Here is a 576,716-nt window from a genome sequence, read left to right as displayed (position 1 = left end):
TAGGTGAGTCACCGCTGCCTGCCTTTGGATCACCCGTAAGTTAACCCACCAAGTTGGCATACTCCTTGTATGCAATAAACCTGCAGCAAACTGTTTCCCGACAAAATTTGTGTGGACTGTATTATTTTGAGCAGCGCAACTAATTACTGCTTAGCGTGGTTGTTGCCGATATTGGCACTGTAAGGATTGTGTGGCTTGAGTTCTGGATACAGTGCTGAGCGTAAACTGGTCTTAAAGGCAGCCCTGGAGAATGTCTTACTATCAGCCCTAAGTTGTTGCAAGCGGGAGTAGTGAGTGAGTATGTCTGGCTGCAGAAGAAGTGGGGGAAACACTGTACCAGTATTTAGAAGAAAAGCACATGCATTGATTCGGGGCTTTTTGCCACGCTGGATAGCTTATGACTTCTCCACCCATCCATTTTTCTCCTAAAAGCAGCCCCCCTGGTCCTCAGCCCACAAGGGTTTTTCCTATGTTCCAATTAGGTATGCATAAACACGAAGTGGCAGGGTGAAAACAGTGCAAAATCATGTGTATTGTGTCCCAAATAATATGTTCACAGTGGTACTCCAAGAACTAGAAGAGGCCCCTGGACCCTTTCAAATCTGGGGACACTACTGTCCCCAAAGCATGATCAACAAAAGAGTCCTGAGCACCTCATTAGTATCCATAAATGTGAAAGTCTGCACAATGTTATAACTGTTGGTTTCTCTTTATATTTCATCTGCATATGGATCCAGCGAAAATATAACACAAACTCGTAGCCAACACGTGTTTCATCTCACGGTAATTCTACCGATGACTTCCTAGGGGCCAAACACAAATTATCCAGATAAGTCATCCAATATATAGTATTATGTCCTCAGTTCCAGGTCGGATCTAGCAGCCACCATACAGAATTCCCGATAAAATCCAACTTCAAATATCCCAAACTTATCTCTATCTAAATGTGACCAGTAACAGAGAGAGTTCTGTCCTCACGATTCCAGCGTGCTGGAAATAGGAAGTCACACCCATCCAAGAGATAAGGAGGTGTGGCTGAGGGAGACATATACACATAGGTAACTTTACAATCAGTTTACTAATTGTTCCTGCACATGCCCATAGCGTTGACGTTTTATAAACCTATGATGCCGCATCAGCACTACTGCACGTTTTATTCGATTATTTCAAGCCCAAAGTTTTCCTTCGGCCTGCTGATCAGAATATAACTTCAGTGTCCTCAGAATACCCGTTGTTCACGATTCACGTTTGCATAATGCTCACCACAAACTGAATTGCTTCATTGTGCTTTAGATGGCAGGTGTTATGTTGACCCAAATAACATTATCCGGTAGGATGAGTCGAAGGATTGAGTCTGCCAAATCGGGGTGAGAACCTTTGACCTGCAGGTTCCCTTCATATCTCTGCATCTGACACCGAGCCATTGAGCTGTCGCAGCCTGCAGATAAAAGCAAGCACGTGACGGCAGCTGCAGTGTATGGCGTAAACACCGCCTCGACTCTATTCTTCAGTTGGTAAGGGGGCCTTAGAGGTAAGCGTATCTTGGCAAAGGTAAGTGAAAAGACAATAACACCCATGCAAAGAGCAGGAAGGAGAGAAGTTAAATGCGTCATCACCGGTCTTAAATGGAAGCCTACTGGCACAAACAGATATTGTGACTTCTTTCCAGAAAAAAGGGGATTAGTGTATCGAGGTAATCTTCAAGATGGTTTTAAAAAATACAAACATTGGCGAAGCCAAAGTGTATGGCTTAAACAGACTGAAAAGTCGCTTTCCTGCAAGTTTCCATAGTGAGGTTTGTGCTAGGCAGTGCTTAATTTGTGAAACAATAAGTGTTGAAGCCCAAAATTATGCCCACAGCCTGTTACTGGAGCTATCAAAGATCAAGGGTGCCGCATACCAAGGCTGCATAGTCTAAATTCCACTTTGTGCCTCTTCAATTCTCTATTTCTCTTTTGTAGGTTGTTTTTCATCCCTGATTTCTCACTTTGTCACTGTGTTTCTCACTTTCTCATCCACGTTCCTTTCCACTTGTTGTGTTTTTCTCACCTGCTGTATGTTGAGGAAAAATAACTGCTGGTACTCAGAAATAAGTGGCAGTTGATCCCACTTGCAAATTAACCACTGCTGCTGGGACTGGAGAATATGCTTCTGCTGCTGACAAATTTGTGCAAACTGTGGTTGTAGTGAGGAACTGCTTTATCATAGCACTATAGCAATAAACTCAATGGCATAGTGTAACCATCAGCTAAGGGCTATTGTCCTGAACTTGCGATGCCGTGGCCAGACGATAAACATCAAGCTTCCTGTACTCTTCTCCTGGGATTGAGGACCTGGCTTAACACAGGACCTCACCCCTCTGATTTAGATCTGGAAACCAGTCTTTTAATGAATACACAGAATAGCAAAGTGGTGTACCCAGTACACAACTATTGTGTACTTAAAATAATTGAAGAAAGTCTATTTATTGCGGATTGCTTGTGGCAACTAACACTCCCAATTATTAAGGTACCAGAAAGATGAAGTAAGTGCCCATAGGGAAAGATCATGCTACAGGAGCAGAGTATTACAAGCTCAGTGAGGAACCAAGTAAGGTAGGGTGATGCCTTTCCTGTATAACCATGCCGGATGCCTGGAACCCATTTTGCTCTGTCACCCTTCTAGGCGCAACGGTATGTTCTCCTTCATAAAATGGTACTTCTGTGTAATCTTCCTTCAAGATACTGGCTGTGGTGCGGTTCCTAAATCGCTGGTGCTACCAACCAGCTGGGAGCCGCCACTGCCAGCTGATTCTGCCAGAGGGACTCCACTCGAGTAACACTCCCACCAGTATCCGATCAACTTCCATTGCAGTCCAACGTCTACACCTACTGCCTATCAAATGGAGATTGTTGGAGAACTTGCCCAATTCAAGCAGCTCCAGAAAGTATCCATTACATGTGAAAAAAGTCTAGCATAATTAGTTTACACACTGTATTCAGCCCCAACCCTTTCTGAGTATCCCTGTCAGTATACACTATGCATGGTGAACAGCCCCCATCCCAAACACCACTGGGTGAGAAATGGACAAGAGGAAAGTTCCCTTTGAGTACCATAACGCCAGTCAGTTTTCCCAAGTTGACTCCGCTTTTTAGCATGGTGCAGAAAGGGTCTTGAATCAGAGTCAGCATCTGCTTCCATTGTCTGCCCCCTGTTTGTTCGAACTTTAGACATTCTCAAATTGGAAGACAACTGTAGGCATCTGATGAAATGCACCATCGATTGTTAGCCCGAAAATATGTGCCGAAAGCACTCACAAAGAAGCGACTATCGAAGGAAGGCCCAAGACTACACCGACCTTCTGAAAGAGTTCATAATAAATTAGCTAGGGCGTCAGCAACTTCATTTCTACAGCCTTGTACAAACTTACTGGTAAAGGTAATGGAAGTTTGTTTTATTGGTGGGTTAATTATGATCTGATGAATTTACTCTGAGTTGGGGTTTTTACAACATACAATCATTATTGCACCCCCACAATTATGCAATGAGTGCTTTTGCCACATAATACCAGGCATAATTTATTGAGGAGAAATGCCAAGTATAACCTCAAAATCTGCATGCAATGTATCATCCTCAGTAGGAAACATAGAATAGGGGTATTTGATGTAACCAAGTGCTGTTCTCCCTGTATTAGGGACATTTTTACATTTTCCATTCTTGGACCACCATCTTTCACTTGTTGTCCCGGGATGGAAAAAACAGTGTTGAAAGCCCTGTTCTTATGGCAGGGCTATGGCCACTGTGACCTGGCATGCACAGGCAACCCAGATTAAGGGGTTCAGAGAACAGAGCCAGATGAGGCTCTGCTCTCGGTAATTCAGAGGTCTTCCACCTCTATCTGAGGCCAGGAGGTTGTGTGTGCACGGCTGTCCTAGTACTGCATACATGTTACATACAAGCCAAGCCTGATTGTACGCCAGCATGAATGCATTAATTCCTTAGATTATGTGTGTGGCAGGTTTAGGGCCTAGAAAGCTAAATGACTGTTTTAATATGAATGCTAAGAAAGGTGTGCTTGATTGTGTTAAAAAACACAGAAAAACAAAAAACTTTCCACTTTTGCTTACCTTCCAATCACTACTGTAAATGAGAAACTGTCAATGTTCCAAAGCAGCACCACAAGAACTGTGCATGAGTGCCCTTGACCTCTCCACATGGAATCATTCGAGATACAATATATAAAAGAATGCTACAATTAGGGAGGAGCAACTGACACAGAGCGATTTCTGAAGGGGACATGCTGAGAAATTGATTTCTGACTGTGGACCCAGCAGGGCATAAAGTGTGTGGGGAAACTGGCATGAATTGGCATAACAAAGCTATGCAAATTCACAAAGGTAAATGTACGTGTGAGTAAATAGACAAGTATATATTTACTCTTACACTCTGTAGCAACTTTGCTACTTTTGGCTATTTATCCTATTTAAGTTTAAAGATACTCCAAAGTGTAGACTTACATGTTGCCACCTCTCAGTTTAGGGGGTGGGCTCTGCAGAAATATAAAACGCTACTGTACATTTACTACTAGTAACTTTACGACTGTATTTTATACTCTGCACACTTGGTGGAGACCTCCGCATCCATTATGGATAAGTCCACCACCAGGATGAAAAACAATTGTAACTGGAGAGGAGACCTCCGTACACAGGAGGAAGACCTCAACATAGAAGCAAATAGGAGAACTATATAGACCTAAACCGAACTATGCATACCAGATACCCATTCCCTTCCAACAACATAAATACCGCCCAAGCTCCTGCAGGCACCACATTCTGCCTGAAGGCTGCAGACCACACTGCTGAAGAGGAAAACTAATTTCAAAGAGGAGAAGATGTCCCTTGGACTTAACTTTGTGGTAAAACATCACAAAACAGAAAGCAGTCTAATGGCAGGAAGTGACAGACTTTGTCAATGCGCTGGGGGAGAAGGCATGCACTGTAGAGGGATAAACAAAATGGACAAGCTTAGAAGAGACGGGTGAAGGGGAAGTTCCTCATCATTCAGCTTGTCCAAGCTTGTCCTGGAGGGCCACCTGAATCGTGTCTCCATCTCACGCCCCTCAGTGAGACTGTCCTCTACACCCCTGCCTCGTTCGAACAAAACTACTTTTGTGTCAGGTAACATTCAAGTCCTCCGCCCCTCGCTAAACGCAAACCTACAATCATTCACCCATATCTACGCTTCACCCATCATTACATTGTGAGGCACACATCATATATGTATCCCTCAAAAACACCCTCTACACCACACACAAAATATATTTTGACTATATTTATTTTATTTCTACTTTTAAGTCTTTGCCTGGACAGGAGTTATTGCAAGTGCAGTAGGGCAACACACAGGGCAGGCTTCATAAACTAACCCAACACAGCTATGTCCTTATGCTAAAATGTCTGTAAAATTCTATCGGTGATATCTATCATGTGGTTTGTTAAACATTAACACTATAATTTCCCATGCGTTTTGTATTGGCTTATACTTGTAGTCAAATCTGACCCTGCGTTTTATATTGTTACACTATCATATACACCTAGATTGGTTTTTTTTCAAGGTCCTTTATTGTTGTCCTATCCACCACCTGCCACCACAGTGATTTCTACTCCTAGCACTGCGCCGAAATCCAGGCTGGCACCGCAAAGCACACCAATGGTAGAGACTGGTAAGTTATAAATCTCCTCTTTTTGCTTTTGGCCTCACCTCTTTATTTCACTAGCTAAGTAGCTGTATGTCTTTTGTCACACATCCCTATGTGCGCCCTGATCAAAATGTAATGCAATTGTTGACTAAATGCTATATTGTCTGGTAAAACTTATCTTAGACTTAGCAATGTAAGAGAAGCGCTATAAGATAGATATCTGTTAGGCTCTGTCTTAATGTGCAGGAGAGGTATCTTAGTGGGTCTCAAATTAGTATCTAAAGCATCTAAATATCATCTTCTTGTATGATTTTGGATGACCTACTTCCCTATGTTTGCCTCTCTCTCTCCTCTCAAATTATTGTGTAATGTCCCCTAGAAGTCCACCTTGTGAAGATCAAGACAGATGACACCAGGAGACATCTGGCAGCAGCTATTAGGCCCTCTACCATCCGTCAGTCAGGAAAGTCTGGGAACCTCTGATCTTAACTTCTGCATCTCATCATTAGGCCTTTCAATAACGTATTTATCTGAATGTGTTTATTATATAACATGTTAAAAGCATTTTGTTTTTGTTGATTGTATTTCGTTACTTATATGTATTTCTAATGTGTCAGCATTTGTGCTTGTGATTCATTTTATAGATTCACAATGTGAACGAGTTTAAATCAATAGAAATGAATGATTAATTTAGGTGCGTTACCCTGCTGCACTGAAAAGCATTCACATTTACAGAAGAAAATGGTGCCTTTATTTTATGTGTTCTGCTTTCTACATGCTTGTGTCCGTCTCTGTTTTCAGAAAATCAACGAAAATAGAGCCTCATCCATGATCTCTGTGTAGAAATGTAATCAATGTTGTTCTAGAGGGAAGGAGGAGGGATGTTTTAATGTAACAATATCAAGCCGCTTAGCCTAAGCTGTGCACAGTGGCTAAATCAAGATATTGTGTTCTTTTGTTTCATAATGTATGAGCTCACATCCTTCAATAATAATTCACTGCCTTAACCAATAGCCTATGGTATAGGGTTATAGTATCGATGTTTAAATATCAATATGCCATAATATTGATGTTTAAATATCGATGTGACACAATATCGACCTGCAAGAATATCGTCGACCAGAATATCGACATGCAGGTAAGAAATATCTTTTTTGTAAATATCGAAGTTAGTAATATCGTTAGTCAAAATATCGTTGTTAATAATATCATTTATTTTAGTGGCCTGTATTTTTGTATATGTGTTAAAAGTATAGTTTCTTTTTCTAATGTATAATTGAAATTTTTAGAAGTAATTAATTTTATGTCAAGTAATTTTTGCGGATTTTAGTTCCGTAGCGGGTTGTGGGTTTATAGGGGAACAGGATGGTAAGCAATTTAATTATAATATTTTTTTTAGAAATGATGAATTTTTTAAGAAATTAAATATTCTGTTTTATTTTCGTATCGGATTTTAGGTTTGTAGGGGAATAGGGTGGGAAGTAATTTAATACAAATTAATTAATCAATAATGTTAATTAATTGATATTTTTGTATTTAATAATTTATATTGTTAATTGTGTTAATTAATTTGTTATTAATTGGTTATTAATTATTAATGATTCATTGGTAAATATGTTAATAGTGTCTTTTTTTTAGGAGAGGGTTGTGGGTTTATAGAGGAGTAGGGTGGTAAGTAATTTGATAAAAATGCATTAATCAATAATTGTTAAGAATTAATATGTGTATCTTTAATATTTTATATTGTTAATTGTTTTAAATAATGTGTTATTATTCATTATGAATTGGTTATTAATTATTCATAATTATTTGGTAAATATGTAAATTGTGTCAATTTTTTATGCGCAAGTTGTGTATTTACAGGGGAGTAGTGTGGCAAGTAATTAACCGCATGCGCGCTAGCGGGTTTTCCCGCTGTGCGCTGAAATTTGAAAATCGCGGGTTACATGACAAAGCCAGCTCGTCATGCGCGCAGCACAGGTAACGCCCATGACGAGCTGGCTTTGTCACCAGCATCGAAGGGGTTAAAAAATCATATATTTTTTATTTTTTCTGATAATATTTATTTAATGCTATTTTATAGTCTTAATAGTATGAATTCATTTATTACTCATTGTTTTTAATTTTATTGTTTAATGCTATTAGTTAATTAATTAATTGTTAAGCAATTATGTTAATTGTTTCATGTTTTACAGTAGTGGTGGTGTTATTTATAGGGGTATTTGATGAGTGGTAAATTATTTCCTATTATTTAAGTATTTGTTAATTAATGTTTATTATTTTTCTGGAGTGGGAATAGTAAATTATTCACCTCCGCTATCCAACACGTTCCATATTGTTGCAATTGTTGGAGTGGGAATAGTAATTTTATCTCCTTCACTATCCAACACTTTCCCTACTGTTGCACTCTGTGGAGTGGGAATAGTAAATTATTCCCCTCCGCTATCAAACACTTTCCCTATTGTTGCACTTGCTGGAGTAGGAATAGTAAATTATTTCCCTCCGCTATCTAACACTTTCCCTTCTGTTGCATTAATTGGAGTGGGAATAGTAATTTCTCCCCTTAGCTATCCAACACTTTCTCTACTGTTGCACTCCCTGAAGTTGGAATAGTAAATTATTCCCCTCCGCTATCCAATACTTTCCCTACTTTTGCAGTCTGTGTAGTGGGAAAAGTAAATCATTCCCCTCCGCTATCCAACACTTTCCCTACTGTTGCATTAGTTGGAGTGGAAATAGTAATTTTATCCCCTCCGCTATCCAATACTTTCTGTGCTATTGCACTCCCTGGAGTTGGAATACTAAATTATTCCCCTCTGCTATCCAATACTTTCCCTACTGTTGCATTCCCTGGAGGGGGATTAGGAAATTATTCCTATCCACTATCCATCACTGTCCCTACTGTTGCACTTGCTGGATTGGGAATAGTAGATTATTCCCCTCCGCTATCCAACACTTTCCCTATTGTTGCAGTTGCTGGAGTGGGAATAGTAAATTTTTCCCTTCTGCTATCAAACACTTTCCCTACTGTTGCACTACCTGTACTGGGAATAGTAAATTATTCCCATCCGCTATCCAACCCTTTCCCTACTGTTGCACTTGTTGGAGTGGGAATAGTAAATTATTACCCCTCCGCTATCCAACACTTTCCCTACTGTTGCACTTGCTGGAGTGGGAATAGTAAGTTTATCTCCTCTGCTATCCAACACTTTCCCTACTGTTGCACACTGTGGAGTGGGAATAGTAAATTATTCCCTTCCGCTATACAACATTTTCCCTACTGTTGCACTTGCTGGAGTGGGAATAGTACATTATTCCTCTCTGCTATCCAAGACTTTCCCTACTGTTGCACTCCTTGGAGTGGGAATAGTACTTTTATGTCCTACGCTAGCCAATATTTTCCCTACTGTTTTAGTTAATGTAGTTTAAAATGTTGTTTTAAAGATAAATATGTATTTTAATATTTTATTTTATTATAAATATAATTTCTTTTTATATTTATCTTACAGGTTTACGTATAGATATGTATATATATATATATATGTGCCAAACAGCTCCCAATTCCACCGCAGAGACGGTTAACAATCAGGACACGGACCACAAGGCAAGTTCCAAATTCAAGGTGCTTTATTTCCCATCAGACAGACATGATGCGTTTCGTCCGGTCACCCCGGACTTGATCACATGACATGCCGTGACCACCACAGTGCATAAATGCTGTTGTTAATTACCTATGGCTCCTCCCATATTTTCAATGGATATGGAAAACAGACTTAGGAGAATATCTAAATACATGAATAAATAAATGCAATGCAATATGTGTATATGTACAAAAGTCTTTCTTCACAATTCTGTGAAAAAAAATGGAAAGAAACCTTAGACATTAATACAATTAATATTGAAAGGGGCTACAGATATAATGGGCAAGTGCCCATAATAACAAAAGAGTATATATCCTTTGTCGACCATGTATTCAATATAATTTTGGGTAAGTGCCCACATATACACCAAATATATATTCATTACAAAGCAGTCCTATTGTACATTTAGTCCAAAACTGAAAATTAACCATAAGGAGCCCTATAGAAAAAGAAAACAGTTAATTATTCGAATAGATATTTTATAAGAAAACCCAAATAGTGCAATTAAAAAAGTATTATCATTATTTGAATCCATGATAAATGATAATTAGCATATTTCATCAACTTGTTTCATCAAATGAAAGTGACAAGTGCAAAACCAAAAACAAAAATCAGAGTATCTTCTCATAAATACCACACAGCCTCATTCCTTATTCATATTAGCTTAAATGCATCCAATTATAACACCCCTCCTTTACTCAGTCATGGTGTATCTCAGTTACTGGATGTATATATAAGATGGCATCTAAAATTTAAAGTGGCAAGTGCAAAAATAAAAGATAAATCAGTAGTCCTAATTTAAGACGTCTTGAAATATCAGTAGGCAAAGTTCACAAAACAAAGCTGTCCATATATGTGCAAATAGCAAAGCGTAAACATTCCACCCGAAAGACACCAGATAAAAACCAGTAAAACCAAGTAATTGGTAAAACTCGTTAAAATCCAATATAAATAAGGCCAAAAATTCACACAATACCATCTACACACATAAAAGATATAAAAGACAGATATAAAATATAGACATTAAAATCATCCATATGGCAGAATATTAAGATACCAGCAGATATAAAAAAGACTTACAATATTTCTTAAAAGTTCCGCTCAAAAACATTTATAAGAAATTATATAAATCCTCCCCTGTATTTAATCCATTCGGTATTTTAGTGTCAAATTGCATGATATAACGACTTTCCAGCTGTCTTAATTTTTTATCCCTGTTTCCTCCTCTCGTAGCTGGCGTCCGAATTGACAATAGCTCGTAAGTGTTGTAAAATATGAGTTGATACAGGTATACATATTTATAATTTTTATTATGGTTGTAATGTTTTATAATTTAGTACAATAATTTTTAATTACTGTTATTAAGTAAATATATATATCATTTTTTATATATGTGTTTAATTTATTTTTATGACATTTATTATTTTCAATTTTTTAATTTTTTAAATAATTCTAACTATGTTTTTATTAATTATATTTATTATTTAATGTATTTTATATTATTTTTAAGAAATGTAAAAAGAAAGATATTTTGAACAACAATATTTTGGTTTCGATATTATTGTACTTACCTTTGTAGAGATAGGATGTCGATATTCTGGTAGGTCGATATTGTTATTGTCGATATTATGTCAGTGATCCATAGCCTATAATAGGAAGTAGGGCCCTCCTTAGGATGACGGGCGGACTTTGTCCGCCCGTCATCCTACCGGTGAATGGGACCACCGGTCATAAGGGCTGGGGTCCCATTGTACATATTAGGATGCGCCTGCCACAGTGGCGGGCGCTTCCCCCATTTTTAGCATTGCGGCAGCGCCGCAATGCTAAAAATTCACGTTGTGCATTTCAATGCACAACATGACAGGCACCACGAGGTGCCTGTCATGTTGTGAATTGAAATGCAGGGTGGTACCATAGGTACCCCCGATGTGCACCCCCCACCCCCCGGAGTCCCTGGGGGCCCGCAACGGGCCCCTGCAGGGGGACTTCGCATGCCTTTCCGTGGCGGCATTGGTGCCACGGAAAGGCATTAACAAATGCCCATCATAATATGGCTGTCGGTGTCTAATAGACACCGCCACCATATGAACCCTTTTCCGCCCCTGCCGCAAGGCATGCGGGGCGGAAAAGCGGTGGACGGTCTTTTTGTCCCCCGCGGTACCCCCCGCCATGCTAATATGGCGGGGGTCATTCAGGGTAGGATGGCCGGCGGATCGCCCCCGCCAGGCCGGCGGTGGCTACCACCAGCCTGGTGGGAGCGATCCGCCCGCCATCCTAATGGGCCCCTAGGTGTTGCAGGAATGTCGTAGAAACTAATGGATTGATTGGCTATTGTAATTTAAATGGTTTCTATGTAATATGATGCTATGTGTGTACCTTCTGTACCTAAATCATTATAAAAGGTCGCACTATTTGAAGATGAGCTGGACCTTTGATTCCAGACCTCTAAATTGCTTTTTTGCTTAGACTTCTCTTTGCAGACTTTGGCTTAGATGTTAAGCTAGAAGAAATATTTGCTGTCTGTGACCTTTGACTTCAGATTTAGTGCTCTGCACTGAGAGCTTTTTTGAGCTTTTTGTTGGAGAACGACTTTAAGTCCCTCTTTTGCTAATTTGGTTGATTTATCAACTACTTTGCTTTCTGTAATGAAGCTATTTTCTTTAAATAAACACACAAGGTGATCAGTGGCGTAACAAAACTTGAGGGGGGTCCGCAAAGTACATGGAGGGCCACTGCCTGACCACACTTTTTTTTTTGGATCATTTCTAATGCTGATGCAAGATCCAACGTTGAAAAGAAAATAACCCCTGACAATTGAGCAATCATCGCTGTTCTGCTTGGCTCAGGGAACTTGTTTGTAGCATCATACTTTAGTTCTTGTCCCACAAACCAAAAAATATATAAATCTAGCCACTCTTTTTTTCTGGTCACTCCAGTTGTAGCCAACCACTCTGTGGCCTCTACAGGTTGTAAGACTGACAAAGTTTACTTAAGCCATTCTTTGCAGGCTCATGCATACTTAATGGTAGCTTTCTTAGGGTGCGGCATTCCTTTTAAGTACATTTTTGTGCACTGTGTCACGCAGACAAACTAAATCTCCTCTAAAAACTTAACGAAACTGTTTAAAACATACATCACCATTATCCATTTCACAGTACGCTACATCATAAATTTCACTAGTCACCACTTGTTGACTATCTGTGGAATCTAACTCAACTCCCAGTGACCCTTGGTTTTACCCATTTAAAGACAAATGAGTAACATGTGCACCTTCTCGCTCTACACGCACTTCGAAGTTCAATAAATGCTTATAGAAACCGTTCACTTTGATGGGTTCTCCCAACACATCCATGTCAATGTTATTCTCAGAATACTTCATAAAGGATTATAGTTAAGTTAACTTAAAGCATGAATCAAACATCCTCTTGACTTTAATACCATACATTTTTACATTCTCCCATGCACTATCCTTCTTTGCATAAAACACCTAAAGTACACTTTCATCACCATCAATGTTAACTTCCTGAATCCTTGTCGATTTTGGCCTCTTAGAACTCTTCGCACAATTCTCTTTTTTTGTCACATATTTGACATACTGCTGAAAAGGCTGCCCGGTGGCAGGTTAGCCAGCATCTAGAACATTGCCCTTTAAAGTGGCATTCTTTGTAATTCTTTATTTCTTCTTTTCTTACCGCAAGAACATTTGTTTCCAACGTCTTTTCTCCATCTCTTTTAATCTCTCCAACACACGCCATTAAGTATTGTACACTTTTTGGCAGCAATAACACTTTATGCAGAGAAGGACCATCTATCAGCCACAATTTCTCACACAGTTTTTCTTCTGCTACATTTCAGGAGAGATTGATCCCTTATTCGATCACCCACCTGGTTACCAAACTGACACTTACCATCAATTTGATCAAATCCGTTACAGAATTTTTGAACAACTCCCCATCCCTTTGCTCCTGCATTCCAAAAGGGTACGTTTCTCTAGGTTTCTGCTAATTTAAACAAATAGTGATTGTCTAAATTCTTTACACTGATTTCAAATTCATTTAAGATTTATGCAACGTCATGCTACAATTCTGACTAATTTCCAAAGACTGAAATCCAAAAGCAAAACAGAGTGACGGACTTGTTGGATAGCGCCTCACCTTATTGCTGCAAATACGTTTTTTAGAGTCGTGCACAACTCATCCAGCACTTGACACCCTTCAGTGCCACTGAGTACAAATTGCGATTTTTGTTGAACAAGAAGGAGGTGCACCAAAAAGATTACATTTTGTCCATAGTGATTTCTTCAAGATTGTTCTTTATTTTAAATTGCAAAAACAGCCAATGCATTTCGTTCCCAAAATGAAATTGTGGAACTTCATCAGGGCTGTAACAAATAACATAAGTAACCATAAGACACATGAAATTACTGACAGACAGAACTGATAACATAAACATATGACAACACAAACACTGACATCACCTATGACAGATGTTTTTTTCATCATTTAACAAAAATATTATAAGGCACGTAGCAAATACTGTAAAGAGTAGGTAGGATATTATCATTCAGTTCATGTAATCAGCTGAGTTGGCTAAAAGGCAATATACATTCCTCTGCTCCTTACAAAGCTTTTCTCCAGATCAGTATAACATAAAAATCTGATCATTGCAAATTAATTCCATATTTAAATTGCGACAATTTGTGGGAACATTAATGCTTCCTTATTTTAATCCACTATATGTTTTCTAGGAAAAAGGAAGGGGGAGAGACGTAAAAAAGGAGAGACAGGAGAAAAAAGAGAAATTATCTATACTGCTATTATAAAGAGAGAACTTGCACCTTTTGGCCAGGTAAACTCGGGAACCACAGCGCCAATCTACACACCCGATACATCTATGAAAATGTCAGGGTGTGTAGATATACATAGGCTATATACATAAAAAAAAAAAGTAAATAAAAAAAATTACGTTTGTAAACAAAGTAGTCCCCTGAAATTAGCGCCGGCCGGGACCTAGCGCTGGCCGCGACGCAACGTGCGTGATGACGACGAAGGAGGAGCGGCGGTGCAGTGACGAGCGGCTGTGCAGTGAGGAGCGGCGGCACAGGTAAGGAAAGGGAAAGTTCAGTGCGAAACTGTGTGATGCAGGGGGAGGCAAGAAGGAGGCAGCAGTAAAGGAAAATGTCGGAGCGCGAGTGAGTTGGGCGGGAGGGGGGCGCAAGTGAGTCGGGCGGGAGGGGGGCGCGAGTGAGTCGGGGCGGGAGGGGGGCGCGAGTGAGTCGGGGCGGGAGGGGGGCGCGAGTGAGTCGGGGCGGGAGGGGGGCGCGAGTGAGTCGGGGCGGGAGGGGGGCGGGAGTGAGTCGGGCGGGAGGGAGGCGGTGCGGGAGGGGGTCGGGGTGGGAGCGGGTGTACTGCCCCCAGCCCCTTTCTGCCCCAGCGTGAAATGAAGAGAGAGTGGTTGCTACATTTCATGAGCATAATTTGGGACATTTTTCCTTTAATTTCATCTGTTCATAAACACGCGTTTTCAACACCTGCAAAAAAACATTCAGCTCGCTGGTATTTCAGGAAAACCATGAAGGGGTAACAGTTAACCATGCATTTGGGCTCTGTTGGCCCTTTGGTTCAAATACAGAGTAGACTTGCAGAAATCAGTGTGAATGCTAATTCATGGAAGCCATAAAAAAGGAACCGTTACTGTGTGTTTGGGCTCTGTTGAACATTGTATCCAAATGCATAGTGAAACAAACTATGACAATTATTGCACATATATACCAATTTACTCCACTGATGGAGAATTACCATGACTATTGAGAGATCTTGAGAGATCATGTACATATAAATAATTCAAAAAGTAATGAAACTCAGTGTTGAGAAAACAGGTTATTGCCCGCAATCTGCATATCCACTTGGCTTCCTTCTGTCTTAGAGAGAGTTCCCTATCTCCTCCTCTCTTGTCTGCTATTACATTAACCCTGGGCGTAGTTTGCGTAAAAGCGATACGCGTAGCTATGCGAAGTGCACTTCGCACTATTCGAGCTGCGCGAACTGCGTAGTGCGGTATGGATAATGCTGTTTGCACTGATTTCACAGTGCTGGATGCTTGTCCGCAATGTGCAATCATTGCAAACGGCATCTTGCACAGTACTAGCGGTCATTTTCTGGCGCTTAAGTAGATTTGTACTCGAGCGGCAGCTTTCTCAATGCGGACTGGTAGTTTCTCATCGCGAGCGGTTGCGAACATACGCGACCACTTGCAATGAGAAACCTGACCTTCCCGCGTTGAGAATCTTGCCGGGAGGTTTATCTTCCACGCTCGTGATCGGCAACTTGATGTTGCTGATCGCGAACGAGGAAAAAGTCTCGCCGGGATGTTGATTTTGCTTGCTCGCGGTCGCCAACTTGACGTTGAGGATCGCGAGCAAGCAAAAAATGCCCGCTACGCTACCAGCTTTTGCACTGTGCTACATGCAATTTGCGTAGTACGTAGTAGCGCAAACTACGCACGCTCTGCGAGCGTAGCATAGTACTACGCCAAGGCCTATATTACATGCTCAATCCAATGGAACCAAAAGGCTGAATTAGATGGATGAGTTTGTCTAAAGATTTCTGCCATGGGGTACCTACCTGGTGTCACCACTGGCTATTGCTCTACGGTGTTCCTGAATTCTGAGTATAAGACAGCACATTGTGCTCCCTACATAGATCATTCCGCAGGTGCAGCCAAGCATATAAATCACAAATGCAGTGTTACAATTAATGAATTAATTGATTTTGTAGTGTTTAGGGCTATTGTAGACAAATTCCTTTGTTTTGTTCTTACCAAAGGGACATATATTGCACGTGTCACAAGTATAGAAACCTTCAGATTTTGGGGGTAACCATGTCCCAACTGCCCTAGTTGATGTCACGTAGCTCAGACATAGGTTGTCTTTTAGTGTTAGCCCCTTTCTATAGGTGACTGAGGGTTTTTTTGATAACACTCTATTCAAATTTGGAACATCAGGCTATATGTGCCAATTTTTTTTTAGGATTTTAAAACTTTTGTCACTATACTGTGTATATTTAGTGATAAATCTTAGTGTCCTGTAAGTGAATTCCTTTTTTTGGTGCTCTCTTTAACCTCAAGTGTTGCTTCTCTATTTATCTGCTGTACCGTGGTTTCTGCATTTTTCAAGTCCCTCATTTTATAGCTCCTCTTGAGAAATCAAGCTTGCATATCTGCAATGTTGGCCTTTAAGGAGATATCTTCTGTACAGTTCCTTCCTATTCTTACCATCTACCCATAGGGGATGATTTGATCACTGATCTTACATGGGCACTTGAAGCATGCAGTACAGCATTGCAGGCCGTTTCTTTACGAAACAGTGTACTCTGGCCCACTCCGTTTTTCACATAAAAGTTCAGATCGAGGAAGTCTATTTCCCCCTTGTGATGATTCATTGTTAGTCTCACATTATATGCATTATTGTTTAGATACAAAAAATAGTCCTGAAGTGCTTCATTGGAGCCAGACCAAAGACAGATGATATTGTCGATGTACGTCCCCAGAACACTATATGTTGTGTGCAGGGGAAGGCATTTTTACTCCAGGCGTGCTCCCTCTCATACCACCCCATAAATAGGCAGGCATAAGAGGGTGCAAACCTGGTGCCCATGGCCGTTCCGTGGATTTGATGGTACCACTGTCTATTATGAAGGCAAAAATTCTTAGTTAAAATTAATTCCATCATCTCCATTATCATATTATTGTGCTCATATTGGTCTGCTCCCTCTCTATCCAGGTAGGAGCGTGCTGCCATTAGACTGAATTTGTTCTCAATGCAGGAATACAAATTCACCACATCAAATTTGACAAAGCATAAGTCATCTGACCATACAAAATCATTACATTTCAACAGTACATCCTTACTATCTCTTAATTATGATGGTAAGTTAACCATAAACTTTTGCAATTTAGTGTCCACAAATTCTGACATCTTTCCAGTCGGTGAGTCCACCACTGAAATAATAGGTCTTCCTGGTAAAAGTTAAGCCTTTTTATGTACTTCGTGTAGAACATATATGCATGGATATCTGGATTGGACAACTTTCAGGAATTTGTATTCTGAGTCACCCAAAAGGCAGATATCCCTCCATTCTCTGAGTTTTAAATGAATGAGGTATATCAGTTCACCAATGGGATTCACTGTCAAAGACAAATAACATGAGGTATCATTCAGTTGGCGATTTATTTCACTCATGAATCTGCTTTCTCCATTATGACTATGTTACTGCCTTTATCTGCTTTTCTAATGACTATGCTATCATCGCTCTAAAGTCTACTCAAGGCTTGCTTCTCATTTTTGGACAAGTTGGAACTAGGTTGTGAGGAAAATTTAGTGGAATACTAAAGTTTGTACGAATCTTCTGTTACCTTATCATGGAAGACTTATATATTCTGATGGGATGAGTTTGCAAGAACAGATTTAGATTTAGGATCCACAGGAGGAGAGTCCGAACACTTATTAAAGTATGTGGACAACAAGAATGGAATTCGCCATTGTGTCTGTCTTGGGGAAAATTATAATTGACCCCTTGGGGTTCGCCATAACACCATGTTTGATAAGTAGTCTTGCTGGTCTGCAGTTTACCAGCTATCGACCTTTAGACTGGTTTCTCTTTGATCAGGGGCACTGAGCCCATCTTCACCTAAATAATTTTTAAAAATAAGATCAGAAGATTGTAACCAGATTGGTTTTACCAATTCCCGTGTTGTGGGTGATTTTCACGGGATAGTGCTCATGGCTGCCGTATCTGTCTAGAGGAAGTTCTCCAGGTGTTTTTCATCTGCATATTATTGAATCAGAGCCAGTGGGGCCAGCTCTCATTTTTGTCACCTGCTGGGTTTTATATATTCCCATATTGTTTAAGATCTGTATAGGATCGCACTCATAGCCTTTATGTGTGGCTATGCGGGCAAGGAGGTTTCGGAGGCGTATACTGCCTGCGGGTTCATTGATTGGAGGTGGCAATGGAAAGCACAACTTTGGTTCTGTTCGTGAGCGGGGCAACCTGTAGGCTTTGGATCAGGAATTTGCTGTATGGCATCCACCGGGGACAGGTGGCTTCAGATAGCATGGAGGTTGTGATAGGTTGAGAAAGAGTGTCCCTATACCTTTCCGGATCATGGGTCCATTCTACCAAATCATGCTTATTAAGTAATCTTCAAGTTTATAGATGTTTTCAAAAGCTCTAGCAGCCAAAACTTCACCTTCACTCTGCTCCTAATTTTTTCTATTTTCCTACTTTAGGCGTCAAGCTGTAATATTAGAAGCATACCGCTATCAAAAGACGAAAATTTATTTTTATGATATATCCTAATGGCACATTAGAACTTTACCTTATCCAGGTAAGAGTTTGGATTAATACCGGGTTTGATGTTAATATCATGTCAAGATAATATTCCATAGATGGATTCTATTTCATAGGGTCTGCCACTATACCTTACCAGATGTTTACCCATTCTTCTTGTTCCTCTTTTTTTACGCTATCTCAAACAGATTTTCATATTTAATATAGTGAGTCATTAAATTATTTTGGATTTCTCTACGTTATTATCTGCATGTCTGTTGTAGGGCGAACTTTGAAGGACACTCAGTGTTTTTTAATGGATGTGTCAAACACTTCAGCATCCAAATGTAATGCATTTATTTAAATTAAACTTGTATAAGGTTAAAAGAAGGCTTAATACTTGAGAATCACAATTTTAGTCTCAATATCGTAAGATTATGTTTGTCTTCATGTGGGAGTATTTATGTAATTTATTCTGTAAACTCATCTTTTGTTGTACAGAAAACAACCATAAAAATTGTTTGATATTTTCTTATTAGTTATGTCTTTACAGTATATCTTACGTGCCTTACATTATTTTTGTTAAATGATGTAAAAACGTACGTCAGTAGGTGATGTCAGTGTTCGTACTGTAATATTTTTATGTCATCAGTTATGTCCGTCAGTCATTTCATGTGTCTTTTGTTAAATTTATACTTTATTACACCTTCGATGTAAGCACACAGCACTCATCGCCTACAACCCGGAGGCCGGCGGCAACAATAGATAGCACCCAGATCCATGAGCAGTGGTCGCATACACAGCCGTAATGCCAGCATCCCGGAGGCCTGGCGGCGCACTTATAGGAAAGAAAGAAAAACAAAACCGTGTTGTGGAAACAGCTTATGACTGATATCAAAAAATAAGATAGTTAATACTGGTGCTGACACTCATGACCATAGTTCGGCGTGCAAAAATAATGCAGTCAGTTTGCGTGTGCTAAACAAAGTCTCGGAATCATGAAGACAAAATATCCTGGAAGAGGGAAGAAAAAAGGGTGCAATAAACACACAGCCAAAACAAACCCCCACCCTACAAACAAGCCAGCCTACCCATACCCGTGTCCACCCATCCACCTGAACTAACTACCGAGTCTATAGAGGAACTTAGGACCCATGGCTAAGGACCCGAGGGCCCAATAGTGTGATGCAGAATTAAAAAAGGACCACTAAAGCCACCCTCCCAGCACAGCCGTCCCGGGGACTCACGCACTCTGCTTCTCAATTGAAACCAGGATGGAACCTGACAACCACCTTCAATAAGGGGACAGTCAACCATGCATCATACCAGCCTCCGCCATCGTCACTCCGCACTCCTGTAGTTCATCCAACTCCTCCCCTTCAGGGTCTGACTCACCGCCCCCCTTAGCGCACTGGTATTCCCTATATAATCCCCAGAAGTTCCTAGGGCGACTCTTTGGGGGAAGCAGTTCATTATACACCTCAGACTGTGTGCGGCAATACAGCAAATCCGTCTCCCAGCGCCTTTTAGTAGGAACCGGCCCCCTCATCCAGCACAACGCAACCAGGCGCTTGGCTGTCAGCAAAGCCATGTCAGCGAGGCGCCGCATCGCCACTGGCAACGGTTTGGAAAAACCCAGCAGCGCCAGCGCTGGGCAAGGCAGAACCTCCGTACCCAGCATAGAGCTAAGTTCCGTGAATACCTCCCGCCAAAACTTATGGATACTAGGGCAAGTCCAGGACATATGCAGGAAATCAGCTGTGGGAAAATGGCATCGCTCACACTCCGCCGACTCCCGCAGTCCGTATCTATGTAATCTGTCCGGCGTGTAATAGACCCGCTGTAGGTATTTAAAGTGTATCAGGCGATGTCTACTATTAAGCGAAATCTTCCTAGTGTTCGTACAACAGTATTGCCACATCTCATCCGAGATCGGTGACTGAAGATCACACTGCCAGGCCAATCTGGCCTTGGAGGGAGGGTACTGTCGGTGCTGATCCCCCAACTTCTTAAGAGTAGTTACCAATTTACGGGAAGAGGGGTTCTTAATAACGTACGTAAGCTCCGGTACTTCCTGCGGCTCTGCCAATTCCGGGCCCAGCAATTCCTGCAACGCTCTACGGACCCGGTGGTATTGGAAGCCGTGTAATAGCGTCGCTCCAGAGTGGGATTGGAGGACCTGCTGCGGCATCTTCACTATGCCGTTCAAAAAGAGGTCCCCCATCTTGTCTATGCCCAAGTCCCGTAACGCCTTCAGGACACCCTTCTCCGTCAGCGGGGCCAACCACACCGCCCATTCCGCTCGCAGAAGGGGAGAGTACAACAGCTCACTTTCACGGGAGCGGACCAGCTCATGCCAAGCGTGGTTTGTGGCAGCAATGGAGTCCAAATTACCGACCCTGCGATCGACAGGACAGCATATTGTGGCCGGAAGCGGGGTGGGGTCCGCAAAGAGTCGCTCCAGCTTCACGTGCGGGATGCCAGGATCCCCATGGATCCAGGTGTGAAGATGAGCCCCCTGCGCTATCCTGTAGTACCTTTCTAGATCAGGAGCACCCAGACCCCCGTGCTCATAGGGAAGCATGAGAGTTTGCCATCGAACCCTAGGCTGTTTGCCCCCCCACGCAAGTCTAATAAGCGTCTGAGTAAGCTGACGAAAAATGGCCTTTGAGAGTACGACAGGTATGTTAGCAAAGAGAAAGAGGAACCTGGGGAGAACCACCATTTTCATAATTGCTATCCTGCCCATTAGGGACAGCGGGAGCCTGCACCACACCTCAACGACATCCACTAGCTTGGAGTACGCCACCCCATAGTTCTCGCGTATCAGGGTCTCGGGATTGGTGTGAATACGGATCCCCAAATAACGTATAGAGTCCGTGGTCCATTGCAACGGGTATTCCGAGTCGAATGGGAGAGTCACCGGAGTCAAAGGCAACGCCACAGACTTATTCCAATTGACCCGAAGGCCCGAAAGGACCCCGAACCTCACCACCTCTCGCAAGACTGCCGACAGATTCACCTCCGGTTCTCAGACATACAACAGAGTGTCGTCAGCGTATGTCGATATGCCGATCTGATAAGAAGGGAAGTTGATCCCCTCGAACCCATGGTATTCCCTAATTGCGCAGGCCAGGGGCTCCGCCACTAGAGCATACAAAAGTGGGGAGAGGGGGCAGCCCTGCCGAGTGCCCCTGCTGATCTCAATCGGGGCAGTGACCGAGTTCCCTATCTTTAGCCGCGCAGTCGGTTTGTAGTATAGGGCCCCTAGCATCTGAAGGAAGGGTTCGCCAAGCCCATACTTAAGGAGAACTCTGAGCATAAATGGCCACTCTACGGAGTCAAAGGCTTTTTCCATATCCAGGAAAATAGCCACAGCTTTATTCTCTTGCCGGACATGCTGAATGGTGCCCAGCACTGTACGAATATTATAAGTCAAGTTCCGGGCGGGGACAAACCCAGCCTGTTCCGGGGCAACCAAGTCCGGGACCAGGAGAGCCAACCGTGTCGCCAAAACCTTTGCATACAATTTGGCGTCTACGTTAATCAGCGAGAGCGGCCTATATGAGCCACATTCGTTGGGGGGTTTGCCCGGCTTCGGGATGGTGATGAGAAGCGCCTCCCTCATAGACTTCGACATGCTACCTTGTTGACAAATGTCGTCAAAAAGGAGCATCAAGTAGGGGACCAATTTATCTTGAAAAGCCTTGCAGAAGGCCACCGTAAGGCCGTCCGACCCCGGAGCGCTGCCTGACCTCATCCCCTCCAGCGCCTCCGTGATCTCCTCTTTCTGGAACGGAGCCATCAGAAATTCCCGTTGCCAGTCAGCTAAAAAGGGCATCTGGATGTAACTCAAACAGTCGTCTATTTCCTCCTCTAGGTGGCTCGATCTCGACGTATACAGTGCGGTATAATATGTATGAAATTCCGCCAGGATATCCTGCTCCCCAGTCACCACATCACCATTAGCTGTTAACAACTCCTCGATCACCAGGGGCGGCCTGCTATTACGCATCAGTTTAGCAAGCAGGGAGCCAGGGCGGTCCCGTTCCCCATACGTGCGCGCCGTGGCATATTTTCCCATATGTTGTATCTCCCTATCCGCCTCATCATGGAATTCCGATAGCAGGGGCTTAAGCCTTTCAGTTATGTCCGCAGCTCCTACACCTCCCGCTTGACGTTACAGATCGGACAACTGAGTTTCCAGATATTTCAACCGCTGCCTGATAGCCTTAAGCACCCCTGAGTGTTTGGCCATCGTCATCCCCCGGATGTACACCTTAAATGCATCCCAGAGCACCTGGACACTATCCACCGACCCCACATTAGTTGAAAAGTACGTATCTATGTCCTCAGCCAATTCCCCTCTGAAGGCCTCATCTAGAAGTGAATATGGGGGGAACCTCCAGGTGAAGGGGTGTATCCTTCTAGCCGGGGCTTCTAGTAGCAGAAGCAGCGGCGAGTGGTCAGACAGCGTGCGAGGCAACACATCACACCCCTTCACGGAGTCAAGGAGGGATCGGGAGACAAACCAATAATCAATCCTTGTGTGGACATTATGATAGGCTGAGTAATGAGTGAATCCACCCTTCCCCGGGTGCCTATGGCGCCACACGTCCAGCATATCGAGTTTCACTAGCTCCGCATGCATAAGTAAAGCCGAGGCCGCCGGGGTCCTGGGGGCGCCAGCCGACTTATCCAACTCCGGGTTCAACACAAAATTGAAGTCTCCCCCCCATAGCAACCTAGAGCCCTCATACTGTCTACAGAGGTCCGCCAGCGAGGTATAGAAAGCGGGAGTGTCGTAATTGGGGCCATACACGTTCACAACCAACAAATCGTGGCCTTTCCCCACACAGCGGGCAACAGCATACCGACCCTCCGGGTCCACAACAACCTGCTGCAGTGACAACTGAGATTTGGGATTAGCCCACGTAATCACACCTCTTGCATGTGTAGTGAACCCTGCAGCAACCCAGGCACTCCCAAGACCCCTGGTCTGTAACATAGGACTGGTCAGAGGCAGGTGGCTTTCTTGGAGCAAGGCGAGATCAACCCGGTGCCGCTGCAAATAAGCTAATACCTTCCTAAGTTTACGGAAATCATTCAGCCCCCTCACATTCCACGATAGCAGTCTGAGGGAGTTGGGACCACTCTCCGGCCCTAGTGACTCAACGTCCACCATTGTAGGACAGGGAACAAATCAGGGTAGCACAGGTGGCACAGTAGACACAATCCAGTAGATGGCCCAACCAAACCCTCCCCCCAACAGACCCCGAACGACCTACATAACATGGCCAACAAGAGAAGAATAGAGCAATCACCCACCCGCCCACAGCCGACCAACCCCAACCCGGTCAGACAGGACCCACCACCACCCACCATCCTCCCTCCCCAATGAAAAACACTACAAACCCAAAGGCCCTCAGGGGAGCCAAAAGCCGAAAGCGCGGGGGCAGAGGTTCCCAGCTAGACAGCAGTACAATCAGGGCAAGGACCACAGACCTTGATGGCTCCACCACCCCGCCCCCTAGCACCATTCGGCACCCTCACCAGCCCAAAAAGCATACAGTCAAAGAACAGGTCCCCCACTCGGAGGAGAGCCTCCCCCAAAACTACCATCGAACAATAATCCATGTTGATGCCACAGCCCCATTGCAGTTCACTAATAGCAAAATCACCCCCCACATTGTCGATTAAGTAGGTTCATAGCACCTGCAGCTGAGACAATCGCACAGAAGAGGCCCAGCCGAGCCGGATAAGAGACCACAAGGTAGATTACCCCTGACCGTCCATGGAAGCGGTCTCCTCCGCGTCCTCACGTTGGCCCCTCGGGCTGTTGCGTTGTTCCTTGGCCCACTCTTTCAGAGATTTTTTCAGGTCCGCTGGGTCAGTGAAAAAGTGCGAGTGTCCTTGTTTGTTGATTCTGAGTCTCGCTGGGTACAACATGGCGTAGTCCAGCCCCAGGTCTCTCATCTGTTTCTTATATGGGGCGAAGCGCTTCCTCTCCTCTTGCACTCTCGCCGTGAAGTCCGGGTAGAGGGAGATGTTCATGCCCTCGAATTGCAAATTTCCTTTCTCCCTCGCCAACCGGAGCGCCAAGTCTCGATCCCTATAGTTCAAAAGTTTGGCAATAATCGGCCGCGGCGGGAGTCCTAGCTGCGGCTGCGGCCCCAGAGTGCGGTGAGCCCTCTCGACGATGAACATAGGGGAGAAGACCTCCTCCCCCAGCAGCGTCTGGAGCAATTTCTTCACAAACAACTCCATTTTGCCAGTGTTGGTAGATTCCGCCACACCAGTAATGCGGACGTTGGAGCGCCGTGAGCGTGCCTCCAAGTCCTCCGTCTTGTCTTGAATGACTTGGAGTAGGCGACCAAACTGCTTGCGATCTTTATCCCATTCCGTTTGGGCTTCCTCAGCTTCCGTTAGCCGCCGTTCCGCCATATCTAGCCGCTCAGCATGTTTATCCACCCCTTCAGACATGCGGTCCATCCTGAAGGACAAAGCGTCGATTTTTGTGCCAATCGCCGCCATACTGTCTTGTAAGCCCTTTTCCATGGCACCCAGCATTTCACGGTTGTCTGCACACAATGAACTGTCGGCAGCCGTGGGCCGCGGTGAGGCATCCGGGGCCGGCCCCTCCGCACCTTTTGCTTTCCGCTGATCAAACGACAGTTTGGGTTGATTCTTATCACCTTTCCCCATAGCGTTCCTGGTGGACATTCAGCAAAGCGCTCAACCGCCAGCAAAAATATCGCCAGCAAGTGTTGGTGGGGCGAAGAGGGGGCGCTGGGGAAGCAAGCTCCGTGGGGCGAGATGTTGCGCAGCAAGAAATGCAGTCAGAATGGCGGCCGCGCGCCCCGCAGCACGAGTAGGCCCAGGAGCCAGAGAAGCACGCCACTAGGCACTCTCTCGGAACCAGGCCACACCAGTGTCAAGCAACTGGGCCCCCACACTCCAGTACACTTCCAAACCGCAGCTCCGCAGCGGTCCCCGAGCCGCCCCAGGGGCAGGCAACAGCCGATGAAACTCTCCGCGAGGAGACAGCGGTCCACCGGGGGCCTCCCGCACCTTTCAAGTGTACCTCAAAGAATCAGCAGTCTTTCTCCATATAGTGCACAAACGTGGGCAAATCCACCACTGCCGCTCCCAGGAACACGGCTCGAGAACACACAGCAGAAACAGTAGTGCAGTCACCAAACAGGCGGACCGACTCCACTCCGGTACCACTCGCCGCACGTAGCGTGACGCAGCTCGGGCGGCTCCTCAGGATAGACCGCGGACTACGGCCTGGTCCGCCACTGCTCCCTCCTCCAAACAGCGAAGCGAAACCACCTCCGAATTCGACCGGGGAAAGGCCCCCCACCAGGCCGGGCGGTAGATGGAGAGTCCACCACAGGTTTCAAGGCTGGCTAGGCGCCAAAAGGATAGATTTGTCGAATATTAAAGGGGCTCAGGCAAGGAGCTCAGCGCTCACACGTCTTTCATGGACGCCGGCAAGCTCCGCCCCCCCTTTCATGTGTCTTTTGGTCACTTATGTTATTTGTTACTGCCCTGATGAAGTTCCACAATTTCATTTTGGGAACAAAATGCGTTGGCTGTTTTTTGTGATTTAAAATAAAGAACAATTTTGAAGAAATCACTATGGGCAAAAAGTAATCTTTTCGGTGCACCTCCTTCTTGTTCAACACTAATTTCCAAACTCTTCCTGGCATTCTGCCCTTGGGCAATGCATGAGCAAGGAGGTTTTACTCTCTGGGTTAAGATTAGTTTCACACACTTTAGTGTAAATTTTAAACTGTTTTGCAGTTCCCAAATTTTACTCGGTTGATTGCCACACAAAAAACGGCTGCAGTGTAACATTCTGCATGGTGAATATAATCATGACAACTATACTTATTAAATGCAAACTAAATCACAGTATACACAAATGAAGTGTGACTTCATAGACTCATAGGCTGCCCAGATCATTTACAAATGTGTGTACCCCTTTAATCAGTTACTGTAACTACCTGCACTTCCTCAAAATCCCAATATTAAACGTTTTTTTCCTCCTTTGCAAGATGAAATCAGTTTATTAGTGAATTACTGGAGTGCGCATCACTGTTTCATGCCGATGAAATGCATTTATCACATACATCTAAAGCTTGCCCATCTTCAGCATGCCTCAGCTGAACATCTGTGAATGGTGTGCATATAGCTGTTTTACCTCTCCATGTTGCAGGTCTCTTGCTTATGTCATCTGTAAATGGTGTGGTTCCTCAACATTGACCCACTCTAAACACTATATTTATTCACAAAATCTGTGTGTAATTAACTTCATCTAAATATCCCTCTTTTCATGATACTGAAAAGAGGCATTTTCTAAAAAGTATGACAAAAAAGTAAGGTGTGTTAATAATGTGCTAACATAATCAAACAAAGGCATGCACAAAGGGATGTTTGGAAGCATTAGCACTTTAAAGCCAGACCTATTGGCTTTCCCAGTGCTTGTTTAATTTGTGGCGAGAGCTTTTGCATTTGAACTGACACAGGACATTGCAAGATGGCAGCATCGGAAGAGCGGTACGCAACTTGTCAGGCCAGATGGAGCACAGGAGCAGGATCGAGTTTTCGTCCCTTTTAGCAAATCTTTGCAGGAACATAAATAAACTGTGAGATGAATTTGTTTTTAGGTTGAGCATGGGCAGCGCATGCTCTGCTCTGCTAGGGATGCTGTAATCTAGACGGTGGCTTGAAGCATCTCACAACTTTTCCATTTGTTCCTACCCCTGCCCTTCATAAATGCCTTCTTTTGTTTGATCAGTATGCTTAAATAGTCCCACTTTTTAGGTCTTGCAGAGCAATGCGTAAGCATTGCGGAGAGATTCTAGTAACCAGTCCGAAAACTCTACCAAAACTGCGGATTAGACACAGTTTATGTGAGACAAGCTCGTGCACAAGCCAGCCACGTCACACACCACCATTTGTCTGTGCCTCGGCATCAGACTTCAAAGGCTGCCGCTCCCCTGCCCCCCTCGTGCACATCTCGCACCACCATTTGTCTGTGCCTCGGCATCAGACGTCAAAGGCAGCTGCTCCCCCGCTACCAAGTCCCCCCTATCTGACTTCAAAGGAACCCGCTCCCACGCCACGCAATGCCAGAGCTTGTTTTTAAATATATTTTCATTCCTGCTGCACTCTTTTCTCTTTTTGTTTTCCCTCCGCTTGTATATTATCACGGCTTCTGCTTCACGGACACCGTGCTTCATGTTTTAGACACCTTTATATTACGTGCGCCTTATCTTTCCTTTCCGCCGCTGCCTGGATTTCTGGCTTTCTCTCGCCTTCCTCACAATAGGAGCCCTCGCCCCCACCCTCTGAACAGCTGAGGGTTTCTTGTACATGTGCGAGAGCTAACACCTAGAGTTTGAATAGTTAATATGCTATCAGTACAAAATAAACATTAGAAACAAAACTACAAATGCCGAGCATACTAGGAAAAAATTCCCAGTATGATCAGCATTTGTAATTTTGTTTCCATTGCTTAATTTGATTGAAAAAAATTGTAGGCACGGGGTAGAGCCGATACTTGAACCGATTCCTTGCTCATGGAGTCAGCAGCTCTGTAGCTTACATTACACCTTCTGAAAAGTATAGCGGACACCGAACCACCACCAGTATGGCTGCACCAAAATGCTGATATATGTAGGTGACTGAAGAAAAACAGCAACGTAACGGAATATGAAAGAGTAGTCTGGGCAATTTGGTAAACTACCGCTAGCCCATTCCAGTAAGCACATGTTTGTGGAGGGAGAAAGCAGTGCGAGCAGGGACTGAACATGTACAGCAGCCTAGGAGAGGTGAGTGCAGGCTGCTACTGCTTCCCATTCACTGCTTCCAGGTCTTAATATTTGGCCCCATTCTTTGTGCACATTTCTCCTCCTGCATAGTGTTACTCTGTGTACCCCATGTGCTGGTCCCTGCCCGTTACTTTCCTCTTCAATGCTTGTTGCTTCCCCACTTGCGTCCTCTGTGTTGATTACCCCTTCCGCCTGTTGCTTCCGCTCCCTTCCACCCCCCTATGTTGCTTCCAAGTACCCTCACCCTGTCTGTTTCTTCAGTGTCCCCCTGCCACCTCCCATGGAGCTTGCGTCCTATGATGCATGCACCCCCCGTTCATTCTGCCCTAAGTTGCTTCCGCTGCCCCATCCTCCTGATTTAATAAAGCACTTGCCTCACCCTCACACCCCCTCACCCTCACACCCCCTCACCCTCACAGCCCCTCACCCTCACACTCCCTCACCCACCCCCTTACCTTCACACCCCTCACCCTCACATGCCCTCTCACCCTCAAACACCCTCTCACACCCTCTTACCCACCTTCACACGCCCACACCCTCACACCCCCTCACCCTCACCATCTCTCCCCCTCACCCTCACCCCCTCACACCCCCCACCCTCACAACCCCTCACTCTCACACCCCCTCACCCTCACACTCCCTCACCCTGACACACCCTCATGCACCCTCTCACTCTCGCACACCCTCTCACCCTCACACCCCCTCACCCTCACACCTACTCACCCTCACCCTCACACCCACTCACCCTCACACCCCCTCACACACCCTCACCCTCACCCTCCCACCCTCACACCCCCTCCCCTGAACGGGGCGAAGACGGAGGTGTTGATCTTCGGGAGCTGTCAGGACGTCTGGTCCAATGACTGGTGGCCGGCTTCTCTCGGGGATTGCCCTCCCCCTGTCAGTTTGCCAAGAACCTAGGGGTTCTGATGGACTCCTCACTCTCCTTTGACCGTCAAGTCAGTAGGACTGTCTCCACCTGCTGTGGCATCATCAAGATCCTCAGAAAAATCGCTAACCACCTGTCCCCTGAGGCCCGGAAACTGGCCACTGTGGCCTTAGTCTCTTCGAGACTTGACTATTGTAATGCCCTCTACGTGGGCATTAATAAGAGTCTTACCTATCGCCTTCAGATGGTTCAGAACACGGCTGCAAAGATGGTTCCTAACCTCCGCAAACGTGCCTCTGCATCAGCAGAGCGTAAAAGCCTACATTGGCTTCCCATTCAATCTAGGATCTGCTTTAAGATTCTTTGTCTTGCCTATGGGCTCTCCATGGTACAGGTGCTGAGGGTCTCAGGTCACTTATACATCCGTATGCTCCTTGTCGATCCCTTCGCTCCTCTAGCAAAAATATTCTTAAGGTTCCCAAGTTCAACAAGGCTAAATGGGGAGGTAGAGCTTTTTCCATGGTTGCTCCCAGATTGTGGAATTCCCTCCCCCCCCCAGCTCTTGAGGCAACCTTCTATGGCACTGTTACGCAGAGCATTGAAAACCTGTTTTTTCTCTGAAGTGTATTCGTAAGATCTCCCCTAGTCGACTATTCTCCATTTGACCTGCTTATGCGCCTTGACGCCCTTGGGCTAAGTTGCGCTTTACAAAATTCCATTAATTCATTCATTCATTCATTCATTCATTCACCCTCACCCCATCACCCTAACCCTCACACCCCCTCACCCTCACACCCTCACCCTCACACCCTCACACCCTCACACACACCCTCACCTTCACCCCCCCCACACCCTCACCCTCAAACCCCCTCACCTTCACACCCCCTCACCCCCACACCCTCACACACCCTCTCACCCTCACACACCCTCTCAATCTCACACACCATCTCACCCTCACACACCCTCTCACCCACCCTCAGCAACCCTCACACCCCTTCACCCTCACACCCCCTAACCTCCCCTCACCCTCACACCTCACACCCCCCACCCCCACCCTCACACCACCTCACGCTCACACCCCCTCACCCTCACACCCCCTCACCCTCACCCCCTCACCCTCACACCCCCTCAAACCCCCTCACCCTCACACCCCCTCTCACCCTCACACCCCCTCTCTGATACACCCCCTCACCCTCACACCCCTCCCCCTCACACCCTCACCCTCACGCCCCCTCACACCCTCACACCCCCTCAAACCCTCACCCTCATACACCCTCACCCTCACACAGTCCCTCACCTTCACAGCCCCTCACCCTCACACCACCACATCCTCACCCTCACACTCTCACCCTCACGCCCCCTCACCTTCACATCCACTCACCCTCACACACCCTCACACCCTCACACACCCCCTCACACACCCTCCCCCTCACACAACCTCACACCCCCACCTTCACACACACCCTCATCCTCACACACCCTCACCCTCACACACCCTCACCCTCCCTCACCCTCACAACCCCACACCCTCACACACCCTCACCTTCACACCCCTCACCTTCACACCCCCTCACCCTCACAACCCCTCACCCTCACAACCCCGCACCCTCACTCTCCCTCAAACTCACACCCTTCACCCTCACACCCCCTCACCCTCACATCCCCTCACCCTCACACCCCCACCCCCTCACACCCCCACCCCCTCACATCCCCAAACCTCCAGCCTCACAGCCCCTTACTCTCACACCCCCTCACAGCCCTCACCCTCACACACCCTCACACCCCCTCACCCTCACACCCCCTCTCACCCTCACACCCCCTCACCCTCACACCCTCACACACACCCTCACCTTCATAGCCCCTCACCCTCACCCTCAACCCCCCTCACCTTCACATCCCCTCACCCTCACACACCCACACCCTCACACACCCCCTCACCCTCACACACACCCTCACCCTCACACACCCTCACCCTCACACACCCTCACACCCTCATCTTCATACACACCCTCACACACCCTACCTCCATCACACACCCTCACCCTCACACACCCTGACACACCCTCACCCCCACACCCCTTCACACCCCCATCACCCTCACACCCCCTCACACCCTCACCCTCACACCCCCTCCCCCTTACACCCTCTCCCTCACACCCTCACACTCGCTCACCCTCACAACCCCACACCCTCACCCTCACACACCCTCACCTTTACACACCCTCACCTTCACACCCCTCACCCTCACAACCCCTCACCCTCACACCCCCACACACACCCTTACCCTCACACCCCCTAACCCTCACTCCCCCTCAACCACACACCCCTCAACCTCACACCCCCTCACCCTCACATAACCCACCCCCGCACCCCTGTCACCCTCACCCCCATCACCCTCACACCCCCTCAGCCTCACACCCTCACCCTCACACCCTCACCCTCACACTCCCTCACCCTCACAACCCCACACCCTCACCCTCACACACCCTAACCTTCACACACCTCACCTTCACCCCCCTCACCCTCACACCCCCTCACCCTCACACCCCCACACACCCCCTCACCCTCACACCTCCTACCGTCACTCCCCCTAAACCGCACTCCCCCTCAACCTCACACCTCCTCACCCTCACACCCCCTCACCCTTACATACCCCACCCCCTCACACCCCCTCACCCTCAAACCCCCTCACCCTCACACACCCTCACCCTCACACACCCTCACACCCCCTCACCCTCAAACCCCCTCACCCTCTCACCCGCTCACCCTCATACCCCCACACCCTCACAACCCAACACCCTCACACCCTCACTCACCCTCACCCGCACACCCCGACCCTCACCCTCAACCCCATCACCCTCACCCCAGTCACCCTCACACCCCCTCACCTTCACACCCCCTCACCCTCACACCCCTCACCCTCACACCTCCACACCCTCACACACCCCCTCACCCTTGCACCCCCTCACCATCACACCCTCACACACCCTCATACCCCCTCACACCCTCACACCCCCTTACCCTCACACCCCCTCGCCCTCACACACCGTCACCCTCACACACTCTCACCCCATCACCCTAAATCCGTTACCATCACCCCGTCACCCTCACCCTCACACCCCCTCACACCCTCACCCTCACACCCCCTCACCCTCACACCCTCACCCTCACACCCTCATCCTCACAACCCCACACTCTCACCCTCACACCCTCACTCTCACAACCCCACCCCCTCACCCTCAACCCCATCACCCTCACCCCTGTCACCCTCACCCTCACACCGCCTCACACCCCCTCACCCTCACACCCCCTCACCCCCTCACCCGCACACCTTCACAACCCCACACCCTCACCCTCACACCCCTCCCCTTCACACTCCCTCACCCTCACACCCCCTCACCCTCACACCTCCACACCCCCACACCCTCACACACCTCCTCACCCTCGCACCCCCTCACCATTGCACCCCTCACCCTCACACCCTCACACACCCTCACACCCCCTCACCCTCACACCCTTAGCCTCACACCCCCTCACCCTCACACACCGTCACCCTCACACACCCTCACCCCATCACCCTAAACCCTTTACCCTCACCCCTTCATCCTCACCCTCACACCCCCACCCTCACACCCCCTCACCCTCACACCCGTCACCCTCACACCTTCACCCTCACACGCCCTCACCCCCCTCACCGTCACACCCTCACCATCACACCCCCCACCCTCACACCCTCACACCCTCTCACCCTCACACCCCCTCACCCTCACACACCCTCACCCTCACACACCCTCACCCTCAATCACCCTCACTCACCCTCACACACCCTCACCAGCATAGCATAACAAAACACAGCATAGCATAGCATAACAAAAAAGCATAGGATAGCAAAACAAAACATAGCATAACAAAACATAGCATAACAAAACAAAGCATAGCATAGCAAAACACAACAAAGCATAGCATAGCATAGCATAACAAAACACAACAAAACATAGCATAGCATAGCATAACAAAACAAAGCATAGCATAACAAAACAAAGCATAGCATAACAAAACAAAGCATAGCATAACATACCAAAGCATAGTAAAACAAAACATAGCATATCCTAACATAGCAAAGCATAAGATAACAAAACATAGCACCCTCACACACCCTCACCCTCACACACCCTCACACCCCTTCACCCTGACACCCCCTCACCTTCACACCCCCTCACCCTCAAACCCCCTCACCCTCTCACCCGCTCACCCTCATACCTCCACACCCTCACACCCCATCACCCTCACACCCTCACTCACCCTCCCCTTAACACCCCGACCCTCACCCTCAACCCCATCACCCTCACCCCAGTCACCCTCACACCCCCTCACCCTCACACCCTCACAACCCACCTCCTCACCCTCACACCCCCTCACCTTCACACCCCCTCACCCTCACACCCCTCACCCTCACACCTCCACACCCTCACAAACCCCCTCACCCTTGCACCCCCTCACCATCACACCCTCACACACCCTCAGACCCCCTCCCACCCTCACACCCTCACACCCCCTCACACCCTCACACCCCCTTACCCTCACACCCCTCACCCTCACACACCGTCACCCTCACACACTCTCACCCCATCACCCTAAATCCGTTACCATCACCCCGTCACCCTCACCCTCACACCCCCTCACACCCTCACCCTCACACCCCCTCACGCTCACACCCTCACCCTCACACCCTCATCCTCACAACCCCACACTCTCACCCTCACACCCTCACTCTCACAACCCCACCCCCTCACCCTCAACCCCATCACCCTCACCCCTGTCACCCTCACCCTCACACCCCCTCACCCCCTCACCCGCACACCTTCACAACCCCACACCCTCACCCTCACACCCCCTCCCCTTCACACTCCCTCACCCTCACACCCCCTCACCCTCACACCTCCACACCCCCACACCCTCACACACCTCCTCACCCTCGCACCCCCTCACCCTTGCACCCCTCACCCTCACACCCTCACACACCCTCACACCCCCTCACCCTCACACCCCCTTAGCCTCACACCCCCTCACCCTCACACACCGTCACCCTCACACACCCTCACCCCATCACCCTAAACCCTTTACCCTCACCCCTTCACCCTCACCCTCACACCCCCACCCTCACACCCCCTCACCCTCACACCCGTCACCCTCACAACCCCTCACCCCCTCACTGTCACACCCTCACCCTCACACCCCCCACCCTCACACCCTCACACCCTCTCACCCTCACACCCCCTCACCCTCACACACCCCCACCCTCACACACCCTCACCCTCAATCACCCTCACTCACCCTCACACACCCTCACCAGCATAGCATAACAAAAAAGCATAGGATAGCAAAACAAAACCTAGCATAACAAAACAAAACATAGCATAGCAAAACACAACAAAGCATAGCATAGCATAACAAAACACAACAAAACATAGCATAGCATAACAAAACAAAGCATAGCATAACAAAACAAAGCGTAGCATAACATAACAAAGCATAGTAAAACAAAACATGGCATAACATAACAAAACAAAGCATAAGATAACAAAACATAGCAAAACACAACAAAACATAGCATAGCATAACAAAACACAACAAAACATAGAATACATAACAAAACATAGCATAGCAAAGCATAGCAAAACATAGCATAGCATAACAAAACATAGCATAGCATAACAAACACAACATACTAGTATAGCATAACAAAGCTTAGCATAGAATAACATATTGAAACAAAGCATAGCATAGCATAACAAAACATAGCATAGCAAAACAAAGCATAGCATAATAACACACAACAAATCATAGCATAGCACAACAAAACAAAGCATAGGATAGAAAAAGTAAACATAGCATAACAAAACAAAGCATAGGATAGCAAAACAAAGCATAGCATAGCATAACAAAACATAGCATAACATAACAAAACATAGCATAACATAACAAAACATAGCATAACAAAACAACAACACATAGCATAACAAAATATATCAAAACACAACACAACAAAACATAGCACAGTTTAACAAAACACAACAAAACATAGCATAGCATACCAAACACAACAAAACATAGCATAGCATAGCATAATAAAACATAGCATAAAAAAGCAAAGCATAGCATTATAAAACACAACAAAACATAGCATATCATAACAAAACATAGCATAGCAAAACATAGCATAGCATAACAAAACATAGCATAGCATAACAAAACACAGCATAGCATAGCATAACAAATCAAAGCATAGGATAGCAAAACATAGCATAGCATAGCATAACAAAACAAAACATAGGATAGCAAAACAAAACATAGCATAGCATACAGCATCATTCTATATCGCTATTGCCCAGAGTTGCAGAGTGGGACCCATGATTAGAATAGGCATGAGGCGAGAATTATCGAGTCCGTGGACATTGAGCCCAAGATCCGGCCGTGTTGGGGAATTGAACCCTGGTCCCGGGTCAGACCTCTGCATCAGGGTCTGCCGCTTCTGACCAGTGAGCCACACTTCTCCATAGATTCATGCCCTTGAATAGGTATAAATCACCTTGTCCTTATATAGGCATAGAAATCATAACCATATTTAAACATAGCCCATGCAGACCAAATACAGGCATGGATACTTCCACTAGTTTCGAAAAGCCACAACAATTTCTTGGAAAACTCGGCTTCAGCAGTCAGGGACTTCCCCTTGCTTGAATATTGATTTGTCCAAGAAGTCATGGAGTTTTCAAAGAATTGCGATTCTTTGATGATGTTATTGTGTCCAAATTTACGTCAAACTCAGCACCTTCAAGATATAAATATGCCCACACTTGCCCTAGCAAACACACAGTGGTTTGGAGCAGTTCGACTATCTACTTGCCCGACGCAGCTCGCTACAGCAAGTGCCGAAGGAAGCCGACCCTCCAGCTGACGCACTGAGAGAGACGCTGTCTTTTCCCTTGCCGAGAAATCCAGCTCCAGTGTTTCCAAGCTCACCTTGCGGGGTGTTGGGAAATCGAGTCCCGAGACAAAGAGATACCAGACCTCCATCATTCTAAACCAAGGTACAGAGCTGATTGGACCCTAAGAGTAATTTTGGATAGATTCTTGGTAAAGAACACTAAACCTAAGCTACACCTCACTTACTTCTTCCCTCGTTCTAGACTTAGGTTAGGTACATTGGGGTAGGCGTATTTTAGAAGGACCAGTTGAGTACTTTTAGTCATTGTTATTTATGTATGTATTTTATGGCTTAGAAACCATACCATGCTTTTACAGTATTATTTTATAATACTCTTCTTGCTGTACGTATTATACTTTGCAGCCAGTATTATGATTGTAGAAGTTAATTTCTTCTTTATGAGAAAGAAGACTGTTCAATAAATACTTTTATTGAAAACGCCCGTCTCTCTATTTCTCTGCACCTCTGATGAAACGAAGCATGCACGATTGACTGAGTAAAATATCTATCTATTGTTTCCACGACTCTGAAGTTACGTTTTACCTTTGGGAAACAAAGTTGTCATGTTTATGCGGTTGTCAGAAACTAATCCCTTCTTGTTTATTCGAGAAAGTTTCTAGTGACCTCTGAGCTAGCTGGCACTCACAATTAAGTCTAATGTGTTCGATAGAGACCTAGTCGACATAAGTCCTACGTCACATCTATAGGATATTGTAGGAAATGGGACCCCCGGCCGGCCAGGGTTTGCGCCACAGCCAGTCAGAGACCGCCACTCCTATGTAAAGTCAACCCCTGCTCACCCTCTAGGTAACGCGGCGCGAGCAGTCAGGCCTATCTCGGAGAACATGTGTGAAGCATTTGCGCACGCACCCACCAACAACAACGTCCAGGGCCTCCCAGAAAAGGAACTCCACACCAGGTATATATGAAAAATAGTCTTTGTATTAGAAAGGACACATAGGAACACATACTTTACAGGGTGCCAGAGGCACGGGCAGGATTTACAAGGGAGGATATAGAGGACAGGGCCATGGGACCACTGCCAGGAATATGCATCTGGTGGAGATGGCATTTAGAACATATAACAACTGGGAGCTTCCTCGAACTAGGACTAGAACACATAATCGCCAGGAGCTTAGCATTAGAATACGTCACGCTCCGGGGTTTCATAGGACTAGCAATAGAACTCACTCTAACCAGTATCAACATACGGGAGGCAAGGTTACACAGGAGGAAAGGAATGGCAAGGTACATAACACCACAGACGTACCTGTAGGAAGGAAACACAGAATAACTCTCAAGGAGCACAGTTAACATTTAGCTAGTACTTTCAACAGGCCAACTGGCCTTCGGGGGCTAGGACGCCCAAAGTCTCGATGTCCGGAGAGGCTGCAGGTAGCCTACACTAAACCTAAACGTGGCAGCTGCCCACGAAGTGCTGGGCAGCTGTAGATGATGGGGGCATCACATTGGAGCTTCGCAGGCTCGGAGACAAAGGAGCTGGGAATGCGCCAAAGGGGCAAGGGCCACGTGGGAGCCATCTCGGGGCTCGAGAACAAAATGGTGGGCGGAGCCTTGCAGGCATATAGGAACAGGGACCAATGTGGAGCCTCTCGGGGCTCAGGGGTACTGGGACACGGTGGAGCCTCTCAGGGCTCATTCCATTTGTGGGGGGCATCGTTGGAGTCCTTCCCAGACTCGTGGACCAAGGGAGGGGCCCTCGGGGGCCTCGTGGGCACACGGCACCCACAGGGGCAGAGGAGCGCCACGGAGCCCGCCCGCACTCACCGATCTCAGCGTGCGGCGGCTCCTCGTGGCATCAGCTCCCCTCAGCTTCTACTCGGCGGGACGGTGACGGGGCTCTCCCTCTCTCCTCGGGGGAAGCCTCACTGCAGGACAGCGGGGGACGCCCTCAGAGTCGGGCCAATCCCTGCGCGGCCCCGCGATGACGTCCCGGGAGTCCCGGCGGCCAGGACCAATCAGCGGACAGCAAAGCTCTCTCTGGGGCCGCCAATGGTAGCGCGGCCCCGGGTAGGAAGGCGGGAGCAGCGCCTCCCCGGCTAACTCCGGGCTGCGGCGGGGACGATCTCAGGAACTGCCGGGTGGCCACCGGTTAGTTGGAAAAGAGCCATAAATCGAGGTGGGCACTCGATGGGGGTAGGGCAGAATCCCCAGGGCAAGACATGCCCCGGTCAGGGGGTGCTCACGATCGGCAAGCAGCCTAGAGAACAGCTGCGAGGGGGGGTGGAAGAAAGCGCTTCCCAAGCGCTAGGCTGCAAGTAGCAACAAAGTCAAGCGCTCCGAGGCACTAGGGGATCAAAAAGCAGTAGATTCTGGGTAGAGTCCAAGAACTCAGGTGGAGCACAGCAGCTCCTAGCAGGAAAAGGTCATTAGAAATCCAGGAGCTGGGTAGGGCCCAGGGAGGCAAGCCCCCCCTGAGCCCAAGCAGCAGCACGCCCCTTGCAGGGTTCCAAGCAGGACGAAGAAGAAGAAGAGAGGGAGAAGAGGGCCCACCCTCCTTTTATACATGAGCTTCCTTTGTCTCCAAAGGGGCAGGCAGGGAGAGAACCAGCTAGAACTGGTTATAAGGAATTTCTTGTTACTGGCCAGGCTAGGGACACTGGACGCACCCCAGGGGGGGGTGGAGCCAGCCTGGTGGGGCAAGGCCCGGCCGGCTTCAGCCAATCATGCGCCAGCACACCTACTGCCCACACGCACCAAGGTCTAGAAGTGGCACTTCCTTTCTAGTCACACACATGCCGCATACATCATCTTGTAGCATTCACCCTCACGAGAGCACACATACCAGACTTGACCCGGCACGCCCAACGCATCAGGAACTACCAGAGCCGCATACATTCCCCATGCATTCCTATGGGAGGCAGGTCTCTCTCACCACACACACACTCAGAAGGGGGATCGCCATTCGCAGGTCACATATAACAAGCACAAAACTTCAGGGGTGGACCTGCCAGAAGGGCCAAGTCCAACAGATATATTATTCCAATGCGCAGAGCCTATTGGGAATATAGGAACTACACTACATGGCGCCCAACATTTGGTAAGGTACTAATTTAACGCTAGATACTAGAGTAACTCAGTTGTGCTTTTCACAGAGACCCTTTTTCCCGTAAAATACTCCAATAGACGTCTGGAGTGGGTGAAAGGATAAAATATCCGCCATAACTGAGTAGGACGAAAATCCTATGTATTAGTTTTTGGTTAGTTTAACGTTGAAGGATACAGTGTTCCAAAATATTGTGCACCTTATCTTTGTTTCCTTGAAACTTGCTCTGGAAACGTTTAGTCAACAAAATGACTGAAAACTAGACCGGTGTAGCTGCAACCAGGTTTTGACGTTACAGGTTTTAACGAAGACGACGCGGATGCTATATTCATTCCAGAAAATTTAAGGAAAACTATCACTATAAAGCTTATAACAAATGGCCTATCATCGAAAGGTGGTAGGGTGGTAGGGTGATATTTGTCATAGAGGCACAGGAATATTGGCAGACAGAGGTATTCTATTCATGGATTATCTTCCCAGAAGCAAATCCAACAAAACATGTATTCCATTTCTACAAAATAGAGGACCCTCCAGCGGAATACGTTCCTTTCAAGGACATTGAAATTCCATTGACATACCAAGAGCATGCGCTCTGATTTAAAGGCGCCCTACAACATCAAAATCACATTACAAGGCTCGGTCCACTAGGTAGACCAGGAGCAACATGGCCGGTACAAGCCAGCTATACACCACATCCTGACATTAAAAGAATGTCAGATGTAGAACTATTAGCTCAACTAAAACATTAATTAAAAAACATAGGCAATTGGTTCAATATGTTATGCGGACTCTAACAGTCCAACCTGCTATAAGGATTCTACAGCACACCCCTCATCAGGGGAACACAAACAAAATTACACCACAGACTATACAATCAGTCATTGGTAAATTACCCGCAAAACGGGAACAAATTCCATTCTGGTTAGCTCAAAAAATTACTCAAATAGAGGCAGTTTTTCCCGATAGTACTTCTCATGAGAAACACAGAATTCTGACAATCTGTTTACCAATGGGGATCGCACCACACCTGGAGGACTGCGACTATCGGGGTACAGTCTTTGCTGCAATCTACACAAAAACACATGGTTTTCCGTCTTTGGCAGTAATACCAGACGTCCTGAAACAGATTCAAAATGAATACGAGGCAGAGCCTGCCTTGAATCTAGGTATGAAATTACTTAAAGATTTTAAACAGGTCTCAGCTATAATATTAGCTAATATTAAAGTTGAAGCAGCATCTGAGGCGATCCGCCAAAAACTAAAAGAACTTGATGTAACTGAGCAACCGTATGAACTTGCCAGAATAATGGAAAAATCCTATGAGTAACTAGGTAGAGATAGTTTGGGTCAGAATCCAGTAAAACCTCAACTAACAGAAAATCCTGAAAAGGTTTTTATTAAAAACACCCTCACTACTCCTAAAAAGAAGTGGGAAAACACTAAACAGACACTTCCTAAAGAGAAGCGTTTTCAGTCCAGAGATAGGTCTCCTCAAAAGGAGCCCTCTGAAAAGAACAGGGATAATTTGAGAAAACCTGATAGATATCAAGATACTGATACACGTTCCTCTCGTACCTTTCAGACTTCCTCACAGAAATCGTAAAGAAGAGGACGATCAGAACACAAGGAAGAACGCGTGAAGTCCAAAGACGAACAACACATTCCAAAAAATAAGAAACTCCAATTCACCAAGAAGAAGGTAGTAGGTCTAAAAATCACACATGCCGAGGATCTTGAGGACACAGCTCAAGAACGGGGAGTGGGCTCAGACAATGCTGATCAGCGCAGCAGAAATTACCATAACTCGCAAGATCCTGAAGGATCATCTGGACACACAATATATTCAAGTTGAAACTGCCGATACCAGGGTTGGTGTAACCCATAAAATATGAAGTAAAGCTCAGGATAGAGGGGGACATAACTAGGAAAATAAGAGCACTCTTTTGGGAGAAACTCTCTAAGGGTTATGACATTCTTATGGCTGAACAAGACTGGCCACCTGAATTTGTCAGGGAGTGCCCACATGGTGAATAAATCATTATGCCAGCTTTCTCCAATCAAATTCATATTTATTAAAAAATACACCTATGCCAGAAAATGGGCTGTAGTCCAGGCTCCAGCATTATATCAAAATCATGTGGGATGTGATGAGGATTCTCCTCACCATTAGATCCAGTTAAAAAATCAACCAACTGCCCAGAGGTGGTATCCAGTTAAACAAGAAGCTAAAAAACAGGTTACATGCACCTCGTCCATGGACAATCCTTTGTTTCCTGTCTCCAAACCAGACAATACATAACGTCTAGTTTTGGACTACAGACATTTAAATTCTTGTTGCAAAACATTTGCAGTACAAAATGCACACAGTGCAGCGCTGATGAATAACATCGTGCGCAAAAAATATAAAACCACATTAAATATTTCTAACGGTTTCTTCTGTCAAAATATTGCACCTGAAAGCAGGTACTCAACCGCTTTCTCAATTATGGGGACAAAACGTCACTTCTGTAGTCTCCCCCAGAGATTTAAGAATAGTCCAGGGTTACTTTCAGCCAGAGTAACAGAGTTACTACAAACATATGATGATGAGGCATTATCTTATGTTGATGACATCTATCTTACAGACTATGACTTGGATAGGCACTTGAACAGAGTGAACACCATAATACTTGGTTTCGCATCTGAAGGGTACAAATTCAATTTTAAGAAATCACGGACTGCCCACCTCAATGTCCTATTCTTAGGATACGAACTTTCAAGTGAAGGCAAAACCCTGGCAGACAACTTTTTAGAAAAATGTGCGCTGCTCCAACCTCCAAAAACGCAGAAAAACTTACATTCTAAATTATGCAGAAAGGGTTAAACCTCTCTACGAATTAATCAAGCCTGATTTCAAATCAACTAATTGGACTCAAAAGCACACAGAAATTTTGTGTTCAGTGCAAACAGATATGTTAGCAACAACACATTTACAGACATGCGTAAATGTACGCAACCTTGTAATCCGAATCATCCCAGGGAGATGCGGATTCACATACTTAACCTTTAATGAAGGGGAAAAAGGACCAATTGCTTACAAATCACACTTGTACACACAAGCTGAAATGAAATTCATTTCAACAGAAAAAATTCTGACAGCGGTTCAAGCTGCAGTAGCACAAGAGAGAGCTCTAGCACAGAAAAAACGCATAATGGTCATTACTCCTGTACCTGCCTTGGAGGCAGTAACAAAAGCAAGCATTCCGAATGCAAAAGCTTTACATCCAAGATGGATACAATGGGTTAATTCTCTTGCTGCAACAGACGTTGAGTACGTTTTTGACCCTTACTTGAAAACTCAAGAAATTCTACAATACGAGCAAGAATGTCCTCTGCCCACTGAGATTCTGCATCTAGAACATTACGGATGTATAATTTATACAGATGGATCAGCACAGCCCGCAATTGGGGGTAAACAAGCTTATAGTGCTGCGTGTGCGATTGTTAAAGATCGCTGGCGCGATGCTAAATTCCGACCCATGGTAACAAAAATCTGCAGGCATTCAACATGCCGCTTGAAAATACCGATCGCGAATTCCCCACACTCAAAGTGTGCGATTCGTATTACTGCGTTCAATCTTACAACGAATACTTGCAGAACTGGGTTCAAAACGGTTTCAAAGACGCAATAGGTGGCATACTCAAGCATAAGTTGCTTTGGGAACAAGTAGTTCTATTACAGAAAGAACTACAAAAGACTCATGTGATCCATACAATGGTCATCAGCGTGATGGCGTTCACGTTGAAGGGAATATATTGGCTGATGAAGCCGCGAAGGCAGCTGTGCAAACGGCTTCCGTAGCTGCAATCACTCGTTCAAAAACAAAAATAGACAGCGAAATAATGCAAAAGTCACTTCCTCAGTAAAAGACAGTGGTAAAACACTTCCTAAAGGCTTTCCACTCAAGTACTCATATATAACTGATGCAAATAATGTTCCTTTTGCTCGAATCCCTGGAGTGGGGGATAGAGTAATTCCAAACATGGAACATAGATTACTACTAATCTTAGCAGGACATGAAGGGCTCCCCTCTGTTATGTTATGTTATGTTAATAACTTTTATTCGGCGCACAGCTGCCCCAGCGAAGGGGCGTCCTGGCGCCTGATCAAGTACCACAACATAACAGGTCATAGCTGACAGGAAAGGAATCAATTAACAGAAGCGAACAGGTGGGTTTTAATGGCACGTCTGAAAAGAGTCAAGCTATTTAGGGCACGAATGTGCACAGGAAGGGAATTCCACAGTTCAGCCGCCAGAACACGAAAAGACCGTCCTCCCATCCTACTCAGTCTGAACCTAGGTTTAATCGCCAGATGGTGAGATTCAGACCTGAGGGACCGCGTGGGGACATACGGAGAGATGAGGCCCGCGAGGGCAGGAGGAGAGGAAAGCTTCAGAATCTTGAATGTCAGACAGAGAGCCTTAAATTTGATTCTCTGTCTGACCGGAAGCCAGTGAAGGGAGGTCAGGACAGTAGAGACAGAACATCGTCTCGGAAGGCCAACAATGGCCCGTGCGGCAGCGTTCTGCACCCTTTGAAGCCTAGTAGCCTCAGCCTGATTAACTCCAAGCAGCAGGGCACTCCCGTAGTCCAGCCGGGAAAGGATAGAGGCCTGAACCACCAGTTGCCGAGTGGGAGGGTCGAAGAATTTGAGGACAGGTCTCAGTCCTCGCAGAATACCAAAGCAGGTAGCTGCTGCATTCTTTGTATGACTGGTAAAAGAGAGGTTAGAATCCAGCCAGACCCCCAGATTTTTGACTTCGGCCGCTGGGATGGGGGACACCCCCAATTCGGGAGGCCACCACTGGTCTCCCCAAAGTTCCGCCTGCTTCCCTAAAATCAGGTCCTCGGTTTTCTTAGCATTAAGCTGTAGGCAATTGCTACGCATCCAATTTGCCACAGCTATAAGTCCTGCCCGGAATCTGGGCGCAGTCACCTCAGGGTCCCCACTGAGTGTCACCGCCAGCTGCGTGTCGTCGGCATACGATGTCATGGTAAGGCCACATTGCCTGACGACAGCAGCCAGCGGTTTCACATACAGGTTGAACAATGTGGGGCTTAAGGCAGAGCCCTGAGGGACTCCCAGACCCAGAGAGTGGAAAGAGGACTGGCCAGGTGGAATGGCTACTTTGAAAGACCGGTCCGAAAGGAAAGCGCGGAACCACTGAAGGGCATTCCCCACAATACCCACTTCCTCCAAGCGCCGCATCAAAATGTCATGAGACACCGTGTCGAATGCGGCGCTCAGGTCTAGCAATAGGAGCGCCGCAGTCTACCCCGCATCCAGCACTGACCGCAAATGCACATGCAGATGTGTCCGCCACAGTATCATTATTAAAACAGAGATACTGGGGGCCGCGTATGAGGAAACAAACTAGAAACTATGTTCTAGAATGTGAAATCTGACAAAAAATGAAGGTTTCCACAGTAAAACGCCTGGCACAAACGCCCCTTCTTATTTCAGATAAACCACTAGCGTGTGTTTACCTGGACCACTGTGGGCCCTTACTGAGGGATTGCAGCTATAAATATATCATGGTAGCTGTGGATTCATGCTCAAGATTATTTGGATGTGGCCTCAGCGCTCAGCTGACGCCCAAACTGTTATAAAAGATTTGCGAGTCTTTATCGGCACATACGCATCAGCACGCTACATTCTGACCAGGGTCCTGCGTTTAGCTCTCGAGCTTACATAGAGGCCATGGCCTGTTTGGACATTGCATTGCGGTACTCAAGTCCATTTCACCCTGAGGGAAATTTGGCAGTGGAAAGAAAAAAACGAGACATAAAGCAATCTATAGCAGCTAGGGTATTAGGCTCGGGTGACGGGTAGGTCAAACATCTAATAAGTGTCCAACGTAGTTTAAACAATCTACCAAGAAATTCTCTGGGTGCAATAACTCCATATGAAATCCTTTTTGGTACTAGATTGATTGTCGAAGACCTCGATCATCATACTTCATTGGTAGAACAAAAACCCTTTGATATCAAAGACCGTTTGGCTGTTTTGCAGGACTTAAATGAAACAAGAAGAAGTCTAAGCAACACAATACAGAAGCCAACGATTTCTGAAGAAAAACCACCTGTCCCAGCAACCCTGTCTGGATTCCAAAGATTGGGGATCTAGTCAGAGAAAAAGTTGCGGATAAGAAGGAATTTGGGCCTTCATACAGAAAACCAGTACCTGTCTTAGCAATCCACAAATCAAGAACAGTGTTACTGCAGCCCCTTGCGTGAAGAAAAGAGAACCGGTTCGTATCGATCGACCTGGTGAAATCACACCATGTGGCCGATAATAAGTAGTAGGCCCAGTGGACTCCAAAGATGTAGCAGAAGACCAAATCTTGCTACCATCCAAGAGGTTCAAACTGAGAGACTCATCACCTTTGAAGAATCTGCAGTGCGAAAAGAAGGACTATGCAACAAAGCCATGGAACATGTGCCTCTTGAAATCCAAATAACAATTCGTCAAGACACACCTGTCTACAATGATATAGCATCTGCCCATACTAATATGACAAAAGATCCAGTAGCTCCAGTGATTTCAACTAATCCTGATGCAATACCTACAATTGACAGAACTACCTCTGGCTATTTCATAAACTTTGGATACGTTTTCTGAGGATCCCAGTGAGCCCAAAATAATGCCAGCAAATAAAACTTTCAAGGAACAAGTAACAGAACTTTTTCATCAGCTTGAAAATATCTGGTATCACCATGGTTGAACTTCGGATTGTGTTAGGTGTACTTTTTCTCCTACTTTGGCTAATTCTTGTATTACGTTTGGGAATGCTGATAGATGGGAAATATAGTAAAATGGACACAGCAAGTAAGAACATCAACTTGCAGCTGAAGCCACACAAATCATCTCATTGTGAACAAAGAGACTTGTCATCAGTAAACATCACAGCCATTCCTATACCAGGTGGTATAGCATGGGATAGAACTGATTATGACATTTATGGTCCTGTAGAGCTGTTGAAGATTCCACATCAATTTAAGGTTTCCATGAGTGACTTTGTTTCATCCAGCACATTTTCTCATGATTGGGACCTTAAGGCTGTTAATAACATGATGGCAGTACTTAGAAGGTTCATCTGATTATGAACAAATGTATTGTTTTAATCATTATGGTCATCAATATTTGCACAAATCTGCAAACCCTAGAAATGTTTATACTTATAATCAGTGGGAACATTGTCCAATGCCACCAAAGGGTAGCTCAAAAACATTTTATGAAAAATGTCCATACTTCTCAGGTTTTAATGTCATAAATCCAGAAACATTTTACTTAAAAATGCTAATAAGACAGGAATGAAAAGTATGTTGACTAATACTAAGCAAATGTATTCTGCGCCCTTTTATGCTCAGCTGTCCTCATTAGGTTTCGACTTCTGGAGAGACAATATTGAGACAAAAACTGTCTGGGGGACAAAAGACTGGCAGGTGTAAGGTTTAGAAGCCTTATTCAGAGCATGCATCATCCCAGAACAAATAATGTTTTTAAATGACACTGTTCAACAAACATCCTGTCTTGGCCTGGCCAAGATAAAAGATTTAAACAAACCGTCCATACCTAAACCCACACCTGATAGTAATAAAACTACAGATGAGGAGGTAGACATAAACTACATTTTACAACAGAAAATAACTAATCCTGATTGGAAAAAATGGTTAATCTGGCCCACAGACACGAATAACTGTCAAGATAGATTCCTGAACAAGACACAAGGGTTTACAGTAACTAGGCCAGATCAAAGATATGTATAGAGACAACATCCAGGGATAGTAACAACATACAGAGTAGGAAAACTGTGCCTTGAATGGCTGTAAAAATCTACACTTACTGAGGTAAAACAACACTTAACTTTACTTAAAGATGGCTTTGATTTGAGAGACTTTTTACTAGAGCCTCGTAAACCACGTCATAAACGTTTCATATATGCAGGTATATATGCGGCTTATAATGAAGCATGGAAAAACACGCAAATGGAAACTGCAGAACGAATACGAGAAATTGATCGTATTAATTTTGAGAAAGCTCTCTCTGTAGTTGACAATGGGTTAACGACTCTGTCATCCAGAATTTATTCTTTGGACAGTATTGTATCCTCTGCCATAGACATAATGGAACAGGACCCGCTCATTTTACAACATGGACAGTCTCAATTGCATTCTGTAACACTGCTAGGCTGGACGTTACAAAATCTTCGTTTAGGCTATGTGCCTTGGCGTCTAATTAACACTACGTAATTGTTTACTGGATTTAACCTTACAGATAAACAAATCTCTTTGGCACAGAGGGGGGCAGACTATACAGTGCTGAGCATAGATAAACTGGAAAGATTACCATTAACTGTTTCTGAGAAACCAGCCGTAGAATGGATAATACATGGCACCATTACGTTGCCAGTGACGATTTTCCAGTTTCAGTATTGCTTGAAACACATACCAGTAGGCCTGTATGAAAGGTTGGGTGAAGAATACATAAAGTCGACCTGGGATTACCATACACACACAAATGTTGGAGTGGGGAAAAAGAGGTATTTCTTAGTGGTAAAGATTGCAAAAACGAACTAGGCTGTACTCTTTTATGCCAGGGTATTAATTTACACGGAGCCTGCGATGGTTCTTCGACCAACTTATCCTGCCACCTGCAAGGATCCCCGGCAGCAGAGAAAAATCCAATTTTTAGGCAGATTTCCAATGGGAGCTACATAATGTTGAATGATCACAGCTGTTGTAGAATGATGCCAGGAATAGCCTATCTTGTTAGTGTGTCAGCCAGGGTCACTTGTTGTATGCAAGTATTGTTTCCTAAAGCTAAGACAGACGGGGAGTTGCCGTTATGGCCTTCACTGAACATTTCTTCTATACGAATTGATACTTTAAGCAGAATGAAAGCCATTCTTTTACAAAAAGCTGTGCCACTGACCTCGTCCAAAGAGACGTATGATCTGCAAGTTGCAAGGTCCTCTGCAACATGCCCTTTTATCAACGAACTGCCCCATACATTTCGCAGAAATGTTAGGTCGTATCTTAAACATGTCTGATACCAGCGTTATTGTACATGTATTTAAGACGATTTTTTCTGGACTGTTAGCACCCTTTGAAGCAGTCCTAGGCATTATTCCAAACTTCGTGCACTCTGTGTTCAGCGGCATGCCTCTCATTTTGGGACTCGTAGCAGGGATACTATTCTAGTTCCTTCTGCTCCGATATTGCAAGTCCAGTCACCAGCGATACCCAGATTACCATGGAGAACACTCTTCTGGCAATGCAGTGTGGTGAGCGCATGATACAGATTCTTGGCTTGGCTCATTTAAGAGATCTGAACACCACGTGGTTCCTATCATTCAGACCTATCTGGCAAGATTGCATCTTACCTGTTCTACGTTGCCTGCTATGTGGAGAAGAATGCGTGTTGGATATCTGTCTAACACTTCCATCAGCGCTGCCAACTGATGTTGATACTTTGCTTGGTTCGGTAACGGCTCATGCATTGTGTTGTCCCCAACGGCTACCAATCCTGAGAACGGCATTCATGGAGGTCTCACCAGCACAACCAGTTGATGGTGAGATACGCGGACCAACAGGCACACAGGTACCATCTACTGCGAACATTGCTAATGCGGCTGACGGCGATGCTTCTCATCTGTGTACGATTGACCTACTTAATTACTTAACAAGTAGTCCAACTTTCACCTACTGTGGTAGACGATTTCTTTGCCAGCTTAGAAGATTTAATGTTTTCTCCTGACACCGGGAATAACTTTTGAAATTAGCACATAGCGTTCTATGAACTCTGAGTTCGACCTTCACTTTTCAAAACAACACTTCTAACTTGGAACTCTATTTTTCTACAATTTAATTTGACTTTTTCAAAATGTAACTTTTTTTTGGGCACAAAGTAATCTCCTTTAAGTAGAAATATTCTTAGAGAACAAGAATTCTTTGAATACTTCCTAGAAACAATATTGACCTTATCGACAAATTAAAACAGTTTATATATTCTGCTAGGGAATGGTCTCGACCTTTCTCTTCTGTAATTAAGAGCCATTTCATAAATGTAATATTCATGATTTATTCAGTTAGCATTGCCAATATCATACTATATGCTTAGAATGAAATCATTGCTTTCAAATGCGTACAGTACAAATGCTCATTTTTTTTCCGTGTACAACCGTTTATATGCATTTTTGTGTATTTTGGGTGGGACTGTAAACACATGCTTTAGATATGCTTTAAATGCTTAGAATTTAGTAATGTCGAACATAATAAAGTGGAGTGGGTGTTGTATAGCATTTTAGGACCATAGTGCAATTTTCCAGATTCATGCCCTTATATAGGTATAAATCACCTTGTCCTTATAATGGCATAGAAATAATAACCATATTTAGACATAGCCCATGCAGTCCAAATACAGGCATGGGTGCTTCCACTAGTTACGAAAAGCCACAACGATTTCTTGGAAAACTCGGCTTCAGCAGTCAGGGACTTCCCCTTGCTTGAATATTGATTTGTCCAAGAACTCATGGAGTTTTCAAAGAACTGCGATTCTTTGATGACGTTATTATGTCCAACTTTTAGTCAAACTCGGCACCTTCAAGGTATAAATATGCCCACACTTGCCCTAGCAAATACACAGTGGTTTGGAGCAGTTCGACTATCTACTTGCCCGACGCAGCTCGCTACAGCAAGTGCTGAAGGAAGCCGACCCTCCAGCTGACGCACTGAGAGAGACACTGTTGTTTCTCTCGCCGGGAAATCCAGCTCCAGTGTTTCTAAGCTCCCCTTGCGGGGTGTTGGGAAATCGAGTCCTCAGGCAAAGACATACCAGACCTCCTTCATTCTAAATCAAGGTACGGAGCTGATTAGACCCAAAGAGAAATCTTGGATAGATTCTTGGCAAAGAATACTAAACCTATGCTACACCTCACTTCTTCCCTTGTACTAGACTTAGGTTAGGTACATTGGGGTAGGCGTATTTTAGAAACACCAGTTGAGTACTTTTAGTCATTGTTATTTATGTATGTATTTTATGGCTTAGAAACCATACCATGCTTTTACAGTATTATTTTATAATACTCTTCTTGCTGTACGTATTCTACTTTGCAGCCAGTATTACGATTGTAGCAGTTCATTTCTTCTGCATGAAAAAGAAGACTGTTCAATAAATAACTTTTATTGAAAACGACTGTCTCCCTATTTCTCTGCACCTCTGATGAAACAAAGCATGCACGATTGACTGAGTAAAATATCTATCTATTGTTTCCATGACTCTGAAGATACGTTTTATCTTGGGGAAACAAAGTTGTCATGTTTATGGGGTTGTCAGAAACGAACCCTTTCTTGTTTATTCGAGAAAGTTTCTAGTGACCTCTGAGCTAGCTGGCATTCACTATTAAGTCTAATGTGTTCGATAGAGACCTAGTTGACATAAGTCCTACGTCAAATCTATAGATTTATTATTCCAATGCCCAGAGCCTTTTGGGAATATAGGAACTACAATACACAACCTGAAATCGCCTTTAATTTTTAGAAATCAATGGGGAAAAATATGTAACCCACTTGTTTTTCTTTTTTTTTAATATAACACTTTTCTGTTGTAAAATATTGTCATGTATGTTTATCTAACTTTCTTATAGCAGGGCACACTTCCTGTAACGTGGCTGAGGGCGTTAAAGTGCTGTGTTTGAGGTGAGGTCACAAGTTCAAATATGTTTAGTTCGTATTTATTATATTCGTTCAAAGTGGACCTTGGCACCGAATGTCTGACCGAAGCTTAGAGTGACACTGGCGTTAAATTGCAAGCAAAGTGCAGCTGTAGGCACTGTCTGATTAACCAAGTCAAAGATCAAAGTGTAAATACAGAAAGAACGGCCATAAATGAGACAGTCTACCAACTCTTTCCTAATCTATCAGGGCTGCCAGGGGCTCCATGTCATGTTACTCTTGACCCAATACTGAAATTGTCTTATTCCCCATCATTTTGTTTTGACTGGCTTGCAGTTGCAAGCCACCCGTTTTTAATTGTAGGTCTACAAGTCCCAGAATGCAAAGTGGTGCTTGGTAAATGTCAGACCTGGTTGATGATGACACAAATAATACGGGTCACTCAGCACCTTTGCCACCCATCTTTACCACCTGGCACTCCATCTCCCACAAACTCTCTCTCTTCCTTGCTGTCTTCCTCTACCGTTCTCTCTTCCTCTCCCTTTCAGCCTTTCTCTCTCTTTTGCTTTCTCTCCCTCCATCTTCCCCACCCCATTGATTGTCTCTTTCACTCTCACTTGATTTTCTCCCACCCGTCTCTGTCTCACTTTTTTTCCCTTCCCTGATGACCACTCACGTTTCCATTGCGCCAACTGTCTATTTTGTTTTTCTGGGATTCGTTTTTAGGTCTCCCGCCTAGCGTTGCTCTGCGCAGCAGGGCTTCGCGCAGCGTGAGGCATTTAGTAATCGAAAAAGGGGTTTCAGCAGTCACCTAGGAATCGCACACGCTCGTACATGTGCATTTCCTTTTCAGCTCCCCCATTAGCCTTTGCGTGCGTCTTATTGTAAAAGACTGCACGCAATTGGCCCGAAGCAAGCGCATAGCTCCTCCCATGGCCTATTGATGTCTATTACGCGCACCAAGAGCATAATAGACACCAATAGGCTGTGGGAGGAGCTATGATTGTGCCCACACAGGAGTGACGTGCACACCACTTGTTGAGCTGAGAAAGCGTAGAACACTGCTGCTTGCCTTCCGCGGGCTGGACGAGTCCCAGCTGCTTGAAGCGCTGCGCGTGCAGCCACGGTACACATCACCAGATGCACACCATGTGTGCATGAGTCTAGCCTCTGTTCTCTCTTGTGACTCCAGCGTTCCGCTATGCCCACTCAATTCTCCGCCCACCACACTCTCCTATTGTTCTCTGGCCCCCCCCTGCCCACCATCGTCTCATATCGTCTTGCTTGTTTATGATACCAGCGGGCACGCCGGGCGCGCCGGGCACGCCTTATGTTATACTTTTACCCATGGCTCGCATCCCGTGAGACGTAAAAAAACAGGGCGTGTGCTCAACAACCTATGACCTGCTGCCTATTCATCACAAACACCACATGAAACACTATGTGTACGATGTTAGATGAGTTTCCTCGACGAGACTTGAGCACCTTCTTGTTTAACTGAATTATCGGTGATGTGTGCCGACCTGAAGTGTTATACACCTATCATGCTGTGGAAGCTTGTGGTTGGCATTATTCGGAGCAGCTTTGAGGCCCTCCTCTTCAGAAGCAGAAGGTCTGTGCTGGTGTGTGTGTGCCCACGGTCCTTATCGGGCATGTATTTAAAGGCGGCAGGGAGTTTGGCACACCCTGGCACTGCATTTTTTGGGTTAGCAATGGGGTGGTTTGCAGCTGCTAAGCACAAACATGACTAACAGCGCGGCAGGGAATGTGATCTTTTCACTGAAAACGTGCGCACTCTTGTTTCCCTGCTTCCTCCATGCTTGCTATTCGCACAAAGCGCGTCAGAAATTACCAAATCGTCTAGAAAAAACTAAGGCTACACATGGCTGCCACACTCCTCCTGTGCGGAGGCATCACACCCTCACCCAACGTTTGAGTTATTAATTATTATAATGAACATAATATATATAATGTGGGGGGAACACCAGGCTTACCTGACTAACTTGCCAACGGGCACTGCCGTGAGGGGAACGGCCGGAGCAACGAAGGAGCGGAGGCACACGCCGGGAGGCGAGGGAGGCGTCCCGTGAGACCGGACTACACTCCCCAGCATTCCCTCTGCTGGAAAGCGCGCCCGTGACGCGCAGTGAGCGCCGGAGGCGCCGGATAAAGGCTGACCCCCCGGGAGCCCAGTGGGGGAACACCAGGCTTACCTGACTAACTTGCCAACGGGCACTGCCGTGAGGGGAACGGCCGGAGCAACGAAGGAGCGGAGGCACACGCCGGGAGGCGAGGGAGGCGTCCCGTGAGACCGGACTACACTCCCCAGCATTCCCTCTGCTGGAAAGCGCGCCCGTGACGCGCAGTGAGCGCCGGAGGCGCCGGATAAAGGCTGACACCCCGGGAGCCCAGTGGGGGAACACCAGGCTTACCTGACTAACTTGCCAACGGGCACTGCCGTGAGGGGAACGGCCAGAGCAACGAAGGAGCGGAGGCACACGCCGGGAGGCGAGGGAGGCGTCCCGTGAGACCGGACTACACTCCCCAGCATTCCCTCTGCTGGAAAGCGCGCCCGTGACGCGCAGTGAGCGCCGGAGGCGCCGGATAAAGGCTGACCCCCCGGGAGCCCAGTGGGGGAACACCAGGCTTACCTGACTAACTTGCCAACGGGCACTGCCGTGAGGGGAACGGCCGGAGCAACGAAGGAGCGGAGGCACACGCCGGGAGGCGAGGGAGGCGTCCCGTGAGACCGGACTACACTCCCCAGCATTCCCTCTGCTGGAAAGCGCGCCCGTGACGCGCAGTGAGCGCCGGAGGCGCCGGATAAAGGCTGACCCCCCGGGAGCCCAGTGGGGGAACACCAGGCTTACCTGACTAACTTGCCAACGGGCACTGCCGTGAGGGGAACGGCCGGAGCAACGAAGGAGCGGAGGCACACGCCGGGAGGCGAGGGAGGCGTCCCGTGAGACCGGACTACACTCCCCAGCATTCCCTCTGCTGGAAAGCGCGCCCGTGACGCGCAGTGAGCGCCGGAGGCGCCGGATAAAGGCTGACCCCCCGGGAGCACAGTGGGGGAACACCAGGCTTACCTGACTAACTTGCCAACGGGCACTGCCGTGAGGGGAACGGCCGGAGCAACGAAGGAGCGGAGGCACACGCCGGGAGGCGAGGGAGGCGTCCCGTGAGACCGGACTACACTCCCCAGCATTCCCTCTGCTGGAAAGCGCGCCCGTGACGCGCAGTGAGCGCCGGAGGCGCCGGATAAAGGCTGACACCGCCTCTCGCCCCGCGAGACGCGCACGGGAGCGCCCAGGCTAAGCCAGGGCAAAGGGCGGGCCCTCTGTGGCCCTCCGAGGCCTGAGGAGTCTGGTCTGGGCCAGAAACGCTGCTCGGACTGGGTAGGCCCCTTTTTGTTTGGTGATTTCCAGTAGCAACTGTGACATTTTAAACATTGTGCCTATAACTGGTATGGTTCTGAATTAGCACTGTTTATCTTCTTATAGTGTGTATTTTACAAGCTCAATGTCAAAGGCTAAAGTAGGCAACATGCCACTGGGACAGATTGCCATTGATAACTATATGGTTAAAAAGGTCGCCCAGATAAATAGCGATCGACATGCCTCATTAGGGAAAGGAGACACCACAGTATGTACACAGGATGATCCCCTGATTGCTGTACAAGACACAGAGGCTACTAACAGGGCTAGTCTGTCCAATATAGAAATGCCCTCTCTGAGGGCACACGACCAGCCACCAGCCAGCCCATCAACATGTATGCTGACACAAACACCCAACACTATAAATGTTGTGGCAATGGTACATTCAGGAGAGAGGGAGCAACCCGATATAAATAGTGAAGCGAGCGAGGGGGTATCACCCAAGAAGAGGCCATTTAGGCAGTGTAGAAAGACGGCATCACGTAAAGGGGGACAACCAAATAGCAATCTAGCGGTAGCAAACCCTACCCACATTACTGATAACATCTGGGCAGCAGCTAACAATCCCTTTGTGTTCACGGGAGCTGATTCAGGCCCCCCCAAGCAGAATGCCAGTATTAACATTACTAATGAGCAGTTTACTGCCTTAATTTCAATTATGGAGACCAGCTTGGGGATGAAGATAGAGGAGGCTCTCAAACCACTAGTGGAAAAAATCGATTCCCTTGTAAAAGAAGTAGACAGGCTTGGGGGGCTTCTCTCCGCGCAGCAAAAGGCAGCTGGAGATACTAGCACTATACTAAAAGAAATAAGGTCCACCCAAGCTGTACAGGGGAAAAATGTGCCAGCAGTAGTCAATCCGGCAGGTGCACAGAATACACTAGGGAATAGACCCCAGCGGCCAGCCCCTGTTAGTCTCCCCCAACCTAAAACAGGAAACCCGCAGCCACGGGTAGGCTCACCTCCAATTACAAGTAACAAGATAGACCCTAGACCTGACAGAAGAAACCGCTATCTAAATCTTCCTCCGGATTGTGCGCCTTTTGTGGTGGTCTTAACAAATGTCCCTGCAGTTGGCACCCATCCGGCATCTCCATATGGCGAGTCATATGACTCACTAAAAAACAAGACAGTCTCATGGCTAAATAAGAACTGTGGTTTCCCCGTCGGGTACTCAGATCAGATATCGCTAGTTAGAAGGGTAAACTGGGTAGGGCCTTCTAACAAAGTGGGAAATGGGGATTGCATTGTGGCTAATTTCAGACACCCCCAACATGTGGCAACTGTGCTGCTGAGAGCTGCATCCTTGGTTTACAATGAGGGTAGTATTTGTGTTCGTCCACTGGGCTATTTTTATGCTCACCTTTGTACGGCATCCCCACAACTGAGTAGGCCATCATCTCGGTTTGATACTCTGACCCCGAACATTGGGAATAATGGGATGCAATTTACATACAATGTAGTTAATTCTGGCGGGCTAGGTTTTCCATCTAACCCAGGGAACAGACTTGATATTGGTGGGCAACGCCAGATGGCCTATAACGTCAACACACATAACAGATACGAACTCTTGTCCGGTCTTGATATGTGTGACTGACATAAAGTACCTGTGGGCAAGGATGGATTAAATGTAGCTGAACTAACATGCAATATTGACTCTACCAACCCACAGGAGCCCAATAAATGTGTGAATATTGTGTCTTGGAACGTTGCGGGTCTAGCAACTAAAATGGCAGATGAAAAATGGGTTTCCTTCATTAAACAATTTAAGGTTATCTGTCTCCAAGAGACTTGGGATGTGGAGTGTGAAATGTTCTTAGAAGGTTATAAAGCGTTCTCTGTGCCAGCAACTTCATCTAATAGAGGAAGACCAAAGGGAGATTGGTGATCTTTGTTTCTGTTTTGATAACCTCAAGTATCCTCACCATTAATGTCCAACGTTTATGTGTCCAGGGTATTGTTTTGTCTGCCAAAAGTAATAGGGTTGGACTGGTTAATTTTTACAATGCTACTAATACCACCCTAGCACTTAACGAACTGACTGTACTAGATGAATATATTAATGTCTCCATGAAGAAACATAGCCTTAATCTAATGGTCATGGGAGATTTCAATGTGCACCTCTGTGGCGATCCCCTTAGGAAATGTATCCGGGATCTAAACTGCAATAGAGCAGATGGGCTACATTTTGCACATACAGCAGAGGGTGAATTTTGTAATTCCATGATGAATGATTTAGTTTTAACAATGGGCATGGAAATTAGAGATCCCGGTAAAAGCTTTGACACTCCGACTTTTAAGGGGCATGGTAGAGGCACCTTTATTGACCACATGCTATTTTCTGAAGTTCTGTTGCCTTTCTTAGAATCCTTTGATATTAGCAAAAGTGAGTTTAGTGATCACAACCCCCTTGTGGTTTGTCTCAGGGGGTTTGGCCTCTCAGATGTCATGCCCTTACGCCTTGAAAGCAATCTGACTACGACTGAGGGGAGGCGGCGTTTAAAGTGGTCAACTATCACCCCAGTCCTTCTGTATAAAACTATAGAGGAATCCTGTGCAGATGAAATTGTTAATTGTACAGGGACAGATCCGGTGGGGGTCCTTAATGCCTATCAAGCTCTGGCGGGGAAAGTGTCAGGGTTACTCACGAAACCATCTAAGGGAAACTTAAAGAAATGCGGGCCAAGGTGGTTTAACCAAGAGTGCTCAAAAGCTGCCCGTAACCTGAAGGCAGCATTGGCAGATGCACCACGGAACCAGGAGAAAATCCGACTCTGCCGCAAAGTTTATAAGTCTTCCCTTAAAACACATAAGGAGACTTTGCGTGTGGAGGCCTGGAATGAGCTTTTGGACCCCGAGACTTTAAATAGTAGCACGAAGTTCTGGCAGTTAGTAAAAAAAACATTCCTGTCAGAACAACCGGGGGATGGGTTGGAGTGCTGTATAATGAATGAGGATTGGTTTCGTCACTTTGAATCTCTGTACTTTTCAGCCGACCCTGGTATTGGTGAGAGCTATCCCAGTGAATCTAAAGGAGTACTTAGGTTTGAGTGTGGCGAAGTGTTTGAAGCCATAGAAGGTTTGACATCAAACAAAGCTCCCGGCCCAGATGGCATCCCCCCTGATTTATTTAAGTCCAGACCACACTTCTGGGCCCCTATCTTGTTGGCGGTTTTTAATGCTGCCACAGTGGTAGGATGCCCAGTGACCTGGGGGGTGTCAACCATTGTCCCGGTTTTCAAAAAGGGAGACAGGGGTAGCCCATCGTGCTACCGTCCAATCTCCCTAATTGATTCAAAGGTTAAAGTTATCGGGAGAGTTCTGTTGAGGAGAATCACTAGTTGGGCAACTGCAAATAATGTCATGTCTATATCTCAATATGGATTCTGTGAGGGCAGATCCACGATTACTCAGTGTCTTAATTTATTCCTCATTCTCAGCAAATACACGGTGGCCCAGAAGGGCACGATCCACCTCGCCTTCATGGACCTGTCGTCAGCCTTCGACTGTGTTAACAGGGGGAGGCTGTGGCAATACATGAGGGCGAGGGGAGTCGACATTGGGATTGTCGACTTCCTGGTGGATATGCACCATCAAACTAGTGCCAATGTAAGATATTCATCTAATGGGGACACCACTGATAAGTTTATGATAAACAAAGGAGTACGTCAGGGATGTATTCTTGCCCCTTTTCTTTTAAATTTTTATATTAATGATTTGGATGCAGCTCTACAATCTATACAGGCTGACTGCCCCAGAGTAGGAAGAAGGGGCATCCCTGTGCTGTTATACGCGGATGACGCGGTTTTAATCTCGCGTACGGAGAAGGGGCTTCAGGCACTTTTAACTGCTTTTAATGTTTTCATGTCTGATAGGGATTTAATGGTCAATAATTCCAAGTCCTATATAATGCAGGTTGGCCAACGCCCAAGAAAGAACTTTGTATTTAAGCTTGATGACAGCCCCATTCCGGTAACAGAGACTTTTTCCTATCTGGGTGTGCTATTTGACTCGAAGTTAAGTTGGGCCCCTCATCTGGTGAAGAAGAAAAATGATATGTTGAGGGTTAATGGAACTATCCTTAATCTTGCGAAAAAGATAGGAAAGAAACCAATAACTGCAATGATTAAGTTATATAATGCCAAGTCTGTAGCGACGGCGGTATACGGTAGTGAACTGTGGGGCTATGTGTCAAATACTCAATTACAGGTTATCGAAAACACCTTTTTTAAACGGTTACTATGTGTTCCTGCGAGTACCCCGAACCTTGTTGTGCATGAGGAGTTAGGGACACCGTTTTTATGCGATAATCTAGCACTGAAGCCCCTGATCTGCTGGGTCTCGCTGTGGCTTAACAAAGAGATACCACTCACTCACCAGATTGTACGGGATGTAACATCTCAGGATAGCTGTATGCGCATCCCCTGGCTAAAATACTTGAAATCTTGCTTTGAAATGCTGGGGTGCCCTAAACTGTTCTCCCATCCGAGTGGCATTGTGAAGGGGGACATAACAGCGGTAAAAAGAGCCTTTCTCAAGTTTAAATTGGCGGACAGAGAAAGTGTGGAAGTGCTGAAACCAAGTGTCAGAAAGTTTATCACGCTAAAGTCGTGTGGTGGAATGGAGCCCTACCTGGCTTGCGCCTTTAGCTCACATGAAAAGTTCTTGCTGACTAGGTTCAGATTTAACACTTTTCAGCAGCTTTTAATAAGACCCAAATCAGACATTTTTAGCAAACATGTAGCTCCCTGTGGCTGCGACGGGAAGTCTCCTCAGGACATGCTACATTTTATATTTTTATGTAGGTTTTATGATTATCCCAGACGTTACTTTCTTGTTGATTTGCTGAGAACATTGGATTTTAAACAAAATCGACCTGCCCTCATGTATTTGCAGCTCCTGCACCAGGATTGTGTACTCCATATTTTGTCGTTTTTAAAACTTGCACTGAGAATAAGAACTTGCTTAGATCTATGATCAGGACCAGTAGGACACTGTTGCTAACTAACAATCATGATGATTTTTAACGATATTTGTGTATAATGTTTTTTAATAATGTATTGTTGCGCAATTTTTTAAAATGTAATCAATGCATGTACTTTTTATGGTTTGAAATATTAACCGAAATAAAGTCTTATTTGATTTGATTTGATATATAATGTTTTAATTATAAATGTGTATAGCATGGCTTATCAGCCGTTAGGGTATCCGGGTGCTGTCCATTGGCAACTGAGAGATTAGTTGATTTGCCAAGCATGTTGCGCCGAGGCCGAGATTCGAACCCAGATCCCCAGTATCCGAATCGGCATCTCTGGCCGCCAACACCCTCTCGCGAAAGTGGATTACTGCAGAAACGTGTGGATTTTCAGTTTATGCTCACACCTCGGCTAGGTGTGTACTCGGCTAGCTCTTCACTTAGCACCACATATAAACCAGCACAGAAATCCGTTGAAACATTCCTCAGACTCTATATAGAACCTCCTTGGCATCACCCAAACATGTGGCCAGGTCTATAGAAACTGGAACATTCAACAGTCTCGATATAGCACCTCCTTAGCATCATCCAGCCCACACCCATGTCTATCGCCAGTGCAACATTCGACAACTTGTATACTGAACCGCCTAGACATCATCCCATCACACAGCCTTTTTTATAGAAAGAGGAACATTCCATAACATTTACTTGTTTTGATAGGAGCTCACAATAGTTTAGCCATATGTGGGTCTTTGTACGTACCTAAAACATTTTTTTTTCTGGAAGCCATTTCTTTTGTAACAAATCTCACAAGAGATTATCCATATGTTATGCCAGGTTATGTTATTTTTGGTTTGTAGACACCTCGCCGTATGCACCATAAAGGTCAAAGAACGAATCACTGTCCTCATCAGAACTGGCTTTTCAGGTGTGAAAAGATTGCCAGACACTTAGCGAAGTGCCCTACAAGGAGAGCCAAGGGGCACTTTCTATGAATAGTGAGGTTTAATGTTTTGCAAAAGCAGCCAATGTCTTGTTGCTTCTTAGCCAAGAGAGAGAGAGAGTTCTGCAGCATTGAGGCATGTGCTCTTAAAAACTCAGTCAGATCCACACGGCTCCTGAAGGTAGGCAGGCAAACGAAAGGGATAGAGAGAGACATATGTATGTGTAGACACATGCGTACACACACAGAATAACATAGCACAGACATAGCTGCAAAGCAACAGAGCACTACATGAAGGTGGGAGTAGAAGGTAGGATACAGAAAGGGGATCAGAGAGAGTTGCAGGCAGGGCAAGATGCATAACTGGCTGAGGAGCATCCTCCGGAGCGGAGCACATGATAGAGATGTTGCTTGAAGAGGAAGATTTCAGTTTAGCCGTAGTGAGCATGAGTAAGAGTCGTGGCGCATTCCTGGGTAGGGAGTTCCTGATCTTTGGGGCGCATCAAGAGAACCAAGGATCTTGCATTCTCCTTCCTTGCTTTTCCTGCCACCTGCTGCTATGTGTTCCTATGCATGACTGACATCAAATGGCGCACAGTGGGCACCCTGTGCATTGATCCAGGTGCCACTACTCATCCATAGGTTACAGTATTTAATATACGTTGTGTATCACTCTAGTCATAGGTTGCGACTGGTTCACTGACTGCAGCTCCACTCAGGAAGTCACCATCCCAGCACCCAAAGGTTAAGTGTGAGCAGAATATCTATACAGGTTAAGGAGTTGGTGTATACAGAGTGCATCTGTGAATCTGAATTTGTATTTCTGTCTGTTCTGTAGATTTGTTCATGGGTGGTATCTTGGTACAGTGCACCTGTGCTAAACAATGTTAGTATCTGTGTGGGGAGTGTCCCTGTGTACAGAGTATGTGTGTGCATTATCTATCTTTAATCTGATGAATTGAGTTTGCCTCTGCGTATTACGTATCTGCATGCACAGTGAGTCTATAGGATTGCATTGAATCTGTGTGATTGAATCCTTGTGTTTGTGTGCCTGCTGTCTGAATGAACACTGTATCTATGAGGTTCAGGACATACCTGGGTACCAAGTGCCTTTGGGGGTGAATGCATACATCTATGTGTACAGTACGTTTATTGTATACATTGTTTGTGTGTGCAGAATACGTCTCAGAGCTTAGCTCTGTGCACAGTGCATCTGTGAAGCTGTACCCTTGTACACAGTGTATGGGTGTGGTACTCTGGTTTTACATATGAGATTCAACGAGTGCATGCCTCTATGAATACAGTTAGTCTGCCGGTACAGTGTGTCTCTGTGGTTCAATGCCTGGATCCTCGTGCACATTGTGTCTTTGTGATTGACTAAGTGAATGTGTGCTATACATCTCTAAGACTTAGGGCACCATTAGGATGTCGGGCGGATCGCCACCGCCATGGTGGCGGTGGCGATCCGCCCGACAGAAATGACCACCCGCCACCCTTCCCCCCCCGCCACATTACAATGGCGGGGGGACCGCAACGTAGGGAAACACCGCCCGCCACTTTGCGGCCGGGGCGGAAAATGATTAATATGGTGGCGGTGTCTATGAGACACCGCCAGCCATATTACAATGGCACGAGTGCAATGCCTTTCCGCTGCGGCAATGCCGCCACGAAAAGGCAGGCGGTGTTCACTCTGAGGGCCCCCTGTGGGCCCCCGGAGTGAAGGTCAAAGGGGGGTGGCACACGGGGGGTACCGTTGGTACCCCCCTGCATTTACATAATCAAAGCTGTAGGCACCGCGCGGTGCCTGCCGCTTTGATTATGTAAATGCTGCAAAGCATTTTTAGTATTGTGGCGGGCGGAGCACAGAGCTCCGCCCACCACAATACTATAAATACAGGATGTACCCGCCACTGTGGCGGGCACATCCTAATGGTGCGTGCGGGACCCCCGCCTTCAGGGCGGGCGGTCCCGATTTCCGATAGGATGGCGGGCGGGCAAAGCCCGCCCGCCATCCTAATGGGGCCCTTAATGTTCGCTTCTGCGTGTGCAGCATATTCGCACAGATGTGTATCATTTTGGAACCTCCGGCGGCAACACCCCTTTGTACGTGTGTTGTTGCTCAGTAGGTCTTAATTACAGCCTGCGTGCACTATTTTCTCTCATAGCTTTGTTGGGCACGCTCTCTCCTAAGGATTTTTTAAAAATGTATAGCACGCATTTGCAATGCAATAGGTCTCGCATTAGCAAGATTTTAAACTATTTGCAATATAAATTATAGTGCTTTTTATTTATCTGTTTTAAAAAGAACACATAAATAAAATGCATTTCCATTTACAATGCCAATAGCTCAAACTCTTGTTGTCTTTGCATGCAGCCTGTTAATAGAAGTGTTTAATATGTATGCTGAGCTTAGCTGGACACTGCCCATGATTCACATCCAACCACACACACAAAAACATACACAACACACACACCCCAACCACACACACACACAACCACACACACAACCACACACACACCACCACACACACACAACCACACACACAACCACACATACACACAACCACACCCAACCACACCACACACCCAACCACAAACACACAAACACACACACACACAACACCACACAACCACACACACACAACCACACACACAACCACAGCCACACACACAACCACACACAACCACACACACAACCACACACATACAACCACACACACAACCACACACACACACAACCACACCGACAGTGCACACTTTCACTAGGCACAGACACCATCAGTACTCAGTGCACGCTTTCACTGGGCACAAACACCACCAGCCGTCAGTGCATGCTTTCACCTGATACAAACACCACCAGCCGTCAGTGCACTCTTCCATCAGGCACACACCACCAGACGTCAGTGCACACTTTCACCAGGCACACACACCACCAGCTGTCAGTGCACGCTTCCACCAGGCACACACACCACCAGCCGGCAGTGCACACTTCCACCAAGCACACACACCACCAGCCATCAGTGCACAATTTCTAAAGGCACATACACCAACAGTCACCAGTGCATACATCAATTGTTCTTTCCGTGGAAAGTTACAATCACTCTGCGTGCTTCATTGTTTTTATTAGAGCATACGGCTTTAAATATATGGGAAATCGCCCCACGTGACCTTTCAGTCCTGCATTTATAGGCAGTTAGTTAATCATGACGGGTGATACGATCTCCAACGGTCGCAGGACGCCAGCGGCCATCAATTGCAGCGCCTGGTCCGCTTATGCAGACTTCGTCTATCCTTATCGGTAAGATAATCTCGGGGACTTCAGATAACTTCCTGGTTTAATATTGATTTACTTTGCCGTTCCTTATCCTAATTGGCGTTTATCCGATGTTTTTATTTAGAATTTCGCCAAATTTGAGCTAGATGCGAAGGTGAAAGTATCGGCCATCTCCTTACAGCGTCGTTGGCTTCTTCTGTAGATAGCTTCTCACATCGGTTTATCGGTAAGAAGAATTTGTAGAAACTTACCTCAGATGGGTCCTTCTTAAATACCCTAAATTATGTCTTTTTTATTTAGACACTTGTCGAGCGCGATTCACATATACCGCTGAAATCGGCGCGAAAGAATCTTATCTATATCCACGAAGAACTGGGTCCCCTCGAAAAAAGAACACTCTTTGATGTATTTGCCTGCATTAACAGAATAGTTGCGGGCATAGCGTTTCATACTTTTGTAACGGTAAGAATAAACCGTAGAAACTGTGTAAGCCTTCCTGATTTACCAGATGGGTCTTTTATTGAATTCCACTACTTACGTCCTTTTTATCTAGATATCAGTCGAATTTGATTCACATCCCTATCCATATTCACGATTTACTGGGCCCTTTGAGAAAAGATCACAAATCGGTGTATCTGCTTGCGTTTTTACAAATGTAAGTTATACCCATGTAGCGACCTATATAAATTCAATGAGAAGATAAACATAGGTACAAATAACGGGACTTATATGTTGTCTTCTCTTTCTTCATGCTTATATACCACTGTAGTCCCGAAGCGATACATGAAATAGAGAATGTTACCTTTCTGACTTTGGATCCTACATGCTGCATGGATTTATCTCACGTTTTTATTAAGTGAGTATATTTCGTGAATGAAGTAGAGAACTAAGTTCTGCAATGAAGTAGAAATCAATTAACAGAATTGAGATAAAAATGTATCTCTTTATATCCAGGGTGTAATATCAAAGAGCAATCTCCTCGCATTATCCTATTGACCCCACTTATGAAATTTGCTAATAGAACCATATATAAGTTATGCACTAAGGGGTACCATTCCATATACAAATAGGATTGTAAATAGAGAACCGACTATGGGATATACAGTATCTACAACTTAGGTTAACATTTTTGGGTTACTTACCAATAGTAATCCTTGTCAATGATCCACACGACCACCCCCTCATGGTACTGTATTATTGCACCTTATTAATGATGTATGACTTAGAATGTTTGCTCAACTTTTTGATTGATATTTAGTAAAAGATCTATTTCTGTCTTCATTGTAATAAGACTGTTTAAGAAATCCAAGGGGATTTTAGTTTGTAATAAATCATGCTATGGAAGTTCTACTAGTAAGTGGATCTGTCTAATTTTGAATTGCCTAGGTCATATTTCTGACTCTCCAATTGAGCTATCAATAATCATTGACTGATCTAGCTCTGCCCTCTTAGGTTGATATAATCTCCAATACCATCCACCATTGGTTTGGGGGAAGGGAGCGCCGTGTGGGGTTCCCCGATATCTGTAACTTAGTTACCAAACAACTGCTCAAATATGTATACATTAGATTTGTACTTTGTTTGGTAATTATTATATTGCCATAGCAAATAGGGAAGGTGTGCTATTTAGGAATCCATTTAGCATTGTTGATTATTTTGTGTTTTTTAATGTTTTGAATGGGTTATGTTATAATTATAATAAGTATGAATATGTTGCCCATGATATGTGGTTTTTGAGAAAATCAAATTGTTATTTCTTGGAATTGATCATGTTTTTATATTTTTCTAACTATATATTTCAGACAGAATTTGTGGCTCCTGAGGAAGGCGTCTTTGAAACGCCGAAACGAGCGTCGGAAAACATTGATTGCCACTTTTTTGGTCCTTTTTAATATATGATTATTCTTTGTCATTTTTGTGTAATCTGTTATTTTGTGTATTTTTTATTGAATTTTATGTAATATTGACAGTGATGTGCATTTTGTTTTTAATATGAACATTTATTAAATGAAATTGAGTTTTTTATATTGAATTCTATCTGTGGTTTCTTTACATAGTCACCCTTCCTTTTGCTTGATATGTTGATGCTATGATATACACACATACACCGACGACGGCTGAAATGCCAGAAACCGGTCCCCGGAAGCTTGTTTCCTTCCCAGTATAAGAATTGGCTTGGTAGTTTGGTTTGCCCTGTTCCCATCATGCACTGGGACAGGAACAGACTAATTTGCATGTAGTCAGGTTCTGAGCTGGGATGGTGCAGTGAGCTAAAAAACGGTGATGGATCAAGCCCTGATCTCTTGACTGGGTAAGAGTATTCTGCATCATTCAGAAACTCTGTCCATCACCACCCCCTTTTCCAAAATCGATTTTGTCCACACTATGTGTGGGAGGGTATACTCAGACGTGAGTCCCTTTCTCATTGCATCATCAGGATTCAAGCAAGCCGGGCCGACGACGGCTGAAATGCCAGAAACCGGTCCCCGGAAGCTTGTTTCCTTCCCAGTATAAGAATTGGCTTGGTAGTTTGGTTTGCCCTGTTCCCATCATGCACTGGGACAGGAACAGACTAATTTGCATGTAGCCAGGTTCTGAGCTGGGATGGTGCAGTGAGCTAAAAAACAGTGATGGATCAAGCCCTGATCTCTTGACTGGGTAAGAGTATTCTGCATCATTCAGAAACTCTGTCCATCACCACCCCCTTTTCCAAAATCGATTTTGTCCACACTATGGGGGTCATTAGGATCGCGGACGGACTTGAGTCCGTCCGCGACCCCAGAGTATGAGGGAACGTCCGCATGGGCAGCGGCGTTCCCTCTGTGCTGATTAGGATGTGACCGCCAGGGTGGCGGTCACATCCTATATCTTTAACATTGCGGCGGGTGCAGCTTCAAGCTGCACCCGCCGCAATGTTAAAAATGCATACAATGCATTTGCATGCAGAAAGCGGCAGGCACCGCGCGGGGCCTGCCGATTTCTGTATACAAATGCAGGGGGGTACCATAGGTACCCCCCATGTGCACCCCCCACCCCCCCTTCACCTAGGGGGCCCGCAACGGGCCCCCGCAGTGAAGATACACATGCTTTTCCTCGGCAGAAAACCCGCCGCGGAAAAGCATCTTTGGAAGCCCATCCTAATATAGTGGACGGTGTCTGAGAGAGACACCGCCACCATATTAGAGCTTTTCCGCCGCGGTTGTAAGCCAACCGCGGCGGAAAAGCTGCGGACGGAAACCAGGACCCCCCAGCCATCCTAATGTGGCGGTGGGTCTTTGGTGGGTCCGCTGCGGTTTTTCCGCATCCTCTGGGCCTGCGGTGGCTTCCGCTGGCCCAGAGGATGCGGACATTCCGCAATCATAATCGGCCCCTCAGTGTGGGAGGGTATACTCAGACGTGAGTCCCTTGCTCATAGCACCATCAGGATTCAAGCAAGCCGGGCCGACGACGGCTGAAATGCCAGAAACCGGTCCCCGGAAGCTTGTTTCCTTCCCAGTATAGGAATTGGCTTGGTAGTTTGGTTTGCCCTGTTCCCATCATGCACTGGGACAGGAACAGACTAATTTGCATGTAGCCAGGTTCTGAGCTGGGATGGTGCAGTGAGCTAAAAAACGGTGATGGATCAAGCCCTGATCTCTTGACTGGGTAAGAGTATTCTGCATCATTCAGAAACTCTGTCCATCACCACCCCCTTGCCCAAAATCGATTTTGTACACACTATGTGTGGGAGGGTATACTCAGACGTGAGTCCCTTGCTCATTGCACCATCAGGATTCAAGCAAGCGGGGCAGACGACTGCTGAAATGCCAGAAACCGGTCCCCAGAAGCTTGTTTCCTTCCCAGTATAAGAATTGGCTTGGTAGTTTGGTTTGCCCTGTTCCCATCATGCACTGGGACAGGAACAGACTAATTTGCATGTAGCCAGGTTCTGAGCTGGCATGGTGCAGTGAGCTAAAAAACGGTGATGGATCAAGCCCTGGTTTCTTGACTGGGTAAGAGTATTCTGCATCATTCAGAAACTCTGTCCATCACCACCCCCTTTTCCAAAATCAATTTTGTCCACACTATGTGTGGGAGGGTATACTCAAACGTGAGTCCCTTGCTCATTGCACCATCAGGATTCAAGCAAGCCGGGCCGACGACGGCTGAAATGCCAGAAACCGGTCCCCGGAAGCTTGTTTCCTTCCCAGTATAAGAATTGGCTTGGTAGTTTGGTTTGCCCTGTTCCCATCATGCACTGGGACAGGAACAGACTAATTTGCATGTAGTCAGGTTCTGAGCTGGGATGGTGCAGTGAGCTAAAAAACGGTGATGGATCAAGCCCTGATCTCTTGACTGGGTAAGAGTATTCTGCATCATTCAGAAACTCTGTCCATCACCACCACCTTTTCCAAAATCGATTTTGTCCACACTATGTGTGGGAGGGTATACTCAGACGTGAGTCCCTTGCTCATTGCACCATCAGGATTCAAGCAAGCCGGGCCGACGATGGCTGAAATGCCAGAAACCGGTCCCCGGAAGCTTGTTTCCTTCCCAGTATAAGAATTGGCTTGGTAGTTTGGTTTGCCCTGTTCCCATCATGCACTGTGACAGGAACAGATTAATTTGCATGTAGCCAGGTTCTGAGCTGGGATGGTGCAGTGAGCTAAAAAACGGTGATGGATCAAGCCCTGATCTCTTGACGGGGTAAGAGTATTCTGCATCATTCAGAATATCTGTCCATCACCACCCCCTTTTCCAAAATGATATACACACAGTACATCAATTGTTAACGCATCCACAATTAACTATTGTAGCAATCGCAGTATGACGCACTTTACTTTTAAACATATTCATCTAAAGCACAGCATGCCACCATTGCTACAAAAATAAATACACATTTTTTTGGCCTACAATTTATAGACTTTAGTTGAAATTGGTGTTGCAATATTTAACAATGCCAATAGCTCAAACTTAATTAATGCGAGACCTATTGCATTGTAAATGCTTGTTTACTTTTCTCATTATTACTGTGACCTGCAAGTGCCAGGATGAGTTGTTTGCGAACTACCCGGATTCCTGAAACTCCATATCTTGGCTTAGATGCGTTGTACACCTGCCTCTCTCCTACTTTATATTGTGTGTGATCGAACTTACAGCTTTCTCTCCCCAGAATCTTCCAATCTATCACCTTCACGTTTATTGGTCACTGTACAACTCGCTCCAAAGCGTTGCTTTCCCTCCTTTCAAGCTTTCTTCCTCAGTCAGCTGTATTCTCTCTCTAATTATCCTTCTACCCATTCCACTTTTCTCACTCCCACCTATCCCTGTGATTTCCCTTCCCTTTCTCCTTCTGTCTCACCACCTGTTCCTTTCACTTTCTTAAGCCTTTTCTGTTCTCGCACCCTTCTCACCTCCACATATCTCTCTCCCTGTGGCGCTCTCTTCTGGCTCGCCCACCTGCCTGTCTCCATCATAAACTTCTCCCACTGGCCTCCCCCCAGCTTTCTGTCTCACCTATCCTCACAACCCCCCTGCAGTGGTGGTATGGAATGGATGGGGCTACCTGCAGAGTATGGTGAGGACCCCCGAGACCAGTGTATCTTGGAGATTTATTAGGCCCTAAGCTAAATTGTTTTAGGGACCAACAATGTGTGCAACCCTCCCCCCCCCCCCCCCCCCTATGAGTGTTGTAGGTGCCTCCGTTATACCTCTGCGGCCCCCTTTCACCTTTTGGTCTCCTCAAACTCACTCCCTCACAATGTCCCGCCTTTCTCGCCCACCTCTACCTCTCTTTTTTATTTTCTTCTCTCTGCACCTCATTTAACTGGAGTACCCATATGTGTTTGCCTTTCCTACCTTCCACCTGCCACCAGTCCCTCAATCTGCTCATTTGTATGTCTCCCATCTTTATCTCCTCTTCCTCTCAGAGTTCACTTTTACTTTCGTGTTCTGGAAATGTTTATTATACCCAAGATGTTATCCTGGCGAACCAAAAGTTTACTCTCCTATGCATACAACCTTCCTAAATTAGCCCATGATTCAGTGTTAATTAATGGGGGAAAAACACCCCCCATGCATTTCTTTTCACTATCTTCCTCTTTCCTGTTAGGAAATGTTGCAGGGTATGATTCCCACCATATCCCCCATGTTCACTCTTCTTTTTTCACTGTTCCTCGTCCCGTTGATGTGATGTTATGAAAACAGCACAATTAGTGAAAAGCCATCGCAAAGTCTTCTTTAATCTACAAATTAACTGTTAATCGCTTATTTGAAAGATAGCCCTCAAAAGTGGCTAAACAGATATATGTTTGCCCAATTGAAACCACAGAAGCACAAAATAGTCCCCTTAACACCCTCCCCCCCTTCACCTCCCCAGTGCTCGGCACTTTCTAAGAAGGCTCACAAACTCTGAAGGCTGTTCTGAGCACCAAGGGACACTCAGGACTGTGCCACTTAAAATACCCACCTATGTCAAGCCATCTGTCATGTAGATATTCAGACCGCTTTAATTGTATATGTCATAATTGACACGCAACCTCATTCTCTACTGATAACTCTCAAAACTCACAGATAGAGCTCTTACTGATAACAGCTACATTCATTCATTCATTCTTTACTTAATAATCAGGTAGACTCATTCACATTAATATGTTCATCCAGTTGCAACCCTGAAGCACAAAAATGTGAATGTTTGTGTAACAGCTGAAAAGTTGTGAAGGTGAAACTCGAGCAACAGCAGATATAGTACAATGCATACACTCAGAGTTAGCTACTTAGTGCACCCTTTAAAAACAGTGCTCCATATCAGTGCTGTGCTGTGGTAAAAAAGCTAACATCAACCACATTACAAAACAATTAATTTATATTTCACGTCATGTTACTTACATCAACATTAAAACGTTATGCTTTACGCATGTGGCATATGAAAAGTGTGTCTATTGAGCGCAGGTTCATTTGCTTTCGATCTTCAGCCTGCTTCAAAGGATTTTGTGTTCTGTGCGCATGTCTATGAGCCAAGTTGCTTACTTTAACCAGTGTTAGCAATGGGGCAGATGCAGCTTTAATGCAGCCCCATGGCAACAATATGAGGATCTGTTGGTTAGTGCCAGTGGCGGCTGGTGACATTTGAAAGTGGTGGGGCGTAAATACTGCACTGTGGCGAGCGAGTGCAGCAAGCAAGGCCGAACCACCTATGGGGGGTTCGGGGGTTCTCCCACGAGAACATTTTGAAAAAAGGGTGGGCAAATGGTGTATTCTCAAGCACATTTGAGAAAGAGGTGGCTTGGCGAATACATCTCTGGGAGTAGCCAGACAAGTCTCTTTGCACAGATACATCTCTCTCCCTGCATTCACATAGGCACAGTCACCCTGCACTCATAGACCCATTACTCACCCTTCCCTGACACATTACTAAGCCAGCAATCACCCATCCACATCACTCACTCTGGGCTCACACAGGTACACTGCTCACCCTGCACTCACACAGACATCACTCACCCTGGATTCACACAGGCACACTGCTCACCCTGCACTCACACAGACATCACTCACCTTGCACTCACACAGGCACACTGCTCACCCTGCACTCACACAGACATCACTCACCCTGCACTCACAAAGACATCACTCACCCTGGACTCACACAGGCATCACTCACCCTGGACTCACACAGGCATCACTCACCCTGGACTCACACAGGCACACTGCTCACCCTGCACTCACACAGACATCACTCACCCTGCACTCACACAGGCATCACTCACCCTGGACTCACACAGGCACACTGCTCACCCAGCACTCACACACACATCACTCACCCTGCACTCACACAGACATCACTCACCCTTCACTGCACTGCACTCAATAGGTTTCCTTTATTACAGCCTGTCTAGGCCTGGCATTGCCTGGTGACAGACTACAGTAGATAATACCACGTCTGCTGGGGCCTCTGAGCAGGTGGGGGTGCTTAGCACAGACCCGAGAATGCAAGCAACCTCCCCACAGACACTGGCGTTATTGTAGTTGTAGGCTGTTAGTCACTGCATGCGAAGACGTTCAGCAATTGCCCCCAGCCGTGTTTGCGCCCCGAAGACTGACATCATTCAACCACGATCTGTTAGAGCCAGGTAAACCAAAACAAACATCGACAAATAAGTTTCCTGGCTCCCCATGAACTTGTCTCCAAAAGGTAGTAATGGGCTAAAATCTAAATGCGCTTTATTTTCATCTGGTATTCCATCAAAGAAGAACCTGTTCCCCTGACTCGCCCTCTCCCCCCTCCAACTTTCTCTCTCCTCTCTGGGTGTGCTGTGTTACTAGAAGCCCTTTGCAGATGTGTAGAAAGAGGTTAATACGTGTGTATCAAGGCAGATGTAATACTTTCAATGGGAGAGTACAGGCAATCCCCAGAGACACGTAATGCTTTTAATTGAAGAGTGCTGGCACTATTCAAAAACTAGCAGGTACTCTGGTACAGAGTACCTGCACTTCTATTTTTCCATTTCAAGCACAGGATGTATGTGTTACTCGGACCTGTAGCTTAATATAAATAACGTGCCGATTGCAGCTATAAACGTTTAACTAACCTCAGACGATGACAATCCGAGTGAACCTCTTTCCTACTAGTGATTTTTAGTAACACGCAGATCTCTCTGCAGCGGGTGTGTTATCCCGCTGAACTACCAACACCTGCAGTCCTTTATGTTCATGTCCCAGCATGGCACGTCGCTCCGTCACCCTGGCAACATTCTGTTTTATGAAGAATTTCTCTAGCTGGAAAGGAAGCTGGCTTGACCTCATGCTTGGGCCTGTCATAAAATCTTTTACCATCTGCAACTCTGCAGACGATGCTTCCACTTGGCTGCTCCAACCTGCCGGCCACACTACAGAGCCCGAGGCACCAGGGCCTCGGATATTGCCATCAGATGAGGGAGAAAAGCGGTTCCGTGCCAGAAATCTATCTATAAATATACTGCTGCGAGCATGCAGGATTGAAAAGAAAATGCGGCCGATTCCCGAATCACTCAAAACTCCGTTTCTAGTCTTAACCTGGGTGAACAGCCTTTAATGGCGGGCTCTAATTCGCCGGCATTACGGGGTGGGGGTTGGGGGGATTGGAAATGAGGGACAACCAATATATTTTAAATAAAATCGTATAATAAACTTACCAGAGACTCCGTCCCGATTCCCGCCGTCCTCGTTTTGAAGTCCTGTCCTGCTGCAGCACGTCATCAGGAAGGCGGCGCGACAGGCAGCCTCCCTCTCCACTGCCGCAGATTGATTGGTGCGGCCGGCTGCCCCAGGTGACGTAGTTTTCTGTCGTATGCTGCTGCTGCAGCATACAGAGAACAGGGAGAGTTGAGGCCAGGGGGGGTGGCTTGGGGGAGTGGCTTTCCCACTGTAGTTAATACTGTCTGTTTGGGCACCGGCCTCAGGCTGTCCAAACAGTCAGTATTAACAATAGTGGGCAAGCCACTCCCCCAAGCCACTCCCCCTGCCCTCGAGTAACACTCCCACTGTAAACACGGAAACTGTTCTGCTTTCTCGCCGTGCGAGAAGGCACAAACAAATGCTAGTTATCATATTATATAACTTATATAATATGATAACTAGCATTTGTTCTGCCTTCTCGCACGGCGAGAAAGCAGGGGGGGCGGCGCCCAAACGCCCCCATGTAAGAACCGCCACTGGTTAGTGCTGTTAAAGAACTGCTTGGCAACCCAGCTCTCACTAACAGACAAGCATTTACAATGCAACGGTTTCGCCTTTGCAAAAGTTAGAGCTATTGGCATTGTAAATGACAAAAATGTTATTTATGTGTTGGTTTTGAAAACAGATAAATAAATGGCATTGTAATTTACATTGCCAACAGCTTAATCTCCCGCAAATGTAAGACCTATTGTACCCTACTGGACGAGCTCAGCAGACAGCAATTACTACCACGCTCACACACTCCCAGAGCAAGCCACACACACACACCCAGAGCCACACACACACACCCAGAGCCACACACACACACACACACCCAGAGCCACACACACACACCCAGAGCCACACACACACACCCAGAGCCACACACACACACACAGAGCCACTCACACACACACACACACCCAGAGCCACACACACACTCACACACCCAGAGCCACACACACACCCACACACCCAGAGCCACACACACACACACACACACACACACACACCCAGAGCCACACACACCCACACACCCAGAGCCACACACACCCAGAGCCACACACACACACACACCCAGAGCCACACACACACACACACACCCAGAACCACACCCACCCACACACCCAGAGCCACACACACCCACACACCCAGAGCCACACACACCCACACACCCAGAGCCACACACACACACCTTGGAGAGCAAGCACAGCGAGGGGGCAGGGAAGCAAGCACAGCGAGGGGGCAGGGAAGCAAGCACAGCAAGGGGGCAGGGAAGCAAGCACAGCAAGGGGGCAGGGAAGCAAGCACAGCAAGGGGGCAGGGAAGCAAGCACAGCGAGGGGGCAGGGAAGCAAGTGCAGCAAGGGGGCAGGGAAGCAAGCGCAGCGAGGAGGCAGGGAAGCAAGCGCAGCCAGGGGGCAGGGAAGCAAGCGCAGCCAGGGGGCAGGGAAGCAAGCGCAGCCAGGGGGCAGGGAAGAAAGCGCAGCCAGGGTGCAGGGAAGCAAGCACAGCCAGGGGGCAGGGAAGCAAGCACAGCCAGGGGGCAAGGAAGCAAGCACATCCAGGGGGGCAGGGGAGCAAGCACAGCCAGGGGGCAGGGAAGCAAGCACAGCCAGGGGGCAGGGAAGCAAGCACAGCCATGGGGCAAGGAAGTAAGCACAGCCATGGGGCAAGGAAGCAAGCACAGCGCCCCCTTGTGTCTCTTCCACAGAACAATTTGTGGAGAAGTCGGCATGCGCCCAGGCCCTGGGGGAGCTCTCCCTAATCTTGACATTGCAAATAAAAGAAATGTCAGCAATCTCGCTGCAAAAACAAGTGAGTGTGTGTGAGAGTTTGTGTGTGAGAGTGAGTGAGTGTGTTTCCACCCGTGGCCTCGATGTTGTTCAAGCTTAAGATATGTTTTGTGAGTGCTGCCCCATTATCTCCTCACAAAGGTGCTGGTCACTCCTACACCTGCAAAAGTGGCACAGCGAACAGAGCTACATCCTAACGAAACAAGCCTTGATGCTGGTCATTTATGTGCACTTGTGTATTAACATATTCTTCTTCAAATCTTTATCTCTTATGTTAACGTCGCCAGTTAGCAGGGGCGTAGCTTTGGGGTGTTGGGAGAGTTACACCCCTAATAAATACATTTTCTTGAAAATGGTTGGGAACAAAGGTTTTCAGTCTGGTATGCTTAGGTAAATGTCGGCTTTTACAAGGAATTGTTACAAAAACACAAAAGCACACTCTCCCTCTGCTTTGAAAATCAGAAACCCACCCCCATCACCCTAATCTTACGTACCAAGCTACGCCCCTGCCAGTTATTCCAAAACACTCATGCGTGTACTTTGCCTGTAGTCCCTTCACCTCTGCCTGCTGCAGCCATGGAGACACTTTGGGTGAAAGTCTAGCGAGAGACGGGCCACGGAGTCGAACAGGCACACGGACAGAAGGGGGGGGGGCGGGAACGGGCACACAGACAGCGGGAGGGGGGGGCGGGAACGGGCACACGGACAGCGGGAGGGGGGGCGGAAACGGGATAAAAAAAAGTAGTACAAAATGCCGCTTACCTGCTACCAAATCAAGGAAAGTAAAATCGCGCAGCCCACCCCTGCAAAGCACATGTTGGAAATGACCAAAACATGCTGAGACAAAAAAAAAAAAAAAACCGCCCACTGCCGCAAGACGCACAAAAAGAGGCGGAGAGCGAAAAAATCACTGGAACACCCACGAATCTGCTCCCACAATGACTGACGTATCTCTCTTCCAATGGCTAGCCTCCATTTATGGAGCTAACCAATGGAAGAGACAGGCGGGACAAAGCTCCGTACTGCAAAACAAAAGATTTCGCCTGCGCGAACACTGCTGCGCAGTGGACGCCAGGCGAAACCTAAAAAAGCAACAGCACATAAAAAAATACTGAAATCAGCGCACAGTGGCCTGAGCTTCAAATTCACAATACACTGGCATCCCTAACCAGGTCACACGAGACCCCATACCTACAGTGGTGGCTCGCAGAGGGAGTGGCGTGGCAGTGGGGCGTGGTGGGGGAGGGGTAGTGGACTCGTACATACGACGGATAGTATTAAAGTAAAGCCTTTCTGTTAGTGAGCATTGCATAAATAAAATCCCAAGCCTTATTCTGAAAAGAGAATCTTTTATGTGCTTCATTTTATAAAGTGAACTCACTTTCCTGGGGAACTTGTGTTGTGTCTATTGCTTCATCATGATTGAGCATCCGTGAGGGACAGTGGTATTTTATATTATCTGGGAGTACGAAGCAAGATACCTGGACCCGGAAGTAGTAGAAAACTACAGACCTATATCACTACTCCCCGGGATCAGCAACATTCTGGAAAAAAAATAAACAACCACCTGGCAGAATACCTGGAAATCAACACTATTCTCCATCTCACTCAAACAGGTTTTCATACAGGATACATCACAGAAAAAGCACTGCTAAGGGCCCCGGAAAATTGTAACCGGATCATGGATCAAGGGGGGTCAGCAGCTCTGATCCTCTTAGATCTAAGGCATTCAACACTGTCTCACATTCCATTCTTTTCCTCTGACTGTAAGAAATAGGTATTACATGACATGCTTTAAAATGGCTTGAGTCTTTCCTGGAGAATCGCAGTTTTCCAGTCAGCGGGGATCCCATTTCTTCAATGAGCCATCAGCTGGTTTGTGGGGTACCGCAAGGCTTCTCCCTGAGCCCCACTTTATTTGATGTGTATGTCTGCCCCTTGTCAGATATCATCAGTTCATCTGGATTTGTGATGGTATCCTATGCAGACAACACTCAGCTGATTGTTTCCTTGACACCTAATGCAGGCCTCATTTCTAAGAGTCTCAACAGTTGTCTAGAGAAGGTGTCTAAATAGATGGCCTCTAGCTGTCTAAAACTTCATGGAGAGAAACAGAGGTCCTGGTGGTCAGAAATAATCCCCGACTCTGGGACCAAATCAGCTGACCTCCCACTCTAGAAGAGCGTCCATCCTCTAGGCAGAAAGTTAAAAGCCTAGGGATTACCTTAGACAGCCATCTCTCCATGAAAATTCCACCAAAAAAGGTAGCTGGCAGATGTTTTTGCCTCCAATGAGCTTTAACCCTTTCAGCGCGGCGCAAATTTTCGCGCTGTGCTGAAGGTTCTATGAAACGGGCGTGGCCGTGACGGAACGGTTCTGTCTTAAGCACAGCCCAACCGGCGCTCGTGACGGAACCCCTCCGTCATGAGCACCGAAGAGGTTAAGGAAGACCCTGAAATGGTGCATAAAAGAATTGTTTTTCAAGGACTGATTCTATCTCACTTGATTATGGTAACTCACTTTACTTGGGCAGCCCAATTTCAGTCATGAAAAGTCCAAGCCGTTCAGAATGAGGCTGTTCAAATACTGTTACGTATTCCTAAAATGAAGTCAGCTAGAGCAGCTGACAAATTTCTGAACTGGCTGCCCAGTACCTGTAGAGTACAATTCAAGACACTCTGTATCACACATCAGGCAAAATATAAAGGGGGGCCACAGGTCCTGCAGCAGTTGTTCAGCCCCATCTTGGCCAATGGAGCTCTGAGGTCCAATAGTTGGAGCCTTCTTACTGTCCCCAGAGTTAGAAGAGCTAGAAGCGAAGGCAGCTCCTTCTCTTTTCTTGTTTCCATACTCTGGAATTCATTGCATATCAAAGTGAGATTGGATGGAAATGTCCTGAACTTTAGAAAGAAATTAAAAACCTATCTTTTCCCCTAGTCCCTTTAGGTACTCATACTCTAGCTACTCCAGACAGCGTTGAGAGCCCTGGTAGGGTAGCCATGTGCTTTATAAATATGGCGAATAAAATAGAATGAAGGGAGGAACGAGGAGGCGTTATCAGCTGGGGGTACAACCAACCCTAATGTTAAAACAGCAAATGGTGGAAAGAGCCGCGTTCATGCGTGTTCATTTGTGTTTGTTGGTGGCCGCGCATCTGAAGTCATGTTGGATTTGGGTCAGGAAGCGCAGGCTGAAGGCTGTGTTGGCAGAAGAAAGAGGGACACTTTCGTAAACCCCTGTGAGCAGAAAGGCACATACTGACCTGTTTGTCTCCTCTCAGGGTTCCCGAATATATTATTCAAAATACAGTGGCTTGAACTGTAGGCCCGACTGCTGGTATAAAACTGCTTCTGTACACTATATACAGGACCAGTGTTTTGGAGAGTACTGGGCTTGTCCAATGGAGTTGCTATCATGGATTAAATGAAGTTTTGCATCATGAAGACGGGTGGACTGTGCATTTTGTACAATATAATGAGATATTGTTACCATTGTGATAGAATTTCTACTTAGCCTTTCACCATTCCAATATAAAAAATGCCCCAGATCACATGTTTCATGTGAAGCTGCCTCATAAAAAGCTGAGAGGCACTCTCACTTTGGTGTGGCTGCAGAACTCTCTTTGCAGATAGTCACATTTCTTCTTCCCTGATCCTGTCGCTTTAATGCTGGTTCCATCTGCACGGGGTGGCTTTGTTTTCTTGCAGCTCCCGAGGAAGTCTCTTCTACAATCATAGTGTTTGACTTTGCATGCAATCTTGTTTTTAGAAGTTGCCCGGTCTGGTAGCTTCAGAAACTTGGCATGATGCTCCAGCTGTATCTATGTCCGAATGTATATTTATGCATGTATGTATGCACTGGTGTCTTATATATGTATAAATGTATGTATTTGTATATGTACTCATGCATGTATATTAGTATATAACAAGGAACAACTGTGTGAGAGGGTCTATAGGGGAAGCAAAATTAAAGACCTACAAAGTATCCTATCCCCCAATCTAACTATTAACAAAAACACAAGGGATACTGGAGGTTCTCAGTGGGCTCAATATTGTATGCCAATTCCAAACTGGTGCATTCATACATGCACCACTTTGGAATTGGCATACAATATTGAGCCCACTGTAGACCTCCAGTATCCCTTGTGTTTATGTATATTAGTACTAGCGGCCCGTCCCGACGTTGTCCGGGTAAAAAAAGGCTAGGCAGCAATGGTTTTAGTATCATTGTACATTCGTCCCACATGATAAGAGACACATTTTGAAGCAGTGTTCCTAAAGGTCCGTTTTTCCGAATAGAGCATCTTGAATCCCTTTCAAGGGAAACTGTTAGAGGCAGTTCAAAGGTAGAATGTGCTGTTTTCCCAGCTGTTAGCAAAGTGGCAGCTATTCCAGATGAAGCAACAGCTAGAGCCAAATTCCCAGAAGATCGAACTTTGGCAAGTATGAGGTTGATTAGGTAAGTCTTTCCTGTGCCACCGGGGGCGTCTATGAACAATAGTTTGCCTTGCTTCTTTTCAACACTATCAACTATGGTGTGGTAGGCGAGTTGTTGATCGGGAACTAAGTTAGGCAAGTGTTGAGCAAGGTAGTTATTTAGCTCTGGAATATTGTGTGCGGTAGCGATATTGTGGTATCCAGTTAGGTTAGTTCGGACCGCTGGCGGCAGGCTGAAATCTTGTAAGGACTTCTCGCTTAATAAATACAGTGAGTCTTCAATTTCTATAAGTCCTTGGTTTATGATTTCATTGTTGATAGCAGCCCGTGCCGACGTTGTCCGGGTATGAATTGCTGCCGGCCAGTAGTATATTGTTTTGTAGGATTTCGTTTTGATAGCATTTCTTATCTGTGACAGGCATATGAAACGCTCGGATTCACAGTGCACTCCTGATGCACTTAAGAGTGCGCGTTCAGTAGTGTGTGAACTCGAGTTTCCCTACTTTATATTTCTTTGCAATATTATATAGCGCAAACTCGACAACATGGCATGAGCACAATTTACATTGCAGAAGACACATTCATTGTGGTAGGCATGGGGAGACAAAGCGATTTGCCTGAAATCACAGGATGTTGAGCTGATGCTGAGATTCGAACGTAGCTCCCCAGCTCTAAAGTTCGCAATTCTAGAACTTGTGGCGGGAGGTGTGTCTAAAAGTGTATGTTGGTGCTGGCCATCAATGAGAGAGACCTGTGCACTTTTTAAATGGGTGGTGAAAAAATATGAGTATGTTGCTGGAGATGTGGGCCGCCGTGCCACCAATGTACTTACTGGGGGAGGGTAAACACCGATTATTCCGCAACTTTCTTTCCGCATACCATCACTCCGCATACTTTCATTACGAAAGTACCATGACTCCGCAATGCCATTATAACGCATGGCATTACAATTTATATGCTTTTACTACGCATACATTTACAACGAAATTCGTTGTAAATGCATGAATGGTAAAAGCATGTTTTTTTTTTAAATGTTTGGATAAGGTAAGTATGGGTATAGGGGTATATGTTTTGGTGTACTGAGGTATATGTTTTGGGGTGTTTGGGTATTTTAAGGGTTCATATATAGTTTTGGGTTATGGGGTACAGGTGTAGTTTTAGGATTTAGGGATAGGTATGGGTTTTGGGGTACAGGGGTATTTTTAGGGTTCAGGGCTAGGTTTGGGTTTTGGGGTACAGGGGTATTTTTTGGGTTCAGGGCTAGGTTTGGGTTTTAGGGTATAGGGGTATTTTTAGGGTTCAGGGGTAGGTTTGGGTTTTGGGGTACAGGGGTATTTTAAGGGTTTAGGGCTAGGTTTGGGGTACCGGGGTATTTTTAGGGTTCAGGGCTAGGTTTAGGTTTTGGGGTACAGGGGTATTTTAAGGGTTCAGATATAGTTTTGGGTTTTGGGGTATAGGTGTATTTTTAGGGTTCAGAGGTAGGTTTGGGTTTTGGGGTACAGGGGTATTTTAAGGGTTCGGGGCTAGGTTTGGGTTTTGGGGTACAGGGGTTTTTTTAGGGTTCAGGGCTAGGTTTGGGTTTTGGGGTACAGAGGTATTTTATGGTTCAGGGGTATGTTTGGGTTTTGGGGTACAGGGGTATTTTTAGCGTTCAGGGCTAGGTTTGTGTTTTGGGGTACAGGGGTATTTTTAGGGTTTAGGGGTAGGTTTGGGTTTTGAGGTACAGGGGTATTTTAAGGGTTCAGGGCTAGGTTTGTGTTTTGGGGTACAGAGGTATTTTAGGGTTCAGGGGTGGGTTTGGGTTTTGGGGTACAGTGGTATTTTTAGGGTTCATCTCTAGGTTTGGGTTTTGGGGTACAGGGGTATTTTTAGGGTTCATGGGTAGGTTTGGGTTTTGGGGTACAGGGGTATTTTAAGGGTTGAGATATAGTTTTGGGTTTTGGGGTATAGGGGCATTTTTAGGGTTCAGGGGTAGGTTTGGGTTTTGGGGTACAGGAGTATTTTAAGGGTTCAGGGCTAGGTTTGGGTTTTGGGGTACAGGGGTATTTTTAGGGTTTAGGGCTAGGTTTGGGTTTTGGGGTACAGAGGTATTTTAGGGTTCAGGGGTAGGTTTGGGTTTTGGGGTACAGGGGTATTTTTAGGGTTCAGGGCTAGGTTTGGGTTTTGGGGTACAGGGGTATTTTTAGGGTTATGGGGTAGGTTTGGGTATTGAGGTACAGGGGTATTTATAGGGTTTAGGGCTAGGTTTGGGTTTTGGGGTATAGGGGTATTTTTAGGGTTTAGAGATAGGTTTGGGTTTTGGGGTACAGAGTATATTTATAGGGTTAAGATGGGTTAGTGTTTAAGGGTGTTGGGGTATTTTAAGGAGCAAGGGTGGGTTATGATCATGGGGTGCAGGGGTATTTAAAGGGAGCAGGGTGGGATTAGCACACAATATGAGACATGGCATGAAGGGTGGAACGTACCACACGCCCCCAGTGTTTGTCACGCCCCCAGCACACGCCCCCCAGCACACGCCCACAGCACAACGCAGACACGCCCACAAGGGACTACTTTGCTGGCACGGTTCTTTTACCTTTTAAATGTATATGGTGGGCGTCTGTATAGCCTATGTCCTTCTGCTGCAACTGCCCTTTCCAACGCTGTATTGGGTGTTGTGATTGGTGCTGTGGTTCCTGAGATTACCCGCCTCAAAGGTTTGGGCTCTCTCTTTATATTATTAGTATGGATATGCCAATATATTTAGCTATATCTGTAAATATGTAAATAGACATGTATGTACTCATGTATGCATCAATATCTACATGGGTGCCTATGTACCTGTGTATGTTTGCATGGATGCCTTTTCAATCATAATTTATATAGCGCAAACTTGTGGTAAGCACAAGTATACTGCTCGAGCGAATATTTGCTATTTTTCCAAGCAACTCCCCCAAAAAACATGGGTAACAGACATTCTTATTTACAACACCAATAGCTCCAAATCTCGCAAATGCGAGACTTGTTGCATTACAATAGACTGTTATGATATCCATCCCAGACTAGGGTTATTAATTATGGTGGTAAAAAATCCTTTTTGTGGATTGTATTACTGCTGGTTGAACGCTAGATGGAGCCCCGGAGCTTCTCATACACTGGTCTATCGGCGAAGTAATTTCTAGCCCATATTCACGAAAACGGTATCTATTCTTTTATATTCGCCAAACTTTATGATTGGTCTTGTTCTGTCTTGAGTTTCCATTTGGAAATGAATAGCACTCTGAGGGACTCGAATTCTGAAATGAAAGCTATTAAATATTTCGCCGCACTTGCATGAATTCGCTTCTTAATGGGTAACGCGTTCTTGAATTATGCACGTTCAATAATACCTATGATTTTTGTCGCTTGCTCCAACGAGACAGCTGCAAGCAAATAGGGAGATGCAACGGGTGTAGTCTCAGGGTCAACTGGTTTGACACCAGAGAGAACAGAATTAACGTCATTGGGAAGTTCGGAACACAGACCCATATATATGCATACAGCCATAGATCAGAATCTTAAAAGCAATCTAGCCCATAGCCTGCCTGAAGGATTAAACAGTATTGGCAAAGTATTCCTTTTGAAGAACAACATCAGCAGTTGGTGCCCGGAAGTGTTTACAGCATAATTCAATAACCTTTCAACAGAGACTTTTTAAGTCATGGGCAAAGTGGGCTCTGCCCCAGGTCCCGAGCCTTTTAGGGGAACCCTGATTGAATCAACTCTGTTCTTCAGAGTCTTGCCCTGATGACCTATGTAATTTTTAAGCAGATCGTATTTTAATACCTTTTTCCTTTAATTTATTTTTAATGTGGGTGATGTGTGCGAGTCTTTTACTGACATTTTGCAGAGAAATGTTGTGTTTATGTTTCATGCAACATCTGTGGTTCTGTAACTCTGAGGGTCTGTGGTTCGGAGATTCTGAACCCGTTCAATGAAGGTCGTCGGATATAGACGATTTTGGTATCAGCGGACCGCAAATGACGTGTGCGGTATGTACGAGTGTTTTCGTCATAATCGATCAATGAGAACACTACGTATTCATGGATTTCGTTTGAACCCTCGGGTTACATTTTGTGTGCGGCAGCCATTTTGTGTGGTTGCCCTCACATAGGCCGATGACTATGCCCGAACGAGTCCTTGGGACACGCACACCTTAGCTGACTCTTGTGTGACCTGGCCGAACTGACTCCCTTGTCCGAGGCTGACCTCGCCGAGCCAGTTCCTTGTTAAGCAGTTGGTCAGATAGAGATCAAAGAGCAGGACATTGCTGAGTTTATGGTACATGCACACACCCTTCTATCTTGCTTCTCCTCTGCTTCTGTTCCTTCCTTTATGGCTTAATCACTGATTTGGGTTGAGGTCTTTATGATGGGTTTGTCCGGCCCGTTCGAACAGGAATGTTGAATTTCGCCTTGTCATCTCTGTGGGCTGGACAACGGAAAGTGGGATTGTCGTCATGCGATATGTTTGAAATGTCAACCTATGATTGGCCAGTTTGTATGTAATTGATGCTAGCCAGTAATGTGATTTTTGGCATAAAAGACGATGCTCCGCTCCATGAATTTGTGCAGTCTCTAGCGAACCACCCGTGTTGTGCTTTTTTTAGATCTCTGTTCCTGGTTGCAGCCAATAAATTTGGTCTTTGACGTCATCAAGAAGTGTCCTGTGTCTGTTTGCCGAGGCAGGGGAACCCGAAGACATCGGGCGTTATCCCTGGTAAAACCCGGTTCTTCAGTTGGCGCCCAACGTAGGGCGACTTCAGCGGTACCGGTCCAAGCCCGAAAATCGTGAGGAGCTTCGTGTGAAAATTCTGGAGGACGGCCTGCCACTTCATCGACCCCTGTATGTCGTCGTGGTCCGAAAGTCTTTGCTGCGAGGTTCCCCGCTTTCCGACGGCTACGAAGGACTGCTGCCCTGACTGTCGCCCTGTCTTGGAGCCATTAGACGATTTGTAGAGCGAGACAATAGACGGGTCTTCTGGTGACGCCATCGACATTTCAGTTAAGTATAAGTGGAGCGTCTCCCAGTCCTTTGTTTTGTTTTGGTATCCCTTCGAGGATCGCTTTGATTTGGTACCTGCAGGCCCCAAAGCCGTGGGACTCGTGTATTCACGAGACTATCGTTTTGAGCTTTCCCTTGAAGTTTGAAACTAGATTAGTGAGCGAAGATGCCTGGTCTTAGCAGACTTGGAAAGATATTTGGTTTTGGTTGTACTAGGGATTCCCGATTGGAGGATTCGTGTCCGGTTCCTCCGATTGGAACTCCGACCTATGAGCTCTACGTAAAACATGGAGTGGGCCACATCAAGTATAATGCCCCGGTTACTTACCGGTAATCTTCATTACTCCGAGTATAGTCTTCCTCGCCACATGATGTACATAGTGAGCTTTAGCTCCACAACAGAACCCTCCAAAGCAAAAGAAAAACACCTCCCACCCCCTCCCAACATGGCCGACCAGTCCCACCTGACCTCTATAAGAGGCGGACCGGCCCAACCAACAGCCTGATCTACCAAGCAAACAATGAAGCCGATAGCCAGACAGGGAGGGGGGGAGGGAACTCATGTGGCGAGGAAGACTATACTCGGAGTAATGAAGATTACCGGTAAGTAACCGGGGCATTACCTCCTCGTTAGTCTTCCTCGCCACATGATTTACATAGTGAGCAAATACCCAAGCCAACAAGGCTTCATTGACCACCATAAAAACAACACCACACGGTGATGCAGAGAAACCAACCCAAGGTTGAAGTCGAATAAATGACAAAAAAACAGGGATCACAGGAAACCTGAAATCAAGATATAAAGGAAAAGTAGGCCAGCCAGGAGCCGCAGCACCTGCCTTCCGAACGGCCCCAGCGAAGACCCCCTGGACCGAAAGAGTCCCATGAACAAGGCGGGGGACGACACCGCCGACGCCCGACAAATCTCCACAGAGGAGACACCCTGAAGGGGGCCCAGGACGCCGGGCCACACCCCCGTGGACCGACCCTGGACCTCCGCCGGATCCACCGAACCCAGCGAAGCGTAGGAAGGGATGATAGCCTGCGGAAGCCAGCGAACCAAGGTGGAAAGAGGGCTAGTGGCCCGAACGAACCGGGCCAAAAGACACAAACACAGGCCATCCCACCGGGAAAGGAACGACGTGCGGCCAAGAGAAGCCAAAACAGCACGCCGAACAACCAGCACGGACAAGAGAGGAACCTCGTCGGCAGGGAAAAGCGGTAAAGATACCACCCGAGTCCGAGGCCCCAGGGAAGGAACCTTGGGAAGGACACGGGGGACATGCCGGAGGAACAACCCCGTCCGGCAAAACCCGCAAGAAGGGCGGGGAGCGGAGGAACGACCCCCGCACGCCCATCCGCCCAGCAGACACCACAGCCACCAGGGAAAAACCACCTGAAAGGTGAGGAACCGCAAAGCCACCGAGAGCCGGGGCCCAAAAGGGCGGACCCCGAAGAGCTCGTAGAACGAGAGAGAGAACACATATGGAACGCCTCACGAATTTGCGAGTCACCCTTGCGCAGGGGCCCTGCAAATCTCCTCTGTAACGTTCCAATATTAGGATATGTGCTGCTGACGCGAGCCCCCAAGGGGGAGACCGGCAGAGCGTCCGTGGACGAAGGATAAACAAAATCGGAGCCAAGCGAGCCACCAGGGAAACCAGGCCGACGAACACCGGACTGTGGAAGGCCCCCAAGGCCGCCCCCCGGGCCCACAGGGAAGAAGGGGCCACGCCCCAGGTCGGAAAACCAAGACCCGCAAGGGGACCACGGAGGCGGGGACAGCACCACGCTGACCACGCCAACGCGAGAAGGACGCCCAGCGCCGGGCATAGGCAGAGAACGTGGAAGAACTGCGGGAACCCAGCAGCAAAACCACAACCCCCGCGCAAGCAGCGTCCTCCGCACAAGAACCGGGCCAGCAGAAGGAGGCAGGCCCGCCGACAAGAGCCGGCTCAACACTGATGCCGAGAGCGGGGGACCCAACCACGGTATGGGAAGATCCGGGATCGGCCAGGAGGCTCGAACCGTCAGCTCGCCATAGGCGAGGGTACCCGGGGCGGCGGCCCCCGCCGGGAACTAAAAACAGGAACGCACTACGACTTGCGTGGCAACCACGCGCGGGTGCCAGGCACCTCACCACTGTAATGTTCCAAAATAAGGCCATGCGCCGCCGAGACGAGCACCCCTGAGCACCCCGGCCCTGCCCAAGCGAATCCTGTCGAGGACCCGCGATCTCAGAGGGTACGGGGGAAACGCGTACATCAGACCGAAAGGCCACGCGAAAGACAGGCAATAAGGACCCGGAAGGAGGAGTAGAACCCGGGCCGGAGGGCCGAGCCCCCCTCCGTGAACAGAGACAACGGAGGCAGACCGAGCCGAGGCCCCAGGCGTCGAAACACCACCGGGGCAGGGCGAGACCAGGCAACGAAGGCCAGACCCGACTCTGTCGGACCCTGGGGGAAAGACAGCCCGAAGGGCCAGGACCGGTGACACCCCCACCAGGGCGTCCGACCCGACCAAGACCTGGGGACCTAAGCACCGGCAAATGGAACGCCACACGAAAATGTGCAGGGGCCAAGCCAGTCACCTCCTCCAATGTTTGAAAATGCGCTGCCGAAGCGAGTACAGCAAAAAGACGGTCGGCCAGGAAGACATTCAGCAACCCCCGAAGCACGAGGAGCTGAGCGGCCGCAGGAGAACCCAACGAACACCAAACGACCCGGCGCCAAAGGACGCCCCCCCCCCTGCAAGAACCGGAGGGAAGGACCGGGGCCAGGCACACGCCCCCCCGAAGGAGGACAAGCCCGAGACGAGGACCGAAGGGACCACCGTACATAGGTCAGGAAGCCGACGGATGAGAGACACCGCCAGATGTGAAGCCTCACCCACGGGGGGGGGGGAAAGAACGAGGCCGAGAGGAAGCACACGGCCAGACAGGGAACCCCAAGACCCACACCCGGCGAAGAAGATCCACCAGGCGGGCCAGGAGCACAGCTCCCCCCCCCCCCTTTGGGCCAGAAGGCAAGCCCAACGGAAGCACCCGCAGTCACACGCAGGCCGGCCCCACAGGCCAATCCATGGTCCCAGAAAAACCTACAGGTGAGACCATGGAAGGAGCAGGGACCCCAACCCTTCGAGACGGTGGGTTTAAAATGGAAATCCAGTGTTTGTAACGGTGCTGGGCTAATCTGCCTCCGGTGCCGGGGATTGAACCTTGAATCCCAGATTCTAGCATCCGTCGCCCTGGCCACGGCGCCACACCTCTTCCCCGCGGAAAATCCGCAAGACTGGACAGCAAGCTCGAAGAGCCCAAGCAGTACGCCGCGTCTCAACCGCTGCGGTAGCCGGAGAACTCCAAGACCGAAGAAGGACAACCTCGGTCGCACCTGGAGGCAACAAGAACCCCGCCCCCGAGAGGCGGGAGGCGCCCGGAGCCTACCACAGCGCGGCAAACCGCCGCAGCCCGTAGGGCAGCCACAATCCACGAAGGGAGGCAGAGGCGAGACATGGCAGCGACCAGCGTCCCAGGCCCGCAGGAGGGGAGCACCCGGTCCGGACCACCGATCGACAAAAAGGTAGGCACCTTTGTGTACCTGTGGGACTCCCCTTCTAGAAGTCGGACAAGCGGCCACACTACAAGCTGCGCGTCCACCGTGCAGAAGCGCCGCTGACCCAGGCAAGGCTCCAGCCCGCCGCGCCTACCGAAACAATGTGGAACATGTATCCAAGCCCATGCGTGTATCAAACCCCCTCGTGTGTCAATTGCTGCACCGGGAGAAGTTGAATTACACACGCAGGCAGTGTCACAGCGCCATCTGCTGCCTGAGGTTTTTAAAAAACATGGCGCAAACCCCTGGCACACCTTCAATTTAAGAAATTGAAATACGAGTCACTCACCGGACTCGTCATCGTCAGCGCCAAATTTCATAAGAGCATTCACATATATGACCATACAGAAAGCTCTAGTGAGTATGTCCGTAAACAGTGACAGATAGAGAACTCACTTATTAGAAGTGATCCGTCTCTGTGGGGCAGACAAATGTAAACACTCATACACTTGAGACGGCTGAAACCTTTGGCGAGAGTCAGCGCCCATCTCCACAACACGTGGCATGTAGTCAGAGCGCAATTCCAGGCGCATACCCAAACAGGGGAGCCAGGAACACAAGAAACACCTCAATTTGAGGGGTGTTACAACCAGCATGTACAACACACAGGAGAATGCGCAGAACCCAAAACGCCACAGAAAGGCTAGGGCCCAACAGTAACGACCGGGGGAGACATGGGCATATACAACCACTCCACACCCCCGGCCGCCCCCCCCCCCCCCCCCCCTGTAGACCCTTGGCACGCTATAGCAGCACCTAACCGGCCCCACAGGACCGGGGGAAGGAAGAGGGGGGGGGGATTTTTAGGCATAAGGCACCAGAGACCGCTAGAGCAGGTCCACAACCCTAAAACCCCAGGGCCAGCTCACGCCGGCCCATCTTACCTGAACAGCGCTCTGGAGAGAATCGCGCAGAACAAAAAAAACAGGCTGTTGGTTGGGCCGGTCCGCCTCTTATAGAGGTCAGGTGGGACTGGTCGGCCATGTTGGGAGGGGGTGGGAGGTGTTTTTCTTTTGCTTTGGAGCGTTCTGTTGTGGAGCTAAAGCTCACTATGTAAATCATGTGGCGAGGAAGACTAACGAGGAGGTAATGAAATGTGGATCAAATATACCAGGAAAGACGGTGTCCTACAGTGGCCCCGTTATGGTAGCTTTGAAACAGAGATTTTAGATAATCTCGAAGTTAAACTGTTCAAGAAGAAAGCCCGGCCGGCGATGTTTGACTCTTTCCGCTTATGGCGAACAGGGCCGGACTGGGAACCAGAACCGGCCCTGGCAAAGTGCTCGGCCGGCCCCCCTCCCCCCCTCCGGGAGGAGAGGGGAGGGGGAGAGGTGCGACCGCGCTCTGTGACAGGGCCGGTTTTCGGCCGTTTTTGTTACAGGGCCGTTTTTGCAGCATAACGGCCCTGTAACAAAAACGGCCCCAGGGGCCCAAAACCGGCCCCCAACCATGCGGCCCACCGGGGATTTTCCCGGTGCCCTCAACGGCCAGTTCGGGCCTGATGGCGAAAGGAAGCCAAACAGAAAGAAATTAAGTTAGCAAAGAAAAATAAACAAGAACGAGGTATGTCAATTGTGCAAGCTGCTATATAGTTTAGGGATAATGAGGAAGAGCAAGAAAGCGAACAGATGCTTAGGCAACGTAAATTAGCGGTAGACAAGTGCTATCCAGCTTTGCCACCTCAACAACAAGAAGAGAAGAAAGAGCTGGTGAAAGATCCTTTAATGTCGCATCTATTGAGTTCGCCATCCCCTTATGCGCAGAATGCTACGGCACCTTCGCCACCAGTTGTAGTTGCCCAACCTCCAGTTGCTTTGCCACCTGCGATTCCTCAACAGCCAGCTCCTCTTCCACTGGCTCCTATTGCTTTGGCGCAGCCTTCTCAAGGGCCGCCGACTTTGCTACCTCCTTCATCTGCTACTCCTACGCCTGTCTTATATACTCCCCCTGTTACTGTTCCGCCTCCAGTTTCTTCTCATTCTGCTCCGTCTCCTCTTCTTTTATCTCCTTCTCCTTCTGCTCGACAGAGAATGACTGATGCTGTTGCTGGTCTCTTTTCTCCTTTGTTGGGTTCATTGGGTATATCTCCTGTTGTAGAGCGTAGGCAATCGTGTAGCCGATTGCCTGATGCTAATGAACGGACAGTGTTAGATCACTTAGCGCGCAAATGGATTACGTATCCTTCGCACTATGATCTTGAGGGTGTTATGGATGTTTTCCTTCAATGGGAAGCACCGAAACAGCGATACTTTTTTGATATGATGTGTTCTTTCCTTCGTGAACAATGGGAAGATGGTGAGGTAGGACAAACTCCGCCTGAATTGTACCGTATACGATCTGAGTTTGCGAAAGGGACTGTTGTGGGTCTCGAGGTTGAGAAAGCAGTTGGGACGTTGTTGTCGTTTAGGAGTGAGTTTCCTTCTCAACAACTTTTTGAGCCTGATTCGTCGGTTAGGAGGAAGGCGCGTCAATATCCGATGCGTGAGGTTCCCCCAGTTTGGAGACCTGGTGATGCAAATGTTGTTCCAGCTATTCCGCCACACTTTCAGCGTGTCTGGGTACATGTTCCATGGAAACGTGCTGAAGTTTTAGCTCTTAAGCAGACTTTGCCTGATCCTCGTAAAAATCCAACAGGGTTTTATAAAGAGTTATCTCAAACTGCGGGTTCATGTATTATGAATCTGGCCGATATAGACATGTTGTTTGGGAATGTTGTTCCACAGCCTATCTGGGGTAAGATTCGTCATACGGATCATGCGCAGGAATTAGGTGATACATGGAATAATCTTAGCGATGCGGATAATCGACAAGTAGGTGGTGCTAAGCCAGAGGATTTGATTTCTGACCTCCCTGGTAGGATTATTGATTATATGAAGACTCTAATGCCTGAAGTGCGCGTCAATTGGGACAAGTTGTCCGCATGCAAGCAGAAGAAAGACGAGACTGTGTCCGACTTTTTCACTAGATTCGAAGAGACATTTGTAGACCACAGTGGTCAGGACATGAGCACTGAAGGTGGTCAACGGTTGTTCGTCAATAAATTTGTTCATAATTTGCTTCCAGAATTATGCAATAGATTGAAGGATTCTGAGAGTGCTTGGGCTGTTTCCACTTCAGCACAGATTTTGGCTACTGCCCAGTACTATGAGAATAGAAATAAGGATGAGATAGAGAAAGCGGATAAGAAGACTAAGGAATTGAAGACTAAAGTTCTTCTACAGCAAGCTTATCCGCCTTGTAATAATCAGCGCGATTATCAGCAACCTCAGCAATATCAGAGAAACTCGCAAAGGTTCGAGTCTACTCAACAGTGTTTTCCCGTAGGCCCTAATCAGTGTGCGTATTGCAAAGAAGAGGGTCATTTCAAAAGTAGTTGTCCGGTTCTGTTACAGCGTACGAATGGTGCTTCTGGTGTGAGAGGTCAAGGTGGTCAACAAGCTGCTAGAGGTAGAGGTCGTGGTCAGAACGCACGTCCTTTGCCTCCACAAAATTCTATGAATAGCTTTGATCAGCAGAATGGTGCGTCTGGTAGGACGGCACAATATTATGCGGGCGATTACTATGTCGAAGGTGAGGATGTGGATGGTAAAGATTGCTAGGACAGCCATGGACAAAGAGAGGGAGTTGTTTCAGTTCCAGTAGATCAGAGTGGACCCTATGTTGAAGTGATTGCATCAGGTGTGTCAGAGCCTTTTCTGTTGGATACTGGTGCTGCAAAGAGTTCTATTATGAACTCTAAACTCCCTGGCGCACCTTTGTCTGGCTTAAAGAATGTTTCAGTAGGTTTTTCTGGCGCCCCGGTTACGAATCCGATTTCTAGTCCGTTGTCTATTTCTGTTGGACCTCGTGAATTCGAAGCACCCCTCATTCTGATGACTGGTTGTGGTGAGAATTTGTTGGGATTGGACTTGTTAAAGAGATTGTATGCGACGCTATATTGTTCTCCGTCAGGAGTACATCTTACACTGGGTAAGAGAGTGATCTCTCCGATGTATTTGTCTAAAGATCGACTTCCACCTGAATTGTCTTCTCTCCCTGATTCTCTTTGGGCTACTGGTCCGAACGATGTGGGTCTTTTAGAGATTCCGCCATATGTTGTGATGTTGAAAGCGAATGTTAGGTTACCACGCATTCCGCAATACAGGATTTCTAGTGATGGTGAGAGAGCACTTTTGGCGATCATCTACGATCTGATTGAGAAAGGTGTGATTGAGGAAACGAGGGGTAATGTGTGCAATAGTCCGGTTTTGCCTGTCTTGAAAAGAACTGATTCCTCACAGCCTCCTGTATATAGGTTTGTGATTGATCTTCGCGAGGTGAATAAGATCGTCGTTCCGCAGTTTCCTGTTGTGCCTGATATCACCGCTTTACTGACTTTGATCCCGGCTACAGCCACATGGTTTTCGGTGATTGACTTGAAGAATGCTTTCTTCAGCATCCCGATTGCCATGGAAAGTAGAGATATCTTTGGCTTCTCTTTAGGAGGACGAAGTTTCCGCTTTAAACGCGCTCCCCAAGGCTATTGTGAAAGTCCATCGATCTATAGTCAGGCTTTGAAGACGCAACTTGATTTGCTGGTTTTACCTGATGGTGCTGCTCTTATTCAGTATGTTGACGATTTGTTAGTTGCTGCTGACAATGAAGAGATTTGTAGAGAGGCTACTTTGTCGTTGTTATGTCATTTGTCTGATCTCCATCATAAGGTTTCTCTATCAAAGTTGCAATATTGTCGACAAGAAGTTACCTACTTAGGTCACCTCTTATCGAAGGTGGGAAAGAAACTGACCCCAGAAAGAATTCAAGCGATTGCGAAAATGAGTGTGCCTACGACACAGAGAGAAGTGCGTGCTTTCTTAGGTATTAAGTCGTACTGTAGACAGTGGATCCCTAATTTTTCGTTCTTAGCGAAACCTTTGATAGCTCTTACAGTTAAGGATACTCCAAATCCTATTCCTTGGACTGACGAATGTCAGAAGAGCTTATCAGAATTGCGCGATGCGTTGTGTTGGCTCCTGTGTTGGGTACCCCCGACTACAGCAAGCCTTTCACATTGTATGTCCACGAGAGAGAGGGATGTGCATTGTCAGTTTTGACTCAACAATTTGGCGATAAGCAGCGTCCATGTGCTTATTTTTCATCGACTTTGGATCCGGCAGCTAGAGCATTGCCGAGTTGTCTGAGAGCTACAGCAGCAGCAGCTGTTTCAATTCGACAGTCTGCTGTTTTGGTCATGGACAATACACTGATTGTGATGGTTCCACATGCAGTGGATACCTTGTTGAATCGTACCAAGACACAGCACTTAACTAGTGCTCAGTTGTCGGGTTAGGAATTGACCTTGTTAGCGAGTCACGTGCATATTAAGAGATGCAACACGTTGAATCCAGCCACGTTGTTGCCGATTTCAGCTGAGACAGACAATGCCGAACAGCATGATTGTTTTCTTAGGACTGAGGAAGAAACAAAAGGGAGGATAGACCTTAGGGATACTCCTCTTCCAGAGTGTGATGGTACCTTATGGGTTGATGGTTCGTGCTTCAAGCTTCCGAATGGTGATACGACTGCGGCATATGCTGTTACAACTTTGGATACGATTGTTGAAGCTGCACGTATCCCACATAATTCAGCGTAAGCAGCAGAGTTGATTGCATTAACGAGAGCGTATGTGCTGGCGAAAGGTAAACGAGTGACTGTGCATACTGACAGCCAGTATGCGTTCGGTGTGGCTCATAGTTTTGGACGTTTGTGGAGAGAGCGTGGGTTCCTGACTTCGCATGGGACCAAGATCCAGCATGGTCAGCTGGTGAAGGAACTCCTTGAATCACTTACTTTGCCATTGCAAGTAGCGATTGTGAAATGTAGTGCGCATAAGAAAGTCACGGATGATGTTGGTCGTGGTAATGCGTTTGCAGATGAAGTCGTGAAAGAAACTGCGAGAAATGTGATGAATCGAATGTATGTTGCGGGTCCTGCGAGATGGGTTCCAGATAGAAGTATGTGTGAAGATACGATTGAGAATGTGAAATCCATCCAAGCTGAAGCTACAGAGAAAGAGTTGAATGAATGGAGCGAGAGTAAGGGTAAATTGGATTCGAATGGTTGTTGGATTGATTTGTCAGAGCATCCGAGATGGTTGTTACCCGATGCGTATGTGCTTCCAGTGGTTACAATGGCTCATGGATTGGCTCATATCAGCGTGAAAGGGATTTGCAAGTTGTTGGCTCCGGTTTGGCAGAATGTTGGAATTCCTAAGTGTGCAGGGAATCTGGTTAAGAACTGTATGGTATGTTTGATGCACAATCCTGGTAAGGGAACTCCAACTCCAGCTGGTCATTTTGCTCCTCCAACATATCCGTTTGAGGCTTTGCAGCTAGATTTCATCCACATAGAGAGGTGCAACAACCTAAAGTATGTGTTAGTGGTTGTTTGCTGTTTTTCTAGATGGGTAGAAGCCTACCCTTTGAAGGACAATACTGCCTTGTCCACAGCGAAAGCCCTTATTAAGGAATTTTTCCCTAGGTTTGGATTGCGGAGAATGAGCTGGAGTGACAATGGGAGTGAATTTGTGGGTCAAGTGATGAAGAAAGTATGTGAGGGATTAGGTATTCGGCAGAAGTTCCACGCTGCAAATCACCCCCAATCAGCTGGTCTAGTCGAGTGCTACAATGGCACTCTCAAACCAAAATTGGCCAAAATTCAAGCGAGCTCTGGTTTACAATGGCCAGATGCCTTGCCTCTAGCCTTTTTGTCCACTAGAATGACTGTGCATTCACAAATGGGTTTGAGTCCATATGAGGTAGTGTTTGGTCGCCTGGCGAACAATTAGGGAGTGCCGAGGCCGACAAAATTTAGTGAGCTAGAACATCCTGTGTTGCTTGACTACCTGTATGAATTGACGTCTAAACTGCGTGGTTTGCATCAACAGGTTCACGATTCATTGCTACAAGCTTCAGAAGATCCAGGGCACGCCATTGAACCTGGCGCATGGGTGCTCGTGAAGAATTTCCAACGAGCAGCCCCGCTAGACAGGACCCTACATGGTGTTGTTATCTTCCTGTTCTGCAGTACGAGTGCACGGTAAAAAGAACTGGATCCACGGTGTACATTGCAAGAGGGCTCCTTTGCCTCTGCCGTACGATTGGTGGGTCCAGAAAGGACTTCCTGACTCTGAGACTGAGACCGTGCCTCGTTTTCTGCCTTTCAGCGATGCCCGTTTGATTGGAACGAACACTGAGATAGAAAGTGACGATCTTCTTCAAGAAGCTGTGCCTTTGTTGAATCGTTTGAACACTTCTGAACCTGAACTCCTTTTCCATGAACAGACATTGCCTGGTAAAGAGCGTTATAATTTGCGACCGAGAGTCGCGGGACAAATAAAATAAAATTCTTTCTTTTACTGATTTTTTTTGCAGGTTAACTCTCCTCCGAGGAACTACTTTGATTTTTGTTTTTCGAACCGCCATCTGAGTTCAGCTGTAGGGTCGAGGTTGACAAAATCTTTGAAGTGCATGCCGAAGACGTTAGGTCGACAGTTCTGGTTGGTCGAAGGGAGTTGCCCTGGACTGACAGAAGCATTCCTTAGCATAGAACACCCTACCACCGTGAGCAGCAATTAGAGAGGATGGAGTTTTTCGAGATGGAGAGACCTGTTGAGAGAATAAGCTTTAAGAGCAAAATGTGTAAACTGATGAGTTGGAAAAGATTTTTAATATTGTGTTTGTTTATGTTGCTTAGTTTGATGATGTTTTTATTGGATATGTGACATTTTCTTTTCAAGTGACGTTCATGCCCACTACGCAACCTATACCTCCTCCTACTATTTCTTCTCATTCTTTTCACCCTTTGTCCGAACATGAAAGCGTTAAAAGACTGGAATTTGCTAACAATTCCTTTGTTCAGCTTCTGCACCAACACCAGCTAGTAATGAATACGACAAACTGTTGGGTTTGTGGCCTCATGCCCCATACGACCGATAAAGGTATACTTTACCTGGTTTTGCCTTTCAGCTACAATGGTTCTATTTGGGCATACAGAACGATGTTCATTTATGCTCATAGTATTTATCCCCAACGTTCCGTGAAAGATAGTCCGAAGACTAGTGCTCTGGTCAAGGGTATAGTCGACCTGATTAGAGGAATTAGTTCCTATGAGACTATTCCGAGAGATGAGACACAAGCATACATTGGTTGGAACGTTACTGGATATGGAGTTAGTCTGAGTGTTAACCAGCGAGCGAAAAGTTCTCCACCAATTTGGATAGTGCCCCATCATGGTCACTATTGTCTGCGAGGTAATGGCAAGAATCCGAAGGCTCAGTTTGGGAAGAGTGTCTGCACTGAGACTTATGTATTTGCGTCTCAGACTTCGCCAGCGTTCCTAGCAGCTAAGGTACCTATTTCATCTGTATGACAAAGCATATACATGGTTGCCCCCTGACTTCTCGGACACATGTTTTGTTTCGTTTCTGTTGCCTCCCACTTTTACAGCTGCGGCAGATTACCATAAGACAAGAGTTGCTGGATGTGTCTTCAGTAAGGAAGATACCGCAGGACAAGAGTAGGGAGATTTCTTTAAGGGTTTTCTGCAGTTCTGGGGACCTATGGCTAACAGCAGGAACATTCGCCAGTTGACGAGAGTGGTTGAGTCCACCATAGTCGAAACTGCTGGTGTCCTTAGTAACTTGACTGCTGAGCTCCAGTCGGATCGACTTATGACACTTCAGAACAGATTTGCGCTTGATGTCATACTAGCAAATAGAGGTGGAGTGTGTAAACTGATTCAATCGAGCTGCTGTGTTTTCATTCCAGACAACGCTCCGACAGTCTTCCAGGCCATTTCTAAACTACATAAGATCTCTGAGTCTGTACATATAGACGAGGGAGATTGGTCGTTGATGGAATGGTTATGGGGATTGATATCCACGTGGGGATGGAAGATTCTAATGGTCATTGGGATGGTCTTAGTTATCCTTTTCCTGTTCTGTCTCTGTGTACAGTGTGCCCCTGCTATATGTGGCCTCTGTGCTACTTCGTGTGCGAGGAAACCTGTCCAGAGAGAGTTGCTAAGTACTAGGATGATGCTACAGCAACATCTTGATGATCTGATGAACATAGACCTGGATTCAGACTGACATGGGTTTGGGTTTATTGCCTATGTAAGGGCAAAAGGAGGGTCTGTGGTTCTGTAACTCTGAGGGTCTGTGGTTCGGAGATTCTGAACCCGTTCAGTGAAGGTCGTCGGATATAGACGATTTTGGTATCAGCGGACCGCAAATGACGAGTGCGGTATGTACGAGTGTTTTCGTCATAATCGATCAATGAGAACACTACGTATTCATGGATTTCGTTTGAACCCTCGGGTTCCATTTTGTGTGCGGCAGCCATTTTGTGTGGTTGCCCTCACATAGGCCGATGACTATGGCCGAACGAGTCCTTGGGACACGTACACCTTAGCTGACTCTTGTGTGACCTGGCCGAACTGACTCCCTTGCCCGAGGCTGACCTCGCCGAGCCAGTTCCTTGCTAAGCAGCTGGTCAGATAGAGATCAAAGAGCAGGACATTGCTGAGTTTATGGTACATGCACACACCCTTCTATCTTGCTTCTCTTCTGCTTCTGTTCCTTCCTTTATGGCTTAATCACTGATTTGGGTTGAGGTCTTTATGATGGGTTTGTCCGGCCCGTTCGAACAGGAATGTTGGATTTCGCCTTGTCATCTCTGGGGGCTGGACAACGGAAAGTGGGATTGTCGTCATGCGATATGTTTGAAATGTCAACCTATGATTGGTCAGTTTGTATGTAATTGATGCTAGCCAGGAATGTGATTTTTGGCATAAAAGACGATGCTCCGCTCCATGAATTTGTGCAGTCTCTAGCGAACCACCCGTGTTGTGCTTCGTAGATCTCTGTTTCTGGTTGCAGCCAATAAATTTGGTTTTTGACGTAATCAAGAAGTGTCTCGTATCTCTGTTTGCCGAGGCAGGGGAATCCGAAGACATTGGGCGTTAGCCCTGGCGCCGCTGGGTTCTAAAACCCGGTTCTTCACATCCATAAAAAAGTTTCTTTTTGATGCAAACAGGACCTCACATATGAGAAAGGGGAGGGGGCCAGAGAATATTAGCAGTACAATTAGTAAACTGCTGCTGTGTTACATTATTGAAAAAGCACGTCACTATCCCTTAGTATTAGATGTAAACACTTTGCAATCTGGGCCAGTGTGCCTGTGCTCCGTCAGTCACCGGGCCAAAAAGGGCATGAAAGAGCTGGAATCGGATCATGAATTCAGAGCTGTTCCGAACCGGGGCCCCCGAAATACATTTGGCACAGTGCCCTCAAAATCCTTAAGATGCCCCTGGATCATGGTGCCCACCCTGAGAAAGAGCTCTGAAGAAATATGAAAGGCGCGTGTTGTAAGGTGCGTGTGGGTTTAAGTTGTACAACTCTGCAACATGTGAACTAAGGGGACTTTGGTGCATTAAGAATGATATTAAATTTACATTTAAAGAACTCAATTTGATCTTAGCCTGAGCTCGTGCAAGGATCTCCAAACAATCTTATGCTATACTACTTCACGAGTATTCAGTTGTCTGGTGGGCCATCCCCTGCAATCATAAAAAATCAGCCTAAAGTATCTTTACCCAAAAAAACGAGAGGTGAAGATTTTCCTAGTGTTGCCTTCTTTGGTGCTTGTTCTTTGACTCAGAACAAGACAGAAATGCAGCAGAGGGTACGGTTGCCTCCTGGCCTGTTTTCTACCGGCACCTGCTAGTACAAAAATTAGCAAAATCACTTAAAGTTGGTATTTATTAGCTCTTATCTGTACATACTTTCAACAGCTAATATAAATAAAAAGAAAAAAACATTTAAATGTGTTCTAGAGCTGTGTTGATGATCAATGACTAATAATTAAACTAAGCAAAAGCAGAAAAATCATGTTACAAATTAATACATAAAATTTTGTCCTAATTAGTATCACCTCCAGGCCTCTTTATTCAAACAAATGACCAGTATTTTTCCCTTGGAAAGGTGTCAACCCTAGCCGAGGGGTAAAAAAGGAGAAAGAGAAAACAGTGAAAAGATAGAGAGAACAAAGATGAAAATGAACCTGCAGGAGGGAGAATGGCGGTGGAGGAGAGAGGCATGAGGTGTAATCAAGAAGAGACAGCATTTGTATTTGACAACCCCAAAATTTGCCAGCACACTTCTAGCCAAAACCTTGGGCCCCTGCACTTGCTCTTTTACAAATTAAGCACTGGGTGATACACAATCATGCCTGCCTGGACAGGCCAGCCAGCCTATGAACATTTACCAGCCAGTCACCATGCAATTTATGTTATTCTTTTTATTTTGAATTGAACAATTAATATTGAGACCACCACCTGCAGGTTCAGAAATTGTAGCCCCGGCCCTGTGAAAGAAGTGCAGGTGCTGAGCACCTGAAAGCACATGCTCAAATTAAGCACTGAGTGGGGGGAAAAAGTAGGGGAACTGTGGGCGGAGAATCAGAGGGCAGGAATAACCAGAGGATTGGGTCAGTGGGCGGAGTCAGAGGTGTGGCCAGAAAGAGCAACACATCCCAATTTGTATTATTTGTGTGACATTTCACTGGCCAGTTATAGCTCATTACGTTAGTTTAACCTATGGATTCACATGCTTATTTAAGGGTTAATATGACTTATTGACAGTACAATACACTCACAAAGTGCTTCAATTTCCTTTTAAACTGTATGTAAGATGTATTACAAATGGTTTTGAGTAACTGTGCAATATAAATAAAAATAATTCATTCATTCATTCATACACTCACAAAGTGGGATACGTTTCCAGTCGCAGAATGTCCCAAATACCCTTAAAAGTGGAAACACAAGCCATTTCTCTTCGAGCCATAGACTTTCTGTCATCAGCACTTCTCCCTTTTTGCACAAAAGCAGTTCAAACATGAATGGCAAAATATTGTTGTTCACAAATGTTTTCCACATAATTATGGCTCTGCCATATTTGCTACATAATGTAATCTGCTGCATAATCTGACAATTTAAACTAATAAACTGTAGCTCAAACGGATCAAAGCAGGTCAACTGGTCCCCTTTCTCACTGCTGCTTTTGTATGTTGCACTTGTACTAATGAGGGGAAACCTTTGCAAAGACTTGTGTAAAATGTCAAAATAAAGTATCAGAAAATATACCGCATTACGATTCATTTTTTTTTTTTGCTGCAACATTTAGTCAAACCTGCGGCATGATTTTGTCTTCCATTGCTGCATAATTCCAGTGGCCCCAAAACAGGCAGCACATGTTAAAAGTGCTTGTGCATGAAGCAGAGAGACTGTGAAGTTTGCAAACTAAGTTTGGTGTGCATGCAAATCCTGCACTGCCGATCCCTGGTGAGTTGCAGCTACTACTGCTGAAACAAGGCCAATGAAGGTATCAATGGGTGAGACGGACTGGCCTCAAGGGTCCTGTGACCTCAGTGACTGATTCACTGTCGCTCTAGGGTGTGCTGCTTTGAAGGCCCGCCTGCAAGACTGGTGGTAAACTTAAGTATGGAATGTGGTGCACAGGCCTTCAGGATTAACCCACACTTGTCATGTGTAGGGTCCATCTGTTGGTGCTAATCCAGGGCCTCTAAGGTCTAGCGGGGCCTTCTACGATGCAGGAATCCAGGACAAGGCCCTCGACTGGATCTGCTCCTTCCTCTCCGGCAGGACGCAGCGGGTCAGACTCCCCCCTTTCCTCTCGGACCCCACACCGATCACCTGCGGAGTCCCCCAGGGCTCCTCCCTCAGCCCGACGCTCTTCAATGTCTACATGGCTCCACTTGCCCCCATCGTCAGAACCTACGGACTCAACATCGTGTCATATGCAGACGACACCCAGCTCATCCTCTCCCTATCCAACGAGCCCAACACCGCCAGACGCAACTTTCGAGAAGGCATGGAAGCCGTCGCCAAATGGATGAAAAACAGCTGCCTTCAACTAAACACCAACAAAACAGAAGTACTCATCATGGGCCCAAACCCCGACGCCTGGAGCGACACCTGGTGGCCCACCGCCCTCGGAAACCCGCCAACCCCCTCAGACCACGCACGCAACCTGGGAATCATCCTGGACTCCGAGCTCAAAATGGACCGCCAGATCAACTCTGTCTCATCTTCCTGCTTCCACACCCTCCGCCTCCTTCGTAAGACCTTCAAATGGATCCCCCTCGAACAACGAAAGACAGTCACTCACGCCCTGGTCACCAGCAGACTCGACTACGGCAACGCACTCTACGCCGGAATAAACAAAAACCTCATCCGCAAGCTACAGAACATCCAGAACGCCGCCGCAAGACTGGTCCTCAACCTGCCAAAACACTGCCACATCTCCCAGCACCTGCGCACACTCCACTGGCTCCCCGTCGAGGCGAGAACCACCTTTAAGATGCTCACCCACGCACACAAGGCCCTTCACGGCACCGGACCAGCATACCTGAACAGCCGACTCAAATTCCACGCACCCCAAAGGACCCTACAATCAGCCCAGCTTTCCTACGCCGTGGTCCCCCGCACCAGAAAGACCAGATCGGGAGGCCGCTCCTTCTCCTTCCTCGCGGCCAAAGCATGGAACGCCCTTCCGCTCCACCTCAGACAGACAACATCGCTCCCCATCTTCGCAAGAAACCTCAAAACCTGGCTCTTCGACAGACCCCCTCCTTGATGGAATGGAACCTGCACTCCCCCACCCCTAGCGCCTTGAGACCCTTACGGGTGAGTAGTCGCGCTTTAACAAACTCCTGATTGATTGATTCTAAGGTCTAGCAGGGGAGTGTGCTCCCTTATGAGGCTGAACCTGGATCTCCAGTTCAAAATTCGGCAGCTCTGGCCATAGTGCCACACCCTTTCCCCCAGTGAACACCATACTGCCCCACTGAGAGAAACTCGCCCTGCCTTAAGTTACAGTCCAATTGTGTCCTGCTATAAACACCTGGATGTGATTCGATTCAAATAATGCAAAAGACAAGAGAAATATGCTGCCTGAAACAAAATAACACGGGTACATGCAAGCAGAAATAAGAATAAAATTAGCATACATGAGAAGCATCCTCTCTACATTATAAGCGAGTAGCCTGGTTGAAGTAATATCACCCTTGGGTATTACTCATTACATCTAACCACCCCCGAGTAGGACTTGTTTTCTGGGCAGGGAAACTGCGAACTACTATACCAGTGTATTTCCCAATGTAGTTGTATGCATATTGCTTGATTCCATTCTGCATTACGTGAAACATTTTATTATCATCTCCTTTCCTCATACATTTTCAGTATCTAAATATTTTTTAGGATGAGAATTCTCCCAACATGAAACTGCCACTACTCAGGCAACAGCGGCCATTTTGAACTAACCAAGTGGTCTAGTACTATGAAGCAGAATGACAGGGAATTTTTTTTTTTCACCACATGGTTAGGAAAGGGCTTTATTAGCGTAAATGGCTTATGCACCAGTTAGTATGCAGTCTCCAGGGAGAGAAGTCGGTTACTGAACCAGAGGAGGCTTTGACTAAGTAAGTGGTGGGGGCTTCTTTTTTCCTGCAGATGGAGTTGGCCACCTACCTGTTAAGCATTAAGAGGAGTACATGATAAATAGACCTTTCCCCCATTTTCTAGAGTGTGTCTACAAGCCCCTCTACCCCTGGCTTTGACCATGATGCAATAGTATGCCATCGACAGAAGTACATTACATGGATTATCTCTTCTAAGTTTCATGTTGTACTGTCACGTGGTGTCTTGTTTCATGAGTGCCATTTTATGAGTGGTGTCACCCATTACAGTGTGTGGCATGTTTATGACACACTATGAAGCACATAGGATAGACCATATGAGCACCCACAATATACGGGTGCATTATATATTGATAGTTGCATGCACAATCATGCTAATGCGACCTGCCAGCACGGCTGAAAGGTCACTGATTTTAATATATCTTTTTGCTTTCTAATTAAAGACACAGATTAATCACTGGAACTGTATGTAAACAGTGCACATTAGGTTTGTATGGTTTGTGTCCTTATAACAGGGTTCACTAGGAGTGGTACACATGGGGCTGGACCCCATTGATTCCTGATGAAGAGCTTTTAGGTGAACAACTCGAAACATGTTCACAAAAACACATTACTGAGACGACCAGACTCATTAAGGTCAGGTTTCTTCTCAGTAAACGACCCCTGATTTTTAACCATACCAACTAGGGGCGAGAATAAAAGAGTGGCCAACTCGTGAGGTATTTTTAGATTTTCTTTCCCTTTCCACTCCACATCACTGCACTAAACATAGTCTACAATAAAAAGTGCTCCTACGTAATTCCCAAGTTGCAGCACGCCTCAATCTGTAGAGGATTGAGAGGAACCCCAATGATGAAGCTTCCCACCTAGGGGCAACCCTGGTGGACGAGAGGTCTCTAGTAAAAAAGTATTTTTCTAAACAAGAGATTACAACAAATTCTTGCTGTATCCTATCAAATTCCCTGAGGGAAAGTTTTCTTCGATATACTCGATTTTTGTCTAGTCCAGACTACCTGCTCATCCAACCCTTGGACATTTTGCAGAGAGATTGCCAGACCTGGCAACTGTAATTCCCTTTTTATGTGAATGTGTGAAAGAGGTTTACAAATACAAATATATTAACAGCACCAAAAGTAAGGAGAGAAGTGTATTTACAGGTGAGGAGAGTAAGTGTGTTTCTGTAAGGCACGGAGGTAGAGGAACATGCAGAAAGACAGAGTTCAAAGATGGATGAAGTACGAGATAACACGAGAATGCAGATAGCGGATTTTAGAAAGATATTGTGAGACAAATGGTGTAAGGGACTGAGAGAGTGAAATACTGCAAAGGAAAGTGGCCTGAAAGGGAGAAAAGGAGTAATGTAGCACTAAAAAGAGTACTACCCCATCCACCGACCTTGGTAATGTTTAAATCGGTAGGGTGTTAAAATATCGATAACAAAAATATAGCTGACATAAATATCGTTGCAAAAATATCGTTTACAAAAATATCGACACCCTATACTTAAACAGGTAAGTACATAAATATCGACTCCAAAATATCGTTGTATTTAATATAGATGTAAAAAATATCGACTTTTTAAAATAATTAAAATTACATTAAATAATAAATAAATATAAGTACTATTAACAAAATACATTACATTACTTTTATTTTTTAACTATTTCAAAAAAATTTACTACACTTTTTAATTATAAACTTAATAAATGTGGACATATAAATTAATTTTACACATTACTTTATATAACAACAATAATACATATATATAATTAAAATACCCCTTTACCCATAAACTGAAAACTGACCCTGAACCCTAAAAATACCCCTTTACCCAAAAACTAAAAACTGACCCTGAACCCTAAAAATACCCCTTTACCCAAAAACTAAAAACTGACCCTGAACCCTAAAAATACCCCTTTACCCAAAAACTGAAAACTGACCCTGAACCCTAAAAATACCCCTTTACCCAAAAACTGAAAACTGACCCTGAACCCTAAAAATACCCCTTTACCCAAAAACTGAAAACTGACCCTGAACCCTAAAAATACCCCTTTACCCAAAAACTAAAAACTGACCCTGAACCCTAAAAATACCCCTTTACCCAAAAACTGAAAACTGACCCTGAACCCTAAAAATACCCCTTTACCCAAAAACTGAAAACTGACCCTGAACCCTAAAAATACCCCTTTACCCAAAAACATTTTCACTAAAAAAATCCTGTACACACACCTAAAAATAATTAAAAAATTAACATAATTAATTACATAATTATTATTCAATTAACTAATTGAAATTAATTAACTATTATTTATTACACTATTTATATTCATTTAAAACATTAATTAATGTATTATTTCATTATATTTAAATTACTTCCCACCCTACTCCCCTATAAACCCACAACCCGCTACGGAACTATTAATATTAAATTCAACTGAAAATACATTATTAAATAATAATATACTACTAAAAATACTACTTTGACTAAAAATAATCATTAAAAACACTACATTACTTATAATTATTTAAAAAACGATATTATTGTAAACTATGTTTTTGTAAACGATATTTATTACAACTATATTAATGTTAACGATATTACTTACCTGTCTGTCGATATTTTGGTCAGACGATATTTTTGTCATCGATATTTCTTCCTGTAGATATTTTTGCAGCGATATTTATGTTAGGCGATATTTTTGTGACGATATTCCTGCTCTGTACCGTTTAAATCACAATCTCATATTTTCAGAACTGAAACATTTTTAACTCTAATTATTCACAGTAAAATAATTGTTATTCGTCCTTTAGCTGATACTGCTAATAGGCAATGGCAAAGCCTGGCTTGTTAAAGGCATGGGATTGTTATGTAATATGCCTCCATGCAGTTACTGAAAACTCAGAGAGTCAGTAAAATACTGGTCAGGTAGCACACTGTATAGGACAGCCTTTTAGTTGACAGATTTTAAGAGCATCCTTGTTACACTGGCCACACCTCTTGTAAATGATTCCTAGTTATGCATCTCTGGCCACACCCCTTCTATAGTTCACCGACCACCACATTTTCATCCCATCTAGAGCACGGCTGACACCGGAAAGTGTGGATCCAGTGTGGATTTTAGCATACAAATATTCTTTCAAATAAGGATAGACAAGTTTGAAATGGAAGAGCTTTGCAGCAAAATATACAGCTCTCAAGCTGGTATGGGGTAGAAGCCGGCCCATCCAAGCATACTTCCAAACCAAATAGCCGCTACAGTTTATTCCCCTCCTCTTGAGTGGTAGACTGGCAGAATTGACCTCAAGCTGGACTCCTGGAGGAGGGACAACAGCCTATTAGACACCTGGGCTGTTTTATATTATATAATACAAATTGTGTAGAGCTATCCTGTACAGGTATTGGGTAACCCTGGGCGGAGTATGCTGAGGGTGCTCCGCGTAGTTCCACGTAGTTTAAAAAAAAACTGTGGAACTACGCTCCGCTCCGCTCTGCGCCCTCCCCCTCCCAAAGTAATTAAAATATAATTCGCCAGACGTACAACGCAGGGGTTATTCAGTGCGAGGAGGATGCAGGAGAGAGCAGCAATTGCGATTAGGAGGCAGCCGAGGTAGACACGGCAGGTAAGTGCCTTTTGGATTATTTTTAACAACTTAGGGAGGGTGAAGGGGCCGGCTAACTATGCTCCGCCACGGAGTCATAGTTTTGCCTGAACTCCGCATTCACAGCAGAACGAGGAGTAGGCAAAACTCTGCAAATTCCGCAGGCAGAGCATAGTTACCAGCCCGGGGTTAGTATTGGGCTGTAGCTCCACCCTTAAAGCCCTTGCAGTATATCTGCCCCTTGCTGTTACATAAAAAAGGCCCTTCAAACTTACCTAGCAATTATAGGCAGATTACCCTGTTGGATGCCACAGGAAAGATTTTTTCCAAATGTGTCGTATCTACTAGAATGGGTAGGAAAAAAAATATTATACCATTGGAGCAGACAGACTTAAGAGATGGTCACTAGACTCTGGATAACATAACTATGATTAATCTTTCAATGGAGAAAGATGTGAAATAGAAAGGGATGCCTGTCTACTCAACTTATATTTATTTCTCATCTGCTTTTGATTGTGTAGACAGGCAGACCCTTTGGAGAAAGTTGAAGGCTATGAAAATGCCAGGGGGTCTTTTAAAACGTATCATCGCTTGCTACCTGGTGTCATGTTATGTTAGGAGGTAGGCAGGGTCTGACTCCGAAAATCCCTACATAAAATAGCTTCAAACAGGCATTTCTTTTGTAAAGCTATTTTATACACACACTGTTCTTATCAATACTTCAGGTCACTATGTAATTTATAATACAGTTACAGGTTAGAAATATACAGTACGATCAGTTCTTTTTTAATAATTGTAGTCATTTGATGTTCTTATTGTTCTTCAATTTGATGGTTTGCCGAGCCAACACCTGTTTCGTCGTGGGTGATATCCCATTCGACTTCTTTAGGGCTACAAGACATAATCATGTATACAGGATCAGCCGATTCAATACTATTTTTAGAGAAATTTCCATTAATCCTATCTGGTGAACACCCTGTGAATAGACTAAGTGATACAGATCACATAATACTGTGGCCATCTTTAGAATGTGCCGCTCACAAGTAAAATCCATATGGTTGGTACATTTGTAATATAGACAAGTCATGCTATATAATGTAGCAAGAGGGTAGTGTACCACGGTTTTGTTATAATCAGTTACCTAAACTCAGGCAAGTGTTTGTTATCCAATTGAGATCAATGTCGGGAAAATCAAACCATTCAAAATGGCTTTAAGGTGGACGATGCAGACCAAACGTCCTCAATTTGTATTACTCACGGTGTGACATTCTTGTTTATAATAGTGCCTGTAATTTGGACCACCATGTGACCCATAATTATGTGTTCCCAATCATACCTGTCTAGCAATTAGTAGAGCTCGTTCTCGATTCTGTAAAGAAGGGTAAAGAGAGGTACAGGAGTCAGGGATTCCTGTTGGCACTCCTACTTTTTTCACTGTATATGGCGAATCTGCCTGGTGTATTGAGTAAGGTTGCTGATTATGCCTCAAAACTAGGCTCCTATCCTTTAGGTACACTCCTTTATGCGGACGATATTGTCTTGCTGGACCTAACTTCCAAGGTCTCCAGAAACGCCTTGATATTCTGTAATCTTATTTGGACGTTCAGTTCCTGAAGGTTAAAATAAATAAAACCAAAGTCATGGGGTTTCGTCCAAAGGGGTGTTTGATTAATACAAATTAGAAGTGGTTCTAAAATAACTCTACAATAGAAGTAGTAAAGTTGCATCCTTATCTCAGGTGAGTATATAAAAAGAAAATTCCGCTGACCCTTTAATATACTATAGAACAGGGGTCTCCAACCCTTTCTGTAATAAGAGCTAATTGTATTAAATGGAAATCATCCCATGCTACTAATATTATTGATGTAATAGTAACCATCTTATCCAAGATTGTCAGCAGTGATCACATCAGTGTACAAGAAGGATTTCCAGGTCTAATGTAAAAAAATCCTTTGAGAATTTGAAAGGATCTGGCACCAGGGTAATAATATGAGTAATAAACTCCCCCCAACTCGATAATAGCTTTAAAACATTTTTTAAAATGCAACCATTTTTTGCCAAACATCAGCTTATGAGCTCTGAAAATAGACACATTATCATCTTGAGAACATGATGTTATATTTTAGTGTACATATAATTATTCCGCCAAGTAAAACCTTCTATATTAGTAGGCTGGACTGAACACAGGAGAGCTACTCGCAGATGGCTGGAGAGCTGCTGTTAGCTCACACGCTACTTGTTGGAGACACCGGCTATTGAGACAATAAATATGAATCTGTGGCTCTTTATGCATAAGGTGGAGGGAGAGGATCTTCACACTATTTGCACTTTAAATTCTATGGTTTCAATAAAAGCCCGTAAGGCTAGAATTAGGATTGGTGAGCACTTTCATAAGAGGACTAGCTGCTATTTTAAGATGGTATTGTATACTATATGCCAAAGGAAAGCCTTCAAGGGGTCTTATGGCTTCAATATGTCTTGTTCCTTCAACAAAGGCTCGTTTTTAACTAACATTTTATCTACACTTTTGCACTTTTCTTTGACTAGATTAGATTGTTCATTTTACAAATTATCTAAAGCATACCATAAAAAATTGCTCCATTGAGAATAATATAGATATATGTAGAGCGAAATCCAGTTTCCATTGTGTTAATCATGTCAGTCAGCAGCTTTGCAAGTGTATTTGAATTGGAACCTGGAACACAGGGTGCGAAGGTGTATAATGTTAAGCAGGCTGAAATGTTTGCCGCTAAAAACTGTGATTGATGCATGCCAGAGTGTAGTTTGGGAGGAAAGAATATGCACCTTATGTTATAATGATGTGCAAATTGTTGAACATGTTATATTTGTCCTGTTTTAAAAGTTTACCAACAGAGATTTTTAAGACCACTTTTTAAAAAATATGGCATTACAACAGCTAAAGCTTCAATGGAGATGATAAATTGCCCAGTTAATAAATTAATATGATGTAAAAAGTCTATTTTTTTAGCTCAGTAAAAGTATGTAATTTTGTATATTGCAGTTCTCATTGTAAGATCTAAGGGCCATATGTAAGAGGCCCAATACCAGTCGGTAACGTCCGAAATTATCGAATTTCGGCCGTTACCGATCGGTATTGGGCATTTGAGATGTAGGAGCTAAATTTAAGGATTCAGTAATTTACGGAATCGGTAGTTTAAGGAATCGGTAAATTACTGATTCCTTAAAATACGGATTCGGTAAATTACTGAACCCTTAATGTAGGGAGCACTCAAGTGAGTGCATTCCTGAGTTAAGGATTCAGTATTTACCACCAACTAAAAGTTGGTGGTAAAAATCAAAAACCTTAGAAAAAGCACATTTGTGCTTTTCCAAGAGTGCCATGTGGCAGACATACATGCCCTTGGGGCATGTATGTGTGCCACATGTGCACCCATGCACTATTCGGGGGTGCAACAGGTGTCAATGTGACACCCTGCCACCCTTGTAAGTCTTCCCTCTATTACCGATTCGGTATTTACCAAATCAGTAATTCCCATTCATTCCTATGGGCCACCAGGCCCATAGGAATAAATGGGAAATACCGAATCGGCAGATACCGAATCGGTAATTACCGAATTTTTAGCGATTCGGTAAAATTTACCGAATTATTATCTACATCCCATTTACCGATTCTAAAATACCGAATCGGTAAAATTCGGTATTTTAGAATCAGTAAAAAATGGAATACCTACATATGGCCCTTAATCTCTGTTAAAACCTTGACCCTTATTTCTGACCACTGCATGGGCAGGCCGGATTTACAGAAAGCCCACTAGATACCAAGGATGTGTTTCATGTATATATAGAAATATCCAACAAAACGTCGCTCTGATGCGAGGACATGCACATCAGCAGAGTGGTTAAAAACCTTTTATTCAAAAGAAACAGGCATTTCCATTGTGATTAGTCTTGTTTCCTGACGCGTTTTGGTGCTCACTTGGCTCCTTATTCATAGGCTGACGAGATGAAGTGCATTGAAGTGCTCATTAAGGTGCCATTACTGCATGCTGCTCATTTAAATAATCCCCAGTGGGCCTCTCCAGTGAGTTACGACATAGAGCATGCTGGTACCTGTAGTGTTCTTTACTTGAGCATCAGTTTTTCCACAGTGGGATCAGCGCAGATTCAAAAGTCCTTAATAAAATATGTCCTAGTCCCAGTGGACTTCAGTTAAGAATTGCGGGTTTGTAATCTGTTTCTGTGCTGCGCCACTAACAAGGGTTGGCATTTCTCCAAGCCTCCCGGGCCCCATATTGATTCTCTGGTGGCAGATCCTCCACGGCTGAACTGCCGTGATTAAATCCAACAAAACATCGCCCTGATGCGAGGACGCACACATCACCAGAGTGGTCAAAAACCTTTTATTCAAAAGAAACCAGCATTTCCATTGTGATTAGTCTTGTTTCCTGACACGTTTTGTTGCTCACTTGGCTCCTTATTCATAGGATGACGAGATGAAGTGCACTGAAGTGCTCATTAAGGCGTCATTACTGCATGCTGCTCATTTAAATAATCCCCAGTGGGCCTCTCCAGTGAGTTACGACATAGAGCATGCTGGTACCTGTAGTGTTCTTTACTTGAGCATCAGTTTTTCCACAGTGGGATCAGGGCAGATTCAAAAGTCCTTAATAAAATATGTCCTAGTCCCAGTGGACTTCAGTTAAGATTTGCCGGTTTGTAATCTGTTTCTAACCTGTAATCGGCGGGCCTCCTAAATCTTGACGAGTTTATGTTTCTGAAAAAAGACTCTCCTGTGATGCCGGTATTTTACTTAATCCCCAAAATCCATAAGGACTCCCATAAGCTACAGGGCAGACCCATCATTTCTGCCAGGGATGGTCTGTTGGAGAATGTCACAAAATATATTGACTTTTTTCTCCAAGACTTTGTTACTTCTCTGCCATCATATGTACAAGACTCCAGTGATTTCTTAAGGAAATTGGAATGAGTAGATTGGCAACCTGGGTACTGGTTAATTACACTCGATGTACCATCGTTATATACCAGTATAAGACACTGTGATGGTTTAAGAGCTACACAATTCTTCTTGGATAATAGGTCGATACAGTTTGTTGAACACAACAGGATGTTGATGATGATGACCTCCTTCTGCTTGAATAATAACTATTTTCAGTTTAATAGCCAATGTTTCCAGCAGATCAGGGGTGTGGCCATGGGGGCCTGTTTCTCTCCGAGTTATGCCTGTCTGCATATGGTCTACTGGGAGAGACAGGTCCTCATGGGCTCGCACCATCTGATCATGGCAGAGCAGATAATCCAATGGTATCGCTATATTGATGATATTTTTTTAATTTGGCGCTGTACCAAACAGGAGGCACTAGATTTCTCCACGCAGCTTAACATCAACACTTTTAACCTGGAATTTACCCACCACATGAGCCAGGAGAGCGTTTGTTTTCTAGACGTTCGGGTCCTAGTCAGCAATAACAAATTGCAAACCACTTTGTTTCGTAAACCGACTGCTGGCAACACTGTTCTTCACGCGAAAAGCCATCATCCAGCACATCTGATCCGCAACATCCTCTTCGGGGAGATGCTGCGAGTCAAACGTATTTGCAGTACGGAGGAACAGTGTAGACAGGCACAGGAGGATAGCAAGACCAATTTTTTAGCGAGGGGTTACTCTGTAACAACAATAGATTCTGCAATCAGAAGAGTCAATGCTATACAAAGGGAGGTTGCTCTACAACCTCGGAAGGGTGCAATACAAGAAACTGATAATGCCAATCTATCAGTTAGACTGGTATTGACATTTAGTCAACAAACCCCAGCATTGCGCAAGATCATTTAAAAAAATTGGAATCTTGTCAACAATGACCCAATCATAGGCCACCTCATGCCATCCAAACCCAATATCTCCTACAAAAGGGCGTTTTCACTTAGAGAAGCATTCGTGAAATCTAGCCCTGAGGTGGTCACTGTTACCCCTTGGTTCAAAGCAATTAAGGGTTTTAAAAAGTGTTCCTCCTGTAAATCCTGCCAACACGGAATCAACAAAACCCAATACCTGACTCCTTTCTCTGAAATTCCCTGTTTGATCTCTAAACCATTTGGGGTGACGGAGGGCAGTGCGGAGCGAGTTCTCTGCCATAGAGCGAATATCTGGAGCAACGAGGGTCGGGAAGCGCCCGGATCTGCGGCTGCGAGGGAGTTTGTAGGACGAAGCGGCTGCGGCGGCTACCGCAGCGAGGAGTCCTCGGAGCGCCCTGTTCATTGGGAGGACAAAGAGAGGAGCAAGAAGGGGGTGCATCCATTACACCATGAGGCTCTGGTAGTGACGGCGCTCACCCAGAGATTAGCCTGCGCCTACAACGTACAGCCTGGGACTAAGATCGCCATATGACCCGCCCCTCCTCCCTCGCTAAAGTGAAGCGAAAATGCACAGAAGAGGCACAGAAGAACGCTGGGGGGCAAATTTAGGAAAATAAGGGGCCCCTGCCTAATCGGATGAACCCTGGCAAGGAAACAGCATGTAGGGGTAAAGTACGGACAAAAGTGCACCGGGTTTTGTGCCTGGTAGAAAAATGGGGAAAGAAAACTAAATAACTAATGACTGGAAACACTCTAGTGTTGATTTCTTATGATATTTTATTTTTATAACATCTTTTTTTCTTAGCATTTGTTTTTCTTAATTCATTATATGTGCAAATTGTTATAGGTAAAAAGAGACAAAAATATGTGCAAATAGTGTAAAAATAGACAATTTGGTTAATTATTAAAAAATACAGAAGTGCATTCCTTTTCAACGCGTTTCGGCGTGAGCCTTCTTCAGGAAGTCTGTATTCATGCACCAATATCTGCTGGCGGATAAAGCCCAAGCCGATGTAAGTGTGCTGTAGTATGGTAAGGAAGTCAGTCCACCTGCTGGATTTTTTTGTTGTGTGGAAGATATCCTGACGTGGTCTATGGATGCGTGAACGATGGGTCCTCCTATGTACACTGATTGTATCAGTAGATTTGCGTGGTATTCTTTCCAATGCACTGACTATATAGAAATATATGGTACCATCGATCAAAAGACGCTTGTTTGATGCAGGTAAAGTGTTTACCCTCATGAATCCAGGGAGGACTCCATCTATGGTTGTGAGGATCCGTCCATTACCCGATCGTCCGTCTGTACGGTCCGTACAGGATATCTTCCATACAACAAAAAAATCCAGTAGGTGGACTGACTTCCTTACCATACTACAGCACACTTGCATCAGCTTGGGCTTTATCCGCCAGCAGATATTGGTGCATGAATACAGACTTCCTGAAGAAGGCTCACGCCGAAACGCGTTGAAAAGGAATGCACTTCTGTATTTTTTAATAATTAACCAAATTGTCTATTTTTACACTATTTGCACATATTTTTGTCTCTTTTTACCTATAACAATTTGCACATATAATGAATTAAGAAAAACAAATGCTAAGAAAAAAAGATGTTATAAAAATAAAATATCATAAGAAATCAACACTAGAGTGTTTCCAGTCGTTAGTTATTTAGTTTTCTTTCCCCATTTTTCTACCAGGCACAAAACCCGGTGCACTTTTGTCCGTACTTTACCCCTGAACGCTGGGGGGCAGGCATTAATAACTCTGGACCCGGAGTTTAAGTACAAAAAACAACGGTGAGCCATTTTAGTTTAGTCTCAAATTGAGGGATAATCGAGGTGTATTAGTCGATCTGTATGAGGGGGAGTGGCTAATGAGAGGACTATTTTCTTCGATTCTATCCCACTTCACAGAGCTAACTGAACACAGAATTATCCAGTTATGTACCATCTGGGGCCTATTCCAGGTCCATGGTAAGGATGACACCATTTTGACTGGGGAGCTGCCTAAACTACAAAATGGAGTTGGACAAAAACTAAGATAGGACAGTAGTCTTCTCTAGAGTAAATTGAGTGGAAATTGAAAGTGGACTGTCTCTATCAGGAATCGGGGCCACAAACAGAGACAAGGGACTACTTCCACTTCTGTAGCTATAGGGGCAGTCATCTTGGTAGAGGCAGTACCTTGCTAACAATAATTACCTTGATTGCTAAACCATGGCTGGGCATCACTTTAAAGCGGAAGGAAGTAACTAATTTTCTATAATCTACCCACCCAGACTTTCTAAAAATGCATCAAAAACATTTAAACAAAACCTACTAAGATCTAACCCTGAAATGCTAATATTAGATCCCTCCATGAACTCAAAAAAGGGTATGATTATCAATGACCTTATCTTCTTCACCACAAAAATGGCTAAATGGAGAAAGACTTTTAATAACTTGCTGAAAGTACAGGAAACTAAAAACATTCCTTATGGAACAAAATTGCTCATCACACCCTCCCGAAAACTAAGAGCAACATTAAATATAACATGTTATAAAAATGGCACGGTTCTCACCCAGGCTGCCAACAAAGATCTCGAACATTTTGACGAATTTTTCGAGACTTTAAAAAACAATGTCAACAACGACCTCACTGCAGGAAGTAACCAACTTAAGCGGAACTCTCTAGTCATGGCCGTACAGGGGAACCTAACGGCTGAATCTGAAGAAAGCATTGCGAAAGATCCCCAACAGCCAAACCAAATAATATCAATGGATCACATTAACAACAAGGAAGAGCCTCAGCCTTTGAATCAGGTAGACAGGAAATGGCAGGATAATAATAGTCAGGTAAGGGTCAGGACGTCAAATGACATAAACCGCAATGCTGAACCCCAATTGCATATATGGGTTAGGACGTCAGGTGATATAATCTCAAACGTTGAACGCCAATTGCTACTTATAGAACCCATCGCCCCGAACGCTGATGAAATAGAAAATGATAGGACGAAGGATCCACACAAGATGGGTCACGAGGCACTAAACAACATTTCCTCTAATGTCGAGCCCCTGCAAGTGAACTCCTGTTCCGTTCTAATTATAACAAGCACAGTGCCCGCAGAGAGGGGCAAAGCCAACCCCACAACAGAGAAGAAAACCTTAACCTCCACTCAAAATAGACTAGACTCGGAAAAGTCTAGATCCACTAATACAAAAGAGGATCCTGATCTCAATCATCTCTATTCACAATCAAATAAGACCTACAAAGCCATGCTTGCAGCCATCAGAGACATGAAGAACTTACTTTGCTTATCAGAAAATTGGTTGGCAAAAATGGAGGCCCTTCAGTCCTCCTCTCTTGCAACAAATGATAATCGCCGCTCTACTCCCTTAGCGACGTCAAACAGAATATGCCACCCACGCACGCAACTAAACTACCTGACAGACTATGAGTTGAAATCCATTCTATCCACATATGACCCTCCCCACACTTAGCAAACTAAATTAAGTGTTAACACTATCCAAACTATTGTATCTAATATGGATAGAACATCCCAGGTTAACAATAGAATGGCCAACACAAGCAACCTAAAAATAGTGACTCTAATGCCTGAAACGTTAGATCCACATATGACCAATTCCCAGAAACCCTTTCGTTGCATATTACTCAACTGTCGATCTGCTAATAAATACGCAGCAGACATAGCCGACCTCATACTAAATCATGAAATTGACATCGGGAAACATCCTAAACAACGATGTTTTTACAACGAGTTGCCTAAACCACGAATTCTAAACAACGACAAATTCTAAACCACGACTATCTAAACCACGACTTCAAAAACCACGACTTACATAAACCACAAGTCTCTCTCTCCCCCCCCCTTTCCCCGACCATACGCGCTCATGTCTTCCTGCCAGGATGTCAAAAATCACGAGTGTCTCTTCTAAGCCCCCCTCCCCACGACTAGACGCGCTCATGGCCCCCTATTAGTCACTCGGGACAAGGAAAACAGAAACTGTGGCTTTGAATAAGATTAAAAGGTCTGCAATGAGTCACTGAAAATAAACAACCCCAGAAAATCAAAAAAAACAAAGGTTGCGATTAAATCTTTAGAAATTCAGCAGGCATTCAGTAGCGAAGCAAAGCGTGAGAATTGTTTAAAATGTTGGTTTTGAAGAAAAAATAAAGTAGACTGAATAGAAATTACGCGAACATCCCTCGTGGTATAAAGATCATTACTAGAATAAAACATTTTTAAAGTGCAGCAAAAAGAAAAAGCGGTCGGTTTAAAGATCCAAAGAACATACAGCATAATTCAAAAATATCTCTATGCAACTTTAACGTGTTGATTTCTACGCAACCTGTGTGGAACTGGACTGAACAGATTATTGTGCTGCAACACTACCATCTTGTGGCCAAAAGTTTTAAATAGAAAATACGTTAAATAAAGGATTATTAAATACAAAAATAATGAAATAGTACGTTTTAAAAAAATGTCAAATGATGTGTATTTCAAAGAGCACATTGATGAAAAATGGTAATGGGCAATTGATAGATTTCTCATGGTTAAGGAAGTCGTTTTTAAATAAGTAGTTTGGGATTGCTCGTTGTTTAGCATTCGTGGTAAAGGAATTCGCTGTTAAGACAGTCGTTGTAAAATCATACACCCATTGACATTACCATTTTAACCGAAACTTGGCTTTCCGACGCATCTTCCCCTTGTCTGGACATGTTAGTTCCCCCAAACTACCAGATTTTGAGACTGGACAGACAAATCAGATTGGGGGGAGGCATCGCGTGCATTCACAGGTCAGACATTACCATTACCAAAACTCATTCAGACCCGTTAGAATCCTGTGAATATCTAGGCATGTCTTTAAGATCTGCGGACAACCAAAACTGTAAACTCCATGCATTCTACCACCCGCCTGGCACAAAGACTAAGTTCCTAGACCAACTGATGGAAATCATTACCGTCAACTCTAATCCCCAGTCTAATGATATATTCCTAGGTGATTTCAATATTCACGGGTAGGATCAGGCTGACAATCAAATAAAACTTTTTAAACCTTTCCTGGAAGAACAATCCTTAGTCCAGGAATGTCATATCCCCACCCATTCCAAAGGTTCAACATTAGACTGGATCATAGCCAAAGAAAAAGCAATTGAGAACATTATAATCACACCATGGGTTGGTCCGATCACCACATTAATACATTCGAAATTCCTCTGAGAAAAACTAAACCGACCTCAAAAGCTGATAAGCCAAAAAAATGGACCAGGGACACCAGAGGAATCAATATGGAAAACATAGCAGCTCGTTGTGAAAATGAGTTGCAGACACCCAAGAACATGGTTGACGTCAATGACCTCACTTTGCAGTATAATAATTATATTTTAAGCATTATAGAGGAGGTAGCCCCTCTAAAACTTAAAAGGATCTCTGTCAAAGACAAAAATCCATGATTCAATAGTTCCCTAAACGAAGAAAGACTTTCACTCAGACTCTCTGAGCGTAAATGGCGTCAACACCCTACCGCATCAAACTTAGGCCAACTGAGACAATACAGGAAAGCCTATAACAAAAGCATCCTTAAATCAAAAAAAGACTTCTTTAGGAAAGAACTAGACAATGCTACAAACAGACCTAGGAAACTATTCGATACACTCAAAGAACAGTCAAATAAATCTGCCAAATCAGCACCGATCTTCGCCAAAACAAGCTTAAATAGTGAGGATTTCCCAGTCTTCTTTAACAACAAAGCTAACGCACTAGAAAGGGAACTTAAAAAATCAGCGGATGACTTGGAAAGGGAGAAAGGTTATTTGGATGAGCCACAATTCCAACAAGAAGATGACAATCCAAAAAACAACGCGCGATGGTCAGGATTTAAGCCAATCAGCGAATTAGACATTTCAATGATCATGGCATCTACTAAACCTAACAACCATTATCACGACCCCCTTCCAGAAAAGTGCTGGTCCTCACTCAACCATTTGTTAATCCCATTGTGGACTAAGATCACAAATGCCTCGTTATCACAAGGTCAAATCCCAGACTGCCTAAAAACTGGACAAGTCACTCCTCTTGTATAAAAAACCAACTGAAAACCCTTCCGATCCAAACAACTTCAGACCTGTTACTAACATCCCTATGCTTGCCAAAGTTCTGGAAAAATGTGTCCAGCAACAACTGAGTCTTCACATCTCGGATTTCAACCTTCTAAATGATTACCAATCAGGGTTCAGACCGAACCATAGCACAGAAACTGCAATCTTGCAAATAGTAGATGACACATATCTCCTAATATTGTTGGATTTATCATCTGCGTTCGATACGGTAAATCATGCCAGAATCTTGGACAGGTTGAAAAACAGAATGGGGCTAGATGGTTTAGTACTTAAGTGGTTCAGCTCTTTCCTAGAGAATAGATCTCAAAAATTCATTGTCAATCAAACACTGTCAGGGTCTACCAGAAACACAATTGGCGTTCCACAAGGCTCTACGTTATCCCCGGCGATTTTCAATCTTTATGTAGAACCACTAACGGCTATACTACAAAATGCGAACATTGCATTCCATATGTACGCTGATGACACGCAGCTGTACATCAAGGTGACATCAACAGAAGACATAAAAACTATGAACCACGCCCTTACGAGTACCCTCCAATGGCTAACCCTAAATCACCTGAAGCTAAACCCGCAAAAAACGGAATTCTTACTGATTACACCTCAGAAAAGTAAACTCAAGTCAGCAGAGTGGTCCAACCTTATCACAGCTCTAAAATGCACCCCGAAGATTGTCGACTAAACTAAATCCTTGGGAATTACTCTCGACAAAAATCTGAACATGACTACACACATTAACACAATGGCAAAGAACGCCCGTTTCCACCTAAGCTACCTGCGGACACTAAAACCATTCCTAAATAAAACAGATCTGAAAACAGCAGTCCAGTCACTGGTCATTTCAAGGATAGAATACTGGTGCACTACTCTGGCAGGGCTTCCTAAGATCACAACAGCCCCTTTGAAAGCATGTCTTAATGCAGCCGCAAGACTGATATCAGGATCAAAAAAGTACGACCACATCTCCCCCCATCTGAAAGTACTCAACTGGCTACCCTTCGAGGCAAGAATTCACTTCAAGTTGGCGTGCATCACCCATAATGCATTGCACCATAAAACTCCGGTCTACCTTGCACAGAAACTCGCGCTGTCAGGAGGAAACAGAGGCACCAGGAGCAAAGACAATCTTCTTCTAAAACCAGCTTGTTTTTGTAAGAAAAAAACCTATGACCGAGCGTTCTCTGGGGCAGCACCACGAATTTGGAACGCTCTCCGCCCCTAGCATTAGAAGAATTCCATCCACCACAGCATTCAAAAAAGAAATTGTTCTATATGGAAACTTTTCTACAATGAATCCTGACAGCAGTAACTCTGGATATATTCTCTCCATATTTGTTCCATTCACACGCCAGCATCTCTCTACACTCATGTGAGAGGGTACATCTGTAACACTCATGGTGGGGTGATTCAATGCGCTTCGGATATATCTGTTATACGCTTCCCAGAAATGTACTGTTGTAAAGAGTTTGTTTGTTTTCTGCAATCTATGGTTATTAATGGTTCTATTATTGAGACATCTCTGTAAAGCGCTCTGATACCCCTTACAGGGTCATGTTCCCACTATATAAAACATGAAATAAATAAATAAATAAATAAACAACTCACTTGTAAAACGGAGTATGCAGTTTATGTGCTGGAGTGTCCGTGTGCCCTGCAATATGTGGGTAGCTCCAAGTTGCAGGTGCACAAGAGGATACTCCAGCACATTAGGGCCATTAATACCAAGGAACAATCTTACCCAGTGGCGCGTCATTTTAAGGAACACCATGGCAAACAAAGTCACCTTTTAAAATACTTTGCTATTGACACGATCCCACCCTTACGCAGAGGTGGCAATAGGGAGGCAAAACTGCGGGCCCTAGAAACAAAATATATCCTTGACCTGGATACTAGAGCCCCGATGGGTCTTAATACTAGTGTTGATTTTCATACACATCTATAAATCACATCTTTGGCCCTTAGACACCCCTCATTAGATTGTCCTAGTCATTAGTGGCTATTATACATTCTTTCTGCTTTCTGCCATAATACCGTGTATACTCCGTGATAGGAATGAGATCATATAGGCTCCTAGTGAATGGCATTGGCTCAATGTAGCAGCTTTAATTAACTGAAATTCCAACTGGCTTTCTGTTGCATTTGACCCGTGGTTGTTATGAATTTACAAAAATCTTTTTAACTATGATATTACACCCCAGGTTGACTATCATGGGGGTTTTTATGTCAAAACTTTGTACGTTTGTGTTTGCACTTTTTACACTCACACCTTCGTCTCTCGTCACAATTTATGTTATACACGAATTGGTGGCAACATGGGGATTTAAACCCCTTGATTTTGATGAAAACTTGAATAATTCATAGTCAGGTATTGAGTATAAAATAGACATGAGCATGGGATTTCACCCACTTGGGTTTTTTTCCGGATGATATTTACATTGTTGATATCATGACATTTATTACAAAGCGGACATATGATGAGACTCTATTTTAGAGTCTGTAACATGATACAATAATGTGTGTTTTTGTTTACAATGACTTATCAATGTTTCAGCGAAAATTATAAGGGTTTTATACAATGATTTTAATCAATATGAAATCTAACATTCCCTTAATAATAATGTCGGTGTTTTTTAACTATTGTAAATACTGCTCTTGTTTTAAACCCAAATCTATTTACTATGTCTATTACTCTGTACTTTTGAAGTCACCAATCATGTTGCACTATTGTTTGCACTTGCACTTTAAATAGCCTGTGTCCCTCCCTTAACGTCATGTGATCAAGGCCTCTGAGAAGGCCGAAACGTTATATTTATTCACCTGAGCCTGGGTCGACTTTCGTTTCTGGACCGGTGGTACCTGGAGGCTACGTGGGTACGCTGGTCCGTGTGGGACGAGTGCGAGTGGCATATAGAAATATTTATACATATGTATGTACATATATATATTTTACTTAATGGTCTTCGCCACTGGTTAGTTATAGTTAGAACCATGTTTCCATAGGGAAACCCTTATATGTTTTGCTAACAATTTTGGCGCTGTTGGATTTATCTTCATCAAACTTTCCAGAAAAAGTCTCACCTACCTCAGTTCCTTCCTGGAAACTTTCGGGGTGGTCCAATAAGTGGGGCCAAGAAAAAAGGGGTGGCCCCAAAACGTTTTTGCTCCATTCAATTTTCCAAAGGGAAATTTAACAGTGATACAGAAAAGACAACTGAACGGAATTACACCAAATTTGGCAAAAAGCTTAATCCAGAAAGTGTGCTTTTTGTAATGTGGTGTAAATATGTTCAGTATTTTTTGGTAAATTAAGGCTCAAAATGTATGTATATTTTACGCCACCGACACAACCCAGAGGATCTGTGAATTCTAAAGCATTGTGATAGGTTGCCTGTTCGTAACAACTGGATATAGAACAAAAAAATAGAAAGGGCCTTGGGGGCCCGAGGGGGGTTGGACGCCAGCTAGAAAGTTGGCTGTAGGGAGAACCACCGGTCAGGCAATGTTCCCCACCCCACGATGTGCATGGCCTTTGATATCTTACTTCACATTAACAAAACTGAGCAATTCATTGAAAAAAACAAAGGTTAAATTGATGTTATAATTAGGAATTGTAATAACTTACTTTACATTTAAAAAAAACCTAGAAAGTGAAAAAATAAAAAGTTAAAGGGACATTATAGCTAGGTGAAAATATCAGTTAAATTCATGATACACGCTTTAAAGCATGAAACACGGGTTCTACTCCACACAGAAGAGATGATTCCCTGGATAAAACCCACCCCTTTCCCGTGCATCAGTACTTACAGATATAACTTGTTTTTTATCACTGCTTGTTTATTTAGAGAATATAAGACATGTATCTTTGCCAAAGTATGCTGATTAATGTTTTTTTGGGCAAAGTTTATTTAAAAAAAGTTGAACGAGCAAAGGAAGCAAAAAAACGCTTGGAAACTTTGTTGTGAAAGAGAAAACTCTGAAAAGCCTCACGCGTTTACACGTGTATTACCGCAGTAAGGATAAGACTGAACTCGGCTGCACGTTGCATCGCATAAGAACGCATGCACTGTAGCGGCCGTATTGAGTGCGGTTCGGGTGTGGCATACCTCTAAAAGGCCACACCTTTTAGAGGTATTTAGAAGGTGCTTAGCATTCTGCTTGTTTTCGAGAAGACATCGTCATTACCAGAAGGACTTCGCTGATTTTCTAAAAAGGTGAACAGCATCCGGAACCCTGCAAAAAGAAAGAAGACAGAAAGCTAAGTTAATTCTTTGTTTTTTTATTTCAAAGGTGCCCACCGCAAGACAGCAGTGGGAATCAGCGCGCATTAGCAAAGAAAGTACAATTTTTGGAAACTATTTTTTCTATGTAAAAAAGGAATTTACAAGCAAGCGAACTTCACCAAAGACTATTTGGTGTTTTTACTCAAAAGACTTATTGGCGTTTTTGCTCAATGTTATTTTGTTGCCTATCTTTTTAATTTCTCTTAAGTACAAATTTGCGTGATACCTGTTATGGCAAGGAAAAACTTAGTAAGTATTAGAGATCAAGAGATTGAGTTAAAGTTTTGTAAAGAGAAGAACTGCCTGGTATTTCTGTTAAACAATAGAATGAAGGTTAATGCAATGTTTTCTTACACATAGGGAAGAAACATATCAGAAAAAGCATCATCTTCATCACTAACAACATCTCAAGGCTACAACATCTCATTAGAGGACGACTCCATATCACGCGACGACTTCCAGGACGCAAAGCTCAATTCCTCTAGATCGCAGGTTTGGATATTATATACCATGTTTAATTCAGAATAGGGAAGGAGTAGTAGGGTAATAGTACAAGATCATCCACTCAAAATATTTCTGTTGTCTCGTAGGTCGACTACAGAAATTAGCCAGCGTCCGAATCTGGCCCCTCCCTATGGAAAAAGATTATTTTTCTTAGTTTATGTCCCATCATACACCCTCTCAGTCACGTCCCCGAACCCACCATGTCGGAAAACAACCAAACGAGAACACGAGTAAACCCGATCACGCGCAAACAAAGTTGCACATGCACTTTCCTTCCACTAAAATTCAAAGGTACATTCTTATGGTTAGGGCGATGCCGAGAAACAACTTCCTCACTCAAACTGTACATTCCTATGGTTAAGCCGATTCCAAGAACAAGACTCCCCCATTTGTAACCATTTCCCTATAATTGGGCCAATTCCGAGAAATAGGCCCGTTCTGCTAAACCACGACAACCAATTCCGAGAAGAAGAGCCCCCGTTTGCTGAAAGACACGACACCAGACATCCTGTCAACGACCAGTTCTCCTTTTTCTCTCTCTCTCTCTCTCTTATCTAAGGACCAGCCTAGGATCATTTCTCAATGCTCTGCTTTTGCCGTGACTTCCTCATGATTAAAGACACAGTCACGCTTCTTCCTGTCATGACTTTTGTATGATTTCGTGTATCAAGAGGGAGAGAGAGGACCAGATAGCTAGTCCGTATCCCCAATTTATATATAGTTTAATCAAAAAGAGACTAGCTGGAGTTAAGGGGGGGAAGATTAACAAGATTTAGTATTGAAATCTAAGTGACTCACTCTTGTTTTGTCAAGGGGTGGTGACACCTGGTAGGTGTGCTCATGAAGCCCTCACCCACCAACCTAGTTGGTGGCATGATTCATCATCGGGCCCACCCAGTGACACCTAGCGTGTCCCGGGTGTGCTTCGACGCCTGATTACAGCGGAGCAGGTATGTCGCTGAGTGTGCGGTGAAGGGTGCTTTGAATGTGTATTTAAAACGGCTTGGCGGTGGTCCCAGTACCCGAAGGTAAATTAAAGTTTAATACCTGGGCCACCGTCAGCGGTTAAAAATAAGGCAGAGGGATGTTAGAGGCGAGTTACGACCTCCCACGTCCTTTGATGGGTCAACATGTTTCAGCCAGTGCCTTATGAATATGCTGGCTTTCTTCAGGACAGATAAAAAGTGTGTGCAGTTAAAACTAGTGGGTGTGTGATTAAGACTATGTGTCTACACGCCCTAAAGTGTATCTATGTGTGAGAGGGGGATTCCCTTCTCAAGAAACACGCTAGTTTTAAGGAGTTTTGGCTTCAAGGTTTTGAAGTGGCAAGGGGTTGGCCAGCATTTCTGGCCAGAGCCTGCTTTGGACCTGTAGTGCCTCCTTCGCAGAACTTTTGTATGATTTCGACACAGTAACGCTACTATGATTTCGGTAAAATTGTGACACAGCTATCCAAGTTTTACTGACTTCTGTATTGTTGCAAACACAGCTATCCGAGTTTTGCTCAAGGGATGCTCCTTCCTCTTTTCTGTGTATAAATACCATGTCCACTTTGATGAAAGTTAGAGATTCTTTCGATCCTCCTCAGGTGACGGAGCTCTCCCTTAACTCGAGTTACTGAATAAAGACCCTTTATTCGAACCACCACGGACTCTGCTCTTCATACTTTGATCTTATTGATATTATAGAAATTCCGATCAAGGTAAATTACTAAAATATTTACCACAGCAAATTGGCGCCTGAACAGGAACTTCCCTTTCTGCCCACACGCCGGTGATGCGGACCCAAACCGGTCTCTTCAAGACATCGACAGACTTCAAAAGAGTGCACGCTGCCGGGTGTTCCTGCACGAACTCCTTCGTGTCCGAGAGAGGCTGTACCGAGGTCTGAGCATCCATACGAGGCGATGAGGACGACAGCGGAAGTCTCGACCCAGAGCCCGAAACCTGTGAAGATTGCCGAGTCCGAGGTCTTCAGAGTCCCCCGATCAAGAGCGCAGCGCAACTAGTACAGTGTCCAGATCTTCAAGATCTTCAAGTTCTCTGCACCTCGGTGAGTACTGCTGGGGGTGTATCAAGACGGGTTCTGATTTTTCAGAGCACGGTCAAGACGGGTTCTGATTTTTCAGAGCACGGTCAAGGCGGGTTCTAGGTTTCTAGAAAATGGTATGTTTGTATTCTGATACTCAGGATATATCAAGTTATCAAGTGTAAGTTTTTGTTGTTTGTTGTTTGTTGTTTGTTGTTGTCACAATGTCTTTGTTTTCGAAGTTGTGTAAACTAAGTACCCGGAGGGGATTACTGGAACAAGATGTACCAGTCCCCCCAAAGGATACTCCTGGTTTCCTTATGTACACCAAGTATGGCATAGGTGCCGTTTTATATTTGGATTTGTGGAAAGAGTACACTCAAGATTTAGAAATTGCAATTAGATGGCCAAAGAGTGGCACATGGGATTTGAACTGTATCATGGCAGTTGAAAAGAAATGTTGGGAAAAGAAAGCAAGACCCTCGATGTTAGAGAGTATTGAATTATGGCGAAAGGAAGCACATCAAAGGGAACAGAAAGAGCAAAGGAAAGTAGAGAAAGCAAATAGAATGTCAGAAGAAAGTAAGATGAGAAAGTTACGAGAACAGAATACGGATATTAATTTTGAACAAATAAAGGTGGAGGCCTCGGCCTCCGTGACAGCAATGTATACCATCCTTTCACAAAAGACAGAGTCCAATGATAACCCTAGTACTCCCACAGCACCCCCATGTCCTAAGAATACTCCTGCTCCCAAAGACTTCATTACCACCTACTTAATGGAACCTCCTCCTGCTTATACCAATCAAATAACGGCTAGACAAATAGTCACCCAGACCAAAACCATCTCCGACACCTCAAGCAGGGATCCACCCATGTTAGAATGTGATTACGACCCGACCCCAGGGGAAGGTTCACAAGCATATATCTCCCTTCGTCTACGAGAAGCCCTAGAAGGTATACGAGAGGTACCGAATGTTGCAAATTGCCTAAACAATATTTACGAAACTCTCCGAACAGGAGAAAATTTAGAAGCCCTACAGGAAGCTATCAAAAATAGACCCATAGCGCATAGAAAATGCCTCTCACAATTCATGATCGCCTGTTTTATCAGAATAATAGCCAGTGCAGGAAAAAGAATTCCTGATGATTTGTTACAACTAGATCAAGCAGTGGTTACAGGTAGGTATAATAAGATAAAAGAAATAGATCTCTTTATTCCACTCTTTACAAGCAAGTTTCTGACTTCCACCAAACTGACACCCCTACTCAGGAAATAGAGAACGGGAGTACAGACAGGGAAGAAGAAAATGCTTTTCAAGGAGCAGTACGCTCCCATATCCCTCGTTCCCAGAATAGTAGACAAATAAGGATTAAAAACAAGAAATTGTCAGCTCCTACAGATAGGTTGTTCCAAAGAACACAAGACACTCTAGATAATTGGATGGACGACGAACCTCCACTCACTACCCAAGAAAAAGAATTAGCCCGATCAAGCACCCATTGGGTATCTCAATACTCTATATATGGCACTGATATAGTCGCTTAAATGTTTTTATCGATCCCTCTAACATCCCAAAGGCTAGCAAGCATCTATATGGTTCAACACCTCATTACGATGTATGAAGATATTGGTTGCCCGCCCAAAAAGTTACATTCTCTCTTACGAGACTGCTTAGAAGGGAGGTGGGTGGCCAGGGGACAAGAATTCCTTAATATCTTCCTTGACCTACGACAGCGATATGTTCAATACTTTTCAGACAGTTATGACGCAAATCCCCATCACTATGACCAAGAACAGTTCCCCCTCCGAGAAGAACATCCCGTTGTAGATTCTGGAGGAAAGCTACAACAAACATTTGTCTACACACCCCTGACATGAAATATAAATACTAGAAATGAAGAAAATTGTCCCTTCTCACGAAAAAGATCCATCGAGTTTTCATAGGAAACTCAAGGATATTCTTCAAATGGGTTCCTTTACCTATAAAGATCTCAACATTCTCCTCAAAGTCCTACTACCTCAAGGGACATACGATAAACTAAAATGAAAAGATTGGGAGGTAGAAGGGAAAAAGATAGTATGGACAGCTTTAGAAACAGAAGAAAGAACTCGTGCCGCTGGACAAGGCCTGGGACCTCTAGTCCTAGAACTCCCTCGCCTTCTCCCGAAAATACTCTCCCAGTTGCTGACTACTAAGAAAGAAGATTGGGATGCTATCTCTGCATGCAAACAGAAACCAGATGAGGATATAGGGGACTACTATACCATGCAGCGATCTGTTTCTCTGTTGAAATTAACCCTACCAAACCTCCTACTACAACCTCCTCTCAATTTTCTTACAGAGACTGGAAAAACATCAATCTAGCTCATTTAACAGAGATGATGCAGGAAGGTCATATCCCAACGAACAGGACCCCACTATAGCGTCTTCTAATTACTTGACAAACCTAAACACGGCCTGTAACAAACTAGCCCCGATCAAAATTTCCCACCGCAACAGGAAAATACCATCAGCTCAGTGGTTTACAGAGCCCCTTCGGATTCAGAGACAGTATTGCAGGAACCTTGAAAGGCAGTGGCGCCGCCACTATAGCCGTGCAGACAAAATGACCTATAAAAACGCCCTTTCCATCTACAAAAGACTTATAGTTTCTGAAAAAAGTCGCTACTATACGTCACAAATCAACCAGGCGAAAAACTCGGTAGGAGAACTATTTCAGGTGGTTACAACTTTGTCCAATCCCCCCGCCGCGCGCCTAGAAGGCTCTCAGTCTCTATCGGACGCTCTGGCCAGCTTCTTTGAGGAGAAGGTTAGTTCCTTTTTCCTCACCTTCTCTCATTCCTCCCCTTCCCCCTCCCCTGTGGCACTTCCCATCAATACTCCTCCCATCTTTTCATCTTTCGACACCATCAACCTGGAACACATTCAACATCTGGTAGCCAGCACTAAATCTGGATCCCCCCTCGACCCATGTCCCCCTGCTATCCTGAATCTCATCCCAGAAGCGATTTCTCCCGTGTTGTCTACTATCTGCAATGCCATGTTTTCAACAGGCATCTATCCATCGGTTTGGAAGGAGGCTATTATTAAGCCACTTCTAAAAAAGCCAACTCTGGACCCTCTTCTCCCCGCCAGTTATAGACCTATCGCCTGTCTCCCCTTCCCAGCCAAGATTTTCGAAAAAACAATGAACATCCAGCTTTCGAAATTCATTAATGACAACGATCTACTTGATGACACCCAGTTTGGCTTCAGACAGGGGCACGGAACGGAGACAGCACTGCTTAAAGCTGCAGATGAAATCAGAGCAACGATGGACAAGGGAGGAGCGGCGGTCCTAATACTTCTGGACCTTTCCGCTGCATTTGACACGGTCGATCATGTCACTCTGATCGACCGTGTCTCGGCTTTAGGAATAAGAGGCAAGGCCAAAGATCTTATTGCTTCATTCTTGGCCAATCGCCCTCAGACAGTCAAGATGGGTAATTTCACCTCCCAGACCTTCTCCCTCCCATGCGGAGTCCCACAAGGCTCCTCGCTAAGTCCGACGCTTTTTAATATCTATGTATCGGACTTAGCGAGGGTGATAAAATCGCATGGAATTGCCCTTACAACGTACGCCGACGATACTCAACTAGTATTATCGGTGCACAATAATGGAACATCTGTCGCAGCCAACTTCCAAGAGGGAATGAAGGCGATAAGCTCCTGGATGTCATCAAATTGCCTCAAACTAAACTCTGATAAAACGGAGGTGATGACATTCGGGAACTTGCAGCCGGCATGGTCCCCACAGTGGTGGCCATCTCAGTTGGGTCCCCCCCCCCCAACCGGTAGTCAAGGTCCGCAATTTGGGAGTCACTTTTGACAATAAGTTGACTTTCCTCCATCACGCCAACGCTGTGGTATCATCTGCCTTCTACACCCTAAAAAAAATAAGAAAACTACTTCCTTACTTACCACAGTCCGCGGGCAAAACACTTATCAGCACCTTAGTGTTCTCAAGAACCGATTATTGTAACTCCCTTCTGCTGAACGCTCAGGAAAGGGTACTCAATAAACTCCAGACGGTGCAAAACGCCGCGGCCAGAACCCTACTGCACATCCCCAAATTCACCTCCACGTCTCCTTACATCAAAGAGCTACATTGGCTCCCTATTAGGAGCCGAATCAAATTTAAGGCTCTGTGTATAGCCTACAAAACTCTGAACAACTCCGGACCACAGTTCCTAAAAAAAGCCCTCTGCCCAGTGGAACAACCTAGGACCTTACGATCGTCCTCAGCCTACTTGTTAAAAGTCCCACGGACAAGAAAGGCCAGCTGGGGAGATAGATGTTTTACTATCGCTACTGCCAAGCTGTGGAATACACTACCACTCCGCATCAAAACGGCCCCTACGCTGCTCAAGTTCAGAAAGAGCCTTAAAACATGGCTGTTCTCTGCCTAATTCCCCCTCATCGCAAGAAGTGAGTTCTGTAACGATAGCGCCGAGACACCCGTACGGGTATTTGCGCGCTTTAAAAATTGCATAAAATAAAATAAATAAATAAATAAATCAACAGCGGCCTCTCCTCAGGTAGAGACACCTATAGTCGATTATTTGTCTCCAAATTCGTAGAAAATGCTTTGCCTTCAGAAATAGAGTACTAAAGGTAGAGAGAACTTGGTAAGCAAGTTCACCTTCACAAGCACTTCAGATGCTCCAATATCACCAAAACAGGATTAGAGACGAACAAGAACAAGAAAAGAAAAGTACGAAGGATACTAAAATGAAGGTATTGGTAGCACAGACTAACACAATCCAACAGAACCCTAAACAAGCTCAAGCGACACAAGAAAAAATGATTTGCAATTATTGCAAAAGGTTAGGTCACTTTGTGCGTGACTGTCCAGTATTACAGCATAGTATTGCCACTGGGAAGACCCAACCCCGTAACTATCCCCCACGACCCTCTGTTCCCACACCAGCTCCTCCGACTGATGCTAAACCTGCCACCCAACTCTATCAGTACCCAGTGTCATCCTATCCTGAATTTCCCTCAATTTTATGAGACAGCTGGGAGGAACACGACAGTCGTCCACTGATCCCGGTCCCGGTCGACCAAAAGGGTCCCTATGTAAATGCTAACCTCTTAGGTAAGGAAACAAAATTTCTAATAGGCACCGGGGCCAGTAGGACAACAGTACTGTCACGATCAAGTGTTCTCAGGATCAGGTGATGCTATATGGGGTCCACCTCCAGACTGCCCTATGCTCAGAATTTCAACTACACTGAGCATAAAGTAATCAGGCGAGGGAAAAAATAAGAAAACCAGGACAGGACTGGAACAGGACGGGAGGCTGTAAAGAGAAACAACAGAGAAATACCAGCATTAGTAACACAACAATACTAACTACTCTCAAATGTTCTCGCTAGGACACCACCTACCACGGATACTAGCTACAATCTCTTCTTCTCCCTCTTGGTAGGTAGTGAATAACCTGAATCCACGAAAACCAATATTCTGAAATGCAAGAAAGAAAATCAGCATTCAAACAAGCAATCAATCAGCCCAAACCTTTCTCCTTCCGTACCACTGTCACACACACCTTCCAGCCTTCCTGGTGATTCCAACAAAAATTCCCCAACAGTGTAATATCTTCAAAAGAAATAACGAAAATGTCAATAGTGCTCTCCAAAATCTTCTCAGTGTAGATCCACAATTAAAGCTTTGTCCAAACACAGTCTTAGCAACTCTCAGTTCCAAAAGCCGAATTCCAAATGTTATCAAAGCCAAATGAATTCGCCACAAGTTCAAAGTACAAGAAAGAGTTTTCAAATGCTTTAGCAAGCTCCACAGTTCCACACCAAGTTTTAACTCACGGAATCCGGAACAGCGGAATGACTTCAACTCCGCTCGATACCAGGACTCCGCTAACACCAGCCGGTGCTAGAACAGCGTGCAACAGCCGTCACACGCTCTAAAGAGAAGCCGCCGTTTCCCACTCCTTCTGTTCTCTCAGCCGAGAAAACTCCGATAAATGCGAGGAGCAGCCAGATGACTCGGACGCTGCTCTTCGTGCCAGTACGCCGGACCAAAGGACTTCCGGCACACCCAGGTTCCTGTAGGGGCGTACGGCTACCGCCGCATGCTCACTTTTCCTCGAGAGAGAACTCCGCCTTGGTGAAACGCCACAAAGCGGGATACACAATAGTTCCAAGCTCCAAAATACTGGTCAAAATCACGTACACAGTTCACCAGTACGCAGGTGCCTATATAGAGTCTGACTCCTCCCTATTCGCTAGGCTTTCTGGGATATGTAGTTCGTTAGTTTATGTACAACCTTTCTAAATATAATTCCTTCCGGAATCAGAACCATGACAGTATATCCCTCTTTACCAGCGCCGATTGGCCCCTGGCTTTCTCGGATGACTCGCAAAGAAACGGCGGATCGCTACCGGAGCATGTACCCCCGAGCTTGGCTCCCATGAATCATCCTCTGCAGTATACCCCTTCCAGGACACCAGAAACCACAGCCTTCTCTGCCTGAAACGAGAGTCCAATATCTTGCGCACTTCATACTCCAGATTCCCACCGCGCATCACTGGAGGAGCGGCCTTCCTGCGCGCAGCAAGGGCTGGTTTCAACAAGCTACAATGGAAGACAGGATGAATCCGTAATGACGCTGGAAGCTTTAGTTTGTATGCAACCGGATTCACCCGTCTCACCACCGTGTATGGCCCAATGTAGCGGGGATGAAACACGCTCCGGAATCTGAAATGGATGTTTTTCGTTAAGAGCCATACTCTATCGCCCACCTTATACACTGGCCCTTCCTTCCGATGTTTGTCTTCCCATTGCTTATACGATACCTTTGCCTTATCCAAAGAGGCCTGCACCTTCCAATAGATTTGTAATAGTGCCTTCACTTGGCCCGCCACTGTAGGATGATTGGCCACATCACAAGGTATGTTTACAGGTAGGATATTAGCATTGAAACCTGAATTAGCCCGGAAAGGTGTTTCCCCTGTAGAACCATGCCAAGCATTGTTATAAGACAGTTCTGCTAACCACAATAACGAAACCCAGGACTCAGCCGCTTCATCTGCATAGCATCGTAGATATTTCTTTAATGTTTGGTTCAGCCTCTCAGTCTGACCATCAGATTGAGGATGGAAACTGGTCGATAGAGCCGCCGAGATGTTCAAGGCCTTACACCAAGTACGCCAAAACCTGGCCACAAACTGCGGACCCCTATCTGAGATGATAACTTGCGGAACCCCATGAAGTCGAACCACCTGGGTTAGTAGCAGCTGAGCTGTTTGTGACGCTGAGGGTAGATTCCTACAGGGGATAAAATGTCCCATTTTGGTGAGACTATCCACCACTACTAGGATGGCGTCATTTCCCTTATCCATAGGCAAGCCTACCACGAAATCCATGCTAATCACCTGCAATGGATTTGAAGGCGTTGGCAACGGCATAAGTAACCCTGTCGGTTTCGATGGAATGTTCTTGGCCCTCGCACAGGTCTCACACTGGTTCACCCACTGTCTTACATCCCGAACCAGTCCTTCCCACCAGAAATGTCTCTGTACCTCATGGACTGTCTTTTGATGACCCTGATGACCGGCCATGAGGGCATTATGGCACCAATTGAAAGCCATCAGACGTAGTTCATGGTTCGGTAGAAATAGCCTGTTCTGCACCATAGGTAAACCATGTTTGAGGTATCGAGGACCAGCCACCGCTGCCCACTCCTCCCATTGTTGCGGAGTACGCTGCTTGGCTACCACCTCCAAAATTGTTCCACCTGGATGGTACATACCACCACTTCTGGTGATAGAATAGGTTTGGGATCCGTTTTTCTATCACTATCCGTATTTAGACACCTTGATAGAGAGTCTGCCTTTCTATTTTCCACTCCTGGATGAAAGGTGATGGTGAACTCAAACTCGGCAAAAAACAGCATCCAGCGCATCTGCCGTTGAGACAAATGCCTGGCGGTTTTCAAGTACACCAAGTTACGGTGGTCGGAATACACTGTCACTGGATGGTTGCCTCCCCACAGATAATGCCTCCACTCCTGAAAGGCCTTCTTCACTGCCAACAGTTCTTTCTCGGCAATGGTATAGTTACCTTCAGCTGGATTAAGTTTTTTCGAGAGAAATGCCACTGGGTGTAACAATCCGGTTGTGTGCTCTCTCTGAGATAGAACTGCCCCAATGGCCACATCCGAGGCATCGGCTTCAACAATGAACGGCACATCCATCTGGGGATGCATAAGTACTGGAGCTGAACTAAATGCCTTCTTTAGATGTTCAAAGGCCTCCCCAGCTTCTTGGTTCCATCTAAAGGTCACTCCTTTCTGTAACAGGCGGGTGATAGGTGCAACCAACTGTGAGAAATGTGAGATAAATCTCCTATAATAATTGGAGAACCCCAGGAAGCACTGGATATCACGTACATTCAAAGGAACCGGCCACTCCAAAACAGCCCTCACTTTCCGATCAGCCATTCTGAACCCCCGAGGGTTAAGGATCACTCCAAGAAATTCTACCTCATCCACCCCAAACTCACATTTACTCAACTTACAGAATAGATGATGCTCCTGTAATTTCTGAAGGATCAGTAACACGTGACTGGCATGCTGTGCAGAGGACACCGAGTAAATCAACAAATCATCAATATAGATGATAACAAACTTGTCCAGGTATTCCTTCATAATGTCATTTATGAAGAACTGGAATGCCGCCGGGGCATTACAAAGCCCGAACGGCATTACCAGATATTCATATAGTCCGAAACAAGTCTTAAAGGCCGTCTTCCACTCATCACCCACCCTAATCCTAACCAGATGATAAGCCCCTCTTAAGTCCAGGCGAGTATAGATCCTGGCCTCTCGGACTTGGTCTAGAAGGACGGCAATGAGCGGAAGCGGATACCTGTTTCGCACCGTCACCTGATTCAGTTGTCTATAATCAATGCATGCCCTCAATTCCTTGTTGGCTTTAGCTATGAAAAACAGTGGCGAAGCCGCCGGGGAACGAGAAGGACGAATGAAGCCAAGGGCGCTAAAGTGCTCGATGTATTTCCTCAGATGCTCCGTTTCCGACACTGACAGCGCATAAACCCTACACGAAGGTACCACCGCCCCATCCACCAGATCAATTTGACAATCATAATCCCGGTGCGGGGGCAATGTTTCCGCCTTTGCTTCACTGAAAACGTCCCTGAATTGATGGTATGCAGAGGGTAGTTCCACATCTTTTTCCACCGCAGTAGCGATGGCAAATCCCTGGGCTAAGGAAGAGACATGAGGGGCAGAAAACCTCATACAACCCCCCTCACATTCCCCTGACTCGAATTCCACAGTTCTAGCTCTCCAGTTGATGGATGGATTGTGTTGCCACAACCAGGGCATTCCCAGGATCACCTCATATTGAGGGGCCTCGATTATGTTCAACACAATCCTTTCACAGTGTTCCCTCAATTCCCCAGGCATCACCAATTCCACTTGTTCAGTATGGGCTGTAACCGGGCCAGACTTCAATTGCGTACCATCCACTGCCAACACCATTTCCGGCTTGTCAAGTGGCACCTTTACCAACCCCAATCTATCCACCAAACCTTGATCTATGAAGTTACCCGTTGCTCCTGAATCAATCATGGACACCACCGAATGACTCTCATAAGGGGTGTTGAGGTACATGGACAACAAAATATGAGATTCGGTCCTTTTACACACGGGTACTTCTAAAGATGGGATTTTCCACTCTGGTGAAGGGTTACTATCCAGGGACAAGGCCTCCAAGTTGGAATATTTGAAATCACCCTCTACTACCGCGGTTACTGCTAGTTGCTTCGATGGAGGGGAATAATTAGTCTTTTTGGGCCGCATGGTACAATCCCTAACAAAGTGCCCCTTTTTGCCACAATACATACACAAGCCCATTGCTCTTCTACTCTCTCTCTCAGCTTTCGTCAATGGTGGCCGAATGGCTCCCAACTCCATGGGTTCTGATCCCACTTCTTTTATGCTAGGCTTACCTCCCAACTGCCATCCATACTCGGATCGATCCCCCTTCCTACGCTCACCCCCTCTATCCGACATACGATGATCTAATCTTAAAGTGAGATTGATGAGATCAAGGCAGGTTTTAGGCTGGGGGTCTATTTGTGCTAACACATCTTTGATGTCATCATTTAATCCCTGATAGTACAACGCCATCCGTTTAGCCTCGGGCCAAGATGTTTCTACAACCAAACGATTAAAGGTCGTCATGTAGGTTACCAGCTCTTTTTTCCCTTGACGTAACCCCAATAACTCTTAATCTGCGCTCAACGTGGTGGCCCGTCTATCAAAGACCCTTTCAAATTCCGTACGGAACGCTTCCCAGTTGGATAACAGAGCATCGTCAGATCTCACCATTGGCACCGCCCAATTGGCAGCATCCCCTGTAAGATAGGATATAGCAAAGGACACTCTGGAAATGTGAGTTGGAAAAGAGGCCGGCCTACACGAAAAATGCAATGCCACCTGGGTCAAAAAGGTCTGGATGGTTGCAGGATCCCCCGCATACCTCTCTGGGCTGGCTAACGGGATAGGGGGAGACACCGTTACCTGTATAGGTGTACCACCCGTAGTGGCATCAAACGGGTTACGTATCTGCCTATCAAACCGTTCTTTCAAAGCTGCAGTTTCAGCCCTAGAAGCCTCAAGTTCATGTTGGACCACACCCAACGCACGCAACACATCTTCCAGAGTGGCCATCCCAAAAGCACCCCCTGACCGGGAGATCCTCGAGTCTCCTGAGGCGGAAGCCGGGAGTGTGCCTGCATTTTTAAAATTGATTGTTGTGTGATACTTTGCCATTTTAACTCACTCACCCCTTGCTTACAAACAGCGGATCTAGCGCTGCAACGATTCTCTCTCTTCGCCATTACTGAGGGCGAGGCGCGACGCCAGACACGCCCACCTCAGCTGGCCACGCCCCCTTAATCAAGTGTAAAGTGCGCGCAGCTGGAAAGCGCGACACCCTGATCCTCGAGTCTCCTGAGGCGGAAGCCGGGAGTGTGCCTGCATTTTTAAAATTGATTGTTGTGTGATACTTTGCCATTTTAACTCACTCACCCCTTGCTTACAAACAGCGGATCTAGCGCTGCAACGATTCTCTCTCTTCGCCATTACTGAGGGCGAGGCACGACGCCAGACACGCCCACCTCAGCTGGCCACGCCCCCATGACGCCCCTCCCCATAGACATAAATTATGTGTCTTGCTAGGACGCGCAGCGGACGGGCGCAGCGGGCGCGCCGTCAGCGCACCGAAGGCGCGCCAAAGGCAAGCCCGTCTGGGCCCGTCCGGGCCTGGACCGGGCCCAGGGCCAGACCCCCTGCCTTTTCCACTGATTCTACCCATACGTGTTGGACCAGCACCCAACTTCATCTACTAAACTCCTCCCCTTGCTCGGCTATCACCCGCTGCAACCCACACCACTTAGAATCTGTTCCTTTCCATTGCCCTCAATGCAACTTCAGCCTCCCGTCCTACCAATCTTGCCTGCCTCCTCGTCTCACACCGCAGCCCCCCTCATCTAACCACCGGACTCTGAAAGCTGGCTTGATCAATTGCCGGTCTCTCCCCCGTCATGCCAATGACATCTGGATGTCTATCTCCTCAGACGAGTGGGATATTCTATTCCTCACTGAGTCCTGGATCACTGACTCCTCCTCTCCGGATATCTATCTGGCTATCCCCCCAGGATACGATATTAAATGCATGAACCGGGCTGGTGGTAAATCTGGAGGCGGACTAGCCGTCATCCTCAAATCCCATCTTCAGCTGACCTTTACCAAACTTACTAATATTGGTTTAATTGAAGCCATGTACTTCGCTATATCTGACTCCGCGGCAGTTATACTGACTGGCACATTAGTTTATAACCCCCTTACCGCCACCTCCCCTTCTCTCACTGCCCTCACTCACCAACTGGCTGATCTATCCCTCAAACACCAATATTTTTTAGTCCTAGGTGACTTTAACCTCCACGTAGACAATCCTCTCTGCGTGAAGGCGAACAATCTGTTGGAAACTATGGAAAGCCTACACCTTAAACAATTAGTTACCGGTCCCACCCATGTGGCTGGTCACACCTTGGACCTCATCTTTGCCAATTTTTCGACTATCACTGTCCTCCTACCCCTCCCCCTCACTTGGTCCGACCACTATCTTATCCCCTTCTCTCTTGCCCTCGGCCGGAAAACTGTCCCCCTGGCCCCTAGGAAGGAGTTGGGAAGAAAGTGGCACAAGGTCACATGTGCCACCTTGGACCCGGTATTCCACTTCCAGACGGAGCTCCTCTCCTCTGATATTGATGGAAATGTGTCTAGGCTAAATGCTGCCCTTGTCAACGCTATTGACTCCATTGCTCCCCAGAAAGTCATTGCCTCCACTAGATCTCGACCCTCCGCCCCCTGGTTCTCGACCTCCCTCCGTGAGGAGAAAAGCAGATGCAAAGCACTCGAACGTAAGTGGAGACTAAACTGCGACCCTGAAGCTAAACTTACCTATAGATCTGCCCTGAAAAAATTCCTCAAACAAAAAAAAATCGCTATCAAAGATCATTTTTCCTCTCAAATTACCAATGCCAAAAACTCGTCTAAAACCCTCTTCACCATTGTCAAAGACTTCATCAATCCTCCGGCAAGGGCCACTCAGACCACTGCGAGTCAGGCTCTATGCGAGGGACTCTCAGATTACTTCCTTGAAAAAATTAACAAACTCTGTGTCTCCTTCCCTAAAGGGCTAGTCCCCCTGCCTCCCCCCACTAGTCCCCCAGCTTCTCCGTCCTTCCTCTCCTTCAATAAACTCAACCGGGACGATGCTATTAGGTTACTTACCCACTGCAAATCCGGCGCCCCCTCTGACCCTGTACCTGCGAAACTCATGGGAGAACTGGCGCCTTCGCTAGCCTGCTCCTTCCTTTCCATCTGGAACGCCTCTCTTCACCATGGCTTCTTCCCTACCACCTGGAAGGAGGCCTTGGTGATTCCTATCCTAAAAAAGGCGGATGCCGATCCCACTGTTTTCGCCAATTACCGCCCCATCTCCCTTCTCCCCAAACCCGCAAAGGTCCTGGAAAAAGCCGTGCAGTTGCAACTCACGGAATATCTGGAAAACCACTCCCTACTGCACGACTCACAATCCGGATTTAGAGCTGGATTCAGCACTGAGACGGCATTGTTGGAAGTATCGGAAACTATTCGGGAATGCGTGGACAGGGGCGAGGAGGCCATGCTGGTCCTCCTCGACCTGTCCGCAGCTTTCGATACGGTCTCCCACCCCATCCTCCTTGACCGACTCAAACAGATAGGCATTGGCGGCACTGCCTTCAGCTGGATCAAGTCCTTCCTTTCGGGAAGAAGTCAGAGGGTACTGCTGCGCCCTTTTAAATCGGAGGAAAAACCCCTGTCATGCGGTGTGCCACAGGGCTCCGCCCTCAGCCCCCTGTTCTTTAACGTCTATCTTGCTCCACTGGCCGACGTGGTGGAGTCCTACGGAGTCAGGGTGGTCTCCTATGCTGATGATACTCAGCTGGTGTTTTCCTTCAGAGACCACTCGGACTCCGCATTCACCAACTTCCGCCAGTGCCTCAACAACATCAGTGTCTGGATGACTGATAACCATCTCAGACTAAATGCAGACAAGACGGAGGTGCTGTTTTTCAATCAGAAAGATCCCATCCCCTCCTCTTGGTGGTGGCCCACGGCACTTGATCCCGCTCCCTCTCCCGTTCACTCTGCTCGTAACCTGGGTTTTCAGTTCGACGACTCCCTCTCATGCAAAACTCAGGTCAATAAAGTGACATCTGCCTGCTTCCTGAAGTTGCGCATGATCAAAAAAATACTCCCCTATCTCCCCCTGGATGCCCGCCGTACAGTTACCCAAGCCCTCATCACGTCCCACCTGGACTATGCTAACAGCCTCTATGCTGGTGCCCCCCAGTATCTGTTAGACCGGCTTCAAATTGTCCAGAATGCGTCGGCCAGATTGATTGGTAATATTCCCTACCGTCAATCAGTATCCGCGTATCGTAAGGAACTTCACTGGCTACCAGTGGCCAGCCGTATCCAGTTCAAGATCCTCACCCTTACCTACCGAGCCGTCAACGACCTTGGACCCAACTACCTGAAAAAACGTGTCTCTATATCTCGCTCCATCAGATCCTTGAGATCCAATGACCTCCGCCTCCTGATCTCTCCCCGTTTCAGACTATCTAGAATGGGTGGTAGAGGGTTCAGTGTCATTGCGGCTAAACTGTGGAACGCTCTGCCAATCGATCTGAGATTCTGTCCCTCCGAATCCATCTTCCGAGCCAAACTCAAAACCTGGCTCTTCTCTGGACTCTGATTTTACCCTGCTGTTCTCCATGCTCTATGCTCCTCCTTCTCCCCTGGAGGCTCAGGTTCTAGCGCCGGGACACCCCTTCGGGGGTAGCTGTGCGCTCTATAAACCACATAAAATAAAATAAATAAACTACAATACTTGGGTACGTGATTCTGTCACGATCAAGTGTTCTCAGGATCAGGTGATGCTATATGGGGTCCACCTCCAGACTGCCCTATGCTCAGAATTTCAACTACACTGAGCATAAAGTAATCAGGCGAGGGAAAAAAATAAGAAAACCAGGACAGGACTGGAACAGGACGGGAGGCTGTAAAGAGAAACAACAGAGAAATACCAGCATTAGTAACACAACAATACTAACTACTCTCAAATGTTCTCGCTAGGACACCACCTACCACGGATACTAGCTACAATCTCTTCTTCTCCCTCTTGGTAGGTAGTGAATAACCTGAATCCACGAAAACCAATATTCTGAAATGCAAGAAAGAAAATCAGCATTCAAACAAGCAATCAATCAGCCCAAACCTTTCTCCTTCCGTACCACTGTCACACACACCTTCCAGCCTTCCTGGTGATTCCAACAAAAATTCCCCAATAGTGTAATATCTTCAAAAGAAATAACGAAAATGTCAATAGTGCTCTCCAAAATCTTCTCAGTGTAGATCCACAATTAAAGCTTTGTCCAAACACAGTCTTAGCAACTCTCAGTTCCAAAAGCCGAATTCCAAATGTTATCAAAGCCAATGAATTCGCCACAAGTTCAAAGTACAAGAAAGAGTTTTCAAATGCTTTAGCAAGCTCCACAGTTCCACACCAAGTTTTAACTCACGGAATCCGGAACAGCGGAATGACTTCAACTCCGCTCGATACCAGGACTCCGCTAACACCAGCCGGTGCTAGAACAGCGTGCAACAGCCGTCACACGCTCTAAAGAGAAGCCGCCGCTTCCCACTCCTTCTGTTCTCTCAGCCGAGAAAACTCCGATAAATGCGAGGAGCAGCCAGATGACTCGGACGCTGCTCTTCTTGCCAGTACGCCGGACCAAAGGACTTCCGGCACACCCAGGTTCCTGTAGGGGCGTACGGCTACCGCCGCACCACCACTTTTCCTCAAGAGAGAACTCCGCCTTGGTGAAACGCCACAAAGCGGGATACACAATAGTTCCAAGCTCCAAAATACTGGTCAAAATCACGTACACAGTTCACCAGTACGCAGGTGCCTATATAGAGTCTGACCCCTCCCTATTCGCTAGGCTTTCTGGGATATGTAGTTCGTTAGTTTATGTACAACCTTTCTAAATATAATTCCTTCCGGAATCAGAACCATGACAGTATATCCCTCTTTACCAGCGCCGATTGGCCCCTGGCTTTCTCGGATGACTCGCAAAGAAACGGCGGATCGCTACCGGAGCATGTACCCCCGAGCTTGGCTCCCATGAATCATCCTCTGCAGTATACCCCTTCCAGGACACCAGAAACCACAGCCTTCTCTGCCTGAAACGAGAGTCCAATATCTTGTGCACTTCATACTCCAGATTCCCACGTACACAGTTCACCAGTACGCAGGTGCCTATATAGAGTCTGACCCCTCCCTATTCGCTAGGCTTTCTGGGATATGTAGTTCGTTAGTTTATGTACAACCTTTCTAAATATAATTCCTTCCGGAATCAGAACCATGACAAGTACAGCACAACGAAGTTCCCAAGGTACCCCTCTCTGGCTTGAATAGTATTTTCTTGGGTTTCTCAGGTACACCAGTCATCAATAAGGTTTCTGAACCAGTATCACTTCAAGTTGGTCCTCTCACAACATCCACTGATTTGGTACTTACTAAGTCATGTCCCGAAAACTTACTCGGCATCCAGACATTAAAGGAACTGGGTGCTGTGATATGCTGTTCCCCGGAAGGAATACGACTATTCCTCTGAGATTTCAACTGTCATTTCACCACACGAGAATTAGACATCAGACTAAAAGACATTCCTGCTACATTATGGGCGACAGATCCGTCTGACGTAGGGTTCATGGACATCACACCACACATGGTCACATTGAAAGAAGGTGTTGTCCTACCTCGTGTCCGACAATGCAAGTTACTTCCAGATGCAGAACAAGCCCTCATCCATATTATTGATGACTTAATACAGAAAGGAGTAGTCAGAGTAGTACCTTCCAACATATGTAATTCACCAGTCTTACCAGTAAGAAAGAAAACATGACGGCGCACCACCCGTTTACCGACTAGTGGTCGACCTATGTGAATTAATCAAGTGTGTGGTACCACAATACCCTGTGGTCTCTGACATCAGTACTCTGCTAACAGCTATAGATCCTGAAGCCACACATTTTACTGTAATCGACCTGAAGAACGCTTTCTTTAGTGTACCCATTCACAAAGACAGTCAGTACCTATTCGGATTCTCACTACAAGGTCGTAGCTTCTGTTTCACAAGAGCTCCTCAAGGGTACACAGAAAGTCCCAGTATCTACAGTCAGGCACTTAAAAGACAGTTAGATGACATTGTTATGCCCTCAAATACAACATTGTTACAATATGTCGATGACCTACTGATCACCGCACGCTCTGAACCAGAATGTGAACAAGCATCACGGATTGTCCCAATGTTCCTTGCACAATATGGCCACAAGGTGTCACCCTCGAAATTACAATTGTGTTTACAGTAGGTGGCCTACCTAGGACACCTACTGTCAAAGGAGGGTAGGGCACTCACATCTGAAAGAATTCAACTCATTTTTAACATTCCTGTCCCTAAGACACAGAAAGAAGTCTATGCCTTTGTTGGCCTCACATCCTACTGTAGACAGTGGATTCCTCAATTTGCATACTTGGCCAAACCCCTGATACAGCTAACGACCACGACCTCTTCCCCATTGCCATGGACACCTGATCATACTTTTGCTTTTGAAACTCTTAAACAAGCACTATGTTCTGCACCAGTCCTAGCTACACCCGATTATGCCAAACCTTTTGTCCTCTTTGTCACAGAACGGGAAGGTACAGCCTTGTCAGTGCTCACACAAACACAAGCCAACAAACATCGTCCCTGTGCTTATTTTTCTAGCACTCTTGACCCTGTTGCACAAGGTTTGCCTGCCTGTCTAAAATCTGTCGCAGCCACAGCTCTAGCAATACGACAAAGTGACTCCATAGTACTAGGACACTCTCTCGAAGTACAAGTTCCACATGCAGTAGAACTACTCTTGAATAGGACCCAGACACAACACTTGACCATAGCCCGCCTCACAGGTTACGAAGTCACTCTGTTCCAACCCCACATCATCATCAAAAGATGCAATATCCTCAACCCAGCTACATTACTATCTACTATTCCAGTTGACAATCAGATTCACGACTGCTTGGAAGTAGTCGAACTAGTCACAAAACCCCGGTCTGATCTTACAGATGTCCCTCTAAGTCAGAGGTCTTCAAACTTTTGTAGGTTGAGCCCCCCCAGCTGATTTTTTTTAGATGTTGGGCCCCCCCACCACCTGACAGAAATGTCTTGACTCGACTGCCACGCGCACATTCCGGGCATATTCAGAAAATTACATTCAATACAATAAGAGTGCTTAGTAAACTGCAGGTTTGTGAGTAGGGGGGTGTGGTGAAATGACAGAGGCTTATTACACAGCTCAAATGAATACATAATTCTTATTTATAAGCCTGCCTGTGTAATTTTAAAATAAACTTTCAGGGACATTTTAAGGATTTTGGGGCCTGTGGGCCAAATGTATTTTTGGGGCCCCTGTTCGGACCAGCTTTGATTTTATGATCAAGTCTCTGCTCTTTCTTGCCTTCTTTGGTCAAATACTAAATGTGTGTACATCGGATATTCAGGGATAGTGATGTGTGTTTTCAGTATGTGACACAAGAGCAGTTCACTAAAATTACTGTAAATAATCTGTCACCACCTTCTATTTCTCATATGTGAGGTCATGTATTGATCTAAAATAAACTCTTTATATGGAAGTGGCATGACGCATAAATACATTTTGTCTGTAAAATGTATGTAATAGACTTTTACACATTAAAAATGAATGGTTGAAAAACGATATTTACAACATTGTGTTTTAAAATGATTCAAGGTCATGAGGCAAGACTGTAGAAGAGAGCTGGCACATTCAGTCCCCCCCACCCAACCCCTTTATTTATTTATGCATTTTTATATAGCGCAGACTTTACCCGAAGGGGTCAGAGCGCTTCACAATAGGAACAGAACTGATACATGAGAGAACATTACAAGTGAACAAATTACAAAAGCAAACGCTAAATTACATGAGGCAAAAGTGACTATCATGAGCAAACAAATACAAGAGAAAGTAAACGGTGCATAATGTCCCTGGAAACTTTGTCTCCGTCCTGGGAAGAGCTAACCCTCCCAGGAGGGGGTTAATTCACAGAGCTGACATGCTTCAGGTGCAGTGGGAGGCGAGGGGTCTCCTCTGCTAAAATCCAAAAGCGTGTCCCACTGCAGCTGAAGCTGTCAGCTCTGGGATTAACCCCCTCCTGGGAGAGTTAACATAACAAAAGAACGGGTACCTCCTGCGCTATCGATCTCCCCTCCCTCCCCCTTCCACATACCGGAGTCCGGAGTGCTTCAAGAAGACTTGCACGGACAGACAGACGACTGCAGGGCACAAAGGTCAAATTGAAGTGGAGTGCGTTCCCCCCCTGGGAAGGTGTCGCGCCCCCCCAGTGGGGCACGCCCCACAGATTGAAGAACACTGCTCTAAGTACACCAGAACACACACTGTTTGTAGACGGTTCCTGTATGCGCCTCCAATCAGGCGAACTTTCAGCAGCCTATGCTGTCACTACAGAAAACACAGTCCTCTTAGCAGCTAGGATATCCGTACATTCAGCACAAGCAGCAGAGCTAATAGCACTCACACAAGCATGTGAGTGGTTTAAAGGAAAACTAGTCAACATCTACACCGATTCACAGTACGCATTCGGGGTCGTCCACAATTTTGGCATTCTGTGGAGAGAGAGAGGTTTCCTAACCTCTCATGGAACAAAGATCCAACATGGAGATCTTATCCTCCAGCTACTAGAAGCAGTACACAGACCCACAGAAGTAGCTATACTAAAATGCAAAGCACATACCAAAGTCATAGACTCTATCACTAGAGGCAATGCTCTGGCGGACGCCACAGCTAAACATGCTGCTCAGACAGGAACACTAAGCACTGAAAACATCACTAAAACTATCTGTCCAGTTATCGATCCCACCAAAGATATAGTAGACATCCAAAACCAAGCCAGAGAGACCGAAAAGAGAAAATGGGAGGAAGAGGGAGGTACACACACAGATCAAGGTTGGGTAACAAAAGACAAGTCCAAATGGTTTCTCCCTGACATAATGGTTCCCGTAATGATAGAAACTTCCCATGGCCCAGCCCACCTAGGAGAAAAAGGAATGTTAGACAGTCTGTTCTGACCGGGTTTTCTGCCCCTTTTTGAGTGAAGGTGACTTTAGCCTGCTATCATTCTAATAGGAGGATCAGAACCTCAGCCCTGGCCTATTTACAAGGTGTTTGACGTAATTCCCTACCCTTTTCTGCATCTTAGGGTCTATAAACTTATGTTAATGAATAGATTCCTTAATATTAGTATTAATCCGTCCTTTTGTAGGGTTGCTAGTATATTTCTAAGGGAGTTATGCTTATTTCGGGCCTTGTAGGCCACGAACGGGAGAGACTCCATCTTTCTTTCTGCCTCGGCTTCTTGAGATGCTTTTAGGTCAAATGTAATGTTTTAGTTATAAGGTGTTGTTCACTTGGAGAAAACCGGCTCAGGCTGGCCCTTATCGAAGGATTGTATTTTTCTTGGTGTTGAAGACATAACATCAGGCCGGCCGGCTGAGAACGTGTCCTTGGCACGGGGTGGTACAAGAATTTGGTGGGCGGCAGGTTACTGTCCGTAAATTTCCATGCATGAACACGGTTCCATATTAGCGAAAGCACGGAGAGTTCAGGAGTCAGTTAATAGACGGCAGCTAGTCGTTCGCATTATTGCAGTTAATCAACTTAAGGCAGACAGTCGCCATTTTGAAGTCCGAGAAAGACAGAGGGCTGATATACTCTCAGAAGGATTGAAGTTATTTTAGTTGGAGCAGCTGGCGAGCTTTGATACTAAGATCAGGGCATACAGAGTGAAGAAGTTTGCGGAGCGAACGAATACCAGAGCGGCAGAAACTGATTTATAAGATCGACGTTGGAAGGTGAAGATAGTCTGTGGTCGAGAGGAGAGAGGAGTAGTGCAGAACAGCGAGAGTGCAGCAAATGACACAGAGAATAAGAGGAAGGTTCCAGTGACTTGGAGGGAAGTAGAGGAGACGGAGCATAGCGGTGCAGATGTGTATCCGTGACTGCAGGGGTGATCCTAAGATGAGCCAAGGCACAGACGAGAAGGGAACCCAGATGACAACTGAGTCCTGACTTCGTACTCATAGGGTGACGTCGACCCTTTCTTATTAGTGTGCACACACATTCTAATCCTTTCCTTTTGCTTTTCAGGCTATATCTTATATTGCAGTATTATATTATTGTTATATTTTATTATTATCGAATAAAGGTACCCTAGTTCTCAGTGAACTATTGTGTAATTGTTGTTTTCTTATGATAAAGTTAACCTTTCTTCTAGTCAGATGCTGTTATGTGAACGGATGCATCTCCCGTCCAGGTAAATGGTAACTGAGCAAGGGAGTAGAGGAGCACTTAAATTAGGGAATAACCTTTGCACATTGTGATTTGGCCATTCTTGGGTGAGAGGATCGACCTGTCTATCCATCACCTAACCTATAATATTATATTCCCAGTAGATAGAGAAACTTCCCAACATAGAGAAAGAGAAAGAGAGAGAGAGAGAGCTGAAGGTATTCATAGGAAAGTGATCGTCGTTGTGTAGTGGCATTAATGAGAGCATTGACCGTGGTCAATGTGTATACCCACAAGATTGTGGCTTGCGAGAGCACCGGAGGAACCCAGTGTGTAATGAGATCGCCGCTAGGGAAAGTGGCGTTAATGAGAGCATTGACTGTGGTCAATTTGTATACCCACCGGATTGTGACTTGTGTATGTATGAAATAGTGAGAGCACTGGGGGGATGCAGTGCCTATACCCACCGGATTGTGGCTTGCGTGAGAACTGATTGTGATCAGTGTGTAATGGTAAGTAATCGGAACTGCCTCAGGGTAGTCTAGTCTGGGCCTATGCTGCCGCGAGACTATAAGGTATGAATGTGGTATTTTAGAAGATCTAAGCTTGTATATTGCTAATTCCCTATCCTCAGGTAGGTACCCAGGTGCCTTTGGTAAATAGGTTCTGAGGAGGGAGGTGGTTACGTTTCGGCTGGATTGGTGGTGTCTTATTGAGCTGATTCTATCTGGTCCGAAAATCCGGTCGTTACATCTGGCGTCACGAACCGTTTACGAAAGCCTGTTAGCGCGCTGTTGTTTCTATCTTGTTGGTTTGCGCTTGACGTGTACGGAGTACATTTTGTATATTATTTGTTTATAATTGTATATATCTTTTTCTTTTTGGCATGATGTTTTTGAGAAGGTCGAAATCTACTTTTAAATTGCCTGTTGAAATTCCCGGCTGGGAATCAACGCCTTACGAGGCATTGGCCCGTGAGTGGGCCTACTCCACTGGTTTGAGTGAGAATTGGAGTTCTTGTTTGGAACTGGGGGATCCGACTAATGTGATTGCTTGTTTGCAGAAAGCACCGGTTGTGAAGGGTGATGAGCTTCCTACTTTGGGACGCAGAGGCTGGATTGTTTTATCTGCGTACAAGATTGTACATGAGAAATTTTTGAAATTGCAGAGACAATATGTGGAGATAGAAGAGAAGTTTGTTGAAGTGCAAAATGCTCATACTCTTTTGAGATGTCAGAATAAATTGCTTGCCGACAAACTAGAGACTTATCAGACTATTGCAGAACGAGCTGCTGTTTGTATTGCTAAATACAAATATAAGAATCGTCGTGGTCGTGTTTGCAAACGGAAAGTGCATCTGGTCGTGGCGAAAGCCGGACTGGATTGGAATCCTGATGACTGGGATGGTAATATCTGGGACTCGAATGATTCTGGCTCCTCGGCTGAGGAATCTGACAAACGCGAGTATTCACGCACTGGACGTGACTGTAAATCTAATACTTTTGATAGACTTGATGGTTCCGGCGACCATGCTCGGTATTCTAAATCTGATGACGTTTCTCAATCTAATTGTCCCTCTAATTCTGTTGATCGGGCTCCTTCTGATGCTCGTACTGAAATTTCTGCGCATCCGGTTTTTCGACGTAAATTACAGCAGGTCCCTGGTAATCCAAATGGTATTCCTTTGGATAGTTTGGAAGACTTTACACAACAGGAAGTTAGTGACATTTTACAGCAATTTCGGCAACGACCCGGTGAGGCCTTGCTTACATGGATGGTGTGTCTCTATGAACTCGGTGCTGCTGGCATCATGTTAGATGGGGGAGATGCTTTGAAATTTTGTTCTTTGAGTTCTGATTCTACTGTACAAGATCATTTCCGAAATTATAATGGTGCTGGTCAAATTAGTCTGCTCCAGTTAGCGACTGATGGTTGTAATCACAAATACCCTACTGAATCTGATTGGCCTCTGAATGACAAGCCATGTTATACATTACGCGATGCGGCACAAAGACTGAAAGAGGAGGTGATGAAAACCGCAATTTTTCTGAGTACATCTGATTGTTGGATGGTTTGTTGACATCTTCTGTGCGGAATCGCATTATCCGTTCTTCCCCTGTTGCATATAAACAAGTTATGATGATTTTGTTGATCAATCAGACTGGCAATGCTTTGTCTTTGGTGCTTGAATCTGTACGTCAGCTTGGTGAATTGGGCGAATGGCTTAAACCTGAAAGACAATCCAGACCTGAAGGTCGTACTGCTGGAAATTATAAGTTTTCCAGACGCGATATGTTTCTTGCTTTGCTGGCTGACGGTGTGAAGAGAGAAGACATTGATGGTGAACCTAATAATCGCTTGTGGGATTTGTTTCGCAAGCGTGGTTTAGATCGAAAGGAGGGTGCTCGACGTGTGCGAAAGAATGAATGTGATCGTGAATATTCTGATGACAGTGGTGATGATCGACGTCGTGATGATTTGGATCGGCGTGATAGACGACGGGATGAGCGTGATTCTTCCCCTCGGCGTGAAAGAGAGAGGGGGAGAGAGGGGGAAAGAGAAAGGGGGAGAGATTACTGTGTTGAGAGCAGATACAGAGATGAAAGGGATCAGTCCCCCGAGATGAGGAGAAGGGAGGATCGACACAGATTTTCTGAACGAAATTCACAATACTATGTAAATGACAAAAATCCATTTCGTAATGGGGATGGATATGAACAGGACATTATGTCATCCAAAAAATTTGAGAGCATTTACCTTGACTTGTCTTGGTTGTCAGAACGTAATAAAAATGACTAGGAAATAGGTCAAGCTCCAGTACGCAGTTGGGCTCACAAAGATAAAAGACCTTATGTAGATATTGAAATTTTTTGGAGACATCGTAATATACAAAGGGCCTAAGCATTGGTAGATACAGGAGCGGAGGCCACTCTAATTCATGGAAAATCAAAGAAATTTAAAGGACAATTTTTTACAATTACTGATTTAGGAGGAAAGGAAACCCCCGCAGTGCAAACAAATGTTGAAATGAAAATAGGTAGAATTCCCCGAAAAGAGTATTCTGTTTTAGTTGTGCCACTTTTGGAATACATAATTGGAATTGATATTCTAAGAGGTATGACATTGCATTTAGGTGACGGCTGTTATCAATTTGGAAGTAGAGGCTATATATCATCCAGACCTGTACGAGTTGGTCGTTTGAGAATGACTCCTATAAAAATTCCCCAGGCTACAAAAGTTGTTTCCCAAAAACAGTATCGTATTCCAGGTGGTCACGAAGAGATTAGTTCTACAATTCAGGATCTAGTGAACGCAGGAGTTATAACTCCGGTTACTTCTGCTTGGAACAATCCCATTTGGCCTGTGCGTAAAAGTGATAATTCTTGGCGTATGACTGTTGATTACCACAAATTAAATAAATATACACCCCCTTTGACTGTTGCAGTACCAGACATGATTACTTTAATTGAGAGAATTCAAAGCATCCAGGAATATGGTATGCGTCTATTGATATTGCTAATGCTTTCTTTTCAATTCCAATTGCCCCTGAGTGTCAGGAACAATTCAGTTTTACGTGGAATGGACGTCAGATGACGTTTAGAAGTCTTCCTCAAGGCTATGTACATAATCCTACGATCTGTCACCGGCTGGTGGCGGAACATTTATCTGAAATACCCACACACCCACAAATACAAATTTGTCATTATATTGACGACATTTTGACTCAAGGTGAGACACAGGATGAAGTTCAGACTCAGCTAGATCAGGTTATCAATAATTTACGTGAAAAAGGTTGGGAAATCAATCCTGACAAGTTACAAGGTCCGTCACAAAGTGGAAAATTTTTAGGCATCAATTGGCATAAAGGTAACAGAGAAGTGAATCCACAGGTGAAGAAGAAAATTCTTAATTTTGCGGTTCCTCGGAACCGAAAAGAAGCCCAGAAATGTATTGGCTTATTTGGTTTTTGGCGTCAACACATCCCACATTTGAGTCAGATATTAGCCCCTTTGTACAGAGTCACTCGTAAAAAGAATGCATTCGAATGGAGTAAATCGCAACAAGATGCGTTTGAATTGGCAAAAGAAGCAATTCAGTATGCTTTGGATTTGTGGCCTGTGCGTGATGGTGAAGTGGATCTGAATGTGTCTGTGCAAGGTCCTTATGCAAATTGAAGTTTGTGGCAAAAACAAGGCAAAAATAAAGTACTGCTAGGTTTTTGGACTAAAAAGTTACCGGATGCTGGTGAGCGTTATACACCTTTTGAGAAACAGTTACTTGCATGTTATTGGGCTCTGGTGGATACCGAGCTATTGACTTTGGGACATGATGTGATGTTGAGACCTGAAATTCCTATTATGCAATGGGTTTTGAGTTCGCCGAAAACTCATCGAATTGGGCATGCTCAAGAGGCGAGTGTGATTAAATGGAAATGGTACATACAGGACAGGGCACGCGTGGGACCGAAAGGTGTTGCGACATTACATGAGCAAGTGGCGCAGGCGCCATCGAATGAGACTGGGAGTGATTGCTCCGTACCTATGGTACAGGAATCCCCTGTTAAGTGGGGTAAACCATTTGATGATCTGTCCGCGGAGGACAGAAACCATGTGTGGTTTACGGATGGTTCAGCGAGGTACATAGGAGAGAAGAGGCATTGGAAGGCAGTGTCCTATAATCCTATCACACAAAAATTACTGAGTACACCTGGTGAAGGAAAAAGTAGTCAATTTGCTGAATTGTATGCTGTTTACCAAGTTTTGAAGCAGGAGTTACCTGGTACCTGTCATATTTTTACTGATTCCTGGTCCACTGCTAATGGATTGGCGGTTTGGTTACCAACATGGCATTCTCGTAATTGGGAATTGCATTCCAAAGAACTTTGGGGTAAAGAGTTATGGCAGGAAATTTGGGAGCTGCTTCCGCAAAGTACTGTTACAATCTTTCATGTGGATGCTCATACACCAATAGATTCCCTTGACAAATTATTTCTTAACATTGCAGATGAGAAATCTAAAATTGCTGCGGCAGTGGTGGACATGCAGGATTCTGATTTGGCGGGATTGGCGAAATGGGCCCACCAGAAAGCAGGACATTTTGGAGAGAGAGCCACTAACAGGTGGGCTGCTGATCGAGGAATTTATATTCCTTTAAGTTTGATTAAAGATACTATACTGCATTGTCCTATATGTCAACATTCTAGACAACGAAAAGTACCCCAAATTGTTAAAGGACATTTACATCGAGGAAAATTGCCCGCTCAAATTTGGCAGATTGATTATATTGGTCCACTCCCTATGAGTAAAAATTGCCAATATATTTGTACCATCGTTGACACATACAGTGGTCTTTTGGTGGCCTTTCCCTGTAAACGAGCAACCCAAGTAAACACCATTAAAACATTGGAATTGATTATGCTGTATTATGGTGTTCCATTTCAGATTCAATCTGACAATGCATCCCATTTCAAGGGAAGATTGGTGCAGGAATTTTGTGTGGAGAACAACATTGAATGGGTGTTTCACAGGGGCGTAACAAACGCCCCCGCAGACCCCGCAGTGCGGGGGGGCCTCACTCTCTACAGTTAATGAAGGGGGCCCCCAGGGGGCCCGGCCCCCTCAGCTCTTCTGAGGGCTGTGAGAGAGGCCTGCGCTGAAGCAAGCCTCTCTCCCTCTGCGTCTGAAGCAGGTGCAGCCTGCTCCGTTCCCCTCACCCCCTCCCTCTGACTAAAGAGAAACAAAGTATCAACTTTGTTTCTCTTCAGTCAGAGCCGGAGGCAGGCCCGGGACAAGGACGGGCCCCAGAGACAGCAGTCCACTGCTCCTCTGAGGCAGCACATAGCCCGGCCCCCCACTCTCGATAAGCAAAGCCCACCCCACAAGAGAAGAGACAGGGACACGGAGGGGGTGGGGGCCGCACCCCACAAGAGAAGAGAAGAGACAAGGACAAGGATTGGGTGGGCGCCCGGCCCACCCCACAAGAGAAGAGAAGAGACAGGGAAAAGATGGGGTGGGTGCCCCATCCCACAAGAGAAGAGACAGGGACAGGCCCCCACCGAGAAGAGACAGGGACAAGGATTGGGTGGGGGCCCCACCCCACAAGAGAAGAGAAGAGACAGGGACAAGGATGGGGTGGGTGCCCCATCCCACAAGAGAAGAGACAGGGACAGGCCCCACCCGAGAAGAGACAGGGACAAGGATTGGGTGGGGTCCCCATCCCACAAGAGAAGAGAAGAGACAGGGACAAGGATGGGGTGGGGGCCCCATCCCACAAGAGAAGAGACAGGGACAGGCCCCACCCGAGAAGAGACAGGGACAGGCCCCACCCGAGAAGAGACAGGGACAAGGATGGGCTGGGGGCCCCATCCCACAAGAGAAGAGAAGAGTCAGGGACAAGGATGGGGTGGGGTGGGGGCCCCAGAGACAGAACTCTCCACTTCCTCTCTGAGGCAGCTCAGAGCCCGGCCCCAACGCTCTCCCCTCCATAAGCAAAGCCCACCCCACAAGAGAAGAGAAGAGACAGGGACAAGGATGGGGTGGGGGCCTCAGAGAGCAAGAGCAGGAGACACCAAAGAGCAGTGCTCGGGACCCTGACAAGGGTGGGAGTGGGGGCCCCCAGAGAGAGCATTCTCCAGGGCAAAGCTCACATGAGAAGGGACGAGGCAGCAAAATGGTGCCCTCAGGTAAGCCCTCTTGTTAGAACACACCATGGGCATCCGCAGGAGGGGAGGAGGGGGGCCGAGAAGGGTGCAAGGCAGAGGGGGAAAAGGGTGCAAGGCAGAGGGGGAGAGGGATGCAAGGTAGAGAAGGGTGCAAGGCGGAGGGGAGAAGGGTGTAAGGTAGAGGGGAGAAGGGTGCAAGGCAGAGGGGAGAAAGGTGCAAGGTGGAGGGGAGAAGGGTGCAAGGCAGAGGGGTGAAGTGTGCAAGGCAGAGAAGAGAAGGGTGCAAGGCAAAGAGGAGAAGGGTGCAAGGAAGAGAGGAGAAGGGTGCAAGGTAGAGAAGGGTGCAAGGCGGAGGGGGGAAAGGGTGCAGGGTAGAGGGGAGAAGGGTGCAAGGCAGAGAAGAGAAGGTTGCAAGGCGGAGGGGAGAAGGGTGCAAGGCGGAGGGGAGAAGGGTGCAAGGCAGAGGGGAGAAGGGTGCAAGGCAGAGAGGAGAAGGGTGCAAGGAAGAGAGGAGAAGGGTGCAAGATAGAGAAGGGTGCAAGGCGGAGGGGGAGAAGGGTGCAAGGTGGAGGGGGAGAAGGGTGCAAGGCAGAGGGGAGAAGGGTGCAAGGCATAGGGGAGAAGGGTGCAAGGCAGAGGGGAGAAGGGTGCAAGGCAGAGGGGGGAAGGGTGCAAGGAAGAGAGGAGAAGGGTGCAAGGTAGAGAAGGGTGCAAGGCGGAGGGGGAGAAGAGTGCATGGCAGAGGGGAGAAGGGTGCAAGGCAGAGGGGAGAAGGGTGCAAGGAAGAGAGGAGAAGGGTGCAAGGTAGAGAAGGGTGCAAGGCGGAGGGGAGACGGGTGCAAGGCAGAGGGGAGACGGTTGCAAGGCAGAGGGGAGAAGGGTGCAAGGCAAAGGGGAGAAGGGTGCAAGGCAAAGGGGAGAAGGGTGCAAGGCAAAGGGGAGAAGGGTGTAAGGCAGAGAGGAGAAGGGTGCAAGGCGGAGGGGGAGAAGGGTGCAAGGCAGAGAGGAAAAGGATGCAAGGTAGAGAAGGGTGCAAGGCAGAGGGGGAGAAGGGTGCAAGGTGGAGGGAGAGAAGGGTGCAAGGCAGAGGGGAGAAGGGTGCAAGGCAGAGGGAGAATGGTGCAAGGTAGAAAATGGTTCAAGGTGGAGGTGGACTAGGGTACAAGGGGAGGGGGAGAAGGATACAAGGGGGAGGGGGAAAAGGTGCAAGAGGGAGGGCAAGAAGGGTGCAAGGCAGAGGAGAGAAGGGTGGAAGGGGGATGGTGATGAAGTTAAAAATGTGCCCCCCCCCCTGGAAACATTTCTGCGGACACCCATGGAACGCACACTACTTTGTGAGGGAGAGTGGGAGAGAGTGGAGAGAGAGAGAGTGGAGAGAAACAGTGGAGAGAAACAGTAGAGAGAGAGAGTGGCTAGAGAGAGAGAGAGAGAGAGTGGAGAGAGACAGTGGGGAGAGACTAGACAGTGGAGAGAGAGTGGAGATAGACAGTGGAGAGAAAGAGAGTGGAGAGAGAGTGGAGAGAGCATGGAGAGACACTGGAGAGAGTGGAGAAAGAGAGAGTGGAGAGAGAGAGTGGAGAGAGAGAGAGTGGAGAGAGAGAGAGAGTGGAGAGAGAGAGTGGAGAGAGAGAGAGTTGGGAGAAAGATAGAGTAGAGAGAAAGATAGAGTGGAGAGAAAGATAGAGTGGAGAGAGAGAGAGTGGAGAGAGAGACAGTGGAGAGAGACAGTGGAGAGAGCGAGTGGAGAGAGCAAGTGGAGGGAGCGAGTGGAGGGAGCGAGTGGAGAGAGCGAGTGGAGAGAGCGAGTGGAGAGAGCGAGTGGAGAGAGAGAGAGAGAGAGAGAGAGAGAGGGGAGAGAGAGAGAGAGGGGAGAGAGAGAGTGGAGAGAGATAGAGTGGAGAGTGGAGAGAGAGAGTGGAGAGTGGAGAGAGAGAGTGGAGAGAGAGAGAGTGTGTGGAGAGAGAGAGAGAGGGGAGAGAGAGAGTGGAGAGAGATAGAGTGGAGAGTGGAGAGAGAGAGTGGAGAGTGGCGAGAGAGAGAGAGAGTGGAGAGAGAGAGAGTGGAGAGAGAGTGGAGAGTAGAGAGAGACAGTGGAGAGAGAGAGAGACAGTGGAGAGAGAGACAGTGGAGAGAGAGGCAGTGGAGGGAGACAGCAGAGAGAGAGTGGGTGGAGAGAGAGTGAGTGGAGAGAGAGTGAGTGGAGAGAGAGTGAGTGGAGAGAGAGTGAGTGGAGAGAGTGAGTGGAGAGAGAGAGTGGAGAGAGAGTGGAGAGAGAGTGGAGAGAAAGTAGAGAGAGAGAAGGGGGAGAGGGTGGAGAGAGAGGGAGTAGAGGGAGACAGTGGAAGGAGACAGTGGAGGGAGACAGTGGAGGGAGACAGTGGAGAGAGAGATAGTGAGAGAGTGGAGAGAGAAAGTGGAGAGAGAGACAGAGGAGAGACCGTGGAGAGAGAGACAGTAGAGATAGAGTGGACAGAGTTGAGAGAGAGAATGGAGAGAGAGTAGAGACTGACTGACTGAGAAACTGACTGAGAGAGAGAGTGACTGACCGACAGAGAGAGAGAGACTGATTGAGAGTGAGACTGACTGACTGACAGAGACTGACTAAGGTAGAGAGAAACTGACTGAGAAAGAGAGACAGAGAGAGAGGCAGAGACTGACTGACAGAGAGATAGACTGATTGACTGTCAGAGAGACTGACAGAGAGAGACTGACTTGGAGAGAGACTGACTGAGAGAGAGACTGACTGAGAGAGAGACTGACTGAGTGAGAGAGTCTGACTGACAGAGACTGACTGACAGAGCGAGAGAGAGACTGACTGACTGGGGTAAAGAGAGAATGACTGACTGAGAGAGACTGACTGACTGGGAGAGAGAGACTGGCTGACTGAGAGAGAGATTGACTGACAGAGAGGGAGACTGACTGACAAAGACTGACAGAGAGAGAAAGAGACTGAGAGACTGACAGAGAAAGAGAGACTGACTAACAGAGAGAGAGAGAGACTGACTGACAGAGAGAGAGACTGACTGACAGAGAGAGAGACTGACTGACAGAGAGAGAGACTGACTAAGAGAGAGAAACTGACAGACTGAGAGAGACTGATTGAGAGAGACTGACTGAGACAGAGAGACTGACTGACAGAGAGAGAGACTGAGACTGACTGAGAGAGAGAGACTGACTGACAGAGAGACTGACTGAGAGAGACTGACTGAGAGAGACTGACTGAGAGAGACTGACAGAGAGAGACTGACAGAGAGAGACTGTCAGAGAGAGACTGAAAGAGAGACAGATAGAGAGCGAGAGACTGACTGACTGACTGAGAGAGACTTACTGAGAGAGACTGAATGACAGAGTGATAGACTGACTGACAGAGAGAGAGACTGACTGACAGAGAGGGACTGACTGACAGACTGACAGAGAGAGACAGAGAGAGAGAGAGAGAGAGAGAGACTGACTGACTGAGAGTGACTGACTAAGAGAGACTGAATGACAGAGAGAGATAGACTGACTGACTGAAAGAGAGATACTGACTGACAGAGAGAGAGAGACTGTGATGGAATTGGGGTCAAAGTGTGTATGAAGCTATGCAATGCCTCTTAAGATGGCTATTGTCTAATAAAAATAAAAATGTATTATCAAAATGTGCTCTTTGTAGTTATATCTGCTTTTGAAATACTGCATTGTCGCTTTGTCCAATGATTTAAAACGGGAAGGAGCAGTGAATGCACTTTTGTCAAAACTAAACGATGAGTGGGCCCGATGTTGTATATCATGACAGGAGTCTGCATCAGGAAACCCACCTAAAATTGGGCAAACTTCCCCGGCCTACTGATGGCAGGGACCCTGTAATGAATGGACCACCACCTATGACAGCCTGCTGGCAGACTAAGCCCAACCTTTAACTCCACCATCCAGTGTTACTATTAACGGCTGCATTGGTGACAGTGGCGTAACAATCGCCCGCATCCCCTGCAGCATGGCGGGTCGCTGGCCTGAGAGCTCTAGACAGGCATGGAGGATGGGAGGGGGGCCCCCTCCATGTAGTTTGCAGGGGGGCCCCCTCATGTTTCGTTACGCCACTGGTGTTTCATATACCGTACTACCCACAGGCGACAGGCCTTGTGGAGAGAATGAATGGTTTGCTGAAAGATCAATTGCGTAAATTAACTGATAATAAATATAAAAATTGGAGAGAATATTTGTTTCAGGAACTGTTGATTTTGAATAATCGTCCCTTTTTAAATGCTGAATCTCCATTAATGCGTTTATTTCCTCCAGGTGTTAATGCTAAACCAAACACAGTTAAGAATACTGTAATGTATTGGGAGATTTCCCCTGGAGCCCTGGCTCCATGCAGAGCAACCCCAGGATCCGCAGGCTTGGACCTGCATGCCATGAATGACATTATTGTAAAAAGCAGAGATCGAGGTATCATTGAGACTGGCATTGGTGTCTGTATACCAATTGGAAATTTTGGCCTGATAGCCCCTAGATCAGGCCTGGCCTTAAAAGGCATTCAAGTGCTTGGAGGAGTCATTGACAGTGATTATCAGGGAGAGATTAGGGTTATCCTGCTAAATAGCAGTGAGGTTGATTTACCAATTCAAAAGACTGACCGAATTGCTCAGTTGCTAATCATGCCTGTTTTCAGTGGTGAGATTCAGAAAGGCACTGCCCCATCTGTGTTAACTGTTCGAGGACAAAAAGGTTTTGGCTCCACTGATAATCCAGGAGCGAGAGTGTGGGTGCAATCGCCTAAAAATCCCCCTGAACAAGCTGAAATTATTGCAACCGGTCATGATAATACAGTACTTGTCATGAGACCAGGAAAAGATAGCTGGGAAGCTGTCCCGGCTGACAAATGTTACTTACAAGAATGAATAATGCCTGTATTTGATTTTGTTTCAGGTCATTCTCTGGACTGCTGTTGCAGGATGTGCCGGCGTTGGACTCCTTTTGGCTTGCTACGTCGGGAGAGGAAGGAACCCCCAGACTCTGGTTGATCGGAGAATCAGAGTGCCACGTTCCTTCGCCTCGTGGGATTCATCATCTAACTTTTGGACTACCCTGGCACGAAGGGTGACAAATTCCCCACATTTCTGTTTAACACCGATGCGTTCGGTGACTGACATATGAGCAACCTGTTTGGTTGCCGTCCGGGCTTCTCTGGAGACTCTTGCCCATATTTTTAATATATCAAATGCCCGTCCTAATATTATTCTTGGAGATTTTGCGACTCACGAGTACTGTCCTTTATGTACTGTGCTATTAGATCCAGTACCACCGATTCATTCTCAAATAACTACATATAATATCACGCAGGGTGATTTATGTTTTTTCCTTACATGTGATCCAAACGCCATAACTGAATGTGTTCACCTAAAGCTAAAAGGTGCTACTTCATTTACCGATCATGAAAGAACTTTGTGTTCCTGGAAATCACGCCCAAAATGTGTGTTTCTGTTAAAAACAATATGACCTGTAAAAGCCTTGTAGTTACCCCTAGTGATTATCACACAATGCTATTACCTTCTGGATAGCTTTTCTCTTGTGGTAATACATCTTGGCCTTACATTCCTGCAAATATTACCGGAGGACCTTGTGCCATTACCAGATTGAGCTTGCTAATGTTTTCTTCACATCCTAATGCAAATTCCTGTATTGTCCGTAATGCAGTTATGTTGAAAGACGATTGTGATTCTACACTACATTTATATTCTAAGTCTGAATATCTTAGTTTGGCTTTTTCTATTCTGGGTGTCCCTGCCTTAGCAGTCTACAATGCTAAATCTATTGGAAAAATGGCCTGTTGGATGGTTAAATCCATTAATCACACTTCTACAATACTATCTGACATGCTACTGGACGCCCAGGGTGAACGCAGAGCTATTTTGCAGAACAGGGCCGCAATAGATTATCTTTTACTTAAACATGGACAGGACTGTCCTGACTTTGAGGGTCTTTGTTGTTTCAATTTATCAAATCATACCAGATCTATTCAGGCTCACATTGACAAACTTCACGACTTGACCAAAGAAGTTAGAAAACACATTGACCAGGGCTGGTTTGACTGGCTCTTTCATTGGTTACCAGACTTACATTCTTTACGTCAGATATTAGGGGGTATCCTGCTTACTATTTGTATCTTAGTTGCTATTTGCTGTTTTATTCAGTGTATTCTTTCTTTACTTCAAATTTGTAGACGTAATACTAGAAATAGATCAGTTAGTTTCGTTTCATATTATTCCTCAACAGATGTTAGTTCCATTTAGCGAATGATTAGTAGTCTAAAGTCAAGGGTGAAGTGTTCTGACCGGGTTTTCTGCTCCTTTTTGAGTGAAGGTGACTTTAGCCTGCTATCATTCTAATAGGAGGATTAGAACCTCAGACCTGGCCTATTTACAAGGTGTTTGACGTAATTCCCTACCCTTTTCTGCATCTTAGGGTCTATAAACTTATGTTAATGAATAGATTCCTTAATATTAGTATTAATCCGTCCTTTTGTAAGGTTGCTAGTATATTTCTAATGGAGTTATGCTTATTTCGGGCCTTGTAGGCCTCGAACGGGAGAGACTCCATCTTTCTTTCTGCCTCGGCTGCTTGAGATGCTTTTAGGTCAAATGTAATGTTTTAGTTATAAGGTGTTGTTCGCTTGGAGAGAACCGGCTCAGGCTGGCCCTTATCGAAGGATTGTATTTTTCTTCGTGTCGAAGACATAACATCAGGCCGGCCGGCTGAGAACGTGTCCTTGGCACGGGGTGGTACAAGAATTTGGTGGGCGGCAGGTTACTGGCCGTAAATTTCCATGCATGAACACGGTTCCATATTAGCGAAAGCACGGAGAGTTCAGGAGTCAGTTAGTAGACGGCAGCTAGTCGTTAGCATTATTGCAGATAATCAACTTAAGGCAGACAGTCGCCATTTTGAAATCCGAGAAAGACCGAGGGCTGATATTCTCTCAGAAAGATTGAAGTCATTTCAGTTGGAGCAGCTGGCGAGCTTTGATACAAAGATCAGGGCATACAGAGTGAAGAAGTTAGCGGAGCAAACGAATACCAGAGCGGCAGAAACTGATTTATAAGATCGACGTTGGAAGGTGAAGATAGTCTGTGGTCGAGAGGAGAGAGGAGTAGTGCAGAACAGCGAGAGTGCAGCAGACGACACAGAGAATAAGAGGAAGGTTCCAGTGACTTGGAGGGAAGTAGAGGAGATGGAGCATAGCGGTGCAGACGTGTATCCGTGACTGCAGGGGTGATCCTAAGATGAGCCAAGGCACAGACGAGAAGGGAACCCAGATGACAACTGAGTCCAGACTTCGTACTCATAAGGTGACGTCAACCCTTTCTTATTAGTGTGCACACACATTCTAATCCTTTCCTTTTGCTTTTCAGGCTATATGTTATATTGCAGTATTATATTGTTGTTATATTTTATTATTGTCGAATAAAGGTAACCTAGTTGTTAGTGAACTATTGTGTAATTGTTGTTTTCTTATGATAAAGTTAACCTTTCTTCTAGTCAGTTGCTGTTATGTGAACGGATGCATCTCCCGTCCAGGTAAATGGTAACTGAGCAAGGGAGTAGAGGAGCACTTAAATTAGGGAATAACCTTTGCACATTGTGATTTGGCCATTCTTGTGTGAGAGGATCGACCTGTCTATCCATCACCTAACCTATAATATTATATTCCCAGTAGATAGAGAAATTTCCCAACATAGAGAAAGAGAAAGAGAGAGAGAGAGAGCTGAAGGTATTCATAGGAAAGTGATCGTCGTTGTGTAGTGGCGTTAATGAGAGCATTGACCGTGGTCAATGTGTATACCCACAAGATTGTGGCTTGCGAGAGCACCGGAGGAACCCAGTGTGTAATGAGATCGCTGCTAGGGAAAGTGGCGTTAATGAGAGCATTGACTGTGGTCAATGTGTATACCCACCGGATTGTGGCTTGTGTATGTATGAAATAGTGAGAGCACTGGGGGGATACAGTGCCTATACCCACCGGATTCTGGCTTGCCTGAGCACTGATTGTGATCAGTGTGTGATGGTAAGTAATCGGAACTGCCTCAGGGTAGTCTAGTCTAGGTCTATGCTGCCGCGAGACTATAAGGTATGAATGTGGTATTTTAGAAGATCTAAGCTTGTATATTGCTAATTCCCCATCCTCAGGTAGGTACCCAGGTGCCTTTGGTAAATAGGTTCTGAGGAGGGAGGTGGTTACGTTTCGGCTGGATTGGTGGTGTCTTAGTGAGCTGATTCTATCTGGTCCGAAAATCCGGTCGTTACACAGTCTGAATTTGATATGGCACAACAAGCATCTGCGTGCAACAGCCAAACAAAAAGTACGAACCTGTATGATTTGTTGTCAGTTCAATCCCGGGAAAAGTGTATCAGTTGAACAAGGAGGGTTTCATCCTCCAGATCACCCCTTTGAAGTCCTCCAAATGGATTATATCCAGATGGAAAGATGTTGAGGATGCAAGTATGTCCTCGTAGTGGTCTGTACCTTAACCCGATGGACTGACGCTTACCCTGTCCCAGACTATGGTGCCCAAATGACAGCTAAACAATTGGTTAGAGAATTTTTCCCAAGATACGAGTTGCCCAGAGTCATCTACTCTGACAATGGACAACCCTTCTCCTCTAAGTTAATGGAAGCAGTTTCCCTATTTTAGGTTACACCTGGAAATTTCATTGTGTCAGACATCCCCAAGCAGCAGGCCTGGTGGAGCGGCACAACCAAACACTAAAAACCAAACTGGCCAAAATTTGCGCTGACAAGCAAATAGACTGGGTGACAGCTCTTCCAGTTGCCCTATTCTACATGCGAATGGTGGCACATTCTCGGACGGGCCTGTCACCCTATGAGATCACATATGGGAGACCTCCAAATATCTGGGGTGTCCCATCTCCTAAAAAGCTAACTGACATTGATGCAAATGTAATGACAGATTACTTGGCTTCTTTGATGTATGCACTACGTTCTTGCCATTCACAGGTGGCTGCAGCCTTTCCAGACAAGACCACGCCCGACGAGCACTCCCTTCAGCCTGGCCAATGGGTGCTCGTCCGAAACTTTGACCAAACCAGCCCTCTGGAAAGAAGGTGGACGTCTCCCAAGCTGGTGCTGCTCACAACGAGGACCGCCGTCAAAGTCGAAGGACGAAAAGGATGGCTCCATGTGAGCCACTGCAAGCACTTCCACGGACCAATTCCTTCGGACGCTGTTGCTGATCCCGAGACAGGAGACACTAAGCCATCAGACTTTAAAGACACTGAAACAACAGACTTTATTTCACCCCTTCCAGAACTTTTGCCCAAAGAAGAGTACAAATCGCGGCTGCGATCCTATCCAAAACAGACTTGAGACTTTGTGCTTGACCTCGACCTACCAGTGGCTAATTAAGCCCAAGACGGATGCTTGGTGAAGCGGTTGCTGGGAAGTGTCCGGTCACTGGCGCATACTTTACTCAGACTAAGCAGCCGAAATCATGAAGACAAAGACTCACTGCACAAAACTATCACAGAACAAAGTTCCCGTTTTTCTTTCTATCATGATTCTTATTTTCGGCATCATGGCTTGTCTAGGTTGGTTCCTTCATCTATCCTTCCCACTTTCTTCCCCTACGCTTTTGAACAACACTGCTATCCATTCACACGTAGATCTTCCCCCGCATCTCGAAGTAGGAGAAAAGAATTCTTCAATAACACATTCATCTCCACACTCCATCAACACCAACTAGTTATTAACAAAACCAACTGTTGGGTCTGCGGCTTAATGCCACACTCCGTATACGGAGGTATGCCTTTTATCCCTCTCCCTTTCGGCTATGCTGGATCTACCTATGCTCTCTCTATGATATTCTCCGCCTCTGTTAGAAACATCCCTGAAACCAAGACCAAGAACACTAGTACCTGGAACGAGATAAAAACAAAGACTGTGCGCGCTGTTCAAAAGATGGTAGATTTCACCGTAACATGGGGACGAGCAGATAATAGTGAAAACACCAGTTATTCCCTCTTTAACGACACTACCTCCTTTAGAGAAACATTGTCAGTTCAGAAGAGACAGACAGAGCAGGGAGGATGGGCTGTGCCTCATAAGGGCCTGTTTTGTGTAAGAGGTAAGGGCAAGGGTCAGAAGATGGGAGACAGTGAGTGTAATAAGACGTACACCCTACCTGACTTAAACTTCCCAACAATGACCACCGCCCCCAACACTTATTTTATTTGTGGACCTCACGCACGTACTTGGCTACCTCAAGGCTGGTCCGGGAAATGCTACATTGCATTTCTCCCCCCCCTACCTACACCGCCCCAGCAGATTATCATCTAAGTGATCCTCCGACCGTGATTAATAGATTAATAGACGGCGAAGGGGGGTCATGGATGCTGAAGACACAGTGGATCAAGAGGCTGGCGATTTCTTCAAAGGAATCATCCCTTTCTGGGGGCCCATGACCAATAGCCACCACATAAGACAACTAACTGGTGTAGTTCAGGGAGCCATAAACGAAACCGCTGGTGCGTTAAACAACATCACGGCTGAGATGGCTTCCGATAGACTCATGACGTTACAGAACCGTATGGTCCTAGATATCATATTAGCGGACCGTGGTGGCGTATGTGAACTGATCGTATCCAGCTGCTGTATATACATTCCAGATAATGCTCCCTCAGTATATGATGCAATTTCCCGCCTTCATGTACTTTCAAAGAAGCTAGACGCAGACACCAGAGCCTGGTCCCTGACGGAATGGCTCTGGGGCCTCCTGTCCTCATGGGGTTGGAAGATCCTTACGATACTAGGTCTTGCTCTAGCCATTCTCTTCACCTTTTGCCTCTGTATTCAGTGTGGCCCAGCTCTCTGTAGTTTCTGTATCACTACCTGCATTCCCAAACCCCAGTCCAGAAATAAAGAATCATGTTACCGGAACAAGCAGCCGGCCTAATGAGTGTAGAAGTAGACTAATAATAATAAGAATTTTAAAGGGTATATTATGGGACAAGGAGGGAATGTGGAAAAAGATTATTTTTCGTAGTTTATGTCCCATCATACACCCTCTCAGTCACGTCCCCGAACCCACCATGTCGGAAAACAAGCAAACGAGAACACGAGTAAACGCGATCACGCACACACAAAGTTGCACATGCACTTTCCTTCCTCTAAAATTCAAAGGTACATTCTTATGGTTAGGGCGATGCCGAGAAACAACTTCCTCACTCAAACTGTACATTCCTATGGTTAAGCCAATTCCAAGAACAAGACCCCTCATTTGTAACCTTTTCCCTATAATCGGGCCGATTCCGAGAAATAGGCCCCGTTCTGCTAAACCACGACAACCAATTCCAAGAAGAAGAGCCCCCGTTTGCTAAAAGACACAACACCAGACATCCTGTCAACGACCAGTTCTCCTTTTTCTCTCTCTCTCTCTCTCTTATCTAAGGAACCAGCCTAGGATCATTTCTCACTGCTCTGCTTTTGCCGTGACTTCCTCATGATTAAAGACACAGTCACGCTTCTTCCTGTCATGACTTTTGTATGATTTAGACACAGTAACGCTACTATGATTTCTGTAAAATTGTGACACAGCTATCCGAGTTTTACGGACTTCTGTATTGTTGCAAACACAGCTATCCGAGTTTTGCTCAAGGGAAGCTCCTTCCTCTTTTCTGTGTATAAATACCATGTCCACTTTGATGAAAGTTAGAGATTCTTCCGATCCTCCTCAGGTGACGGAGCTCTCCCTTAACTCGAGTTACTGAATAAAGACCCTTTATTCGAACCACCACGGATACTGCTCTTCATACTTTGACCTTATTGATATTATAGAAATTCCGATCAAGGTAAATTACTAAAATATTTACCACATCCCTCCCTGATTTCCTGGTCAGTGACCATTGTGTCTGTATAACAATCTCTGGTAAACTAATAGGGGTTCTGGGAGGTTGGCTCGTAGCGTCTCCGCGAAATTCAATCAAACACCTTACAGGTAAGAGTTCATTAATCTTGCAGGTAAGAGTGTATTGATACTCTTGACAGATAAAACATAACATCACTCATGATATGTGTAACATTCTTAAGTAAATGACTACACACACAGGTATGTAAAAATGTTGGAGGTTTATTTCTTAACACCTCATCCACCAGCAACTCAGGAGTAACTGCAAGCTGAGACACAAGATGGATTCTAGGTTCTATGTTCTATAGAACCTGAATACCACATGTAAAGGAAAAGAGTGACATCACAACATGTTCAATGCCTGCATTCATAACATCCTTAATCACATCTGAAATTACATCTTTGATAACAACCCGGTTTGGAGAGTGCATGAGCTATAGTTAGTTGAGATAACTATAACTGGTCAATTTCAGTGGTTTTGTTAGTTAAAACGTTATGTTTCAATGGACATTTTCACCTAACTATAATGTCATTTTAACCTTTTGTTTTTTCCAGTGAATTTCTAAGGTTGTGTAAAGTAAGATATTACAATTCTTTACTATAGTGTAATTTTAACCTTTGTTTTTTTAGTGATTTTATTTTAGGCAAAGTAAGATGTTAATCTCTGCGCTCAGCATGGTGTTGGCAACAGGGCCTAAACTTTGGCTAGGCCCTGCGCCTAACTCCTCCATGGGTGCCCTCTCCTTGTGACTTTGGCTGTGTGAAGAGTAGGGTTGGATGCCCAAGCCCCTTATTTTATTTTATTGTGCCACAGATCCGCCATGATTCTCCATGGGGCCGCAATTGGGTTTATGGTAGAAACACCCCATTCCCCCTCCCAAAAAAACATTTTTTGTAGAATTTGGCCTCAGGGGGGCCCAGGGACTCCCCACATGCCCAAGGGTGTCAGGGTATCCTACTCTGTCCATAATATATATTTTTATTTTATTTTGTAAAACCCGGATACTCCACCCTTGAGTTCTAGGATAGTGGCAACAACTTTTCCTTTAAGTTGTAGACAGGCACTCACAATGCACGCTTGTGCTTGTGGATCCACGTGGAACTGCGGAGTTAAATATACATATATTGTGAGCCTTAATTTCTCAAACATTACTAAACAGATTTACACTTAATCACAATAAGCAGAATTTCTGGATCAAGATCTCGCTTACTGCCAAATTTGGTGTACTTCCGTTTAGTCTTTTTGGCTGTAGCTGTGTGTAAAGTTCCTAAAGAACACTGCATGGAGAAAATGTGTTTTAGGACCCTCATTTTTCTCTGCCCCTGCTTCACTGATCACCCCATACCATTCCAGGAATAAGCTGAGAATCATTATGTTTTGTTGTGAAAATGTTGTGAAGATTTGTGAAATTGTGCCAGCCAAAAAGCCAATTTCCCATAGAAATGTATTCCTAACTATTTTATAACATTTATATATAACTTTTATATAACTTTTATAACACACACATATGCACATATGTATATATATGTATATATATAATATTTTATAATATTTATATATATCTTATAACATACATAAATATTTATGTATCCAATTTTCTCTGCTTCTCGTTCCTGCTTCCTGAAACAGAACGGGCACGAACCACAATTGCTGGTGCAAAAACGAATTTATTGCTCATAGTCTGCCATAACACGTTTCAGCCTGGAAAGACCTTGATCACATGACGCCACTGCATTGTGAGACAAAAATATTTAAAGTGAAAAGTGCTCAATTATGGCAAAACACTGAAAACAGACTGCTCAAATAATTGAGTCTATAGTATCTCAATTAAAAACGCAGTTCCAAATACATGATTATAGCGATTTCAGTAAAATACCTAAATGCATATTATTAAAAAAAAGTATGATTAAAATCTGTAATTACATACCTATTGCATAAAAAAAATGAGAACATAAACTATTGCTGTTACCCCTGACCACATATTGTAAAACCATATATCTAAAACGGAAACCTCTTTATTTTCAGAGGCCCTCCCAGGGCTAGGCAAAAAGGAAATCACAAAAACTCTCTCAACATAAGCCAAAAATGCATTTATGAAGGTTTTGTTGTTGTCTTCAGTGATAATGGTTCATTTGTTTTTTTTTTACGGTATCTCGATTATATGTTAATCACCTTAATTCTTTTCCGTCTCACATGTTATATGATTTTTAAAGACCTTTATTAGAATACTGTGCTATCATTTTACTGGACAATCTGTTAAAGTGTCATCATGCCAAAGTGCTAAAGATAAAGTGCTGTGTGTGATTGATTAACCCCTAATATCTTTCTGAAGTGCCAGAGTGCTTTAATAATAGCAGCGGATAGGTAGCAGCATATGTTTATTATCAATAATTATTTTGAAATTCAATTTTACCACTCAGATTCCCCCTGAGCTATGACAGTTCCGCAGAGGGTATTGTTGATGACTACCTGTTTAAATTCATTTTATCTTATATTTGGACTTATAAAGACAGTTGATTGGAAAATGATGAGATTATGGTTCAAATATGATGTGGACCCTCATAGTGATATAACTGCTATATGGTGGCCAAACTAGATGCAGGTGAACAGATTCTCACTGACGTTAAGTCCCTTCTGGCGTTTTGGTATCTAATTCTAAAATGTATTGGGTCTCCAATTTTCTTAGTATTGCTTCCCTGTTGCTTCCTCTTCTAAGGCTGGGAACAGAGTCCAGTAAATAGTATCTGAACTGTTCCAGATTGTTATTATGCCTTTCCTTAAAGTTGCGGGCAACAGGGTAGGTCGGGTCTGAGTTGGTGTTTGCCTGTATATGTTAGACTATTCGCTTGTGTGCTTGGTACTGCCCACTTAGCGCAGTTCACAAGGACACTCCAATACATACACCAGGTAGTCAGTTTTTACATGTCAGAAATCTGTTGATCCTGCAGTCTTTGTCTCTAAAGTGGGTTGAGTATGATGTCTTGATAACATCGACAAGATGTACATTAAAGCCTTTTCTGGATGAAAGCAAAGTATCTCCTTCTGTTGTCTCAGGGCTACGTTTTACAAAAACACTGCTCATAGATGGAGCTTTTTTGTAAGTTATGGAAGGATTTCTAGGGAGAAGGTGGCCAATGACCAAAGGGCCATCTAACACAAATGGGCAAATTCGTCTGATAATATTTCTCATTTGTTTATCTTGTTTATTTAATGTAAGTATCAGTCTGGTTTGATCTCTTTTCTCACCTTTCTCCTTAATGGCTTTGGAGTTTGATTCACAGCTATTATTATTTTTATTGAGTAAAAGCTCAGCAACCTTGTTTTGGTAATAGCTAAATGTATAGATTTTTCCGAATAGGCACGTGCTCTGAATCTGAGCTTACTCTCCTGTTGGGCCATCTCAAGGTCTATATTATTGTCACAAAGTTAGTAGCATGTAGCACGGAATTACCGGTTGTTTCCATACGGTGTAATTTGGTTTCAATTCCGTTGTTCACAATATAGGCCTGTACGTCCAAAAAATGAACTGTTTTCTCACTCACCGTGAAGTTGAGATAAATTTCATTGTTATTGATTGTTTGTACAAACTCTAAAGCCCTTTCCTTTGTACCCTTCCAATCCACCAATGGGTAATTTATATATATGTGTATATGTTTGTTTTATAAAAGTCATATATAAATGTTACAAAATTGGAACACATTTCAATAGGAAATAGATTGTTTTGGCTTGCTAATAACTTCTGTGCCGTTTGACAAATTATATATATATATATATTACCTACTGGTGGTCGCCAGTAGGTGGTTATAGTTAGGACCAAGTTTCCATAGGAAAAGCATTTTTTGTTTTGCCTATAACTTTGGCGTTCTTTGATGAATTTTCATGAAATCTTCAAAACTAATTCTTTGTTCATTTCAGCTCCTATATTGAAAGTTTGGGAGTGATTCAAATAGGGGGGGGGTTGAGAAAAAAGGGGAGTCCCAAAACATGTTTTCTCCATGTTAATTTCTATAGGAAACTTTAGACAAGCCTACAGGTCGACCGTGTGAACGGAATTACCCCATATTTGGCAAGGAGAAGGGTCTTGGTCTAGAAAGCACGATTTTTTATTTGGTGTAAATTCCTTCAGTAGTTCTGGAGAAATATCTAAATTTACAGATATCGATATTTGGGAATTCTGCCATCTGATTGGCAGAGGCGTTACGAGCACGAGCTTGCTGCTTATTGGCTGCAAACGGTGCGAGCGGTTGCAACTAGGAAGTGTTGGCCGCCATTTTGTGATTCCTTTGAAGCGAGTAATGGGAAAAAAGGCCTAAAAAAGAGGAGGGTAGGAGCGCTGTGAGCTCTGTACGGTAGTTAGGGTGTGCTATAGAGGGAGTGTGAAACGAAGTGTTTACCCTTACTGGTGTGAAAGTGGTGTTTTGCCCAGAGTGAGATGGTGGTGAGGTGAGGTGCTGGTAAACTCAGGGATGAAAGTGTGCGCCTAAACTGTGAGCTGAGTGCTGTAAACTGATGTGCTGAAGTATTTACCCCTACCGGTCTGAAAGTGCCGTTTTGCCCACTGTGAGATGGTGCTGAGGTGAGGGGCCAGTACACTCGGCCTAAACCGGGAGCTGAGTGCTGTAAACTGAAGTACTCTGGGCGCTGTAGGATACTGGCCACTGTAGCATACCTGTGTAAGTAGTGTTAGTATGCGTTTATACTATACAGGAAGTGGGAAGCAAACTACTCACCCCAACCAGTCTGAAAACTCGAATGCAGTGTTTTAGCAAGCAGGAATAAAGAAATAATTGTGAAGAATATAATGCAGAATGTTGCAATGACACAGAAGACAAATGGTGAAATCAGGTGTGTGTAAGAAAGTGGCTGTGTGTAATAAAGCGATGGAGTTTGAAAGTTATATAAAAAGTGTCTTTATTTAAGTGCCATAAATTGACACACTGGCGCAATAGCTAAGGCATCCAGCTGAGGCAAACTCCAAATGCTTCTGCTGTATTGAAACTGAAGCTCATGCATCAGTGAATTCTACATTACATGTTACAGTTCCATGTGACATGAATAATAGCTATTAGACATGAATGACTAAATTGTATAATGAAAATAAAGGTAGGATACGATTACCGCACTGTGCCAACCAGTTTCGAATTGAACGGTACGTGGCTGTGAGCTGTTAATGAATAGTGCCTCAGGCCTACGATGCGGTCAGCAGGGCTCACAATTCAGATCAAGTGGTGATTGTTTCATTACAGAATCCAGTAGTCAAGTAACTAGAACGTCTATTGAAATATACACAATATCCTTTTGGTATACTTGTATGAAGATTTTTTTTTTAGATGACTTATAGGTTTACTACAATGACCAAATTCATCAGTCCAAAGGTACACTGACTAGTCTACACTGTGGACAGCAAAAATCGGAATTTGAATTGTTTTGAATTTATTTATTGCAGAGTTTCCTGTAATTTATGTTGTTGTATTTTGTGAAGAGGAAGTGAGAAAAAGTATTCATGGATGTCTGTGGGAGTACTGCCTTCAATTAACACTGCAGACAGCAGTGTTCACAATTCAGGTAGAGTCGGTATTGTAGATGAGGCAGTCCTGTAGGAAAAGGCATTGCTCCAGTGCGCTCTGTCTGCACCATGCATATGTATCATTACAGGCTCCACACACACTTTCTTTTGGCTTGTGTATGAGAAACTGGGCGTCTCAAGTCAATGCGACGAGGCTGTGGGCCCTTGCTGAACGCTCTCTCTGGCCTACACTGCAGACAGCAATGTTCACATTTGAGATTGAATTGGTATTGTGGATGATGCAGTCCTGTACTAAAAGACATTGCTGCAGTGCACTTTGTCTGCACCACTCATACGCATCATGGCAGAGTCCGCACATGCTTTTTTGTTGCTTTGCATACTGCAAACTGTGGAGCTCTAGTCAATGCCACGTTGCTGTGGGCCTTTGGTGACCACTCTCTCTGGCTTACACTGCAGACAGCAGTGTTCACAATTCAGATCGAGTCGCTATTACACATGATGCAGTGTTGATGGCAACAGATGTTGCTCCTAGTACGGCCCGCCCGAAGCACGCATCATCGCTGGCTGTGCACATGCTGAATGCTTTTGATGTGGCTATGTGAGTGCACTAGAACTGATGGAGCATTTATGATATCATCGTTTTATTTCAGATCTATTGATTGTGTCTCAGTATGCCACAAGTTGTGGTTATTTTACAATAGATTTTTTTCTGTATTATTTCACATCTACTGTCCCTACCTTCTTGCAGAACAAATTATTGATTCTTTTAATATTGAATCTCTGTGTATGATCCAATGATTACTGTTGTAGTTGATGCTAGCAGCAAACATTCCCTCAGGGCTGCTATACACTCACCCCACACGCATCCAGCACAGACGTCACTGGATATGTGACCCTGGTAGCAAAAAGGTGTTGAGCGCACGTGCCCGTACCCACTTCCACTATCTATCTGTGTCCGTGTGTTCATTATCTATGCATGATACTGCCTCTGGCCCGTACTACATTACATTGTGCTGTGGACAGCGTATGCAACCATGTTACCTCTGGTAGTGGAGAAAACTCCATTTATGTATCTTTTAGGTGTAAGGCTATCACAGGTGCAAGACTACTTTACAAAGGATGAATATTGATGAAGATGATGGTTGCATGTTGTGTGTAGTGTAAGAAATGTGTACATTGCAAAAGGTTTAGAAAAAAGCTGTCTAAGTAGAAGAGTTGTGTCTCATCAAATGCAGTACAGAGATTGCCTAAAATGGGTGGTGTTCTCCAACTGTTACAATGGGAAATTTTATGAACTAATGAAATGCTTTTTTTTATGGTCACATGGCCAAGGAGACCACACTCGACGTGATTTTGAGAAAATATATTTACTATAATATAAGTTTATTACATTTAGAAATATATAAATGTTTACAATATTTTTCATTATCGCTTGCTCTCATATACACTTTAAAGTTCTTTAGATATAGTTTTGAGACAAAAAGAATGAGGGAATGGCGTACGTGGCGCAACACCGTACAGAGGGCGTGGCAGCGTGCACTTGTCGCATATGCAATTCACAGCTGGCGCGACCCCATACGTATATGACGTAACGCGAGACGCTGTGCCACAAACCCATCGGATACGAAATGAGCATCATTTAAATGTGGTAGATAGGATTCGTGTTCTGATCGAGCTTGGTAGACTACTGGTACGGTACTGCAGTTTTCTCCAAAAAAAACGAAAATTGATAAACATATTTTTGGGGAAGATATAAAACATTACATAATTTTTAAAGTTAAAAAAAAGCATCATAGAGTTGCCAAATATAAAAAATTATTAGAAAAAATATAGGTTTTATAAATATTAAAACATTTAAAAAACCTTTGAAATTCACAGAAAAAACCATAGGTTTTACAAACGTTATAGTTAAGAATTAGCATTTAAAAAACCTTAGAAATTCACTAAAGAAAACATAGGTTTTACAGATGTTATAGTTAGAAATTAGCATTTAAAAACCTTTGAAATTCACTGAAAAAAACATAGGTTTCAGGGACGTTATAGTTAGTTGGACATTTGACTCATATAAAACCAGAGAAATTAGCCAGTTATAGTTAGTTGAGCTAACTATAACTTGCGCGCCTGTAATGCACTGCTGATGATGTCACATATTACATTACTCATGACATGGTCAGTGACATCACTGATGACATCACTGATGACATCATTCATGTGATATCTGATGCACATGCTGATGCTCTAATATAAACTTTGATACACCCACTCTAAAATACAGACTACTATTTTTGAAACCAAACTCACAACAATGCCAGATACTACATACCACTGACTATTTCCTAGGTCTATATACACACACAGTGACTTATACATACAGTTACTCATCAATACAGTACTATAATATGTACTTAAACACCTATACATACAGTCACACTCTACTACTCATCCATAAAGTTACTCACACACCTAGTCAGTCATGCAAAGAATGAACTACATACTAATTTCCTCATGTATATAGTTATACACACCAACTGAGTTATTTATACACACACCACATCACTTATTTATGCAGATTTAACACATACTTACTGCCTTATACAATCACTGATACAAGCAGACACTCATTTACACACCCACTCTGTAAATAACTTACTTTCACGTATAGTCATTTATATACTCCAACACTCACATATACTGCCTTAAAACATGTGTAGTTACTCACACATATACCAATGAGACATTAATTCACTCAGCAACACACCCATACACACACTAACTCACCCATACAGGCCTTCCAAGATGTACTTTTGAATCCATACAACCAGTGAATCACCCACTCATACATCTGTGCACAGAGTCACATCCCCCACCGACCCACACAGACACTCAGGCACCCATACAGATACTCAGACAACAAATCAATAACCTTTATAGACAGTCATGTAGCTACTCGCCAACCCATGCAGACGCTTATACACCAACGGAGAGACTAATACAGAGTTTCACACAGTTTAGTCACTAACCCATGTATAGAGTAAGACACATTCAATCACTCAGTTATAAAGTCAGTAACGCACCTACTAAATAATCCATTCAGGCACTTGTAAATCCACTCATCTCTATTCTCAATGACTATGGAAGTGCCTTCCCAGTGTGTTCTTGTGGTTGGAGTGTATGCCATTTATTGCAGTATTATCTTTGTACCTGTGTTTGGTACTCCTTTGTAACATGCACACGCCACTTTTCTCTAGTAACACACTGATTGCTACCTCTCACATTTTGTTTGCCTTTGATACTTGCAGAAGTGCCACCATTGCCTACGTAACGTTTGCTCTTGTGCCTGAGTGTGTAGCATATATCGCAGTATATTACCTCTAATTGTACTTTGTTTTCTCTTGTAACCTGCACGCTTGTCCCTCTTTCCTCCTGTATTGCACTGTTTGCTACCTCATGTATTTTGTTTGCTCATAATTGTCACTTTTACCTCATGTAACTTATCGTCTGCTTTTGTAATGTGTTCACTTGTAATTTTCTGTTCCTATTGTGAAGCGCTCTGACACCTTCGGGTAAAGTCCGCGCTATATAAAAACGCATAAATAAAATAAAATAAAATAATACACCTCCAAACATGCTGTATCAATCGGGAGACTCTCTGAGATGTGTCTTATTAGAGGGTGTTGTCTGTTTGTTTAATCGCAATTAAGTTTCTTTCAGAGTGCAATAGAAAAGTAATGGAATGTCACTCATAAGTACACTCCAGCAATGATAATGCCACACATATGAAATCTGAAAAATTGGCAGCTATGGGCACGATAGACCCAGGAGGCTGGCATGCTTTATGACATAAGTAAGATGAAGTGCAAGTAATAATCAAGGGGATGGTGAAGGCAGCATTGCACAAGAACGCGCACAAGACACCACGTGACTGGAGTGCATAGCATCAAGCTGCCATGTTACTCCAATATTATTTTCAGGTTGTGCGCCACACTGGTGTTAACGAATGATATCAAATTAACAGTTGTATGAATGTAGGACCTGGGGCTAAGCGCTGGAAGCCGCTCACTGTAAGCAAGCTACCACACGTTTTAAGCACTCACCTTTTCCGAATATAGAAAATAATCCAAGTCTGTTCTATTATACAAGGAGCGCGAGCCCCAATTACAGCATAAACTAGGGTTCTGCGTGCTGATACACTGTGGATCAAGAAAAGTCAGAAATGTTCAGCCTCCCTCTTTGCAGTGTGCATCTATCTGTTAGCTGTCGCCTCACTGGCACCCCATGTTTGGATTTACTTTTCCTATGCATACCTGACAGGACTCTTTCCTGCTCTCCAGCCTTTGTAGGTTTCTTTAACCTGGCTGGTACACATTGTTGCCTAGAAATTTCACTTTATAGGTGAATGCGAACAAAGTTCAACAATCCACTGCACTATGCTACAAGTGGAAGAACATTCAAAGGGGAGAGATAAGCATGCACCGGTAATGTTCAGCCTCAGTTGAGACACATACACAGATACACTAGAGCTGAACCCACACACATCCCAGATAGACTCCGCAGAAAGGATACTAGAGGTGGGCGAGCCAACAAATTAACAAGGAGAGCCGAGCCAAGGGTCTGGCTTGGCTCTTAGAGCTCTTGCACGGTTAGCTTGAGGTTGAATGTTTAAGTTTATAATGCACTGGCATGGAGAACAGTGTAGGAGTGTATGCAGCCCTGCACTGTCTTTGGTAGGAGACCATGGAAGTTCTAATAAAACGTGGCATCTTTGACCAGTAGTGGGTATGAAGACAGAGGGTGAAAAGAGAGGCGGTCTAGTAGGAAGGTGGTTGCAATAGTAGCGTGCTTGCCACCTTGTGGTAAGGCAGGGCATGGACTAGATCAGTTCTGAGGAGTGTTGCACTGGAAAAAAGTGGGGAGGAGGTAGTGTTAGCAAAGGCACATTTGTACTCTGGTAGCTTCCGGTGAGCTCCAGTATGGCAACGAGAGCAGTTCCCGTACACAGGCCGAGCAGGTTGGCTGCGGCGGCCATTGTCTCGAGGACAGTCATAAAGTAGGTGCCCTCTCTTAGGGAGGATTCACCGGTGGGTGTTACAGATGCTGCAGCTAGAGCTCTGGGCTGAGGATGGCTTCATCCATCTGTAGTGTGGGGGGTGTTAGAGGCAGTAGGGGCAGCGTAGAACTGTGGCAAGGAAAATACAGAATTGAGCTCCTTTGTGTAAGAGGCAACAACAGTGGATATGACTGTAGATGAGAAGGTAATTCACCAGAGCCGTCATGTTTTTGAGGGAGTAAGAGCAGGTTGAAATGAGAAATAGGTTAAAGGGGAGGATGGGGCAAATGGGCACTGCTTGGCTTGGCCATCTGACCAAGGATTTGTGTACTTATGGCTTTAGGCCATCATAAGGGCATATATGATTATGGCAAGTTTATGGAAGGGCAGGTTATTTGGATGGGGGAGAAGGAGAAGGGTGGATTTCCAAGATAGTCTCAATTGCTGTGGCTTACAAATAAGGTGATGTTAGGAAGTACAGAATATGTCTGGAATGGCTTGTGGGGTCCACTGAAGTGGAAAACCTCCAGACACAAGTGGCCTGGAGGGAAGAAGGCAGGTGATCCTGTCAGACGGGCCAGGGATGGGATCCAACCACCCATTGAGACGGTGGCTACTCAGGGACACCATCCCGAATGAAGGAGCGTCCTGTGTGGCCCTTCCAGTGTCACCGGATTAATTGGACATGTTATGCTTTTTTGTTTGGGTTGCGCAGGATGGAGGAGCGGGTGATATTGATAAACTGGACATGGATGGCTCAGGTTGTGGAGGATGTGGAAATGGGGAGATAGATCATGAAGAAGAGAAGGAGGTGTAGGACGAAGGCGACTGAATTAATCTGAGTGTGATGTTACAAGAAAGGAGGTGATGGTGGTTGATGGAGGAGATAGGTAGAGTTGTGAAGGAAGTACACAAGTAGGTTTTGGATAATGAGAACACAACAGCTGGGCAGAGACGGTGTTGTCAGCTGGGGAAGGAAACAGGCTGTGGCACGGCGCGTTGGCTTGATGGTGGATTAAGAACGTTAAGGGGAAGATAGTTGTGGAGGGTGTGACACCTTTTGAATCAGTAGTGTGGGAGGGGTCAATTGGAGGGAAACTGGTCATTGCTGGTTCTTATGGTATGTCTGAGGGCAAGAAAGTAGGAAAAGAGTAGTTTGAAGAAGATGGGCACAAACAAAGAAAATGTAAGGAGACAGAAAACGGTGTGGAGGTTGTAAAGACTGGATAAAGAGATTCTGGGCACAGAAGGTTCTAAAGAGGATGAATGGAAATTGACGCGGCACCTCAGCTTATCACTTATTATTGTGACTTGGATGCCTGCCTTATAAAGATATGCAAGTGTCTATTGTGACAGGTACTCCGTAAGGGGTAGGAATTCAATACTTTGACTCAATCAGGAAAGCCAAGTTGGAGATTTGGGGTGAAAGTGGTTGCTCCATGAGGAAGAGTGGAGGTAACCACCTCCTCAGCCAGTTGCAAGTCAGGTTGCTGCAGGGGCCAGTGGCAACAGTGGAGGGCCAAAGGTCAGCAGCAGCCTGCAGAAAATGGAACCTACACCAACTAACGCCGAAAGACTGAGAGACGTGTTGATTTCTATTCAAATAGCTATTTGAATGCCTTAGATTAAGAACAGGTGGGCAGGGTAAAGGAGCTAGGGATTGGGAGCAAGAGGATGAAGTTTGAAAAGGATGGGGAGTTGATTTGAGGACTTTTCCTTGGCTGTGGGTTGGACTCTATCTTGCCTGATGGGATCATGGGCTGGGGTGGCAGAATACAATTTTATTGCTGGGTTCTTAGGCGAGTGGCAATGGCATGTGGGTCAGGTTAATGTGAGGGTAGTGGAGGGAGCTGGGGGCGGGGCTTAGGTAGGTTTGTAGGCCAGGTCAGACTCATGAACGCCAATCCTGCTATATCCTATGTTCTTCTCAGGTATTCTGAGCCTTAGTTGTTTCACCTACCCATCCTCCCTATATTTGGTGGCATTGTTTGGGGAGGATTAGAGTTATTTGTGGTGATGGGCGGGGTGTGGGTTTCAAGGACCAGTGATCAGCTGAAAGGGCTCTCTTGCTTTGTGGCCTTTTTGGCTTTCAGTTTGTACCAGTTGATTTTGATGCACAGATCCTTGCAAAATACTGAATCACCAGTTCCCTCTCCTGCTTAATGCCACCCTAAAGCGGCAAACAAAATGGAAGCCTACAGACCTGTGCCATCCAAATCAACATGCTCAACCTGTAGAGAACTAGTGTATCCAGACTGGCGGGGCTACATTCTTCAGGTATTTGTGTGCCTTTTATGAGGTAGGGGTGGCACCGACAAGGAACTAGGGAGAGGGCAAGAGAAAGCAGTCTGATAAAGCCTAGGAGTTGGTTTAAAGAAATACAGCTAGATTCATGAAAGAGCCGTTTTGCGAGTCCTTAATAGCGGTTATTAAGGAATCGCTATTAAGGACTTGCAAAACGGGATTCATGTAGGAATCGCTAAATAAATTGCGATTCCTACACATTCCTTATTTGCGATTAGCAAATTGCTAATCGCAAAAAAGGAATAACTCCCCATTCATTCCTATGGGCCTAAAGGCCCATAGGAATGAATGGGGAGTATTCCTTATTTGCGATTAGCAATTAGCTAATCGCAAATAAGATAGCGATTTCAAGGGTGCCAGGGGTGTCCAAAGGACAACCTGTAGCACCCCTGAAATGCAAATTTACACAGGTGTTGCGCACACACATGTCCAAAGGACATGTGGGTGTGTAACATGCAACTGAGAAAAAAGCACTAAAGTGCTTTTTTAAATTTTTTCGCTATTTACCACGAAGTCAGACTTTGTGGTAAATAGCGGCCAAATATTGCGAATTCTTAATTTAAAATTGGTTAATGAATTGCATTCAAGGAATCTCTAATAGAGATTCCTTAAATGCAATTCCTCGCAAATATGCGATTTGGCAAATAGCGATTTTTGAATTCGGGATGATGAATCCCAAATGCAAAAATTGCGCTCGCAAAGGGCCAGATTCTGAGAATCTGGCCCTTTGCGAGCCCATTTTTCGTTCATGAATCTGGCTGTTACTCTGGTTGTTTATTGATGTGAGGTATTTGGTTGGGGGTGTTTGGGTCACAGGGAGACTTAGGGGGGGGCTAGCAGTTTTCTATAAGTTAGTAAATTGGGGGTTATCATTGTCATATAATCTTTTAGAAAACAGCTTACAGATCCTATTAAATCAGTCTTTTGCATTGTAGTTTGCCTGGGCTGTGGGTTTTGCAAGAGCTCCCCCTATGTAAGGCAGTGGTAGAAACAGCCAAAGCTCTGTGTTTCATTACATTTTCAGGTTCTTACAACTGGTAGTTCAAGAACAACAGTATGCTGTGCTCCCACGTCACTGACAGCCCTCCCTTGGGGAGCTAGTGGTGCACGTGCAGCGGGCAGTGTTTAGTTTGAGGTGGTGTTTCCAGGTGAGGCCCACCAGCACTCATTTCTGGGGACCGGCACTTATTTTTTATTATGAGACTTTACTATCACCAAGTTAATGATGATGTCATCACGCTGATCACAAATCCAAGAAGTCATCGACAAACTATGGCTTGCATTCTATTCCCCTAGTCTGCTGCACCCTGCCACTGCCTGAGCCTTAACCTCCCATTGGATAATTGTAGCTGGGTGCTGGCTCATGACGGAGTTGAGGCAAGGAAGCTGCGAGAACGCATTTGGAACTTGGGAGTGAGGGCTCTTGAGGAAGAATAAATGAAAGTAAGTGTGGACTTTCCACTTGTTGCGTAGCCAAAGTGTCATATCCAGCAGCCCTGCATTGCTGCTATCCTCAATGTGCTTGATGTGGCTGTGGCCCAACACAACTTTTGTGTGCCATGGCGTCACCAGTAGAATCTGTGCGCTGCACCCCAGCATGGTAATTGCTGAGAGTGAGTGAGTCCAGTAGGCACCACAGCCATACTCACCGGCATTTGCAGCATTACTGCTGGGGAAAATGCCTGTGCTGTAGCAGACAGGATCACAGCAAGCTGAGCAGTAGATGCCATTGCCGTTATCATTCCTGGACCTACTAATTACAGGCAGCACTAGCAGTGACATGACCTGCTGTGCTCAAGCAGCCGCCTGTTCTGCAATAAACTCAGTCATACCACACTGATTAAAATATGCAAAAAAGCATTTTCATTTGGTGTACATTTTGTTTTTGCACTCGGTGTGGGTAAGAAAGTAAAACACGTCATCTTCTGCTTCTTTAGGAATTACATTTTATACAAACAGTGGTTCTGTTGGGTAAAAACTGATTGCTTCAAACTTTCAAGATTAATTCTTACAGTGATTTGTCGAGTTGCAATCTTAATCAATCTGTACAAAACAAATGCAAATCCAAACCAACAAGTAGGGTATAAGCAAATTATTTTATGAATTCAGTTGCATTCATAAGTACCCTGTTTCAATATATACATTACAAATCAAGTATATTTCATGAAACGGCGCATCTAATGAGGTTGAACGTGATATTGAATGTGCAGTGATATATTGTGCAGTAGTGATATAGAATTAGTGACTTATATACAAGTGAAGGGGAAGAAGAGCAGGATGTTGGCCAAAGCGGTATTCAATTGCCGTTATTCCTCTGTGCTACTACAGTTGACGGGTTCTATGGAATACTCTCTGTTGGGCCAAGGGCTTGTGCCGTTGACGTTTCGACGCTAATAGCGCCCGATTCGCGGGTCAAAGTGGGTCTTCATCAGGACTGGGGGGTGGGAAAGGAGTGATGTCGCCTGTTGGGTTAATTAATAATGCATCAGGTAAGGATTTGCACTGTAAGTGGGTCAAGAAGAATTGTGGTTTGGGATTCTAGACTCATCTCTGGGGACCCAGAGGGGGCGCACCCAGGCTTGACTTGTGTGGATTCTTGACAATAGTAAGCTTTGATTCCAGTGGAGATTGGATCTCTGAAATATATGGGTGTGCCAATCAATAACCTATTTCAACCTTTCTATTTGAAAATGGCCCAAAACATTGATTGGACTTTACACTTACCCTACTCCGAGGATAAGTAGGTCACTCTATTTCTTCTAGTGATTCTCCTCTGCACAGTAAAGGAAGAATATGGGGGATAACCATTAATTCAGTCCACCCACTCCGTTACTTGCTGAAGTGTATATACATCTCATAATAGATTTATTCCAGAACATTGCGCTATATATTAAGGCAAACCAAAGTTGAAAACGGTGGACAACCATTTAAATTATGCCGTCTATGCAATTACATCCAATTCGCTACAGTCTGCAATGATTTTAATTGTGCTCATTTAATAAGGCAATCCGAAATGGCTAAGCACGATGGCACAGCTGGAGAATCAATCCTGTGCCGCTTACGTGCGTATTAGTAAATCGAAGTACTTCGTATGCCATCTATGTAAATATATCCAATGCGCTACAGTCTACCATGGTTTCAACTGTACCCATTTTATTAAGCAATGTATGGTGACTGAGCACGGGGCACAACTAAAGAATAAATCAAGTGCCATATTTCTAATTCGAAATACTTCAGACCCCCTGTAATGATGAAATGTCCACAAGTGATGTAGTATTTAAGAGATGCTTTAATCCAAGTTGTATAGAGAGACCCCACCAGGAGCATCCAGCATGGTGCTCAGCCCGGCCAACTGTAAACTCTCAGGCAGAACACCAACATTCTGAAAGGTGCATCACATGAACATTCCAAAAGAGGTAGAGAAGGATAGCATAGAGAAAACCAAGATACCACATTATCCTCTCCTCTCAACAGAAAACAAAAAGCTAAAAAAACAGCAACAGAGAACAGGAAGACATGAAAGCAAGTAAATTGAGCAAAAGCGGAAAAAGGAACAGCAAGGAGAAAACACCCATAAAAAGAGAACAAAGAAAGAAGAATGGAAAGAAACGTATAAACCAAACTCCCTTCTTACACCATATAAACCATATAAACCATCCACTCTTCTTACAGAACATCAAAAGGAAGGAAACAAAGGAAGTCAACAAGAAAAGAGAAAGAATAAAAGAAATCTACATTGCAAGAACAAGAAAGATGAGGAAAAGAACAGGTGAAACCTCATCTAAACACTATTACCTCTAAGCAAAATACAATTACGTAATGCAAGAGATAACAGTGCAAAAAGTAGCAATAAAAAAATACATCAAATCTAAACATATTTAGAATAGAAAGCATAAATGCACATAAATAGTGAAAACATAAGCTAAATATGTGGATGTAAAACTTTAAAAACCTAGACTCTAAAAAGTGACTGGTAAACTAGCGTAAGTGAATAAAAACGCAATAATGCTATAGGACTATAACCCAAGCATGGCTCCTCTGAAGGAGACAAAATACACACGCCCGAAAGGGCATAAAACAAAAATAAACGAGGTCCGTGTGGACAACTGACATAGTGCCAGGTGGGACTAAAACCCACAACAGCAAAATGGGACAAGAACCCCATAGCAAAAATATTTAATTAAGTAGATGGGACTAAAACCCACTACAAACAAATGGGACTGTAACCCGTCGCAAATACAAAGAAAATGCGCAAGTAGGACTAAAACCATCTGCAAGCAAATGGGACTTGAACCCATCGGAAAAACATTGTAAAATAAATAAATGGGACTAAAACCCATAGCAAACAAATGGGACTAGAACCCATAACAAATTAAACTAGTAGGACTGAAACCCACAGTAAGCAAATGGGACTGAGACCCAATGCAAATTAAACAGGTGGGACTGGAACCCACAGTAAGCAAATGGGACTGGAACCCAATGCAAACATTTAAGAAACACAGATGGGAATAAAACCCTCTGTAAGTAATTAGGACTAGGACCCATCACAAACATTTAAACCACACAGGTGGGACTCAAACCCACTGTGTTGAAAAGGGACTAGGAACTCGCAAGAACATAGTAATTAAAGCAGATGGGACTAAAACCCACTGCAAACAAATGAAAACGGGACCCATCCCAAATCATTTAACTAAAGCATGTAATCCTGCCGCCCTGCGCCTACAAAGTACTATTCTAAGACATAAACACTGCATTATAAGAAATATGCGCGCAAACACAGATAAATGCGTGAAAAAGTGCTGCACAAGAGCGCAAACAATAATGTTTTTAATCACCGGAGCACGATCCATGCCCCCGAGAAGAATATCTTCATGCGACGAAACGAAATTTAAATCCATCTATTTCCCATTTCCGGCACTATCAAGAAGGAAATGTACAGTACCTTGGATTCATCACAGAGCAAAAGAAAGGTAAATGTCGCTTATAATACCGTCCGCCGCATTTCACCGACTAATCCACCTTTCCTTCCCTTCGTTTTGAATATAGCACATTAATGTCTCTTTTTGTTCCTCCACCTCGCCGTATTATTTATTTGAAGCCTTTATTATTTACATAATAAGCACATTCGCGCTCTTGTTCTGTCTAAATCTTCGAGACAAAACAGCTGCTTTATAACAATAAAACACGCTTCATTTAATATAAATACTCCTTGCGCATAGACCTCGCGCTGCGTGTTTTAATTGTGAAGACTCGAAGTCTCTTTACCATCACACACATCAGGAGATAAATTACTCAGAGCTGCTCCGTTGATGAGTAAACAACGTTGGGAAAGGCTTCAAAGACAAACATGGCGGCACGTACAGTGACGCATCGCAGAGTGGCTCACGGCGCTTCAGTACACTAAACCAGATCAGCAGGCAAAGGGTACAGTACGTCAGAGAAGGTCCGAGGAAGGCAGCATCACAGAAATTCCAATGAAGGCTCCGAACAAAACAGCAGGTGAGAGCGGGCACAATGATAGTCATGTGCTGACTTTTGAAAAGAGGAAAAACAGTTGAACTATCGAGCTGCAGTAGCTCGATTTTCGCCCAAAAACACAGGAAATAATGTTTTTTAGAAAAACGAAATCTCCTCAAAAATGAAGCATTGTCAAAAGATGGTGGCAAATGGGTGAAACAAGCAGAAATCACCAAACAACGTCCATTGTTAACTCAAAAACATGGACCCAGTTCTGTAATTGAAAAGCCTCCTCTTGGCAAAGACATTAAATAAAACTAACCAATAGTGAAAAGTCACTGCTGCCAAATGTACCCATACTTGAACAGTCACATATCTTTCCAGAAAGGTTAATGCTTACCCTCACGCGAAGGCACTGCATACGATGAGCCAAAAGTTGAAAAAATGTGGATGTACTCTTGAGGGCACAGCTCCAACACAGCATGTAATAGGCTCTCCTTGTAAATAGGACAACAGGCAGAGTTGGCAAGAGGAATGCTCACCCTCATGTGAGGATGGAGCGTGAGTCCCAAAGTCAAAACAAACAGGCTTACCCAGAGTCAGGGCACAGCACCAACTTAAAATTTGTAGACTCACTGTTACACAGGACGACTGCCAGACTGCTGTGGGCGACCGGTTGTAGGTCACTGGTGGGGTCATACTGGCAGTTGGGTTAGCTTTTCTTGTTGCAGGAGGTCCTTTCATAATTTGTAGTTTTCTTTCTTAATATCTTGTAGCTTGAAGTACTTCTTGACTTGACAAAAGTAGGTTCTTTCTTAAGATCGTCGCCAATATGTAAAAATGAAATGTCCACAAGTGATGTAGTATTTAAGAGATGCTTTAATCCAAGTTGTATAGAGAGACCCCACCAGGAGCATCCAGCATGGTGCTCAGCCCAGCCAACTGTAACTCTCAGGCAGAACACCAACATTCTGAAAGGTGCATCACATGAACATTCCAAAAGAGGTAGAGAAGGATAGCATAGAGAAAACAAAGATACCACACCCCCATATGCTAATCTGTTCTGGCGGTCGAGTACTCACCTTTAAGAATGACAATTCAGCAGCTAAGACTGACACGATTCGTCTCCTTCTCGTTGTCAGCGTGAAGTCAGAATGACTTGATCCTTCTCCGTGAAGCTATAAAAACCAGTATATACCAGTTAGACAGGCGCGAGGATGTCGATTGGGCGGTGCGTCGGCTCGTATCCTAGCAACCAGCTCCAATCATGTAATTCCTCGCTTTCTAGAGTTAATTCATCGCGTGTACAGCTCACTTGTAATTTACGCAATCAAATGCCCATGTACAAAAACGTATAGTGGACAAACAACCCTGAAGATAAAAACAAGGATTCTGCAGCATATGAGCCACATTAGGTGTAGAACTTTGAGGGCTCCCTTAGTAGAACACTACGTCAGACACAATCACAAACCTGAGGACATTTAGTGGAAGGTCATTAAAAAGATAATCCCCAGTGCTGTGGGTGGTTCAATCATGAGGTCCCTTAACTTCAAAGAATGTAAATGGATACATTGTCTGAATTCTGTACAAGAGGGCCTTAACGAGAAAGGGGAGACATCAAAACAGATAGGTGAGCTCTAAAAAGCATACACACACCCCTGTCAAATACCTAGGAGATTTGGGACATAGATGTACTATGCTACAGACCTATGTGATCTCCACCACGAGTGTCCGATTACTAGATTATTCCACATCTGGGAATATGTTTACGATGAGAGGTACTCATATCTCTAAAACATGCAGGTCCCTGGATCGCAACTATGTTATCCAGAGTGTGTAATTAGCAATGTTTTGAAACATTTTTTAGTAACGGAACAGCCTGAATGAGTAATTGAACAATCGGGTATAGGGCTGTCTTACTCACAAGTGTGCGTCATGTCATTAGACATAACAAACAGGGTGCACTGCACATTTTAAGCACAAAGATTGTCGTTAAAATGCCCGCTGGTATGAAATATTGTATGCATAACAATGCTATGATTGACCATCATCACTAATACAAATATGCGCTATGACAGTAGATATAATCAAACAAGCTCACAGATCATTGATGAAGTGCCTGCTGTCACGAAACACTGAATATTGTATTTTGTTATGTATAATAATACTATGACCGACCGTCACCATGAAGACCTCTGTTATTACCAAAGCCATGACTGTGTGGTATTGGGTTTCCTCATATCTACATATTCTGCAAAAACTCCATGACACCGTAACATAGAAGTTGGCACGGAAACTGGAAATACAAAAGACAAGTTTATTAAGACCCCATGGGGTGGTGGTACAATCCTACAGCACCCTTCGGCAATGTAAGAAGTATCACACCGAACATCGGTGCGCGACCTCTTTTATACAATTTTACAGTAATAAAAAGAGTAGGCGGAATACATTTTCTCAGTTTAGGTACATATAAGGACATTTCTGGAACACAGCCAACTTATGGGAGGAGTTTTAGTACCACTGGTCAGTTTGGGGAACATTCCTAAGCGATGACCGTCCACTAATACAGAGGGTTTGACTACGGATGCGCAAGCTTGACCAGTACTAAAAATAGCCTGTTGCTGGGCAAGTTAGACGGTCATCGGTACAGAGGAAGGACAAAAGGGCATGCTGACCACGAGGCAGCATGTTCATGGAAATGGAAGCAAACAATACAAAATGGCCTCTGCAAACGAGGTCAAGATAAGAAGGAATTTGTGTAGCTGAGCTAAACGCTAACCCGATTATTGTCAAATTACGACAACTGCAGACACTGGTGATCTAGTGATACAAATGTATGTCTTACAAGGCGCCTGTATATACCTCATAATAGACAAAATGTATATTTAAAGTACTATGATTGTTGATACATGCCCGTCGTTATGTCACTAATCACCATCGTGCACTCCTAAGTGTTTGCTATACAATATTATGAGTCACCAAGTTCCGGTTGAAATGACTATACCAAGAGCAGTAGGATCATATGTACCACCGACACATAATGCCCAATCCATGTTCGGCCTATTATCAGTGCTGGCTACATTCAGTATGATACACTTCCTACTTTTTGCACACACGGGTAGTGTAAACGGGACCACTCCATGACGTAACTCTAGAAACCGAGGAATTACGTGATTGGAGCTGGTTGCTAGGATTCGAGCCGACCCACCGCCCAATCGACGTCCTCGTGGCTGCCTAACTAGTATATACTGGTTTTCGTAGCTTCACGGCGAAGGATCAAGTCATTCTGACTTCATGCTGACAACGAGAAGGAGACGAATCGTGTCAGTCTTAGCTGCTGAAATTTCATCCTTAAAGGTGAGCGCTCGACCGCCAGAACAGATTAGCATATGGGGGTCTGAAGTATTTCGAAATAGAAATACAGCACATGATTTATTCTCTAGTTGTGCTCCTGTGCTCAGTCAGCATAGATTGCTTAATAAAATTGGTACAATTGAAACCACGGTAGACTGTAGCGCATTGGATATATTTACATAGATGGCATACGGAGAACTTCGATTTACTAATACGCACGTAAACGGCACAGGATTGATTCTCCAGTTGTGCCATCGTGCTTAGTCAATTCGGATTGCCTTATTAAATGAGCGCAATTGGAGTCATTGCAGACTGTAGCGCATTGGATGTAATTGCATAAACGGCATCATTTTTTTTTTAAACCTTTTTTATAAACATTGTGCATCACAGAGTCCTGACAGTAATAGCATCAATAATCCAATACAATATCAATGACGGTACATACGTCGGGCAAACAGCGTGCATACAAGGTAAGGGACAATATAGACGTGTTCCTTCAATGTCCTGGAGCCACAAGCCACCGCATCTGTATCCATCCTTCTACCAACACAGCCGAGCAAGGAGCAGAGGGGGGGGGGGGGCCTCCCCACCCTCGTGTTCAGGTGTCGCCCCGGCAGGGAGGAGAGCAATTCGTAGCATCGCCAGCCCACGGACCTCCCCAACCCCATCCAGTGTCCCAACCATGTCACCTGGTGTATCAGTATGTTATTCGTGTGCCACGTGTGTGTGGTCCTATGCCGTACCCCAGGGGGCTGTCCATGGGAGGTCAGTGAAAGGCAGAGCTCAGCGGGTCAAGGCCCGTGCTATCGAGTGGAATGCATTATGGTGGGTGTGGCGTATAGTGCATACAAGTGCTCACTGGCCAGATATCGGCTCATCATCTCCCGAAGAGTCGCTGTGGGTCATGTGAGACAACCAGTAGACCTGTAAGGGGGACCAAAAGTCACTAGGTTTACAGCGGGCAGGCATCAGGTCTGCATAAACACCGTGCTGGTCCTGACAATACGTGAGATCGTCCAGCCATTCCTTAAATTTAGGTGCCCTCCCCCTCCCCCATCTACAAGCAATTCTCCGTTTCGCAAGAAGGAGTGCCAGATCGACAAACTTGCGATCCGATTTGGGAACGTTTTTGGTATATCCCAGCAGCATCACCATCGGTTCGATGGTAAGAGGGCCATCGATCATCACCTGAAGCGCAGCATGTACCTGTCCCCAGTATTCCTGTATCACTCCACATTCCCAGGCCAGGTGGAGGAAGCCTGCGCCCTCTGCACGGCACCTCGCACATCTGTCGTCTTCCGAGAGTCGAAATCGCAGTTTCCTGACTGGGGTATAATAATACCTCTGTACGAATTTATAGTGGATAATTTTCAGTCTACAACTAGAGGAAACCCTGGCAGTAACCGAGCAGCAGTATCTCCACTGCTCGTCAGTGAGTGCAGAGGGCAGGTCAGAGTCCCAGGCAGTTCGTGCCCTGGACAGAATAGGGGGGCGTTGCTCCCGAATGGCTGAATACAGTTTCGATACCAGGTGTCTGCCGTCCGACACGAGCATAACGTGCAGCGGCAGGACTGTGCCCGGTTCCTCCGGGTAGCCAGGAATGATCTCCTTCATACCCTGACGGAGTCGGATGTAATAAAACACCTCCATAGGCGTCGGGGGGTAGTTCGAAAGAACTGTTCCTTTGTGCGGAATCGTTTCTCCTGAAACAGATCACCCCAGGTATGAAGTTGGATGCGGTTGCACATGGAATGAAACCCATGTTCTGTCAGGAGCGATAATTTTGGATGGTACGAAAGGGGCAACGCCGGTGAGTAGAGCATGGGGGCCTTCAGTAGTCTGGACACTCTACGCCACGCATCCATGGTGCAGGTGACAGTGGTGGCAGGCGTCTCGACGTCTCCGACCCGCCCCATCAGCATGCCCTTGAGCGGCAGCGGGTGAACTATCCAATCCTCAGCTGCCACCTGAGGCATAAAGGGAGTGGGGTTAATCCAGTAGTAAGCATGTTGAGCTTGAGCACTGAGGTAGTACACCTCCAAGTCTGGCACGTCGAAGCCGCCCTTGTCATATGGCTGTGTCAACACTTTCCAGCTGAGGCGCGGTTGTTTTCCGCCCCAGAACAGGCGAAGCAGCTCAGACCTGAGTCTTTTAAAGAAATAGGCTCCCGGGTAATAAGGTATATTTTGAAAGAGGTACAGGAAGCGTGGAAGGACGACCATTTTTATCAGGGAGGCTCTACCCGCCATCGACAGCGGAAGGGCTAACCAACGAGTCACATTATCGGTCAATTTGGAGATGGCCACCCCATAATTCAATCGGACCGTGTCCTCTTTATTGAGTGATACCACTATTCCCAAGTATTTCAAGTCCGTACTACACCATTCCAACGGGTAATCAAGCGGGAACTGGGCTACCGAGGACGTGAGGGGGAAGAATTGCGATTTATTCCAATTGATGTGCACTCCGGAGACGCCACCAAACAATACAAATTCTCTCAATAGTGGGTTGAGGTGCTCCTGTGGGTGTCGCACATAGAGAGTCACGTCGTCCGCGTAGAGGGATATGCCGATCTGTCTCTGATTACAATTAAAGGCGCTGGCCTTATGCAACTGCCGGATCCTGCAAGCCAGAGGTTCGATTGCCAGGGCAAAAAGCAGGGGCGACAAGGGACAGCCCTGTCTAGTCCCTCTCGTGATCGGCATCTGCGCAGACAGCACTCCGTTGACGATGACCCTAGCAACTGGAGAGGTGTAAAGCAATGTCACCCAGGCAATGAAGATCCGGGGGAAGCCCATTCTGCCCAGTATGGCCAGTAGATAGCCCCATTCGACCGAGTTGAACGCCTTGGTGGCGTATAAACGGCAACATTTAAACGGTTGTCCTCCGTTTTCAACTTTGGTTTGCCTTAATATATAGCGCAATGTTCTGTAATATTTCTATTATGAGATGTATATACACTTCAGCAAGTAACGGAGTGGGTGGACTGAATTAATGGTTATCCCCCATTTCCTTCCTTTACTGTGCAGAGGAGAATCACTAGAAGAAATAGAGCGACCTACTTATCCTCGGAGTAGGGTAAGTGTAAAGTCCAATCAATGCTTTGGGCCATTTTCAAATAGAAAGGTTGAAATAGGTTTACGATGAGAGGTACTCATATCTCTAAAACATGCAGGTCCCTGAATCGCAACTATGTTATCCAGGAGTGTGCAATTAGCAACGTTTTGAAACATTTTTTAGTAATGGAACAGTCTGAATGAGTAATTGAACAATCAGGCATAGGGCTGTCTTACTCACAAGTGTGTGTCATGACATTAGAGATACCAAACAGGGTGCACTGCACATTTGAAGCACAAAGATTGTCGTTAAAATGCCCGCTGGTATGAAATATTGTATGTATAACAATGCTATGATTGACCATCATCACTAATACGAATGCGCGCTCTCACAGTAGATATAATCAAACAAGCTCAAAGATCATTGATGAAATGCCCGCTGTCACGAAACACTGAATATTGTATTTTGTTATGTATAATAATACTATGACTGACCGTCACCATGAATACCTCTGTTATTACCAAAGTTATGACTGCCAACACTGGTTATCTAGTGATACAAATGTATGTCCTACAAGGCGCATGTATATACTTCATAATAGCCAAAATGTATATGTAAAGTACTATGATTGTTGATACATTCCCGTCGTTATGTCACTAATCACCATCGTGCACTCCTAAGTGTTTGCTATAAAATATTATGAGTCACCAAGTTCCGGTTGAAATGACTATACCAAGAGCAGTAGGATCATATGTACCACCGACACATAATGCCCAATCCATGTTCGGCCTATTATCAGTGCTGGCTACATTCAGTATGATACACTTCCTACTTTTTGCACACAGAGATAGTGTAAACTGGACCACGCGATGAATTAACTCTAGAAAGCGAGGAATTACGTGATTGGAGCTGGTTGCTAGGATACGAGCCGACGCACCGCCCGATCGACATCCTCGCGGCTGTCTAACTAGTATATACTGGTTTTCGTAGCTTCACGGCGAAGGATCAAGTCATTCTGACTTAACGCTGACAACGAGAAGGAGACGAATCGTGTCAGTCTTAGCTGCTGAAATGTCATTCTTAAAGGTGAGCGCTCGACCGCCAGAACAGATTAGCATATGGGGGTCTGAAGTATTTCGAATTAGAAATATGGCACATGATTTATTCTCTAGTTGTACCCCCATGCTCAGTTAGCATAGATTGCTTAATAAAATGGGTACAATTGAAACCATGGTAGACTGTAGCACATTGGATATATTTACATAGATGGTATACGAAGTACTTCGATTTACTAATACGCACGTAAACGGCACAGGATTGATTCTCCAGTTGTGCCATCGTGCTTAGTCAATTCGGATTGCCTTATTAAATGAGCGCAATTGGAACCATTGCAGACTGTTGCGCATTGGATGTAATTGCATCGACGGCATCATTTAAACGGTTGTCCTCCGTTTTCAACTTTGGTGTGCCTTAATATATAGCGCAATGTTCTGTAATATTTCTATTATGAGATGTATATACACTTCAGCAAGTAACGGAGTGGGTGGACTAAATTAATGATTATCCCCCATTTCCTTCCTTTACTGTGCAGAGGAGAATCATTAGAAGAAATAGAGTGACCTACTTATCCTCAGAGTAGGGTAAGTGTAAAGTCCAATCAATGCTTTGGGCCACTTTCAAATAGAAAGGTTGAAATAGGTTATTGATTGGTACACCCATATATTTCAGAGATCCAATCTCCACTGGAATCAAAGCTTACTATTGTCAAGAATCCACACAAGTCAAGCCTGGGTGTGCCCCCTCTTGGTCCCCAGAGATGAGTCTAGAATCACAAACCACAATTCTTCTTGACCCACTTACAGTGTAAATCCTTACCTGATGGAATATTAATTAACCCAACAGGCGACATCACTCCTTTCTCACCCCCCAGTCCTGATGAAGACCCGCTTTGTCCTGCGAATCGGGCTCTATTAGGGTCGAAACGTCGACGGCACAAGCCCCTGGACCAACAGAGAGTATTCCATAGAACCCGCCAACTGTAGTGGCACGGAGGAATAACTGCAATTGAATACCACTTTGGTAAACATCCTGCTCTTCTTCCCCTTCACTTGTATATAAGTCACTAATTCTATATCACTACTGCACAATATATCACTGCACACTCAATATCACGACCACCCTGATTAGATGCACCGTTTTATGAAATATACTTGATTTGTAATGTATATATTGAAACAGGGTACTTATGAATGCAACTGAATTCATAAAATAATTTGTTTATACCCTACTTGTTGGTTTGGATTTGCATTTGTTTTGTACAGATTGAGTAAGATTGCAACTCGACAAATCACTGTAAGAATTAATCTTGAAAGTTTGAAGCAATCAGTTTTTACCCAACAGAACCACTGTTTATATAAAATAGTATTGCCCGGGTTCTGAGGGATACTGGGTTACCCCATAGTAACTTACTGTCTTTAGGAATGACAACAAGAAAACGCAGAGTTCAAAATAGCAGGGACATGTACAGGCTGACGATAGTTGTCACAGGCAGCAGCAGTGCTAGAGATGAGAGACAGCAAGAGTACAGAGGAGAAGAAACAACAAGAGAGGAGTGAGATAAAACGAAGCAAAGTAGAAGACAAGGAGGAGAGCAAATCAGACACAAAGAGAAAGCAGCCATGAGGTGAAGAGCAAAACACACAAGATGATGGACGGAATGTTGCACCTTGGCATTCATTCACCCCCAGTCACAGATCTGGGTTCAATCCATCGTTATTTTGCTCACCACGCTACCCCAGTTCAGACATGGCCATATGCAAATTAGTATTGACCTTGTGCCTCATGGGAACAGTCCAGCCCGAACTGCCAAGCCATGTCTTCCCAGGTCCGGAATCAAGCATCCTAGGACCGGTTTCTGGCTATCAGCCAGGATAGCTTGACTCCAGTGGCGGAGTGAGCACAGGACCCAGGTCTGGGCATACTCTTCACACATAGGGACGTAAGTCTGGTGCTCTCCATGCCACTGGAATCAAGCTATCCTGGTTGAAGTGGGGTAAAACCACAAAACCAGTCTTAGGATGCTTGTTTCCAGTCCAGGGAGGACGTGGCCTGGCAGTTCGGGCTGGACTTTTTAGGTCGAGTGAAACTCGGACCTATTGTTATCAACCCAAAAGCTGACTTTTTATGAGCGGATTTTCAAAAGTTCACATGAAATCACGTGACCACAAGCTCCTTCGTGCACAAGCTTGCATTTCACCCACAGGCTTCCCCTGCCAGCAGCATTTGCCATCACGGCCGCAGGCCGTGACTTCAAAGGGTTCCGCTGCCCCGCCCCCTGCTTCACGGCCATCTGTTCCCCAGCACCTCAGGACTCACCACAGGCCTGTTAATCGGCATGCCGAACGTTCTTTGTAACACGCAGGCCGACCAGCCAATTTGAATCGTGTATGATGGGGCACGTCGACGGGAGTCTCTCCTCGTTTTCACCATTGATATTTTACCCCATCACACGTTGCTTTCCATTACTCTTCCAATATAAAGGATCTCCCTACTGAGCCAATGGATGACACACCTCTCCAGAGGCGACACAAGGAAGGAGCTTGATTTCTCCAACTGCTTCAGGTAAGTGAACGCTCGATTACACGCCACTACTTTAATATGCTGCCTGACTGCTGGCATTCCGTCCCTACAGGTGCCATCGCCCTCACTCTTTGGGATCTGCTAACGCTTTGGGACCCGGTGCCCACCAGCCCCCTCGCACCCCTTGTGAATGGATATGCTGGGTGACGCTGCTGGTTCCCTCCAGCATTGACATGCATTACTTTGCACTCACGCCAAAGCGTGGGTCTGTTTGTTATTACCCGGCCCTCACTCACTCTTTGGGATCTGCTAACACTGCAGGACTCGGCGCACACCAGCCCCCTCGCACCCCTTGTTAAGTCGAGCACCCGGCACGGCCATCTGCCTTTCCTTTGTCATGGGTAATTAAGCGCATCTCTCCGGGCACCCTTTCATGTCCGCCGAGCACACCAATGCCCCCATGCTGTTGCAATAACAGGCTCACGTTTCACCCGGCCCGTGTACCACTACAGAGACACAGCTGAACTTTTCCAGAGTCACCATCATTTAAAATAAGACTTATTAAATATGCTGTTTGTGTGTGTGTGTATTTGTTTCATGGATTTTTTCTGCTTGTGTAACATTAATTTAGCATATGATATTCACTCCTGGCCAAAGCACAAGCTGCGTCAGTTTATATAATAATAAAATATATAATTAATAGGCAATGAGGCAAAAAGTTTTTTCTTAATGCACCATTTTAAATATTCTATTATGTATCCCGTAGTTGACCTTTGCCTGATGACATTTTACCAGCCTTTTATTTTTAATTTAAAGTGAGAACAGCCAGTATCTACAGTATTTGCGCAGATCATGATACCTCGTTGCTTTTCCGCCTGTGCTATAAACGGCTAACGCTACCCCCATCTCTGTGGGCTCGTGAACTTTTCATCCCACTGAAAGCACTAGGGCTGCCAAAGAGACTCTTTTCCTCAGACCCTGCGCTTTGACAGCACCAGTGGTTGTGCTATAAAATCTATGCATGCATAGGTTTCAAAGCTAGCATTTTGTGTTTTTTCATGTCAGATGATGCATTTGAAATGATTAGTTGGTGGCGTAGACTGGAGCTACTGTGTTTTCTCCTTCCCATAACACTTTATTTTAAAAGTTCGGAACAGGCTCTTGTGACTTGGGGCCCAGCATAGTTAATTAAGGAAGTGCAATGAATAAGTCATCTTAGATAAAGGCCCTCCTTAACTCTCTCTACACCCCTCTCTCCCTACACCTACCTCTCTCTCTCTCTACCTCTCTCTCTCTCTACCTCTCTCTCTCTCTACCTCTCTCTCTCTCTACCTCTCTCTCTACACCCCTCTCTCTCTACCTCTCTCTCTCTATCTCTCTCTCTCTACCTCTCTCTCTCTACCTCTCTCTCTTTCTACCTCTCCCACTCTCTACATCCCCCTCTCTCTCTATCTCTCTACAACCCCCCCTCGCCCCCTCTCTACAACCCCCCCTCACCCCCTCTTTACACCCCTCTCTACACCTCCCCCTCTCTCTACACCTCCCCCTCTCTCTACACCTCCCCCCTCTCTACACCTTCCCCCTCTCTACAAACCCCCTCTCTACAACCCCCCTCTCTACAACCCCCCTCTCTATCTCTCTACATTCCCCTCTCTACAACCCCCATCTCTCTGTCTACATCCCCATCTCTACATCCCCATCTCTACAACCCCCCCATCTCTCTATATGTCTATATCCCCCTCTCTACAACCCCCCATCTCTCTATCTGTCTATCGCCCTCACTCTATCTATCGCATCACCACAGCATCAATGAACGCCACAGCATCACTCGTCACCACTGCATCACTCGTCGCCACCACAGCATCAATCTGTGCAACCATTCAACAACTGGTTCAAATATGTTCTCTCAATGTTTCAAGCTTTATTACAAATGTCACAAAAAGATTTTAATATTTCACTTCTGTTCTTCGATTTTCATCACAATAAAATACACTGAACATAATCTTAACAAAAGTTATTTACAAAAGTTTAAGCTATTACCATTATAAATTACAATAACTTTTATTTAAGTATTAATTATTAAAAAAATAAAAGCCATTGTTATTTCTAATAGCAATACATCTAAGTCACGTAAATACAACACCTATTGCATTACAAATGCTGTAGGTGTCACATTTGCGAAAGTTAAAACTATTGGCATTGTAAATGACAAAGCTATTAATTTAGCTATTTTCAAAACCAACACATAAATACACAATTTGTCATTTACAATACCAGTAGCTCAAACTTTCCTAATGCGAGACCTATTGCATTGCAAATGCTTGTTCCATTGGGCGCAGGTTCAAGACTGATTTGCATAGGGCTGGGTCCAAACTGGAATGGCATGGTGAGCAAAAAAACGATGGATTTAGTCCCAGATCTCTGTACTGGGGTGATTGTATAACATTGTTCTGCATTCTGTTCATCAATAGTTCTTTTTGCATGATGCGAAGAGAGCATTAAGAAGAGAGAAGATAGAATGAAAGAATGTGGAGGACAGGACAGAGGGAAAAAAGCAGACAAATGATAAAATAGAGACACAGCTAATCACTGCTAGAGAGTGATAGTAAAGAGCCAAGATCGAAGGGAGAGAGAGCAGAGCATGGGTAAAAGTGGAGAGAAAAAAGTGCAGGGCTAAAATTAATAGAGGGCAAATCAGAAATACAGGGTGTGACAAAGGTGATAGAAAACAATTAGAGCGGTGAGAGGATAGACTCTTAGAGCAAAGACTTAGGGGACACACAACAGATCAAGGTTAGAAGGATAGAGACTGAGGCAGCGAAAGTGAAAGTGTTGAAAGTGGGGCTCACTGGAGGAAGACGTGAGCGGTGGCCTCCTTGGCAACATTTTCAGCACCTGCACTTCTTTTTTTACAAATTAAGCACTGCCCCCACTTTGATCACTGACACTGATGCATACCAAACCACAACCTAAAGTCAGCTAGGCAGAGAGGTCAGGTCACCCAGTTCACAGTATACACTATGCAACAGCCCCATACAGAATGGGGGAAAAACTATGGAAACACAACATCTGAATAAAGCTTTTAGTCTTACAAAATACTAGAGGGGGGGTGGCGTAAGGACTAAAGCTGTCGACGTTGGCTCAATATCCTGCGATTCTGTGCAAATCCCTTAATCTCCCAGTGTCTAACAAAAAATCAATGTGTCCAGGTTTAATAGAACTGGTGCTGATGTAAAGCACTTTGATACCTTCCATTCGAGTTTGCTCTATGTAGAACTACAAAAATAATAGTGTATTGTGAAATGTTTATAGACTAGTACTGCATCATACCTTAAGGGTTTTCAGGACCAATGTTAAAACCTATCAGTATTTGTGTCTTACAGTTAAGGAAATAAGTATAGAGTCCGATAGCAGAGCCTGATTTCAGAGTCAGTTTTTAATTAGTCCAGGTGTGAGAACGGCTGCAGCCCTGCCAAGTATCATGCATCAGGCGTCATACTTACGCATTTCAGTGTGGTGGTCCGCATCACCGCACAAAAATGCATTGTCATGCATATATAGCGCCTCAGCTCAGGTGTCAAGCGGCTGTGGAGAGTGCTGTTGATTAGTGGAAAAATTAATTTGGTAAAAGCGGAGTGTGGCAGGAAGCGCACTGTGCGCGATGCTCGGCAGGATTGGGGGCTGCTGAGCTCATGTGCAACAGTGTAACACTAAAATTGAATCATGCGCGATATCTGAAATTGGTTTTATTTTGCTAATGCTGCAGTGCTTCCTGCATTTCGGAGGTCAGCTCCTGGCAACGCCTACATAGCCGGGCCCAGGCAGGGTATCAGGCCTTATCGCAGGCGGTGGATGAAATATGTGGATCACTGCGGCCGCCGGCAGAGAGATGGTCCACTGTTCATAGCTCTAGTGCCCAGAGGGCTGCAGCTAGTAGCTGAGCGAGCCTCACTGGCACAGATGTGACCCAGACAGCCTACCGGCCCGAGTATGCAGCTGCTTTCTCTGGCCACCTTCCCTCAGCTGCAAAATTAAGTAAGTCTACCTAAGCGCTTACTGTCCGTTCCGCAGTTAATGGGTGAAAGCTTCCGTGGTATAATTGGGATCCGATATGTTAACTATTGTTTGCTGTTTGCACACGGCCGCTCTCTCAGCACGGCACACAGCAGACATTCGTATTAACGAACTTTGCCCGTCATGCTTTAAGGTGTCATGAATCTATCAGGCCGCCAGACGTATGTGCAGTAATTTCTCAGTCACTATTTACTTCCTGGCAATGACTCATATTGGTAAAGCCTCATGTTAGGGTAAATTACGTACCTTGACAATTGACGGGCAGAGATGAGCACGTAGTGAGCAGAGGATCTTCTTGGCTAGGAAGTAACAGTCTGCTATAGAATAGTGCAGTTGACATGGAGCATCAGTCTCTTTGTGCCCTAATAATAACACTCTCTGTGCAACCGAGATGCATAATTGTAGAGGGCACATATCTGCAAAAGTGATTCAGACTAACTTGACGGTCTTTTGGAGGCACGGAACAAAGTCTACATTCAGTGCGCTGATTTACATGCGCTCACGAGGCGGCACAAGATTTAAAAAGAGGAGGAGAGGTTTTCTTGGTAAGGAAGATTTTATAGTGTAGGCTTTTGGCAGTCCTCTTATTTTTCTGTGCCAGTTGCAAGCAGTGCTTTCCCAAAGTATGGATGTCACTGTCACAGGTCACTTTACGCCGGAACCACAGCCAAGCTACAGAAAAGACTCCAACGCATCCAGAACGCCTCCGCCCAACTCATCCTGAACATCCCCCGATGCAGCCACATCTCCGGCCACCTGAAGGACCTGCACTGGCTCCCCGTCAGCAAGAGGATCACGTTCAGGCTCCTCACCCACGCGCACAAATCTCTCCACGACCTGGGCCCCAAGTACCTCAATGACCGCCTGACCTTCTACACGCCCACTCGCCAGCTACGTTCGACAAGCCTCGCCCTCGCCTCCGTTCCACGCATCCGAAGTGCCACCGTTTGTGGCAGATCCTTCTCCAACCTGGCGGCTAAGACATGGAACTCCCTCCCCATCCATCTTCGGCTGAACCAGGATCATCTCGCCTTCAGGAGACAACTCAAGACCTGGCTGTTCGAGCAATAGCAGACCCCTTCCCCAAGCGCCTTGAGACCCTGCCGGGTGAGTAGCGCGCTATACAAGTGTTATGATTGATTGATTGATTGATTGATTGATTTCTTTGTCAGTTTCAGGGCCTGTTAGTTCTGGTGTGCAGCGCCAGGTTTTACTGTTTATTTCCCACATATAAATACCAAATCGTGCCGGAGATTAATTGAAGGAGTCTCTATCTTCTAAATCAGCAGAGTTGGGGGCAGCGGCTTTCTTTTTCCTTGAGATGCCACCTGCCAGGCCCAGAAGGATCGATCATGTGACCAGTCTGTGTATGGATTGATTACCTTTGGCTGTATGTGGGCTAGTGCACCAGGTTTTACTGTTGATTGCCTTGATAATATAACAAAAATGAACTGCAGCAAGTCTAGATGCATGCAATCCTCTATACAGTACAAAAAAACTATGGCGCCTGTCTTGACAAGTTCAAAACTGCTCTCATTTGCAAATGTGGGCCAATTTTACTTGTCTGATTTTCTAAATGAGGGGCTCTTTTAGTCTACTGCCAGGGTTTCTGTACCAGTCCGGCCCTGAAGTGGGGGTGTTTCTTTTCCAGAATGACTGGCAGACACAAGTGAGCTCTCTGACAGCTCGGGACTCGACCGTCTGCAGCTCTTCAGCCTACATTAACCTACTACGCTACTATTCATTTTTTTAGCCATATTACACACAGAACCCATGGCATGCTCTTCTTAATCTCAGTATATTTTTAGACACACTGGCCTCTAAAACTTACTTTGTGCCTGCTGCGCAGTATTGACCCACGATTGATGTCTTGCCAGGGCAAGCAAGTGGCTCACAGCCCCCTGAAAATGTCCTTCTAGTGTGTCTTCATTGCTGTAAAAGGCTTTGCCACCGTTGTTTTACAGTATGGTCATTTTAGAAAGAGGTTGTTGGTTAGTGAGCTTTCATTTCAGGAGTTTTGAATTACTTTGAAGATATGTTTAGTGCTTCTTATTGTTCAGAATATTATAATACTTATCTCTTTCAATGCTCTTCGTTCCATGGTTTTAACGGAAAGCGTCACTGTAAGTGTCACACACGCATTTGGCAGCTGAATATTACTCGTTAAGTGTATTGAAATGTTACACATAAGCAATATCAAAACTTTCTCAGCTATGACAGACAGTGCGCATTATACATTTAGAGGCTGAACAGTGTGAAGAACCTTTGAAAGGGATGCATGCTGTTGGATAAATAAGAACCACAAGAAAACTGCGTTGTGCATCGGGGCTTTGCAGCAGTTGTAAAGATCTTAGAGTTTCTCGTGGCTCAAAGTGGTGTAATTTCTGATATTTATATGTTTCATTTTCTTCTTTGCCTGATTTCGCTTGCGATTAAGTGTCACTCATAGTCGTTGAATGCCCCGCAAATATTTAAAGAAAGTCCCAGTCGTCAGTGTTTTCTCTATCAATTCGACATTCCTATTTCCCTTCGCTCTCCTCCCTCTGCCACTTTAGCCGAATTTTGGTGACGTGTCATGTCCAGCTGAGGTAGTAGCATGAAAGCCCCCTGCTTCTAGCCAACGAGGTGCCACCGATGCAACAAGCCCAGCTGGGTAAAGCGGACACATGTTAGTGTAGGCCAGAGTTGTCTTTGTCCAATCAGAAATCCAGCAGGGGCGCGGCTTCAAACACTTGAATTAGGCTACCAAAGTCATCCACGAATCATCTTCTCCAATGTATATCGAAAACCCCAAGCAACATTACTCCGAAAGTTAAAGTAGCACCATACTTGAAAGATTGAATCCATGTGCTAGCGAACGCATCCGTCTACATAGAAAGTCTTTTTATAAGTGAAAAATATGATCAAAACATAAATTACGAATAGGTCTGAATTACTATACGTAACATATATTACATACATATATTGTATTGTGAATATTTGGTTCAAATGAAGCTTGCTGTAATAATAAAATAAAGGATAAAAGTCACCGTAAATAATTCTGACCGTACTACCGTGAATACCCTGGGTCCATTCCAAGATGGCGACCTAATTGTGCATTTCCGTGGTTCTCCGTAACTCTGGATGTGCCGATCCAGCGCGCAAGTGCAGGATCCGAATCTGCTCCACTGTGCATTAACTGGAAGATGTCAATGGAGCACACTGAAAGAGATGGAGCGGCAGGTATGAAGCATTATTTTGGGTAAACAGCTTTAGAGAGTACAGTGTCCCAATGCATATGAATACAATGCAAAGATATAAAGTGATAGTCGGTGGGACGAAGAGTTCACAGGTATTCATATGTTGTTGCCGTGAGATGCGCGGCGCCTTCAGTTAAACACTTCGGTCAGTGCACAATTACCGCTTTTTAACCGTCACTTTAAAAACTGGGTATTTTTTTTTAGCTGTCCCCAAACGAAGGTGTCAGACGTGCAGACTGCCTACAAAAAACGCTGGGTATTACATATTCAGGGGAGTCACATGAGCCCATTAGGTGCCAGTGGCGCAGCTGTGCACTGGGGGACAAGAAAAGTAAAGGAAGCAAAACTCGGGGCGGTAGTAAAAGGGGAGGTACAGGGGGGAAATAGGTACAGGTAACATTTGTAAGGAGATCAAACAATTCAGGACAGGCGTATAATGACTGCATGGGATATATCATCTGTTCATAAGTTCTATAATAGATTCCAATGGGTGTCCAGTGATTACAAGCAATAAAGACTTGAGGTGTATATAAGAAGTATGATGAATGTATGACGACTCCAAAGGAGCAGCATTGATCCATGAGGCACGTAAAAACAATGTGTGTGGCGTTCCAGATGAATACAAGGAATGTATGAGGGCTTAAAAAAAGAACACGGGATATGTGTGTGTGTGTGTGTGTGTAAATATGTATATATGTATATATATATATATATATATATTGGAGCACTTCTGGACTAGAATGTATTCGTGCAATTTACACAAAAATAAGATGCACAACATACAGTATAAACTGAGCAGAAGGTACAGAAATAACAATAACATTACACTGATAAAACAATAACTTCGGGTAACATTCAATCAATCAATCATTTGTAAAGCGTGCTACTCACCCATGAGGGTCTCAAGCCGCTGAGGGGGATGGGGGGCAGCTACTGATCGAACAGCCAGGTCTTCAGGAGTCTCCTGAAGGTCAGTAGGTCCTGGGTCTGTCGTAGGTGGATGGGGAGGGTGTTGCATGTCGTGTTGTCGAGGTGGGAAAAGGATCTGCCGCCAGTGTTTGTTCGGTGGATGCGTGAAACGGTGGCGAGGTCAGCGGACCGGAGCTGGCTTTTGAGGGTGTAGAAGGTGAAGCGCTTGTTGAGGTATGCTGGTCCGGTGTCATGGAGTGCTTTGTGAGCGGGGGTGAGGAGCTTGAAGGTGATCATTTTGTTCCCTGGGAGCCAATGCAGGTCCCTTAGGTGGGCGGTGATGTCGCTGTGGCGGGGGATATCGAGGATGAGGCGTGCAGAGGCGTTCTGTATGCGTTGAAGTCTCTTCTGGAGTTTAGCCGTGGTTCCTGCGTAGACAGCTGTTGTATATTGATTCTTCTTGTAATATGGCTGACAGTAGTCATCAGCGCTTCCTTAGTGTTTGTAGTGTTTTCACCTTCTCAGCCTCCCAGAATACCTGTGAGTGTTCTAACTTGTTCCAGAGTGTTCTACCTGTGTCAGTTGAAGGTCTGGTCAGCTGGCGAGGTTTGTACTCAGCTGTGTCTTGAAATAAATCTACATGTATTCAACTAGAAGTATCTTGTCATCTATCACCATCTTATTTACAACAGCAGCAATGCCGTAGTCCAGCCTGCTGGTGACGAGGGCCTGGGTGACTGTTTTTCTGGTTCCGGTGGGGATCCATCTGTAGATCTTGCGAGCCATGCGGAGGGTGTTGAAGCAGGAGGAAGAGACGGCGTTGACTTGTTGGGTCATTGACAGGGAAGAGTCCAGGATGAACCCCAGCTTTCGTGCGTGGTCGGTGGGTGTCAGCGCAGTTCCCAGAGAGGCCGGCCACCAGGAGTTGTCCCAGGCGGAGGGGGTGGAGCCGATGAGGAGGACCTCCGTCTTGTCCGAGTTCAGTTTCAGGTGACTGCTCTTCATCCATTCGGCGACGGCCTTCATCCCTTCATGAAAGTTGGTTTTGGTGGTGGCGGGGTCTTTGGTGAGGGAGAGAATCAGTGGGTGTCGTCGGCGTAAGAGACTATGTTGAGATCGTGAGATCGGACGATGTTGGCGAGCGGTGTCATGTAGACGTTGAAGAGGGTCGGGCTGTGGGATGATCCTTGCGGGACGCCGCAGGTGATCTTGCTGGCTTCGTATCGGAATGGAGGGAGGCGGACTCTCTGGGTTCTGTTGGTGAGGAAGGAGGTGATCCAGTCCAGTGCTTTGTCACGGATCCCTACGTTGTAGAGTCGTGTGCTAAGGGTGTGGTTGCAGAAGGCGTCGAAGGCAGCCGAGAGGTCCAGGAGGATGAGTGCCACGGTTTCGCTGTTGTCCAGCAGGGCCCTGATGTCGTCGGTGGCGGCTATGAGGGCAGTTTCGGTGCTGTGGTTGCTACGGAATCCGGATTGGGATGAGTACAAGGTGTTGTTCTCTTCGAGGAATTGGGTCAGTTGTCTGGTGACTATCTTCTTGATTACTTTTGCCGGGAACGGGAGTAGAGAGATCGGCCGAAAGTTCTTGAGGTCCTTTGGGTCTGCTTTGGGTTTCTTGAGTAGGGCGTTGATCTCTGCAAGTTTCCAGCTTTCCAGGAAGGTGGCGGTCTCAAATAAACTGTAGAAGATCTTACGGAGTTGGGGTGCGATGATGGAGCAATGCAAAACATGCACATATAACTGGAGTTCCAGAAGGCTGTTGCATAACCAGGAACAGTTTGCTTAATGCTTTGGAGTTCTTGAATCTTGGTGTTTCCAGGTATAATTCATTTTAGCTTTTCAGACCTCTCTGACCACCTGAGATGTAGAATAGTTTGTCAGGTGGGGGATCAGTGAATTGTATTAGAAGTGAGACTTAAGATCACCAAATCAATCAAACCTAACTCCAATGGGGGAGACAATGTAGTCTCTACAGAGTGGGTGATGCATGAAGCATGATCCATTTTTCTGATAAATGACAGAAATGTGGCCTCTGAATGCACAATAGTGCTGGAAGTGGGAGCCGCCAACGCCAGCCGTAGCTAGCACCAGTAACCGCCAACACCAGCCGTAGCTAGCACCAGTAACCGCGAGGAGGGGGACTGCAAACCCTGAGTGCCTAGCGCCAGGAGGCGGCTCCACTAGTTTTCCTGCGCCCGGAGGCGCATATAATCACCTCGCGACTCCCACGGAGTGGTCGTGCCCAGGTCCGCCCGGGCCCGTCTGGGCCTGTCACAGTCCGCCAGAGTCTGAAGGTGGCTGGGCTGGGCCACCTCCCTGAGTCCTGATACTGGAAATCCATGGTCTGAAGTTCTATCTTAGCCAGGGAGCCAAGGTCAGTGATTCCATTTTCTGCTGCACTACACTGCTGTTTCAACTTCACTTTTGCTCTTTCTATCTGGCAATCCCCGCTAACAGCATCCATAGAGAAGCCTGACCTTGGTAACAAGCTATTCAAAAGGACTGGGATGTCCACGCGAGCAACCTGCAAATATGGGAAAGTGAACCTGTGTGGGGAAAACTCACACATCACCCATGCAATCTGCATCATCCCTCCAACATATCTCAATAGACAGGATGCTTCAGAGGGCAATTGGTGTAGTTGCCACAGAAATTGTGCTGACTGAAGGATACCTATCGCTAACCCCAGACTTAGCTCTACCCCTCACCAATCAAGATGCTACAAGTGTGCTGGGTATACTCAGACCTGAGTCCCAGGCTCTCCACACCACTGGATTCAAGCTATCCAGGCTGATGAAGGCTGATAGCCAGAAACCGGTCCTTGGATGCTTGATTCCGGTCTGGGAAAGACATGGCTTGGTAGTTCGGTCTGGACTGTTCCCATGAGGCACAGGGTCAGAGCTGATTTGCATATAGCCAGTGTCTAACCCAGGGTGGTGTGGAGTGAAAAAAAACGATGGATTTAGGCCCAGATCCTTGTACTGGGGTGAATGTATGAGATTGTTCTACATTCTGTCCATCAACTGTGTTTTTTGCAATTTTCACCCCGAGTGTGCTGGGTATACTCAGACGTGAGTCCCAGGCTCTCAACACCACTGGAGTCAAGCTATCCAGGCTGATGAAGGCTGATAGCCAGAAACCGGTCCTTGGATGCTTGATTCCGGTCTGGGAAAGACATGGCTTGGTAGTTCGGACTGGACTGTTCCCATGAGGCACAGGGTCAGAGCTGATTTGCATATAGCCAGTGTCTAACCCAGGGTGGTGTGGAGTGCAAATAAACGATGGATTTAGGCCCAGATCCTTGTACTGGGGTGAATGTATGACATTGTTCTACATTCTGTCCATCAACTGTGTATTTTGCAATTTTCACCCCGAGTGTGCTGGGTATACTCAGACGTGAGTCCCAGGCTCTCCACACCACTGGAGTCAAGCTATCCAGGCTGATGAAGGCTGATAGCCAGAAACCGGTCCTTGGATGCTTGATTCCGGTCTGGGAAAGACACGGCTTGGTAGTTCGGTCTGGACAGTTCCCATGAGGCACAGGGTCAGAGCTGATTTGCATATAGCCAGTGTCTAACCCAGGGTGGTGTGGAGTGCAAAAAAACGATGGATTTAGGCCCAGATCCTTGTACTGGGGTGAATGTATGACATTGTTCTACATTCTGTCCATCAACTGTGTTTTTTACAAGTTCCCCGTCACCCCTGGTTCAGGAATCTCCAATTTCTCCCCCTAGGACACGTGAAACAGGTTGTGTGGCACACACTGACAAGTTACATCCGGAGGGTGCCCATGCCAAAAAAGGGAAAACTAAACATGCTGCATCCATGGGGCCAAAACGTAAGAAACTTCCCGTGTATCGCGCAACGACTAGTGACTCTGGGGAGGCCAGGCTCGGTGCTCTGTCCCAAGCAGGTACTGAGAAGCCAGCTTGGGTGACTAATCTGGTGGTGGACTTACAGGTCCAAGTAAGGACCAATGTGAAAGATGAACTCCATAATTTGTTGGAGCGGATAGACAAGCTCGCAACACTGGTTGAGCTGTGGGTTGGTAAGACAGAGGCAATCCTAAGGGGGAAGAAGTCGGTACATTTTGTGAACTCGCACCCAGCCCTCCCTATTACTAGGTCGGAACCCTCAACAACAAATAACATGAACAACTCCACAACGGCGAATCACATTAATCAGGAGGGTGTAGGCTAATGCTTAAGTAACCCAGCAAGGTTAGAAACTGATCACAGCACCCACTGCCAGGGGCAGGTACAGGAAGTAATAATAGACCTCCCATAGCAAGCCCACAAGTACGTGACCTCCCTCATCAGGGGTTTCTTCACAGGAGTGCCCCCGAGAAGAAAGCCACGAAATTGGGCCTGTCCTGCCCTGCATTAATCTTCCCCCGGCAGCTACACCCTACGTAATTATTTTAGCAGGAGTTCCTTAGTTGAATAAAGGGCGTAGGGAATCCATTTTGATTTAAAAAAAATAAATCATATTTTGGCCAGCCAAACACAAGCAATATTCCTACAAAGATGCAAATGAAATTCTCCTGACACGTAGGGTGGGTTGGGTGGGCTGGAGGCCGAAAGATGTCCCTGGGGATTGTGTTGTGATTCATTTCAGAAACAATGATCGTGAAAACTCTCCTAGATCGTAGTCACCAACGGGAGAAGGGGGGGCGGTCATCAGGTCCTTCCCACTGGGTTATTTTTCCCCCCCTGGCCTTATACCCCATACAGGAAGAAGAGATATTTATGAGAGGGGTGTGTGGAATTAGAATAAGCAATACTCCGCTCTCGTACCCCCCTTATTCTACAACATAAATGTATCAAACAGATTGAACCCCCTAGAGTCAGTAGATTGACTCGCGAGCATTGAACCCCCACATGAGAGATACGACTGTCAAATGGAGACTTCAGGGGCCTCACTCCATTCGGGGGAGTTCGTACAGGGGAGAGGAACCCTGAAGCAGAATGGGGTACAGGTGTTGGAATATGGGGGTGGAAAAAAGAGCAGATAGGGGAAAACAGAAGAAGGCCCACATCAGCCCACTGTTGTATGATTCACCCTGTCAGGGCACACAGGCAACCAGAGTCGAACCGTGGGTTGTAGTTGATCCAGCGTCACTATAGAAATTCTGTCTCATATGCGTCACCATTCACTACCTAATACTTACCAAAATAATCAATACCAAGGCCCATGCAACCGGGATAGAAAAACATGAAGCTGAATCATGTGGCCTAATTATTCACACTATCAAACCCATATGTACATATTTATAACTGCAGTATAACATTTATATTCATAGATTTATCATAGAAACATTAATAAGACCATGAGGCCAATGGAATTAAGCTAATGGTAACGACAAAATAATCAAGACCAGCTTGACGTTTTAAGTCTTTTATTTTTAAAATTTCAAAGTTTCAAAATCTTTATTAGCTCATTTATTAATTTCAAGCATTTCTATTAAATCAGTTTTAATCATTAGATTATTGGCTCAAAAGGTCTGGCACTTCAACATTGCACAGAATAAACGAATTAAAGAAAACATCAGCCCTTAACCCTATGTTAGCTTTCTGACCTGAAAAGGAAATAACATTTATTAAGAAAACATGCCTAACGGACAGCACTTCGCCCTCAGGAAACAGTCAGCCCCGCTCCCCTCAAGAGGCTAGATTTTTATACCTTTCTTGCTCACTAATCTAACTAGAAACAATATTTTTTTGGAAAAAGCAGCAACCTAATTGGTTGTCATCCATCAGACCACCGAGAGGCCAACGCATCAGTCTCAGTGACATCATTATGTCATTGTCCATTGAGCAACATTGGCTTCCTAAAGTCGCAACATTTAACCAAAAGTTCAAATTATATTTCCTCCAGGATTTTAGCCAAGCTGCCTCTACACGCTTCCTTGGCCTTGACGCTTTTACTTTCGGAGCTTGATGTACTGATCGTCCATTGTTTGAGCTTCTGCACGTTTCCGTGGAAGTTTTTCAATGACAACATCGTCACTGTCGCGCTCTGCTCCTTTTGTCAGGCCAACCAACTTTTCATTAGAACTAGGCCAAAAACCTTTCACTCGAGCTAGTATTCAAACAAACACAAAAAGGTGATTAATTCAAGTAAAATAAACCCTTCTGTTACCCACCCTTCATTGCTAATAATTAACCCATTAATATATGCAACCTAGCAGAAGCAAACAAATAAAGCAGCACATTTAATATCTACCATTCTTCTTAATGTCCAGCTGGATTCTTTATATATCTGAAAGAGTAAAAAGATTGACAAACAAAACATAGATAAACAGTCACAACATAAGCACACATAATGAAAGCACATGCCATAAAATGATCAGCCGCATTAATAGTGACAAGGACAATAGGGCGAACAAGACAATATTAATCATGTGTTACAAGACAAACTCGCAAATGCAACAAGAGCACATAATGTTAATCCCACGTGTTTGTGAATGTAATTTTACTCTAGGTTGAATTAATAATACAAAACATGCAACAATTCATTAATAAATGAGTTCATGTTACAGAGAATTAACTTCGCAAGTCAGAATAAAATGAATTCTGAAACTCGCTCCATCAACTCCCTCATCTGGTGATTTGAAAATCACCAAACAACACCCAAAATTTCAGGAAAATTTTGAACCCAATTTAGAGACATCACACCTTGAATTCTCTCAGTATTAGTCTCCCTAAACCCCTGTTTCTGCTGTCTGATCAACACTTTCAAACTGAGCCCTCCGCATCTCTTCTAACTCATATTCCTTCTCCTGTTCCTTTCTGAGTTTATAAATCCTACTCTTTTCTTTCTGATGCTTCTTCCTCTTGTGAATGCTGCAACTAATTTTAGCAGCATTATCACTATAATGATGACAATTACTGGATAGAGTACTTTGCCAATGATTGAGCTACCAACTTCTGAAAACCATTCTTTTATTGCCTCCATTCTTTTGCCTATTCGTTCTGTGAAACCTTCTTCTTCCAAGGGTTCTATTTCTTCGTGAAACTCTGTGATATTTTTAATAAACGACTCTATATTCCGACTCTTGTCAGGAATATAAGTACAACAATGCTGGACATGTAAGACCCCACAGACTCCTCCCTCTTTTGCAAGCAGAATCTCTAATGCAAGACGATTCTGCATAACCATGCTTCTGGTAGCAACAAGTTCTGTATTGACTAATTGGAAACCACTTGCAGTATCTGTTGACAATCTATCTACAATTGTAGAAACCTTTCTGATTTTGATTGAATTCATGGTAATTCCCACCATAGGAATGACAGCACCAAAGATGTCTCCCAGGACTTCTGTAAAACTTTCTCTTTTGTACCTATTCAAATGTTCACCAAATTCAAAAGTACCCTTTTCATTTCTGTCAACATGAAATTGTTTTGGAAAAACTAAACCAAGATAACATGTCCCATACCAATGGTCTGGGAGGCTAAAATATGCTTTACTGCCACAAATAAAATAAATTCCAGGAAACATTGGATCCTTACCACCTTTAAATCCCCATCCCCCTACGATACGATAGGTATCCTCACATTCACTAGCACCCACAAAATAGTTATCGTAAAGTGTGTTATCTCTTCTAATTCAAAATTTACCACTAACTGGTTCATCTATATGAATAGCTGCATTTGTGTTAACACCATTTAATTTAGCATCCTCCAATTGCCAGTACTTGGACTTGGCATGGTTAAGCATCTCATTTCTTTTGTAAACAGCCCTTCTCTCCTCAACCATGTTCAGGAAAGTCTTTTCTTCTGCTCTCATTTTGCATGTTAAATTATTTCTATATGCATACTCATAGTTAAGTTCATTAGTAACTAAAAAGAATTCCCTCATCTGTTTCGCAGGTTTTACTTTGTTCAAGCTATTTACAACTTTGAGATTTGCAAAAACCTCATCAAAGTCTGAATAATAATACTCCAGACGACCAGTTTGATAAAACAGGCTAGCAATTACACTGCAAGTAATGCCATAAGTGAGAGGTAACATATTATAAGTTACCCCCTCTGAAACAGAAGCAGGCAGCTTCACACAGACATAAGTCTTTAACATTCATTACTTTAACATACTCAGACAGAAGCCTTGAAAATGAATTGCTTGAGAAATCTCCAACAGATCTATCCTGATGGATCTCTGGATTATGCTCAATAACTCTGCTAGATTTGCCAGCATGTTTCTCATGTTTAGTCTCTACCTTACTTCTTATGTTAGTCTTGAGTTTTTGCTTATCAATACCAAAAGGGTAAACTACAGCCAATATTAACCAAACTAAAATTAATAAAACCACACAAATTGAAGACATTTTGCAACATCTTCTCAAGATCAAACACCTTGAAGTATCTGAACTAGGCATTTTGAAAAACGATCAAAATTGAAAAACAATTTTTTTTTTTTAAAAACAAAAATTTAAAATAATGTGAATTAACTAAAATGTAAGTGTAAAACTAAGTGTAAAACTGTAAAACGAAACTATACCCCCCTTTTTAATTTTTTTTTTAAAGAACCCTAAATAGCTTTTCTTCGACCCTGCGTCACATGAATATGTGCTTTTCAACTAAACACAATTTCTTCGACCTAAAGTCACCTAACACATTTTCTTCAGCCTTATGCCAGGAAACAAAACCCTTATCTTAAAATTTAAACAACATCAATCTTTGTCACTAGCTTCTTCCAAATCTTCCTGGCTACTGCTTTCCACCTCAACAATTGGAGGTATTATAATATAGGTCCACTCTGGGGACTTATATTTCTGATTTGTCTGTATTACTCTTTTTGTCTTTCGAGTGATCACTTCAATCTTTTTATTTTCGTTTTTCTTATCAGAGTCACCTCCCTGACTAGATACTTTGTTGATCTGCTCTTTTGATTTCTTCACCAGTTTGAATTTTAAATTATCTTCAGGCCAAATATCTCCTTTCCTCAGGATCTTTTTCTTTGGCACGTTTTCGTTACATTCAGCTTTCCAAGCTCTTTTTCTGAATTTTCTTATTTCAGACTCTTCATCACTCATCAGTGTCTGTATCTGAGACTTCAAATCTGTACCTAGGAACTTCTTTACTCGGCAGCTTCACTCCATTAGGAACAATATCTTTACAGCTGTTACTTGGTAATTCTTCCTCTTCTTCAGGAATCACCTTTAGCTTCCCAGTTTCAGGTTTCTTGCTCCTGCACACAGAGTTACTTCTTTGCTTTTCAATACTCTCCTGGATTAGATTTTCATCTTGCTCAGAATTTTCTGCTCCTGAATCTTCTTTTTCTTTTTGAGATTCTTTTTCTAGCAGGTCTTCATCAACACCTTGATCTCCAGTTTCGATATTCAGATCTTCTTGATTCAAGTTCTGATTCTCATCTAGATTTTCTTGATGTTGATTTTCTTGCTGATCATCAGACTCGGGATCTTCTGGATCTCCTTCTGAATCTGAATCAGTTGTTGCTTCACTGTCTTCCTCAGGATTTTCAGGAGGTGGTACACGAATTGTGTGGCTCGCATGCACCCACCTTTTCAGCCCTTTGCACTTAACAGCATTTGTTGTGACCAAAATGACTTGTCTTGCTTTTTGCCACCTTGGTACTAAACAGTTTCTTCTTCGATGGACTTTAGTCCTCACCCAGTCTCCAGGCAACAAATCATGTGCTTGCTCTTTCTCCTTTGAAATTATATCTGTTCCCACCTGATGAAATACAGAATTAACTACATCAGAAAGATTCTGACAGTATTCAATGATCGCACTATCATTAATACTCAATAGTTTGCCAACTGGAACAAATGCTTGCCTCATTACTCTACCCATTAGAATGTCATGGGGACTAAGGCCTGTCTTTTTCTCTGGAGTGCTTCTCAATGACATCAGAACAAGTGGAAGAGCATCTGTCCACTTCACTCCTTTGGCTAAACACATTTTTGATATTCTGTTTTTGATAGTTCCATTTATCTGTTCAACAACACCTGATGCTTCTGGTCTGTATGCACAATGCAGCTTTTGCTCAATGTTTAAAGCTTCACAAATCAGTTTCATCAATCTGTTTTCAAAATGGGTTCCGCAATCACTTTCAATGGTTACCGGAAATCCGTACCTAGGTATGATCTCCCTCAAAAGCAATTTTGCAACAGTGACTGAGCCATTGTGACGAGTTGGGAAAGCTTCCACCCATCTTGAAAACAGACAAACAAACACAAGCACATATTTTAGCCTGTTGTGCAACGGCATCTCAATGAAATCCATCTGCAATCTGGTAAATGGACCACCCTCCCGTCCTATGGTTCCCATGCTTACAACAGTTTTTCTATTTGGATTCATCTGTTGACAGGTCAAACATCTTTGGCAAAGTGACTCTGCAATGGTTCTAAATTTTGGACTGAACCATGTTTCTCTGAATAGCCTAATCAATGAATCTCTCCCTAAATGTCCTGGACCATGGTACATCCGTGCCATGTCAGCAATCATGCAGTTTGGCATTACAGGCCTTCCATCTTTGTAAACCCAAACTCCATCTTCCTCTCTCTGTCTGCATTCTGCTTTTAACCATGAGTTTTTCTCTTCATCTTCCGCCTCATCTTGTAATTCTTTTACCTCCTGCCATGTTTCAACTACTGATATTAGCATGAGAGAATTCAACATGTGACTTTTGTCTTTTTCCCGATTGATTGAATAATTGTTCTTTGCGCAGTACCTTGCAATTTCGTCTGCGTATGCATTTCCTTTAGTGATGTAATCATCACCTTTCTTGTGAGCTGCACACTTGACAACAGCAATTTGCATTGGTAACTGAATGCCATCGATCAATCTCTTGATCAATTTCGCATTTCTGATTGGCGTACCTGCAGAGGTCAAATAACCTCTTTGAGACCATAGCTGTCCATAGTCATGAACTACGCCATACCCATACTGACTATCAGTCACTATGGTTACCCTTTTGCCAGCTGCTTTTTCACAAGCTCGAATTAGACCAATTAGCTCTGCAATTTGAGCAGAACGAATTCCATCAAGAGGTGAACCTTCAACAACATCTGAAACTGTACACACAGAATATGCTGCTCTCAGAATCCCTTCATCAGTTCTCAAGCAAGACCCATCCACAAAGTACACTAAATCTGATTCAGGTAAAGGAACATCTTTTATATCCTGTCGTGGTTTTGTACAGTAATCTACAACATCCAGGCATTCATGATCAATGTCCTTTTCATTATTTACCTCAGTAACAACTCCATCTGGCAATAGTGTGGACGGATTTAAGTTCACGCATCTTGCAATTGAAACGTTATCTGATCCCAGAATTGTTTTCTCATATTTGTCAGTCTGCTACTTGTCAAATGTTGAGTTTTACTTCTAGTAAGAAGAATTTCAACAGAATGAGGTACATATACTTTTACAGGAAATCCCATAATGATACCCTCACTTTGTTCAAGACTTACACTTGTTGCAGCCACTGCTTTTAAGCAACCTGGCAAAGCTTTTGCAACAGGATCCAAAACAGCTGAGAAATATGCAATTGGCTTCCTTAGTTTTCCGTGTCTCTGTATCAAAACCGACAATGCACATCCTTCCCTTTCGCTGCAGTACAATTCAAATTCTTTTTCATAATCTGGCATACCCAGAGCTGGAGCTTCACATAGACTTCTTTTTAATTGTTCAAAAGCTTCCAGTTCAATTTTTGACAATCTGGTTGGATCTTTTATGTCAGCTTTTGTTAATCTTTGGAGTGGTTTTGCATTTACCGAAAATCCACTAATCCATTGTCTACAGTAACCAACCATTCCCAGAAACATTCTGACCTGTCTTTGTGTTGTCGGTGGCTGAATTGCTCGAATCATTTTAATTCTTTCAATTGTCACTTGTCTTGTTCCTTTTGCAATTCTGTGACCAAGATACTTTACTTCTTGTTTACAAAACTGCAATTTTGCAGGTGACACTTTATGTCCCTCATCTGCCAATCGATTTAAAAGAGTAATGGTATCAGTTACACAATTTTCTTGTGTTTTTGCTGCTACGAGCAAATCATCAATGTACTGAACCAGTGTAGAATTACCAGGCAATATCAGATCTTCCAGAGACTTCTTTAATAACTGATTAAAGATAGATGGACTCTCAGTATACCCTTGTGGGATACGTCACCATGCTAGGATGCGATTCTGGAACCTAAATGCAAAAAATTGCTGGCTTTCTGGATGCAATGGAACTGTAAAGAAGGCATTACACAGATCAATAACCGTGTACCATTCTGCATCATGCGGAATCTGATAAAGAATTACCGCAGGGTTTGGAACAATTGGGCAACATGGAACAACAATTTGGTTAATTTTTCTCAGGTCCTGAACAATTCTATATGTTCCGTTCGGCTTTTTAATACCCATAATCGATGAATTACATGGGCTGCTCTCAATTTCTTTTAGCACACCTTGACTTATGAATTTTTCAATCACTGGAATGACACCTTCAATTGTCTCAGCTTTCATTTTGTGTTGAGGAACATTTGGAAAATGTATTCCCTGCTTTATAGTAATTTTTACTGGATCTACATTTTTCATAAGACCCATGTCATTCCCAGATAGGTCCCAAATTTCTGGATTAACTGGCTTTTTGAGCTCCTCTGGCAAATCTTTTTTATCAAAAACAGGAAACAGTAATGTCTTTTCTTCATCAACCATTAACATTGTCAATTTATAAAGCCCATCTTCTTCTGATGTTTGCATTTCAATGCCATCTGGTGAGCAATATATCTTGCAATTCATTTTGCATAATATATCACGACCCAACAGATTCACAGGACTGCTGTCACAAACTAGAAATCTGTGTTTATCTTTGTAATTTCCGATTTCCACTTTAACTGGTTCTGTTCAACTTGTTTTTGCTGATTAGCTACACCTACAACTTGGATGGACTCACCAGAGAGAGGAAGATTTTCTATTTCTGCTTATCTAACAGTACAACGGGTAGCACCTGTGTCCACAAGGAAAGTGATATCAACATCATTCACTTTACCATTTACAAATGGACCAGACTGATCTACCTCAAGAGTGGGTCCAAGCACCGTCATGAATAATCTTCTGATGAATCACTTTCTTCTTTATCTTTTAGCCAAAATTGAGAAGCATTTGACATGTTAACTCTTGACACATTATTTACCTGATTACCTCCACAGAAACCTGTTTCGGGTGTAAATCTCTGAGCATTAGCACTATTAGGGAATGGTGCTTGTGGTACCTGACTCTGCTGAATTTGGCTCTGCTGTATCTGGTTCTGCTGAATCTGGCTCTGCTGATTTGCTACCTGTCGCTGTAGCTGTCGCTGCTGACTTAACTCGTTTAACTGTTGCTGTAGCTGTTGCTGTTGCTGCTGATTTAACTCACACTGCACCTGTGGATTCAATGAATTATTTTTAAAATTTCTGGGCGGGTTTTTACACTCGCGCTTCCAGTGTCCAATCTCGCCGCAATTAAAACATGGGAGCTTTTGTTTCAGCTCTGCAACATTTACATTAAATTTAGGCTTGTTATTATTATAAAAATTATTCTTAAATTTGCCTTGATTCTGCTGCTGCATAGAAGCTAACTGCTGTTGTTGCTGCTCTGCTACCTTCACTTGTGCCCACATTGCTTTTTCCTTGAGGTTATTCTGCTTTGCATCTATCTCGTCACTGCAATATTTTGCTTTTCTCAGGATGTCATCAACTGAAAGTGATTGCCAGCACACAATCCCATTTTTGATCATCTCACCAGTTTCAGGTCTCAGGCCATAAACAAATCTGTAAATAAAGTGGCTCATGTCCTTTTCACTTAATTTTTCATAGCCACTGTACTGTTTGAAGACTAACAGTAACCTCTAATAAAATGGGTGAAGTGATTCTTTTGGTTCCTGATTTGTTCTGTCAATTTTAACCCAGTCCACTTCTTTCGGGGGAATTTTCCCTTTCAGCCAATAAATTACTTTATTATAAATGTCCATGACATCTTTTGATGGGGCACCTGTAATTGTGTCTCGGGCAGGTTCTTCTTTTGGCCAATCCACAGAAATTTTGCATTCTGTCCAAAGATCTGATGGGACAACAATGTCAAAGAATCCATCCAGATCAATACACATAACCTTTGACACTTTTATAAATCTGTCTACCTGTCGATACCATTCAACTGGCTTCTCTCTCAAACGAGGGAAATCATTGGTAAACAACAGAATATCCTGTCTGGACCAAGGAACATGCACATACCCTCCTCCTGCTATTTCCCTCATTGGAAATTCTGAAACCACTTCGTTTCTCAACCTTTTATCCTGTTCTTTATTCTTTGACCATTTTATTCTCCATTTACCTAATTCACCTAGTTTTCTGAGAAAACTTATTAATTCTTTTATATGGGCCATTCTTCCAGCAGCATTGAGATTGTCAATATCAATTTCAGAAAAGTCCACTCTGTAGTGTTTCTGCAAATGTTTCTGTTTACTCAAATCAATTTCTAATTCAGCAGCCATTTCTTCCAGTTGTTCATACCTGTTTTTGGTTTTCCACTGAATATTTTTGCAAATAAAAAGAAGTTCATCATCCTGATACAATTTCAAATTGTCAGTACCAATTGTGCCAATAATTAATTCTTCTAAATCAGCTTTTAATTTTGCAACATCAAGCTTTTTATAATCAAAAGCTTCTGGAGACAATGTATTTTGAGTTAAATCTATTCTGTTTAGGCTTCTCTCTGATAGACCTGGATCTGATTCTGCCACAGATGGTGTTTGCGAACCTGACAGACTCCCATTTAAAGTTAAATTTGGCATCATAGATTTTTCTCAATGAATCTCTGAAAGTTCCGAATAAAATCTCTCAGCCACTTTTTGAATTTCTGCATTTAATGGAACTGTCAAAGCAGAATGTCTATTTTCTCCTTGATCAAAAACTGGTACAACAGTACCAATAGTTACTGGTACTGTCACTGCTTCCATGCTTTTTGTCAATTGTTGAATTAAATCTCCCTTCGCTTTATTGTAACTAGAAATTTCTGGCATGTCAGCAGGTATTCTTTCCTGATTTCTCAGAAAATTATTTTCCTGTTGGGGAAATCTATTTTCTCTATGTGTACTACAATTATTTATTGACCCTACTCTTTCAGGTAATTTTAAAAATCTGGTAGAACCTTCCTCAGCTTCTCTAGGAGGTGCACTTGGAGAAGTTCCTGTAGAAACTCTCGGGGTATATTGAGAATCTACTTGATAAGGTGGCGGTTTGCGTTTAGTAGCATAAATGTCTTCTAAAACTGCATCATCTAATTCCTCATCAAGTTTCCTTTGAGCTTTCTTTTGTTCTAAATCTTCAGTAATCATTATTCTCACTGGATACAGACCATCATACATGTCTGCCTTTCTCCAGCGTCTCACTTTGTCTTCATGTGTTTCTCTATTTAGAATATACTTTGAATTTCTAGGTGCCAAGCATTTGCTTTCACGCTCAAGTTCCGTCATCTCAACCTCCCATTCAACTAATGTTTCATATTGTGTAGGCCTAGGCTTCGGCACAAGATCCATCATTTTTCCTCTCAAGTTTCTCAAAACTTTCATATTAAATGACCCATCTTCCGGCCAGGCCAATACGCTATCATTTTTAGTATAATGCTTCCAATTGTCAAACCAAATTACAGTATGATAGCCATATTCGCCTTCCATATAGGCTGCGGGTGTTTTGTACTTATGAAGTAATTTACCACCACGCGTTTCAATTTTCTTGTCAGGTTTAAATACATTTTTCACTTTCTGAAACCATGAAGGCTTCTTTATCTCACTAGCGTTCCAATAACTCATGTTTTAAATCAAAATCGTTTATTCCGAAAGCTTAGAAATGTTCTTGGTGTTCCGCTATACCAGCCAATCCGTGCGCGAAAGACACCAACAAGCCAATCAGGTTAAGCCACGTCACCACCTTGCTCCACCTATAGAAATACAGTATTCAGAACTGACCAATCTGATATCAGCTCGTCACTGTCATGTGAACCAATCAGTGCGCTTTCTGTGACGTATGTTAGCCAATCACAGCGCGAACCGAAATAATGTACACTGCCGCTGCAGCTTCTCTGCGTGTTACTCTGTAAACTCACCCCTTCACAAAAATTTTCACTGCGCCATTTTAAACTATGCTTTCCAATGGATTTTAATTAGTAACTACAAATAAACAAACCACTTGTCTGTTTCGCTAACAAAGTGATAGTTTTACAAACATTCAGAACTCTCTCTCCGCATAAAATAGACAACGCTATTTCTATAGATCATTCACGCATTCATTACGGAAACCTAATCATACACACACAAAACCTTGGCAGGACTTGAACCAACCACAGAAAACGTCAAACGTTAATAAAAATTTCCGACGCTATCTTACCCTTCTCTCAAGCTTGAATAAATCCTATAACTCTTTTCACAAATTTTTTTAAAACAGGCTCACCAGGTCCCTATGCTTAGTGCTACAATTTCATAGGCAATCCTCACTATTACATTCAACCAGTCACATCTAAGGTCCCTAAACTTGTGTTGTACGTCCACAACACGTGATATATTCTATACCACAATTTTGAAACAGAACAAATGCACAGTGTAACTCTTCTAGTCACATTACTCTTTGCCGGCAAATAACCAGGAATTTTCACATTGCTGGAAAAATCCTCTCGACTACATACAACAAGTGAACAAACCTAACAACATTTTTTTAGACATGTATCCTACGTAATTTACATGTAACATGTATGTTATCATAGCAACCGGAATCTGCTACCAAAAGAATTGATCCAGCGTCACTATAGAAATTCTGTCTCATATGCGTCACCATTCACTACCTAATACTTACCAAAATAATCAATACCAAGGCCCATGCAACCGGGACAGAAAATCATGAAGCTCAATCATGTGGCCTAATTATTCACACTATCAAACCCATATGTACATATTTATAACTGCAGTATAACATTTATATTGATAGATTTATCAAAGAAACATTAATTAGACCATGAGGCCAATGGAATTAAGCTAATGGTAACGACTAAATAATCAAGACCAGCTTGACGTTTTAAGTCTTTTATTTTTAAAATTTCAAAGTTTCAAAATCTTTATTAGCTCATTTATTAATTTCAAGCATTTCTATTAAATCAGTTTTAATCATTAGATTATTGGCTCTAAAGGTCTGGCACTTCAACATTGCACAGAATAAACTAATTAAAGAAAACATCAACCCTAAACCCTATGTTAGCTTTCTGACCTGAAAAGGAAATAACATTTATTAAGCAAACATGCCTTACGTGTCCAAAGGAAAACGGACAGCACTTCACCCTCAGGAAACAGTCAGCCCCGCTCCCCTCAAGAGGCTAGATTTTTATACCTTTCTTGCTCACTAATCTAACTAGAAACGATATTTTTTTGGAAAAAGCAGCAACCTAATTGGTTGTCATCCATCAGACCACCGAGAGGCCAACGCATCAGTCTCAGTGACATCATTATGTCATTGTCCATTGACACGGAGCAACATTGGCTTCCCAAAGTCGCAACATTTAACCAAAAGTTCAAATTTTATTTCCTCCAGGATTTTAGCCAAGCTGCCTCTACACGCTTCCTTGGCCTTGACGCTTTTACTTTTGGAGCTTGATGTACTGATCGTCCATTGTTTGAGCTTCTGCACGTTTCCGTGGAAGTTTTTCAATGACAACATCGTCACTGTCGCGCTCTGCTCCTTTTGTCAGGCCAACCAACTTTTCATTAGAACTAGGCCCCAAACCTTTCACTCGAGCTAGTATTTAAACAAACACAAAAAGGTGATTAATTCAAGTAAAATAAACCCTTCTGTTACCCACCCTTCATTGCTAATAATTAACCCATTAATATATGCAACCTAGCAGAAGCAAACAAATAAAGCAGCACATTTAATATCTACCATTCTTCTTAATGTCCAGCTGTATTCTTTATATATCTGAAAGAGTAAAAAGATTGACAAACAAAACATAGATAAACAGTCCCAACATAAGACAAACACATAAGCACACATAGTGAAAGCACATGCCATAAAATGATCAGCCGCATTAATAGTGACAAGGATAATAGGACGAACAAGACAATATTAATCATGTGTTACAAGACAAACTCGCAAATGCAACAAGAGCACATAATGTTAATCCCACGTGTTTGTGAATGTAATTTTACTCTAGGTTGAATTAATAATACAAAACATGCAACAATTCATTAATAAATTAGTTCATGTTACAGAGAATTAACTTCGCAAGTCAGAATAAAATGAATTCTGAAACTCGCTCCATCATAGTAAATCGCTCACCTGCCCCAGTAGGTCATCATGAATCCAGCATTAGTTCAAGGTCGACGGGATCAGTGGAGATCCATTAATCCCCCTCCAGGGCCACATAGTGAATCGTGATACCCATTTCCCTAGACCAGCTATCATGTTGACCCCTGTAGATTCCAGGTTCTTTCCTGGAAAAAAGCTGGAGTCCCCTCCAAACTAGATAACCCAGAGTAGGGGCTTTCATAGAACAACACAAGATTTGCATGTTCCAGGAGACATGGGCTAGGGTAGACATACACAGAATGGGTTATGTGACCTTCAGTATTCCAGCCACCCATGGGGGCAGGGGCAGGCCATCTGGGGGATTGTGCACCTGGGTTGGTGCACATTTGGGTTGTGTGTCAAAACAGATAGAAAGCTCATCACATGACATTCTTTGCATCTTTCTGACTTTCCTCACCAAAGTTAGAATAGCCTTGATCAATGTCTATTCTCGGCCGGTCTGTCATGGACAAGAGGTAACGATCCTAGACCAATTGACCACACTTCTCTCAAGTATCCCTGATAACTTCGGGGAAATAATAGGTGGGGATTTTAACTGCCAGTTCGAACCTCTGAATGGCTTAGTCATGGGCATCCTCCGTGAGGAAGACCTACACTGGGCTATTCCAGAGCCCAATATTTCGCTATCATGGGCATGGACTCCATTGGTGATTCAGACAAATACCCATTGAATTTCTCCCTAATAGCGTGAAATGGGCGCACATTATCTGACACTCCAGGAAACTACACCTTCAATAGATCTGGGCACACCTCCATCATAGACTACATTATGGTAGATACTAAATCCTGGCACAATGTACTAGACTTCAAAATCATGCCTCGTCGTGATAGTGATCATAATGCACTTGTCATAGAAGCAACCTCACCAAGTGCCAAGAATGCATCTTACACTCCAGCATCACCTGACCTTAGATTAATGCAGTCCAATGGAGGGATGAGAGTCCGCTGGGGGAGAACTCCTAATCACAACAAAAGTTGGCCTCCCTATACCATTGAATCATTCCAATCTAATGGTTGTGAATCAACTTGCTGCGACCAATGGCACTCCCAACCTCCACTCTAGAATTTTTATTAACCATCAAGATCTATTTGCCTCTATGGCTACCACTTTTTACCATAGCAAAAGGCCCAGGGCGACTAGTAAATCTCGCCACTCATGGTATACTGAAAGCTGTGGTGCAGCTTAGTCTGGTTTTATTGCCGCCATCAAAGCCAATGATAGGTCATTGATCAAGGAAGCAAGAGCAGTCTATATAAGTGCCATTGCAAAGGCAAAAATATATTGGGAATGCCAACAATGGGATACTCTTAAAAGTGCTCTAAACAATCATGATATGAGGTATTTCTTAATTAATGTTATTAATTCTGGCTCCCAAGATGGTAAATTGGCCATAGAACCCAACATTGGGGAGGAGGTATGGAAGGCACATTTTGAATCCCTGTATCTAAGGGCATTGTACAGGGATGGGCCTGTGCTTAGTCGACCTTTGCCCCCTGTGCCAGTTCTTTCTGATACCCCTTTGATATCCCTTCGGGAGATCACTGATGCACAGGGTAAGATAACACCAGCCAAGGCCCCAGGGCTGGACAAGATCCCTGGTCACCTCTTTTCGTTCTGAGCCCACAGTTTGGACCCCTTATCTGCGGTCCCTGTAAAATGCCAAAGGGTTCTCTGCTCATTCCTGCCAACTATCACCCCATTAGCCTCATAGATGTAAGCCAGAAATTATTTGCCCGCGTACTTCTGAAGCGACTCCAGACCTGGATGAAGGAGTATAATATTCTTACCCCCCTCCAAGCCAGGTTTAGAGCAAAGATCTCCACAACTGATCACATTTTTAGGCTGCAACTATTACATTGTAAAACTGTGTGTATAGAGGGGAGCAGCCTCTATCCAATATTTGTAGACCTCAAATCTGCATTCGACCTGGTACCGAGGGGCAAACTCTGGGCAATTTTATTGGATATGGGAGTCGTTGAGTATCTTTGTCATCAGTTGAAATGCTATTATGAATAGAGAGAGGAACCCCTTGAAGTAGACAAGGGAATTAGGGTGTTAGGCCTAAATCAAACAAAATGATTCCCTTGTGTCGTGTACAGGAGAAGCTTAGATTTAGCTATAACACAATTGAATATAAACACACAAGCTAAAAGAATATTAAAAATTTGAATTACATAACAATTTATTGAAACAATAAAAAACAATTTACAATTACACTTGAGGAAAATGCTAAAAGACAGTTACAATTTAACTAATACTGTGTGATTTTGTGACCAGCACAAAATGGGGGACAGACCAAACTCAATTGTAAAACATACAAATTGGAAATTACAAAGCGTACATTCACAGTTAATATTTCAACATCCCCTGGTTTTATAACCTCACAATCGTATATACACCGGGGAGGAAAGAGCATGAATTGTACAAAGACTTGCGTCGACGCGTTTCGGTGGTTTTGCGTATTATTGTGTGCCACCTTTATCAAGACTATTATTTCGTTGTCTGTCGTGTTACTGGATCCTTATAGGTGTCCTACAATAGATACACATACGATTAATTATCTAAATCAAAAGAACACTCTACATAGCAGTAATTCAAAGGTACATTGTCTATCTTGTTAAAAAACAGTATTGTATTATGATTTTGTGTATACATGGGTTATATATTCTATGACTTCACAATTGTCTCTACGTACAAACTCACAGAAACACAGAGTAACTCAATTATGGGAGCTTAATCAGGTTGTGATCTTTGAGATAATTCTGATAAAAATCTAGATTACAACACAAATTTGTAATATTGCAAACTGGTTGCCTGATAGGCGCTAGCTAGTCGAGGACAGTTGCCTACATGACCTCTTCCCCCTTTAAAAACCGAATAATGGGCTTATGGGATGCTAGGCATATGACGCTCTAAGCTATTGCTAATAGTAGTATATGGTTGGTACAATATAGGAGGAGACATTGGGTTCCATTTTGTGTATGCATCTAATGGCTGTATCTCTGCCATTGAAGTTCAAAAAACTATTTAAAGAGTGTAAGAACTTAAAATTAAATAGTTCCACCTTGAGAACCCCCTCCTCTTCTTTGATGATGATATCTAGGAAGGTAACTTGTTGGTTACTATGGTGGCCTGTGAATTTAAGGTTTGGATCCCCCAAATTAAGCCACTCCAAAAAGTTAGAGAGGGTCTCGCTGGCACCGCTCCAGATGAAAATGATGTCATCTATATAGCGGTGCCAGCAAGAGATGTTCTCAAAAAATGGGGCCATCTCATTGTATATGTGTCTCTCCTCAAAATTACTCACGTACAAGCAGGCCAGGCTGGGGGCACATGTGGCCCCCATACTGGTCCCCTTTACCTGTAGGTAGAGATCGTCCTTGAAGAGAAAAAAGTTTTTCTTGAGGATCAAGTATATACATGACATTATAAAATAGTCGTTTGAGCAAACCGCCATTGAACTCCATCTCCGCCACAAACCAAGAACAGCGGATAAGCAGTGGTATAGAAGTGTCTGAAGATTGACAGTTTTTAAAAAAGTTTTCTAATCCTTAAGGGATAGGATACTCAAAGGAAATCTAAAGGTATGTCAAGCAATAGGCTAAAATTAATAAGAAGAACATAGAACCAATTCCACCTCCCATCTAATCTAGCGGTTTCATATGCTTTTCCCTTCAGATGGTAACCGCCCAATAAGAACAACTCCTTTCATCCTGAAAGTATTTTATCTCTTCCAAATAACTAGGAATCCCACCTGATGATACAGGTAACAGCAGAACTTTAACAGGGAAATTTAATTTTAAGTTCTTACACTCTTTAAATAGTTTTTTGAACTTCAATGGCAGAGATACAGCCATTAGATGCATACACAAAATGGAACCCAATGTCTCCTCCTATATTGTACCAACCATATACTACTATTAGCAATAGCTTAGAGCGTCATATGCCTAGCATCCCATAAGCCCATTATTCGGTTTTTAAAGGGGGAAGATGTCATGTAGGCAACTGTCCTCGCCTAGCTAGCGCCTATCAGGCAACCAGTTTGCAATATTACAAATTTGTGTTGTAATCTAGGTTTTTATCAGAATTATCTCAAAGATAACAACCTGATTAAGCTCCCATAATTGAGTTACTCTGTGTTTCTGTGAGTTTGTACGTAGAGACAATTGTGAAGCATAGAATATATAACCCATGTATACACAAAATCATAATACAATACTGTTTTTTAACAAGATAGACAATGTACCTTTGAATTACTGCTATGTAGAGTGTTCTTTTGATTTAGATAATTAATCGTATGTGTATCTATTGTAGGACACCTATAAGGATCCAGTAACACGAAAGACAACGAAATAATAGTCTTGATAAAGGTGGCACACAATAATACGCAAAACCACCGAAACGCGTCGACGCAAGTCTTTGTACAATTCATGCTCTTTCCTCCCCGGTGTATATACGATTGTGAGGTTATAAAACCAGGGGATGTTGAAATATTAACTGTGAATGTACGCTTTGTAATTTCCAATTTGTATGTTTTACAATTGAGTTTTGTCTGTCCGCCATTTTGTGCTGGTCACAAAATCACACAGTATTAGTTAAATTTTAACTGTCTTTTAGCATTTTCCTCAAGTGTAATTGTAAATTGTTTTTTATTGTTTCAATAAATTGTTATGTAATTCAAATTTTTATTATTCTTTTAGCTTGTGTGTTTATATTCAATTGTGTTATAGCTAAATCTAAGCTTCTCCTGTACACGACCCAAGGGAATCATTTTGTTTGATCAGTTGAAATGCTTACATGAGGGTAATTTCCCCCAAATTAGATATGGTAAAAATGGGGAACTCTCAGCCTGTAGAGCGAGGCGTTCGCCAAGGCTGTGTCCTGGCCCAACTCTTTGTTGCCTTTTCATCAACGGCTTAACTGAGTTGTTGATTGCCGGGAAGGACATTTTCGCCCCCAGGTTGGCAAACCGTAAAATACCAACCATGATGTTCGCGGACGATACCCTTCTGCTTGCGAAATCCCTATGGGAATCCAGAGGGCCTTGACATCATTAGTGTTTCCTGTAAACATCGGGGTTTGGAGATTAATCTTCAAAAAAACAAGTATATGGCATTCAATGTGGGCAACAGCACCTGTCCAAATCCCCGCCTGGATGGAAGACCTTTAGAGAGGGTACCCATCTTTGAGTATTTGGGGATTACGCTTACAGAGAAAATGGACTGGGGTGCTCAAATGAACAAAGCAAGTTTAAAGCTGACCCAGACAATGGGGGTATTACAAAACTATATAGGAGCTGCACTCACAAACTGGTTGGCCCGGTGGTGAAAATTTACATAATACAGACCAGGAGTGCTGCCTTTTATGGTACTGAAATCTGGGGCCATTGTTCATCTGGCGCGCTAGTGAGTATTGAGAACTTGTTTGCTAGCCAAATTGTGGCTCTTCCTTCTAGCTCCCCATTAACACCTCTCCGAATGGACCTTGGGATCAGGCCCATCGTAGACGAAGCCACCCTTAGACCTTTATTATTCTGGCGACGTCTGTGGAGAACCCCTGAACTGGCTCCATATAGGGAAGAGCTGACTGAAGTCTTGGGGATGCATGGTGCGGGAAAACAATCTTGGTTGCTCCATATCAAGAACATCTATGAGGCATTGGGCAGGGGTAACCTGTGGAATAATGCAGAAGAACCTTGCCAAATGACCTCCAGAAAGGCTTTGATGGAGAGCTACAGAGAACATAAACTCGCGCAGCTTTAGAGGAGGCCTATACCTGGCCGACTGACCGTTGGGTTTGTGGAAGCCAAAGACAGATGCAGCCTAAAATTGGCTTTGGATGACATCCAGCCACTCCTTACAAATAAGCTATATTTACAATTTAGACATGGAGGCCTTCCGCTGAGCATCTTCACTAACAAGTGGGCGGGCTCCCCAATCGAGGTTGTCCAGCTTGTAATAATGCAGACAAGACAGTACTTCATGTGCTTTTTTTCTGTCCAGGCTATAGGAGTGCAAGGATTCGATGGCTGTTTCAGCTATGCAGAAACTTGGGGTCCAGACACTGTAGTGAGGTTTTTAGGTTATTCAAATATGACCCCGCATGCCCATCGTATTCTTGGTTTTACGTTTTTTATTTTCTATGTGGTGTACCCTCAGAGCCATTCTAAAGAAGATCGCCTAGGTCTCCTCAGCTCATTTCTTTAGGTCCATCCTGCATATTGAGTCTTGCTCTTTCTTTTGTTAAAATGAACGAGTAGTAATTGATGACTAACTCTTGTTCACCTTTTTTTATTCATTATGTTGAATTTATATTTCTTTATTTTTAGATAATTTGAGCGCTACCAGGCAGGGACAATCATGATGGTCCTAATAATGTTAGTTCTTGCATTTGCAACAACTTTTTTCCGCCCAAGCCTTGTGGATGCACCATAGAATGTGTGACCCAAGTCCAAAGCTAAAACTTAAACGTAGATCTAAGTGCTATACAAGCACTTTTTTATAGCACTTTAAGCTAGGCCAGCGGTTCAGATGAATTACGTAGGTGGATCGTCAATGTCAATTTCCTGCTCAGTTACTGCTCATGCATTTAATTAATATTGTCTTTTTAACCGTTGTAATTGGCATTATGTTGCACAAAATTTTGCATTTGCACTTTTATTGTGATTCGCAACTGAGCGAAGACGACCCTTTGCAAATGCTATCTTACTGGCCATGCATACGTATTTCATGGAACTTCATTGTTTGAATAATGCAGTGGTCTAATGTTGCCCGTATACTGCACAAGTATTTTATGTTTCTTTTACTTGTGTCAAGGCTGGTGAGCCAATCTAGCAAAGCAATCTTGACTGGAACTCTTTTTTTATAGAATAATGTGCCATTTGCTCCCTTATGTAGATTAATTGAGTTGTATGTAATATATTATATTTTATCTGTGCATTTATGGCCATGCGTGCCGAAAAAAAATATTTTTATGATGATGATGAGTAGCCTCAGAGATTGTAGGTGCTTAAAAGTAGTATATGGAAAGTTAAATGGATTTTCAAAATATTAGAAGCAATGTGTATGATGATTCTAAAGGAGAACCAGGAATACTTTAAACCTCTACTTGGAGTATAAAGAATGGATAAAGGTTTAAAAGTGTACAAAGAATGTACAGATGGTTCTACAATAAGTTGAAGTGATGCATGAGGTGTTCAAAAGAGTGTATGGACAGCAGACATACTCCCTACACTCCACAGAATTCTTCTGATATCTCCAGCTGCGACACGCCCTATCCCTCCACCTCCCTGACTACACGGCAATTCCTGAATTTAGCCCACTAGAGGCAAAACTCCTCATGAGAAACTTGGGAAGGGGAGGAATATTTCAAATGTATTGTTCCCTGATAAACAATACCCCATCCACACTAGAGCCTCTTAGAGCCCGGTGGGACCACTGGCTTGGACCTCTGTAAGAGGAAGACTGGAGGGATGCACTGATGGCCCCTAGGGTACACTCTATCTCAGCCAGGCTCTGCCTCATTCAGATCTACTACCTCCACTGTGCATATCTTACACCAGTGCTTCTCCATAGGGCAGGTTTACTAACCAATACCCCATACACACTAGAGCCTCTTAGAGCCCGGTGGGACCACTAGCTTGGACCTCTGTAGGACGAAGACTGGAGGTATGCACTGATGGCCCTCGGGTACTCATTATTTCAGTTAGGCTCTGCCTCATTCATATCTACTACTTCCACTGCGCATATCTTACCCCAGCGCTGCTCCTTAGAGCAGGTTTACTTCCTTCCCCACAGTGGACATGCTGTAAAGCAGAGCCAGCCGACTTCTACCACATGGTTTGGTCCTGTGCCATCCGTTCTAAATACTGGTCATCTATTGTCTCGGATCTAAGTGGCATACTGGGGTAGGAGGTTCTCCTCAATCGCCTCGCCCTTTTCCATGGAGTGATGGAGGGACTGGATGGCTCCGGGGCAGACAAACTATTTTTGGAAACAGCTATCCTGATGGCTAAAAGAGACATTGCAACAGCCTGGAAGAACTCAACACATCCCTCGATGGTTATATGGCGGAAAGGGGTGGACTAGTGTGCCATCCAAGAGAAAGATGTGTACGAAGCAAGGGGATGCCCAAGCAAACATGAGCTGGTATGGGGCAAATGGATGGGGCAGCTGGACAGAATTTTCACAGCTCTGGTGGGCTCACGCTCCAGATGAACAGGAAGGGAAAGTCACTTGCAAATGTCTTGGAATGTCTAATTTATATCAAAGTGGTGCTATGTTTACCTTGTTGTTTAAAAATGCTAATACAATTGATGATCAAACAAGCATTGGAAATGCAACAGGTCTCGCATTAGAAAAGTTGGAGCTATTGGTTTTGTAAATGACAATTTTTTTTTTATGTGTTGGTCAATGCCAATACTTTTAACTTTTTCAAATGGGACACCTATAGCATTTGTAATGCAACATGTTTTGTATGTACGTGACTTACATGTATTCATATAACAAATACAAATGGCTTTTCATTTTTTAAAATAATTAATACTTAAATAAAAGTTCTTGTAATTTATAATAGCAATAGCTTAAACTATTGTAAATAACTTTTGTGAAGAATATGTTCAGCGTATTTTATTGTGACGAAAATGCAAAAACAAGTGAAAGTTTAATTGATTTTACAAATAACAATGGCTTTTAATTTTTTTTCGAATAATTAATACTTAAATGAAAGTTATTGTAATTTATAAAGGCACTAGCTTAAAGTAAATAAAAAAAAACAAGACCTATTGGCTATGCCGATGCTCATTAAGAACTGCCACACAGTGATGTCTAATTAAAAGATCTTGCATGGGTGCACGTCTCATTGCTATCATCATTGCGCGATTGCTTATGCTTTGCATAGTCCGTGTCTGTTATTGACAACACAACGTTAGAGCACTCAGATTTAGTTCTGCTCGGTGTTTATAAAATGTGTCTTGTAGTGCGTGTTAATACACAAGACCTCTCGGTTTGCGTGCAGCAGGTCTAGAATTATGTTTCTTCAAAGATCGGTCAGACTGCTTGAGCCTGTGGTATTAGACATGGTATTGTTGGAATATTTGTGTGGTTACTTTGCACTCATTTGCATTCGTGCTACGTGTGTTTTCACTTGAATGCCTCTATATGGGGCATTATTCCTTATTAGGACACATGGACTTTTTTTTGTCACCCACCTCGTGTTTTGAAATTTGTGAATTGTAGGACACTACCGTTCAGAGGGGGTAACTTTTGACAACAATTGCTTACGTGCCTATATATTAGTGTATTTGTGTTAATGGGTAAGTTATCAGTACACAACTCCATCCTTCCCGCACTGTTGCTTGTTGATTCTGGGCAAGAAGCTTTTTATATTATTTTCCACCGCCCCATATTTACTGTCAATTCACCTTTTCTAATTCCTGCTGTAGGAGTAAAATCTATTTACAAGTGTTTTCTTGCTGTTGGGAAAACCTCACTCAAACGTGTAATACATGCATATCCTGCACGTACCCTACATTCATTAACTTGAAACGGAAGAGTGCAGTGCCGGGATACGAGATAGCTGTCGGCAGACATTCTAATATGACCAGAGACTTAACCAAATGTCAGCAGCCGCGGCATAGCCTCAGCCCTAGGTAAAGCCCGGCACGTCTCCGGATAGCATCACGTGGGGCGCTGCTGCAGATGTTGCAGTAAGCCTCTGCTCAAAAGGACAACCGGCAGCGAGTGAGGGGGTGCTGCGTAAGCACCTAGAGTTGTGCATGGGTGAAGGAGCCCAAAAGTAATCGACTGGGGATGAACTGCACGGCAGCCGACGAGGCCCTGTGAGTCTGGGACTGCTCCGGCTAAATGTAATCAGAGCGCCCTGGACGCGGGGACTGACGGCCGCTGCGGCGACCTAACAGCACAGCAGGAGGGAGCAGATTGGCGAGTGGCGCGCTCAAAGTTTTTAATAATAAAAAAGGAATGCAGCATCCCGTGAATGGCGCGCTGTAAGTTTTAAATTACCAGCAATGAACGCAAGGAAGCTTTGAAAAAAGCCTTTATAGTAAAACAAGCTGGGCAACAGAAAAGGAGACACGGCCTGGCGGCCGTGAAACTAAAAGCAGCGGCCGGCCGTGAAAGCCTTTGATGCAGCAGGGGGTGGAGTGGGAAGAGCTGCTGGCTGTACCAAGCTGGGCAACAGATGGCTGGCGATTTGATGCTGTGCACGTGCATTTTAACTCATTGCGTTTGCGCATTGAGCTAAAAGTGCACATGCACTGCATCAAATCGCCAGTCTAGTTGAACTCTGTTTAAGCCCCTAAAGTCTCGCAAGCTCAATGCGCATGCGCATTGAAGGGGCGAGACCTAAAAAAGGAGTGTATGGAATGAGGGGTTTGAATTGCAACATCCAAAACTGAAGGATTTAGATGTTTGAGGGGATTCCAAAGGGATTTAAGAAATGCATGAATGATTTAAAACGTGACCGGTGTAGTAGGGGTTTAGAAGATGTGCACACAATGCATGAGGATCTATTTGTAGAACTTGTAATCAATTGAGGGGGGGTAAAATGAGTAAAAAGAAGGTGTCTGTTTCAAAAGAAGTGCAAGAATTATGAAAAGACTAAAATAATGTACAGCTTTTAAAAGAGCACAGGAAATGTATGAGAATTAAAAAATTGTATGAGTCTTTTAAAGTAGTGCATATATTGTGTGGCACATCTATCATGAGTGCAAAGATTTTAGAAATTCCAGCAAATAAAAGGAACACCTCAGGAGTTTCAACAGAGTATTTGAAATTTATGTAGCAATTTAAATAAGTGTCAAGAAAATAGGAAGTGTTTTGAAATGGCCTTTTTTGCAGGGTTATCCCCAAACCTTTTGCTTCTCCCTCCTATTTTTTCTGACCTGCCGTTGGGACTCTGGGCACTTTACCACTGCTGATTAGTGCTATAGTGCATTTGCTCTATGGGTAAATTGCCTTATGGATTGGTGTTTCCGTGATTGGATATTTGATTTACTTGTTAGTCCCTAGTAAAGTGCACTGAGTGTGCCAGGGCCTGTAAATCAAATGCTTACTAGTGGGCCTGCAGCACTGATTGTGCCACCCACGTGAGTAGCCTTAAAAAGGTAACTCAGACCTGCCATTGCAGAGTCTGCGCGCAGTTGGTAACTGCCATGTCGACTTGGCCAGTGTACACACTTGCCAGTCCCTAACCTTCACTTTTCTTACATGTCTGGCACCCCGAAGGTAGGCCCAGGTGCAGTGTATGCGAAAGGTAGTCTTTGCTTGCGCTGCGACCTATGGGCACCGCACTCCACACTGACTCGCTTCACGACGCATTGGTATCCCAGACGCTGCCGCTCCATCCCGCAATAGACGCCGCTGCTTGCACCGTGCTTTGAGGGCACAGCGCATAAAGTTACATGACGCACTGCCCTTATCCCACATCGCAGCCTTGGCCTACTGACGCTGGTGCCATCGGCTCCAGTTCGTCAGCAGACAACATCGCTTCAGCAACGATGACGCAGCTGCATGCACCGTGACCTGCTAGCACCGTGACAAGCACCGCCTTCATCTCGCACCGCGACCCTGGTCTCACCGACAACGCCATCTGATGCCACCACCGAGCAACTGCTCATATCCCGACCTGAGAGCATTGCACGCAGCACTGCAGGACCCGACGCCAGCGCTTCTGACTCCAACAGAGAGGAGATCGACCTGCAATGCATGTGACTTCGAGGGCCCGACGACTCCTGCACCAACCTCCGGAACAGACACCTGTGGACGTCATGTTTTCAGAAGCTCAACGAGAGGTCGCCAACGCCCTACATTTCAAAAAGTTACTGTTTGCGGGTCTTCCTGACACCGTAGCAGGCCTGCGATGCCGTGGTCAGCAAGAACTGTTTTTAAAGCGTATTTTGATAACTTTGGATTTTTAAGTACTTTATTGTGGATTTTTATCATTTTTGGTCTTGGATTAAGTATATCAAAATATTAGATATTTTTCTTATCTGGTGTGGTGTCCTTTTGTAGTGCTTACGCTGTATTACGGTTAGTTATGTGCAAATGCTTTACACACTGCCTCTAAAATAAGCCTGACTGCTCGTGCCAAGCTACCAGGGGTTATTTTTGGATTTTAACTCCCTTATCCTGACTAGATTGGTGGTTTCTGCCTTGCTTTGACACATACCCTTCCCTGCCAAAAATCCCATTTCTAACAGAGTACCAGGAATAAATAGAGGGTTGAGAAAGAGTAGATTGAATGTATGTTGAGTTGATGTACACAAAATATATGACGGGTTTGTAATGCATCAAACCAATATATGAGTGATTGAAAGATAGAATTAGGAATGTATGCTAGGTAGAAGGAATGTATGAGGTGTTTAAGAGAGTTCAGGGAATGCATGAGAAGTTTATGAGAAGTTCAAAGAGGGTGGTGTGAAGAATAAGCTAAAGGGATATATGGGGAGTTTGACATTTATGTGTGTGTGTAACAGCTTTAAGGGAAGAACTAATCCAATATCCGTAATTTATAGGAAAAGCCTAGAATTTATGAGAGTTCTACAAGCTGTGAATGGGTTTTATGAAGAGCTCAAATGACGTGCAACAGATTTAAGAGGGAAAACGTGTTTGTGTGCCATTTATGAGTTTATGGTTGAAGAGTTTTCCAAGGATTGTATGAGGGGACTCTTAGGAGTACACTGAATGTATCTTGAGTTATAAAGAGGTGCAAGAAATATTAAAGGAGGTGATCAGGAAGAATATAGAATGAGTAAGAAGAGATTAAGGGAGCAAGCACAAAGACTGCATGGGGGTTTTTGTACGAAGTTATTGAGTGGTTCAAATGGATTATGAGTGGTAAATAAACGGAGTGCACAATCTGTAATTAGTTTGTAACACAGAAGTTATAAATGATGGGCTTAAGAGGAGCACAAGGGATGCACATGAGGTTTTCAAGTAATTCAGAATGATTTAAGGACATAGGGACTGTGGCAGGATTTGTAGTGAGTAGAATGAATGTATGTGGGATTTATAAGGAGTACAATGACAGTAGTATTCCTCATTTCTTGACTGCCAGGCTTCCCCATCGCCACACAGACCCCAAGAATCCATGCATCATCATATTTTCACCGCTCCACTTTCAACATTTTACAGCAAGCACACCATACCAGACACAAGCTCAGCTGCTGTGGCAGTCTTCACTCGACCACACTGTTTTAATGTTAGTCAAGCATGTCCAAGGTTTTCAGCAGTAGCTTGGTGTCGAAGCAGGGACAAGTGAGTGCACCTCCTAGTTGGAACAATGTAACAGACAACTGAGACTCATCTTCCAACGATGGTGCATTCAGGGATAAGATCTGATTCTATGTCAGGACCGGAGGCTTCAGATTATGCTATATCTTCCTTCGCTTTATTAACATAAAGAAACCACAGCAGCTTAGGAAAAGATATAAGAACAAAAAATGCTTTAAACATAAAGCATTAACGTAATGTTCAACAAAAATCAACAACAACTCCCAAGAGTCTCTTTGTTATAATCATAGTCCACAGTCCTTTGTCACTGTTCATCATCCCTATATAACCGGACTTCCCATCATCTTCCTCCTCTTTCTTCGCTGCTCCCGCAGCCAGATAAGTGCTTTTCTATTTGTCTTCTTTTATTGTGATTGATTGTCTTGCGGTCTTTGGGGACTCCTTGCATGGTTTATTTCCTTTCAGAGTCCCCTAGTTGCGGGAACGTTCTTCCGTTCCTACGCGACTTTTTTCCCACTTGTGTGCGGTGTGTACATAGACCGCAAGGGGGCGGCCTGTCGCCTCGCCGACCCTCCGGCGCGCCTCCGCGGTACGAGGAGCTGCGCCGTGGGGTCTGCTTGCGCAGGGGCCGACCCTCGCGTACCCCTCTGACACCTGGTGATCCGGGTCTGTACTTTCACAAACTTGACGCCCTTTGGGGTCTGTATGGCGGTTGTGACCGCGTGAATCGCCTTCGGGCGAGATCTGTGCACCTCTTTATTCGTGTGTGGCCTAGCGCGCTTGAGGGGTACGTAGACCCGGTCCCGGCGAGGAGGGTCTGCGCGCTTGGGGGTTGGTGCAGCCCACCTGCCACGTCAGCTGGCCCAAAACGTGATCGCAGCCGCTGGGCCTGCCCACATTCGAGAACTTTCTCGGTTGCCGCCCTCCTGGGTGCCCCGCATTTGCCCTTGGTTCCGAGATGGAAGGGGAGTATGAGGAGGAGGCCTGCCCCTATCTGCAGGATGATGAGTTTTATCAGGCGGTGGACAACTCCATCTATCGTTGTGTGACGGAGGTGGTAGGGCCCATGGAGGACCGCCTTTCGGCCCGCATCGTGGAGGAGTGTGCCAAGCTGGCAGCGGCGCAGGTGCCGCCGTCCCCCGTGCTCCCGGGGACGTCCGACGAGTTGCCGCCCGCTCCGAAGAGACCCCGGGGTGAGGGGCCCTCATCGGAGGCCCAAGGCGTGGATAAGGGCGCCTTCGAGCGTCTTCGTGACGCCTTCCTGGCCAAGGCGACGGCGGTGCCTCCGACACCCTTGGTGGACCCTGGCACTTCGGGCGGCCTGTCGACGGCGCCCGCCTCCCCGATCTACGACTCTCCGGACACGGATGACGACGGGGAGTCGACCCGGTCTTGGCTCCCGGCGCCTTCGGGAAAGGAGATGCCCCGAGATGAGTCGGGCATGCTGGACCCGGACGAGATCGTCCACCCCCGTTCCGCGGCCTGGGCCCCGGGGGAGACGGTGGCGAAGTTTGTCGCGGGCCGGCTGCGCAAGCCCCTGGAGAAGGAGGCGAGGGGTTGCCTGCGCGGGGAATGCCCTCGGCCTACTTTGGAGGGGAAGGTGGCCATGACACCAGAGTTGGACCCCAAGATGGCCACCTTCCTGGCGAAATTCATGAAGGACCCCAGGAAGGGGATCGATCGGTCCTGGCGGGCCTGCCAGGACAAGCTGTTGGATGCGGTCGGGCCCGCCACGAAGATCCTCGATATGGCGGAGGAGGCTCGAGCGAATGGCACCGCCATTTCACCGGAGGTGCTCTCCAACTGGGCCCAGAGGGTGATCGTCTTCTTGGGCAACGCCAACTGTGCCCTGTCCACGGAGCGGCGGCGGTCGCTCCTTATTAAGCTGGACCCGAAGCTGGGGGACCTGGCCTCGTCGGAGGCAGGTGCCATGGCCCAGGGCGGCCTCTTCGGTGAACCTTTCATCCGCGAGCTTGGGAAGTTCGTGAACACGTTCACGTCGCTGGACAAGGCACAGTCCAGCATCAAGAGGGTGTTCCACCAGCGTTTTTCTGGAGGGGCCGGTCGCGGCAGGGGCCGCGCGATCGGCCGTGGTCAGCAGACCAACAACCGTGGACAAGGCTCCGGAAGAGGTCAGTACCAGACCTCGGCCAACTACTCCAATTTCTACCCCACCAGGGGACAACGCTATGGTGGAAGAGGATTCCAAAAGAGGTCCGGACAAGGAAATGCCCCCGGTAAGTGTACTTTGCTTGGATCAAGTTCCGATTGGGGGGCGGCTGGCAAGCTTTTACGGGGAGTGGGAGTTGCTCACTGCCGATGCTTGGGTTTTGCAAACTGTGAGAGGTTTCCATATAGAGTTTCACGACCAGCCAACTCAGGTGAGGCCCCCGCGCCCGATGGTTTTCTCAGATTCCGACGCGCGATTGATAGACGGGGAGGTCTCGGACTTGCTGCGCAAGGGAGCCATCCGCCTATCAACACGCCACCCGCATGGGTTCCTCAGCAACGTCTTCTTGGTAGACAAGACGGATGGGGGCAAGAGGCCTGTGATCAATCTCAAGGAATTCAATGGGTGGTTGGTCTACCGTCACTTCAAGATGGAGGGGATCCACCTCCTTCGGGACGTGCTCCTCCCTCGGGATTGGATGGTGCGACTGGATCTCAAAGATGCCTACTTGGTCGTTCCCATCCACCCCCCTCATCGTCGTTTCCTACAATTCCTGTGGGACGGCCAGGTGTTCGAATTCACCGCCCTGCCGTTCGGCCTTTCTTCGGCCCCGTGGTGCTTCACGAAGGTCCTTCACCCGGTAGTGGAGTTTCTCAGAAGCCAAGGGGTCCGTATGATAGTATACTTGGACGACATCCTCCTCATGGGGCAGTGCCCGGAGGTGCTGACAGGACAGCTGCGTCAAGCGGTCGGCCTGCTTCAGAGACTGGGGTTCGTCGTCAACGGCTCCAAGTCAGTCTTGGTTCCCACTCAGCAGATCACCTTTTTAGGTTTCGTGGTGGACTCGGTGCAGGCGGTTTTGAGCCTGCCGGGCCGGAAGGTCGCAAAGATACGACACCTGCTTCGGCAGACGATCGCGAGGGATCGTACGTCACTGCGCCATGTCGCCAAGGTGGTGGGTCTTCTGTCGTCCTCCATCCAGGCGATTTTCCCAGGCCCGCTGCACTACAGGGCTCTTCAGGGCCTGAAAGCGCAGCATTTGCGCCGTGGGATGTGTTACGATCAGTGGGTTCCCCTCACGGACGAAGTGAAGGAGGAGATGTCATGGTGGCTGTCTCACATGGAGGCATGGAATGGGCGAGCGATCTTCGGGTCGGCCCCGGACTTAATAATAGAGTCCGACGCCAGCAGGTCGGGCTGGGGCGCCCGGTGCGGGGATTTTTCCACCGGCGGCGCCTGGTCGTCAGAAGAACAACAATTGCATATTAATTGTTTGGAGCTCCTTGCGGGCTCCTTCGCGGTTCGCTGCTGGACCAAAGATTCGGTCAAGGCTTGTGTCCTGCTACGGATGGACAATGTCTCGGCGGTCCGATATGTGAACCACCTGGGAGGTCCTCGGTCCCGCGCATTGGCGGATTTAGCGAAGGACTTCTGGGATTATTGCCTGTCTCGTCACATTGCGGTGACGGCGGAGTATCTACCGGGCCAGTCCAATCAGGTGGCGGATTGGCACTCTCGACATCTCAGGGATGCCAGCCAGTGGAAACTGGATCCGGGAGTCTTCCGGTGGCTACACTCCCTTTGGGGCCCCTTCTCGGTGGACCTCTTCGCGTCCCGTCTCGACCACCAGCTGCCGCGGTTTTACAGCTGGAGGCCGGACCCTCTGGCGGAGGCCACGGACGCGTTCCTGCAGGATTGGAGTCGGGAACAGCCGTTTGCGTTTCCCCCGTTCTCCATGATCATGCGAACGGCGGCTCAAATACGCCGCCAGGGTGCGGACCTGGTGTTGGTTACACCGCTGTGGAGGTCTCAAGTTTGGTTTCCGGTTCTTCTGGAACTTTCCTGAGATTTTCCAATCCTACTCCCCCTGTTTCCTCTGCTCCTGACGAGCCCGGGTCGGGAACCTCACCCTCTCGTCATGCAGAACACTCTCCGCCTCGTGGCGTGGAGGCTCTCAGGAGACGCTGGACGCTCCCGGGCCTTTCGGGGTCAGCTGAGCACTTGCTCTCCAAAGCATGGGCCGATAGTACGACGAAGCGTTACAGATCCGCTTGGCTTAGGTGGATGCGTTGGTGTTTACGAAGGGATTTGGATCCCATGGTCGCCGGCCTTGTTCCCGTGCTGAATTTCCTGGCTCATTTGGCCGACAAGGGCTTGGCGTATAGAACGATCAATGCTATCCGGTCGGCGATTTCTGCGGGCCATGATAACATCGATGGCCACCTGGTAGGGGAACACCCTTTTGTGTGCCGGCTTCTGCGTGCGGTTCGCCTCGCACTGCCGCCTGAGCCCAGGTACTCCGTCCTTTGGGACGTCAATTTGGTTCTGAACCTGTTCCTATCGTGGCCAGCGAATTCTTATCTGTCTCTGAAGGAGCTTTCGGCGAAATTAGCCATGTTGTTATGTCTGGTCTCTTGTAGGCGCGTCTCGGACGTGCGCGCGCTGGATGTTTCTGCACGCATTTTTTCCCCGGAGGGGGTTACTTTTACGGTGGGTCGACGCACTAAGACGTCGTCGCGTTCCATCTCTTATCCAGCCTTTACTGACACTCCTAAGTTGTGTGTTGTGCAATGCCTCAAAGCATATGAGGACCTGACATTGGATCTTCGCCCTCCGGGCGAGCGTCAGTTGTTGATTGCCCTGCGGAAGCCACACAAAGCTGTCTCCTCCCCCACTATCGCTAGGTGGGTGCGTTGGGTCATGCAAGAAGCGGGCATCAATACTTCTCTCTTTGGAGCACACTCCGCCAGGGGGGCCATGGCCTCTAAGGCATTCTCGGTGGGTGCTCGTCTGGAGGACCTTATGCGAGCGGCGGACTGGTCCTCGGATTCCACCTTCAAGAGGTTTTATTTTAAGCCAGTGGTGGATTTAGCTCAGTTGGTGGTAAGTAAGCTTTAAACTAGCATAATCTGAAGCCTCCGGTCCTGACATAGAATCGAAATTTGCCTAGCTTACGTAACGGTAAGTTTCAATTCTATTAAGGACACGGAGGCGAGGATTATCCCACCCGGACTACGGTGGTGTCTCTACCCACCCGTATGGCAGTAAGTAAAGCGTTTTCCTTTACGTTGTCAGTACTGTGTTGTTCACTGAATGCTCCTCGCCTTGTTGTCGCCTTTTCCTGGGCCACCTCGCTGACGCTGTTCCTTTTTTGACAGGCAACGACGGTGCTAAACAGGACCAATGAGGTTTAAGCGTGATCTGCGCGAAGAAAGAGGAGGAAGATGATGGGAAGTCCGGTTATATAGGGATGATGAACAGTGACAAAGGACTGTGGACTATGATTATAACAAAGAGACTCTTGGGAGTTGTTGTTGATTTTTGTTGAACATTACGTTAATGCTTTATGTTTAAAGCATTTTTTGTTCTTATTATATCTTTTCCTAAGCTGCTGTGGTTTCTTTATGTTAATAAAGCGAAGGAAGATATAGCATAATCCTCGCCTCCGTGTCCTTAATAGAATTGAAACTTACCGTTACGTAAGCTAGGCAAATTTCGATTCTCCAGTACGCCTATGCTTTTCATTTTATTCACAATCTCTTGTCTTGTCCACTAGTTGAAAACAGTTAAAGGCACTATCATCTCAGTAGCATCAGCGTGTGCTAGGCAGTTCTGGTTCATAAATTTATGGAGTATGTCGACAAACACACCAGTATCGTTGAAACTGTCCCTTAGTTGCTGATCGAGGGGAAGTACACCATGATTGTGAAACATTCAGCTGGGTGCACACCTGTTTAGGACTTCCAATTTTGCCAGACACCTTTTGAAGGCAACCAGAGCATAATCTACATTAAAGGCTTTTGGACTGAAGCAGAAGGTCATTTGTATGGCACACGTTGGGCTTGTAAAGACAGCACAATAGAATTAATTTTGATGCAGATAAACCTTCCTGTACTCCTCACATTTTAGTTTTCATCTGTATGTGGACATGCTTAAAAGTATTTGATGTGCCATCAGTTCACGCAAAATGTTATCCTATTTGTTACAGTTATCTGGTATCTAGTTCCGTGTTTCGAAGCCAGCCAAATGTTCTGTCGTCTCACAAAGAAGTAATAACAAATTGTAGAGTTTTTTTTACAGCTTTCCCACAGAGAATAAATTTGCTCTTTCCTTGGATTTAAATAGGGCCCTAGGAATATTGATAGGACTTTCATATAAGCCTGTTCACATGATTTCTCGACCATTTTTCTCTTGAAGCACAACATTTCTAATGATACTAGTATCATCTAGGATAGTTCAAGAGTTTAAATATTTTCAATTGAAGAGCTGCACATCCGATTCTGCAAGGACAAGGTTATCCTGCCTGACTCCAAAATGGCGCCTGCGTAGGACATATTGCCTCCTGATAACTCCGGACCATCTCAACTGTCAGTCCCTCGCCAGGGAATCCTATGCTGCGTCCCCCCTCTGACTCTACTCAATGGAATCCTGCTCTCAGTGTTCTTCTGGATTCCTGACTTTGGTGACTTTTGTGCTTCCCGCTTTTAATTTTTTTTTTTTTTTAAGATGGTCTCCGTCTATACCCACGACCCGGACACACCATTTTTTCTGACCTTTGTTCCTTTCCTTCTTCCCTCACGACGACTCCTGATGACCCTTGATAATTTTTCTCTTTTTGCTGGACGGCGTTAAATATATATGTATATGTAAATATGTATTATATAATTGTCCAAGCCTAATTGCTGTTAAAATGTAATCCTGTGTCAATTTACTATTTGTATATATAGAGCTCTAACCACTGGTATATGTAGTCGACTTTTGTACTTACTACAATTCCTATGTGATTGTAGAGTTTTATCTGTTTGTATCTCTTCCTTGAGTGACTTTCAACTTGTACATGTGCAGTTTTTCAAGTTTTTATCTCTTCCTTGAGTGACTTTACACCTTGTACGTTTGCAATTTTTTCTGTTTGTATCTCTTATGTAACTCATGTAATCCAAAGTCCTTATGTAACGCAACTGGTTCTTTTGTAAAGCGCTCTGACACTTCGGGTAATCTTCGAGCTATATAAAATCGCAATAAATAAAATTAATAAATATTTAACCTGAAAGCACCCACAACATTTCATGGACACCACTAAGAGCCGTAGTCACGGCAGTGGTCTGTGGACTGCCAGACAGGTGGTCCACCCGCCCTATTACAAATTAGCTGGTTGGACTGCCACAGGACTGCTACAACCGTCGGGATCCGTGATCCCGCAGCGGTCTTGCAATGGTCTGAGGCCACAATATGCTGGCAGTGTTGCTGCGGTACGCCAAGAATAGTAAGAGTTTCCTCACTACCACACTTTTCATGGAGGTGAGCTTGACATGAAAAGTGTGGCAGTGAGGAAACTAAGGGGGCCCTACAGAGCCCCCTGTTGCCTCTGGGCCATGGAGTGCATGCAGGAGGGAACATGGTGTACCCCCTGTCCGTATGCACCCCCTGTTCCTGTGCAGCCTGGACTGCACTGTCCATGCCGTGCAGGAACATGCTTTGGTGCTCCCTTTGCGGTGCCTTTCTAAGTCTTAGATATGTGTCTTGGAAAGGCACCACCATGGGACCACAAAAGCACCACCCGCAAGACTGGAATGATCTGGCGGGCGGTGTGCAGATGGCTTTGGCAGTCTCGTAGCTTGGCACTGGCGTAGCGGCATACTGCAAGACTACCAAAGTTATAAATAGGCTGCAAGTATTTTTAACCTATTTTCGGCCACCAATTTCACTTGCAAGATAACCTCTCAATTCCGACACCAAGAAATGCCTAAACATTTATATATGGAATAATCAATGTGGAGGGAATAAGAAGCTTTGATCCATTCAGCTTCCAATGGTTAGTACAGAAAATCAAGGAGGGGGGAGAATGGATCACTTATCCTGTGAAATCAGGGTCTTAGTCGTATTGAACCGTATAAAAACCCTCATACACATACACAGGCAATTGGCCGTATATCTTAGTTCTCAGCCTAGGTGTACTGTTGCAGCATCATTATAGGGTTTTTAGATGGTATATATGCTGTCCTCCACCTGGAGGTAGACCAACTGATTTGCCAGTAGTGTCCAGAGACTAAAATGAGGGCGTGTGTGTGTGTTCAGGTGAAGTGAAGTTAAAATTCCCTACATCACTTTGCAACAAAGAATGTATTCAGAAAAACGGTGATGTGAGAAATTCAAAATAATGAGGTAGTGCATCTGTAGACCCAGTTACTAGTCTACCGCACTAGTAGGTCAACATGTTTCAACCTTCATGTATATTCTTACGGCTTTCGTCAGGACCGGGTATGCTTAAGAGCTCATCACGGCTCCTAATCAAGTGGTTATCTTACCACTCTTGTTTTTTGGAGTCAGATCTGTCGTATCTGAAACTGAAAGAAGAAATTTCTGTAGGAAGGATTCTTTGTGTACTCTATGGCTTCAACATAGTAACTATTGTCTCCTATGGTGTACAAGAAGATTACAGTCGCAGTTACATTCTTGAATATCCATATTAGGCTTGACTATCTTGAGTCATAGGTTTTAACTTAGAAAATCAATGCGTGCTCAGCTAGTTCATGCAAGGGTGGAAAGTCAAATGGTAGAGCAATTTTGAGGAAAAGAGTTGTAGCTTAGGAAGGTTCTCACTTTGCTAGTACAGGTGAATGTGCTTTAAGTTATGCTGGTTTGAGAATCGATCGTAAGGTATTGGCAATTAAGCGTCTAGTTTGTAAGGGCGCTAGTTCTGATATGTTGTACAGTCATCAGAACTATCAAAAAAATGGTTTAAATACAAAAGGGTGTAAATACAGGAATTATGAAAGAGACAAAGCTGTGATAAATAGTTCATATTGGGCAAATTGTGTTACGTGTGGTGACATATAGATTCAACCAGGTACATGAGTTTACCTTTTAGATGCCGTTTTCTGGCTTCCTCGGGGTACCGAAGAGTGGTGAAAGAACCTTATTCTATAAAAGCAAAAGGTTTTAGTGCCGTGTACCTTACCGGATTCTCCCCTGCCTCGTGGTCTTTTAAAGGCAGCTTACCGACTCTCACAAGTCAGTGACTTGTTCTGTCTCTATGTTCGGCGCCCCGGTAGACATGAGGCAGCGTAGAGCTCGTATTTACATAGATACTGGTATGGAAATGGTGAAGGGACTACGGTATCTGTGTTGGTTGGCATAACTGGTTGGTACTGCAATGGCCAGATTAGGAAAAAGCCTTTTGTGACCCTCATGTTGCTGTTATTTATCATGGACATATGAATGTAAAAAACTTCACATTAGGAGGTGGATATTACTGTATTGTCTTTTTATTCAAATATAATATTTTAATACGTAATTAGCCATTTTTTAGTTAGTCTGGAAATGTGAATGTTTCATTTATCACATTCATGTTATCATGGTGGCATCATAATTTTCAAATTAACGGCAGTTGCTCTATCTCGTATTTCAAATTCCATATTACAGATCATTAAGATTAGTGCCGGACTATGTATCTACATTCACAAGGGCATGCAATCATGTAAACCACATGGGTGGTATTACAATTTGTGTGTTAGCGTAATGTCCAGATGAAGTTAGGTAAGAGTTGTAATCTCTTGGTGACTTTTGTCAGTTTGCACACCGTGCACGATCCACATGGGTAGTGACCCACTATAGGACTCATGTTCCATGCTGCAGTGAGGCTTTCTTTACTGGTAACTGGTGCTGGTCTTGTATGCACTAGGTGACCCTTTATGTTTCGTGTTCTTCTGTTGGCAAATTTAAGTTTGGGCCATTGTAGAGTGTTGGATGTGAGGATCCTCCAGTTTCTGTTTATAATCTTCTTTACTGTATTCGTTGATGTACCATATGTGGTTACACACGTTAGTAAATCTGCTGGTGTTTTTCGTGGTATTGTCTCGAGTAAGCTCTCTCTTGGTTGATTGCGAGCTCTTTTTTTACATTTTCTGATGGTTTTTACTTGGTAGTCTCTCATCTCTAGTTTGTCCCCCAATTCCTTGGCTTGTTCTTTGTAGTCCTTGAGAGTACTACAGTTACGTCTTATGCATAAAAACTGGCTGTAAGGTAGGTTCTCTCTCAAAGGGCGTGGATGAAAGCTGTTATAGGAGAGTATGCTATTTCTTGCTGTAGGTTTGCAAATAGTCTTGGTCTGGAAAGTATCGTTCTCAGTGTGGATCGTGATGTCTAAGAAGTCTAGTCGTGTCTTGTCCGATGTACATGTGAACTTCAGACAGTCATCTCTACTGTTTATCCATGTTAGGAATTTCAGCAATGCCTCCTGGGAGTCCTCCCATCTCATAATGACGTCATCTATGTAACGTCGCCAAAATCGTATCTGCGTCAGGAAAGGGTTACTTTGGTTTTGTATTTATTGTTGCTCAAAGTTACTCATATATAGCCCTGCCACACTAGGGGCAAATGTACTTCTCATGGAAGTACCATGGCATTGTTTGAACAGGGTCCCTTCATATTCGAAATAGTTCTCAGTGAGCGCTAACCTGCAGCACTCAAAGACAAAATGTCTCGGTGTCTTGTAGTTCCACTCTCCAGAAAATAAAATATTTTCCAGGGTGTTCAAAGTTTTCTGTTGAGGGAGACTCGTGTAGAGACTCTCTACATCGAGTCCTACTAAGTACATGGTTCTCTCGTCATATTTGTTGCCTTCAAGTTGGTTCAAGAGGTCTCGTGTGCCTTTAAGGTATGTTGGAGTGCTCTGTACTAGCGGTCTTAGGAACTGGTCTCCAAACTGAAATAAGGGTTCTAGTACAGACGATAATCAAAAGAGTAGGGAGGAGGGTAGAAGGTCCATTCATCACCCCAGTATCAGCAGTTTAATTAATCAAAGAAAGAATGGACACTTGGTACTACTTAACCATTGGTTAAGTTGGGACACTCTCATAAACGCGGTGTTGTTCGTGCGGTGTATATCTTTCTTCCGCCCCTCACTCGCGTTGTGGCATTTATCATTGAGTGTTCCAACAACGTGCTATATGCCAAGCCTCAACCAGAGGCAACCTCTGGCGCAAGTAGCAGTGTCCAGAGATAAAAAAGCATGAAAAGGGCACCCAAAAAAAGGTTTATAAAAAACATATACTGCACCCGTGGTGAGTTTTAATGAAAAAAGGTGAAGTATTGTTATTAAAATTGAAAATTGCGGTATTACTGGAGGTCGTGTTAATGAATCTCCTTATACCTTATGAACTACAGTGTCAACATGTTTCTGCTCCATGTGGCCCAGCCGGGTCTACGGAGCATTCGTCAGGACAGAACATAACAAATGTACAACAGACAACAAGGGGTTTACTTGCACGATTTGTGTAGTAATGTGATTTCAAAAGTTCTATCCAAAGGAGCCTTTTGGAAATTTTCTGAAAAAGGCAGAAAAGCATATATTATAATGGGTGCGTGTGTAGCACAAATATAATCTCTCAGCTTTGTGGAGAATTCAAAAGGTAAATACAAACAGGTAGGAGAGCACTCAGTTGTGCTCTGTGGGCAGACGTAAATATGGCTTCACTATGAGGACTGAAGGAGGAGAAATAGGCTTTGCAGGTGCTTAATTGGGTTTAATGACACAATGCAACCTCTCTGCTGGTATAAGGTTGAAAATAAAGTGCTAAACTGTTGGTGGAGCACAAAATGGAAAACGATACTTTCGGCATTTGTAAGCAGAGTGGCTCCAGAGAAGACACGTGGTTTCTCAAATATGCCGTGGTATGGTTAAAAACGGAGTGCGTTCAATCGTAATATTCTTACCTCACTCGGTAGCTGAATACAGCTTCAACAGGTGGCTACGGGACTCTCTGGTCCCAGACTGCAAAAGAAGGGTACAGGATGGAGTTTTAGGCGTTCGTCTTACCCGATAGATGAAAAACGCTAAACCCGACATTGGTCCGCCATTCTTACCAGCGTGTGGGTAGTTCCCGGGACTTGTGCTGTCTCTGCCCCCGGATACTAGGTGCTGGTTTCCTGTTCCTATTAAGACGGGAAGAGTGAAGAAGATGGAAAACAGACTACGCTTTCAATATGCCCAGTTAATGATTGCTTAAGAATATGGGCATTAGATTGGGATATTATTTAAAGGTGTGTATTATAAAAGAAGGTGATATTCACAGCACATGTATGGAAGATTGGTTGGAAATCACATTTTGTTTTCTCTTTGCTGAAAATAAAGTATTTCCAAGGGAGCTGAAAAAATAAACACACATATTCATTTGTGTGTAGTCACATGCAATGCAACTAGTGAAAGCCTCATTAAACAAGAAATATGGATTAGGCCACTCATGATAAGGTAGATGGATGTTCTTACGCGAGTGAGGGGCGGAAGAAAGATATACACCGCACGAACAACACCGCGTTTATGAGAGTGTCCCAACTTAACCAATGGTTAAGTAGTACCAAGTGTCCATTCTTTCTTTGATTAATTAAAAGGTTCTAGTACAGACCCTATCCCTGAGACGATTGGGCGTCCGGGTGGTGGCGTTCTGTTTTTGTGGGGTTTGGGTAATGAGGAGAAGTAAGGTACTCTTGGTGATCTTGGCCTTAGGAAATCAGCCTCTTGTTTGGAGCTCCACCGATTCACCTCTACCTCTTCTACCATAAGATCAACTGTTGTTTGTAGTCTCTTGGTTGGATCAATGGTGATTTTCTTATAGAACCTCTGGTCTGTGAGTAGATCTAGGCATTGTTTGTTGTATCCCTGTTTGCTTAGGAGGACAATCGCTCCCCCTTTGTCTGCTGGTTTGATCACTAGGTTGTCATTCTTGCACAAATCTTCCATCGCTCTCTGTTCCTGTCTTGTCATATTGACATAGTGTTTCTTAGCCGTGGGTTTGCTGTTCTCAACTTCTCTCATTACCGCTTGCTCAAAGGACTGTATTTCTACAAGGACCATATGACAAGGTGGACAAAATGTCGTCTTGGGTCTTAAATTGATGTCATTCTCAGGGATCTCATTCTCTCTGTTCACGTAGAAGGCTTTCAATTTGATTTTTCTACAAAATTCAGCCATTTCGCATTGTAATTTGAAGATGTCCTATGGGGGTGTCGAAACAAACCCTAGTGCTTTATTCAATTCTTTATCTTGATCTGTTGTGAGAACTGTATCCGTGAGGTTGATTACCATTGATTTGTTGTGCTGGGCCCGGTTTGCTCTTTCGTCATACTGCAAGTATGTACTTGTCTCTCTTGATTGTTCCAGGTTACTCCTCTTCTTCATCCTCTCTAGGTATTTGGGCCTCTTCCTAAAAAAGGAGGTGGTGGCATGTTCATCATGGGTCCCATTGTTTGTGGTCCTTGAAAATATGAGTTCATCCATCCATTGAAATTCGGCTTATACGGTTGAAAGTTAGGTTGGGTCTGGTCAAAGTATCTTTGCGCCTGCCACTTATTTCCTCGTTGACATTGGTTCCGTTTATATTGGCCCCTTCCTCGTCTTTGATAATTTCCTTCATCACTACTCAAGTCAGAGTTGTTGCTGGAGGTTTCTCCTGTTGAGTCCTCATCCCCGTGATCTGTTGCTACGTAATCTTCTCTCGCGTAAGGGTGCATTTTTTCTAATGAGAACCGTTTCAGATCTTTACTCCTTCGCAGGCACTACAGGTCCAGAGCAGGCTCTGCCCAGAAAAGCTGGTCAACCCCTCGCCACTTCCCAACCTTGGAGCAAACAACTGCTAAAACTAGCGTGTTTTGAGAAGGGAATCCCCCTCTCACACATAGAAAAACACTTTAGGGCGTGTATACACATAGTCTGAATTACACACCCACTAGTTTAATCACATACACATTTTTATCTAGGTCCTGAAGAAAGCCAGCATATTTATAAGGCACTGGCTGAAACATGTTGACCCACCACTGGATGTAGGAGGTCGTAACTCGCCTCCAATATCCAACAGCCTTATTTTTAACCGCTGACGGTGGCCCAGGTATTAAAGTCTAATTTACCCTCGGGTACTGGGACCCCCCCGCCAAGCCGTTTTAACATCACTTTCATAACACTCTTCACCGCACACTCAGCGACATACCTGCTCCGCTGTAATCAGGCGTCGAAGCACACTCGGGACACGCTAGGTGTCACTGGGTGGGCCCGATGATGAAGCATGCCACCAACTAGGTTGGTGGGTGAGTGCTTCATGAGCACACTTACCAGGTGTTCCTACCCCCTGACGAAACATACTAGAGTCCTTTTGTCAAATTTCATAATACATGAGCTAGTCTCCTTTTGATTAAATCACATATAAACCCAGAGGATAAGGACTAGCTTTCTGGTCCTCTCTCTCTCTCTTGATACGCAATCATGCCTTGGACCTTTGCCATACTCACCTTGAGTCCAGGAGATTGGACTTGTAAGTCGCTCTACTGTACCTGAAAGCCATACTTGTTTTTCCTCCCATTGGATAACATTGCAGCTTCTGAAAAATGCAGTTGACTTTTTAAAAGCTAAAGTATTTCTCTTCAAAAATGTACTTACCTGATCGTATTAAATCTGGTACCTAAACTTATATAACGATGCATGTTATTTTTATAATTCGGTGTGGATCATCTTATTGAGTCGTGTGCATCATTTATTGACTATTGTGGGTATATGCAGATGTCTAACACTTCTCTCTGATAGGCCTAAAGCTGCTCGACCACACTACCCCCTAAAAGAGCACATTGGGATTGCTAGAGCAAACCCCTTTCCGCCAGTAATGGAATACCTGGACTCTTTGCACAATATACCTCTTTTTGGTATACCATATAGAACCAGTGTTGAAGTAAAAAGGTACACAAGCAGTCAAGTAGTAGGTTCCAAAGATTATGCTTTATTTGATTCCAGTTACACAAGATGTAGAATAGTAGATAAGATGGTAAGTTGGTTTAACGTAGCCCAACCAAGAGAAGCCTCCCTGCTGCTCAGCCTGCAATCTTACAACTGACACTCTAACCAAGACCAAGCACTCAAACATTCCATGACATCATCCTATATTCTACTGTCAATCAAGCTGAACAGAAGAGGGAATGTCAAAGTAAAGAAAGAAGGGGAGAAATCACGCTATAACAGATGGCTTCTTACTTTCTGAAAAAGACTTAAAAGACACTTAAATGTTGGTCATATCTGCCGATAGCATTGTTAAATTAAAATCTCAGAATTTACTCTAAAACGGGTGTGAATAGATTATCCAATAAGCTTACCAGATCTGTCTCACCTTTCAACAGAGATAGAGAGAGATACTTCCTCCCAGACAATTCATACCATGTCCCTGGTCAAGCATTCACATGTGTTAAATCCACTGCGGTTCTACTCCTGGACGGAGAAACAACGTTTCATGCGCTGTCATGGGGACTCTAAAGGGGGATTATGCAGAGAATAAATATCAATCCCCATCCATATCACATGAGTATGCTCCATTTCTATGACACCTTAAGCAAACACCTGGATTGATGGCATTCTGTTCACATGTATTGAATTCACACAGGTGACGCATAAAGTATGTTGGCTTTTTCGCATACTTTTCGCTATATCCATGGAATCAATTATCTGAATGCTAACAGTTTTAATACAGGTCATTGCCACCAGCTGTCAGATAGGTAAAACCGTCTATGCAGAAGATATAATGCTACACATTACAGATTTACAATACCGATTCACAGGACGGAATATAGATAATGTAAGATCATTGTGGCTGAATATCAGACTGCAACCTAAACAGATTCAAATCAGTAATGTTATAGTCAAATGTATGCAGTTAACTGATAAACGCGACGCTAAGTGGCCGAAATAACCAAGGGTGGTGCTGGTTGGGAAATATGGGGATGCATCTAAAGCTGGCATGCCCAACTTTTCTGTGATAGGAGCACCTGATGTTGAATGAAAATCCTCTAAGCTACTAATATTATTAGTGTTTTAATAGTTACCACATCAGATACGATTTCATTAGTGGCCACCAAATGTAAAATACAAGCAGTGATTACCTCACTTCATCAAGAATAGCTGCCTACGGTAATGTTAAAAAACTTTGTCAATGGGGAATACCTCTAATAGGGTCATACATCAAAACCATAGCTGCAATGCCCTTGGCACCAAGGTCATCATATTAATAAATCTTTCCAACACCACATAATACATCAGCTGATAAGTTCTAAATAATTCATGCTTTTTCATCTCATATATACGCTTTGCAAATTTGGTATGTTAATTATTTGAACGAAATAAAAGCTTATTATTTAGTTGGTTGAGCTGCACAAAGCAGTGCTACTTCTAGGTAGCTGAGAGCTACCAGTAGCTCACAAGCTACTTGTCGGAGAAGCCTAATCTAAAGTCAGCTATGAACAGCTCTATGGGTAGTGTGCAGCACTGATTGAAAAGTGGATGCTCTTCGGCAATACTAGCAAAACTATTGTGTATTTTCAAAGAAAAACTATTGTGTATTTTCAGAGATAAAGGGGGCTGGACACTCTCGGATTGGCATTTATGTTTTTTGATAACTTTGTAAAAGGCTTCAACAAATTTTGCAAAGCTGTCACCCTGAGCACTCATTCTTTGATATATTGTTTTTCGCAAGATCGGTATTATGTTTTGTTCATATTTGGAAACCCACATATTTGAATTTTTTTTTTACCAAGTCCGGTTTATGCCCCTTGTGACTTATACCAAATATGGGTAGAGATCACATGATACTTGAAAGTACCTCCCTTAACATGCAATCTTCAATGACTCTTGTTGCAATCTGACTGGATTTAGAAGTTCAAACAATATCAGATTTTTGTCCAAATAGGGGAATTTATTTTTATGTTATAATTATTTAATTGAAATGCCAAGGGAAACAATGCTAGGCAAGTCAATGAGGGCAGCGGGGAGGGAAACACCGGACGTGTACACCGGACATGTACATCCAGCAAGGGAAGGGGGCGCAACCATGAATGAATGACTGGGGGAACGAGGAAGGATCCTAGGGAATGGGGAAACAGAAAAAAGTATAAGAAAAGAAGAAAAGGAGGGGAGAGAAGAAGGGTGGGTGGGGGCTGGGACCAGAGATTGTAGGGGTACATCAGGGGCAGCCAACGCCTCAGTACTGTGCTGTGGGGGAGACGAGGGCAGGCAGGGGAGAAGAAGAAAGGGCGATAGAACACAACATAGGGTGGCAGCAGGGACCACATAAAAAGAAACACGTAAGCCTTATCCAGCAAGTTATAGACCACCTTCTCATAGGAGGCAGTCTTGTACATGACCGTGAGCCATTCCTAGTGTGTTGGGACCTGTGGGGATAAACGGGGGAATTTAAAATCCTTGACACCCTTGTAGCAGAAATTAGACTTTCTAACGCCGCTCTTTTGAAAAACCTGCACATTGGAAATTACGTGAGCACACTTTTGTATCAAAAACAGTCCATGCAAAGAGATTCACCCATATTCCCAATTTTTTTCTTTTAGAAGACAAAGATTATGTCCTAGATGCTTGTAACCATCTGCATATAGGCTATATATGTCTGTGTCTTCGGAAGAACTAAGATAATAAATCTAAATTGATAAGCTTAATGGTAGGTAAACAACATTTCTTCAATATTAGTACAATATATTTTTGGGACAACAGATGTCCAGCGGAACTGTATGGAGCCGCCATAGCCAGAAATTTAATAGCAAAGGGTTGGAAGAATAAAGATTCCCCAATCTGTTTGGCAATTATGGAAAAGATTACAGAAAAGTGCTGGTTATCAACTCTCTGGTATCACTTGCTAGAGTGTTCTTAAGGAAGGAAAGAATGACTTGTGTAGGATTCAAACAAGACTAATATTGCCAATACCATTAGATAATCACACACCTAATGCAGTGGAGTTCTCTTAAAACCATTACTTATCCGTACAAAGATAGGTATATGTATGTAGTCTTTATTCACAGTGGCTTATATTTATATATTTTTCTAGTTGACTATTCCTCTACTGTATCCACCAATTGATTTAAAAATATATATTAAAAAAAGGAAGAAGAGCTCTTTATTTGAAGAAAGGCTCATTCACTGGGTAAAAAGTCTCTGCAACGGCTCTTTCACTGGTATCCAACTCCCAGACATTTGCAAGGTTGCAGCATGGAAAAAAACACCTAACCTTGATGAATCATTACTATTTGGAAGTAGAAAGGTTAAAGATCGTTGTGGGACATGTGATGCTGTATAACCGTGTCAAATAAGGTGAGCATCATGTGTCATTTTAACTGTAATCAGCATCTGATTCTGTGCCTGATTCAAGCTTGAACCATCCAGTGATGTAAACGGAACATATCACTCGTTTTCCAGCTTTTATATATTTCCTAATTTCATAAGGAAGCCTTCTCTTCATCTTTCATTTCTGCATTGGAAATCTAACCTATTGAACCTTTTCGGGGACCCTCTCCCCCAGCGCCTTGAGACCCTCCCGGGTGAGTAGCACGCTTTACAAATGCTGTGATTGATTGATTGATTGAGATCAAAGCCTTTCATCCTAATTACTCAGAATGTGAGTAATCTAGTATGGTGGGTAGCCAACACCTGGTGCAGTGTTGAAAGAAGTGTTTGTTACCCCTGCTGTTTAACATTTACTCCGAAGATTCAGGGGTTGACACAGGGAATAATTGAAGGATTGTATTTGAAACTATGAACAATACCGTGAGTTACCATTAAATAACCTTTTTACTAATTGATATATGCCTCTATTTTGACAAATGATAAACCAATGAGGGAAATTCAGTATACACAAAGACAAAAAAAGTAACCACATTAGCATAAATGGCTCTGTATATAGTAGGAAATTAATCATTTTTAACACATATGCCCCAGTTTGTTCCTCCAGAAAAAATAATTCTGTCTCGATAAACATTATGAAATTATAGGGGTGGGAGACCGCAGAATCTCCCATGAAAAAATCAATTAATAGGAACTCGAAAGCAAGATTGATATGTTCAGTTATTTATTGAACATTTTTAGTTAATTGATCCAATGCGACGTCTAAACACAGAAAATATATGACACTTGTAGTTTTTCTCTGCTGTATGATCTTTTGATTAGTTTGTAGTGTGTCTAGCTCATACACTTCCGTGTAGATTTGATTAAAGGCATTATATATCAGTGAAGATGTGCGGCCGATCTTTCAGCTTTTTTCTAAGCCCTGTCTCGCTTTCCAATGACCAAACAGATGGACATTACTACTAGGATAATATTATCAAAATACTACTAAACTAATTTGGTAAGTTGTGTGTGTGTGTGTGTGTTTATATATATATATATATATATATATATATATATATATATATATATATATATATATATATATATATATATATATTCACAGTGGTAGTTGCCTCTGTGTAGTTATGGCTCAGTAACACTTTCCACTGAAAAGGCAATTATTGATTTGCCTGTAACTTTTCACCCAGTGGAGGTGAGACACTCACTCACTCTGGAGGCTTTGGTCGCTAAAGGGAATCCCTCAGGTGAGACTGCAGTACTGTTTGGAGATTCAAGCAAGTGGCATTCCAACTTGGGAGGCTTGGCATGCTCTCTCTGGTGCCTTTTATCTCAGTTTGGAGTTTTTGAAGTAAACCATGTTGGACAGGGAAGGTCCTTGCCATATTTTTGGAGATCGTGCTTCTTGCTCAGAGTTCACAATAGCAAATTTCTGTTGGTTTTAGACATTTTCGATCTCAGCATAAACAACAGTCATTATTCAAGCCAAATACATGTATGCAGCCCTACATTTATTGCCATATAATGACCTCTGGAATAGAAGGATATCGTCCATTGCTGCTTTGAACAAGCATTTGCAATGCAATAGGTCTCGCATTATTAAAGTTAGAGCTATTGGCATTGTAAATGGCAATGCCTTTTATTTATGTTTTTGCCTTAAGCATTACAGTGCATATACTAGAGGTCTGCAAATGTCACATGCCCGAGCCAGAAATGTCCACTTGTGCAGGCTTCTGTTTGGTTGGTATATTATATGCGGCAAGTTGTGAAAGCCTATGCACATCATATGGGCAGCTGATATTTGCAGACTACCACATGCCTTTGGCTAATTCATATTAAATAGCCAGCTGATATTAGCCCAGTGCTTCAAACCTTTGTCAAATGCATTTTTTGTGGACAATGAATGCCCAGTAGTGCAGGCCTCAGGGATAGGCAAGTGATGTGATCAGGGAACATTCGTCCAAATTTTAATTGTGTTTACATTTAATATTGAAGGATTAAGACTCATGTTCCAACATTTAACACAGCAGCAGCATAGTAATATTGATGCAAGTAATCTCTGTGATGTTTGAGAGGTACCGTTTTGGTCTAAAAGAAACTTTTTTATAGAAGTTACATGAAATATAAAAACAGCATGTCTCTCCAAAATGTCCATTATAGACTCTCAGATATCACCCACATTAAAAAGGAAAAACAGTATTTAAAACAATCTGTTAAAAAAACGAATTTGTCAAGTTAATCAGGGCAATACTGAGCTGCAGAACAGAGCTAGCTTTATAAGCAGGCCTCCTGAAAGGCTCTTTGCCCATACCTTAACATGTATCCACTGCTGGGTAGGCCAAAGGTTTCTGACTCTCTAGGTGTAGTGCTGCTAAAAGATCTTCAGCAACATGTGCACCAGAAAGGGTACCTGAAAGTACAACTAATGTAAGAGGATACACAGATGTGTACTGCATCATTTTTGACCCTTTCCAAATCAGACACAAAGGCGATCTATAAAAACGAACCCACTTTAGAAAGACCATTTTTATAACATTGTATGTCATGTTTGACTCTTAAATCTTAAAACGAGGTGAAAATATAATGGCAGGTATGTCTTTGTAAAAGGTGGCAACCCTACTTACCAGTGGTTTAATATGTTACTTAGGCATCCACCTTACTGTAGGCAGGGGGACTATTGAAGACTGTCTCTCACTGTCTTGGAGCACAGGGCAGTTTTAGCTGTCATGATTGCTGCATGCTTTCCTTATTAACCAGGTACAATAACCACATCCTCAGCACCCACGGAGCATCCAGGAAGCCAAGATGCAGGTCGGCCATCCCCACAACCAGTTCTACAGACCGTGGGTGCCCTTCACCCAAGGTATCTCCGGCAGCCTCAGCGATGGGACCGTGTTGGTGATTAGTGGCACTGTCAGTCATCATGGTGACACGTTTTCTGTGAACTTGCAGTGTGATCATTGCGCGCCGTCTGAGAACATCGCTTTCCACTTCAACCCGCGCTTTTCTGAAGGTGGTGTCGTTGTTTGCAACACCAAGGAGAGGAACCAATGGGGAAAAGAGGAGAGAAAGCATGAGATGCCTTTTCACAAGGGCCACCGTTTTGAAATCAGGATCCTTGTGAACCATCACTGTTATATGGTGTCAGTCAACGCAAAACATTTCGTGGAGTACTAGCACCGGATTCCGCTCCATAGAGTTAACGCCGTGCACATAACTGGAAATGTGGAATTGGAAAATGTGTCTTTTCAGGGTCCTGGGGGGTTCCCTCAGTCTTTCCCACCTTCTACGTGCCCTCCCGGAGGATCGTTCCATCCATATCCAACTCCACAATTTCCACTGCATGGCCAACAATGTCCTGTGCCGTACCACTCACACATCCATGGGGGTTGCTACCCTTCTAAAGTAATCACAATTTCCGGGACCGTTCCGCACCATGCTAAGAGGTTTGCTATCAACCTGAAGTTCCATGGCGGCACTGCCTTCCATCTGAACCCGCGCTTTGATGAGAACACCATTGTTCGAAACAGTTACCTGAACAACAACTGGGGATCAGAGGAGCGTGGAGGAGCAATGCCCTTTTGTAAAGGACAGGGCTTTATGATTGTAATCTTATGTGAACACCATTGCTTCTGCCTGAAAGAAAAGCTTGTTTCCGGCAAGAGGACAGGCTACTGGGCTTCCATCAACAGAGAACAAGCTCTAGCCGAATTAAAACTGACAAATGCAGAATATAAATTAATATTCAAGTAGTGTGCTAGTGTCTGCCATATCACCCACAAAATAAAGAAAGTAAAGTATAAAGTGCTCCAAGTAGGCCTAATATCATTATGCAGCTACTAGGTTTTATGCATCCCAATTTACGAAGAGCCCTAATTAACACATTTTCTTTCATTACTCATTTGCTCCTGGGAATCGGTTTTTGGCCAAGATCACACACTTTGGATAAGAAGCTGGCACCCAAACAGTGAAAATTTAACCCCCTCATTGAAAAACAAAATTCACCGCCGCAGCCCGGCTTGAACAGGAAGCCAGGCAACCTGTGTTGGGACGGGGGCCGGGCCGCAAAAAGACAGGAAGCAGACAGGAGCCTACCCCGCGCTCCTGTGCTGAAGCGCTCCTGTGCCCGTCAGCCGGAAGATTTGCGTGTCAGCTAGCGGGGCTCCCGTGCTCGTGGAGAGCCCCGCCTGCTGCTGAGGATGACCCGCTGCCTGCCGAGGGAGAGAGGAACACACGAAAAGAACTCGGTGGGGGGTGTGCACTCGTGTATGTGTGTGCGCGAGTGTGTGTGTGCGCGAGTGTGTCTGTGCGCGTGTGTGCCTGTGTGTGCGCGTGTGCCTGTGTGTGCGCGTGTGTCTGTGTGTGTGTGTGTGTGTGTGCATGCATGCGTGTGTAGAAAGAGCCGATGACTGGTGGGGGGAAGCGCGCGTGTGTTTCAGTCTGTGTGGTGGCTGGCTGTGTGCGCACGCGTGGACGGAGCCGATGTGCGCACGCGTGGACGGAGCCGATGTGCGCGTTCGCGCACCCAAATCCTGGAGAAAAGCTAGTAACACACGCCTGTCCCCATTCCCCCGAGTCAGGCAACTAAAAGGCTCCTACTGGACGCATCCTTCGGATGCAGTACCAGCGAGCCCTAAAAAGGAAGCCAAATCCTTTTTTATGAGCAAATTCCTTCCATAATTTCAGCAGACTAGACATTATTAGACGACTTCCGAGTTCACATACAAGCTACCAGACTTCGACCCCTAAACTTCATGTTGGACTTATATATATATATATGAGTGGTAAAGCATATATGTTTCTCTCACAAATCAATGTATAATTATTTAGAACCTTGTAGCATAACTGTTTTTAGCAATTTGCTGTACAATGATTATGTTTACTACATTTCCATGTCGTTCGTGTTCTAAGTTGAAAGATATGTAAATGTAAAGCGCTCTGATACCCTATTTTGGGTCATGTTCACGCTATATAAAGCACCACATAAATAAATAAAAATGTGTGCTGAGGGCACTCCACCTCACTTTTCGCCTGCTGCACTGGAAACAAAGGCTTTGTCTGTGCCAGTCTGTAAGAAATATATAAATACACAAAAGTCGGGAACGGCCTGAACCCGTTACAGGGTTGGACTTGTGGAATACACAAACTGTCGGCCTACTTGGTATAAGCATGAGGCAGAAGGCACCAACCAACATGCCAAGATTTCTATTTAGTCAGAATTCAAGGTCCTGCACCAGTGGAGACTGAAAAATCTTTATGTTGCAGAGATGAGTCTATGACAACCAGCTTGCTTTTGCCTGGTTTGGGTACAGAAGCCTGCCATTTCTGCAGCCTGCCATGAGTAGAGCTGCTTTGATGAGGGGTGCTGGAAGTATCCTTGCACAGGGTTCTCATTTGCAACAAAAGGAGTACTGCAAGCTTCCTGTGCATCACAGGAAAGGTAAAGCAAAAAGGGGGGTTGCTGAACTGTTCCTTTGGAAAAAGAGGAATTAGGTGTAACTGGCGTGACCGGAGGTGTAGATGTAACACCTTTGGGCATCCATTTTGTTGGATGTACTTGCCTCACACACCCATAAGGGTGTCATGCTTCATCATAGGCATTGCTCCTCGTCGGGGAGGCGGTGCAATCCCCAACGGGCTCACCTCTAAGAGGGGCCCTTTGGCGGAGATCTTTTGTATCCAACTGCCTTATGGTGAAGTGCGGGTGTGTGGGTGGGGTAGCAAGTTGCCTAGAGGAGTGATTTAAAATGTAGCAGAGGGTGCCGGAAACCGAGCTCGGCGGTGATGGGTAGGTGAATCCGCGTGGACACGGGAAGTTTGAGCCATATCCAAAGGTCCAACCCCGATGTACCGACCCGCCGAACGTTCATGTGGCATTTCATCCCTGACCATTAGGCATAGGATTGAACCACAGAGGTAAACTACACCCACACTACACACATGACACCAGCATGTTGTTTATTATATGTAGTTTTCACCATTAATAGGTCCTGATGAATCGCGGGCGAACAGCCACACGCGAGAAACATGTCGACCAATCTTTCTTCTATTCTCATCTAGGGTCACTACACCTAACTTGTTGACACCTAGCGAGCTAGATTCACGTTTTTAATTGCAGTAGGGGGACCCCCAGAATAAAGTGGTTTCCGGCACCCTCTGCTACATTTTAAATCACTCCTCTAGGCAACTTGCTACCCCACACACCCGCACTTCACCATAAGGCAGTTGGATACAAAAGATCTCCGCCAAAGAGCCCCTCTTAGAGGTGAGCCCATCGGGGATTGCACCGCCTCCCCGACGAGGAGCAACGCCTATGATGAAGCATGACACCCTTATGGGTGTGTGAGGCAAATACATCCAACAAAATGGATGCCCAAAGGTGTTACATCTACACCTCCGGTCACGCCAGTTACACCTAATTCCTCTTTTTCCAAAGGAACAGTTCAGCAACCTCCCTTTTTGCTTTACCTGTACTTGACACGGGCACAAGCTGATACTGGACCTTCCACCCTCCTGAGTGGTAAATAGTGTCCGTTTGATCAATTGATCACCCTCCCTCCTTCTTGACAATTCATCACAGGAAAGGCTCTGCGCTCCCAGGCCATGTTGTGACCAGATTGAGGTCCTGGTGCCCCTGCAGTATGCACAGAAACTGGATTATCTGTGACAGCTTAGCCTTTGTAAAAAATCAAATGAATCTAATGGTTCTTCCTTAAGAAACATGTAGCATTTGTGATGTTGGGCACAAAGTCACTGTGAAAGCCACACCAGAAGTAATAAAAGTGCAGTGAAAAGGTTGGTGCTAGATCCTGTGCTCACTGTAGCCAGACTTTAGCCTTCGGATTACTTTTGCATAACAAGGTGGGCTCTTCCCTTTGTTTGGTGATGGATTTTTGATTGGCCTAAAGGGGATCCCAATGTCAGGATTCACCAGAATGTGACTGAACCCTTTGGAGCACAGCCTCCTGTTACACCAGCGTCCTCTCTACCTCCTTCCATCCAGGGTTTGTTCTTGTGGCCACATTGCTGGGGCAGTCTACACAGCCCTGCTCTGTTGGCTTTGAGGACGATACACCAGTTGGTGGTGCTCCCCCTCTACAGTTGGCAGTAGCAGGTACAGCATCCAGAGACTTTGAGACCCAAAGCAATATGACGTGCAAAGATGTGATTCTGTAAGAAAGCCTTTTGGTCTATTTACACTAAACTATCCCTTAGAAGGGTGGTTGGGAATCTGAGAGAAAAACACTGTTCCTTTCCTCCGCCTGTGCAGAATGTTTGGACATGCATTCCACATATTAATACTGGTCCAACGGGAGCATACTGTGTCAATACTGACTACCCCCATTTCCTGTAAGAAGTTATTTTGCAAGCTGGCCTTATGTACATTACCTTTCTGTGCAGTGCTGTGTTGAGGGTAAAGCTTTTTTAGGTCTCGCCAAGTGCAGCACGCATACGCTGCCCTAGGAGAGGGCATCTTGGGATCACTCCAGACAGCTTTATGAAAGCTTGAGCGTGTGGTTGTCACATTGGCCTTTGCGTGTGGCTTTCAAAAAACAAGCATTTGCAATGCATCTGTCTCGCCTTTGGGACCTTATATGTATTTAGCAATGAAGCATATTAGCCTGGGTGCTGAAACATTTAATGTTCTTTAATATGGAGGGAAAGTGAGGACCACACTGTGTGACACTCCAGGTATGGGAACACATGGAGTGAAATATTGCCTTTTAGCGGGAAATGGTAGAATTCAAAGCTGTGTTTTAAATATAGAATCCGGGCCTACTGTGGTTATAACACTGAAAATACAAGATTTGATAAGAAATATTATTATCTACGGGTGCTCGTGGAAGACAATTTCTATGGACCACTCTCTTTGTGGGCAGAAGGACATGGAGGAGGTAGGTAGTATGGGTGGCAGGCAGTGTGTGGAAAGCTGGACACAGGAGACCTTAATAGCACTTAGTATGAATTAATGTACCTCACAACAGGATCCTTCTAATTGGGTACCAGCTATTGACAAAGCCAATAGTCCTGGCTTATTGTAGGTGTAATGTTACTTGTTGTATCATATACTAGCAGCCCGTCCCGACGTTGTCCCGGTATGAAATAGAATGTGTGCAATGTGTGTAATAGACAAGGGAAATTTATTTTAAAATCTCGCGGTAGACAACATTTTTAGCATGAAGTGTCACAATAGTTAGGCATGTGTGTGTACCTCGGAGTAAGAAGTATTAGCAGATGTCTCTAGTGTGTATGTACTCCACTTCCATAGGTAAGCGTGTGTGAAAGTGCATTTAGTTGTAAATTTCGTGTCCCCGCAGGCACGCTGAATCGCGTCATCATCCGCTTGAGGCCTGGCTCCAGTTTTGTTTGATGTTGTGCTTGTGGTGTAAAGTCGTTGATGCAGAGAGTTGAGTGGGTGACAGCGCGCGCTGGAGACGCTGCGCGTGTGGGAAAGTGCAGTCAGTTCAAAGGTTAGTGTCTCAGCAGGCGCGCTTACTCGCGTCATCCGCCACCTGAGCCCGGCTCCAGCCCTGGTTGATGTTGTGCGCCTGGTGTCAATTCGTTTATGCAGAGAGTTGAGTGTGTGACAGCGCGCACGAGACGCTGCAGTTAGTGTCCCCGCAGGCACGGTCCTTTATGCAGAGTTGACTGGCTGACAGCGCGCAGGATACTGTGCAGTTATTGTCCCAGCAGGCACGATCAGTCGCGTCTGCCCCCGCAAAAGCCCCGCCCATTGGCCACGCCCCTTGCTCCCGCGCAATTGCCGCACCCATTGGCCTTGGCCACGCCCCCACGCACACGTTTGTTTTCCACACGCCCTCAAGGAATGTATTTTTTGGGGGGATGTGCCGCGCAATTGTTGCCGTTTGTCGCGCCCATTGGCCACACCCCTTGATGCCGCGCAGTTACAATTGCCGCTCCCATTGCCCTTGTTCACGCCCCCAGCACAACGCACACGTTTAACGAACGCTTTTTTTTTGTCGTCATGCCGCGCCCACGCCCACAAGGGACTACTTTGCCGGTAAGGTTCTTTTACGTTTCTAATGTATATGGTGGGCAGCTGTATAGCCTATATCCATCTGCTGCAACTGTCCTTTCCAATGCTGTATTGGGTGTTGTCAGTGGTGCTGTGGTTCCTGAGATTACCCGCCTCAAAGGTTTGGGCTCTCTCTATTATATTAGTATAGATGTGGATGGTGACAGAAGCAGCAAAATAGCAGTAGTGTAGCACACTATGCTAAGCACAGATTTTTAGCTTACGTGTTTTAAACCATGCCCTTTATTATATTGGTAACGCCCCTTTGAGAGACCGCCCCCCAATTTCTTCATCTCACTAGTCAGAAGTGGGCAGAGCATCTGAGCAGGAGGGAACAGTGCCCAACACAAAATCGCAGCACTGAAGTGGCCAGAACAGGGCAGCACAGAACAATGTAAAATAGAGCAGGGCAGCCCAGAACAGTGCACAATGGAACTGGGCAGCACATAACTGAACAGAACAGAACATTGCAAAATAAACAGGGCAGAACAGAACAGTGCACAGCTGAACAGAGCAGTGCAGCCCAGAAGAGGGCCAACACTACTGTGCTCCACAGAACGGGGCAGAATAGAACAGGGCAGCACAGAACTGGTCAGAACAGAATGGAAAGGGGCGACCACTCGGTCCCCCCGAACGTATGGCAGAGTGCCTCGATCCCCCCGGGAAGCCATTTTGGGCGGGAGGCGCGTCTCGGCTGGTATGCCCGAAGTGGCGTAGCCGGGGCGCGCTTTTTCCCGCCCTAGAGTGGGCTGGCCTAGACACTGACGCGGCCGGCCACGCCCTCGGGGCAGGCAGGGGCGGGTTTACGCCCGCCCTGAAGATGGATAAAAAGGGACGCAAGACCAGAAGACATCCTCTTGTTCCTGTGCTCTGAAGCTGCACCTCCTCGCTGCCCGTGAGCTCGAGACGGAACGAAGAGCCAATTTTGAGCGTTTTAATCGTTCTTGTTTGTTTTACAGTTACTCTGTTGGAGAATGCCGAAGAAGGTGGGAAAACGCATGACTACTGAACAGATGCTGCGTGTTCTCATGAAGGAGATGTCCGAACTAAAAAAGCGGGTGGATAAGAACGAGGAAGGGGGACCAAAACGTCCCTTGGCGGGAGCAGCCCCGGGAGGGAAAAACAAGAGGCCCAGGAGGGGAGCAGCGGGAGAAGACATCCCGGGTCCCAGTGCCCCGCTCGAGGCACCAACTCCCGTGCCGGAGGAGGGGAATCCGATTCCCGTTGTGGTCACCCCCGTGTCCGAGGATGATATGCCGCCCGAGCTGGCAGCACAATTGGCAGCGTGGTTGGGTAAAGGTAACGAGGGCGCCACGGCTGTCGACGCGCAGGCGCTGATAAAGCAATTGCGTGAGAAACAGGAGGCAGCCAAGGTGTCCGTGCCGGCTGCAGTAGTGGACAAGACACCAGGGACGATTGCGACCACAGAGGCAGCGTCAGGTGCAGGTAAGCGGCCATTGCCGATTGCGAGGGATGAGTCAACACCCTCTCGGAGAGAAAAGTTGGGTCAACATGTTCCTTTGGCAATTAAGGAAAAGATTTGGGCGGGGGAGTATGTGAACATTTTCTCATTGCTTGTTGATCATTATGAGGTAGAGCATGTTAAGAGTCAGAAGGATCTCATGCATCCGAGTGTTTGGCGCGCAAAAATGGCCGCCTTTAAAGTGAATGAGAATATTGGCAATTGGGGCAATGCTTGGGGAATTTTTACGTCAATCTTGGGGGAACGTAGGCCTGAGTTGTTTTCCGAGTTTCCAATCTATCAATCACGAATCATGGGGTACTCGACATCGCACCAGGGTAACCATTGGTTTTGTTACGATAATCTTTTCAGAAAGGCAAAGGAGCATAATAAAAGTTTAACCTGGGATTGTTATGATTCTTTGACTTGGGATAAAATGAAGGAGACAGGAATGTTAAAAATGCCGTTGGTAGGAAGTAATGTTGGCGAATCCTCCCGGCAATATGCGGGGACGCCCTTTCGATCAGGTACGGGTACCGACGATTACTCGAAACCTGCCGGCAATACTGGAAAAAGGGGTTTCTGCTTTAATTTCAACAAAGGTAAATGTACTAGACCCCAGGGATCGTGTAAATTCAAACATGAATGTAGTGGTTGCGGGTCGTCCCATCCTGAGTCCACGTGCAGAGCCAGAACGGGTGATAACGGGGGTAGAGGAGGCGCCAAACAGGTCTAACATAGTCCGAGGGGCGCCTTTACCTACCCCGATTGATACCTTGGCGATGATTCCCTGGCTCAGTGAATACCCGGATCGTACTTCTGCTGGGGTGCTGCGGAACGGGTTTTCGTATGGTTTCCGCATCCCGGTAGGGGACTTTCAGGGTGTGGAGAAGTGCAAAAATCAACTTTCCGTCCTGCAGCATACGCCCGTAGTACAGGATAAGATCCGTAAAGAGGTTGCACGAGGTCGGGTCGCCGGCCCGTTTGGTGTACCCCCGGTTCAGAATTTTGTTTGTTCTCCCTTAGGGGTAGTCCCCAAGAAAGACCCAGGTGAGTTCCGACTGATTCATAATTTGTCAGCTCCACGAGGTCTTTCTGTAAATGATGCAATCGATCCAGGAGTGTGTTCGGTGCGGTACGCATCCTTCGATGAGGCCGTAGCCATTTTGAATCGCCTGGGGCCCGGGGCGCTGATGGCGAAGTCAGATATCGAGTCAGCGTTCCGATTGCTCCCGGTACACCCAGACGACCAGCGTCTCCTGGGATTCATGTTTCAGGGTTGTTATTACATGGATTGGTGTATGCCAATGGGGTGCTCTATATCCTGTGCATATTTCGAGAAATTCAGTAGTTTTCTACAATGGGTCTTCACAAAGAAAACGGGTTTCCAACATGTAATGCACTACCTTGATGATTTTCTGTTTCTTGGGGCAGCCGGCGATCTTGAATGTGGCCGGGCCTTGGCCGAATTTTGTGTGTTAATGAAACAGTTTGGTGTGCCATTGGCGCCGGGTAAAACAGTGGGTCCTACGACTTGCCTCGAGTTTCTGGGGATCGAGTTGGACTCCAGTGAGGGTTGTTTCCGTTTGCCAGCTGACAAAGTGTTGAAATTCAGGGCTGCACTGCAAGTGTGTATAAATGCATCGAAAGTTACGCTGCAACAATTACAGCAGTTGGTGGGACAGTTGAATTTTGCCCTGAGGGTAATACCAATGGCCCGCCCCTTTTCCCGTTCAATTGCCCAAGCGATGGTCGGCCTAAAGGAGGGCCATCATCGCACGAGACTATCGGCTGAGGTCCGCCAGGACATGCGTATTTGGTTAGCATTTCTGGCGGACTTCAATGGTCGAATCGTCTGGAATAAACCAGCCGTGTCCTCTGAAGAGCTGGGGCTATGGACAGATTCAGCAGGAAGCATAGGTTTTGGCGCCATCTTCGGCACAAAATGGTCGGCACAAAAATGGCCGACATGGTGGCATGAGAATGGTCTGACGAGTAATATTGCTTTCCTGGAACTGTTTCCCATCTTGGTGGCCTTGAGAACATGGCCCGATGGGTTCAAAGATCACTCTGTCATATTTTGGTCTGACAATATGACCGTGGTCGAGTGTATCAATAGTCAGGCAGCACGTTGTAAATTAATTTTAAGACTGCTCAAGGAAATTGTTTTACTGTGTATGCAATTGAACGTGCTATTCAGAGCAAAGCATGTCCCAGGGGTGATGAATCGGGCGGCTGACGCACTGTCTCGTTTTCAAATACAGGCTTTCTCGGGTTTCCTCCCCTCAGCGGACCCAGAGCCGGCACCCTTTCCCGAAGCTCTCTGGTCTCTCGGTGCCCCGAACTTCGTCACCTCGTGGGAGAGAGTCTAGCACCAAGGACGAGGAAGGCATACGGAGGGGCGTTTCGGGCCTATTTAGCCTTTTTGGGGACTGATAGAGAGGGGCTTTGGGGCCACGAGGAATGGGTGGTGCATTTTCTGATGTCCTTGCGTAGGGCTGGGAAGTCGGTGGCTACGGCCCAGAGGCATCGTGCTGCCATTTCCTTTGTTGCCAGGGCTCATAATATCCAGGACCCGACAGCGTCTTTCGTGGTACAGAAAGCGCTGCGAGGGTGGCAACGCCTTGAGGGTCGCAGAGTAGACGAGAGGCGCCCGATAGGTTTGGATAGGTTGGCCCAGTTGTTGGCCACACTCCCTGCCACATGCTCATCTCAGTTTGAGACGGCATTGTTCCGAGCCGCTTTTACGCTTGCATTTCACGGGGCAATGAGGGTGAGCGAACTGGTAGCAAGGAACAAACTGGATGTGGCGGGGGGTTTGTGCCAGGAACACGTTCAGATCAGGGGAGAGACGATGACTGTCTCCTTTGTCAGGTCCAAGACCGATCAAGATGGGATGGGTGACTGCATAATCATACGCAGGATTCCCGGGTCCTCCATGTGTCCGGTAAAGTGTTTAGAGGACTACCTAGCACGAAGGGTGGCATCATGGGGGGGGACGTTGTTGAGACACGCAGACGCCACCCCACTGACGAAATTTCAGTTTCAGCGGGTGCTTGCGATGTCTATTGCCGCTGCGGGCTTGAACCCGGGCGAATTTGGGACCCATTCCTTTCGTATAGGGGCTGCTACAGAAGCTACAGCCAGGGGTCTTAATGTAGAACAAGTGAAACGAGTGGGGCGTTGGTCCTCTAATTGTTATAAGAGATATGTGCGGTTGCACATGTTGTGAAGCTGTCATAATGTACTCACGCTTCTTGTTTTTCTTTGGTTTTCAGTTGCGCAAGCCTACGAGGCGGGGCGGACTATGCAGTCGACCCAACACCGGGCCAGCGGTCAGACATCACCGACTGTGAAAAAGGAGGTGTGGGTCGTGGGCCACTCATACGTGAGGCGCGCCGCAGACGTATTCAAAGCAGGTGACATGATTCACGTAGCTGGGGAATACGGGTACAGGGTGTCCTTCTACGGAAGAGGCGGTCTCTGTATTGACCAGTTTCAAACATTTTTCGAGGGTTTGTTAGGGCGGACGAGGTCACCGCCGTCTATAGTTATAGTACATGTAGGGGGCAATGATTTGGTCACCACTGGTAGACGACTTCTCCTGGAGGCAATGCTTTCCACTGTAAGTTGGTTGGCGAGGAGAGTTCCGGGGTGCACAATTGCGTGGTCCCATTTGATTCCACGAAAGGTGTGGCGGGGGGCTATTTCTATTCCTGCTTTGAATCATTCTGTTAGAAAGCTTAACAACAAAGTGAGTAGGCTGTTCCGTTCCAGGACATTGCATTCTATTTCTCATGGTTGTATTAATGATGACAGTATGTATTTGGGGGATGGTGTGCATTTGTCTCGGGTGGGGAATGAGTTACTCATAGGAGACTTCTTAGCATGGTTGAAAACGTTGAAACATGACCTTTAGGTAGGAGTTTTGTGGGGGGTCCGGATAGCCGGTCAACTATCCGGCCTGTGGCGGTAAGGTCATGATCGGTGAGCACTAATTGGAAGATCCCTATGAGTGGGTGTCACCCAACACGGATGGGAGCGCTCGGGAGAGGTGGCCTTTGGCCCCTCAACGGGGAGGCGGTCCCTTCTAAGGATGGGTCGCCGAAAGAAAAGGAAAGGCGGTCAAGGCCCCTTCCTGTGTAGGAGGGGTTACAGCCCCCTCCTGGGGAATTTCCCGGGGCCAGTGACATCTGCGACGGCAGATGCGGTAAGTTGTGTGGGGTTGGGGGGAGGTCTACGATACCTTCTAGATACCTCACACGAGTCTCGAACGACCTTTAACTGGCGTCGAGTTTATAGGTGCCCCCGTCAAGTCAAGGGAAATTGGTAGTAGTTGCACTTGAGTACGCCTCAGTGCTGTCGCCCCTCCCAAGTGGGGGGGGTATGTCTGGTTAGGGATCTTGACACCGGTTACGACCTTGCCGTTGGCCCTTAAACGTTAGGATGTACAATTTCAATATTTCAAGAAAATGTTTTGTAGGATGTTAGTTCGGCTAGGAGAACCTCTGTATTAGAGAATCTGTTAAGGTTAGCCAAACATCGCAATGTGGTAATGAAATTGTACATTAATATGAAACTGTCTAATGTTTTTTTTTTAAATTTTGTTTAATAAATACGTCCGGGAGGGTCACTCCCTCCCACTTCCAAAAAACTTCAAGAACTGTTTCCGGTTTCCCTCCTTTGGGGATTGTGTTGAGAGGGGGTGGCGGGTATCTCAGCCATATGGAAAGGGGCGACCACTCGGTCCCCCCGAACGTATGGCAGAGTGCCTCGATCCCCCCGGGAAGCCATTTTGGGCGGGAGGCGCGTCTCGGCTGGTATGCCCGAAGTGGCGTAGCCGGGGCGCGCTTTTTCCCGCCCTAGAGTGGGCTGGCCTAGACACTGACGCGGCCGGCCATGCCCTCGGGGCAGGCAGGGGCGGGTTTACGCCCGCCCTGAAGATGGATAAAAAGGGACGCAAGACCAGAAGACATCCTCTTGTTCCTGTGCTCTGAAGCTGCACCTCCTCGCTGCCCGTGAGCTCGAGACGGAACGAAGAGCCAATTTTGACCCACCCACCAGCCCCTGAAGACAGCCAGTTGTTTAATAAAATTGATCGATAATTCTATTTCGTTTACAGGTTGTGTTAGTATCGTGTTGATGTTGAATGTGTAATAAAGATTGGTCTAATTTTGTAAGTTTGGTGATTAAAGAAATTCGGAGTTAACGTCCATTTATAAATGTGCTTTTCGGTCATAGTGGCCAATGTGTTGTTTTTGGTTTAGGTAGCATTTGTCGTATTTATTTTTTGGTCGGGCGGTAAGGTCATGATCGGTGAGCACTAATTGGAAGATCCCTATGAGTGGGCGTCACCCAACACGGATGGGAGCGCTCGGGAGAGGTGGCCTTTGGCCCCTCAACGGGGAGGCGGTCCCTTCTAAGGATGGGTCGCCGAAAGAAAAGGAAAGGCGGTCAAGGCCCCTTCCTGTGTAGGAGGGGTTACAGCCCCCTCCTGGGGAATTTCCCGGGGCCAGTGACATCTGCGACGGCAGATGCGGTAAGTTGTGTGGGGTTGGGGGGAGGTCTACGATACCTTCTAGATACCTCACACGAGTCTCGAACGACCTTTAACTGGCGTCGAGTTTATAGGTGCCCCCGTCAAGTCAAGGGAAATTGGTAGTAGTTGCACTTGAGTACGCCTCAGTGCTGTCGCCCCTCCCAAGTGGGGGGGGTATGTCTGGTTAGGGATCTTGACACCGGTTACGACCTTGCCGTTGGCCCTTAAACGTTAGGATGTACAATTTCAATATTTCAAGAAAATGTTTTGTAGGATGTTAGTTCGGCTAGGAGAACCTCTGTATTAGAGAATCTGTTAAGGTTAGCCAAACATCGCAATGTGGTAATGAAATTGTACATTAATATGAAACTGTCTAATGTTTTTTTTTTTTATTTTGTTTAATAAATACGGCCGGGAGGGTCACTCCCTCCCACTTCCAAAAAACTTCAAGAACTGTTTCCGGTTTCCCTCCTTTGGGGATTGTGTTGAGAGGGGGTGGCGGGTATCTCAGCCATACAGGGAACAGCAGAACATGGAAACACAGTCAAGACCAGCAGAGAGCAGAGCAGAATCGAACAGCCAACAAACGGCAGAGCTAACATTTGGAACAGAAAGGTGGTGGAGACGCACTGCGTGAAGAAAGAGATGAAAAGCGAAATGGGAAAAGTGAAGGACACCGATAGGAGAACAAAGAAGGTACAGGAAGTGAAGGGGAATGGGGAAGGCAGGGTAGAAAGGCAGCACGACACTGGGTGGTGAAAGGGAAGGGTGCGTTCTAAAGAGAGGGTCACAAAGGGCACTCTGGAAGAGAATGGAAGAGGGGGGAAGTGAGCAAGAGGAGAAACGGAGAGAGGAAGCAAAAACGTATATGTCGAGGATTAAGGAGAAAGACATGAATTTGTGTGTGCAGAGCTGAAAAGTCACACCCATTCGAGCACCTTCTCCCTGCTCAGGCTGAGATGTTACAGTCTCCGGTTTAGAGATTTGGAACTACAACGGATGTATTAAAGTTACCAAAGCCTCCCCTCCTCCCGACCCCCGTCCATGAATAATGCAACAATGAAACGAAGCGTAACAGACCAGCTGCCCGGGACTGCGACAGGTGCGGGATTATTACAATACAATATCACACCAATACTGGCGCAAAGCTCTCTGGAAGCTGTTAAAACGGATATTTGGGTGTAAAGCGCCTAAAAGTACAAAGATCGCAAGGCTACAAAACCATTACTACTAATAATAATGTGTGAAACTGTACGGCACTTAGGACTGTTATCTTTAGTAGCGGTGCACCACACAAGAGTCAACGTTTTATTACAGTGTTCTCTGTTGAGTCTTGGGAACCCTTAAGAAGATCTGGTGCGAAAAGGCATGTACGTATAAATTTAATCCTCGGGTGGTTTAGAAACGGTAGCGAAAAATCCAAAATTAATACTCATTGCACTGTGTTTACATGGATAGTTCAAGTACAAGTTTTCCCTGGAGTGTAAAATAAATATGTATTCACTCTTCGCAAATATCCGGCCCAGTTGTCCAAATAACGCCCGATATTCTGGTGTATTTTAGGAAAAGGCAGTTTTCTGGACACAGTCTGCAGACGTCTCCCAACAATAGCCCCTTTTCTTTAAAAGAAGACGGTGACAGACGCAGGGCTCCAGTAATGAAGTTTGTATTTTTTTTCCCTTTTGACTTTCTCAGAAGGCCTCTCTGGGCTGGCTTTTAAAAAGGAAGCAGCCGGGATTAAATCAGGGAACAAGGGGCTGGGGCGAGGGGTGTGGACAGATGCACCTGCATGGGGTGGGGGGGGGGGGGGGGGGGGTGTGGATGGTTGCCTGTCTGATGTCTGTCTAGTGGGGGGGGTGGGGCGCTTTTCGAGGTACACACGCGAGCTCCCAAGATGGCAACAAGGCGGTTGTACCACTTAATAGAGAGCTCTATGCCAGCCCCTGGGCACAACCAGCAAGACTGAGCACGGGGGCATTTCAACACACACTGAAGGAGGGACGCTCGCCTTCACTACACCCCAAAAGCGACATTTTTGTGGCTTACACGGGTGACCTGTTTCATCTGCTGCAGACAGGATATTTCCAAAGCACTGAATTAAGCGGTGTTTTTTACCCCAGAAATGCAAATATTACGTTTTACTCTAAGAGCGCAAGACAGTTGCACGCGGTCTCCTTCGCATACATTAGTGGTCGAATAAAAAATATGATTTTTTGATGAGATCATGTGATCAAGTATTGTTGAAAATACCGCGTGAAGCCGCTGTTCCTGCACAGTGACGTGTTTCCGGTTGAGCAATCAATGACTAAGAGAACGAAGGGTCACAGAAGCGCAGGTTCGAACCGAGAAACTGTTTGAATAAAGTTAATTTCCTGCAGTCTGCGCAACTTTCAGCCAGGATAAACAACAAGGCGCAGGGCAAAATGGAATCAAAACTGGGGGCGGAGGGGAAGAAGTTAGGCGCGATGCTGAACTCACCCGGGGAAGAACTCAAAGTTTAACATAACTGTAAAACTACCGATTCATGAAAACATTTATAATAGTTTCCACCGTGGTTTTAACGGTCAAATTGGCCAAGACACTGTTAATTTAGAAGTCAAAAGAATATCAATTGATACATTTGCTAATACAAAATTAAATATTGTTAGAAGCGACATAATTATCCTACATGTTTAAGTACAGTGCCCTCAGCTTGTAGAAATGAATACTCACTTAAACTAAATTTAGTAAAATAAACGGCTGCTTCGAAAACACAGGCTGTAGTTTAACTGACAAATTTAATGGAATAACTTGATTTAATAGTTCAGGGAAACGTAGTCCCATTGCGCGCCCCAATTGTAAAATGTTTATTCGAGTTAATTGTCCGACTTTGATTTATCAGCAGTTGCAGTAGTATACGAACATTTGTTGCTTAAGCAGACAGCACTGTGTGTCCTCCTGCCCACGGGAGAGCCGTGGGAACCCAGGGCCATCACTCAGTGTGCCAAGCTCACTCAGGGCGGCTTCTAAGAGCTGGCGTGTTTGGGGGATAATGGCATTTGATAATGATAATGGCAATGTGATTTTTACAGCTTTCACCTCCACGCCAGCCACGCCACCCTCAACAGGTCTCCAGATGTGATGGGGAAAAAATAGAGCTTCTGGTAATGAATCCCCCCTCCCCCTCCCAGCCCCCTGTGATTCTGAACAAGCAGGGGCATGCCAAATCTGTGCCCGCAGCAGGGTTAGGAGAGCCAGTGTGAGGAGAGCATGGGTGATGGTGGAGAGAGCAGGGCAGGCCGAGCAACTCCAGAGCCAGTGTGAGGAGAGGGAGGGAGGTGGAGAGAGCAGGGCAGGCCGAGCAACTCCAGAGCCAGTGTGAGGAGAGGGAGGGAGGTGGAGAGAGCAGGGCAGGCCGAGCAACTCAATTGTCTGCTGTGAGCCAGGTGCGCTAATTTAAACAGATGGCCCCTATAAAGATAAGAAATTGCTTCACAACAGCATTGAAGCAGACGATCCAGTCCGGATGGGCTGGACGAAAGGGAGCAAGGGCAGTGGCCAAAAAGCATCCTTTTCAATGGGAAGCCAGTGTTAGCTTAAACGCTGACGCGACCCAATGAAAATGATGGGCGGGGCTTCAAGTCCCCTTCTGAAATCTGCTCTTTCACAATATGTCTCGCTGAGCAAGCAGCGCATGCGCGCTGCAATGCTAGGCGAGACCTAATGAAAGAACGCAATTGGTCAAAGGCGGGTGCATGTCCCACCTCTTATTAAAATTTTCCCTCCCATGATGTTTGGGCGTCGGGAGTGAGCTACGGTGTGCAGTGTGCCAGCTGCATTCCTGGATCATGTTACAGATTAACACAGCGCGGTCGCTTTCACTTTCGCTGCCGCGTTTTTTAATTTTGTTTATGGTGTCCTCTGTTTTCTTTTAGTAATGGAAGCACGTCATGTCTGCCTTCTTGGCTTTCATTGTAATAACAGCCACAACAGCAGACGAGCGTGTGTGTCAAAAAATGTTAAAAACTTGTGCTGCCTTGAAGAACTGTAAAGCCTATTACTCTTTGCCTGCTGCGGGCAGAAATATGCAAAAAAAGCTTTTCGGAAATCTGTGCCGAGAACAAAGTTCGAGAGAGTTTCTGCACGAGAAAACAAACACAATTGCACACCGATTCGAGCTCATAATGATCACTGTAATTACAGTCCTTTGGCAAGTGAGACAATGTGGTTTTATTCTTTTGAACTCTGTGCATAATTACTGCAAAATTGAAACTTCAAAAGGACAACAACAGAACCAAGATAAGGCCTCTGCAGAGCGCGCGATGATGCTGGGCGATGCGCTCCTTTTCTGCAGCCACCTCGCGCTTGTTTTGTGCTTGTTTGAAATGGAAATGAAGGCCTCCCTCGTTACGCGGCCCCGCATACCTGCGCCCTTAGCTTAGATCGTAATAACAGCCAGAACAGCAGACGAGCATGCGTGTCCGAAATGTTAAACACTTGAGCTGCCTTGAAGTCGAAAATATAACTGAAAAGCCTCATTACTCTGTGTTGGGGTCAGCTCGGCGCTGCAGTGAGTCAGACAGGGTGGGGCTTGGCTCACTTCCCTCGCAGACCTCACTTCCCTCACTCCTCCCTCCCTGCTTCTCTCGGGCGCTCTCCTTCCGGCAGGTGCCTCCTGTCTCCAGACGCTGCTCCCTGGGACCCTCAGGTGAGCCTGGCCTCCGACCCCCTGCCGGCGCCTCGCTGTGGGGTCTTCACTACCGGTGACTGTGGGGAGGAGCGTGGGTGCGGTGCAGGTGGGGTAAGGCTTTTGAAATCATTATTACCAAGTTAAGGGTACTGCTAAGCGTTCCCTCACATAGGACGGAGTTATCCGACCCTAGATGGATCAACCCACTTAGCTCTAAGTCAGCGAGACAACTAAAAGATGCCCTAAAAGTTATCCCACGAATCGAACCTTTGATTTGTGCCCGACGTCTTGAGTATAAACTGGCATTGGCCACCGTAATGGTGAATTGAAGGAGGAAATGTGGAGAGACCTACTGGAGGCTAGCATCTTGGGGAACAATGCAAGGTTCTGGGGTACCATTAACCAACCCCTATTTGATAGGGCGGGGTTGGAGATGTAGGCAGTAATACAACTGAGTATGAATGGGTGTCTCACTTTCAATCTATCTCCACGTGCCCCTTGGTTCACCACCAACCCCACAGTAGGGTCAACTCCAATGCTGCGGTAATGTTCGAACAGAAAGCTGTGGAGAAGGGCATCTCAGGGCTTACACGTAACAAGGCCCCAGGTCCGAATGGTATTCCCCCGGACCTTTTTAAATCAAATCCACTCCTATGGGCTCCGGTTTTGACGGCGGTGCTTAATGCCGCGGCCAGGTCCAGTTGCCCGGGCACCTCGACTATTGTGCCGGTTTTCAAGAAGGGCGATCGCAACAGTACTTTGTGTTATCGTCCGATCTCCCTTCTTGATTCCGTGGTTAAGGTTGTGGGTGGGGTGTTACTGGGAAGATTATCGTCCTGGGCGGCAGAGAATAAGATCATCTCCGAAATACAATATGGGTTTCGCCCAGGGCGGTCCACCTTGGCCCAATGCCTTAATCTATATATGATCCTGGGAAAGTATACAATCGCCCGCCAAGGTACAATGTACATGCCCTTCATGAATCTTTCCTCCGCCTTTGATTGTGTCAATCGGGGGAAATTGTGGCAATCAATGAGGGCCATGGGGGTGGAGGATAATTTGGTGGACTTCCTGGAGGATCTACATAGGGACACCAAGGCCAATATTAGATTTGCCAAGGATCTTCGAGTATCCAGGGATTTTAAAATAGAGAGGGGGGTTAGGCAGGGATGCATCCTGGCCCCTTTCCTATTTAATTTATATATCAATGACCTGGAAAAAACTCTGGTAAATACAGGGGTCGACTTACCTTACGTGGGGCGACGAGGTCTGCCCGTCCTCCTATACGAGGACAATGCTGTCCTGGTTGCTAGGACGGCAAGGGGACTTCAGACCCTGCTTGATACATTCCGGTGTTTTATGGACTATCGTGACCTTGCAGTTAACAATTCTAAATCCTACATTTTGCAGGTCGGGACTCGCCCAAAGAAACAGTACCCATTTAAAGTGGGTAATGAGAACGTTCCGGTGACTATGATATTTTCTTACCCGTGTGTCTTGGTAGACGACCGGTTAAAATGGGGGCCCTTGATCAAGAAGAAAAAAGGGGAGGTAATCCGGGCGAATGCCGCAATTTTGAACTTTGCCGCGAAAATGGGTAAGCGCCCAATCGCGACAATGGTGAAAATATATCAGGCCAAAAGTGTTGCTATTGCCAGCTACGGGAGAGACATTTGGGGCTATGTAGCAACTGACGCTCGGCAGGTGGCGGAGAATGTTTTCTTAAAACGCCTTTTAGGAGTGCCCAGCGGAACATCAAACCTGGTGGTACATGAAGAACTGGGGTTGCCATTTATAGGGGATACTTTGGCTATGGGCCCTTTGTTGTTTTGGCTTAACTGCTGGCTAAATAAAGATTTAGCTCTTAATCAGCAGATTCTAAGAAAACCATGAGCCTCGATTATAAGACACGCATTCCATGGTGAAAGTACATTAAGGGATGCTTTGAAGAGCTAGTGCTGCCAGATCTTTTTATAAAGCCTGATTCTATTACTCTGAAGGATGTGGAATTTGTAAAAAATACTTTCACAACCTTAAAAAAGTTTGGTAGAGATGATACAGAAATTGGAAAATCTAGTGTTCGCAAACATATTGTGCTCAAACATCTCCATCTATTGAGCCCTATCTCTTGTGGTCACTTTCATCTTATGAGCAGTTTTTATTGATCAGGTTCCGATTAGATTATTTTCATTTATTGCTTGCCGTCCCAAAAGGGAGCTGCAGAGGTCAGGTGTTGGCATCCTGTGGCTGCGACGCAGTGTCTCCTCAGGACTTGCTACACTTTGTTTTTCTGTAAATTCTATGAAGTTCCCCGCAGATCATTTTTAACACCTCTTTTAAGGAAGTTGAATTTTATTCAGGTCCGTCCAGCTCTTTTTTATTTACAACTGCTGAGAATGTGTATCTTTTATAGTAGGCTTTCTGAGCTCTATCATCTGTATGGAGAGCTAGTAATCCCCTATAGTTGGTAGGCATGCCCTATTGTGTATTTTCTCCCTCTGATTAGTCTTTTATACTAGATGCATATTTTGCTGTTTTTATGGGATTAGTTCCCTCCAGTTTTATTGTTATTCACTGTATGTCCTAAATGCTATATGGAATTGTGTAACTTTTATGGTTTTAATTCTAAAGCCAAATAAAATATATTTTGATTTGATTTGAGAGTAGCAAGTGGCGGATCCGGAGACGCAGTGGTGTACACAAAAGCAGTGGTGTTGAAGTCACTCAAGGGCAGGCCATGCATGAATGAGGCTATGAACACTAGGACGGAAAATGCATGTTGCCGTGAAGACCACTGGAGACATAGCTGCAGTGTATCGGGGCCTTGGCGGATCTAAACTGAAGGTTTCCATGGAACAATGCAAAGTGTTGACTCCTAGAGGGCTTCATGGAGTCTTAGCAGTGCCGGTGGAGAGCCTGGCAAGAAAGGTGGCATTTGACAATAAGATGAATTTCAGATTGTGCCAAGAAGGGCTGAGTTGTGTGCAGTACATGGAGTGCAGTATTTCTATAGGGAGCTCAAGGTTTGTTTGCAGTGCGCTTTAGGATTTTAATATATGAGAGATTTATGGAGTCCAAGGATTGCGTTTTGTGTGGAATACAAAGGAGTTAATTGGATTATATAAATGTACAAGGCATGCACTAAATGGTCATTCACCACTCAGGTGCCCGTGTTTGCAGGTTTGGGAGATGGATGGCTGTTCCATGAGTGTAGCCCTTGGGCCGAGAGTGACCTTGGGAACTTTGCTATTGCAGTGTATTCCCAAACCCTCCGAGCTGGGGTGCAGTGACTTTATCTTGTGTTTGTTCGGGCCGCAGTTAAGCGCTCTTGCGAAAGATGTTATCCTTGCACAATTCTGACCCGTCAAGTTTTTGAAGTTTCGGGAAGAGGCCGCACGTGGGTGAACCGTTGATCTGGTTTGCTCGCCAGCCCTGTTGTCACCCTTATTTTAATCATTTCTAGTTTACAAAGCCTTTCTCTTTCTGAATCTTCCAACTTTACATCACAGAGTCTTTCTGTTTTCTGTGTTCTGTTTTCACCTTCATTTGAAGTACCCCTGAGGTCACCCTTACAGGGCTTATATATATTTTTGTAGGAAATGTTGGTTCTTTGTAAAAAAATTTATCCTTGTCTTATTTGCTTTAATCCGCGCAGACTGTCGACTTTGTTGTTTTGGACACGCGTGTGAGCCTATCGTTGTGAAGTAATTTATTTGAATATTTAAAAAAATGTGTTTACACTGAGAAAAGGCATTCTCGCTGTTTTATTTTATTCAGACCTTCCGCATACATGCCAACATTTTTTAAGTGGAAAGTGGGAGCTTAAAAAAAGAAAAGAATCTGAAAAATGCATTTCTCCCAATAACTTCTATTGAATGAGAGGCAATTTCGGACGATAGCCAGCCAAAATAATGCCATTTTAGCTTCAAAAAGCTGGAGTCTCCCGCCTGAATCGGGTCTATTGATATGTATGCTTTTGGCAATTAAAGTCTTGCCTGTTTACGTTGCATCTCCACAGTATGTAACCCACTAAACCTTGAACCTTCTAGTTTATGCTTGTTTTCTTATGGTTTTTGTTTTATTGCATTGAAGGTTGGTGATTCCTCTAATGTTACATGTGGCTGTTTGTTCAATTGAACCGGATGACAGGCACTTATGATAACTGTTGAGTGAATCAACAGTTAATTTGCGTGTCTGGCCTATTTCTGGTATTAATGGTGAAATCTTACATTGCAAGTTTTATTTAGGTTTTTAAAGCCACGCTCAGCATTGGCCGATAAAGGGTGACATCGGCCTTACCATTAAGAAGCACCCTTGCCCTAACAAAAGGGGAGCACACTGTACCCCGTTCATTAGAGTAGGCGCTCAAGGACAGACCTAATTTGGGTACAGCCGGTCCCTCAGATCCATCGACCCTGGACTTTTTGCCCTAATCATAGTAAAAGTGCCACCTAGTGGCCTGCATCGGATATGGTGCGAGAAAGAGAGAAAGCCCGCCACCTCGCTTTAATTCTATCCCTAAATGCCTATCTATCCGTATGTTTCCAAATTTGTAAAACACTTCAGCCTTACGGGAGGCATAGCAAAGATTTCTGGTTTAGCCACCACTTACTACGCGCTGATTCCCGAAAATCCAGTTTGGGAAATAATGAAAAACTTGCACCCAGTAGCTGGTGCGATTTGCGCAACTATCCCTCTATCCTGGAATTCTCAGAGAATTCCAGAAGTACTCCTATTGAACCGGTGAGTGACACAGATTCTCAGCAATATTCATGTAAACTGAAATGAAAGGGGAAGCATTCATTTACAACGATTTATTTAAGTTGAATGTTGTTTCTTCCCCAATCCTACCCTGAATATGCACTTGCACCCTTTTCAGGACTTCAATTCACAACCAAATCGGTAAGCGAATATAGCAGCCAATAATGAACTTGTGAATTTCTAGTAGTTTACCTATTTTAGGAAGTAATTGCGCCTGGAACTCCCACAACCAGCACTTATCAATTAATTTACCTAGATGGATAGATCGTTTATCATCATGGCGTAATTTCATATGTGAGTTAGTCCATTTACTCGTGCGAATTCATAATTTGCAAATATGTGACTTGAGTTTCTACTCTCAAAAATTGGTATTTCACCTCTTGGGGGCTACAAATGGACACACATATTTTCTAATCAAACTCTGTTATTTGCCACAAATTGTGTTTAGTCAGGTCTTCCTTAGTGAAGCTTGGTATTAGCGAGAAAGATTTACAAATTAAACATTTATTTGACATCATTTTTGAGTTGCTAACACCGTAGGCCTTTAAAACACGCATTGCAAATAAATGTCCAATTTTCTTTCTCTTTAACATAGAAAAATATTGAGTTCGTTTTCATCTGCCTCGTCTAGTCTGTTAAATCTTGTTTTAGCTAACAAGGTGTAGCTTTTTCAAGGGCAAGGCTGCAGCATGCTTTGGCTAAAGGAAATGTTTGTGCTGTCCCATTACGTGAGGCTTCCTTTCAGCATGATGTGTGAAGAAAGAAGGACGAATACATGATTTATTGCAATGTATATTAAAGTCATTATTTTATTCTGTGGAAAAGGGTACATAAATAATAAATGCTTGCATCGAAAATGTTAGTGTATATGTATTTTAACGATAAGTGTTCGGGTGGAAAGTAGGACTTTTTATCTTTGTAACATCTCGTATTTAAAAATGCCTTAAAATTGTTGTTTAACACACAAAATCGTTCATATTGTTCAAAACACTATAAGAGGATTTATTTATGTCAGTTAATTTAATTTGGGCTCATTTCGATCACTTTGTGCTCATTGGCTCAGTGTTCATTTGGCCGGTCCACTTTAACTTACTTGATTGGTCCCTCATTAAAAAAAAAACTCAACCCAATTGTTACAACCATAAACTTTCACAACCCACCTAGCCTTAATGGACATGAGGCGAACAATATTTTAAAGTAACTACAATATTGTTTGGTACCATTCTGCCATTTACATACAACACATTTCGATTGAAATGGGCACAACATTTACAAAAACAAAGCATCCTCCTTCTTTTCACATAATTAACTTTCATTTATTTCTCTGACTGCAAAGTGAGAGGAGTTTGTAAACGGCAACTGCCATGTTAAAAAATAAGCAGCTATTTGTCAGCAGACATTGCCTGACATTTGAGGTGTGTCTTTGAAGCAGAGTGCATGTGAAGAGATAAATACAGAATTTAAAAGAATGTTTATTTATTGCTTGTCTTGCAATCTACCACAAATTGTCTGGCGACCCATGGTTTGGGAAACATTCTAAAATACATTTAAAGTAATTTCCTCTTGTATCTGCTGAAAAGCTTATTACTCAGAAGGGAAAAATACCAGTGCTGCCCGCCTTGGCGAGACCTATGGTCATTGGTTTTGCTAGCCAAGGGGGACAGGCAGTGGTCGAAGTGGGGAAAAAAAAGTAGGGGAACTGTGGGTGGAGAATCAGGGGGCGGGAATAACCGAAGATTGGATAAGTGGGAGGAGTCAGGGGTGTGGCTAGAAGTAGCAAAACATACCAATTTTTTGTACGTTTAGCATTTCACTGACCAGTTACAGCTTATAACGTTATTTAATTCAAATAAAGGATAAACATGTGTATTTGAGGTTTAAATAAGGAAAAAGCAAACACTCATAGGGAATACAGGTTTATGTAAAGCGTGCAAAATATAAGCAGGAGCAACATGTTACCTTAATGCCTTTACTCTCATTGTTCAGAAATCCATGAGTATTTTTTTTTTCAAACATTGAGGACCTGACTACGGGGCTCCTCCTGTACACATGTATTCAGGAGGGCTCAGAAAAGAAAGGGACTGTTCAGGAGAATCTAGACTCAAGGAAACCCACAAAGGCTCCTTCATATTCATGTCAGCCAGCCAGCTGCTCAATCATGATATAGCAAAAAGAACAACTGGTGGATAGAATGCAGAATAATGTCATACATTTACCCCAGTACAGAGATCTGCTCCAAAATCCATAGTTCTTTGCTCACCATGCTATTCCAGTTTGGACCCAGCCATATGCAAATCAGTCTTGATGCTGCGCCCAATGACAACAGTCCAGGCCGAACTGCCAGGCCAGGTCTTCCCTGGACTGGAAACAAGCATCCTAGGACCCGTTTTGGGCTTTCAGCCCTCATCAGCCAGGATAGCTTGATTCCAGTGGCATGGAGAGCACAGGGCCCGCGTCTGACCATACCCGTCCCACTCGGGGTGACAAAAGCAAAAAGAACAACTGATGGGCAGAATGTAGAACAATGTCATACATTCACCCCAGTACAGAGATCTGGGCATAAATCCATTGTTTTTTTTCTCACCATGCCATTCCAGTTTCCACTTCTGCCCCATCACTTCTCCTGCCCCGTCCCTTCTCCTGCCCCGTCCCTTCTCCTGCACCGTCCCTTCTCCTGCCCCGTCCCTTCTCCTGCCCCGTCCCTTCTCCTGCTCCGTCACCACTCCTGCCCCATCACCACTCCTGCCCCGTCACCACTCCTGCCTGGTCACCTCTCCTGCCTAGTCATCTCTACTGCCCGGTCACCTCTCCTTTCCTGTTGCCTCTCCTGGCCCGTCACTGCTCCTGGCCCATCACTGCTCCTGCCCCGTCACTGTCCCTGCCCCATCACTTTTCCTGCCCCATCACCACTTCTGCCCGTTCACTGCTCCTGCCCATTCACCGCTCCTGCCCGTTGAGCACTCCTGACCGATCACCGCTTCTGGCCCCTCACTTCTCCTGTCTCATCACTTCTCCTGCCCCCTTCACTGCTCCTATCCGTTCACTGCCCATATCCGATTACTGCTCCTGCCCAGTTACCGCTCCTGCTCATGACTAATCACCGCTCCTGCCCCGTCACTTTTCCTGCCCCGTCACTTCTCCTGCCCCGTCACTTCTCCTGCCCCGTAACCTCTCCTTTCCTGTCGCCTCTCCTGTCCCGTCACTGCTCTTGCCCAGTCACCGCTCCTGCCCAGTCAATTCTCCTGCCCCTTTACTTCTCCTGCCCCGTCACTTCTTCTGCCCCGTCACTTCTCTGGCCCTGTCACTGCTTCTGCCCCGTCACTGCTCCTGCCCCATCACTGCTCCTGCCCCGTCACTGCTCCTGCCCCGACACTTCTCCTGCCTTGTCACTTCTCCTGCCCTGTCACTTCTCCTGCCCATTACTTCTCCTGCCCGGTCACCTCTCTTGCCCCATCACCTCTCCTTTCCTGTTGCCTCTTCTGCCCCGGCACTGCTCCTGCCCAGTTCACTCTGTGTAGAACATTGACAAATTACACAAGGGGGCAAGTTCCCCACAGTACTCTGTTTGTGGAAAGCTCCTCTGTTATGCCCTCCTCTTTCTTGAGCGCGCCCATGTCCTTCTCACCATTACTTCCCCACAAGCGGCCTGCGTGTTGCTTTCCACCAATCCTTGAATTGCTTTTTCTCCTTCCTTTCCACTCTTGCTTTTGTGTCCCCTTCAGCTCTCTCCATCTGTTGCTCCTGCGTCCCTACTGTCTTGCTGCGGTGCCCCCCACCCTCCCGTTCACTTACAAAAAAACACACCTTTGCACATTCATTTTTTTAGCTACCTGGTACACCTTGAATCAGTAATAAAAAGGTTTTTAAAGCAACACATAATTTTGTAGGGGCTCACATGTATGGTGCATGCGCCTATAAATATACACAGGTGGCCATGTCGAAGGCTTTCGTAATATTATTTTTTTACTTTAGCCACCCTGCACTGAATCACTGATGCTGTGAAGCGTTGCTGAAAACCATTGCCGTTTATAATGGCTCACACAGGCGAGACCTAACGGCTTTGTCTGGCACATGATATGCAAAAAGGTAGGCATCAGGCGGGCGCATTGTCATTCCAAAGGGGATAATCAACCTCAATCGGAATGACAATGGGCCTGCCCACAGCCTGTGAGAGCTCAGGGAGGGGCTGCTGCAGCCTCTGGAGCTCAACAGAGAAGTGCGAGCCGCCCCTGGGCCACCACACAAGCTGAATGAAAAAGTTATTGTTTTAATAAAGTACAACTATTCTTGCCGTCCCGGATGCTTCTTTGAAAGAAGTAGGGGAACGGACTGAAATATTTTTTTAAAGTAGGAGCACGCCGTGCCTTCCGTCCCCGCCCACTTCTACCACTGGGGACAGGAGATGGCACGCACCCGGACAGCCGAAGTGCACGCGCACCGCACAGCGTCTCTTTTGCTCGCGGGCTTGTTTCCCTTCTGTTCAAGTTTTGTAAGTATTCTGCGATTTTTCATTTGCTGCTCTCTGTCTCTCTCGTGTGGCCATTTAGAACTATTTGCACTATTCGGCCACGTTTGTTAAATGAAGCAAAACTAGTTATCATTTATTATAAGTGATTACGAGGCAACTATCATAATAGCAAAACATAGCATTGTAAATAGTTACTTCGAAAGAAACTAGAACGTTTTTCACCCAGGTAGCACAGCTTCTCTCTGTAGTCTTAACTTACCACACACAGTTACTAACGGCCGTTAGGCGTTTTGGAATTGCACGGTTGTGTTGTTTTACCATATTTTTTTTAACACACATATAAAGTAGAACGATGCTTGTGACTTAAGAAAGGTGCTTTTATTTGGAACAACGTCCAGAGTTTCTCAGAGGTGTTAATTCTTGAGTCATTCTTTGCTATAAATTAAGAAATGCCTTTGGTTTTGCTTTTTCCTGTTAGGTAAGTGAATGTTGTTACGCCAGCAGTGAAAGGCAAGCTTTGTGCTTTGTTTTCTGTAGCTGTGATGTCATTACAGGGAATAACCAATTTTAGAGACTCCTTTTCACGAAGCATTTACAATGCAATAGATCTCGCATTTACGTGAATTTTACCTATTGGCATTGTAAAAGCTTTTTTTTAATACATTGAATCATGGCAGCAGCGCGTCTTATTGTGCGCAGCTCTCCAACTCGTCGTTTCATCAATCGGTCGCGAGTCTTGAGAGGAGAAGGAATGTGGAGTCCAGTCCATGCTATGAATCCTTACTAGGGACCAACTGCTGCCACTCTCAGCGCCACATCACTGTTTTCTTTCCCCACGTTCCGCCCACAAACAGGCACACACGAAACGCACAAGCACCCCTCGCTCTGACTAGTTCTTCGGTATCTCTGGAACAAAAACAAAGGATGTCATTGAGGGGTTAAAGATAACGCTATGATTCAACCCTGTGATGTCATTTGGGGGTCAAAGGGCATGTAATGTAACCTGTTATGACTTGAACTTGGCCAGTCAAAATACATGCAAGTCACTGGGTCCGTGCTTTCAAGGGGTGTCAAACACAGGTCCAGGAAGGCTAGGTCATGCACGTTTCTTTCTGGATACGTAAATACTTTTCAGTTAGATTATTTCTATGTAAATTAAGTAAATATGTCTAATCTGGACATCCTGAGCATCCTGCAGGGGTCTGGCTGCCTTGCACCTAGGTCAAATCTCACAGGTTTACTTCCAATAAACTACATACTGAATACGTGCTGAACGAAGCAATAGGTTTCACATTGGTGAAAGACTGGGCTATTGGCATTGTATATCACAATGCCTTTTATTTATTTAGGTCTGGGTTTTCAAAAAGATAAATAAAAGGCATTGTCGTTTACAATGCTAATAGCTTAAACTCTCACAAATGCTAGACCTATTGCATTACAAATGCTTGCTTTATTTTAGGAGTCGGTAAATACTGTGGTCAGTTAGAAACCCTGTCTCTTCCCCATCCTCTGCCTTTCAGCCCTTTTATAGGACGAGGATGACTTCAGGCTATGGCAAACCAAATGTTAACGTATATGCATGCTTGAACGTTGGTTTATATTAATAATGTTTTTTTTCCCTTTATAACTATCCTTAAACTCTGAAAATTAATAAAGTCCCCCTTTTATTCCCAAAAGGGCTGTTGGCAGAGTCATCGCCTAGGCAGAGGCAGAGAATGGGACTTGCTAGAGAGGCGATTCATCCGATTCCTGCCAAGAAACCCAAAACAGAAGAGCATAGTCTGATGAGGCGACTGTTTGGGTTCGAGGTTGCCGATGTCACCAGCTGGCATCGGTTTGTCTGTCTGATGAACAGGCCCACTGATCCCGCTTCATTGGGCGTCTTCCGGTTCCTCTTTGGTATGTTGGAGGGTGGGACCTGGTTGGACTTTGGTCTGCTCCACTGTGCTTTACATGTAACAAAATGTAATTTTACTTCTTAGTACAATATATGTTTTAATGCTTTTGTTCCCTATCAAGGATACTAGACTAATGGGTTTGAAGCAGTGGAGCCACCATAGTACGAGTGTTGGGGAGGGGCATGGGAGGGAAAGACATGGATTACGATGCATTTGTGACTAGGAAAATATTTCATTGTATAAATGTTCCATTTGTGTACTACTTCACGATTTTCATTTTACATTTCTGCTCTGAGTGGGTCTTTTAGAAGTGTGGAATGTCCTATTGCAGACAGGCGATAGGGGGCATGCTACTGTCTCAATCGTTATCGACTTTTCCATGGCTGTCTGTAGTATGTATCATCTGACTCCTTCAGAACGGCTTCATGCAGTTGCTCATGTGCAAGATTTTACCTTGCATTTGTTTTGATCAACTTTGAGTGCAGTCATGCTTCATATCATAAATTAATGAAATTATGTTGCAACACTGTGCAGCTAATTTGTAGGCCCAAATTCCTTCAGGGATGATACCACCAGATGATACCAATTCTTTATTGCAAAGTGGAAAATATAATTACCTTTCATATTGGCTGTTTACCATTCTGAATTTGTGGATGAGTCTGCCTCCTTGTGGGACGGGAAACTGCTTCTAAAGCTGTTAACAGAGAGCTTTGCACATGTAACTTCACATGCCTTCGGTCATCGTACATAACGTGCCCACCCTTCCATATGTGGGCATCATCAGCAGTTTCCTTTTTGTGACCAGCGATGTTGATTGGAACCAGCTTTCTTTCCTGTTTTGCAATTTTTATTCTACATTTTCTTTTTCCTTCAACTCGTACCATAGTTTGAGTAAGATGTAAGTCAAACTATTGGAGGCTTGAGGTAATTTACCCACCTAATCTCTGTGACTTCTGTTTGGCATTTTTGGGTATCATTCCTGTGAGATTTGTGCTACTCCCAACATTAAGACCCTCCAGAACCACCTTGCTCACTTGGGAGATTTTAAGAAGTCGCGTTATTGTTTGAGTGATGTGGAAACCTCATTCAGGCAACAACAACAATCCTTGTCTGGATGAATCTCAAAAGTCACTAAATTAACCTGTGCTTAACCCTCCGGTAGCAAGGCACAAAATCAGTCTGGCTTAACTTGAAGGCAATGTGTAAAGTATTTATGCAGCACACACACTGTAATAAAGTGCTAACACAACAATAACAAAATCCCAAACTAATTTAGACAAGTAAAGTGATTTTAATAAATACAATCCTACCATAACAACAAAAATACAATCAGTAGTACCTGGGATATTAAATTTAAAAGTTTTTGGTAGATATTGTGCCTAAAAGCACAACGTGCCACTCAGTCATCTGGTTATGCCTGGGGGAGAAAGTCACAAGTTCAAGCCGACCCCAATGGAGCGCGGACTGGGTACAGGGACCAGAGTCCTGCTTAAAATTACCATCTCAAAGTCTGGCGTATAGAATTCCGTTAGCTGTGGAGAAGGCTGCGAACAGCAGGGAGAGCATCGTAGATGATAGTCACTTTAGAGTGTAGAGCAGGCCTTGTGTTGGGAACGGCCATTAGCTGCAGCACTTTCAGGTGCCGATGTTCCTCCACAGGAGCAGATTAGCGCTTGCTTCCAATTCCTTCTCAACTGTTCCATCTGCCTCAAATTTTCATATGGACCAGACTACACAGGCAAAGTGTAATGGGATTAAGAAAAGTCTTCACTTGATCTCCTGTCTGGTATTCTCTCATCCGATTACCCTTATTCTGTTTTATCTCCAATTTTCTGTTCATCTGTCTTCACTTCATCTTTTAGAGCTGAACATTGTTGAATGCAAATATATACATATATTAATGTTACTGGAAATGCTATAACTTATACAGTATACATAATATCTTTTGAAATAACCTTATAACAAACACATATCCTCTAACCAAGAGATTATAGCCTCTCTTGTGAATATTTGAATTCAGTTGATAAGCAGAGAGACATGTCGAGTAACAGCAATTTGATGTAAATCTTTGACTTTCCGGGTTGACAGTTTTTGTAGTCTTCTCAATGTTCTGTGAGAGACTGACACCACTACAAAGAGTTGTACTTGGAGAATCCGATGAGGAAAGTCTCATCTTGCATATAGGCGAATGAAGACTGACAGCAAAGCACAAGCGCAAGGTAGCTCCTGACGTCCTCTCCAGAACAGTACATGAAGGTATAACGAGCTGGAACTTAGAGCAGACACTCAGGTTAATGAGGGAAGGAAGACCACATTGGATGGGTAGCAACACCACAGCTGTGCTCAATCCGGTTGAAGAGCTTTGTGGGAGGCTTGTGTGTCTAAGACTTTTGACTCGCAAACATCGCAAGATGCGCTCCTGAATCTCACAGAATGTTATAGTGTAATGCAGCCATCATTAAATGTCTCCTGGTGTTTTCTTTTACAGAGGTGCTTCCATTGATTTGCAACAGGATGCTGGTGAACCAACGTATAATCTAAGTGGCGACCCCAAACATTCTCTCTAGAACACTCCATTGCTATCCTACTCTCTTTTTATATTTGAACATTCAGTAAAAAGTAGCATTTACTGCATCAGCACAGAAACCAACGTACCGTATTTTCCGGCGTATAAGACGACTGGGCGTTAAGACAACCCCCCTACTTTTCTTGTTAAAATATAGGGTTTGTGCTATACTCGCCGTATAAGACTACCCCTCTTCCAACGCGCACCCTTCTATCGTGTTGCAAAGGATTAGGGTATTGATAACAGGTATTTTACCATAGATATTACAGATTACTAAGATTACTCCAAGTGATAATGAGGCAGCCCAAACTACTGTTTAAGGGCAGATTAACTCAAGTAATTCATTATGTTTAAGATGATCTAAAAGAGAGATATAATTCATGTATAGAAGGTACCGTAGCCAATAATATTAGAATTTTATTAGCATTTTGAAATTTTATAATTGTAAATGCAATTATGATTTTGCCGAAATCACTATATTTTTTCAATCTAACTAAAACATTTTTTCGTTACATCAGTGATTGTATAAACTGCTTTTATCTCCTCTAGAAATGGGGAATAGAAAAAACATCCTGCTGAAGCTTAAAAAGGGAAGGTAGTTTTTCCCGAACTAGCAACTGTAATAACCGGTGACTGCTATTTAGGATCAATGGTGGACTGCTCTGTATAGACTATTTAGCTAACCACTATGGACCTATTCCAACGGATCCTCCGTAATCAAACTACTATTTTCATTTCAAGTCACCTACATTTTGCAAAAATGTGTGCTAAAAATGTCTTAAATAAGTTAAAAGCTAAGAAAATATACGATTCTATAAAGTATCAGCCTTAAATATTGTAGCAATAATTTCTGAAAATCTGACACAGCGGAAGGAAAGGGCAGAATGCCATGTGAGGCTCACTTCTCTCACCGCTTACGGCGCAGTAGAAGTGCGGGCACAATCTATGGGTGTAGCTCCTCACAACGTTAAGTTGCACAAGACGACACCTGGCGTATAAGACGACACCCGACTTTTGAGAAGATTTTCAAGGGTTAAAAAGTCGTCTTATACGCCGGAAAATACGGTACTTATCACCGTCATTCAAGTACAGACTTTGAAAATATATCCAATAACTTGTTGATCCAACATGCCTGATCGGGGTTGGATTAACAGGACATCAACCACATCCAAGATGACCTCCTTCACTCACACCCACACCCCTGCCATCACCATGTGTAAAAACATTGCGTTTGGGTGTCCGCAACGTGGGTACCCTGGAACCGAACACAGGAACATCTGTGTATCTGGTGTGGCGTGAGGTAAGTCTGGTGCAGGTATTTAAATTGTGTGAATTTCAGGCTGGCATTAAGGGAGAATGCCTTAATGTACTCCAGTGCCATCTTCTGTTGTTTAACTGAGAGGACCACACCTTGGCTGGTCTCCCACTTGGGCTTACTTCGCATTGCCAGGTCTTTGCCATTGGCCAATATTGCTCCATACAACATCGTGACCGCCTGTTCTTCCCAGCCCATGAGTAAGAACACATTGGAACACCTCATGCAGTACCGACTTCCCTTGGCCCAGTTCCCAAGTGTCTCAAAACCCTAGCACAAATATGTTGTGTAGCAAAAAGAGGCTCACCGTTAGGTCTCAAGAAGACTGCAAATTTGTAAAGGGACACAGAACCTCCTCTGCATAAAGGTCACCTACTTGACTTCGCCTTGCCATGGAGCTGGATCATGATCGGCCAACACGACTCTCACCCTCTGCACACTCCACAGCAGTAGCTACCAAGCGTAGGGCACCTGGTGGTGCCTGGGATGAATGTACCTGTTCCAGCAGATTTTAGCCACTTGAGTCAATCTGCTCAGTGCCCTAGGGGGTCACACATATCCATCAACCAGTCCAATACCATAGTTCCCTGGAGTTCGTCTCAGACAACCATACTCTGTCATCCATCTAATTGGCCACTGGAGCTGTACTGCAGCATAATAAAGCTCAAGGTCAGGTACCCACAAGGCTCTCATCAGAGGGCTCTGAAGCATGGCAATCAATACCCTACTCCGGTCTCCCCTAAACCAGATCTGACATCAGTCCTCTACGCACCCTTAAGAAGGACGAGTGAGCACCAATGGTAGGACTGTGAATTAGAACAGAAAGTGTGCTAAGAATAACAACTTCGCTATTGATGTATGCCCCAGGGGTGAGAGCGTTAGGCATTTCCAGAATGCCAGGGACTGACGCAGAGCTGTCAGCACCTTACAGAACTTGCCATCAAGGAGGTCCCCATCTGAGTAGGATATATTGATCCCCAGATAGCGGAAGGTTTCCATGCACCAGGGCAGTCGTTCAGTGGTCAACCCCGCCTCTTCCGCGTGTTCCACTCACCGCAGGGGGAACTAGCAAGATTTCCCCCAGATGCCCGTGAAGCCTATCATTACCCCAAAGAGCTCCACTACTCAAGCAGGTCGTCAATACCCACAAATGGTCCAAAATATATATATAGGAGCATCATTGGCATACAGAGATTCTATATGCCAGTCTGTCTACTCAGCCCTGACCCAATATGGGCCTGCACCCTCAACAGTCAGGCCAGAGGGTTCCATCACCAGGGCAAAGAATATAAGCGATGATGAGCATCCTCGACTGGTGCCTCAAGTGATCGCAAACTTACGCAAGATCTGGGCTCCTGTTTTCACCATAGCTTGTGGCGCTGTGTAAAGCAGTTTGATCCAACCAAGAAATTGAGGTCCCATTCCCACACCTCCAACACCAGCAACAGGTAGGGCCATCCCAAAGTATCAATCACCTTCTCGATGTTTAAGGACACCACTATCGGAAGGTCGTGAGCTCCTTCTAAGGCCCCCATTATGTGGCACAATCTGCACGTTTTGTAGAAGGTTGCCTTAGAGGGAATAAAGCCATTCTGGTCCGAGAGTACCAGCATTTGCAACATTGGCAATAGCCTATTTGCAAGGACCTTGCTTAAGATCTTACAGTCAATATTGCGCATTGACAAAAGACAATATATTCTCACCTGTAAGGGGTTTCTGCTAGGCTTAGGAAGCACAACAATGAGGGCTTCACATAGGAACTTTCATAGGGTTCCCTAATAGTGTGCCTCACGGTACACCTCAAGCAGTTTGGGAGCAAAAGTTTTGCTATAGGTGCCATAATATTCTACCAGGAACCCATTGGTGCCCTGCACTTTATTGCGGGCCACGTGTCGGACTCCTGCTCCAACTTTTTCCAATTGCAGAGGATCTGGAGGAGGACAGCCGACCGAACATAAGCTCGGATCTGGTCCGAGACCCGCCACAGCGCCTCATAATTATCCGCGAATACCGCTTTGATTTCTGCTTGAATTTTCATGGTGTAACTGTTGACATTGCAGATCGTCTCAATTATGGTGCTGGGGATTTCTCACTTCAACAGCCATGCCAGGATATGCCCTGGCTTGTAGTCATTAGCGGGTTGCCTGGCGAGATAGTTTATGTAATCGATTTTGCTAAGTTGATCCATCATGTCCCAGTGGTTTTTCCGCAGCACCCTTGGTTTGGTCGGACCTCCACCTCAGTCACGGCTTCTCTCTCGGCCACCTGAAACTGCCCTTATAATGTCAGCAGGCTACGAAGAAGGGATGTTTTGACCCCTCCCCCCACCCTCCAAAGTGGTTTGAACACAGTGCCCCCTCATAACTGCATTCAGAGAATCCCATTCAGTCCCCCTGTTTCCCACTAGTCCCTCATTCTCCTCAAAACAAATGCATCATATGTGCATGTGATGATGGTCTCTCTGAAGGCCATATCCAGGAGGGCCTCAGGTCGCAGTCTCCATGTGGGGATCTGGTTGCAAACTGTCCTCTCCTCATTCAAAAGGTGACATGCAGGGGGTTGTGATCAGATAATGGCTACCCTAGTTATTGCAAATTGCCTACCATGGACCAGAACTTAGTGATCCCAAAAATGGAATCTAGCCTGGTATGCACCTGATGAACCGGGGCATATTAAGAGAAGTGTGCTTTTGCCGGGTTTCTCGACCACCATACATCATGAAGCTGTACCGCTGCAGTCCATTGCCGAAAGCCCCATATCGCTCGAAATGCCCTTCGTTACCAGGAGCGGAGCCTCCCTACAATGAATGCCATTAAAATCACCCCCCCAGATCCATGGTGCTTGAGGATTGCGGAGCATGACTGGGGACAGGTGTAAAAAAAACTCCCTGAAGCTAATTCACTGCTACAAGGTCGCCATCTAGCACACCCTTAAGTGTGATATATCTTCCCTCCATGTCTACCACCACCCTACTTTGTACAAAGGGCACAACCGGGGGAATACAAATGAGAACACCAAGTGTGAATGCCAAATACCCAGCCCCAAACACTTGTCCACTCTATCGCTTGGATAACTTCGCCAGTTCCTCTTGCGTGAGATGTGAATCTTGAATGGGTTGCGCTGCCTCTAAAGTTCGAACGTATAGTATGGATATGCTGTAATGAGTTTCCCTTTATAGCACAAAAGGCCTTTTGCCGAAACATTTGCGGCAGCAGGTTCCATTCCCTGTAGTTCAGCAGCAGCGCTGTCTCTGAACACTGGGATCAATGGGAAAGGGTGGTCAGCCAGGGATTCTGTGCACCCTCTCAATAGAAAAGAATTTCGAGATCCGATTGGCCAGCACCGTAGATGTCAGCCAGTCTTCCAAAAACAAATCCATGTATGGGCCCTCATAGTTTTTTCAGGGAAGCCAAGAAAGTGGACATTGGTGCGCCAGGAGCACCCCTCCCCATCCTCAGCTCCTGCTTTTAGCTCTTGCATTTCTGTCTGTAGGACCTTTCGGTGTTCCTGCATGTTTGCCATAGTGTGCCTTATAGGCATCCGGTAGGATTCTGTCTCATCCATTCTATCTACCAGCATGGTGTGATAGTCCCCTTGCATCCCCGTTTCCACCTGTACTGATATCAGTTGGGCCTGCATGACAGACTTTGTGAATGGCTTGTAGGATTGTGTCAAACATTCCCATATGCTTCTTCAGGGTGGCCTCTAGTTGGAGGATCGGATCTGCTGGCGCGTGGGAGGCAGACAGCATGTCCATAACTGTTCTTGGAGGCGGTGGCTTGGAGACCTTAGGCCTAACCGTGACCAAGCAGCGGTACTCTAAAAGGCTTTCACAAAATGGAGGAGGAAATCCCCCCCCTTGCGGGTCTCTGGACCAGCCGACCTACCCCTGGAAGGCAGTGTTCACAGAGGGGTGGTTGGGCGGGGGGGGTGTAAGTCTGTGCAGCTACTCTCATTCTGTGTTTCACTGTCCGTATGGGGGTCTCATTTACCAAACCAAAGTCACTGTGCTCTGGCCTCCCCAGCACGATGCCTCCAGGTGCACTTGCACAACTCCTCACCAGGCTGTCCCTTAGGGCATAATTCCAAGCTTAGCAGCCGCAGGGCAAACCAAAACTCGAGGTAGCGCCCATCCAGAATAACAGGCTAAGGAATTTGTGGGTCACTGGCTATGGGTTCCCTCCAGGACCCGTATCATCACAGGGCCCCTGGGTCCTCCTGCAGGTCAGCACGATTCCTATGGCACTCATGCTTCCTGCTCTGCTCAGTCCTTGTGTTTGGGTCATCAACTATAGCCCTGTAGGGGCTTCAGGATAACCACAGGCCCTCTCGGTAGCAGGCTAGGCCCTAATCTCCTCATACTGAGAGGATGGCAAGTAGGGAAAAGGGCTTCCTGTCCCTCTGCTATAGGAGCCACTCTTCGCCAAGAAAACTTCTTGGGGTCTAGCACAGCTCCGTCCTTCCCCACTGGCACCACACCAGATGCAGCCGTCTTCCATCTGCGGCCATCGGACCAGCACTGCAGACAGATAAGCACTGCCCAATTATTGGGGTCTGGGCAGCTCTTTCATCCTATGCCCCTGTCTGCCAGCGCCAGTCCAAGGCCCTTGGCCACACCACAGCATCCCTGACTCACCACGGTGTCAGCCTCAGCCTTCACACACCACTGGCTTATACTGTACAGCGGCTGTGGCCACTTTGTTTTGTTCCTTCCGTGGCCACCAAGGGCCGGTCTTTGTCCTGCAGTTTGACTGCTTCCACCCCCTACTCTTTCTTTACTCGTACAGCCGGATTCCACGCTACAGTGCTGCTCCCCTCACTGAGGCCAGGGCACCGCCTCCTCCCCGTGGGCTAGGCCTTTGCTCGCGGAGTGCGGCAAGGCCGTCTCCTCCTCGGGGCGGAACTCGCCCATCGTCCCCAAGTGGTGCCAGTGGGGTATTAGCAGGCCATGCTGGTTAGAAATGACTGAATTAATGCGGGCTTGGCAGGAGCCTCATGCCAGTGCGACTGCACTCGACGCCATCTTGGCCACCAATCAACAATCTTGCATTATGTGCAAATTCTGCTGCCCAAATTAGGTCTGGCCGTTCACATTTCTGATCCAGAAGGAATAATCTCAAATATTGCTGTAATTCTTGATTTTTTTCTTTGTTTCATTGGTCATCAGTTTCAGAAAGGTAACTGGTCGATTTTTCTTTTTCACTTCAATTGCCTTTTCTTGCAGAAAGATTCTCCAAAACGTAAAACTAATTGGGAACCATCTATCCGTAATAACCAAGCATGGAATACTATGAGCCTTAACTAGGTGTTGACTGTACAGTTTTGCTAAATCATTAGCAATGGGAATGTCTTTCAAAGGAATGAAGTGGCTCATCTTGGTGATTATATCTATGAATACTAGGATGATACTATAACGTTGGCTGGAAGGTAAATCTCCAGTCAAATCTGTAGTTACAGTATGCCATGAATGAGAGACTATTAGTGAGGGCTATTAGTATCCTTGAGGGGCTTATCTACTAGGCTTCTATTGGACTCAGGTTTCACACATTGATACATATTACTGAATATGTGAATTAATCTCTCGCCACCAAATGTAACGTTTAACTAGATCAATAGGTTTATGGATTCCTTTATCTCCAACCAGTGGGCGATCATGACATTCACATAAAGCCTTTTCTTGGTTATCTTTTGTTTGCAAGAACAATGCTCCATTGTGGTGAGGTTGCTGATTTAATATCTCTCTTCGGGTTCTTCTTTTGATCAGTTTAATATTTTATCAGGAGTCATAGCTTTCCTGACTTCATCTTCGAGGCCCACTAATGAAACGAACGGTACACACAATATTTGTTTCTGGATTTATGGGTTGTGCCTTGCCTGGATGTTTGTGTGGTTCTGTCTGGATTCCGGACAAGGCAACCACCTTTCCATTTTTAGGTCTCGCCTGTCGATGCGCATGCGCATCGAGCAAGCGAGACTATTGCGAGTTATCCACTCTTTATCCACACTGCAAGGAATCGTGGCGATTCCTTGCAGTGCCCGTGACTTTTAAGGTCAATGCGCATGCGCATTGAGCTTATGCGCATGCGCATTGACCTTAAAAGCGCGTGCGCGTGCACGTCCGTCTCCTAACAACACACACACACCCTCTCCCCCGCTCCGCCCCCTCCCGCCGTGTCGCATTTCTCTTTCTCCTCCCCCTCCCCTCTCTTCCTTCCGTCTAACGCCGTGTCGCACCTCTCCCCTCTCCGCCCCCTCCCCGCTCCGCCCCCTCCCCTTCCCTCCGTGTCGCATTTCTCCTCTCCCCTCTCCGCCCCCTCCCCTGCCCGCCGTGTTATTTGTTTATTTTTATAATCATCTAATGTATTCCTTTAATTTCATTGCCTCTACACCATTTTTATATTTTTTACAATGTGTGCTGTCTTCACATGGCAATGATTGCTGGCATCAACTTGCTTCTAATGCCACCTGATCTGAATCGTTAATTTGGCATAGCATTACAGGGTCCTCGAGCCCCGCCCCTCGCACTCACCCCGCTCCTTTCCCGATGTATACAGGGGAGAGCCACTACAATCCGGCACTGCCAGGTTCCCGGGAGAGTTCTTCGAAGACCGGCCCCACATCATGAGGCCATCTGTCGGCTCCTCTCGACACTGGGGTCCCCTGCCCTCCCCGATGATGTGGCAATACTATCTTTTCCATTGGGCAGGTAGGCAAGGGGCCTGCACCATTATGTCGTTGGCATTCCGCTTCTCTGGACACTTTAGCGCGCATGCACAATTACACCTACTCGAACCTGCGATCCGATTCCCTGACCCTGCCCGGCGCCAGAAAAACCTCCTAGGATAGCCTCATTATATCCCGCACTTTGCCCGGATTCCCACGGGTTCAGGTATTACGAGTAACAATGTTTTCACACCCCTGATGCTGCCAAGATGACTCCTACACTTTCTTCGTTATGTTCCCGTCTAGTGCTTGGCTACAGGGAGACCACAAGCACCTTTGAGTAATTGATCAAGGAGCACTTATACGCCGCCTTTCCCCTTCTCCTCCTCTCTCGAGGTGGTAGAGATTGGGTAGGACATCCTTTGTATCTGCTTCTACGACTCTGTGAGTACCAAAGAAATGCTTTTTACAGGTTTTGCATTACTTAATAGAAGTTTTACTCTGGGATAATTCTATCACATTCTTCAATTGTAATTTTTAGCACTCTAAATGAGCGTTCACTCTGCCCTAACTCTTGGAGGCTTAAGTGCCACCCACACTACTTCGGTGAGTTGCTTTATCCCCATGTTACATTGTGTGAAATCTTGTTGCTTGTCATTACCCTCAAGTGTGTCATGTGTGTTTTTGTCTTTCACTGTGCTAGCTGCACTACCACTGATGGCAGCATGTTGATTTTTTTTGCATGCTGCACTGCAATGAGAATATGTTCTGGATGACCAGCACTATGCAGATCATGTGTATTCATATTTTATTCTTTATTTCAGATTAGCTGTTTTAAGAATCACTATATTAAGGTACACCACATTTAGGTTCAATTGTGATTGGACTATCCTTGACACCAACCCGGATTCCAACCACTGTGTAGATTAGAATCTTTCGGTCCTCCCCTGCCCGTCGTGTCGCATTTCTCCTCCCCCCTCCCCTTCTCTGCCTTCCCTCCGTCTTGTCTCTTTTGGCCCCCCTTCTCCTCCTACTCTCCTCCCCCCTTCTCCTCCCTACTCTCTCTCTCCCACCATGGGCATTGCATGCAGAAGTTAAGAGCGGTGACATACGGTGCTGTTCCAGGGAGCTTGTACGTCAGCAGAGATTAGTTCGGTGTGGAAAAAATATCACTAACCCCATTTACTTCTTAGAACTGTTTGTATACCAGTTTGAACGTGCAGTTACCACGAGGTTGGAGTGAATATATTTTGCGCTCATCTCTGAATTAGCACTAACACGAACAAGGGTGGAAATACAGTACGAGCTGTATAAGCACTGGTTCTGTTTTGTAACTGTCCCTGCCTTGTGGTACTGCCTTCTGTCTGAACCGCTTTCCAGAGCCCCTAACTGCTGGTTGCTTCTCTGCTGTTAAAGAGAAACGTTGCTTTTTTTGTCAGACCGCGGTGCTGACTAACATTTGTGGAATGAATTTAACAGCGCTTGGAATGTGTGCGTGACCACAGGAAATTTCCTTGCCCGGAAGAGACGTAAGGAGCTTCCTGTGGAGCAGTGCTGTGAGGAAGCGAGCTCTGGCAGGTGTTCCTTAGCCGCTCCACGTGGTCATAAGAAGTGCAGTGAGGGACGGGAATTGGAAAATTGGTTGAATCTTTAAATGAAAATGGAAGATAGCTGAACAAGCTTGTCTCTATTTCTCCCTCTCCCTTTTTGCCCCTTCCTGTAATTTCTTTCCGTCCCTCTCCCGCCACCCGCCCATGTGCCTCTGCCTCCTACAACCCATCCCTCGCTTAACAATCTCAAACGCTCCGTCCTCGGCTGCCATCTCGCAGTTTGCTATTAATTCGCCCCTCTCAGTCTGGAAGACCAGCTCAGCCGGGGAATTATTATAATATGCATGAAATTAAAAATGATAAAAGAGCCGTCATTAACTCCCAATTCACCCCTGAGAGTGAGATATGGACAAAGCCGGAGATACGACACCGAATCTCTCTTCATCCTTTGCAGGCGCGAACAAGCCTATCACAGCGGCTGATAATGCATTCACCACGTAACAGTCACGGTTTAGTGGCTTACAAAAAGCTTCAATGGGATGTGCGTCTTCGCTTTCATTTACTAGCGCGCCCGGCTCCGGCCGCCATTCCGCACGTATCGATATCAGCTGCGATAATCACACGGCTCCTTTACACTGCGGTGCTAATCACGGGGTGACGAAGGGAGGGGGTGCAGCGCATCCCCCCACACCCGCAGCTCCCCCGCTTCTTGCAACTGGTCTTTCCCATGTAAGGAGTTCGGCTGGTCCTGCCAGCATGTATATATCAGGTAAGTGGCAACTGTGTGACAGTGAGAGTGTGTCGGCTGTGTGTCAGATAGGTGAGGGGCGGCCGGGCAGTGCTCACCTGTGTATTGAGCTCCGCATCTGCTTCGCTGGGGCTTCTGGGCCTTGGCATTCCGCATCCAGGGGTAATACTATAAAGTTATCTGCTGTTGGCGTCTGCTGTCTGGATGTGCAGGACCTCCATCATGAAGGACTTCCAGTTTTACCTCTCTCAATCCACTACTACATACACTAAATTATTGCAGGAACTTTGCACAAGCATCTTCACAAGATTGAGTTCAAAGCGTGAAGATGTCTATAGGCCACGCACTTAAAATCCATTTAAAAAAAGATTGTTTATCTAGGGAGCTGCTCATCATTATTCACACCATTCACTCTGACAAGCCCTTAAGAAGGCCAAACACACCCCTTACAGTTTAAAGTCTCGAGGCGACATAGCCTTCTCATGTACTTTCAGGAACACCAAAAGATTTTACTCAGGATATTAGCAGGAGTGTCTCCTGCCTTAGATGCCAACATAGAACAGTGGGGTGTGATATCTGGCGGAGGCAGGGTTACTGAAACCAGTCTGTGACGGGGAATGGACATATCAATTGGTTAACCTCACTAATGCATGCCCAGCATGCATGCAAGTGGTGAACGTTTGCGCCTGTGCCAAGGACAGCACATTGCTTGTTTTAAACCACAAGCCTTTCGGTTACGCCATGTATGTTCTTGTTATTTGTTAAGGAGACAAATATAAACCACCACTGAACTTAAGCACTCAAATCACGGCAGCTGTAATGTTACTATGCCACTTAAATACTTTATAACAAACTTCAAGGAGTGCAACCAAAATACGCAACCGGCATTGTAAGTTAATATACAAAATAAAAACAATTGGAAAAACACCCTCAACCCCTCACCCTCACTCACTCACCCTCAACCCCTCACCCTCAACCCCTCACTCACCCTCACTCAACCACCCTCAACCTCCCTCACCCTCACTCACCCTCACTCACCCTCACCCACCCTCACCCACCCTCACCCTCACTCACCCTCACTCACCCTCACTCACCCTCACCCTCACTCACCCTCAACCCCTCACCCTCAACCCCTCACCCTCAACCCCTCACCCCCTCACTCACTCACCCTCACTCACTCACCCTCAACCCCTCACCCTCACTCACCCTCACTCACTCACCCTCAACACCTCACCCTCACTCACCCTCACTCACCCTCACTCACCCTCAACCCCTCACCCTCACTCACCCTCAACCCCTCACCCTCACTCACCCTCAATCCCTCACCCTCACTCACCCTCAATCCCTCACCCTCAACCCCTCACCCTCACTCACCCTCAACCCCTCACCCACACTCACCCACACTCACCCCCACTCACCCACACTCACCCTCACTCACCCTCACTCACCCTCACTCACCCTCACTCACTCACCCTCACTCACTCCCTCACTCACCCTCACTCACCCTGACTCACTCACCCTCACTCACCCTCACTCACCCTCACTCACTCACCCTCACTCACCCTCACTCACCCTCACTCACCCTCACTCACCCTCACTCACCCTCACTCACCCTCACTCACCCTCACCCTCACTCACCCTCAACCCCTCACTCACCCTCAACCCCTCACTCACCCTCAACCCCTCACTCACCCTCAACCCCTCACCCACCCTCAACCCCTCACCCTCACTCACCCTCAACCCCTCACCCTCAACCCCTCACTCACCCTCACTCACCCTCACCCTCAACCCCTCAGCCTCACCCTCACCCTCACTCACCCTCAACCCCTCACCCTCACTCACCCTCACTCACCCTCAACCTCATGCTAAAGATTTACAAAAAAAACCATTAACAATTCTAAAAGCACTAACTCTAATGCTGCGAGACCTATTGCATTTCTAATGCTTGTTATTTCCTGGATGCTAGGTTATCACAAAGTCAAAACCAGCAAAATAAAGGGATCGTTGTAATTGTTGTAGGGTTAAGGCCATTCATACTAGCCGACCCGGAGTTTACAGTAGTGATACATTTTGTCTCTGAGGTTGGGAGGGCAGCATCACTTTTTATGTTACACTCTAGGTACAAAGTGAAAATCGGGGGGGCCTTTGGTCTCCAGTGGAGCAGAGAAGTCATATCAGTTTTCTGGAACTTTCCCCCTCCATCAGGCATGGGGAAGCTGGTCTTGGCTGTCATGTGCAACTGCAACACTCAGGGCTGTGTGAGGTGACATGCACTGAATCAAGAAGCAGTAAAACTCTGGCAGTGACATGACCTCCAAGGATCTTTCGGATAACCATATTTGGTGGGCTCCCATTCCGTCTTCAGTGGCACTGTGGTTTTCTGTATGCCTTTTCACCACTGCCACTTCTGCACTGCATTCTGAAGAAAATCTGGAGGGACTGAGCTCAACTCATCCTGATAGCGCCAGATTTGGTTAGGACAATGGTGTACTCCAACCTGTTGAGCCTGATAATTCGTCCTTAGTTATGTCTATCTTTTTCAACGGAACTCCTATCCCAGCAACAGGGAAGGGCTCTGCACCCGAACCTCCACAACTTAAATCCCGTGTTTGGAGATTGAGTGGAACCAACTGAGTGGGTCTGACTTTCCTGCAGAAGTGGTGAATGTTATTCTGGAGTTTCAAAACACATGTACCAAATCGATTTATTTTGGTTGTTGGGGGCAGTTCATGTCCTGAGACTGTATTCCCTAATGCCATTATTTCTGTGCATACTGCCATTGAACTACAGATGCAACCTGTACAGCAGTTGTCTACCACTAATTTATCTGATAAATTGTTGATTCAGACTTGGGATTCTTTTCTACAGAAAGTGATATTGCCCTACCCTGTGGGGTAGTTTATCACGCTTTCTGCTTCTTTTTCTCTGCCATATCCCTCTAAGAAAGAGGAGGAGCTTCAGCACTTGGCTCCAAAGATCTGAGTGGGCAATCAGCGTTTTGTTAGATTTGGCAATGCTAATAGAGGTTGATTCACATGTATCGTCCAGTGCATACAAATGTGTTATGCCTTGTCCAACAAGGAGCCACCTGAGGGCCTTAGGACTAATTTCACAAGAATTAGGGCTACCACCATGTCATTAGTGACAGGTTTTCTGCTGTTGGACATTATCCAGGCTCCCACGTGGACATCTATCCACCCCCTTCACCAAGCATATCTGTTTTGACGCTCAAGTCTGCAGGGAGGTCCATTTCGCCTGCTCGATCCTGTAATTACTTCCTGGTGTAAGTGCACTCCTCAGACCTTTTGATTTTAGGAGGTACTGCTTGCTTAGGTATCTATTCTAAAGGCGAAGAATCTGCAGTTAGAAGCATCCATCTGACGAATAAGTTACTTACCTTTTGTAACGCTTTTTGTGGTTGATACTCTTAACTGCAGATTCCTCACCACCCTCTCTCCTTCCCTTTCTGTAGAGTGGACGTCTATGGTTCTAATATGGTCCCAAGTTAGTCTTTTCACATTGTGAAGCTTACTTTCGTATACAGTTGATCTATGTCTGAGTTTGAGTTTCAAGAGTTTCAAAAGAAAACTGACTTAAGTGAGCTGGGGTGATGCCTATATATGGTTTTGTTCTGTTACTTCTGGAAACAGTCAAAGCAACTGTGGACTAGTGCACAGGGGCAATTGCTGAAAAAGTTATTGATCCAGTGTGACCCCTAGGGGGATTTAAAAGGCGAGGGCTCTGTGGTAAGACCGAGTTTCCACCATATAGAGCTTTATCAAAGTTGAGTAACTTTTTTTCCTCTCTCTTATGACCACTTCACACAGTAGCACAGTGAAGATGGGTGAGCATAGAGATGTACTGCTTGGGTTTCCCGAGTCAGTTGGTGCTAGGCATATTGATCTGCCTAGTAGTTGGGCTGTCTAAAGGTGTTCTGTTGGGAGTTCTGCCAATTATTGCCATTCTTTCGAACCATAGTTTTTACTAGATTTTTGTGTTATTTTCCAATTGTATTTTTCTTTTCCCCCAAAGATTTAAATATGCAGATTGGCCCTTACATGCCCAGTCCACCATCCTACCTTAGGCTCTTCAAGACAAATCTGTGGGATGAGCTGCTCAATCAATCAAACCGCATTTGTATAGTGCAGCACCGTTACCCCTAGGGGTATCTGGGTGCTGGGGCTGTGGGGTCTCCGTCGAAAAGCCAGGTCTTCAGTCTCTTTCTGAAGTCTGCCAGTGAGGGAGCTGTTCGAAGAGGTGTGGCGCCGCGGCCAGGGCGACTGATGCTTGTCGCTGGGGATCACGGTTCAATCCCCGGCCCCAGAGGCAGGGTTCTGCCCAGCACCATGCGACTCTGTGCAATAGCTCGCTTAATCTTCCCAACGGCCCCCAGCGCCGAGAGACCCCTTCGGGGGTGATTCGTGCGCTATACAAGTACTGGATTTACATTTTTTACATTTAAGGCCAAGTTGTTCCAGGTTTTGGCGGCGATGTAGGAGAAGGAGCAACCCTGCTAAGGCTGTAATGAATGTGAGGGGTGTGTGCAAAGGCTAGCGAGGTGAAACACAGGTGTCTTGAGGGTAGATGGAAGCTGAGCTGGTAGTTGATGTAGGTCGGTCCTTGATCAGGTAGGGCTTTTTACGTTTGCGTGAGGATCTTGAACTGGCATATCTTCTGGAAGGGGAGCCAGTGGAGGTTTCTGAGGTGAGAGGAATGTGGCTCCATTTGGGGAGGTCCAGGATGAGTCTGGCAGCCGCTTTCTGTATGATCTGGTGTCTTCTGAGGAGCTGGGTGGAGATGCTGGCGTAGAGTGTTTTGCCGTAGTAGAGGCTGCTGGTGACGATGACCTCAGTGACGGTCTTTCTGGAGTTGACTGGGATCCATCTGAAAATTCTGCAGAGAGTGCAGAGGGTGTGGAAGCAGGAGGAGCCGACTGCGTTGACATGTTGTTTCATGGTCATCTTGCTGTTGAGGATGATGCCTAGGTTGAATGCATGGTCTGTTGACACGGGTGAGGGTCCGAGTTCTGCTGACTCTGCCGTGGTTCCATATGGATGTGTTTTTCCTGAAGATTAGTTACTCTGTCTTGTCCAAGTTGAGTTCAAGGCAATTTTCTCTCATCCAGTTGGCTACATTAGTCATGGTGTCTCGAAAGTTTGTTCTGGTGATGGAGGGGTCTATAGTGAGCGAGAGGATGAGTTGAGTGTCATCAGTGTAGGAGACTATGTTGATGCCGTGGGATCTGACGAAGTCTGTGAGAAGGGTCAAGTAGGTGTTGAACAACGTGGGGCTGTGGGATTATCCTTGGGGTATGCCGCATATGAAGTTCGAAGGTGAACGGAGGCAGATAAAGGCATTGAGTACATCCTGTAAGGAAGGTGGCAATCCACTTGAGGCTTTTTGCTGTATGTCAATGTTGTAGTCTGTTGATGAGGGTGCGGCGGGATAAGGTGCTGAACGCAGTGGAGAGGTTGAGGCAGATCAGGGCTACTGTCTCCCCGTGGTTAAGGAGGGTTCTGATATTGTCTGTGGCAGTAATCAGCGCTTACTCTGTGCTGTGTTTGTCACAGAATCCTGATTGGGAGGCGTTAAGCAGGTGGTTTTGTTCCAGGTATTCGGTGAGTTGTTGGTTGAGGGCCTTCTCTAGTACTTTGGCAGGGATACGGAGCAAGGAGATCGTTCGTTAATTTTTTGAGTTTGCTGGGGTCAGAGGAAGGTTTCTTAAGGAGAGGTCTGGCCTCTGCCTGTTTCCATCTGTCCAGAATTGTTGCTGTGGTGATGGACATGTTGTTAAAACTGGTGAGTTCTGTGCTAATTTGGTTGATTCTGAGGTTGAAGAGGTGGTGGGAGCAGGGGTCAGTGGGTGCCACGGAGTCCATGGATGTCATGATAGCTTTGGTGGCCTGTGCGGTGGGTGGAGACCATGTGGTGATTCTTCGGCTCACATGCACTGGTTAGACAAGGCAGTTGAGGTTGAGGGCAGTGGGTTGGGGGTCGAAGTTGTTGTTCATGTTGGCAATCTTGCTGTGGACGTAGTCTAAGAGGGTGTCAGAATTCTTGGGAGAGGTGGATTAAGTTCTCTGTGGCTGTCCGGTTGGAGAATTCTTTGACTATTTTGAACTTTTTTTCGTGTGGTTGGCTACTGTGTCAATGCGAGTTGTGATGGCTGCTTTATTGGCTTCCTTGATGTGCAGATGATACTTGCTGAGGGCTGCTTTGGGAACGTCTCTGTTGGAGGGGCTACTTTTGAGCGCCATTGTCTTTTGAGTCGGTAGCAGTTGTGCTTGATGGTTCTGAGCTCTGGAGTGTACCAGTTGGTGTGTGTTGAGGTTGTGTTTGTTATTACTGTTTTACTTGGGGCGACTCCGTAGGCGCGTTAGGTGATACATGTGGAGAAGTTCTGAACAGCCTCTGCCAGGTTGTATGAGGCTTCTAGTTGGGTGGTGCTGAGGGCTTGACTCCACAAAGTCTATGTTACCTTTCCTCCTGCGGTGGGGGGAGAAGGCGGGACTAGGTCCTGGGGGTCTGTATACAAGGGGGCCTCTTTTTAGGGCTCGCACTGCAACGCAATCGCGAAAGCGATTGTCGCAGTGGGGTCCTATTGTAATCATTCTGGCTTTCAAGGACTAACGAGGTTTTGGAAAACAGACTGGCACGCGCACGCACGCAGCCTGCCAGAATCGGATCAGGTCGCGCGCTCCGATTCCGGCAGGCTCTTCAGTCACCATGGATCATGCACGCACACAGAGACACACACATGAGCGCACACATACAGACACACACCACACCTTCCCCAGCCCACACACAAACGAGCGCACACACAGACAATCCCCCCCTGCCGCCCCCGCCCACACACACACACACACACGCACACAGAGAGACCCCCCCCCCCAACTAACCCCACTCACCGCATCGCGTCACCGCTGCTCCTCTGGCCAGGCACTCCGTGTGCGCGTGCGCGGGCTTCTGAAGACGGAAGTCCCGCCCCGCACCAGGTTTCAGTTTCGCTCATCTTCAAGCATCTCTGTAGTTTAAACCCAGCCCCGTCCAACAGCCGCCTCTACAATCACAAGCCGCCCTAGGGTAACGAGGATCACAACCCCTACCCCTCCAGACGAAAATGAGGAGGAAGAAGAGGACGAGAACGACAAAGACGAGGAAGATGTGGGTGTAGAGGAAGTGTTAAACTGGAGCCAGCCGCCCTCAGGCATAAGATTTAAACTATTGAGCGCGGGCGAAGCCAGTTGTGGAGCACAATTGTGCAGCTCCGCAATTACTCGACAGCGTCTCAATCCTGGCATGCATCTCCGGTCTACCGAGGTAATAGTACAGTCTACAATCGTGTGATAAGTCCAGGAGAGAATTGCCACCCACTTTGTGCCTTAAACTACAGCTATACACCATACGGGTGTACCCAAAAGGCAATCCTTAGGGGGACTGGTCCGCGACCCTCGCCCGCATTCCCCGCCCTCGGGAACCCAATTGCTTTCACCCGCAGACCAATAAGTGGCCACATAAACCACACCGCTACGCAACCCACCAACTCGGCAGCCTCTGTCGAGTCGGACACAACAGCCTCCAACAGCCCCCCGGGTCTCCTTGCTATGCCTGCCATCCCGAGCATCGCTGCGTCCCTGTCCACCTCTAAGCTCGCAGGTGTCTCTGCCACCCCCAGGTGCTCAGTTGCCCCTAATGCCCACGCCCCGAGGGCCCTCCGCATATCACTCCAAAGCGGCGGGGCACTCTGGGGCCCGGGCAAAGGGTGCACTCACTGTCCTCACCGAGTCCCAGCCTTCACTACGGCTCAAAATCCCCAGAGCTGGCAGCGGGTCGTGCAGGCAGCGCCATGAACGTCTGGCTGAGAAACACCCCCTCCCCGCCCCCTTCCTTTGTAATTAGACTCCTTGCAGCCTTTTCTTCGGCTGCCGAACCAAGGGCCCTTTGACCTCGTACCCATAATGCGACTCCAGCATTGATGCTCTTTACCGCAGCACCCATAGCGCACGCCAGGACCATATCCATTTTCTGGTACTTCGATGACATTTATAAATCTGCCCAGGATCACAAGATGCTGATCAGGCTAACAACACCCCCGCCCCTCCCCCAACTTTGTAATTAGATCCCTTCCTTCTTACCATTGGGCACCTGACTCAGCTATTGCTGCACTTTCCGTTAACACGTGCCTGCCCCTCCGCCCCCCCCCCCACCTCACCCCCGTGCCTACTCCACCTCCCCCCACTGTCGGCCAACCAAGCCCCATGCTTGTGCAAGCACTGCGCTGCTGCGTGGCCCCGCTCCCTTCCCTCGGGCAGAACTGCGCTGTGCTACCAAGAGATTCTCGCAGACGGGCTCCTGCCCCTGTGGGATGCCCGCCCTGTGTGACCCCCGCATCAGGCCCGGCCCCCCAGCGCCATCCTCTCCCACAAAGCACTACCTTGCTCCCTAACATACTATCCATCCTAAGGGCCGAGGACATGAAGACTGGATATCTAACGGTGCACAAGGGACACCAGCTGCTCGCTTCATCCTCTCCTTATGTGCGGGTTCGAGCCACTAACTCGCTCTGTGAGGGAATTTAGACTGGGCCTTGCACCGCTTTCCAGGGACACCAGTGTCTCCTTCCTCTCGTGCGAGTTACTACCCGACCGCCAGTCTCTTCAAGAGCGGAGGACTGACTACCTTCCCACTCGTCCCACCGGCCTATCCCATCTTGTGCCTGCGCGCTGCCCACCTCCCTGCATGCCCTCAAAACCCCTGGTCCATGAGCCTACTCTGTCGGCTGCCCAAGCATCTTTTCTATTCTCGCTCCCTTGTTAACAGCGCCTCCCGCCTCCCAAGAGGCTAAATTATGCTGTTAGAAAAGGCAGACTATGCGTCACATTTGGTGACAGTATTGGGACTGAGGGACCGCTTTTGGCACGTTGCGTTTGCGGAAAAGGCTGCTGTCTTGAAAGAAAGCAAAGGCCAGACACACTGCAACCCAGCATTAAGAGTCGCCGGCTCCGCATGCGGTAAATAACAATACGCGTCTTACACATCTGTGCATTAATAGGCTTAGAGACAGTAATGCGAGCTGCGGCCGGGGTGCTGTGCCTGCGCTAATCTAGAAGCCGGGGTGTGAGGGCAGTGTGGCCACCTAGGAATGCCCGGTGCACAAGGGCACTGAGGAGACAATGGTGCGCGTGAGCACCGAGGCTTCAGAAGTATTTGGGGGCGCCAAGGCAACATAGTATATGTTTTGAGGCCACGCTAGGGCACAAGGGCAAGTTCACGGGGGCACCGGGGCAGACTCAGTGTATGAGGGCTCCGAGGCAGCGCAGGCACACGGGCACACGGGCACCGAGGATGCATCGGAGTATGTGGCCAGAGCTAGTTAGTGCTGGAGGGCACCGAGGCCAGTCTCAGTACATAAGGCACAGAGCATAATGGTGCCGAGATAATCCCACTGCATGAGGGTACAGAGGCAGCGCCAGTGCGCGAAGTCTCCGAGACAGCGCAGTGCCAGGGCCGTAGCGCATTGTACCCGTGTTTCATCCAGCTCTTTCTTTTTTTCTGGCAAACACAGCGCGTGCAGTGCGGACTGCTCTGTCCTCCTGCTGCATCCAGGTCCTATCTCGTACAGCCCTAGTGAGTGCACTTCGGTTTCTGCTCACAGGGAGGCACATGGACTGCAGTCCTGCCCTGACAACCAACGTGTCTCTGTGCAAACCGTGCTGCACGAGGCAATGCTTCCGACACTGGCCCCCTGTGCCCAGGCAAGGACCAGCTCTGGTGCTGTGGCGCCTCCGGGAGGTGGTAATACACATCAGTGGTAGTGCACTGGGACACTCGGCTTCCTCGAGCAGCCAGCGCCTCCCACTCCACAACGTGCTGCCTGACGCAGTCCTGCTCACACAAGCCCATCCAGCTGTTGTGCTGTGGTACCTCCGGGATGTGGGCATGAACACCAGGGGCAGTGCACTAGTCCAACCAAGGGGTAGCTGCACACTTACCCGTACAGCACTGGCGCCAGGAGGGGTCCTTCTCTCCAGAGGGGGCAGCGGGTTCCGTTTGGGGCATGTGTTCCGAGAGGTCATTTAATGATTCCCCATTACAGCTGCAGAAACAACTCTTGCAGCGTGAGTGCCACACATTCAGCGCAGCCCAAGTTTAGACCAGGCAGGCAGGGGTTTCCCTTTATAACCGGCCCCTTCACGCAGGCGATGACACTGTTCGCCCACAATTTTCTATCACGTCCAGGACTAAGCTTCCAAGGCCTCCAGTCTGTCCTGCAACACTTACTTGTTTTTTTAGAGGAAACACTGAAGGATTAAAGCAAGAGTAATTACTGGGCTTTCAGCTATGAAGGTGCATCATAACTGAAAGAATTGGCTCAGCAACCATGCTGAGGAAGGAGCGACCTTAGCAGCAAATAGCTCTCCAACACCCCTGGCAGCACACTGCAGCCATATCAACAGAGCAGGGCTGTCCCAGACAGGGCCCGCTGTACAAAAGCATTGATAGTTCGAATTTCGCATACAAATGGACTACTTTATGTACTGCAAAATTGCGGAGGGAGGGAGTCAAAGTTCCTGAGATGTGTGTGCAATTAATCAGCTCCTGTGTATTACTCTTTACCTTCTGTCTTTGTACACCTCACAAGAGAGCTGCCAGTAAGTCACATGCAATGCTATCCCTGCTACACCCTCACACACCCTCACGCTCACATACCTCCAACACTCACACACCCTCACCCTCCCTCACACCTCCTTACTCTCAAACCCCCTTTCCCTCACACCACATCACCCTCACACCCGTCACCCTCACACCCCCTCACCCTCAAACACCCTCACCTTCACACACCCTCACTCCCTCTCGAACTCACACACCCTCACTCACCCTTACACCTTCACACGCCCACCCCCTCCCTCACCCTCACACACCCCCTCACCCTCACACCCCCCTGCACCCCCTCGCCCCCCACACCCTCACACCCCCTCACCCACCCTCACACCCCCTCTCACCTTCACACACCCTCTCACCCTCACACACCCTCTCACACCCTCTCACCCTCACACACCGTCTCTCAGCCTCACACACCGTCTCTCAGCCTCACACACCGTCTCTCAGCCTCACACACCGTTTCTCACCCTCACACACCCTCTCTCACCATCACCCACTCACCCTCACTCACACTCACTCACTCACTCACTCACTCACTCACTCACTCACTCACCCTCACTCACCCTCACTCACCCTCACTCACCCTCACCCTCACTCACCCTCACCAGCATAGCATCACAAAACATAGCATAGCATAACAAAACACAGCATAGCATAACAAAACACAGCATAGCATAACAAAAAAACACAGGATAGCAAAAGATAGCATATCCTAATTATTCCCAACTCTCCTTATTATTAAGCAACATCTGACAGTTTGCAAATCATCTTTATACACTAATTCAGAGTTTTCGAAAAAATTTATGCAACGCATTGTCATACACAATGCCAATAACTCAAACTTTAATGCTGCGAGACCTATTGCATTGTAAATGCTTGTTTGTAGTCTTGCCGTCTGTCTGTATTTGGGAAGTTGATGTGTTCCATGAAGGGTATGTGATTGGCATTGGTGGCAATGCATTGGATGATTTCCTTGAAGAATGATGGCGATGCCTCAAGAGTTAAAGACTAACACCCTCTGACCTGAATGTATTGAATCCCTGAAAGAAAGATCTATAACATCAAAGGTATGGCCCATGTGTGCAATTGGGCTATCTCCCAGGTTATAATAGCCCTTGATTATGACGTGCTTATTGCCCTTTAATGTCCCGTTCAGTCCGTATATTCTACCACTCTTTTGCTTAACAGGCACACTATCTGTCCCTCCTGCCCTTTAGGTTTGCTGATGGTGCTGGACATCCCCCAGGAGAGGGGCCTGGGTTATCTGGATTATAAGTATCTGGATGGGCTGGAGGTGTGTCGATTCCCACTATTCAACGATTTGGGCCCATTGCCTCTGGACTGGATGTACCTTGTCTATGTGCTTATGCTGTCAGGTGAGTTTTTATTGAACTGACCAACCCCCACCATAGTATTTCCATCTCCTGATAGAGCATTTCTCACACACCACATTACTCAGCCCTAGCTTTCTTGATTTTTCATTTCTATCGCCTCAGATTCTATGTCAGGACCGGAGGCTTCGGATTATGCCATTCTTTCATCGCTTTATTCTCTACAGCAGCAAGAAAAAATAACACAACTACTTTTCCCATGAACATTTGGGGAAAAAATAAAGTCAAACATGAGTCCTTTCACAGTGTCCATGCACCGGTGTCTCCCATCATGCTCCACTGTACTTGTCTCCTCCTCTTTCTTCGCTGCTCGCAGCAAGTTAAGTTGTTTTTTTCCTTCTCTCCTGGGTTTTGGGTTTCTCTGTGGTGCCTTTGGCCTTTGGGCCGGGTGTCGGGTTTCTTTTCTTTCTCCACAGATTCCCTTGATTGGTCGCGGGACGCCTAGTGCGCTCCTTACGCGATCCTTGCCCAGTAGTGTGCGGTGTGGTGGCGCGGCCACCAGGGGCCGGTGTCTCGTTTGCTGAAGGGTCGCTCCCTGAAGCTTCTGGAGTGTTCTGGCGCGCTCTTATCACCAGCATACCCGTGCCTGGCCTCCCGGCTCTGACACCATGCGGGGTCGCAATTAGGTTCCCCTTTTTTCTGGACGCCCTTTGGGTTGTATTATTTGACGAACACCCTACGGGGTCGTAATTGTGCTGTGGGAACGCTTTGCCTGGAGGCGCCCCGAGACTCTGTGGGCTGCAGCGTTTCCAGGGCTTTGCCCGTTCATTGTGTGCCTTTGGCCACCCATATCGCTGGGACTCCCCAGACTATAGAGTGCCCTGAGGAGGGTCATTGGTCTTGTCTACCGTTCCCGTTGCTAGAGCCTAATTTACCTCGCTATGCAGGGGAACGCGGACAACTATCCGGAGGAAGACCCCCCTGAACTATGTCCCGTTGGACGATGACTTCTACCAGGCGGTCGATGACTCCATCTCTCGCGCGGTGGACCAGGCCATGGTCCCCCTGGAACAACGCCTTTCGGCGTGCCTGGACGAGGCCTATGCCAAGTTTGCCGCCTTGCTTCCGGCGCCGGTCCCGGCCTCTGGGCCGGATTTGTCCACTACCCCGCCTCCTCCCAAGAAGCCTTGCACTGAGGGGGTTGATTCGGCGGCTTTCGCCAGAGTGAAGAGTGCCTTCAAGGCCCTGGAGGACGCGCAGCCTCCCACTCCTCTTCCCTCGGAGGTTCCCCGCTTTCTCCCCCTGCGATGTCTCCGGACCCACAGCGCGACAACGACGACTCTCTGGACTCGGAGGAGGAGGCCTGTTCTTCCCGGTCGTGGCTGCCTTCTCAGCCCTCTTCCTCCGCAGGTCCGTCGGACATGCTGGACCCGGACGACATCGTCCACCCCCGTTCATCAGAGTGGGTCCCGTGTGACAAGGTGGCCCAGTACGTCGCTAATAGGCTGAGGAAGCCGGTGGACAAGGATGCTATGAGCCGCCTGCGTGCGGAGTGTCCCCGGCCGTCGTTGGAGGGCAAGGTGGCCATGACCCCGGACATCGATCCGAAAATGGCGACCTTTCTTCAGAAATTTGTCAAGGACCCTCGGAAGGGTATCGACAGGTCCTGGCGCACTTGCCAGGACAAGCTTTTGGATGCTGTCGGGCCCCTTAACAAGATCTTGGATATGGCGGAGGAGGCTAAGGTGTCGGGCGACGCGATTTCCCCGGAGGTTCTATCCAACTGGGCCCAGAGGGCCATCATTTTCCTTGGCAACGCCAACTGCGCCCTCTCTACGGAGCGGAGGCGCTCCCTGCTTATTAAGGTGGATCCCAAGCTGGGCGACCTCGCCTCGTCGGAGGCAGGTGCAGTGGCCCAAGGGGGTTTGTTCGGTGACCCATTCATCAAGGAATTGGGAAAGTTTGTGGCCACCTTCACGTCCCTGGATCGTGCCCAGTCCAATATTAAGAAGGTCTTTGCGCCTCGTGTTTTCGACAAGGCCGGACGAGGCAGGGGCCGCTCGTTCGGCCGGGGCGCCAGCTCGGATAGAGGTCAAGGCTCCGGACGTGGCCAGTATCAGGACAAGGCCAGGTTCAACAATTTCTACCCCACAAGAGGGCAGAAGTTCGGAGGTCGTGGAGGTCAGCGCGGCCAACAGCAAGGCGGTGGTCGAGGTGAGTGTACTGCCTTCCGCGAGTTTGAGAGTGGGGGGGCGATTGGCGCAGTTTTTTCCTGCATGGGCCTCCCTTACCAGCGATGCTTGGGTGCTGCAGACGGTTCAGGGCTTCCAAATGGAGTTCCATGGCCGTCCGTGTCAGCTACAGCGTCCTCGCCCAATTACCTTTTCCCAGCGCGATGCGGCTTTGGTGAGCGAAGAGCGGCCCTCCTCCAAAAAGGGGCGATTTGTTGCGCTTGCGAGCACCCCTCAGGTTTCATAAGCAATCTTTTCTTGGTAGACAAGGTCGATGGGGGCAGTCGCCCCGTGATAAATTTGAAAGAGTTCAACGAGTGGTTGGTGTATCGGCATTTCAAAATGGAAGGGATACATCTCCTGCGCGATGTCTTGCGACAGTCCGACTGGATGGTCAGGCTAGACTTGAAAGACGCTTACTTAACGATTCCCATTTTCCCCCTCATCGGCGTTTCCTCCAGTTCAGGTGGGACGGTCAGGTTTACGAGTTCACCACTCTTCCTTTCGGGCTCTCCTCAGCACCGTGGTGCTTCACAAAGGTGTTGCGGCCGGTGGTGGAGGCCTTGCGGGCTCAAGGGGTCAGAATGATAGTGTACCTAGACGACATGCTGCTCATGGACCAGTGTCCCGAGAGGCTGCGGTCCCAGTTGCAGTCTGCGGTCAACCTTTTACAAGGCCTAGGGTTCGTGATCAACGAGAAAAAGTCTCTCTTGGTTCCCATGCAGTGTGCTACGTTCCTCGGCTTCACCATAGACTCGGTGGCTGCCACCTTGAGCCTGCCGGCCAGGAAGATGGCGCGGATCAGGCACGAGTTGCGTCAAACCCTAGCGAAGCAGATGATTTCCTTGCGCCATCTGGCGAGGCTAGTGGGCCTGTTGTCCTCTTCGATACAGGCTATCTTCCCGGGACCCCTTCATTACCGCGCCATGCAGCGCTTGAAGGCGTACCACCTTCGGAGGGGACTGACGTACTCTCAGCTGATTCCCTTGTCGGAGGACGTGAGGGACGAAATGCAGTGGTGGCTTACGCACATGGAGGCCTGGAATGGCCGTGCGATTTTCGGTTCCGCCCCAGATATCGTGATAGAGTCGGACGCCAGCCGTTCCGGCTGGGGGGCGAGGTGCGGAGACTTCTCCACGGGCGGCGCCTGGTCTGCTCTCGAACAGTCCTTGCATATCAACTGCTTGGAGTTGCTAGGGGGCTTTTTTGCAGTGCAATGTTGGACCAAGGACAGAGTGCAATCCTGCGTCCTTCTCAGGATGGACAACGTGTCGGCGGTCCGTTACATCAACCACCTGGGCGGTACCAGGTCCAAGATGTTGGCGGACCTGGCCAGGGACTTCTGGCACTTTTGTCTGGACCGCCAGGTGTCGGTTACGGCGGAATATTTGCCGGGTCGTCAGAACGAGGTGGCCGATTGGCACTCGAGGAATATCCTGGACGCCAGTGTTTGGAAGCTGGACCCTACCCTGTTTGTAGAGCTCTCGGACCGTTGGGGTCCATTTTCAGTGGACCTCTTCGCGTCCCGCTTGGACCACCAGCTCCCACGGTATTTCAGCTGGCGCCCCGACCCTCTGGCGGAAGCGACGGATGCGTTCCTCCAAGACTGGTCGGGAGTACAGGGTTATGCGTTTCCACCATTCTCAATGATAACGCGGTTGTCAGCGTTATTGCGCCGCCAGTCAGCACAGGTGGTGATGATCACTCCGTGGTGGAGGTCGCAAGTTTGGTTTCCGGTTCTTTTGGAACTTTCTTGGGATTTTCCGATACTACTCCCCCAGTCTCCCCACATTCTACTGAATCCGGAGGGAGCGCCCCACAGGTTGGTCCTGGAGGGCTCGTTGCGCCTGATGGCGTGGAGGCTCTCTGGCGACGCTGGACGTTGCCTGGCCTTTCGAGAACAGCAGAGGACTTGCTCTTTAAGGCTTGGGCCGACAGCACGACCAAACGCTACCGATCGGCTTGGCTCCGGTGGAGCCGTTGGTGTGTGCGACGGGGTTTGGATCCCGTGGGGGCACCTGTAGTGCGTGTCTTGAATTTCCTGGCGGAACTGTCTGATCAGGGCCTGGCCTATCGATCGATCAATACTTTCCGGTCGGCGGTGTCTGCGGGGCACGACCTGGTTCAGGGGTCCCCGGTTGGCGAACACCCCTTAGTCTGTAGGCTCTTACGGGGTATACGGCTTGCCTTGCCGCCGGAACCTCGGTATTCCGCCCTGTGGGATGTGAACAGAGTGCTGAATTTGTTCCTTTCCTGGCAACCGAATAGGTTTTTATCGCGCAAGGAGTTGACGGCTAAGTTGGCCATGTTGCTGTGCCTGGTGTCCTGCAGGCGTGTCTCGGACGTGCGAGCGTTGGATATAACGGCCAGGGTTTTTTCTCCTGAAGGAGTTTCTTTTACCGTCAGCAGACGGACCAAAACGCATACTAGGGTCATTTCGTACCTGGCTTTTCAGGACTCCCCTAAGCTGTGCGTAGTGCAGTGCCTCCGTGCTTATGAGGATATGACTGAGGATACTCGCCCTCCGGGTGAGCGGCAGCTGCTTATTGCCCTGCGTAAACCGTATAAGGCAGTTACTTCACCGACGATCGCCCGTTGGGTGCGTTGGATCATGCAGGAGGCGGGGATTGATACTAAACAGTTTGGGGCTCACTCTACGCGAGGTGCCATGGCGTCTAAAGCTTTTGCCCTTGGGGCTCGGTTGGAGGACCTGATGAGAGCGGCCGATTGGTCCTCGGGATCCACGTTCAAGAGGTTCTATTTCAAGCCAGTTATTGATGTGGCCAGATTGGTGGTCGATAAGCTTTAAACTGGCATAATCCGAAGCCTCCGGTCCTGACATAGAATGCGAATTTGCCTAGCCTTGGTGCTGGTAAGTTCCAATTCTATTAAGGACTCGGAGGCGAGGATTATCCCCCCCAGTGACTTCATGGAAGGGGACCCTCCCCGTATGCAATGTAAGTAAATCGTTTATGTTCCTTTTCGAATGTGCGCTTATGGCTCTGCGGTGTACTGCTCTTCCTGTTTTACAGCTGACGCTCTATTAGTATAGAATGGATCTGATGGTGTGTTCTTTTGCAGGAGCAGATAATTCTAAACAGGATGCGTGAGTGGACGGATGTTCTGGCTTCGCGCGAAGAAAGAGGAGGAGACAAGTACAGTGGAGCATGATGGGAGACACCGGTGCATGGACACTGTGATAAGACTCATGTTTGACTTTATTTTTTCCCCAAATGTTCATGGGAAAAGTAGTTGTGTTATTTTTTCTTGCTGCTGTAGAGAATAAAGCGATGAAAGAATGGCATAATCCTCGCCTCCGAGTCCTTAATAGAATTGGAACTTACCAGCACCAAGGCTAGGCAAATTCGCAGTCTACCTTATTGGTCTTATCACCTTCATCACTTCTGAAAACTCACCCTCTATAAAGCAAGGAATTCCATTGCCAATCACTGCTGTATGATTTCCCACCTTTATTTCACTGAATTGTGCTACGTCTCCAAAATACTACTTTGACTTATTGCATTTCTGAACCTCACCCACAGCTATAGGACATCTTACATTTCCTATACATGTAATCCAACACTGTCTAAACTATAGACCTTCCAATTCTTCATATCACTGAAACACTAGCTCCAGATGTCTTTTCCTACCCTTTCCATTCTTAACCCCCTGCGCATCCCCTATAGAGAATTTTTTGCACCTTCCACCCCTAATCCTCCTTCTTAGTCAATGCTGTAGCACTTACTGCCATTACCAACACTGAAGCCATCAGCCTCCGGTGTAGCACATTCCCCCATTACTTTCACAGTCCAGCAGAACTCTTCTTTATCGCCTCCATAGCCTTTGTACCAGTTAACACTGTTAGCTCCTGTTGATGCACTTGCTACCAATTCTATCACTGCTCCACTTCATAGACCAATCATACGTACTGTCTTTAAGTAATCCCAGCACGCATTATAACACCCCAAAGAATGGCTATATTTCTCTTCCCTCCTACTGTCCATCTATCAATGTGTTTCTCTTGCCACTCCCTCTTTGTTTGTATTGTCCTGCCTCTGTCTCCCCCAGTGCCTACTGCTCTGCCTCTTACTCTCCATCTTCACCCATGTCTCTGTCCCCCCTCGCCTCCTATTCCCCTCTTGCCTGCTATTCCTCTGCTAGCCCAAGTACGTCTACTCGCCTACTGACCCCCTTGCTTGTTCTCTTGTCCCGCTTGCCTCCAGTCTCTCACACTCTCTGCATCATCCGGATTACTTCCTATTCTGCCTGTCTCTGCTTCTTCTCCCCACTTTTCTTGTTTGCCTGCTCGCCTCCTGTGCCCCTCTTTTACCTTCTGCTCCTACCTCCATGCCTCCACCTAGCTCTCCTCAATCACCTCATCTAACCACTCCTATTTCCTTGCATGTGCTCGAGGATCAGCTCCCCCACCTTTTGCATACCTGCTCTCATCTCCTTATCACCTATTACATGCAGTCTGTGAATTATGCCTCTGTTTCTTTTTTCATGTGCCCTTCTCCCATCTTCCTACTTGTAACCTCCCTGGGAATTATGAGTCTTGCCCCATCTTTATTGCTGCTATTTCTTTTTATCTCCCCTGAAGGACATGTCTGTACTCATCTCTGTATATCCCTTCTCTCACCCATTCGCTGCCTTTGATGGCCTCCTGAGGTTCATATCAGTGAACCACATTTACGTCTATCCCAGATAACCACTCTTGTTTCTACCCTCTCTTCTCTAGTATCCTAGACGTTGTATCTGTGCCGCTAAATTCCTCAATAAGTTTTCCTCATCATCTCCATTTCTCTTCTCTTCCAGGTGCCCTAGGGATCATGCTTGGCTGCTGTTATCGTCTCAGTTGCTTGCTTTTTGTGGTGCCGTACTGGTACATCTTTTTTCTGGACAAGACCACGTGGAACAACCATTCGTACCTTTATGGGCTGATAGGCTTCCAGCTTGCTTTTGTCAATGCCAATAGATACTGGTAAGATTGGGCTATGGAGGAGGGAGTGGGGGTTCTGCCTGCTGATTGTTGGGCCTCTAACCCTTGTTGGGTGGTGTGTAGAATCTTCTCTATGGATTATCTGTTCCCACTGGGGATACAGACCTGACAAAGAAGAAATCCGAGATCATGGTTTAAGTTGAGGTTTCTGTATTTATGAGGCTCATGCTAAAGAAAGCTCAGTGGATTGTGATGTAAACGTCTAGTACTGAGAAACGTTCCTAAAGACTTCAGGGTTCTAAGGTCTCTCGAAAAAATTAACTCTGGTTCTACATGATCTGTACAAAAATCCTTCATGTTTATCATCCTTACCCACCTTATTTTTCTTAATCTCTCTACCATTCTGAGGTTTATGTATCTAGCCATTTCTTAGTGTTTTATCTTGCTGGCGCCAAAAATGGAATTGGGAACAATCTTCTCCTAAATCCCACTTTTTTCGAGTCGGCTGTTTATGAAAGGTGAACTGATGCAAAGCGGGGTTTCTCCAACAGGTCTCTTGATGGATTGTGGAACCCTAAGAAGAGAAACACTCATGTACCACTGTGGAACTACACAATTCTACGTACCCAGGTAGGTAGTCTCTGGGATATTTAAATGAGATCTTTGTCTCTGCATACAATATTATGTTCTCACTAGGATATGCATCTCCGTATCCTGGCTAATCCTATCCATATCAAAACCTGCATGCATATGCCATTCTCTGGAAGAGCAGGAAACAGAACACTGGTGCTTCAGTGTGCTTCTTTATTGACACCATATGGGTGCTGTTTCCAACTCCAATAGCAGGTTGATACTGCCTTACTGAGAATGTGAGGGCTATGATGAATGACTTGCGCAACCCACTCTCTCAAGCCACAAGTGGAAGGTCAACTTTATGGTTCTCTGTACGAGTTGCAAAAGAGGATCTCTTGATCTTGAATGTTCCAGGTGCCCTCCTTGTATGACTTAGAGTAAATAAAAGTTGTACTCTGTTATAAAGAAAGGCTACAGAAATTAAGCAAAATTTGATTCATATATTGTCTTATTTGGAGATACCAATAGGCAAACCAAGGACACTTCTCAATTAAATTAGTACAGAGCGTGTTTTAAGTGAGTGTCGGTTGTGGTGGGGATTCTGCAAGCCCAATTAGCAAATGTCCAAAACCTGAACAAAACCAAGAATAAGAAACCCACAATCCACCTTTGCTAAGGGAATGGGTTAAAGAAATTGCTTTACGGATATTTGTGCAGTAGCATCCATGCATCTTGTTGAAACCTACTTGTGTAAGTTGTTAAATACACAGGCCTGGCCCACCCTTTCAGTTATGTAGGTTTCTTTAGCACTGTGCTTCATACAATTCTACTATAAGCCCTTCGCGCTGACACAGCAGTAGATCAAAGACTTGAAAACTGAGATTAGGTGGTCAGTAAGACCACCTTGAATGGTAAATGTTTTAAACACAGGAATCCAAGACTCCCATCCACCACCTTGTCAAAATATTGGGTATTTCTCTCCTAGCAATCCTTTAACATCAAGCTCTAAATATCAGTATTAAATAAAGAATATTAAAAGCTATCCATAATGTGTTGGGTAGCTTGTTTTTAACAACATCCCATAAAAAGCATTGTGAAAGGAGTGCTGTACTGGGTATGCTCCTTGTCTGTGAAACTGGGGATGGTCCCTTGATGTTGCACTGGATGTTAGGGCTTTGTAATCTTGTGCTAGTTAAGAAATAGTATCATCATTCTTAAAAAGGAGATCATCACAGTTTGAGGATATCATGGAGTGAAGCGTCTTTTTTCCTGATTTTGTCACTTTACCCTCATTCCCTGGTGTACATTTGTTTCTTTTGCAGATCTTCATTGTTTACTTCATCGCAGGCCTGAAGAAACTGGATGCTGATTGGGTAGAAGGATATTCCATGGGCTCTCTTTCGCGACACTGGCTCTTTGATCCTTTCAAGTAAGGACTTGTGGGTTGGGAGTGAGGTGTTATAGCATGGATCATTTTTTATGTATCTTGGAGACATCACTTTTGGATGAGGTTCTAGCCTGGAATAGGACACTTGTGATTATTTTTTAAAGTGGGATAGGTCACTTTTGGTTGAAGCTGTTTAGTTAAAGAGATGACTGCGCTAGTGCTTTGATGTGGGATTGGTCGTTTTTAAAACTCTGATTTCAGGTTACGTACACAATTTTAATTTGTATTTTCTTTTTTGTATTCTATTGATTTCTCTATTGTGAGGTGAAAATAAATGTTTCCTTTGTGTAATATCAAAAGCAGTCTCCCACAACCAGGTCCCAAACAAATGTTAATCCCAGGGACCTGGAATTATCACTTCAAATTTAGAGAGTTAAAGTATTTAGAAATCACAATGGAGAGGAGTGTTCGATTTATTTTCTTTATTCACCTTGTATATAAACTGTACAGGCTATCCCCTTTTCATCATTATACATTTTAAGATTATAGTTGTTTTACATTATTTACATCTTTATCAAGTGCATTCTGCCTTTAGAACAACTGTTGAGCACCGTCATCAATCCATTAGTTTCCAATTGGTTGCAGGGTTGTCAGACCGGTTGTCTGGTTCAACTTGTGATGAGCTGCTATGGGTATTGTATTCATATTCTTGGTTATGCCCTATTCATTTAGCTGTTGAGGTCTCTATCTAGTGTACTGGCATAGAATTTTGCCCCTGTAACTGTTGAATGTATGAATTTGGTTTTGCCAGCTTCTTAGTTGCCTTCTGGGTTGATAGACTACCACATTTTCCTGCGAAATGAGGAGGAGTTGTAACTACCAGGTTGTGGGTGTGGCTGTGTGTTTATTTCTGTTTCTCCATGGCAAATTTGTATCGGTTTTTAATGTGATGATAATGATTACTGATACTTGTAAAGCAGGAATAGTTACCCTGCAAAGGGTGTCACAGGACTAATGCAAATGCTAGCAGAACAACCATGTTTCAGATCTTTATGGAATATGATATGATTGGCTTTTGAACAAAGACATAAAGGGAGTGAATTTCAAAGTTTAGGTGACTAATAAGAAAAGACTCCCCCTCCGTATTTTGCTTGGAAATGTGAGGTACCCCTAATAGAGCATCTGGGGAATATAATCTCTGCCTGGGGATGTAAGGATGAATCCTTGATTCTATAATTGCTGAGCTTTGTTTGTAATATGCTCTAGACCAGCAGTTCTTAATCGTTTGACTTCCGTGGGCCTCACTTAATAATTTCTGGAACCTGTGGGCATCTATTGAGTCTTTATTCGAAGGTTAGGAACCCTGCTAAGCATTTTCAATGATTTGAACTGCAAAACAATGCACACAAAATACAGAAGCAAGCATTCAAACCCATATGACATGGGTCTGACACATACTTCCAGCTTAGGGTACTCTGGGAGAGAATCTATGGTCTATCGTACCTTAAGACCATTAACGGATTGCTAGGCTGATCGACATATGGGCAGTGTTAGAAAGCCGTGATCCAGGGTTCACTCATTACTCTTATCCACATAAAAAGCATGTACGCCTGGAGTATTTCTTGGTATCATCTATGTTATTATGTAGGGTTGGTATATGGAAATATCCAAGAGTCTTTTTGGACCATGACCCTTTCATGTTGGAAATATGGCATGTTTCTGGGGCTAGATGAAGAAATACATGGTCATTTGAAAGGGCTCTTCTGTCAAATTCGGATTATGTCAGGCATATGAAACGGTGGCGGATTGACTTCTTAGACGTTAATCGAGGAATTGCTTTAAATGCTATTGCATGGGACACTTTGAAGACTGGGATTAGCGGGGAAACGTTTAGCTTCCGTTTTATCAACCAGAGAGTTTGATATAATAGAATGAAGGTATTACAAGATGAAGTAGGTAGATTGGAAGGGGATCTCGTCAAGGCAATGGCTGGCAGAGGGAGAGCCAGAAGCCTTGATTTTCCTGACGATAGCTACTGTCAGAAGCTGAGATTAATAGCTTTCTTACCAGGTGGACTGTAGAACAGTATCAAGCATACAAAGGTGAAATCTATGAGTATAGTGATAATAGAGGCAATCAGCTTGCCTTGAAAATTAGGTAAAATTAAAATGCAGTGTTGAATCTCTGCTATCAAGGATAAGTGAGGCCAGACAGTAGGCAACCTGGAGAGTATTAATGGGGCTTTCTCTGAGTTGCATAAGTACTTATATCAAGAGGAGCTGGGTACCTCAGTGCATATTATTAACCAATACTTAGATCAAACATGTGTTAAAGCTCTAGTAGAAGACGACAGAATTGTTCTCGATTCACCAGTAACGATAGACAAGCTGAGGGAAGTAATGAATTCTTTGGCACTGGGTAAGGCAGCTGGATCAGATAAAATCCCATTAACGTTTTATTTCACTTTCTTTTGAATTTTGCCATGCAAAATGCTTGGAACTTTCTTGGGTGCTCAAAGATGTGAATGAGCCCCTGAATCGTGGTCGAATACTAATATAGTCATATATTTGTTTTTAAAGGGATCGCCCCCAAGCATTGGCTCGTATAGGCCAATATTGTAAATTGTGATATTAAAATCTATTCAAAGGTGTTAGCGACCCGGATGAGAAGGGTCATTGGCAGATTGGTCTCTTTTGGCAGCATGATTTTATTTCAGTCAGAGGTGCAACAGATCATGTCAGACAAGCTATAACTTTGATAGCAGAGTCCAGGGGGACCCCCTATGACAATGATCCTGCTCGATGCGGAAAAGGGCTTTGACCTAATTACATGGTCATATCTATGGGAATTATTGGAGAGAGAGGGAGTTGGGCTTGGCTTCTTGGGGGCTATTAAACTATATATAAAATCGGCAAAGCTAAAATACATTTGATGGGCTTGAAATCGGAGCGTATCAAGACTACAAGGGGAACACAACAGAGTTGTCCATGCTCCCCTTTATTATTTGCCTTATATATTAACCCACTTTTCTTAGAAAGCCAATTAATAATGTAACCCTAAGATCTGTGGCGGTTAATGGATTGTTGACTGAAGTACTGCCGTATGCCGACAATGTGGCCATTGTAACTACAGATACCAATTGAGCAGTTAAAGAAGTCGAGGTGGCAGCAGCCATGTTTGGGCAGATACCTGGGTATCTCCTTAATAGGGAAAAGACTGAAATATTTTGTAATGAAAAAGTCCTGTAAGCGACAATCGTAAAACTGATCTATCTGGGAGTGGTTCTAACGTGTACTATGCAAGATATTACCCCACTGAACTACGATCCTCTGCTGCCTAAAATGAAGAAAGAAATATTGCGTATCAACACCCTTCACTTGACGATGCTAGGCAAATCCAGTGCAATCAAGATGAATGCGCTCCCTAAGGTCTTCTATCTAGTTAGTGCAATTCCGCTAAGAGTAGGTAATGACTGGTAGAAAAAGCTGGACAGTATGTGCAATAATGGGCCGTACCCTGCTTTAAGTGTTATCTCTGGGCGGCTATGTTGCATTTTATGGAACCTGTAATAAGGGGAAAGTAGGGGACCGCACCATGAGCTGGGGATCCTGCTGAGTATTTATGAATTAATACTGGGAAAGAATGCCAAAGGATGTTTATAAAGAATCTTAGAGCCTAGCTACAATAAAAAAGTTTGGTTCAAGACAGTTGAGGCAGCATATAGAAGGGCAAACTTGGGATAGTCCTATATAATGCCTATACTCCACTGTGGAAGTTGGTCTTCTCATTTGCTGTAGGTTTTTCAAGATAAACATTATCTAGTATGGAGAAAGGCAGAGATACGGCGTTAGGGGATCTCAGCTCAGATGGTCTATTCAGCAAGTCTTCAGCTTTGCAGTTCAAATATGAATATCACAAAACAGGTTTTTTTAAATCTACAATTAATAGACTTTGTTGCAAAATTGACTAAGAGAATGACATTGTTGGATAAAACAGCAGTTGTGGAGTCTGAGTGTCATAGGTGGAACTAAAATCCAGTCTATATACAGGCTGCTAATGGAATCCAGTTCAGATGATTTAGCTGTCCAACAAGGGAAATGGGGCAGCAGAACAGGTCTTGTTTCTAAGGATGTATGCTTTCAGCAAACGTTAAGTATCAGGCCTAAAATAAAATTATAAAAATGTTACTAGACCTGCCAGACTAGTGTCTTAAATGATCAACTCGACCTAAATGTAATGCCCTTGACCCAAAAACTGGTTTAAAATGATCTGATCCTGGCAAATATTTTAATTCACTTGGTTGCCATTTTCTTCTTTATCACATATGAGTGTACCTTCAAATGTGCAAGTTCAGCATGTCTGCTGTACCAAAAACTCTTCTGTTTAATTTAATAGACTAAACGTTTGCTCCATATATATTACAAATATATGGCTGACTTGGCACTTAGTTTATTAACGTCATTGTCATCAGGTAGGGGGCAGAGCTATTTCTCAAATCATATTAAAAATCTATCACTTCAAATAAATACATACCTAAAGCATGAAGTGGTAGCGCACTGTCATTTGCAATCAGCAGGGTTTCTGCACATATTTGTCTTTTGCACATCAAGTAAAGTGTTCTAATTTATTTTGTTCCTATTTCAATCTTTATTTGCATCACACTTCTGTGTTTACAAATAAAAATGTGCTTCAGTATTTCAGATATATTTTGAGAAATTTGTACTGTTATTAATTTACAACTTATGTAAATGTTGTGTGCTAGAAAAAAACTGACATCCTACAGCCTTTTGTTGCACCATGATTGTCCGACCGCAAACTTGACAAAAACCTCTAACTGTAGTAAGAGAAAGAAAAGTAAATATACTTTTCCAGGATAGGATAAGCAGCAATTAGTAAAAGGACAAACTGACATTTGACCTCTGTCCTTGAATAGACAGCAAATGTGTCAAGATAAAAACAAGATTGAAAGGCATCTCTAATGCTCATTCACTTTCTGAATGAACAGAACACCTCTTATACACCTTTCCAGCTTAAGTTCACTCGAAACCTGAGTATGGGGCATGAGGTGTTGAGTGCCAGGTTGTGTTTCGTGGACTTTAAATCGGCTTTCGATTGTGTACATAGACAAATACTGTGGCAAAAGTTGAAGGATCAAGGTATACCATTGTCCCTCTTTCATAAATCTAACTCCTCTACTCAGACACTCGGGTCAGAGTTCGGATGGGAGATGGTTTGTGTGTAACAAAGGAAATTCCAACTTCCACGGGCTTAAAGCAAGGGTGTGTACTGGCCCCATTGCTTTTTAACCTGTTCTTATCAGACCTAACACAAGCATTGAATGAAGTAAATGCCTATCCTCCAAAATTAGCTAGCTCTAGGATATCAAATCAGCTATATGCAGACTACGTTATCCTATTAAGCTAAACAAAGGTCGTGCTGCAACACCTGATAAATAGAATATCAAGGTACTCACAAGAAAATGGAATAGTTATAAACGAAACCAAGACAAAAATCATGGAGGTTAACAAAAATCTAAGGTCCAAATATAAGCACAAATCGTTCCGCGATAAATTGCAAATAGAACAAGTAAGAACATATAAATACCTGGGTGTACTATTTGATGATAAAGTAACTTTTCATCCACATAAGGTTAATATGCAAAGGAGAGCAAACACCCTGTTAACTGCATTTAGAATCTCGCAGGAGTCATTAGGAGGACTGAGTTACCTACCGTTTTTAAAAGTAGTATTGACAAAACTGGTGCAAACATTAACGTATGGTAGCGAAGCACTGTGTGGGAAAGATTCTGTTATCATCAATAATGCTGTGCCAACATTTTTTTAAATCTTTTTTGTCTCCCACACAACGCATCACCTGCACAGATAAGATTGGAATTTGGGTTAACTAACCAGCTAATTGCACGAAAAGGCCAATTTATAAAAGTATGGAAAAGAATAAAAATGGATAATGTAAATCAAATGTCCAAACTGTTATGGCAGAAAATAAACACAAATCTGAAGTTGTAGTCCTGGAAGTACTTACATGCTGCATTAGACGAATATTCAGCTAATTCGAACTGGGATATGCCAATAACTACAGATTCATTAAAAAAAATCTAGTAATAAAATAAGAAAACGTCCATCACTGCTTCTGGATAAACATTATTTTGCAAGAAGAAAGCATGCATAGCCTTTAATGAATGGGTATACAAAGGTGAAAGCCCAATCATATCTTAAAACCCCATGATCTCTGAAGCAGAAACATATTTTTATAAAAGTTCGTTTTGGTGTTTTCCCCGGTTGCTGTCATGTAATGCCTTGAATACGATAAGTGGAATTGACGCTCTGTCGCTTATGTAAACTGGGAGAAGAGTTAATTTGCTGTGTGTATGCCTGAAATTGAAACTGAAAGAAAATCTATACTCAAGCGCATTTTAACTTATGAGGAATATGGACTTGTAGACCAGCACTGATAAGATGTCTGTATACAGACGATATAATACTTGAACTCCACTTTAATAAAAACTTTATAAATATTAAGAGCAGATTTAGACCTGCAAAATCAAATTGAGATGTAATATAGGATGTATATAATATGTAAATTGTATTATGAAATAGGTATTATTAAGTCTAATATATTTAATAATATTGAAGGTTGATTTATCTATTCAGGCTTTTATTATTTTTTAAAACTGGACCTGGATGCGTAGATAGCCATGTGGATATTGTGCATATGTTTTTTTCCTGTGTGAACGTAGGCGAGTTTTGGAATAAAATCTGCAAATTTCTATATGGGATCTTAAATACCCTGGCAATCTTACGCCTCTGCAAATGCTTTTAAGTGTGCCTATCCATTGTGTTAGGGACACTGGTCTAAAATGGTTCTTAGGCAGAAGGAGAAATCATAATAAATGGTGATGTCATTTGGCATGGAGGAGAGTTCTCATCTGAGTACTTTGTGTTAGGAGAATATAGAGGTTGAATATTTTCAGCATCAAATTCGGTATGTCTCATCATTGCTGGAGGCCTGAATGCTGAGTATCTTGATGGCTGAATTTCTCATAGATTATTGGTTGCCAGCATACCTTTTGTCCAGCAATCAATATTTTATAGATTCACCTGCTTCAGTCATTCCCTGTGGTTGATTTGTGTGTCCCACTCCAACTTTAACATAAAGGTTCAACATGGATGAAAGGCTCCACACAGTGCCACATTAGTAGCACAGACATTATCTCCCCGCAGGCCATCGCATCCACCAACTACACCCTGCTGGGAGACCTCAACTTCCACCTCAACAATCAACTGGACCCCAACACCACATGCCTCTTAGACAACCTCCACAACATTGGACTCTGCCAGATCGTGACCGAGCCCACGCACTCAGCAGGACACACCCTCGACCTTCAGCCACACCACCGAACTCCCATGGACCGACCATCGTTGCGTCCACTTCACATTCAGAACACCCACCATCCACAGACACCAGCACCTGCTTCCACAAAGAAACTGGACCAAAATCACCGACGACCAGCTCATCTCCTCACTCTACAACTCCACCCCAACCATCGCGGAAAACGACGACCCCAACACCGCAGCCCGAACCCTGCATAGATGGATCTCGGACAGCACCAACACCATAGCCCCCCTCAAGAAAAACAACAATACCCGTGCCAAGAAAGCCAGATGGTTTACCAACGAACTTCGAGAGTCCAGGCGCACATGCCACCGCCTCGAAAAGGCCTGGAGAAGCACCAAATCCACAGAAGCCCACAACAACTTCAGAGCCGCCACCAACGCTCACCATCAACTCATCAGAGAAACAAGGAAAAAAGCGATTGAAGGCAGAATCTCCACCCACGCACACGCCAGCAAGGAACTCTTCAGCATCATCAAGGAGTTCGCCCAACCCACCAGCGAGTCTACCGACATCCCTCCCTCACAAGACCTCTGTGACAAACTCAGCACCTTTTTCCACCACAAAATCAAGAGCATCTACGACAACTTCGACAAAGACAACCAACACACTGAACCCTCACCAACCACCCCCGACACCCCGAAACCAGCGATTGATGACTGGACAGCCACACCACCAAAGACACACTGAAGACAATGAAGTCAATCCACTCAGGGGCCCCCACGGACCCCTGCCCCCACCACATCTTCAACAGAGCCGCTGACACCCATGCTCTGCCACACCATCAACCGCTCCCTGGCGACCGCCTCGTTCCTCGACGACTGGAAACACGCAGAGGTCAACCCCCTCCTGAAGAAACCCTCAGCGGACCCCACCGACCTCAAAAACTACAGACCCATCTCCCTGCTCCCTTTCCCAGTGAAAGTCATCGAGAAAGCCATCAACAGCCAACTCGCCACATTCGTTGAAGAACACAACATCCTCGACTCCTCCCAATCCGGCTTCAGAAAAAAACACAGTACGGAAACCGCCCTCCTTGCCGCAACAGACGACATCCGCACCCTACTGGACAAAGGAGAAACAGTAGCCCTCATCCTCCTAGACCTATCAGCGGCGTTCGACACAGTCTCCCACCGCACCCTAATACGCAGACTCTACGACGCAGGAATCCAGGACAAGGCCCTCGACTGGATCTGCTCCTTCCTCTCCGGCAGGACGCAATGGGTCAGACTCCCCCCTTTCTTCTCAGACCCCACACCTACCACCTGCGGAGTCCCCCAGGGCTCCTCCCTCAGCCCGACGCTCTTCAACGTCTACATGGCTCCACTTGTCCCCATCGTCAGAACCTACGGACTCAACATCGTGTCATACGCAGACGACACCCAGCTCATCCTCTCCCTATCCAACGAGACCAACACCGCCAGACTCAACTTTCGAGAAGGCATGGAAGCCGTCGCCAAATGGATGAAAAACAGCTGGCTACAACTAAACACCAACAAAACAGAAGTACTCATCATGGGCCCAAACCCCGATGCCTGGAGCGACACCTGGTGGCCCACCGCCCTCGGAAACCCGCCAACCCCCACAGACCACGCACGCAACCTGGGAATCATCCTGGACTCCGAGCTCAAAATGGACCGCCAGATCAACTCTGTCTCATCTTCCTGCTTCCACACCCTCCGCCTCCTTCGTAAGACCTTCAAATGGATCCCCCTCGAACACTGAAAGACAGTCACTCATGCCCTGGTCACCAGCAGACTCGACTATGGCAACGCACTCTACGCCTCATCCGCAAGCTACAGAACATCCAGAACGCCGCCGCAAGACTGGTCCTCAACCTGCCAAAACACTGCCACATCTCCCAGCACCTGCGCACACTCCACTGGCTCCCCGTCGCGGCGAGAATCACCTTTAAGATGCTCACCCACGCACACCAGGCCCTCCACGGCACCGGACCAGCATACCTGAACAGCCGGCTCAAATTCCACGCACCCCAAAGGACCCTACGATCAGCCCAGCTCTCCTACGCCGAGGTCCCCCGCACCAGAAAGACCAGATCGGGAGGCCGCTCCTTCTCCTTCCTCGCGGCCAAAGCATGGAACGCCCTTCCGCTCCAACTCAGACAGACATCGCTCCCCATCTTCGTGAGAAACCTCAAAACCTGGCTCTTCGACAGACCCCCTCCTTGATGGAATGGAACCTGCACCCCACCCCCCCCCCCCCCAACCCCTAGCGCCTTGACCCTTACGGGTGAGTAGTTGCGCTTTAACAAACTCCTGATTGATTGATTGATTGAATCATCTCATTGGAAAAGACGTGAGTCATTGAAGTGAGCGTGATTAAGCTCTACTCTCCTTAAAGGGTGTGTACATCCTATTTCTATAGGACGTTGTGTGCTAAGTGAGTCCTTCTGAGCTGTGTGTAACTTTCTATTGTTTCTTGCACCTGGGGTAGATATTTAAATTACACAAGCATGATTTATCAAAAAGGCCCTCTTCAAGCCTGTTGGTCCTGTGGGAATTTGTGTTTTAATGGATGAGACATATAAAGACTGCTTCTATTCCCTCTACCTGAATCACTGGGCTAATGTCTGCAGAATCTGAAGGATCAAGAGTGTTGTTGTCTTTGATGTCTTCAAAAAGTCTAAAGCTAAGGATACCCCCTCCTCGAGGTAAGAGACCGTATAGACGAATTTAACAATAAAACTGCTAAAATGGCAGTTTTTAATGAGGCCTTGTCCTCTACTTCGTTGTTACTGCAGTCCAAAAATCCATCGTCCATGTCTCCTCCATCAAAATCTTCCTCTCTAGCAGCTCCTTCAAAGAAGACAACCTTTTTAGCCTCATCAACAGATATTAAGCCCCACCACAGCCCCGGTCAAGGCCTGTCCTGTCAACAACTCCACTGACCATCACGATCAATACTCCATCGTCAGCAGCTAAGCCGAAGGCTGATTCGTCTTCGCTCCTTCTGTTGACAACTGCTCATTTGAGGAGCAGCTCAGTCAATTTGGTCCTCTACTGAAACTTGTCGAGAGCTGAATGCTGATAAGGGGTTAGTGTCCAAGTTGCCCCCAGAACACGCTTTGCCAAGAAAGATGTCCTTGCCGCCACTAAGTGTCTGGATACAGAAATGGAAGAGAGCAACACCGAGGAGGGTCAGGTGCTGGGGCATTGACAGTAAAGGAGATTCAAGCTCTATAGACCAGAATAAGCATGAATATCAACACAAGATGGTACCTCAAAAAACGTTCTATGATTATAAAGATACCAGTTGATATTATTAACTGCCCACATTACGGCCGTCATTTTGAACCCATAGGTCAAAACAATGGTCATAATGTGGGCTGTAATAATGAATGACGGGAGAGCAGTCCTGCATCTCTGAGTGGTGGAGGGGGGAGTCCACAAAACTTAAAGTCTCCATCATAATTGTGATCAGCTTGCAGGAGTGGGTATTCTAGATGGGCATGGCTGGCTGGGGTGAGCATCATACAGGCCTGGGGTCAAAAGCGGAATCCTCAACATTTTGTTTTCAGGTGAATGCGTGTTTATATGTCGACATCTCTAGGTATTCTCTCTCAGAAACTGGATTATTGCAGGGGAGCGGCAAACATTGACTATGCTGTAAATTGTCCCATAAATGATAGGGAGAATGGGTGTTGTATAGGAAATGAATAATGCACTCAGTTTGAGTAAAAGTGTAGTCTGGAAGGTACCCTAAACATTAACTGATTGCAAGTCCAGAAAATAAATTCTCCTGTTGTCATATTTCTGAATGAACTTTAAGTCATGGGGTGGTTGTCGGAGGCATGCTTACCCAAATTTGTTGTGGGTCCAGTCAGAGTGTCCGCTGCACTTAGCTACTCCTTTTAGAATCTGAATGTGTCATTGTGTAACGTAACTGGTGCTCATGTAAAACGCTCCAATAACTTCGGGTCGCGTTCGTGCTATATAAATCTTCACAAAAAAAAAACTACATTGTATGAGCCACATAGACCATGCTATTCAATAAGTTAAAGCAGAGACCAAGAGGCCTGAAAGAGTGAAAGAGTGAAACCAGTTTTTTTCCTTTCAGGAAACCCTTTGGTGAACTGGCTAGGAGGCATTATCAACTAGTTCAAAACATAGGCAGCAAATCTCCCATATCACTGAAATCTGAAGTCCGAGAAAGAGGAGCTGCTACCATCCTTAAGTTCTAAAGGAAGAGTTTAAGAAAAACAATGACTGCTTACTCTTCCTTCCTAACCCAAAACATCCTTGTGAGAGGCAGGGTGCAGTATTTTATTCCTGAGCAAAAATATGATGGACATTTAGCTGGTAAATGCCGTGCTCTCTGATCACAGATTCCAGTTGATTACATTTTCCACAACAACGCCACACTTGCTTCAAGCTTTACTCAGTGGAGAATCTTTTGCCTTCATACAGGTTTTGCAGACATTCTGGAAAACAAAATGATGAAGTGCTCTTTCACGAACAAGGGAGAGGAGTGCTCTTCAAACATTTACTTGTGGACAACAAAGGATCCTAAGGAAAGAACAGACTAATTTATATCTCAAGTTCCTCAATACATTAATACTTTTTTTAAATAGTAATGATATTTTTGAAAGCTCCTTCACTGCGACCTGCAGATTTCCTCATTGCGCACAACCTACATTTCTCAGTCTGTGTTATTACTATCCCCATTCCATTGTGTGAGATCCCCTCTACTCATTCAAGTTTTTACACTTAAGGTAAAAATTTCTTCAGAGCAGCTTTATAACATGCCGTACACTGGTGACAGCACATCTTCTGTGCTAAGACCTACAGGTTTTTTGTGTCTGGATTACTGTCTTCTGAAAGCCTTACCATGATGGAAGCTGCCAGTTCTCAGAAAATTTAGAGAAATCAAGCTTCATTTCATACAGAAAGGTTACATTTGTGAGAATGTCTCTGGAGAGACAGAATGATGCTGTTTCCAGTAATGGAGGTGGGAGGGGGGTCTTCTAGTTTCAGAAGGCCTGGTAGATCAGATAAGAACCTTCTGTGGTCAAGAAAGTTTCCTCTCTTCCCTGCTTATTCTCTTTCACCTCCTTCCTGATCCTGCATGCTCATTTGTACATCAGACCATTGGAAGAATGCCTTTAGCTTGGGTGGGCATACATTTCAATACTTTAGAACAGCAACATCATAATATCATGTCACACAAGATAAGGGTCTTGTTGGAACCCCATCAACCCCAAATGAGCGTTATCTTGTATGCTTCCCTCAAAAGTGTTGTCAAGTTCTTTGGTCCTCATAAGAATCCCTTAACACATCTTCAAATTGAGTGTCTTTAGAATGGCACTTGAGGCTACCTACTTGATAAATTAGGGAAAGACAACAATAGTACAGGGTAGACAACACAACTACAGAGCTTTACATTCTCGAGCAGGGGAGAGCAAGGGTGATCTTTCTGTTCAAAGAAACCAAGTACTTTTGAGTGCTGTGTCACAGCTTACACTTGTCAACTCATCAGTTTCCACATACATGACATGACTGGTTTGATCTTGGAATTTACTGTCTAAATGAATATCATTTCTAATGAAATGAAAACAATATTTTTAGACCAACCTTTTATGGTATTTCATCAGGATGAAGTAGTATTAGGAATTTGATATTTTCTTGCCCAGGGTCCTTTTGGAGTGCTATCGCAACCAGACAAAATGGTCCACTGTCTTTACCCTAAAATCCATAGACTTCTGCACACGAAGATCTTGTTTCTTTGGACAGCAGAAGACTTTAAAGGTGCTGCATTGAAAGGATTACAGAAGTGGCAGATCCGCAACAGAGTTTCAGGATGTCAACTTAAAGCAAATCTATATACAACACATCTAAAAATCTAAATAGATTGTGTTTACCTTGATAGTGATTAATCTTAATATCTGGCATGGATTTAACCCTATTAGACAAATGTTAAAAACCCCTGAACAGGGAGATTTTGAAAAAGTGTTTGAGTTTCTGAGGCTGGTGCCTGGAAATCATAATGTGTTCATGAATCTGAGGAGGATCTAAGTGGAGAGCTTTTGTTACTGTTAACTAACTTTTGCATTCTGATCAACTATCCCAATCACTTTGAAATTTGGAAGAAAACTACATTTGTGAAATCATTTTTTACTTTATCTTATTCTTTATCTTATCCCTAACGGGCTTAAATTTGCCTATGTCAAACGCTTGCCTGGACCAAATTTCTCAAAAAGAATGCTGTCACTTCAATAACTATGACGGCAGCACAGGCGCTAGCGTGCCTTACTGAGACACACCACTTTCCTCTGTATTGCCTGTCCTCTTGGGGCTAATCCTTCATATGTCATTGGACGTGCATGATTATATTACTGCGTGTTCACAAAGACAGGAGTATTGGGTGGGTTTTGTGGAGGAGTGAGAGCAAAGAGTTGAGAGCACAGATGTTTGCAATGGTTCTACGTCTTTGAAAAACCGCAGTGATGATGCATTTGCTTTAATGGTATAACCATAACTATTTTATCAGGCTGAAATTCCCTACTTAGTAGAGCTTATAGATGAAATAGACTATCAATTTTGGGGCAGTGTTAAATCCACCATGTGTGATAAATAATTAAAATGAAATGCTAAATAAATGGATTCATCATCCCCGAATTAATTCCATGAATTGGAGAGTTGTTGTCTTGGTTACATAAACCAAAAGAATAATTTTCTGCCGCATTTACAAGCCTGGTAAAACATTCAGAATGATGCCCCACTTCACCTTTCTGAAGATACTATAAATCTCTTTAAAAGAATTAAGCTCACCAGTTCTTCTGCACAGTAGTTTTTAACCAGAAACTGTCTTATAATTCAGCAAGTAATTGGTGCAAAAAGCCATAGATTCAATCTGTTTGTGCATGAGACACACCAGAACAAGATTAAAGTACCTTTCCAGAATGAGATCTCTGATAGGGGAAATGTATTCAAATCGTGATGTAGAAGAAATTTGAACCAGAAAAATATTGCAGATATAAACACAATTAATAAGCTTAACAATATATAATCCATAACTAAGGAAAGTAGAATTTCCTCTTTCAAATTTACCAAAATGTTAATCTATTCATCGTTTTGATTTAATGTATATTCTTCTTCTTTTCAATTGTTGCCGGGATGCACCCGATTATCCTTCCCCACCAATCTTCCCAAAACATTCTGTCAGCACTCAAAGTCAAGAACCACTCTCCAAAGCTTTTGATGATTGAAGTGGGGGTTATATTCTGAGTTGTCCTTAACAAATACGTCTGTTTAAGTCTACCTGTGAGCTCCCCAGCCTCTCTCATGCAGGTTGATGGTCATTGTAATTTGAGCAGTAGCAGCCTAAAAGTAAGCTACTTTTACTAAGTGGGCTTCTCATATCCACCAAAAAGAAGAAAATGAATAGGGGAGGAAAAACTTCAGAAGTTGTCCAATGAAATGTATGTAATCTTTGGCAAGGAGCAAGGTTAGATTTCTTAGAACTATGGAGAATGTCACCTATTAGAAGGGAAATTTAATAGTCTTCAGGTGCTCTAGCTTTGACTAACCAGTCATCCATCCAGATATGAGCAGAAATGTGCCAACTATAGGTGAAATTGAGGCCACAACAATGACTACATTTGTGAACACTGCTGTCCAGTTGAGTTGACACCTAAGTTTATGCCCCTTTTTTATTGAGGTTTTTATTGGAACTTTTATACTCTTGAATGGTGGGATTTTAATCTATGTATTTCACAGAATTGCTATTAACTATTGATGTGCTTCATACTTTGTCTAGATTAAGAAACACAGTACGTATTTAGATATGAAGAGCAGTGACACCATTTGTGGATCTCCCTGTGAAATTACAGGAATTAAAATATGCAAAGATAGAGAGAGATCAATGGGAGACACAACTGCACATGCTTTTTCCTGAGCTTGTGCTGTTGAAAGACGCACAATAATAGGTTCATCTGAGTTTGGTTATAGCTTCAGATTCTGTTTTATTTTTATTGTTATTAGTAGTAGTAGTGTGTAGGAAACTCTTCCATGTGGGGCACCATTTGTGTACCGATACGATAGGACCGGGTTCTGTATTATTACTATTATTATTAGTAGTAGTTGTATTATTTGTTAGGGAACTCTTCCATTCTCTTCCACGTGGAACACCCTTTGTGCACTAGTAGAGTGGTTTGCTGTTTTTTGTGTTCATTGGTGCTGCTCCATCAAATCTTTAGAGACACTATTACAAATGTTCAGGTAACGAATAAACTCAAACTTTGAAGAAAGGAGTCTTGGCTAAATGTGTATCTACCTTTTTGGATAATTTGCCTGTAGAAGTCTAACCTACCTTCGGTTGTCCCAATTCTTTTTAGTTTACTCCTGAAGTATGAACACTCCTCTTCGTTGCCTTCATAAACTTAGGCAAATAGTGTCCCACAGAAAGCTGTTCTACAAGTCAGCGGTTTCCACCCTGTGCTACTCACAAATAGTTGCTCAGTATATAATCTCCGGAGCAAGATGGTGCCTGTGTAACCATCGGCTACACCACCGCCCACGCCGTGAAGGATACTCGGCCATCTGCTATGCTGCCTGGATCAGGGAAGCAGCTTCACAAAGTGCCGGGTTTGCTCGTAAGAGGCTGCCGCCGTTCCCTAAGTTCCTCTGGTGCTGTCACTGCTGTCGGTAGTTTGCGGACTGTGTCAGCGAAAAAGGCTTGGGATATCCTTGCACTTTGGTCAGCTGCCGTTCTTCTGCTCTTTCTACGTCTGTGGAGGAAGCTGCGCAGGCTCTTGAAGACGCCCAACTTCGTCTTAGTCGGAGCATGTCTTCCCGGGGAGCAAGAGGGACTAAGGTAAAAGCCGTTCCTGTCAGTGCCAGTCTTGCTGTTGCGGAGGGGCCGGCCCGTACACCCCGTCAAAAAGGTAAACTGTTCCCAACTGTAAAGCCCCCGGCCCCTAAGGGCGAAATTACATCTACCCTCATGGGAGAGGGCGAGCACTGCGCTTTAATATTTGATAAACTGGGACGTTTTAACTCTCAACAATCGGCCGTACTTACAATGGATAATCAAACACCTGCTCAGGCAATGGTGCCTTGTGGTCAAAGGTCAGGAACTGAGGGAATCGAATGTCCTTCCGATACTATTGAGCCTGCAGCTCCCCCCTTTGGTGTCCACTGATGGGAATTTCAGCACAACAGTCTCTCTAGCCCCTGGCAATTCCGCGTCTGACAAGCCGGATTGGAAAACGAGTTGATTCGCAACCCTCGATCGGGCCATTAGCAGCATTTTGGTGTTTCCGGCCCCTCAGACCCCTGAATCTACTGGCTAACACTTTTTTCGGTATCAGATGGCTCTGACTCTGTGGCAGAAGATTGCTCATTCTGCTCAAGCAATGGAGATCTATCTGATAATGACAGCAATCTCCTCAAAGAAACTGGAACTGATCAACGGCAGAAGGCGGCACATAGCAAGCCAAAGAGGCGCAGTCAGTTTAAATGGGATTATTCAGATTCTCAGCTTACCTTTCCCTTTGGTGAGGAACCTGCCAAAACCTTAAATCTTGAGAATGCAAGTGCCACTTTGGCACCTATAGACGAACCCTCTTTAATGTCTATATTGGTCTCAATTACAGAAAGAGGTTCAATCAGACCGCCGACTTGCTAAAGGGGCTGCCAAGAAACTGCAAGGTTGCATGAGAAAATTAAACAAAATCTGTTCCGACATAGGTGATCGGGTCACCATGGTGGAAGGTCGCACAGAAAGTCTGGAAACTGAAGTCTCCGCCTTGAAAGATCTAGGCTCTTCCCAAAGCGCTTGTATGACAGATGTGATGTGGAAGATGGAAGACCAGGAGAACAGACAGCGCAGGAATAATCTCTGCCTTCTTCGGATCCCCGAAGGTGTGGAGGGTGAAGAACTGTGGCGCTACATCGTGAAACTCCTTTCGAGGAGCCTTTCCAGAACATTCGTAATGGAACTGGGACCAGGAGATTCAGCGAGCTCATCACTTTCCTTTTAATTTAAAGAAATGGCATGAAGGCAGCAATAACAGTGGGTAAAAACCCAGGGCCTTTTTGGTGTTTTTGGGGAATTTTCCCCTTAGACAGCTGGTCTACGACCAGACCCGAACTAACTCTCATAAATGCTTTGATGGTGTGTCTCTTTTTGCGAAACCTGACTTTTGTCACGGAATGGTAGAGCAGGTAGCGCCTTCGCCAGTTTTTCCCTTTCCAGCAGCTGGGCACACACATATTTTTGATGAACCCTGCCAGACTAAACGTTATTTTTAATGGGGCTACCGTACCTTCATGTCAGAAATTAAAGCCCAAGAATTTCTTCGAGGAATCAAGTCCAGAAAGGAGCACTGTTAGTAAATATTATGTATTAGAAGTTTAGCCTTTAGAGCCCACTGCCCGCTTCATTTTTACTTACTTGCTCTTCGTGCGAGGGTTAAGCCTGGGAAGCTTGTTTCACTACTATTAGGGCTTAGGTTCTAGGGAGGAAGAACTCTTTAGCATCCTGTGGCCTGGCAAGGCCTGGTAAGGCACTGGCTTTATCTTCTCTTCCTCTATCTCCTTTTTGCGTTCTTTATTTTCCTTTTTGGTCTCTGTTGTGGCTTTTTTGGCCTATAGAATTCCAAATCTCCGTCTGACAAACATGACGGGGACTTATCACAGGCGATCTTTTCTCAGTGTTTACCTGATTTCTCTAATTGGGGATGGGGGTGCTGCGGTGTGGGTGTGGGGCAGGAGAGATAGGGCAGGGGGAGCACCGGGCTCTTTTTAGTTATTTATTCTTTGCCACTTTAAGCATTAAATATAGGAAAATAAATTGAGAATGAAAACTTTTTTTAGCTTCACTGTTTCCAGGATAAAGGTATTGCCAGGGCTAGGAAGTGTCCTGTAGCAACAGTTGGACTTCATACTGTTTTTGGATGCGTGTCTTATGCTTTATTCTTTGATTTTTGTAAAGCTCTAACATGACTAATACAACCAGCTTTAGAATTGGTGCTATAAACATCTGTGGCTTAAACGATGCTCGGAAGAGACAGGTGTCCCAAGGGTTGCAATTGCTGGGGGGCGACTTTGTCCGCCTCCAGGAAACACATATTGAGGGATCACAGGTACATATTTTAAATTCTCTGGGATATAGTTTAATTGGGGTGACAACACAGGGAGCACGTGTGAGAGGGGTAGGGATCTTGACCCGACGGAATCATTTATTACAATCCATTGGCTGCAAGTCTGACCCTCTTGGGAGATGGGTCATAGCAGAATGCCAGCTATCGACTGCATTTTCCTTTACTTTATGCTCCATATATTGGAGTATTACTGATGATACTGTAATTCATTGGATCTCCGGGGAACTAGCCCACAGGTCTCTTCCAGTTGTTATATGTGGGGACGTTAACATCAATTTCCCCAGCTACTGGAGAGTTAATAACCAGCGGAGGTATACAGGCCGGAAGCCAAAAGTACATCAAGCTTTAAGAAACTTAATGTATACTCAAGGGCTCATCGATGTTTGGGGTAATCTCAAACCAAATCAGACAGGCTACACTTATTACTCTGCCCTTCACCTCTCCTTAACAAGGCTAGATTACTTCTTGGTATCATCTTCTCTGATCTTTGACTGTGATATTGACATTGTTCCACGGTATCTGTCAGACCATAATCCACTTATTCTAGAAATAAAGGGCTTGGCGTCCCGCGAAGAAATCTCATCCAGGAGCTTCGAGAGGGCGCTTTTGTACGACATAGGATACCAGACTTATATGAAAAACTCAATTCCAGAATTTCTGGAAGTGAATATTGGGTCTGCACCAGTTACCGTTGAATGGGATACTCTGAAAGCGTGTATTCGAGGGGAGACTTTACAGTTCTCCCTAAGAAAAAATAAACACAAAAAAGGACAGATCCTGGAACCCCAGAACAAGCTGGCAAAAGCAGAGGAAACCCTAATTGGTGCTGTTCAGATGGGGGCCGAAATCGAATCAGCACAACTAGAAGCTGTCGCGATTAAAGCTAAAATTGGCTTGATTCTAGCCAAGAAAGCTGCAGCAAAATGGCCCGCTGCGTGTGATAAAATATACGAGTGTAGTGAGTTAATTGGTCATCAGCTGGCCATTAGAACTAGGCTGCAGGTTACCACTAACGAGATACACTCGATAGAGGTCTCTACAGGGGAAACCACTAGTGACCCAAATAAAATTCAGTGTGCTTTCCGGGAGTTTTATTAATGCCTGTATACAGAAGAGGATGCCAGCCTGTAGGAATCTAGACGGGAAGAGATTGATAACTACTTAGATGCAGTCTCCTTAACGCGACTTAGAAGATCCTACCTCGTGGTAGGAAATTGCTACAGCACTAACAAATCTACCGGATGGCAAAGCAGCTGGCTCTGACTGCATTCCGGTTGAATTTTATAACATTTTCCCTCCTCAGCTACAATATTTTTTTACGACCCTTGTAGTCCTAATTTTTAACGGTGCCCCTCCACCATGGGTGACAGCGAAGATCATAGTCTTCCCAAAAAAAGATAAATCACCTCTAGAAATTGGCTCCTACAGGCCAATTACACTCATTAATGGAGATTCCAAAATCTACTCCAAAATGTTTGCATCCAGAATATCTTCCAAAATTGAACATCTTGTTTCTAAGTGGCAGCACGGGTTCATTCCCAAGAAAGGCACTATAGACCATCACTTTGTTTGACGCAGCACAGATTATAGGGGACCCGATGGCGCTAATACATCTGAAAAAGCATTCGATCGGGTCTCCTGGCAATTTCTTTGGTGCGTCATGAGGAAGATGCATTTTGGGTCTAATGCTATCCAAGCTATTAAAGCTTTAAACCGTAGCCCTACAGCCAGGGTTTCAATAAATGGGCAATTAACGGGGCAGATTTTAATCTCACACGGAACAACGCAGGGTTGTCCCTGCTCCCCGCTGCTCTTCGCTATGTACATAGACCGTTTCATAAAAAAACTCAAAAACAATCTAGATATCCTGGCTGTGAGTTGATACGGTCTAGGAACTAAAATCATGGCTTATGAGGATGAGCTAGCCTTATTGACTCAGAGAAAGCTATTTTAGCTATAGAACGAGAGGCTCAAGGATTTGGCAAGATCTCTGGGGACGCATCGAATAAAGGAAAACTCAGATTATCACAAACTGGAACATTAATTAGACAGATAGTAGGGTTGTCAGGGCAAAATACTTAGGAGTGAACATTGTGGCTGACACTGACTTAATTGTCAGTGAAAACCTGAACCCTTCGGTGGTAGAGACAAAGAGAGCGCTTAACCAGATTAATAAATTACATCTGACCATTGTGGGCCGGTGTAACGTACTTAAAATGATTTTTTCCCCCAAACTTCTTTTCAGAGGTATCCCCCTTGAATTCACAAATGTAATGTTGCAGAAATTTTAACGTCTCTTTTCTCAATTTATTTGGGCGTATTCTCAGCTAAGGCGATTGTTTAAGTTGCTATCTCTTCCTCATAAAAGAGGGGGCACATTACTCCCCAATTTAGGATTATATTATTGGGCAACTCTCCTGCAAAATTGTCCCATATTGATGCAAGAGCAACCCTCCAATTTAACAACTGGGCTCCTGTCTCCTTTTTTAGGTCTCGTAGAGAGACCTTTTGCCATCCATCCACAAAGCTGACTTTTTATGATGAGGATTCTCAACAGTTCACGTGAAATCACGTGACCACAAGCTCCTTCGTGCACGAGCTTGCATTTCCCCACAGGCTTCCCCCTGCCAGCAGCATTTGCCACATCAAAGGCTTCAGCTGCCCCGCCCCCCGCTGTCACTTATTCACGGCTGCAGGCCGTGCCTTGTTTGTCTTTGGAAATGAAACCCAACCTGTGTTTAACAGCAGAGTTAACTTCCCTCGTGAGGGTAAATTAGAAACGCCCATACTATCTATGTAAGACATCAGAACAGAACACTCAGAGTCGGGTCATTATACCGCTTGAGTAACCTCCATGAAGGCAACCTTAATCTAGGCTTTTACACAATTCTGCAGGATTCTTTTGAACCAATGTCCCCCCGTGATTTTAGGAAATGTAATCGTATTTTGCCTACAATTTCTTTTCTTGTCAACAATACTGCCCTTTTCATCGTATTATTTCTCCTTCGTTCATCAACCAAACTGCTCGTGGTCATCATAATTTTATTCCCTCCACCTAGCTGCATATTCTAATAAAAAGGATCAAGCGCTTCCATTTTTAGACGCCGGCCTTTCATGTATTAATTGGCTTTTACACTATGGTCCGTGCTTTGCCTTCACCGCGTGCAAAGAGACAATTCTGCATGCTCGTCTCAGCTCGCTCTCGTCTCCCCCTGTACGGCTGTCTTTCATCATGTCGGCAAATCGTCTCATTTTCGCGCTCTTTTCTCTTCCTTGCCCCCCCCCGAGCCCCTTTGACAACCCCCTGGCCGCCTACTATATTTTGACTTTTTTTAACCACTTATCACAAAGACCTCGCTAGTGTCTTTGATTCATGGCTGAATGGGGGCTCTTCCGGCTGCCAATATTCATCACGCGCCCCTGAGTGTCCCGTGTTAGATAATATTTACGCGCTGTCAGCTGCTTCTTGACACAGCTCGGATTAGCTGCGGGGTCCAATAGGTATTTATCAGTTTGCCCCAGTTGGAGCCTGGCAGCGATAGAAGTACACAAGAGTCTTTCAGGAGTAAATGCGATCCTAGATTTTGTCTTTGAACAGCAGTTGCGTCCAGATGTTTTCATCATCAGTGGAGAGTCTCGGTTCAGAACATATTTTTTCAGCTGAATGTTTAAAAATCATGTATTTAGCTTAGTGTTTGAAATAGATTAAAAAGAACGGCGTGCTAACATAATAGATTTTTGGCCCATAACGTTTAGGGCAGTAGAATCCTACTGGCAGCTGCTGCAGGCAGTCATCGTTCACGCCCTTATTCCCACTATGGGCAGCAGCGTGCCCTTATGAAGCCTCGGGGCTGTGACGTACACACCCATGGCATTACCAGCTAACTTTTGTAAGCCTGTTGTGTGGAGGATGCACCATACAACATCATCACACACATGCAAGAGAAGCAATGGCTAGTGAATGTTGACAACCGCACTGTCAGATCTGTCCTAGTCCTTTGGTTTTATGACCATGCCCAGAGAGAGTGTGCTGTAGTAATCATTATGCAATCATATTATTTAATTATTTATTAATTTAATTTAATCTATTTATTCATTTATTTACTTCACCGTTTAAAAGCTGTTTGCCCGAAGCTAGTAAAAAGCCTTCAACTACACGGGCAAGCAAAAGCGGGGCAATGTTGAAGGTCAGTTTGCTTTCTCCTTGAGGCGAGGAGGGGTTGTCTTGTTTTTCTGCCACTCTTCAGTCACTGCACTAAGGATGGCTCTCTCACGTCTAGTGAGGTCATACATTTAGGATCATGTTTCCTCGGTGATCGAACACCACGCTTTAGACTGTTGTGTAACAGTTGTTGGATCAAGAAAGGGATTGATGGCCAGGGAACTACAGCAAGTATGTGATGAGGGCCATCTTTTGCAGACTTCCATGAGACTGTTTCAGCAGGTTTTGTGCATAATGCATGGTATCTGAAACACAATCCTTGACCTGGTGGTTTTCACGGCTGGTTTAACATGATAATTTTCCCACAAATTAAGTTATATGCTGATAGATTTTGGAGTCTCGTTATTTCACCCATCCGTTTTCTAGGGAGACATGTGCATGCATTGTACAGCAGTTCAAAAATCCATCACCAAGCCTATCGTCGTCTCCAACTGTTGTGAATTCCGCAAATATGTGTGGATTCCAAAGCATAGAAAGATACGTTTTGGCACCAAGAGCAGAGCTTTGATTCTAGATGGGAGCAATGAGCAAACGTGTCTGCTTTAGACTTAAGGAGCAAAATGTATAAAGTAATTCAAGGCTGAATAGCAAAACGAAAAGGACAGCAAAATCATTCTACAATGATAGGTGCCATTAAAAGGAGGAAATGAGAGTAACCAGGGTCATGTAGATAAAGAAATGAAGAGGGACAAAAGTTATTGCATTGGTGAGGACCATAGCAGAAGGGAAGGAAATGAGAAGCGTTGTCAGTCCATGAAGCCTGCTATGCGACAGATTTGGCTATGTCCAAATGGATGTAGGTCCCAAAACACATGAGTGAAAACTAATTTTCTCAGTGTTTCCTTTATTCGTTTTCTTTGACTGTTATTACTACTTTGCTAAAACATTTTCACATTTTATTGACTTCATATGGACATTATTATCACTATTGTTTTTAATGTATTGCTTTTTATGTGTTTGTATTTTTGCACACTCTTTAAACCAGAATATGTCTTGAATTCAGCTTGTGCTACCAAAGCTTGAAAAAACAATGCACAATTATTGGTTTAACTAAGTAAATAATGTATTGTATGATTAATAAAAACCTTGACAATTTTCACATAAAAAAGCATAACACAGAAAAAAATCATGATTAAAAGATGGAAGAGCATATCATACCTTTTTGCCTCGTATGAAAAAGTCCCTAACCTGTAAATACTTAAAAAACGTATTTTGCTGAAGGCCAAACTCGTCTTTAAGTGCAGCAAACGAGGGGAACCCTCGTCCATCATATAGATGACCAAGCCGGGTAATGCCCTTGCATTGCCAATCTTTCCCAATAAGATCCTTGTTGGACCCGGCCCTTTGGGCAGGTTCACCCCGAGACTTTTTGCTTTTTCCTAGCCTGTTTCTGGAACCTGGTGGTAGTGATTTTAGGCCTCTGCGCACTTTTTCACTGTGGTACAGTGTAAAGTGCTTGACCTCTCTGTATATGTGGGGTGAGTGACCTGCCCTACCATAGGAATGAATGGGGAATATGTATGCCCATGGTAGTTCCTTATGTGTGGGGAGTGCAGGGGCGAGTTTGGTATGAGAGAACTCGTGAGACTGAATGCTGCAAAATGGTATATGCGGCATGAGTGTGTCTAGTCTAGAAGTGCCACTTTTTCAAGTTGACATATTTGTGTAATTTGTGTCTGGCGTGTGATTGGCTGGTGAGCCTGGGTCAGGAGTGCCTGGGCCTGCTTGTGGATTAACTGTCTGGTTTGAGGATGACAGGGGCTGGAGAGCCCAGGAGGTTGTCTGAGTCAGCCCGTGGTTGAAAGGCTGCATCTGCTGCCAGGGAAGTGGGAGGAGATGGCACCTGATAGTGAAGGGCTGTGCCTGCCTGACTACAAAGCTGGCTCCACCTCCCGCTGGGCGACTGTCACCTCTGTCCCTGATACTGAAGGGACTTCCCTATAACCAGTTCTAGCTGGTTCTCACACTGCCTGCTCCAAAGGACTTCAAAGGACTTCAAAGACTTTTCACTGTATAAGAAGGGGCTGTGTCCCCTTCCAAAATGTTCTTGTTTCTAACTTGAATCTGCCAGGGGCATGCTGCTGCTGAGGCTCAGGGGAATCCCTGGGCCCTGCCCATCCCCTGGACCTCTGATGGACTTTCCTGGACTCCTGGGGGACCCCTCTGCCTTGCTGGGCTGAGGGGGGGGGGACTTTGCTTTGCCCCCTGGGACTCTCTGGGACCTTTTTGCAGCATGGCGGAGCTGCATTTCATGAAGGACCTTGCTGCTGGAGACTTTGCCTTTTGGCTAAGGCTTATTATAGCCTAAAGCGCCTGGAAGCGCTGTACTTTGTGCTTCAGCGCTGGAAAGCGATTTTTGCCGGTTTGCGGGCATTTCGTTGCACGCATTTTGCGTGAGGTTTGGCAGTTGCCGTTCTGCGAGTGCCCACCTCGCTTATTTTTGATTAGTTTGCCCTCTGGCAGGTGCCTACCCTGCCAGGGACCTTGCAGCGATATTTTACTTTCCACGAGGGAGCCCACTCCTCAGGAAACTTTGCCTGCCCGCCTGCCTGTCTGGAGAGAGCCGCCGTGCTGCCCGCGGCGACCCGGAAGTGGTTGGCCGGCCGGCAAATCCCAGCGCGGCCGGCCAGAAGTCCCGCCCCGCAGCGGAGAGAAGGAAGTGTCGTGGCGAGGCGGCCATGGTGGACGTCCCGGTCCCGAGATGGGGGACCGGGTGAAGCGTGAGGAGAGAGCGGAGGGGGCGCGGGGCACATTGTCGGTGCCCGCCCCCACCGCCAGTGAAGCTGCCCGAGAGGAGGAGTGTGGCCGGCTTCTGGGGCTCCCGTGTGCAGAGGGAGCCCCGAGTGAGGAGAGGAGCGGCAGGCGGAGACTTGCGGAGGGGGCGTGAGGCACATTGTCGGTGCCTGCCCCCACCGCGAGCGAAGAAGAGCCGCCGCCCGGAGGAGCCCGCCCCTGAGTCCCGGTGAGTCTGGGCTGGGGCCGGGCAGAGTGAGGCAGAGGAGAAGGGAGGGGCGCCGGGACACATTGTCGGTGTCCGCCCCTCCCCCAGTGGCGCGAGCTCGCACCTAGTGCCAGTGCGAAGCCGTGAGGGCTTCAAGGGCGGCCCCAGTTGGCAGTGGGTCGCCCCAACGTGTGTGAGCCCAGAGAGGCTCTGGGGGGCCATTTGCGATTAACGAGCCCAGCGAGGCTCGAGGGCCCTTTTGTTGAAAGGCACGAGTCAGGGCGGCCCCGGATGGCAGTGGGTCGCCCCAACGCTGAATAGAGCCTGTTAGGCTCAGGGGGGACATCTTTGCTGAGGAGCCAGAGGGCTCCAGAGATATTTGTTTTAGAGCCTGTGTGGCTCAGGTGGCGCAGATTTGTTCTAGGGGCTACAGAGAGCCCTGCCACAGCAGTTTTATTCTCCAGCTGCCCAGCACTTTGTGGGCAGCTGCCACGTTTAGGCTTTTTCTACTTGGAGACTGGCGCTGCATGGCAGCGCACCCTGACATTGAGACTCAGGGCGTCTTAGCCCCAACAAGGCCAGTTGGCCTAGGGACTGCCACAGGTAGTGGCTTATGTGAGTCTTTGCGCAATTATATGGTTATTGCACCTCTGAATGTGTTCTCTTGCATCATGTGTTATTCCTGCACCTCTGAATGTTTTTAGACATCATGTGATTCTTGCGCTAATGTATGGCTCTGGCACCTCTGAATGTTTTTATGCATTATGTGTCTTTCTTTTCCTGCGCTGCACCTCTGAATGTTTAGTCATCATGTGTCTTCTTGCGTTGCACCCCTGAATGTATTTTATTGCATCATGTGCTATATTCTTAACACCTCTGAATGTTTTAGGCATCCTGTGTTTCTCTTCATTACTCCTCTGAATGTGTTTCATGCATCATGGGTAATGTGTTCTGGTATACCCCTAAATGTATTTTATTCTTAGGTGGTTATCCTTTTTAGTACAGGTGGTCCTAGTAAGGTCCTGGTTCCTGTTACCAGTGGATAGTGGTTGTGATCTTTGTGATTACCATTTTATGTTTATTATTTCTTATTCTAGAAGTACTATCTCTGATTCTGACAGTGGCCCATGTGGCCCTGTCTTGTGAATAATCCCATGTGAATATTGCCCGTGCCAGTTGGCACAATGTATATGTGTGATTTTATCTGATGTGTTTTTACAATACAAAAGTTATTTTTATAATAACCTTGTGTGGAGTCTCTTTTGTGGTGTGCCTAGTATGTTGTAAACAAAACAGGTGATGAACCGAATGTGGATCAATGTCACACACTCACCCCAGTCCAAAGATCTGGGCCCAAATCCATCGTTTTTTTGCACTCCACACCACCCTGGGTTAGACAATGGCGATATGCAAATCAGCTCTGACCCTGTGCCCCATGGGAACAGTCCAGTCCGAACTACAAAAGCCATGTCCTTCCCAGAACGGAATCAAGCATCCGAGGACCGGACCGGTTTCGAGGTAACACCTCTCATCAGCCCGGCTAGCTTGACTCCAGTGGTGTGGAGTGCCTGGGACCCACGTCTGGGCATCCCCAGCTCACTTGCTGTTGTGCGCTGACGCAAATGCTTTACACATTGCCTCCGAGTTTAGCCTTACTGCTTGTGCCAAGCTACCAAGGGGGTGAGCAGGGGTTATCTTGGCGTGTGACTTCCTTGCCCTGACTAGAATGGTGGTTTCTGCCTGGCTTTGGCGTCAGCCTTAGCCTACCAGAAATAGCCAGTTCTAACAATCCTGAAAAATATTGGGCAGCATAGGATTACCCCATAACAGCGTGCAATGATGCAGCACAGGAAGCGAATATTGCTTACTGATATCTTGCCATACTCAGCTAATGTCTTTAACTACCTTGAACTTCACTCGGTTGTAGTAGTTTTATACAGCATGAACCCAACCGATGGGCCTCAAGCTAACTGACAGCACAGCAAGGCAGGGCCAGCGTCCAGCCACAGAGCAAGCCAGGAATCCGACCGACAAAAGAAGCCCAGTAATAAAGCTTATATTAACAACAACAAGGGACCCCAATTCAGTCAGCAGGGGACCTCGGGGAACATACTTTTTCTCCAAAACTCTTGGATCCTCCTGGTTTGAAAGCGCTTTCAAACGTGTGAGTTCGGAATACCAGTGGTATCAAAACCCATTGTGCTTTCTTGGACAGACTATAATGTCACTCAGCACCACCACAGCATCACTCTGTGGCACCACAACATCACTGAGCTCCACCACAGCATCAATCTGTGCAACCATTCAACAACAACTGGTTCAAATATGTTATCTCAATGTTTCAAGCTTTATTACAAATGTAACAAAAAGATGTTAATATTTGACATATGTTCTTGGATTTTCGTCACAATAAAATACACTGAACATAATCTTCACAAATGTTATTTACAAAAGTGTAAGCTATTGCCATTATAAATTACAATAACTTTTATTTAAGTATTAATTATTAAAACAAATAAAAACCATTGTTATTTGTAATATCAATACATGTAATTCACGTAAATACAACACATATTGCATTACAAATGCTATAGGTGTCACATTTGCGAAAGTTATAACTATTGGCATGGTAAATGACAAAGCTATTAATTTCGCTATTTTCAAAAACAAAACCTAAATAAAAAATGTGTCATTTACAATACCAATAGCTCAAACTTTCCTAATATGAGACCTATTGCATTGCAAATGCTTGTTACCATTACTCGTGTCCGAGCCCTGGGGGTGCTTGTTGAATTTGGTTACTACAAGAGGGTCAGATTTAAGACCCTGATGGGTACCTTCAATGTCATTACCGCTGTATGCAAGTTCTTAAGATTAGGCCGGTTGAACCATTACACTCCTATTAATAACAACGCTAACTTGCCGGCTATCTTTGGGAGATCATATTTTCAAAACTGGTTCAATGCTGGCATACTTAAACTAGGGGCTTTGTATTCAGCTGAAGGAATCCGGACCTTTGACTATCTTAAGACCCAATACAACCTGAGCAGTAATGAGGCCTTCAAATATCTGGCAGCAAGGGTTTTTTGGTACGTAAGGCTGGTGGGCCCACTGGGTTCGCCCAAAACGATCTTATTGATAGACTAAATGAGCCTATTATGCCTCGTATTGGTTGTATCTATTCCATACTGAATAATTTAATGCCTGATGACGGCCAAAATTTCAAGTAAATGGCAACAAAAATTGGATACCACTAAAAACGTCTTTATCCTAGCCTTGCGATATGCTCAGAGTCATTTGTTATCTGCCAATCTACAGGCACATGTTTACAAAACTGGTTTCTTTCTATATTATACACCTAGTAGAATTGTGAAATTGGGGACAGGCAAAGGCACGTTCTGTCCTAGATGTGTGGAATTTAATGCAGACTCTGTTCACATGTTTGCCTTCTGTGTAGAACTTGGGCTATTGCTTAATAAGATCCAAGACTTTCTCAGGGCAGTTTTAGCTCGTGATAATCTGCTAACCCCCACCACCATCCTGCTGGGTATACAAGATACGGTTGATAGGAAGAGCGAGGGGGGCCCTAATCTTTGTTGCCATGACAATTTACAGGTTATGCATAACATCGTCATGGATAGACCAAGATCCCCCCTTATTTTCACAATGGTTGACCCACCTAGTTGCTTCTTGCAATCTTGAAAAGGCTATTTATGCAAAAAAAAGGTATTCGGGCCAAAAAGAAGGGTTTAGTCATCTGGGAGCCCCTGTCAAGTTGGCTCAATCAGATGAATTCCTAGCTTATTTAAGGGATGGAAGTGATTCTCCACAGAGCTTCGAGTCTGGCTGAAAGCCCTTTTAGGTTTTGCCTGGCGATGCGCAGGAAGTGCGCATGCGCTAAAAAACCTTACGAGTTAGAGTGTGGAACAGGGACCCGCCCCACTCTCCCATTGGCTAGCTCCATAAATGGAGGCTAGCCATTGGGAGACGGCTCTGTCCGTCAATCCCGGACCAGATTCGGGGGCGTTCCCGAGAATTTTTCGCTTTTGGCTACGTCACGCTACGTCAGCCGAAAGCCAATTCTCGGGAGCGCCCCCGAATCTGGTCCGGCATTGAGCCGGCACCCGCCTTCCTGCTCGGGGCCAACGGCACCTCGAGTAGCACCATTGGTTGAGGCACGGGTCATTTGAAGTGGAATGTACGGGGGTCGCGCCAGCTATATGCCCCACTCAATTTGGTACATTTAATTATTCTACACAAACAACGTTTCCCCCTCAAAAAAGGCACACAACGGTTCAATTACTTCCTCGTTTACTTTTTTACGACATATGCCTGTCGCACCGATACACAATGGAGAGTCACGGATGTGACAAAAAAGTAAAGAGAAAAGGAAAAGTGCTTTGTTGTTGTTTTTCGACAAGAACCAGCACATCCCACCCCCGCGCTGCTGCGCTGCGCACAGCTTCGCCCTCGGTGTGCCACGGGTCTGACGCTGCGGTGGGGGGGCGCTGACCCCTGCTTCTCGGCGGGCTCTCGGGTGCCCCCGGCCCATGCTGATGTGTGTACAGTACGGTTCATCTGCGCCCCCTGGCACCACACACGTGCTGTGCTGGAGTTCTGGACTCCTGAGCTGATGTGCTGTGTGTGTGCCACGGATGCAGCTGTTGCTCTCCTGGCGCCCCAGATGTTACTACTGGCCGAAGCGTTGCCCAAAATTCTACCACAGCGGACAGTGGTACAGACACAGGGCGGAGGCACCCCCTGCAGGGTCACATAGCACAGGTAACTCAGTCGATTTGGCAGCAGCGCCCCGTGCACCCCACCCCAGAGTCACCCCAGTCACGTGGGTGCTCACGCCGGCGCCTCCTGTTCGGCCACAGACGAGGTACCTCAGTCACGTGGGCACACACGACCGGCGCTAAACTATCGCCACAACCACTTGGGTACCAACGCCCGGTGCCTCAGTCACTAGGGTACCCACGCTCGACGCCCCCTGCACGGCATAAGAAAAGATAAGTACATCAGTCACTTAGGTACGTACCCTCGCCTGGCTACCTATGCACAACCACAGCACAGACACCCCAGCCACTGGGGAACCCATCCCATGTCTGCCACCACAACACAGGCACTTACTGTAGTTACGTCCCCGAGCACGGTCAGTCACAATCAGCTGCACAGACACCCAGGCTCAGCGGCTCCCCAGAATAGGCACTGTAAACCACCCGGGATCCCCCAAACAGCGTCTGACGCACCGTCGCAGCTGGGCACACGGGCACTCGCGCCGCGCCGACCCCCACAGCACAGGTACTGTCTGCCAATGCCACAGGCGCTCGCGCAGGGTGCCTACCGAGAACAGCCACCTTCACCCGCATGGGGCCTGGTGCACAGAGATCCTGGCACCACCACAGCACAGGCACTTGAGACACGCGGGCACCCACGCCGGGCGCCCCTGCACCACCACAGAACAAGTACCCCCAACTAACTACACAGATGCACGCGCAGTGGCCTGCGAGAACAGCCACCTTCACCCACATGGGGCCCGGAGTACAGCGTCCCTGGCACCACCACAGCACAGGCCCAAGGGGTGAACCAGCTGTGAGACCCGCGGCCGCTGCGTGAACACCTCCGTGGAAATGAAGAAGCGAAGGACCAGGCCGAGCCAAGACTAACCCAGGGAAGAAAGGCGGCTTGGGGCCGCGGCTTAGGCGAACAGGGAGGGGACCGTGGACAGACGGAGCCCAAGGGAACTTCCAGCCGATGGCACCGACAAGCGGCAGCCTCCCCTAACGGCCTAACGCACGCGGGGCACAGGCACGATGAAATGCAGTGTCAAGAACCGGAGATTGGGGGCCGATTATACGTTGCCCTTGCCACAACCCCGCTATAATATTTTTGCAGGGGCACTGGGGCGAGAGGCACATTGCATTGGCCTTCGGTCACAATTTTAAGTTGAGCCAGGTATCTTTCCCTGGCAGACACCATCAGAGGCCAGTCCTTAACTTATATACTTTTATCACGTATTCCAGAACAGAGGCAGTCCTTTAGTGTAGACTTTCATCACGTATTCCATTACAGGGCATTGCAGGCAGATCATCTAAGGCCAGTCCTTCACGTGTCTACTTCATTACTTATTCCAGAATAAGGCATTGTGTGCAAAACATCAGAGGCCAGTCCTTTAGTGTAGACTTTCATCACCTATTCCAGGACCCTTGCTCACATCCCATCTAAGGCCAGTCCTTTAGTGTAGACTTTCATCACCTATTCCAGAGCATTGCGCACACACCATCCTAGGCCAGTCCTTTACGTGTATACCTTTATCACTATTCCAGAACAGTGCCAGTCCTTTAACAGAATACTTTTATCACCTATTCCAGAACCATTGCTCACATCCCATCTAAGGCCAGTCCTTCAAGTGTAGACTTGTATCACTATTCCAGAACAGGGCATTGCACACACGCCATTCGAGGCCAGTCCTTTAGGTATATACTTGTATCACGCATTCCAGAGCAGAGCATTGTACACAAACTTTTGGTGAATACAATGCCAGCAACCACGCACAAGAAAGAATAATGCACAGAAGAAATCCGCGCAGAGGGGCCAACCGCATCTTCAGGAAGTTATCTGCTATGGATGCAAAACTTTCCGTTGTCGCAGCCCACGCTGATGACAACAGATGCACAACCATCCATAGGTCCAAACGCTGTGGCTCGCACGAGGAAATTACAATTCGTAGGAATAGAGAAAAGGCGCAGAGAGGGACCAGGGAGGCCCGCCATGGTGGGGCTTCCTACCGTGGTGCAGAGGCCTGAGATGCAAGTGGAACACAGTTATTTAACGTGTAGATTTGAAACATGGAGCCATTAATGTTTCGATATGCTCCTCCGAGCAGAGTCAGTCCAAGGTACAGCACCCGATGCATCCATACTTCCGCTCAGAGCTCTAAATATCCGGAAGAGCTGTCCACTTACTCCTGTGCACTGCACTTTTGTGATGCCAGATGGCCCCAAACATCTACTATCCTTGTTGCATGTGCACTGCTTCTGGTGAGCTATCAAACGTGGTTAAGCTTTCAGGGTTCCAAAGAGGTAGCGCAGACAGTGGTGACTTCAAGTGATGTTACTTCCAATGATGTCATGCCTTCAAAATTATTTGTTACTATTCAGCCCCCCTTTGGAGTAGATTGGCTCCTTTGAACATCACTTCACGGCCGGTGCATTAGACATTATCTAAACCCTATGGACAGAGCACCCCCCCCCCCCGACCACTATAGGAAGCGCAGAGTTTAGGAGGGACCCAAGAACACTGTAGCCCAGGCACTGTCGCGATCCGGCGACTTGCAGACCCGCGACGACTTCCTCGCGAGATGCAGGCGGCATCGGAAAGTGCAGAGTTGTGCTGAAGGCGCGTCACTTAACTTCATGCTTGCCAGCTGTGCATTTTACACACCTCCGGCTTTTTAACCTAGCATCGAGTAATCTGCACGGGACACCACCTCTTTTTCATTTTTTTGTTGCCAGCTTGTGACCCTGTTTACGTGCCTTTGTTGCCTGCTTGTGACCCTGTTTTCGTGCCTCTGTTGCCTGCTTGCGACTCTGTTGCCTGCTTGTGACCCTGTTTTCGTGCCTCCGTTGCCTGCTTGTGACCCTGTTTTCGTGCCTCTGTTGCCTGCTTGTGACTCTGTTTCCTGCTTGTGACCCTGTTTTGTGCCTCTGTTGCCTGCTTGTGACCCTGTTTTCGTGCCTCTGTTGCCTGCTTGTGACCCTGTTTTCGTGCCTGTTGCCTGCTTGTGACCCTGTTTTCGTGCCTGTTGCCTGCTTGTGACCCTGTTTTCGTGCCTCTGTTGCCTGCTTGTGACCCTGTTTACGTGCCTCTGTTGCCTGCTTGTGACTCTGTTGCCTGCTTGTGATCCTGTTTTCGTGCCTCTGTTGCCTGCTTGTGACCCTGTTTTCGTGCCTCTGTTGCCTGCTTGTGACCCTGTTTTCGTGCCTCTGTTGCCTGCTTGTGACCCTGTTTTCGTGCCTCTGTTGCCTGCTTGTGACCCTGTTTTCGTGCCTCTGTTGCCTGCTTGTGACTCTGTTTACGTGCCTCTGTTGCCTGCTTGTGACTCTGTTGCCTGCTTGTGACCCTGTTTTTGTGCCTCTTTTGCCTGCTTTTGACTCGGTTGCCTGCTTGTGACCCTGTTTTCGTGCCTCTGTTGCCTGCTTGTGACCCTGTTTTCGTGCCTCTGTTGCCTGCTTGTGACTGTTGCCTGCTTGTGACCCTGTTTTCGTGCCTCTGTTGCCTGCTTGTGACCCTGTTTTCGTGCCTCTGTTGCCTGCTTGTGACCCGGTTTTCGTGCCTCTGTTGCCTGCTTGTGACTCTGTTGCCTGCTTGTGACCCTGTTTTGGTGCCTCTGTTGCCTGCTTGTGACCCTGTTTTCGTGCCTCTGTTGCCTGCTTGTGACTCTGTTGCCTGCTTGTGACCCTGTTTTCGTGCCTCTGTTGCCTGCTTGTGACCCTGTTTTCGTGCATCTGTTGCCTGCTTGTGACCCTGTTTTCGTGCCTCTGATGCCAGCTTGTTGTGTATTTCTTCCCTCTGTCTGCCTGGTGTTTTGTGCCGTTCCACCCTCTGTTACAATCATCCCCCCTCGTTTTTTTGTGTCCTGCCCCGTGATTTGTGCCATTCTGCCCTCCGTTACAATCACCCCCCCTCGTTTTTGTGTCCTTCTTCCCTCGGTCTGCCTGTTTTTTTGTGCCAATCTGCCCTCAGTTATAATTGTTTCCCCTCGTTTTTGTGTCCTTCTGCCCTCTGTCTGCCTGGTGTTTTGTGCCGTTCCTCCACCTGAACTGAGCCCTTTAAAATAAGGCCATGCTCCAAAAAGTACCACATCCCCCTGCCCTGAACAATAAAAAACTGCCCCCTACCTCCGTGAAGTACTCTGACTCTGCTCCCTACCCTCCCTTGGCGCCTGAAACTGTCCCCTGCCATGCACCCTACAAAGCCTCGACTTAGTAAACTGTCCCTTCTCTGTATGCTTCGAGGCCGTAAAATGTAAGCCTAGGCACAAATGGATGGTTGAATTTGTGGAGTAAAGTTTTATTTAATGTGATTTTATGTAGCGCGAACTTTACCCGAAGGTGTCAGAGCGCTTTACATAAGAACCAGTTGCCAAACCTAAGGACTTTGATTTACATGTGTTAAGTAAAAGATACAAACAAGAAAACAATTGAAATGTACTAGATGTAGTCACACAAAGAGACTGTTGATTCTCGTTATATTTCTATATACATATGGAAGGGATGTGAATAGATGTACTGCAAGAGTCACATAGGAATGTTAGAGTAGAAAGGTCTACTGCATATACTAGCGAATACAGTCATCTCTATATACAGAACAAGCATTTGCAATGCAGTAGGTCTCGCATTAGGAAAGTTTGAGCTATTGGTCTTGTAAATGACACATTTTTTATTTATGTGTTGGTTTTGAAAATAGCGAAATTAAAACTTTGCCATTTGCAATGCCAATACTTTTATCATTTGCAAATGTGACACCTATAGCATTTGTAATGCAACATGTTTTGTATTTATGTGACTTAGATGTATTGATATTACAAATTACAATGGCTTTTAATTTTTCTAAATAATTAATACTTAAATAAAAGTTATTGTAATTTATAATGGCAATAGCTTAAACTTTTGTAAATAACTTTTGTGAAGATTATGTTCAGTGTATTTTATTGTAACGAAAATCCAAGAACAGAAGTGAAATATTAACATCTTTTTATGACATTTGTAATAAAGCTTGAAACATTGAGAGAAAATATTTGAACCAGTTGTTGTTGAATGGTTGCACAGATTGATGCTGTGTTGGCGCTCAGTGATGTTGTGGTGGCGACGAGTGATGCTGTGGCGTTCAGTGATGCTGTGGTGGCGCATAGTGATGTTGTGGTGCCCCTGAGTGATGCTGTGGTACCCCTGAGTGATGCTGTGGTGATGCAATAGATAGAGTGAGTGCGATAGATAGCTAGAGGGAGGGCGAAAGATAGCTAGAGGGAGGGCGATAGATGTAATGTAATGTAAAAATCACTTATATAGCGCAAAAACTGTCACCCTACGGGAATCCTGGCGCTTTTAGAAATGGTGATGGTCAGTACGTTACCAGCCCGTAATAGGCAGTGAAAGAACTAGTTTTCCATCCTAGGAAACAACCAGGTTTTCAGATTCTTTCTGAAACCGGTCCATGAACTGGCCTGTCTGATGGTCTGGGGCAGCTAGAGGGAGGGCGAAAGATAATTAGAGTGAGGGCGAAAGATAGATAGATAGAGTGAGGGTGATAGATAGATAGCGTGAGGGCGATAGGTAGATAGCGTGAGGGCGATAGATAGAGTGAGGGCGATAGATAGATTTGTGTGTGTGGTTGTGTGTGTGGTTGGCTTTGTGTGTGGCTGTGCGTGTGGCTGTGCGTGTGGCTGTGCGTGTGGTTGAGCGTGTGGTGAGCGTGTGGTTGAGCGTGTGGTTGAGCGTGTGGTTGAGCGTGTGGTTGTGCATGTGGTTTTGCATGTGATTGTGCGTGTAGTTATGTTTGTGTGTGGGGTGATGTTTGTGTGTGGGGTGATGTTTGTGTGGTTGTGTATGTGTGGTTGTGTGTGTTTGTGTGGTTGTGTGTGCAGTTGTGTATGTGTGCGTGGTTGTATGTATGTGTGCGTGCGGTTACAGAAGGATGTAGGTGGAAGAGAGCAGCAGATCAGCACAGCAGAAGAGAACAGGGAGTTAAAGAAGGAGGCGGGTGGAAGAGAGTAGCAGAACGGTACAGGAGAAGAGAACAGAACAGGGAGCTAGCGAGGGAGGCGGTGGAAGAGAGCAGCAGATCAGTACGGAAGAATAGAAGAGAACGGGGAATTAGAGAAGGAGGTGGGTGGAAGAGAGCAGCAGGTCAGCACAGCAAAAGAGAACAGGGAGTTAAAGAAGGAGGCGGGTGGGAGAGAGCAGCAGATCAGCACAGGAGAAGAGAACAGGGAGTTAAAGAAGGAGGTGGGCTGGAAGAGAGCAGCAGATCAGCACGGTAAAAGAGAACAGTTACTTAAAGAAGGAGGTGGGGTGGAAGAGAGAAGCAGATCAGCACTGGAAAAGAGAAGAGAACAGGGAGTTAGAGAAGGAGGCACGGTGGAAGAGAGCAGCATATCAGCACGAGCGAAGAGAAGAGAACAAGGAGTTAGAGAAGGAGGTGGGTGGAAGAGAGGAACAGATCAGCACAGCAGAAGAGAACAGGGAGTTAAAGAAGAAGGTGGGGTGGAAGAGAGTAGGAGATCAGCACAGGAGAAGAGAAGAGAACAGGGAGTTAAAGAAGGATGTGGGGTGGAAGAGAGCAGCAGATCAGCACAGGAGAAGAGAACAGGGAGTTAAAGAAGGAGGCGGGTGGAAGAGACAGAAGATTAGTACAGGAGAAAAAAATAGAGTTAAAGAAGGAGGCGGTGTGGAAGAGAGCAGCAGATCAGCACAGGAGTAGAGAACAGGGAGTTAGAAAAGGAGGCGGGAGGAAGAGAACAGCAGATCAGCATGGGAGAAGAGAACAGGGAGTTAGAGAAGCAGGTGGTGGAAGGAAACAGCAGATCAGCACAGGAGAAAAGAACAGAGTTAAAGAAGGAGGCGGGGTGGAAGAGAGCAGCAGATCAGCACAGGTGAAGAGAACATGGATATAAAGAAGGAGGCGGGTGGAAGAGAGCAGCAGATCAGCTTGGGAGAAGAGAACAAGGAGTTGGAGAGGGAGGTGGGTGGAAGAGAGCAGCATAACAGCGCAGCAGAAGAGAACATAGAGTTAAAGAAGGAGGCGGGTGGAAGAGAGCAGCAGATCAGCACAGGAGAAGAGAACAGGGAGTTAAAGAAGGAGGCGGGTTGGAAGAGAGCAGCAGATCAGCACAGGAGAAGAGAAGAGAACAGGGAGTTAGAGAAGGAGGCAGGGTAGGAGAGCGCAGCAGATCAGCACAGGTGAAGAGAACATGGATATAAAGAAGGAGGTGGGGTGGAAGAGAGCAGCAGTTCAGCACAGGAGAAGAGAACAGGGAGTTAAGGAAGGAAGCGGGTGGAAGAGAACAACATATTAGCACAGGAGAAGAGAACAGGGAGTTAGAGAAGGAGGCTGGTGAAAGAGAACAGCAGATCAGAACAAGAGAAGAGAAGCGAACAGGGAGTTAAAGAAGGAGCTGGGGTGGACGAGAGTAGCAGATCAGCACAGGAGAAGATAATAGGGAGTTAGAGAAGGGGGCGGGAGGAAGAGAACAGCAGATCAGCATGGGAGAAGAGAACAGGGAGTTAGAGAAGCAGGTGGTGGAAGGAAACAGCAGATCAGCACAGGAGAAAAGAACAGAGTTAAAGAAGGAGGCGGGGTGGAAGAGAGCAGCAGATCAGCACAGGTGAAGAGAACAGGGAGTTAGAAAAGGAGGCGGGAGGAAGAGAACAGCAGATCAGCATGGGAGAAGAGAACAGGGAGTTAGAGAAGCAGGTGGTGGAAGGAAACAGCAGATCAGCACAGGAGAAAAGAACAGAGTTAAAGAAGGAGGCGGGGTGGAAGAGAGCAGCAGATCAGCACAGGTGAAGAGAACATGGATATAAAGAAGGAGGCGGGTGGAAGAGAGCAGCAGATCAGCTTGGGAGAAGAGAACAAGGAGTTGGAGAGGGAGGTGGGTGGAAGAGAGCAGCATAACAGCGCAGCAGAAGAGAACATAGAGTTAAAGAAGGAGGCGGGTGGAAGAGAGTAGCAGAACGGTACAGGAGAAGAGAACAGAACAGGGAGCTAGCGAGGGAGGCGGTGGAAGAGAGCAGCAGATCAGTACGGAAGAATAGAAGAGAACGGGGAATTAGAGAAGGAGGTGGGTGGAAGAGAGCAGCAGGTCAGCACAGCAAAAGAGAACAGGGAGTTAAAGAAGGAGGCGGGTGGGAGAGAGCAGCAGATCAGCACAGGAGAAGAGAACAGGGAGTTAAAGAAGGAGGTGGGCTGGAAGAGAGCAGCAGATCAGCACGGTAAAAGAGAACAGTTACTTAAAGAAGGAGGTGGGGTGGAAGAGAGAAGCAGATCAGCACTGGAAAAGAGAAGAGAACAGGGAGTTAGAGAAGGAGGCGGGTGGAAGAGACAGAAGATTAGTACAGGAGAAAAAAATAGAGTTAAAGAAGGAGGCGGTGTGGAAGAGAGCAGCAGATCAGCACAGGAGTAGAGAACAGGGAGTTAGAAAAGGAGGCGGGAGGAAGAGAACAGCAGATCAGCATGGGAGAAGAGAACAGGGAGTTAGAGAAGCAGGTGGTGGAAGGAAACAGCAGATCAGCACAGGAGAAAAGAACAGAGTTAAAGAAGGAGGCGGGGTGGAAGAGAGCAGCAGATCAGCACAGGTGAAGAGAACATGGATATAAAGAAGGAGGCGGGTGGAAGAGAGCAGCAGATCAGCTTGGGAGAAGAGAACAAGGAGTTGGAGAGGGAGGTGGGTGGAAGAGAGCAGCATAACAGCGCAGCAGAAGAGAACATAGAGTTAAAGAAGGAGGCGGGTGGAAGAGAGCAGCAGATCAGCACAGGAGAAGAGAAGAGAACAGGGAGTTAGAGAAGGAGGCAGGGTAGGAGAGCGCAGCAGATCAGCACAGGTGAAGAGAACATGGATATAAAGAAGGAGGTGGGGTGGAAGAGAGCAGCAGTTCAGCACAGGAGAAGAGAACAGGGAGTTAAGGAAGGAAGCGGGTGGAAGAGAACAACATATTAGCACAGGAGAAGAGAACAGGGAGTTAGAGAAGGAGGCTGGTGAAAGAGAACAGCAGATCAGAACAAGAGAAGAGAAGCGAACAGGGAGTTAAAGAAGGAGCTGGGGTGGACGAGAGTAGCAGATCAGCACAGGAGAAGATAATAGGGAGTTAGAGAAGGGGGCGGGAGGAAGAGAACAGCAGATCAGCATGGGAGAAGAGAACAGGGAGTTAGAGAAGCAGGTGGTGGAAGGAAACAGCAGATCAGCACAGGAGAAAAGAACAGAGTTAAAGAAGGAGGCGGGGTGGAAGAGAGCAGCAGATCAGCACAGGTGAAGAGAACAGGGAGTTAGAAAAGGAGGCGGGAGGAAGAGAACAGCAGATCAGCATGGGAGAAGAGAACAGGGAGTTAGAGAAGCAGGTGGTGGAAGGAAACAGCAGATCAGCACAGGAGAAAAGAACAGAGTTAAAGAAGGAGGCGGGGTGGAAGAGAGCAGCAGATCAGCACAGGTGAAGAGAACATGGATATAAAGAAGGAGGCGGGTGGAAGAGAGCAGCAGATCAGCTTGGGAGAAGAGAACAAGGAGTTGGAGAGGGAGGTGGGTGGAAGAGAGCAGCATAACAGCGCAGCAGAAGAGAACATAGAGTTAAAGAAGGAGGCGGGTGGAAGAGAGCAGCAGATCAGCACAGGAGAAGAGAACAGGGAGTTAAAGAAGGAGGCGGGTTGGAAGAGAGCAGCAGATCAGCACAGGAGAAGAGAAGAGAACAGGGAGTTAGAGAAGGAGGCAGGGTAGGAGAGCGCAGCAGATCAGCACAGGTGAAGAGAACATGGATATAAAGAAGGAGGTGGGGTGGAAGAGAGCAGCAGTTCAGCACAGGAGAAGAGAACAGGGAGTTAAGGAAGGAAGCGGGTGGAAGAGAACAACATATTAGCACAGGAGAAGAGAACAGGGAGTTAGAGAAGGAGGCTGGTGAAAGAGAACAGCAGATCAGAACAAGAGAAGAGAAGCGAACAGGGAGTTAAAGAAGGAGCTGGGGTGGACGAGAGTAGCAGATCAGCACAGGAGAAGATAATAGGGAGTTAGAGAAGGGGGCGGGTGGAAGAGAGCAGATCAGCACAGGAGAACAGAACAGGGAGTTAAAGAAGGAGGCGGGTGGAAGAGAACAGCAGTTCAGCACAGGAGAAGAGAACAGGGAGTTAGAGAAGGAGGCGGGGTGAAAGAACAGCAGATCAGCGCAGGAGAAGAGAAGCAAACAGGGAGTTAAAGAAGGAGTTGGGGTGGACGAGAGCAGCAGATCAGCGCAGGAGAAGATAACAGAGTTACAGAAGGAGGCGGGTAGAAGAGAACAGCAGATCAGCACAGGAGAAGAGACCAGGGAGTTAAAGAAGGAGGTGGGGTGGATGAGCGCAGCAGATCAGCACAGGAGAAGAGAACATGGACTTAAAGAAGGAGGCGGCATGGAAGAGAGCAGCAGATCAGCAAAAGAGAACAGAGAGTTAAAGAAGGAGGCGGTGGAAGAGAACAGCAGATCAGCACAGGAGAAGTGAAGAGAACAGGGAGTAAGAGAAGGAGGTGGGTGGAAGAGAGGGAGGGCGATAGATAGAGGGAGGGTGGGCGATAGAGTGAGGGCGATAGATAAAGGGAGGACGATAGATAGAAGGAGGGCGATAGAGGGAGGGCGATAGATAGAGGGAGGGCGATAGATAGAGGGAGGGAGGGGGATAGATAGAAGGAGGGCTATCGATATAGAGGGAGGGCGATAGATAGAGTGAGGGAGGGCGATAGATAGAGTGAGGGAGGGCGATAGATAGATAGAGGTAGGGCGATAGAGTGAGTGAGGGCGGTAGAGTGAGGGCGGTAAAGTGAGGGCGGTAAAGTGAGGGCGGTAAAGTGAGGGCGGTAAAGTGAGGGCGGGCGGTAGAGGGAGGGCGGTAGAGGGAGTGCGGTAGAGGGAGGGCGGTAGAGGGAGGGCAGTAGAGGGAGGGCAGTAGAGTGAGGGCAGTAGAGTGAGGGCAGTAGAGTGGTGATGGTGTGTGAGAGGGTGAGGGTGTGTGTGAATGAAGGTGTGTGAGGGTGTGTGAGAGTGAGGGGGTGTGAGGGTGGGTGAGGGGGTGTGAGGGTGTGGGGGGGTGAGTGTGCGGGGGTGTGTGTGGTGTGAGGGAGTGGGGGTGAGATGGAGTTTGAGAGTGAGGGGATGTGAGGGTGAGGGGGTGAGGGGGTGTGAGGATGAGGGGGTGCAAGGGTGTGTTAGGGTGAGAGGGTGTGTGAGGGTGAGAGTGTGTGTGAGGGTGAGAGGGGGTGTGAGGGTGAAAGGGGGTGTGAGGGTGAAAGGGGGTGTGAGGGGGTTGAGGGTGAGAGGGGGTGAGAGTGTGTGCGAGGGTGAGAGTGTGTGTGAGGGTGAGAGGGTGTGTGAGGGTGAGAGGGTGTGTGAGGGTGAGAGGGTGAGTGAGGGTGTGCGAGGGTAAGGGTGAGGGGGTGTGAGGGTGAGGGGGTGAGGGTAAGGGGGTGTGAGGGTGAAGGTATGTGAGGGTGAGGGTGTGTGAGGTTGAGAGGGTGTGTGGGTGAGGTATGTGAGGGTGAGGATGAGGGGGGTGAGAGGTTGAGTGAGGGTGAGGGGGTGTGTGAGGGGGTGGGAGGGTGTGTGAGGGGGTGAGAGGGTGTGTGAGGGGGTGAGAGGGTGTGTGAGGGTGAAGGGTGTGTGAGGGTGAGTGAGGGTGTGTGAGGGTGAGTGAGGGTGAGAGGGCGGGTGAGGGGCTGTGAGGGTGAGAGGGCGGGTGAGGGGCTGTGAGGGTGAGAGGCGGTGTGAGGGTGAGTGAGGGTGAGAGGGCGGGTGAGGGGCTGTGAGGGTGAGAGGGCGGGTGAGGGGCTGTGAGGATGAGAGGCGGTGTGAGGGTGAGAGGGGGTGAGAGTGTGAGAGAGTGTGAGTTAGGGTGTGTGAGGGTAAGGGTGATGGGGTATGAGGGTGAGGGGGTGTGGGGTTGAGGGGGTTTGTGGGTGAGGGTATGTGAGGGTGAGGAGGTGTGAGGTTGAGAGGGTGTGAGGTTGAGGGGGTGTGAGGTTGAGGGGGTGTGAGGGTATATGAGGGTGAGGGGGTGTGAGGGTGAGTGGGTGTGAGGGTGAGTGAGGGTGTGTGGGTGAGTGAGGGTGTGTGAAGGTGAGGGGGCTGACGGGGTGTGAGGGTGCTGAAGGGACGTGAAATAGCGTGTCCCATCTGTAATGTACTGGTCGGTGAAATAACGTGTTTTGCGAGTGCTGAAGGGGACCTTATAAGTGTTGAGTCACAGATATTGGCAACGTTTGTAAGGTATGTTGTAGAGCAACGTATCTGCTGTGTTCAGTACTGTAAAGTGTGTGTGCAAGTTGTGCTTAGTATAGTGACGTGAGGGCAGTGGCATGGTGTGGAATGTCGTGGTGAGTAGTGATATGATGTGTAATGTTTTTAAAATTAAATACATTTTTTTGTTGTGTTTTATTTTGCTATATTTACTGCTCAATAAAATATTAACCTATGGACGGGCTGGAACATTGTGCATGGTATTTCCACCGAAAACAAAGTGAATGCTCTTTGTTGTACTTACTGTACTGCAAATGCTGGTAAATGAAAGCCAACGTGAATATCTATTTAGCAGTGAAACTTGTATGTGTTTGCGCATTACCTTGCAATCTGCACCTTCGTTTAGCTTGCAAATCCAGTAAGTGAGGAAGGGGGCGGGAGTAAAGACAGCAGGGACAATGGGCGGGAGTGAAGAGATCACGGACAACTTTGTAAAGAGGGCACGGGCAACGGGCGGGAGTAAAGAGATCAGACAACGGGTGGGGGGCGGGAGTAAATAGGGCACGGACAACGGGCGGGGGAGGAAGTAAAGAGATCACGGACAACGGGTGGTAGGCGGGAGTAAAGACAGCAGCGACAATGGGAGGGAGGCAGGAGTAAAGAGATCACGGACAACGGGTGGGGGGCGGGAGTAAAGACAGCAGGGACAATGGGAGGGAGGCAGGAGTAAAGAGATCACGGACAACGGATGGGGGGCGGGAGTAAAGACAGCAGGGACAATGGGAGGAAGGCAGGAGTAAAGAGATCACGGACAACGGGTGGGGGGCGGGAGTAAAGACAGCAGGGACAATGGGAGGGAGGCAGGTTAAAGAGATCACGGACAACGGGTGGGGGGCGGGAGTAAAGACAGCAGGGACAATGGGAGGGAGGCGGGAGTGAAGAGATCACTGACAACTTTGTAAAGAGGGCACGGGCAACGGGCGGGAGTAAAGAGATCACAGACAACGGGTGGGGGGCGGGAGTAAATAGGGCACGGACAACGGGTGGGGGTCAAGACTGATTTGCATAATGCTGGGTCTGAACTGAGGTGGCATGGGGAGCACAAGAACAATGGATTTAATCCAGATCTGTGACTGGGGGTCAATGTATGAATCATTCAGCATTCCATCCATCATTCAGGTTATAAATAGTCAGCAAAGTTAGTAAAGGTTCGTGCATGAGCAGCATGGAAGCAGAGATACGTATGCTTCATACATGTTCAGAGCAGATGAATGTCAGCAGGTCATACATGGGCTGTTACTCCTGGTTCATACGTGGTCTGGCTTGGAAGCTCGTGGGTTACACATTGTATGGCATGGATGTCCATGGTTTATACATGGTACACATACATAGCAATCATTTATACTTACTTATAAGCGGTGTCAATTATCCATACGCAGTCACTATGGCTGTTTATGTCTCATGTGGGACCAGCAGAGATGTCCTTGTGTGATACGCAATCAGCAGTGACGTACATTGTCTTTACATGATAAGTGGGGATGATTGCCGGCAGATTATAAACCGCCATGAAGGTCACGCTGGGTTGATGCACACTGGGCGTGGACGTACATGATGTAGACATTGTAAGTTTGGTTATCCATGGTTTAGGAACGCTTACATTGATGTATATGTATTGTTTATACTTAAGGAGCATAGAGGTTTATGGTTTATTAATGGTCATACCCAGGTCCGGCAGCTCAGTGGACTAATGCGTCCCCTCCAGGAGTCTGTGTTTGGGCCAATGGTCCACTCAATCTTTCATCCTTACAAGATTGATAAAATGAGTACCACTGAGTTGGATAACAAACGCACCTGTTATTTAGTGCCAAGATGTCCCAGGGGATGAATGCGTGATTGATAAATGTATGATATGCTATGGTATGTTATGGCATGTTGTGTCATGTAATGTTATGCTATGTTATGTTATGTCATGTTTTGTCATGTAATGTTATGATATGTTATGTTCTCATGGAGGGAGGTGGTTTATATAGACTTTAATTAATTTCAACACTTTATATACTTTATACAATGTCAGCCTGGACGCCTGTCACTTACCTTTGTTGGTCCCGCCCATTTCAGCTGGAGGCTCAGCTCACACTCTGTATTTACTGTCTGTGCTAACATGCCATTCACATGACCTTCACATGAGCAAGGGTCCTTCCTGTCCTCTCCCTCCATCAGCACTGGCAGTGACAGTACCAGGTGCCACTGTTGTATGCGCAGCCCCGTCCCAGGGTCATGCTGCAGACCACGTGACGTGCACGGGCAATGGGCGGGAGTAAAGAGATCACGGACAACGGGTGGGGGGCGGTAGTAAAGACAGCAGGGACAATGGGAGGGAGGCGGGAGTAAAGAGATCACGGACAACGGGCGGGGGAGGAAGTAAAGAGATCACGGACAACGGGTGGGGGCGGGAGTAAAGACAGCAGGGACAATGAGAGGGAGGCGGGAGTGAAGAGATCACGGACAACGGGCGGGAGTAAAGAGATCACGGACAAGGGGGGGAGGGAGTAAAGAGATCACGGACAAGGGGGGGGAGGGAGTAAAGAGATCACGGACAAGGGGGGGGAGGGAGTAAAGAGATCACGGACAAGGGGGGGAGGGAGTAAAGAGATCACGGACAAGGGGGGGGAGTAAATAGGGCACGGACAACGTCGTATAGAAAACAAACGGAAGCGAAAGCACGCCTGTTCCTCTGGGAAAGGTGTTGTTGCAGCAGGCCTAGGCAAACACACCGCTCATCCACCAAGGCCTGGAAGACAGTGGGGCCGAGGTGACAAGGGAAGGGGTCAGAAAAAGCACAGAGCTCCTACTGCTCCAGCAACAGGAAGGAAACAACGGACATGCACTGGTAGCCGTGGGCTGTAACGGAGCCCCTAAAAACACAACTAACCACCCTAATACCCCGGCCCATCATCGCTCAGTGCCTGCCTTCCCAGTGCGGCCCTGCTGAAGGGAGCGAGCGAAGGATAATGTCGTGAGCGTGCGAGCATGCGCCTCAGCTGTACGGGCGCACACTCAGTCACGCTGTGCGTGGTTCCGTGTACCGTGAGCGTGCACATTGGACGTCTAGGAAACTCGTCATCTGCTAAGCCAGCCGGAAGATTTGCGGTGCGTGATCATGGAGAGCCCCGCCTGCTGCCAAGCCTGAGCCGCTGACACACACCTGAGGAGGAAAGACCGGCCTGGAGAGCAGCGGGGGAGTCCTGAGTCAGCCCGGTGAGTAGGGGGGACGTGTTTTTTGGTGCATCAGGCTAGCGAGACAGAGATGGGCACTTTGAGTGTATGGATGTGCGTGTGTGACTGTGTGTGTGTGTGTGTGTGTGTGTGTGTGAGCAGGTTGGGGGGGGTGCGCCTGTGTGTGTGAGCGTGTGTGTGCTTGCGTGTGTGTGGTTGTGCGCGCGCACGCGACTGAGAGAGGCATGGCTGGCAATCCGGAGATGTGCACGGCTCCAGGGGGCTGGGCATGCGCGTCCACGCTGTGAAATCGCTGCGCGTGCCCCTGTCTATGTCCCTTGAGAGCCGACTTAATAGCAATAGGTCTGGAGCAAGACCTAAAAAATGAGTTCTATTTAGAGGGGTCGGAGTGGGACACAGTGGGTGGATGGATGCATGATGGATGGATGTATGCATGATGTATGGGTGGATGCATGAATGGGTTGTTGGTTGGATGGGTTGGTGGATTGCATAAATTGTTGAGGGATTGGCTGTATATATGCATCTATCCATCCACCCATCCATGCATCTATCCATACACCCATCCATACACCCATCCATGCATGCACCCATGCATGCATCCACCAACTCATCCATGCAAGCATTACAACAAGAGCCCGCAGCTCTCCTTCGTCTCTCCTCGCCCCCCCTTCCCTGAGCCCGCAGCTCTCCTTTGTCTCTCCTCGCCCCCCTTCCCTGTGCCCTGCCCTGCTATTGTAAATGACAATGCCATTTATTTATGTTAAAAAAACATAAATAAAAAAATGTCAAGAGCAATGCCAATAGCTCTAACTTTAACAAAGGCAAAACCATTGCTTTGTAAATGCTTGTTTTTATTTTTTTATCTTTATATAGAAGTATTATTCTAAAAAAAATGAAAGTTTTATGGAAAATGATGTCCTGTATTCTTGCACTTTAAATGTTGGTAGTCCGACCTCAACTGGTAAAGTTCTTACATTATCTTGTCGGATTTCGATTGGTAGCATACCCTGCACAATGGCACGGTTCACTTTATAAATACTGAACTCATATCTGAGAGACTTTGCCTCATAGTGATTTATGGTTTGGCATTTTATGCACTTGTACTTTAAGTATTTTTGTTTTCTTTTAAGGCCAGAACTATGTCTGAAAGTTTAAGACTGTGTAGGTTAATGAAGTCCAAAAAACGTGATTATTGTTAAAGGGCAAATGGATCTCTCCGCTTGTGGCAAATGTATTTTTTTTTTTAGCTGAGAGGGTGGAGGGGGTGGAGGCATTGTATTGCGCTGTTTTCCTCTTAGTTGTTCATTGCATATTTAAACTTTAAAAATAGAATTATAATAATTGTTGCTCTGAGAGGGGCTTTTGTCTTGCACAGGTTGAACCTTCCAATGTGGTAGGTAGCCCCTGCACCAATTTTTAATGACTTTTCCAACTTGGAGACAGAATCAGGTTTTGACTTCCTTTTGGCAATGTTTCAGCTTTTATTTTGCAATAAAGTCTCTCGATTTCCTTTCATGTCAATATCTATGAAGGTATTGGTAAGAGATTGTGCCTCAGTTTCTCCAGTATTGGGGTGTTTTTCATAGATTCACATGCTTGAATATTCCCCGTCGTCGGAGTGGGAGTCCCACGGTAAATAAAATAGCAATAAATATTAAAATATATATATATTTATGTGTAGAGCGCCTGCGAAAATAAACTCTGCATGGTAGAAAGTACCCCTCGAGTGCTGTTGTCTTCTTTGTATTTGAGGAGGAATTGGAGCGTTATATATATATATATATATATATATATATATGTATATATATATATATAGCAACACCAGAATTCCGGTTGGAACTCAGTCACGTTCACGGGTGGGTCGGCATAGGGCTACCGGTCACCCAATACATCCATAAGGTACCTTTATCCGTAAGAATAAAACGTCGCCGACACTCAGAAAGTTGCTGTGCACGTTAGATTTAATAAGGCCTTATTAAATCTAACGTGCACAGCAACTTTCTGAGTGTCGGCGACGTTTTATTCTTACGGATAAAGGTACCTTATGGATATATATATATATATATATATATATATATATATATATATATATATATATATATATATATATATATGCATATATACCAAATATAATTAGAAGAAAAAGAAAAAAAAACTGAAATATGTAAAGAGGAAGCATAGGGCGTCTGCCCAAAATTCTACATAGGAATGCATGGGAATAGAAAAGATCCAATGCAGCCTATCCTTGTCATTATGTTGGTCCAAACTGCAGCCAATCAGGCGACAGCAGCCCTCTAGAACCTTCTCCTTAGAGCTCAGCACCTCAGATTTTCTACCGCACGTCGTGTGCAAGGGAGTCTCCCTGAGCTCTGCTCAGTTTTCTTTCTCTTCAAGTTTTTTCCTGTTCTCTACAATGTCTTCTAGTAAGAAGTCTTTTTTCAGAGCCTGTTCATCCTGTGGAAAGCTAAGACTGTTTCATGAGGACCCACACAGTAAGTGTATTTACTGCCTTTACCCTGACCATGAGGTGGGAAGCTGTAAGTTCTGTAGAACTTTCTCCACTAAGACTCTTAAGGATAGAGAAGGCCGTTTACTACTCTGGCTTCAAAGGCTGAAGGATAAGGACAATATACTTTCTGATGCTGAAAGTGTCATTTCAGGCCAGTCTAAAGCAGCTTCAAAGCGTGGTAGTGTGCAGGAGGTGCCTTCCCCATTTTTAAAGAAGAGGAAAATCTCTCTCGCTTTAACCCCTGCGGTGTCTTCACCTTTGCCTACCACTTCTGGGCCCACGAGACATGGCTCTCAGGCTCCTTCTGCTTCAACTTCCAGTTTTTCTGTGAAGAAAACTGATTTTCCGTCGACGATGGTGGCTTCTACTCCGTCGACGAGAATGGCTGTCTCTGGATCAAAGTCGACGACGACAGTCACGACGACGCTGGCCTCTGGATCGTCGTCAGCCTCTGCGTCGATGTCTTCATCGTCGATGAGGGTTGTTCTCAGCTCCAAGACTTTTTCTTCCATTATTCCAATTTCGTCCTTGTCGACGAAGAAACTTCAGTCGTCGACAGCCCGTTCGTCGTCGACGAAAGGCTCGAAGATGTTGGTTTTGTCGACGCCCTCGACGACGAGTGTACCGGCGACAGTCCCCCCCGTCGACGAGAGTGTCTGGTTCCTCTATCCCGTCGACGACTGTTCCGTCGACGACTGCGCAGTCGACGACTGCGCCGTCGACGGCTGCTCCGTCGACGACTCAGCCGTCGACGACTGCTCCGTCGACGACTACTCCGTCGACGACTATCTCGTCAACGAAAAAGTTAAAATTGAAGGTTCCGTCGACGACTATGTCCATGAAGGTTCCGTCGACGACTCCACTGCTGACTTCTCCGTCGACGACGTCCTCGTCGACGACGATTTCAAAGATAGTTCCCTCAAAGAAGACGACCGATACCTTGCAGTCGACACGGTCGCAGGACACAGTTTCAATGTCAGCCTCTTCATTTGCCTCATTGCCTTTGTTACCTCTGCAGTCCAGCAAATCGGACCATTTCGGAACTTTCACAGAAGGGGAATTGGTTATTCCACCCTCTCCTTTATTTGCTACTGATTCAGATCAGGAGTCTGACGGCCAAGCTCAAAGTCTTTCGGACTTGAATATGAAGTGCCAAGACTTCAGTAATGACGAAGAGGAACAGTATGGACAGCATCAAGAAGTTCACTCTCAAATACCAGCAGCAATGTTGCCTTTATCAATGATTTCGAACCTCCAAAGAATGTTGGAGGATTACAATCGGCGATTCCCGCCATCTCCACAAGTAACTACTGTCCCATCGGTGTTGAACCCGATTACGGAACCGTCACCTGCTCCTTCACATCCAGCACCGCCTGTTAACATTCATAGAAGCACATCAGTTCAAGTTCACGCAACTCTTTATCCCGATGATGATGATAATCCTCCAGATAATCCTCCAGAGCGTGAGGATGGAGAGGTTTCGGATGTGGATGGTGATGATGATGAACATTTGGCGGAGTGGGATGACTATCGTGCTCAGACACCATCCCCATCTCAGGTGACGCCAGGGGATTCTCCTCCGGTGGATATTGCCAGCTTCCACCAATTAATGGACAGGGCGGCGCAACGATTCAAGTTACCACGAGTCCAGAGAGAGGAAGATTTCTTCCTCTATGATTTCAAGAACCAACCGTTTAAACAGATTCACACTGTCCCGAATATAGATTTCATCTGGGCTGAAGGGGTAAAACTAATGAAGACCCCAAACTCTTTACCAGCACAATTGCCAAGGTTAGAAAAGAAATATAAGGCGCCGGTGGGATCTCCGGCATGCCTTACGGGCCAGCCTAAACCTGATTCTGTCGTTACGCAGGCAGCTCAGAGGGGATCGAGAAATCCAGCATCTACTATCACCGCTCCTCCAGACCGAGAGGGCCGACGCCTGGATGCAATAGGGCGTAAGTTTTCCTCCATGTCTTCTACAACTGTACGAGTGGCTAACGCTATGGCCATTTTAGGTCGCTATGACCGTCGGGTTTGGGCAGATATGTCCGCCTATGTGGCGTTACTTCCGGATGCTTCCAAGGCAGAAGCGCAGCAGCTTCTGCAAGAAGGTGAGAGCACTTCCGAAGAGCTAATTGATTGTGCAGTGGATGTGGCCTGCACTGGTTTTCGACAACTCGCTGAGCGGCCGTCCTACGTCGACAAGGTTGGCTACGCTCAACTTCTTTTCGGCAGGAAGTTCAAACAAAGATTCTAGACATGCCATATGACGGCGAATCACTTTTTGGAGCGCATATTGACGAAGCGTTGCAATCCATAAAGAAGGACACTGACACTGCACGTGCCTTAGGTACCCTTCAATTTAAGAAGCAGCCCTTTCGGGGTGCTCGAGGACGTGGCACTACCTCCACTTTTCGTGGAGGAAACAGTCAATATTGGTCCTATAACCAAGGCAACCAACGTTTCACCGGAAACCATCAACAGTCTTCCCGTCAGCAGCCTGCCAGAAACTATCGAGGAAAGTCCACTTTCAGGGGAACTTCCAACAAACGTCAATGACTTGCCTGTAAATTGGAGGTCAAATCTCTCTGTTTGGTTCTCAATGGTCCTACATTACAACAGACCGTTGGGTACTCGACATTGTGGAAAAAGGCCATGCATTGGAATTTGTCGAAGTACCTCCTCCAACGCCACCTTCCGGACCACCACCTCCGCACCTCAAGGAACTATTTCATCAAGTTCGCCTTCTCATTCAGAAAGGTGCGGTGGAAGTAGTGCCAAAGTCTCAGAGAGGGAAGGGGTTTTATTCCCGTTTTTTCCTTATTGTCAAGAAAAACGGAGAATGGAGACCCATATTGGACTTGAGAGCGCTCAATCAATATCTCTAGGATCCATCCTTCCGTATGTTGACGCTTGCAGAAATCTTGCGCTTGCTCTCGGTCGGAGATTTCATGACGACCTTCGACCTCCGAGACGCCTACTTACATGTCCCAATACTCGCAGGTCATTGGAAGTTCCTGCGCTTCAAGGTGTGGCACCTTCATTTCCAGTTCAAGGTCCTTCCATTTGGCCTCCGGTCGTCCCCCCGAGTCTTTACCAAGATATTGGCTCCGGTCATGGCCTTTCTTCGCCTCCAAGGCATCCAGACATTCCCATATCTCGACGACTGCCTCCTGAAATCGCAGTCCCGCTCACAACTGCTGCACCATACCTTCATTTGTCAGACAGTATTTCGTTCCTTGGGTCTGTCCATCAACCTGGAAAAATCTCAATTGCAGCCAACAACTTGCAAGGATTTCCTAGGAGCCACGCTGGACACCAAGCTAGCAAAGGCGTTTGTTTCCCTGGAACGTCAGCAAAGGATTCTACGGTTAGTCTTACTTCTTCTGACAAAGAGTTGCATTTCAGTCAGTCTGTTGAAGTCCTTTCTAGGGATGGCTTCTTCGTGCATCGCTCTTATCCCTCATTGCAGACTACGAGCACGACCTATTCAAGAGGGACTGGACGGACAGTGGCGTCAAATCACCGGTTCCTTCAACGATCAGATTGCCATCACCATTCCCATGAAGAAAGCGCTCAGATGGTGGGCGCAGCCACGTCATCTTGCAGCAGGGATGTCCTTCCTGTTCAACACCCCGGATCTGACACTAACTATGGACGCATCTCTGGAGGGTTGGGGAGCGCACCTCCAAGACCTGTCCATCAAGTGGAAATGGACTCTGCACCAGAAAGCCTGGTACATCAACAAATTGGAGCTCATGGCTATCTTTTTAGCCCTGAAATCGTTTCAACCCGTGCTGCAGGGAGAGTCTGTTCTCATACAGACAGACAACACAACCTGCATGCACTACATAAACAAGCACGGCGGAACGAAGTCTCCGGCGTTATCCCGCCTAGCACAGGCGATTTGGGACTGGTCCATCAATCATCAAATCACAATCACTGCAGTTCATCTTCCGGGGTTGTCCAACCTCCTGGCAGATTCCCTAAGCAGATCCCGATCATCCACCCACGAGTGTGAACTTCATCAACCAACACTCAATATGATCTTTCGTCGCTGGGGCCACCCAGCACTAGACCTCTTCGCGACTCCAGAGAACCGCAAATGCCCCGCTTACGCAAGTTGGCATCCCCACAAAGGGTCACAGGGCAATGCCCTTTTGATGGATTGGTTGAATCTCTTTGCTTACGCCTTTCCTCCGATCCCTCTGGTGCCGCGAGTGCTTTGGAAGATTCGGAGAGAACCCTGCCACATCCTTCTCATTGCTCCCAGGTGGCCACGGCAGGCGTGGTTCTCGGAGCTGCTCCTCCTGTCTCAATGCAAGCCCATCCTTCTTCATCCTCGGATGGATCTTCTCTCCATGGACAGGGGTCTGATCTACCATCCGGACCCCTCTTCTCTGAGCTTATCAGCCTGTAACCTGAGCACTGTGAATTTGCACATCTAACCATCCCTCAAGAGTGTCGTGACATCATTGCTCAGGCCAGAGCTCCATCAACTATAAAGACTTACAAGTTAAAATGGAAACGCTTCTGCCATTGGTGTGCTGACGCCGGGGTGCATCCCTTGCGTGCCACGCCCGCTGAGCTCCTCCCTTTCTTTTTTCAACTAGCTCAGTCGGGTTTGTCTCGTGCTACTTTAAGAGATTTTCTGGCGGCAATTTCACGCTTCCGCCATGATGGCTCCGCCTCCCTATGTTCCTCCAGGTTAATACGCCAATTTTTCAAGGGACTCTTTCGAACTTTTCCTCCAGTTCGGCGTCCCCCTCCCGAGTGGCGCCTCAATATTGTCTTAACACAGTTAATGAATGCACCATTTGAACCAATCCATAGAGCGGACCTCAAGTATATCACCTGGAAGGTCGCGCTTCTTCTTGCTTTAACGTCTTCACGTTGAGTGAGTGACTTGCATGCATTCACAATCAAACCACCTTTTCTTCAGTTTAAACAGGATTCTGTGCTTTTACGCACTAACCCTACTTTTCTTCCAAAAGTGCCTTCGGACTTCCATATTAATGAGCCTGTTATCCTGAAGTCTTTCTTTGCTAACCCGCAGTCTCCTGCGGAACAACGCTTGCACTCCTTAGACATTAGACGGTGTTTGAAGTTTTACATCCGCAAAACAGCCCAGTTCCGAAGATCGGATCAGCTCTTCGTAGCCTATGGTCGCTTTCAAAAGGGACGACCAGTCACCAAACCTACAATAGCCCGTTGGGTGGCTTCGGAGATTGCTTTCTGCCATCAGAAGGCGGGAAAGCCTTTACAGACTGCAGTACGGGCCCATTCCACCAGATCTATGGCGTCTTCTACTGCACTCTTTGCCGGTGTCCCATTGCATCAGATTTGCAGAGCAGCCACGTGGTCCAGCAGGCACACGTTCACGAAGCACTACTGTCTGGGTGCCATGGCTGAAGGGGATACCGCAGTAGGACAAGCTGTGCTCCGTAATCTTTTTCAATAAGGTGAGCCTCTGTTCTACCCTCCTCCTATTAGTTTCCATATGATTTATGTCTTTATTATATATACATTTGTATGTATATTTTCTATTGCATGTGTTCTTACACCTAATTGTTTTCAATCTTTGCTTATGCATTGTATTATGGAAACTTTGTGTTATAGTACGGACTGCTAACTATTTTATATTCAAGCATATGAATCTATGAAAGACACCTCAATACTGGAGAAGAACAATTGTTACTTACCTGTAAACAGGTGGTTCTCCAGTATTGATGTCTTTCATAGATTCACATGCAACCCTCCCTCCTCCCCTCAGAGGCTCTCTTCTCCTCATAGACTCTTTGGGGTCACTCTGTGCTACGAAAATCTGAGGTGCTGAGCTCTGAGGAGAAGGTTCTAGAGGGCTGCTGTCGCCTGATTGGCTGCAGTTTGGAGCATCATAATGACAATGATAGGCTGCATTGGATCTTTTCTATTCCCATGTAGAATTTTGGGCAGACGCCCTATGCTTCTTCTTTACATATTTCAGTTTTTTTTCTTTTTCTAATTATATTTGGTATATATGCATATATATATATATATATATATATATATATATATATATATATATATATATTTTAGTATTTATTGCTATTTTATTTACCGTGGGACTCCCATTCCGACGACGGGGAATATTCAAGCATGTGAATCTATGAAAGACACCAATACTGGAGAACCACCTGTTTACAGGTAAGTAACAATTGTTCATCTCTGGCAACTTTCAGCATTTAATGGGCAAAAATTCACCTCATAGATGTTCCACACACATGACATGCAGACTTTTTAGACGTCAATTGCCAGACGCTCTTGATGTAAGTTAATCCTAAAAGGCATGTGCGAAAGAGAAAGGCAAGTTTTTTAGGCAATCAAAGAGCACACTCCCTAGATTAATCTCCTTCAAGGAGGGCACACCTTAGGAAGTAGAAGTGTCAAGAGCAGCTTTTCTCCTGCATCTTGCCAGTACGAAAAACAGGAACTTGGGCTGCTAATGTTGGGGATGCACAGCAAGTGAATAGGGCCAGTGATCATGAAGGAGAGGGTTGACCAAGGATCCCTGTCAAAGTTCTTGAAAGGGAGAGGTGCCAAACTGAAGGGAGCAAATAGATCAACCGAATAGAGATTTGTATTAGGGACAGTAGTACATCTGGTAACGGCTAGAGGCACCTCCTACATATAATGCACATGCTGGAGGTTAGATCACTCCTGTAATTCAGTGGGGTACACTGTTGTTGTACAGTTTGATTCCTGTTGTTCTGTGTGTCAGGCTTGGTCTAGTGAAATCCTATTCCTCTTTTCTCCAGGTTGGTCCTTTCGGAGGAGATGACAAACCTGTTAGTGGTGCATGGTGCTGGATTAATCCTGGACCTGTCTGCAGGATACCTGCTCTTCTTCGACCTAACGCGGCCCTTGGCCCTATGTTTTGTTTCATACTTCCACTGCATGAACTCTCAACTCTTCAATATTGGTAAGATAGGACATTCCTATTTCCCTGGCATCTCCCTTTTGTACTTCTCATGCCCACAGACCACCCTCCCTAATGTCTTGCTGCTGCTGGTCAACCAGACACTTCTCATTTTCCCATATATATCTCACTTAAAGCTTCTGCAACCTGTCCTGCATTCACATCTACTGACATGCACAACTAGAAATCCTAGGGACTCCGCTTTCACCCCCAACCTGCACACACAGCCAGCACTTTTACCATACACACCTCGCACTGACCCATACTAAGCCTAGGTTGATCCACAAATATCTCACAGCCCCACCTAAACCACCCCACCTCCCCAGACTATGCTTTCCACATCTGCACTGCTGCTGCTCTTATCTTACATTGCTTCCTAACCACCAGACACAAGTTTGCACACTCCAGAAACTACTCTAATAACCTCCAGGTAAACTTTCCCCAGGCAGACAGTACTCATTCCACACACCTCCCTAATTTTATTCAGCTCTCCATTCCTCACACACTACTCACTCCATTGCACACTTGTGTCACTACCCACCCAAAGATCACGTTTTTGTATTTCCAATCCCTTCTACTAATGACATTTGCTACTGTCACTCCATGCTCATGAGTATCTGTTGTCCCTTTCCAGGAATGTTCTCTTACACCATGCTGGCCACCAGCCCACTATTCTGCTATCCAGACTGGCCACGGCGATTAGTTACAAAGCTCCCATACCTCCTGAGGAAGGTCCTGCCACTGGTTGAGGCACCTCAGTGCAGCCAAGACTGTGTTTATATTCCAACTAGCAAACCACAGAGGACCAGGACCACCACCAGTGGAGATAGCTCCACAGAGAACCAGACTAAGGTCCGGAGTAAGGGCACAACGGAGATCCGACTCAACCTAAGGCAGAAGTTGGGTGCCCTCTTCACTATACTGTATATCCTGGAGCAGTTCTTCCTGCCGTACTCTCATTTCATCACACAGGTAAGGGCAGAACAAGATGTAGACTAGACTTGGGGACACTGAAACACAGTTTGACTTTTGAGGAACGGGGCAAACGACAGATGAGATTCAAAGGTGTTACTGGAGAGACTGAGGTGCACTCTAGATGCTGCAACAAAAGGCGGCTGGATACCAGAACATAATGTTAACGAACATGGCAGGGTCACTTTGTTTCTGAAGGTGAGTAGGAGACGTTTGATATCAGGTGACCATTAAGGCCTTAAATCGCAAGAAGTCTGAGCATGCTCCACAGAATAGATGGAGAACTCTCATGAGACTTTCTCACCACCCCTAATGCAGCACGTGACCCCATGCGTCATTAGTAAACTTTTTTGCAGTACCTTTGCACTCTGGTAGGTGGTGCTGTGCTGCTCCGTAACTCCACCATTCCTCTCAATAAATGGCATGCAGAGCCTATATAGGTGCAGCTCATACACTAACTTCGGTTGTTTTCTGCCTGCGCAATCAGACGCCGATCCAGAGTTCCCTTTTATCTCTTTTTGAGACCTTACCTCAATCAAAATGATCTGTTTCATTGTGCAAGGGATATGTCGCCTCCCAAAATGCCAGGTTTTAAGCCGTGTTAGGCCTTACGCAAATCATTGTGTCTGACAGATCCTCATCAGGTTTGCCTTTTGGTTTCCAGGCTGCTAAAGCCTAGTGAGGCCGTGGTGTGAGATGGCGGAGGCACCGTCGCACTGCTAGAGGATAGGCCACTGCGAGGGCCAGCTGGCTTCTACGCCTACTCAGGGCGGGCTCTGCGCCCGTTACTACCCGGGTGCTGCTCTGTGGTAGGCCGCTATGTCTAGGCGTACTCCCTGCAAAACGCCAGTATCCAGTGCATGGGCCCCGGATTTTCCACAGGCGGCCTCTGCCCGACGTCCCCTTCTCCCAGTGTCGAGTGCCCACTGCGCCTTTTCCTCCCAGGGCGGTCACTTGCCTGCTGTCTGACGGGGAAGGTGGAGGTCCGCAGGACCATAGGGTCCCCCCACTGGCCTTGGGGGCTCCGTCTCGCTGTAGGCCGCGTCTCGAGGTAGGGGCATCAGCGTTGCATCAGCACTCGGCCTTGAGCGTTGGGAGTTCGCCCGCAGTCTCCGCTGCGCGGGGAAAGGGCTGCACCCTGCAGTCTTCAGGTTAGGGCGGGTGGCGGCTCCCCTCGTTTTCTCGGCTCACTTTCTGGGTGCTCCCTTGTGGGACGGGTCGGTCCTTTCCTAAGCCGCCGTTGCTCTGGAGCAAATCCTCCCTGTGAATAGGCCGCGCCCCCACTGGTCCGTTCCTGCGGCGCAGGTGTGTCAGGCGCCGGAAGCATGGATTACCCCAATTTCGAGCTACTGTGGCCTCTGCTTCTGTGGTCGCCACTTTCCGGTGTGGATCGTGGTTGTCCGGGAGCTAATGCTGGTGAAACGCCGGTGCTGTACTGGGCCGCTAGTCTGAGAGCCAGAGCGACACGTCCGTTCAAGCCACCATCTTGGCCACGCCCCCTATGACAGCCCTTTATGCCTACTCTGCAGTGGTGACTGTGGTCTTGGTTCTGACGCCATCTAATCACATTCTTACTCTGCCCTTGAAGCTGGCTCTAAAGCAGTTGACAAAGCCAACAGTGCAATCCTCCTCAGTGACTTCCGTAGCTTCTATGTCAGTCAGTGCTACTCGCACTGTTACTCTTTCTAAATTTCTGGTACTAACCAAATTTTAAAGTCTACTAAGAGCAGTATGCACAGGAGAAGAGATGGAAGCTAATGGACTTCTTAGGTTCTGATTCAAATGTTGTGCATGTGAGGAGGTTTTTTGATGATGATGATGACACATAGTCATACAATATATTGCCCTCTCCTGTTTCCAGTGCTGCTCTTCTGGCTGATCCTCAAGATGTAAGTGATGTAAAGACTTGACCAGAGACCGAGGTCAATGCGAATTAGTATCTGACTGCTGCTGATCAAGCACATAATGCAGCTATAGTAAAGAAAATGGCATAGACCTAGGCGATCCAGCTGCACTAAGAACAACCAAAGCCCATATTTTGTACAGAGATGCTGACTGATAGACAGCTTACTGACTCTCTGCCTCCCTTTAAGAAAGTCTTAATTGGCCATGTGCATGAGGGCTGGTGAAAACTCCAGTTTTTGCCTGCAGTTTTAGTATCCGCTCCTCACAGATACAGATCAGCTCTTCTGATCTTCCATTGTTTTCTCCTCATCCTTCCCCTGAGAGCTTCATGCTCCAGGCTTACTCATTCAAAGCTGCAGAATCCTGGTTTTCGGGCAGAGACATGTAATCACAGCTGTCTTTTTCTTGTGTTCTGACAACCACAAAACCCTCTTTAAGTACTTGAGTTTTTGAGATCATGAGCCTTCAGTCAACATCTGGTGGTGAACATTTTTCAGCAGTGGCAGGAGATATCACAGCACTAGTGGGTTCTCTAGACAATGAATTTTGGGTACTCTGCTATTGCTGAAGAGATTATCATCTGTTCCCCCTGAATGAGCGCTCCTTTCCGGCACAAAAGCATTATGGTAAGCGATATTGTGTCTTCTAGTGAAAGAGACAATAGAAATGGTTCCTCCTTTCCGTATAGCAAACGATTAATTTACGTTTTTTCTGATGCCCAGAAAAGGATCTGAGATTCTTAAACAAATGTGGAATCCTTGGAACACATTTTATAATTTGCTTTTATTTCATTTGAAAGAAGCATTAAATGAAACAAAATGTCTATTTGAGAAATTTTATCTTTTATGTTCAATTGAGATTTTTACAAACAAAACAGCAAAGAAAGTAGAGGTTACAGTTCCCTAATTCCCAATATCCCATGAACACATACAAAGTTACTGTGTAACCTGTTTGGTCTGCAATAGATTGTTGAAATTATTATAAGACAAGCGGTTAGTATGGATAGAATGTGGTGTTTGTTACAATAGCATGAGGATGAGTGAGGAGGCAGGGGAATATCTTATGATCATACATGTACGATGGCTCAATAACCCCTCTAGCCAACAAGGCAATAAAGACTAAGCAAAGAGGACGGAGCCAAGAACAGGAGGAAAGAGAAAGGAGGAAATGCGGAGAGGGGGAATGGTAGCATTGTCGGTATCTAGGCCAAACTGTTAAGAAAAAAAGAAAATCTTTGAAATGAGGCAACATTTTCTAGCCTGATTTTTTTTTTAATGCATCCAATCAACCAAATCAAAATTACAGTGCATTTGACCATCACTTTCACCACCCTGCCATTTCTGACTGACAGTTCCATTTTGTATGTTGTTTCGCATTTTCACCCAACACATTTTGGTGTTATCTTGGAAACCATACCTATATTCTGGAGATATGTGCCTTTTTCTCCCTTTTTATGATCTGGCTTGATTGACAGTGCAGCTGTCGTCAGACAATTATGTAGGAATCACTAGGAGAGGGGATTTGGCTCCGTTCACATGTTGGGAGCCATTAGTACCTGTTTTGATTGAGCGCATGGTGTGGGTTTCCATGAAAAAGATGCTTGTCCTCTACACAGATGTGATCATTTTATTTATCCAGCTGCCTGAACTTCAATTTTTAGGGACACATACACAGCATTAAAATGCTATTAAAGTGTGTTGGCTGACCAGATAATGTATGGTGTTTCTCTGGCAGCAGCACAGGAGTGCAGTCAATTCAATTTTTATTGAATATGTTTTGGAACTCCGTGGAGATCCACATATTATACAATTACAAAACACAGTATAAAATTTTGACCATATAAAACAACTCATACAGACAGTGATTATACAAAAGCAATTTACCATCCTACTAATAAAGTTCTAAGAAACATTTAAAAAAATTAAAAATTTTGTTGCAAAAAATTCCATTTGGGGGGCTAAGAATAGCATTCAACAGAGCTGTTGCAGAAGAAATACCAAACTGAATACAAGCCGGTTTTATCCAAAGGCGCCGGTAGGTCAATAATGCAGGACAAACTAGCAGGGCATGTTTGGAGTCTTGAGTTGCTAGGTTACAGAAATTACATACGTTGGAGTGCAGTCATTAATTTACATTAATTTTTAGATCTGGCTTAACTGTGCAACAGTCACTTGACCTTTAAACCTATACCAATATTATTCAGCAGTTCTTTACTTCCTCACAAATACATATCCATTTCCATGCTATACTTAAGCCAGACCTATGGGCATTGTCTATTCTTGTTCTTACTTGATGTGTTCCCTGCCCTCATTCCGCTCTGAGCCACCATTCTGGCTGTCCTTGGAAAGTGCTATTCTTGGGAAGAGATGATGCATTGGTAGAACCAACCCATTATGAAATTTCCCTGGAAGGGCCTTGCAAGAGTTTAAAGTACAGGAAGAGAGTGTAACTAAGAACAGAATAAGGGCAGGTAGAGCAAGTACCATTGTGGTTCATCAGATAAAGCAGGGCAGGTGAGCTTCTACCCTCTTTTTCTGCCCTGGTTGTGATTTGGTCTCATCCCCAACCCCACCCATGACATCTTTCAACCCATCATCAGAGGCCATCCCGTTTGCTGTCCCGGCACCCAACATCAAGGATCTCCACATCCATGCACTACATAACTAGGTAGTCTAGGGCCACAAGCTTCATCTTGAGACCCATCTCAACATCCACAACTATAAATTCTGGGGGCGGTCTCCCTTAGGACCTTCTCCCTTGTGCGGTCACACCTCAAAACTCAGCGAGAAAGTCAGATTTTGAAAACAGATGACTGTCCGTGCCTCTTCACCATATCCAGAGTCTTTGACTGTCAAATGTCCACCCATCCCAATGGCACAAGATGATTTGCAGCCTCCGCCACATCCAGAGAAAACCACTATCCCAAAAGTGCCACAACTTTCTGTTAACATGTCAAGTATTCCGAGATGCTAGCACCAATACTGGCTTATCTACCAATTCCTCGCCTTTCTCCTCCACCACCTCACAGAAGCTTACTAAAAGGACGAACTCCTCGCAGGAGAAGAGGCTTGACGATGCTTATGAACCTCCAACGAAGAAAAAATGTTAGAAAGATTGTCTCAAAACAGAAAATCAGAAGACATGAGATGAAGATAAAGAACTTGGGAATTGCCTCTTCCTCATGAACAATTGGGATGATACTTGTCAGCCTTGTGCATCTAGAGAAGTCTGTTCACCTTCTACTTCTTCCTCGGATCCTGATAGAACAAGTCCTTACTCAGCAAGAACACCAGACTCCTCTCCACATTTGCTGTCTTTGGTGGACAATGTTAGCTTCCACTAGATATCAATAGAGCAGCAAAAAGGCTCAACTAAGAAGTTGTCTTCCCGGTGTATGTGTTCTCCACAATTTATGGTACTGTTCTCCAAAAGCAACAAATAAAACCTTTGCTATAACGCCCGAGTTTCCCTTTGACAGCTCTATGAGAAAAAAAGATCAAGATGATGAACTCAATTGGCAAAAAGATGCATGCTGGACATCTGCTACTTCCATAAAAGCTTCTAAATCGCTGCCCTACTAGGCAGATTCAACAAAGTTGTAATACTCCTTAGATAGATTTTGAAGCTTCTTCCCAGAGAAAATAGAGCCTATTTCAAGGAATCTTTCAAAGAAGGAATGATCACCTCAGGCTAGATGAGTAACGCAACAAAAAATTCAGCAGACCATGGAGCACTATTATAGTCTTTTGTTTTGCCTGGCATCTCATCCATATGTGCATCAAAAGGTAAAGTAAGTGCTACTCTCTAGATCTTCACTTTTTAGCCCTCATCCTGATGAGGAGTATGCGGACAGAGGCCAAAACCTTGCATTCTGTAGGGAAAAAGAAGTTTGGAAGATGCAGCACAAGGGTTATGGTTATGGGAATGGAATACAGTGTTTCCACAAACCTACTTAAAAATCCAGCAACCAGTCCAGCTCAAGGGGCAACAATAACAACTTCCTCAGCAGTTGTTTTCCAAAATCCAAAGATTCAGATTGGAGGAGATCTCCAACAGCTGTCCAGGCCTAAGGATAAGCTTCCCTTTCAAACTGTTAGTCCCTACTCTGCCATGAGGGCTCGACTGCCATTTCTTTCACACTCAGATTTTCTTAGACAGCAGCAGGCCAGGTGGTAGCTTTCACAGCTGGATGAGTGACATTACCCAGCCATGAAAGGTCGTAGCACCCCATTTTCCCTGCAGTCTAGAATCACATCAAGATACATCCAAATACCAGTACAACGGTGACTTCTCGCAGGCACCAGATGCTTCACCTTAACCACTGCCCAGAGTGGGAAGGAGTCTTTCCATTTAGAGTCAGAAATGGTCATGGATCACATCACAGGTGGTCCCTGGACATAGTCCGCTAGGGTCATACCCTCTAAAGTGTTCTACGACTGTGTTCCTCACTACCTTCAATATGTATAAGCAGAGCTCCAATGTATTCTTTCTGAAAGGGATTTTCAAGACCATCCAAGTGAACCTGCGAAATACAAGTTTCTACTCAAATTCTTTTCTTGAAAGAAATCTGGAGATTAGTGTCCAATCCAAAATCTGCATTGCCTAAATATATACTTTAAAATACACTCATTTGATATGGTGACCCCACTTAGAGTCCTTCAGCTACTCCAGGATGAAGGGTTTATGGCAACGCTGTACCTTCAGGATATCTTCCTTTTTTTCTTCAATTTGTTTTTATTTCAGATTCATACAGCCGTCAGCATACATTATCTCACACATGATTGTATTGTGCACAAACTATATAAAATAGAGTACACTTCTAACTTCCAAGTACCCTCCCTGGATCTGCAATGCCCCTAGGAGCAATCTGGAGTTAGGCCCACAATTAACATTGTAAGGTACATTTTACAGTGCTGGAAGAGCTGCACAACCCCGATGAAATAAATTGTTATTAATGATAAAGTGAAATACGAAACATGAAACCAAAATACTCTGGCAACGATTGGCGTTGGTAACATATCGCACATATTCAGTCAGAAGAGACTGGCTCAAACATATATCAGAGTCCAACTCCCTCACCCCCCAGAATGGACCTACAGCTCACCGAATGACATGTTGACGAGGCCATAACACGGGACAAGGTTGTCTTCCTTCATATTTCTCTCCACCCCAAGCATCACAAAATACATAGATTTTCTAAAAGCCGTTTGCTACTACCATTGTAGTTCCTGCCCTTCAGGCTGAAATCTACCCCCCGAATCTTAACAAAATGTGTTGCCCAGTAGCAGTGTTCCTCAGGTGTTAGTCCCTTCCCGAGATGATTGACTTATAACAGACACATCCATAGTTACAACGAAAGCCTCTAGCAAAGCCTGCCTTCAGTATTTCTACCGACTGGGACTGTCTCTCCCTTCATCACCCACAGTTCAATTTCTTAAAGCTATACTTTTTAATTGTAAATGTTATTTATATAGTGCTTACTACACCTGACAAGGTTTTGAAACGGGATGCATGAAAAGCTTTCCCATCCAAGGAGTGCATACACTACAGTCAGCCTCTTGCCTAGCAATGTAGCAAGATTCAGACTGCATCGGTACACCTCGCCTGGTCTCTTCTAAGGATAACATCAACCTATATTTCGGTTGTTCGTCCCTGCTGCCTGTATATGTAGCCACTTCTCGAATAACTGGACGGACTGTGGACCTTCATTGATAAGGTACAGTTGGTGGCCTGGGCAAAGATAGCTCTTCAGTCGTGATGTGACATAAATCAAATAGCTAAGGGCCTGTCTTTTCAACCTCTGCCTTTCACTTTGTGATGACAACCGACACACATCAGTGGATTCCTGATGTGCTCACCTACATAGATTGATTGTAAAACTGTCTTTAGATAACTTAAGACCACTTAAAGGTACTTGAGCTCAGAGCAAGCCGAGTATAATTTGCTGCCTTTCTTCTAAGAATCTGAAATTCTTCAGTGTTCATACGGGCTGACAGCACCTCCTTGATGTTCTATATGAACAAGCAATGATGAACCTAATCTCTAGTTTTATTGGAAGAAGCCAAGCTGCTTTTGACCTGGTTGTCCAGCAGGGAGTTTTGCTGAAGACCAAACGCCTGCCCGGAGTCAGGAGCAAATGAGCCAACAGACTCAACAGGGATGTGCCATGAGTGGGAGCTGGATGAAGCTCAAGTTTAAGGAGTGTTCTACTGTGAAAACCTGAGATTGACCTCTTTCCTACAAAGACCAGCAAGACAAGCTGATTCTTTCCAGCAAGTATACAGGAATGAGTGGAATGCATGCTTGATGACCTGGTTCAGGACATTTGTGTACACTTTTCCTGCATGTTTCATCATTCCATGGGCAAGTGCCAAAGTCAAACCGGAATGATATTGCACAATTCTCATCACCCCAGTGTGTCTGAAGCAATATTGGTTTATGAACCCCATGCAACTGTAGGATACTTTGCATATGCCTCATGAGTCACACCTGTTTTGCATATCCTAAAGCTGGGACAGTCTACACCCTGACATTGCAACCAATGGGCTTGAGCGACTTGCTTCTGATCATGTAAAATAGACCCATATAGATGTCCTAGAGGAATGCCTTCAAATACTCGAGCTAGCCCACCTTCTGTAACTAAGGCATACCAACTGAAATGTAAGAGATTTTGCAGTTGACGTATTGCAGAAAACTTCACCTATTGTTATTTCAATCTCATCAGATATTGCTAAACCTGCTACAAGTAGGCAAATCAAGACTGAAGCTCAGTTCAGTTAGAGTTCACATATTAGCTAGTTGGCTGATTATATATGTTCTAACAAATTGTAACTAAGGAATTTCTCAAAGGTCTTCTTAGGGCTGTTCCACTAGGTTCACCAGTCAACAATTATTTGAAATGTACCACTTTACTGTCCCACTTCAGCAAGATCCATTTTGAACCCATTCACTGGGTGAACTTAAATAAAGTTCTTATAAACTGTCTGTACCCATGTTGTTAATGACAAACAACAATGATTCTACTTTTTCTGTAAACTGCTCTTATTAATTATTATTTTATCAATTCTACAAACAACACTCTGGTAATGGATTCATTAAAGAGACAGTCTTAAAATAAATATGTGTATTTTATACATACATAGAGGTAAATTCAAAGTGGAGGAGTATAAGATGACAAAATCAGTGGTCTTGTGTGGTTCATATCTGTGAAAAGTGAAAAGGCCAGTTTTAAAGTATTCAGTCCCAGAAATCTGGATGGCAAGTGCAAAGCAAGTCACTAAATGGTTTCTGTTTATTTATAATTAACCATTTAAAGATGGTAAATGTCAATCTTGGAGCAGTAAATTAAAAATATACAAAGTGTGGAAAGCACATTATAGAGTAAAGATCAGCACATTGGCAGACGTAGCAACCAGGCACCGTAAAAAATAAGACAAATAGACATTTAAGAAAAAAGAATAAAGAGGGTGGTAAGCAAAGAAAGAAATAGCAGGGTGTGCAACTCGACACCACTGAACCAAAGAGTCAAAGCCAAAAGGCAAGATGCGGAGGTAGGTAATTTGCCAATTTGGTACCAAGGCTGTGAAACACGCTTCCACTTGACCTCAGATCATTACCAAATGAAACCTCCTTTTGAAAAAACCTAAAGACTTGGCTGTTTTCCCTGTTAAGTTTAGTCATGATTATGGTTTTTACAATAGCACTCACTCGCTCTGGGAAGCCCTCGGGCATCCATTTGCTTTACAAATCATTAACATAAGGAGGATTGGAAGGGGCGGGGGAAGCAACAGATGAACTGTAGGAGGAGCAAGCCAGAGTTTGTGGGAGAAACAGAGGTCAGAGTGGTGAAGAAGCATATAGTAGCGTGAGCAAGAAAATACATGCACTTCCATAGAGTGCTGAAAGAAAACAAATAAATTAGTGCCCCGATGTCAGCTGTGGAAGGATACATGTCACCAAATGAAAAGGAATCCTAAAGAAGCTATGCTCCAAGGGAGTGACCAACAAATGAAGAGGAATGAAAGCCATAGAATACGATGCAAACAAATGAGGTTGACAAGAACACCAGCCAATGATGCTCTAACCCCACTCTTAGTAATGGTATTGTGCATAAGAGGTCTTTTGACAACATATTGCTTAAGCTATCTGCAGGCAAGACCTAATTAATTTCTGCCAACAATCTATGCATTAATTCCTCAGTGTGACTACAACAGAGTATCTAGTATCAATACCCTATTCTAGGATTGCACCCAATTCACAAACCTCCAGAAATTAGTCGGCAAGCAAAATTCCAGTGGTTTACCTTTTATCACCCAATTGTCCTTCTTCTCAAACATAGGAGGCACAGATTCTGGGTTACTAATGTTCATCTTATTATGGAAATGAGAGCCTCCATCTCCCCCCACCCCGATGAAACACTTTTAGTCTGCTCACCAAACGTCAGACACATTCAGGCCCTCTGTCTTTCCAAACTCGACTGACAAAACTCATCAGTGGTGCCAGAGTCAGACCGTTTTAGCTGTCCACTACTAATTTAGTGGATATGTTGCCATTCCCTTTCTGGCATCCTTTTCTAAGAAGAGAGCATACAAGACAAAATGTCACTTTCACCTTGAACTTTTCTTTAATTTTTACAACACTTTGTTGGCTGCTAATGAACAATAATGCAATGCAAATATGTAGGCTGTATATTTTTATTCAATCTTTTTTTTAACTTAAAGTCAAAGGTTGTAAATACATGTACAGAAATACTCAAAACAAAAAATAATTTGTTCAACTCTTGCACACAGGACCATACAGATGTGGACACTGCTACTCTGGAGTACACTGTTAGCATTATGGTTGTGTCCAGTATGTTATCAGTACATTTCTAGCCTTGTAGAATAAGTAATTTGTCATCAAATTGTACCTAGCTGTTCTTTACTTTCACCTCAACAAGTAGTACATGCCTACATTGACTGGTCTCTTGAATGCAGAGTATATTTGTGAATGTGATCTGAAGTGGAAGCAGCATAATCGGTCAATGCTCACAAATAATAGGCTAGCTGCAGGACATGTACCATTGTTTTTTTTATTTTTTCATTAAATAATTGTGCATTACACCCCAATCTCCATCTCCACATGTATCCAATAGCTAATTGTGCATTTATTAGTGTTGTGTTGTTTTTGATCCTCCATATATTATTTTAGGGCTACAATAACTGGACCAATGGCCTATATGGTTACTCTTGGGACATGATGGTGCATTCCCGGTCTCACCAGCACGTGAAGATCACTTACAGGGATGGACTGACAGGAGAGATCGGGTATCTCAACCCTGGGGTAAGGACAGCTGCAACCAGACCGTGCTTCATGGGGGTGAGGGAAGACCCACCTGCAAGTAGTACTGTGGGAGACCCTTGGGTGGGGAAAAGGGTCCGAACATGCCTGGCCAGGGGACATAGGTTGTTCGCTATTCTGTATGGAATTCCCCTGCTGTTGTAATGTGAGAGGTTATGGGGATATTTCGAATATGACTCTAGTTCTCCTTGGCTACAGGGTGGGAGGGTTGTATTATTTCTGGCCCCCATGAATGATGTGGAGAAACTGTTCTCATATTTCCCAAGATCTCTCTAGGTTGCGTTGTGAGAGTTTAAAGTGACACTAGGCTACTGTTACTCTAGGGAAACTATGGGGTCACCTTTGTCTAAAATGTGGGTTGTTTGAAGGGACACTAGTCGGATATTAGTCGAGATCTTCTAGGCTATGAGAGAACTCGTAGCTCAGGCTGCCTGGGGTCTCGGATGGCTCTAGTATAAGGGCCTGACAAAGTCTCTGATCTAGCATTACTTGGTGTCTTGCGCATCTTTAGTCTTGGTGCTCTGAGGGACAAATGGACTGTTTCTTTGTGCACCTTGTTCCTTTCATGTCTGATATATGATTATAGACCACTGTTCCTGTGTCATTACCACTCGTTAAAAAACATTTTTTACTACTGCATTTAGGTTTTTACACAGACGCGCCGCTGGAAGGATCATGGAGACATGTTGAAGCAATATGCCACCTGCCTGAGTGGGCTTCTCCACAACTACAATGTATCGGAGCCCGAAATATACTTTGACATCTGGGTCTCAATCAATGACCGTTTCCAACAAAGGTTAGCCAGGAATGGGTTGCAATATTACTGTGCTGTATGCGAGCCTGTTCCAGCTAGGCAGAGTAGAAGAGGATTGGCGATTCAGAACTTAAAGATGAATGCTTATCAGTTCAGAAGCTAGACTTAAGGTTATAGGTCAAGTGTGAAGTTGCAACTGCTCTTGCCTCCACCCTCGTGGACCACCTTGATCTTGGCCAGATTCTTTGTATACAGAAGTGTTCCATTGGCCCTCCATGATCCCAGAGTAATAGGTTCCTCATGGTTCTTGAAACTCTTCTAGGCATCTGTCCTTGCCCTCTGGATATGTACAAGACCAGCTGTTTTGAGTCAGGGCATTGCAGTTTAGTATATGTGCAAAATAAAGGTCCACACCAATGTTTTGGATTTATTGCTTCTGTTAGGTTCTATAATGATCAGCATTTGGCACAGTTCACTTAACAAAGTGATGTCCTAACACAAATCTGCTTACATTATGTTTCAGCTAGTAGAATTTAGACTTCTATTAGTTAGACAAAAGGGGTGTACAAAATTCAGGACCGGCATACTGCTCCCTCATTTTATGCTGCGCCACCCACCTAGTATATTGTACACATCAGTTAACTCTAACTAGAACCAAGGGCGCAACTTAAGTTTTTATATCTCAGATCATATCTTTATTCTTTTCTTATACACAAGACTGGCCAACATGTGTTTTGTGACAAAAAATTGCTTCCTCAGGGCCACAACTTTAAGATTCAGTACTCCCTTCTTTTTACGTTCATATTCAAAAAGCACAAAATATTATAATCATTTTTCCATAGAAGCTTTTGTACATCTGACTCTTTCCTTAAATGGGCTTAGCACCAACAAGAAAGCAGACCATCAATCTCTATCTTCTAAAAAAAAAGTTCAAATGCCTGGTTTGACCCTCAAATAGTGAGTGCCATTCAGCAGTCCTTGATCCTCAGAATCTGCAAACCAACCCAAGCACATCTAGGACATCTTCGCTGGAGAATCACAGCGAAGAACATCCAAGCTGAAGATATGTGTCAAACTTAACAATTGGGAAGGCTGTATCCTCCTGGGTTGAGTCTAGCTTTCTTGCTTATCTTGGTATTTTATACACTTTTCCACATTGCTGCATTTACGCCAGTTATGACTTGTCTTGTGTTGTGAGATTTAAGGCCGCTGTCAAGTTCCCAAGGCTTGGTACAAGTCTTGTTCAAATTTTCTATCATCTAAAATGCCAATTTACTGCACCCATCATAGGCTTTGGTGGGGAACTACAGTGACTTTGTACCAATCTGAAAGAAGCCTTGTGTGTCTTCTATAACATCTCCATGCTTTTGCACAGCCTCAAGTTTTCCATCCGATCCCTTTAAATTCTGAAAGGCCATGAAAACCAAGCTTTCTGTTGTCTTTCTCTACTGCTTATTTGGGGACGATTGATTTAGTTGGACTATAGCGAAGAATCAATCCCTTTGAGCAATGATTCCAGGATCATAATAAAATTGTATTTTTGTCTTTTTTTAAATTGATTTTTCAATGAAACAAAGTAGAATGTATGTCACAGGGTATATCATAGATCAACTTTAGGAATTCAGTTGCAAAAAAGTTTACAACATTATTCAGATTACTCGTCTAAACATGTAGATTAAGCTCTAAAAACAAGGTACATCTTTATGTCTAGGATGGGCGGAATTTGCGTAATCGCGTTACGCAAATCTCTACGAAACTGTAAAAAATCTCAGCGAACACGCAGAATTGCTTGTTCGCGATGCTTTTTTACTGTTCGCAATTGCTGTTTGCGTGCTCGGGGAGAAATATGTTGCAAACACGCATTTCAGATCGCGAACAAGCAAAAGAATTCGCAAAGTCGCGGAATGCAGATTTTTGGGCAATTTTGCGTTCTCCGCAAGACACGAAATTACCCAAATTCCACAAGCGGAACGGAATTTACCGCCCAGACCTACTTATGTCATGGATCGTTATTAGAACAAGCAAACAAAATTGGCTTGGTAGGTCCAGATCTGCATCTGTATGCATGTATCTGTTTCTTATTATTCCTCTAATGGGTATTTTTTCGGTTGCCCCCAGATAGCCCACAGGTGCAAAATTCTAGGTAGTGCAGCAGCATATAGTTCAAGTTGTTCATGGCAGTATGTTCAATCTTTCAACCATTGCTCCTTGCTGAGGACCTTACCTCTCACCCAGCACATTGCCACAAATCTTTTAGTCATGAGAAGCACAATGGCTAAAAATTCTTGCAACATTTGCTGGTATTTCTTTCACAAGTCTCAGAGTACATAATTGAAATGACACCTCCCAATATATGGACTATTATTTCTGAAAGTGTATTAAGTATTTTATGGCAGTAATTCTGGATCTTGGACTGCCTCCGTGCCAAATGGAAGAAATCTGCCATTGATGGACATCTGACTCATTTTGCCTCTTGTCTAAGCCCACTTCTTTGGAGACTAGTAGGTGCATGATATAGTTGCTGCATGAATATTTAGTGTATGATGCTCCGCCTGCAATTGGAGTTCAGTGCTGCTGTATGTGCAGAACAGAAGGTCCAATCTACGTAAGTCACAGGAGAGTCCAGTACTGCATTCCATTTTTCTCACGCTAGGGGTGTAATAATAGGGGTTTCCATCTGTAATAAGTTGTATAGGCAAGTAATAAATTTTTTTTTAGGATGATGCACTTAGTAGTTGGTATAGCGTCTTAAATTCAGGGCGGCCAACTTGAAAGGTGGGTCAGTATCATAATAAAAGTTGCCCAGAAATAGTGATTCTTGATTGAAAAGATTACATTGTTTAAGCGTACGGCCAAATTCATTAACCCACCAGAAAGTAGGGTAGTGGGAATTCAACGTAAAATCTTCTTGCATATGTGGACCTTACGTATAAGGACACTAAAGATGTAGTCAACGTATTCATGAGCTTTTATGTCAGATGACCCATTGTGATCAACTTAGATAGGCTTTTGGACTTCTGCTTCGAACTCAAAGTCAACTTTAGCATAGCTAGACCTGTTATATTTCCATGGAGTAATATTCTGCATCAGCTACGATTTAGATGGCCCTTCAAACTTCAAAGGTGTAGTATTCGACATATTCTTTGAAGTTGAAGGGCACAATCTCAAAAAAGAAATTCTGAAATTGTACCCATGTCTATTAGTGATGGCATAAGACGACAGTGAAGGAGGGTGAAGCATTGACTTCAAACGTTGTCAGGAATGTCCATGACATTGTCGCTCCTCTTTAATTGGGGTAGAAGAGGCAGCATGGGGACATCTTCGGCTTTCTAGGTTGGAGAGGATGAGAAACTGCTTGTACTTGAGCTATTTGCCAAATTATCAGGCTCCGAAGCCCAATGCATTCCCTGTCTCGCAACAACCTCCTGAGTAAGTTGTAAAAAAAAAATTTCACAGTTCGTCACTGAGTGGTCTTTGGGTAGGCATGCAACACACAAGAGATGCAGGTATTTTACTGATTACTCAACGTGAGGGACACTTCTCTAACAGAAAAGATGTGCACAATGGCTTAGTGTACCAGAAAGCTTTGAGAGGGAAAGAACATTCCAGTATTATGATTTTGTTTGTAACAAATGAAAAATAATCAAAAATCCAAACGACAGAAGAATTTCAGTCAGAATTGATCAGATACATAGTAGACTGCCCAGGATGATCTCAGAAAAAGTGGAAAAAAAGAATTAGAAATAAGGGTCACTGTATTGGATTCTGAGATTGTGGTTGTTTGTTTTAAACAGAAAAGTTGTGTTTTTCGTTTGAATCCACATTTGTTGTTAAATGTTTTTTCTATATTTGTATTATACATTGATTAGAAAAAAATGAAATGAATGTTGCCTATACGTGGTTATTTTGTTTGCTTTATGTTATAGGGACAGGTATTTTTCCATTTAAAAAGGTGTTCTGGGACCCTGTGCATGGGTGAGGATATTGAGCATTTATGAACATTAGTGAAGATTTATTAATGGAGACTAATTTTATTTCAGTTGACATTTAAGAGATGAAAATAAGATGTACTATAAACCCCATATTGATTTTCTAGTTGCCTTTTTAACCCCTTCAGTGCTCATGGCAAGGCCAACTCGTCATGGGTTTTACCTGCCCTGTGCTTATGACGAGTTGACCTTGTCATGAACAATAGGGTTCATGAAATATCAGCACCCAGCGGGAAAACCCCCTAGCAGCCAAGGTGTTAAAGTAGAAAGACCGGCACTGTTTATAGATGTATTTTTTTCTGTTAGAAGTTGCTATGGCATCCTCCACGAGTTCCGAGATACTCTAATGCTCAAGAATAATAAGAAAAAAATTGCTCTTTCCAATTTGCCTAGAGTAGCTATCTTTCATAGATTCACAGGACTGAATCATTCTCCTTCGTTGAGATGGTAGATGACCTACCTTAAAATAGCAATGTGAGGATAAAATCTGCCTGAGGCGCCTCAAAACAGTCTCACCTCTAGTGGCTGTCTCATTTTAAAGTCTCCAACTGGGAGCACATTGTGGGCCTGATTACGATCTTGCGGATGAGATACTCCGTCACAAATGTGACGGATATTCCGTCTGTCGTGTTACAAGTTCCAAAGGACATAATAGAATTGTAATCTGTCCGACAAGATCGTAATCAGGTCCTTAGACTTTTATTTAAAGGTGCTCATAGTTGGTGTCAAGGTTTCAATTCCCAGATCCACACCAAATGCTGGTTCACTCATGGTCAACTCTATGTCCAAAAGGTTAAAACAGTGATATTTTCCAGTTTTTTGATCAATGATTCAATTAAAACTAATGTTGGAACTGGGCGAATGCACACATTGCCAGACTGATTAGCAAAATGGTAGTTTTGTTTTTCTTATAAATATGCACAAATTCGTTCTCAAACAAACAGTTCAAAATTGTGCAAAGGCCAGCCAGACCTCCAGCACATTGACTCCTTCAGTAGTCGACTACGGTGGGAAGATTACAAACCAGCACCTCTGTGCCACGCTCTGAGTTGATAATCCTCATTCTGATCTTGTTTATGGCTCTGGCCAATAAATGATATAGACTGAGTCGTTGAGGTTTATGGGCACCTTTTAATTGTTAGAGGTTAAACTAGAAGCCGGCTATAGGGGTTGTTTTCCAAATGACGCCATAACTGGCTCTTGCTAGATATCACAGTCCGAAGAGGGAATGCTTCTCTTTTCCTTCTTTTTTTGGTAGAATGTCTCTGTGTGGAGGACTAGGATTCACTCTCAAGAGATCCACCTCTGTTTTGTGGGAGGGGGGAGGTTGTCAATTGATAGTTGACCCTTGAAGAGTGCCAGGTGGGATCCTGTGCCCCACAACTGCCTGGAGCTTGCCAGCTCCATTCCACCTATTGTCTCACTGTGGGCAAACGATTGTCCAAGTCATTCATTTTATTTCTTTAGTGTCCTAGGTGTTTAAATGTCACTCTGAGGCCAGTGTTACACTTTTGTCTTCCATGCCCAGTATCTAAGCTCCACAGAGAGCAATCTTGGAAATAGGTTGTGACGTTACCTTGGCATATGCGCTGAAACTCTTAAAACTGAAAGGCCTTTTACTGATTTTGGTTGGAAAAAATAAGAAAAACAAATAGATTTTGAGTTTTCTTAAATGTAGGAACAGTTGGACAAGACTCCCAGTGCTTATTCCAGTCCCACAATATTTGTTATCTCTTCTGCACTCTGTGCTGTCACCTAAGCTCAGCATCATGCAAGATCCATTGCCCGGAGATTGTTTAAAATTTGCTGAGGTAGATATTTCAATGGTAAAGAAAATCATCTGGATTTGTACTCATTAGAAATCTATTGATGTTGCACATCCTTAAGCATATTTATAGTGATAGGTTACTACTGGGTGACATGTATTTCACTTAGAGTTCCTTCTAATATAATTTTGCTGCACCATTTTTTGAGGAATCAAGGACAGTTAAGTATTTGACAGACCACCCAAATACTCCGATTAATCATGATCTGACTGTCAGAGGCTCTACAAAATCAATTAGTTTTCTCTTTGACAAGTTCTTCCTGCACCATACCAAAAACGCCAGTAAGAATTACAACACACTGATGAGGTAGACCAGGGCTAGGGTGGCCCGTTGGTTTTTACCTGTCAGGGAGGGGATGCTTGATTTCCTCCCATGACGTAAGTATCAATGTTTATAAATATTGACAATCGTGTACATTTTCCCCACACAGGCTTTTTGACCCCAGAGTGGACATAGTAAAGGCAGATTGGTCTCCCTTTCGAAGGACTTCCTGGGTGATGCCCCTGCTGATTGATCTGTCGCCTTGGAGGCTAAAGTTTCAAGAAATGGAGAATACTCTGGATAACCAGACTGCTGTGGTGTTTATTGCCGATTTTCCAGGTAAAAATATTTTGGTTGATGTTAGTTTAGGTGACCTGAAGTGTGTTATAAAAGCAAGCAGTTGTATACATCTAAGTGTGTTCTATTGCGGCACTGTCTTTCTACCTGCTAAGCAGCACATTAATTTACACTGTCTTGTGCTCCATTCAGTACAACAACGTCATAGGCCCACAGTCCCCAACATTAAGCTGCAAGCTCTACACATTTGAGTCCCAAACTGAGTAACACTAGGCTGAGCTTTCACCAGTAAACCATAGGAATTAGCTTTACACTTCCACCAAACCCTGCTGTCACTACAACAGCCTTGTGGCCTGTTCACTCACAGACACTAAAGTGAGCTCTTTTCATCGGGTTGCACCCTCTTGGTTCCACACTGTGCTCTGAAGTTCTACACGGTCGAGGAGCCCACATTCAACAGGCAAGAGTATACGCTCTGTCTTATAATACATAATCACAAATATCCCAGTGACCTCACTTTTGTCTGAGCTTACCCCTTACTATTGACTCATAGGCCCATCATTCACTCAAATGAAAGTGAGTCCTTAAAGTACTGCAGCTACATGGGTCTTATACTTAGTAGTTTTAAGTAAAGCTCTCCCTTGTGAATTTGCCATGCACATCTTATGTTGACTTGTTCCAAGTGGACCCTCTGATGTAACGCTATCTCTTGTGCCCCCCCCCCACTGTTTATAGTTACCTTTTAACTACTTGTCACACTGTCACTATGCTCAGTCATCCCTGTTTTAAACCTCACTAGTGTGCCTACTCCTGGACTCCTGCTGTCTTCACATGCATATTTTCCCATTCTATTTAAGGCCTGCATTTGGAGAATTTTGTGAGTGAAGATCTGGGCAACACCAGCATTCATCTGCTGAAGGGAGAGGTTCAGGTCGAGATTGTGAAGGAAGAGAAGAACTATACACTAAAAGAAGGAGAAGGAATGCAGGTAAGTGAGGCAAGAATGCTTAAAAGTGAGAATGTGATGTCCTAGAATAGGTCCTTGCAGAAACAATCCACACCTTTGTTACTTGATCATACATGTTCCTAGAGTTTAATGCAGTGGCGTGTTCAAAGACATTACTAAAAGTACTAGAATACAGAACTGGATAGACCCAAGGATGGCCCCATTCCTCCAGAGCTCCTGACACCTGCTCCTGCCTGGACATTTTGGTGGCACTGTTGAGACTGCAGTCTGGACACCGATTGTGGGGTTGGCCCTACAGATGTCCAATCGACACTGACAAACTAATGAGGAGGGTGTACAAAGTGTACAAAATGGCAGCCACCAAAGTGCATTTTTCAGAGAGAGAGAGGAGTGTTGAATCTGACCGAGACTGACCCAACGTTGGCCTGAAGGTCACAGATTGAGCCCACACCAGCATTTTTGAGCAGACCAGAAGTTGGCATGGGAATGTGCCAAGTACCTTCAGCACCAGCCACTCTACCCAACACTTAATAGGGCCCAGCGTCATCAAGTATTTGGCTTTCTTATAGATGCAATTTGAACTCTTCTGGCATTATATCAGAACAATATGCACAGCATTGCTTAACACAATGAACATGATCTGAGATTCCTGATCACACAGTATCCCCAAGACCGGTGACTCCACCAACAACACTGACTCAGTGAAAAGATAAGAGGAATGAGGTAGGTGAGAAAAATGAAGCCCCCAATCCCTGTCAATAGGTGAGTGTTCAAAAGACAACCAATACCAAAAGATACCTAATTATTTATATGTAGGGAAAGAGTGGTGCTGAGGCAGTCAGAGACAGCTGATTAGGCACCAGGGCATACATTTAAAGACAGATAAAATTAAGTGCACAATTAAGGCTGCAGCCAAGCTGCAGAAGGTTGCTAATATTACTAGGGCTAGAATTGGCCCAGGGGGAGCATGGAGCTGAAGGTAGTTAGGGGATCTCTTCTTTGGGTACAGATGACTGTTAACTGTCAGTGGTGAGGAATGTAAGCAGTGACCTGGAAAGTATACAGGATGAAATTGAGCAGTCTGAAGGTATGGAGTTAAGTCCCCTCCAAAAGAAACCCTAAAGGGATGACACCCATGATGAGTCTGGAGTCTGTAGAAAGTCACGAGTAAATACTGTGGGCTGCAATTGGTAATAAAAAAAAAGTCCCCCTTTACCTGTACTCACCCCGAAAATCACCATTACCTCTAACCACATCTTAACCCTAAAATCACTCTTACTCCCCTTTATCTCTACCCACTCTTTAACCCTGAAATCACCCTTACTGTCCTTTACCGCTACCCACCACTAAATCTTCAAATAACCCTTACCCCTTTACCTCTATGCACTATATGCACTCCTAAGTCCTTAAATATCCCTAGACCCTTTGACCTATACCCAGCCTTATCCCTAAAATTTCCATTACCCCCCTTTACCTCTACCCACCCCTTACCTCTAAAATCACTCTCACCTTCCTTTACCGACTCCTAAACCCTAAAATTACCTTTACCACCTTTTACAGCACCCACGTTTTATACCCCCCACCCACAAAAAAGTCTGTGGATTAAAGATATACAGAGTAAAGACACTCAGAGAAGAGGCTGAGGAGTAAAGGCTTTGCAAACTAAAACCTGCAGAGTATAGATTTCGTAAAGTTTTAGACGTATGCATGTGGGTGCCCCTATATTATGTAATTTGGTGTTTGCCTGGTGGGCCAAGCCCCAGTTTTGGTCCCTGCTTCCCAGCCGGTTAGAGTGGGAGAAGTTGTCTTAAGTTAATGGATACAGCTCTCTTTGTTTAATCAGATGAGCTCCCTTTCCACTAATCCTTCACTGGTTGATGCTGGAGCATTGCATGGTTTAACTTTGGAGTGCGGTTATAAATGATAAAATAAAATTGGCTGTTTAAATGCACAGACTTGCATTGCAGTTATAAGAATCTTAGTTGCATGGATAAATCTATATATGTAACTATTTCGATATGTGTATATGCCAATAAAACATATTTTGCAAGAAAAATGCTTGGAATGGTCGAACATGGGATTTATATCTGCGTTGTGTGACTTGACATAGGACTGGTGAATGTGGCTTATTGTGCGCATCATCTTACCTACTTTTACATTGGAATTATAAGCTTGTCCGGATTGTAACAAATGTCAAACCGGTCCTCGTCGGATCCTCAGAATATGCCTTCAGCACTGAGATATCACAACCTCAGGCCAAGCCTCCGCAACTAGCAGAACCGATACCAACAGCTCCTGTAATGCCAAGGCCAGCAAAACTGCCACCCACTCAAGTCCATGTGGATTCTAGGTGACAATTAGGATATAGATAACTTTTTGGAAGTGGAGCTTCAAAAAACCAATAAACCTCATTGACGGGAATGGATTATGGAACTTGCCACGCCTCCCATTGTACTCTCACCACCCTATGACAAACCTAGATTTCATGTTTTTATTGAAAAAGATTTTAACTTTCTCTCTTCTCCTTTTACCCTCCATACCTCTCTCATCCTTAGTTGTATTTACATAAATATCATCCCAGGTGGTGTGAACGGTTTTTCTTACCTCCAATTGGATGCAATAGTGTTCACAATTTTAAGACACTATATTTGTCAGATGATTTTCTGACGCTACACTGCTGACATGATCACACCGAAAAGCCCATTCTTCCTTTCCTGATTCAAGGTTGAGGAGAAGTGGCCCAACGATTTAGCCTACTATGCATGGCTCAATGTTTCCTTTCCTTCTCCCCCTCTTTTTGGAGAACAGTGTGCACACCTTCAAAACAAAGGCTCACAGTGTCTTAACTTTCTGCTCATTTACTGTGCACACTGCCTCAAGACTTATGCACACTGTGTTCGCTGCCACAGGGTTGGAACCCAAAGAGTGCACCAACTTCTGAACTGGAACCTACAGTCTGTGTTCTCTCATGATCGGACTTGCCAGCTCATTTCATGCTTTGGTCACATCTTCCACAGGTCTCTCAAGCCAGGTACCAACCGTGTGCGAGTCCTCATTACATGATGGAGATGCACAATGTCTGACTGTTCAGCTCCTCTGCAGCACTTGGCAAAGTGTTTGCTCCTGATCAGTTTTTGCCCCTGCTCCAACAATGTTGAACCTCTCAGATCATCTCCTGTTTGTGCACAATGTGTGCACCTTCATGAATAGTGTCAACAATGTGTATTTCTCTAGCCATGGGGAGATGTGTGTCTGTTCCCTTGGACAATCAATAACCCAATGTATGTATCTGCAGAAACGAGGCTACTATTTGCTTCTAGTGCTAACGCATCATGCTGAAGAGCCCTGGACAGGGTAAAGTGGGTCTGTGATTCCCTCCACTCCCTTAAGCAATTAAAAAGTTCCCAAATTCAGGTAGCTCAACAGAATAGTACTTTACTGTTATGAGGGCTCCATTCATTGGTTAGGAGTAGGTGATTGTATTAAAGAGCACTATGACTACTTTGGCCAAGGCCAGAATCAAAGATCATGTATTTTGAGAACCCCCAAGACTGCAAGAATCCTCATATCATGTTCCCAGCACAGAAGTAAGTTGTGTCCCAATATGCTAAGGCGGGGATTTAATACCCTTCTCTTCTATGCAAGCCCTGGAGCGAATCCTTTCCCTAATTACTGCTCCCTCCTCACCCCATGTACAATAGCATTGCACGTAGGGCACCTCACCAGTCTTTATCCAAAGGGGCTCATGAGGGGTAAAGGGTGGCATTCCATGGCATTATCTCAACTTGTAGTACATTTCTTTACTGCCTCCAGAGTCAGTGGGTGAATCGGAGGTCTGCACATTATGTTGTAAGTGGGCACCTGCCAGTCTGCGTTAATAATAATTAACTCTGCTATACCTCTAGCTGCCACAGGCTTTCAGAATTCAGGCATGGTGTTTCCTTTTGAAGTTTGACTTGTCTGACCACACACAGTACCTTGCACAAAGTGGCCTTTCATTGTGACATCTGTGATAAACATGCCATGTGGCAACTGTAAGACCCCCGTCAGAAAATGACTTGTGCTCTCTTGAAGTGTAGAAGCTCTTTTTCCAACTCTGATAGAATTTAAGACCACTGCCAGATACGGTAATTTTAGGGTGTAAGACCTCTGTCTTTCACAGATGCTCTTCTACTCTCTCCATCACAGTCAGCCGTACATTCTTTTGGAGTGAAAGACCATCCACTCCTTTAACTTGGGAAGAGACAGTCTCCGAAGGCTGTCTCTAATGTGAGTTCCAACCCCTTTGGCAGTCATACTCTTCTATATATTAAGAGCAGTAGTCCTGGGTCTACTCCCACCCCCAAATTAGCCAAACTCCAGTGGCTCGGTACCACACCCAGAGCTAAGCTGCGTCAGCACACATGCACATGGTAAGAGAAGTCATTTTCTAATTTATACAAGTACTGTCATTAATTTCCAAGCAGATTTTGGCGTTTTAAACATTTGGGCATTCGTGCAGATTGACACCTTCCTCTTATTCTACCTGTTTTTAACCCCTGGCAACCTGCACGTAATGCTGTGCAGGTCACTGAAAACGAACATACTGGGTGTGCATGCTGGTGTGTAGCCATATCATTTAACACAGCGAGAAGCATTTGAAACCTGAAACTAGAGTAACAGAGGCACTCACAGTGCGCCAAGGCCTTGTGTGACCTCTACTCCTTTCCCAGCTTATGAAGGTTCTGATGTATTCATTTTATTTATTTTAATTTAATTTCTTTATTTAGATGTCAACAAAAGTCGTGACAGGCACAATAAACAGGATGTACAAAACCAGAGAGAAAACAAAACAGAATACATGAGAAGCAATACTACAAAAAAGTTATCCTGCATAGACAAGCAAAGACGAAACAAAAAAGAGCAAGAATGCAAAACATCAACTTAAAGATCAATTATGAGACCTAATGGGCAGGGTGCCAGCAGCCAAAACAGTGAGACTGAGGGAGAGAACTATAGATAGAGATTACATTTAGCCCTTCTCCGGGATGTAGATCAGCGCATAGACCATTCCTTTAGCGGACCCCTTTCCTAGAAGCCAACTCCCGCCACCTTTTCCCCCTTAGTAAAAACACTGAAGACTCCAGATTATACAAAGCTAACATCCTAGCTCTCCAATTATAAAAAATGGGGGCTTCCAGACTTAGTCATTGAGACGTGATAGACAGCCGGATCATAGCCATCGCTACAAACAAAAAATCAACAACATACCTAGATCTTTCAACCGTGCCAGTATTCTCACACCCTATTATCGCCAGCTCTGGGGAGATTACCACCGGGATATCCAGTACCATATTTATAAAGAACTCTACTTGACTGAGAAATTCCCCCAGATTTGGACACGAGTGCAACATGTGTGTAGCATCGGCTGCTCGGAGCCCACACCTACCACAGCAATCACCCTTTCGACCCCCCCACTTTGCAGTCTTTGCCGGTGTATAGTATAAATCAAACATTGCCATATAGCTTTATGTTCTGTATATCGAGATCATCCGGAAAACCGGATAACAAATATTGATAAACTGTACCTATTCTAACTTTCCTTTGAGCTAATTCAATTAGATTAACCTTTTCAAACATTGTGGGGTATCATGGGAGTGTTTATCAATGAAGCGTCTGATCTGGAGATATTTAAAAAAATCATGAATATTTAGAATAAACTTTTCCCTTAAGAAGGAGAAAGAAGCCATTTGCCCACCCAGACCTAGGTCGCCTACATCCTTCAAACCCGATAGCTGCCACCTGAACATAACCTGATCCTGGAAAATGGATGGCAAAACTCCAGCGGCCATAAAGGGTGTATAGAAATTAATATTTGAAATTGATCATTTGTGGCAAATTTTCCGCCAGATAGAAAACACAGCCCTGATGACTTTAAACCTTGTTTTTTTGAAGTAACTCGGTTCGAGTATCCGCATTAAAATACCCTTAGCCACCTCTCCCAGACCTATCTCATAGATAGTCTGTCTGTTGGGCAATGGAACCTCTGCCCCATCTCCTACCAGCAATAGCCCAAAGTGTTGCAACATAGCTGACCAATAATATAGTAGAAAATTAGGGACCGCCCAGCTCCCTCGGTCCCTAGAAAGACAGATCTACTTAGCCGCCCTTCGTGACCGACAGTATCCCCAGAAAAATCTGTAACGGATCCTCTCGGCCCTAACCAAGCTCACTTGCGAAAGCTCTAGCGGGATAGTTCTAAATAAATACAACAATTTTGGGAGGACCAGCATTTTGAAGTACATTTTCAGCGGCCATACAATGAAAGATGCAAATGGTCTAACCTTTCTAGCTTGGTATTAACAGATTCGACCACTGAGAGAATGTTCAGATCAGGAATGTTGGCTACTGAGGCAGTGATTTTAACCCCCAAATATACTGCTTCAGTGACGACAGGGACATCAGAGGGACACATGGCGTCAGATTGAATAACCTAAGTTTTAGAAACATTTAACTTATAACCTGATGATAGGCCAAATTGCTCAGTAAGGGTCTTTAAAGCTGCAAAGGCAGGACCGACACTGCTAGTTAAAACCACAATGCCGTCCGCGTTGGGCCGCGTCTTGTACTCTGTACCATTGACCCTAATCGGATGAATATTTGAGTTCCCTTCGATTTTACTCAGAAAAGGTTCAATGTACAGGGCGAAGAGCAAAGGCGAGCATGGACAACTTTGCCTGGTGCCCCTGCTGATGTTAAAAAGCCCTGACTCCTGCCCAGAAATACGAATTGTTGCAGCTGGAGAGATATACAGTGCCTGTAGGGCCTGTATAAATTCGATATGAAAACTCTTCCAGCGGAACACCGCCCATAAAAGCTTCCAGGAGACCCTGTTGAACGCCTTCTAGGTGTCCAATAGGATCACTCCGAGGGGAGAGCTCGTGACCTGGGCCCAATCCAATAGGGCAATGACCTGCCGGACATGGTCGGCCGTATCCTTACAAGGAATAAACCTGTGCTGCCGAACAGAAACTATTCAGAAAAGGGGGTGGTGATGGACAGAGTTTCGGAATTAAGCAGAATACTCCTACCCAGTCAACAGATCAGGGCTTGATCCATCACCGTTTTTTAGCTCACTGCACCATCCCAGCTCAGAACCTGGCTACATGCAAATTAGTCTGTCCCTGTCCCAGTGCATCATGGGAACAGGGCAAACCAAACTACCAAGCCAATTCTTTCACTGGGAAGGAAACAAGCTTCCGGGGACAGGTTTCTGGCATTACAGCCGTCATCGGCCCGGCTTGCTTGAATCCTGATGGTGCAATGAGCAAGGGACTCACATCTGAGTATACCCTTCCACGCTTATGGTGGACAAAACGATTCAGAAAAGGGGGTGGTGATGGACAGAGTTTCTGAATTAAGCAGAATACTCCTACCCAGTCAACAGATCAGGGCTTGATCCATCACCGTTTTTTAGCTCACTGCACCATCCCAGCTCAGAACCTGGCTACATGCAAATTAGTCTGTCCCTGTCCCAGTGCATCATGGGAACAGGGCAAACCAAACTACCAAGCCAATTCTTTCACTGGGAAGGAAACAAGCTTCCGGGGACCGGTTTCTGGCATTACAGCCGTCATCGGCCCGGCTTGCTTGAATCCTGATGGTGCAATGAGCAAGGGACTCACATCTGAGTATACCCTTCCACGCTTATGGTGGACAAAACAATTCAGAAAAGGGGGTGGTGATGGACAGAGTTTCTGAATTAAGCAGAATACTCCTACCCAGTCAACAGATCAGGGCTTGATCCATCACCGTTTTTTAGCTCACTGCACCATCCCAGCTCAGAACCTGGCTACATGCAAATTAGTCTGTCCCTGTCCCAGTGCATCATGGGAACAGGGCAAACCAAACTACCAAGCCAATTCTTTCACTGGGAAGGAAACAAGCTTCCGGGGACCGGTTTCTGGCATTACAGCCGTCATCGGCCCGGCTTGCTTGAATCCTGATGGTGCAATGAGCAAGGGACTCACATCTGAGTATACCCTTCCACGCTTATGGTGGACAAAACGATTCAGAAAAGGGGGTGGTGATGGACAGAGTTTCTGAATTAAGCAGAATACTCCTACCCAGTCAACAGATCAGGGCTTGATCCATCACCGTTTTTTAGCTCACTGCACCATCCCAGCTCAGAACCTGGCTACATGCAAATTAGTCTGTCCCTGTCCCAGTGCATCATGGGAACAGGGCAAACCTTTCTTTCTGGTGAAGAATTGGCTTGGTAGTTTAGTCTGCCCTGTTCCCATGATGCACTGGGCCAGGGACAGACTGATTTGCATATAGCCAGGTTCTGAGCTGGGATGGTGCAGTGAGATAAATAACGGTGATGGATCAAGCCCTGATCTTTGACTGGGTAAGAGTGGTCTGCTTAATTCAGACACTCTGTTCATCACCACCCCCTTTTCTGAATCGTTTTTGGCCACTATAGGTGTGGCAGAGTATACTCAGACATGAGTCCCTTTCTCACTGCACCATCAGGATTCAAGCAAGCCGGGCCGAAGACTGCTGAAATGCCAGAAACCGGTCCCCGGTAGCTTGTCTCCTTTCAGGTGAAGAATTGGCTTGGTAGTTTAGTCTGCCCTGTTCCCATGATGCACTGGGCCAGGGAAAGACTGATTTGCATATAGCCAGGTTCTGAGCTGGGATGGTGCAGTGAGATAAATAACGGTGATGGATCAAGCCCTGATCTTTGGACTGGGTAAGAGTGGTCTGCTTAATTCAGACACTCTGTTCATCACCACCCCCTTTTCTGAATCGTTTTTGGCCACTATAGGTGTGGCAGGGTATACTCAGACATGAGTCCCTTTCTCACTGCACCATCAGGATTCAAGCAAGCCGGGCCGAAGACGGCTGAAATGCCAGAAACCGGTCCCCGGCAGCTTGTCTCCTTTCTGGTGAAGAATTGGCTTGGTAGTTTAGTCTGCCCTGTTCCCATGATGCACTGGGCCAGGGACAGACTGATTTGCATATAGCCAGGTTCTGAGCTGGGATGGTGCAGTGGGATAAATAACGGTGATGGATCAAGCCCTGATCTTTGGACTGGGTAAGAGTGGTCTGCTTAATTCAGACACTCTGTTCATCACCACCCCCTTTTCTGAATCGTTTTTGGCCACTATAGGTGTGGCAGGGTATACTCAGACATGAGTCCCTTTCTCACTGCACCATCAGGATTCAAGCAAGCCGGGCCGAAGACGGCTGAAATGCCAGAAACCGGTCCCCGGTAGCTTGTCTCCCTTCTGGTGAAGAATTGGCTTGGTATTTAGTCTGCCCTGTTCCCATGATGCACTGGGCCAGGGACAGACTGATTTGCATATAGCCAGGTTCTGAGCTGGGATGGTGCAGTGAGATAAATAACGGTGATGGATCAAGCCCTGATCTTTGGACTGGGTAAGAGTGGTCTGCTGAATTCAGACACTCTGTTCATCACCACCCCCTTTTCTGAATCGTTTTTGACCACTATAGGTGTGGCAGGGTATACTCAGACATGAGGCCCTTTCTCACTGCACCATCAGGATTCAAGCAAGCCGGGCCGAAGACGGCTGAAATGCCAGAAACCGGTCCCCGGCAGCTTGTCTCCTTTCTGGTGAAGAATTGGCTTGGTAGTTTAGTCTGCCCTGTTCCCATGATGCACTGGGCCAGGGACAGACTGATTTGCATATAGCCAGGTTCTGAGCTGGGATGGTGCAGTGGGATAAATAACGGTGATGGATCAAGCCCTGATCTTTGAACTGGGTAAGAGTGGTCTGCTTAATTCAGACACTCTGTTCATCACCACCCCCTTTTCTGAATCGTTTTTGGCCACTATAGGTGTGGCAGGGTATACTCAGACATGAGTCCCTTTCTCACTGCACCATCAGGATTCAAGCAAGCCGGGCCGAAGACGGCTGAAATGCCAGAAACCGGTCCCCGGTAGCTTGTCTCCTTTCTGGTGAAGAATTGGCTTGGTAGTTTAGTCTGCCCTGTTCCCATGATGCACTGGGCCAGGGACAGACTGATTTGCACATAGCCAGTTTCTGAGCTGGGATGGTGCAGTGAGATAAATAACGGTGATGGATCAAGCCCTGATCTTTGGACTGGGTAAGAGTGGTCTGCTTAATTCAGACACTCTGTTCATCACCACCCCCTTTTCTGAATCGTTTTTGGCCACTATAGGTGTGGCAGGGTATACTCAGACATGAGTCCCTTTCTCGCTGCACCATCAGGATTCAAGCAAGCCGGGCCGAAGACGGCTGAAATGCCAGAAACCGGTCCCTGGTAGCTTGTCTCCTTTCTGGTGAAGAATTGGCTTGGTAGTTTAGTCTGCCCTGTTCCCATGATGCACTGGGCCAGGGACAGACTGATTTGCATATATCCAGGTTCTGAGCTGGGATGGTGCAGTGAGATAAATAACGGTGATGGATCAAGCCCTGATCTTTGGACTGGGTAAGAGTGATCTGCTTAATTCAGACACTCTGTTCATCACCAACCCCTTTTCGAATCGAACAGAAACTAGCGAGGTAATAACCTCCGCAAGTCTAGAGGATAGAATTTTTGAGTATATTTAGCTATCTGTATTATTAATGAGATAGGACGATAAGATGAGGGGTTTAGCTTGGATTTGTCTTTTTTCTTGAAAAGAACTATTGTAGTCTGCCGCCAGGATTCCGGTATGACAACCCCCCCTATTCCCCCCCGTGCGGCCCTAAAAACTGACAGCATATCATGAAAAAACTCTTGGGGAAACTCCCTATAAAATTCTAGAGGAATTCCGTCGGGCCACAACCTTTCCATTAACCAGAGACTTTATTGCCAATTCAATCTCCTCCACAAGTAATTGGTGCAAGAAAGAGCCTCATTCTGACCAGTTGTAACTTTAGGAGTATCAATATCCTGGAGAAAGCCCTCTGCACAAGACTCACTCTGCAATCTAGCACTCTCTTCCGTATAGAGCAAAGTGTAGAACTTCTTGAACACTTCCATGACCCCCTCCTGCGTATCCTGAATAATACCTTGCTGATTTTGAACTCTAATTATTCGATTTGCCACATTTTTCTGTTGCAGCCTTTTGGCAAGGACTCTGCCCGAGTTTTCCCCAAATTCATTCATCTGTGTACGATATTACACATACTTCGCAGCCAAATCTTAACCAAAAAATTTGAGTAATTTAGACTTGATTATGGCCACCGCCTGTTGACTCTGATCAGTATTAAGGCCATCCTTGATATTGCGCATTAATTCCATCTGTGCGACCCGTAACTCCTCAACACGCCCTTAATCTGCTCCTGAACGGTCTTCCATCAAAAGGCTGCGAAGCTTTTAGTCTCACCTCGCAGTTCAGCCTTAAATGTGTCCCACACTATACTATCAGAGGCGTTTTTTTCTATTAATGTTTAGGAATTCGGCTATCCATTTACTCATGTGATCCCGATATGATTGGTCCAACAATAATTTTCTTTCAAATGTCCACGGCCTTCTAACTCTGACCAACCCACCCCATTGACACTTCACTATCAATGAGTTATGATCAGTTATGACACTTCGACAGAGGCCTCCCCTACCAAATGATCAGACATAAAAAGATAGTCCAGACGGACCATTTTATTATGAGGGGCAGAATAATACGTATACCCATCTTTATCTTTATTATGCCTCTGCCAAACGGCAGCCAATCCATGCTCTAAAACTAAAGTCTGAAGAGCCTTGAAGACTCTAGATTTCCTGCCCAAATACTTTTGATCACTTATGAGATTAAAATTGCCGGCCAAATGAATGTTCAAATGCCCACACATAAGCATTGGGTGTGGCCATGCTGCTAATTCTAAATTGAGACACTTTATAACTTCTGGATCATCGAGATTTGACCCATTTATCGTGCAAATGGAGATGGGTCTACCATTAATCATAATTTCCACTACTGCCCATCTGCCAGCACTATCCACTTTAACTTTGTTACAAGACCCAACTCCTTGTTTTAGCAGTATGGCCACACCTCTAATCATAGATGTCTGTCTAGAGCAGGCTATTAAATCAAAGCCGGGGACTTTCAAACACTCCTGCTTCCCCCATGGTATAAGTGTTTCTTGTAAACACAAAATATCCACTTGCATAGTTTGCACAAATTTAGCCCGACCCTATTCAACGTCTACATGGCCCACCTCACACAAGTAGCCTGCCAGCACAACCTGAACATCATCTCCTATGCCGACAACACACAGCTCATCCTCTCCCTCACCAAGAACCCGCTCACCCCCAAAACCAACCTCCACGAGGGAATGAAGGAGCCGCCTGAAACTGAACTCGGACAAGACGGAAGTCCTCATCCTCAGCCCCACCCCCTCTGCCTGGGATGACTCCTGGTGGCCAACCACACTGGGAACAACATCGACACCCACAGACCAAGCACGCAACTTAGGATTCATCCTCGACTCCTCCCTCACTATGTCGAAGCAGGTCAAAGCCATCTACTCCTCCTGCTACAACACCCTCTGCATGCTCCGAAGAATCTACAAGTGGATCCCGACCGAAACCAGAAGGACAGTGACCCAAGCCCTCGTCAGCAGCAGGCTGGACTACGGCAACGCACTCTACGCAGGGATCTCGGCCAGACACCTACGACGGCTGCAACGCATCCAGAAAGCCTCCACCTGCCTGATCCTCAACATCCCTTGACGCAGCCACATCACCTCCCACCTAAGAGGCCTGCACTGGCTCCCCATCAACAAGAGGATCAACTTCAAGCTCCTCACCCACGCACACAAACCACTCCACAACACCGGACCAGCCTACCTGAACAACAGACACTCAACTTCTACACCCCCGCCCGCCAGCTCCGCTCTGCCAGCCTCGCCCTCGTAGCTGTCCCACTCATCCAACGAACAACCGGCGGCGGCAGGTCCTTCTCCTTCCTCGCCGCCAAGACCTGGAACACCTTCCCTTCCCTACCCACCTGCAACAGACCCAATACCTGCTCACCTCCAGAAGACTCCTCAAGACCTGGCTCTTCGAGCAGTAGCAGCACCCCCTCCCCTCAGTGCCTTGAGACCCTCACGGGTGAGTAGTGCGCTTTACAAATTCACTGATTGATTGATTGAACAGGTCCCTTTTCATTGTTCTCATCAATACAACTCCTTTTTCCCTGACTAAATCATTCTCCCCCAAATGAAGGAGCAATACATCTGGACACCAAGACCCTACCAACATCCAATTTAATGTGTGCAACCGATCCTTCCACAGCATACCCCCTTTCCCTTTCCACGTAACCTGAAACAAACGTTCGTTAAAACACAAATTTGCCCCCACATCCCCTCTGTCCTGCTTGAATGGCATGCCATTTTACAAACAAATGGCCCACTATCCAAATCGCCACCCCCTCCGACGTAGGGCCATCTACCACACCTGGAAAGAAACAAAGAAGCAGTAAGCATTTCACGGAGTTGCCTCCGATGCACAGGCATCTTCCCCAATGGACCGCATATAACGCCTGTAGCATCCCTACGACCAGCATTCCAAATGCATGATATCCTCCTGTGCCCAACACCGTGATGCTGCCTCCGATGATGTCCCGATATTGAAAGTGTGTACCATATTCAGCAACCTGTACCCCTAGCTGAGTCAATGCAAACCGGAGCATCACCAATAATTGGTATGCTGTCGCTGTAGCTCCCTGTATATGGCAGAAAAACACCCCACTATCCCTCCTGCGACACCCCGCCCAGGGTCTACCCCAAGCAACCAGTCATACACCATGAGTACCTATTGCATTAAAAATGAACTTTTTCCCTTGTGCCCTCTGATCTGTCTTGGATTGTCCAATCCACACCTTTCATCTCCCTGGCGCCTGAGTCATTTCCTCCTAAAATAGTCCTCTCCTAGCTTTTCCTCCAGAGGAGCTCTGACATTGTGAAAGCCACGTGGAACATCCACACCATTATCGTGGATAAAAGGCAGGCTTCCCAAGAGTCATGGCAAACTGCAGTTAAATGTTCCAACACCGAACCAACATATTCCATGACAAAGGTTTCCTAACCCGCACCCGCTGGCGCGACTCCCTTTCCCAACCCTCCAGTATCCAGCGCCCCAGTTCCACAGCCGATAGTTGATATCCCCATAACAATTTATATATGAACGCAAAACCTGTCAGCTTCCCGGCTATAGTCACCCACGATAAGCCTTTATCAATGAGCCCCAAGATATATTGAACCATGTCCTCCCTATGTGCCTGTTCCATAACCCTGCACCGCACTCATGACACCAAGAACTCTTTCCAAGCCTGAACGTATGCTCTGCGTGTTAAATCAGCTAATGACCCTACCACCAGTGATACCATCCGGCATTACCTACTGTCCACAACTGCTCCGGCATGGGTGTCTGGTCTCTGTCCACATCCTTAGCTAACCCATGGAATCTCCCCAACTGTGAACTAGACAAGGCTTCCGCAATGTTATTGTCCACACTCGGAATGTGGTGCACTCTGAAAGTTCTGTCATTGCGCTAGCACCCCATTATGAAAACCTGCAGTAACTTCAGCACCTGCATGTCCCTGCCCGATTTTCTGTTCACCACATCCACCATAGCCTTGTTGTCCACCTGAAACAGTACCTATCTGTGTGCCAACTCTGTGCCCCAGAGGGTCACCGCCACCACTAAAGGGAAGAGTTCCAAGAAGGCAATGCTCTTACCTTTGTGAGCCCACACCACTGGCCATTGCTCTGTGCACCATTTGCCCTGCCAATGCAACCCAAAACCCAAACCTCCCGCCGCATCAGAAAAAAATGGTATGTCCCATTCGAGGTCCCCTGGTCTCGCATGGGGAATCCCACTGAAATCCTGTACGAAAATGACGCACATCCGCAAATCCTCTGTAACCTCTGCTGAAACCCAGACGTGGCGATAAGGAAGAGCTTTCCCCGACAAAGCCCTTCTCAATTGCCTACAAAATTTCCCACCGGACCCTACCACTCTGCACTCGAAATTGAGATGTCCCAGCATAACCTGGATCTCCTTCACTTTGGACTTCTCTGTTCCCAGCATGCACATTATCAAAACTAGCATTTTCCCCTTCTTGTCCTGTGGTAGCCTGGCTTTCATCCGCTTCTAATCAATTTCAATGCCCAAAAACGACAGTGCTGCGTCAGGCTCACTGTTTTTTCCTGTTCTAACGGCACCCCCAGGTCACCCATGAGCTCTTTGAACCTAGCCAGCATTCTCTGGCAGTCCGCTGATCAGGGTGCCCCCACCAGAAATCGTCCAAATAGTGCGTCACCAGCTGATGGCCTGTCTGCCAGGTGAACACCCATTGCAAGAATGTGCTGAAGCACTCAAACAATGCATAAGATATTGTGCAGGCCATCATCAGCGCTTTGTCCACATACCACTTCTGTCGAAATGCATACCCAGTAGCTGAAAATCCTCTGGGTGTACCGGAATAAGCCGAAAGGCCACCTTCATGTCACATTTAGCCATCAATGCTCCTGAACCCGCTGTCACTACCAGTGACATGGCTTTGTCAACCGAAGAGTAGGATACAGACATCACCTCTTCCAGGATAAAATCAGTCACCGACTTGCCCACCAGCAAAGACAAATGCTTGATCAAATGAAACTGCCCCTCCTCCTTGGGGATTACCCCAATTGGAGACACAATCAGATTCTCTATAGGTCAATCTAAGAAGGATCCCCCTATCCTGCCCTCCGGTACCTCCTTAATCAATATGTCCCTCACCACCTGCTTGTGCTCTGCTGCCGAACGCAAATGGTCAGCCCACCAACGAACCCTCATATCCCAAACGAAAACCGCCCTGCAACAAATCTGCATCTTCCGGTCTCCCTTAGAATCCCAACCAGCACTCCAACCTTTTGATGTTAACCAGAGTATGAGCCCTTTGCACCAGGTCCATAGCCCCCTCTACCACCTCTAGGCCCTGAACCTTGCTGCGGGTGCCTGCCCTGGCCTCCCTCATACTGCTTCCACTGACCCCTGCCACGGTCGTTAAACACACAGCACCCCCTGTCCCATAGAAATTGACAACGGGTGGTTCCCAGAACATTTTGAGCATTCGTGGTGTAATTTGCAATATTTTCGGGTGCCCAATTCCTTTTTAAAATTCCAAATAGTCCCTCCTGACCAAAGCAAAGATTTTGAGAGTCCACCCCAGTGGGAGGCACCTAAAAGGGACAATACACAATGGGCAGGCCACTTGCCATACAAATAGTCTCCTCACCCCCCTCCCATCACCCCTTTTGCAGCCCCCATGGTGTGCTACTATAAGTCTGAATCTAACTTGCCCTATTTTGCTTCCGGGTCCCAAGCCAAGTGAGCCCTAGACTCCTCGTCGTACTGCGCTCAGACAAAAAATCCCCCCACCCCCCATGATCTGGGCATTCCTAATCACGTCCATATACTTGAATATAGTTGAATATAGCCACGCAGCGGTCTGGATATTTTCTGCAATAAGCGCTAGCATAGATTTAAAAAAATGCTGCCATCCAATTCTCTATCGTAATAGGAACTTTTGGCTGCTTGTCCAGCTCGTATTCCTCCTCCTCCTTGGAACCTTTCTTCGACTGCACCTCTTTGTGCAAGAGCTTTAACATCTCCATGTACTCCCCTTTCCAAATGGGCTCCTTTATGCTCAACATCAAATGCACGCTATCCGCCATGGTAAGTCTCCAATTATCACAACCCTCGCTGTACAGCTGCTAAGGAACAAAGTTGAACCCATGTAAGGCAAAGATTGCAAAGATTAACACTACCCCATAAAGCTACCAGCCACCAGGTCACCAAAACCTAAAATGGTGGCTGGTAGCCCAAGCAAACCCCCAAATATACCTTGGGCTTTTTTTGGGCTAATATAGAGGCCAACACAAAATGGCAGTCTTCGGTCAGCTACCTCCCAATCCTCCTTGGGAAGAACAGGGCTGTAGCTGAAAGCGCCCAGGCTGTGTTCAATCTGTAAGGGTGCTGTGTGCCCTAGGTGGGAGTGGTCCGACAGCTTTGCAGGTCACAAGGAGGAGGGCTGCCACTAAGGAAGCTCGGCAAATCCAGCGACAGGCCCTCTTGCACACTAGCTCACGGTTCTTTCAAAAGTCCCTATGGAAATACCTGACCTTCGTGCAGAGCGAGGGTCAGCGTGATGGCTTGATAAGGCCTTGCACTGCCTTTAATAAAAAGTTTAAAATAATCAAAAAGGCAGTCAGTGGGAGTAAGGGTGGTTCTTTCCACACCTAGAAAGAAGCCGCTGCTGAGTGGTTGGACAGTGTAGTCCCTGTTGGGGGTCTGAAAACAGTTGTTTATCACCCCCTCATCTCCACTCTGTGATTTGCGTCCAAGTGACATTGCCCACTGCCACTATTTTCTCGAGAAGGCATCTGGGAATTTTAACTTGCCTATGGTGACAAGGAAAATGTGTATTCTCTACAGTCTCAAGGAGATGCCATGTTGACCAATAAGATTTGTGCCTATTCTTGACCATATCAGTTAAGATGGCTAGCAGCTAATGAAGACAGAAGTCACCTGCTACATTGCCGGTAGTTATCTTATACCTTAAGAAAAAGATAAAAGGCTTCAGGCGACTCCTTGGCTTGCTTCATTGGCGCCAAGATAAGCCAAATGTTCTTTTTTGAGTAGCCTCACAGCACCAGTCAGGACCCCGAGTATCCTCCAGCACCATGCAGCCAAATATGGAAAGCATAAGAAAGGACACATTTAGGACGAGAGAAATCTCAATGTCCACATCTGGGGGAAAGTAGCTAAAACTGTGACAATCCTGACATGTTCCAAACTCCATACGGGGCACCAAACTCCATACGGGGCACGTTAGGGCACCCTATATAGATCTGGATCTAAAAGGCAAGACAGCCATAGAAAAAGTGAATTTGTGTGAAGACCGGATTTTGTCATTTTGCTGAAAGGGCAGAGCAGGTTGTCTACGTTTCCTTTTGTTCAGAGGTTCAGGCTCCCCTTCTTGATATGCCCTTTGACGCAAGTCCTTTTGTGGGAAACATTTCATTGACCTTCTGCAGGTCATACAATGTCGTAGTCTAGTCTCTTGCCAGGCTCCAAAGCAAGACCTGGGTATCTTTTTGCAGAACGTGCTTCTTGTAACACCAGGAAAGATCGGCATTAAGGCAACTTGCCAGCGAAATCACGATTCCAGCTCAAATACCAGGTACCCGAGATTACCAAGATGATGATTTGATTTTTTTAATACAATAGCAGAACACAAACACACACTACATAAAGTACTCATGGTATTTAAAGAAGTGGGCATCCCCCTGAAACCTGAGAAGTGCCATCTATTCAAAGAAGAGTTAGATTATTTCTCTTATCCTATTCCCAGTATTGGTAGTCACCCCACATGTTCACTAGTACAAGCTATATAGTGTGGTACCGTCCACATGACAAGGACTCTTTGAAATCATTACTTTCATGAGCAATTACTATTCAGAGTGTTTTCAAGGATATGCCATAATAGTACAACCACTTAGAAAATAGTTTCAAAAGAAAGTACAGGTTTTCTGGGATGATGCAGCTCAAGAGACATTTGTTAACATCATATCAGTAATCACTCATGCTCCAGCTTTGTCAGCATTTAAACGAGACTACAAATGTACCTTAACTGTTGATGTAAGTTAAATTGGGATGCGTGCTGTACTATCTAGATTTTATGGTAACTAGGACCACACTGTTGCCTTTGCGTCGCACTCGTTTAAAACATCACAGTCTCATTATAGTACAATAAAGAGGGAGGCGTTGGCGTGCGCTTGGGCCATCGAAATTTTTTAAACTTTCCTCTGGGTTATGAGTTTTGAGTTATTCACAGACCACTAGCCTTTATTCCACGTACTCAATGGCAATTGCTCAGGAAAAGCACCAGCAAAATTGGGCATACTACTCTCACGACTACAAGAATACAACCTCAAAATTGATTACATTCTTGGGGGGAAAAAACTCTAAGGCAAACTTTTTATCCAGAGTGCCTCTTCAGAACGTTGAGTCTGTTAAGGATGCATCTTAACCACCCCCAATCTGGTTTCACATGAAGACTGGTTGTCCGTGGCTAAAAATGATAATGTTGTATCATTAGTAATGGAATTTGTCAAAAAATGGTGGCCAAAGGAAAGGTCTTTTGATGCCCCCCTCAGACCTTACTCACACATTACGAGTGAGCTCTCAATTGTTGACCGAATCCTCTTGCGTAACGATGTTACTCTTCTGCCAACTGCAGTCAGACCTATACTTTTTCAAGCTGCCCACCATGCTCATGTAGGGGTGGGCTCCACTTGCTAATATTTAAAACAATACTTTTGGTGGCCTGGTCTGGACGCAAAAGTAGCCGACTGGATTTCTTCTTGTAACACTATATCCTTTCAGATAAACACTGGCTCATCCACACTTCATTTTCCCGAGGATCCCTGGTTTAAAGTTGCACTCAGTTTTGCAGGACCTTTTGATTTACTACCCTCTGAGGCCAGTAAGATACCCTGGCTGATGTATATTCTTAAATTTACCAGGGATCTAGGGAGACCAGAGTATTACCACCAACCAGATTCACTGCATAAGATTTCAAGAAAGGACTTAAAGCAGCTGTGCTGGTATCATGTTGAAACCCTGAGACTAGGTGTGGAAATGAACAAAAAACTTGTCATACAGCATCAACTCACCTTAGTCACTTATACTATTCAGCCTTACTTGATTTGGTGTCTGGAGGCCTTTGACCGTTATTTATTAACAAGATTCAGGTTTGATGTCTTCTTTCGTTTAATCTCATTCCCTAAAGTAAATGATTGGGGAAGAAATTTGTGTAAATGCCCATGTGACAATTTGTCTGCCCAATCTACGCTGCACGCAATTTGTTTTTGCAAATTTTACACGTTGGAAAGGTCTAGATTGATCAAACCACTTTTAAAAAAAAATATGGTACCTGGAGGCGATGTCGCCCAGCTTTGCTGTTTTTAATATCCTTAAATGATGTAACATGTGTGGCCGTTATGCTGGGTTTTAAAAAAAGTATCTTAAAGAAAAGGAAAAGCTTAACCATCTGCTAAAATATATGTATTTTTTTAATTATTTCGTTAATGTAATGAATTTGTTGCTTTTATAATTTTATGTATTTTAAAGTCGAATAAAGCTTTTTCATTCATTCATTCATACTACCCTCTGACCAGAAATGTCTACTGGTTCTAGTAGAATATTTTTTTTTAATGGGTTTTCTTTGATTTTTTTTATTATGAAGGACCACATAAAGAGTTGGTCACTGACAATGGAACTCCCTTTAGCTCAAATTATGGAATTCATTCAAAATCATCACAGCAAAAATTATGGGTGGCCGTGTACTCACCGACCTCGAATGGTCTGGTGGAAAGAATGAATAGATACCTAAAGAAAGAAATTCAATCTGCATTGTTCAGGAGGGTCCCTGAAGAGGATTTGTCAAGAAAAATTATGGGCATACTATCTAAAGCCTCATCACGACTGGTGTCTCTTCATGCTGACTACTAAGGAAAGGAAAATCTAGGTCTGAAGTTTGTCCAAATTGGGTAGAAGATATCATACCCAAAGAAAAGATGTGACACTGTGACATAGCCAAGTTAGTGAAAGAATGAGTTGATGTAGCACAAATGAAAATATGTTGTGTATGATAGTTCACATGGTGGTAAGAGTGTTGAATTCAAAGTGAATAATTGGGTGTTGGTCAAACGACTCACCAGAGTCAAAAAATGGGAGTCAGTGTTTTTTTGGCCCATTTCAAATTTCCATGGTATCGGATGGCTCTGTTTTGCCACAAAACAGAGGTTGGTGGAGCAAGAGGGCTCCTTTTGGTTTCACTATTTAACAAGCTCATATAGTCAGTAAGCATAAAGGTCAGGTCAGTGAAGACTGATTTGACTTGGAGTCTAATGGCCATTCCTCTGTGGTATCGCAATCTGCCTCTTTGGACATTGTTCAGCATTCTGTCCATCAATTGTTCGTTTTGCAACAGGTCCAGGTTCAGCTTGAGATTTAATGAAGTTCCCACTCAAGACACTCTAGCAAAGTGCAACTGTCCAATCTTTGATCAAACCTTGCAGGTGCTCTGCTGTCAGTGTAACTCGATGGTGGCTAGCCTAGTCCCACAGCATTTAGATTTCTGTCCATTGGATTTGTGACTTTGCCCCTCACAGGTTGTTTATATAAAACCCTTGATCATGCGCAGAAAGGAATGCAATCCCTATGTGACTGCTATCTGTTCCAGCAAGCTTATGTGACATGTTTTTTACTTCACGCATCCACTTGTCGCTGGTAGCTAGATCTTGTGGAGGAGCTCCCTAGCCTTTCATGGAGGCTCTGGCAGTCATTACAAAGTGTGCCATAACCTGGTAGAAATATCAATCACTCTCTGAGTCCACCAACATAGCACTGTCTTCATCCGTAATATGACTGTGAATTAATTTGTACTGCGGGCCATTGGTTGTCAAGTTCCTCTGTAGCTGCCTTAAGCACAGTTGGCACGATATTTAAGGGCAGCAAGATTAAATCATCCCTGCTAATGACTTAAAGTGAGTTACTGAAAGTGAGTCTTTTCTTTGTAATCGCTGGATTTGGTCATGCAGTTGTTTCAAGATGAACAGCCTCATGCAATTTCGGCTTAATTTGACTTATGCTCCAAGTGTAATCTCATATCAGCCATCAGTTGAGTCATATCTGGATACACTGGTACAAGGGATTGAGGGAAATGTTCTGAGGTGTAATGAAAATCGCAAAGTTGCCTTGTGGTCCATATTGTTCCCACTTACAAAGTGTAATCAGTTGAAGTAGAGTGCCAGTTTAAGCACAAGGCTATTGATGTAATGTCACACCTTCACACTTCCATTAATTATGCAATAATTGGGCTATAAAAGTAGAGGGAGGATACCCTGCCCTCTTCTGTCTGCCTCTGGGTAAACAAGTAATGAATTTAATTGTCCATACATCATTAAAATACTTTTTTGCTGGATTATACACAAATAGGTTTTACATTGCATCATTAAAGTCGCAACTATTGACTATATGTGCATCAAGACCATTAAATACCACTCAGTCTCCTCCCCCAGGTCAGATGGCTGATACAAGGCAGAGGGAACATATACTATTGCATAATGAGGTGATATGACTTTGGTCACATTCCCTGGATAGAAGGGAAACATTGTCCATTTTACTGGAAGATCATGACTTCTGTTTTATAAAGGTAACCAAATCTAAAGCTGTTGATTGTATTACTCTTAATAAGGAAATGCTATGAACTAATTGTAAGATGTATTTCTGATTTAGTTAATCAGTGGAGCAAGCTGATGAACAATGAAATTAAAAAAAAATCTAGGGCTTGTATCTGGATCTAAAGTAAATGTATTTAAAGCATTGAAATGCACTCTGTCAACACTAGGATTGACCGTCGACTGAGAAGATTAAACTTTCAGAGCGCTGGTCTTTCATATGAAATCTTGCCTGAAGGTCAGTCTGTTTTGTCTTAGATCCTCATCACCCAAATCCACAGGAGCTAAGCAGTTTCTGTCCTTTTGTACCTGGGTGGTTAAGCCCTAAGCGCTCCCTATGACTGACTCCTCTTCAGGAGCTTTCTTCAGACCCTGTGCCTCATGTGTATCCACAATGATCTAGGCGTTTGGCCCTTAATGCCTACGGGGTCACTCAATCACATGACGCAGCCCTTTCTAAACCGGTTGTCTCTAACTCTCAAATAGAAGGAATCTGTTCTAAAAGCCTGTTCATCTCAAGACGAGGGAGTCAGACGTGCGTTGCCAAAAGAGATACTTGCAAAACTTCACATTATGGTCCAAAACACAAAGTCCTCCTAACAATGATGTCCTTCTGCTTTCTGTTTTTAGTTAAATGTCAACAGGATAGGCAACCACTTCAGGAACAACTGGATCAACAGTGGCAACAAGAATCAGGAATAACTAACTCTAGTAATACCCTAATCAAACAGTAATTGGTCTGGTGTCAAAATATCCTTTACCATTTTAAGATTCAGGATCTTTGTGATTCACCTTCCTTTCAAGGTTACCGAGGGTGTCCCTGTCAAACGGAGTGGTGCCCCTACACAGTACTAAACTACAACAGACCCCCCTCAAAAGAAGAGTCTACATCCAGGTTCTGCACCTTAACCAAACATCTCTCAATGTAACACCTGCCGTCTGGTGATTTCAACTGAAGAGGAATTGTAGAAGGTACCAGAGTTTCATCTATTGCAAACAAAAGCATTTTCCCCACTAATGCACTCCATGGGGGACTGCATCTGTAGGAGGCTGGCTTAGTATATGGTGCACACTTAATGAAGTGATGCACCTTGCACTAATCCAGGCAACCCTTATGATTTTTGTGGTCCCTGATAACCTTAAAAGCTCTCAACGGGGTAGGTAGGAGAGCGGCCTTTAGGCTTATCTTGAAGGAGTGTAAAGAATCTTTTTCTTCCACATTTACACAACAGTGTAGATTAGATGAGAAAGACCCACACAGTGTCTATGAAAAATACGCCTTTTTGTTAACACAACACTGTCACTATCACTTGGTATATTTCCTAATCTGAAGATATCAACAATACACATAAGAATACTTCAAAGAAATCAGTCAAGTTGCACAATTATACACTGGTCTCCAGGGGAAGACTAACCCATATACTAAATAAGTGATCTGCGAACTGCAAAGGAGAACTGGACTTAGACCAAAGGGTTTAGAAGAGCTTGGAGAACCAGGAACCACCCAAGGTAAGTACCCAGGAACCCCAAGAAAGCTGTGTGCAGAGTGGAAACACAGAAACATGTCCAGTAGAAGTCAATGGAGAAGATGCGGTTTCTGTTTTAAAGAAAAAGAACACTTCCCAGAGGACATTGAAGAAACCCTTTGGAGGACGAAAGGTTGGAGAGCCACTCCACCCACGACTGCCCCAGGAACCAGGTTACCTGCACCAGGGAAACCGGGTGCATTGGGGGTGAAGTGACAGCAGAGCCTCTCGTAGATGACAATAGATGATTTGGGAAGAAATAATCTGGACAAGGCTGTGAAGAAGTCCACTGTAAACAAGGGTGGATTCTTTAAAAGGAGAACCTGCAACCAGAGGGTACAACAACTGTGCCACTCGAGGTGACCAGGAGGTACAGAAGCACAATGCTCACCCTTGGCAGGAAGCTCAGAACACTTCACGAGGACCTTGTTGCTGCAGTTGTGGGACCTGGTGACGCTGTGGAAGACCAGGAGCCATGCACAATCTTTCCCATGTTGGATGTCGGTAGCCTGTGTCTGGCGGGAGCACCATCAAGGACCTCAGGCATCTCACCAAAGATGTAGGCACACAATGCAAGGGATGCGGGGAAGATGCTGATCTTCGAAGGATGAGGTGCTGTAGGCTAGAGCTTCTTGTATCCCGAAGATCTCTGGAGTGCAGAGCCAACAAGCCTTTGCAACGGCAAGTCGACACAGTGCACAGGGTTTGGATTCAGTGGCTCTGACAAGGGATACTGGTCTCCAAATTGCAGGAAGACAGGTCAGGCCTCTGGGGAGCTATAGATCCACCATCTGTGTTGCTGAGCCTCTGGAAAACAGTAGGGCGAGAGGAGCAGCAGACCAGTCATCTTCGATGCCGTACCTGCAGATGCAAGAGAGTGACTCCTTCACTCCAAGGTAGATTACTTAGGATGTTCTTGATGCCCACAGGTTCCTGAAGATCCTGAGCGAAGCACAGACACAGACGAGGCAGAATACTTGCAGAACAGCTAGACCAGGAGCAGCAGGAGTCTTCCTTGATGCAGTCTCGGTTCCATGCGAAGTCCAAGTGTCCAAATGGTCGAAGAGTGTCTTGGTTTCAGAGATGAGTCTTGTTTCACAACAAATCTGAGGACCCACCCAGGGGAGGCCCTCAAATACCCAAGGAAAGGGTTTGAACGTCTCTGGGATCCCACCCAGAGGACAGCTAGACAGAGGGGAGATTACTCCCCCTGTCCTTTGCCAGTTTTGCGGCAGAGCAGGAACCAAGGATTCCTGAACTGGCTCAAACTGGTGTATACAAGGGAGGCACCAAATGTGCTCTTCAATGCAGTCTGGTGGCACTGGAAAGCGCCCCCACCCCAGCCCAATACACTAAGTCCTGTCGGGGAGGTGGTTACACCTCCCTTTGACAGGAAAGCTATTGTTCTACCTTCCTGTGCTCAAGCTCAGCTCAGCAGCAGGAGTGCAGAACAGGGTCTGTGGTCGGTGGCACCACTAGCTTGCTGGCAGACCCTGAAAGACTGTAACAGGGAGTACAGGGGGCTCCTCTGAGTAGCTCCCAGTACATGGGATCATACCTCCAACACTGGAAGCGGTGTTGGGGTATGATTCCAACATGTTTGATACTAAACATGACCAGGTTTGGCACAGCCATTCTATATTTGGACATCTCGTAATGACTGATGTTCACTATATGTCTTAAAATGGCTGACCACATATACAAAGCTTGGAGCATCAACTCCGGGGTTTGTAGAGGTGTCCTGCTCATGCAGGGCACCCTCACACTTATAACCAGGCACTGTGCACTCAACACTGAAGGGCCTACCATAGGGATGACTTAAAGGTTTTAAGTACAGTGACCTCAGATATAAGAAAACGTATATCTGTTGTGAGAGGTGCAACCATCACACACAGGCTGCAATAGTAGACCTGTAGTCAGAGTTTAATTGGACTCCCATGGCTGGCACAAAACATGCTGCAGCCCATGGAAGACAACTGGTGTACCTATGCCCTGGGTACCTTAGTACTATATACTAGGGAGTTATATGTCTAGTGTTGCATCAGTTTTTAGTTACTTCAAACAAAGGGTATATGTAATTTGTGGCAGCTATTTGTGCCCTCTTGAAACAAGGTGTTGTTGTGAGGTACTCAGCTTGCACTCGTTTGATTACATTAAAGCCTCTCATCCTCTTGAAAGAAGACTTAACTACACTTTGTACAAGAAATATGTCAACACTGGCAGCTCTGTATCCAGGAGGCCTCTGCTGACAATTGGAAGAACATGCACACATCAACTGAATTGTATTTCCTGGACATAAATGTTACTACTGAAGCCCAAGTGGGACAAGCACTGCATAGCTATATTATTCAGTAACTAGTGCCTCTATTTCACATTCCTAGTATTTGTCTGTGTATTACTGCTTCTGACTCATGATTTCGGCATGCTAATTTATCCAGTATGTGGGTGTCTTTCATAGATTCACATGCCTGAATCATTCCCCGTCGCCGAGACGGGAGCCTCCGGTACATAAAAAAGTAATGTCCTAAGGACATACATAGAGAATATAGGCCGAAGGGCCTCCCCTTTGGGGCCTTTCCACGTCCTTATGTAAAAAGGACCGAACTCTCATCGTTAGCCAATCAGCTCCGACCTCCCTCTAGAACCTTCCCGGGAGGAGCCTCAGTCCCTCAGATTTTTCTACCGCACGTTGTGCTAGGGAGTCTCCAACCTGAGCTCTTCAGGTTTTCCAAAATTCGAAGTCTCAAACTTCGCCGAAATTCACTTTGTCAAACAAGGATTTACCCTATCATCGACTACATGTCGGAACCTACTAAGAAAGCTTCGTCCATGGCGGACTCACAGAAGAAAGCCCTTCTAAGGGCCTGTTCCTCCTGCGGCAAGCAGCGGATTCAAGCGGAGGACAAGCACGACCTGTGCTTATATTGCCTGTACCCTGACCACGTCACTGACAAGTGTAGGGTGTGTAGAGCCTTCCCAAAGAAGACGGTTAAGGAAAGGGAAAGTCGCCTTCGCGAATGGCTCGACAGGCTTAAGGTCCGAGACACTCTGGAATCTTCCGAGGGTAGTGTCTCCGCGACCTCCAAAGTCTCCAAGAAGAGACCCAGGGTGCAGTCCCCTGGTGAGACAGACACTCCTCCTAAGAAGGCGAAGAAGCCTTCGGAGGCACGCTCCACCACCTCCTCCGTGTCTGTTAAGGATGGCCAGAGGTTCAAGAAGCCCGCTCCATCTAATAAGCGGACCACCTCGGTCACGACCACTGCGTCGACCACTACGGCCTCATCGCCCTCCGCGACGGCCACGACGACCACCACGGCATCCTCAGGAGCACCGGTCTCCTCGACCATTCCTCTGAAACCTTCATCTAATACGAAAGCGGCCTCTTCGTCACCTAAGAGGTCTAAATCTACAGGTACGCCTTCGCAAAAAACACATCATACCGAAGGCTCGTCACCTAAGACATCGACGTCAAGTTCGTCTCCTAAAACGTCGAAGTCAAGTTCAAAGAGCACACCTTCGACAAAGATATCTCAAGTCCAAGGCCCTGCCATCAGTAAGCCGGCGAAACCCTTATCCCCGCAAAATTTGATGCCATTGACCCTGACGGAGGTGACCAAATCACCAACACACACGGCAGGGGCGCCATCTTCACGCACGTCGCTGGAAGAGACCCCGGCGCCATCTTGGAAAGAATCGAGATTAGTCGAAGTCTCTATTCACTCGATTCCAACGCCCTCGGTTCGCCCAACGGTGGACTTAGCACCCGAGCAAGAACAGGACACACTCCAGAGTGAGGAGTCCGACGAAGAACAGGAGGTTCACGAAGAACACCAGGACGTCCACGGGATCCGGGACGAAGTTATCTATCAAGGCAGCTCCCTGAACGTCGACACGGTGAACACCCCGATGATCTGTTTGCCACTGTCTCTGGTCAACGATTTGAAATCCCTGGTGCAGGACTATAAACAACGGTTCCCGGACGCAGACAACGGTGCCCGGGTACCGGTCACCCAAGCGCAACCGTCGGCCTCGCACCCTTCCGCTCCCCAGGCCCGTCCTCGGAGCCAACTCCGACCGCAAACCCAGGCGGAGGACTCATCGGAAAGCGAGGAGGATGAGACGGACTTAGAGGAAGGCGAAGTGCAAGACGTCGCCTCGGACCACAGAGACGAAGATGCCGATGCTGCGTCATCACACCATTCGTCTACCCCGGCATCCCCACGACCGCGCCACTCTGAAGCGGTGGACGTGGGAGGTTTCCACAAACTGGTGGACAGAGCGGCAAAGAGGTTTCACATGGCAGTGGAATCCGCGGAAACGGAATGCTTCCTCCATGATTTCAAGGAGCACACCCAGAAATCGGCCAAGTCTATTCCTCTTATAGACTTTCTGTGGGAACAGGGCAAGAAGCTGATGCTCACGCCTGCTTCGGTGCCTGCGGTGGTTCCGCGCCTAGACAAAAAATATAAGGCCCCGAACTCCGCACCCGCCTGCCTGACCGGCCACCCCAAACCGGACTCGGTTGTCACCCAGGCGGCCCAAAAACAATCCCGCAACCCCTCCTCGCCGCTGTCTGCGCCCCCGGACAAGGAAGGACGGAAGCTGGACACCATAGGCAAGAGGTTCTCCACCACATCCGCCATGTCCATCAAGGTGGCAAATTCCATCGCCCTCCTTGGCCGCTACAACCGCCAGCTATGGGAAGACATAGCTCCCTACCTCCAAGGCCTGCCGGCCACAGTCCAGGACGAGGTGAAAGCTCTGCTAGCAGAAGGACAAAACTCCGCGGCAGAAATTATCGACTGCGCCATCGACGCAGCCATGACGGGATTCCGCCAGTTGGCCGGGGCTGCCGTGCTCCGCCGCCAAGGCTGGCTCAAAGCGACGTCTTTTCGGCAGGAGGTCCAATCTAAGGTGCTGGATATGCCGTTCGATGGTCAATTCCTCTTTGGGGAGAAGATAGACGAGGCACTCCAGGCCATCAAAAAGGACACCGACACGGCAAGGGCTCTGGGCTCCCTCCAGTCCCGGAACCAATCCTTTCGAGGGGGCCGCTCCAGAGGTCAGTACTCCTACAGAGGTTCCTACCAAAACCGGTCGTCCTATTCCTACGGCAACAGGAACCAGCCCCAGCAAAAACAACAGTCCCGACAGTCATCCTATGGGAGATCGTCCTTCAGAGGCAAATCCGCCAAGAAGGGCACTGGCGGCCGCCAGTGACCATTTACTCCAGCCAGTCCCACCACCGTCTCAATCCTTTCGAATTGGGGGAAAACTGACCCACTTCCTCCACAATTGGCAAAAAATCACTACGGATCGGTGGGTACTACATATAATTCAATTTGGACATTCCCTCGAACTGGTCAACACCCCTCCCAACACCCCTCCGCTGCAGCGTGCTCACAAACACCTGCACCTCCTTCTCCAGGAAGTCTCCACCATGTTGGTCAAAGGAGCCATCGAACGAGTCCCAAAGTCCCAGAAGGGGAAGGGTTTTTATTCCCACTTCTTCCTGGTCCAACAGAAAGGGGACAAGTGGAGGCCGATCTTAGACCTCCGGGCGCTCAACGCCTTCCTGAGGAGTCAATCCTTCCGGATGGTCACACTCCAGGAGATCCTGGGAGCACTGGAGAGAGGAGACTCGATGGTCTCCCTGGACTTACAGGACGCCTACTACCATATCCCCATCCTCGTCAGGCACAGGAAATACCTACGGTTCGAAATAGCGGGCAGACATTACCAGTTCAAGGTCTTACCGTTTGGCCTCAAATCTGCCCCACGTATCTTCACGAAGTGCTTGGCGCCAGTGGCAGCCTTCCTGCGACAAAGGGGTCACCAGGTGTTCCCCTACCTGGACGACTGGCTGGTGAAGGCTCCTTCCCCGGAGGACACGTTGGCTTCCTTCAACCCCTGCAGCGCTCTTTTCCAACAGCTGGGTCTGACGATCAACCTCAAAAAATCATGCACTACTCCATCGACGAGGATCACCTTCCTAGGAGCGACCCTGGACACGGAGCACGCGAAGGCTTTCCCCTCAGAGGACAGGATCAGCAAAATACTGTCTCTGACCGCGGCGGTGGCCAAGAAGCCTCGCCTCAAGGTCCGGACGTTCACGTCCTTGCTAGGGATGATGTCTTCATGCATTCTCCTCGTACCGCACTGCAGGCTCCGCATGCGCCCCCTGCAGGAGGCGCTGGCGAGACAATGGAAACAGTGTTCCGGCTCATTCGACGACATCGTCACGATCACACCGGCCATCATAAAGGCCCTTCTGTGGTGGAGAAACAAGACACACCTGACGGCCGGCTTGCGGTTCCTCCTGCCGCCGGCACCACTGGTCATCACGACCGATGCCTCGCTGGAAGGTTGGGGCGCAGTGCTGCTGGACCTTCGAGTCAGCGGCAAATGGGACGCCCAGGAGAAACAACTTCACATCAACCTCCTGGAACTGAGAGCAGTGTATCTAGCCCTACAGGCCTTCCTGCCACGTATCGGCACTTCCCCTGTGCTCGTCAAAACAGACAACACCACGACGATGCACTACCTGAACAAACAAGGGGGAACGCGATCTCTCTCTCTCTCACGAGAATCGCAAAACATCTGGAACTGGTTGGTGGCGCACGGCCTCTCCCTCAAAGCGGAGTACGTGCCAGGGAAGGACAACACCATCGCGGACGCCCTCAGCAGGCAGGCCTCTCTCTCCCACGAATGGGAACTCAACGGCGACACGGTGGCCCACGTCTTCTCACAATGGGGCACCCCGAGGATCGATCTCTTCGCGACGGCAGGGAACGCCAAATGCCGCAGCTACGCAAGCTGGCATCCCCAACGGGGGTCGCTGGGAAATGCTTTTTCCATCGGCTGGTCCAGCGTGTTTGCGTACGCTTTTCCTCCGTTCCCGATGATACCGAGGCTCCTCCGGAAGATGAGGACGGAACCGTGCACGCTGATACTGATTGCTCCGTACTGGCCGAGACAACATTGGTTCTCGGATCTACTTCGCCTGTCCATCAGGCCCCCGATTCACCTGCGACAACACCCGAACCTCTTGACAATGTCCGGAGGCCAAGTACACCACCCGAACCTCCGTTCGCTCAACTTATCGGCCTGGCTCCTGAGCACCGTGAGTTCGGAGACCTAGATATACCGCAGGACTGCAGGGCAGTACTAGCCAAAGCGAGGGCGGGCAGCACGACCAAGACCTACTCGCTGAAGTGGAAGAGGTTCTGCGTCTGGTGTTCGGAACACGACCTACACCCCCTCCGGGTCACCCCAGTACAGCTGCTTCCGTACCTCCTACACCTGGCTCAATCGGGGCTGGCTCACGCCTCCATTAAGGTTCATCTGGCTGCAATTTCTAGGTTCACCAGGACTCCATCGGGACCCTCCCTCTGGTCCAGTCGACTGGTAAAACAATTTCTGAAGGGGCTCTACAGATCCTTTCCGAGGCCTCGGAAAGTCCCTCCTACCTGGCAGTTGAACTTGGTGCTCAACCAACTAATGAAACACCCATTCGAGCCCATACACCGGGCCTCGCTCAAACATCTTTCCTGGAAAACGGCTCTCCTGCTAGCCCTGACGTCGGCCAGACGGGTCAGCGAACTTCAGGCGCTGTCCATTCAGGAACCGTATCTCCAATTCAGGCCCGACCGAGTGGTACTCCGGCCCAACCCTAAATTCATTCCTAAAGTGCCGTCAGACTTTCATCTGAACGAACCAATTGTCCTCAAGTCGTTCTTTGCGGACCCTTCCACAGCAGCGGAAAGGGCGCTGCATTCCTTGGACCTTAAAAGGTGTCTCAAATTCTACTTGGACAGGACCAAAGACGTCAGGAAGTCTTCTCAACTCTTTGTAGCCTACAGCAACCCGCGCATGGGGTTGCCCTTGACAAAACAGAGCATCTCACGCTGGATTTCTTCAGCAATTGCTTTCTGCCATGATCAGGCCGGACGGCCTTTGACGGACCGAGTGGCTGCCCACTCGACCAGAGCGATGTCTACGTCAGCGGCGCTCTTCGCTGGAGTGACGATCCTGGACATCTGCCGAGCGGCGACATGGAAGTCCCCGCATACCTTTTCCAAGCACTACTGCCTGGACATCGAACTGCAGAAGGACGCTGCAGTGGGACAAGCGGTGCTGCGCCATCTCTTCCAATAAGGTGAGCCTTACCTCGTCCCGCCATCCAGGTATGCACATTCTTCATGGTTTTCTCTGCTATATGCATGACTGTATATTACCATGTTTCTCTCATGTATGCACATTCTTCATGGTTTTCTCTGCTAGATGCATGACTGTATTTTACCATGTTTCTCTCATGTTGTCTGTAATTTATGCAGGCCTGCTACATCTGAGAATGTGCTTCACCACTATGCATGTATAACTGCTGGCTACTCTGATTCAGGCATGTGAATCTATGAAAGACACCCACATACTGGATAAGAAATGCGTTACTTACCTGTAACAGCAGTTATCCAGTATTGGTGTCTTTCATAGATTCACATGCAACCCTCCCGCCTCCCCGGTAAGGACTCACGTACCTCTATGTCTACATTGCGACACCCTAGCTGGGTGCGTACGAAAATCTGAGGGACTGAGGCTCCTCCCGGGAAGGTTCTAGAGGGAGGTCGGAGCTGATTGGCTAACGATGAGAGTTCGGTCCTTTTTACATAAGGACGTGGAAAGGCCCCAAAGGGGAGGCCCTTCGGCCTATATTCTCTATGTATGTCCTTAGGACATTACTTTTTTATGTACCGGAGGCTCCCGTCTCGGCGACGGGGAATGATTCAGGCATGTGAATCTATGAAAGACACCAATACTGGATAACTGCTGTTACAGGTAAGTAACGCATTTCTTACAAAAGATCAATTGCTAAATATGAATATTACTTCCCTGTAACTACAGTCTCCAGCTTTGTTATCTGATTGATGCGCCCCACCCCTATTTCCCCACACTACCTTTATTCAGAGGTTCTCTAATTATAGCTTACATAGTGTTGAGACAAAGTCCGAGTACGGTCGTCTTAGGAGCTGTGTCCAGAGCACATTCACCTCTATGGATCAAGCTCCAACAGTTTACAATTAGGTGATTGTGCTAGTAAATGAGTATTACCGTATTGCTACTACCACTGTATCGCTAGACATACTTGTTCATACTACTCACTACTATTCATTATGCTAGTGGGACTCCCAGCATAATGATTGGGAATATATGCAACCAATTCTATTTAGCCCTCTAATTTATCTGTGCTGCACTTCTAGAGGTCGATGCATAGCTGTTCCCCATTTGGAACAATGTCTCTACCCCACAGCATTCTGCGTGTGTGATTCAACCTCTGCTGTGCATGTTCCTATTTTTTATTATACTCCTTGTTTAACTTTACATCACTTGTCCTTACAGCTACCTGCTGGAGAGTACCACAAGGTTTTCACAGTGTCCCAGTCTCCTTCTTGCTACATGTACACCTATGTAAACACAACAGCAGTGGTGCTGGAACAGAATCTGACCAAACTTCAGGAACTGAAGGAGAAGGTGCAAAATGGAACTGGTGAGGGTAACTGCATGCTGATGGTGACATTTTCTTGTAACAGTAGTATTGCAATAACAATTTTGTTTACAGACTTTCAAGATGGTATAAGTGTGCAAAGCTGATGATAGCATCTATTTGACATTGTCATTCAATCTTCTCACTCATGGTAGATTTTAGAATTCAAACCAAAGGCACAAGCAGTTCTTGACATAATAGCATATGCTATAAAACAAAAAAGGGTTCAGTAGAAATCCACTTAATGAACCTCAAACTACAGTCATCCTCACTTTGAATCAGTCCCCTCTCTCCTACTTTGGAATTCGTTGTCCTTGGCAGTTCTCTTCCTCAAGTCCCATAGGCAGTCTCGGAAGGCTGCTTTTGAATGAAATTCTAATTCTTTCTGTGGTGTGGGTTGTAATCACTTGACATCTAAGAATGCCTCCTAGAGGCTCCACCCTTTTTAGGTCTCGCCTGTCGATGTGCATGCGCATCGAGCAAGGCGAGAGTATTGGGACTTATCCACTCTTTATCCACACTGCAAGGAATCTTGGCGATTCCTTGCAGTGCCCGTGACTTTTAAGCTCAATGCGCATGCGCATTGAGCTTAAAAGCGCGTGCACGTCCGTCTTTGTTTACCCGCTCCGCCCCCTCCCCTTCCCGCCGTGTCGCATTTCTCCTCCCCTCTCTTCCCTCCGTCTTGTTTATTTTACCCGCTCCGCCCCCTCCCCTTCCTGCCGTGTCGCATTTCTCCTCCCCCCTCCCCTCTCTTCCCTCCGTCTTGTTGCCTATGGGGGGCTGTGCTGGCAAGCAGCTCTGCTTCCTCTCCTCTTTCTGTTGAAACAAACAGCAGGGAGGGGAGGCGTTTCCAGGGCCAGCTCACTCTCGCTCTCTTCGTCTTGTTAGGGTTTTCACCACCAGAATCAAGGAGTGACAAACCAGCCAGTATGTACATTTTCAATTCAGAACGCCACCTTTTTTATGCACACTGATTTACACAATATTTCAGCGCAGTGCCCCGTTATTATTTCAAGGCGCTACATTTGCTCGTGACAAACATCTCGCAAACCATTTCAGCGAGCAAAGACGCGCCTCGCGCTGCCTGCGTCTATGTGACAGCGCGAGACGCTTCTTAAAATAGAGCAGCGGTCGCTGAGCTCCGGTTCAAGCCCTCGTAAACTTTATTTTTTCAATGCAATACGTCTGTTCCAAAACAAGCAGGCCCTCGGCCCGCCGCTGCCGCTGCACACAGGCTCCGTTGTGCCGCCGCGGTGAATCACTCCTGCAGGCGGCTGATCTCCTGGGGCTGGCGGGAGGCCAGGGCGGCTGCAGCTGGGCCTTGCTGTCTGTTCTCCAGGCCTGGGGGGCAGGAAGGCTTGGCGCTCACCAGCGCGCCCTGTTATGAATGCTGCCTGTACCCAATGTGCCCTCGTTCCTCGCCTGTGCCGGGACCCCGTCTTTTGCCTCTGGCTGTGGAGCGCTTCTCTCTGTTTCCACCTCGTCTCCCCGAGCGGGGGCCGCACCTGGTACCCCCTCCAGCCTCACACCCTTTACGCTTCCTGTCTAATGAACTGTGTTTCCATCACTGCTCTCTCTCCCTGCCAATGTCGCCTTTCTCTCCCATTGCCCTCTGTCTATGACCCTTCACCAGTCGCTGTCTCTTCTTCTCTGCCCGTCACCTCTGCAAGGGGGTCTCCTTTCTTCATGCCCTCCCGTCCTTTGTTGACATTGTCACTCTCAGCTCTCCTCACGCGCCCTCTCTCCTGAAGTGTCAGTAATCGCGGCCGCCGTTTCTCCCTCCCCTCACCTCTCTCCCTTCTTCCCTCGATCTGTCTGTAACAGAGTCACTGCTCCTCCCACTCTCTCTCTCTGTCTGCCTGATGCCCTCTCGCCTATCCTCCTATCCTGCCATCTCTCTCACATCCTGACATCTCTCTCACCACTCACCCTCACCCTCACTCACCCTCAACCCCTCACCCTCACTCACCCTCAACCCCTCACCCTCACTCACCCTCAACCCCTCCCCCTCAACCCCTCCCCCTCAACCCCTTCCCCTCAACCCCTCACCCTCACTCACCCTCACTCACCCTCACTCACCCTCACTCACTCACCCTCAACCCCTCACCCCCTCAACCCCTCACCCCCTCACCCTCACTCGCCCTCACCCTCAACCCCTCACCCTCAACCCCTCACCCCCTCACCCTCAACCCCTCACCCTCAACCCCTCACCCTCACTCACCCTCAACCCCTCACCCTCACTCACCCTCAACCCCTCACCCTCACTCACTCACCCTCAACCCCTCACCCTCACTCACTCACCCTCACTCACCTCAACCCCTCACCCTCAACCCCTCACCCCCTCACCCTCACCCCCTCACCCTCAACCCCTCACCCCCTCACCCTCACTCACCCTCAACCCCTCACTCACCCTCACTCACCCTCACTCACCCTCACTCTCACCCTCACTCTCACCCTCACTCACCCTCACTCACCCTCAACCCCTCACTCACCCTCACTCACCCTCAACCCCTCACCCTCACCCTCACCCACCCTCAACCCCTCACCCTAACTCACACTCACCCTCACTCACCCTCACCCTCACTCACCCTCACTCTCACTCACCCTCAACCCCTCACTCACCCTCAACCCCTCACTCACCCTCAACCCCTCCCTCACTCACCCTCACTCACCCTCACTCACCCTCACCCTCACTCACCCTCAACCCCTCACCCTCACACAGTGCAATAGGTCTCGGAGCATTTGAGTTAGAGCTTTTAGAATTGTTTATGGCTTTTTTTATTTGTAATTCTTTAGCATTGGCTACAGGAAACAAAAATGCTAAAGATTTACAAAAAAAACCCATAAACAATTCTAAAAGCACTAACTCTAATGCTGCGAGACCTATTGCATTTCCAATGCTTGTTTCATGAGTTAGTATTTTACTACCTTTTTCTAGGTGTTTCTGCCATTATTCTTTATCTCCATGACCAGGCTTCCTCATTTCTTCAGGTATTTCTCCTTGCATGATTTGACTGACTGACACGGTGTAGAAATGTGGAATTTATCAAAACATTCTCTACAGGAAGCTGAGTGAGAGAGACTAAATTTGTCTCAGAATTAAAACAGGAGAAATTGGCAAAGGTAGAGAATTGAATCCTGCTAGGTCCAGCTGAACTATAGGGTCTCTTGAGGTTGCTTGGTCTAACCCTTTTTAGGGGTGTCATACTACAAATCTCTTAGTTACCCCCTTTTGCAGTTTATAACGAGGTGGTTGACTTCTCCTATTACCATGTGTCTTCTCATAGTCGTGGGGATTAAGGTATTGTGGCGTAAAATCAAGGCCTCCTTTGATTGCTAAGTCCTCTAGGACTCAGTGTCGTGAAAGAAGATTAGGACCCTATCATCATCATCTCCTAAATCTCTAGAGGCTTGATTTGAGGATAGCATCCATATTCCTTTCAGGATTATTTTCTATTCTTTTTCCTACCAGACACCACTGTGGATACTTTAGAGACTGCACATTGTCCTTCTGATGGTCTGTCTTACCAAACCATAAGTTGCCTCCTCCCCCCCACCTCCATTGACACTGAGGGATGCGGCTCCCAATTCTTACAAATGCTCTCACAAACCCTCAATGTCCAATGGGTCTCCTGAGTGACACCACAAAAGACCTAGGGAGGAGTGTACTAGGGAATGTAATAAACAATCCTGAAAAGTAAAGCTGCTGTAAAAACTCCTGAGGAATATTTCACTGAAATTATCCAGCGTTGTAAAGGCACACACAACCAGATATGGATTCCTCCTCAGACTGGCTTGATTTTTCTCATTAATCTTCAGACTTTAATCAAGCTTGAGAATTTTCTTCTTTGATCTATGATGCACTCCAAACTAAGCACCAGTCCAGAACATCTTCTTCCTGGTCTCGTGGAGCCAGTTCTTTTCTAAATTAAGCCTTACCTTGACCAGAGAAGAGATGTCTAGAGAAACATATTGAGCAGTGGAATATCATCCTATATTCCTGAAGGAAAACCCAGCTCCAAAATTTCTGCTTGTGATGGTAGCCAAGAACTGTTGTATGGTTTCCACATTCTCAGGTCAACTGTATATTTTGTTTAGATAAGATACCCATTGGGATGGTGCTAAATTAATTCCATGCACCTGTCACATGGCCCCCATGAGCACCACCTATGCCTAGTCCGGTAACTAATGGTTTGGGTAGCCTCAGAACATGACAACCCAGACTCCCCAAGGAATTGGGGTAACAGATCTAGAACTATTTCCCACAGTCACTTGTGCCTAATCAGGTAGATAAACTTGAAGTACACAAAGGGGTGTTTCAATATTTATTGAACCAACGTGATTCTTGTATAAAATAGATGCACTTCATTGATTAATAGACCGAAGCAAATGAAATTGATTAGCAATATGAGGACAGTGAAAAGAATAAACAATTCCACCATTGTGCTGAAGCAGTATATATATGCTGGCATATAAGTTATGTGTATAGTGTACTCCTACTATGCTCCCTAACCTAGTTGTCTAGGGTGGGTGTTCTGCCAAGAATCCCTTACTGGATAATGTAACTCCCCATTACCTGTAGGTAAGTATGCACAGGTCACCGTCTTAGTCACAAGTTGGACATCGCTTCTCGCAGAGGGTAAACAGGACACAGTGATCTTGCAATGACAGCAGGGTGTGCCTCTGATTTGAACACCGAAACGTGTGTGCATTTATAATAACAGTATCTATGCTTCTTTGTCAAGGCTTCAGCCAGGTTTGTTCTCTTATGATAGCTTTGTTGCCTCATGGACGAATAACCAACAACAACATTTGCACAATTTGTGTTCAGGCCTTGTACTAAATGTTCAAGCTGTCGCAATAGTGTACTTACAGAATGGAATTTGTAAGCAGAGAAACAAATCCTGCACTGTCACGCAAGAAATTGTGTGTCAAAAGTCAGTGTGTGGAAAAGAAGGCAACTCAAGAAACGTGTGCATGCAAAATGGCAGTGTTTCTTCCTGGGTCCAACCTAGCCACTTAGCAGAAGTAAATGTACACCTGTTGCCACAACTTCAGCTCCTCAAAAGAAAAAAAAAGAGCAGAAAAAATAACACCTTGAGAAAGAAGATAAGCCAGACCTCCAGTTCCAACACTTTGAGGCATTTTGACCAGTCTTTGCAGGATGTAATATGTAAAATCATGGAGCTTTAGATAAAAGAAAGAAGGTATGTTGGGGCTCTTGTTCCCATACTCTGTCGGGCATTTTGACCAGTCTGTGCAGGACCTAGTTTTAACACAAATTTATTGGCCCACTTTTATTTTTCTTATATTTACCCACATTGTCAACTTCCTCTTGGTTACAAAATCTATAGTAGTGCTTACAGTCCTCTGCAATGAGATGTCTACTCATGTTACTCATGTCTACTCATCTTCAGCGACCCACAAAGAATACAATTGCCGATCCTGCACACAATTCTCAATTTAATGCGGGGTTGGAGCCTCAATAACCGGGATGTTTTCCCAAGATGGTATTGGCACTAAAGGCATTCTTCCTGTCCATCAAGGAGAGGCTTGTTCAGGTTCTCACAGACAACACCACTACCATATGATAATGCTGTGGGTCTTGTTACCGAATGCTCTTCTCCTCTGGAACTGGTTGAATCATTAGGGCATGTACCTGGTATTCAACCACCTGGCAGGATCTTTGAACGCCAGGGTGGACAAGCTCTGTCCGCATTGCCTAGTAGTTCATGCCTAGAGGTGGCCAGAACCTTTGGGCATGAGCATCAGACCCTCGATCGGGCTTTCGCTTCAGGAAGATCTTCTGTCACAGCAGCAGAGCAGGGTCCTCCACCCAGGCCTGTGCAATCTACACTTCCATGCATTTAGATTGAGCAGCGACAGCTGACTGCTTTTGAAATTGTTCCTGCGGTAGTGGATGCCAGGCATCCATCCACAAAAACCATATGCTCTGGATGCTTGGAGAAGTTTGTAGATTGGTGTGCTTCTTGTTGGATAGATCCATTGCAAACAAAAGTATCAGATGTGTTGCTATGTATCTATCTTTGCTCAGGCTGCTGTCGCCACTGTTAAACGTCATTTAGCTGCATTGCTGGCTTTTTTACGATTACTACTTCAACCATTTTTGTTCCATTCACGCTTTGTGAATTGTTTTCTGAAAGCATTAGTCCACGTATTTCCACTCAAACCATTTGTGATGCCACAGTGGTATTGTGACCTATTTCTCACATACTTGATGTGTTACTCCAGTTCAACCAGTGTGCAGCTGCCCTGTCTTTTCACTCAGAAAACAGTCTTTCTCATTGCGAAAACGTCGCCTTATTATGCAAGTTGCAACTGTTGTCTGTCCTTCAACCATATACCGCCTTTTTTTCCATACAAACTGGTGCTAAAAACTAAAGCAGCATTCCTGCTCGAGGTTGTGACTCTTCTCCATCCTCCCAATCCATCGCCCTTCCAACATTCTTTGCTCCACTTCATCCCTTTCAAAAGGAAGAAAGACTCCATTGGTTGAATTCCAAAAGAGCTTTGAAGTTTTACACTCATCATACTAAGGACTATCAGGTGAAGGACCAGCTCTGTGTGGGATTCCTAGGAGCGAAGAAGGGTAGGCAGTGTGGAAAGTAACCATTTCAATGAGGATAGTCCTCTACATTGAGAATCCGTAACACACTGGCTAAGAGGCTGCCCCCAGAAGGCTCATTCCACAAGGACCAAGGCTGCCACCACTGTGTTGGCATGCAGAGTCGGTCTTGGACTCCTGTCAGGCTGCAACTTGTCTGTCAGTTCATACGTTCATGATGCACGTCTGCCTTGATGGCCAAGTCCATCAGAAAACTCACTTACTCCATTTGCTCCTGCAGGACTCTTTGTTCAGAGCCATTCCACAGACCCACCACCCTGGTAGATAATGCTTAGATATCGGTTCACATAGCAAGTAATTTGGGGTTAGAAGTATCCATTGGAAGAGTACGTTCCTTACTTAAGGAACGCTAAACCTGCAAGTTAAATTCATGCAGTGCAAACCAAGCAGAGCACTGATCTCCAGGCTTGCAACAATTATCAGCATACCACCTTACCACAAGAAATCGGAAGGGCCAATGCTTTCTCAGAAAGAATCGACCAAACCCTAGAACTCTATACCAGCCAATATTAGAAGCATCCAGGAGCATTTACACTTCCCAAGACACTTGAAAACATAGCTATTTCCTAGATAACTACATCTTCCACAACCCTGCAACAGAGCCCAGAAAACAGTTGCACCCTCAAGTGAAGTCCTCAGCTTACAACCCACAAATTGGAAATGACTCAACCAGCAAACTGCTTTCGATATGCAAGTAAGCTAAGAAGGGCTGACCCATGGTTCACCGTGGTATTAAATAATTATTTACTTGCATATATAAGTGTTATGTCACACAATAATACTAAGACCATAATAAGCAGCGGTCAGCAGTAAATTGTAACATGTACCTTTTAAATTCACATAAGACAAATCTGCTATGAGGGTTGTCCATCACCAGCACTGTACAGTCCAAAAAAAACACCCACAAATGAACATTCATGGAATAACTAAAGAGATCTGTCACACATTGCTCGACAATTCGAAGGACTTAAATATAGTCTTTCTCTGCAGGTCCCAAATATCTATACAATCTGACCACTTCTTTATATCTCACAAATATACTCGGATATGGGATGCTAATAAAAATGCCCATCCCAACAGATCTGTCACTTCTCTCTCCCTCTAACCAGGCAAGCATAGGGCCTTGAATATACACAAAGTCTTAGATTGGACAACCCAGTGCCGTAACCAGCTATGCAGACTAGATCATAAGAAATACCATAACAAGGCTTGCAGAGCTGTTCAAAGCTACCAGTGTACTGAAAACCATAAAAAGGTCCATCTGTCACTCGCATTTCATCATCCACCACACTGCTATGCACTGTGTCCCACCAAACGATAACCACACCTCTGCAGTTATCATGCACAACATGGAAACACTTCCCTTATAAGAGCAAAACAAAGACTACATCCTTCCAACCACGCAACCTACAGGATGTCGCATACTACCCATCCAGGCAAGCGCCTCAGCACTACACATAAGAATAGGGTAGTAAACGATATATAAATGCTACAATACGAGCACCCCAAATTGAAAAAAAAAGTAGAACCAAAGGACCTCGGCTATGGGGGATATCTGTTTCAACAGTACTTTGTGTGTACAAAGCTACATATTGGTCGCAACGATATATGGCGCTGAGCTATGGGGGTATACTAACTGCCATGCGCTTATGTTGTCTGAAAATAAATTGATTAGGACTTTGTTAGAATTGCCCACAAGTACCCTGCGTATACCGCTTGGGTTTGATATGGCCCTCAAGCATATTCATCATGTCACTTTTTTAAAACAATTATTTTACTGGGTATCCTTGTGGGCATTGGAGGAGCTGAGTCCTACAGGGATGCTTTGTCAGAATTGATCTCCCAGGATCCTCATGCAAGCATCCCATGGCTTAGACATGTTAAGAATGTGTGCCAGAAGATTAAAATGGAGGATATATGGGACTATCTATTGAAAATTACAAAAGGTGCCTCCCAGGAAGTCGAGGTAGCTTATCGGGAATCTGTGCTATTGCAGGTTTGGAAAGGTCAGGCAGTAGAAAGCGTAACAGGGCAATTTCTTTATCAAAAGCCTAACTATGAACAGTACCAGGACAGAATTCATCTGACCCAGGCAAAACATCTGTATGTAAAGTTCAGGTTGGGCATCTTACCCTTAAATTCTGTTGTAGCAAAATGTGGAATTTTAGTACAGCAAATTAATGATTGCCCACATTTGCCTTCCAAAATGAGACGAAAGCACATTTCCTTTTCTTTTGCGCTGTATATAGAAGACCTTGCATAAAGTGGACTATTGCGTTATGTAAGCTGCTTGAGGACAGATATTATCATGGACACTTAGAATTCTGAAAAGTGACACAAGTGAACTGATCGTGTTTTCTGAATCTCGATTTTTGTTGTCGGCATGGAAATTGAGACCGAAATAACTCCCTACTTAGGTTTAAATCAGAGCTATCCTTAATATAAAAGTACTCGGTTTATCCAGTGAACTAGTTGTCCAAAAAATGGTTCTTCTACTGGTTTAGATTTATTGTATAATTGATCATGGATTGCATTGATTTTATGATTATTGTTCTTGGGGGGGAGATTGTTTTATGTTTTCTACTGCCTTTTAACTATTTGTATGTATTTATCTGTCATTTGATATCGGATGTTACTCTATTATCCTTAACCCAATGACGAGCATGATTGTGGTCATTTTTATTTGTGTATTTATTGTTACCTTGTGATCAAACTTTTATGGCATTTTAGCCGAAATAAAGAAATATGTATAAAATGTTTCAATACAACACAATATGTACATGTGTAGAGTTCTAGCAGTATGTGTGACCCAAATATAACAATATTAGTTTAGCAAGAGGCATCACTTACCTTTTGTCACAAAACTACTGCCACAGTATTTTGGCAAAACAGACCTCTTGATTCTTCTTCGCATCGCCTGGTGCAACTAAAGATCCTAGATCTTCCCTTATCAACCTACATTTTTGTTTACCCACTTGCCAGTGATAACATCCCAAAAATTAGTCTGAAGCTAAACATTTCGGGTCTGTGGACATAGAATAGAGGGAAAGATTACCTCAAGGTTCAATTAAGTAATCCAGCAAGACTGTCACCAATTTCATATCCCATATTGGCAGAGACTACTCCAGGAGTAACAGCAAAAGTAACCATAGACCTGTTGGCAGCTAAAACTATCCCACTGTAAAGGTAACTTATCATTACCTTCCTCTGCCTCAAAAACCTAATCTTTATTCTCCTTCATTATTATTGACTAATTATAGCACTTTTATCCAAAGTGCTTTACAAAAACTAAACCATACACAATTCAGTACAGAGTAAATTATTAGCCAAGGCCAAGCCGGATTAAAAGAAAACGTGCTGCAAATGCTATTCCAACAAATTATTAAAATTTGGTATCTGATCTCAATTTAAAAAAGGAAATTGTCCCCATAACCAAGGGTCCAGTAACAAAAAAGCATGAAATCCGCATGGGCCCTGGGGAGAATGAGGAACATACAGCAAACATAAAGAAGCTGATGACACAAAGCAATGAGGGACAGCAAGATAATAGATCATAAACAGGGCAGATAATTGTAACTTTTACAAACATATTACACTGAAAATAACATGTCTTGTTGTCATAAATAAGTTAAGGAAGGAGAGAGACAAAAAGATGGATAGCACAAACTGCAAAGGATTGCAGAGGGGTATTTCAAGATATTTGGGCATGCCAACATATAAATATATTTAAAAAAATACAATGGGGGGATCCAGAATTTGTCAGTTTGAGTTTGGAAAAGAAGTATGTTTTGAGTTTGCAAATGTTAAAGATATAAAAACTGTATATCTTTACAGTTGAGGCATGCAGCAGTCAAAGTTCATAGACTAGACTAGTTAAGCAGCCTGGATTCCATGCAGACAAGGAGGAAGGACTTGTAGTAGACCAGGATAGCGTGCTTTACATATACATATTACATAACCTAACAGCAGATAGAAACAGGAGGAGTAGGACAAGAGGTATATGGAGGGAGAAAGAGAATTTCTGTTTAAGGAGTTATGCACAGGGGGAAAGAGAATATCTATTTTGCTCTGATTAAAGTTTAGAAATTAAGAGGCCATCCCATCCAATTGTAAATGACCACGAGCCAGAAACACATTTATTTCAACAAAGAGAAAAAAAGGATGGAAAAAGAAATGGAATTCAGGGAATTTTTAGCATAGAAATGGGAATCCAGGTCATAAATCTAAATAAAAGCTAAATCCAGTATTTGAAAAGCACGAACTACTCACCCTTACGGTTCTCAAGGCGCTGGGGGCCGTCGTGGTTAGTGAGCTATTGCTCAGAGACTCATGGTGCTGAGCTGATCTGCCGCCGGGGATCGAACCGTGAGCCCTGTGCTCCGAAGTCAGATGCCCTGGCCCTGCCCACACCTCTCTCATGAGAAGGATTAATAGAAAACAAAGGAATAACTTAAAGAAGGAAGAGAAGTGAACCAAGGACTGGGCCTTGAGGAGCATCAGATTTTATTTAAATCAAGTACAACAGCAGAAGGTTCGCAGGACACCAAGAATGGGCACCTGGAAATAATAAAAGAAAGCCATTAAAGGAAAGCTAAAGAGTGGGTTTAGGTAGACCCGTTTCTGGCATCACTATAACAGCAGGGAAACCAGCCAGTGTTGCTGCTTTACTCTGCTGCTAATACAGATACACTGAGAAGCATTCTCGAGAAAATGGGGGAAATGTTCAACTTGTACTACATGTACATGAAGGCATGTTCAGGTGATTTGTGCGCCTGGCTCCTATGATCTTCCAGCTCATGACTATTGTTTAACACTAGAAGCTTAACAGAGAACTTTGAACCTTCAGTTCTCTGGTAACAACTTTATTTGACTCTCATGTGGGTGATGTGATGCAACACATGAATATAGATTTCGAAAACCGAAAACCTTATAGGTGCACGCTTAGGAAAGCAGAGGGTGTATAGGAGGCATCAGTAATAGCAAAATGACTGCCACTGTTCTAAGCCAAGGGTTCAAATCAATCAATAGCTAAAGCAGTTTCATCTGCAAATATGGCATAAAAAAGAAGAAAATCTTCGTGTGGTAGAGGCAGTTATCAAATTTCAATTTTCACAGGAAATCGCCTGCCAAACAGTGACTCTGTAGTCTACTTCCCTCCTTCTGTTCGCCAATCCACTGAGATGGAAGCATCTGCAACTACCAGGAAAAGAGGAAATAAAAATAAATAAAAAAGATGGGTGCTGAATATTGTACAAAATTGATATTTTCTGTGTTTCATATCCTCTCCTTCAGCTATACCTCCAAATAAGTCCTCTCTGTACTCTTGAGGTGAGCTTCAGTCAGAGGTCACCAGTCTTATGATGAGGGAAATGATTGAGAGGATGCATATTACCAAAATGGAAAGAGAACTTATTTCTGTTACTTTCAAGTTCCAAAGAAAGGACTGGAGCAAGAATGCAGATCCATTTTAGATTTCAACAAAGCAAACATGCAGATAAAGGAAGAACAGCGTTTCAGATTTCTTTAATGCTGTGATTCATGGCCTCATGCATCTTCCTGGTCTTACATGCCAGTTTTCAGAACAGATGTGTCTATTAGATCATTGGTGCAAATATTCAGGTATTTGGGAAGACAGCTTGGCTCTTACACACGCTGCAGTTCAGTCCCTTCCCTGGTAGTACTGATCTCATCACATCAGCCTCCTGGAGTTTAGGGCATTTTAATTGGTGCTCAGTTCTTTCCTCTTGCTGTCTAGATAGACTTTCTGCACCGACTGTCAATACTACAACAGTGCAATGTGAAAACAAACATGGAGGGACTTGAGCCACGGATTAATTTATCTAAACACAAACAATTTGAAGATGGCTTATTGCTAGAAATCTGCAAATCAGTACAGTCAATGTTCATGGGTTTCAGAATGCAAAAGCAAACTATTTATTTGCAAATGTGAAAAATAGGTGCTACTTAAGTGGGTGGCACAATAAGTGCTGCAGGCCCACAAGTAGCACTTAACTTACCCTGGGTACATGGTATACCACTCTATAAGGGACTTATAAGTAAATTAAGTATACCCTTCTGATAGATTGGTTGAGGACGATTTTGTTAGTCTTTCTTCTAATACCCTTGATTCCGTTGGTCATTGTCAAGCGTGATTGAAAAAAATTGATTGCTTCAGAAAGTCCACATCACTGGTGCTTCCCCAATCTTCCTCACCTTTTAGCCTGACCATGCAAGAGTTTGCGATGCATCTCCTTTTCAAGTTCAATGCCCAAATCTTTCATCCCAACCTTCCATCATTGAACCTGGCGCTTAAACTCTTGCAGAATGAGCATCTAAATCTTCTTAAGATAGCATGAACCATCCGCGGCCCGTGCAGGAACACACGGGCCGGTTGGGGGGTAATTTCGACGGTGATGGCGAGGGAAAATTCAATAAAAACTTTTCCCTCGTCATTGTCCGTCAAAATACCCCCACCCGGCCCTACCGCGCATACCTACACGGGCTGCTGCTGAAATCAACATTAGAAAAGAGGCTACACACGAGATTCCTACACCTTTAATTTGTATAGGTTCTGCATCTGGTGCAATCAAAAGAAAATTGGCCCGGGATGCCAGAGGAATTGTTCCTCTCATATCTTCTCTAGTTGGGAAAAGCTGGGTTGCAGTTTTCTTGGCCAAAGGAATTCATGGCTGCTATTACTGCGTATGGAAAACGGCCTTCTTATACCTAATTTTAAAGTCGAAGTGATGAAATATAAAATATGGGACTAAAAATGTCTTCCCCAAACAGGAAGCTCTGTAGTCTAACCCAGCTTAACATAGTTCTTTCCGAGTTGACCTGTCCTCCTTCTGGGCCAATTCCTAAAGCTTAGTTGCAGTATATATCCTTATAGCTATAACTTCTGCCCACAAAGTTAGTGAGATTTAGGTTCTACGCGGTCATAAACTGTTTTCTATAGAAGTAAAGTTGTCATTTGAAGGTATCTAAGTTTCCTTCCAACGGTACAGTCCGACTTCAATGTCAGTCACACCGTTTTCCTCTGACCCTTTTTCAAGAGACCCTCATCTCCAGCAGAGATCCTTCCATTCTTTGGATATCAAAAGAGGTTTGAAGTTCTACTTGGGTAGAAATATCCACATTAGAAAATCTGATCAGCTTTTTATCACTTGTGTCTGTTTAAATTAGTTTAGCTACATCAAACCAGTCTATGTGTTGGAGCATTCTGCTTTTTTATTGCAATGCTAACAAAATGTTGTTTGGAAAACCTTGAACCCATTCCACTAGTACGGCTGCATTACTAAGGAACATTCCGATTTCTGAATTAAGTAAAGCAGCTACTTGGCTCCATACATACATTTGCAAGACATTTTGCTACAGGTTCGGGGGCTGAGGGCCAAGTGGGCCAAGCTTGCTTTTGAAATCTGTTTTCTTAGAATGGTTCTTTTTGGTCTGTCTGTTTCTGCCTTTATATAGAAAGGACTTGATATTGTATTCAACGCTGATGACTATTAATAAAGTTCCCTGGAAAGGATGGAAAAGCCATAACTGTAATCCTAGTTCTCCTCCAGGGAACTCTGATTTAAGTAATAAGCAGCCCTCTGCCTCCACCCCACAGAGAAGAGACGGATAAAGTTGCATATAACCCTAAACGATGTAACTCGTTGATGGGACGATGGTGTAGTGGGCTTATTCCTACAAGCTCAGTGTGCATTTTGCACCAGGTTATGGCTACAGCCCATTTGCCTACATTACTCTGTCAGACTCTCACTTCTTCCTTTAAAAAGGTTTGTGAAAGAGTTTTTTCTAACACGCGGGCAAGTTAGAAGAAGAGAATTGGTGCTTAATTTGAGTTAGTGGTTGCCGGAGGGGCCCTGCAGCACTCCTTTTTGGAGACCGTCACTTACTTTTCCTCATCGGACTTTTACACAGAGTAAGAGAGAAATGCACAAAAGCAGGAGGAACAGAAAGACATGACAAAAGGAGAATGCAATAATGAAATAGAACCTTCAAGAGTAAGAAAAAGAGGCAGAGAGTGCATTATGGTGGAAGAAGTTGTTAGGTGAATTTAAGACTACGTTGCACTACCCAGGTATTCAGAAATCCCTATATTGGTCCATGCCGATTGCGGACTTCATAAAAAAAACATTTGGCACCAGCAGTTATTATTTTACAAATTAAGGACTGAAGAGAAGATGGAGCAAAGAGACAGTGTAGGTAGACAAGGGGTGAGGAGGGAAAACTAGGGTGACAAACAGAAAAATACGTGGCACTAAAAAAACTGTATATCACAATTGGTGCCCTAAAGGGCAGTAAATGCGTTGGCTGGGGCACATTAAGGGAAGAGTGGGTAGGAGAGGGAATCAACAAGTGTGTGTTTTAGTTGGAGTCACAAAAGCTTTGCCCACTCTGCCTGCAGAGATGTGGTTTTATACCTGTTTGGAAATATTTGGTCATGTTTTTTTTGGAATGTAACCAAACTCGTAGCTTGTATAGCTAGGTGGTGGGTGTGAGAGGTATGCCACTGCTGAAGTTGTTGATGTATTTTGTTTGATTTTTAAACCCTTCATATCTTATGGACTTGATATGCAAGCATCTGGTATTCATTAACATTGATGGACATACAGAGCAGTGGCTAATGCACCCCAGACACTTAGTTTGTGCATAATAATTCTGAAATATTTGAGTGAAAAATCACCAAACTAAGAAAAAGAACCAGATGCAGTCAAGCAGTATGTACATGCAAACGTAGTTGTGGCCTTTTTTTTCTTCAGCATTTTGTCAGTTTTTACGTTGTTTCCAAAAGTGACTGGATTGTTTGACCTCATTGGCCTATGGAAACAGATTTGGCACGCTGAAATGTTGAGTTATAGAGGCGCGACTGCCGATCTGTAATGTATCAGGATTTCTAGCCTGCCAATGAGAATTTTTGAAAATCATGTGAAGGTATGAAAATTCCAGTGCTGGAGAACAGCCTATTTCTAAACATATCAATTTTTATACTGACTAGGGAACACAGCTACAAAGAAAGGGATTTTCTCAAAGTTTTGAAAAAAATGTATTGTGTGGAAGCTGACATTAGAGGCTTCGTTTCCTGATTCCACTCAATGATTTAGCATATATACCATTAAAGCACTTTTTTATGAAATACATAAGTTTCTTTTTTGCCCTCTTCAGAGACAGAGCCCCTGCCAGCAGAGTTGGAACCCATCTTACATGGAACAGTGGATGAGATGAATGTGACCGACCCACTGATCCAGGCCTTCTTACGTCGGCAGCGTAGGCTGGAGGAGAGCGAGAGGAGACGAAATGCCACCATCACCGATCGTTTCATGCGATTCTCCAACAAGAAGTACTTTCTATTCAGGAGAAGGTAGGTCAGAAGTGAATAAATGTAAATGAAAACCTGAAACCCCCCCTGAGGCCCCCAACCACACTAAAGGAAATGGGATCAGGACATCTTGCTGCCATTACTGTTTGTTAAATTGTAATTGCATTTATACAGCACTTACTACCCCTGACGAGGCATTGAAGCGCTTTTTCCGTAAGTAGCACGCTACTCCGGAACCCAAAAAGGATTAGTGGTGAATTAGTATAGGAAAATATAAAAAATTAATGTGAGCAGTGCACATTTTAGTCTGTCACTTGGATTGAAAAGTATAGTGGAGGTATAGGAGATGTTCATAAATGCCAAATAGCTCTCCAATGCATGGGGTCTTGAAACAACTAATTGCAGAGATGAAATTCGCATTCAGAAATATACATTGTAGTCTTTATAGTTCTCTCTCTCTCTCTCTCTCTCTCTCTCTCTCTCTCTCTCTCTCTCTCTCTCTCTCTCTCTCTCTCTCTCTCTTTCTCTCCTCCCTCCTCCTAAGACCCCATATAATTCTCGCCTTTAAAAAAAAGTGAAACAGAGCAACATAGGTTGCTGCAATATTTAAAAGGATTCAGACACACTAGTTGCTTCACTGGGGGGTGCCGCACCGTGTCACATTGCAGTACAGTTACAGAATCCAATGGTTATGTATTGTTTCCACTGGAAGCTATTAAAGTGAATAACCTTATCAAACTTAAGTTATTCACTCCTATGACATATGAACAGTGGGAAACAAAAATGCATGCTTCCCCTGTATTTGCTGCCTCATCTGGAACTCAACAGACCTCACCCATTATCTTCCCTCCTCTCTAGAGTCACCACAGACCCAAAGGAGGAGTGGGAGAGCCTGGCATGAGCCAACTGCCACGTTTCACTATCCGCATGCGACTTTGCAGACCCGGACCCACATGGAAAACAATTCAGTGCTAACCCGCAGTTTTCCCGGAGTCCCTGTCTGCATAATATCTGTTTTCCGCTCTTACTATGAGAGCAGAGAGTGCAGCAGCTTTGTGCCCGGAGGGGGAGTAATGACACAGAGTTTGGCGAGGGTAGGTGGCAAGAGGCTAGATACATTTTTTTTATATATATATATTTGACTGGAGGAGCGGGTAAATGTAAACCGTTCAGGAGGTTGGTGTCAGGAGGCCAGGATATTTATTTTGTTTTTCAACAACGCATCAGATAACCAAAAAAACAGCTTACAGTATTTCACCAATAAGCGTTCATCGCCATTAATAAAAATAGGCAAAACTAAAGAACAACCCCCCCCCCCCCCCCCCCCCCCCCACCCCTCCCCGAACATCCCACAGACACTCAGTGGTCAAAGCAAGTACCACATCTGTCCACCACAGTCAATCCTGCACCACCCTTTCGTCCTATCCTCCCCATTCACCCTCAGCAATGTATCTCATCTTTAAGCGATTCCTCCTCCATCAGGACCAGGATGTTTTATTAATTAATTTATTCATTTGACATTTTGGAATAGAAGTAAATGTAGACGGAAGTGGCTGGCAGAAGGTCTAGGTTCCTTTTTATCTATTTAGACTGGGGGAGGGGGCAAGAGGTTGGGAGGACATGTTATGTATGGCTCCCCCATTGCGCCTCTGCTCTTGTGTGGATGTTGATGTCCTGCCTTACGCTTGCATCATAAAAATACAGATCGTGCCAGCTTGCCTTGGTCATGTTCATTGGTTTTGTCAGTGCTTGTTTCCTACCCGTGTTACCTCGTCGCTTTCTGTTTCCTGAATCTCGATGTCTCCTGTCTTTGATAAATGCTTTTACTGGGGGGGGGGGGGGCAGATCCTTAAAAGATCATCATGTATATGGCATCTGTATTCTGGATTCTAAATAAAGAAGTGTAAGGTTTTTGATGAGGTGCCATATCTGAGTTGTGTTGTGAAGCTGAAGAACTGGAATGATTCATATGTGAGGGAAAGCTTAATGTCTAAAAAAGAGTTAGAGAGGCTACCTGCTTTTACACCTTTCAGATCATTTTGCGGTGTTGGGCGGAAAGATAGCATTTACCTAAAATACATTTTCATTTGGCACAATTAAACAGAAGACTTTGGTTGCAGTTTATTGTTACAGTTAGTGTCAACTTAAAACAATGTTGTTCAGTGTTGCCTGAGGAAAAGTAAATAATAAAAAACACAAGTTCATGTTGCTAATTGATTAGCGTCACTGCTTTACTTACATCTCTCTTAAAAATAACACCCGCTCTACTAATAAATCTTTGTTACCAAAAGGCAATAATAGTCATTTTAAAGTGGAGCCCTCGCCTCAGATAAAAAATACATAGGTCTTATGGCACATACATTTCAATGGGCGTTAGTAGTCAGACAAAAAATAAATAGGTAGATTGTGGGAATCAGTTAATGTTAACCGGGCTGTCGACAAATGTGCACAATATTTTTAAAGCTTTATCCGCCAACGTTTTATTGGTCACGGATTCTCTTAATTTTCGAGAAAGAAATCTGTTCAATCGGAATTTTATAAATGTATTATTACCGTATTTTCCGGCGTATAAGACGACCCGGCGTATAAGACGACCCCCCACTTTGCTTGATCAAATTTAGGTTTTGTGCTATACTCGCCGTATAAGACTACCCCAAGAATACCCCCACTTCCAGCACAGTCCAACGCTCTACTTGTACCTTGTACGCTTTTATAACCTGCACACCTATCACTTTTTTCTCTTGTAATGTACCGATTGCTACCTCATGTATTTTGTTATACCGGTAACCTGCACACTTATCACTTTTTTCTCTTGTAATGTATCGATTGCTACCTCATGTATTTTGTTATACCGGTAACCTGCACACTTATCACTTTTTTCTCTTGTAATGTACCGATTGCTACCTCATGTATTTTGGTTGCTCGCTATTGTCACTTTTGAACCATGTAACTTAGGCGGGAAATGTTTCTTCCACCTTGCTTGTATGCTGGGAATATTGCAAGCCTACCGTAATCTCTCCACCCGCTAGTCCTCCGAGTACGCTCAGCTTACCGCAGTGAAGCAGCTCCAGTGCCCGGCGGCGTCCTCCGACTCCGTGGATGCTATCGCGGATCCTCAGCGTTGTCCACCGATGCAATGCTCCGGCGGGAATCCTCCGGCATTATGGCTGCCAATTTCTGCGGGAGGCCTCGGGGTTACCCACCAGGCAGTAGGGGCGAAGTTGGAGCGAAGTTGCGGCTTGAAAGCCAATTGTGCGCGGGAGCCCCCAGGATGCAATGCTCTTCAACTCTTCACCTCTGTGGCTGGCGGGCGGATTAGAGCCACCCTCCCCCACCTCCGGCTGGATTAGAGCCACCCTCCCCCACCTCCGGCTGGGCCGGAAGCGCGAGAACCTTCAGGAGTAGTCCGCGCTGTTGAAAAAAACCTCGAAAACAAACAGTCTAATTTTTGTATCCGGCGTATAAGACGACCCCCAACTTTTCAGAAAATTTTAAGGGGTTAAAAGGTCGTCTTATACGCCGGAAAATACGGTATTCGGTAGTTCTTTGCTGTTACTGTTTAAGTCTTATAAAACACAAGCAGTTTATCCATGTGTACCACAACTATTGTGATGCTATGTCATGTCTGGATTTTTTTTAAATAACCCCTTTTAAAGTCTCTTTTGAATAATGCAGTAATGGGGGGCACCCTGTTGAGCACCGTAACAACAGATTTGATGTTTGATAAATATTTCACGTGCAAAGCTATTGTGCAAATCCCTATATAATTTGAGCAACCAATCTAAAAGAAAATCTGCTTTAAAACTATTAATTTAGTTTGTAGTGTACACAACATTATCCCACCTCTTTTCAGCTGAGTGTGCCCATTGACTTGATTTCTCAAAGTACCTCCAGCTAGACTGGACTGCTCATATACTCTATGTTAAGGTTGTATTTGTTGACACGAGACGTATTCGTGTCCCCTAGACTTTCTGGATGTTTTTGTTTATAAACACGTGTTAATAGCACTGTTGAGGTCTATGATTAATTACTGTGTATGAAACAAGTATTTTTGAGTGCTGGCATTCTTCCTGAAGAAAATGAAATGTTCAGTTAACTTTCTGGGAAGTTAAGTTGCTGCATTCTCATAAACTAGCCATCGAGGGGCTCCAGCCCTCAACACATCCAAAGCAACTGTAAGAAATGTTGTAACAATTACTCTGATCACACCCCCCCTCCTACCCCAGAATTGACTTTCATGTAGCTGGTTAGAGGGAAGAATTCATAATTTCTTGTAATGTTACTTGTAGTGAGTTATTCATTATATACGAGGCCGTACCAACAAGCATGACTGAATATATTCACAATCTACTGTGTATCTGGTGTTGCGTCTGCTACAATAATACTGCATGCATACGTACATACATTTGTGTGTAGCTACTAGTGAGCTACCTGTGGCTTCCCAGTGTATTTATCACTTTTATATTTTATAGATTTTGTTTTATATAGTATATGTAGATTATCGCTAGGGTGTCATCAAATACAAAAGACCCAAAATGCAGCTCACACCACCTTCAGTTAGTATACAGTTTTGCCTTTATAGCTGCATTTCTTTTCACACTCAAACTTTTTTTTAGGCTTTTCCAGTTTTTATAATGGCACAACTGCTCAGCCGTTTAGATGGGCGTACTGTTTAACATTCAGCTGCTAACAATTAGTTGACCTTACATATTACATAAACTGCCATGTTTCAGTCTTTGTTGATTAATTTTTGTAGTAATATCTGCAACTGTACTATGAACAGTAGTGGCCATTCTGATATTTTAGTCAGGCATATTGCCACATCTACCCGAAGGGGCATCACTTTTATTCAGCACCACCACATTTTGTATTTTTTTTTTTTTGGTGTATTTTGGTGAATATTTATAAAGGCGACATGGTCTCACGGGGGACTGGAGCACCATAGATATTAACAGGATACATTATTTACTCGTCTGTGTATGAGATCCCTCCTAATTTTATTTTAAAATTGACCTACCTGGAACGGTTGTATGACATGCTTTCCCAAGTGTGTGACCCCCTACAATTGTTTAAATATTCAGAATTCTCTTGTTTGTAGTGGAAGCATATGGCAGTCAATATGAACTGTAACAGCTGTATCAATGGGAAATACTTTAATGTTTCCACTCAGAACATACCTCTAAGTCCAGAATTCTGTACTGTCGCTATATGTTGTCGCCCAATATGTCTCTACTTTTTTCCATGTTCACATTACTGTTTCTTTAGGTGGGCCTTTGAAAATGCTCGTTCCCAACAGCATGGCCAGGTGTGGGGGCAGAGGATCAAGGAGATGATTCTAGAGCATCTCCATGTTTCCTGTTTAATAAGGGAAGTCGCGAATGAGAACTGGAGTTCGCCAATTTTTATATCTTACAGAGAATCTGTACCACGAGCCATCAGTCTTTTCTTCTCGTGGACCTTCACTTATTGCACCACATATTGTAACTGATCCCCATTCCATGGTAGTACGACATAAAAGCAGGATCTCATAAGTCCCAATAATTTTAAAGGAGTTTTTGTAGCTTTTAAAGCAACTCTTGTCAGGAAGCAAAGTAGTGAATCTAGGTTTACACTACCTTTTCTGCATAATTCTAGATGTGGCCTGACGTCTGGCAGTCGTATTGGTATTGTAATGAACTATCATGCCTGTAATGATCAGTGTCAATGTAGCACTTTTTTATTACCTGTATGGCAAAATCTCTGCACGCTCAGGCAAATTTTCCATGGACTCTCATGTGTAAACGAGAGGGCTAATTTCTGGTTGAGAATAAAAAACCATCATCATATATACTTACTGCTTCTCCTAGATATGAAGGTCCAGAACCCCTGTTTGGAAGTTCAGCTCTGTTAAAGAACATTACACTACTCTTCAGTTAATTTAAACGTTACTCATCCTCTTTTGCAGCACAGCTCATGCAGTAGAACTTATTTACTCTACACAGCTGTCAGGAAAATTGTGCAAATTCATACCTCACATACTTGGGGGAACACACAGAACATCAGCAGTTTTCATACCAGTTCTTGTGGCTCACATTCAAACCCAAGATAGCATTACCATCTTACTTCCTTGCCAGGGAATATCTACTCCATAGATGTCTTACACCAACCCCGAAGTGGCAGACTGTCAGCCAGTACAGCAGCTGCACTGAAAAGTGTGAACTGGTGTAAAGTTATACATACTTGGGCCTCCTGAAGTTTCTCTTAGTTATAGTCTTACCCCAGAATTCTTAACTGGAAAGCCTGTAGCTCATATGACATCACTTTGGACCAAAGTCCCGAGCAGGTTCTGCTCTTTAAAAGTAGAAAGGATCCCACATGGTACCCTAAGGGTCATTCGCCTGGTTGGTTGCCAATAAGTGTTTATGTCCAGCCCCTCCATCCACTTACTGGAAATACAGGAATAATGTCTTCCATTATCTGTTGACTGCTTTACATCGTCCACGTCTTGTGCTTGTCGAACATGGGGTGAGGTTCCTATAACGCCAGTGAATCTGTCTGCTGGTGGATTGGACTTGCTTAGTTCCATTCTGTCCAGATGTTCTTTTTCTGAGAATCTCGTGATCCCACAGGAGGGGCCCCATAGCACTCAGGTTCCTCCTGAAAGGAGATCTTACCTTTACACTGCCACCTTAGTCCCTCTTGGTTCATCCTCTCCAAGAGTCAAATAGAGAATTGTTTCCCATACACTCATTCATTAACCTCTCCTTTTGGATCACACCAATGACTTCACAGCAGGCACCGTCTCCCCCCCTCCTCCCCCCACACACACAGGTATACTTGTTTACCTCCTTCCTACCTGACCAGTGCTGGTGGGTCCTTCTTGACTTCATAATGACTTCTGTCAAGGTGGCCTGCAGAAACCATTCACCTGCTTCAAACATTCTCTTGATTTTTGTCACATACAAGCTATTGACGAATATCCATCATAAACAACAGCTAAAACTCCAAAGATCTCAAGGTAACTTGGCAGTCTCCCCTGAATTGTCCTTCCAAACTAAATAACTTCTTTGTGGTAGGCAACTAAAGCCATTCAGGTGTCAGTCTTGCACTATCACTTTGGTTTCAAGTTGTCAGGTGTCTCCATCTAGAGGTTTGCAATATTTTTTTGGCCACTCTGTTTCTTGTCATTTTTACTACTTCTTAATGGAATTGTTTGTCGCTACTTCCAGTTTTTAAAGTGCATTTGGTACCTCTGTAGTTCTTTTACGTTTCCAGAACTCATGTTTACAGTTAGTAACTGCAAGTAGAAATGTATATTCACCACCGCATACTGTGGTCCAAATATTTTTATTCACGTGTGCATAGCAGTAATATCGACAAGATGGTGCTCTCCATATGAACATGCATTGTTTACCGCAGTTAGTAACAAGCATTGGCATAGCCAATAGGTCTCGCCTTTGGGACGTTATAAGTGTTTAATTATGCAGCACAATATCCTTGGTGCAAAAACTTCAACTGTTGCATGGCTAAACACTTATAAGGTCCCAAAGGCGAGACCTATTGGCTATGCCAGTGCTTGTTCATTCAGCGAATCATTCAAAGCACAGATGCGTTTATTTTTTTTTTTACTTCGCGGGTTTAGCAGGATCTCTTATTGTGTGGAATGAATGACCCAGCATGAGTGTTGGAAGCCCCTCCATGTTTTCTGACTAAATGGACTAGTGTAGGAACACGTGTAAGGTCTGATTTAAAGTGTGTCTCAAGACTTTTGGCCAAACTATAACCTAAGAGCTTTTTTATTTTTTATAATGGGTTGAGGTATTCTTTTTTCCACTTTGATTTTAAATACGTTTTGTTCCTTCTACAAAAAAATCACAGAAGCTTACGGAAATATGGCAAACCGTCATGAGTAATGCAATGAGTTTTACTGACAGAATTAAAATGTGCCGAACATGACCCAAGTGTCACAATAAAAAAAAGCATTTGCAATGCATTAGGTCTCGCATTTACGCAAGTTTGAGCTATTGGCATTGCAAATAACAATGCCTTTTATTTTTGTTTTCGTTTTAAAAACATAAAATAAAAGGCATTGTCATTAACAATGCCAATAGCTTAAACTTGCGCAACTGCGAGACCTATTGCATTGCAAATACTTGTTGGGAATGCAGACATTGAGGAAATCTAAGCCAGTTTTAAAGTGAGATCACGTTTTTTTCCTCTCTTTGGGGCAACATGCTTAGGTTAACATATCGAATGAGTTATTTTTCTTTTTAAAAGAGAAATGCAGACATTTTTAGTAGCATCACAGTTTTAACCCCTTTTCCAGTTTTGTTACGGGGTTAGTGACATTTACAAAGATAACATAATTGTAAAGCAAATGTTGACTCTGTTTATGCAGTGTCGTTTTTAGCTTTATAAAGATAATTGTTTGTCTGTTTTCAAGACTCTGAGAACCTCACACATGGATGTGAGACTATTCAGTATTGATAAAATTAACGTAGATATAGTGATAGAGAAAACTTTTACACGTAAGTAACTTTATCTCTCCAAAACAGTTAGTAGAATTCTGGAAGAATCTGATTTTCCCTGCTTTGAATCTGTATTGGCCTGAATACATATTGGGCTTCTTTGAGTTGTCCCAAGGCATATGGGGTCTGGGAAAACCCAGGAGACAAGTACCTAGGCACCCTTGTTTGCAAGGTGGACTGGCTGTACTGGGCATCTGCCATTTCTCCACGAAGCTCCTTTGTTCCTGGGAGCCGGTTTTGTAGCAGTGCAGCATTTTTTAAAAGCACTGCAGATTGTCTTGTATATTCAAAAGTTATCGGGCAACAATAAAAGTGCCAAGATAACCCTAGTGATTAATTTACCTGCTGGAAAGAGGTCAGAGTTTTGTCTAGTGGTAGCTTTGACTCATCTAAGGTAGCACAGAGGGTTAATATGCCTACTGCAAAGAGCATGTACTATGCAGATCACAGAACAGTATTTTATGTGCATAGCTCAGTGGATTAATGCTTTTGTCACAGAGATCCTTTTGTCACTGCAGTTCATAACGTACAATCATAATCAAGGTTAGAAAGTTATGGTTTTGTTTCCAGTCTTTCATCATCCTAATTTTGCTAAAAAAGGTTTTGTTTTGGTAGAAATAAATTCTTACTAGTAAAGTCAACCCTAACCACTGTTATGTTCTGAATCCTGAGGTTGTGGTTCCCCAGGCCAATGACTCTTAAAAAATGACTACCAGTATGAATGATGTGTGAATCCTACACGTTGTAGTCCCCTTTGTCTTATGTAACATTTTATATACACTGATTTACACATGTATTATTCATTGTCTCTGCATTTGTGTGTGATGTAAAATGTTCCGACACCCTACACTGGTATGAGAGGACTGCTTTGGGTTCCCAGTCTGGCCCTACTTGTTTGAATGGAGCCTCTAGAGCTAGACGTTCCAATGGGGTTGCAACTAGATGTTGACTTAAGGTCAGAGCTATAGGTGGAATTTGGGCTGCAGAAGATACCAGGGCTGCTTGATACTTTTCATGAAAAGTTGAATGTGGGCAGCAGATTAGCACCCCACAAGAGCCAGAGGATTCCTATACATTTAGGGCAAACCTTCATGTCCTTACAAGGAAGGCAATGGCAACAAGGGAATCTCTAATGGTTGCAAATTAGTAAGGCTCTGAGTTTTATGTAAATCCAAGTGAGCCAGAAAAGCCACCAAGAATAGGCCATGTGGTTCTCAAAGATAAGAACATCAGGTTAAACCCTTGAAAAAGGAGTTAATTGAAGAGTCTGAGGACTGGCAATTACAGCTCATGGAAGGAGGACGAAGAGGATAGCAAGGTGGAAGTCTGAATAGATACAAGTTGGACCATGACCATCCAAATCAATACTTTATTAAGCACCACAGAATGATTTCGAGTTGTCATATAAAGTCCATTGTGGCATTTCTATTTTCTTATCTTGTACACGTTTCCTATGTGCATACTAATGATCTGCTTGCATAAGCCAGGGTAATCCAAACCATGACTTAAAGCTCTGTATGAAGAATCTTGATTTGAAGGTAGGACAATTAGCCAGTAAGGACTGACCGAAAGTTTGAAAATCCGAAGCAGTTTATGCTGATTTCTCTTTTGCCATCTATGGAGTACAATCCTCCAGTATTGTAGAAGGAGCGTGTTTGTGCCAATCTTTTGGCAGTGTTGATGACTTGCTGAAGGCCTGGCTAGAGAGTGGGATGCGCTTTTATCCCCGGAGTACTCTGCCCTGATTCCCTGCTTGTACACTGGCAGAACTCAGTAATATAGCCTGCTTGGCACCTCAGGACTGCCCATTGTAGGCTGATAAAATAAACCAGAATCTAATTGTAAATTCTGTTTCATAGCCTGCTGAGCACCTCCGCATTGGCCCCTTGTAAGATTGTTTGAGATATGTTTCAATTATCTGCTATGTAAGCCTGATCACTCTATATTTTGTGGCACACTTCAGTGTGAAGCCCCTAGAGTATTTTGTATATGTTCCACTTCAAAGCTTGTTTGGCACTTTAGCATCATCCCCAGTAGAAGGGGCACTGGTGCCAACCTATCCTTGTTCTTTCTTTTGGCGGAATTAAATCCCAAGACATAGGTGAACAGAAGGCCACATACCTTTTACCTACTCTGCTGTAAGTCCTAGGATCTCAGCAGAGACAGAATCATGAAGTTATTTACTAACTGTGCTAGTGCTTCAAGATGGTTCTCGCAGGATGTTAATTCTACTCAAGGATCGTTGAAAGTATTTGTAAAGCTTGCCTGTGAAAAAATGGTATAATCGAGATTGGATTTCTTATACAATCTGACCTGTGACATTAGCTGAAGTAACAGGAGCTAAGGAACTGACAGAGATTTAAAACTACAGCCATTCAAAATATGGGACACATTCAACTTCGCATAAAGGCCGTCCCCTTAAGAACGAGAGGACCAGGACCTTAAAATTCATCTTGCTGGTGTATTGTGGATGTGAGTCCTGGGCTTTGGCTGTTTCTTATGGCACAGATCTATGCTGCTAAACAATTCAGTCCCCTCTTCTATCCCAAAGTTTATCTCATTAGTATGTAGGGTGATGTGAAGTATCAAAGACTATGAAAGACTGCCTAGGCAGGCAAAAATCAACACAAAATTAAAGGTTAACATTAATTTCTCCAAGGTTGTCAGCCATTAGAGAAAGATTGCGCTAGTGGCAGCTTGGGTGGAATAGCGAATATTCACGACTTAGTCCGTAGAGTGGGGTGAGCTTTTAGCGGGATGTAGATATGCAAACTCTCAAAAATGTAGAGATGAATAGCACTATAATGTTGTGTAAAGCCACATTTCATGGTACATTACTAATTGTGAGCAAGTTCTTGCAGTCCACATCTGGTGCACACTTTTTGCTCTGAATATGATTTGAAAAAAATGTGCACACTGAATGGTAAAACATTATTAACATAACGCCTAATATTACCAAATGAAAATAGCCCCTCTGGTCCATTTTACAGACAGTGTATTTCTTACATTAGCTGTTCCACTGTAGAACCTTAAAATGTAGATCCCTTTGGCATGAGTGCAGGTTTTAGCAGAGAATAATCAGCTGTACCTTCTGTGCTTACACTTCAGATGAATGTCTGTGAATTACAAGTTTATAAAATGACACACCATCACCATATCCAACAGCCACTCCTTTTCCTCTCCAAGTTGCACCACAGTATACCATCATCTTGCCCAGAGCAATAGGACCTGCACCTTGAAGCAGCCAGTGTGAGTAAGGTGGATGCTTTATTTAAGTTTACATGTAACATAGACCTTTGGAATATTTCTCATCCTTTACTGGATTCTGTCCGTTTTTTTACTGTGTGTGCTCTGAAGTAGCTGACAAGTGATATGTTGGTACTTTTTTAAAACCCCAAACTGAATCTCTGTATAATGGCAAAGCTACTATCCATGTTTTGTATGATAACTCAGATCTCTTGTTCCTGTATTTAGCTGTTTAAAGTTAGTCATACTCTGATCATTTCCTTTGTAGTTTCCTGTTGACGCTCATCTCCCTACGGAACCTGGCACTGGGACGCCCTCCTTTGGAGCAGCTGGCAACAGAGGTGGCATATGCCAATATGAAGTATGAGGAGCCCACTGGATCGAAATCCATGAAGGTGGAGAACATGCCACAAGAAGATCACTCTGAACTATGACCGCAAAGTGCGAAGAAATTGGAGGCAAACTTTGTGTACCTTTAGAGAACAGAGAGAGACTTTACTCAGAATCTGCACTACAATAACATTTTCATAATATCTGCCAATAAGTATCTGCCCTCAAATTTTGCAACTGGGGTTTAAAACAATATTTGGCTTCTGGCAGTGACTGGAATTGAACAGTTTCAAGGGTGCAACTTTTCAGATTTGTTTAACGGTTGAACAGTAATTTTTCAGTCATTGGTCGTTCGCTCAGGCAGATTACAGAATTTTCTTATGTCCTGTCCTCATTCAGCAGCACATTTTGTAATATTTGTGAATTATTAACTGTTGCAGCGAATTGAAGAAAAGAAGAGGGCAATTGTTCAGTATTCTGGTTTTTAGAGATGTCCCTTCGGACATACTGAGCATGTTCCCTTGGAATGTCTGCCGTACAAGAGTCCGTCTCTTGGTATAGATTTTTCAATATATTTATACATATATTTTTAATGCAAAAGCTTTTTGTACATAATTAAAGATCTGTACGTAAAGGTGCTTCTTTTTTATATTTCACCACAGAGGCTCTTCGTCTGTGTCTCTCGTGGACATCCATACATACAAAATGTAATGTTCTCATCTTCCTAAGTATCCATGGCTGACTCTTTGATCTACAATGATCTTCTGTAGTCCTATACATTTCTTGAACTTTATATTTACTCAGTTCTTCATCTCTTTCACCACCCATGCAATTTATGATATTCAACCTTCAGTCCAAGAGATTGAGGGCTGTCAGTTTTTGTGACCTTGTTGGACATTCGTTCAGTTTACTTAAAAAGTAGATAGTTGGTTTCCACATGGCTAGCAATATTTTATGTGTACCTCACAATAGTGATAAAGTGGGGGGCCGGTTTTCCCTTGATTATATTTATTAGCAGAGTATTAACATTCTTGGGTGTCTTGGATAAATTAGCTAATAATGTTTAGAAACATCTCTTATTGGATATCCTCCCACTTTATTAATGTCCAGTATGTACTTAACCCTGTATTTGTTTATCAAATATGTATTGTGTCCTCACTTTTCCCACAGTTTGTGGCATTCTTCTGGTGAGTATGAATGAGCATATTTAACTAATTTGGTGTGTAATACCAATTGGTAGTGAGCTTATATTGAATCTCCAAGTATTTCACACATGTGATATATTTTCAAGCCACTAGTTCTATTTGATTCTTCTGGAAAAGTAAAAATATCCTTACCTCCCCAGCAGGTAGTTTCACATCTCAAACTCGACTCTGGTACGCCCTAGATGTGATGTGCTGAAGCCGTGTATGACACCACCTCAGCGTTCTTACATCAGTTCTGTTTTTTTCCGCATGATGAGGACCTGGAGCTACTGTCTGTTCCAAAAATGTTTCCCTTAAAGGTAAAATTGTCTCTAATAGTTTTCCAAGTGCAGTGCTTGTGAACAGATCCACAGAGGAAGATGTCAGGTGTCATAGGTGATGTTCTAGCTGTTTACAGGACTCTTCTGACTTGGTAAACGTTTGTCCTTAGAGTCTAGGTTCTACTTGTACCTCAGGTCCACACATGACTGTGCATGCTCTCCTTCAACGACAGTAGAACGTCTGGTGTCTCTAGACTTCGATGAAGGGCGGCACATCTTCTGATCCCGTTCCCGGGATAGGTATAATAAGGCAGTCTTTCTCCTGAGCAAGTCTTCTCACTCAAAGTTCAGAACATAACATGCAATTAACTTGTCTTCATCTCAACCTCAGTCTGGACTGTTGGAGAAGTTTTCAGTTGTCATCTTTGGAGAGGTGCCCTACCTTGGTGGGCTCTAATCCAACATTGGTGTCCCACCCTGTTCTGGCTTTATTTTTGGAGCTTCGAGGTCAACTCCTGGCCTTTCACCCACGTTTCAGCCAGTTAATCCTGATGGTATCCCGACAGTCTCTTCTCAGGAATCTATAACCTTCTACGAGGTGCTGCGCAAGACGCCTACGGATTTTGAAATGTCTTTATCATTTCAGACTGGTCAGTGTATGTCACAACCCTAGTTGTCTTTTAACAACATGTTCAATTTGGTTGTGTTAGTTTGGAATAGGACAGCTTCTGCGCAAGCTGTCTGCTGGGAGGTGGTTGTATATCACTGACTGACCTGGGGTGACCTGGCTTTTTTCCTTTTACCCAGCGGCAGATCGTCTGGGCCTACAAGGACCCACTGTTCTGTTTTGTAGTATCCTCACTGATAGTCATAAATGTAGACTAATCCATTATTGTTCTTTAGCTCACTTCACCACCCCAATTCAGACCCAGCCATGTGTAAATCAGTCTTGACCCTGTTCCTTATGGGAACTGTCCAGCCCGAACTGCCAAGCCAGGTCTTCCCTGGACCAGAAAGTAGCATCCTGGGAACAGTTTCGGGCTAAGACCCCTCATGAGCCAGGCCAGCTTGAATCCAGTGGCAAAGTGAGCAAGGGATCCATCTCTGGGTTGAACATATTGAAGGATGTACCACCAGACTGTTTCGCAATATGTCTACCTCCAACTAAAAGTTGACTTTCAGATATAAAAGTGTTCTGGAGTTCCGATCGCATAGGCAAGAATATGGATTAAACCCAGATCTGTGACTGGGGGTGAGTGTTTGAAAAGTTTCAGTGTTCCATCCATCATCTGCTTGTGTTTGCTTCCTTCAATATGTAGCCAGCACAGCTTTATCATAATTTTTCTAAGAGGGAATACATAATTTTAACAAGTCTTAATACCACATTTAAAGCATGCTGAACAATATTTTAGCCATCCGTCTGGGCTAGGGAAAAACGCAGAGGAAAGGGTGCCTGTCTGGTCACAGGGTGTAATACCTTTAAAAAAAAAAGTCTGCATATTTACAGTTTGCTACTATCTGTTCTTTTTGACAGCTAAAATATGAGACCTCATGGTCACAATCCTGAATTCCCTCTGACCATAGATGGCATATTCTTTCATTTCTACTAATACTTTCCCATGCCCCTGTTACATTCATTGGTGACAATATTTGAAATCTAACAAGAATTCAGATGTTTCCACTAAGGAGTGTAACAGGGGCTTCTGAAAGTATTAGTAGTATAGCAGTTTAAAAATCTCATAATAAATAGAATCAAATCTGATTTCAGATACATTAGAAATAATTAAATAAATTACTTCCCTCCCTTTGCCCCATACACTTTTCTAACCCAAATCTAAAATGAATAATATTATTTAACAAATAAGTTATAACATAACAAAATGAAAAAATAGAACTAATTCTTCACTTAACTAGAAAACATGCGTAGTTTTAAAATTACTGACAGTGAAAGCATGCAACCAAAAGTAAACATGAAATTACAATGCAATGTTAAAAATGAGATGTAAATGAAAGTATGTTTAAAAGAATCATTGTAAAGGCAACATACCCCTGGAAATCAGTATATACAACCACCAAATATTACTGTGTAAATGAAGTTTCACAAGCTGACACATTTGTAGGTCGAGCCGCTTTGAAGAATCTGTTTGGTTAACTACTTTCCCAAGTAAGATTTACATACACTATATGACTCTTCCTTAGTGTTCTTCAGCTTTTTGACAATCGCGGACCAGTTGTATGCTTATTATTCTACATTTATGACTGTAAGTGAGGATCCTACGATGCAAAACCAGGTTTACAAGTAAGGTGTTTACAGTGGCCCTTTGCTAGCCTCCCCAGCTGATGGGATTGTTATGGGCAGAGCTAATGAGGAAGAAAATATGTTCCTCTGTGAGTCTGACTCTTTGCACCTGCGAAGGCACGTGCCTGTTGGCACATTACTCCCACACTCATGGGAGCTAGCAAGGATGGTGATTCCTCTCTTACTGTATCACTTGAAAATTCACTTATTGAAGGGGTTAATGATGGTGTTGTGGTTGTTCGACAACTTCTTCGGTCTCATCTTAACGTTATCGACTTAGTAGCCAAATATGTTCGATCCTCAGAGGTTGACGTTATTGGGTCTTCATTAATATACTCATAGAAATGTGCTGAATGCAACATTTGACTGTTCTCACCCTTTTAATGAGCTAAGTTACCTGGCTGGTGATGATGGTGCCTCAGAATGTGCTGATGTCCGATCGGTGGGCCTTCCATCTGTGATTAGCATACCTCATGGACAACATGGGAGATCCAAACATGTGGACAGGACTACGTCCTTAAAGGCATTACCAAAACTTTCATTCTCATAGGCGTCTCCTGCTTCCCCACAGCTGGAGAGGATAGGATACAGTTAGCAGCAGTAGCAGTTTTCCTCATAGTCATCCCTGGGTTGCTTTTCCAGACTATGTTGAATGCCTTCTGGGGAGCAGGTCAGAAAATCTTTACAATCTTGAGAACAGTGCTGTTTTAAGTATGTGTGCCTGGAGGGTTTTTACACTTATGGCCCAAGTGTATTGTCTCTCTTTTGTATACAGGATACACAGTTCCCAGACAAACTTGTGGTCTGAGTTTAATCCATCTTCAAGGATGCCTGTCTTTGTCTTAGGGTCTCCAGTTGTGCCGAATTGGAGATTTAACCTGCATTTGGATGTGTTTGGTCCACCAGTGGCTTATTTATATTCATTTATTGCTAGTGCATGGTGTTTGGGTTACACATTGGTTACTAGTTTGTCTTGCAGATCTTCCGCACTTCAGAGTATGGTGGCACTGCTCTGCATCTGCTTATGATTGTTATTAGTTGTTGAATGCCTTTGGCAATGGTTTACCTCTTGATGATATGTCAGCGGGACCAGGTTGCTCATCTCAGACATTTATTTGAACTGACTGATTGACCCTCCTTGGTGCAAGTGCTATGCCCTTGTGTTGAAAGGGAGTGACCCAATTTCTCATTTCAAAGTTGTAGCCTTGTTTTGGGGGAGTGTGTAGTTCATCAATAGCTGCCTTCTGAAGGCATTTTATTTCAGCAACAAGTATTCGTTCATGGTCCCCAGCTGCTGCTACAGATTGAGAGTGGATCATTTTGACCTGTTGTGACTGTAGGTATTGGAATATTTTCCATCATCTTATTGGCATGTAGAGTACCTGTTGAATCTCAGTGGAGTTCACCACTTGGTGCTCTCTTTCATATGTATCAAACCAGGTTCTTACTATCTGCAGTTGGGACGGACGAAAGTTTTTATTTCCACCTACGCAGTTTTGGACCCATTTGTGCCTGAATAGAAGTTGTTGTCTGGGGGAACACGTTATGCATAATAGTTCCCTTTATAGCATTATTTCTCATGGATACTTCTAACTGGAAATTCCTCTCATTTCAAATATTCCCCAGGCGCTAGACTGGATCAGACAACCTTTCATAGCTGTTCGCCTTTGTGGCGCTGTGCGGCTTCGCTCCAGCTCCATTCCACCCCAGAAGTGATGGAGTGGAGTCAAATAGATGCGCCACCCCTGGGCAATGACGTCACTTCCTTTCTTTCTATCCATTTGAACACTGGTCTAGACCTCCACTCCCAGTTTAGCCGGTTATCGGCAATTCCCAAATGAAAACTAGTGTGCAAATAAATGATGTCCCCTCCCAAAAATACAGGCTTCAAGCCATGCTATAACTGAAAACAGATATTTTTCATAGGCCCACTAGAGGTGTCTCTTTGCTGCTTTGGTCCGGGGCATGACGTCAGGTCGTGCGATGAGTGCGGATTCATGCACCCAGATGTGATCTGGGATTGCACAGCTCTGCATCGCTGAACACAGGAAGAAGTCCAGAGCCTCCGGCTCGTGGTTGAGGTCATGAACCCACTCCTGAGATTGCTTCTGTGAGAAATAGTCTTTGCAGTAGAAGTATTCTGGTAAGTCAAAGTCCAAGTGAAAGGGTAAGAAGACGAAGCAAGACTTGATCCCATCCTTCTACTTTTTATCAAAAGAGAAGTTTCAAGGGCATAAAGATGGCAATTAATCTTGTTCCTGATCTCAGATTGAGAAGCCAATTCCACAGTTGAGCAGTGCCAGTTGAGAAGGTTGAGGCCTTCAAGGAGGCCATGCTGCGTATCTTTGGCACTCTTCCGTCTTCCCCCAAGAATCCAGAGCGGATCCTAGTCAGATTGCCACCGGTAACTCCATCCTCTGTACCATCTGAACACCTTGGACTAGTCACAGGTTCAGCACTGACACTGGCGCTGAGTTCCACCTTGGCTTCAAGACTCACGTCTGTCCCTGCTTCATTGACGTTGGCGGAGAATCCAGTTCTGACTCCTACAACCAACACTGACCGAGGTTGCTCTCAGAATCCACTATAGTGCACCCGGTCTCCATACAGAACAAGTCTGATACTATGCTACCATTACAGCAGAGGTGCCCCTGGAGGCTCCACTGTCTTTTTGACTTCGACTCTGAACAGTCCTTGTCACCACTCAAGAGATAACAGCGGGGAAGGGAATGATTTGCCCATCCATTATAATGATGACAGCCTTTACATAGTCTTACACAAAGCCAGTGGGTTTGATACTTTCCCCAGTACAGGGTTGAACTCGCCTTTGGGCCCCCCCCAACAGAAGAGAGTGCTTCCTTACCTGTGGTAATTGCCTTCAGTTGAAGTCAAGACAAAAGACCTTACTGAGGTTTTGCAACATGTGCAGCCTCATGTGAACCCTTGCTTCCATTCAATGAATCCTTTACTGATCCCTTGATAGGCACCTTCTCCAAACTATGTGCCTGCCGGTGGATAGGCAGGTGACCAGATGCCATAGGCTGGCTCCTGGCAACCATGACTTCTTACACAGCATCCTACTCCAGAGAGTCTGGTGGTCTAGGCTTCCACCAGCAAGGTGAACTCCAATTCATTCCCTACCAACCCCCAAAGTACTATTTATTTATTGGGTTTAAATAAGCATGCCCTCTGGGACACTGTCAGCAAGATCTTACTGGGGGTTCTGAAATAATTTGGGGCCTCCTTGGTCTCAAGGTGGTCAAATATGGCAGATTATGTGATTTGCGCTTTTCTTGATACTACTGATTGTCAGGCACTGGCGGTTAGCGCTAGTGTGGTGCTCCGTCACCATGTGTGGGTGCAGTCCACTGGGTTTTAAGGAGTAGTACGGTCCTCCTTTATGGATGTGCCTTTGAATGGCTCATGTCGATTTGGAGACAAAAGCAGCTTCGTTTTAAGGAGAGTAAGGCTATGGCGCAATCTATGGCTCTTTCAGCCCCTGCCAGAGATATTCCTCACCAATTCAGGAAATTGCGAGGCCACTTTTAGTGGGTGATGTATAGGCAACTCTAGACTCCCCAGCCCCATCTGTATTCACCCCACTCCTATCAGGATTGGGGACATGGATCATCAAGGTAATCAAGGGCATCAGTCCTTCCAAACCCCTTTCCCTTGCAGCAGCAGCCTCCAAGCGGCTTTAATTTGCTTTTAGCACTGCACAGCCACCCTGTTGGAGGCAGAATCCAGTACTTTCTCCCAGGGTGGTGATCCATCACATCCGAAAGATGGGTCCTCCGGATCGTTCTGCATGGTAAGCCCTACTGTTTCTTTCTGCCTCACCACACGTCCCTCCCACACCAGCCTGGCTTTCGGAGGAGCACGTTTCCATTCTAATGCACAAGTATGAGCTTTATTTTCCAAAAAAGCCATCATGAGGGTCCTAGACGCAGAAAAAGGGATACGTTGTTACTCATGGTATTTCCTTGTGATGGAACTGCGGACCATCTTAAATCTTCTCCCTCTGAATGCTTTCCTCTGGTAGAACAAATTCACAATGTTTACTGTGACCCATGTTCTAACTGCTCTGGATCTGGACAACTGGGTGGGGGCCTCAGACCTACAGGATGTTTATTTTCATAACCCAACCTGCAGCTTCGAAGATGTTACCTGCTGTTCAAGGTACGTTAGGATCATTTTTAGTTTGCTCTGCTCCCCTTCTGCCTCACCAGGGCTCCTTGGGTGTTCACAAAAGTGTTGGCAGTGGCACTCCTCTTCGGAGGTCAGGGATACCAGTTTTCCCCTACTTTGAAGGCTGGCTTGAGCTGACCATGGTCAGTTCTAGACCACATTAAGATGAAGGCAATTCACCTGACATGGTTTGGGTTCACGATGGACGAGTTGAAGTAGTATCTGACTTTTTCGGAGAGCCTTCTTTTTATAGGTGTTGTCCTGGACACAGTGCATTGTTATGCTATGTTATGTGCCACTTGTAAAGTGCGCTGACGCCGAAGCTTCCTGGCGCTAATAGACAGAGTGGGAGAGGAGAAAACACGGGAGGCGAAAGAGCCTAGCTAAGGGAGGGAAAGAGATGAGTTTTTAGCAGTTTTCTAACAGTAAGGAGAGAGGAAGAGGATTTGATAGATAGGGGAAGAAGGTTCCACAGAATAGGAGCTAGGAAGGATAAACGGTGGCCGCCAAATTTCTTAGTTTTGTTTTTTGGGGTAACTAGCAGGTCACGGTGGGCTGATCGGAGATTGCGTGTAGGGCAGTGGGGCGGATGAGGGATTTGAGAAACTCAGTACCGGAGCAGTGAAGGGCCTTGAAGGTGAGACATGCCACCTTGAAGGCAGCCCTTTGGTCTATTGGGAGCCAGTGGAGGCTATGAAGCAAGGGCTTGGCAGATTGCCATCTGGGGGTTCCATGGATCAGGCGAGTCGCCTGATTTTGGACGACTTGGAGACGGTTTAACAACAATAGTGGAAGACCGTGATAAATGGAGTTGGAGAAATCAAGACGGGAAAGTACAAGTGAGGTGACAGTTTGAGTGAGTGCCGTGGGAGGAAGAAGGTGGCGGACTTTTCGAATCCTCCGGAGTTGGTACATGCATGAAGAAATTACCGCTCCAACTTGTGCTTTGAGGGAAAGTTCAACGTCGATGATTACGCCCAGACTTTTTATTGTTTTGGCTGGGGTAGGGGGAGAGCCGAGGGCCAAAACTGTGGGCCCCAGTGGGCATGGCTGAGGCCAGGGAGAAGGAGCTCGGTTTTACCGGGGTTCAGTTTTAATTGATTCTGGTCCATCCAGTGTTGGATGTGAATCATAACTGCATGAAACATTTTGATAGCTGATGGTGAGTTGAGTGAAAAGATGAGCTGTAAGTCGTCGGCGTAGTTATAGACTGTGATGTCCCATTTGAAGAGCGATTGGATCAATGGCCGGAGATATAAATTAAAGAGAAGCGGAGAAAGGGAGGAGCCCTGGGGGACTCCGCAGGACGTAGGGGATTTTTTAGCCGTATAGGGGCCCAGGCGAACTGCCTGTATTCTTCCAGTGAGGAAGGACCTGACCCACTCAAGAGCAGAGCCCTGGATGCCTGCCTGCTCGACACGGTGGAGAAGGATGTTATGGTCCACCGTGTCGAACGCGGCGGACAAATCCAGGAGGACAAGGGCTTGAGGGCTCCCAGCGTCCGCATTGCTCCTAAGTGTGTCGAGGACTGCCAAAATGATAGCCTCTGTAGAGTGGGCAGGTCGGAAGCCAGCCTGATTAGGCTCAAGATGACGGGAAGATTCGACAAAATTTGACAGGCAACGGGTGACATGGGCCTCTAAGATTTGGGAAAGGTAGGGGAGTAGGGAGATGGGGCGATAATTTGATGGCTCTGCAGGATCGGCACCCGTTTTTTTGAGGAGGGGAACAAGGATGGCCTCCTTGAAAGAAGTGGGGAAGTTGCCACTGCTGAGCGATCTGTTGAGTAGGTGTAAAATGCAATCTGGCAGATTGAGACATATGCTCCGCAGAACAGAGGGTGGGCAGCAGTCATTGGGGGAGCCAGATTTCACGCGGATGGCAAGCTCCGCTAAGGAGGTAGGGTCTAGAGCAGGAAAAGTAGTGAGGGTTAGGGGGTTATTAGAGGGGAGGTCCGGGGGGGGAGACTGGGAAGGGGGGGGAATAGATTCTTTGATTTTTATGACTTTTTCCAGGAAGAAAGAGTTCAGAGTGTCACAGGCGTCCTGAGTAGGGGTCTGGGCTGGGAGGGTTCTGTCATCTGTAGTTAACTCGTTCATTTCAAGACCTTCTTTCTGTTGTAATTCATTCAGGACATTTGGGCTATGATCCTAACGTTTCATCCTCATTCTCTCAGTGAGAGCAGCTCTAAGGTTTTATGCCTGTTAGCCTCCTGCATGTCGGCTACTCCTGTTGGTATATACTAACTATGCAGTGGACTCTGAGGTTCCTGAGTGCTAGCACAAGACCAAATTATCAAGATAAAATCCAGGTTCCGGATGTAACAACACAACCTTCAGTTGTGGCTGTTCGATTGCAGTTAGATCAGTGGCAGACTTTCTTGCTGTCCATGTTGCATGTCTCCCAGACAACACCACTGCCATGTACTGCAACAAGTAGGGCACAGAGTGAGATGATGGGTCCTACCCCAAGAGGCTCTGCAACTTCTGGGAATTGATGGAGCATTAGGGCAGATCAGTGAGTGTGAACCACCTGGTGGAATTCTTGAAATCCAGGGTGGAAGAGCTTAGCCAGCGGTGCCTGGCAGATCAAAAATGATGTTGGTATCCTGAAGAGGTACAAGGCATCATCCGACGGTGGAGGAAATTTTGGCTAGATCTTATTGCTACCATGAAGAACGTGGAGTGTCAAGATTTATGAGCATTGGAGTTCCTGCAAAAACTCTTGCTAGGGGGTGTGTTCCAGCTGGAGTGGAACACGGGACTCCTGTACACCTTCCTACTGTTGCTTCTCCTACAAAAAAATGCAAAAACAGATGCTTGACGGAATGCTGAACAAATCAAACATTCACCCCAGCCACAGATCTGGATTAAATCCATGTTTTTTTTGTTGCTTGCCACGCTATTCCAATTTGGACCCAGCCATATTCAAATCAGTGTTGACCCTGCTCCTCATGGGAACAGTCCAGCCCATGCAAACGTCAAACTTTGGCTAAAACACACCTTTCCTCATTCCTGAGAGAAGCTTCCGGAATTTGTAGGGAGCCACACATTTCTCTTCAGCCAGCATTTCCCCATGTCGCCCAATAACAAGCATTTACAATGCAATGGTCTCAGCATTGTTAAAGTTAAAGCTATTGGCATTGCTCATGACATTATTTTTGTTTATGTTTTTAAAACGTATAAATAAATGGCATTGTCATTTACAGTGCCAATAGCTTAATCTCTCGCAAATGCGAGATCTAATGTATTTGCACCCACACACAGAGCCACACACACAGAGCCACCCACACACAGAGCCACAAAGGAATTTTATGGCCATGGGGGGGGGGGGGGGGGGGGGGGTGTAACACAAGCCCATTGCCTTGGTGGCCGCCCCCTACTGCCCCACAAATTATTCCCTGGTGTCTAGTTGGTGTATCCCAGCTCAGGGATCATCCTTCTGTGGCAATCCCCAAGCAAAGATCCACTAAACAGAGCTACCAGTTGAAAGGAGAGATTTTCCATTTCCAATAATGGTCAGGCTGAAATATGCACCCTGATCAGTGATGTGAGTGAAATGAGCAGAGTTCTCACTTTCCATGTATTGACGTCAGAGCAACCTCTTCCCCAGCATCTAGAACTGAAAATCTCAAAAGTGAATCCAGGGGTATTTCCTGGCTCTTCAGCTAGGATGTACTTGATGCATCCTTACCACATGCAAAAGGATATGTCCTGAACATACTTAGCACTAAAGTGGTTAACACTTTTTTTGACTGAAAACATTTTTCATTTGCCTCAAAAATAAATGTCTTTACTTTTAGTGAAGTGCTCTTCCTGTGGCATAAAGGCTTCTACTTACCTACACAACCTCTGCATTGTGAGCCTACTAGATTTGCATTATCCTGCGAAGTGGAGGCCCTATCTGATCTTTTCCAGTTGGACCTTAAAGAACAGAGAAATAATTCAAGTGTGTGGTCATCAAGAAAGAAGATATTTGGAAAGAGCCTAGGAAAAGCCAAGATAGGAAAAAGACTGGGTTCGCTATTCCTCAGCTGTGGCAGGTATCTCTCAGGACATTCACAGAATGTTTTATTTTTTATTGTTTTGAGTCACATAAAACAACCAGCACAAAGGGGGTAAATGTACACCCTACAACAAAAGAGGTCGATACACACAGGCTGCCTCCTGCGTGGGGCTGGTATGAAACTACAACAATACGATACAGTAGAAAAATCTATATGAATCACACAACAGGACTGCACGTATGTGAAAGCGCTCAGGTAACAGCCATGGTAACTGTGGGAGGTAATTGTATTCAATAATATTTCAACCAACCTCCCAAACTTTGAAAACTTGAGCGGCCAACCCCTACTTTTATATGTGACCTACACCACCGCCATGTAGATGACATCCCTGATCTCCACTCTACCACTGTCGAGACCGCCAGTGCACCCCAGTGGCGCACAACATCGCACTTGGCTACTACCAGCCTCAAGTTACAAAAGAGGAGCTTTGCTCTGAGGACATCCACTTTACCCATGATCCCCAACAAAACGTATTTAGGCTTAAGAGGGATAGATGTATTCCCCTAATACCATACCAAGCTCTTCCACCACCCGCTTCCAGTACTCTTGAATAGCTAGGCATCTCCAAAGCAGATGTATAAATATTCCTTGAGACACCCCACATCTAAAGCAGTCCGAGGATATGACTCTCCCTATTCGGTATAGCTTGTCCCTGTCATAGTAGACTAGATGCAGCATCTTGAATTGAATCAAGCGCAGCCGGGACTTTATATCAACTTCCGGTGGGTTCACCATAGCTTACTCCTAATCAGTGCCTCCAATCTCTCCCACTAGGTCCTCCCCCAGTAAGCTTTTAGTTAGACCAGCGTGTCAAGCACTTCGTTATTTATAATTTTGTAGGTAAAGGAGATTGGTTTTGACCAAAGCTCCTCCATGAGCAATCCCTCCAGTTGTTAATGGCCACCAAATGAGATGCCCAATAATAGGCTTCCATGTCCGAGAGGGCAATCCCACTGTTATATGGATAGTTTTGTGCCCTATACGAGGATGGCCTCCATCCCATAGTTGGGTCCATAGATCCCCTTCTATCTTAGTGAACATGGCTTCTGGAACCAAGTAGTATGTATTTTGTAGGACATAGATCAATTTGGGGAGCGTTACCACCTTATAGAAAGCTGCCTTCCCCAGCAGAGTGAGGGGCAGCACAAGCCAACTTTCTGCATCTTCCTGATACCCAGAGACCACCTGGCACAGATTCCTGTAAAGGCACAACACCCTGCAAGAGTCACAAATATGCCAGTCAAACCTAGCAGTTTCCACTTGGAGCGTCGGGGGAAGAATGGCTTGGTCATGGGGCTGAAGGGGTGACAGATCACCGATTTGTTCTAGTTAATATTATATCTGGAATGTGTGCCACAGGAGTCGAACTCACGTAAGATAGCTGGGATTGTAGTGGATAGATTGGTGGCAGAGCAAAATGTCATCTGCATAAAGTGACATTTTCTCTTCTTCGCTATTAACCTAAGAAACACAGAATCTGCGAATGTTGGAACAGGAGAGGATCTTGGCCATCAACGGCTCAATCGTAGGAGCAAAGAGTTATGGGGACAAGGGACAACCCTGACAGATGCCCCGGCTGATTGAGAAGGCTGAGGAGAGTACCCCATTGACACTTACTGCGAAGGTCGGGGCCTTGTAGAGCAACCTAACCCACCAACGATACTTCAGTCGAAACTGAACATCTGCAGACTCTGATGAAGATAAGGCCAGTGAATTGTATCAAATGCCTTCTCGGCATCCAATGCTAGAAAAGCATGGGGCATATTCCTATGCTCCACTTCAGATAGCCAATTATAAAGACGGCATAGATTAAGTCGAGTGGACCTACGGGGCATGAAGCCAGACTGGTCTCTATGTATAAGCGGAGCGATCACTGTTAAAATTCTGGTGACAAGAATCATGGCTAGTATCTTGGTCTCAATATTAAGCAGGGAGATGGAGCTGTATGAGCCACAGCATGTCTCTGGTTTGCCCTTCTTCTGAATTACAGAAATGGTGGTGCATGGTAGATCTGATGGGAGCTTGTACTTGTCACAGGCTTCCCGAAAAAGTACCAATAGGTGGGTACTCAACAGCCGGGGAGGAGCTACGAGAGCGTCCAAAATGGCCGCTTGAGTCCTGGGCTCCCGAAACCCCCGCCGACCCGGGGTGTATCCTGCATGCAATCCTGTCATCAGACCTTAAAAATAGGTCGCTGAAGAGAAGCGGTGCTGCAACCCGCGTCCTGATCGGCCCCTGAGAACCAGAGCAAACAACACTTTAAAGATCGAGGCATGTTGGCACAGAAGCCGGGGCCTCAGGTTGTTAGACCCCGGCCACAGTGCATCAACATCGGGGCCGAAACCGGAAGTACCCTGTCCGACCCCGTGAAAGTTCCGACCGCGCTCCTGGCGCTTGCTTGACTGCTTCTCCCCCCCCCCTTGCTGCCCCCCGCAGTGCTTCACAGACGTGCACACAGGCGGGAGAACGCGCGCTGTGGGGATGTATGGATAGGCGCGTCCCGCATCGGAAGCCCAGATGGTAATGCAGCGAGACTGCGGGCTCTATGAACCAAGCTGCATTGGGGTCGTGAGGCTGGTGGTAAAGCCGGGGGCCCGAGATTATAATTCAGTAGACCCGGTGGCAATCTAGAAGTCCCCAACATGGAATATGCGGATCATATGCAGTAGCTATGGCGCAGCATGCGGGGGGCATAGAACGGCTATGGTCGGTGCCGGAAGAGCGGCGAATACCCCACGTTGAAGACCTTGGGTACACAGTGCATTGCCATCAAGACGAGAGGGTGCCCTGTGGAGTAGCCATCACCTCAGACACTACAGATTGATGCGGTGTACTAGTTCTTGGTGACTGGTGCGACTGGGTTGATCACCGGCCCTCCCGCCCCCCTGAAGAGCGGAGTTGAGCCGCATGTGAAGGACTGCGCTGACTAAGCAGGAGTGCATATAAAGTCGTCGGTGTGGCGGTGAACAGTATCTAACGCATCATCGTGGGATCTCTACAGCTCCTTGTTTGGCTCCCCTCTGTCCTCAAAATGGCGTCAAAACCTGAAACCGAAAAACTGCAATCCAAGACGGTTAGAGGAGCTAGGTAACCCAATCTAACAAATTAGATCTTTACACGCAACCCAGTGGGTCGCCGACTGGGTTTGGGAAATTGCAAGAGGGAACTGCGGGGGACTCGGCCACTACAGCAGAGCCCACGCTAAAAGATGTGATGGCCGCGATCGACGGGGTGAAACCCTCCCACAGCAAGAAGATGGAATCCCTAGATCATAAGCTTGATGCGGTCACAATAGAAGAACCAAGCGGACCTCACGAAGACCAGTGATAAAGTAAAATCACTAGACATCAAAACTTCCAGTCTTACAGATGATGTGGCTCTGTAAGAACAGGAAGTTCGCGATCTCAAATCCTCCAGTGAAGTCGCAAGTTGGATGAATATGAAGGGAGGGCCTGTAGAAACAACGTGCATATTATTGGAGTGCCTGAAAAGGCTGAGGGGCAAGCCGCTGACCTTTTTGTTGAAGACATCATTCTCAATTATTTAAAATCCAAAGGCCTGGGGAATTTATTTACAGTTGAAAGAGCGCACAGGATACCGGGAGGGAGACCTCGACCTGGGGCACCGCCCCGGCCGATGAATGCGAGGGTGCTCAATTTCAGGGACAGAGATGCTATCCTGCAAGCCTCCAGGACCGGGGGCCCTCTGCAGTATGAGAACTCCACCCTATGTTTTTTTCCGGACTTTACGCAGCTGGTGCAGAAACAACGGCAAACCTTCATGGGTGTCAAAAAGAAACTTTGAGATAAAGGACTGAAGTATGCCATGATGTACCCCGCCAAGTTGAGAGTTGAACATGTGGGCAGGGCAATGTTCTTTGACAATCCTGAAATTGCTTCGGACTGGTTGGAGACCATCTCCTCCCAGAAGAATTAGCGGCGAAGAAGTGGAGACGAAGAGGATGGCGCGCAGGAGCAAGAATAAGAACTAACGTTATTGCAGGTGATGTTTGACCAAGTAGAGGGGTAGAGACTGACTGAAAAGAAAAAAACGCAGACAAGTCAGCTGTAGAAATTGTTTGACCAGGTCTGAAGAACCGGATGGGGTCTGGCAGGGAATCGGGGGTCGCACTCCTCCTCAGAGTTACTTCTCGATAGTTTAGTAGTTAGAGTATGGGGCGAGAGGCACACTGCGAGTTGGGGGCGGATGAACACCGTGAGCAGGGGTGCGGGGAGCGGGGCGGTGAACGGGGTTTGTTTGGGGGTGGCAGTTTTTGTTATTTCTTTGTGTTATTTGTTATAGGCATTGCATTTCAAAGCTTCGTTCTGAATAGTAGCATGTTTAAGGTGCAGGAGAAGAAAGAGGAGACTGCCCCATTTCATGTTTTATGATGGTGGTAGGGGGCTGAAGGGGTTAAGTTGGAATGTAAATGATTTGAGGTCAAAATTAAACTCAGTGTGGTTCTTCAGTTTCTTAAATGTCACGCCCCTGATGTAGTCCTGCTTCAGGAGACGCATTTAGTGGGGAACTCATGCAAGGCAATGCACAGAATGGGGTACTGATTGGTTGCGCATGTGGGATTCACTTCAGGGTCCAGAGGGGTGGGGGTTCTGATTAGGAAGTCGCTCCCGATGGTGATTGACTCCGTTATTGAGAATGATTGGGGCAGATATATAGGGTTGTCGGGTCGTTGGGAGGGGCACGCCCTCTCCTTGCTGTCGATTTACGTCCCCCCAGGTATGCAGGCAACCACATTCGTTGATTTAGGGAAAGTCCTTCTGGACCTCCCGATGGGTCTTCTGATTTTGGGAGGTGACTTTAATGCTGTGGTCTCCGGCACTTTGGATGGGCATTCCCTAGAGATACGGGGCGGGCGCAAAGATGGCTTCCTGAGTTTATGGATGCATTGGGTTTGGTCGATAGTTGGAGATTGCTTTACCCGGACCAACGACAGTTCACCTTTCACCCGGGTGCCCATGGTAGTCTCTCACGTATCGATCACTGTTTAGTGCCGGCGGCCCAAGCGTATTACATCACAGAGGCTATGCACCTTGCTAGAGGCATATCGGATCATTCATCACTCTGGTTCAGATTCGATATAACTTTGGGATCGGGTGGTAGGATATCCCCCATTAATCCCTGGTACATGTGCAATCCTAAAATCCGTAAGGACCTGCTGAAGGCGTTAGAACATTATTTTCAGGAAAATGAGGGATCGGTGTCGTCTCCGCTTTTGCTGTGGGAGGCTTTTAAAGCAATCGTAAGGGGCCATGCTTTATCACTGATTGCAGGAGCAAAGAAGGATTGGAACGAAGAAATTGTAAAAATAGAATCTGAGATTACTCTAAATGAGGCGGACTTGGAGCAGGAGGTGACCCGTGCTAAACTGCATATCCTGAGTCTCAAGCAGCTTGAGTATAGAGCATTAGTCACTGAAAGTGCCAGAGCCCTCAGTAGAGAGCAGCAGGGCCGGTTATACGATGTCAGAGTTAAGGCCGGGAAGCTTATCGCCTGGTTAGATAAGAAAGACAGGGCTGATCGTGTTGTTCCAGAACTTGAGACGGCAGAGGTAGAGCGAATAACAGACCCCCAAGGTATAGTGGATAGTTTTGCAGAACATTTTCGAATAGTGTACATCTCGGTCGCGGGGCGACCAGAGGAGGACTCCCACTTGTTATTGCGAGATATCCAACTCCCATGCCTGGCTGAGGAAGACCGTGATTTTATGGACAGTGCCCTCACTGTTGATGAAGTAGCCCTGGCAGTGCGCTCCTTGAACTCTGGTAAGGCACTAGGCCCTAACCGACTCCCAATTGAGTTGTACAAGCTTAGAGCCGATGGGATTGCCCCTTATCTTAGAGATATGTTTGTGGCAGCGCGAGAACAGGGAATATTATCGTATGATCAGAGAGTGGCGTCTACCGTAGTTATCCATAAGGAAGGGAAACCAAAAATCAACTGTGCCTCTTATAGGCCTATCTCTTTTTTGAATGCGGAACCTAAGATACTTGCTAAATTATTGTCCAACAGGCTTGTCAAGGTTATTAGTGGTCTGATACATGCTGATCAATCGGATTTTATTCCCCATAGAAATACGGCTTTAAATCTTCGCAGTATTGGCAAGAGCTCATACCCTGAGGGAACAGGCTATAATAGCGTCACTTGACGCAACAATGGCCTTTGACACGGTAGAATGGCCGTATTTGTGGGTAGTCTTGGCTAAGTTTGCATTTGGACCGGAGTTTATTAGTTGGGTGCGTCTGTTATATACTGGACCTCTTGCGCAGGTGGTAGTAAATAACTGAGTTTCAGCAACATTTTGTCTGGGGCGAGGCACCCGACAGGGATGTCAACTCTCTCCCCTTTTATTTTCACTGGCACTTGAACCTTTGGCGACCTGGATCCGCTGGGAGCCTTCAATTCGAGGTATTCGATGGTCCCCTCAGGTAGAGCACCGGATCTCTTTATACGCGGATGACATTCTGCTCTATTTGACCTCACCCAGAAAGTCCCTAATTGTCGTCTGTGATGTTTTGGCCTCCTATGGTAGGAATTTGGGGCTCATTATAAATTGGGCGAAATCCTATTTGTTTGTTCCGAGTGGTGACACCCCGATTCCCCAACAAAATCGCCTGATTCAAATCGCTACTGATGGGTTTAAGAATCTGGGATCTTTATTTCAGTGGACCCCACTGTTTGCTATGAGAGAAACCTCCTTCCTTCTTTAATTAGATTAAAAAGCGACGCAAACAGCTGGAGGAAGCTACCGCTCTCCATGTTGGGAAGGGCGGCCCTCTTTAAGATGATGTCCCTACCTCGTTTTCTGTATGCCATCCAGAATACATTAGATATAGTTCCGGCCAGTTATTTCCGAGCGGTGGAGGGGGTGCAGCGTAGTCTATTATGGGAGGGTAGACCTCGCATTGCTTTGGCTTAATTGACATTACTGTGGTACTACGGTGGTATTGCCCTCCCTGACATCAGGGAATACTATTGGGCCTCTCAATTGGCAGCCATAAACCAGGGTACGTATGGGCCTGGTTCGGACCCCGGGGATGCAATGGATAGGTGGCTGCTCCCGGGTGGAAAGTATAGTAGAGCTTTATATGCCAAGTCAGCAGGGAATAGTTTGACTGGACCGACAAAGGTAGCTGTTCGGATATGGCACGACGCCAGTAGCTCTTGGAGTGGAGAGGTCGCCTTACGCTGGCCCCTCCACTATTTGGCTCGGACATACTGGGCAAGCTTTGGAACACGAAGGGTTTCGATAAGTGGGACTTGATAGGGATTGCTACAATTGGCGATATTTGAGTCAAGGGCAGGATTAAGACGTTTGCTGAATTACAAACCGAATTTGAGTTGAATGGAGCTGATTATTTCCGCTATGCGCAAGTTCGGCATACGCTGCAATCAGAGGTACCGGCGGAAGAGGAGATACCCGAGGCCTCGCCATTGGAGGATAGAATATTGGATGGGCATTTGCCGGATAGAACTATTTCCCTCATTTATAGGAAATTGATTAACCACAGAGCAGACCTCCTTGTCGAGTTGAGAGATAAATGGACGAGGGATGGTATTGAACTAGATGATGAAGATTGGCAATCGGCCGTGTCTTCCCGGAAGGAGGTTGCGATTCCAGCGCGATTGAGGCTAGTTCCGTTGAAAATATTACATAGGGTGTATGTCACAGGTCCACACTTGGTCCGGATCGGGCTATCTGAAGAAGGTTTGTGCAGGCGAGGATGTGGGCAGATGGGCATGTTCCTCCATATCCTCTGGGAATGTCACTATATGGTTGAGTATTGGAGTTCGATACATGGTAATGTGAGAGGTATTAGGGGTGACGATGTTACCAGAGGCGAGGAGATGTCTCCTTAATATTTGGTAACCTACAGATTTAAACACAGCACAGACCAGGTGGGCCGCTCTTGGGGCAATGATAGCGAAACGAAATAATATAGCACAGCAGTGGGGATCCAAGCGACCACCCACGATTGAGGAATGGAAAGAGAGCATGGACTGGTGTATGTTCCGGGAGAAGACAGTCTATCTGGCCAGAGGCAGACCTCGTAAATGGGTGACTGTGTGGGGAATATGGAATCGATACAGGGGGAAGATTTGCTTACCACCGGATGACTCTATTTTGGATATACCTACATCCCCGTGACCCTTGCATGTAAAAGTATTTTGGCCCCCTCCCCTTTCTTTTCCCATCCACACCCCCCCCCCCCCCCAAGTATCATTGATATGTTGTAATGCTATGTGGGAATGTTTAACCTCTCTTCTATGCACTCTTTTGAATGCCTTGTATTAATAAAAAAAATAAAAATAATTCAGCCGGTAGACCGTTGGGCCCTGTGGTCTTCCTGGATTTTTGTTTCCCGATCGCCACCTGGATCTTCTCAAGCGTGATGACCTCCTGTACTGTGTTGCAGCATTTACATGTGCCATGAACTCATCGTATTTATGAAATGGTGCACGGATGTAAATGCGTCAAAAATTCTGACTCAACAGTGTAAAGGATGGCACAAAGTGCCGTAATGCAACTACTACTTACATGATGCAAAGCTGATTTGTGTGTCGTAAAGCGCCTTTACGTGCCGCAAATCAGCATTGCGTCATGCAGGAGTGCGTTGCGTGACAGGAACGTTGGAAAAGGCAACGCTGATCAAACAACAGTACCTCTCAACTCAGAGAAACATAAAAGACGCCTCAACAAGTCAGGAAGGTTAACATCCCAACCCAAATGAACTTCCAGCATCCTAGGAGAAGAGAAAAAGGAAGGTGCATTTCAGTGAGGAGAACCAAATCCTAAGTGAGGTGACAAAGAATAAACACCTTCTCTTTATCACCTCAAAAATGCCTTTAGGAAAGAAGGATGCCATTTGGCAAACCTTAGTGGGCAAGGTAAAGAGTGTAACAAAAACAAAAAGGACAGTACTGGAGTGCAGGAAGAGGTGGCACAACTATGAGTCCAGGACCAAAGAAAAACTGTCCAGGAACCTTAAGGCAGCCATTAGGACCAGAGGAGGACCAATTGGAGAAGCAGGTGGTATCTCTTATCCTAATAGTGTTGTTATCTGGAGTGGAAGGGCAGGACACTGCCGAAGTAGAAGACCAGCAAAAACTACAGGGTGAGTGAAAATAAGGGACCATATTGTTCAAACTGACATGCACCGCAGCAAGACAATTTGCTGTGCTGCTGAGATGTTTGTGCAGGGAAAGGGCAGGAATGCCTCACATGTTAACTCATCCATCACAGAACTGTTATTTTCTTCGGCATTGACAACTTATTCAGCCCAGTCCAACCGTGCCACGTTTCTTAGGTCCATGCGTGATGTGCTGATCCAGACTAGGTTTTCCTTTGAATATTGGAACATTTAGTGTAATGCACAGCTTTATTAACAAGTCAAGTCAAATGGATTTATATAGCGCGCTACATACCCAGAGGGTCTCAAGGCGCTTGAGGAAGGGTGGGGGGATTATTTGTCAAATATCCAAGTTTTAAGTTGCTTTCTGAATGCTAGATGGTTCTGAGTGAGACGAAGGTGAGTGGGAGTGAGTTCCAGGTTTTAGCAGCCAGGTAGGAGAAGGATCTACCTCCCATGGTGGTTTTATTGATGCGAGGCACGGTAGCAAGGGCTTGGCTGGAGGAACGTAGCTGGCGGGGGGGTGTAGAAGGAAAGTCGAGAGTTGAGGCAATCGGGTCTGAGTTCGTAAAGTGATTTGTGTGCGTGGGTTAGGAGGCGGAAAGTAATCCTCTTATTGACGGGGAGCCAGTGGAGTTTTTTCAGGTGACTGGAGATGTGGTCTTTACGTGGGATGTCAAGTATGAGTCTGGCTGATGCGTTCTGGATGCATTGGAGTTTTTTCTGGAGTTTTGCGGTGGTGCCGGCGTATAGGGTGTTTCCGTAGTCCAGTCGGCTTGTAACCAGTGCATGGGTGCCCGTTTTTCTGGTTTCGGTGGGGATCCAGCGAAATGTTTTTTTGAGCATGCGAAGAATGTTGAAGCAAGATGATGAGACGGCGTTGACCTGTCTGGACATCGAGAGTGAGGAGTCTAAAATGACGCCCAGGTTCCCTGCGTGATCCTTCGGGATGGGTGCTTTTCCAAGAGCCTCTGGCCACCAGGAGTCATCCCAGGCGGAGGGGGAGGTTCCTAAGATAAGGACTTCTGTTTTATCTGAGTTAAGTTTTAGACGGCTATGCTTCATCCATTCGGCTACTTCTTTCATTCCTTCATGAAGGTTGGTTTTGGCGGTATTAGGGTCTTTGGTGAGTGAGAGGATCAGTTGGGTGTCATCTGCGTAGGAGATGATGTTGAGGTTGTGTTGGCGTGCGATGGCCGCGAGGGGGCTCATGTATACGTTGAAGAGGGTGGGGCTGAGTGAGGATCCTTGCGGTACGCCGCAGATGACTTCAGTGGCCTCTGACTTGAATGGTGGGAGGCGGACTACAAGTCCCAGAATAGAAAGAAAAATTCCTTGACTGGAGGAGCACATGATGCAAGGACCTTGGAAACTTGGCAGATATGCTAGTGCCAATGCAGGCTCCCCTTGCACCATGATTAAAGTATGCCTGTGTTAGCAGCCAAAAGTGGAATGTGATGTAATGTGGATTTGTAGAGGGTCAACGTGTCACCTCAGATGCTATCCAGGTGCTGAGTATGTACATGCTCTGAAAGTAAGATCACTTGAAGAGCCAGGTGTACAGTTACAACAAATATCCATATTTGACGCAGCTGTCCTGATGTGTTGGGTGAAGTTTTTACAGGTGTAGCCTGCCATGTAGGAGACTACATTACCTCCTGTTTTGCTTATATAGATATTGGGGGTAGCGATGAGTTAAATATTGGGGGTAGGAGTGAGTGCATGTGATGCATAGTGGAGACCCATAATTGTTTGGTGTAAGCGTAGATGCTGTGTGAGCTACGTGGGCCCCTGGTAGCGTAGTGCCTTGTAGATGTGGCTGAGCATCTTGAACCGCCAGTGTGTCTGAATGGGGAGACATTTTACTGAGGTGAGGTGTGATGTGTGTGCCACAAAGTAGGCTGAGTAATAGTCTGGCAGTGGTGTGTTGGATAGTTTGCCTCTTGTGTGGCAGTTGTGCAACGATGCTGAAGGAGAGGGCATTGATGTAGTACAGTCTACATGTGATGAGGACCTGGCTGATGGTCTTACAGTTGTCAGGATAGAGCCATATGAAGAACTGTCTGACCATGCAAATTATGTGAAAGGAGGTGGTGGTGATAGTGGCAATTTCAAGACTCGTGGTAAGGTAGGTGTCCAGGATGATGGACACGTTTCTGGGATGGTTGAAGAGTGAGGGGTTTGCTCCAAATCATGTGGGCAACCAGGGTGAGTTCATGGTGCAGAATATCATTTCTATCTTGTCACGTTGAGTATGAGCAACTCATCTCACATAGAGATAGCCATGTTGGTCAGTTGGATAATGTAACAGCTGTTGGTGTCTCTTGAGAGTTAATGTATGATTTGGGTGTCATCAGCATAAGAGATTCCCTAGGTCTGAATAATGGTTGCCACAGGAGTCACACACAAGTTTAAGAGAGTTGGGCTGAGTGAAGAGATTTGCGGGATTCTGCAGATGAGCTCCTTGATAAGCTGCTTCATACTTCCAAGTGAGACGGTGGCTATTCACTTTAGAGATGGTCTCAGTTTTTACTGTTGTGGAATCTGGAATCTGGAAATGACTGTGTGTACTAGGAAACTACAGGATTCCCCTCAGCAATTTAAATTATAGCATATACATGCCTTTCCTATTTCATGCAGTGCAGAATGAATGAATATTGGATTTATAGAGCGCAAACTTAGCCCCAGGGTGTCAAGTCGCTGCCAGGGAGACACTGTTACCGAGTTTAGAATTCCACAGCCTAGCAGCTGCAATGGAAAAGGTCCTGCCTCCCCATCTAGCATTCTTGAACCTTGAGCCTATCAGCTGATTTTTACTTGACAATCTAAGTTGCTCGGTGGGAGCATAGTGCTGGAAAATCCCTTTGATAGAGTCAGGGCCTAGGCCATAGAAAGCATTATGGTTCAGGCATAGGGTCTTAAACAAAATTCCTCGATCCAAAGGAAGCCAATGCAAGGTAATGAGAGAGGCCGAGACTGAGTGATATTTTGGAAGGTCCATCGCCAACCTGGTAGCGGCATTCTGCACCAACTGCAAGCGTTGCACCATACTCTGTTAATGTCCAAATAGAGGGCATTATGTTAGTCTAGTCTGGGCATCACTAAGGCAATAACTGCCTGCTATCGTGCGACAAAGGTAAGAAACTGGGAAATTTTCCTGATGATCCCGATAATCCCAAAACAGGTGGGCACTGTTCTGATAATATGCAGATTTAAAGAAAGAGAATTGTCCACTATGACGCCTACATTTTTGCCATGGGCTACAGGGCAGGGACAGCAGCCAAGCGTGTCTGGCCACCAGTCGTTGGACCAAATGTTCTGTTGATTTCCGAATATCAGGACCTCTGTCTTTTCCCCATTGAGTCTAAGATAGTTTTTGACCATCCAGGAGGAGACTGCCTGCGTACAACTTTTGAAATTCGCAGCAGATTCCATGATACTATGTGTGATGGACACCATAATTTGTGTGTCGTCAGCATAAGAGAACACCTCAAATCCAAAGGACCTTACAACCTTAGCCAGCGGGGCAACATAAATATTAAAAAGGGTCGGGCTCAACGAGGAGCCCTGCGGGACGCCACATAACAGAGGGCTAGGAGCTGAGTGGAATTGGCCCATTTTCACAATCTGTACCTGATCACTAAGGAAGGGGGTAAGTAACTTAGGGCCATGCCCCCAATTCCTATCTCCTTGAGCTGCTCCACCAACCTCAATGGAGACAGGGTATCAAAGGCTGCGGTGAGGTCAAGAAGAATCCGCAGTGTGGTATGCCCTGCGTCGACCTGAACCGGGATGTTATTAAATACCGCAGTTAGCGCTGTCTCCGTGCTATAATAGCTTCTAAAGCCATGTTGTGAACCATCCAGCAACTGTTAATTCTTTATATAAGCGCTATGGCAAGAATTTAAGTGTTTCTCCAGAATTTTGGCTGGGACTGGCAACAGGGAAATAGGGCAATAATTCTTTAGTCCCATTGGGTCCAAAGAGGGCTTTTTTAAAAGCGGTTTAACCACTGCAGTCTTCAAAGAGGTGGGTTACTGCCCCACGGAAATGGCTACATTAAGTACTGCGGTAAGGTGGGGAACAATAACTTCTCTTCCTGTTTTTAACACCTTCAGAGGGCATGAGTCCAGTGGAGCAAGGTTGCTTGCTGTGTAGAGTTGTGCGTAATTACACAAATAGACCCCCTACTTAATAGTGAGGTTGTGTGCAAAAATGTACATGTATTGCCGTGAGAAAAGCAACATTAGCATAACATGCCTTATCTACTTGTAGAAATATATGTTCCACATATCCCTGTGTAACTTAAAGTGATTAAAATAAAAATGTTAGAATTTTACAATATTCAATCGGATTCTTCGCAACATATTTCTGTCTCTTTCCAGAGGGACGAAAACACCTCCTGTAATTCAGCCTGTCTTTAATGCCCAGCCTGCTGGGAATACCATCCTGCCCCCCTATGTATGAAGACACTTTTCAACAGCCCCTGGACACTTTGAATACTTCTACTCTGGTCTTGGCAAGGGAAGACGATGTTGCAGGGTCGCCAGAGGAATTGACACTGTACATGGGCCATCCAGCTTTTCCATCACGGCTCAGGACTCTGAGGACCCTCAAGTTATTTTTCAACTGTGAGTGGTAGGAGTCCTGCAGCGAATGGCTGATGAGGTTGGGTCAAAGATGGAGACCATAGGGTTTAGGGGGGTATTTGTAATTTTAGGGTTTAGGGTAGGTATGGGTTTTGGGGTGGGAAGGATAAGTTTAGGGTGGTTATGAGTTTTGGGGTAGCAAGGGTAATTTTAGGGTTTAGGTTGGGTATTGTTATTTGGGTGGCAAAGGTAATTTTAGGGTTTAGGGGGCGTGGCCAGCAGCCAACGGGAATGACCGCACACTAGCGAGGCTCCAAAGCCCTTGCACGTCATCCGCCCCAAATCCTGATCAAAAACGTGAATCCGAACTCCAATTCAGGTGGACTTCAAGCCTTGGTTGCGGCAAGCGCCTGCTGTCTGCAGATCCGACGCCTGGAGGTGCGAGATCAAGGAAGGAAAGCGGTGGGTCTGCCGAGGCGGAGACGCCACAAAATGGCGGCACGGCAGCCGCAATAATATTGCCGCAAGAGTTTGGAGCCTGGAGCTGGCGGTGCTCTGAGTCTGCCTCGGCTGCATGCCACGAGGCTTGTGGATGTGTGGCGATCAAGGGCAGCCAACGAGAAGAACTCCTCAGCCTGGGGTGTGTGAGCGGAGCCGGTGTGCTTTGCTCTCATCTGGCGATTGACAGCAGCTTGCCGGCTCGAGAGGAGACGGCATGGACGTGAAGTTGTCTGGGGTGCCCTGGGCACAGAAAACCCCCTGGTACTGCTGTAGTGCTCCACAGCGGCCCGGCTTGTGCCCACGCGGGTGCAGCCACCAGGGAAGTGCCCGAAGAAATCCACAGAAACACCCACGGGAGGCCGGTGGGCAGTGGGGTTGCCGCAACCGTGTGAAAAGCAAGACATCCAGCGAGGTGGTGATCGATACCGCAGGAGATACCCGCTGTGTGAAGGAGGAGGTGAGAGCTCTTGAGCTGGTTCCGGGGTTGGTGGTTGTGTGGGACATTCTGTTGGCCTGGCATTTAAGGGGGTCCCTGTACTGAACTCCTGTGGCCTGCTTGGCAGTCTCTGCCCCGGTACACTAGTGGGGGGGGCACGGTGCAACGCTATACCTGTACACCAGTGGTGCCTCCATAGCGGTTGCAAAGGGAAAGCCCCTTGGCGCACCGTGCTTCCGTGAGACTGTGTATTCCTCCTGCCACGAAAGACAGTGAAGTGAGGGTAGGGACACCAACGTCTGTCAATTCGCACCACCTGCGAGTGCCCGGACCGAGAAACCTGACAGGCCACTGCAGGTGGCAGAGACTACCGGTTCTGGCCCTTACTATGCCACCTATCACCTGCCAAGCACGGAAGGATCATGGCAGGGGGGAGAGGCACGGAGACATCACTGCAAACCAAGCTCGACAAGTTTGCATGGTCCGGATCTGAGGTCAGCGACGAGGCGGGGTCCTCACCCGCCCACAAGACTTAGTGCTTCAAGATCATATGGCCATCATTAATAGAGTGCGCACCTCCCTAGAAACTCGATTTGATGGAGTGAATGTTGAGGTTTCACTCAAAGGGGCCGACCTTCGGAAGATGAACGCTAGAGTTAAAGAGGTTAAAAAGATGTCACAACGGAGCTCTCAAAGGAAGGCCCCCAACTCGAACAAGAAGTCCAGTGGCTATGAGACACCCAAGCTAAGATGGAGACGCAACTGGATGACTACGAAGGGCGGCGCGGTGAAACAACGTGCGCATCCTGGGGGTACTGGAACAGGCTGAGGGCCCGGCTCCTGATCTCTTTGTCTAGGACCTAATCTTCAACCACCTAAAACCAAAGGGACTGCCCAACTACTTCTCTATTGAACAGGCTCATTGAATCCGGAGGGGGTGGCCCAAGCTTGAAGCTCCCCCTCAAACGATAATGGCAAGAGTCTTTAACTTCCGGGATCGAGATACTATCCTTCTGACCGCACGCTCCTGCCCGCCACTCACTATAGAGAACAGTGCGATATCCATTTTCCTGGACTTCACCACGAAAGTCCAAAATCAAAGGCGCAGCTTTTAGCGGTTAAAAAGGCGCTGAGAGAACGGGACATTAAGTATGCAATGCCTTTCCCGGCGAAGTTATGCTTTGTTGCAGAGAGAAAAACCTGGTTATTCTCCTCCCCTGAGGACACATGGGACTGGCTTGAGGGGTGGCGCCGAGTGGGGAGGCCCCCAACGAGAAACAAACTGGTCTGCGAAACAACAGGATGAAGCCAGCCACTGGGTCCCAAACCGAGTCTGCTGCTAAAGACAATGAGCCATCCCCTGGGACCTGAGAAAGCCTCAGACCTTGGCCTACCTTTAAGACACACGCCACAGCTAAGTGACTCTGGGTGCGCCATGTCGTATCCATGTGCAAATGTTTGGGGTCTTTAGTCTGGTGTTTCGTTTGGGACACTGCTGAACCACGAAATAAAAATCAGCATGGTTAACTATGGATTTTCCGGGAAGGGGGGGATACCACTTATTCTACTATACTTGCCATGTAGCCGACTCTGGGAGGAGGTCCACGCTTATAATGCAGCTTGCTTATTTAAGATGTTCAGATCTGGGCGGGGTGGCGACAGGCACTCTGCCTTGTTGGGGACTGGGTAGTTTTAGTTCCACTGGCAGGGGGGCAGGGAAGGGGGTGGTGGTTGGGGTAGGGAGTGTTGTTATGTTTTTTGTATTCTGCACCCAGTCACAGAAAATATCTTCCCTCATGCTCATTTTGGTTTCCGGCTGCTTCCCAAACTCTGCCCACATACTTCTCCATTTCTAACAGCCAGAAGGGGAAGCGGGCATACGTCCGGGCTGCCTGCGGGGTTCGCCCTGGGGACCACATATACTTATCCCTACTAATGACATGGCTAGTAATTCTGTAGAGACGTCAGTCTCCGCTCTGACGTGGAATGTCAATGTTAGGGGACAAACTAAAAAGGGGCCTGGTGCTGCAATACCTTGAACGCCATGCCCCTGATCTAGTCCTGGTACGGGAAACTCACTTAGTGGGCAACAATTGCAAAGCTCTGTCCCGGTAGGGATATAAACTTGTCCATGCAGGGTACACTTCGGCTCCAGGGGTTCGGGTATATTGGTGAAAAGAAGTCTTGCTCTCGCACCGACACGTACATGGGCAGATCCCCAGGGTGGGTTTGCGGTCTTGGAGGCTAGCTGGGAAGGGAAACCACTCAATGATGTCTCAGGCTGCATTCCACCGGCACTGGGGAGGGAGGCGGCATTGGCCTACCTGGGGAGACTCTCGCTGGATCTCGCGCGCAGGTCTGCTAATTCTGGGGGGGGGGGTTAATATGACCCCAAAAACCTGGTAGATAGACACCCAACACGCCCCCAGAACTGTTCTAGCACGTGCATGTCGGAATTTTTTGCAACCATGGGCATCATTGACATATGCCGCTATTTCCATCCAGACCTGACACACTTCACCTACCAGTCGGGTGCCCATGGCAGTCTCTCTCTGATTGATTTTTTCCTGACTCAATTAGTACATATCGATAACTTTCGGGAACCATGCTGTCTACCCCGGGGCATCTCTGATCATTCCCCAGTGTGGGTGGAACTCACACATTACAATTGGAGGCAGCGCAACACTATAGTTATTAATCCCTGGATGTTCTGGATCCCACATATAAAAGAGAGCCTTATATCACAGTCCGAGAACTATTTCAAGGAGAATGTCGGTTCGGTGGACTCGGCGCAGACAATATGGGAGGCCTTTAAAACCGTGGTGAAGGGTCAGGCATTGGCTCTCAAGGTAGGGTATAATATGAAACAAAACCTACAACTAGAGCAGCTTGAAGAAGAGCTGCTGCAGCTTGAGATGGCACACTCAAGTTCCCCTAGTGAGCTCTTGGACCATAGTCTAACAATAAAGCAACTTGAATACAAAACCCTAGCCCGGGAGTGGGCTGGTGCACAACTACTGGCCACACGTCACAGGCTTTACGAACTTAGGGTTCACGCGGGCAAGCTGCTCGCATGGTTGTAAAAAAGGGAACATTCAGAACGGTGGGTTCCCAGTCTTAAAATCGATAACATACAGACGTTAATGGCCCCCCAGGCAATCGCAGATGCTTTTGTGGATAACCTAGAGTGGATAGAGACGCCCTCAGCCGAAACCACGGCAGATAACTCTAACCACTTACTGGGGGATATGTGTCTGCCTGTCCTATCCTCGGAGGAAAGAGATGCGTTGGAGGTCGATCTCACCGACGAGGAGATCGGCTCCACAATTAACAGCATACTATCGGGGAAGGCAATGGGGCCTAACGGGGTCCCCATTATATTTCTCAAATCTATTGCCTCGCTTGTTGTACTCTTTCTCCTCTGAATCACTGCCAAAAAAAGCAGTGTTGCTTACATACAGAAAGCTATTTAATAATCTCCCAGACCCATTTCAATCCCTCAGAGATAAATGGCAAACGGATCTGGGACAGCTTGAGGATAACGACTGGCAAACAGCGTCGATGTCCCCCAGGGAGGTGGCTATCCCTCTCAAGCTCCACCTTGCCCAACTAAAAATTCTACATAGAACATACTTCATGGTATTACCCAGGCAAAGATCGGGAGCCAACAAGATTCTCTGTGTCTCTGTTGTTGTAATGGGGAGGCAACCTTCTATCACATCATATGGGAATGTTCACCTATTCAGGCCCCATGGGAGAGGGCTACACAGCACTTGCAACAAGCACTAAAGAAAGACAAAACACTGCCACCACAATTGGGGCTCCTGTACATATGGGAGGCGACAGATCTCACCGAGGTGGAACAACAGTGGGTCATCCTGGGATGCACATTGGTAAAACGGAACATAGCTATGAAGTGGGGAGCAGCTGACATTCCATCTTCAGGAAACTGGGCGAGGGACCTAGACAAATGTATGGTCGCAGAAAAATATGTTTTCAAATCTAGAGGTTGCCCCAAAAAGTGGGATAGGAAATGGGGAAAGTGGAATGTTTATAGGAATGCCCTGTGTGTCTAACCAGCCACGGAAATGAAAATGATGGAACGCCGATGGGACAGAAGGGATACAGATGGCTGAGTGAAACTTATCTTTTGATTGGTAAAATTTGTAGACCACATATGTCTGACTATGTAATGATCGCTGAACTATATGTGACTGATGTTGCTTTCTTTCTTATAAAAACAACTGTTAACATTTTGTTTTAGGGTTTAGGGTGGGTTTGGGTTTTTGGATGGCAAGGGTTATTGTAGAGTTTAAGATGGGTATAGGTTTTTGAGTGGCAATGGTATTTTTAGGGTTTAGGGTGGGCGTGGGTTTTTAGGTGGTAACATACATATATATATATATATACATATATATATATATATATATATATATATATATATATATTTGTGTTTGTGTGTGTTAATTAAAAGATAGAATTGGGGTTAAACTATCTGTTGATCTTCTACCACTCCTATGCCTTTACAATGCATGCTTTTACAGCAGAAATGTAAGTATTTTATAAGTATAAACCTATTATATACACTCACTCGAAAAACCAAAGGTTTCAGGGACGTTCTAGTAAGAAATGAGCATTTAAAAAAACGTAGAAATGCACTAAAAAAACGCTAGGTTTCAGGGACGTTCTAGTTAGTTGGATATTTCACTTGTTCAAAACCAGAGAAATTTGAACTTTATAGTTAGTAGAGCTAACTATAACTTGCGCCCCCGCAATGCACTGCTGATGACGTCACATATTACATCACTCATTACATGGTCAGTGACATCACTGATGACATCTCAAATGCCATTACTGATGACATCATCCACGTGATAATCTGATGCACCTCCTCACACCCTAAAATAACCTTTGATACACCCACTCTAAAATACAGACTTCCATTTTCGAAACCATAGACAAATCAATAGCAGTTACTATATACCCACTGACTAATGGAGTGGCGATTGCAGATGACGCAGTCCAGTAGGCAAGACACATTGCTCCCAGTGCGGCCCGCCCAGACCACGCATCATCGCAGGCTGTGCACACGCTGAGCGCCAGAGGTACCACTAACACAGTGCACCACAAGTCAACACCACGTGTCCTTATTAAGGCAGAATTCATTAGACAAAAGACATTGCTACCAGTGCGGCCCGCCAGGACCATGCATCATCACAGCGTGCGCACATGCTGAGTGCTTCTGATGCCACAAACTGTGCAGCTCAACTCAACACAACATGGCTGTGGGCCCTTGCTGACCACTGCCTCCGGCCTACACTGCGGTCAGTAGAGCTCACAATTAAAATTCAGTCTTGATTAATTAATTACAGAGTCCAGTAGGCAACTAACTACAGTGTCCCTAAATCCTACATGATATCCCTTTTAGTATCCTTCAAGAACTTTTTTTATATCAATTAGAGCTTTAGTACAATGACCAAATTCATCTTGCAAGTCCAAATGAACACTGAATGACAGTCTACACTGCGGACAGCAGAGCTCACAATTTGAATTCAGTTTTGATTTATTTTTTGCAGAGAGAACTGAACTCTATGTTGTTGGATTTTCTCAAGAGGAAGTCACAAAAAGCATTCCTTGATGTCTATGCTGACTACTGCCTTCGATCTACATTGCGGACAGCAGGGCTCGCAATTCAGATGGAGTCGCGATTGCAGATGACGCAGTCCAGTAGACGAGACATTGCTCCCACTGTCGCCCACCCACACCACACATCATCGCTGGGTACGCACACGCAGAGTGCCACACCTACCACTAACTCTATACAGCTCAAGTCAACGCCACGTGGCTGTGGGCCCTTCTTGACCACTGCCTCCGGTTTACACTGCGGTCAGCAGGGCTCACAATTCAAGATTAGTACTGATGCAAATTGTGTAAGACTATAATCGGTTAAGAAAACCAAATGCTCCCATTCTGTGCAGCTAAAGTCAACACCACGTGGATGTGGGCCTTTGCTGACCACTACCTCCGGCCTACACTGGTCAGCAGGGCTCACAATTCAAATTCAGTCTTGATTCATTAATTTCAGAGACCAGTAGGCAACTAACTATAACGTCCCCAAAATCAACACATTTCGACTATGTATTCCATCCATATTTCATCTTTTGTTACCTACACTGCGGTCAGCAGAGCTCACAATTTGAATTCAGTCTTGATTTATCACTTGCAGACAGAATTGTACTCAATGTCCTCGGATTTTGTCAAGAGCAAGTGACAAAAAGCATTCCTCGATGTCTGTGCTGACTATTGCCTTCCATCTACATTGCGGACTGCAGGGCTCACAATTCAGATCGAGTTGCGATTGCAGATGACGCAATACAGTAGGCAACAGACATTACTACCAGTGTGGTCCTCCCGGACCACGCATCATTGCTAGCTGTGCACACGCGAAATGCTTCTGATACCCCTACCTCAGTGCACCACAACTCATGGACCCGTTATGATAGAATCTATTGTGTATGATTCAGATCTGCTGCCCATACCTCAGTGTACCACAAGTCATGAACTCTTTACAATAGAATCATTTGTGTATTATTTCACATCTGGTGCCACTAACTTAGTGCAGCACAAGTCGTAGACCCTTTATGATTGAATCTCTGTGTGCGATCCGATGATTACTGTTGTACTTGTTACCAGCACCACCCATTCCCTGAGTGCTGGCTTACACTCACCCCACACACATCCAGCACAGACGTCACTGGACATGTGGAACTGGTAATAAAAAGGGGCCGAGTGCACATGCCCGTACCCAGTTCCACTATCTATCTAACTGTGTCTGTGTGTTCATTATGGATGCATGTTTTTGCCCCTGGGCCCTACCTCGTTACATTCTGCTGTGCACAGCGCTCGCGACTGGCAGTGGGGAAAACTTTGGTTATGTAACTTTGTTTTGGTCATTGTATAAGTACATAGGTAGAGACTGGATCATTAGAGTACTACAAGGAGAGTGTATAGTGGATTTATAAGTGCTTCAGAATTGGCGGAGTGATTGAATAAGTACATATGTTGGCGGAGCCTAACCCAGAGCACAAGCTTGGCTCTAATTGGCTGCCCTCCATGTGCCAAAAAAGGAAATTTGGGCTTTGCATGGCCCTGCATTCCTACAGCTGCAACACTCCACTGAATGTGCAATAAACATTCATAGCCACACTGTTGTGTCATGTGCACAATCTTTCATGTGTGGCAGTATGGATGAATGTAGGGTCAATGATTCCCCCTACCTTCCATTTTGGCCATGTTTTGGATCTTGGGTCACAGAGTCACACATTGGTGCTTGCTTCCCGGGTAGGGGCAGCAGTACAACAGGGACACCCACATCAGTTGAATACTCATACAGCCCAAGACAGAACCACGCCCAGATCTCCGGAGTCATTCTTCACAGTCTCACGCAGGACTGGCATACGCCAGGCCATCCAACTCCGCTTACGCATACAGGGAGGGACAACAACGCTACATGGCCCAGATTTTCATTGTAGTGCTCTGCTGCTCACACGTCTTATTGTCCGTAAGCCACAGCCACTCCCTCACGGCTGGTTTACACCCACACGACACCCCTCAAGCACAGGCGTCACAGGACACATGACTCTGCCAAAAAAAAGGACCGGGCGCACGTGCTCCACGCCATTTCCATTTCAGACTTGGTGGCACCCGATGCACTGCGGCCCGCAAAGGAAAAGCGCCACGGGACGGTGACTTTCTGTGTACTGAGGTAGGGGCACTATAAGTGCTGAGCGGGTGTGCAGCCTGCGGTTATGGCCCGTCCTGGCGGTCCGGACAGGTCCGGTTTTGTGTGCCCTACTGGACTGTAGTGTAGGCCTGAGCCATCGAACAGCGGGGGTCTACGGCCACTTGGCGTGGCGTCACTGGTCATAGAGTTAGTGCCACCACAAGGACTGAACGGGTGTGCAACCTGCGATGATAGAGGGTGCACTGGTATGTTCTCTGCCAAGGTGAAATCAAGACGCAGCCCCAAATGAGAGACCTGGTGGCCTGCGGAGTGGGTCTGCATTATATGCAGGGTGCCATGTCGGCGGGCCCCCGGCTTGGGGCTTGCAGCGGCACGTGGTAGGACCTCTTTTCTACACGCAGTTTGCGAAAGGTGAGCAGAGAGCCTTGTTCGCGCAGCGGCGGACAGTCACCTCCGGGCAGTGGTAGTGGATGTGGTGCAGCAGCCTGGGTGCGCAGCGGCGGGCAGTCACCTCCGAGCAGTGGGAGTGGATGTGGCGCAGCAGCCTGGGTGCGCAGCGGCGGGCAGTCACCTCTGAGCAGTGGGAGTGGATGTGATGCGGCCGCCTGGGTGCGCAGCGGCAGGCAGTCAACTCCAAGCAGATGGAGACGGTGCAGCAGCCTGGGTGTGCAGCAGCGGGCAATGACCTCCGAGCAGTGGGAGTGGATGTGGTGCAGCAGCCTGGGTGCACAGCGGTGGGCAGTCACCTCCGGGCAGTGGGAGTGGATGTGATGTAGCAGCCTGGGTGCGCAGTGGCGGGCAGTCAACTCCGAGCAGTGGAGGTGGTGCAGCAGCCTGGGTGTGCAGCAGCGGGCAGTGACCTCCGAGCAGTGGGAGTGAATGGGGTGCAGCAGCCTGGGTGTGCAGCAGCGGTCAGACACCTCAGGGCAGTGGAAGTGGATGGGGTGTAGTAGCCTGGATGCACAAAGGCTGCACTCTCTCTCTCTCATACTCTTTCTCTATCTCTTCCTCTTCCTCTCTCTTCCTCTCTCTCATTCTTTTTCTTCCTCTCTGTCTCACTCCTTCTCTCTCTCTCACACTCTTCCTCTTCCTTGGATCTTACTATTTCTCTCCCTCTTTCTCTTTTTCTGTATTCCTCTATCTCTCACTCTTTCTCTCTCTCTCACTCTTTCTTTCTCTCTCTCTTCCTCTCTCACTTTTCCTCTCTTTCTCTCTGTCTCTCCTTTGATGGACGCATGACGCACAATCTTTTTTTGCTTTTTGTCTTGCAGGCTGTGATTCACAAATGGTCCAGGGATGAGACACCATGGCTGTACCTAGTTTTCTTTGTTGTTCTTTGTTTAAATAAAATGTTTTATATGTAAATCCATACAGGACTATGATTCTTATTTGTCCAATCTCACATGCATCTTCTTAATTATAATCAACATGACATCAGCTTGACATCTGTGATGTCAGCCAATTTGTTACATTCCAGATTTCCTAAGGTTGCTGTCACATTTGTTTGTGGGGGGGGGCGAGGGGGATGGCGGACAAGGGGCTGGTGGCATGGGGTGTCAGAGCAGTGTTGGGTGTCTAAGCTGCATGACCGTTGACTCCAATGCATCTGTTGTCGTTCAGGCGTGGCTCTGGGTTGGGCTCCCTTTCATGTTTTAGGTTGTAGTCCGACTTTACACCAGCTCAGAGCAGGTGTAAACTTCCTGCTACTAACGCACCAGATCACCTGTTTTGTACTCTCTTCGACGATCTGGCTGGTGGTTGAGAAACTTGCGAATTGATGTGCTCCCTGCTTTTTGCACGGGAACTCCTACTCTACATCTCATTAGCAATATTTGCTGGGGTTATTCGTGACAATGCTTTTCGAGGCTGCTATCGCTGGTAAACTGGTGATATAGGCTGTTTGCTCCAGCTTGTGGATGGTGCATTAAAGTTATCACCATTTTGGTTGCGATAAACTTCCGTTAACTCAGTTATGTGTCCTTGAGAATATCGCCCTCATTGTTTGAAAAACGTAAGAAGTACTCGAGTGCCGCGCTGAGAGCCGCGCACCCATCACTTTCACACGGGGGCCACACTGAGAGCCACGCTAGAGTCGCAACTAAAACAAAAACGTCCACTTTCACTAATTTACATTCGCCTTGGGGACCCCATCCCCTGAAGCATGCCAACATGTTCATTATTTAAGAAAAGGAAAAAAAAAACAAGAAGAGGGCTGCGTCGGTCCCGCTCCTGTGCCAATTCGGGCCTGAGGACACGTCCCCCAGAGCCTAGCCTCATTGTTTGGGACCGTGGGGGGAGCTCCAATGCCCCCATGGTCCCACCGGCTCCCCGCGTCCTGTGGGAGCCGACATTGCTTTTCCACAAGGGGAGCTGCTGACATGCAACACCCCGTGTGGAAAAGCAATCGGCTTTGGATTTTGGAAGCGAGAGCAGGTTCCCCAGCTCTCGCTTCCAAAATCCAAAGCAAGTTTGCTCTGACAGGGCGGAAGCCGCGCGGCTCTTGCCCTGTCATAGCAAACAGCAGTGTCCCGGGGTGGGCACCCTGGGACACTGCAGGCACCGGCCCTGGGGGGTGGCGGTCCCCAGGGCCGTCACTGGCTCCAGGAGGGGGGCAGCGCAGCCCCCCTCCCAACATGAGTAAAGCCCCAGGGATGTGGTGGTACCCGGGGCTGTGCGGACCCCCACTATTATATTTTAAGAAATGCCCCCGGGACGTAGCCCACCCGGAGGCCTTATTAAAATAAAATGCAGGAACCCGCGCTTCATTGTTTTTTAACAATTTCGGCGGAGTTCACGACCCCAGCACGAATTGCGCCAAAATTTTAAACCCTGCCCCTTCCTTTGTTTTATATCTTTGTTTCTCTGTTTTCTGGTGGTTTGCTTCTACCGAGTCACAAGATGGCTGCCAACACTTCCTGGTTTGGAATGTTGACAGCCAATTAGAATGAAGCTCGTGGCAGCCAATTAGAATGAAGCTCGTGGTCGGGAGGGGTCGCAACTCCACCTCTGTCCTAGATATTGAAACTTGTATTTTTTTAAATTTTCAGCACCTACTGAACGGATTTACACCATTTAAAAAAAAGGTTGCATTCTGATCCAAGCACTGCCAAATTTGGGGTAATGCCGTTCAGCAGTTTGGGCTGTAGCCTTGCCCAAAGTTTCCTATGAACGATTGATTTTTTTACTCTTATTTTTTGTATTTTCTCAAAAACTACTGAATGGATTTATACCATTTTTAAAAAAAAAAGGTCGCTTTCTGAACCAAGCTCTACCTTTTTGCCAAATTTGGGGTAGTTCTGTTCAGCAGTTCGGGCTGTAGCCCATCTCAAAATTTCCTATGAAAATTAACATGGGGATAACACGTTTTAAGACCCTCCTTTTTTCTCAGCCCCCGCTTGACGAATCACCCACAAACTTTCAGGATGGGAGCTGACCTGGATAGACTTTTTTTGGGAGAATTTCGCTAAGATTTATCTAACGACGCCAAAGTTATTAGCAAATCAAAAAATGATTTTCCTATGGAAACTAGGTCTGAACTTTAACTACCTACCGACAGTAGGTTTTATATATATATATATATATATATATATATATATATATATAGCTACTCTTTGATTAAGGATTCCACGGCTCGAGCACCCCCCACACAGATATATATTTTTTTTTATTAAAAAGAAGCGGTGGCGGTCCCCTGGGCTTGAGGGGGCCTCGGAGGCCCCCTATACATTAAAAAAAGAAGCCCCGGGTGGTGTCGGTCCCGGGGGCTGCAGGGGTCCCCCTGGGCCCCACAATTAAATTTGAGCAGGCCCCATGGACTTGGCCCACCCTGGGGCTAAATAATAGCGCTTTGTTTTTTTTGTTTTTTCGAATTCGGCCGTTTAAAAAAAATGCTTTTTTGGGCCCTGGGGGTCCTTGTGGGACCCCCGGAGCAGGCCTAGGGGGTCAGGGTGTTTCTACCCTGCCCCCTTTTCATGTTTTGCCTGTGTGTTTTACGTCTTTAACCGAGGCACAAGATGGCTGCCAACCCTTCCTGTTTTGAAGTGCTGACAGCCAAATAGAATGCAGCTCGTGATCGGCAGGCTGCGCGGATTCTCCGTGCCTCTATATATTGAAAATGTTATGTTTTGATTGTCTCAGCAACTACTGAACGGATTTACACCATTTAAGAAAAAGAGTTCTTTCTGAGGCAAGGGCTACCTTTATGCCAAATGTGGTGTAAATCCGTTCAGCAGTTCGAGCTGTAGCCGTGTCTAAAGTTTCCTACGGGAAATGCAATGTTTTACCTCTTTTTTTTTAATTTCTCAGGAACTACTGAACGGATTTACATCATTTAACAAAAAGGGCTCTTTCTGAAACAAGAGCTACCTTTTAGCCAAATTTGGTGTCATTCCGCTCAGCAGTTCGGGCTGTAGCTGTGCCTAAAGTTTCCTATGGGAATTAACATGGAGAAAACACATTTTGGGACCCCCTCTATTCTCTGCCCCCGCTTACCGAATCACTCCGAAACTATCAAGATAGGAGCGGACCGGAGCGCCCCACTAGTTTTGAAAATTTCGCCAAAGTTATTGGGAAAAGAAAAAACGCTTTTTGAATAGAAACAAGGTCCTAACTATAACTACCTACTGGCGACCCCCAGTAGGTAATAAACACAGACACATTTATATATATACATATATATATATATATATATATGTATATATATATATATACACTCACACATATGTATATATGATCAAGATCGCAGTTTGTGATCAAAACATTTCGTAGCAGGCACGATGCCTGAGCTATATTTTGGTGTCTACACTTTGAAAAATAAATTGCTGCACCTGAAAACAGGAATCGGAGTTGCTGCACTTTCTTCTGTGTGCTGTGTCCGTACCTGGGAAGTCCTGTTGGAAGCAGTGACAGGCCAGGATTTCTCGTTTTACATATAAATATATAAATATCAAACAACAAAAATGTCCTTGCGGGGGGGAACAGCTTGTAGCTGGTGCGGACCGCGAGAAAAGGACCCGTTCTCGCACAAAATTAACAGCAATTTCATATAGAATACGCTGCACTCCTCTTTTAGAGTTTAACTTATTTTTATTAACTTTTCTCTCCTCCTACGCGTTTCGAGCTGCTTACAGCTCCTGTATTACTACCGTGAACAGGAGCTGTAAGCAGCTCGAAACGCGTAGGAGGAGAAAAAAGTTAATAAAAAGAAGTCAAACTATCCAAGAGGAGTGCGGCATATTCTATATGAAATTGCTGTTCACATATATATATATATATATATATATATATATATATATATATATATATATATATATATATGTATATATATATATATATATATATATATGTATATATGTATATATATTGTCACTCACATCCCTCACCACTGCAGAGGGAAAGGAGCACCACGGCAACACGGGTGAGATGTCAAATTCCTTTAATTCAGGCGTTGTGCATGACGCGTTTCGTTTTATTTAAATAAAACGAAACGCGTCATGCACAACGCCTGAATTAAAGGAATTTGACATCTCACCTGTGTTGCCGTGGTGCTCCTTTCCCGCTGCAGTGGTAAGAGATGTGAGTGACAATAGTTTGGGGTGCAGCCACGAGCGCCTCTTTGAGCACCCACCCCGAGAGAGTCCGGCGCAGTCTTGTGGCAATTTGGAGGATATATATATATATATATATATATATATATATATATATATATATATATAACCTACTGGCGGTCGCCAGTAGGTATATATAGTTAGGATTTTTTCCCTATGGGATTTTTGAAAATTCTATGTCTAATAACTTTGGCGTTTGTGGACGGAATCGGATGAAATTTTCAGGAAAATGGCACACTTTGTTTCTGAGCAGCCCTTGAAAATTTGGGGGGGTTTCGTCAAGGGGGGGCCAAGAAAAAAGGGGGGTCCCAAAACGCGTTTTTCCCATGTTAATTTCCATAGGGCCTTTGGCCTCACTTTTAGCTCGAACGGCTGAATGGATTTGCACGAAACTTGGCAAAATTGTAGGGACTGTTAGCCCGATGTGCCTTTGCTAGGTCTCAATATATGTGCTCCAGTGGATTTTGAGAAATTAACGTTCAAAACAAGATATATATCTGTAACAGCGCTCCGGGCTGCGCTCCGGTCCGCTTACTTTTCGCGAAACGGAACTTTGCGATGCGAAGCTGATTGGCTCTCCGGTGTCTGTCAACATTCTAAACAGTCCGGAGCGGCCGCCATCTTATCTCTCGGTAGGATCGAGAGAGAAGAAGACGTGAAAAACGAAGGGGGAATTTAATGAAAGGGGGCAAGGTAGACCCCTCTTGACCCCCTAGGAATGTTGTTGGGGTTATTAAAGGGTCCCGTGGGGAAAAAAAATATATATATATTTTTCACGGTGGAAGCGCTTCCTGGGCCGCGAACTGGGCCGCAAACTGGTAGCGAAACGGGAATTCGCCATTTTGTGCTTCGTTTTAATTAAATTACTAGGTATAAGGGGGTGCGGGAGACGTATCCTAATCCCTTATGTTTTCTGAGGGTGGCTGAGGAGGCTCATATATGTTGATATATGTCTTCCAGCGGCTGTGCGTGCGCCATCTTGTCTCTCGGTAGGATCGAGAGAGAAGAAGAGGTGAAAAACGAAGGGGGAATTTAATGAAAGGGGGCAAGGTATTCCCCTCTTGACCCCCTAGGAATGATGTTGGGGTTATTAAAGGGTCCCGTGGGGAAAAAAAAAATGATTTTTCACGGTAGAAGCGCTTCCCGGGCCACAAACTGGTAGCGAAACAGGAATTCGCCATTTTGTGTTTCGTTTTAATTAAATTACTAGGTATAAGGGGGTGCGGGAGACGTATCCTGATCCCTTATGTTTTCTGAGGGTGGCTGAGGAGGCTCATATATGTTGATACATGTCTTCCAGCGGCTGTGCGTGAGCTTTTTTTTTTTTTTTGCTGCGTGACGTCTGTTAACGTTCGATTCGATGGAAATCAGGAAGTGTTGACCGCCAATTTGTCAGTGCGATAAAATATGTTGTTATAAATGAATCCTTATTGATAAACATTGTCTGCGCCATCTTGCCTTTTTTCCAATGCCACAATTTTGTCGTGCACGGCAGCCATTTTAGATGCCAGGCCGGTCCCAGGCTATCACCTAGCCCTGCGGATGTAGTTTATGGCCCCAGCTGTAGAGAATCCAGACATGCCAACCCTCCCGATTCAGGCGTGAGACTACTGATTTCAGTGCTAGTCTCCCGCCTCCCGATTTCTGCAAGCAAAAACCCGGGGGCATATTACCAACAACTAGCAATAATTTTTGTCTCTAACTTGTTTAGAGACAAAAATTATCGCCGCACATCGGCGATTTTTATCGCAGATAAACCTTGCTATTAGCAAGGTTTATCGCAAATGCGATAAAAAACGGCCGCAATGCATGAATATCGCTGAAAAGTCCGCGATATTCATGCATTATCGAGCAAATGCTCTTAGCCATGTTATCCACCTCCCATTGGATAACATGGCTAAGAACTGCTCAGGGCAGGTGTTAGCTTTTGGAGATATTCGCGCTTAGCGCGAATATCTCCAAAAGTTGGTAATAGGAGATAGCGATGTTAGGGACTGTTTCCAGTCGCTAACATCTTGGCACGCCCACTTTGCATGTCATTAGTGATAAATATCACTGACATGCAAAGCGGGGCCCAAGATGGTCGCTATCTCCTTTTAGCTGTCACTAACTGGTGTTAGCGACAGCTTGGTAATAGGGAGATAATTTTATCTCCGCTTTCTTGGCTTTTAAAGCCAAAAAAGCGGAGATAAACCCCCTTGATAATATGCCCCACGATTCCCCGGGTGTTTCAGCTGACAGGGCTTGGTATTGTGTTACGTGGTAATTCTTCCAGGAAACGTCAGAGGGTCGATGCAGGGGTTCTAGAAGGGGTGATAAACCATTTAAGCCTTATGAACAAGCGCATGGTCTTTTAAAGATCTGTGAAGTACTCGGGGCGGCGGTGTGTGTGTGCCCTCTTTCAGGAGCGGGCGGGGGGGGGGCACTGCCAGCAACTTGCCAGGCCAGGCAGTGTTCAACACTTGCATCACCCTTTCTCTGCCTTCTATTGCGCTCCATGCTTCGGAAAGGTAAGAAAAAGAACGTGCATTTGAGTTTGAAATGTCCGATCCTGTAGCAGTACACTTGCAAAGCCCACACATGACAATAACCCGATTCAAGGCCCCATTCACCCGATTTTTTAAAAATATATAGCACTCCAACAAAGTAGGATTATAAAACTTTATTAACTTTTAAATATAACGAACGCAACAAAAACTGTAAATACATTTAAAAAAATTTTCACAAAAAAAAGCAACAATGGTCAGAAGCTGTCTTTTGTGCGAATAGTCCCAAGGCAGCACAACGTGCTGAGTTCTGGACGGCACCCAGGTGATGTCACCTGGGTGCCGCACTGGTTTTTGGTTTCCTACAATGCAGCTCAGAAAAACAGCGTGGGGCGTCCCGGGTGGTGCGGGGGGAGGCCTTGTCAGTAGCGGTATGTTGTGCGAATAGTCCCAAGGCAGCAGAACGCGCTGAGATGTGGATGGCACCCAGGTGATGTCCAGTAAACTGCCGCACTGGTTTTGGTATCCTACAATGCTGCTCCGAAAATTGGCGTGGGGCGGCCCGGGGGGGGCGTGGGGGAGGCGGCGTGAACGGGCCTCCCCAGGTGGCGGCCATCCAGCTGAGTTGCGCCCGCTCTTGCGGCTACAGCGTCTCGCTCACCATGTAGTTGACTTCCGCCCACTCTTGCAGTGCAGCGATAGGCGGCTGCCACAGGACTCTTAAAATGGCGGATGGCTCTTCGGTTTTGGGTCTGGTCCACTAAAATGGCCCTGGGACACCTTGGAACTCGGACGCTTGCCTGCTAGGGCTTGGGCTCCATTCTCGAAAGCGTCCCCTCAGCCGTGAAGATTCTACAAAAAACGTCTTGGGGGCCCTCGACTCCTGCAGGCTTCCGGTGGGGAGCGGCTGCCATGATTGCTCGTGGAATGACCACGACGGAGCCACAAGATGGTGGTGCTCTCATGCTGATGCCAGCTTCAGTCTGAATCATCCAGAAACAAGGTGGGGCTTTCATCGTTTGGGAAAAAAAAATGTTCTAAACCAATGAAAAGTGTTATTTTTAGGTCATATGACCAAGCCTTCCATCTTTAGGAAACCAAAAGTAAAATGAACCAATGAAAAGTTTTATAAACAAGTCACATGACCTGTTATACGGCATAGGGCTACAAAAAGCGTAGAAAATCCATTGGCACGTGAGGCGGCGTCAGTAGCGGACCGATGTGCGAATAGGCCGAAGGCAGCACAACACGCCGAGATCCGGATGGCACCGAGTTAGTGTCCAGCAAGTTGCTGCACTGGTGTGGCTATCCTACAATGCTGCGCCGAAAGTCGGCGTGGGGCGCCCCGTTGGCCTGTGAGGTCGCGTCAGTCAGTGGGGGCTGTGCGTCTCCCCCAAGGTGGAGGCTCCTTGGCTGCAGTGGGGCGCCCCTTAGCGTTTCACTCGCCGTCCAACTGAGTTGCGTCCGCACTTGCGGCTACAGTAGGCCGAAGGCAGCACAACGCGCCGAGATCCGGATGGCACCGAGGTGGTGTCCAGCAAGTTGCCGCACTGGTGTGGCCATCCTACAATGCTGCGCCGAAAGACGGCATGTCCAGCTGAGTTGCGGTCACTCTTGCGGTACAGTGACTCGAACGCGCCGAGATCCGGATGGCACCGAGGTGGTGTCCAGCAAATTGCCGCACTGGTGTGGCCATCCTACAATGCTGCGCCGAAAGACGGCGTGTCCAGCTGAGTTCCGGTCACTCTTTCGGAACAGTGACTCGAACGCGCCGAGATCCGGATGGCACCGAGGTGGTGTCCAGCAAGTTGCCGCACTGGTGTGGCCATCCTACAATGCTGCGCCGAAAGTCGGCGTGGGGTGCCCCGTTGGCTTATGAGGTGATGTCAGTAGTGGACCGATATGTGAATAGGTCGGAACCAGCACAAGGCGCCAAGATCCGAATGGCAAGTCCTGGATGTTGAGTGCCATAGTTGAGAGTTCTGAGCAGTGCTTGTAAGACTGTCTGAAGCTTATTTGCACCTGCTGCAGCTTCACTATTGCCCTGGTGTGGCCAAAGATCGCACATGACATAGGCGGCCGGCTCCCGAGGTCCGGCGGAACTTTTTTCCTTTTCCTTTCTGCTTCTTGTCCCACAATCCGTTTCACCTGAAGACACGACCAGGTCCCTGAATGTGTGCAGGGGGACGTTATTGATTGAATCAAAATGGCGGCTTCACACAAAGCTGACTCAAGCGTTGCTGTTGATGCTATAAAGACAAAAATTGGTTTTCAGTTTGTACATTCTTCAGGGTTTTTTTTCCCATCCAAGGCTGATTGAGAGTTTGTAGAAAAATGGCTTCAGATTTTCCACATACTACTCTTCAACATTCTTCCTAAATGTAACAATGTGAGACTCACTAGGAGAACGGCTGTTTATCTTTCCTTTCAAAATGCTGCCAACAATATTTTCTGAATGGAAGACACCATCTTGTAGCATAAAGGGCCGAAAGGGGTTCTGGTCTGGCCGATGGTTGGTGGAGACATTTTGACTATATCTTGGACCTGCCCGGCCTCGCCCAAAATGGCGCCGGTATAAATGGGACTCGTAACTTCTTGTTGTGTACTGGTTGAACAACCTTGATATCACGAGATATGAATGCAGTTTTGATGCTCATGGCGGGCGGGGACGAGAATTGATTGAATATTTTGACATCCCTATTGATATTAAGTTCTGATGTGTTATTGATTACTGTAGTATTGAAAGTTCGAATTAACGTCACCCATGGTACTTGCCCGCAAATGTATATCTAGATGATTTTTTTGTAAGTGGCCCTGTCGTAATTTAATTACAAAATGTACGTCCACCGATTCCGCAACTGTTAGACACCTTAGTTCTTGCAACCTAATGGCCCGCTCGTTACGTTCCTCTATAATGTAAATGTCTCCTCATCATATATGATTTCAGTTTGCTCCGTGGCCGGCCCACGTGGTTATAGGCCCGTATTTGTATACTGACATTTTCACAATAAAGGTTTTTAAAACAAAACATGGTAGTAGTATTTACATTGGTAAAGTTTTTACTTTTAGTCACTGTTTTCGAATCAGTAAAAGGCAAGTGAAATAAAGCAGTCCAATTACATGACGGATAAAAGGTAAAATACGTAGGAACGCAGTAAAGATAAATGGTCAAGGGCAGTTGTGTTTTCCACTCCTGCAACATAAAGTGATCGATAAGAATCTGATAATCAGGCGTATCGGCGACTAAGACAGCAGGCCGAGTCTCTTTTACTCAACGGCTCCGTCATGGAACGAAGAAACGCCCTTTTTCTCGAAAAAGGAATATATTTTACTTGCAGGACAGTTGTAAATTTTCCGGGAAAGTACATTAGCCTGGAATATTATAACATATATGTTTAAAAAAAAAAGTTCGAAATCAATAAAAAGCGTATTTTTTAGGTCATATGACCAAGCTTTTCATTATTAAAATAACAAAAGTAAAATGAACCAATAAAAAGTTTTATTAACAAGTCACATGACCTGTTATGCTTACGTTACGCGCTGCGCGCCGCGCCCCGGATCACTTCCGGGTGCGCTAACGCGGCGTGTCATATAACGCATTACGCGACAACGTAGGTCAAGAATATAGTCAAAATGTCTCCACCAACCAGCGTTCGGAACACAACCCCTTTCAGCAGTCCAAAAAGTTCCGTTAAATGACAACAGAGGGGACAGGCAACAAGAACCATCAGTCAAAGAGGGGAGGGCAAGTTCTTCTCTACCGGGTCATGTTGGGGCGCTACCGGAACTGATCGAATTGGTAGTCTACAGTGTTTCTGGATGTTTCAGACTAAAGCTGGCGTCAGCATGAGAGCACTACCATCTCGTAGGTCCGTCGTGGCCATTCTACGAGCAAACATGGCAGCCGCTCCCCACCAGAAGCCTGCGGTAGTCGGGGGGCCCCCAAGACTTTTGTAGAATCTTCACGGCTGAGGGGACGCTTTCGAGAATGGGACCCAAGCCCTATCAGGGAAGCGTCCGAGTTCCAAGGTGTCCCAGGGCTATTTTAGTGGACCAGGCCCAAAACCGAAGAGCCGTCCGCCATTTTGAGAGTCCTGTGGCAGTCGCTTATCGTTGCATCGCAAGAGCAGGAGCAACTCAACTACATGGTGAGCGAGACGCTGTAGTCGCAAGAGCGATTTAGAAAAGGGGGCTTGTTTCCTTCCCAGTGTAAGAATTGGCTTTTGTAGTTTGGTTTGCCCTGTTCCCATCATGCACTGGGACAGGAACAGACTAATTTGCATACAGCCAGGTTCTGAAACTGGGATGGTGCAGTGAGGTAAAAAACGGTGTTGGATCTAGCCCTGATCTCTTGACTGGGTGAGAGCTTTCTGCTTAATTCAGAGACTCTGTCCCTCACCACCCCTTGTTGTAAATATTTTTGTCCACCCTAAGCGTGGAAGGGTATTCTCAGATGTGAGACCCTTGCTCATTGCACCATCAGGATTCAAGCAAACCGGGCCGAAGACGGCTGTAATGCCAGAAACCGGTCCCCGGGAGCTTGTTTCCTTCCCAGTGTAAGAATTGGCTTTTGTAGTTTGGTTTGCCCTGTTCCCATCATGCACTGGGACAGGAACAGACTAATTTGCATACAGCCAGGTTCTGAAACTGGGATGGTGCAGTGAGCTAAAAAACGGTGTTGGATCTAGCCCTGATCTCTTGACTGGGTGAGAGCTTTCTGCTTAATTCAGAGACTCTTTCCCTCACCACCCCTTGTTGTAAATATATTTTTGTCCACCCTAAGCGTGGAAGGGTATTCTCAGATGTGAGACCCTTGTTCATTGCACCATCAGGATTCAAGCAAACCGGGCCGAAGACGGCTGTAATGCCAGAAACCGGTCCCCGGGAGCTTGTTTCCTTCCCAGTGTAAGAATTGGCTTTTGTAGTTTGGTTTGCCCTGTTCCCATCATGCACTGGGACAGGAACAGACTAATTTGCATACAGCCAGGTTCTGAAACTGGGATGGTGCAGTGAGCTAAAAAACGGTGTTGGATCTAGCCCTGATCACTTGACTGGGTGAGAGCTTTCTGCTTAATTCAGAGACTCTGTCCCTCACCACCCCTTGTTGTAAATATTTTTGTCCACCCTAAGCGTGGAAGGGTATTCTCAGATGTGAGACCCTTGCTCATTGCACCATCAGGATTCAAGCAAACCGGGCCGAAGACGGCTGTAATGCCAGAAACCGGTCCCCGGGAGCTTGTTTCCTTCCCAGTGTAAGAATTGGCTTTTGTAGTTTGGTTTGCCCTGTTCCCATCATGCACTGGGACAGGAACAGACTAATTTGCATACAGCCAGGTTCTGAAACTGGGATGGTGCAGTGAGCTAAAAAACGGTGTTGGATCTAGCCCTGATCTCTTGACTGGATGAGAGCTTTCTGCTTAATTCAGAGACTCTGTCCCTCACCACCCCTTGTTGTAAATATATTTTTGTCCACCCTAAGCGTGGAAGGGTATTCTCAGATGTGAGACCCTTGTTCATTGCACCATCAGGATTCAAGCAAACCGGGCCGAAGACGGCTGTAATGCCAGAAACCGGTCCCCGGGAGCTTGTTTCCTTCCCAGTGTAAGAATTGGCTTTTGTAGTTTGGTTTGCCCTGTTCCCATCATGCACTGGGACAGGAACAGACTAATTTGCATACAGCCAGGTTCTGAAACTGGGATGGTGCAGTGAGCTAAAAAACGGTGTTGGATCTAGCCCTGATCTCTTGACTGAGTGAGAGCTTTCTGCTTAATTCAGAGACTCTGTCCCTCACCACCCCTTGTTGTAAATATTTTTGTCCACCCTAAGCGTGGAAGGGTATTCTCAGATGTGAGACCCTTGCTCATTGCACCATCAGGATTCAAGCAAACCGGGCCGAAGACGGCTGTAATGCCAGAAACCGGTCCCCGGGAGCTTGTTTCCTTCCCAGTGTAAGAATTGGCTTTTGTAGTTTGGTTTGCCCTGTTCCCATCATGCACTGGGACAGGAACAGACTAATTTGCATACAGCCAGGTTCTGAAACTGGGATGGTGCAGTGAGCTAAAAAACGGTGTTGGATCTAGCCCTGATCTCTTGACTGGGTGAGAGCTTTCTGCTTAATTCAGAGACTCTGTCCCTCACCACCCCTTGTTGTAAATATTTTTGTCCACCCTAAGCGTGGAAGGGTATTCTCAGATGTGAGACCCTTGCTCATTGCACCATCAGGATTCAAGCAAACCGGGCCGAAGACGGCTGTAATGCCAGAAACCGGTCCCCGGGAGCTTGTTTCCTTCCCAGTGTAAGAATTGGCTTTTGTAGTTTGGTTTGCCCTGTTCCCATCATGCACTGGGACAGGAACAGACTACTTTGCATACAGCCAGGTTCTGAAACTGGGATGGTGCAGTGAGCTAAAAAACGGTGTTGGATCTAGCCCTGATCTCTTGACTGGGTGAGAGCTTTCTGCTTAATTCAGAGACTCTGTCCCTCACCACCCCTTGTTGTAAATATTTTTGTCCACCCTAAGCGTGGAAGGGTATTCTCAGATGTGAGACCCTTGCTCATTGCACCATCAGGATTCAAGCAAACCGGGCCGAAGACGGCTGTAATGCCAGAAACCGGTCCCCGGGAGCTTGTTTCCTTCCCAGTGTAAGAATTGGCTTTTGTAGTTTGGTTTGCCCTGTTCCCATCATGCACTGGGACAGGAACAGACTAATTTGCATACAGCCAGGTTCTGAAACTGGGATGGTGCCGTGAGCTAAAAAACGGTGTTGGATCTAGCCCTGATCTCTTGACTGGGTGAGAGCTTTCTGCTTAATTCAGAGACTCTGTCCCTCACCACCCCTTGTTGTAAATATTTTTGTCCACCCTAAGCGTGGAAGGGTATTCTCAGATGTGAGACCCTTGCTCATTGCACCATCAGGATTCAAGCAAACCGGGCCGAAGACGGCTGTAATGCCAGAAACCGGTTCCCCGGGAGCTTGTTTCCTTTCCAGTGTAAGAATTGGCTTTTGTAGTTTGGTTTGCCCTGTTCCCATCATGCACTGGGACAGGAACAGACTAATTTGCATACAGCCAGGTTCTGAAACTGGGATGGTGCAGTGAGCTAAAAAACGGTGTTGGATCTAGCCCTGATCTCTTGACTGGGTGAGAGCTTTCTGCTTAATTCAGAGACTCTGTCCCTCACCACCCCTTGTTGTAAATATTTTTGTCCACCCTAAGCGTGGAAGGGTATTCTCAGATGTGAGACCCTTGCTCATTGCACCATCAGGATTCAAGCAAACCGGGCCGAAGACGGCTGTAATGCCAGAAACCGGTCCCCGGGAGCTTGTTTCCTTCCCAGTGTAAGAATTGGCTTTTGTAGTTTGGTTTGCTCTGTTCCCATCATGCACTGGGACAGGAACAGACTAATTTGCATACAGCCAGGTTCTGAAACTGGGATGGTGCAGTGAGCTAAAAAACGGTGTTGGATCTAGCCCTGATCTCTTGACTGGGTGAGAGCTTTCTGCTTAATTCAGAGACTCTGTCCCTCACCACCCCTTGTTGTAAATATGTAGTCGCAAGAGCGGGCGGTAAACAGCTGAATGGCGGAAGAGGCACAGTGTAGCAAAAGCGGGTGGAATGGCAACTAAAACGGTAAAGGGGTGCCCCACTACAGCGTGTCTTCAGGTCAAACGGATTGTGGGACAAGGTCCAGAATAGAAGAGTCATCAAAAGGTAAAAAGTTCCGCCGGACCCCGGGAGCCGGCCGCCTATGTCGGGGGCGATCTCAGGCTAAACCGGTGCTATAAGACTTGGGGAGGGGGTCGGAGCCAAGCGTCTTCTCCGAGTCCGTGCCATCACACCGCCCCTCGGGGGCCTCCGTCAAGCGGTTTAGGGAGGTATCATATCACATTGTTTTCAAATGCAGACAGGTCCACAAACGACCCTCACTTACTTTGAGAATAGTGAAGCTGCAGTAGGTGGAAATAAGCTTCAGACAGTGTTACAAGCGCTGCTCAGAACTCTGAACTATGGCACCCAACATCCAGAACTTATGCCATTTGAGAATGGCAGTGACATTGAAGCAACTCGGGGACCAAAACCATTAACGTACTTTCACGTATGAAAATCTTACTTGGGGAGGGGGCAGGGGCGAACCGCCCCCTCCCAGTCCGCGCCACCACACCGTATGTTGAAAATCTGAAGCCATCGTTCTACAAACTCAACCAACCTTGGATGGAAAAATCTAGAAAAATGTACAAACTGAAAACCAGTTTTGGTCTGCATAGCATCAGTAGCAACGCTTGCTATCAGAGTGCATGAGTTTCATGCTCGATCGATTGAGCTAGCCGGATCGGGCAATAAAAAGTATAAAATAGTTATGTAAATAGTTATTTAATAAAATGTTTTACCCTGTTTCTTTGCTGGTGTGTTGTATATATTTTTAATATTTGCATAGGGTTTGTCGTTATTTTGGGCGGGGTGGGTGACGGAGCCGAGCTGTCTTGCAGCCCTCATGGTGTGGAGCTCAGTTCATCTCACTATTTTTGTATTTCTCATGAAGGGTTGTTCCTAATATTTCTATTTTAGCGAGGTCAAAAAGAGATCCAATTAGTGGCCTACTGATTTTGCTCGATTAATTTTATTTTTTTACACGATTTTTCACGATTTTTCACTATCTGCAAAGACTAAACAGAGTATTGCGACTTTGTGCTTGTTTGTAAATAGAGAATGAACCAAAGAGAATCAATTGTAAAACAGTAAATGCTTGGATAACAATCAATCAAATGGAGAGACAAGCAGGCACGACGGATTACAACGGGGGTAAAGGCCTGCGTTAACTACTCTTCACTATCTGCAAAGAGAGAGTACTACTAAGAGAAAAGAGGGGAGGGGGGGCAGCGTTCAAAGCACATCAGCGTGCATAAACACGAAAAAGTTTTTACCTATCACGTACTTGACATTTGACAGCTTTTGATATTTGCTATTAAAAAACTATTGAAATTCACAGAAAAAAACATAGGTTTTAGGCCATATATAGTTAGGAATTTGCATTTACAAAACCTTGAAAATTCACTGAAAAAACCATTGGTTATAGAACATATATAGTTAGGGATTAGCCTTTTCAAAACCTTATTTTACTCACACAAAACCATTGAAATTTCATATATAGTTAGTTGCACTAACTATATATCGCGCACCCGCAATCCACTGCTAATGATGTCACATATTACATCATTCATGACATGGTTAGTGACATCACTGATGACATCACTGATGACATCTCAAATGACATCACTGATGACATCTCAAATGACATCACTGATAAAATCACTGATAACATCTCATTTGACATGACTGATCACATCACTGATGATATCATTCATGTGATAATACCATGAACCTCTTCAGACTCTAATATAACCTTAGATACAATCAGTGTAAACAGACAGTCACAGACTGTCACTCATCCATGGAGTTACTCACACACCTAGTCAGTTATGCAAGAAATCAATCACACCTCCATTTTCTCAACTATACAGTTATACACACCTTACTTATTCAAACATATACTAACACATATTTACTCTCTTATACAATCCCTGATACATGTTCACAATGATCCATACAGCCACTCACACATTCACTGGCTCTTATGCACAGTTATTTATATATGTCAACTCTCACATGTACTGTGTTTTACATATGTACTTATTTTGACATGTAGCACTGAGATATCCATTCACTCACTAATACACTCATGCACAGTCAACCGCCCATACAGCTGTTTCCACATGCACTTTTGAACCCATACATATAGTGAATCAACTACTCACACATCTATGTACAGAGTCACACACCTCCCAGCCACCCATACACACACACTCAGTTTCCCATACAAATACTTGGACAACCAATGAATAACCCATACAGTTACTCATATAGCTACTGATCAACATATGCAGCAGTTTGTAGAACAACAGATATAATGATGCACAAATTAAGACAGTTTAGTCACTAACCCATGCACTCAGTGAGACACATTTAATCACTCACTCATACAGTCAGTCATGCACCTACTAAATCCTTCATCCAGACACTTCTACATCCACTCATTCTTCAATATGTAAGACATATTTTAACTTTACAGAAACATACAGTCACTGGATGTTGTCATCAGTGATGTCATCAGTGATGTCATTTGAGATGTCATCAGTGATGTCATCAGTGATGTCACTAACCATGTCATGAATGATGTAATATGTGACATCATCAGCAGTGGATTGCGGGTGCGCGATATATAGTTAGTGCAACTAACTATATATGAAATTTCAATGGTTTTGTGTGAGTAAAATAAGGTTTTGAAAAGGCTAATCCCTAACTATATATGGTCTATAACCAATGGTTTTTTCAGTGAATATATAAAAAAAATTGATGTAAAGACGCTATTGTGGTTCCAGCTTCTTCGTGAATGAATTCTTGGAAAATGCCATTGTTGTTCCATTATACATCTGCTGGGAAACATACATAATACCATTCAGTCCCTGGAACGCAAGATTGACCCCTTCAATGCATCAACAGGTGCCCACAATAGCAACGCTGTTGCTTTGTTGGCAAACCAGCAGAACCTTGCCAGGGATTACCATGCTGCCTTACTGGCACTCACAGATGCTGGTGGCATCAGGGGAGTCACATCTTCTGCTTCTGATGTGTGTGTGCCTGAAGATAGTAAAATAACTTTGCTGGTTCCCAAATGAACACCACCAATTCCAGGGGAGACAGATTACGCAACAGGGTAGGAAGATAGGTAGATTCCCAGCGTCCACCGAAGAACTGCCTTACAAACAGTTGTGAGTGCCCAAGCCCAGTTTTTTGACTGTCCAGTGTAGAAGATCATGCCACCTTCTTTGGAACCCAGCACAGTACTATTTGTTTATGTAGTTGTTTATCTTGTCCACTTGTGGTCTTTAAAAAAAGCCTACCTTTGCTAATGGCAATTTGTTCCTCCTCATTGGACATAATCCTCACATGTGTATGTCATCTGACGTGTCCAAAATGAAATCTAGGATATATGTTCATCGCAATATCAAATCATCTAATAATATGAGGATCCATTTTTCAGGAATAATTGTTTTTTGTAAAAACCATAATGAATTTTGTAGGGTAGTTTTTTTAAAGTGTTCATATACAAAGTAAGTTTAAAATCCTAAACCAATTCTTTTGCAGCTAAAGAAGGGAGAGCTCAACTTAATTGCACATGCTGCTTTTGTATGTGCACATCCAATTCAATTCATTAAGCTTTATTCAATTCATATAAAACAGCCATAAAATCACAGAAAGAAAAACAAGCAATTGTTTAAAAGAACCAATTCTGTACATTAAATAGATAAAATCCAATCAGATTATTAATACTGCATTAAAACATCATACTTTTCCTTTCATCAATTGATTTTAGAATAAATGTTGCAGTGTAAAAACCAATATCAGGCTCTCGCATTGTCAACATCAAACTCATAGCAGCTTCCGTGGTAAAAGTACAATATTTTATAAACAAGGGTTTTAAAAATGCAATATGGAGGTTCAAATACAAATCACATATGAGGAGAAAGTGCTTTGTTTAGTGTGGCCGTCACAAGGGCAGGGGGAGGCAGGCTACTGTCTTACACACGGAAAAGCTACCAAGTGATGGACAAGACCAAATCTCATTCTTGTGAGCGCATAACGATGCGAAGATCTGGTTACCTGGCTCAAATAAGTTTGGAATCCCTCGGGAACCGAATAAGAATAATAAATCTGGCAGGTTGTTTGCTGCCCTATATTACTTAAACGCCTCTTCTTTCTATGCAGCAGAAACAAATGTGCACATCCATTTCAATGGTACGATGAGCAAAGTGTTCCTTATCAATGTCATGTCAGAAAGACACATTTTCTTGATAGACACACAGAGAGAACATTCTGACAAAGTATACACAAACCACCTGTGAATGGAATGTGTGAGGCATATGAGGTCAAAACACTGTAACAAATGTCAACACATTGATGCAATGTGAAGATTACAACATAATTTCCAAATGTAAAAACATCACTGCTCACACAAAAGATAATGAATAATACAAAACGCTGGATGGTCGTACCAATATAACCCAGATAGCCATGCCAATACTATTCATGGATTAGCATAGCACTTGTGCCACAGAAGGATGCACAAGGGCAACCCAATACTATAAATGACAGTGACCAAGACATGCAGGTGCACCTTGCCTCCCACTGTGCATACTGATAAGTGTTGAGTTATGAAAACACAATCCAAATTAGATGGCTTATGTTATGAGGTCTTACATTTGTTGAGTGTGAGTGCCTCCACATATCAAATCAATGGTACATACAAGTTTAGCATGGGTGAAAGACCAGTATTAATGCTAAACTTCCCCAGGGGAGGGGTACAAGGGAGATACATGATCAAACATTATTCTTATCACAATTTTCTAAGTAAGCTGCATGATGTGGCACACTAAGCAAGAACTAAATTCAAATTATGATGGATGTTGTGATGACGCAGGTTACTTCCTTCACAATTAAAATCCATACAACAATGCAGACCTCCTTGCACAATGGTGCAAGGGTGTTAGCATTAGTGTTATGCAGCAGTTTAAATCACATTTCAGGCACAGAGCAGCAGCCTGCAATAAAAAGTCACATTAAACACTTACGTACCCACTCCCTTTCACACAGGGTGCTGTGGTAGCAGGCTACTTGTGTTATGCTGTGTGTGTACGTTTTCAAATTCTGAGCCCCACTTGCAGTGTCTAAATTATGGAAATGGTACTATACATGACTCAAATGTGAGGAAGGCTTACAGTTGTCCAGAGGTCTCTAACAATGCAACATATCCCTACAAAGAACTCAGGACAGTTTGTACATCACGTACTCACCCAAAACAATAGTACCAAGTCATGACAAATAAATAATATCCAACTATACAACAATGATAAATGTATTGATTCAGAAAAAGAATTATCTACAAAAACACTACTTATCCTACACTGACTATTCTCAACACTAGCCTTTACTAACTTATCTAAAACATACTCTATTTTAAACACTATTGACATATAAGTCAAACATCACCCCCACCCACCTTAATACACATAGCTCAGCACAATTCAAACATCAACTACATCCTAAACATAAACATATACTAACTATACATAAAAGCCTAAACAAATATATGCCACACAACGATATTTCTGAGTTCAGAAATCTCACGGACGTCTCAGGTAGTTTGCAAAATATGGTCTTTAATGGCTGCACAGACCAATAGAGACCATCTTTTGCAAACTACCTGAGTCGTCCGTGAGATTTTTGAACTCCAAAATATCATTCTGTGGCATTGTACAGGGTTACCGGTACCCTGGTCAAGGACCGCCCTGTATGACGCCCTACCAATACCGGACTCTGTGTTGATGTATGTATATATATATATATATATATATATATATATATATATATATATATATATATATATATATATATATATATATATATATATTTTCACTGAAAAAAACGTAGGTTATAGACCATATATAGTTAGGAATTAGCATTTACAAAACCTTGAAAATTCACTGAAAAAAACATAGGTTATAGACCATATATAGTTAGGGATTAGCATTTTGAAAACCTTATTTTACTCGCACAAAACCATTGAAATTCGCATATATGCACTAACTATATATCGCGCACCCGCAATCCACTGCTGATGATGTCACATATTACATCATTCATGACATGGTCAGTGACATCACTGATGACAACTCAAATGACAGGGAAATACAGGGAAGGGAATTTTCAAATAGAGAGAGTCTGATCCGAGTGGCTATCTGCTGCAGTGCATCCTGGCATGTCCATACAATTTTGCTTATGCTCGCCTACTCATACTCCATGCGAGCCATCCTCCTGTTCATGCACGGCATCTGTTTGGACCAACAAAAAAGTTGAAATTGGAGGGTGCAGCACATCTGGCCATCTTTTTCCCTGTGCCTGTCCACTCTGGTCCACTTGAGGGTAAACACATATCAGCTCAAGATGCAAATGTACAGGACATTTAGCAAAATTTGTCTCACATTGTCATGCAATCATAAGTGCCAGTCCACACCTACACCAAATCTTGGGATAAACATATGCACATTATACATTCAGTACAATAGTATCTCGTCATATAATATGTCAAACTGACCCATGTGAGGTCTGTGTAGCTGTACATTCTTTCTATTTAGTCACAATATAAAATTACGCATATCACACATACCAGCGATTCACACTCATTCAGATGTGTCATTTGGAAATTCTAATGTATAGATGTGGGTATTGCACTCTGTTTAAATGCGGCTTTGTAGTTTGTTTGGTAAGTGTGCTGCACCAGATCAGTCCCTGCTAACTGTGTGAAACAATGTACATGGCCTAGTATCGCTAGGTGTCCAGGACTCGAGCGCGCACTACATGAATGAAGAAATTTTCCAATAGAACATTTAGCAAAAGCACTTTTTATCAATATATCATCAAATATTTGCAATGAAGTATATATTCAGTTTATACAATCATTTCAGAAATAATGTATGCAAAACATTATTTCATGTGTACATATTTCACAAAAAACAATTTGCTCTGGAAACCCAATGCATTTCGGGGTTTAGCACAACAGAGCAAAACCTAGTGATAAACATTTCGAAATATCCGTTGTCTAAATTTGAAGAAAAATTGTTAAATAAAAGACCATCTTTCTTTAGCACTTACCGTACAAATTAACTTGAAACTGAAGTGGCATTCTTTAAATTTATGAGGATATTACGCTTGAAATATTTCTTCACTATTTTAAATCCTATTGAGTCATTGGACAACACCACAGAGCAATTCAAACCCAAGAGTAACTTCATGGCCCCAGAGTCCCATAAAAGTCTCGACACATTTGAAACCTTAGCAAAGGCGGACATGAGCAGAATACAGCACAGAAGCAATCTAAGGAACTTGACACGAGCAGAATATAGTGCAATACGAGCCTTGGCCAACAACAAAACAATCGTTATCCAGAAGGCGGATAAAGGAGGAGGACTTGTCATCATGGACTCTGAGTTTTACATCCAAAAGGGCTACGAACATGTCCAGGATGACAAAATTTACGCCAAGCTTGATTATGATCCTACAAATGAAATTTCACAGACTCTGGATAAAATCCTTGATAAAGCTGAGGAACTTAATTGGATAAACAATACAACCAAGAGATATTTGAGACAAATATACCCGAGAAGACCTAAAATCTATTTTTTGCCTAAAGTGCATAAGCAACTTCACAAACCCCCAATCAGACCCATTGTGTCTGGTTGTTCGTCAATCTTTGAAAACATAGGCATCTTCATTGACGCACATATGCAAGCATTCATCCACAAGTGGTCAACATATCTGGAGGACACATCAGATTTTTTGAGAAGTCTAGCAACGATAAATTTGGAGGAAAGTACGAATTTAATTTAACACTATGTACGATAGACGTAGTATCGTTATATACGTCAATTCCCCATAAACTAGGAATGGAGGCCATGGAATGGGCCCTGTTAACTACAGATAAACCTATGGAAACCAAATTTCTGATTATGCAGCTCTTGGAATTCTGTTTAAATAACAGTTACTTTACATGGCAGCAGGAATATTACACTCAACTTAGCGGTGCAGCCATGGGTTTTCCCGGGGCATGTATATATGCTAACATATTCATGGCCAAGTTTGAATCTGATTATATTCTTGAGGACTGTACCTGGCAGGAAGGCATCTTATATTACAAACGATATATTGATGACATCTTCATAATATGGAAGAAATCAGATACAGAACTAAGGCAAAACATAGAAAGTTTGAATCTAGTCAATCCAAGGATACAATTCACAAGTCAGCTTAGTACCACGTCTATACCATTCCTAGATGTGTTGGTTGAAATAACTGGAAATGCAATTTACACAAGACTATATAAAAAATCCACGGACAAAAACACAGCACTAGTATATGGAAGTTTTCATCCAGCAAATTTGATTAACAATCTTCCAATACCTCAATTTATGAGAATCAAGAGGATATCATCCAATGATACGCAATGTATGAAGAGCCTTGAGTATCAAAAACAACGGTACCTTGACAGGGGATACCCTGAAAAATTACTAGATGCACACATCAATAAAATAAAGACAATACCCAGAATCAAATTGCTAGAGAAAAAAGAAAAAGTCTCGAACAAAAGGATGGTTTTTGTACCCAAGTACTCCACAGCATCAAGGGATATAAAAAGGATCATACAAAAAAGATGGGAGATCCTGCAAGTAGAAAAAGATTTTGGAACATTATTCACCAACAAGCCATTGTTTGCTTACAAAAGAGCACAAAATCTAAAGGAACTTCTTAATAAACCGGATGAAACAAAGCAACACGCAGGAATTCACAAAGGGACCATGAGATGCTACAATTGTAAGAATTGCAATAATGTCATAACAGGGGATGTGCTATCACACCCACGAACAGGGGAAAGAATTCAACTTAGGCATTCCACAAACTGTAATGCTGAACATGTAGTGTATTCGATAAAATGTCCATGTGGATTACTGTACATCGGCAAAACAGATCGCAAATTAAGAGTACGTCTATCTGAGCACAAGAGTCGGATTCGCAACAAAAACCTCACATCTCCACTTGGGAAACATTGGATTGAAATGGGGCACACAATAGCCCAATTGCGATTTCAAGTAATAGAATTAGTTCCACAGCGCTTGGGATTAGATAATGCCAAAATCCTTCTCCAGAGAGAAACCTTCTGGATACGCAAACTGCAGACACTGGCCCTGAATGGTCTTCATGACAAAATGGAAATGGTTTGTTTCCTTTGAAGATTGTTACACTGTAAAAAATACTTCAATAATAGGCTACCTGATCCCCCAAGGCTTCTAATATACAGTGGCACTAGTACACTGACAAGTACATATAGCTACATAAGTATCCCAGCGCATACAGCGAATTTAAGAATGTAAATAGGCAGGTAGTAATAAGACTTTAACTTAACACCCCTGAATATTTGTCTTCTTTGACAGATAGTACGTAATCAGGATACAGGTAAATTACACTAATGTCCCAGCATCACCAATTTTCGAAAAATTCACATTAATTATGCATTAAGGAATCTCTCTATTTTTTCACTCATTCCTTAGATTTTCTGTAAACTACGGTACACATCATCCGATTTTGATCAAATGATGCCTCGATTTTGGTAAGGAACTCGTGCATCTTCAAGTAGCATAGTCAAATAGCCTCCAAGGCATCCTTAGTAATAGCGTTTCCTTTCTCTTTCTCTTTCAACAGACCCCCGACGAAGGGGTGCTAAACCCCGAAATGCATTGGGTTTCCAGAGCAAATTGTTTTTTGTGAAATATGTACACATGAAATAATGTTTTGCATACTTTATTTCTGAAATGATTGTATAAACTGAATATATACTTCATTGCAAATATTTGATGATATATTGATAAAAAGTGCTTTTGCTAAATGTTCTATTGGAACATTTCTTCATTCATGTAGTGCGCGCTTGAGTCCTGGACATCTAGCTATACCAGGCCACGTACATTAATGGGAAATTCTAGACATGGCCCAGATATGTTCACTTTTGGTTATGGTCCTGCATCATGCATGAGGGGGCAAGGTATTTTTAAAACCTATGTGCGATGTGTTACGGTAATCTAATCCATTTTGTGAAACTCGCAAGTAATCTGGAGTTATGCGTGTCAGTACACATTGCTGACTTGATTCTGCAGCAGGGAGCCAGTCCAGAGATGGAAAGTGGGTGTCTCTATGCCTCAACACTTTAATTTCAAAGACTACACCGATTTAACATCATTTATAAACCTGGAAACGTGACTTAATGCATCTTGTACACCGGTGTACCAAAACCAGGAGGTACACACCTGGATGTCTGCCACAGTCATATGTGCATTAATAGGTTGATTGTGAGCTCCCTGCCCCACTCTTTTATTCTCTTCTCCCTATTCAGCCGTATCTCTCTCTTCTTGAGATGTGTCCAGGCCTCTTCCTTGTGACATATCACTGATTCAACACACACTTGGGGAAACACAGAGAAAGGCTGGCACTCCCATACTCCAGTGTATGTCCCAACCGGCTTGCAGCTTTGCTGGACTATCAAACAGCACATTCAGTGACCAGTACTGTATTCCACATCTATCATGCTATCACTAGTATACTGACATGCAGTACACATACTCGGCCTGGACACACTGTTCACTACTACAGCCCCTTTGTACTGTACTAGAATGTGTCACTTTGAACACACACAACCCACACACAAACACATTAACCATGTGCACACTGTTCCACATTTCAACCTATGTGTTGTGTGTCTTGCACAGACACATGCATTCTGCACAAGTTTTTCTTATGCACACCCTTCCAGATCAACCTGATATTGGGCAGGGGTGAGTGAACCACACAGTAGTAGAACTTTGGAGGAGGTCAGTGAGCCAGTAGGCTTCACTGGAGTGACCCAGGGTTGAATGGTCTTGTTCACTACACAGTATTATGCCACTCCCACGTTTCTTCTGTTTTACTCCTGGCGAAGGCAGTAGCATACCACAACTATAAGGATAGGTCTTTGGGTGGCCCTCCTGTTCCAAAAAGACTGCAATCCATGACACAGGCTTATGTCATGGCACACACGTATATTTCATTTTCCCCTATGTGAATATACCAGCGTTAGTGATCCAGATAACAATACATTTTGGCACTCAGGGCAAGTGTACACAACTCTGAAGGGGAAATTCCATACCATACACCACCATTGTACCATATTTAATGAAATTGTGTATGTCCACAACCATCTATGTTTGCAATTTAACATATGTATGTCATACCTCATCCATCTCTATCTTCCTGAAGTGGTGTGATAGTTGGCTAACATCTCCCTTGTCTTACGTTTCTGATAAATGCCATGCATTGGTACTGCAGCAGTTCAGTATGTTTTGATATGGGCCTTTAAGCCTCATTGCACGGAAAGGTGTTAGATGCGTCTTGTTTTGTGGATCACCAAAGAAGCATGAATGCAATAATTGCAAGTTTAATTTAGACATCTACACCTGAGACTAGACCTTTGGCCATGACAGATGTCTCCGATGATCTGTGATGGTATCTGCTGCAACATATATACCAGCAAAGTACTGTCTCTCTGCATGCTAGTCCATATGTGAAACACACATCAATTCTAAGACTGCCTCAGGGACTCACTAATTGGGATATTTGTGATCCATCATACACCGAATGCCACATTTAACATGCTTTGATGCAGCACAACACAGCAAGACAGTTTGCTATGCTGCACTGCTTTAGAGAGGGAGGACAGGAATGCCCCATATCTATCTAGATATAGACCAATTCTACCATCTCCTTTCCATGGGGTGCACTATGTCACATTGGCTTGCTGCATTGATTTGTTCTGAGTTGGGGATATGCTCCCATGTTTATCAAAAGCTAAAAAATAAATACTTATACATGTTGAGGCCTTTACCTAGTTGAGAAGATGTGAGTGACTATATAGGCATCTTGACATTCACACATACACCACACAGTGGGCGAGTTCAAAATAATATTTATTGGATGATAGGTTGACATCGTTTTTGTCATTATTGACATAATTTCCATTTTATTGAGAACAAAAAGCATTAGTCACAATTTGGTCTCGTCTCTGCCGACTTGCCATTGTGTGCTCAATGTCAGCATCATTTTCTTCCTCCTCTTCCAGTTCATAAGGGATTTCTGCCTAATTGCCGCATGGTCGATTGCTTTTCAAACAGATGTTATGCAAATTTGCACATACTAGTATGATCAGACAATAAGAGGCGAATACAGTAGTCCTGCCCCCAGATTAATCCAGGCAGCAGAACCGGGAACCCAAACATTAATTCAACTGCATTCCTTTTTTTGGTCAGAGTGGAGTGGAACTTATTTTGACCCTCTGAAGGGTGGATTTTGGATTTGGATAATTAGCTATGGCTGTGATCCCTATCCTTGGTCATCTGAAATGTTGAAAATACCAACAGTCATTGATTTGGTACATTGTTATTATATATTTATTTATTTTAATTATTTATATAGCGCAGCTGATACCTTGCAGGCTTCCTGGCGCTGGAGAATACTCTACTGAAGAAGAGACCGAAGAATATAAAGGCGGGGGAGTCTAGGGGAAAAGCCAGGTCTTGATTCGCTTCCTAAATTGGAGAAGTTGAGGGATCTGACGTATGTCAATGGGCAGGCTGTTCCATAATTTGGCCGCTGCTACCCTGAAGGATCTACCCCCGGTTCTGGCTTTGTTGTATCTGGGCACCTTTACCAGATAAGCCGAGGATGATCGCAGATCTCTGGTAGGAGTGTACCACAGAAACAGGGCTTGCAGGGGCCTGGGCCCAAGTCCATGCAGAGCCTTGAATACAATGCAGAGGGACTTGAAGGCCACACGCTGCTTTATGGGTAGCCAGTGCAGTTTGGCCAGTGCTGCTGTGGCCGAAGACCTTCTCGACCAGCCAAGAGCCAGCTTGGCCGCGGCTGATTGAATTCGTTGCAGCCGGTCCAGTAACGTGACTGGGGACTCAAGGAGCAGGGCGTTACAGTAATCAAGGCGACTGAGAATCGTACACCTGACTACCAACGCCCGGGCTTGTGCAGGGAGGAGTGGCATAATTTTTCGCAGGGAGCGTAGCAGAGCCGTGCAAATCCCCACTGTTTTTGCCACCTGGGTTTCCATACTCAGCTTGTTATTGAGCATGACTCCCAGGTTGCGGACCGAGGAGACAGGTTTAGGTTTCTCCCTTGTCTCTGGAGGCCAGAAGTCATTCGGGAACTGGCGAGATAGATTGGTGCCAGCACAAAACAGAACCTCTGTTTTGGAGGAGTTAAATTGGAGAGAGTTTCTATGGAGCCATCCAGCCGTCTCTCTTAGGCAGTCATGGAAGGAGGTCAAAAGGATGGAGTCTTCTCCTTCCCAGGAGAGAATGAGCTGGGTGTCGTCTGCGTAGTTAATTGTTTTTAACCCAAATGACTTAATTAATGTGATCAGCGGTTTAAGGTACACATTAAAAAGGATGGGACTGATGGAAGATCCCTGGGGAACTCCCTGTGGCACAGGTGAGAAAGCGGATTGGAATGGGGGGAGGGAGACAGCCTGTCTCCTGTCCCGCAGGTAAGAGTGAAACCAGAGTAAAGCTGTGCCTTCCACACCAGCTTCCCCGAGTCTCAGCAGCAGCGTCCTGTGGTTGACCGTATCGAATGCGGCAGACAAGTCCAGCAGTATTAGTGCTACTGGCTGGCCCCTGTCTGCACGCATGCGAAGATCCTCCATGGCTGTTAAGACCGCAGTTTCGGTGCCGTGGGCAGGGCGGAAACCGAACTGGAGATCGTCTAAAAAGTTGTTCTGCTCAAGATGAGTGGAAAGGCAGGAGCTGACCCATCGTTCAGCAACTTTCACAGGGAATGGCAGTAGGGAGATGGGTCGATAGATGAGTTGTTATTTCAGCTTAACTTACTATGGGGCATATTAGCAAGAACCTCGTTAAAATTATTGCCGTTTTAGCGGCAGGAAACTGCCGCTAAAATGGCGATAATGTGCTTGCTAATATGCGGTATAGAATTCAAAAAGAAGCCCAGGTTAGATGTGCAGGACATCTAACCTGGGCTTTTATTGGAATTCTATAACGCATATTAGAAAGCCCATTATCGCTGTTTTAGCTGCAGTTTACTGCCGCTAAAACGGCAATAATTTTAACAAGGTTCTTACTAATATGCCCCTATATGTGTTATGTATGCAGGCAGACCCATACACATGTATTTATCCTCTTGAGCGCTGCGCACATTTTTGCTCTGTGCGGACAAATTAATTAGTGGGCGGGATTCGGACGGCCCCGGCAGTCCTCCGCACTCGCCCACTGTGACGTCAGACGGCCGGGTGCTGTCCGCAGCATGCAAGGGCTTAACTTTTAACAGACATGTCTTATGAACTGGTGACCATTGCTTTACACAGGTATGTCATTGCACATATAAGTCCACATCAACTTTCATGTTTAGATAGACGATTACTATGATTGATGCACGTACACACACACCTACATTACTGATTGGGTGATAGTGCTTCGCAACTGCCATCTTTATGACAACTACTACAGTCCACCGTTGATTGTTGCATATCTCAAGCTGAGTGAGGTTACATTTTGTATGGGTGTAATAAGTTTGAAAGTGTATTTGGGGACTTATTTTTTATACACTTGTCACCCTATGGTGAAGTCTCACACATTACACAATCACTTACCATTCTAAAGTACAATGAAGAAAATGGTACTTGTATGTTGAATTTTTACTCTTATACATGGCAGGTCTCACAAATATTTGAGTATTGTGTATCTGATGTCACACATACTGGTTTCATCACTTACAGATGTTGGTTGTGCAAGATAACCTAGTATAGCACGTCTGTCTGATACGTCGTTACATATTTTGGATGAGTGTCACAGTAATTAGCTTAACATTTGCAAAATAGAACAAATTGAAACAAACACGAAGACGTAAATGATGATTAATTTTTTGAGTATCAACTCGTGTATTAGTGTAAATTCGTTCTCTTTATTTTTAGTTTAAGAAAATTGTACAATTCTATTATGGTTGGCATCGGCCAATAGGGGCCTGCACTTGGGGGAGTTTGCAGTCAGGGCATCATTGGCGAGACGGACGCCTAGCAACCAAAAATATACTTTGAGCTCTGTAGAACACCCAAGGGAACGCCCCCCGGCAGAGGAACCTGAAGTGGAGAACATGGCGGCGGCCGACACAGAACCTAGCATACGTGCCAGGTTCGTTGAGCTCAAGCAATCCCTAGCTGCCATTAATTTAGAAATGGACTCAACATCTGACCACCTGGACTGGCTGAAAGACAAAGCGGCTTACCATGATGAGCGCATAACCGAGGTCGAACAGCGGACCTCCGTGCTGGAGGATGAAGGCACAGCGACACGCGAAAAACTGCTCAGTATAGTGAAGGTGCTCAAGGTCATCTGCAACAAGAACAAAGACCTTTAGGCCAGGTCCTTACGCAATAATATGTGCATTCTGGGTGTCCTAGAGTCCACCACGATGACTCTGATGGAGGACTATGTCGAGGACATGCTTCGCTCCCTTTCTGGAGATGCCCTGTCACCTGTGTGTGGTGGAGCGTGCCCACAGGTCCCTGGGCACGTGTTCCCCCCTCCCACAAGTGCCATGCCCATTCCATCAGCGCGAGGCTGTTGAACTATAGGGACGGGATACAGTACTCCGCAGGGCCCGCGACTTGCAGGACACACGGTATCAGGGCAATGTCGTCTCATTCTTTCCGGACTTTACATTATCTGTTCAAGCGGCCCAGTGTGAATTTGTACCCATCAAGTAAATGTTGCAGCAGGAGGATATCAAATATTCTCTACTCTACCAGGTGAAATTGCGGGTGTTCCACTCTGGAAAGACCTCCTATTTTACGTACCCCAAGTTGGCCACCAAGTTTGCCCGCAGTCTCAGGCATCCGAAGCCCACTGCCACCATGGACAAAGAACATTTGGCAACAGACACGCTTAACAAGAATGATTGATCGCTGTGTGAAGGCCCCACTTTATTGGATTAGTCCTAGTGGACATTAGAGTTTACTTGGTTTGACGTTCTGATCTGGGCCCTTTGGGCGCTTGCCTTCCCTGGTTATATGAGCTAGCGGGCGCTGCACTGAGCGTCTGCCTGTTTGAAATTGCGAGCATTCCTTGGGCTCATGCCCATGCCACCCGGCTCTTTGGACTGGGATACGCTGTGTTTCCTGACGCTGTCCCCTGGGCTAAGTCCTGTGTTGCACTATGCTGTTGGCCTCTGGCAGCCTGGTTTGGAATAGGTTGATGCTCTTCAGCCTAGTTGGGTGGCTGTTGTGGGATGGGGCGGGCTGGGGCGGGCTGGGTGGGTGGTGGTTACGGTGATTGTGATGTTTTTGGCTTGTTTTTCCCTTGTCCCCTTTCCTCTCCTCTTTTTCCCCCTCTCTGGCCTCACCATCACAGCTGTGGATTTTTATCCCTCCCCCATTGCTTATAAGGTATGGTGCTGCGTTTATGGCTGACACGTCGACTATCAAATGCACCCTTAATGCAATCACCTCGAATGTGCAGGGCTTGAATGACTGCAGAAAGGTGCGTCCGTAGCAGTGCTGCTACATCGCCATGGGGTGGATATATGCTTTCTACAGGGGGTACACCTAACGCGGGACAGGTATCTGAAGAACCGGGTTTTTAGAACGCAGCGGCGCCAGGGGAAACCCCCGATGTCTTCGTGTTCACCTGTCTTAGAATACAGAGACACGGGATACTTCTCGGTGACGTCAAAGACCACATTTATTGGCTGCAACCAGGAACAGAGGTCTACGAAGCACAACACAGGTGGTTCGCTAGAGACTGCACAAATTCATAGAGCGGAGCATCGTCTTTTATGCTAAAAATCACATTCCTGGCTAGCATCGATTACATACAAACTGACCAATCAGAGGATGACATTTCAAACATATCGCATGACGACAATCCCACTTTCCATTGTCCAGCCCACCAGAAATGACCTAGCAAAATCCAACATTCCTGCTCGATCAGGCCGGACGGACCCATAATAAAAGACCTCAACCCATATCAGTAATTAAGCCATAAAGGAAGGAACAGAAGTAGATGACAAGCAAGATAGAAGGGTGTGTGCATGTACCATAAACCCAGCAATGTCCTGCTCTTTGATCTCTATCTGACCAGCTGCTTAACAAGGAACTGGCTCAACGAGGTCAGCCTCGGGCAAGGGAGTCAGTTCGTTCAGGTCACACAAAAGTCAGCTAAGGTGTACGTGTCCCAAAGACTCGTTCGGCCGTAGTCATCGGACTATGTGAGGGCAACCACACAAAATGGCTGCCGTACACAAAATGGAACCCGAAGGTTCAAACGAAATCCCTGAATACGTAGTGTTCCCATTGATCGATTATGACGAAAACACTCGTACATACCGCACTTGTCATTTGCGGTCCGCTGACACCAACATTGTCTAGATATGACGACTTTTATTGAACGGGTTCAGAATCACGGAACCTCAGACCCTCCTTTTCCCCTTACATAGGCAACAAACCCAAACCCATGTCAGTCTGAATCCAGGTCTATATTCATCAGATCATCAAGATGTTGCTGTAGCATCATCCTAGTACTTAGCAACTCTCTCTGGACAGGTCTCCTTGCACACGAAGTAGCACACAGGCCACATATAGCAGGAGCACACTGTACGCAAAGACAGAACAGGAAAAGGATAGCTAAGATCATCCCAATGACCATCAGAATCTTCCAACCCCACGTGGATAACAATCCCCAAAACCATCCGATCAACGACCAATCTCCCTCATCTATATGTACAGACTCAGAGATCTTATGTAGCCTGGAAATGGCCTGGAAAACTGTTGGAGCATTGTCTGGAATGAAAACGCAGCAGCTCGATTGAATCAATTTACACACCTCACCTCTATCTGCAAGTATGACTTCTGGTGCAACTCTGTTCTGAAGTGTCATAAGGCGATCCGACTGGAGCTCAGCAGTCAAGTTACTAAGGGCACTGGCAGTTTCGACTATGGTGGACTCAACCACTCTCGTCAACTGTCGAATGTTCCTGCTATTAGCCATAGGTCCCCAGAACGGCAGAAAACCCTTCAAGAAATCTCCCAATTCTTGTCCTGCGGTATCTTCCTTACTGAAGACACCTCTAGCAACTCTCGTCTTATGGTAATCTGCCGCAGCTGTAAAAGTGTGAGGCAACAGGAACGAAACAAAACATGTGCCTGAAAAGTCAGGGGGCAACCATGTATATGCTTTATCATAACAGATGAAATAGGTACCCTTAGCTGCTAGGAACGCTGGGGAAGTCTAAGACGCAAATACATAAGTCTCAGGGCAAACGCTCTTCCCTAACTGAGCACTCAGATTCTTGCCATTACCTTGCAGACAATAATGACCCTCTTTTAGAGTAGCCGTGCGCTATATAAACTTACTATAACATAACATAACATGGGGCACTATCCAAATCGGAGGGGATTTCTTCGCTCGCTGGTTAACACTCAGACTAACTCAGTATCCAGTAACGTTCCAACCAATGTATGCTTGTGTCTCATCTCTCGGGATAGTCTCATACGATCTAATTCCTCAAATCATGTCAACTATACCCTTGACCAGAGCACTAGTCTTCGGACTATCTTTCACGGAACGTTGGGGATAGACTCCATGAGCATAAATGAACATCGTTCTGTATGCCCAAATAGAACCATTGTAGCTAAAAGGCAAAACCAGGTAAGGAATACCTTTATCGGTAGTATGGGGCATAAGACCACACACCCAGCAATTTGTCGTGTTCATTACTAGCTGATGTTGATGCAGGAGCTGAACAAAGGAATTGTCAGCAAATTCCAGTCTTCTAACAGTTTCATGTTCGGGCAGAGGGTGAAAAGAATGTGAAGAAACAGTAGGAGGAGGCATAGGTTGCATAGTGGGCATGAACGTCACTTGAAAAGAGAATGTCACATATCCAATTAAAAACATCATTAAGCTAAACAACATAAATAAACACAATATTAAAAAACGTTTTCTGCTCATTCATTTACAGATTTTGCTCTTAAAATTTATTCTTTCAACAGGTCCCTCCATCTCGAAAAACTCCATCCTCTCTAATTGCTGCTCGCGGCGTTAGGGTGTTCTGTGCTAAGGAATGCGTCTGTCAGTCCAGGGAAACTCCCTCAGACCAGCCAGAACCGTCGACCTAACGTCTTCGGCTTGCACTCCAAAGACTTGACACCGCGACCCTACAGCTGAACCCGGATGGTGGTTCGAAAAACAAAAATCAAAATAGTTCCTCGGAGGAGAGCTAACCTTAAAAATCAGAAAAAGAAAGAATTTACTGCTTTAATAGTCCAGCGACTCTCGGTTGCAAATTATAACGCTCTTTGCCAGGCAATGTCTGTTCACGGAATAATAACTAAGTTTCAACAGTGTTCAAACGATTAAACGGACGCACAGCTTCTTGCAGAAGATCGTCACTTTCTCGTTCAGTAATCCTTCCAATCAAACGAGCATCGATAAAAGGCAGAAAACGAGGCACGGTCTCAGTCTCAGAATCAGGAAGTCTTTAGGGGGATAGTGAGTGTGTTAGCAACAGTTCTTTATATCATTAGGCTGAATCCTTGCTCTTATAATTTGAGTCAAAAGTCCATTTTGTATAGGAAAATGCTCTTTATTAATTTAGGTAAAAAACATGAACAGCCGACACGTGTTTCGCCCTCTGTGGCGATTCGCGCCAGGGCTTTTTCAAGGCTGTAAAAGATCAGAGATACATGTGTAAAACGAGTGGCCTGAAAACTGACCTTTGACCCCAATACCAGTGAGTGAAAAGATGGAAAGGAAAATGATTGAAGTGAGACAAAAAGGCACCAATTTCATTCTAAAGTGAAGTTTCTGATTAGTGATCAGTGTAGAGAAGAGCCTCGGTAACAAGTTTAGAACATAAGAAAAGGTGAATATCAAGCAAAGGAAAAACATTCACCTATGTGATTTTTTAATACGTAAGTGTTGTGGAAGTTTGTATATGAAGCAAAAGTGTAGTTAGTTTGGCTGTCAAACAGAAAGGGTTCAGAAAAATCAATTTATCAAATTAAATCAAATAGAGCAGACCAGTATAGTTCCAAGTGATCAAATTGACATGCCAGAGGGATTTGAAGCAGGAAAAGAGGCTTTACAGTTAGTGCTGCATACCTATTTACATTACAGTTTGTTCTTTTCAGTTCTTCATCATAATTTGTACTGCTTTTCAAACAAAGTCCGGTTTTTCAAAGTAAAGATCTGTTAATACAACATTTACATTTAGAGACAGTTTTATCCACTATATTCATAACAGTACATTTAAAGCATTTTTCCTTGACAAACAGAGATTCACTTTATGAAATATGAGCTATTACTAAACGATTTAGTTGCCTTCTCTCTACGAAACGGATAAAAAAAACATTATCTATATTGTAGCGTATTTGACTTCTTTGCAACAGTTTTAATTGAGATGCAGTGCTCAGCAATGTTTGTAGTTTAGTCAAAGGGAGTAGAATTCGGTAGCTCAAATCATCTTTGATTTTACACTCAGAAGTTGTAGCACTTAAAAAGGGGGACACTATTATTTAAAACTAATTAGAAAAACAGATTAGTAGTTGGGAATAGTTTTAATAGTCTGGCATGTGGGTTCCGGTATATGGTATTTGGCAGAGTGTTACGCTAGCAAAATTGTTAAATATCGGCGTATTGCCCACGTGCGAAAGACAAAATGGTCCCGTATTTAGGCAAGAGTAAAGTCATACGGACACAGAGGAAGTATTACAAACGGAAACCTGTCCATAGAGACAGTAGGCACACTTACTTGTGAGGGGAAATCCCTAAGTTATGTAGTCGGGAGCCTGCAGGCCGTTCCTTCCGCTTTTGCGTGTGTGTTTATGTATGACTACGGGCTGCCTCTTTTAAACCGGAAGGACAAAAATTAACCCGGAAGGCAAAGTCCGTGCTGATCATGCTATATTATTTATTAGTTCATTCATAAGTATTATCGCCGGTTGGCCCGGAAGTGTCAGACAGGCTGACGTATTTGGTAATAGTCAACAATGGACTTATTTAAAATGTCGGGTCGTGTTTTTAGACTCCGCCATTTCAAAGTGGCATTATAGCACGATTAGCTCCTAGATATTATCGAGTCTACTTAATCTAAAACGCATACCCTGCATGGTTTATCTGAAATATAAGAAATAAACTAAACATACACTTTTTTCGCAATACAGCACTGACTTTGCCTTCCGGGTTAATTTTTGACTAAACTACAAACATCGCTGAGCACTGCCTCTCATTTAAAACTGTCGCAAAGAAGTCAAATACGCTACAATATAGATAATGTTTTTTTTATCAGTTTCGTAGAGAGAAGGCAACTAAATCGTTTAGTAATAGCTCATATTTCATAAAGTGAATCTCTGTTTGTCAAGGAAAAACGCTTTAAATGTACTGTTATGAATATAGTGGATAAAACTGTCTCTAAATGTAAATGTTGTATTAACAGATCTTTACTTTGAAAAAACGGAATTTGTTTGAAAAGTAGTACAAATTATGATGAAGAACTGAAAAGAACAAACTGTAATGTAAATAGGTATGCAGCACTAACTGTAAAGCCTCTTTTCCTGCTTCACATCCCTCTGGCATGTCAATTTGATCACTTGGAACTATACTGGTCTGCTCTATTTGATTTAATTTGATAAATTGATTTTTTTGAACCCTTTCTGTTTGACAGCCAAACTAACTACACTTTTGCTTCATATACAAACTTCCACAACACTTACGTATTAAAAAATCACATAGGTGAATGTTTTTTCTTTGCTTGGTATTCATCTTTTCTTATGTTCTAAACTTGTCACCGAGGCTCTTCTCTACACTGATCACTAATCAGAAACTTCACTTTAGAAACAATTGGTGCCTTATTGTCTCACTTCAATCATTTTCCTTTCCATCTTTTCACTCACTGGTATTGGGGTCAAAGGTCAGTTTTCAGGCCACTCGTACTACACATGTATCTCTGATCTTTTACAGCCTTGAAAAAGCCCTGGCGCGAATTGCCACAGGGGGCGAAACACGTGTCGGCTGTTCATGTTTTTTACCTAAATTAATAAAGAGCATTTTCCTATACAAAATGGACTTTTGACTAAAATTATATGAGCAAGGATTCAGCCTAATGATATAAAGAACTGTTGCTAACACACTCACTATCCCCCTAAAGACTTTACTGTTCAAAACTCAAGAGGTCCAGAGTTTTTTGAGTGTGTTTTTTTTACAAAAACCATGTGACAACTGATATGGACTTGGATTCTTCCATGGACCACCCTTCCTCTCTAGAAATCAGAATCAGGAAGTCCTTTCTGGACCCACCAGTCGTACGGCTGAGGCAAAGGGGCCCTCTTACAATGTACGCCGTGGATCCAGTTCTTTTTACCGTGCACTCGTACTGCGGAACGTGTGGACAAAAGAACTAAGTAGGGGCCTATCCAACGGGGTTTCTCGTTCTTGGTCCGCTGAAAATTCTTCACCAACACCCAGGTGCCAGGTTCGATGGCGTGTCCTGGATCTTCAGAAGCTTGTGGCAGTGTATCATGAACCTGTTGATGCAAAACACGCAATTTAGCCGTCAATTCGTACAGGTAGTCAAGCAATACAGGATGTTCTATCTCACTAAACTTTGTCGGCCGCGGCACTCCCCAAATATTTGCCGGGCGACCAAACACTACCTCGTACGGACTAAGTCCCATTCGTGAATGCACAGTCATTCTAGTGGACAGAAGGGCTAATGGCAAGGCATCTGGCCATTGTAAACCAGAGCTCGCTTGAATCTTAGCTAATTTCAGCTTAAGGGTGCCATTATAGCATTCCACTAAGCCAGCTGATTGGGGATGATTTGCAGCGTGAAACTTCTGCCTAATTCCTAATCCATCACATACTCTCTTCATCACTTGACCCAAAAATTCACTCCCATTGTCACTCCAGATCATTCTCGGCAAACCATACCTAGGGAAAAATTCCTTAATAAGGGCTTTCGCTGTGGACAAAGCAGTGTTATCTTTCAAAGGGTAGGCTTCCACCCATCTTGAAAAAGAGCAAATAACCACTAATACATATTTCAGGTTGTTGCACCTCTCCATTTGGATGAAATCTAGCCCCAAAGCCTCAAACTGATACGTTGGCGGAGCAAAATGACCAGCTAGAGTTGGAGTTCCCTTACCAGGATTGTACATCAAACACACCATACAGTTCTTAACCAGATTCTCTGCACACTTAGGAATACCAGCATTCTGCCATACTGGAGCTAACAACTTGCAAATCCCTTTCACACTGATATGAGCCAATCCATGAGCCATTGTAACCACTGGAAGTATATACGCATCGGGTAACAACCATCTCTGATGCTCTGACAACTCAATCCAACAACCATTCGAATCCAATTTACCCTTGCTTTCTCTCCATTCATTCAACTCTTTCTCTGTAGCTTCAGCTTGGATGGATTTCACACTCTCAATCGTATCTTCACACATACTTCTATCCGGAACCCATCTCGCCGGAACCGCAACATACATTCGACTCGTTACATCTCTTGCAGTTTCTTTCGCAACTTCATCTGCAAACACATTACCACGACCAACATCATCCGTAACTTTCTTTTGTGCACTGCATTTCACAATCGCAACTTGCAACGGCAAAGTAAGAGATTCAAGAAGTTCATTCACCAACTGACCATGCTGAATCTTAGTTCCATGCGAAGTCAGGAACCCACGCTCTTTCCACCAACGTCCAAAACTATGAGCCACACTAAACGCGTACTGGCTATCGGTAATACACAGTCACTCGTTTTCCTTTCGACAACACACACGCTCTGGTCAAGCAATCAACTCAGCTGCTTGCGCTGAATTATGTGGGATACGTGCAGCTTCAACAATCGTATGCAAAGTCGTAACAGCATATGCTGCAGTCGTATCACCATTCAGAAGCTTAAAGCACGAACTATCAACCCATAAGGTACCATCACATTCTGGAAGAGGAGTATCCTTAAGGTCTATCCTCCCTTTCGTTTCTTCCTCTGTCCTAAGGAAGCAATCATGCTGTTCAGTAACATCTATCTTAACTGAAATCGGCAACAACGTAGCTGGATTCAACGTGTTGCATCTCCTTATATGCACATGACTCGCTAACAGTGTCAATTCGTAACCCGACAACCGAGCACTAGTTAAGTGCTGTGTCTTGGTACGATTCAACAAGGTATCCACTGCATGTGGAACCATCACAATCCGTGTATTGTCCATCACCAAACCAGCAGACTGTCGAATAGAAACAGCCGCTGCTGCTGTAGCTCTCAAACAACTCGGCAACGCTCTAGCTACCGGATCCAAAGTCAACAAAAAATAAGCACAGGGACGCTGCTTATCGCCAAACTGTTGAGTCAAAACTGACAATGCACATCCCTCTCTCTCGTGGACATACAATGTAAAAGGCTTGCTGTAGTCGGGAGTACCCAACACAGGAGCCGAACACAACGGATCACGCAATTCTGAAAAGCTCTTCTGACATTCGTCAGTCAAAGGAATAAGATTAGGAGTATCCTTAACCGTAAGAGTCAAAGGCTTCGCAAGCAATGGAAAATTAGGGATCCACTGTCTACAATACGACGTAATACCTAGAAAAGCACGTACTTCTCTCTGTGTCGTAGGCACACTCATTTTCGCAATCGCTTGAATTCTTTCTGGGGTCAGTTTCCTTCCCTCCTTCGATAAGAGGTGACCTATGTAGGTAACTTCTTGTCGACAATATTGCAACTTCGAAAGAGAAACCTTGTGATGGAAATCAGACAAGTGACGTAACAACGACAAAGTAGCCTCTCTACAAATCTCTTCATTGTCAGCAGCAACTAACAGATCGTCAACGTACTGGATAAGAGCAGCACCATCAGGTAAAACAAACAAATCAAGTTGTGTTTTCAAAGCCTGACTATAGATCGATGGACTCTCGCAATAGCCTTGAGGAGCGCGCTTAAACCGGAAACTTCGTCCTCCTAAAGAGAAGCCAAAGATATCCCTACTCTCCACGGCAATCGGGATGCTGAAGAAAGCATTCTTCAAGTCAATCACCGAAAACCACGTGGCTCTAACCGGAATCAAAGTCAGTAAAGCGGTGATATCAGGTACAACAGGAAATTGAGGAACTACAATCTTATTCACCTCGCGGAGATCGATCACAAACCTATATACAAGAGGCTGTGAAGAATCAGTTCTTTTCAGAACAGGCAAAACCGGACTATTGCACACATTACCTCTCGTTTCCTCAATCACACCTTTCTTAATCAGATCATAGATGATCGCCAGCAGTGCTCTTTCACCATCACTGGAAATCCGATATTGGGGAATTCGAGGCAATCTAGCATTTGCTTTCAGCGTCACAACATATGGTGGAATCTCCAGGAGACCCACATCATTATGACCAGTAGCCCAAAGAGAATCAGGGAGAGAGGACAATTCAGGTGGAAGTCGATCTTTAGACAAGTACATCGGAGAGATCACTCTCTTACCTAATGTAAGGCGTACTCCTGAAGGAGAACAATGTAGCGTCGCATACAATCTTTTCAGCAAGTCTAATCCCAACAAGTTCTCACCACAACCTGTCATCAGAATGAGGGGTGCTTCAAATTCACAAGGTCCAACAGAAATAGACACCGGACTAGAAATCGGATTCATAACCGGGGCGCAAGAAAAACCTACTGAAACATTCGTTAAGCCAGACAAAGCTGCGCCAGGGAGTTTAGAGTGCATAATAGAACTCTTTGCAGCACCAGTATCCAATAGAAAAGGCTCTGACACAGCTGATGCAATCACTTCAACATAAGGTCCACTCTGATCTACTAGAACTGAAACAACTCCCTCTCTTTGTCTATGGCTGTCCTAGCAATCATTACCATCCACATTCTCACCTTCGACATAGTAATCGTCCGCATAATACTGTGCCGTCCTACCAGACGCACCATTCTGCTGATCAAAGCTATTCATAGAGTTCTGTGGAGGCAAAGAAAGCGCATTCTGAGGAAACACACCACGTCCTCTACCTCTAGGAGCTTGCTGTACACCTCGACCTCTCACACCAGAAGCACCATTCGTGCGCTGTAACAGAACCGGACAACTACTCTTGAAATGACCCTCTTCTTTGCAGTACGCACACTGATTAGGACCCACAGGAAAACGCTGTTGAGAAGACTTCAACCTTTGCGAGTTTCTCTGATATTGCTGAGATTGCTGATAATTGCGCTGATTATTACGAGGCGGATAATCTTGCTGTAGAAGAACTTTAGTCTTCAATTCCTTAGTCTTCCTATCCGCTTTCTCTTTCTCATCCTTATTTTTTATATTCATAGTACTGAGCGGTAGCCAAAATCTGCGCTGACGTAGAAACAGCCCAAGCACTCTCAGAATCCTTCAACTTAGTACACAATTCGGGAAGCAAATTATGCACAATCTTGTCAACGAACAACCGTTGACCACCTTCCGTACTCATGTGCTGACCACTATGGTCGACAAACGTCTCTTCGAATCTAGTGAAAAAGTCGGACACACTTTCGTCTTTCTTCTGCTTACACGCAGACAATTTGTCCCAATTAACACGCATAGCAGGCATCAAAGTCTTCATGTAAGCAATAATCCTACCAGAGAGATCAGTAATCACGTCCTCAGGTTTAGCACCACCTACTTGTCTAGCATCTGCGGCTCTAAGATTATTCCATGTATCACTTAATTCTTGCGCATGATCCGTATGACGAATCAATCCCCATAAAGGCTGTGGAACAACATTCCCAAACAACATGTCTATATCCGCCAGATTCATAATACATGAATCCGCAGTCTGTGATAATTCCTTATAGTACCCTGCAGGATTTTTACGTGGATCAGGCAAAGTCTGCTTAAGGGCTAAAACTTTAGCACGCTTCCATGGAACATGTACCCAAACTCGCTGAAAATGTGGCTGAACAGGTGGATTAGCTTGTGCATCACCAGGTCTCCAAACTGGGGGAACCTCTTGCATCGGATATTGTCGCGCCTTTCTCCTAACTTAAGAATCAGGCTCAAACAATCGCTGAGAATGAGATTCACTCCTAAATGACAACGTCGCAACTGCTTCCTCAACCTCAATACCCACAAGAGTCCCTTTCGCAAACTCAGACCGCATACAGAACAACTCAGGCGGAGCTTGCCCTAAATCACCATCTTCCCATTCTTCACGAAGGAAAGAACACATCATATCAAAAACATATCTCTGTTTCGGTGCTTCCCATTGACGGAAAACATCCATAACACACTCGAGACTATAGTGCGAAAGGTACGTAACCCATTTACGTGCTAAGTGATCTAACACTGTCCGTTCATCAGGACCAGGCAATTGGCTACGCAATTGCTTACGCTCTGCAACAGGAGACATACCCAATGATCCAAAAATAGGAGAAAAGAGACCGGCAACAGTATCAGTCATTCTCTGTCGAACAGAAGGCGAAGTTGACACAAGAACAGGAGACAAAGCTGAATGAGAAGAAACCAAAGTCCGAACAGTAACAGGAGGAGTAAACAAGACAGGTGTAGGAGTAGCAGACGAAGAAGGTAGCAAAGGCGGCGGCCCTTGAGAAGGCTGCGCCAAAGGAATAGGAGTCAACGGAAGAGGAGCTGGCTGTTGAGGCACCACTAGTGGCAAAGCAACCGGAGGTTGCGCAACTATGGCTTGCGGAGGTGCGGTAGCACTCTGCACATAAGGGGGTGGCGAACTTAATAGATGTGACATTAAAGGATCTTTCACAAGATCTTTCTTTTCTTCCTGCTGTTGAGGCGGCAAAGCTGGGTAGCATTTGTCTACCGCCAATTTACGATGCCTAAGAAACTGTTCGCTCTCTTGTTCTTCTTCATTATCCCTAAACTGTATAGCAGCTTGCACCATTGACATACCTCTTTCTCTTTTATTTCTCTTCGCTAACTTAATTTCTTTCTGTTTGGCTTCCTTTCGCCATAAGCGGAGTCAAACATTGCCGGCCGAACCGTCTTCTTGAACAGTTTAACTTCGAGATTGTCTAAAATCTCAGTTTCAAAGCTACCATAACGGGGCCACTGTAGGACACCGTCTTTCCTGGTATACTTGATCCATACTTCATTATACGCGATAGGGCCCACTCCATGTTTTATATAGAGCTCATAGGTCGGAGTTCCAATCGGAGGAACCGGACACAAGTCCTCCAAACGGGAATCCCTATTACAACCACAACAAAATATCTTTCCAAGTCTGCTAAAACCAGGCAGCTTCGCTCACTAGTCTGGCTTCAAACTTCAAGGGAATATCGAATACGATAATCTCGTGAATACACGAGTCCCTCGGCTTTGGAGCTTGTAAGTCCCAAATCAAAGATCCCAAGGGGATACCCTAAACAAAACTAAGAACTGGGAGACGCTCCACTCATACTTAACTGAAATATCAATGACGTCGCCAGAAGACCCGTCTATTGTCTCGCCTTACAAATCATCTAATGGCTCCAAGACAGGGCGACAGTCAGGGCAGCAGTCCTTCGTAGCCGTCGGAAAGCGGGGAACCTCGCAGCAAAGACTTTCGGACCACCACGACATACAGGGGTCGATGAAGTGGCAGGCCTTCCTCCAGAATTTTCACACGAAGCTCCTCACGATCTTCAGGCTTGGACCGGTACCGCCGAAGTCGCCCCACGTGGGTGCCAACTGAAGAACCGGGTTTTTAGAACCCAGTGGCGCCAGGGGAAACGCCCAATGTCTTCGGGTTCACCTGTCTTAGAATACAGAGACACGGGATACTTCTCGGTGACGTCAAAGACCAAATTTATTGGCTACAACCAGGAACAGAGGTCTACGAAGTACAACATGGGTGGTTCGCTAGAGACTGCACAAATTCCTAGAGCGGAGCATCGTCTTTTATGCTAAAAATCACATTCCTGGCTAGCATCGATTACATACAAACTGACCAATCAGAGGATGACATTTCAAACATATCGCATGACGACAATCCCACTTTCCGTTGTCCAGCCCACCAGAAATGACCAAGCAAAATCCAACATTCCTGCTCGATCAAGCCGGACGGACCCATAATAAAAGACCTCAACCCATATCAGTAATTAAACCATAAAGGAAGGAACAGAAGTAGATGACAAGCAAGAGAGAAGGGTGTGTGCATGTACCATAAACTCAGCAATGTCCTGCTCTTTGATCTCTATCAGGCCAGCTGCTTAACAAGGAACTGGCTCAACGAGGTCAGCCTCGGGCAAGGGAGTCAGTTCGTTCAGGTCACACAAAAGTCAGCTAAGGTGTACGTGTTCCAAAGACTCGTTTGGCCGTAGTCATTGGCCTATGTGAGTGCAACCACACAAAATGGCTGCCGTACACAAAATGGAACCTGAAGGTTCAAACGACTTGCGAGCTAGATACGATTGCTTGAGCAAGAATATTTTTAAACTAATCGACTCCCGATCCTTCTGCAACTCAAGTCCACGATGGCAGAATTTGAGGCGGCTGCCTTAAGGGCAACACATTATTTGGGGAAGAAGGCGCAGGCTCGTCAATATGGTGAGGGTGACAGAGCTGGCAAGACCCTTGCAGGATTGCTTAGGAAGTCGTGGGCCAGCGAATACATCAGTGAGCTGCGTACGGGCAAGGATGAGCTTGTGGTCGGGCAGAAAGTGGAACATCCCTAAATGATGGCGTTCTATACCCCGCTATATGCTGCCTGTACCTCTGGATCTACTCCCCTTCTTTGAATTGATTGAGCTGGTCTGGCTCAGTGATGCCCATTGCAGGTACTTAGATGAACCATTCTCCGTAGAGGAAGTCATCGCGGTCATTCCGGCTATGCCCAGGGACAAAGCTCTGGGGCTAGATGGGCTCACCTCTGCTTTTTATAAGGAGTTTGCGCCGCTGCTTGCGCCCCATCTCCTCAACATGTACGGGGTCTCACTTGAAAGGGGCGTCCTTCCCTGTCCCTCCGCGAGGCGCTCATTGTGACCATACTCAAGCCAGACAAGGACCCACTATTGTGTGACTCCTACAGACTTTTATCATTGATCAACATTGATAATAAAAATCCTTGTGAAACTCCTCGCCTCGCGTCTTCTCCCCCCTTCTCCCCACAATTCTTAGGCCGGACCAATGCGGTTTTGTCCCGGGTAGAAATACTGCCCATAATCTCCGCACCCTCTTCACTGTGATGCAAGGGGTGAATCCTGACCTCCCTGCGGCTGCGGTGTTCCGCGCCGTGACCAAAGCGTTCAATATGCTGGAATGGCCTTTTCTATTCTCACTGCTCGCCCGTATTGGCGTTAGCCTGGCCTTCCTTAACAAGATAGGCTGCTCTACACCTCCCCCTCAGCCAGGCTGCCTATAAATGGAGTTGTGTCCCCCCCGGTCGGCGTTGCCTGGGGCACCGGACAAAGGTGCCCACTTTCACCCCTCCTCTTTGCTGTCTCGATGGAACCTCTGGCGGCCCAGCTGCATCAGCATCATGCACAGAGGGGCCTTGATTTCACTCCTCGGGTGGTCATTGAGTCCATGTATGAGGATGATGTGACATTGTACGTCCAGCGTCCAGCATCCCGCGGATAATCTCGATCCCCGCATACAGGAGGTCATTCGTTTTGGCGGCCTTTCGGGCATCGCTATAAATTGGGGCAAATCTGTGATTTTCCCACTCACAGCTACAATGGATGCGTTTCAATCAGAGGTCCCAGTAAAATGGGCTGACTGCCCCGTGAAATATCTGGAAATTTGGATAAGCAGGGATCTGGAGGAGCTGTTACGATACAATTATGGCAGGCTTATGGACTGGTTTGAAAGCTGACTACCCTGCTGGAGGGCGCTCCCTCATTCGCTTACGGGGTGGCTGCCAATCGCGAAGATGGTGATACTGCCCAAATTCCTCTACACCTTTGTTAACCACCCACATCCGTTCATGGTTGAATTAAAAAAACAACTTTGCTCCAATCTGATTTTCCTGGCTTGGGCAGGCGGACAGCCACGGTTCTCCTGGGAAATTATTACGCTTCCGTTTGAGCAGGCCGGTCTGGGGGCACCTGATATGAAACTATGCCACTCCTGTGCTCCCGCACAATTTGTGTTTCATTGGAGTTTCCCGTCACTGTCGCGGCCCCTGAGAGTGACTTAGTGACCTGACTCCGCTGCATATGGTGATGTTTCAGGTGCAGGGTCGCCTGCCGGCTGGGATAGACACACACGAGGGCAGTACCGTATGGGCATGGCAGATGCTCCGCCGGCAGGGGGGATTGGACACCCTGTTTGCACCTTTGGTGCCTGTGAATGGCCACCCTGGGCTGCCCTTCGTAGCGGAGGCGGGAGTCTGGCAGCAGTTGCGCAAGTTTCAGGTCCATACGATGGGCCCGGCATTCCCAGATGGGGTATTTGTGAGCCTGGACACTGCCCTGGAAGATGAGCACACATGACTCCTAGACTGGATGACTTATTACCAGCTGCGGGCTGGCATGCGGGCGAGATTTGCTTCCTTCCCGGTGCCGCCACCAACGTTCCACGTCCTGGAGGTGTTATTGTCCAATTCCTCACCCTGTAAACTTATAACGGGCCTGTACACTGGCATGCAGCGCGATTACCCTTTGTGTGTGCCCCGGCCCAGACTGCTTGGGAGGAGTACCTTGGAGTTCCTTTTGAGGAGGGTGTGTGGACCTACTGTTGCATGCAATCCATGGATATGTCGCCTTATTACAGGCTTAGATTAATTAATTTCAAATTCCTCCTCAGACTTTATAGAACCCCGGTGTGGCTGTGCAAGGCTAGGCTGAGCGCAGAGGCATGCGGTGTGCGATGTGGGGTGCTTCAGGCCTCTTTCACACACTTAGCGTGGGAATGCTGTGAGGCTGCCAACTTCTGGGGGTGTGTTTGATGAAATGCTGGACTATAGAATAGAGCGGACTCTGCTGACTGCCTTGCTTGGTTGTGTTTGGAAAGGCGGGAAAATTAATCTAGAATTAGAATCAAAACTCTAGAATCCCGTCACAGGTCGATTAGACCTTTTTACCTGTCATAGAGTGTAGAAGGTAATCTTCTTCAACAAGTCACTTCGAACCACTTCCATCTCCTTCCCCAAAGAACCACTGACAAAAGGTCAAAGTTGAAGATTTATTATAAAGCCAAAAGCAATTGTATATATAAACACCTCAGTAAAAGGTTCAGCAAGTATACAGGTACTAATACAAACATAATCCTACGGAAAAGTCTCAAACGACTGAGAAACAACACTAATATAATTTCCAAGACCACCAGGCTTGCAAGAATTGCTATGATTTGGGTCTTGGTAGGCATGGAAGAAAAGAAGAAATACATTCAGATAGGTCTGTCCCTACACTATACTAAATGACATCCCTACAACCAGGTTCTCTCCTAACAAAGGTGTCAGACGTGGTGACTTCCAAAGAAGTTCACTCACTTAGTTCGGACTTAGCCTATTGAGCTCATCTCGCCCAGTAGCTCTCTGCCTACCCAGCATCTTTTTTCGCCCTCGTGCGCTTCTGCCCTGCTCTCCTCCCGGGGTGCTGTCCCGAATACGAAACCCACAATTCGGATGACACACCCCAAGGGACGCCCCTCTCAAAGTATTAGTTTTCAAAGTGTCTTCATCATGATGTCTTCATCCTTGTTCGTTGAAAAACGGCCTTGGGTCCCACAGTCGTCTCCTCTTGAAGTTGCTTCCCTAAAATTACACAGCCACTCCTCCGAGTCTGTAACTACCAACTTAACTCTCATACACAATGGGCCCTTCTCTACTATCTTTGGTTAACCTTGCACCTGCAAAGGAACGCACATAAATCGATTCGCGGCAACATGCTACTTGCAATTAATTCTCTAAGGCAACCTTCTAGGAAAAAAGGCAGTTCCATGATTTAATGTTAGAAGAAACATTCCTAGCTCGGCCTACACAATCCTCTATCCCCACCTGGGCCTCTGCACGTTTTCGAGATGTCACCCCCTAACATTGGCAAACAGTTTAGCTCGTTAAGCCCACATCATTATAGCAAAAGAAAGAATAAATTTTCCAACTAAACACTTCTATGTCGTTACATGGATACAATAATGAATTACTAAACATACATTAGAATACATCAATGCCTATTTAAGCATCCCTTAACTGAATTAGCATTACTTCACAAATACATTCCTAGGTTAACATGGCATTAGTATTTCAAAGAAACGCTTTATGTTATAGCTATGTAAAGTCTGGTACATGGTTTCATAGCTGTATGTCACACTTAAACATGATTATAAGCCTCTATATATGCGGGTGCGGATTACTTGTGAATATGATGCACCCCTACAATTTCTAACACAGTTTTGCGCTCTCTCAATCTCCCCTTTGATGACCTGTTTAATCACCACCATCCCACATTCCTTAGGGAAGGGACCGATTTTAAACAGCACTTGTGGCGACGTTCCCCCGCCGGAGCATTTCTAATGCTCTTAAACTTCTGTATTGATTGTCCTGCAATTCTTCCATTCTTTGTGCCTGTACCCTCACTGATCTAGCCAACCCGTTGGACCTATAGCATCTGTACAATCTCAACAAACCCCATATTCCAATCACACAGGCCACTATGATGATAAGGGGCTCCAATATGTATTCAAGGAAACTCCTTCCCAGGTTTGCAAACCAACTTCCAACACTTCCAAATCCCTTGCCAACCTTTTCCCATGTGTTTTCTTGTGTCAAATCGTTAATGTCATAGTGGATTGCAGTAATGTTGCGTATATATTTCTTCAGATCTTTAGAATTATCCGGAATATACGTGCAACATTCCCGGACCTTCAAAAGTTTACAGACTCCGCCCTCTTTTGCTAATAGGACGTCTAAGGCAAGGCGGTTTTGTAAAACCATCGCCCGTATCGACAACATCTCGCCATGAATCAACACCAGTGATTTTTCCGTACTCATCGATAATTCATCCACCACCATTGCTAATCTCCGTATCTTTACGTCATTTAAGATTACTCCCAACATTGGTATCGCAGCTCCAAACACATCTCCCACTATTGCACCAGCACTTTCTCCTCTCTTCACTCTTGTCAACTTGCCGCCCTCTACTTGAGCAAAATCCTCAGTGTGATATATCTTAGGAAAGATAATTGCCAGGTAACATGTCCCATACCACTTATCCGGCAACCTTACGTACGCATTTCTTCCACAAACAAAATACACCGTAGGGATCACTTGCACCACACTCTTCAGAAAGTCCTTGGTATAATATTCTATTTTGAAAGTGTGTTCACAAGTTGTCTCACCCACATACACGTTTTCGTAGTATGTCTTTGGCCTATGCAAACACAACTTCCCCTTCTGTACTACGTCTAAGGCTATCGGACCATAACTTCCCTTTGACTTGTGTCCAAGCTCTTCATTCGTCCAGTCTACCTTACCCTGACCTGACGTTTGTAACTGCTTCTGTTTTTGGTATCTGTCCTCAACCTGTTCTACGAACTTCTTCTCTACCTCTGTCAATGAGCAGGTCAAGTTGTGTCGGTGTGCATATCAGGTATCTATGGTTTTCGTTGGAATAAAAAAGTATCTAAGTCTATCCTCTGATTTATAATAATCCCACTTGTTCAGATGCTTATAATGTGGGACTTCTGGTAACACAGCATCATAATTCGAAAAGAAATATTCAAAATGAGATCTCCCATAAAATATGCTAAGCAGCAAACTACATGAAATTCCATACGTTAATGGCAGGTGATGGTATCTAATACCCTCGTCTACTGAAGCTGGCAATTGCATACACACGTAACAATCTTTCGCATCCATCGCATCAATATACTCATACAACAATTTAGCATAAGCATTCTTCCCAAAGTTTCCTTTGGACAAATCAGCATGTAATCTACGGCTCTCTTCAGCTAGCAAAGCTTTCTCGGCTCCTATGTTTACCTCTTTGTGGCTAGGAGTGGTAGGTGTAGGTGTTCCCTTGACCTCCGCTTCCTGCTCTTGTGGTGCTAAATAAGAAACTAAGACTACTACAAATATAAAGAAAATCACTATACCTAATAGTGTACCTATAATACATTTTGCCCTACGAGTCGGGTTCCCAGCCTCCATGGTCTCAGACAGTGTGATTTGATTCTAGCAGCAACACAAAGTCCTGGCAATACAAAATCTCTTGCTTGGCTTTATAAATTTTCTCGAACCACACCTAAAAGCAGAGATCCCCTTTCAAATTTTCATTGTTCATTCCGTATTCAGGTGTCCCTACCCTTCTCCGTCCTCTAAGGGATGTCCCTGAATTTCTTCTTCTTCCACTCGGCTCTAAGTAACTTCCGTAGCTATTTACAAAGTCTTTACTGCGCATCAATGATAAGATTCTCTCCAAGTGCACAGAGTACGTAATCCAGGAGTTCCATATGAAGAACTATTGATTCATAGGCAGGTATTTCAGGGCCAAATGTAGGAAAAGTCAACCTATTTAAGATCAAATCATTTATCTTGCTTAGGAGAGGGGGGTTAGGAACAGTGATTGTCAGCAAGCCTTCGATTTCCAGGCCAGGCACCAACAGTATCACTTCCAACTTATAGTTCGGGGCCGTATCGGTCACCAGCACCGACCTCACCCTCCCGGATCTCAGTACACCTGGCATTTGTCAAAGGGTAGGTCCACTCCGGAGTGGCGTATCTTCTGCAAGCTACTCTCACCCTCCGTGATCTCTTCGGACCCCTTTCCTCTGATTCTTGACCTTCTCCTTCCGGGTCTGATTCTTCAGATACAGGTGCAAGATCTCTTTCAGAGGTCAGCCTCACATTCAGCCTTTTCCGTCTTTCAGGCCAACTTGCCTCGGTGCCTTTCACTCCTCTGCTCCTTGTCGGCACAACCTGCTCATCCCTGCCTCCAGCTTTTTCAGGGTTGTGATCACCTTCACAGCAGCTTTCCCATTCAGTGGCAGATTCAGTGTCGCTGCCGCTGTGATCTCCTTCAGCCCTGTCAGATGGGTTACCAGCCTCTTCAGACGCCCCCACAGCTTGGCTTGTCCCCTCTTGTGGATCTTCCTCCACAGCTGGATTTTCTTCAACAAGAGGAGCTGTTTCTTCCAGGGGCGCTGGGACTCTTCGGGTATGAGAAGCGTGGATCCAATTTCGCAGTACACCACACTTCACAGTAGTGTTCGTCACCAAGATGACTTGGAACGGCCCTTGCCAGCGAACGTCCAGGCAACTCTTCCTCACGTGTTTCCGCACTAGAACCCAGTCTCCGGGACACAGGTCGTGACAGAGGTCTCTAGACGTCGGGATTTCTGCCGTCTGCACCTGATGGGACACAGAATGGATGACGTCAGATAGTCCATTGCAGTAATCAAGAATCAGATCATCTGTGATATTCAGCAAGGCTGCTGAGGGGACTGATGGCAATCTCATAGCTCTTCCCATCAGCACCTCATGGGGTGAAAGTCCTGTTCTCCTGTCTGGGGTACTACGCATGCTCATCAACACCAACGGCAAAGCGTCTGGCCATTTCAGGGACGTTATGGAACACACTTTCGCCATTCGTGCTTTGAGAGTTCCATTTATTTGTTCCACTATGCCGGAAGCCTCCGGCCGATAACTACAATGCAATCTCTGATCAATGTTTAATGCAGAACAGAGCATCTTCACAACTTCACTGTTGAAATGTGTTCCTCTGTCCGATTCCAAAGAGGTCGGGACCCAGAATCTAGGTACTAACTCCCTCAACAATAATTTAGCTACTGTGAGTGTATCGCACCTACGAGTGGGATATGCCTCGACCCACCTGGAGAACACACATACAATTACCAAGACATATCTGAGGCTGTTACACTTTGGCATCTCAATGAAATCCAATTGCATTCTGTTGAAAGGCCCTCCAGACCTCCCCACATGACTTAACGTGACTGGTGTCCTCTTTCCAACATTCATCTGTTGACACGTAACACACCTCTGACACACTGCTTCTGCAGCCGTTCTGAACTTCGGGTTATACCAGGTCTGCCTGAACACTCGTATCATAGCATCTCTTCCCAAATGCACAGAGCCATGTATTTGTCGAGCCATCCGGCTCACCAGTTCATTTGGCAACACAGCTCTCCCATCTGCCGAAATCCAAAAATCCAGATCCCCTTTTGTACAACCAGAAGTCACCCACACTCTTTTCTCAAAGTCTGACGCTTGCTCCTGCATCTTTTTCAATTAATCCCAAGTATCTGCCACTTCTAGTACCATGTTTAGCTCGGTCCCTCTGTGTATTCCCTCGACAACCTGGTCGGTGAAGGAGTAAGCTTGCTCGGCACAATAGCGTGCTACCTCATTCGCATATCTGTTACCCAGGGACACAAAATCAGCACCTTTGCTATGTGCTGTGCATTTCACCACTGCAATTTCTGCTGGCCCCTGCAGAGCCTCCAGCAGTAACCTGACAAATTCTCCATTCCTGATAGGGGAACCTGCTGATGTCATGTAACCCCTCTGAGACCATAACTGACCGAAGTCATGAACCACACCGAACCCATATCTGCTGTCGGTGTATATGGTGACTCGAATCTTGTTGGCTGCCAAACAGGCACGCGTCAACGCAACTATCTCAGCCACCTGTGCGGAGTGTACTTCTTCCAAACAGGCAGCTTCAATTATCCCATGAATCGTACAAACGGCAAAAGCCGCTCTTAACTGTCCAGCATTGTCTCTTATACATGAGCCATCTACAAAGAGAATTTCATCAGGGTCTTCCAAAAGCTCATCAACAATGTCTGGTCTCGGTTTGATGCATAGTTCAGTCACTTCAAGGCAGTCATGGTCTTCACAATCATCATCTAAAACATTTGGCAATGGCATCAAGGTAGCAGGATTCAAAACTGAGCACCTCTTTAGGGTCACATTCTCTGCAGCAAGTATAACCTGCTCGTAACGCGTGAGCCTGTTGTTAGTCAGGTGCTGCGTTTTGGTCCTTGTCATTAACAATTCTACTGAATGTGGAACGTGTACCACCAATGGATGCCCCATCACAATGCTCTCATATCGCTCAATGCTGACACCTGTTGCAGCAACGGATTTGAGACATCCGGGCAACGCTGCGGCTACTGGGTCTAAGGTAGCCGAGAAATATGTAACTGGTCTACGGGCACCTCCGTGATCTTGGGTCAAAACTGCTAACGCGCAGCCCTCTCGCTCACAGCAGAACAATGAAAACAGTTTGGTATAATCAGGCATTCCCAAGGCCGGAGCATGACATAAGTCTTCTCTCAACGCTAGGAAGGCCATCATGCAGTCTGTGTCCCATAGTACCGGATCACTCACGTCCTTGAGCGTCAGTTTCTGTAAAGGCTTCGCTTTTCGTGAGAAATTTGCAATCCACTGGCGACAGTAGCCAACCATGCCCCTTGAACATTCTAACCTCTCTTTGTGTGGTAGGCACCATCATTTTCATTATTGCCTCTATTCTGTCTGGGGACACTTTTCTTATTCCCTTCTCTATCCTGTGTCCCAAATACTGTACTTCAGGAAGGCAGTATTGTAGCTTGCTGGGAGATACCTTGTGACCATTTTCTACCAGATGGTTCAACAAAGCGATGGTGTCTATTCTACAGGCATCTTCTGACTCTGACGCAACAAGGAGGTCGTCTATGTACTGTACAAGAACCGAGTTCTGGGGCAGTACTAGACTTTCAAGATTCTTCTTCAATAATTGATTAAAGATCGATGGACTCTCTGTATACCCCTGTGGGATACGACACCATGTTAATACACGGCTTTCCAGCTTAAAAGCGAAAAGAAATTGGCTCTCCTCATGCAACGGTATTGAGAAAAATGCCTGACATAGATCAATCACGGTGAACCACTCAGCCTATGCTGGAATCTGAAACAGTATTACTGATGGATTCGGTACCACTGGACAGCGTGGGACGACAATGTCGTTTACTTTTCGTAAATCCTGCACAATCCTGAACTTCCCGCTAGGCTTTTGCAAGCCCATAATCGGAGAGTTACACGGACTGCCCATTATCTCTTTTAGGATTCCCTGTTTAATCATGGACTCAATCACAGGTTTTATTCCCGCAATTGTCTCTGGGGTCAGTTTGTATTGGGGTGTTCTTGGAAATTCCGCATCGTGCCTTACTTGTATTTTGACTGGTTCTACGCCCCTGATCAATCCGATCTCTTCTCCTGTAAAATCCCAAACCTCCTGTCTGACTGTTTCCCTCAAGTCCCAGGGGAGTTCCTTCACTGTTAGTGCAGGATACAATTCTATGCACAGACGTGTGTTTGCGACCTTAAAGGCAGCATCATCATCATTTGTCTCCAACTCTACTCCCTTTGGTGTACAGTAGATGGTGCAGTTTAGTTTACACAATAAATCCCTTCCTAACAGACACACAGGACTAGAATCACATACCACAAATTGATGGTTGTCTTTGAAATTTCCTATCCTTACTGGAACTGGCTCAGTCAGTGGATTCGTCATTTTCCTATTTGCTACACCCACAACTTGAATGGTCTGTCCTGACAGAGGCAGGTTAGGGACCACTGTGGACCGTACAGTAGAACGAGTCGCACCCGTATCCACCAGAAAGGTAGTGGGGTGTCCGGCTACATCCGCTTCTACAAAGGGTCCTCTTTGATCTATCTCTAATGCTGCTACTAAGGTGCATTCTTCCTCCCCGTCCAGACACCTTCCTGTCACTGGGTTAAAGGCATAGTATTTGTCTCTGTCTATCAGGAGAGGCATCTGCTGATATATCTTGTTCCTTGCTCCGATCTTCGGTGGCTGGGGAACGGGAGCTCTAGGAGCGGAAGTCCCCCCCTTTTGCCACCTTAAGCTTGACTACTGTTGATCTCTGAGCTTGGGGAGCCTGACTCTCCTCTTCCTCCTCCTGTACTTGATTCTCTGAGTTACGGGGACACTCACGCCTCCAGTGCCCGATCTTGTGACACTGATGGCACCTTGTTGTCGTTTTCAGAGTCGCCAGATCTACCCTTGGCCTTGGGCCATCCTCACTGTCCTTTTTCTGGCTGTTCGATCTTCTCCCCAATGTTCCACTTCCAGACTGACCCTGTCCTCCCAATTGCATTTGGACTAGCATCAGTTTATCTTTGAGCTTCTTTGTTTTCGAATCTATCTCATCACTGCAGTACCTAGCGTACCTCAGAATCTCATCTAGAGGCTTGTTCTGCCAACAAATCAAATGTTGCTGTATCATTAGACAGATCTCGGGTCTCAAGCCCAAAACAAACTTGGACACAAACTGTCCCATATCCTTCGGATCCATCACATCCAAGCCACTGCACTGCTTAAATATCTGTAACAGTCTCTCATAGTATTCATGAACTGTCTCTTTTGGTTCTTGTCTAGTTCGATCTATTTTCACCCAATCTATGTCTTGTGGTGGCACCTTGGTTTTCAACCACGTAATCACTTGCTCATACTTTACCATCACTCTTGGTGAAGGTGCATTCGTATGTGCATCCCGTTCTGGCTCCTCTGCTGGCCACTCAACACTGACCTTGCACGCTACCCACAGATCTCCCGGAACCACGTCAAACAGTGTGTTCAGATCAACCCACAGTACCTTTGAAATTTTGACAAACCTCTCTACCTGCTTGTACCATTCTACTGGGTTTTCCCTCAACTTGGGGAATGTATTCGTAAAAGCAGCCAAATCTCCCCTGCTCCAGGTTACATGCACATATCCCCCATGGGCGACTTCTCTCAAGGGGTATGCTTCTGCATGCATTAGCCCCGTTCCTGGAGGCGTCTCTATAGTGCTCCGCTTAACACTTTTCTTTTTTGACCACTTTTCCTCCCATTTGTCCAATTGGACCCATATTCGAATTCCCACTACTAGTTCTCTGATGTGGGTTTTTAATCCGATCACTCTCTTCTCGTCAAGATCTTGGTCTGTATACTGTAACCTATGGCCACCTTGGAACGCCTTTGTCCTGGTCAAGTCCACTGAATATTTATTCGCTAATTCTGTTAGTTTCTCGTGAGCTGCCCTAGCTCGACGAGTAACATCTTTCGCTACGAACAACAGTTCATCTGGTTCGTAAAGTTTTATTCTTTCCAACGGTATTGTACCTTCCACTATCTCTTCTACCTCTGACTTGAGTCTTAGCACATCTATTCTTCTTGCCTTTATCACCGCTCTCAATGTGCCTTGACTAGATGCTTCACTCGGATCTTTCCCTTTACATTCCTGACTCACCCTTCTGTCTTCCTCAGGGGTGTTATGGGGAACGCTTCCTCTCTCCCATCTTTCGCAATCCCCCTCTTGTCGTCTTTCTGCAGTCCCAGGGGTAAACATACCCCTATTTTCCTCACTCCCACAATCCCCTTCTTGCCTACTTCCATTAGACCTGCAATGGGATACTTCCCTATTCTCCGAACCCCACTGTCTGCAATCGTCTCTTGACCTGTCGCTCTGGATATCCGCAACTGTCTCCCAGGTCCTCAAATCTGACCTCAATTCTCTAATCGACCAGGGCTGTGGTCCTCTCAGATCCATCGGTCCTCTTAAGCCCCCCTGTTCTCTTGAGGAATCCGCTGATGCTGCCAAAGGGGTGCTCCTTTCTATCGGTCTGGACCATTGATTCCACTCGTCTGCCACATTACTCCTACCTTCGCTGGTATTTCTTTCCCTGTCCATCTGTGGCAGACTCTCGGTTTGTGTTTGTTCTGGATTGTATACTGACACTATCGGACCTGTGGTAACAGGTACCGTAAGGGCATCTGGTAACCTCTGGGCATTGGCCCCCTCTTCACAGTGTACCTTCTGTACAGTGAATCTTCCCACTACTCTTGCTTCCGGGGCCAGTTGAGGTACCTCACCTTCCACTGAGCCAGCCCTGTTCCCTACTGGACCTAAGTCACTCTCTCTTAGGATTCCACCGTCCACTGTCGATGTTCCCCTTTCTGTGGGTAGTGGTGAGCTCCCTTCTATTTCTGGATTATACGGAGGTGGTCTGTCCGACAACAGCCTCTCTATCAGACTATCTTCCGTTTTACTGTCATCGTCTTCCGTATTCTTTTTCTGCGCTTCCTTCTCATTGACCAACAGTGGGTACAACCTATCCCCTTCTATGGTCTGTACTCTCCATCTCTTGGCTAATGCGTCTCACCTCGCGTCCTGTACCGCTCTAACTGATCTGTTCACTCTTTCTTGTCTTCTGTCCCTATTCTTCTCGTGGGCTGCCCTGATCCACGCGTTCAATGCTTCAAACTGTGTTGGTCTAGGCAAAGGTCGCAAAGAAGACATAATCGCTTTTAGCTGGTACAACACCTCTAATCTGAATGTCCCGTACTTAGGAAACGTCAGTTCCTCATTCCCCTCAGTCATCTTACACCAGTTCTCAAGCCGCAATATAGTATGTAACCCAACATTCGTAGACATATAATGAGCTGGCGTATCCTCGGGTGGAGCCTCTTCCCCACCCCGAGGTTCTAGTTTCTTTTCTCCCGAAAAACAACTTCGCAACCCTTTTAGACATTTCATGATGAAATTGACAACAATTCCTTGTTTGCTACGCTTGCTCACTTAACAATGACAATCCACCAATCCCAGCGCGGCTTCTTCTGGCCAACCTATCCCAGCGCGACTCTTCCCTGACGTCACTTGCTTCCCGCTAACCGCCCAATCTCAGCGCGGCTTCACGCTAACCGTCCTATCCCAGCGCGGCGCTTCCTGACGTCACTCGCCTCCGCTTTGCAGCAGTTCCCCTCCTTTCTCTGCTCGTCTCTCGGTCATGCATGCGCCCCAATCATACACTTTGAAATGATCACTTCCGACCAAGCAATCACTTCTCTGACTGTACGTCCACAGTCTGACTGTAATTGTCGCCGACTGGCAAATGTCTGTCCGCTTAACGATCAAACAATCGCCTCTCTGATAGGTTTCATACACACGGTAACTTCCGACCAGCGTCCGTTACCCACGCATTCACACATTCATTCCCCCTATCTCGGTCCTGCGGGCGATCAATGGTACCTCATGATCCCCTTTCAATGGTCGACAATTACTGTAGGTGTTCGATACACCCGAACCACTTAAGCTCTCCTTGAGTTTAAGATTTTCACCGGTTGCGCGCGCTCACAACCTGTTCTCCTTTCACACTACAGGCACTTAACTCCACTAGACAATACAATTTCAACAACACAATACACACCGCAATCTAACACGCATGACCCTTTTTATACTCACACTCTTACGACCTGCTGCTTTCTGCCGCACCGTCACTCTCCGTCATCTTCCATGGAACGCCATCCTCCGTCCGCTGTTCTATGGACGCACATCTCCATATCTCTATGGGCCTTGGGGAAATCTTAACCTATATAGATTACCTTCACTCCAGAAGATAAACCATCCTCTGCTACCAACTGGAAAGGCGGGAACATTCATCTAGAATTAGAATCAAAACTCTAGAATCCCGTCACAGGTCGATTGGACCTTTTTACCTGTCATAGAGTGTAGAAGGTAATCTTCTTCAACAAGTCACTTCGAACCACTTCCATCTCCTTCCCCAAAGAACCACTGACAAAAGGTCAAAGTTGAAGATTTATTATAAAGCCAAAAGCAATTGTATATATAAACACCTCAGTAAAAGGTTCAGCAAGTATACAGGTACTAATACAAACATAATCCTACGGAAAAGTCTCAAACGACCAGGCTTGCAAGAATTGCTATGATTTGGGTCTTGGTAGGCATGGAAGAAAAGAAGAAATACATTCAGATAAGTCTGTCCCTACACTATACTAAATGACATCCCTACAACCAGGTTCTCTCCTAACAAAGGTGTCAGCCGTGGTGACTTCCAAAGAAGTTCACTCACTTAGTTCGGACTTAGCCTATTGAGCTCATCTCGCCTAGTAGCTCTCTGCCTACCCAGCATCTTTCTTCGCCATTGAGCGCTTCTGCTCTGCTCTCCTCCCGGGGTGCTGTCCCTAATACGAAACCCACAATTCGGATGACACGCCCCAAGGGACGCCCTCTCAAAGTATTAGTTTTCAAAGTGTCTTCATCATGATGTCTTTATCCTTGTTCGTTGAAAAACGGCCTTGGGTCCCACAGTCGTCTCCTCTTGAAGTTGCTTCCCTAAAATTCCACAGCCACTCCTCCGGGTCTGTAACTACCATCCTAACTCTCATACACAATGGGCCCTTCTCTACTATCTTTGGTTAACCTTGCACCTGCAAAGGAACGCACATAAATCGATTCGCGGCAACATGCTACTTGCAATTAATTCTCTACGGCAACCTTCTAGGAAAAAAGGCAGTTCCATGATTTAATGTTAGAAGAAACATTCCTAGCTCGGCCTACACAATCCTCTATCCCCACCTGGGCCTCTGCACGTTTTCGAGATGTCACCCCCTAACATTGGCAAACAGTTTAGCTCGTTAAGCCCACATCATTATAGCAAAAGAAAGAATACATTTTCCAACTAAACACTTCTATGTTGTTACATGGATACAATAACGAATTACTAAACATACATTAGAATACATCAATGCCTATTTAAGCATCCCTTAACTGAATTAGCATTACTTCACAAATACATTTCTAGGTTAACATGGCATTAGTATTTCAAAGAAACGCTTTATGTTATAGCTATGTAAAGTCTGGTACATGGTTTCATAGCTGTGTGCCACACTTAAACATGATTATAAGCCTCTATATATGCGGGTGCGGATTACTTATGAATATGATGCACCCCTACAATTTCTAACACAGTTTTGCGCTCTCTCATGTTCTCAATCTCAAAAGTCTTATTCGATCTTACTCATAAGATCCTAAAAGTGTTTACAGTCACAGTTTATAAAAGGCATAGTAAAAATTATCATAAACCCAAGTATAAAAAGAATGCAAACATTCATTATATCATAGAAACTAATTCATCAATATGTATATAATAAAACATGATAAGCCATCCTGCTATATCTTAAGGGCCCAACTGCTTTCTCTTTTTCAGACATGCCCAGAGAAATGAGGCTAGAGAAAAACAAATATAAGAATTCTGCAAGGATTTGAGGAAGAACAGAGCTACACAGCAACATTTAAAATTGTGACTCTTTCGAATTGGTACAATAAATTTGTGTTGTTCTTGACAATAAAAACCAAAAAAGCAAGACGTGGAGATCATTTTGTGGGGACGTGTTGTCACAAGGACATACTGAGAGATCGGAATGTTTATATTGCTTCCCTGGAAATCCTATCATCAACGGGATCATATTTAAGCGAAATCTCAGTAAAATGTACTTGTGGTGCGAGAGAGTGACATTCGCCAGATACAGAAAACTTCCCTCTATCAACACAGGTGTTAGTTCATACAGACGAGCTGTCTGGGTGTGGGAGTTTTTTTCTTTCTCAGATATTGAGCCCTCAAAATGAATATCTCAACCAGTTTTTGCTTAGACATGGACATAAAAGTAAAGGGTTTTTAAAAAAGCGGCTTAAACCAATGGCAGATAATTCCAACTTCACATACTGTCGCCACTTAACCCTACTGTAATTATCTGACTTTAAAATGAGTGTTATCAAATTTTGCGTGAGGGGGTCTGTCACCCTGCGCCAGATAGTGTGCCACAATAGGAGTGGTGACATTTTAATTGTGTCAATGATGTATGGTAAAGCTAGTTCCATGTGTAAAACATACTTTGAGTATGACTGAAACGGAAGTAAAGGACTTAAAAAAAATTGTTCTCTATGGACTGCAGAGTATCACAGGGAGCCATCCCCCATATCGCTGCACCATATACTGCTTCCGCCTTAGTTTTGGCATGGTACATTTTTAGGTCTTGCCTACAGCATTGCTTTAGCAATGCTTGTTTGGCGAGATTATAGTAAGGCTTTCAAAAGTCTACCCAAACTCCGGATTAGGTATAGTGCATGTGAGCCAGACGCGTGCACATCGCCAGCCACATCGCACATCGCACACCATTTGTCTGAGCCTCGCCATCAGACTCTAAAGGAAGCCGCTCCCCCGCCCCCGCCACCCAATGCCACTCCCCCGCCCCGCCACCCAATGCCGCTCCCCCGCCCCGCCACCCAATGCCGAGAGCTTGTTTAACTTTCCGTCAGTTCACGCTTTGTTTACACTGCGCTCTCTTCTCCCGACTGCATTCTTAAAGTACAAGTATGGGCCTACAACCGCAGGGGCCGGCCGCTAAACAGAAGTAAAACTCGATTTATCATGATACTACACAGCTCTTCAGCCGACAAACCTGAGGTCCGGCAGCGATTCAGGATGGATCTGGTATTAGAACGCATTGATAGATCACAGGATATAATAAAGGTCTTCTTTTTTATATTATTTAAAGGAGCGGATCAGGTGCCATACAATATAACAATAGGATACGGAGGACAGGCCAAGAAAACAGGATATGCATGTAGAAACAGCCATTCGTGGAACTCTGGCGTTAATGCTTATAAATCAGAATAAACAACAAGACAATATACATTTTCGTGAACGCCAGTTCTCAGGGCCCGCCCACCCAGAAGTTCGACTAACGTAAGAAGCATGGGCACTAATTTCAGATCACAATGAAATCAAAATAAAGCACAGACCATACTGATCCTAAAGGAATATAGGGAAGGGAAAAAAAGGGCATCGAAAATAAAAAAGTCAAAAAAAAAAATCTCCAACCCCACACCCTGCACCCCTGCCGATGGCTATAGCCTAACCCCACTAGCAGCGTGCCTGTCGCCCCATTAATCTAAACCCTAAAGGAAGGAAGAAGAAAAAGAATGGAGGAGGGCATAGTCATATGATGTTCCCGGCCCCTTGGCTCCCCCGCCAAAAACAGACACCCCCTGCTGCAAAAGACGGATTTAAAGCTACTCTTTCAAAAGACAATAGGGGGCACCGTGATACACCGCCCAGCCTCTATAATTAGACAGTTACAGTTCAAGCATCCATAACAATTGTTCCAAACCATCCCAATTCAATTGACTCAACCTTGACCCTTTCGAATCAGAACACGAACCCTCCCTAGTGAAATCCATGAGCACACAAACAAGTCATAGATGAGAGGGAAAGCATCGAAAGTCAATCCATTACCCAATGTAGCTAGTAATTCCACGAGAACTTCAAACGCGGAAAGTTTCCCTCTCCTAGCTGGACTGTCCCGATGTTTCTTGCCCCGGGATCGTAAAATATCCAGAAAAGGGGGATAAAACCACAAGATGAGAAAAGAGTTTACAACACAGGTTTCCGGGGGGGGAGGGGGGGGACGCCATTCGATACCTCTAAGGTCAATGGTGATGAAAGGTACGGTGATACACTCATGGTCTCGGGGACACCATCTTCTAGGGCGCCATCCGTTGGTTTCGATATTAGCATCCATACTCGTTCCCTCACGGGGTCCTCGCACAAAGTCAAAATGGCCGCGGCTTGAGTGGCTTTTGTTTGCTGGTTCAACCGTGGGGCAGGGTCCGGTACTTCGAACAGAATCCCAGTCAGACTTGCATCCATTTTAGTCATTAACACATCCACTTGCTAATGAAACGCCCAAAGTTCTGCCAATATTGATCTCAGCGTTTGCCCAGACGCCGTTCGATCCATGGTATCAAGTTCGGTAGCAGTCACAATCGACTCCCCGGGTGAATCCGGCATTTTCGGGGGGGACGAACAGGATAATGAGAGGGCAAGTGTGGACGGCGACCCGTCGTTATCCACAGCCGGGTGAGCCCGGCGCAGCACCGCAGTCCGGGGGCCCGACCCGCCGAACCCCGGCAGGAATCTATACCAGGTCCGCCGGATGGGGATCCCCACCCACAATCAGCAGCAGCAGGTCACCTCTCTCTCAACGCTGGGCAAGGAAAACAATCGCCACCAAATTCGGGCGTAGACAAAGTCTCCACTACGATTGACCGGACCCTGCCAGGGTCTCTCAGCCGATGTTGTTGCACTGCAACCTGGCCGTGCAGTTACTCGAGGCCCCGGCTTCACCGCTGGAACAGGCCACGATCTTTAACTCGGTGTAAGCTCGTGAAATCAACCGATAAAAATTTGGGGATTTCACCATCAGAATGAGGAACACTTCATCCAAGCAGAGGCTGGGCGTAAGATCAGGATATCGTACAGGATCTTGTGGCGGAATACAGAGGTCAGCGGAGCCGGGAACCTAAGCAGCTGTCAGGAATCATTCAGTCAGTTCCCTATACAACACAGGACATTTCCGTTCCAAGAAGACATCCAGGGTTGTGGTGAAACCTAGGATGGTGAGTTTCTGGGTAAATGTGAATTAGTTTGGGAATTCAAGATGGTCGCCGCTATTGCCGTGGTGACATATCAGCGACGTTCTAGTCTCCAGTAATCTTGAAGAGCGAGAGCGCAGAGAACTGCGCACTTCAAAATAGACTTTACCGTGAGTGGCCGTCATTCAAGGCGCTCACAGGAATTTCGAATTTCAGTGTTTTCTGAGAGAATAATTCATAGTCCAGTTTCCGAATATCTTAGTTCAGAGTCGAGTGTGGTGTTAATGCATTGTGAACCAAGACTGTGATAGGTTTGCATCTTTCGACGTTCCAGTGAAGAGAAGACCGTCGGAAGCAGGTTGCGCTTTGACAGCAATTCTAGCGAAGAGTCTGAGGAGTTCTAGCTTGAGAAAGACTTTCTGGACTTTTCCTGAGGAGATTTATCCTTTACTTGGCAGTTCCATCTCTTCGGAGTTATGCAAGGCTGCGAACGTCGGTGACAGCAAGCCGGCAATCACCGGAGGACAAAGTAAGACTTTTCCAATCTTCTTGGAAGACATTCTAGTTTCCCCCAGAGCTCCCCCATTGCGCTGCCCCTTTTCTTCCCTTCCTCTTTCTCCTTCCTGGTTCCTTTTTGCGCGTATCTTCCAAGTGCTCAAGACTGTCTCCATGAACTGCATGACCAATTACTAGTACCTGTGAACAGACTCCCACTTGAAAGCAACGTTGCCATTGAAGAAGGTAGGCGGGGAAATACTGGGTTTAGTGTCAGGGAACACTTCCTCAATTCAGTTACTAACGGGGTGTTCTCCTTTTTTCAGTATTGTCCACTCCTTCATGGTAACCACTCGCAACCATATACAGACAGGGGCAAGGCTCTAAAGACAACTGGTTGGATAAACTGAATTTGAGTATTATATGTCCTGGAAGCGTAGTTGGAGTTTCTGCATTGTCTTTCTCTCTTTCCTCTGTGCATTAGGAACCCAAGTGCAGTCCTGAAAACCAGTAGTACATAGAAGGACTAGTGGGTGCCAGTTGTCGTTGGAGTGTCTCTCTTTTCTGTCCACTTCCCCTTTCCCTGTCTCTGGTGCCGTTGCTCTTGAAGCGGCGTCACTGGGGATAGGGCATTGGGAGCCAGCATCAGTTCTGCCTCTGCGAAGAATCTGGGACCTGACAGTTTGAAGTGCCCAAGTGGTTCACTTGCCCAGGCAGAATGGTTGAAGAGTTTAGTTTAAAGTCCCTTGGGGAAATGCTAGCAGGAAATCAGAGAGAGATTGGAGCTGTGAGGGAGGAAAATAAAAACTTGAAACAGGAGTTAGTAGTTTCTCGTCAGGAAACCTTGCTGTTGTCCCGGAAGGTAGATGGGTTGGCAATGAGTAATCCCGCAGGGCCCTCCCCAAGTTCTAGCAAGGGTACCACAGAATCTGATACTAGAACGGTAGCGCAAGTTATTCATTCTGTTTCTCCCTTAATTCCTTTAGCAGCTCCGGAGCGATTTCATGGGGACCCTCAAAAGGCCCAGTTGTTTCTGACCCAGTGTTCGTTACATTTTATGTGTCGTCCTTCCCTATTCCCTGATGCCCAGTCTAGAGTGGCGTTTGTCTTGTCATATCTGGGGGGTACGCTGCAAATTGGGCAATGCCTTTGGTAACGCGAGATGATCCCTTTCTGCATGATTTTGACCGATTTAAAACAGAGTTTCTCCGCATTTTTGATAGAAGGAGGATATCTCAGGCTACTGATAATGAATTGCTTGAGCTCAGACAGGGGTCAGGAGATTTGATTACATACTTGGCACAGTTTAACAAACCCATTGTCGGGGGAGGAGCCAAGATGGCGCTCGGATCGGACGCGTAGTCCCTCGGCTCCGGGGACCATCTCAGCCTTTGAGACTATCCTGCCAGAGATCCTGTACAAAAGTGGCTGATTTCGAGAGCTGATGCGCTCCGGCGACCCGCCTCGAAACCCTGGGGCTTCTGCTTTCCTGCAAGCGGAGGAAACGCTTGGGCGCAGCTTGCGGCCTGCATCGGCACGAAGACCGGGACCTCGCGTGAATGGTGAGGCCGGCCATCTGGCTTGCGTTGTCGGACTTGGGGACTGTGAAGTGCCGACTGGAAGTTACCGAGGGGCGGCGGACCCTGCGGCCTGCGTCCCACTGCACGGCTGTCACAGAGACGATCTACCCTGTCGGCCAATGTTATGTTAAGGGCCGTCGTATTGTTGTTTGTGTGACTTTTGCCTGCATCTTGACCCGCCAATGGTGGTGGACTCCCGGCCTGGCCAGGTACTCTTAACCGAGCGGGATGTTATACTGAATGGACTGTGCTTCTGTCTGTACCCGGGCTCGGTCACCTGTTCCTTGCAGCACGATAATTTGCTATTATACGGTGCGCAGCCTGCTTCTACTCCGGGATTCCTTGCCTGACGCTATGGTGGTTATAATGTGATATATCCTGATAGGCCGGATGTGACTTGTTTTTCTGAACACATTCTGGGGGAAGGCATGTCCGACATAATGTGTGCTACCACTCATGGCTATGGTACCCTATTGGCAGCGGTTCTTTCCCTCCGCTCTGAGGTTCTACATTCTGGCTGCTCCCTGCTGGACAAGATGGAGGGCATGCTCAGTGTATCGGCCCGTCTCAAGATGGCCGACTCGCAGGGTCTAGGCACCGCTCTTTGTTCTACCCCCGCCTCTGACGATACGGCGACATCTGGCGAAAACGGAGCCCTCGTGCCCCAAAGCCTGCCGATGACATCCGCTGCGGGAGGCCGGCTCCCGAGCCCGCATGTCCATCCGGAGCTTCTGCTGGATCGTGAGCCTTCCCACCGTGTCATGCTCGCGGACCCCCGAGACTCGCCCGAGAGATGCTGGACGCAGAGATCTCCCTCCCTATCCTGGCTGTACTCTACGAGTTCAAGATGGCGAACTTTGCACCTTCCCTGGGACTCCTGGATTTGCTTATTCTGGACACATCGAATTGCTCGCACCGCGGTGACTTCCCTGGACTGTCGACTACACCGGGTTGCGGTGGTAAGGATAAAACGGGACAAGGATAAACACTTCTCCTTTCGAACTGACGGATTCCTTGTTATTGATTATGGCGGATGGGGGACGTACTGTTATTACTTATGTTTGATGGTGTCGACTCTGTTCCCCATTCTGTGATCTGGAACTGTTTTTTGCCACCGTACTACCGACTCCTGTTTTTGTACCGCTCATGCGGGTGGGGCAGCCGGGGGGATTGTTTTATTTGAGTATTCGGGACACGCATGGATGGTGCTGGAGGACTATGTCGGGGACATACGCTACTATTCATGGAGTGGGGTTTCTTTGTTGCTGCCCTGGGTGTCTTATTTGGGTGTTGCTGCCTTGCTTTCATTGTGCACTGCTGCTGTGCTCCCAGTTTCCTCCATGTATCGGGCGTGTTATTGCTATTGGGCGTCAGGCTTTGTTTTGCTATTCTTTGCACGAGAGAGCGGAGCCGGGGGACGGATAGTGGGCTCCTCCCACCTTTCTTTATTTTATGAGAGCTTTAGGATAGTATCCTTTTCTTACTCTCTATATTTCGGGACTCCTTTTATTGGGCGACAGGCACACTGCTACGGGGGGACGGGCCGTAGCCAGCTGCAGGGGTGCAGGGTGGGGGGTAAACGGGGGGGGGTTCTTTTTCTTTTTTGTTTTTTTCCTTTTCGTTCTATGGGCCTTCTATTCTTTTTCCTTTTTTCTTCCTTTGGGTTTAGACATTTCTCTTTTGGGTGCTGCGCAGCGACTCTGGTGGTTTCCTTCGCTATATGCTTGTCTATCCTGACTGTCCACCACCAGCATTGCCTTGTTGTGCTATGATATCCTGATCACGTCTATCCTACAGGAAAACTTTTGAAATTAGACCTCAGTCCTCCTGTAACGTATCCTCTGAAGCTATTTTTATTCTGTAATGTATCGTATGTGTGAGCCCTCGGGCTCTTTGTTGAACTGTAATTGCCTTTTACCATCAATAAAGGTCTTCCAAAAATTTAAAAAAAAAAAAAAAAACTCTTTGTCGAAACTCAATAGCCTGAAGAGAAGAGAGCAGCTTAGTTTTACCGAGGACTTCGGGATGAACTGAAGGATTCACTAGCTCAGATACCTAATCGGCCAACTGAGCTTTCGGCCTTGGTAGATTTGGTACTGGAACTGGATTTTCGTAGTGTGGAAAGGAAGGGTGAAAAGAAAAGAGATTTTCGAGTCAGCATTCCACGCTTTGATAGAATGAAGACTGAAGCGTCTAAGAGTGTTAGTGCCTAGTCGGATGTTGAACCTATGCAGATTGGAGCAGTTCGTGGGCCCCTGAGTAAGGAAGAGAAAGAACAAAGAAGATCGAAAAGATTGTGTTTGTATTGTGGAATGCCAGGGCATTTTGTTAAAGAGTGCACAAAACGACCCAAGATTCAGATGAAGGGAAACGCCATGAGCTATCAGTAGAGGGGGTCGCTCTGATGGCGGAAGTTGAGAAGACGATCCCAGAAGGCCATTCGCTTTCGAATGCGTTGCAGACTCTGATGCTTCATCTTATCTTGCAGTTGACGTTAAAGTTTCGAGGTCAAGAATTTCCTGGAGTGGCAGTAATAAAAGACTCAGGGGCTACGGGCAATTTTTGCGACATTGAGTATGCAGAGCGAATGGGCATACAATCCATCAGAAAAAGTAAAAGTGAACCAGTGAGAGCGGTGGATGGAACCAACCTGTCTTCAGGCCCAATCACTTGTCACACCGAACCTGTGGAACTTTATCAAGCAGATGGTCATCACGAGCAGGTTCAATTTAATCTGATTGACGCGCCGCAGTTTCAGTTGATTCTAGGCTTACCGTGGCTTGCCTTGCACAATCCAACTATTGATTGGGAGAATCGGACGGTGAAGATGCAATCTGATTTTTGTCATGAACACTGTTATAGTAAGGACCCGCCGAGGCTCATTCCGACCCAATCACAATTACTTTCCCATGGGGGGCAGACGATCAGTGTGATTACGTCTGTGGAAATTCCAGCGGAATATCAAGAGTACAAGGATGTCTTTAATGAGCAGGAAGCTGAAGTATTACCTCCGCATCGCTCTTATGATTGTACTATCGATTTGGAGCCGGGAGCGGTGCTTCCTTGTAGTAGAATTTATGCTCTTACTGAAAAAGAGAACCAATATTTGAAGGAATATCTGGATCGTTATTTGGCAAATGGATTTATCAGACCCTCCCAATCCCCGGTGTCCTCGCCATTGTTTTTTATTCCTAAAAAAGAAGAGGGAACCTTAAGAACCTGTATTGACTATCGAGCGTTAAATCGAGCCACCATCAAGAAGCGATATCCTTTGCCTCTAATTTCGGTCTTGTTGGATCAGATCAAAGATGCTCAGATCTTTACTAAACTGGATCTGCGTGGGGCCTACCATTTGGTGCAGATGAAGGAGGGACACGAATGGAAGACTGCATTCCGAACTAAGTTCGGTTTGTTCGAATACTGCGTGATGCCCTTCGGCCTTTGCAATGCCCCTGCTGTGTTCCAGCATTTTATTAACAATGTTATGGGAGATCTGATTGACAAGATTGCTGTAATCTATTTAGATGACATTTTGATTTTCTCTAAAGACCCTCAAGAACATTCAGAACATGTGAAAACTGTGCTGCATCGTCTACAAACTCATCACCTATTTTTAAAATTGGAAAAATGTATATTCAGTTCCAATCGAGTGGAGTTTTTAGGATTCGTGCTATCTCCGCGTTGAGTGACGATGGATCCGGGAAAAGTACGAGCTGTTGAGGATTGGCCGTCGCCAAAGGATGTGAAGGAAATTCAGAGATTTCTGGGTTTTGCTAATTTTTACCGTTGATTCATCTCCGGTTTCTCACAATTGATCGTGCCAATTACTCGACTACTCAAGAAAGGGGTGAAATTCCAGTGGTCCAGTGAGGCAGAGAATGCTTTCGTTACCTTGAAGAAAAGTTTCACGTCCGCTCCACTTTTACGTCATGCAGATCCAGCTGAACCTTTCTTTGTTGAGGCAGACGCCTCTGATCAGGCGATTGGCGGGGTCTTATCGCAGAGACATCCAGATACAGGACAACTGCATCCCGTAGCTTTTCGATCACGAAAACTGAATGCGGCGGAAATCAACTACACTATTGCTGAAAAAGAGCTTTTGGCAGTGAAGGATGCCTTCGAAGACTGGAGACATTATCTTTTGGGAGCTCGACATAAAGTAACCGTGTTCACGGATCACAAGAACCTGCAATTCTTGAAAACTGCAAAGACCTTAACCCCCCGGCAGCTACGTTGGTCTCTCTATTTTTCTGACTTTGATTTTGTTATTACTTATCGACCAGGCAGCAAGAATGGGAAGGCAGATGCATTGTCGAGAATCGATACTGTAGAAACGCAGCATTTGGTGGAGGTTCAACCAAATTATTCCGGAGACTCAAGTTATCTGCACAGTCACCTTGGATGGGTTTCAAGAAGAAGTCAAGAAAAGTCTGTCAACAGAAGAAATCAAGGCCTGGGTAGCTCAAGATCCAGAACGCAAGTGTCACCAGCAATTTCCATACTATCGAGAAGCTTTATATCTCCCGACCCTGTCCTTACAAGAAAGGGCCTTGACGATGTGCCATGATCAACCGTTAGCTGGCCATAAGGGCATTATGAAAACTCTAGATCTGGTTCAGCGTTATTTTTGGTGGCCTGAGCTGTCTTCCTCTGTCAAGCAATATGTGTTGTCTTGTGATTTATGTGCCCGAAGTAAAGCTACACGACAAGTCCCGCAGGGAATGTTGCAACCCTTACCAACTCCTACCTGTCCCTGGCATACTGTATCCCTGGACCTTATTTTTGATCTTCCCCTTAGTAAAGGGTTTAACACCATTTTGGTCTTTGTGGATACCTTCTCCAAGATGTGTCATTTTGTCCCCCTGACTGGGCTCCCTTCTGCAAAAGAGTTGGCGAGATTATTTGGGGAATACGTAGTGAGGTTACATGGAGTTCCCAAGATAGTAATTTCTGATAGGGGGGCTCAATTTGTTTCTCACTTCTGGAAGGCTTTTCTTCATGGGTTAGGGGTTGAGCCTAGGTATTCTACAAGTTATCATCCAGAGACTGACGGTCAAACTGAGCGTCAAAATCAGGAACTTGAACAATATTTAAGACTGTTTCTTATGGATCAGGGAGGAGAGTGGGCTGATCAGTTGTGAATGGCTGAGTTCACATGTAATAATGCGAAAAGTGCATCTACGTGCTATTCTCCTTTCTATGTCAATTATGGTAGACATCCTAACCCTTTTTGTGTTCAGGAGGAATTGGGGGTGCCAGCAGCAGGGGAGTTGTTGAAAGATATGTCTTCCCTTCACAAATCTGCAGAAGAGAATTTGATTCAGGCTAAAGTGAAGTACAAGCAACATGCAGATCGACATCGTAAACCAGCTCCAGAGTATCAGACAGGTGATAAGGTGTGGTTGTCCACTAAGCATTTGCATCTCAAGGGGAATAGGAAGTTTCAGCCTCGGTTTGTGGGTCCATACGTAATTGAGGAGGTTCTGGGTCCAGTTACTGTGAAATTGAGGCTTCCTCCTAACATGAAGATCCATCCCGTCTTCCATGTTTCCTTGTTGAAGAAGACTTCCCCTCAGGTTAGAATAGAGAAGCCTCCTCCTCCACTTCTCGTTCAGGGACATTCGGAATATGAGGTCAAAGGTATTCTGGACTCCAAGATCTGTTCCAATAAGTTGTTTTATCTGATCAATTGGAAAGGATATGGTCCGGAAGATCGCTCCTGGAAAAAGCTGAAGATGTACATGCTTCTCAGTTAGTCAAACGCTTTCATTCTCAGTTTCCATCCAAGCTGTCTTGGTCTTTGAGAGGGGGTACTGTCAGGAATCATTCAGTCAGTTCCCTATACAACACAGGACATTTCCGTTCCAAGAAGACATCCAGGGTTGTGGTGAAACCTAGGATGGTGAGTTTCTGGGTAATTGTGAATTAGTTTGGGAATTCAAGATGGTCGCCGCTATTGCCGTGGGGACATATCGGCAACGTTCTAGTCTCCAGTAATCTTGAAGAGCGAGAGCGCAGAGAACTGCGCACTTCAAAATAGACTTTACCGTGAGTGGCCGTCATTCAAGGCGCTCACAGGAATTTCGAATTTCAGTGTTTTCTGAGAGAATAATTCATAGTCCCGTTTCCGAATATCTTAGTTCAGAGTCGAGTGTGTTGTTAAAGCATTGTGAACCAAGACTGTGATAGGTTTGCATCTTTCGACGTTCCAGTGAAGAAAAGACCGTCGGAAGCAGGTTGCGCTTTGACAGCAATTCTAGCAAAGAGTCTGAGGAGTTCTAGCTTGAGAAAGACTTTCTGGACTTTTCCTGAGGAGATTTATCCTCAACTTGGCAGTTCCATCTCTTCGGAGTTATGCAAGGCTGCGCACGTCGGTGACAGCAAGCCGGCAATCACCGGAGGACAAAGTAAGACTTTTCCAATCTTCTTGGAAGACATTCTAGTTTCCCCAGGGCTCCCCCATTGCACTGCCCCATTTCTTCCCTTCCTCTTTCTCCTTCCTGGTTCCTTTTTGCGCGTATCTTCCAAGTGCTCAAGACTGTCTCCATGAACTGCATGACCAATTACTAGTACCTGTGAACAGACTCCCACTTGAAAGCAACGTTGCCATTGAAGAAGGTAGGCGGGGAAATACTGGGTTTAGTGTCAGGGAACATTTCCTCAATTCAGTTATTAACCGGTGTTCTCCTTTTTTCAGTATTGTCCACTCCTTCATGGTAACCACTCGCAACCCTATACAGAGAGGGGCAAGGCTCTAAAGACAACTGGTAGGATAAACTGAATTTGAGTATTATATGTCCTGGAAGCGTAGTTGGAGTTTCCGCATTGTCTTTCTCTCTTTCCTCTGTGCATTAGGAACCCAAGTGCAGTCCTGAAAACCAGTAGAACATAGAAGGACTAGTGGGTGCCAGTTGTCGTTGGAGTGTCTCTCTTTTCTGTCCACTTCCCCTTTCCCTGTCTCTGGTGCCGTTGCTCTTGAAGCGGCGTCACTGGGGATAGGGCATTGGGAGCCAGCATCAGTTCTGCCTCTGCGAAGAATCTGGGACCTGACAGCAGCCATCTTGCTTGACGTCGTAGCTCCTCCTCCTCCCGACCGTTTGACTCCTCATGTTTAGATAAATTAACTACGGTGAAACCAACTTCTCAAGCCTGGCGTTCCTTGCTTAATACTATTCTCTGAACAACAGTCAAGCCTACAGTGTCTTCTACCTCCCTGCCCCGAACTCTGCCCATGTAACGCCTCAGCAAGAGATTAGCTGTCCCGAACACTGCTACTTCCACACAAGCACCTACACCCCTCATTAACAGCAGCACCCCCCCCCCAATTAAGAAATTCTGCAGATACTGATGAACAATGTCTAAGCTAAGACATCTATTAAAAAGTTTAAACATTTGAATTGCAACAGAACCTGCACAGAGATTAATTTTCATTTTGGCCCAACCTGCACATACTTTCAAGTTTGGCTAATCCCTCCCAGACCTCCGTGCTTCAATTGCAACAAAAAACAAGCACGGGCAAAGCCCAAAATATCTGGCTCCAATGTTCCAACATAAGTAATATACACAGGCATTTGCAAAAGTTGCTTACTTGCATCAAAGGAAACCGCTCCCCCGCCCCCACCACGCAATGCTGAGAGCTTGTTTCTTTTGCTCACACCATTTGGCAGCCTGTAGTCACTCGCATTCATGATATTTGCTTTTCCAATCGAGGAAACGGATATTCCCCCAATGCTGCAGTTTGATTTTTGAAGGGCAACCAGAGTCGGTCAACTTTTCTGCTAACAGATCATACCTGTTAATCGTTGTACCAAGAAAGAAAAACCTGCTGCAGGAAACATTGCATTACAATTAATGTTAGTCCCTTTCTTCCACAGTGTATGATTACACAGGCGTGTGCGAGTTCAGATCCAGCGTTTGTATGTTTTAGATGTAGATTTACTGCCTCCCATCCAGCTCCTGACAATTGTATAGATCACCATCGGCATCAGACTTCAAAGGAAGCCGCTGCCCGCCACCCAATGCCGCTCCCCCGCCTCCACCACTCAATGCCGAGAGCTTGTTTCTTCTGCTCACACCATATGGCAGCCTGTAGTCACTTGCACTCATGTTAATTTTTGCTTTTCCAATCAAGGAAACGGACATTCCCCCAATACTGCAGTTTGATTTTTGAAGGGCAACCAGAGTCGGTCAACTTTTCAACTACCAGATCATACCTATTTATCGTTGTGCCAAGAAAGAAAAAAACCCTGTTGCAGTAAACAGTGCATTACAAATAATGTTAGTACCTTTCTTCCACAGTGTACGATTAAACAGGCGTGTTTGAGTTCAGATCCAGCGTTTGTATGTCTTAGATGTAGATTTACTGCCTCCCATCCAACAGTTGTGCACTAATCCAAACAGAGCACAATTGCTGTTTTATTTTTTCTTTCTTTTCAGTGTGATTCCACTGACAGCACATCTACCATTCTGCACTTCCTGGCAATGGGTCAATGTGCTAGTTATACAGTACTTGTGTGTTCGTACTCACACCCACACACCCCACCCCCTCACACATACCCCACACACACAACCCCCCAAACACACCCACACACACACAACTCTCCACACACAACCCTACACACATTCCCCACACACACACAGCCCCACACACACACCCAGACCCCCCCACACACACCCACACACACAACCCCCCACACACACAACCCCACCACACACACAACCCGACACACACAACCCCACACACACAACTCCACACACACACCCCACACACACACAACCCCACACACACAATCCCCACACACACCCCACACACACAACCCCCACACACACCCACACACCACCCCACATACCCCCTTACACACAACCCCCCACACACAACCCCCCACACACAACCCCCACACACGACCCCACACACACAACTCCACACACACAACCCCGCACACACACAACCCCGCACACACACAACCACCCACACACACACCCTCACACCACCCACACACAACCACCCACACACAACCCCCCACACACAACCCCCCACACACAACCCACACACACAACCCCACACACACAACCCCACATAAACTCCACACACACACATAACCCAGCACACACACAACCCCGCACACACAACCACCCACCAACACACCCCCACACACACAAGACCCACACACCCCACACACACACCCACACCCCCCCACACACACAAGACCCACACACACCCCACACACACACCCACACCCCCCCACACACACAACCCCACACAAACTCCACACACACACATAACCCCACACACACACAACCCCGCACACACAACCACCCACCCACACACCCCCACACACACAAGACCCACACACACCCCCCACACACCCCCACACACACAACCCCCCACACACAACCCCTCACATACACAACCCCACACTCACACAATCCCCACCACACAACCCCACACACACAACCCCACACACAGCCCCACACACACACAACCCCACATACACACAACCACACACACAACCCCCACACACACAACCCCCCACACACACCCACACACACAACCCCCACCCACCTCCACAATCCCCCCACACACAAACCCACACACACAACCTCACACACACACATCCCCACACACACACAACCCCACACACACACAACCCCCCACACACAACCCCCCACACACAACTATCTATCTATCTATCTATCTATCTATCTATCTATCTATCTATCTATCTATCTATCTATCGCCATCACTCTATCGCCCTGCCTCAATCTGTCTATCTATATATTGCCCTCACTCTATCTATCACCCTCACTCTATCTAACTATCATCCTCACTCTATCCATCTATCGCCCTCTGTCTGTCTATCTATCTATCGCCCTCAGTCTATCTGTCTATCTGTCTATCTATCTATCTATCTATCTATCTATCTATCTATCTATCTATCTATCTATCTATCTATCTATCTATCTATATATCTATCGCCCTCCCTCTATCTATCGCCCCCACTCTATCTATCGTCCACCCTCTATCAATCTATCGCCCTCCCTCTATCTATCTATCGCCCTCACTCTATCTATCTATCTATCGCACTCACTCTATCGCATCCCCACAGCATCCCTCAGCACCACCACAGAATCACTTTGGGGCACCACAAAAGCACTCACGGACACCACAACATCACTGTGCGCTACCACAACATCACTGAACGCCACAGCATCACTCGTCGCCACCACAACATCACTCAGCGCCACCACAGCATCAATCTGTGCAACCATTCAACAACAACTGGTTCAAATATGTTCTCTCATTGTTTCAAGCTTCATTACAAATGTCACAAAAAGATGTTAATATTTCACTTCAGTTCTTGGATTTTCGTCACAATAAAATACACTGAACATAATCTTCACAAAAGTTATTTACCAAAGTTAAAGCTATTGCCATTATAAATTACAATAAATTCAAATTCAAAAATAGTCTTTATTCGATATTTTTCAATTATAAAAGACATTTTACAGTTAAAAAAGATTGTTGTTTTTAGAACCCCACACCCTACCCCACAATGAAACAAGATCCACATTGAATTAATTTGATCTAAAAGAAAAGAAAAGAATAAATAATTATCACCCTAAAACATCCTATTTACATTTTTACATATTAACAGTTAAAAATTATTAAGAAGAAGCAGAATTTAAAAAAAACAAGTATAAAAACGAATTCATTAGTGCAAAGATGCAAAAATACACATGTTACTAGTACAGTATACGGAACTGATTATTTTTTAATACAATGTGTAAACATACCAGATAAAGCAATAGCTAGCCTAAAATTGATCCAGCCTCATTTTGCGTGCCCGAATTATCCACATCCAGTGGAAGAATTTTGACATGGCTATAACAACGGGCTGTGATGCGTCATTTCTTAAGATCCTAAGAGCCTCATTTGCAGTTCTAAGACCTAACTGTACACAGATCGGTTTCAGCCATGATCGCCTTGGGGCACTATATTCGGGACAGACAAACAACACATGACCAATGTTTTCCTTGTGATCATTGCAGAAGGGGCACCTTGAAGTATGACTCTTATGCCATTTCTCAGTTAAAGAGTTTAACGGCAGAGTCCCCACCCTGAATTGGTGATACCTCTTCCGGTCCCCTGGAACGGTGATCCAATCCCAATAAGGCTCTAGGACCGGTGAGTGTTTGAGATCTAGAAAATCATAAGTAAATGATCGAACAGCACATTTCCCAAAACAGTTGGTCTCTATCATTCTCCAATATAGATCTCGAAATACCTTTTTGGGTGGAAATACATTACTTGTAGGATCATCCCAAAGTTGAGATAGTCCCATCGCCCTGTATATAGCTCTTACATCTCTCATCCAGGCTATTTTACAACTTTTATCCTGGGTTCTAACATCTAAAAAGCCTTGGGCATACTGGGAAAGTTCTGGGGTTACCCATAACCTTCTCCAGTAGGCAGCTGATCTATACCTTGCCATGTCCTCAAAGCTATAGAATCCAAGATCATAGTTTAAAGGTATCAAGGGGGTTGACATAGGTAACCCAGTAATGTTGTGGAGAAATTTATTCTGAGCAACCGTCAACTTTGTGAGATTACTGGGCCCCCAGAGTTCTGCCCCATATAGGACAGCCGCTCCTACCTTTGCATTATACATTTTTATTGCCTGTTTGATAGGTTTGGTATATGAAGAGTAAAGTTCCTTAGTAAGGGCTCCTGTTAGTTGAGCATGTCTTGTTACTAGCTCATTTGTATGTTCTTTCCAGTCTAGATTATAAGACAAGTTAATTCCAAGATACTTAAAGACCTGGGTCTGTTCTAGTTGGACCCCATCCATAGTTACCTTCCCTCTGATATGTCTTCGTTTATGCAAAATCATGAATTTTGTTTTGCTTGTGTTAATGACAAGACCATGGTCTCTGCAAAACGTTTCAAAAACGCCAATGGCTCTCTGGAGTCCCTGCTGTGTCTTTGATATCAACAGGGTATCATCCGCAAACATCAACAGGGGGATCAGTCTTCCTGCCAACTTTGGGGCGTCTGTGGATTGATGTTCAAAGTACCTGATCACCCTGTTGATGTATAGTGAAAAGAGCGTTGGAGCTAATACGCATCCTTGACGTACTCCCTTCGCAATAGAAAATTTATCCGTGACGCTACCCTGCTGATTCCAGCGAACTTGAGCGTAATTGTTCTCATGCATTCTAACTAGTAAATAAAGAATTTCATTTGGAATACCCTGCTCTTGCAATATATTCCATAACTTGTGGCGGGGGACTAAATCAAAAGCCGATTTTAAATCGACAAAGGCAGCAAAGAGCATCCCCCCCCCCCCCCAATTAAAACCACGCGCCAGTATAATAACACAAATCTAAAAACTTGATCAATGGTACTAGTATGGCTACGAAAGCCTGCCTGCAGAGGTGACAGTATGTCCTGATCGTCTATCCACCCATGAATTCGCTGCAATAGAAGTCTTGCCAATACTTTTTGAATACATGCGATCAGGCTAATGGGCCTATAATTGCCTGGGTCCGAGCATGCCCCCTTTTTATAGATCGGGATGATCTCGGCTCCCTTCCAGGTCTCAGGAATAGGCGAGCCCTTCGCAATGCCATTGGCAAGCAATTGAATATAAGTAGCCCATAAATCCTTGTCGTGCAAAAATAGATCTGCAGGGACGAAGTCAGGGCCCGGGGCTCTGGCTTTAGGGATAGTATTCAAAGTTTTTAAAACATCATCTTTGGTGAAGGATAGGTAGCTCGTTTGATTGTCTACTTGTGCCAAGCACTCGTCTACTTCACCATCCTCTACAGCAAACTGGGTCGCAAAGTGGGATACCCATGCTTCAGGTGGAACATTATTCATGGGTTCACCTCTTAACGCCCCCCTTCCCCATTTGACAATGTTCCAGAAAGGCGTCATAGATCTTTCCCCGCTAGCTTTGAGGAGATCCCTCCAATAGCCTTCCTCCCAGTCCTTTTTTGCACATGTTTGAACCTTTTTATAAGTAACTCGGGCATCCTTTATTTTATTTTTATCTCTTGTCTTTACAGCTTCGGACAGTGCCTTATAGGCAACCCTGCAGGATTTATCGTACCACTGATCTTCCTTTTTTACTGGCCTACGCTGCTTCTTGGTGACTCTTTTAACAAAAAAAGGTTTTAATTTGTTAAAAAATTCATCGTGGATCTTACTAATTTCAAGCACTGAGGTATCCATAATAGTTACACTCCTTGCTTCACTACTGGCCTCAATTGTTAAGTCCCTCATAGCAGATATGCTTTCCTCATTGGCTGCACAAATTGACCATCTAACACATCTGTTGTCGTTTGAGAGATTTATCTCAACATTTTCCCTCATTTCATCTTTTTTAGATAGGTCAAACAATTTAAATGTCATGACTAAAGGGTCGTGGTCACTTTCCACCCTTGGCTTAATCCACATGTCTATAACACTGGCCCAGTTCTCTTTGTTAACCAGAATATAATCTATACGACTTTGTGAAGTGCCATTAGAAAAGGTGGGGGCACCCTGTTTATCCGAGCTCGTTCTACCATTTGTGGCCCGTAACCCTGCCTCAACACACAGGACTTTTAATTGTAATGCGGCCTCAGACCATTTTCTGATGGGTACTAAGCAAAGCTGGGGGATATCCCAGATATAGTCCTCTTCTGTCATAAGATCTACATCATGCTTATCTAAGGGTTCAAAACAACAATTAAAATCTCCACCCACAATAACATTAGCATTCAAACAGTATTGCTTTAAGAGGGAATCTAGCTGTTCTACAGCCTCGGTACATTTACCCCCTGGCAAACCCCTTGAGTAGATATTGAATATATACAGGTCCTTACATAACGGTCGCTGTAGTTTAACCAGCAGTATATCTGGACTATTAGTGACCAATTGCAGAGCTGAGTAATCATTATTCTGTTTAACCCAAGTTACCAGGCCACCTTTGGGCCTTCCTCGTAGGCTAGGTGTAGCTTGGACAAAGAAATGTAAGTAGCCTTGGACAGGGTCTGGATGTATCTGCCATGTTTCCTGTAAAAGGATTATGTCCTTAGAGTCCAGGAAATGTTGCCAGTCCTGTGAAGGAATTTTGCTTTTTAAGCCTGCAATATTCCAGGACAATAGAGTATATTGTGCAGATACATTGTCATTGTTTGGATCACTATTACTCGGTTGTCTGACCCTATGTTGTTGTTGAGTGAAATCATTTGCTCTTACATTAATCATATTTGTGGCCACGTCAGCCGATACAATTACATTTGGATCACTAGTTTCAGCATGGTCTGGTCCACCAATATGATGATAATCATTGGTTATGTCAACATGATCACCCTGCATATTATTAGTATTTATCAATAAATCAGTAATAACAGATTCTGATTGAGCTATCAATTCCCCCACTAGTTGACCACCAATGGGAATGATTAAATCAGAATTAGTTCTGCCCAGTCAGTCGCAGTCATTTAGTCCTGATAAGGCTTCGTATCTGTTTCTCAAGCCAATGCCCCAATCGTTAGGAGGAGGAGCCCTAAATCCTCTGTTGCTTCTTACAGTGTCCCACATAGGTCCCGGAGTATTTAGAAATGTTACATTCTGTTGTTCCCCGTAGAAAAATTTTAAAGTGAGAGGAACAACAGACCCAGCTCTTCTTTGCGGGGGGAAGATATAATTCAAAACATTAGGTAGGACGGCTGCGTGGCGAAAAGTCACTATAACGCAGTCTCCTTTAAACCTTTTCGGCCGGTTCCCTATCCAAGCCACCCTTTTCGTGGATTTAATATCACATGCAAGCTGGTCTTTGCCTCCTGGGCCCATTCGCATATTGTTTGTTAACCAGTGCAATGCTTTGCTCGACAAAGATGCTGGAGATTCTGCTTGTAAATCCGTTGGCGGAGGAACATTGGCCAGCACCAATACCACTGGGGAAGCTTCTTCAATAAATTGGAGAGGATCTGTTTCCTGGCATATTACTGGCGGGATACTTATTGTCAGTGGTGCTCCGTCAGTAGCCAGAGACTGAATGCTAGGGTTTAACACATTTTGAGCTGGACATACTGAGGCTGTCGGGCCACTGTCTTTTTCGGTGGAATTCTTCACCTTGTTCTCAGCTGACTTTCCCAACTGTGTCACCAGAGTGCTTAGCTTGTCAACCTCATCCACTGCCTTGGACTGAAGCCCACTCATTTTTTTTAGTTCTGCATTCAGTTTGTCAATCTTGGCGACTAGGGGCTTGATAATTGTTTTAATTTTTGAGTCAATGATGTCTGTTATCTTCTCCAGCAAATCATCCTCATTATAGTTATTGACCAGATGACTTTTTTCCGGGGCATCATTTTCTCCTTCTTCAGTAAAATTTGCCTTATTTTTCCTTACAGGTGTAGCTTTTTTCCTCCTATTTGCTGAACGTAAACCTGTCCGTTTTTGTTGGACTTTTCTATCTCTTCTCGCAGGTCGGGATTCCTGTTCTGGAGATGAGAGGTCGTCAGGTTTATGGGCCAAGATCTCATTCTCAGGATCAGAGTTAATTTCTATTTCTGGTGGCACTGCATTTGCTTCACTGTCCAATAAGAGACTGTTTTGATCATCAAGATTGTGATCAGAGTGGACTGTTATATCTATCAGATTGGTGGTCACATCAGAAGCTAAGGAAAACGACTGGTGGGGGCTTTGAGTTGGACTGAGTAGCTGTGTATTGGGTGACTGACTTAGACCCAATGACTGCCTCCTTTTATCATTGATTTTGGTGACCACTTGAACCATATAATTATCAATAGTCTTGCTATTAGGGGGGGGCTGTTTTCTAGACATGTTTTTTGACATACAAAAGGCTGCGTTGCAGAATACCCCGTTTGAATAAGGGTAATGCGCGTGAGCCCCTCCTGACAGCCCTATTGAGCTGACTAGGGACACAGAAGATTGCAAATGAGTGAAGTTACTTTTATTCCTATGTTTGTATCATGCATAAATGTTATGTGAAGTGACTCCACAAGGAAGCAAAAGTTATAATGCACGTTGTTTAAATACTTTCTTACTTGTTTACAGCAGGTGGTAAGGGGGGTGGCCCAGTCCAGTCCTGGCCAGTCTGGGACTGTCTAAGACTGTCCCGCCCTTGTCCCGGGCTTCTCCCGGGCGCTTCCCGCGCGCGACTCGCGGGGCGAGAGGGGGCGTTTCCCTTTGAACGCCTCCTGGCGCTCCCTCGGCGTCACGGGCGCGACGCCCCTGGTGCTGCTGGGGGCTGTAGTCACTGCTGGGCTTGTGACCTCGCGCTTTCCCGCTACACTGCCGCTGCCGAGGACCTCACGGCGCTGTGATCCTCTGGACACCGGACTCTGAACACGGTAAGCCCTCTCTGCTGTGGCGTTGCTTCCACAAGGCTCCCGGCGGCGTCTCCCTTTGAACGCCTCCTGGCGCTCCCTCGGCGTCACGGGCGCGACGCCCCTGGTGCTGCTGGGGGCTGTAGTCACTGCTGGGCTTGTGACCTCGCGCTTTCCCGCTACACTGCCGCTGCCGTTGCCCTCACGGCGCTGTGATCCTCTGGACACCGGACTCTGAACACGGTAAGCCCTCTCTGCTGTGGCGTTGATTACAATAACTTTTATTTAAGTATTAATAATTAAAAAAAAGTAAAAGCCATTGTTATTTATAATATCAATACATCTAAGTCATGTAAATACAACACATATTGCATTAAAAGTGTTATAGGCGTCACATTTGCGAAAGTTAACACTATTGGCATTGTAAATGACAAAGCTATTAATTTTGCTATTTTCAAAACCAACACATAAATAAAATATTTGTCATTTACAATACCAATAGATCAAACTTTCCTAATGCGAGACCTATTACATTGCAAATGCTTGTTTTCATTGGGATCAGAGGTTTGACTCCCAGCCGTTTAGAGAATGTTTTCAGTGCCATAAGGTTTCTCTGCATGCCCAATGCTTTTCCCTCTAATAGTTTAGACCATGATTGATTTGTATCAAAAAGGACTCCTAAATAGGGTAACGAGTCCACCACCTCAATCTTACCGGAGTCCATAAAAAAGAAGGAGGTCTGTTATGTTTCTCCCCGCCCCCCGCAATGATAATAAATGACTTGCTCTGGTTGACCTTTACATCTAATGATTCCATGAAAGTTGCATATGCAGATATTAGGTACTGGAGCCCCCTCCCAGTTCTCGCCATCAATACGGCGTCGTCCGCATATGCTAGCATTGGTAACCGCTGATGGTTGGCAAGCACGGGGACGTCCAAGGCTGCGCCCTCGAGATGTTTTCCCACACCATTAGTGTAGATGGAAAATAAAAATGGTGCCAGAACACAGCCTTGTCTTACCCCTCACAAGATCTTAAATGAGCGGGTACACTCCACGTTCCTCCCATAGTGGACTGAGGAGGAGGCGTCAGAATACAACTGCCTGATGAAGTCCACCAATGCCTGATCTATTCCTATCTCCTCCATCGGTTATGTTAAAAACTTACCTAAAGGCATTCGAAGACTTGCTGCCATGATGTTGCTGCTGGCGAAGAGACGTGTGGCAATATGCTGGGGCTGCAGGCACACACCACATTGGGATGACTGGCTGAAAGATGCCACCTTCTGCTACACACAACTGTCCGAGTTCTCGTATCTGATGCCCACGAAAGTGCGACTCCTGGATATATGGGAACCATTGCAAAGTTTTCTACAGGCACGGAGATATGATAGGATTCAAGCCCCAGCTGTGGATGGGTAGATGAGCATGGGATGCGATGCATGCTAGGTGGGTGGGGCTCCCCCTCCTGTATCTGCGTGCCAACTGATTTTTTGGCACTGCCTGAGAGGTTCCCCCTTTTTCCCACCACTTTCCCCCCTTTTTTGTCTCTCCCCTCTTTCTTGGCTCCTGGGCTGTACCCCTGTTGCTAGATGGCAACTGTCGCTACATGAATTGCGCTAAGAACTAATGGGAGTGCGGTCAGACTTCACAGACTAAAGTGTACCTGAACGGGCAATCCCAACTACTCTAGTGGACTGATTGCCTTGTAGAGTTGCTATGCAAGTTGGGTTTTTGTTTTCCAAGCATGTCTCTGCACAACTTCTTGGCGATATGTCGTTGTCTGTAATTGCTTATTTTCCCAAATAAAGGTTTTCCAAAACTTAATAGGGACGAGGCAGAATAGTTCTTTTAGTCAGTCTTCAAAAAAAGACTTGTTCTCTAGGAATAGTTCTACTTTAAGCAGATTAGTCTGTGCCACAAGTTCAATGTTTTGGAAAGAGAGAAAAAATTCAATTTGTTGTGAAAATAGAGTTCCAAATGTTAGAAGTCATTGTTTTGAAAAATGAAGGTCCAATTTCAGAGTTCAGAGAACACAGTGTGCATGACTCAAAAGTTATTCTCGGTGTCAGGAGAAAACATCAAGTCGTCTAGGCTGGCAAATAAATCGTCTACCACAGTAGGTGAAAGTGGAACCACTTGATCTAGCAGATCAAATGTGCATAGATGAGAAGCATTGCCGTCAGCGATTGTTGCCGCGTTAGCAATGGTCATATCAGATGGTACCTGTGTGTCTTGTGTTTCCCCTACCTCACCCTCAGTTAGACTTACTGGTGAGATCTCAATGAATGCCGTCATCAGGATCTGTAGCCGTTGAGGGCAACACAATGCATGAGCCGTTACAGGACCTAGCAAGGCATCGACATCCATTGGCAGTACTGATGGAAGTGTAAGACAAATGTCTAACACGCATTCCTCTCCACAAAGCAGGCATCATAGAACAGGTCAGATGCAATCTTGCCAGATTGGTCTGAACGAGAGAAGCCATGTCGTATTCAGAGCTCTTAAACGAGCCAAGCCGAGAATCTGTGATATTCTCATGATACCGCTGAGCACGGACCGTTTGTTCCATGAGGTTCTGGTATCGTCGGTTACTGGACATGCCATATCGGGGCAGAAGAAATAAAAATAATATTCCTGCTACGAGTCCCAAGATGAGAGGCAGGCCACCGAACACAGAGTGCACGAAATTTGGTAAAATGCAGAGGACTGCTTCAAATGGTGCTAACAGTCCCGAAAAAATCATCTTAAATACATGTGCGATGCCACTGGTATCAGAAATGTTTAAGATTTGACTTAACATTTCTGCGAAATGTGCAGGGCAGTTTGTTGATAATAATGCATGTATCTCTGCAGATGTCCTTGCAACTTGCAGATCATTCGTTTCTTTTGATGATGTCAGTGGCAGCGGTTTTTGCAAAAGAATGGACTTTAGTCTGCTTAAAGTATCAATTCGTATAGAAGAGATATTCAGTGAAGGCCATATTGCCGTCTTACTGTCTGACTTGCGAGTTGGATACAATACTTGCATACAACAAGTGACCATGGACGACACACTAACCAGATAAACTTTTCCTGGCACCATTCCACAGCAGCTGTGATCATTCAACATAACGTAACTGCCATTGGATAGCTGCCTGAAAACGGGTTCTATCAGTGTGGAGGGAGTACCGTGCAGGTGGCATGAAAGGTTATTTGCAGATCCATTGCAGGCTCCGTGTAAATTAATACCCTGGCACAGAAGTGTACCACTTAGTGAATTTTTACAATTTTTCCCACTAAGGAATACCTTTTTCCCCTTATTCCAACATTTGTGTGTATATGGTAAAGTCCATGTTGACTTAATGTATTCTTTACCCAATCTTTCATATAGGTTTTCTGGTATATGCTGTAGACATGATGGTGCCATGAATTATCCATTCTATTACAGGTTTCTCAGAAACTGTCAATGGTAATCTTTCCAGTTTTTCAATGCTCAGCACCGTATAGTCTGCTCCTCTTTGTGCAAAAAAAGACTCGTTCATCTGTAGGTTAAACCCATTAAACAATGACGTTGTGTTGATAAGCCTCCATGGCACGTAGCCTGAATGCAGATTTTGTAATGTCCAGCCTAGCTGCATTATAGAACGTAATTGAGACTGGCCATGTTGTAACATTAGCAAGTCTTATTCCATTATGTCAATTGCAGAGGATACAATGCTGTCCAATGCATATATTCTGGAGGACAGAGTAGTTAACCCATTGTCCACTACAGAGAGATTCCTCCAAGTTAATACAATCAATTTCTCGTATTCTTTCTGCAGTTTCTAATTGTGTTATTTCCCAAGCCTCGTTGTACGCAGCATATACACCGGTGTATATGAAACGTTTTTGCCGTAGTTTGCGAGGTCCCAATAAGAAATCTCGCAAATCATTGCTTCCTTTAAGTAAAGTCAAGTGTTGTTTAATTTCTGGAAGTGTAGAAGTTTTCAGCCATTCAAGGCATAGTTTCCCTACACTATATGCTGTTACTATCCCTGGATGTGGGAGTATCTTGGATCTGGCCTGTTAAGAATTAAACCCTGTGTTTGTTCAGGAATCTATCTTGACAGTTATTGGTGTCTGTGGGCCAAATTAACCATTTTTTCCAATCAGGACTGGTTCTGTTCAATATCTCCGCTTCTGTTGTTTTGTTATTTTCAGGTATGGGCTTTGGTATAGACGGTTTATTTAAATCTTTTATTTTTGCTATGCCAAGACAAGAGGTTTGTTGCACAGTGTCATTTAAAAACATTATTTGTTCAGGCAGAATGCAGGCTCTGAATAAAGCTTCCAAACCTTGCACCTGCCATTATTTTGTGCCCCAGACAGTTGTTGTCTCGATGTTGTCTTTCCAGAAGTCGTAACCCAATGTGGACAACTTAGCATAAAAGTTTGCAGAATAAATTTGTTTGGTATTGGTCAACATTGTTTTCAATCCTGTCTTATTTACATTTTTTAAATAAAACGTTTCTGGATCTGTAACATTAAACCCTGAGAAGTAAGGAAACTTTTCATAAAATGTTTTAGAGCTACATTGTTGTGGTGTTGGACAATGTTCCCATTGATTATACATAAAAACATTTCTAGGGCTTGCAGATTTGTGCAAATAGTGATGACCAAAATGGTTAAAACAATACATTAGTTCATAGTCTGATGACCCTTCTAAATAGTCATGTTCAGAATATTTCGCAGACATTTCTAAATCTGACATCATATTATTAATTGTCTCAAAGTCCCAATCATCAGAGAATGTGCTGGGTGTTACAAAGTCATTCAAAGAAACCTTGAACTGATGAGGAATCTTCAGCATCTCTACCGGGTCATAGATCACAATCAATATTTCTATCCCATGGTATACCGTCTGGTATAGGGATGTTTGTGATGTTTACTGATGACAGTTCTCTTTTTTCAACCTGTGATGATTTGTGCGGTTTTAGGACCAAGTTGATTTTCTGACTTGCTGTGTCCATTGTACTGTATTTTCTATCTATCATTTGTCCCAGGCTTAAAACCAATATTAGCCAGAGCAGGAGGAAAAATGCACCTAAACCAATCCAAAATTAAGTCTTTGGTGAAACCAGATATATTTTTTCAAGTTCATGAAAAAGTTCTGTCGTTTTTTCTTTGAGAGTTTTCTTTGTTGTTGTATCTTCAGGTTCATTTGGATCCTCGGAAAAGTTATCAAAGTTGATGAAATATCCAGATGCAGTTCTATCAATTGTTTGAATGGCATTGGGGTTTGTTGAAATCGCTGGAACTGATTTCGCCTTTGTCATGTTAGTGTATTCAGGTGCTACATCATTGTAGACTGGTGTTTCTGGTCGAACAGATATTTGGGTCTCAAGAGGCATGAGTTCCATTGCTTTATTGCATAGTCCTTCTTTTCTTACTGCAGGTTTATCAAAAGTGATACGTCTTTCAGTTTGAACCTCTTGGAATGTAGCAAGATTTGGCTGTCTGCTACATCTTGGGAGTCCACTTGGCCTACTACTTATTATTGGCCACATGTTGTGGTTTTACCAGGTCGATGGACACAACTCTGTTCTCCTTTTTACCAGCAAGGGGCCGTAGTACTACTGATCTCGTTCTTTGGATTGCTAAGCCAGGTACTGCTATTCTGTAAGAAGGCCCAAATTCCTTCTTGACCGCTATCTTTTCCCTGACTAGATCCCCAATTTTTGGAATCCAGACAGGTCTTGCTGTTGGTTTTTGTGTTGTGTTACTCAGACTTCTTCTTGTTTCATTTAAGTCCTGTAAGACAGCCAAGCGATCTTTGATATCAAAGGGTTTCTGTTTTACTACTGAAGTCTGACAATCGAGATCCTCGATCATCATTCTAGTACCAAATAGTAGCTCATAAGGAGTGATTCCCCCCAGAGAATTTCTTGGCAGATTGTTAAGGCTACGTTGGACACTTATTAGATGTTTGACCCACCCATCAACCAAACCTAATACCTTTGCTGTTATGGATTGCTTTATGTCACAGGTTTTTCTTTTCACTACCGCATTACCCTCAGGATGGCAGGGACTAGAATACCGCAATGCAACGGCCAAACTAACCATGGCCTCCTTGTAAGCTCGAGAGCTAAACGCAGGACCCTGATCAGAGTGTAGTGTGCCTATTGCGTATGTGCTGA

General features: G+C 45.5%; 1 protein-coding gene, 1 non-coding gene and 1 pseudogene across 4 annotated transcripts; 2 read left to right on the top strand and 1 right to left on the bottom strand.

Annotated features, from left to right (window-relative positions):
* Positions 1-85,680: 85,680 nt before the first annotated feature.
* LOC147679815 (U6 spliceosomal RNA) lies at positions 85,681-85,787 on the bottom strand. Its single transcript, XR_015302308.1, has one exon. It is a non-coding gene; the product is annotated as a U6 spliceosomal RNA (small nuclear RNA).
* Positions 85,788-182,626: 96,839 nt separating this feature from the next.
* GGCX (gamma-glutamyl carboxylase) lies at positions 182,627-454,325 on the top strand. Of its 3 annotated transcripts, none has more exons than XM_086943366.1 (15): positions 182,627-182,748; positions 282,450-282,671; positions 307,392-307,550; positions 314,552-314,717; positions 315,227-315,305; positions 316,571-316,677; positions 371,853-372,016; positions 372,648-372,985; positions 384,080-384,211; positions 384,874-385,025; positions 391,229-391,398; positions 392,214-392,344; positions 425,490-425,637; positions 441,455-441,650; positions 453,630-454,325. In XM_086943366.1, exons 1-15 carry the CDS (start codon positions 182,724-182,726, stop codon positions 453,793-453,795), a joined length of 2,355 nt encoding a protein of 784 aa, XP_086799492.1. In that variant the 5' UTR covers positions 182,627-182,723; the 3' UTR covers positions 453,796-454,325. The 3 variants fall into 3 exon arrangements, with proteins under 3 accessions (XP_086799492.1, XP_086799493.1, XP_086799491.1); XM_086943367.1 differs by lacking the exon at positions 182,627-182,748 and adding an exon at positions 190,714-190,757; XM_086943365.1 differs by lacking the exon at positions 182,627-182,748 and adding an exon at positions 199,916-199,992.
* On the top strand, positions 253,626-254,589 carry LOC147679814 (galectin-9 pseudogene; annotated as a pseudogene).
* Positions 454,326-576,716: the final 122,391 nt, after the last annotated feature.

The sequence above is a fragment of the Lissotriton vulgaris genome, chromosome 11 (genome assembly GCF_964263255.1).
Source record: "Lissotriton vulgaris chromosome 11, aLisVul1.2, whole genome shotgun sequence".
In the NCBI taxonomy this organism is placed as follows: domain Eukaryota; kingdom Metazoa; phylum Chordata; class Amphibia; order Caudata; family Salamandridae; genus Lissotriton; species Lissotriton vulgaris.
This window is presented reverse-complemented; position numbering and strand designations above follow the sequence as displayed.

Excerpts from the sequence above, each read along its gene's own strand:
- GGCX (XM_086943365.1), top strand. The coding sequence starts at position 199,956 with ATGTCAATGGAGCACACTGAAAGAGATGGAGCGGCAG. Across the intron at positions 315,306-316,570 it reads ACACAATTCTACGTACCCAG|ATCTTCATTGTTTACTTCAT; the intron begins GTAGGTAGTCTC and ends TTTCTTTTGCAG. Across the intron at positions 372,017-372,647 it reads CTCTCAACTCTTCAATATTG|GAATGTTCTCTTACACCATG; the intron begins GTAAGATAGGAC and ends GTCCCTTTCCAG.